Source organism: Leucoraja erinacea, chromosome 8, assembly GCF_028641065.1.
Source record: "Leucoraja erinacea ecotype New England chromosome 8, Leri_hhj_1, whole genome shotgun sequence".
NCBI lineage: Eukaryota > Metazoa > Chordata > Chondrichthyes > Rajiformes > Rajidae > Leucoraja > Leucoraja erinaceus.
Genome location: NC_073384.1, coordinates 63,774,509 through 64,351,224, shown reverse-complemented (window position 1 = coordinate 64,351,224; position 576,716 = coordinate 63,774,509). Strand labels below are relative to the sequence as shown.

The 576,716-nt window shown below is 41.2% G+C and overlaps 9 protein-coding genes and 2 long non-coding RNA genes across 29 annotated transcripts; 6 read left to right on the top strand and 5 right to left on the bottom strand.

Annotated features, from left to right (window-relative positions):
- The first annotated feature begins 7,028 nt into the window (after positions 1-7,028).
- Positions 7,029-47,417, top strand: LOC129699786 (polyribonucleotide nucleotidyltransferase 1, mitochondrial-like). The gene is made up of 28 exons (XM_055639873.1): positions 7,029-7,256; positions 11,610-11,670; positions 13,460-13,534; positions 13,638-13,743; positions 14,369-14,418; positions 17,002-17,065; positions 19,668-19,715; positions 22,637-22,750; positions 24,474-24,660; positions 26,515-26,566; positions 26,657-26,714; positions 27,489-27,585; positions 29,019-29,121; positions 30,385-30,455; positions 32,053-32,089; positions 37,489-37,555; positions 38,019-38,108; positions 39,444-39,497; positions 39,742-39,851; positions 39,954-40,025; positions 41,442-41,505; positions 41,591-41,674; positions 42,421-42,504; positions 43,572-43,678; positions 43,779-43,834; positions 45,046-45,124; positions 45,287-45,334; positions 46,969-47,417. Exons 1-28 carry the CDS (start codon positions 7,063-7,065, stop codon positions 47,122-47,124), a joined length of 2,388 nt encoding a protein of 795 aa, XP_055495848.1. The 5' UTR covers positions 7,029-7,062; the 3' UTR covers positions 47,125-47,417.
- A 14,350-nt stretch (positions 47,418-61,767) lies between these two features.
- On the top strand, positions 61,768-125,734 carry LOC129699784 (serine/threonine-protein phosphatase 4 regulatory subunit 3-B). Of its 2 annotated transcripts, XM_055639868.1 has the most exons (16): positions 61,769-62,263; positions 62,609-62,664; positions 62,976-63,074; positions 70,822-71,445; positions 79,789-79,866; positions 79,947-80,063; positions 83,277-83,393; positions 89,275-89,406; positions 90,379-90,481; positions 103,082-103,126; positions 105,414-105,572; positions 108,444-108,613; positions 108,763-108,905; positions 111,898-112,079; positions 122,022-122,227; positions 122,686-125,734. In XM_055639868.1, exons 1-16 carry the CDS (start codon positions 62,122-62,124, stop codon positions 122,779-122,781), a joined length of 2,469 nt encoding a protein of 822 aa, XP_055495843.1. In that variant the 5' UTR covers positions 61,769-62,121; the 3' UTR covers positions 122,782-125,734. The 2 variants fall into 2 exon arrangements, with proteins under 2 accessions (XP_055495844.1, XP_055495843.1); XM_055639869.1 differs by lacking the exon at positions 62,976-63,074 and having other exon boundaries at positions 61,768-62,263.
- Positions 125,735-130,410: 4,676 nt separating this feature from the next.
- Positions 130,411-179,739, bottom strand: cfap36 (cilia and flagella associated protein 36). Of its 3 annotated transcripts, XM_055639870.1 has the most exons (12): positions 179,481-179,739; positions 179,164-179,228; positions 179,020-179,061; positions 164,029-164,130; positions 159,621-159,735; positions 154,015-154,102; positions 152,900-153,074; positions 145,591-145,665; positions 139,536-139,614; positions 137,768-137,937; positions 133,553-133,711; positions 130,411-130,828 (listed from the first exon to the last, which is right to left on the bottom strand). In XM_055639870.1, exons 1-12 carry the CDS (start codon positions 179,722-179,724, stop codon positions 130,748-130,750), a joined length of 1,395 nt encoding a protein of 464 aa, XP_055495845.1. In that variant the 5' UTR covers positions 179,725-179,739; the 3' UTR covers positions 130,411-130,747. The 3 variants fall into 3 exon arrangements, with proteins under 3 accessions (XP_055495845.1, XP_055495847.1, XP_055495846.1); XM_055639872.1 differs by lacking the exon at positions 145,591-145,665; XM_055639871.1 differs by lacking the exon at positions 179,020-179,061.
- Positions 179,740-183,191: 3,452 nt separating this feature from the next.
- LOC129699781 (girdin-like) lies at positions 183,192-332,301 on the top strand. Of its 13 annotated transcripts, none has more exons than XM_055639864.1 (34): positions 183,192-183,846; positions 183,957-184,057; positions 206,717-206,825; positions 213,984-214,053; positions 232,216-232,274; positions 236,767-236,850; positions 237,649-237,789; positions 240,722-240,888; positions 242,839-242,920; positions 244,652-244,810; positions 244,902-245,048; positions 245,282-245,426; positions 246,603-246,787; positions 251,217-251,354; positions 258,014-259,084; positions 261,500-261,627; positions 262,868-263,009; positions 268,025-268,201; positions 273,711-273,872; positions 286,919-287,196; positions 287,694-287,837; positions 289,248-289,434; positions 292,018-292,163; positions 294,754-294,846; positions 295,576-295,784; positions 296,964-297,047; positions 299,061-299,258; positions 304,654-304,728; positions 305,340-305,420; positions 308,105-308,191; positions 308,354-308,410; positions 308,543-308,623; positions 316,114-316,385; positions 321,388-322,975. In XM_055639864.1, exons 1-34 carry the CDS (start codon positions 183,787-183,789, stop codon positions 322,459-322,461), a joined length of 6,393 nt encoding a protein of 2,130 aa, XP_055495839.1. In that variant the 5' UTR covers positions 183,192-183,786; the 3' UTR covers positions 322,462-322,975. The 13 variants fall into 13 exon arrangements, with proteins under 13 accessions (XP_055495839.1, XP_055495828.1, XP_055495827.1 ...); XM_055639865.1 differs by lacking the exon at positions 308,354-308,410 and adding an exon at positions 332,199-332,301 and having other exon boundaries at positions 183,194-183,846; positions 262,871-263,009; positions 316,111-316,385; positions 321,388-321,865; XM_055639854.1 differs by lacking the exon at positions 308,354-308,410 and adding an exon at positions 332,199-332,301 and having other exon boundaries at positions 183,194-183,846; positions 316,111-316,385; positions 321,388-321,865.
- Positions 332,302-333,304: 1,003 nt separating this feature from the next.
- Positions 333,305-355,766, bottom strand: LOC129699783 (uncharacterized). The gene is made up of 3 exons (XR_008723933.1): positions 355,677-355,766; positions 340,296-340,386; positions 333,305-333,754 (listed from the first exon to the last, which is right to left on the bottom strand). It is a non-coding gene; the product is annotated as an uncharacterized LOC129699783 (long non-coding RNA).
- Positions 355,767-355,951: 185 nt separating this feature from the next.
- On the top strand, positions 355,952-419,804 carry LOC129699782 (ribosomal protein S6 kinase alpha-5-like). Its single transcript, XM_055639866.1, has 17 exons — positions 355,952-356,136; positions 368,792-368,863; positions 374,430-374,648; positions 375,847-375,962; positions 376,879-376,986; positions 377,150-377,233; positions 380,381-380,484; positions 391,251-391,401; positions 393,685-393,843; positions 401,464-401,589; positions 401,843-401,976; positions 406,307-406,400; positions 407,641-407,811; positions 412,279-412,470; positions 414,214-414,355; positions 414,938-415,080; positions 415,763-419,804. Exons 1-17 carry the CDS (start codon positions 356,082-356,084, stop codon positions 416,012-416,014), a joined length of 2,322 nt encoding a protein of 773 aa, XP_055495841.1. The 5' UTR covers positions 355,952-356,081; the 3' UTR covers positions 416,015-419,804.
- A 4,389-nt stretch (positions 419,805-424,193) lies between these two features.
- prorsd1 (prolyl-tRNA synthetase domain containing 1) lies at positions 424,194-432,290 on the bottom strand. Its single transcript, XM_055639851.1, has 2 exons — positions 432,115-432,290; positions 424,194-424,635 (listed from the first exon to the last, which is right to left on the bottom strand). The coding sequence occupies exons 1-2, from the start codon at positions 432,196-432,198 to the stop codon at positions 424,207-424,209; spliced, it is 513 nt and encodes a 170-aa protein (XP_055495826.1). The 5' UTR covers positions 432,199-432,290; the 3' UTR covers positions 424,194-424,206.
- A 1,697-nt stretch (positions 432,291-433,987) lies between these two features.
- mtif2 (mitochondrial translational initiation factor 2) lies at positions 433,988-467,497 on the top strand. Of its 2 annotated transcripts, none has more exons than XM_055639849.1 (14): positions 433,988-434,664; positions 437,526-437,729; positions 438,675-438,786; positions 447,213-447,384; positions 448,622-448,782; positions 452,173-452,349; positions 454,059-454,198; positions 455,102-455,226; positions 457,273-457,477; positions 459,478-459,730; positions 460,563-460,703; positions 464,800-464,964; positions 465,115-465,255; positions 465,666-467,496. In XM_055639849.1, the coding sequence occupies exons 2-14, from the start codon at positions 437,529-437,531 to the stop codon at positions 465,833-465,835; spliced, it is 2,163 nt and encodes a 720-aa protein (XP_055495824.1). In that variant the 5' UTR covers positions 433,988-434,664; positions 437,526-437,528; the 3' UTR covers positions 465,836-467,496. The 2 variants fall into 2 exon arrangements, with proteins under 2 accessions (XP_055495824.1, XP_055495825.1); XM_055639850.1 differs by lacking the exon at positions 433,988-434,664 and adding an exon at positions 436,587-436,701 and having other exon boundaries at positions 465,666-467,497.
- A 5,465-nt stretch (positions 467,498-472,962) lies between these two features.
- Positions 472,963-477,140, bottom strand: rps27a (ribosomal protein S27a; the record flags this gene model as incomplete). Its single annotated transcript, XM_055640020.1, has 4 exons — positions 472,963-473,148; positions 473,735-473,866; positions 474,086-474,171; positions 477,053-477,140. Coding segments are annotated over 4 exons (456 nt in total), but the record flags the coding sequence as incomplete, so codon positions are not given.
- Positions 477,141-477,689: 549 nt separating this feature from the next.
- Positions 477,690-541,744, top strand: LOC129699776 (clathrin heavy chain linker domain-containing protein 1-like). 2 transcript variants are annotated; one of them, XM_055639848.1, is made up of 12 exons: positions 477,690-478,332; positions 479,026-479,039; positions 479,572-479,759; positions 491,870-492,009; positions 492,726-492,927; positions 493,008-493,123; positions 499,356-499,443; positions 509,344-509,450; positions 526,180-526,354; positions 530,284-530,486; positions 539,812-539,991; positions 541,494-541,744. In XM_055639848.1, exons 1-12 carry the CDS (start codon positions 478,203-478,205, stop codon positions 541,700-541,702), a joined length of 1,752 nt encoding a protein of 583 aa, XP_055495823.1. In that variant the 5' UTR covers positions 477,690-478,202; the 3' UTR covers positions 541,703-541,744. The 2 variants fall into 2 exon arrangements, with proteins under 2 accessions (XP_055495823.1, XP_055495822.1); XM_055639847.1 differs by having other exon boundaries at positions 479,026-479,087.
- On the bottom strand, positions 516,294-546,377 carry LOC129699777 (uncharacterized). 2 transcript variants are annotated; one of them, XR_008723931.1, is made up of 5 exons: positions 546,176-546,377; positions 545,956-546,014; positions 542,860-543,060; positions 526,158-526,283; positions 516,295-519,717 (listed from the first exon to the last, which is right to left on the bottom strand). It is a non-coding gene; the product is annotated as an uncharacterized LOC129699777 (long non-coding RNA). The 2 variants fall into 2 exon arrangements; XR_008723932.1 differs by lacking the exon at positions 526,158-526,283 and having other exon boundaries at positions 516,294-519,717; positions 546,176-546,372.
- Positions 546,378-576,716: the final 30,339 nt, after the last annotated feature.

Genomic DNA, 576,716 nt, shown 5'->3' with positions numbered 1-576,716 from the left:
TAAAGGATGGAATTAATGTTATTTGGAGATGAGTCCTGTGGGGCAGGAGCAAGCAGAAACTATGGGCAGGGCAATCCTTTTTATGGATTTTGAGAAGGAGGAAGAAGTGGGCAGTGTGTAGCTAAAAAACAATGTTGGAGGCTGTGGAGGGCAGCTTTTTGGTAAACCTCTTCTGCACTTTCTCCAAAGCCTTCATATCCTTTCTGTAATGGAACAAACCAGAACAGCATGCAATACTCCAAGTTCAACCTTACTAAAATCCATCAAAACTGCAACATGATTTCCTGACTTTTATACTCAATACCCTGACCAATGAATGTAAGTATACTGTATGCCTTCCTTACCATTCTTGAACTTTTATGCCAAGATCCCTCTGTACATCAATGCTACTAAAGGCCCTGTTATTAACTGTGTACTTTCCCCTCACATTCAACCACCCAAAGTGCAACATCTTGTATTGTAGTCCATCTGCCAAACCTCCAACCATTTCTGCAGCAGGTCTATATACCGCTGTATACTTTGACAACCTCCCTCACTGTCCATGTCTTCACCAATTTTGGCGTCACCTGCAAATCTACTAACCAAACCATCTACATTTATGCCCACCTAATTAATATATAATTTCAAACAACAGAGGTCGCAGCAGAGATCTCTGCCAAACTCCACTGGTCACAGACCTCCAGGCCAGAATGACACCCTTCCACCACAACCCTTCTGTCTTCGAAGCTAGTTTTGAATTGAAACAACCAAGTCACAGTGATTCCCATGCATCTTAATCTAATGCAAATCTACCCGGAACACCCTGAGAAAACCCGTGTGCTCACAGGAAGAACATACGAACTCCATATAGACAGCACCAGTTGTCAGAATCAAACTGTCTCTGGTGCTGTCAATGTGTCATTGTGCCACCCCAAGTACTAATCTATATATTACTAAATCTCTGTTCTTGACCGCTTTTGGCCGTCTGTGCTGCGATTCCCGAGAGAGCGCCGCCACCTACGGCCGTCATTTTTGGCCACCTCGCTCAGAGCCCCCCTCCGCCGCATGTGTGCCGAGGATTTTTCTCGTCGGTGAAAAATGACAGAGATATTAATGTTTTTACAAAATTCACCATTCTCTCTGCTGCCCCTGCTGGAGGGAGGGGGAGGGACTATAAAACCAGGAAGTGGTGTGCCTCAATTAGTCTCTGCAAGATGGAGCTCTGTCAATTAGTCTCTGTCACTCTGAGCTCTGAATGACACTGAACAAATGTCTACATCTCTGTGAGTACCCTTAGTATGGTTTGAAAATGAATATGGTTAGTTTGAAGTAAAAAAGCACTGCCTGCAAATGGTTGTTTGGGTTTGGGTTGAAGTAAAAAGGCTCTCTCTCTCTCTCTCTCTCTCTCTCTCCACCCCCCTCTCTCTCTCCCTATCCCTCTCTCTTTCTCTCTCTCCCCCTGTCTCTCTCCCTCTCCCCTCCTCTCTCTTCCCCCCCTCCTCTCCCCTCTTCCCCCCCTCCTCTCCCCTCTCCCCCCCTCCTCCTCCTCTCCTCTTCTTCCCCCTCCCCCCTCTCCTCTCGCCCCCCCCCCCCCCCTCCCCCTCCCTCTCCTCTCCCCTCCTCCTCCTCTTTTTCTCCCTTCCTCCCCTCCATCACCGGCCCCTCCCCTCCCCTAAACCCCCCTCCCCTCCCCTCCACACACCCTACCCCCTTCCCTCCCCCTCCCTGCTCCCCACCTCTCACCTCATCCCCCTCTCAGCAGCACACCCCCCCCCTCTCTTCATCCCTCCCCCCTCTCTCATCCCCCTCTCTCTCTCCCCTCCTCCACCCTCCCCCCTAAACCCCCTCCCCTCCACACCCCCTACCCTCTCCCTCCACCCTTCCCCCTCTCTCCCCCGCCCTGCTCCCCACTTCTCCCCCTCACCCCCCTCTCAGCACACCCCCTCTCTCTCCTCCCCTCCTCACCCACCCTCCCTCTTCTCCTCTCCTCCCCGCTATCCCTCTTGCCCCTTTCTCTGTCTCTCTCTGTCTCTGCCCCTTCTCTCTCTGCTCTCACTCTCTACCCCCCCACCCCCACCGCTCCCCCCTCTCTCTAGATGAGACTGCAAGTTGGGGGCTAAGCGTCAGTAGATAGGGTGGTTATGGGGTAAAAGGAGCAAATTAATAATATTAATATAATATCAAGGGGGGTAATTAGCGTGAGTGTGCGGGGGGGGGGGATAGTTAGTGTGTGTGTGACGCTGCATGCCGCCTCCCCCCCCACACAACCGCGCGTTGGGGGAACAGACCCAACGGGTCTGCAATTGGTCTAGTATCCAATAATAACTGTTCACAATTTAATATCTCTAGCTCCTGCCTAATAGAACTGTAATCTGCCTTACCCCAATTTGATACCTTTTCCCAAAATCCAATATTTTATTGGATGATGAAAGATGCATATATGATGGTGTCTTACCATTTTACAGATCCTGTTTGAATAGATGTATATTTCTTACATTTTGTCTTTATATTCCAGATTTCCAACATTTTCAAATTTCTATATATTGCAACTTTATAAGATCCAGTTATACACATATAATCCATTTCATGTCCTCATTTACAAATAACATTCAGTCAAGAATGTTATCCTTCAGTGCTCCAAATCTGAGCAAGTAAAAATGTTATTGCATCGCCATCTTGTGGTGATTTAAGACATTCAGTTGCTGCAGGAGAGGGGCAAAAGCTGGGAAAAGACGGCAGCATTCAATGTCAAGTCAAGTCGAGTTTATTATTGTGTGCACATATAGGGTGAGGTACAAGTAAAATTAATTCTTGTTTGCAACAGCATCACAAGCACTCAGATAAACATAAAACAAATTATACACAAATACACGCAATTTATTAAAACCTTTTAACATACTCAAAAAATTCCAGAAGATTAGTCAAGCATGATTTCCCCTTCGTAAAACCATGCTGACTTGGACTGATCCTGTTACTGCTATCCAAATGTGCCACTGTTTCATCTTTTATAATTGACTCCAGCATCTTCCTCGCCACCGATGTCAGGCTAACTCGTCTATAATTCCCTGTTTTCTCTCTCCCTCCTTTCTTAAAAAGTGGGACACATTAGCTACCCTCCAATCAATCCACAGGAACTGATCCTGAGTCTATAGAACATTGGAAAATGATCATCAATGCATCCACGATTTCTGGAGCCACTTCCTTAAGTACCATGGGATGCAGACCATCAGGCCCTGGGAATTTATCAGCCTCCAGTCCCATCAGTCTACCTAACACCATTCCCTGCCTAGTGTGAATTTCCATCAGTTCCTCCGTCACCCTAGGTCCTCTGGCCACTGGTACATCTGGGAGATTGTTTGTGTCTTCCTCAGTGAAGACAGACCCAAAGTACCTGTTCAACTCTTCTGCCATTTCCTTGTTCCCCATAATAAATTCACCTGTTTCTGTCTTCAAGGGACCAACATTTGTCTTAACTAATTGTTTCCTCTTCACATACCTAAAGAAGCTTTTACTATCCTCCTTTATGTTCTTGGCTAGCTTACCTTCATACCTCATCTTTTCTCCCCGTATTGCCTTTTTAGTTATCTTCTGTTGCTCTTTGAAAGTTTCCCAATCCTCTGGCTTCCCGCTCATCTTTGTTATGTTATATTTCTTCTATTTTATTTTTATACTGTCCTGACAATAGACAATAAACAATAGACAATAGGTGCCATTCGGCCCTTCAAGCCAGCACCGCCACTCAATGTGCTCATGGCTGATCATCCACAATAGTACCCCGTTCCTGCCTTCTCCCCATATCCCCTGACTCCGCTATCTTTAAGAGCCCTATCTAGCTCTCTCTTGAAAGTATCCAGAGAACCTGCCTCCACCGCCCTCTGAGACAGAGAATTCCACAGACTCACAACTCTCTGTGTGAAAAAGTGTTTCCTCATCTCTGTTCAAAATTGCTTACCCCTTATTCTTAAACTGTGGCCCTGGTTCTGGACTCCCCCAACATCAGGAACATGTTCCCTGCCTTGAGCATGTCCAAACCCTTAATAATCTTATATGTTTCAATAAGATTCCCTCTCATCCTTCTAAATTCCAGAGTATACAAGCCCATTCTCTCAGCATATGACAGTCCCGCCATCCCAGTAATTAACCTTGTGAACCTACGCTGCATTCCCTAAATAGCAAGAATGTCCTTCCTTGAATTTGGAGCCCAAAACTGCACACAATACTCCAGGTGTGGTCTCACTAGGGCCCTGTACAACTGCAGAAGGACATCGTTGCTCCTATACTCAACTCGTCTTGTTATGAAGGCCAACATGCCATTCGCTTTCTTCACTGCCTGCTGTACCTGCATGCTTACTTTCATTGACTGATGAACAAGGACTTAATATATATTGTAAATATCCTGACTTCCCTTGTCAGCCACGGTCGCCTCTTACTCCCCTAAGAATCTTTCTTCCTCTTTGGAATGAACTGATCCTGCACCTTCTGTATTATTTCCAGAAATACCTGCCATTGTTGTTCCACTGTTATCCCTGCTAGGGTCTCTTTCCAGTCAACTTTGGCCAGCTCCTCCCTCATGGCTCCATAGTCCCCTTTGCTCAACTGTAATACTGACACTTCCGATTTTCCCTTCTCCCTCTCAAATTGTAGATTAAAACTTATCATATTATGGTCACTACCTCCAAATGGCTTCTTTACCTCAAGTTCCCTTATCAAATCCAGTTCATTACACAACACTAAATCCAGAATTGCCTTCTCCCTGGTAGGCTCCAGTACAAGCTGCTCTAAGAATCCATCTCAGAGGCACTCCACAAACTCCCTTTCTTGAGGTCCAGTACCAACCTGATTTTCCCAGTCTACCTGCATGTTGAAATCTCCCATAACCACTGTAGCATTACCTTTGCGACATGCCAATTTTAACTATTGATTCAACTTGCACCCTATATCCAGGCAACTGTTTGGGGGCCTGAAGATAACTCCCATTAGGGTCTTTTTACCCTTACAGTTCCTCAGTTCTATCCACACTGACTCTACATCTCCCGATTCTATGTCACCCCTCGCAATAGACTGAATTTCATTCTTTACCAATAGAGCTACCCCACCCACTCTGTCCGCCTCTCTGTCTTTTCGATAGGACATATACCCCTGAATATTTAGTTCCCAGCCCTGGTCTTCTTGCAGCCATGTCTTTGTAATTCACGCAACATCATACTTGCCAATTTCTAACTGAGCCTCAAGCTCATCCACTTTATTTCTAATAACGTGCATTCAGATATAATACATTTAATCCATTACTCACCTCACCTTTCACATCGATTCCTATTTCACTTGTCCTTTCTCTCCTATCCCTTCGTGAACTTTCTGCCCCGTTAATTCTGGTGTCTTTCTTAACTGTTTCTATACTCTTTCCCTTTAACTCCATCCTTGTAGTTCCATTTTGACTCCTCTCCCCCCACTATTTAGTACACGTGCAGGTCGTGTCTACAAGCCACACCCGCCGATTGGAAAATTCACTGGCTATATTTGAACTGCGCATGACCCGTTTTGTTTTATGTGCTCACATATGCACAAGCATGTACACGTAAAATAATAACGCCCACACCCTATACTGGTGTTTTACAATATGCTCCACTAACCACTCTATATATGCTTTGCTTCTTTAAGAGGAAGGATGTAGATTAACCCTTATTAATCCATGCCATTTATAATCTTATACACATATATGTATGCCATCCTTTACATGGTATTACGATACTACACAGGTTTACACTAGCAAGGTCAGCTGGCTCCCACAAGCCACGCCGAGCTGGATGTGAATGGCTGGCAATTTAAATGTTCCTGATTGCTTATGGAATAGATTGATCTTTCACGATGTGTGTTGTTGTGGATCATTCACAAACAGTTGGCAAGTTGTGTTGTAGTTATGAGATACCTTGGTTAGGCTACATTTGGAGTTTTGAATGCAGTTCTGGTTGGCACACTACAGGAAAGATGTGGAAGCTCTGGAGAAAATTCAGAAGAGGTTTACGAGGATGTTGTCTGGATTGGAGTGTATTAGCTACAAGAGGAGGTTGGACAAACTTGGATTGTTTCAATTGAGTGCCGAAAGCTGAGGGGCAACCTGGTGGAGGTGTGTAGAATTATGAGAAGCAAAGATAGGATAGTCAGTCATTTTCCCAGGGTGTAAAGGTCAAGCTCAACGGAACATTGGTTTAGGATGACAAGAATAAAATTAAAGGAGATGTGCACCGTTTTTTTACACAACGGTGCCTGGAACTTGCAGCCAGGGGTAATGGTAGAAGTACGTATTTGCGAGGCATTTAGACAGACATAAACTTGCAGGGAGTAAAGGAATATGGACAATATGTGGGCTGATGGGATTAGTTTAGATTGCATACAGGGTGAGTGCACAGATGGTGGATTGAAGGGCATGTTCCAGTGCTGTATTGTCCTAGATAGTAATGATAACAATAATTGTTAGAAAATCTGCCATCCTTACCTGCTCTGACCTATAGGTGCCTCCAGTCACTGAAATTGTTCGGTAATAACTGCCCGGTAATAGCCCAGCTCATAAAGAAATTGTGGATGGCAACTAATTAGTCTTTGTCAGCAAAGCCCTCAGGGAAAGAAAACCAAATCAGCAATGTTTGACAGTTGAAATCTCTTGACGAAGAGTGTGGATGTTGCTGTCATTAAATACCATGGTTGCAGCATACTCATCACCATGCCTGTCCCACTGAGTTACTCCAGCATTTTGTGTCTCTCTTCAGTGTAAACCACCAGCACCTGCAGTTTCTTCTTACACAACATAGCACCAATCATTCCCCACGCTTTAAAGCCTGTCACTGAGTGTCACGCTTTGTAAAGCACTTCGAATTCGTCTTTTTTGTTTTCAGGAAACTTTTTGGTTGCGGGAAAAGAATAACACTGAAAACTAAAGCATGAAATGAGATGGGGAATCAAAAGATTAAAAGACGTTTTTAAATAGCAGGAGTGCTGGCCAGTAGGGTGCGCTATGACCGACCCGACCCTCCCAGCGGTGAGGCTGCAACAGCCAATGGGACGAGGCGTTGTGGCGAGGTGGGTGTCATGGCGGCCCCCTGTCCCGGCGGTGTCGGGTCGGTGAGGCGGTTGGTAGCTCGTGGAATCTGGCGCTCGTCGCCATGGAGAGCGCCCGCGCTCGGCCGCCCGTTGCCAGCGAGCCCGGGCACGCGGCGAAATCATCAGCAGGCTTGGGCCAGCCTGGCCGAGAGGGGCCGAGTGGCCGTGGATCTGGGCAGCAGGTGAGAGGATGCGAGTGAGTGAGGGTGGGAGTGAGTGAGGGGGTGGGAGTGAGTGAGTGAGAGAGGTGGGTGGGAGTGAGTGAGGGAGGGAGGGAGGAGGGAGGGAGGTTGGGTGTAAGAAAGTGAGTAGGTGTGAGGGGGGAATGAGTGGGTGTGAGGAAGGGGGGGGGGTGAGTGGGTGGGTGTGAGAAAGTGAGTGGGGGAGGGTGGATGTGAGTGAGTAAGGTGGGAGTGAGTGAGGGAGGTTGGATGTAAGAAAGTGAGTGGGTGGGTGTGAGAAAGTGAGTGATGGAGGGTGTGAGGAACGGGGGTGAGTGGGTGTGAGGGAGGGGGGTGAGTGGGTGGTTCTGTCACGGTGGCGCAACGGTAGAGACCCGGGTTCGATCCCGACTACGGGTGCTGTCTGCATGGAGATTGTCCGTTCTCTCCGTGATCTGCATGGGTTTTCTCCGAGATCTTCGGTTTCCTCCCACACTCCAAAGACGTACAGGTCTGTAGGTTAATTGGCTGATTAATTGGCTTGTTTAAAAAAAAAAAAAGTTAAATTGTCCAAGTTAGCGCAATGCAGAGTACTGCCCTGCTGACTACAAAACTCAGAAGGTTCAGAAGGTTGTGGGTGGGTATGAGAAAGTGAGTGGGTGTGAGTGAGGGAGGATGGGTGGGTGTGTGAGGAAGTGAATGGTGGGGGTGGGGGAAGGGTGATTGTGAGTAAGTGAGGGTGTGGGTGAGGGAGGATGAGTTACCACCCAGGCAAAGTCATGGGTCCCGATGATGTCAGCCCGAGGGTACTCGAGGTGTGTGCCAACCAATTGTGCGGAGTACTCCAACATATCATCAACCTGAGCCGAGAGAGAGTTCCTGTGATGTGGAAGACATCCTGCCTGGTTCCTGTACCAAAGAGGACAACAGACCGATGGTGCTGACTTCACACATGAAGTCCCTGGAGAGGCTGCAGCTCACTCACCTGTGACCACTGGTTAAGCCCTACCTGGACCCGCTGCAGTTCGCATAACAAACAAAGATGGGGGTTGAGGACTCCATTATGCACCTGCTCCATCGTTCCTATGCTCACCTGGATAAAGCAGGGAAGCATTGTGAGAGTCATGTTTTTTTACTTCTCCAGTGCTTTTAACACCATCCAGCCTGCACTGCTAAGGAGCAAACTGACGAAGATGCTGGTGGATGCTTCATTGGCATCTTGGATCAACAACTACCTGACTGAACGGCCACACTATGTCAGGCTACAGAACTGTGTCTCGGGCATGGTAGTGAGCAGCACATGGGCCCCACAGGGGACTGTCCTCTCTCTCCCTTCCTGCTCACTATCTACACCTCGGACAAGATATAAGTTTTCAGATACCTCTGCAATTGTGGGCTGCATCAGTGCAGGGAGAAAAGCTGAATACAGAGGTGTAGTCAACGACTTTGTTGCGTCGTGTAGACTGAATCACCTGAAGTTCAACAACGACAAGTCTAAGGAGTTAAAGGACTTTAGGAGGAGAGGAACACCCTTGTCCTCTGACTCCATCAATGGTGTGAATGTGCAGTTTATCAGGGAGTACAAATACCTTGGAGTGCATCCAAATACCCAAACAGTAAACTGGACTGGTCCAGGAATGCTGCCCTGTGCAAGAAGGGACAGAGCCTGCTATACTTTTTGAGAAGGCTCCGCTCCTTCAACGTCTGGAGTAAGATGCTGCAAATGGTCTACTAATCGGTGGTAGCCAGTGCCATGTTCTTCGCTGCCGTGTGCTGGGGCAGCAGGGCGAAGGTCGCGGACGCCAATAGGATTAACAAACTCATCAGGACGTCTGGCTCCATCTTGGGCGTGGTTGGATTCATGGGAGGTGGTCTTGCAGGGGAGGATGCTCCTCAAACTATAAAGCATACTGGACAATACAGCTCGCCTATTACGTTCTTGTGTGTGCATCAAGTAGAAACGCAAACTCTGAACCTGTGGAGAATAGTGTGGACTACTAGAGTGTAGGCAATAGCAACATGCAGCTCTAATTTAGAGCTTTAATCACTCTAATTTATTTGGGAAATCATGCATTGTGTGCAGTTTTGGTTGCTACAATGTACGAAGGATATGATTGAACCGGAAGTTTTACAGAGAGGATTTATCAGCATGTTGCATGGGATGGTATGTTTCAGTTATGAGGAGAAACTGGAAAGGCTGTTTTCCTTGGAGTGCTGGAGGCTGAGGGGGAACCTGATAGCTCATAGAAAGAATGGATAGTGAGAACATTTTCCCCATTAAAGAGATATCTAAAACCAGTCAGCATAGTTGGTAAAGGGATCTGAGGAATGCATTTTATTGGGATGCATCACAGCATGATTTGGGAACAGCATCCAAGACCGCAAGAAATTGTAGAGAATTGTGGACGCAACCAAGACCATCACCCAAACCAACCTCCCTTCCATCGATGCCATTTGCATCTCACTCTGCCTTGGCAAGGCCACCAGTGTAATTATGGACGAGTCGCAACCAGCCACTCCGTTTTCTACCTTCTCCCATCGGGTAAAAGGTAAAGAAGTATGAAAATGCACACCACCAGATTCAGGTGCAGTTTCTTCACAGCTGTTATCAGGCAACTGAATCATCCTACCAACAATTAGAGAGCAGTCCAGAGCTACTGTCTACCTCATCAGAGACCCTTGGACTGTCTTTGATCAAATGTTACTGGACTTTATCTTGCAGTAAACATTATTCACGTTATCATGTACCTGTACGCTGTAGCTGGCTTGATTTTAATTATGTATTGTCTTCCCGCTGACTGGTTAGCATGCAGCAAAAGCTTTTTTACTGTACCTCGGCAAGCGTGACAATAAACTAAACTCAATATAATTTCAACCAGAGTTTGGAATATACTACCCGAGAAGATGGAAGCAAGTAACTCAACAAGTCAGGTAGTATCTCTGAAGGACATGGATAAGTGATGTTTCGGGATGGGACCCAAAACATTGCCAACCCATGCCTTCCCGAGATGCTACCTACCCGTTGAGTGACTCCAGACCTTTGTGTTCCACGCAAGATTTCAGCATCTGCAGTTCCTTGATTCTTCTTGGTGATTTTATTTACTGTAATAAGATCTACAGCTATCTCTGATCCAGGGTGGACAATCCCACCATCTCTCGTTTATCTACAAATCTACAGACTATGAATGGTCGAATCATTTTTGACAAATCTCTTACATATTGCTTCGAAAGTGTTTGCATTTTTCCCAATTGTAGCATCTAAAACTGAACGCACTTCTTCAGTTATGGTCAAACCATTGCTTTATGAAGGGCTCATCATGCCTTTCTTGCTGTTGTACTAGGTGCCTCTATTTATAAAGTCCAGGAACCCACAAGCTTAATTTGGAAGGCCATGTATACCACAATAACCATATTTTCCTCACCACTTTCTCTATTACTTCATCAAAAAAGTGTAAAACCAGTTGGATGTAATTTGTTTTCAACATATCTTTTTCTCTAATCAAACCACACCAATACAAACAAAGCCTAATACTATTGACACAACAAACTGCATATGCTGGAATCTTGCATAGAACACAAAGTCTAGAGTAACTCAGCAGGTCAGGGAGCATCTATGGAAGATATGGGCAAGCAATGTTTCAGATCGATCTGAAACAGCTTCACGACCCAAAAAAAGCACCTAAAAAGCATCTTCCAAAAGTTCTGCCTGACCCACTGAGTTACTTCAACACTTTGTGTTCTAAAGCTATTACTATTGTTGATTACGAATCCTCCCTGGCTTATAGCTTATGTGCAGCTCGTACTGTTGGACGAGAATTTGTGAGACCAGGGTATGATGTTCCGTCTGCTGCTTGACATCAGCTGGAATCTTGCCACATTGAACCCAAGAAGAATATATTCTAGTTAACAGTTCGATATCCATTTTGCAAATCCTATCCGCGATAGGATCTTTGGTCAAGAGCATTTCAAATCATGTCAGCAGTAAAATCTAGACACAAGATAGACACAAAATGCTGGAGTAACTCAACGGGACAGGCAGCATATAGTTGGCAAGCCAATCATATTTCGACTCGCTTAAACAGTTCTTTGTTCATGTAGCTGTTTTCTGGCACCCTTTTTCACAAGGAGTAAAACTTTATTTTTGTCAAGGAATCGAAAGAAAACTAGTCTTGGGATTTTAGAAATCGACTTTTGTGTTGGACTTTTACATCAATTTACTTCATGCTAGATTATTTAATATACATTTAATATCTCCACATGTTTGTACAGTGATTGTGAGTGAGAACTTTATTCAATAATAGGATTAACCTCCTTAAGCAATTTGTAATATGCTGAAAATAATGCACTGTTTTATGAATTTTTACATTATTGCAGGAAGCTTGAAATTTCCACAGGGAAGCTTGCTCGGTTTGCAGATGGATGTGCTATGGTGCAGGTAACTTCATTCAAAATGTTTGTGTAGTTTAAGACATAGTTGGAAACTCTTGAAATTTTAGTATGATACAAACACTTGTGGTTTAAAGTGAATATTTAATAGTTATAATGGTGACTTTAGCATTCTTATATCAGAAAGCTAGTGTGCATTTTGGAAAATACTTTTTCCTGTTGAACAGTTCAAAATATGGATGTGGAATGAGAAAAGGAAATATAACTTTTTTTAAAGTATTTTGCACCTATAGCGACTTTTCACATTTAAATGAGGTTGATTATTAAATTATTGCAGACTCCTTACACTGTTCCACAATTGTATTTGTAGTGCTAGCTGCCTCCACCTTCAGTCCGGTATCTTTTTGTTTTTTTTGTTATGTTGAAGTGTGTTTTTTTTTGTTGTTTTTTTTAATGTCTTTATGTGGGGGAAGAGGGTACGGTAAAGGGGATACCGTCCTTCAGTCACTTCCTGGAGAGGATGCGACTATTATTCGAGTCCCATCCTTGCCCCCCCCCCCCCCCCCCCCAGCGGCCTACCTACTGGATTGGCGCAGCCTTACCTGCCGGGACCGACCAGAGCTCCAGCAGCGGCGAAGCAATGAAAACATCGGGGGGGGGGGGGGGGGTGATGCCTTACCGGGGATCGCCGTTTGGAGCTCCGGATTGCTGGGCCTGCCGCGCCGACATCGCGGAGCTGTGGTTCGCGGAGCTCCCAACGCGGGCGGCGCTGACTAACATCGCGTAGTCCTGCGACTCCGCCCGGCTCGGCCTGTGGACTCGAGAGCAGCGGACTCTGGTGGGAGGTAGCTGAGTTGGACGTCCAGTCCGCTGAGGATGTTCGGCGTCGGTGTTCCATCATCCCGGCGTGAGAGCCTGAGCATCGGGCCGCCCATGGCGGCGACTGCGGGTGCTCGGGATGCCCCGACCACGGGTGAACATCTGGGAAGATTGGAGGGGAGGCTGGCTGGACTATGGTACCTTCCTCAACTTGGTGCCACTGTGTTATGTTGTGTTGTAGACTATTGTGTTTGTGCTTTTTTTTTAAGTTTAATGTGTTTTATTTATTATTTATTTATTTTTATGTTACTTGACTGTAAGGAAAATTCATTTTGTTGTCTCTAATTGAGAAAATGACAATAAATTGAATACAACACAAAGAATACAATACAATAATTTATTATATTTTATTTTAATTAGCAGCTTCCTCCATTCACCAGTTGAGGAAAAATCATTACAAATAGATTTTTGACATTGTTGTTGGATTACTTGATTAGAAAATGACAGATCTTTACCACAAATTGCTTTTCCTTAGCTTTGAGGAAAGGGAGGTAGTCATGGTTTAATTGTCAATCCCTGAAGAAATAACGGTTGGCCTGCGACATTGGGCTACAATTAGAGGTTTAATGAGTTGTTTTGGAAATCTTCCATTGGATCATTACTCCAGCTATCACTGTAGGAATGCTTCAAATCGCAATTTTGCAATGCGAGCCTACAAGATTGGGGCTGCAAGATTTAAATCAGTACTGCTTCCACTACAGTGCTGTGCTGATTGATGAGAGAAATTATATTTATTTATCTAATGGAACTCGGCTGCCCTCCCACCAAGAAACAACAGGTTTTTGCATTTCTGGATATTTATGGTCAAAAATCAGGTGATTGAAATAAAAGTATACGAGAAAATTAAGTTGATCTGAAACATGAAAGGAACCTCTATGTTCATATTAACATGCTAAGTTCACAAATATACAAAGCTATGTGAAATGTAATTTATTGATTTTCTTTTTCTTACTGTGAAGTTGGGAGACACATCAGTGATGGTTACAGCTGTCAGTAAAACAAAGCCTACTGCATCCCAATTTATGCCATTAGTGGTAAGTATGTTAAGATTTTATAATTCCATGTAAACTTATTAATTCATTCATAATTTGTCTATATTGCACATTATAACGTAGAATAACAGATTTGTATTATTAGGTTGATTATCGTCAGAAAGCTGCTGCAGCGGGAAGAATACCTACAACATATTTACGAAGAGATTTGGGCTACACAGATAATGAGATTTTAACCAGCAGAGTAATTGGTAAGATTATGTAATGCAGAGCAAGTTGAATACTGCAATATTTTTCCAAGAATGTTTCTACAATAAATATGTAACAATATTTTTGTTCCTTGAAATTGTTGACTGAATGGATTAATATTTTAGAAATTTATTTTCTGCTACATTTTAATGTCTAATTTTCTAAGAAAAATATTTATCAATATTACATAATGTTACTAAATTGCATTTATTAAACATAAACAAATTTCTGAAATGCTGGTTTGGATGGGTACCTTTATCAATGCAATCATATCAATTTATAATATAGGAATGGAATTGAGTGATTGAAATGAAAAGGATCAAAATTTGATTACTGGCCACCTAAGAGTTGCCTTCATTTGATTGACTTGCTTTATTCTGGGGTAGATTGGGAGAGATAGCATCACTTGTAGAAAGTGGCAGAAAACAAGAAAAGCAACTGCTGTTCGAATTAGCTGAAGGGTGCCTCCTGTCAGCAAATACCAACCACCTCTGCAACAGCATTTAGTCTTTGACCTAATTCCAATGATTCCCATAATTGTCTACTTCAGGGAAGGAAACCATTTTTTTTAAGGGGGTGTTTTCATTTAATAAGTGTCAGTTACTTACCTTCTGTTGAATTCTTCAGATCGTTCAATCAGGCCACTATTTCCTTCAGGCTACTTTTATGATACACAGGTAAGTGCTGGATAAAATGCACTGATTCGGTGTGTCTTTTTTAAATAAGTAATTGAACACATTGGTATATTTATTTTAATTGAAAATCAACAAAACTGGAAATCCCCCAAAAATCTGCTGGAAACTGAAATAATGCAAAGTGCGGGAAATATTCAAACAGTTTTGATATGTTTGACCAAGGAATAAATGCTTCATCGGAAAATGGTCAAAATTTTCTATGAAATTAAGCCCATTTGTTAATTGCAAACTAACTGTAACATATTACATTTGCCACTCGTATAGCTTGACACATTCTTTACTGTTATTGTTTTAGTATTAGTTATGCAACCAACTTTTCAAAGCTAACATTTGTCAGTGCATTGCAGAATTTGTAGCATGCTTGTTTTTAACCTGGCGATTACCATTACATTCTTATTTTTAAATATGAAGATGTTAATTATCTATGTATCCCAATAATATAACGGATTTTTACTTTTAGTTTATCAAAAAAAGAGGCCATGATTAACCCTGCACATTGTTTGTAAATTCTGCCATAAAACCATTCAAATCGATAAAACAATGACAGAAAAGCTACTTGCAAACAAAATGTTTTTTTCTCTTTTTAGGACAAAGTCCCCACATTAACCCAACCCTGAATGCCATCATTATTGTACCTGAATGAGAAACATATTCCCAATAGAATCAGCAGATTCTGACAATTGTAATGCATGCAGCATTCATTTCAGAAAGTGATGCATGTGACCCCATTTGTTCCAAAAACCCTTTTCAATCTTGTCAGCGCCATTGAACAGAAGAACTGTCTGCATTCTGTCAAGGAATTTAATGTTGGTTCAACAACTAAACAAAAATTATACCTCCAGCCCACACAGAATCCATTCCTGCCGGATGCCTGACAAAAAGGTGGGCTGTCTCGCTCCCTCTTTCCTGCTCAACTCAATAGGCCCTAAAAATGTAGATGGTCATAAACAGTCTTTGTCATATTCATCATTAAATTTTGCTTGTTACTGAACAGTGGAAGAAATATTCTTAATCTGCACTTATTTTCATATTAAAAAATGACAATTAAACATGGTTGCTCAGATCTTTTTGATGATGAAACTTTTCAAAAAGCACAGCTGAAATTCTTTACAATCTATTTGAACTTGCATGAACACATAGTCATACAGCATGGAAACGGGCTCTTTGGCCCAACTCGTCCATGCCAACCAAGATCCGCACAGAAGCAAGTCCCGTTTGACTGCATTTTATCCATATTCCTCTAAACCTTTCCTATCCATGTACCTGTGCAAGTGTCTTTAAAATGTTGTTATTTTACCAGCCCCAACTGTGGCAGTTAATTCCCAACACCCTCATTAACCATTCTTCAGCCCATGCCCAGCTGATCAAGATCCTGCTTTAATGTATGATAACTATCTTCACTGTGTACAATGCCACCTACGTTAATGTCATTTGCAAACTAACTAATCATGGCATGCACATTCTCATCTAAATCATTAATATAAACCACAAATAGCAATGGGCCCAACACCGATCCCTGAGGCACATCACAAGTCCTAGGCCTCCAGTCCAAAAACAACCTTCCACCACCATCCTCTGCTTCCATCCATGGAGCCAATTTTGTATGCGGGCAGCTAACACTCCCTGGTTGCCATATGATCTAACTTTCCAGAGCAGCCTACAGTGCGGAACCTTATAAAATGCTTTACTGAAGTCCACATAGACAATGTCTATGACTTTGCCTTCATCAACCTTCTTGCTAACATCTTCAAAAAAAAATGCTCAATCAAATTTGTGAGACACGTTCTCCCATGTACAAAACCATGTTGACTATTTTTAATCGACCTCGATCTATCCAATACATATATCTTTTCCCTCAGAATTCTCTCGAGTAATTTACCTACCAAAGATGTTAGGCTCACTGATCTATAATTCCCAGGCTTTTCCTTGAACCTTTCTGAAATAATGGCATATTGTAGTCACCCTCCAGTCACCTCATCTCACCCATGTTGAACAATGATTTGTGTATCTCCGTCAGGCTCCTGAAATTTCTCGAGCTTCCAACAGTGTCCCTGGATATATCTGATCGGGCTCAGGGGATTTATCTACCTTCATATGTCTTGGGACATCCAGCACCCCCTCAACCATAATATGGACTGTCCACAAGACATCTCCACTAACCTTTCCAAGTTCCCCAGTCTTCATACCTTTCTTCACAGTAAGGGCAGAAGAGAAATACTCATTGAACACCTTATCCATCTCCTGCAGCTCCTCGCATAGATTACGGCTTTGTTTTATAAAAAGCCCTATAAACTCTCCAGTTACCCTCTTTCCCTTAACGTACTTGCAAAATATCTTTTGATTCTCCTTAATCTTATCTGCCAGAGCTAACTCGTCGGCATTTTGCCCTCTTAATATCCTTCTAAACCTCGCCAGTCCCTTAAACTCTTCCTGTGATGCACTTGATCCTAGCTCCCTACAGCTAGCCCATTCCTCCTTTTGCCTGACCAGAAAATCATATCACAATTGTACGCAGAGCCTGAGGGCTTTTGGACTAAAAGTTTTTGTTTCCTTTCTTTGTGTAAGATTATTTGCAATCTCCTTGCAGTCGATGGCATCAATGATCCTGACATTCTTGCAATCAATGGAGGTAAGAACTGTTCATTTGTGGAAACCTTGAGCATCACAGTTGAGGAGTGATTGCTCACTTGACCCGAGAGTACATACTTTCCTGTTGTATTTCATATGGGCTACATTTCCAAATTTACATCGTCCCATTGCATCACAGTAATGTGCCACTTGTTGATAATTGCAGACGGAAAGAGTCATTTTATTACTGGAGAACCTTTGAATTGAACTGAACACCATAAAATAGAAAATTGCTCGAATAATGAAAGGCCTGGATAGAGTGGATGTAAAAAAGGATGTTTCCACTAGTGGGAGCGTCTAGGACCAAAGGTCATAGCCTCAGAATAAAAGGATGTACCTTTAGAAAGAAGATGAGGAGGAATTTATTTAGTCAGATGGTGGTGAATCTGTGGTGGGGATTCCTGCCGCACCATCCAGTGTTATTTTGCTGGACGTACATACTTGATACTAGTGGCAAAACTGCTCCAAGAGAATGTACCATACCTAATGGCAGGTAACAACACACTGCCGTCTACACAAAACCTTGATATTACAGAGCAATTTTGAATTTTTCCTTAATGGAAATCTGACGAACAAGCTTCTATGTAAATTGAACTCCAAATCACACTGTAAAATGTATTGCATATTAAACATTTGCTGCAAATTTACAAATGGCAACACCTCGGTGTAGGTTAATATAGTGATCAAAATCTGGAAGTCACTTAAAGGCAGCTGTTTAGACAAGGCAATACGGAAGAAAAATTGTTTGTGTAGTACTTTTTGGAATCTTTTACAATCAACAAACTCAATTACAATTACTTTTGATTGCAGTGCAAATCAGTTGATAACCTGATAACATTAAATCTGATATTGATTGTGTTTTGAAAACCAAATTTATGGATTGCTTTGAAGGAAAAGATATGTGTTATTAATTCATCGATCAGTCAAAATCTCGTTGCATGGCTGATAGTGCTTGTGGGGTTAAATGATGTACTCCCATTCTTGAATTCCTTTTTTTTTTATTAAAAAATTAATCTTGATTGAGAAATTGGTATTAGTCAGGGCATCAAATCTGGCCAATCAGATTGAAATGCTTCATGGGATCTTTAATGACCATTTTGGAAAGAAGTTGGGGCTTTTGTTTAAAGCATAATCTGAATGATTATTAATTCCAGTGTATCACTCCTTCAGTACTGGACTATCAGCCAAGATTCTTATGTAGTCTATAATTTACTACCTTCTAATGTAGGTAAGGAGAGAAAGAAAGAGTAAAATGTTGTTTGGAATGAAATAAGCTATGGTTGCAGAGAGCATCGAAAGTAGCATGAATCCATCGGACAAATCAGTTGCAAAATGTAAATAATTGACCACAATCCGCACTTTTGGAGGCGATTCATCCTGGAGTCCCAGAGTTTAAAACAGCAATGTTCTAATTACATACACCAACCAGTTTAAATTGAATTTGCAAGATAATACCAATATATTAAAGGGAAGATATAATAATCTCAGAGATTGTGATAAAGGAATGTGAACTTAAAATTAAAGATTTTAAAAAGAGGAAAAGTCTGAGAGAGATGAAGGATCAATTTTTTTTCCCCCAAGCAAAGGTAGCAAATGAATACTTTAAGAAATACAAAATATATGTTGTTGCTACACCTGCCGTTTATATAGTGATGAACTGGTTATCAATCTTTGCCATTGAGCAGCTCATTTACCGTTGTACTTTCATATTACAAATAAGTATCAGCATTTAAATTAGCTATTTATTTTGAAGTCTTAAAACTTTTGATCTACAATTCCATGTAAAATAGGTGAGGTTCTAATTCTCACTGACGGAAAATGGCAAATTCTCAGCAAAGGTATAATTTAAGCACAGTTAAATATGATTTTTGTAAGGTTTTTGTTTGCTTGCCAACAAGACACAAAAAAGCATTTACCCTTCTTTAGGGTTTTAAGATAAATCTTTATTCATGGTTTTTTTCAAAAAAGTACAGTGAACACATTCATGCATTTTATTAGTTTCAAACTGAAGTTTAGTTTGATGGTACTGATATTGGATGGAATACATTACATCCAATATTATTTAAAGTTGTGGTAAAATGCCCCACGTAGGTGCATGTGAATAGAAAAGCAAGAGCTAGTTTACAAAAAAGGACATAAAGTGCTGGAGTAAGTCAATGGGTCACAACATCTCTGGACAACATGGATAGGTGACTTTTTGGGTCAGATCCCTTCTTCAGACTAGTTTGTATTAAAAAACTTTTCACTGTATCTCTGCACACGTGACAATAGACTAAACTAAACTAATAAACCTCTTTCACTTTCGCGCACTACCCATACCCCAGGTTTTACTAATTGGATGCCAAACATAATCCCTCTAAACATGTTTATAATAGCAAGGTTATAATCACCTTGCTTTTCACAGTTCTTAGGGACATAATCTGAATTTTTCATGCGTCTGCTGTTGTGCTTTAAATTGGCTCTAGAAATTTGGAAATACAAATGATTAAAAATTATATTCATGAAGACTGGCTCATAATCTTTATTTCAAAAATGCCATTTATGTAATTGTTCTAATATGTACTGTATTTACTATTCTCAATGTATTCCATTCTATTTGATAGCTTCTGCAGCCTTGGCGTTGTCTGACATTCCTTGGAATGGTCCCATAGGTGGGTAATCTTTCTTTGCAGTTACCCTATCCTATCTTTCTCATCTCATTAGCAAGTACCAACGAAAGAAGGTTTGCTAGGTATCCAGATGAAGAATTATACGTTGACTTTTGAATTCACTTTTGACAGAGCAACAGTTTGCTTAAACATTTTCTCAAGAAATGAAACAAAGTAATTTATGTGATTTTATTCAGTGAAAGATGATTAAAAACTTGGAAAATAATGCTAATTTCTCACTGTGATTTGAAGAAGGTATTGTCATTGTTCAAATGGTTTATATGGGGCTGGATGTGTTCAGGAATGTTTTCTCAGGCAATATGTAGCGGGCCCTATACAAGAGAGTGTAACGCTTGATCTGGTCTAGGAAATTGTATGGGGCAAGTGGATGAAGTAATCGTGGATGAGCTTTTTGAGACCAGTGACCACTGTTCTATTTGGTTTAACATTGTTATGGACAGATACAGGCCAGACTCGATAATTACAAGTCTTATTGCGCCAAAGCCAAATATGAAGATTTTAGACTGGAACTCACTCCAATTGAAGGAACGTCTGGAAAGTGGAACATTTTTTAAAGTGTTCTCACAAGAGTCCAAGACCTTCATATTCCTGTTAGAGTGAAGGGCAAGGCAGGTGGGCGTAATAAAACTTGGATGATGAGAGAAATTGAGGTACTGGTCAAGAATAAGGAGGAGGCATGGAGCAGGTATAGGCAGCTGGGATCAAGTGTGCACGTTGGAGCTGAGGAAATCCGAAGGGCAAAAGGGAGGCAGGAGGTAGCTTTGGCAGATAATATTAAGGATAATCCCCAAGAAATTTTATGTACATTAAGAAAAAATGGGTAACCAGAGAGAGAATGAGGGCCCTCAGGAATCAAAGCAGTCAATTCTTTGTGAAGCCACAGGAGATGGGCAAGGTCCTCAAAGAGTATTTCTCCTCTTTTTCTGTGGAGAAAGACATGAGGACCAAGGAATTTAGGGCAAACAATGAAAGTGTCTTGAGGGCAGTCAGTATCGCTGTCGAGGAAGTGCTGAAAGTCCTAACGCGTATGAATGTATACAAATCTCCCTGGCCTGATCCGATATATCCGAGTACACTTGGAAGCTAGAGAGGAACTTGCAGGTGCACTAGCTGAGATTTGTCAGTCATCATTAAATACGGGTGAGGTGCTGGAAGACTGGAGTGTGGCAAATGTTGTGCCTCTATTTAAAAAGGGCTGCGGGGAAAAGCCTAGGAACCATAGGCTAGTGAGTCGTCTAACATCTGTGGTCGGAAAGTTACTCGAGAGTAATCTGAGGGATAAGATATTCAGGCATTTATATGGATAAGGCCTGATTAGGGATAGTCAGCGCAATTTAGTACATGGAAGATTGTTTCTCACCAATCTGAGTTTTTTGAAGATGTGACCAAAAAGGATGATGAGGGCAGAGCTGTTTGTTTGTGGATTTCAGCAAGGCATTTGACAAGGTTCCACATGATAGGCTGCTGGTGAAGGTTAGAGGCATGGGATCCAAGGACAGATAGCTGACTGGTGAGAAAATTGGCTTCATGGAAGGAAGTGGAGCGTAATAGTAGAAAAGTTGTTTTTCAGACTGTTGGCCTGTGACTAATGGTGTGCCTCGGGGTTCTGTGCTGGGCCCATTGCTGTTTGTCATCCATATCGATGATTTTTATGAGAACGAGAAAGGCATGATTAGCAAGTTTGCAGATGACACTAAAGTGGGTGGTATGGTAAACAGTGAAGATGGCTGTCAAAAATTTCAGCAGGATCTTGATCGGTTGAGCAGCTGGGCTGAGGAATGGTTGATAGAATTTAATACGGAGAAGTGCGAAGTGTTGCATTTTGGGAATTCCAACCAGGGCAGGGCCTACACGGTGAATGGTAGGGCTCTGGGGAGTGTTGTAGAGCAAAGAGATCTAGGAGTACAGGTACATAGTGCCTTGAAAGTGGCGTCACAGGTAGATAGGATGGTCAAGAAAGCTTTTGGCACCTTTGACTTTGTCTAAAGAGTACTGAGTATAAAATTTGGGAAGTCATGTTAGAGATGTACAAGACATTGGTGAGGCCACATTTAGAGTCTGAAGAAGGGTCTTGACCTGAAACGTCGCCCATTCCTTCTCTCTAGAGATGTTGCCTCACCCACTGAGTTACTCCAGCATTTTGTGTCTTCCCACATTTAGAGTATTGTGTTTGGTTTTGGTCCCCCTACTATAGAGAAGATGTTGCTAAGCTGGAAAGAGTGAAGAGAAGATTTATGAGGATGCTGCCAGGACTCGAAGACCTGCGCTATAGGAAGAGATTGAGCAGGCAAGGACTTTATTCCTTGGAGCGCAGGAGGTTGAAGGATGATCTTATTGAGGTGTCTAAGATCATGAGAGGAATAGATAGGGTAGATGCACAGTCTCTTGCCCAGTGTAGAGGAATCTAGAACTAGAGGACATAGGTTTAAGGTGAGGGGGAAAGATTTAACAGGAACAGGAGGGGCCTTTTTTACACAAACGGTGGCATGTATATGGAATGAGCTACCGGAAGAGGCAGTCGCAGCAGGTACGATCACAACATTTAAAAAATACATTTGGGCAGATGCATGTATAGGATAGGTTAAAATGGATATTAGCCAAACACAGACAGGTGGGACTAATTTAGATTGGGCATGTTGGTCGGCATGGGCAGGTTGGGCAGAAGGGCCTATTTCCATGCTCTATGACTATTAATAAGGCAGTATCTATGAATATTTTAATCTATTTACTTTATTAACTGCTATATTAAGCTACTAATTTGGCAGGAAATGCAAACTAACATATATGCATTTCAAGTATTTAATTTATGGGTAAACTTCATTAATCTGTCAGTATTTGTATTCAAATTACTTTGTGCTAAGCCAACTGCTAAAATAACATTGTACTCTGCACACTTCTTTAAGGTGCTGTAAGAGTTGGTTTTGTCGATGGAGAAGTTGTAATTAACCCAACTCGAAAAGAAATGGCATTGAGCACATTGAACTTGGTTCTGGCTGGAGCACCTCAGAGCCAAGTAGGTAAGCGTCTCATTATTTATGGTAGTATCTTGTCTGCAAACATAAATAGTTTATGTAATGAAGAATTTGCATTCTTAGATCAATTAAGAAAAAAAATAAAATTTGTTCTTTTGGAATTGTAATGCAGTAATATCATGTTGTAGGTTTTTCTAAAAGATGGAATATGATCCAATAAATTAATGCATTGAATACTAGCTTGAATGTCCAATTTAATTTAGGTCCCTATTTTGTTACATTAGTTGGGAAAAATGATGCAAGCTAGAAAGCAAGAATAATTGCGAAACAATAACGTAATGTGTGTTTTTAAATTTCCATTAATCAGTCTGTTATATTATCATAACCCACTTACAATCCAAGGTAATGACCTATAAGGTTATTATCATAATTCCCTACATGATAATTCAATTTCTCTCCTGCACTTTGTGAGAGTACATTTTAAACAACTCATTCTGGAAGTGATATTATATGGAGGGATGTGGCATTGACAGAATTTGTGCACTTGCATATTAGAACCAGACACAGAACTGCTGCACAGCCATGCTCCAATAACTTTCCACAATAATGACAGCTAAGGGATGGGGCATTATTTGTAAAATATGGGCTCACAGTGAAGGAATGGCAATTATCAATATTGCAAAACATTTTATTGTATTGAACAGGATAAAGAAAATTGTTGGGCATGTGGTGTGACCTCCAGCATTTAACTCAATTTTCCGATTGAATTAAGGCTAGGAATTCTCAAAATAGCACCAGGAGGAGGCATATGCCTGTTCCATGTGGAAATTAGTTAATTAGTTTATATTGCAGTATTGTGAATAATGGATATCCTGTTTAGAAATGGTGTTATCTCTAATGTCATACATGAAGCAGAAACTTAAAAATGCTGAAATCATCAAAGTGGGAATTCTTAATGATAATCCTTTTCATTGTAATTTAGAGCAATTTTGTCTTAAATATTACAAGGTTCATGAATTGTAGACTGCGGATATGCGAACTTTATGGTCACTGTTGGGCAACGACCCAAAGAGAGAAAAAAAAAATCAAATGATATTAAAAGCACCCTGATCATTCCTTGAGGATTTCTACACTGACAGAACACTTCAAAGTATCATGAGTCCTTTAACTCCTACATTTAAAGCACCTGCATTTGAGGCCCAAGTAGTGCCACAGCAATAATTTGCAGTTAATGTAACTGATGCATACCAACAACCCCCATGTACAAGCAGGTCATGTGTACATGGTGTACAAGAACGCAGTTTACCACAGATTGCCTACTCCTTTAATATTTGTTTATATACTGAAACTTTGGTGCATCATATAAAAGCCAGAGTGCAATAGAATTTCTAAGATTCTGGCATTTTCTGTTGTAAGAAATTAATGTTGTAAGGGCCGAATAAATTATAAATTTGCTTCTATTAATTGTGTATTATAAGACATTGCATCTGTCATCTTAACATAGCTCTGGGTCAGGCATGAAAAAAAGGGACATACTAGTGCATAACATTTAACATCAAATCACCCATATCAGGTATCGCCAAAATATTTTGATATTAAAGTCATGAATCATTGTTATATTTCGACTGCATGCTTTAGTCTATTGACATCTGACTTGAAATTTTAGAATTTGATACCTCAAAAAAATATGATAATCTATGAAATATTGCAATAGTTGCCATTAGAAATATTCTCAATGCAAAGTTAAAAGATCTTTTTAAACTTTCAGTCATGATGGAAGCAGCAGCGGAGAACATATTACAACAGGATTTTTGTCATGCTGTCAAAATTGGTGTAAAACATACGCAACAAATCATCCAGTCCATTCAGCAACTGGCAAGCAAGCATGGAAATTCCAAAAGAACACCTCAGAAGTCATTCATTCCATCCAGGGAAATAGTTGAAAATGCAAGACAGTACGTTTTGGGATTCTCATTTACTTGTAATTTCCTGTGTGCGAAGGACCTCTGCATGAGAATTACAAACACAAGTTGTGTCTTATGCGTATTTTTTATTGCTGCTGAGTTGCTCATCACTTTGGAATTGGGCATGAAATAATTAATATTTAGCAAAAGTAGCAGAAAATGTGTTTAAGAAGGAACTGCAGATGCTGGAAAATCGAAGATACACAAAAATGCTGGAGAAACTCAGCGGGTGCAGCAGCATCTATGGAGCGAAGGAAATTCTGAAGAAGGGTTTGGGCCCGAAACGTTGCCTATTTCCTTCGCTCCATAGATGCTGCTGCACCCGCTGAGTTTCTCCAGCGTTTTTGTGCAGCAGAACATGTGTTGCATTTCTTTCTGATCTGCACACCACTATGGGCTCGTAAATTATGATTTACATTTCTGGCATCTTTCCATAATATTAATTTTACTTTTGCGGTATACTATTTCTGGTCCAAGAGTGGACAACAACTTTTTTGTTGAATTAGTTTAGAGAAGTTATTAAAAAACTAACTATGCAAACACACTTGAATTACCAAACTACCATGCTATAGATTATTATTATTTGATATTATGCTGCATGCTGTTTGTCAAAAAAGGTTTAGAGTACTGTCCTGATGCTTCCCCGCAAGAAATATACTATGAGAATGTTTTTGAGGAATGATTTATTCCGCTGCAATTTCTATATCATGGGGCATAACCGTACGGTGACGGTTTCAACACTTGTATTCATGCATCGTACTCTGTATTTTTTGTTTAGTTTATTGTCACGTGTACCGAGGTACAGTGAAAAGCTTTTGCAAAGCTGCCAAGTAGTACGGATTTTGCATATTTTGTACGGAAATGTGATTAGAATGCGGATGTACAATTTTGTATTGTCAAATACAGATTTTAAATTCGGAGCTCAATTCACTCTGAAGAAGGATCTCGGCCTGAAACGTCACCACTTGTCCATTTCCAGTGTCGCTTCCTGTCCTGCTCCAGTTGAACGCGTGGGAATTTAAAGGAAGCACTGTCGTCTGCGCGCTGTGGGTTCTAAATATAGTGCTACAGTCTGGAGCGCTATGGGCTTTAAACATAGTGCTATGGCCACAGTGCTATGGGTCACAGACTGTTCAGGAAAATTCTTGTATAACAATGAGTCTTTGGAATTCTCTTTCTCAGTGGAAGTTGAGCCATCAATTATTTTTCAGGCAGTGGTAGAATTCTGGATAAGCCTAGTTGGATTGCTGTTACATTGGGATTGGCCTTGATTTTACAGGACGGTGGGTGGGCTCGAGGGGAGAGGGAGGGGTGGAGAGGAGAGAGAGGGAGATGGGAAGGAGAGAGCTGATTTATAATCTTCCACACATTTCTACAAGGCTTAAAAAGTGCAAAAATGTATTCCATAGTGGGAGAACATAAATGACTATTGAAAAATACTTCATATTTATGACATTGGGCATTTGTTAGTTTTTATACCACAGATTCCATGCTGCATTGTCCAAAATATTAAAGTATTTTTAAAGGAGTAAGAGAATAAACACGAAGAACAACAAAGAAAATCTATTTGGCAGACGAGTTGATAACAAATTCAAAAATTGAACTCAACACTTTTGAAGTTCATAACCATAAGCCCCTAATTGCCACCAATGTTTTATATATATTTCTCTGATTTTAAATGTTATCATATTTTTGGAGTTCTTAACTTGGAAATCTTACGGTTTTGCTATGAAAGTCCATACTGCTGTTTAGTCTTTTACATGTGCATTGTTCACTTGAGGATATGTTATCTTCCAATTTGAAGCTTTGGAACAAATAGTAAAATATTGTGCCTCGGTTTCTCAGGCTTGCTTCAGAGAAGATCCGTGAAGTATTTAAAGATTTTACTCATGATAAAGTAAGTCTCCTTTTCCGTGCAATGATTTTTTAACTTAAAGTAATGTTACTTATGTTTTTATATTAAAATTATTATTTTTTTGTTATTCAGATATCCAGAGATGATGCTATTAACAAAATCAGACTTGAAACAGAAGAACAGTTACGAGGTATGACACTCCAATCATTTCATATAGAGTAAGTTACCTGTCTACTCATGACTAAAGGAAATCAACATGCCATTTGCACAAGTTTAACCAAATGGAAAGGCACTGGTATAATGTTTCATTTGAAGGCTTCGATCAGGTTTTAATCCATATATCATTGAACTGTCAGTTAATATTTGTTACAGTAATCAAAACATTTGGCCATTGGGTTAGTTCATATATTTATGTTGCAAGCCTCCTGGAAGTTAAATCTGTTCAATAATTCTTCTGAAATAAAGTAGAAACGAGAATTGATATTTGTGGCGGGGAAAAAGATTCCAATTCATCTGATTTGTTTACTATTATGTTAGTCGCAGGAAGTACTTTTTGGACGTTGTTGACAAAATGTAGTAACATGTGGTGAACAGCTTTAGCTTTATTTTCTGAGAGAACCATGCATGTGAATGTATAAATCTGATCACTTAGAATCTGATCACTCTTTAGACAGTTTGTTCCATAGATTAATCAAATCAAAATACATTCTCCAGTTTCCTTCAAAATAATGTGTTGATGTCCAGATGAAATAATGTATTATGATTGCCATTAGATTCTTCTAGAATTTTTAAAGCTGCATTCATAGTATTTCCGTAAGACAAATAATTGCACTACAGATTTTCCATTTTGATACTTTTTCTGTTCTTCAGTTGTTTTATGCATTAACATTCTCAATCATCTAATTGTCTCTAATGTGCTGTTGTTTTCTTTAAATGTATCATTTGGTTTATATTTCTCTTACAGAAAAATTTTCTGATGTTGATTCATTTGAAATTATGGAGGCTTTTAGTATGGTTTCCAAAGAGATTTTCAGAAATATTATCATGAATGAATACGTAAGGTAAATACAATTTCTAATTTAGTATGTTATTGGTTATTTTAGTTTATGGCATTATGTCATGTTAGAAATATTTTAATTATGATGCCCTGTTCTATCCAGAGGAACTTTACCTTAATAGTCAATTCAAGGAAACTAACCTTTCTGTATTTTCTTTTCACAAAGAGATATGAATATTTGCAAGCTAAAGTATAGTACTTTATAATAGTATTTCATTACAATGTCTTGGAAATTGTTCTGTAACTGGGGTGAAATGAACAGTATCTTATTTAAAGAATATATATTGTCATTAAGTTCTATTGACTCAATTTGGAACGTCATTCATCAGCCTCAATGCCATTGTTATTATTACCTCTTACATTGATGCTTTGCAATGTACCATCTATACCAAGTTACTCACTCCTAGCACAATCTAAATAAGCCACTTAATATGACAAAGAGATGAAAACTGAACTACCTGCAAGTTCCCTTCCAGAAACCCGCCATCCAAAAAACATTCCATCCAGAGTTGCATACATGCCCCATGCCTTCATCATGTTAGCATCTACATTTGGGAGTTCCCTTTATGAAAGCATAGTAGGATATCTTCACCTGAACGTTCAGTTAGCCATTTACCATGATCACCTCTTCAAGGACAATTAGGAATGGCCACAATGCTGACACACATCCATTAATTAACATGAAACTGAACATGTCACCAGTTTTGGAAATTATATCATTCTGGTGACATATTAATTTAACAAACAAAATAAACAAATTTAACATTACAGCATTTTTGACTCTAGATGTGTTCATTGAGAACTAAGTAAGTTCTTCTTAAATATGTTTCATTTACTTTAATGAGGCATAAATGAGGAAATAGATGAGGATTACTTTCTCTAAAGTGTAAAGTAGGAGTTGAGAGAGATTACATATAAAATTCAGCAGATCCTAGCAAACCACCTTGTTTGTGATATGTGTCCAGTCAACTGTATCATCATCATCATCATCATCCCACCATCCCATCCTTTCCTAATGGTAATTATCTGGTTGGGTGATGGAGCAAATGAACTCTGAAGATGCTTTTGGGCACTTAGCTGGGGCATCGAAGAAAGGTTTGTGGTTTTCATGGTCCACATGCAATGTTGCAGAGATGTTAAATAACTCTTCCCTCCTTATTTCAATGGTTAGATTAATTGAAGTTTGGAATAAGAAGCTGACTGGAGCTAGATTCAAGTTAAAATATAAATTGGGAACTTAATTATCATACTTGTATGATTTAATTCTGAGAGCCTTGATAAATTAATTATTTTGCTTTGTATTCTTTTGCCTATAGCAAACCTAGTCTTTTTGAGGGTTTAAGGCCCTTTTCTGGTTCTCTTAGAAAATTTGAAACTTTGCTTTTATTAATGAAATGTTTTGAAAATGCTCATATGCTTTGTACTTTCCCTTTGCAGATGTGATGGCAGAGATTTGAGATCCCTTCGGAACATTAATTGTGAAGTTGATCTCTATAAGCCTCTTCATGGATCTGCACTGTTTCAGAGAGGACAGACACAGGTATGAAATAAATAAGATTGTATCCATATTAAAGAACATTTTGCAAACTTGCTAAGTATAATGGATTGATTCTACTGCCTGTTGTTTAATCATAGTAATTCAAACGATTTGAATTTTTTTGAGCGCTGAGATTCACTTTGCATCTTTACATGTTATTTTAAATTTATAAATAAGAAACTATTTTAATACAAGTAATGACTGGATAATTAAGTAAAGCAGGATAGGGTTAACCCAATCTCCACATTGGATCTATTCATTCTGCATCGTTACAAATCAAAAGATACAGGGAAGCTGGAATTGAGCTTAAAATCAGGTATTACTTAATAAATGGTGAAGCAACTCAAAGAACCCAATGGCTCCTGTTCTTGCAATGCATTCTTATTTAATGTTGGCGACTTTGTGTTATGACCTCTTGCCCTATTTGCACTTGTAAAATTTATAAATCACTATTCAAAAATTTGACATGCAGAATAAAATTTGTTCTCTTGCAGTTTGTGTAGTGAAAAAATAGTAAATGAACACAGATTACTTTTTACGACTCTTGCTGCAGATTACACAATCTCACCGATTGGAAAACCATGATATGAGCCGTTTTCTAGGAACGCAAACACCTGCTGCACCCACAGGTGTCGCCTGCAATTCTCGCAAATATTTAGCATAATTTAGGTAAATTAATCACATGGGTGTAATCGGAAAAAATAATTTAATCGGAATATTTTTAAGAAAAAACTGCAGATCGGAATTTAATCGGAAAATTCATTACTTTCTTCATTGCATGGACATCCCTATATTGTAAAGTAACATTTATTTTAACTCCCTTAAGGAATTAAGGATTCAATAAAGTTTATTGAAGTTGGCCAAATGAAGGTTGAATCCACCATTATTTCACATTTTGCTGAGATGAAGACTTGGTAAAATTAGTCTTGACTTCCCGGCATGGTCAGTCTGCCAGGGATGGTGTTGGTGGTGTCATTCATCAGTCTGCTGGATGTATGACCATTGAGGAATGAAAGTGTTAAATTTGGTCGCGACACCTCATTTGATAGAATATCTAAGATATACCAAAGCTTCCATTTTGTGAAGTATGAGAGACCTGCCAGAACCTCGTGAACCTGTATCTCAGCAAGTTGTCCCGGGTCAGAAAGTTAAAAAAATAGTGAAGACAATTGAATATAAAGCCATTCCAACTCAATATAAAGTATCTATGTTCCTAATTCAATCTATCACATACATAATTTTCACAAAGGATTCCTTTCTTTTTAGGTCTTGTGTACAGTAACCTTTGATTCTATTGAATCAAGTGTAAAATCTGACCTTATCACCACTCTAATAAGGTAAGTTATAAAAATGTCACTGTTTTCAAATTTTCTTAGATTAGATTTGAATTAAGGAGGGGAAAGCTGTAAAAGAGAGGTGATGGTTGGACAAAACCTCGCAAGTGACCGATGGATACAGGTGAGGGGGATTTGATTGACAAATGGGTGGTAAGTGATAAAGACTAGAGGTGAAAACGGAGATTAAAAAAGTGTCAGATAGAGAGAAATGTAAACCCAGAGGGAAGAACATGAATGACAAGGGACAGGAAGTGGAGAGAGAGGGGGGACGGGGGGGGGGGGGGGGGGTTATAAGGGACTCTGTAATGAGAGATGAAGGGGAAACGTCTGAGGGGTGGGGGGCTGGGTGGGAGAAATGCATCGCCGAGTGTGAGGAGGGGGATCCCAGGAAAGAGAGAGTTGGTAGGCAGGTATTATTTGAAATTGGAGAATTCAACTCTGAACTTGCTTGTGTCTCCTCTGTGTTCTGCTCTTGCTCTCGCTGCCCCCAGACAGAAAAAGGATAGTGTATTCCTGGTCCCCTCCTTGCATCTCACCAGCCTCCACATGTAACACATCATTCCTAATTTGAGGAAGGACATTCTTGCTATTGAGGGAGTGCAGCGCAGGTTTACAAGGTTAATTCCCGGGATGGCGGGACTGTCATATGCTGAGAGAATGGAGCGGCTGGGCTTGTATACTCTGGAGTTTAGAAGGATGAGAGGAGATCTTATTGAAACATTATTAAAGGGTTTAGACACGCTAGAGCCAGGAAACATGTTCCCGATGTTGGGGGATTCCACAACCAGGGGCCACAGTTTAAAAATAAGGGGTAAGCTATTTAGAACGGAGGTGAGGAAACACTTTTTCACACAGAGTTGTGAGTCTGTGGAATTCTCTGCCTCGGAGGGCGGTGGAGGCCGGTTCTCTGGATACTTTCAAGAGAGCTAGATAGGGCTCTTAAAGATAGCGGAGTCAGGGGATATGGGGAGAAGGCAGGAACGGGTACTGATTGGGGATAATCATCCATGATCACATTGAATGGCGGTGCTGGCTCGAAGGGCCGAATGGCCTACTCCTGCACCTATTGACTATTGTCGCTGCTGAGGCTTGGAAAATTTATTGACACTCATCATGATAAGAGTTTGTAAAAATATTATGAAAGTTTAAGTGCTGAACTCATGGATCCCAAGCACAAACTGTGGTATTAGGTACATATACTGGAGACACAAAGAACTGCAGAAGCTGGAATCTCAAGCAAAATCAAAGTATTGGAGTAACTCAGTGGGTCCAGAAGAACCTGTAATCAATTTGCATTTGCACCAGACAATGCCGGGCATGCAGAGTCTCTCCAGCAGTTTGGGTCTTGCTATATATGCCGTAGGTTTATTGTGAACCCGTATTATAGGTTTATTATGTCAAAGCTCTGATTCAGAACAAAATACTTACGTGATACAGTAAAAAAAAAAATGTTTAAATACTTTCTTCACTGAGACAAGATGTATGCAGTCCACACCATATCTTGTCTATTGATAATGAGTTTCAAATTTTGCAGCTTTAATGTTTTTTTGACTTGTATTCCAAAACTGATGTAACATTTTTTTTTACCTTAATACAGTGGAGTGAAAGAGAAAAATTTCATGCTGCACTATGAGGTAATACAACATTTCTCTGTTTCAGATTTTCGGCATTAAACATGTATGACAATGTATTCCTATTGAATGAAGTGCAGTGTTTGTAACATGCATCATGATTATTAACCTTTGCATTGTTTCCTCCCAGTAACAGATTTTCAGTGCAACAGCACATGTGCCATTGGAAGTATTTGCAAAGCAAAACCATCCCCAAATCCTTTTACTGTCTGGATTGATTAGATTTTTATATCTGCAGTCATGTAATTTGTTGTCTCCTTTAAACTTCCCCCTTCTTACCTCAAACCTATGTACAATAATGTTTAGTTTAGTGTAGAAATGCAGCATGGAAACGGGCTCTTCAGCCCACCAAATGCGCACCGACCAGCAATCCCCGTGCACCCAGTGTAGAAGGAAACCGGGTAAACACCCATAATCAGAATCAAACCCAGTTCGCTGGCGCTGTATAGCCCCGTTATTTCTACCCTGGGATAAAGACTATCCATGTCTCTCATAAATTTATATACCCCTATCAGGTCACCCCTTAGCCTCTGGCATTCCAATGAATACAATCCAAGTTTGTCCAACCGCACATTATAGCTAATACACTTCAATCGAGGCAACATCCTAGTGAATCTCTACAGCACCCTCTCCAAAGCCTTTCATATCCTTCCTGTAATCAGGTGACCAGAACTATACAACACTTCAGTGTTACATAAGCAATGTTTTATATAGCTGCAACATGACTTGCCAGCTTTTTACTCAAACCCTGATCCAGGGGCGGAAAACCCGGGGGGGGACAGAGAGGGCACGACCCCCCCCCCCCCCCCCCCACACGTTTTGAGGGACACCCCCCCCCCCCCCCCCACGTTTTTGTGATCCCAATTTTAAAATCTCCGCTTTCCGCGAGACGGTGGGGGTGGGACTGATGATTGAATGCGCGATGATTGGAGGAGGGAGGAGTGGGGGGATGGGACTGAGGATAGAGCGCGGTGATTGGAGGAGGGAGACGAGGCACGGACCTGCGCCTCATCCGCAGGCAAGATCGATCCCGGGCAGGGTCTCCGGCGCTGTCCCAAGTGCCCCCCCACACCCCCCACGGGTGGCCAGAGAGGTCGGGAGTCAGACGTGCTGTGCCCCCAGGCCCACAGCTTGTGCAGAGAAACAGCCCTAAACCCAGCTCAACTCTGCCTGTCCCGCCAGGTGAACCTGCCTGGACTTGCGGGAAATATGGCCAGCGCGGAGAAGCAGCTCTGGTATCCCGTCAGTCCAGACAGGGCTGTAGTTAACCCGGTGAGACAGGCAGATTTGAGTTGCATTTAGCGCTGGATTGAGCATCCGAAGCCTCGCGCGTGAGTGTGTGTGTGAGCATGCGCGCGCGGCCGCAAAAACATTGTGTCCCCTGTCCCCTCCATGTTTTGATAGCAAGTTCCGCTCTTGCCCTGATCAATGACTTTTACCAAGATCCAAGATAATCCCTGTTGGATATCTTTTACCATTTTTGGTAATAATGGTCTATATGTGATTTTCTATCCTGTATGTTAATTTTGTAATTTTATGCACAAAAACATTCCAATATTTTTGAGTTCCCCACCACATATTATTCGTAGCAAATTGAATAACTTAATTACCCCACTCTATATTGTATTTGACTTACCAGCTCACTTTACAAGCGGACGTCCCTTTGAAGTCTCTTTGTTGGTTTTCACTTGATTCTGTTTTGATGCAAACTTGATTATATTTCTCCTATTTTTCCTCATCTTAGACATTGATATAGATTTTAATGTGCTGCCTATGCTATGACTTGTAGTATTCTATTAGTTCAAACAAAAAATATATTTTTTTCGGCACTCTTTATTTGTTAGTCTCTAATCCATAATATTTACTCCAATTAAAGGACTATGTAAAAGATAACCAATGCATCACGTTAGTGAACATCTTTACTATGTTCAAATATATTCAATGCAGTGGTTCGCTTTGTTACATCCTTGTGCTACATCACAAACTCAAGCTGATTTCTCAAACACAGAAGGCAGTGGAGGCCTATTCACTGGATGTTTTCAAGAGAGTTAGATTTAGCTCTTAGGACTAAAGAAATCAAGGGATATGGGGGGAAAAGCAGGAACAGGGTACCGAGTTTAGATGATCAGCCATGATCATCTTGAATGGCGGTGCTGGCTTGAAGGGCCGAATAGCCTACTGCACCTATTTTTCTATGTTTTTCTATTTCCTTTAAATCCATTATTTTTCTTGCGTATGGCGTGCACAGCCTAAAGTTGTCGGTCAACTTGTTCTATTTAGTCTTGTTTGTGCACGTCGGGTTGATTGCATTAGTCGAAACAGGGTGGACCATGTGAAGGTTGCAATCTCCCACCCCTTTAAATCCATTTGAAAATCATTCGGCAGAAACAAAGTCTCCTGCTCCTGTGACCAGAATTCAGTATTCTCTTTATTTATTTATCTTAACATATTTCATGTGAATATTTCTTTTTATCTCTCCGTTTCTTGAAATCCAGGATTATATTTTCTACTTTACAACTTTTGGTTAACGTTTAAAATCAAAGCTAATTCACTCATTTGGCACTTCTTTAAATCTCTGGGACATAAGGCACAGAATGTACAACATTTATAAATTATTGATCCCATTAACATGTGTGGTACTATTTCTATTCTAATATAGTTTTTTTTTGTGTCTGTTCCTCATTCTTATTAGATCCTTGATTCTCCGGGTATTTCAGAAATGTTTAAAATGCTTTATATGGGAGGAAGTAAAACGTGGTCTAGAAATTTGAACACTAAAATTTGATTTCAGATCTACATAATTAAAAAAATCACTTTTCTGGGGAAATAACAATCATTTTTAGGTCACTCCAACAATTTTATCAGGGCATTCGTATCACAAGTTGTGCTTGCACACCTCAAATGGATGATTGAGACATGTTTGGCTATGTTGTTCAGATAAACGACAGACCATTTCTGGAATGACAATGCTTTCATTGCACTATTCTATGCAGGAATATATATGGAGCTTCACAGGTTGAACACCGCTTTTTCGGCACCCTTGGTTCCAGAGCCTTTCTGGATTATCTGTTTTTCTGGTCCCACAGAGAACACATGATAATGAAACGACAATACACCCCTGGCCCTCTAATAACATCCATGGCTCGAAAGCAACATGGAGTGCCAGAAACTAAAATAAAACAAGTATTAAATGTAAGCTCAATCTGAATGGAATGACCTGCTGATACATCTCTTCCACTGTCTCCCTGGCCATTTAGAGCCCCAGCTTCCGACACCACTCCCATCTCGCAAGGTGCAACAGCAAGCCCTTCTTCATCCACCACATGGTCCGGTGACAAGGCTGTTGTTGTGGCTCACGTTGTAGCCCCTGGAGACCGCGCTTTCTTCGGGCTGCTGGCGACAGAACGCACTCGGTCCCCATGGTGTTTTCTTCCCTCTTACTGGCTACGGTTTCTTGCTGTTGGTGGTTTTGGCCACTCCCTGCTTGACTGCCGCCTCCTGTTTCTCCCATCGGCCTCTTTCGTCCTCTCCTCCCTCCACTGCCGCCTATTCGTCCTGTGGCAGCAGGTGAGAAGGAACGGAGCCCCACATTGACCGAGCACATTTTGTCGTTGGCAGCAGCCTGATGAAAGTGCTGTCCCCAGGGGCAACAACATGAGTCACAACAGCTGTGTGAACTGGTGAAGAAGGATGCAGACACAAAATGCTGGAGTAACTCAGCGGCACAAGCAGCATATCTGGAGGGAAGGAATGGGTGATGTTCAGACTGAAGAAGGGTCTCGACCCGAAATCCATTCCTTCTCTCCAGAGATGCTGCCTGTCCTGCTGAGTTACTCCAGCATTTTGTGTTTACCTTCGATTTAAACCAGCATCTGCTGTTCTTTCCTACACATGGTGAACAAGGGATCACTGGTGCAGACCAGCGGCATCGGCGCCTAGTATTAAAATGAAAAGACACAAAGTGCTGGAGTAACTCATCTGACTGAATCAGTTTGAGGAAGAGTCCCGATGTCACCTATCCATGTTCTCCAGTGATCCTGACCCGCTGAATTACTCCAGCATTTGTGTCCTTTCGGAAGAAGGGCTCGCTGGTGCACCTTACGGTCGAAAGCCAGGGCTCCAAACAACCGGGGAGACAGTGCGAGCCGGGGATAGGTTGGCAGGTCCGTCTGTTATATCCGAAATCCGTCTTTGTGAAACAGTTAGTAGAGAAGAGTGGGAGCATAGTTGAAAAGAGATTTTGGGAAGCCACCATTTAAAGGTAAATTAGAGAAGGCTTGACAGGTGGGTCAGAGGGTAAGAGGAAAATTGAACAGAATGGTGGGAGGAGGGATTGTGGGGTGGTGCATGGGGACCAGGCAGAGTTGAAACACAAAAAACATAAACTTTGAGCCAGCAGAGATGGAATTAGGCAAGGCCAAGGAGGGATTTCAATAGTTAGATGTAAATAAATAAGTCTTTCATGACAGGAACACGACCAGAAAGAGCGCTCGCCTCTTGCAACGCCATCTGTGGCCGCTCAGGGAATTTCAATAGAACTCTTGTAATTTTGTCAAGATTGTAGGGGTGGGCGGATCATCAGTTGCTGGAAATCTGTGTTTATGCTTTATGGACATTGTGAGGTTCCAGTGCATCCACTTCTTCTTCTTCTTCTCTTGCGTATGGCGTGCACAGCCTAAAGTTGTAGGACAACTAGTTCTATTTGATTGGCCACGCCAGGTTGATTGCATTTGTCGAAACAGTGAAGGTTGCAATCTCCCACCCCAGTGCATCCACTGATTTTGTCTGACTCTTGATCTCTGACAAACACCTAGATTTCCAGCCTGTTAAACAACTCCAACCCCTCCTGCCAGCTTCAAACAAGCCTGGAATGTTTTCACACCATCCTTCAGGAACATGCAGTTCCAGATTTGTTTAAAATCAATCAGTGTTTTATTGTCATTTGTCGGAAAAACAGAATAATGAATTTCATTCTTGCAGCAGCAGAACAGATATGTAGACACAGTACTTCGTAAACCCCCATATTAAATAACTCAATCATTCAGGTAACATGTGGAAAGAGATCACTGCCTTTTACAATATTACTACTCCTGCTGAGTGCCAACAATTTTTATTTGAACACTCGTATTTTGTGTTAAAATTGCTAATTGTTAACATATTAAAGGATAAACATGTAAAGTGGTGAATTTTACAAAATTTGCTTTGGATTTATCACTTGTTAGGCAGAAGTAAAATTGTCAGTTCTCTTCAGTCTTATTAAAATTAAAATTATTGGCCAGAAGTTTAGAATTCTGAACTGATGAAGGTTTCTTGTCTTTTATAGCTAATATTAGTTTCTATTCCTTAAATTTTTATTCCGTGCTTGCCAGAATTTTAATGACATCATATTTGTTTTTTTCTAGTTTCCACCTTATGCAACTAATGAAACTGGAAAATTAGTTGGTCAAAATAGGAGAGAACTAGGCCATGGTAAGGAGGATGAACTATTTGGTTCACTTTCATTCCCTGTTTAATTTGCATAAACGTGCATGTAACCGCCCCACAGTTATCTTGTCTCTAGAATACAGACAGCTAGCTTGACTGTGGATGGCCATTGAAACTGACACCCAATCACTTCTATTGACATTTGTATAAACATCCTCCATTAAATAATATAACATCCAGCATTTAGTATTTTTAGACTACAGAAATAAAAATTAATTTGTAGCTATTAAAAAGACTATTTTGAAAATCCTGAGGGGGTGGTGGGTTGTTCTTGGTTATTGCAAGTCTGAATCTGACTTAACTCCTAACCCCTTTTCCACCAATTGGCACAATTGTTTTAATAACACTTTCTATAACATGGGTTTTTTCAGAACTCAACCAGCACTTTATTGCAGAACTACCTGTATAATATAGTTGCAACATTTATTAAAATGTATTTTCAATTTAGGTGCTCTTGCTGAAAAAGCATTGAAATCTGTGGTTCCAAAGGAATTTCCATTTACAATAAGGGTAACATCAGAAGTCCTAGAATCCAATGGTAAGTGACTAAATGGATTATCCGCTGATCTGTTCAGTGGCACATTAAAGCCTTTCACTTTAATGTGGACCAAGTTACAAATGCTCAAAAGCCTTTCATTTATATTATCGAGTTAAAAGTAATAAAGCTGTACATAAATGCAGGATGCAAGTTGCGGAACGTGCAAACTGACAACATCAAAATGAGACAAACAGGGCATCAAAGGGTCAAATAAATAGGACATCTAACACGTTGCCTATTTCCTTCGCTCCATAGATGCTGCTGCACCCACTGAGTTTCTCCAGCATTTTTGTGTACCCTAATAAATCAAATTGAAGGATTGTGGGATTCAATGGACTGGTTACTGTAAATTAAATGCTAAATCAGATGTGGAAATTAAAAAAAAATAGATTAAGGGAAGGATGTGAGTAAGAATAAACTTAAAATCTAATTTTCAAACAATATTCAGTACTAGAAATCTTGATTGCCATGTCAAAATAATGTAATTGTAAAGTTTTATGGACAAATCAAAACTCTGTGTGGAACAGGAGTAGGCCTTTCAGCTTCTTGACCATGTTCCACCATTCTATAGGATTCTCATCTTTCTGATCTTGGCAGGTCATGCTGTCTAAGGACTTTAGCCCCAAACATTTGCTTAAAACAGGCTAATGTTGGTGATATAATTTAGTTCCTCTGTAGCATTATTCAGTATTAATGAGTTGAGTTTGCATCTACTGTGTAAGTGCAGCAACTTTACATCATTCATCCATGTCCATGGTGAGCTTCGCACCCAGATAGTGTTTTAACAACGCTATAAATAAATAATTAACCTGGCAATTCTTGGTTAGGTTTAATCGTGACACAGGGTCTTGACCTGGAATGTCAACCATCCCTCTTCCTACACAGATGCTGCCTGATCTGCCGAGTCCCTCCAGCAATTTGTTTTATTTTCTCCAGATCATAGCAGTTGCAGTCTCATGTGTTTAAACATGTTTATTTTCTTTACCTGATACAGCTATACCATTAACATGATTGTAAATAATGGTGGATGCTATTATCCTTGTCCATTATCGTCTTGATGTGTCAGAATAGTTTTTTTCTCATAAGTTTTAATTTACCCTCATATTGGGTGAGAGTGGAACAGAATTGATAGTGGCAGAATCCTGATTATGAAATGTGTGACAGTGGAAAGATTTGTTTTATTTGATTTCATTTCCAAATGTCAATACTACATTTCTATCTTTAGCTACAAAACAAATGTGTAATTGATGGGGAAAAAAACATGACTTTTTAAGATCACATGAGTTTGTGATGTTTTCTCCCATGAATGGTTTTTGTATTTGTCTTTAATTATAGGTTCATCTTCAATGGCATCAGTATGTGGAGGAAGTATGGCATTGATGGACGCAGGTACATTTTGCATATTTTATTTATCTTTATTTATTTATTTTATTATTTCGAGTTGGACAATTTACTTTTTGTGGAGCCTTTATAGTTTCAGAAGCTCCTTTATGACAATTTCTTTGCCTTGTAAAAAACCTTGTAAATCTGTCATAAATGCTGCTTGATATTATCAAACATTAGTGACTATTTGCGGATGAAACTGAGGACAACATCACAATCTAGTTAAGTTCTGTTTTATTTCTCCATCTAGGTGTTCCGATATCAGCTCCTGTGGCTGGTGTGGCTGTTGGCCTTGTCACAAAGGCAAATCCAGAGAGTCCTAACAGCATTGAGGATTACCGTCTTTTGACTGATATTTTGGTTGGTCCTCAAAGAACTATTGCAGAATTACATGTGTACATTTGCTTCATATTGACATGTATGCACGCTCATTTACAATAATTCAGCACATTACTTTTGCAGGGTATTGAAGATTATAATGGAGATATGGATTTTAAGATGGCAGGTACCAGCAAAGGCATTACAGCTTTGCAGGTAAATGTAATGTTTGTTCCGTAAATGTAATGTTTGTTCCATTCATTGTCATATGAGCACTATACCAATCAACTTATTGTGGATAGAATGCAATTTTGCATTTGTGTCCATCATTCAACAAATCCCTCTCTAAATTTGATTAATGGTCATTGGACATTTTTTATTGGATAGATCATTGATCTGCCGTCTCCAGAGATGCTACTTAGTCAGCTATTTTCAATATCTTTTGATTTTAATTTTGCCCTACATCACCATTCCCCAGTTATTACGCATTGAAAAGATGCACAATTTCTAAATAATTATTTATGGGAATTTAATAGCATCTTGATTGCAAAAAAAAAAGTAAATCAAGATGAGAACAGGTGTGACATCTTGATATCAGAAAATAATCCTCTTATTGAACTCGAGAAAATAAATGCTCATCAGGATCCTAAACACTATCAATGTACTTTTAAAAATAACATTTTATGACATAATTGCAAAAGTAACATTATGACAAAAGCTATTTTAACCCACTTATATTTGTGTAATTATTTAAGAATTAATTTCACTGCTTTATTCATAGTCCTGGATTATAAGGAACAAGCAAAATGTTGGAGGAACTCAGCAAGTCAGGCAACATCTGTGGAGGGCCTTCTGACTTCCCTCCACAGATGCTGCCTGACCCGCTGAGTTCCTTCAACACTTTTCCTTTGCTCAAGATTTCAGCATATGTTATTTACACGTTATTGATAGGAATTTTGTTATTTCTCATGCAAAGATCAACATAATTCTCCCAGCAATAGGACACAACAACGCACAGACCTGCTAAGTGTTGGCAGATCATGCAGATTAATAACTATCAATCATTATTCCAAAAAACAACTGCCTCCTTTGGATGTTACCTGCAGTCTCAGTTTATCCTCATTCCTTCTTTAATATGTCGTACAGTGATTGCTATTTCAATGTAATTCCACCAACATTTGATTTGTCCTATAAACACATAACCCAAAGCTTTTTCATATTATAAATACATCTAGTAAATAAAGAAAGAACTCTAGCAATAATTTCAACATATTCTAAAGTGAAGTAACTAATAATGTGGAAAATCTCAGCAGCGAATTTGTTCACTGCAAGTTCACACAATCAAAGATGAAATAATGAACAGGTTGTTGGTTTTGTAAGAGATATAACCTTGGATATTACCAAAATGATCTCCGTTACTGTAAATAGTGTTGTAAATATTTTAACTTTCATCCGAGATTGTGTAGATTAGGTTTAACATCTTATCCCCCTGTTCTGGCTTCAAGGCAAGAGCCATTAACACCGTTAATGTGTCTGTAGTGTTGAAACACTTTTTATTACTGTTAGCATAGACACATTCTATTTAATATCATCTTAGATGTTCAACTGAAAAAAATTACGTTGTTTCCTTAGGCAGACATTAAAATAGCAGGATTGCCATTGAAAATTGTGATGGAAGCTGTCCAGCAAGCTTCGGGTAAATTATATCTCCACCTTGCTTTATAACTCCAAATTTAATTGTATTTTGCATTGTGTCAACATTACTTTTCTTTTTAAACAAGTTGCCAAGAAGGAGATCTTGAACATAATGAATAAAGTGATTGCAAAACCCAGAGAGAAGAGGAAAGAAAACGGGCCTGTAGTCGGTAAGATTAATTCTGAGCTTTATGATTGTGCGTTTAAACCTAAAAGGACACTTTGCTGCAATATAAATAAAAGTGAATACTTGGATAATTCTCTACATGTGATGCTCTGAGGAGGACTCCCATGTTTCTACATCAGTTCCATCCATAGTCAAAGACATCAGTCAAAAATGTAAAATTCAAGAATTTTGTCCCATTTATGAATGTAACATTTCCAACTGATTCACGCAAATCCATGATATATAATTTTGCACTACATAAACAACGGGTTTACTTGTAACTTTGATTAATTCATCAAATTAAACAATTGCTCCCTTTTTGTTGATGTCGCTAAAATTAGATTTAAATTCATTTAAGTTTGTCAGTGCTGGCAAATTGTAGTTCTAATCTGACGCGCGTCATTGGGATGTATGAAGGAACACTTTATTTCTGCATTTTGATAGGCACAACAACATTCTGCATCACATCCAAGTTACTGAACAAAGAAACAATGCAAGAGAAAGGGGGGGAGGAGGAATTCAATCACATTAGTATTGGACCTTTCAAAGACAATTATTCACTTGATCTTTCCAAAGCTATTTTGCTGATTAACCTAACTTCTAAGGTTCTGATTAATTTTCAACGCACAAACCATAAACTTCCTCTCAGCTGATTATTTTGTTTTTTTTAGTTTTGGCTGCCAAATCAGGCAATAAATGGAACCTGACAATTGGGAAGTTTATTTACTGCTATTTACATATATTTTTCAGAAACTGTGCAGGTTCCATTATCAAAAAGAGCCAGATTTATTGGTCCAGGTGGTTACAATCTTAGAAAACTTCGGGCTGAAACTGGTAAGCACGGTATTATAAAAATCGTTTTGTTTCTTGACATAATAATCCTAAGTCATGTGCACATGATAAGAGTAGATGAATGCCATGCCTAGAGGGCATAATACTGGCAGAACTTTGTTTTTGAGAAAACATCTGAATTGGTATTGATAGAAAAGGGATACAAGGAGTGAGAAATGCCAGAATGGTAGGTGGCTCTAGCAACCATGCAAGAAAAATTATCATGTTTGTATAAAAATGCCAAGTCTGCCATAGAGGGGAGTCCATGGAGATACTTTAAAGTAAAGGTTTTAAAAATAGTAGGCTGAAAATCAGTTGTAAGTCCAGGTTCATCCAAATACCATGGTTTTGCAAAGTATTGTTCATAATGGCCATTAGCCAAGGAAAGGAGCACGTTTCTGGTTGCTACCATGATTACTGTATTAATTGTATTATATTCGGGTGGATAAATTGACAAATTCAATTGGATTGCAGAGGTGAAAAGAGATGATAACCAGTTGGAGATGAATATTAGCAGCATTAACATGACAGCTGACTTTACAATTACACATTTTTCACCAAAAGGAAATGGACACCAAAGGGAAAGGGCAAATAGAAAAGTAGCTTAGAGATAATTCTTTGGTGAAAGGCAAGAAACTGCAGATGCTGGAATCTTCATCAAAAAACAAAGTGCTGGAATAACTCGGCGGATCAAGTAGTAGGGTATGAACAGATGATGTTTCAAGTTACGACCCTTCTTCAGAATGGGTGTCAGTCTTGTTCTTTGAGGAATTGCCTTCAATCACCAGCATCACATCCAATTGGCTGAACAAAGGATCAAAGAGGTTGTCTGGTTACATGTCTGTGGACTGAATATCTATCATGGATCTGAAACCATGTTATATGACACTGGAAATGAATTGCTTCTGTGGAAGAAAAACTCCAGATGGACTAATGATCATAGTTGGTAGTGTCATTGTGCTTGCTACTCAGCAATTCCATCGTAACCAACCATAATAATTTCCAAATTTTGGATTACCATCTGGTTGGTATTATGTTTTTAGTAAATTTTTATTATTTTTATCCCAAAGGTGTTACAGTATCTCAGATTGATGAAGAAACGTTTTCAGTATTTGCACCAACTCCAAATGCTATGCATGAGGCGAGTGAATTAATTAATGAACTCTGCAAGGATGATGTAAGTATACAAACATAAAGTTACATGTTAGACTGTATGTTTGCCTACTTCATTCTGTATTAAAACAAATTGTGATTTTTATTGTTGCTTTATTCCACAGCAAGAACAGCAACTAGAATTTGGAGCAGTTTACACTGCCACCATAACTGAAATACGGTAAATCTACAAGGAAGAAATCTAGCCTTATTCTACATAAACAGAGGTTTTAATTGCTGAACATAACCTATAATTGTGTATTTTGTTTCAAATGATGTTAACAGGAAATATAAAATATCTAGTTTGTAGCCCCAAATGATACAAGTTTAAGATTAATGATTATCGACACCATGAATCATGATTATTTTGTATAAAATTTTAGTGCACAAAGATTTTCATGCTCTGACACAATCTGTGATTTGTTCTTTTTTTTCGTGCCTCTCAGCATGATTGTATTGAGGTCTTGAAATGGTGCTGCATAGGCGGGTGTGGATCTCGCCCACTGCTCTTAGTATAGTATAAGCAAAATTGATGTAAAATGTAATACACTAAAAGCCCTGTCCCACGGTACGAGTTCATTCCAAGAGTTCTCTCGAGTTTGCCCTGATTCGAACTCGGAATTTACGGTAATGGCCACTCGTCGGTACGCGGGGCTCTCGTGGACATTTTTCATCATGTTGAAAATCTTCACGAGTCTTCCCTTGCTTACCTGCCATTAGCGAGTCTTCCCGAGGACCTGCCGTTAGTGCTAAGGGACGTCCCCGAGCTCCGACGTACCCGCTACGTCCATTCTCCGTGCTTACCACGAGTTTGATTTTTTTTAAACTCGAGAGAGCTCTTGGAATGAACTCGTATCGTGGGACAGGGCTTTAAAACTACAACCATTCAGAAATCTTGATTATTCAGCATCTGGCTGATAGGTGATATTTCGGTATAGCGCGTAACGTAAAAAAGTCAATTTAAAACCATGGTGGGGTATTAAGAGGAATGGCATTCAATAGTTCAGAAAAAAATCTGTCTGTCCAACACCACCAAAGCTCTGAGTGTGCAGAATTGTCAGAGTTTTACCATAAACATTTCAAATTGTTCAATCCTTCTGCTGCAGGTTCATTGTTTAATTGGTGTGAAGCCAGATCCGAAATTAGATTCCATCTGAGCAATATAATCTGCACCCTCAGTAGGCTAGTCCATTTTGCTTTTTCTTTATTGAAGTGGCTGTTTGATATAATGACACTGTCAGTTCATTATCAAATTGCTAACAATCTGTCCTGTAAGTCTTCACTTCCCAAATTCAACTTTGAATGTGCTCAAATTATTTTCATCTCAGTACATAATAGCAAGTTTCATTCTTGAGGTAGCAGTTTACATTTGATTTTTTTTTTTACATACAGGGACATTGGAGTTATGGTAAAGCTATATTCCAATATGACTCCAGTATTATTACACAATTCACAACTTGACCTCAGAAAGGTAAGAACGTTGCATCTAAATACAATACATTTAATCACATTTTGTAAAGTAGAACTTGTATACGACCTCATAAAATATGTAACAGTCCATGCATTTGTTGAAATTATAAAGGCATCAGCTATAACAGCCTATAAAAGTAAAATTTTGTTTTTCAATTTCTAGATAAAGCATCCAACTGCAATTGGTCTGGAAGTTGGACAACAGATTCAGGTATTTTGTTTTGTAGAAGCTTCTCATTGAGAACCTTTTGTGCAATTTGGGATAATTGATCGATAATTGGTCACAGATTGTTCTTGCTTACCAGTCCTTTGTATTCCAAACTTACCATAATGTACGTTAACTATTGACATACTTTATTATATGGTTGAGAGTTATTTTCCATAGGCCTGTGTAATATTGAAGTTAAGCAAGGTTGGAGATAATCAGCAACAAAATGGATCTGAGGAGACAGAATAAAATAGGAAAGATGAAGAAAGTGGAAATGGAGAGATATTGGACATTAAGCAGTTTTAAAACTATCTTAGGAATCACGTTGCTGGTATTACAACATTGATGAGAGGGAGGTGCCAGACAGATGGATAAAACAAATATTTCAGACATATCAAAAATTGTATGGTCAGACTGGGGCCAAACAGCTTTTTATGTGGTTCAGCCTTTTATTAAAAGCTGACACACAAATGCTGCTACAGGACCCAGAATAGTAGATGGGAAATAGTAAATAGTATTTTAGGTTGTGGCATCAGGGATGACACTCACTGCGGCACAGACCACACCGACACTTGCAGTAGAGTGAATTTGCATACATTTTATTTACAGTGGTAAGAAAGTCTAAGACTGCATGGGGCACTCTCCCTTGCCTTCAGGGCGCATGTGTAGTGGTAATGGCGATCTCGGGATTGTCCTGGCCTTGGAAGGAGGAGGCTTGCCAATCTCAGACTTTTTCCTGCAATTCACCTTTGCCTCAAGATTTTGTGTTCATCTTAGTGGCTCAACTTTGGGCTCGACGAGGCGACCCTGGTAGTTTCTGGATTATCCAGGCGGCTGAGTTTTGTCTCTATGTGTGGACGCAGTTCTTCATTGTCCATTGACAGCACGAGGCACTGGCATCTCAGGCTTGCCCCAGCCATTTAGCCTCAGTAGAGGCATTGGCTGTCTTGGGCTTCTTCCTGGCAGTCCAGTCTTGACCACACAGTGGCGATGGTGGTCTTGGGCTTGTCCCCCTGTCTGTTGTCCTCAAACCTGCGACGGGAACACTGCTATAAGGGAGGCGCTAATGCAATTTAAGATTTGCATTGAAGAGCAGGAATGACTGATGAATTGGAATAAAAATAGATGTATTTGTGTTGTGTATCGCACAAAAGGTAAGTGGAACAATAAATTACTGTACTTCAAAGAAGCTTCCGGATGCCACTGTGGGCCTGAATATTATATTCTAGGTAGAGCATCAGAAGTTCTTTTTCGCCTTTTATTCAAAACAGCCTTTTAGCTGAGAGACCAGATGACTGGAACAGCACTCTACTACAGTTGCTCTATAATGGGAGTACAGGGTGGAATGAAGTCCAAGTAAATGATCTTTCAATGAAACAAATTGAGAAAAAATATTACCTCTGTTGTCCCACAAAAAAAAAGATTATTTTCAAGGGAGAAAACAACCTTGTCTACATATTACAAGCAGATTGTTATTATTGAGTTAATGATCCCATATTATAACATTTTCAATAAGGAGCAAAGGAACCATAAAGTTTCAACTAAATGTGCAAAATGTAATTGTTATTTGTGCAAGTCTTGACTGATCATAATCTAGGTTAAAATTAATGGAATAAAATATTTCCTTTTTAAAACAGGTGAAATATTTTGGTCGTGACCCAACAGATGGAAGAATGAGACTCTCCCGCAAAGTCTTACAATCTCCAGTTACAACAGTGGTTAAAAACCTGAGTGACAAAAACAGCATTGTAGTAGGGGCAAGGGATTCTGCATCATCCAGCGCCTCCTCGTAACCACATGCAAATTGTCTATGCGCATGGTAAAACTTTAAATCATCTAACAAACAATTCTTTAATCTCAACAGGCATTTATTTTAAAATGAAGATTAAAATATTTGTAAAATATGTATATTTTCTACGTTTGTTAGCTCAACATTTGTTTACATTTATTTTATGATTTTGTTCGTGAGAAATTGTAGGTATCATGTTTTTATGGAATAAAATACTGATATGGGAAGGTTTGAGCGGGTTTATTATGCTCATTGCCAAAATACCAAGGAAATAAAAAGATTAAGATGAAGCAAATATATTTTTTGTCATTTGCATTTATTTTTTAATTTCAACTGCTAGCTGGATTTTTTTGCCAGGCAGTTTTAATCTACCAGCTAAAATCCAAATAAGATAGCTGGATATAAATACAAATATTAATTTCTGAAATACCTTTAAGTCAAGTAAAGTTGTAGGGAATGGTATAATTTAATTTCAGGTGGAGAATAGATGTTGGGAATCGGATAAAATCTTTTAGGGACATCCAAAAAATCTGGATGAGACTGGTAGAAAATTAACTGTTTTTCACATGTAGAGCATTATCATATTTAAAACATAACAGGGATGCATGATTGGAGTATATAGTGCCATGGTATTGCACCTGCAGAGAAAGTGCAGATTTAAAAAGAAAAAGTGCAAGACTGGAGTGAAGTAAGTGTGAGATCGGGACTACATCCTGAGCTTATGAGAAGTCCGTTCAATAGTCTGATAACTCTGTTCCTGAATCTGGTGGTACGCGCTTTGAAGCTTTTATATCTTCTGCCAGATAGATAAAGTGGGATGAGAGTATGACCAGGGTTTTAAGTAGTCTTTGATAACCTTGGTTGCTTTTCTTAGGCAGCATGACGTTTAGATGGAGTCAATTGGGGAGGTGCTGATGGGGTACAAATTGAGGAGGAGGTACTGGATAGGCTAGTTATGCTTATGCTTAAAAGTCATCGGTCCAGACAAGTAGCCTGGGTTTATTGTGCGATGGGTGGAAGAGGAGTGCGAGAGGTACAAAAAAGCTTGCAAATATTTTTTGATCCTCCAAGGAAACAAGAGAAATGCCTGAAAACTAACAAAAAGAATGTAAGGACATTAGATGCAATTTCCAGCCTGTCAACTTGACCTCAATTCTGGCAAAGGTTTCGGAAACAATGAACAAGAGAAAATAATGAAAAGGCACCTCGAGAAGTTGGAATTAATAATGGAACCCCAGCATGGATGTGCTAATGGCAAATTATGTTTGACTAACACAATTACATTTTTTGATGAAGTGACAAATAAAGTTGATGGAAGTAATACAGTCTGAATTTTGTAACTTTGGTGATTACTTTTTTATAACAACACATAGTTGGATGACAGATATATAGAATGAATTGCCAGAGAAAGTAGTTGAGGCAGGTGCAATAACATAATTTAAAAGACATTTGGACCGGTACATGATTAGGAAAGGTTTAGAGAAACTTGGGCCAAGGCAAATGGGAGGAACTTGGATGGGGCATTTCAGTCGGTAAGGATGAGATTGGCCGAAAGGTCATACTCGGACTATGACATTTGATAAATTTGCACCCAAAAAGCTGATTAATAGCATTTGAGACCAAAAGGGATAGTGTAGTGAGACCAAGCAGATTGAGCAAAATGGTTTTTATTCAAAAAACAAACAGAAACTCGTAAAAACGCGTACCTAGTCTAGCTAACGGACACAGCTCCCATCGATGGAGAGGGTGCTAATAACTAACTAAAAGCACGCAAACGAACCCCCGCGGTCACGTGACAGTACCGACAAATTGCAAGGGTTCGGACTTCCCCGCCCCACCACTAGGTGACGCTGCAGGACCCCTCCAGAGCCAGAGGAAAGAAAATGAGTGGGAGTCCGAATCAGGCAACCAGACCGTTTGGAGACAGGAGGGACAGGCACAGCACGTGCAACAAGCACAACAGGTGCAACCGGCAAAAGCGGGATGGCCAGCGGACGACCTCTACGACGGGGTTGGGCTATCGACATCCAAGTTGGCGGGCTTGAGGCGGGCCACCGACACGACCTCCTGCCGGCCCCCAACATCCAAAACAAATGTCGCGACGCTGGGTTGCAACACTGGGAAAGGACCCTCATAAGGGCGCTGCAGCAGAGTCCAGTGCAAGTCCCTGTGGAGTAAAACGAAGTGGCAGTCCTTGAGTGCAGGCGGAACATAGGATGGAGCAACATCATGGCACGAGGTCCACCCACTTTCTCACGGAGGTGCGCCAGCACAGACGAAGGGTGTTTCTACTGCCCCCGAGCCGGTGATCATGCCGACGAACTCCTGGACCCCTTTAATGGTGTGCGGCCGGGGAAACTGCCGAATCGCCTCCACCTTGTGGAATAACATGGTGGCCGAGGAAAGAAATGGAGTTGAGACCGAACTGGCATTTGGCAGGGTTAATGACGAGGCCGTGGACCCTGAGGCGCTGGCACAGCACCCGGAGGTACGCACACTGCTCCTGGCGGGAGCAGCTGGCGACCAGAATGTCATCCCGGTATATGAATACGAAGTCCAACCCCAAGCCGACCATGTCCATAAGCCGCTGAAAGGCCTGCGCGGCATTCTTGAGGCCGAACGGCATCCGCAACCACTCAAACAGGTCGAACAGGGTAATGATGGCGGTCTTAGGCACATTATCGGGGTGGACGGTGATCTGGTGGTACCTGCGCACTAGATCAACTTTGGAAAATATTTTAGCCCAGTCTAAATGGGCAGGAAAATCCTGGATGTGCAGGACTGGGTAGCGATCAGCGGTCGTGGCGTTGTTAATGTGGCGGCAATCCCCACACGGTCTCCACCCGCCAGACGACTTGGGAACCATATGGAGTGGGGAAGCCCATGAGCGCCGCACAATACCCATATCCTCCATACGCTGGAACACCTCCTTAGCCAACCGCAGCTTGTCGGGCAGGAGCCTGCACGCCCGTTCGTGGAGTGGTGGTGAGGATGTGATTTTTTTAAAAAATTTTTTAAATATTTTATTTTATTAGAAGTAAGTACAATCATATGGCACCAAAGTGCCTAATATATATTTTCATAATACATTTTATGTACAGCTTTTTTTTTTTGTTATAATAAAGAAAGATAAGAATAAGAAAAATAAATTAGATAGTAAAGGATAGAAAGACGTGAGATATATAGTGTGTGAAGAAAAAGAAAAAAGACAATGAGTGAAGAAAGTTGAGGAAAAGAAAAATAGGAAAAAGAGAATAAGACATAAAGAAAAGAAGTAAGGAGATCATTGTTTATAATGTTGACCATCCCTCGTCCAGTCCTGAAACAGTTAGCTTTTACAATTGTGTTGCACCATATGATTCCAAAAAGACGACAAATTGAGACCAACTCGTTATGAATTGGTCTGATTTATCCATTAGGAGGAATCGCATTTCCTCAAGATGTGCGGTGTCCAACATACTTGCAATCCACATTTTAAGCGTTGGTATTGATGTATTTTTCCAAAATTTAAGTATTAATTTTTTTGCGATTATTAAACCATAATTAAAAAATAAATTATGAGATGGATCAATTTATTCCCATCTTCCATTACTCCAAATATAATCATTTCAGTATTAGGTTCCATTCTTATCTTAAATAATTTTGTAAATATTTCAAAAATATCACTCCAAAATCTATAAAGTTTTTTGCAGGAAACAAAAGAGTGTGTTATAGTTGCATTTTGGGATAGACATTTATCACAAATGGGGGATATATTTGGATAAAATTTGTTCAATCTTGTTTTTGAATAATATAATCTATGTAAAATTTTAAATTGAATTAGATTATGTCTTACATTAATCGAACATTTGTGAATATATATCAAGTACTTTTCACATGTAACCTTTGTAATTTTTATCATTAGTTCCCGTTCCCACTCTTCTCTAAGTACCTCTGTCGATGGTAGGTCTATATTTAGAATACTATTATATAAATATGATATTAATTTTTGTGAGTCAGCTTTAATATTCATTGCTTCTTCCAATAATTCAGGAGTTATTTTTTGATATCCTTATATGTATTTTTTCATGAAATCGCAAATCTGAAGATATTTAAAATATTGGTTGTTTTTCCATTTAAATTTTAATTGTAACTGTTGGAATGATAGTAGGTTTCCCATTTTGTTCATATCCCCGATCCTTCTAATTCCGAGACTTTCCCATTGGTTATATGTTTTATCAATAAGAGATGGTTTAAATAAAGGGTTATTTGCTATTGGCATGAACAATGATAAATTTCTTAATTTTAAAGATAATTTTATTTGTTTCCAAATTGTTATTGTACCATATATAATTGGGTTCTTCTTATATATTGTGTTGTTCAGTTTTTTCTGGGAGAAGAGGATCATTCCTATATTACAAGGAAAACAATCCTCTTTCTCCATTTTTATCCATTCTGTCTGCTGGGTAGAACTATCCAGCCAATAAATTATATTCTTAATACTGCCAGTAATAATACATAAAATTCGGGAGGGAGAGTCCCCCGTTTTGGGTTTACGTAAGTGTTCTTTTGTAATTCTGTTATCTATAGTCCCAAATAAAATTAGTAATATTAGAGTCTCATTTTTTTTTTTTTTAGTATTTTGGTATATACACCGGTATAGACTGAAATAGGTATAGTAATTGTGGTAGGAAGATAATTTTTATTGCATTTATTCTACCTAATAATGATAAAGGAAGTGTTTCCCAAAATTTAATCAGCGTATTAAGTTTATTTAATAAAGGTATAAAATTAGCGTTGAATAATGCTTTATATTTTCTAGTAATCTGAATACCCAAGTATTTAAATTTTTCTGTTGCGATTTTAAAGGGTAACTTCAGTAAGTGTGTAGGTTCTTGAGGTTTTAATGTCATGATTTCACTTTTATTCCAGTTTATTCTATATCCAGAAAAAGACCTGAATTCCTCTATTAAATTTAATAAATTTGGTATGCTCGTTTATGACTTTGTAATATATAAAAGTATATCGTCTGCATATAATGAAATTTTATTCTTTGAGTCCCTAGTATTATAGCCCTGAATATTCGGATGAATTCTTATATTTTCAGCCAGAGGTTCTATCATAAGGGCAAATAGCAGGGGTGATAATGCACATCCCTGCCTATTTACCCCTTAATAATTGAAATTTTTGAGATAACATGTTGTTAGTTAAGATTCTTGCCATCGGTTTATCATACAATAATTTTACACATGTAATAAAATTCTCTCCCATATTAAATTTTTGCAGTACTTTATATAAGTACTGCTACTCTACCTGATCAAATGCTTTCTCTGCGTTCAAATAAATAATTGATATATCTTCTTCCTCTACTTTATGTGAGTACATTATATTAAACAGGCGTCTCAAATTATTAAATTAGTATATTTTGGGTATAAACCCCCGTTTGATCAGGGTTATCAATTTACTAATATATTTGCTTAATCTTCTTGCTAAAGTCTTTGCTAAGATTTTCTGGTCTGTATTTAAAAGTGATATAGCTCTATATGAGCCCGGATCTTCTAAATCGGTGAGGATGTGAGGGATGACACCATGCTTAGGAGTGGCCGATTTAAACTGAGGGGTCAGGATTTCCGGGAACTTGGCTGAGTATACGCACTGTCCGCATCAGACACTGATCCGAGATGCGGGCCGGAGGAAACCGCGGGCCACGGTGATGCGTGCTGGAGGGACTCGGGATGAACGAGGCGCTGGACCTGGACATCAACCAGTAGGAAATAGGCCCTTAAAAATTCGCAGCCTAGCAATGGCTGGGAGACGTCTGCGATAATAAACAGCCATGTGTAATGGCAGGAGCCGAAAACGAAGGGAGAGGTGCGAGTGCCATACGTGCAGATGGGGCTGCAGTTGACGGTGGTCAGGGTGGGGCCTCGCTAACCAGAACGGGTATCAACCCCGGACGGAGGTAAGATGCTGAGCTTGGCCCTGGTTTCCACTAGGAATCTGAGCCTGGAATGGCGGTCCCAGACTTGGAGGCGATGTTTCTGGCCAACATTTATAGTCTCTACTGGCGATCGGCCGAGGCATTTCCCAGATGCGAGCAGGGAGCGCGGCATCGGCGGGCCTCCGCACCCCAGCGTTGGTGGTAGTAACGCCACTGGCGCTTATTGTGATCCGCAGCGGTCGGTTGCGGCGCTGTCGATCAATGGTGGAACCGACCTTCGAGGCCGTTGCGGAGCCACAGGCACCAGGTTGATGGAAGCGCCGTCCTGCTTTTGGTTGCACAATTCATCCACCCTTTCGGCGAGTTGCAGGGGGTCGGTGAAGTCGCACCCGGCGAGGAGCATGCGGATGTCATCAGGCATCTGCTCCAGGAAAGCCTGCTCAAACAGGAGACAAGGCTGGTGACCGTCCATGAACGACAGCATCACTCTCATCAGCACCAACGGCCTACAGTCACCGAGGCCCTCCATATGCAGGAGCAGGGCTGCGCGATTGCGGCAGCTGAGCCCAAAAGTACGCAGCAGCAGAGTCTTGAGGCCCCTTATTTGTTGTCGGTGGGCGGATTCTGGAGGTAAGGGAACAAATGGGTAGCACGTAGAAATACTGGGTGGAATCCACGACGATCTGGCGGAATTGGAATTGGGTCTTGATTTGTTGAAACCACGCATGAGGCTGGACCGCCCAGAAAACGGGCAGTTTAAGGGAAACCGCGTTCAGCTGGGTGGGGTTGGCTTTGTGGTTTTCAGCGGCGTTCATTTTCAGACCCAAAAAACTTTTGGATCGTCGGGGTCACCACTGTAGGACTTACACAGTTCCCGCTGCATCAAAAAATCCCAAGAGTATTATAAAGGACATTTCCCACCCCGGACACTCCCTGTTTGAACTGTTGCCGTCGGGCAGACGGTACAGATCTACAAGGACAAGGACGAACAGACTTAAAAACAGTTTTTACCCCACTGCTATAAAGGCACTAAATGTAGCCGCCAAGGAACGCAGGGGCGATACATACTAAGGGACTGTGGTACACTGTGAAATCGACAGAAGGATGTAAGGTTGGTTGTTTATGCGTGCTATTTTCATGATATTTATTTTAGTTGTTTATCTTTTTTTAATATTTTACCTTGTATGTATCTCTAGCTTTTAGAAATGTTTGAATGGTGCACTGACTGGCTGACATTTTTAAATTTCGTTGTACATGGTTCATGTTACAATGACAATAAAGAAACTATTCTATTCTAGTGGGACCAGGCAGGTTGAGCGAAATGGTTTTTATTCAAAAAATGAATAGAAACTCGTGAAACCGCAAACCTAGTCTAGCTAATGGACACAGCTCCTGTCGATGGGGAGGAGCCCCAATAATTAAAAGCCCGCAAACGAACCCCCGCGGTCACGTGACTGCCAACCAATGACGAGGGTTCTGACTTCCCAGCCCCACCACTAGGTGCCGCTGTAATAGCACAGTTTGGAAAGTGAGTAGTGGTGAAAAACATTATTTGGACTGGCAGTTGCATAGGGCTGTTTCCCAAGGGTATTGCTTGGCACACTGCATCGTCTGATACAAATTTAAGATTTGAATATTAGTGTGAAAGATAAAATCCCAAATTTGCAGATGCAAAGTTTGGAAATATTATGTTCCTCATTCATTATAATAGACTTAAAGACAGTTTCACTGAGTGGGCAGAAAAGTGGTAGGTGAAATTAAATACAGAGGTTTGTGAAGTTGTACATGGGCAGAAAGAAAAAGAGGCAATGTAGAATAAATGATTTAGAAGAGTTTGCAAGAAAGGAGTCCCGCATGTGTATGTTGATAAATCCTTGAAATTGACAGAACCTTTGAGAGAGTGGCAAGTAATGCATATGAATTCACTGTATTCAGAAGTGGGTACAACTTGCTATGTTGAAGAAGGAACTGCAGATGCTGGAAAATTCTCCAGCATTTTTTGTCTACCTTGCTATGTTGAATCTTTTTTAAACAAAGCTTTTGAGGCCACCACTAGATTACCACACTCTGTTTGGTCTCTTAACGTTAGGACACGAAGAAGATCTTTGAATATGTGAATGGCATTGTACTGTAGGATTCAGGCACCATCTGCCATTCTTAACACTAGGTCACCACACGCACGCATGCACGCGCGCACACACACACACACACACACACACAGTTTTTGATGTGACTGCCTTCTGGAATTTACATAAAGTCATAAATATGTATAGCTCAGACATAGGCTATTTGAGGGAACTGTAAATAGACAAAAAATGTTGGAAGAACTCAGTGGGACATTCGGCATCTCTGGAGAGAAGGGATGGGTAACATTTCGGGTCGAGACCCTTCTTCAGAGTCATGGGAGAGGTGAGAGTGGCAGGAATTTCTGGGAATAATCCAGAAGATGCAGGATCTTTAGATTCCAAAGAGGAAGATTCTAGCGGGAAAAGAGGCGACCGTGGCTGACAAGGGAGGTCAAGGACAGTATAAAACTACAAGAGAAGGTGTATAACAGCAAAGATTAGTGGGAAGCCAGAGGATTGGGAAGCTTTTAAGGAACAACAGAAGGTAACTAAAATGGCAATATGGGGAAAAAAGATGAAATACGACGGTAAGCTAGCCAATAATATAAAAGAGGATAGCAAGAGTTTTTCAGATATATAAAGAGTAAGAAAGAGGCATGAGTGGAAGTTGGACCACTGGAGAATGATGCAGGAGAAGTGATAATGGGGAATAAAGAAATGTCAGAGGAGTTGAATAACTTTTATGCATCAGTCTTCACAGTGGAAGACACCAGCAACGTGCCTGAAATTCAAGAGAGTCAGGGGGTGGAAGTTAGTGGAATGGCTATTACTAGGGAGAAAGTGCTTCGGAAGCAGAAAGGGCTGAAGGTGGATAAGTCTCCTGGAACGGATGGACTGCATCATAGTGTTCTGAAAGAGGTGGCTTTAGAGATTGTGGAGACATTGACAATGATATTTCAAAAATCACTGGAGGCAGGAGAGGTCCCAGATGATTGGAAAATTGCCAATATTACCCCCCTCTGCACAAGAAGGGAGCAAAGCAGAATAATGGGAACTATAGGCCGGTTAGCTTGACTTCGGTGGTTGGTAAGATTTTAGAGTACACTATAGAGGATGAGGTTACGGAATACTAATTCCGTAACCTCATCTGTTCACAATAATATAGGCTGAAGTCAGCATGGCTTTGTGAAGGGGAGGTCTTGCTTGACAAGTTTGCTGGAATTCTTTGAAGAAGTAAATAGCAGGACAGACGAAGAAGAGTCAGTAGATGTTGTTTACTTAGATTTTCAGAAAGCTTTTGATAAGGTGCCACACGTGAGGCTGCTAAGGAAGATGAGAGCCCACGGTATCAAAGGGCAGATACTAGCATGGATAGCAGGTTGGCTGGATGGCAGAAGACAAAGAGTGGCAATAAAGGGGGCTTTTTCTGGTTGGCTGCCAGTGACTAGTGGAGTTGTGCAGGGGTCAGTGCTGGGGCCGCTGCTCTTCACGTTGTATATTAATGATTTGGACGAGGGCATTGAGGGCTTTGTGGCAAAGTTTGCGGATGATACAAAAATATTGTATGTGGAAGGGCAGGTAGTGTAGAGAAAGCAGGGACTCTACAGAAGGACGTGGACAGGTTGGGCTAGTGGGCAGAGAAGTGGCAGATAGAATATAGTGCAGCAAAGTGTGGAGTGATGCATTTTGGTAGTAGAAATAAAGGCGTAGACTATTTTCTAAATGGAGAGAAAATCCAGAAATCGGAGGTGCAAAGGGACTTGGAAGCTGATGCAGGATTCACAAAAGGTTAATTTACAAGTCGAATTGTAGTAAAGAAAGCAAACTCAATGCTAGCATTTATTTCAAGAGGACTTGTATACAAAAATAGGGATGTAATGCCGAGGCTTTATAAAGCGCTGGTAAGACCGCATTTGGAATAGTGCGAGCAATTTTGGGCGCCCTATCTGAGGAAGGATGTGCTGGCTCTGGAAAATGTCCAGAGGAGGTTTACAAGAATGATCCCAGGAATGAGTAGCTTAACCTATGATGAGTGTTTGTCGGCACTGGCCCTGTACTCCATAACAAGGGGTCACAGTTTAAGGATAAGGGGGAAGTCTTTTAGGATTGAGATGAGAAAATCATTTTTTACACAGAGAGTGGTGAATCTGTGGAATTCTCTGCCACAGAAGGTAGCTGAGGCCAGTTCATTGGCTATATTTAAGAGGGAGTTAGATGTGATCCTTGTGGCTAAATGGATCAGGGGGTATGGAGAGAAGGCAGGTACAGGATACTGAGTTGGATGATCAGCCATGGTCATATCTAAGAGCTGAATGGCCTACTCCTGCACCTATTTTCTATGTTTCTATGTACTCGCTGGAGTTTAGAAAAATGAGGGGGACCCTCATTGAAACATACAGAATAGTGAAAGGGTTGGATAGAGTGGATGTGGAGAGGATGTTTCCACTAGTGGGAGAGTCGAGGACTGGAGGTTATAGCCTCAGAGTGAAAGGAGGTACTTTCAGGAAGGAGATGAGGAGAAAATGTTTTAGTTGAATCTGTGGAATTCTTTGCCATGGAAGGCTGTGAAGGCCAAGTCAGTGGATATTTTGAAGGTAGAGATAGATAGATTCTTGATTAGTGCAGGTGTCAGAGGTTATGGGGAGGAGGCGGAGAATGGGGTTAGGAGAGCGAGATTGATCAGCTATGACTGAATGGCGGAGTGGACTTGATTGGCCGAATGGCCTAATTCCACTCCTATCATTGATGACTTATGACCTTATGAGACTAGAGATATGAAGGGACAGAGACACAACATGCTAGAATAACTCAGCAGGACAGGCAGCATCAGTGGAGAGAAGGAATTGGTGACATCTCAGGTTGCGACTCTTCTTCAGACATAGTCAGAGGAATGGGAGAATAGAGATATGGAGGGAAGATAGACACAAAATGCTTGAGTAAAACAGCAGGACGCAGCATCTTTGGAGAAGGAATGGGTGATGTTTCAGGTTGAGATCTTTCGAATCTGAAGCTCGACCTGAAACGTCACCCATTCCATCTCTCCAGAGATGCTGCCTGTCCCGCTGAGTTACTCCAACATTTTGTGTCTATCTTAGAAACATAGAAAAATAGGTGCAAGAGTGGCCATTTGGGCCTTCGAGCCAGCACCACCATTCCATCTGATCATGGCTGATCATCTAAAATCAGTACCCCATTCCTGTTTTTTTACCCATATCCCTTGATTCCTTTAGCCCTAAGAGCTAAATCTAACTCTCCCTTGAAAACATCCTGTGAAATGGCCTCTATTACCTTTTATGGCAGAGAATTCCACAGATTCATAACTCTCTGGGTGAAAACGTTTTTTCTTATCCCAGTCCTAAATGGCCCTTATTCTTAAACTGTGACCCCTGGTTCTGGAGCCCCCCCAACATTGGGAACATTTTTCCTGCATCTAGCCTGAACAATCCTTTAAGAATTTTATATGTTTCTATAAGAACCTTGGATGAACTTTGAGATCCGCACTCTTCTAAAGTCCAGACACAGGGCATTCATGTCCGATGATACAGTGGCCTACATGAAGTCCAGATACGACCTTGGTAAGGCCATCAAAAAGGCCAAAAGGGACTTCTGCCCCAAACTGGAGGATGAGACAGATGTTCGGCAGCTGTGGCGGGGCCTGAATGCAATCACCTCCTACAAGGCGAAACCAGGAGGCAGCTCGAATGTCAGTGAAACATCACTCCTTGACGAGCTCAATGCGTTTTACGCACGCTTTGACAGGGAGAATACTGATGTGCCTTCCCGATCCCCCATTCGCTGTGATGGCATTTTAGTCTCAGTCACAGAGGCCGACGTCAGGAAATCCTTCAGAGGGGTGAACCCCCGAAAAGCACCTGGTCCTGATGGTATACCCGGTCGTGTTCTAAAAACCTGTGCGGACCAACTGGCGGGAGTTTTTACAGACATTTTCAACCTCTCACTTCTGAAGTCCCCACCTGCTTTAAAAGGGCATCAATTATACCGGTGCCCAAGAAGAGTAAGGTGACGTGCCTCAATGACTATCGACCAGTGGCACTCGACTAACACCGGTGGTGATGAAGTGCTTTGAGAGGCTGATCATGGAGCAAATCAACTCCTACCTCGACAAAAACCTGGACCCACTGCAGTTCGCTTACCGCCACAACAGATCAACGGTGGATGCGATCTCGCTGGCCCTCCACTCCGCACTGGACCACTTGGACAACAAAAACTCATATGTCAGGCTGTTATTCATCGATTACAGCTCGGCATTCAACACAATCATCCCCTCCAAACTGGTTACCAAACTCGCAGAACTGGGTCTCTGCGCATCCCTCTGCAACTGGATCCTCGACTTCCTCATCCACAGACCAGTTTGTTCGTATTGGTGGAAATGTGTCAGCCTCGATAACAATCAGCACGGGAGCACCTCAAGGCTGCGTGCTCAGCCCCCTGCTGTACTCACTCTATACCCATGACTGCGTAGCCAACCACAGTGCGAACTCCATCATCAAGTTCGCTGACGACACCACTGTTGTGGGACGTATCACTGATGGGGATGAGTCAGAATATAGAAGGGAGATCGAGCAACTGTCCATATGGTGCCAGCGCAATAACCTGGCCCTCAACACCAGCAAAACCAAGGAACTGATTGTGGACTTTGGAAGGAGTAGGAGGGGGACCCACAGCCCCATTTATATCAACAGGTCGATGGTTGAAAAGGTCAAGAACTTCAAATTCCTGGGCGTGCACATCTCGGAAGATCTTTCCTGGTCCGAGAACACTAACGCAATTATCAAAAAAGCTCATCAGCGCCTCTACTTCCTGAGAAGATTACGGAGAGTCGGTTTGTCAAGGAAGACTCTCTAACTTCTACAGGTGCACAGTAGAGAGCATGCTGACCGGTTGCATCGTGGCTTGGTTCGGCAATTTGAGCGCCATGGTGAGGAAAAGACTACAAAAAGTAGTAAACACTGCCCAGTCCATCATCGGCTCTGACCTTCCTTCCATTGAGGGGAATTATCGCAGTCGCTGCCTCAAAAAGGTTGGCAGTATCATCAAAGACCCACACCATCCTGGCCACACACTCATCTCCCTGCTACCTTCAGGTAGAATGTACAGGAGCCTGAAGACTGCACAACCAGGTTCAGGAATAGCTACTTCCCCACAGCCATCAGGCTATTAAACCTGGCTCAGACAAAACTCTGATTATTAATAACCACTTTCTGCTATTTGCACTTTATCAGTTTATTTATTCAAGTGTGTATATATTTATATTATGGTATATGGACACATTTATCTTTGTAGTAAATGCCTACTATTTTCTGTGTGCTTAAGCAAAGCAAGAATTTCATTGTCCTATACAGGGGCACATGACAATAAACTCACTTGAACGAGATTCCCTCTCGTCCTATATTCCAGTGAATACAAGCCCAGTCGACCTATTCTTTCATCATATGTCAGTTCCGCTATCCCGGGAATTAACCTGCTGAACCTACTCCGCACTCCCTCAATAGCAATAATGTCCTTCCTCAAATTAGACCAAATTTGCACACAATACTCCAGGTGCAATCTCACCAGGGCCCTGTACAACTGCGGTAGGACCTCCTTGCTCCTAAACTCAAATCCTCTTGCGATGAAGGCTAACATGCCATTAGCTTTCTTCACTGCCTGCTGTACCTGCATGGTTACTCTCAGTGACTGATGTACTGTACAAGCACACCCAAGTCTTGTTGCACCTTCCCTTTTCCTAATCTGACATAATTCAGTGTTTCGGCCCGAAACGTTGCCTATCTCCTTGGTTCCATAGATGCTGCTGCACCCGCTGAGTTTCATCAGCATTTTTGTGTACCTTCATTCAGATAATAATCAGCCTTCCTGTTCTTGCCACCAAAATGGATAACCTGACATGTATCCACATTATATTGCATCTGCCCACTCACCCAACCTATCCAAGTCACCCTGCAGCCTCATAGCATCCTCCTCGCAGCTCTCACTGCCACCCAGCTTTGTGATCCACAAACTTGGAGATGTTACACTTAATTCCCTTGTCTAAATCGTTAATATATATTGTAAATAACTGGGGACCAGTCTGAAGGGTCTCGACCCGAATAGTCAATCATCCCTTCTCTCCAGAGATGCAGCCTGTCCCGCTGAGTTACTCCGGCATTTCTATTTCAACCAGCATCTGCAGTTAGAAACATAGAAACATAGAAATTAGGTGCAGGAGTAGGCCATTCAGCCCTTCGAGCCTGCACTGCCATTCAATATGATCATGGCTGATCATCCAACTCAGTATCCCGTACCTGCCTTCTCTCCATACCCCCTGATCCCCTTGGCCTTTCCCCTTAGTTCTTTCCTACACTGCAAGTGTAAACCAGCATCTGCAGTTCCTTCCTTCCTGGAGATATGGTGGGGGTCAGGTATGAAAACGGCAGAGCAAAGAACTGGAATATTTCTGCTAGTAATACAGTTCAAAGTTTAAAAGTCAGTCTGATGTGGGAGGCAAATGCCTGTGCACATGACGTGAATGGGAAGCTGTACGTGCAGGACCTTTAAACACAAATAATGAATGGGGTTGGTGCCTGGCGAGGCGGCGGTGACGTCACCAGCCTGGGCCTGGGAGCCGGGGCCCTGCGCTGGAGTGCAGGAAGCCCCGTGCGCGGAGTGATTCGCCCGGGTCGGGTTACAAGATGGCGGCTGTTGTGCAGGCTTGAAGGGAGAGGGAGGAAGGCCGGACCTGCCGGGCTTCCACAAACTACACCAATCTAATCTTCTTTCCCTATCGCCTTCCAATATTTATTTGCAAAACAATGCCGCACGACTGTGTAGTGGCGTTTTCCGCCACTGGAAGATCACGCCGGTGACGGTCCATTTTTTTTTTTTTGTGGGGGGGGGGGGGGGGGGGGGGGGAGGAAGGAGGTGAAAAAAAAACCAAGAAGAGAAAGATCTTGGCCCCCCGTAAAAAAGACACACACGCACGGAACAAGGAGCGAGATATCAGCGGAGAGAAGGAAGCATGTCGGATACACGGAGACGGGTGAAGGTGTATACGCTGAACGAAGAGCGGCAATGGGACGACCGGGGTACGGGGCATGTGTCCTCGACCTATGTCGACCGTCTGAGTGCAATGTCCTTGTTGGTCCGGGCCGAGTCCGACGGTAAGATCAAGCCTGGGCAGCTGCCTTGTCTCTTCGACCAGGCTTTGTTTCTGCAGCCAAATTCCCTTTGTTTAAAAAATAATCTGCATTCTTTTCTGAACCTCCCTCATTGCTCCGAAACGTACTTAAACTCTGATAGTGTGTGTGTTAAACTCTGACTGCGAAGATCTGACTGACCCCCCGGGTAAATTACGAACCAAATCTTGTCGGAAAAGTGTGCGAATGTGGCGGGCGGGGAAGGGGAGGCGAGGGAGGTAGGTTTAAATGATATTTACTACAGAAGTGTGTGTGAAGAGGATGAGTATAAATATTTTCATTCTTTATCATTTTTATCTATCATTTTAGGTTCGCTCCTGTTAGAATCGAAAATCAATCCAAATACCGCGTACCAGAAGCAGCAGGTAAATTGTAAAAATTGTGTGACATTTAAAAAAAAAACTGACTCTGTTCACGTATTACTGATGCGACTCGTAAAAGTGGCAATACACAAATAAATATTTTGCAATTTGTAAATCCTGCGAAGTCATTCTTAAGAAATTCTTGTAACAGATTTTATTTTGTATAATTATAGGTTCCATGGATGTATAATCACTTTTTTTAAAAGGGGTGTTAAAAATAGGTAGTGGCCAAATTATATTTCTGGTCATGACAAATTAGTTAAAATGCTCCTTGGTGGACAATTGTGTCTGACCTTTATCTTATTGTAAAACAGGATACTTTGATTGTCTGGTCTGAAGCAGACAATTACGACTTGGCACTCAGTTTCCAAGAAAAAGCTGGATGTGATGAAATCTGGGAGAAAATTTGTCAGGTAGTGTATGCACTGCTGAATTAACTGAAATACACTACATAAAATCACATCTAGTAAATTTTAATTTTTCCCATTGAACCTTTGTGAAAGTGGAATAGTTGAATATTGTTTTTATATTGGTTGTCTGGACAATGCCATTTTTTAAAAAGTATTTAAAAAACCATTACAGTTATTCATTATTGAAAAATTCTAAAGAGGGGTCTCAGCCCAAAATGTCACCTATCCATGTTCTCCAGAGATGCAGCCTGACATGCTGAAAGTTCTGGCACTTTATGTTCTTTTATTCATGACTGAAAGTCCAGTTTTGAACTTCTGCTTTGAGAATAGTCTTTAGGGGTTTCTGGTGATGCTTTGTCTTCAGTAGGTGAATTAAAATAGGTCCTATATTTTGGATTTGAATTTATTCCTTGAAAGTCTGGCATATAAATGCTTGTTATTCTGTCTGTTATTTCAATCAATCACCTATTGGTTGTAAACAAAAACTTTCATTGTTCTTTGTTATAAAAAAACATTGTTTATATTACCATTTTGTAATCACATTTGACATAATACTTTTAGCAAGACATTTCATTATCTTAAATTAATCTTGCATTTTGTTGCATGTGGTAAATAGGGAACATGATCTACTTAAATAAATACAAAATGTTGGAGACAGGCAACATCTCTGGGCAGGAGGAATGGGTGACGTTTTGGGTGGAGACCCTTCTTCAGTGCGAAGAAGGGCCTAAACCCGAAACGTCACCCATTCCTTCTCTCCAGAGAGGCTGCCTGTTCCACTGAGTTACTCCAGCATTTTGTGTCTGTCTTGCGTGTAAACCAGCATCTGCAATTCCTTCCTACACGTGATCCACTTAAATTATTGTTTCACATTTTCTGCTTCCATTTGGTTTCTCTTTTGATTTGCTGACATGTTTCTCTTTTGGTTCGGAAATTGTAGTTACGTGATGGTGAGAGATGCCAATAATACAGTTTACATTGGGCTTCTGTTGCTCTGTCACATCCATTCCATTTCTTGTACTCCCTATGCCTGCGCCTTTTCCTCACGTTCTTTATCTCATTTTCTCATATGTCCAATTCTCTCCATTTCCATGAACTATAATTATTCTTTGTAAACATTACAGCTCTGCAGTGTACTTCAGCTTGAACAGAGAGGAGTGTCTTCTGCAATTTGTGAATTGAATGCAATCTAGACTGAGGAGTTAGCAAAAGTTATGCTTCTAACATCTGTTTATGTTCTGGAGCAAAAGTGTCTGTTAGTGACCATTTCTTAGAGTCATATAGTATGGAAACAGGCCCTTCGGACCATCTTGCCGACACCGACCAGCATGTCCCATCTACACTACTCCCGCCTGCCTGCATTTGAGCCACATGCCTCAACTTATTCTATCCACTTACCCGTCTAAATGTTTCTTGAACGTTGCAATAGTACCTGTCTCACTACCTCCTTCTGTGTACTCACCACCTTTTGTGTGTAAAAAAGGAGGTTACCCATCAGGTTCCTATTAAATCTCTCCCCCCTCCCCCACCTTCAACCCAATGTCCTTTGGTTCACGATTTCCCTACTCTAGCAAGAGACTCTGTGAATCTACCCGTTCTATTCCTCTCATGATTTTGTACACCTCAAAGATTACCCCTTGAGATCACTCCGGCCGGCGCTCCAAGGTATAGAGTCCTAGCCTGCTCAACCAGTCCCTATAGCTCAGACCCTTGAGTCCTGGTAACATCCTCATAAATCTTCTCTCCAACCTTTCCAGCTTGACAAAATCTTTCCAATAACATGATGTCTAAAACACAATATTCAAAGTAACCTCACCAGTGCAACATGACCCCCCCCCCCCCCCCCCCCCCCCCCCCAATTTCTATACTCAATACTCTGATTGATGAAGGCCATAGTGCCTAAAGCCTTTACTCCAGCATTTTGTGTCTACCTGCACTCCTAGATCGCTCTGCTCTGCTCTACATTCTACAGACTCCTACCATTCTCTGTGTAGATCTGCCCAAATGTAACACCTCACGTTTCTCTATATTAAATTCCATCAACCATTCCTCAGCCCACCTGCACAACCGATCAAGATCCTGCTGCACTTTTTGACAACCATCTTCACTATCTACAATACCACCCACTATCCCAAATTGGCCCCTGTCCATCTAGATGCATGTATAATTTATCCCTGTCTAGTAACTTTCCGACCACCGATGTTAGGCCTACAGGCCTGTAGTTTCCAGGATTTTCCCGACACCTCTTCTGGAATAGAGGCACATTTGCCATCCTCCAATCTTCTGGCACCTCTCCAGTAATTAATGACTACTCATAAATCTCAGTTAGGGCACCTGCAATTTCCCTGCAATCTTGATTATTTTAGGTAATACGGTTTCTTCCTGAAAACCTCTTGTGTGTTTTAGACACACTGCATCGTTAATTGATGTTCTACTAAATACACCTCTAGTTTTTTTAATTCCTCTAGTTTAAATTACAGCACGGAAACAGGCCCTTTGGCCCACAAAGTCTGTGCTAACCAGCGATCCCTGCACACTAGCACTATCCAACACACTAGGGACAATCTACATTCGTTTCCAAAGGCAATTAACCAACAAACCTATACGTCTTTGGAGTGTGGGAGGAAATCGGCGATCCCTGAGAAAGCCTAAATAGGTCACGTACAAACTCCGTACAGACAACAACCCGTAGTCAGGATCAAACCTGCGTCTCTGGCGCTGTAAGGCAGCAACTCTACTGCTGTGCCACCGTGCCGCCCAAAAGTTAGTAAATTTGCATCCTACCTTTGCTTGTATACTCTTTGTGTCGTCAAATTTCTTGGTAAGTTCTTATTGTAGTCCTCAGTTAATGTTCTATGTTGAATAGTGGTTAGAATATGAATATACCAAATATGATTATCTTCATGTGAATATATATTTGTGGTTGAAGTTCTTGTATACGAAAGTTGCATGCCAAGTCTGGTCTGTCATTTCAAATACATTTAATTTTGCAAGTGTAGTTGTAGTTTAAGAATTTCATTTGTAGTGTGCCATTAGAAATTACAGTTTAAAGATTGGCCCTGTGCTGCGAGTGAACTATAATTAAGCTGCTCCTCTATTTTCGGCAGAGATCCTAACTGATGAATAATCTTTTCCATCTAAGCAGTAATTAATCATAACCTAACATTTGAAGTGCAAAATAGACCAGTTTTATTCATTCTTGTCTTACCAAAGACATTGTGCTCTAAGTTATTGGCCTTCATAGTTTTAAAGAAAATGCTTGTTAGTGCTGGTTTATTGTAGTTAGATTTTAAAGGGGAAAAAAACCCATGCATAGCATGTAACAATCACAAAAACTGTTGGCCAGCACAGTTGCTCAGCAATTAACCATGTTATATCCAGCGCCTCGGTTTAGGGTGCTGCTGTACTTGGAGCTTGCCAGGAATCCTTGTTCACTGTTGCTGTATGCATACAGTTTGCAGGTTTCCCCCCGATTTCACACATTTTATTTGGATGCTCCAGTTTCCTCTTCTCTTGAAGATGTGTAGGTAGGTAGATTAATTGGCCATTGTAAAAATCATCTGGTGTAATTATGTGGCAAAATGAGTGTGGGGAAAATATGTTACAGGGGAAATTAGTGAGGGGATGGGATTGCTCTATGAGCTGATGCAGGGGGAACTGAATGGCTCCCTGTTTTATAAAGAAACATGGGAAAAAATTAAATCATTTCATCACAGATATTCTAGGCTGTTAATGATTTGCTATAGCTGAATGTGTCCCTATTACATTTGATTGACATTCTTGAAAGGATGCTTGTCTATATGTGTCTAATTCATGTAACAAGGATGTGCCACATTTTGACTTTGTCTGATCACTCATAACATACCATCAAAGCATTTACAGTATGTTGCAAGGAAATTATTTTCCAGACAAAGTTATTTAAGATTATTCCAGGAAGTAGTAGTTTTTCATTGTTACCATTTTCTCAGGTCCCATAGTTATAGGAACCTCTACCCAGGAGATGTTTTCATATTCTCTGTACCTTTAGTTCCCAACTTATTGGACATTTGTTTCTGCTTGTGATGCACTGTGCATCACGGAAAGGTTGTAATGAAGGTGATGACAAATCGTTGAGAGCTTAAAGCATCATCAACAAATGCAGCTTGAGTAGTGATTGTGAGACATGGTCTGAGATTGGTACTGTCCAGGCCTAGTATAGCTTGACCTCTATTGCCTTGTTGGGTCTCATTGCCCGGTCAAACTGGGAATCCATGACTTTATGGCACCTCTCTTTTATTTTGGAAAGATTGGATGCACAGGCTCCATTGCACTCTACCTTCCAATTTTGAGTCGGCAGCAAATACAAAAGTAGCCCAATGCATGACAATGGTAAGTAGGTGGCAAATGCAAGTAGTGCAGATGGGTGAAATCTGCAGGAATAGAGATGGTTTCACCCCAAGCTGGAGACCCTGTTCTTCCCAAGCTGACACCTGCCTCTGTGCTGGAGTTGCACTTGGACACCCTATTCTAGAAATAAATTTCACCACTAACTTGGCATGGTCCATTAATTAATTAAAATAATAAATAGTATCAAATATAGGTTATTAAAAGTTGAACTGTATTCATTTTAACAGTAATTTATGTGTAACATATAGTTACAAATTAAAAATGCAGAATACTATCATTATTATTAATTTTGGGCTTTTTCATTTTATCCAATTTTTCAGACAGTTAATTTTTGTAAAAGTTATGTGTCGGTCAATTTATTGTAACATGCACCAATTAAGGTACAATGAAATTCGATTAACCATACAGCCATACTAAACAAAAAGCAGCAAGACACACAACTACATAAGTTAACGTAAACATCCACCACAAACCTAATCAAACATAATGCAATACATAAATTAAGTCCACCTGGAATGATGCATGGATGACATCCCATGACCTTTAAGCATAGATGAAGGGAAAGGGAAAATTGGCCTTATCTTTTTGACCTCTTGATGTCCAGCCATCAATTTGTGCGTTGTTAATAGTAATGCAACTGATTTCACTAAAGGAATTTTAGTTACCAATTTAATATATTATTATTTTGAGTCGGAGTATGAGCTCAGAATTGAATGTCAGTATTTTAACTTTACATGACTTATTGCTTTTGCAAGAACATTACAATTGTCAAGTTACCTACAAGAGCTGTAATGAATTGTCTACTCTACCTGGAGATTTTATAATTATATTTAACCCATCATAAATCCAGAATATGGAAATAACGAACTGCAGCTGATGGTTTACAAAACAAAAGGCACAAATTGTTGGAGTAACTCAGTGGGTCAGAGGCATCCTTGGAAAACATGGGTGCTTGATGTTTTGGGTCGGGACACTTATTAAGACTGATTTGGGGAGACGGCGGGGGGAAGAGGACAAATTGTGGCATGTGAACACAGCTGAGGGGGGTTTTGGTAGGCAGATGGTCACTACTCCTGTTATGTCTCTGGGTTGACTTAGGTTTTTTTTCCTCGCTACCAGGCTCCAGTCCTCGCCCAAGTTTTATAAAGCCGCAAAATATTTAGGCAACCAAATTGTTCAACGTAAGATTCCAGCGTCTACTTTAGTCTTTGTCACTTTTTCCACCCATCTACCAATCGAACACCCCTCGCCTGTATTCGCCCATCAGTTGCCAGCTTTTCTCCCATTCCTTCCTCTCTTTTCCAGCTTTCTCCCCCTACTCAATTCAGTCTGAGGAAGGGATCAGACTCAAAGTAACTTTCCCATTCCTTCCCAAAGTGCTCCTTGACCTGCTAAACTCCTCAGCACTTTGTGTTTTGCTCAAGATTCCAACATCTGCAGCCCCTTGTGTCCTTTAGAAATGTAGAGATTTGTGACCAGACAAGATTAGCCATCCATTGCTTTGGGAACAGGAATCAAATCTTCAGACGTTTGAAATAATTTGAATTGTTAAGGTACACATCAGCAGGCAACTCGCTGGAATTAATAGCCTAGATATTTGATAGTTTTGAAATATCAACATAGTGAGAACATTTTTTCAAAATTAGAAAACATTGATGATTTCAAAGAGGACAATACTTTCATAGAGAACAAGATGGGAAGAACACTTGGACATTTTGTAAGTTTTTATAAACATTTATGGTCTGGGCCAGCACATTGTCTTTCTTCTGAATGTATATGCCCATAATAAAAGTGAGCTGAAGTTTGGTCATGTTGTTTCAATTTTTCAAGTTGTATCTTTTGATATTGTGGTGCATTGCCATTGTTTTTTCCCCCCCACTAAAATGTACCCCCCGTTTCTGAAATATTTTGATTGATTGAAAAATACAGTATGAAAACAGACCCTTCAGCCCGACGAGTCCATGCCAACTATTGAACACCTATTCACACTAGTTCTATGTTATCCCACCTGCACATCCACTTCCTACATCTTTGGTATGTAGGAGAAAAGCAGAGCAGCAAGAGAAAACTCACGCACTCACAATGAGAATGTGCCAACTCAACCCAAGGGCAGGGTTAAACGTGGGTCTCCAGCAATGTGAGGCAGTAGCTCTACCAGCTGTGCCACCGATGTTCCTGTGTTCTGGAAATTGGGTTTTAATGGGAATAGGTTATCTGCTTCAAAATTTGCATGTTTACTTGAGCTGCTCATTTAGAAATGGTTGAAGAAGTGCTGGTGCATCAGAGTGGAAAAGTAGTGGACATTGCCTTAAAACAGGAGTAAATATATTAGCCATTTTTCCTAATTCCTCATCTCAGATCCTCATACTAATGAAAGCAAACATTGGACACACTAATCTGAGTATTTTAATAGTTGGCTGAAATGGACCTTGTGGAAGACGACCCTATTGCGAAGCAATACTCAGATCCATGACTTATTGAAGCCTTGGAGGGAGAGGGAGGGCAGGGTGTGGTGAAGTTGCAGATGAACTATCTTTTCAAATAATTTAATGTTTGCGTCCTGTAATCATTTTTTGAACATACAATTTAGTTCCTTTTGTTCAGTCCTATAATTCTGTCAATATTTGTTGTTGAGCTGTTGTGTTAAGTGTCATGATGTTGTAATGTTGTGGGTAGTCAGTCCTGTGGAAGAAATCTTGACTGTTCCCAAATTATGACTATCATCCCCTAATTGCAGTCATGGACAAAATGATCAGTAAGCTACTATTTTTTCTTTAAATAAGGCAAGCATAGCTACCTCTTGTCACATGATAGATCTAGAGCATCTGAAGTTACATTGTTTTGACAGTACTGTAAACCTGTATAACAGACCGCGGGGGAGGGGGTTATAATGTCCATTCTTGGCGATTGTCCGTTGTAAAAGGGTGCGGTATTAGGAGGCAGATTAGGGTGGACAGAGCAACATGTGGAAGCAGCGGGGGGTTGAGCTGGGAGTGCTCAACCTCCGCCGACGCCAATGAACGCCAAGAAGCAGCAGCAGGTGGGAGAGGAGGGAGCCCCATGGTGACCACGTGCGTCCTGTCAGTGGCGGAGGCCAGAATAAAGAGCTGTTCCCAGGGGCTACAATGACGATGTCACTTGATTGTGCAGAAGGGCCTGCTGCACCTTGAGAGTTTGGGGGTAGCAATCACTGTAATTTTCAAGAATGGGTAATTTTCTAAAAGTAACAATGTTGGATTTATCAGTGCTCGCTTAAAACTACACTTAATGAATATTTCAAATCGTTCTTTCCAGCATATACAATATTTATATATTTGCAGGCTGCAGTGGCAGAATTTTTTTCATGTCCATGCTTTTATTTCAGGTTCAGGGACGAGATCCATCACTTGATATAACTCAGGACATTATTGATGAGTCTGAAGAAGAGCGATTTGAAGAAATGCCTGAAACTTCTCACACAGTTGATCTTCCACCATGTGAACTAAACAAATTGGAAGAGATTGCTGACTTGGTGACCTCTGTTCTCTCCTCTCCTATCCGCAGAGAAAAGTTAGCACTAGCTTTGGAAAATGAAGGCTACATTAAAAAGCTGTTGCAGTTATTCCGAGTTTGTGAAGACCTTGACAATACAGAAGGTTTACATCACTTATATGAAATTATCAGAGGCATTTTGTTCCTCAATAAAGCAGCACTGTTTGAGGGGATGTTTTCAGATGAGTCCATTATGGATGTAGTCGGGTGTTTGGAGTATGATCCTTCTTTACCTCATCCGAGGAAGCATCGTGAATTTTTGACCAAAACTGTCAAATTTAAAGAAGTCATACCCATTACAGACACCGAGTTGAAGCAAAAAATTCACCAGACATACAGGGTACAGTATATCCAGGATATAATTTTACCTACTCCATCTGTATTTGAGGAGAACTTTCTATCTACACTTACATCATTTATATTCTTCAACAAAGTGGAGATTGTTAGTATGTTACAGGTATGCTGCATTCTACTTATTTTGTAATTGTCATTAATATTTATTTCAATTTCGGGTTTAACTGAAAATTGTTATTCCCAGATTCAATAGAACAATCGTGGTTCCCTCTTACATTTGGGGAAAATACGCACTTCAAAAGTAATCAATAATTATTCTGTATAATAAGAACATTTAACAGGAATGTTGTTTTCCAATACCAGGTTGCCGATACCAGTTCACTACGTAATTAATTCACATCTTTTTTTCACGACTAATTGCAATTCATTTTTTTTGTGTGATGCAAACTTGTAAAAATGAACTAGCGCTCTGAAGACATAAAATGTGAAGGTTTTACCAATATGGGGTGGGGGGTTCTATTTAAACAGCTGATCCTGGGGTGCATTACAGAAGCTCACAGAGTGCCACGGCTTACAGGGGGTACCGCCAAGCCAGATCCCTGTGGCCAAACACAAGACCCAGGGAACCGCGGCCTGGAAGGTCAGCCACCTCTGCCCGGAGGACCCGGCAGACTATGGCCAGGAAAGGGGAGACTGCTTGCCGCTCCTCCCCAATGCCCAGAGACCGGGAGGATGGAGCCGCCACCGACAGATGCGACTGGCGAGGAGCGAGACCAGTCAGGGAGGAGAGGGAACCGGGATCTAGTCTAGCGCACCCTCGGTCGTCTGCGGGATGTTCCAACGGGGAACAAAGGTGGATGGGAGCTAGTGTGACGTCAGTTCACAGGTCGACCCACATGTCCAGGGGAAGGTGACGGCTGAAGGCCCGCAGCAGCTTGGGGTTTGCCTGGAACGAGAACTGCTCGTAATACCTAGAACGGGGACTGGACTTTGACAATGGCACCTCTTGCATACAGGATCAGTGGACGTATTCTTACAATTTGCTAATTGGGGATGTGCTTAGGTATGGCAATACCCTTCTGGACTGTTGATAAGAAAATAAATTAATTGTGCGCTTGCACTTCACACATGTGACAATGAAAGCACCATTGAGCCATTTACTCTTTGCTGAGTTCACATCAGTAGACATTGTTTGGTTTTAGGCAGACTACCTCATGAAGGATTTGTTGGTGAAATTCTAACTTTTTCTTGAACATATAAATGAGCCATGATTGCTGCCATTTTCCAGATGTCCAGCAGTTTATTTTTTTATTTTATGCTTATGTTGCCTGGGTGAACCTTTAATTTCTTTCGAGAACCAACATGTAGTTCTTCAGCGTGGCTACAACTTGCTTTTAATATTTAGTATCTGCCTTGTCTGAACTTTTTGGTCGGTGGTAGTTGTATAAGTATCCAGTTGGTTCAAACCCTTCCAACCTCTTTGAAGGCTGACATAACAGTGCATCATCACATATAGAAGCAGAGATATGTCTTGCTTCATTCTGCTATTGATACTAGCTGGGCCCTCTGAATATATATGCTGCAGATTTTGATGCAAAGTGGAGCCAGTGTGAATAGGCAAGGGTATTCAAGTTTTTAACTTTACAATGATGAGCATAGCAGGAGCTACCAATGATATACAAAGAATAAGAGAGAGAGGCAAGAGTGGACATTGGACCGCTGGAAAATGGCACACGAGAAGTAATAATGGCGAATTAAAAAATGGCAGATGAACTGAATATGTTTTTTGCGCGAGTCTTCAGAGAGGAAGACATCAACAATTTGCCTGAAATTCTTGAGTCTGGAGGCAGAAGTAAAAAGGAATTGCTATTTCTAAAGAAGAGGTGCTTGGGAAGCTAAAAGGTTTGAAGATGGATGTCACCTGGACGAGGGATCTGAAAAAGGTAGCTTTAGAGACTGGTGGCATTATTGGTGATCTGTCAAGAATCACTAGAATCAGGAGTGGTCCCAGAGGACTGGAAAATTGTAAATGTTACTCTACTGTTTAAGAAGGGAGTGAAGCAAAAGAGGGGAAACTATAAGCCAGTTAGCCTGACATGTGATTGGTAAACTTTTAGTTGTTTTGTGAAAGGGAGATTTTGCCTGACGAATCTTGGAATTCTTTGAGGAAGTAAATAGCAGGATAGACAAAGCAGAGTCAGTGGATGTTGCATACCTGGATTTTCAGAAAGCCTTTGATAAGATGCTGCACTTGAGGCTGCTAAAGATAATGAGAGCCCATGGTATTAGAGGGAAGATACTAGCATGGATAGAAGGTTGGCTGAAGGCAGAAGGTAAAAGGGGGCCTTTTCTGGTTGGCTGCCATTGACTAACGGTTCCGCACGGGTCGGTGCTAGGGCAGTTCACCCCTCACGTTGTATATCAATTATTTGGATGAGAATTGAAGGCTTTGTGGCCAAGTTTGCAGATGATACAAATTGGTTGGCAGACAGGAAACAAAGAGTAGGGATTAACAGGTCCCTTTCAGAATGGCAGGCAGTGACTCGTGGGGTACCGCAAGCCCTCGGTGGTGGGACCGCAGCTATTTACAATATATTAATGATTTAGATGAAGGGATTAAAAGTAACATTAGCAAATTTGCAGATGACACAAAGCTGGGTGGCAGTGTGAACTGTGAGGAGGATGCTATGAGGATGCAGGATGACTTGGACAGGTTGGGCGAGTGGGTGGATGTATGGCAGATGCAGTTTAATGTGGATAAATGTGAGGTTATCCACTTTGGTGGCAAAAATAGGAAGGCAGTTTATTATCTAAATGGTGTCAAGTTGCAAAAAGGGGAAGTACATCGGGATCTGGGGGGTCCTTGTTTATCAATCACTGAAAGTAAGCATGCAGGTTCAGCAGACAGTGAAGAAAGTGAATAGCATTTTGGCCTTCATAACAAGAGTTGAGTATCGGAGCAAAGAGGTCCTTCTGCAATTGTACAGGGCCCTAGTGAGACCACACCTGGAGAATTGTGTGCAGTTTTGGTCTCCAAATTTGAGGAAGGATATTCTTGCTATTGAGGGAGTGCAGTGTAGATTCCCAAGCTTAATTCCCGGGATGGTGGGACTGTCATATGTTGATAGAATGGAGCGGGTAGGCTTGTATACTCTGGAATTTAGAAGGATGAGAGTGAATCGTATTGAAACATATAAGATTATTAAGGGTTTAGACACGCTAGAGGCAGAAAACGTGTTCCTGGTGTTAGGGGAGTCCAGAACCAGGGGCCACAGTTTAAGAATAAGGGATAAGCCATTTAGAACAGAGATGCGGAAATACTTTTTCACACAGAATTGTGAGTGTGGAATTCTCTGCCTCTGAGGGTGGTGGAGGCCGGTTCTCTGGATGCTTCTAAAAGAGAGTTAGATAGAGCTCTTGGAGATAGCGGAGTCAAGGGATATGGGGAGAAGGCAGGAATGGGGTACTGATTGTGGATGATCAGCCATGATAACATTGAATGGCAGTGCTGGCTCGAAGAGCCAAATGGCCTACTCCTGCACCTGTTGTTTATTGTCTATGAATCAAAGATAGGTGGAGGGTCATGTAGTATGGGGAAAGCAGTGAGTCTACAGAAGGACATGGACAGGTTGGGAGTGTCGGCAGAGAAGTGGCAGACGGAATACAGCATAGCACAGTGCGCAGTCATACATTTTGCTAGCAGGAAAAAAGGCATAGCCTATTTCCTAAATGGGGAGAGGATTCAGAAGTCAGAGGTGCAAAGGGACTTGGGAGTGCTGGTGCAGGATTCCAAAAAGGTTAATTTGCAAGTTGAATTGGTAATACAGTGCCCTCCATAATGTATGGGACAAAGACCCATCATTTATTTATTTGCCTCTGTACTCCACAATTTGAGATTTGTAATAGATAAAAATCACATGTGGTTAAAGTGCACATTGTCAGATTTGATTAAAGGGTATTTTTATACATTTTGGTTTCACCATGTAGAAATTACAGCTGTGTTTATACATAGTCCCCCCCCCCCCCCCATTTCAGGGCACCATAATGTTTGGGACACATGGCTTTGCAGATGTTTGTAATTGCTCAGTTATGTTTAACTACCTCCTTAATGCAGGTATAAGAGAGCTCTCAGCACCTAGTCTTTCCTCCATTCTTTCCATCACCTTTGGAAACTTTTATTGCTGTTTATCAACATGAGGACCAAGTTGTGCCAGTGAAAGTCAAAGAAGCCATTATGAGACTGAGAAACAAGAATAAACCTGTTAGAGACATCAGCCAAACCTAGGCTTACCAAAATCAACTGTTTGGGACATTAAGAAGAAAGAGAGCACTGGTGAGCTTACTAATCGAAAAGGGACTGGCAAGTCAAGGAAGACCTCCACAGCTGATGACGGAAGAATTCTCTCTATAATAAAGAAAAATCCCCAAACACCTGTCCGACAGATCAGAAACGCTCTTCGTGAATCAGGTGTGGATTTGTCAATGACCACTGTCCGCAAAAGACTTCATGAACAGAAATACAGAGGCTACACTGCAAGATGCAAACCACTGGTTAGCTGCAAAAATAGGATGGCACGGTTACAGTTTGCCAAGAAGTACTTAAAAGAGCAACCACAGTTCTGGAAAAAGGTCTTGTGGACAGATGAGACGAAGATTAACATATCAGAGTGATGGCAAGAGCAAAGTATGGAGGAGAGAGGGAACTGCCCAAGATCCAAAGCATACCACCTCATCTGTGAAACATGGTGGTGGGGGTGTTATGGCCTGGGCATGTATGGCTGCTGAAGGTACTGGCTCACTTATCGTCATTGATGATACAACTGCTGATGGTAGTAGCATAATGAATTCTGAAGTGTATAGACACATCCTATCTGCTCAAGTTCAAACAAATGCCACAACCATTGGCCGGCAGTTCATTATACAGCAAGACAATAATCCCAAACATGCTGCTAAAACAACAAAGGAGTTTGTCAAAGCTAAACAAAAAAGGTAAATTCTTGAGTGACCAAGTCAATCACCCGATCTGAACCCAATTGGGTATGCAGAGCTGCCAAGTTGTACGGATTTTCCGTATATTGTACGGAAATGCGATCCGTATACGGATGTAGTGATTTGCTTTGTAAAATACGGATTTTTTAAAAATCAGCCCGACTTCCTGTTTCTTGCTGCTTAAAAAATGCAAGGACATAAAAAGTCATACTGTAACTAAAAATTATAGCAGATTATATCTATTAGTATTTTAAATTTCAATATCAGGATGATTATTTTTGTAAGCTTTGATCTGCCTGTCCTGCTCCAGGTTTAAACAGCGCTGTCAGTTTAATGCGTGGGAATTTAAACGAACAGTGCTATGGGTTCTAAAAATTGTGCTCCCAGCTGGAGCTTTTACACATAGCGCTATGGGCTTTACACATAGCGCTATGGCCACAACGCTATAGGTCACAGACTGTTAGGGGACGGAGGGAGAAAAAAAGTAAGGAAAGAGGGAGGGGAGGGAGGAAGAGGGAGAGGGAGGGAAAGAGAAGAAGGAGGGAGAGAGCGAGGATGGGAGAGGGAGGCTTCCAAAATGGCTTCCACATCATCATCTGGTGCTAAAAGCAGGAAGCAGCCGTTCAAACAGCAGTATACAAAGAGCTGGCAATTAATGCACTGTCAAATAAGGTGCGTAGAAGACATGTCAATTGGTAGCAAAGTTATGCATTTTTGTACTCTTACATGAGTATGACCCCACATAAAATATAGGTGAACACTTTTTTCAGCAAAATGGTACCGTGTAAAAATACAAATTTCCTCAGCAAAATACTGATTTTCAGGTACTCGAATACTAAAATGTTCTCACAAAACTTGACAGCTCTGGGTATGCCTTTTTATATGCTGAAGAGAAAACTGAAGGGGACTAGCCCCCTAAATAAGCATAAGCTAAAGATGGCTGCAATACAGGCCTGGCAGAGCATCACCAGAAAAGACACCCAACAACTGTTGATGTCCATGAATCGCAGACTTCAAGCAGTCATTGCATGCAAAGGATCTGCAACAAAATACTAAACATGACTACTTTCATTTACATGACATTGCTGTGTCCCAAACCTTATGGTGCCCTAAAATGGGGGTCTATATATAAACACTGCTGTAATTTCTACGTGGTGAAACCAAAATGTATATAAATGGCCTTCATTAAAATCTGACAATGTGCACCTTAACCATGTGTGATTTTTTTTCTATTACAAAATCTCAAATTGTGGAGTACAGAGGCAAATAAAAGAATGATTGGTCTTTATCCCAAACACTATGGAGGGCACTGTAGGAAAGCCAAATGCAATGTTAGCATTTATTTCAAGAGGAGTTAGTCAAGGAGCTGTTTCTGTGAACTTAAAAGATTTTGTTAATGATGTGCAGGATGAAAACATTCGGAATGTTATTGCCTGATGATGTAAGTTTTATCTGGATCAAGATACGGAAGTAAATTTGAGATATTGTCCATATATGGATCAGTTCCACTACAAAATGATGGAACGAGAATCTGAAAACTTGGTGTATCAAATCAAATCCTTTTTCACCCAGCTGGGTCTACCAGTTACTGGCCAGGTAGATTGTTTCTGCTTCCGCCCATACCTCGTCTGCTATTGCCACTGAAAGCTTAATTTGTGCTTCCATTTCTAACCTAATAATGTGTATTCCTATTCTCCACACATTCCAGTTTTTGAAGTTATAGTTGCCTGTTCCTGATGCCAATCAATATCTTTGCTGTGCTACACTACTTCAAGAGCTCTTTTATTGTACTGGAATTTGGGACATTATCATTGAAGGGTTAAAAATCTCTCCAAACTGTTAATTTCCAACAGCTAGCTTGAGAAACACCCATAAAGCTAACCACGTGATTAGTCTTGCTGTTAACTGTGTAATACCCTTGAGGTATCTGTCTTGGCAGGGAAAGCTATAATTTTCCATGGTGGCAGTAAACACCCTTTCAATAGAAAGATAGTGGTTGAAGCAGTTTGTGATGGATTAAAAATCTACAAGAACAAAGTTATTCATGTGATATATTGCTTTAAGTTTGTTAGTTTTCAATGAACACCCCTTCCAATATTGTGTTCCATTGTCCAGCTTGATAATACAGTACCATTTCTTTTAACCTCAAACCATTAAAGCTACGTATTTAAATAACTAACAAATTAATGTGTAAATACCTAAAGATGATGCATTTTTTAAACATTTGGCAGGATAATTTTTTTTTCGGGGTTTGAATCTGCAAAAGAACAATTGGCCTGCTTCCATAATTAGCTTTTCATTTACTGTGACAATTTCAAGGTATCAATGCCTATTTCATCATGTACTGCATTAAAGAAAGTAGTTGATGAGTAACATGAAAAAGCTTTAATGCCTGAAGTTGTGCCTTAAATTGTGTTTACTTGAATGCTTCTTAAGCCTGATGGTTAGAACTGCTCTTTGGTACATCAAAATGAAAAGCAGTGTGGACTGGCTATAAAAATAGAAACTGATGGAAACATCCAGGAGGTCAGGCAGTAGGTGAGGGAAGTGAAACGCAATTAGTGTTTTGTATCAGAGACACCTCATCATTATCACTTGGTCTGATAGAACTTAAGAGGCCTCTGACTAAGAGAATGTGGAAAGAAATGGAATCTGAACGTCTGCAAATGGGATAGAGCAGGGGTCGGCAATGTTGTTCTGCATAGGGGCCGGGACGCATGTCTGAGCGGATGGCAAGCCACATCTATCACGTGTACACATGGATCCTGCCCCAGATGGCAGGCATCAAATCACGTGTTCACAGGCAGACAATAATGCTGGATAAACTCAGCGGGTGAGACAGCCTCATGCAATCCTTCCATGTCTCACCCGCTGAGTTTCTCCAGCATTTTTGTCTACCTTCGATTTTTCCTGCATCTGCAGTTCTTTCTTAACCGTGTTCACAGAAGGTGTGTGGCTGTGCGGGCGGTTTTGCACAGCATACGGTTGAGCCAGAGCTCCGCGTGCAAGATGATTTTGGGTTACGGGCTGCATTCGGCCCGGGGTCCATAGGTTGCCGATCCCTGGGATAGAGGTTCAGCAGATTTTTCAACTGAGGAAATTTGTGGTTCAGTATTTTGAAGTTTGAATTTGTCTAATGTCTTCCTCCTTTTGTATCCATTGAGACAAAGCCCAACATTCTGCTTATCCTTTTGATTGCTGAGTTGTATCTGCAGCCAAGCATTTAATCATATGTGAAGTGTTTTGCCAAGGATCTTGACTTCTATGCAATAGTTAATCATATTTTTTAAATAGTTGGTGAAGGGAAAATAATTTTCTTTTGAAGCTGCATAGATGCTAAGATTGACCATTTTGATTGATCTAAAATGCAATATTTTACATGACTTTTGATCATTGTGGATGAATAATTACCATTTTAAAATTGTAGTTTCACAAGTTAGTCATGAACATAAAAAATCTTGTAAGTTGCAGTTGTACTTAACTTCAAAACTGAAAGTTGCAATTTATTTTGTTATAGGAAGACGAAAAATTTTTGACTGAACTTTTTGCACAATTAACTGATGAAGCAACAGATGATCATAAGAGACGTGAATTAGTAAGTTGACTATTTCAGCGTGAAAACATTAAATTTAGCTCACAATACTATATTTCAGACAACTTTTTTCTAAAACGCAGGTGAACTTCTTAAAGGAATTCTGTGCATTCTCTCAAACATTACAACCTCAGAATCGGGATGCATTTTTCAAGACGCTAGCAAACTTAGGGATTCTTCCTGCCCTTGAAATAGTTCTGGTAAGTGCAGATACTTTTAGAGGTATTCAAATTTTCTGTACCTAGTGTATGTCAAGTTGATTTATATTTTAAAACGTAATATCATCACGCTCCTGTGATGATATTATAAAAATCTAGTTCGGACACCAATGCACCTTTGCTGTCCAGCTTTAAAATATCAATTAATTGCAATGTCTTCCATGTTATCCAATGATATGTATTAAAATTGCTTTCGTTTTGAGAGACTTGGTGGGTTTTTAAATATAGATTGTAAATTGAAGGGAGCAGTTAATGCTGGGGAGCATGACAGTGTTTTCTATTTAAATTTACTTTTCAATACATTGAGTAAATGAAATACTGTACTTTTATGTTTATTGTTGCGGAATACAGAGCATAAGAAACAGAAGAAGTCCTTTTAGCCATTTGAGCCTTCTCTGCCATTCACCAAGATCATAACTGTTACAACTCAGTGCTATTTTTTTTCAGCACTGTATAATCCCTATTCCGTTAATACCCCAGAAGTCTTATCGATCTCTGTTAATTTGAGATTGGTCTAAAACCCTCGTCTGGAGAATTCCAGAGAATCACCACCCGTTGCAAAAAGATTTTGTTCTCCAATCTGAGTCCAAACTTGCCTATCCCTTATTCTTAGTGTTTGATCCCTCAGCCAGAAAAAAATATCTTGCATCCAGCCTGGTGAATTCTGTAAACCTTTTTAGGCATTTCTATGAGTCTCTTCTGATTCTTCTAAACTTTACTGCCGAGTCTAGCCAATTCCCCCTCTGCAGCAAACCCAGCTTTCCACGATAAACACAAAATGCTGGAGTAACTCAGCGGGATAGACATCTCTGGAGAGAAGGAATGGATGATGTTTTGGGTTGAGACCCTTGTTCAGACACAATGGGTGATGTTTCATGTTGAGACACTTCTTCAGTCCCAAAACTCGGCACCTGTTTTATTCACAAAGTAGATAACTACACCTTTTGCATATAATCCATCTCCTATGCTTGTACCTACTCAATTTATATTCTCCTCAAGCCTCTATACATCCATCTCCCTGCTCACAATTCCACCTAGAAATGTCGATCTCCTCTTCTAAATTGATTTTGGAGAATGTAAATAACTGGAGATCGTACCAATCCCTGCAGATTCGCTCCCTACGTCCCACCCCCTTCCTCTCCCATCCCCTTGCACACTTCAGTCACATATTTATTTCCACATTTTACTATCTGTCCATAACAAATTATGAATTCATGCCAAAATATTACTCTCCACTCTGCTTTAACCTATTGACCAAACCCCTGTGCAATCACTTGCCAAAGTCTCATGAAATTCATACATACCATATCCAAGCCATACCCTCAAAGACCTCCTGGTCAAACATTGTTTTACTTACATAAATTCATGCTCAATCTGCTCAGTCCTGTCTTTTTCAAGGTGCTAATTGCATTCTATATTATTGATTCCAATATTTTCCTTTCTCCTGATGCATGTCTACCAATGTCTGTGGTTTGTTGTTTTCTTTCATCCTCTTTTCTAAAATCGTAGAGTCACATTTACAATCTTCAATCCACAGGAAATGTTCAGGAATCTATGGAATTTTAGAAATTTTCATAACTGGACGTAGAACATTGTGTCCTCACCAACTTTCAGTCTCACTAATCTTTCTCCTACTTTGGCGTATGAAACATAGAACAGTACAGCATTGGAACTGGCCCAATCTAAACGCTACTTGGCCAAGTGCCTATCTAAAAACCTCTTATTGTATCAGCTTCCGCAACCATACTTGGCAGTGCATTCCAGGCATCCCTCACTCTGTGTTTAAGACCAAAACTAACCCCTTTGGTTTCCTTTAAATTTTGCCCGTCTCACCTAAAAGCTATGCCTTCTAGTCTTTGATATTTCCAACCTGGGGAAAAGGTCTGACTGTCTACCCCATCTGCCTCTCATAATTTGATGTACCTCTATCAGGTTTCCTTGAAGGTATCCCTCCCAGGGTACTGCAGAAAAAAACAATCCCAAGTTTTTCCAACCTTGCAGCTAATACCCTCTAATCCAGGCAGCATTTTGTTGCACTTCTTCCCTCTCGGTGTCTTTTATGGTTCCTCATTCTCATTAGAGGCTTGGGTCTTTAGCATTGGGTTTTTTTTGTGTTTCATGAAAACAAAGTGCCTTAATTCCTCTGCTCTTTCTTTTCGACCCATTTTAAATACTCTAGTCTATGCCTGTAAGGGAAGTTGCTTTGTGATATGTTTGTTTTTCTATCACTCACCTTCGAATCCACCCATGAATGTCAGCATGTTATGTTTTGAGCTGATCGATAGCTGTGTGATAATCCCTTTGTTGTGGTGCAATATTTGTATCGTTCTTTGAGGATGACTAGCTTCCTACTGTTACCATGGAAGAGATTGCAGTTTTAATACGTGGGAAGTGTTGGAACTACAGTGTATCCTACTAGTCTGGATTTTTATAGAAATAACATAGTCTAAGAATTTGATGTTTTCTTTTCCATTGGGGAGCATGATGTACACATTGAAATGGTGCACTGGTAGCATATTTTCTAGTCTTTTTATTATATTTCAACTGTTGCAAAGCCTTTCTCATTTTTTTTTTTTGATTAAGGATAAAGTGTAGTCATATACATTTTAATTACTGTATTTCCCGGCAATGAAAATGCACCTGCGTCGAAGACGCACCCCCAATTTAAGGTGCTAAATTTTGAGAAAAGGATGGCGGGTCGGGATCAAGGGTTTGGTTTCGTACAGGGGTCGGCATCATCGCCTGCGTGCCCCGGGACTGGCTTCAGTTCCCAGATCCTTTGCGTCCCCAGGACTGGCTGCAGTTCCCAGATCTCCCGCGTCCCCGGGTCTGGCTGTAGCGCCCAGGTTGCTTGCCCCGGGAGAGAGAGCGACGGAAGAGCACCAGCCAGCCTTCCGCCCAGTAGCTACCCGCCAACCTTCACCGGTTGCACCTGTGCCGAAGGACACCGTGGCTGGCTGCCGGGCAGGCCGGCAGAAGGGGCTGAGGTGGCGGCCAGTTCTGCTGTCCGAATGTTTCTGTACTGATTCTTGATGTTGCTGTACTGAGGGATAGCCAAGTCTATCTTTCTTGGCTAACAACCTAACCTTCAGCCTCCAAGATGCAGGTAAATTTTTGGGTAAAAAATAGCTGCTTCATTGGTGGGAAATATGTTAGTTTTACAATTATGTAATTCCTTTATATTTCTCCTTTAAGGGTATGGATGATGTACAGGTGCGAGCTGCTGCTACCGACATATTTTCTTATCTGGTAGAATATAGTCCATCAATGGTGCGTGAGTTTGTAATGCAGGAAGCTCAACAGAGTGACGATGTAAGTATTTATCCTTCTATCATGTGAAAAGAAAGCTAGTTTCAAAATAGTTGGGATGTTAATTATCCGATAGACAATAGGGGCAAGAGTAGGCCCTTTGGCCCTTCGAGCCATTCACTGTGATCATGGTTGATCATCCACAATCAGTACCCCGTTCCTGTTACTATCAATTATTTAATGTTTACCTGTAAATTTTGTGAGGTATTGGAATTCTTGATCAGTAACCATTTTGGGTGATCAGCAGAAATCATGTGAATTAGAATATGGGCAGCAACAGAACGTCATGTAAGTTGGGAAGTCAGCAACAAACTTTTGAGTGCAAAATTTGTGGAAGGTAGAGATGAGAGGCTAGTCGGGTAATAAATATGTGAGATGCAAGAGACTGCAGATGCTAGAAGCCTGAGCAAAATAAAAAGCTGGAGGAACTTTAGGTTAGGCAGCATCTGTGGAGGGAAATAGACAGGCATTTTGGGTCAGAATCCTTCAGTGATGGAGTAGAGGGAGATAGCTGGCTGAAAGCAATGAAGGGATGGGATAGAGCTTGTGAAAATTGGTTTATAATTCTCGGTACAGTGGCACAGCGGTAGAGTTGCAGCCTTGCAGTGCTTTCAGCAGCGGAGACTCGGGTTCGATCCCGACCACGGGTGCTGTCTGTACAGAGTTTTGTACATTCTCCTTGTTTCCTCCCACACTCAAAAGAAGGCAGCTTTGTAGGTTAATTGGCTTGGTATAATTGTAAATTGTCCCTTGTGTTAATATGCGGGGATCGTTGGGCCAAAGGGCCTGTTTCCGCGCTGTATCTCTAAACTAAACTAATTATCACGTGTACCAAAGTATGCTGAAAATATTTAGTTTGTGTGATTTCCAATCAAATCATGCTATAAGCTAGTACAATCAAACCATACACATGATCAACAGGTTGTGCAAAGAGAAAAATAGTAGAATGCAGAATATAGTACTGCAGCATTATTGAGTTGCAGTAAGAGAAAAAGTCCAAGGTTTACAATATGGTAGGTAACAGCAAGGACACAGGCCCTTTGACGCAACATATTCCTGCCGTCCAAGATGCCCTATCTAAACTTGTCCCATTTGCCTGAGCTAGGGTCCATATCCTTCCAAAACCTTTTATCTATGTCCATGTATTATTAAATATTGTTATTGTATATGCTCTGACTACTTTCTCTGGTGATTCGTTCCAATTCCCACACCTTCCGTGTGAAACAATTGCCTCTCAAGTTCCTATTAAATCTTTCCCCTCTCGCCTGAAACCTATTCCCTCTTGTCTTGATTCCCCTATCCTTGGCAAAAGACCCAAGATTCATCCTATGTATTCACTTCTAATATTGTGCACCTACGATCACTCCTCAGCCAATTGCGTTTCAAGGAATAAAGTTCTGGTCAGTCTAATCTCTATATCTCAGACCTGAGAATCCTGGGAACATCTTTGTTAATTTTCTCTGCACTCTTCAGTTAATAGTATCTTTTGTTTTGTAAATATCATCTCTTAAGGATGTTGGTGTCTTTATTGGGGTCCTAATGGAGTAGAGGTAAATCAGATTGTACGCTAGCTTATGGAAGGACAGGTCAGAAGCCTGACAACAGAGGGGATGAAGTTATTCCTGAATCTGGTGGAGGTGGAGCAGGGTAAAGAAGGAATAACTGGGGTGGGACGTCTTTGATTATATTGGCTCTTTTTCTGAGGCAGCGTGAAGTGTAGGTGGAGTCAACGATGCAAAGTCTGGTCTGTGTGGTGAATCCACAATTCTCTGAAATTTCTTGCGATCTTGGGCAGCGCTGTTCCAAAACCAAGCTGCGATGCAACCCAACAGTAGGCTTTCTATGATGCATCTGTAAAAGTTGGAGATGTGCTGAATTTCCTCAGTCGTCTCGGGAAGTTGTGGCATTGGTATGCTGCCTTGCCTTTGGCATCATTGTAGTTTGTCCATGGTGGGTCTTTGGTAATATTAACACCACAGAACTTGAAGTTCTCAATCATTTTCACTTTTCACTAATGCTGATTGGGACATTTACTCCACCATGCTTCCTGGTCGATAACTAACTGCTTCATCTTGTTGACAGTGAGGGTGAGGCTATTATCCTGACACCATATTACTAAGGTTTCTATCGCCTTCCTATACTCTGTCTCATCATTGTTTGTGATCCGGTCCACCACAGTGGTGTGGTCTGCAAACTTGTAGATGTAGTTAGAGCTAAATTTAGCACCACAATTGTACTGTATAAGGTGTACTATAGGGGACTGAGAATGCATTATTGCTGGGCACCAGTGTTGTGAATTATGGTGGAGGATGTGATGGCATCTATTCTGCTGATTGTGGTCTGTGGGTCAGAAAGTTGAGGATACAGTGACAGAGGTAGATGCAGATTACTAGGACCAGGAATTTCAAAATGAGTTTGGATGAGGTTATGAAGTTGAAGGCGGATCTATAGTGGGTGGCGGAAGAGTTCTTCTTACGGAGATGTTTCAGAGCCGAGGTTAGGGTCAGGGAGATGATGTCAGCTGTGGACCTTTTGTGACGTTCTGCACCCGTAGTGGATCAAGACTGACTGAGACCCTGTGACCATCAACAGTCTCTCGAAGCACTTCATGATGGTTGATGTCAGAACCACTGGATAGTAGACAGTGAGGTACACTGCCTCACCTTTCTTTGGCGTTGGGATGATGGTGATCTTGAAACAGATGGGGACTTCAGAATGGAGTAGTGAGAGGTTAAAGATATTTGTGAATACCTCTGCCAGTAGATCCAGACTGGTCCTGAGGATGCGGCCAGAGACCCCATCCGGACCAATTGCTTTCTGCAAATTCACTCTCAGGAAGGCCAATCTTACATTTCCACAGTAACTGGTGGTACAGGCGCAGGAGATTGGCGAGTACCTCCACCTCCCTTCTGCTCAAAGCAGTCATCGAATGCCTTGAATTCATTTGGGGAGGGGGGGGAATGGTTGCCATGATACTGTCTGCTTTTGCTTTGTATCCTGTTATTGAATGCAAGCCTTGCCACAATCTAAGGATATCCTTGTCATAGAGATACAGTGCAGAAACAGGCCCTTCGGCCTAACTTGCATACACTGGCCAACATATTCCCGGCTGCACTAGTCCTACCTGCCAGCATTTGATCTATCCCTCCAAATCTGTCTTATCCATGTACCTGTCTAGCTGCTTCTTAAAGGAACTTCAGATGCTGGTTTAAATCAAAGATAGACACAAAATGCTGTAGTAACTCAGTGGGACAGACAGCATCTCTGCAGAGTCCTCTGGTCCTCAATTCATCTACTCTTGGCAAGAGACTCTGTGCATCTCCCCAATCTATTCCTCCCGTGATCTTATATACCTCTGTAAGATCACCCCTCATCCTCCTGCACTCCAAGGAGTAGAGCCCCAGCCTACTCAACCTCTGCCTATAGATCAGTCCTGGCAACATCCTTGTAAATCTTCCCTGTACCCTTTCCAGCTTGACAACATATTTTCTATAACACGGAGCCCAGAACTGAACACAATACTCTAAATATGGTGTTACCAATGTCTTATACAACGACAACATGACCTCCCAACTTCTATACTCAATTCCTCAGCCAACTTGGCCAATTGATCCAGATCCTGCTGCAATTTTTCACAACCGTCTTCACTATCTGCAAAACCACCCACTTTTGTATCGTCTGCTAACTTGCTAATCTAGCCCTGTATGTTCTCATCCAAATCATTTATATAGATGATAAACAGTAACGGGCCCAGCACCGAACCCTGAGGCACACCACGAGTCACAGGCCTCCAGTCCGAGAAGCAAACTTCCACTATCACCCTCTGCTTCCTTCCATGAAGCCAATTTTCTATCCAGGCATGTCATTTCCTTGGGACACCAGCCCTAATTGTTGTCTTAGCATCCTTAATGGCCCTGCAAAGGTTGTAGATAGATTTCTTGTACCATTCAGGCTCATTTGACGATTGCTGCAGATTTGGATTTCACCTGGGAGTGGACCTCTTGGCTCATCCATAGCTTCTGCTTGGGAAACACACATACCATCTTCTTTGGTACACAGCTCTCTACATACATGCTAATTATTAAGTACGTGACAGCAGTGACATATTCATCTAGGTTAGCCATAGAGTCCTTGAATATAGACCAGTCCACTGGGCCTACTCAAAGCAGTCGCTAAAGAACTCATCTGTTTCCTCAGGCTGACGCTGCACAACATTCTGGACCAGATCCTCTGGCTTCAATTTCTGCTTGTTTGGGATCATCTATTTAAAATACTGATTCTCGATAGACGAGCATAGTTGCAAATAGATTTCCTTTTTCCATTGGCGTGAAGCTATTTTTGTTGAGAAATTTATATTCTTGCAAACATCTACTTGAGCCTACCAAATTGAGGTTAACGGATAATCACCTTTACAGCACTAATTTTCAGCAACAAAAAGAAGCATTTAACATAGTTGGTCAATGTTAATGCATCCCAATGGTCAAATTTCATCTTAATTTAATGACAAATCTAGAAGTTAATCCACTGTTTTTAAATGCATACATATATTGTTGTCTCTTTTTTGACAAATCACATAGAATAAAATCTTTCTTTGCTGCTTACCACATTGTTCTACACTATCTGTCCACATTTATGCTCTACTCAAATTTGCTCTTGTGTTGCCTCATCTACCAGCATGACTCTCTGTTCCCTTCTCTTTCTGATACTTGCCCAGTGTCCTCATAAATGTATCTACAAGTAGAGAGGAAAGCGAGAATAAGTCTGGGTGTGTGTGGCGGAAGATGTAGAGATCATAGTAGGATCGACTGGGGAAGAGATAAAGACAGTTGCAGGACAATGATCAAGTCTCACATGTTGCAAAGATTGGGGTGTGGATGAGAGACTGGGGCAGGTATTTAGGGTGCTTCATAATGTTATTTTGAGATTTAACTGTTCATAAAACAATATTTATTTCAAATTATGTATTAATTTCATAAATTAAGGGATTGTTCGATAATATTTGCTTCCAACATATGGTGTTTGTCAGTTCGTCGTTCCCATCAATCCCTGGGTATAGAAATTCTCTGGCGAAGTTTCTTCTAAATTCACAAAATTGGATATTTTGGTAACACTAATTGATGGCCTGCAGTTATGTTCTTCATCATTTTGAGAAAGTCTATTGGGTTACTCCTCAGCTGCCGTTTTTCAGAAGAAACAAAACCCATTTTCACTTAAATCCCAAGAAAGCTCTGAATGCTGTTCTCTATGTGGCTGTAACTGGAGTGTTGCATACATTCATGATAACAGAAGTATACCATTCATCAAATTCAATTAAGATTGCTTGTTGAAAAAGGAGCAACTCACCTGGGTCTTTCATGAGAGACCAGCAAGAGTGAAGTTTGAATATAGCTTGAACGGAAGGCTGTGAATGCCTAAATATTTTTAAGGCAGAGATAGATAGATTCTTGATTAGTACAGGTGTCGGGTGAAAGGGAGGTGAAGAGGGGAAGATAGATCAGCCATGATTGATTGGCGTAGTAGACTTGATTGGCTGAATGGCCTAATTCTGCTCCGATCACTTATGAACTTAAATGGTTTATAAAAGGATTTGAAAAACTGAACTGAACTGCAAGCTTTTTATTTAAGGACTGAGTGACAAAGGGGTGCTACTGGATCACAATTGGTTTCTGGGACAACTTTGGATAAACCATATTAAAGAAAAGATTTTCAATTTATTAAATTGATTGGAATCAGCAGCATTTTGTTTCTGATGTAGGAGAACATAGTATATTATTAGAGTATGCAATGATTTGAAGGATGTTGATCTAATAATTTGAAAGCTTATTGGGTATAATTTTGTAATATTTTAGATTTAATTGTTTTTTTTTAATTTCTCTTTATGCAGGACATTCTGCTAATTAATGTAATCATCGAACAGATGATTTGTGATGCTGACCCAGAACTTGGTGGGGCTGTTCAATTAATGGGGTTATTAAGAACTTTAATTGACCCTGAAAATATGTTAGCCACAGCAAATGTAAGTACTTTTAAGATTTAAAAAAAATATTAAAAAAATTTAATTTGCTGTTAATAATCGTACCTTAATTCTTAATTTTAAATCGGATCTCACAGGATGTGTCATTAAATTGTCAATTATTTTAAACATTGCAGAACTGGGTTCAAGGCTTTTTCAAGTCTTCCTCACTATTCAATTAGCTCTCCTTGTCCCCAAGAAGAAAAAAGAATCCACCTGAACTGAACTACCCCTAATTTCACTCCATTATCTTGTGCGTTGGAAAATTCCTTTCCTTTATCTCGAGACTATAATGTTGTATTTGGTCTGAATGTTCTTTTATGAGCTCTAGTCCAATCCAACATTCATCCACTTCATCTTATAATGCATCGTTCAGCTAATTCTCCACGCTGTCTTTGTGAAAAATCATATAATTTAATTATAAGAAAAATTATATAACTTGATGCATTGTGGTTCTTGTGCCACCTGTTATGTTCAAATCATCTTCCTTGCCCACATTGTTTGCAATGCTGCTTCCATGACACAATTCTGCCAACTTGTTTCCAAAATATTGTTCCCCTTACTCGCTATTGCATATAAATAACTGAACTTTAAAGAATTAGCAACTTTAGTTTTGTACATTGGAGAATGTTTTAAATATAGCATTGCGTTTGCTATTGAAAAATGATTCTGCTCAATTGTAAGGTTTTAAAATCCAAGATTTCTTTGTTAAACAAAAATAAAATTGTCATTCTACTTTTTAGTTTATCATGTTTTTGTTCACATGATAGTGGTTATATACCAATCTACTTGTTGTGCTGTTTGTTGAGAATGAAACCTTCACAGTGATTTGACCATATGTTCACTGGAACAGTATTGGACAAGATGAATTATACAATTCATCATAATATGCATATATGACAAATATCAGAACTTCAGTAATATAGCAATGAAGATACTGACTATTAACCAGTGTGTCCTTGTCATTTTTGTTAGAAAACCGAAAAAACAGAGTTCCTCAGCTTTTTCTACAAACATTGTATGCATGTTCTCAGTGCTCCTTTGCTGGCTAATACAGATGAAAAATGCGGTTTTAAAGGTAAGTTTCAGACTTGGCACTGCATGAAAATCATCATTCAAAACATTGGAACCTTTCCATATGAACTGTTTGCACATTTGTAATTTTTTTTCTTCTGAAATGCTTCAATTTATTGTTGTATTTTCTGTTAAATAATTTTTAACTGCAGTTTCCTGTTTATGAACCAATGTTTGACATTAGTGTGTCAGCTAATAGATTGTGCTCATTTGTTTTACTTTTTCACAAATTCCACAAGGGAACATTTTATTCTGTATTCGAAATTCTTGATAGGGATTTGTGAATCCTGTAAATGTCTAGCACAAATCACTGCAATGTAAGGGTTGCGTGTATTTCCAAGTAAGCAGCAAATATTCCGCATATGAACAATTGTTGCTTGGCAATAAGAATGTAATGTCAATTACAGTTATATAGCATCCAGACATGATTGGTTTTGAGAAAATAATTTCATTTACCCTCTGTAGATGAGCACTAGGAAGAAACCCCAAAATTATTTTGGGTAGGGACTTAGATTTCCTACAACTGAGAAAAACTATAGCAGTGATCTAGCAGAGCTCTGAAAGATAAAGCTGTTTGATTTGTTCTATGAAAAATGGGAGAAGCGACAATTGGAAAGTAAAAACAGCAAATGCAGGAAATATTTCATGGCTCAGGCAGCATTTGTGATTAAAGAGAAACGGTTAACCTCTTGGGTTTGACGAACACCAATCAACCCATGCCTCTCTCTGGTGATCTTGGCAGGTATGTTTATTAATCAGTCCTTGTGAGGTTCAACTCCATATTAAAGAGCTCCACTATCATGCCAAATAACATCTTTGTCTAGTTTCAGAACTAATGGTTGGTTTGAGAGCTATCTGCACAGGTAAACTGCAGAGTAATACAGGGTGAAACATGCTCTTCAGCCAAGGGAGACCGCATTGACCACCAAACACCCAATTACAATAATTCTGAGCTAATCCTGTTATATTCTCCCCACGTATCCAACAGTTCAAATAATTTACCATTTACCTACACACAGGATAATTTACAGTGGCCATTTAACCTGCTAAACTGTTTATCTTTGGGATATGCGAGGATGACTAGAACAGTGAAGTGCACCAATTGTAGCCATACCAACATCTTGTTTAGCTATGGCATGACATTCCAACTCCTGTACTCCATATCCTGGCCAATGTAGGCAAGTGTTCCAAATGCACTCTTCTCTTCCCTGTCCACCTGTGTCACCACCTTCGTGGTGCTTTGTACCTGCACCTTTACGTTCCTCAGTTCTACAGTACTACACAGGGCCTTACATTTACTGTATAAGCCCTGCACTGATTTGTCCTGCAAAATTGCAACTCCTCACGTTTGTCTGTATGCCACTCAATATGCCATTCCGTGGCCCAGTTACAAAGAAGAGCACAATAGTAAAGGAACAGGCCCTTATGCTCTCATTGTCTAAGCCAACCATGATGCCAATGTTAATTAATCCTGTCTGCTTGCCTATTTGTGTTCTGCCTAAAAGCCACTGAAATGTTGCTATCATACCTGGTTCACTCTCCCAGCAGTGTGTTCCAAGCACTTAACCACATTGTGTGAAAAGCCCACACTCCAAAGTTTCTACATCCTTCCTGCAATGTGGTGACCAAAACTGCACACAATGCTCCAAATGTGGCCTGATTTAAGTTTTATACCGCTGCAACAATACTTCTCCCTGCAGATCACATTTATCTGCACATTGCTCTTAACTACACTACATAGCAGCAACGAGGATGGAGTACAAATGCACACTTGGGTCACAAGCAATATCAATCTCCATTGCTAATGATTTTAAATTAATTTTCCACATGCTTCCCTTAGCCATCAGAATCCTATTTTCCAGCTCATTTAATCTTAGTCGGATGATAAATTTACAAAAATTTAAAATGCATTTAAAATAATACTCTTAAAGCCTTGTTTACCTAGTATGGTCCAATTGAAGGGAATAGTTTGACACAACCATTTCAATTTGCTCCTGGACAAGAGCGGAACTCGCTATCAAAACATGGAGGGGACGAGGGACACTATTTTTTGGCGGCCCCATGCGCACACAGACACACATGCACGAGGCTTCGGAGGCTCAATCCAGCGCTAAAAGCGGAGATTTTAAAATCGGGATCACAAAAACTTGGGGGGGATGTCCCCCACTTCTCAAAACATGGGGGGGGGGGGGGGGGGGGGGGCGTGTCCCCTCTGGCCCCCCCCAGGTTTTCCGCCCCTGCTCCTGGACAGCCTTCAATGCCGTATCTTCCATGTCCTTCAACGTTCTCAGTCCATGCCCTCACCTGCACCGTACTTATCCATTACCCCTGTGCGCTCATACCCGCACACCAGTTCCAGGATAACCAAAATCACAATTACAAACTCATCCTTGATTTCAATATTCTGATTCCTCGTTTTCAGTTTAAATTTTCTCTAACTCTTGTAGACTCACCCAATTTTGGTTTCTTGACCATCTACAAACTTGTTCCACCATTGGCAGCACTGCCATCATTCTCCCCACGCCCCATTCAACCCTCTTTCTTCCTTTTATATTGTTTCTCTCCCCCTCTTCTTTTGAAGTCCCATTGCCTCCCAGTGATTTCAAAAGCTATCTGGTAATACTTCGGTGAAGTGTTTTGGGATAATTAGCTATGTTGAAGAGCACTGTGTAAATACATATTTTCACTATTGATGTCAAAAATGGATTGGGAGATCGGCAAAAAAAAAACTTTTCATAATTTCTCAACAACCCAAACTATTCATCAGATCAACAGTTTCCCCTACAAAAATACAATTCACACAAAAATTCAGACACTGAAAAGATGCACCAATTCTGCAGCATATAAGAAATTTAAGGTTAATTTTTAACATGAAAATAGATTCAATTAGAGTTACATTTAAAGAATTATTATTACGATACAGAAGCAGGATACAATTAAGACTTTTAAAATACAATTTGACAGATATATAGAAAGGAAGTGTTTAGATGGCTATTGTCTAAATGCATGATAATGGGACTAGCTCTATATGCTAACGTGGTTGGCAAGGACAGGTTGGACCAAATATACTGTTCTTGTACTGTGAAGTTCTATGACTAAGAACAAAATGAAGATCAAAACAGATTATCCCAGGGGTCCAGTTGGCAAGGTTTATTTAAAACACAGAATTTTTGTTTCATTGCTGTTAACATCTTTGCAGGATAGGAGGCACAGCCACAAATACTGAAACACAGCTTAAGCAAGGAGATCAGGATAACCAAATACTGAAACTCAGTGTAAGCAAGGAGATCAGGATAACCAAAGCATTAATTGCAAATTGCAAGTGTGCTGTCAACACTCAAACCAAGCCACAACAAAATCTGCAGAGAGGAGCAACAAATAATTCTCAATAGCAAGGGAGTGGCGAGTGGTGGATAGGCTGGAGAAATCATGATTCAAAAAGTATGATTTCTCCAGTGTCCTTGAAAAATGTATTACCTTATGTGTTCTCATCATGGAGATCCAGAGTGGAAAGGTGAGGATGCTTTCAACAAATGTTAGAGAGGAAGATGAGGATCACTGCCAAAAATGAACAATGTCAAAAATTAAAAAGCCTAACAAATCTAACTGCAGATCAAGTCAAGTCAAATCACATTTATTTATATAGCACATTTAAAAAACAACTCTCGTTGGCCAAAGTGCTTTACATTTGTTATAAGAATAGCACAACAAAACAAACTACATACATATATACGTGTAGCCCTCACTCAGAGGACGTCAGGAAAGGCTTGGGAGTATAGATAAGTCTTTAGTCTTGACTTAAAAGAGTCGATGGAGGGGGCAATTCTGATGGGAAAGGGAATGTTGTTCCACAGTCCAGGGGCTGCAACCGCAAAGGCGCGGTCGCCCCTGAGCTTATGCCTAAACCGTGGGATATTTAGCAACCCCAAGTCGGCCGATCTGAGGGGCCTGGAGGTGGAGTGGTGGGTGAGAAGACTTTTTATGTAGGTGGGGGCAAGCCCATTGAGGGCTTTGTAGACATGGAGGAGGATCTTGAAGTTTATACGGAACCGCACAGGGAGCCAGTGGAGAGAGGCCAGGATCGGGGTGATGTGGTCCCTTTTTCGGTTACCCGTCAGGAGTCTTGCTGCGGCGTTTTGGACCAGTTGCAGGCGGGACAGGGAAGATTGGCTGATGCCAGTGTAAAGGGAGTTGCAGTAATCTAGGCGGGAGGAGATGAATGTGTGGATGATCTTTTCCAGGTCATCAAACTGGAGGAATTGTTTTATTTTAGCTATCGTCCGAAGCTGAAAGAAGCTAGCTTTTACCACGGCATAGACTTGTTTGTCAAATTTCAGTGCTGAGTCAAATATCACGCCATGGTTTTTGACGTGAGGTTTGAGTGAAAAAACCTTGCGTCAAAAAGATGTTGGGGGGAAAAAAAAAAATGGTCAATGGTCAGGTTATGAATTAAAAGATGTTTGAGATAAATGCTTGCATATCTTTAGACTAACAAATGAATTTATAGTTCTGCAGATTCAATTTTAAACAGTTACACTATCACTAATTAACACACACTTTAAAAAGTAACATGTACACTGTCCAGTTAGTAAGGGACATCACTACTGTCAAATAATTGATGTCTGCCAGCAGATGTCCTTCCAGTCAAATGTCCTTTTAATTTCCACTTCACTCATTGTGGACACCAACTGCAGTAAACCTGTTAAAATAGAACTTTACAACATCATTTTCTCCACCTACCACCAATTAAGTAACGTACATCTTAAACACATGGAATTATGGAGTACAGAGAAAACACTTGGACAAGATACTTAAAATATTAATGTACTAGCCATGTTGAAGATCTTCAAAAACAATATCATAAACAAGAATTAATGTTAGACGTTAACCATTAGTCAGGATAAAGGTGGGAACTAACAAATGACATGAATTAGAAACTAAGTTGATCCCTCTGTATTTAGATATCTTCACTGTCCACTTTACCACCAATATTAGTATCATCTGCAAATGTACTAAATATGCTACTTGCGTTATTTTCTCAACCAAATAATTAATATAGCTCAAACCAACACTGGACCCAGCACTAATCCCTGTGGTACACCACTTGTTACATGCTTCCAGTCTGAAAAGCAATGCTCTACCACCACTCTTGTTTCCTATGTTTGAGCTAATTTAGAATCAATTTGCTACATGGCTCTGCATCCCATGTGATCCTATCTTCCAGACCAACCCATCATGCGCTATCTTGTCAAAGGCCTTTTAAGTTAAGTTTCCATGTACAAAGCCAAGGCGACGTCCCTAATTAGTCCCTGTCTTTCCAAAATATGCAGTCATCTTTTTCAGAAACCCCTCCAATAACAAAGTCACGACTTCTGTAAGACTCACTGGGCTATAGTTCCCAGGCTTTTCCATGCAGCCATTCTGAAACAGAAGCACATTAGCTGCCCTCTACTTTTCCAGCACCCCACCTGTGGTTATCAAAGATGCAAATATTTCTGCCAGGATCCCTACAGTTTCTTCCCTAGCTTTGCATGTTGTCCTAGGACTCACTGATCAGATCCTGGAGTTTTATTTACTTTTGTGTTTTAAGCCATTGCTTTTCCACCGTAAATATAAATAAATTTTCCTGTGGCTCCACACATGGACGTGCTGATTTTTTAGAGGGTCCTATTCTCTCCCCAGTTGCTCGTTGCCTGTAATGTACGTAGAATCTCTTTGAAGTCACCTTTACCTATAAGTATCGTGCAGGTCATAGACTCGTACGTGTGAAAACAGGCTCTGAGCCCAATTCGTCCACACTGACCAAGTTGCCCTGTCGTAGCTAGTCCTATTAACCCATATTTGGACCATAACCCTCTAAACTAGTTCTGTACATGTACTTGTTAACAAAATATTTTAAATATTATTATATACTATAGTGTGCTATCCTTTGACAGTTTGTTCAATATGCCCACCATTCTTTATGCAGAGGAAAGTTATCCCTCTGGTTCCTATTAAATCTTTGCACTCACCCTCAGCGGCAGCACTGTGGTGCAGCGGTAGAATTGCTGCCTTACAGCACCAGAGGCACAGATTCAATCATGACTATAGGTGTTGTCTGTACAGAGTTTGCACGTTCTCCCTGTGGCCATGTTGGTTGTCTCCGGATGCTCTCCTTTCTTCGTACATTCCAAAGATATGAGGGTTTGTAGGTCAATTGGCATGTGTAAATTTTCCCCAATGTGTAGGATAGAACTAGTGTGCTGGGATCGCTGGTCGTTGTGGACTCAGTGGGCCCAAGGGCCTGTTTCCACTTTGTATCACTAAACTAAACCAAACTTAAACTTATACCCTGTAGCTCTTAATTTCCCCTACCATGGCAAAAATATCTTGTGCATTCACCCTATCCCGGTCCATGATTTTATACACTTCTACTATAAGATTACCCCTCAGCCTCCTGCACCCAAGGAAATTCTTGATGGAATAAAGTCTCAACCTCTCCCTGTAGCTCAGTCCTGGCAACATTCTTCTCGTACATCTCTGCAATCTTTCCAGCTGAATCGCATCTTACATCAGGACACAATGCTCTAAGTGCGGCCTCACCAACATTTGTACAATTGTAACATGAGGTCCCACCATCTATTCTCAGTTTCCTGACAGATGAAGGCTAATGTGCCAAATGCAGCCTTCACTGCCCTTTCTAGCTGTGTTGCCACATTCGGGGAACTATGTAGCTGCACTTCTATATTCCTTTTCTCTACATCGTTTTCCCGGGCCCTGTCGTTTAGTGTGAAGATCCTGCCCGGGTTTGACTTCCCAAAATGAAACGCATCACCCTTGATTGCATTGAACTCTATTAGCCATTCCTCGGCCTGCTTTCCCAACCTCTGTAAATCTTGATAACCATCTTGCTTGCGAACTAACTAATTATGCCTTATGCATTCTCATCCGAATTGTTGATCCACATAACAAACAGCAATGGAACCAGCACATATTCCTGAGGCATACCATTGGTCACAGGCCTCCATTCCAAAAAAACAACCTTCCACCACCATCACCCTCTGCTTCCTACAATTCACTATTAATTTAGCTAGCTCTCCCTGGATCTCTTGATCTAACCTTCCAGAAAAGCCTACCAAAAACTGAAGTAACTCAGAGGGTCAGACAGCATCTCTGGAGAAAAGGAATAGGTGATGTTTCGGGTCGAGACCCTTCTTCGGACTGAAGCCCAGTGTAGATAGAAGTGGAGATGGAATCAATGGCGGGGAATCTTGTCTATGTGGTGGACTGGGCTACATCCACAAGTCTCTGCAATTTCTTGTAGTCTTGGGCAGAGCTGTTCCCACACCAAGCTACAGTGCCCTCTATAATGTTTGGGACAAAGGCCCATCATTTATTTATTTGCCTCTACTCCACAATTTTAGATTTGTAATATAAAAATTCACATGCGGTTAAAGGGCACATTGTCAGACTTTAATAAAGGCTATTTTTATACATTTTGGTTTCACCATGTAGAAATTACTGCAGTGTTTATACATAGTCCCCCATTTCAGGGCACCATAATGTTTGGGACACATCAATGTCATGTAAATGAAAGAAGTCATGTCTAGTATTTTGTTGCATATCCTTTGCAGGCAATGACTGCTTGAAGTCTGTGATTCATGGACATCACCAGTTGCTGGGTGTCTTCTCTGGTGATGCTCTGCCAGGCCTGTATTGCAGCCATCTTTAGCCTATGCTTGTTTTGGGGTCTAGTCCCCTTCAGTTTTCCCTTCAGCAAATAAAAGGCATACCAAATTGGGTTCAGATCAGGTGAATGACTAGGCCATTCAAGAATTTACCATTTTTTAGCTTTGGGAAAACTCTTTTGTTGCTTTAGCAGTATGTTTGGGATCATTGTCTTGCTGTAGAATGAACCACCGGCCAATGAGTTTTGAGGCATTTGTTTGGACTTCAGCAGAGGGGATGTGTTTATACACTTCAAAATTCATTATGCTACTACATCAGCAGTTATATCGTCAATGAAGCCTGTACCTTCAGCAGCCATACATGCCCAGGCCATAACACCCCCACCACCGTGTTTCACAGATGAGGTGGTATGCTTTGGATCTTGCGCAGTTCTTGCTCTCCTCCATACTTTGCTCTTGCCATCACTCTGATATAAGTTAATCTTTGTCTCATCTGTCCACAACAACTTTTTCCAGAAGTCTGGTTGCTCTTTTAAGTACTTCTTGGCAAACTGTAACCCGGCCATCCTATTTTTGCAGTGGCTTGCATCTAGCCTCTGTATTTTTGTTCATGAAGTCTTCTGCGGACAGTGGCCATTGACAAATCCACACCTGAAGAGTGTTTCTGATCTGTCGGGCAGGTGTTTAGGGATTTTTTCTTTATTATAGGGAGAATTTGTCTGTCATCAGCTATGGAGGTCTCCCTTGGCCTACCAATCCTTTTACAATTAGTAAGCTCACCAGTGCTCTCTTTCGTCTTAATGATGTTCCAAACAGTAGATTTTGTTAAGGCCAAGGTTTGACTGATGTCTCTAACAGTTTTATTCTTGTTTCTCAGTCTCATAATAGCTTCTTTGACCTTCGTTGGCACAACTTTGGTCCACATGTTGATAAACAACAATAAAAGTTTCCAAAGGTGATGGAAAGACTGGAGGAAAGACTAGGTGCTGAGAGCTCTCTTATACCTGCATTAAGGAGGAAATTAAACACACCTGAGCAATTACAAATGCCTGTGAAGCCATGTGTCTCAAACATTATGGTGCCATGGAGGGGTGGGGGGGGCTATGTAAAAGCACAGCTGTAATTTCTACATGGTGAAACCAAAATCTATAAACATTTATTAAAATCTGACAATGTGCACAGTAACCACATGTGATTTTTTTTTCTATTACAAATCTCAAATTGTTGAGTACAGAGGCAAATAAATAAATGATGAGTCTTTGTCCCAAACATTATGGAGGGCACTGTATATTGTAACTCAACAGCATGTTTTCTATCATTCATCTGTATAGGTTTGTAAGAGTCATTGGAGTTTTAGTGTTTCAATGTTTAGGTTCACTTGTAATTCCAAAGATTATGAAGCAACCAGTAATATTTACAAAAAGACCTGGGAAACATTAAGATTTAATCAATATCAGCAAGTAATGTTCATACCTGGCTCTTCAGATTCAAAGCAGTCCTAGTTCCAAATTAAGCACTATTAATACCCTCTGGTCAGTTGTGTAATGTGATAAGCTCCATTTCTTGAATGAGTGAAGCTCCAACAAGTTAAAGGAAAGTTTACAATAACCAGCACTAAGTAGTCCATTTGATTAACATCCTTCTGCCACCAAGGTACTGTGTCATTATTGTGTACCTCCGACAAAGTGAACTTTCACAGCTCTTCAGTACCTTCCAAATCTTCAATTAAACGAGCAGGTGGATAGGCACACCACCAAATCTCAAAACCTCTCAAAGTTGTACATTTTACTGACTTGAAAGTATGTTGTCATTCTATGATGAGGCGGAATGAAAATCTTGGGAATACCTCCTGCGTCAAGAGAGCTGCAGAGTAGGATGATGACTCCTGGCCAAAATCTCACAAAAGAGTTAGCAGGCATGAGATTTCTCCACGGATTTTGAATTTTGGTTTAAAAAAAAAAAATCTGTCTCAATCTCTGCTATAAATGGCTTTCCGCGAGACAGTGAGCCGCTGCGCCAATGGTTGAGTGAGTGGAAATCCACTGAGTCGACTTTAGCGTTTAATCAGGTAAAATGTGTTATTGTAAGGTATATGTTTAAAAAGTTACTATAAATGAAGGGTAAACAAGCAAGGAAATGGTGTTATTTCAAGGTATAGTTATCAAAAAATTATCAAAAATTTCCTGTGCAAAGGTTACTTTTCTCTAATTAGAGTAAACAAGCAAGAAACAGATATGTTACGAGTAGATATAGGTGTAATATAAAATATTTTCAATATGACAAGTGTAAACAAGCAAGGAGTTGGTATCATTTTAAGGTATAATTTTCACAAATATCACAAATTTTCCGTGTAAATTAAGAAGTGACAAGCAAGTAAAATGTTTAAGAAAGAACTGCATATGCTGGAAAAATCGAAGGTAGTCAAAAATGCTGGAGAAACTCAGCGAGTGAGGCAGCATCTATGGAGCGAAGGAATAGATGACGTTTCGGTTCGAGACCTTTCCGTCTGACGAAGGGTCTCGACATGAAACGTCATCTATTCCTTCGCTCCATAGATGCTGCTTCACCCGCTGAGTTTCTCCAGCATTTTTGTCTACCAGCAAGTAAAATGTGTTATTTTAAGGTACAATTTTATAACCAATGACAGTGTAAATTAAGGTTAAACGGGCAAGAAAGCGGTTTCATTTCAAGGCACATTTATCAAAAATTGCACCTTGAAATGATACGAAACCCCGACCCGGGGGCAATGGCCCCTGGACCCCTATCTCGCTTCCTCTTTTTTCAGTTTTTTCCTGTCTCATGCCTGGTTGGTCAGCATTGTGTGCTGGCCTCAGGCAATCACCACATACAGTAAAAAGGAAACAGAATTGTGCAAGTGGAAGCAGGAGAATAAGCACTGATGTATTCATATTTTGCTTCATTGGTTTCAATCTTTGTGGCAAAGGAATTGGCTGCCGTGTGTGTGTGTGTGTGTGTGTGTGTGTGTACTTGTACTGTTCAGTTGGCATTTAGAGGAGTCGAGACCGTGAATTGGTTCAACGAACTTTATTGCAAACGGTTAAACGTCCCGGGCGATGTGCAGCTTGTATGGTGGAAGGCGGAGCACCCGTGCGTATATCGGAGGGTCCACGGTTGGGATGTGATGTACGACCCCGTGTTTGGGGGCTGCCCACATTGAAAAGGGAAGTGAGGAGCTCAGGGAAGTCGGTGAGTAGGGAGGCACAATTACCTCGGCGATGACACTGAGCTATGTGCTGGGTGGGGACGGGGACCGCGGGATCGTGGAGCCGAGGGCCGATTGCGGAGTCATGCGCCCGCCCCGCACATCAACGACGAGGGAGAACGCACGCAGGAAGATGGCACCCAGGAGTGGCGTGGGCCACGATGAAGTCCACTCATAGGGGCGTGAACGAGAGGGTCCGCGTGCCGTAAGTACGGATGGTGCTATTCACGGCCGTGAGCACTGGGCCCCGCTTACCAGTACAGGTGGTGCGTCCGGTTGGCGGAGGATACTGACTATGGCCCCGGAGTCGACGTGGAAGCGTCTGCCGGAGCGATGGTCGCGGACGTAGAGGCGGTTGTTTGGGCCGATCGTGATCGCCTCTGCAGATGATCGGCCGAGGCATTTCCATGAAACAAGCCGGGTTGACGGCAGCGTCGAGCCTCCGCGCCCCAGCGGATGTGATAGAAGCACCATTTGTGCTTTCCCCGTGTCCCGGCGCGCTGCTGTGGCTCTGCGGAGGAAGCCGTGGGCGGGGCGTTGTCGCGGTCACGCCGAGGTGAATGGTGCGCTGGTGCGGAAACTCGGTTGATGGCACCGCCTTCTTGTCTCGCCAGCCAAAGTTCGTCCTCCCGTTCGGCGAGCTGCAGTGGGTCAGTGAAATCAGCGCCAGCGAGCATAAGGTGGACGTCGTCCGGCATCTGCGCCAAGAAGGCCTGTTCAGAGAAAAGGCACGGCCGGTGGCCATCCATGAGAGCAAGCATTTCTGCCATCAGTACGGACGGCTTGCGATCACCCAACCCGTCCATGTGCAGGAGGCGGGTGGCGCGATCCTGGCGGCTGACCCCGAAAGTGTGAAGAAGGAGGGCTTTGAGGCCTTCGTACTTAGCGAGCGCCAGCGGGTGTTACAGGAAAGGCAATAACCGCAAAGCCATCTCCTGCGTGAGCGCTCCGACGACGTGGGAGTACTTCGTATCACCCACCACTATGTTACAAAGGTGGAATTGTGCCTCCATGTGGGTGAACCACACCTGAGGCTGTTCGGGCCAGAACACCGGCAGCCTGAGGCTGACGGCGCTCTGTTGAGCGTCGGGAACGGCGGCGGCTTGCATTGTCAACGTCCAATAACGATTGGGCGCGTCGGGGTCACCAGTTTAGCGCAGTCGAGACCGTGAGTTGGTTCAACGAACTTTATTGCAAACGGTTAAACAAAGAACAATGCGAGTCTGTGAGACGGCTAAATAAACGATATTACTACCACAAGGGTGGTGCTCCGAATGAATGGGCTCAACAAAAAGCACGCGAAACCCCCTCCCAGCACCCACGTGACTGGGGTAGCCGATCCGAGGGTTCGACTACCCCAAGGCACCAGCAGGTGCCGCTACAGGCGGGAAACCAATAAGCCAATGAAATATTTTACAACTCTTCAGGTGAACTATACATTTAGTTCTATTCTCGTTCTCCCAAATGCACCACCCTCGTTGATGCCCTTTGTAAATTAAAATGTTAGTCAGACATGACCATCCCTTAGCAAATCTTAGCTGACTAATCTTTTGTATCTGAAGATTTACACTGTCCAATGGAATTCATTTTCAATCATTTTTGCCCCTCTGAATTTAAACTGATATATATTTTTCTGAATGGATAATCTCCCAACTTACTTTTGTATTCCATATTAGCAACAAGTCTCTAACATTATCTTTTCCCTGATTAACAGATGCTGTTGTAGATGAATCTCATGGGAGTGTTGCTTTTTGTTCTGGTAAGTTTGATTAGTTTTAGTTTTTGAGATTGAATAACTTCTTTGCTTTAATAATATTTGTCATGTATTTGAAATAAATTTCAGCAGTTTACAACTGATTGCATTACATCTTAATGGAATCAATTTGTACAGATGCCAATTGATTTGTCCAATTTTGAATGTAATGACCACGATTTAAAAAAATCCATATTACGTCGCTCAACACTTTGTTCGATTAATTTTTTGTGAAGACGTGTTTCTTGGAGTGCCACCATACACATACTGAATTGCAGAACTAAAATAAACATTATTTTAATTCACTTCATGTTGATTTCAAAGTAGTTATTTACATTTGAATTTTACATGTGAGTATTAAGCACTATCTGAAGCTAATTCAAGGCAATGTATTCTATTCAATTCTATTAATCTGAGGTGTTTAAGAGGGAACTGCAGATGCTGGAGAATCGAAGGTTACACAGAAAAGCTGGAGAAACTCAGCGGGTGCAGCAGCATCTATGGAGCGAAGGAAATAGGCAACGTTTCGGGCCGAAACCCTTCTTCAGTCTGAAGAAGGGTTTCGGCCCGAAACGTTGCCTATTTCCTTCGCTCCATAGATGCTGTTGCACCCGCTGAGTTTCTCCAGCTTTTCTGTGTAACCTATTAATCTGAGGAATTGGCTGCCGTGTGTGTCTGTGTGTGTGTGTACTGATCAGTTGGCACCTTATTGTGCAGCACAGCAGGAAACCAATGTCAATGGAATATCTTACAACTATTCAGGTGAACCATCCATTTAGTTCTATTCTCACTCATTCTCCCAAATGCACCACTCTCGTTGATGCCCTTTGTAAATTCAATCATTAGCCAGACATGACCATCCCCTAGCAAATCTTGGCTGACTAACCTTTTGTATCTGAAGATTTACACTGTCCAATAGAATTCATTTTCAATCATTTTTGCCCCTCTGAATTTAAACTGATTTGCTTTTAACATTACTGCATCGTTGCCATGGCCATTTTTGTATCAACTGGCGTGGCAACAGATATAATCCAGAGATTTCCTACTGATTTGGACGTCTGTTTGTTTGTCTTCCTCTTGGAATATTCTGCAGCCAGTCAGTGCAATCTTTCACTGTTATTAAGAAGGGGACATATCATAGAAACATAGAAAATAGGTGCAGGAGGAGGCCATTTGTCCCTTCGAGCCAGCACCGCCATTCAATGTGATCATGGCTGATCGTCCCCAATCAATAACCCGTGCCTGCCTACTCCCCATATCCCTTGATTCCACTAGCCCCTAGAGCTCTATCTAACTCTCTTAAATCAATCCAGTGATTTGGCCTCCACTGCCCTCTGTGGCAGGGAATTACACAAATTCACAACTCTGGGTGAAAAAGTTTTTTCTCGCCTCAGTCTTAAATGGCCTCCCCTTTATTCTAAGACTGTGGCCCCTGGTTCTGGACTCGCCCAACATTGGGAACATTTTTCCTGAATCCAGTCCTTTTATAATTCATCCAAATAATGAATCTCAGAATCACATCTGCAATCATAGGAACTTAATCTCCTAACTGCCAAATCCCCTTTGCTGTCTTGACCTTTCTCTTCTTGCTATAGCTGGGCAATTCTTGATGCATTAATGTGGTTTCAGCAGCACTCCCCAGGGGAACCCTTCCCCCCCCCCCCCCCCCCCCCCCCCCCCCCCCCCCCACCCTTCTGGCGAAAGGGTGAATAGATATTTCTCGAATTCTCCATCTTGCACCTAAATTAGAACAGAAGGACACCATTCAGTTCGTCAAATGTATACTGGGGTTCCCAGGGATCAATCTCATTCATCCCATACACCCTGTTCTTATTTTCACAGAACTTATTCTCTGTCACACATACCCATCTTTTTACTATTCATTATTTTTGTTATTAAGCTACAGTAAGGAGTAATTAACAGTTGACAATTCACCTATCAATATATCTGTGGGATGTGAATGGAAATAACAGCACCCACAGTAAACCCACGCAGTCACAGAACAAACTTGAAAGCAAGATCAGGAGTAAACAGAAAGCTTATTTGCAATGCTTTTATTTTGTTTAAGGTGCTAAATCATACGTGGTGATTTTAGATTATGGTCAGACGCTGTTTTTGTTTGACTGTCCAGCTATGTACTTGAACATCTGTCAGTACTGTAAACTGGATTTTGATGAATTGCTAACTTTCATGGCCATTTTGTTTCATTTGGTTTTCAAAATGTTGATCACAAATGCATGATCGCAAACGTTGATATATCAATGCATAATTCAACTTATCTTTTTTTTTTAAGATAACTTCCAGACGGTGCAACTGTTGGCCTTGATTTTAGAGCTGCTCACTTTCTGTGTAGAGCATCACACATATCATATCAAGAACTATATCATGAACAAAGATTTGCTGCGAAGGGTTTTGGTACTGATGAATTCAAAACATGCCTTTCTAGCCTTATGTAAGTTGATATTTGTGAGGTAAAACTAATGACCAAATATCCTTTGTAATTATTTATCGTTTGCTTTGGTTCTTCAACAATTTATACAGATTTTTTTTTTTAAATTAGAACTCAATAGCTGGTTATACTAACGTGTACAGTATTGGTTGATAGCACCAAGTAATTAAGATGAGGATTTGAAATGTTGGAGGAGTTGTACATTAAAGGCTGTGGTGTATCCACAAACAGATTTCAAAGATGATGTATGGTATGCAATTCGCTCCAACCATGCACTTCCATACCCGGATCGTAACAAAGTCTAAGTTACTGTATCCCCATACCAGAACTTCCATCCAAACAGCAACATTTTATGCAGTAAAACAATTGGGATATACATTTTCAATCCAAAGCTGTAAATAAATAATTCAATTTTGAGACCATCTTTGGCATTGCTAAAAAAAAATTATTTGATGTTTTTAAGTTTACGGAAAGGAACACATAAAATGTTTATTTTTAAAGTAGAACTGTGCTGATCAATCTGGAAGTTTAATTGCCATTTTTGACTAACCCAGTTATTACCATTCACAAGGTTATTCATGTTTAAATTGGAAATCTCATTGTCAAAACTGTGTTGGGTGTGTGCAAATTGTGTTGCGTTGTTTTTACTGTACAAAATGAGTTGTTCAAAGAAGTACATAGCACTGAAACAGGTCCTTCAGCCCAATTTGTTCATGATCATGACAACTAAGGTGTGTTTGGACAGATCACTAAATCTTTCCCATGTCTTTTAAATGTTATTATTGTTTCTGCCTCCACCACTTCCCCGTGAGTTCATTCCATATATGCACCATCATCTGTGTGCAAAAGCTGCACCTCGGGTCCCCTGTAATCTGTTCCTCCTCCTCCTTTAAACCTATGTGTTCTGATTTTAGTGTCTCCAAGCCAAGGGGTAAAAAAGACTGTGACCATCCATGTGACTATGCCCCTTATGATTTTATAAACCAGCCTCCTATGTTCCAGGACAAACAGTCCCAGTATATCTGGCCTCTCCTAACTCAAACCTTCCAATGCAGGCAACACCCTTGTGGGTCTTTCCTGCACCCTCTCTTGCTTAATCATATCCATCCTACAGCTGAACGACCAGAACTGCACACAGTACTCCATGTGCAGTCTCACCAACGTTTGTACAGCTGGAATGTGACATCCCAGCTCTTGGTCTCCTCGATCTCTGTTCTTCAACACTCCCTAGGGCCCTGCCAAACACAATCACAAGGACATAATTGTGTTTGTCCTCCCCTTGATAAACTTCCTAAAATGTATCACTTTCCACTTGTCTGAGTTAAATTCCATCTGGTATTCCTTTACCACTTTCCCAAGTTCTTGAACCCAGGTATAACAAACAAGAAGTCAAAGAGAAATCTGTTATGTCCATTCACCCACTTCCATCTATAATAGATTTAACAAGGTAAAGTGTTAAAAACTTCCAAAATGCAGATGTATTTTAGTTGTCAAAGTAGAAATAAATATTGATCCAGAAAGCTAAGAATACATGTGCATTCATTTCTGGATTATTTTATGTTTCTGTTTTTGGGGGGGGGAGAATCATTTTTACATAATAACAAGGATAAAAGGATCCTGAAGAATTGAGTGCATGAGTTTCACGTTGTAATTTTGTAGATTGAAGAATTAAGGAAGGTAACTTGGCTAGAGGGTGCACTAAAGTTTGTGCCACTGATGCTGATTAATTATGCTAATATCCAACTTGAAGCCATTTGTCATTGTGGGAGTCAGAATACATTCAGTCTTGCCGGTGGTGAGTCCATCAGGATGTGATGTCAAGAGTGTTTAATGTCATGTATATTGGCGACAGAACAATGAAATTTGTGCTTGCAGCAGCTTAACAGGCCAGTAAATGAACTAACAGATAAATAATAATCAAAAATTTCAAGAAATTAATATGCATAATACTTAGGTGGCACTTTCCTAGGTAACACTATATCTAGGTAACACTCTAACACTCTACCTAGGTAATACTAGGTAGCCACAGAATTGGAGATACTGAAGAACAGTAAGAATGGAGCCCTGCAAGTCAGAGAGCAACTCCGTAACTCTGTTTCCTTTTAAGAATGACTATATATTAGCTGATTGACTAGAACTGCAAGGGAGGTTTATGATGAAGATGATCTGAAATGTACCAGTGGAAGAGAGTGGATAAAATAATGGCAGAACTTGGTGAGTTTGAATTGCAGTTCCAAGAATGAAGGTGTGGCATGATAGGAGGATGCCTGGCGGAAAGGTGAATGTAATTGGATGGCCGTAAGCTTTCATGGACTGTGGAGACAAACAATTGTAGTGGTCTTGAGGGATTCCATTAGTTTTGAAAAGGGCAATACAAATGCTATTATTATTCATGGGATCAAGCAGAAGTTGTTGTTCAGGAGAATGGTGCTGGTGTTGGGTTTTGAAGCTTAAGTGAATTTTGCAAAGGAGAGTGGGGAGAATCAGCAGAGGTGGGGTGGAACATGAATCTCAAAAGGAATGAAGTGTTCTCTTGGACAAAAGCAGAAAATGCTGGAAATGCTCAGCAGGCCAGGCAACGTTTACAGGAAGAGAAACTGAGTTAATGTTTCGGGTTGAAGAGCCTTTGTCAGACAACCCGAAACATTAAATCTTGTTGCTCTTCTCACATGTGGTATGACACTGAATATTACCCGCGTTTTCTGTTTTAGATTTCCAGCATCATCTTTTTTCATTTGTGATCTTTTGACTTTGGTTCCATGAATTGATTACGAGTTGATAAGTGGTTTAATAGGATTTGACCACAGAAATTGTCCTCAATTAACAGGCAGCCTTTCAATATTTTACATCAGTATTTTCTCCCCCTGAAAATAGGTGCACTGCGTTTTATGAGGAGAATCATTGGACTGAAGGATGAATTCTATAACCGTTATATTACTAAAGGAAACCTCTTTGAGCCAGTTATAAATGCCTTTTTGGATAATGGAACCCGATATAATCTGCTCAATTCAGCAATAATTGAACTTTTCGAATTTATCAGAGTGGTAAGGTGCTTTTATGTAATAGCATGTAGTAAATGTTTTCACACTTTTTTGGGGGAGGTTAAAATTTTGCGCACACATTTTCTGGTACCGTTTTTTACAGTTCTGAGAAGTGTGTGATCTGTTCTTTTATTATACATTTTTTACCACAGGAGGATATCAAGTCACTGACAACACATATAGTTGACAACTTCTACAAAGCACTTGAACATATAGAATATGTGCAAACATTTAAGGGACTGAAGTTAAGATATGAACAAGAGAGGGATAGACTTCAAAATCAGAAACTAAGCAGGTATGAAATTAATTAATGGGCCTTTTTCTCCCCTCTACCTGTTCCAGCTTTATCTCTCAACCTATTTCTTTGGTGTAGCTTTGAGTTATCGACCATTTTTCTATTTTGTACTATTCCAGTGCATAATGTTTAAGTCACTACCCAAGAGAACAGTGGGGGAAAATCCACTGAGTATGTTCAGGATAAACTGCTATATTTTAACGTTAAGAAAATGTGGGGTTAGTGTCAGAAGGTGGCACTACAGGCAGACGGGAGAGGCTGACTGGTTTACTGCTGCTATTTCTTACATTATATACGGTATAAAATTGGAAGGTATGGTTTTCTAAGGAGGCCTTGTTCCTCGGGTAATTGACTTTAATCGATTTCTACGTGCATTGAACCTAAAAAATAATCTCTGTTTTTACACAATGCTGTGTGCTTTGCGGTGCTTGCCTTCTGATCATGACAATGAGCCGCATATGGTGTGGTCAGGCATGTAAATTTTTTTAAGGAGTTCAGACAAATTTCAACTGAGAAATGGGTGAAGTACTGTAACAATAAGTACAAATGACAATGGGCTAGAAGTCAACTCGAGAAACACAAACTTTGAAGTAACTCAGCGGGCCAGGCAGCATTTCAGGAACACTTGAAACGATTGTTTCAGGTCGGGATTCCTCAGACTGATTGTGGTGGGATGGAGGGTGGAGGGGAGAGAAAACTAGAAAACAATGGGGGCAGAATAAATCTGGATGCAGGAGGTGGTTGGACAAAGGCCAGATATGAAAAGACAAAAAGCAAGAGATAAGTATAGATCGCAAGAAATTGCAGAGAATTATGGTCGCAGCCCAGACCATCACACAAACCAATCTCTATTCCATCAACTCCATCTACACTTCATGCTGACTCAGCAAGGCTAACAGCATAATCAAGGACTAGTCACGTCCCCACGTCCCCAACACTCCCTCTTCTCCCCTCTCTTATCAGGCATGAGGCACTGAAGTGTGAAAACACAGATCTCTAGATACAGGGGCAGTTTCTTCCCAGCTGTTATCAGGCACCTGAACCATCCTATCACTAACTAGAGAGAGGTCCTAACCTACCATCTACCCAATTGGAGAACTTTGCACTCTCTTTAATCTGACTTTTCTGGATATTATCTTGCACTAAATGTCATTGCTATACTGGGCGGCTTTATTGTAATCACGTATTATCTTTCAGCTGACTGAATAGCACGCAACAAAAAAGCTTTTTGCTGTAACTCAGTACACGTGACAATAAACTAAAGCAAACTAAGCCAAAAGGTCACTTATTTATGTTCTCCATGGCTGCTGCCTGACCTGCTGAGTTACTCCAGCACTTTGTCTTTTTTTAATAAACCATCATTCGCAGTTTGTTGTTTCTCCAAAGATCAACTCGATACTGACGTAATGTTTAAACTAGAAAAGTGTTAGAAGATTAAATATTTTAAATACATTGAGAAAATGTAGTTTCAATGCAAGTACAGACAATCCAAGGTTATAACAAAAACTGTTAATTTGTGACTTTCATTTGATTGTTCTGCAATTTGGGTTGGTGACAGTTATAATTGGTCAAAAAGCATGAGAAAATGTCAGCTGCAGTTTGATTCTGTTGGAAATAAATGTGCGCCACATGAATTTTTCAATGGGTTCTTTGCATTTGAATTGAAAACTAACTGGAAAAAGGTTTTCAATGGGAATAACTAGATAGGTAAAATAGATTGCATTAAGTCAATCCAGATTTTACATACCAACAAGTAATTGTTGCATGTCAGTAATGCATACAACACACTACATGGTGTTACTTCTGTACAGCAGCACTAACTGGCAGCACATGTCGGGTTGCGATATTAGGTGGAGCTTATAATAATAAAACACTAAATTGGTTAGTAAGTAAAGTAACCAATCTACATCTTTCCTTGTAAGAATAGAAAGTGAGACACATCTAAAATAAAGCGGTATATGAGGTCCTGGTAGCTCCAACACGGTATGAGGAATGCGGTCCGGGCCCCATTGATTTAGTGTGAGATGTTGTGATCTCAGCAATACGATACGCATGCTCAGCTCTGGCCAGGGTTAGTTCAGTATCACGGAGTAATTCATCACGGACTTTATCACTGAGGATCCCATCCACTAGTCTGTCACAGACGAGTTCATCACGCAGATTAGCAAAATGGCAGCGTGCAGCAATATGTTTCAGATCGCTGATGTGATTTCCCACAGGCACACCTTGTTGTTGGTTTTGAGCAAAAAATTTAGTACGTTCCAGTATGGAGTTGGCGCGAAGGTCACATAGCTGTCTGAATTTAGCGAGCAGAACGTCGGGATCATCAATAGTTTCAGCAGATACCATGATCTGATTGTTGTGATCCAGAACTGTGGGAGCAAAGTCGAATGCTCTGCTCGTTTGATAGCTTCTGGGCCAGCGACGTTGAGAAGTATAGAGGCACGGTGTTCTGGTGGAACGTTCGGATGAGCAGCATGGATGCAATGGTTGAAATTGCGCTCAAAAATCCGCCAACATTCAGCGACATCTGTGTCAAAAATCAGAGGGTCGGGTTTACGGAATGAACTGGCCATTAGCAACACGAGAAGAGGGACAAAACGGGTGAAAATAAAACACTGGAAATAAATTTAAAAAATATATAGTTAAATGGGGAGTCGGTTGACCTTGAATGAATCAAACATACTCACTGATCTGGTACAACAGTATTTATTGAGTAATGCATACAGCATATTACTTCTACTGTGCAGTAGCACTGACTGGCAGCACATGTCAGGTTGTGATAATATAAATGGTGTGGTAGTAGGCAAAGCTTATAATAATAAACACTACATTGGTTAGTAAGTAAAGTAAACAATCTACAGATATGTCCATTTGTGAACCTAACTTTAGGCAGATTGGAATCTGAGAAATTCAACATTACACTGATGTTATGGGGGGTTTTGCAGAACTTGTTAATTCATTGTTTGTATTGTGTGATTTTTAATTCAAGTGTGCCATCCATATTGCGTAATAATCGTTACCGGAGAGATGCACGAGCTTTGGATGATGATGAAGAGATGTGGTTTAATGAGGAAGAGGAAGAAGGAGAAGCTCTTGTACCCCATGTTGAGAAATCAAAACCTGACGATGACTATCCTGACAGTTATGGAAAATTTCTGGAGACGAAAAAGGGTACAATAACTTTTAGCCTTCTGACAGTACATTTTTATTTTAATGAACAGGATTTTCCTGTGGCAGTAAGCAGTATGCTTGGGTCTCCTAGCAATAACGTTTATGTTATGTTTATAAGAGGATAGGATTGGGACTGCCGTGAGAATGAGGAAGTTAAGAATATAAGAAAGAGGAGTGGAGTAGGTTATCTGACTCTTCCCGTCTGTTCAGCCTTTCATCAAGATCATGGCTGATATGCTATCTCAGTGCCAATTTCTAGTACTATTCCCTTATCCATCAAATCCCCGAATGTGTACATGTCTACTGGTTTCTTTGAAATGAACCCAACGACTGAGCCTCTATTTCCTTCCAAGTGAGAGAATTCCAAAGATGCAGCACCACCTTGAATGAGGAAATTTCTCTTCATTCTCGGTCCTAGTGGCATATCCCTTGTACTGAAACTATGCCCCTGGTCCTCGGCAAGAGGAAGTGTCTTCCCTGCATCTAACCTGTTCAAATCAGTCAGAATTTTGTAAATTTCAAGGAGATCTCCTCTCATTCTTCTAAACTCTAGAGAACACGTGCTTCATATAGTTGATTTCTCCTCATATAATTAGCATGTCATCTCTGGAACCAGTTTTGTGAATCTTTGCTGAAATCCCTCTACAGTAAACATGTCTTCTCTTGAGTAAAGAAAGCAAAACTGCACACAATACTGCAGATCTGGTTTCCAAGTTGTGTGTATTTACAATAAGGCTTCATTACTCCTAAATGTAATGGTTCCTTTTAAATATCAACATTACCTATTTGCTCATCATTTAATAAATCCTATCCTTTTCTGCTTTGTGCATCAGAGTTGATAAAGCTGCATGTTTCCACATTCTATTTGATTTCCTTAGTTATCACCCACTCACTGGATGTCCATAACTGTTAAAGATATGTCCATAACTTTTAAAGCCACTTTACACCCTTCAGTGTACCCACACTACCCCAAACAGTTCAGAATCATTACATAATTGACACAGATTGCAAAGAGCAAAGGCCCACTCATAATAATAGGTATGTTACAATACAGCAGCCGCACTGCAATTCTGCCACTGGCTGTGTGCGCGATTTTGCCGCGTTTGGGGGGGGGGTTAAAACGCGTTTTTTTTTTCCGTCCTGGTCCTTGATTATATTTTGTTGGAGTGCAAGATTTTGCTAAAGAATCGTTCCAACGGCCGTTCTGTGTGTTTTAAAAAATAATTCGCCCGACAAGTTAATCGCTGGAGTGATTTTAAAATCAGCTTCTGAAGCCAACAACGGGAACTGATTTTACGTAGGGGACAGGTAAAAGAAAGTTGTTTATTTATTTTTTTTTTTTCACTTAAATTTTTATTGATTTTTAAGAGATATAGACAAAACAGTGCAACACCATCACCATAAATAAAACAAAGTAAGAAAAACAGCAATCAAAATAAAAAAATAAGTAGATCGGGGGGGGAAAAAAATAAGTAAATAAATAAAAAAATTGGAAGACCGTGTGGTTCACTTACCAAATTAAAAAAAGAAAAAACATTACATTGATTAGTTATCTGGAGATAATTCAACATTCATACAAACATACCATCTAGTTCTATATAACGCAATCTTCCCATATCTAGCTCGGCATTTATCTAATTGGTGTCATGGCTCAAATAAACAGTCCATTTTTCCCAGATCTTCTCAAATTAATTCTCCTTGACTCTCAAGGAATATGTCAATTTCTCCATATTAAAGATGTATCGCACAATTTCTAACGACTGTTCCTGTTTTGGACTTTTTTCATTAAGCCACTGCCTGGTAAAGACCTTCTTACTTGCTGCAAGCAAAACTTTAATCAAATATGTATCTTGTATTTTTACACTATCTTTAATACGCACCAGATACATCACAGGGCAGGTATTTGGGATTTTATAACCCAAGATATTATTTACAGCTGCATTATCGTTTTCCCAGTATGACCTTATCTTTACACAGTTCCAGAAAATATGCGAGTGGTCTGCCTCCATACTCCACACAGCCTCCAACAGTGTTGTTGGACAGCAAGTTGTCTGCTTTTTATTTTGGGTGTTATAAAAAAGCGAGATAGATTCTTCCAGCAAAATTCTCTCCATACTAGTGAGCTTGTGGATGAACATTGTGTTTCACACATTTGATACCATTCTTCTTCTGTTATTTGAATCTTTAATTCTGCTTCCCATTTTGTTTTTATGTAGAGCGTTGATTCTCCCCCGCTTCCCACCAGAGCTTGGTAGAAAGCAGAGATGACCCGAGACCCCTTCTGTTTGTATGCATCCACAATCACCTTGATCACATTATTTGAAGTTTCATCTAGTTCTGGCCTTATCTCTTTTGTAAAGTAATCTCTTAATTGCAAGTATCTAAAAAAATCTTTGTTTTCGAGACCATACTTTGACTTTAAATCTTGGAAGCTCATAAACTCGCCATTTTCTGAAACTGTATACATTGCCGTTATGCCTTTTTGTGCCCATTCTTTGAATTTTGAATCATACACCCCTGGCTTAAACTTTGAGTCATATGCAAACCACTTCAATGTGTGAACCCCTCTTTTTAATTTGTATTTTTCCACTATAACATTCCATATTTCTAACGTAAATGCTACTATTGGATCCATAGCATGTCTCAAAGCCCCTCTCAGATATTTGTCTCCCACCAAAATCTGGGTCTGGTAACCCTGTATCTCCCTTTCCATTTCTTTCCATCGCGATTCATAATCAGGTCTACACCAACAAGCCAGAGGTCTGAGTTGAGCTGCATAAAAGTATTTCCTCAGATTTGGTAAAGCCATTCCACCCTTGCTTTTCGGCAGTTGAAGTGTTGTTAGTTTTATTCTTGGTTTTTTGCTATTCCAAATGAATCTAGAGATCATTTTATCCCAGGCTATGAATTTATCTCGGGGGACATTAATTGGGAGAGATTGGAATAAATATAGTAGTTTAGGTAGGATATTCATTTTTACCATTTGTATTCTGGCACTGAAGTCTAGAGGAAGGGTCGGCCATCTTTCAACATCCTTTTTGATGTTTTCTTCAATTTTGTTATAATTAGTTTCAAACAAGTTGGAAAGTGTTTTGGTTACAGTTACACCAAGATACTGCATCATTTTAGAGTTCCATTTCAGATTATATGCATCTCTGATTTGTTGGGATGGAGAATGATTGAATGAAAGAATTTGTGTTTTTGTTATATTCAATTTATACCCTGAGTAGTATCAAATAGGTTAATTAGATTTGGGAGACATATTTCTGGTCGTTCAAGAAAAATAATGATATAATCAGCGAAAAGACCAATTATATGTTCTTTCCCCCCTATTTTGACCCCCTGCAGGTCTTCTCTCTGCCTTATTGCTTGTGCTAAGGGTTCAATATACAAAATGAAAAGAGTAGGAGAAAGACAGCATCCTTGCCTTGTGCCCCTCTCTAACTGGATCCTTTTTGATATGTTTCCATTTACATTAATCCTAGCTGTAGGCTCCTGATATATTGTTTTAATACACCGAATTGCATCTTCATTGAAACTAAATCTCCTCAGTACTTCATGTAAGAATACCCAACTAACATTATCAAAGGCTTTTTCTGCATCTAAACTGACCAGGACCATATTTGTATCCTTTTTTTGAGCATTATCCACAATGTGGAGGGTTCTTCTAATATTATCCTGTGTTTGACGCCCCCGAATAAATCCAGTTTGGTCTTCATTAATCAGATCTGGTACAAAAGTCTTGAGTCTTTTGCAAATAATTGAGGTAAATAGTTTGTAGTCTACATTTAAAATTGAGATTGGCCTGAAATTTTTACATTGCTCTTTGTCTTTGCCTTCCTTGGGTAAAATGGTAATAATTGCTTCCTTCCATGATGGGGGAGCCCTGCCCTCTTTAAGGGTCCAGTTAAAGCAAGACAGGAGCAGAGGTGTTAGCTCTTTCTTAAAGGCCTTGTACCATTCTGGTGGAAACCCATCGTTGCCTGGTGATTTACTAGCCTTGAGTCTACTGATTCCAGCTTCCAGCTCCTTAACCGTAAATTGTGACGTAATGGTATTACTTTGTGTGTCACCAATGGATGGCAGATCAAGTGAGCTAAGAAAACTTCTCGTTGTCCTTTCGTCAGCTGATGGTGGTTTAGAATAGAGTTTCTTGTAGTATTCTTCAAATATTCTTTCTATCTCACCTGGCTCATGTGATAATTGATTGGTTTTAGGATCTCTTATTTTATGAATTATATTAGAGGCCTGCTGTTTATGCAGGCGTCTGGCCAGGAGTCTAGTTGCTTTTGGATCTGCTTCATAATAGGTCTGCTTTACGAATCTTGCCCTTTTTTCCATATCTCCCCTGAGGATCTCATCTATCTCCCCCCTTTTTTCCTTAATCTGTTTTAGTACCAACTGATCCTGTATGTTTTTATGTTTTTTCTCCAATTCTTTCAGTTTTTCTACTTTATGTTCATACGTAGCTAGCCGGGCCTTTTTTTGTGATGATGTCAGGGCGATCAGCTTTCCACGTATAACTGCCTTCATAGCATCCCACAGTATTACAGGATCCACATCCCCGTTATCATTCTCTTCTATGTACCTTTTTATCTCTTCCCTTATTTGTTCCACATTTGCCTTATTATTCAAAATGCCCACATTGAGCCTCCAAACAGTATTTATTTTTCTACTATTCAGGTGTACTGTCAAGCTGATTGCACTGTGATCAGATACATCTGCCACCCCGATTTTACACTCTGTGATCCTGTGACTTTCACCCATATTCATTAAAAAGTAGTCAATCCTGGAGTAGACTGAGTGAGGTACTGAATAGTGTGTGTAGTCCCTTTCTAAAGGGTGAAGTTCTCTGAAACATCAATTAGGCCCATTTCCTGTACTGATGTGTTAATGAACTTGGTCAGATGCATCTTGGGTTTTTTTTAGGCTTGTTGTATCCAAATTATGATTCATGACCACATTGAAGTCCCCTCCACATATCAAAATACCTTCAGTCTCTAAAGCAATAATGTCAAACATAAGAGTTTTGAAAAAACATTTGGTACTTTCTGGGGGGGGGGCATATACATTGATCAGTGTCACAACTTTGTTTTCCAACTTTCCTTTAACTAATACATACCTTCCCTCTTTGTCCTTGACTTCTTTATGGCATTCAAATTGGACTGCATTTGTAATAAGGATAGCCACTCCCCTCTTTTAGCTAGTTTTATAGGAACTATAGAATGCATTTCTAAAGCCAAAGCGTTTTAGTTTCTCATGTTCTTGTTGAGGCAGGTGGGTTTCTTGTAAAAATAGTACCTGGGCCTTTTCTTTTTTCAGTTTAGCCAGGACCTTGCTCCTTTTAACTGGATTATTCATCCCATTTACATTGAGTGACACCAATTTGATAGTATTACGTGACATTTAATTTACCTACTCCTGTCTTGCATTCATAAATCTCCAGATAACTTGAAACTGCAGGTCTGAACATCTGGACAACATGTGCCAAATAAAAAAAGAAAAAACAGTTGACTTCCAAGTAAGGGTGATCCCTTTCCACCCCGAGTCCCCGTTGGCAGGTATAGGGGAAAGCCTCCTCCCAGAGGGCCCCTCACTAGAGGTGAAACACTCCATTTCACGCATCCTAGTATCGTCCAACGTCATCCAATAGCACTTATTTTTTAGTCCAAAAGAATTTGTGACACAATAAAAGCTAGTTGGATGGGGTCTGCTCAGGCTCCTGTAGTCGCTCTCTTGCTGTCTCACTCATCTTCGCTCCTCTTTCCCAACTCTCTGCCATGTCAAAGCCTGGAGAAGACGCTCCATCTCTGGGTCCGCCAGCTCCTCAGCGCTGTAATCTGGTGTCTCCACGGAGTAGCCTCTCCTCAACTCCTGCGCTGCATCTTGTGCACTATGATATGTGCATGTTCCTGAGTCCCAGTGAATACTCATCTTGTCCAGCGGGGTCTGGAAGCGGACACCTCTCTCCTTCAGGGCCCTCTTTATTCCCTTATATGCCTTGCGCTTCTGGACAACCTCCGTTGCATAGTCGTGGTCAAATGATAGAGGTCGCCCGTCAATTATTATCTTCTTTCCCCAGGCCTTTTTGAATACCATTTCTTTGGTGTTAAACTCCAGGAAATTTACCACTATAGACCTAGGTGGTGAATTATCTTCCGGTTTGCGAGCCATGATCTGTGCGTGTGCTGGATCCGTACGTTGGTGTCCGTTATTACGAGTTCAGTTTTTAAACGTTGCTCCACAAATTCAGACATAGATTTGCCTTCTTTCTCTTCAGCCGTAAATGCGAATGTTATTTAGTCTAGACCGTCCTTCCAAATCAGTCAGTTTTTCTTGCATGGCTTTCTGTTTTTAATAGATTTAAACAGCACATTTTTCACAGCCATGTTAATTGTCTCAGCCTCTTCGATTCGTGCTTCAGCTTTATTTGGTCTAGTTTCATGGGCGTGGATTTGTTTGGAGTTTGCAGAAAGTTTATGATAAATTTCTTGCTTCAGTACTCTTGAGTTCGGTTTTCATGTCTTCTTTGATTTCTTCTTTAAATTTATGTAAGTCCACTTTATATTCAGTCCTGAAGTCATGTATTTCCTTACTGATATTGTGGAGCATTGAGCGCACGGTTTCTGCAGAGTCATCTTTTGAGCTTTGAGCTTTGTCCATCTCCGGTGAATTATTTCTTTCTCGTCCGTCACGTTTCTTTTAACTTCTAGTTGTCGCTCCCCCACTCATTCCAAAACAGAAAACTGTGAATTATGTGGCAATTAGTGAATTGAGGGAGGCTAGTTTTAAACTTGCTATCGGGAGCTCGTAATTAAGCAGCCACCTGCTCGCGTCGCCACCAGAAGTGAAAGTTGTTTATTTATATGGATAAAAGCGTTTCTTAAGATGCATTTAATTCACATTTTAAGTTGCGAAGTGGTGATTTTTTCCCCCGAAGAACCGGCAGTGTTTTTGCTGCCGATATGGGGGACTAAAATCACCGCAACGTTCCAAATGGTCGAGTTCCAGAAAAACCTATTCGCAAGCTGATTTAAATGGCCATTAATTTACAGGTATTAAACATTAAATTCCTTCCATTTGGCCTATAAACCCATGACAATGAGATTTAAAAATTATGTTATATTGTGAATTCTTGTGTGAATGTTATTTGGACACTTAAGCTATTTAAAAATGTCAACCTGTTCTTAAGAAATGGATAGATGTTTAGATCTAGTAATTGAATTTTGTAATTAGCTACAATTAGGTAACTAACTAATTATATGCTTTAATTTCAAGTCATCTAAGTACGATTGTTTCATATTTGTTTCAGAATGCTTCAATCTATAATAACTGAACATTTCTTTCAGTTCTCTTAATTTTTAAGAACGTTATGGGCTTTTGACTGTTCTCGATCACAGCTTTTGTGTTAAGTCAATGAAAAAGCAATAGGGAACAAGATGCTAATTTCCGAGTATGAAAATGGCCATAACTTTTTAAATACTGAAGATATGAAAGTGAATTAGGTGTCAAATTAAACTTCTTTTTATGCTTTATCTGATGGGATAAATTAAAGACTTGATTTTTAAAATCTCAAAATTTTGCAACATTGCTAATAATAGTCTGACATTCTGAAAAGGATCTGTTTTTCTAATAACCAATTCTCAACTCTTATCAGTGCTTGCATTAAACCCCAGTGTTCTGGGAACGTGTCCAAAATCTTCCAGAAATCCAAATACATCACATCGGCTGGTTATCCTTTTATTATTCTAGCAGATTAGTCGAAGATGATTTTCTTACATTGACTGCTTAATTCCATTGATCTCTTCAAAGGGTTCTGTTAATACAATTATAGATTCCAATATTTTCCCCACCTCTAACGTTAGGAGTAACAGTTTCGGTAATTCCCTGTTTACTCTTTCCCCTTTCTTAAAATAGTGGAGTCTTATTTGTCACCCTCCAATCCACAAGAATAATTCCAAAATCTATAGAACCCAGGGCATTGACAATCTATTAAGCCACTTTTTTCAAATGTCTGGGTTGTAGATGGTGTTCCAAGCGCAACTTGTTTAGTATTACTTTTTGACTCGTACTTAGTTCTTTCATTCCATATTCTTGCTGGATCTTTGCCCGTCTAATGTATTTATCAAGTTTTCTGTGTCTCTTGTGAAGACAAACATGAAATTTAATCCTCTACCATGTCTTTATTCTCCAATATGGATTACTGTGATCCTGCAGGGATTCAGCTTTTTATCTACCTGTGAAAGCTGTTGGCAGTCAGATTTTGTTGTCTAGCAGTGGAGTCTCATATTCTATCTTGTTTTACTTATCAATTTATTTGTTTACTTTTGAGTTTAAAATGCTCCCTGTCATCAGGCATGCGAGTATTTCTGATAACTTCAGAAACCTCTTCCTTAGATTTTATTAGATTTTGATTTGATTTTATTATTCATCGATTAATCAATTTTCTGTTTAGGGTTTTATGCCTTAATGCATAAATTGTGCCAATTGATTGAGATAAAGCTGGAGCCAAATAGCAAGGCCCTGAGTGGAGATGTGGCCTTGTGTGATATGACTGGATCATGTGGGCTTTCTATAAATTCTACCCATGAAAATATTCTGGAAATTCTTTGCCTTTAGGCAAAGTCCCACTACTAGTCATTTATTTTTCTCCAAAATGTAGTTAAAGGCATATTACTAATAATAATTTTCAATAATTACATTGATAGTTCAATTTATTAATCATTTGTGTTTAACTAGATTTGGAAAGAAATTGACTAGGAACTGGACTTGGCCATCAGACAAAGTTTTTCCAGAATATTTTCATGGGTGGAAATTCTAGACTGCATACATCATCCAATTTCATCACATGAAGCCCCGTAACTACTCAAGCACTTGCTATGTGTAGGAAGGAACTGCAGATGCTGGTTTATACGAAGATAGACACAAAGTGCTGGAGTAACTCAGCGGGTCAGGCAGCATGTCTGGAGAAAAGGAATACGTGGCGTTTCGGGTCGGAACACTTCCTCAGGTGTTCTGACCCGAAAAGTCACCTATTCCTTTTCTCCAGAGGTGTTGCCTGATCTGCTGAGTTACTCCAGCACTTTGTGTCTATCTTCAAGCACTTGCTAATTGGTTCTCGGATGGTCTCAGCCAGTGAATGTATCTGTGATATCAACATACTTCAGGGTGAATATGGGTTGCAGAGTCCACTCAGTTACATTGGGTATTTGTGCCAATAGAAAAATGTACGTGATCTTAAAAATGCAGTGCAGTCGTGGCAGTGGTAGAGCTGCTGCTTCACAGCGCTATAGATCCGGGTTCGATCCTGACCTTTGATGCTATCTGTGTGGAGTTTGCACGTTCTCCCTGTGACCATGTTGATTTTTCTCCGGGTGCTCCCGTTTCCTCCAGCATTCCAAAGATATGCAGGTTTGTGGGTTAATTGGCTTCTGTAAACGCCCCTAGTGTGTAGGTTGCAAAACTGGGATAACATAGGACCAGTGTACAGGTGATTGATGACCGGCGTGGACGTTGGGTCGAAGGGCCTGTTTCCGTGCTGTATCTCTACACACCTTGACTTGCATGCTGTCACAGGGTAATTTCTAGCCCAAGTAATAATATTGAATTATAAAGTGCTAAATGGGTGTTCAACTAAATTTTCATCCTGCTTATGGTCTTCAATATGAATGCATAATTCCATTGCTTTATCCTATCCTTTCTCCCAAAATGCATCACCAAACCCAAGCAGAAAACTACTGCTTATTTCAATAGTCTGTATTCTTATGGTGTGATTTTTTTTTTTTCTTTTTTTTTTTTTCCCCTTTCATTTATCCTCTGTAAACTAGTCCAAAGCACTAATATATTGATTTTATATTCTTGTTGAAAAGAGCCAGAATCTTGGCAAATTGTTTAACTCCCAGAAATTGGTTCTGTCCAAGCTCATTGATATTTCTTCCCTAGCTAAAGAAAGTGAAGACAAGGAAAACCTTCCAAAGCGATCATCAAGTCCCAGCTTTAAGTTTACATTTTCACACACTTGTCCATCCAGTACAGCAAATGGAACCAATGGCACCAATGGTAAATCATCAGCAGCTCAGACCACTCCAGCCACTTCTACTAGTTCTTCGTCAAAGCATACCAGTCCAACTACTGCAGTGACAACAAAGGTTTGGATACTCTTCAATGTGCTGAAAATCTACCTTGTAAATCAATTACCAAACTTGTTAATTCTAAGAGCATATTTTTTTGTAATTTGACTTCTAGGCTTTGGAAAGTGAAATTATCTTACTTCAGATTAGGGAAATACATTGATTTGAGTTTTTAAAAGAAATTTAAATAAAGTCTCCACTATACTGGCATAGTTTTCTTCTGCCTTTGCAAGTCATATTAAAAATAGTAGATTTATTTATGTAATTGTGAATGAGGTAAAAATAAACTGTCATGCAATTCAAGCTGTGTTTTGACCATGATACCATTTCATTGGCTCACTATTCTTACTCACATTTTTCTAAAAGTACTCGGGGTATTACTTCTTGTTACTTAGATTAGGTGCAAATCATTTCCTTTTAGTTGTTGGTCCGTACTTTTCTCTAAAAATAGTGTTTTCTTTTCTGAATTACTTCAGGGAGGTCTTGTGGGACTTGTAGATTATCCTGATGACGAGGAAGAAGAGGAGGAAGAAGAAGCATCACCGAGAAAACGACCTAGACTCGGCTCATAATCGATGCATTGACTTACTTTGGGATCTGATACAATGGTGCAACTGTTCCATGAGCATCGGGTCTTAATCAGGAAAGGCTTCTTTACTGTGAAAACAGGAGATGCAAATAAGGAGTAGCAAACAGTGTGCTTCAACCAGAGGGTTTGAGTTCTACATGGCAACAGTATGCAAATGAAGAACTGGATCTCTCTGGAATAAAGTTGGAAAGGCAAACTAGCCAATAAGGCTGGTAGGACTAGCAGTTAGTAATTGGGAGTTGATTGACAGTATCCCAAATGGGGAAGAGACTGATTTGGGGTGGGTTAGGGAAAGCTTGAACAAGGCAGCAAAAGTTCCACCAAATTGTTTTGGTCTTCACCAGGAAACCAAAACTGGAATATGCACAGAGTATCATTTGGAAGCCTTCACATTCTGAAATGAATTAAGTGCAATTCCACATGTATATCCTCTACTTTTCCTTGTTTGCCTCCAATTCCATGTTTATATTGTGTGAAGAGAGGAAACCTGCCAATATATTTCTACGTAGAAGGATCTAAAGCTACTATTGGGACCATAATGATGAATTGCTGTCATATTCATTGGATCTTGGTACATCCACTGGGCCTGTTCAGCAACTTCAAATCAAAATGGTGAATGGTTGGAAAAGCACAAGAGTACGTACCTCAGTTAGATACTGTGTGACAGACAGTTTTGCCAGCCTGTATGGTAATAGCTGATGCTGGTGGTTGCAGCAAAAAGGGTTATGAGAAAAGCTACTGTTAGATCATTTGCAGATTATATATTGTGGAATTTTTGGTTTGCGATGTTCCCAGCCCGAACATACTACTAAAGAGAGAAAATTTTATCCCATATGATTTTTATGTATATTTTTGGCTATTGTATTGCAGAATAACTTTTCATTGTAATTGATAATAATGGAGTTACCTCTGGGGAACACTAATTTTTACAGAAAACTGACCATAATGCTGGGAGCTTCCTAGAAAGCTGCACCAAAACATGAATTTAACTAGTCTGCCTTTGCCCTGTTAGTCACAATTTCTTGGTGAAATATTAATTAAGATTCAAGCACAATAAAAGGCTTGCTCAGTTCCAGATGTTTTTATTGCACAGTATACTGTTTTGATCGTTTTTAACGCAGTGGTTAACGCGGGTTGTTAAACCAGCTGTAGCCAAATCAGCCAACTGGCAATCTGAGATAAGCCTGAGGACATTACAAACTGAAATCAAACCTTTTTTTAAAACAAGAGCTTTTTTTTGGAAGTCATCCACGTCCCTTGATATTTTTGGAAGTTTTGTAGCTCAACGTAAACATTCTTTGGAAGGAGTGGCCTATCTGTCATATAGATACAAAGTATAATTTTTCCATAAGACAGAAGTTTATTTTGTATGGATGAATAACCACCACTGTAACTGTTATTTTACACTGTACACATGTTGATATTAATGAGGCTATGTAAGATTCAGGAATTAAAATGTGACCTTGTAATTCCATAAACATAATGCTGTTGTGTCTATTTTCTGGTAAAAGTAATGAACTTTTTTGGTGCTGAATTGTAAACTAAGAATTAATTAATTGTTCCTTGGACCGTTTGTTTTAAACAAAATATTATATTTATAGGATTATGCACAGTATTTAAAAGATAAGCCAAAGCAGAACTAAGTGTGTTTGTTAATCAAAATTAATTTTCATTTTTATCACATGGTTACTTTATTTGGGTGACTGCCTATTATCTACTGGTTTAGTTTCCAAATACGATTAACTTTAAGATCTATTCTGTAATTGTCTCATTTGGTATTTTAATTCTGTCGGCTTCAGATGTGATCTCCGTCAATTACATTTTGCATGCACAGCACCGAGTGTTCATGGATAGGAGCAGAACACTGTTTTCTGAACACGAGCAAACTAAAGTATTTCTAATTTAAAAATGAAAGTGACATTTGTGATCAACTACATTGTAATTTAAATACCATTCACTTTAAAAAAAAAAATTAACAGCAAAACACAATTTCTGAGGTTTCTTGTTAATTTTATATCGAGCAACCTCAATTTTTAAGTTTTTGTATATTTAAAATAACAGCATTTTTAACTAGCTTATTAGCAATGTGTTTCCCTCCGTCTTTGGAGTATGAATTATTCTTAACTCTATTGTCATTAGTTGAATTTTCTCCCTAAACAATTTTTGTTTAAAGGCATTCTTAAAATATGTGTCACTTGGATAATGTAGTTCAACTACATATTTTTATATCTCAATTGAAATAATACTCAAACATGCTTGTTTCATTTTTCATTTCTTAACACATGGTCCACAATTTCTCAGTTGGACACAGTGTGCTGTGAGCAACAGTTTAATAGAATTTGTTACATCAATCTTTTATAAACCAAACATTAGATAAATTCTGTTAAACTGCTTGATTATTATTAGTCCATAAAATTAAAGACATTTTAGCTCCAGTAGCGAATTCTGTAGCTCGAGATAATGAAGTAAGTTAAAATGAAAATCCTGATTAGCATTATCTTTTGTTTGCACTTTAATTTCTCATTAATACAGTTTTCTACATTTTATACAATTCTAAAAGTTAACTCGGCTTTCCATTGCATTCCTGTAACTTGTCATACTAAATTATTTTAATTATTACTGCACTTTATGGGAAGACTTTTCAGCATTGGTTTTTCTAGTTTTAAAGAAGGGCATTGGTCTAGGCAATGATTTGCGTATTTTAGTTCTGATTATGTTTTTAATTCATAATATGTTGTGCAAATTCCAATTTATTTGAGTGTTTACCTGAGTACATATAATTGCTTTAAAATATTGTGTTATAGTTCTGTCTTATTAGAACTGTTAAATATTTCCCAGTTAAATGAATTTTGCTGTCACAATACTGATCTAACAAGGGAATTTTATTAAATTATTTAATTGAAAGTTGCTTAATAAAATCAAGTTATTTCACTGTACTACTTGACCCCAGTTTTTGAGTGAGGATTTGAGAGTAATTTGTTTCCCAACGCAAGCCTGGAAAATTAAATATGGTAAATATAGAAAAATAGGTGCAGGAGTAGGCCATTCGGCCTGTTGAGCTAGCACCACGATTCAACATGATTATGGCTGATTATCTAAAATCAGTACCCCGTTCCTGCTTTTTCCCCATATCCCTTGATTCCTTTAGCCCCAAGTGCTAAATCTAACTCTCTTGAAATAATGTCTCGGGTAAAGCACTGTTAACCTTGCACACTTGGGACTTTGGTGCTGCCGGATTGGCAGATTTTCCAGATTGTTGGATGCTGTTCTAATTAATATTCCACCATTCTCAATTCACTTTTATTAAGGTGTTTTGCAGTACAGTAGTATAATACATTTGAGTAAATGAAAGTGAATTTTGAGGAAGCATGAAAAATGCACCCACATAATTATCATGGGACACAGCTAACCATGTGAGCGCAGAAGATGTAACCAAGTAGGTTTAAAGGAATCCTCTTGGGGATCAGTACCTGGCAAACCCAAATGCCAAACCTTTGTGGGCTTTGAAAAAAACAAATATTGCAATGTCATATTAAGAAAAGGATGTAACAGAGGTTAACTGGATTATTTGACATATGTGAGCACGTATTTGATTGATTGTTTTGGTGATCAGAGATAAATTTCAACTTTTCCTGATATTTTACTGAATCTTTATATTATTGATAGAAAAGGTGATTTAAGTATACAACCAGTCAAATTGGGATTTCAATTCTACAAGTTTGAATTGAGGCCATTTTAAAATGTCTATTTAGCACAAAAGTATTTTCCCCCATTATTGCAGATTTATAATGTGGTCGTTATTACATGGGAAATGTGGCAAAAAATATCTGTATTTCAAGTAGCTGTCGGATAGTGGTTGCAGTGTGGTTCTCCTCCATTCATAGTATATAGGGTGCAACTAGGTCGGACATCATTTATTGTATATCCTGTTTAAAAGATGGAACAAGGGACCTCAATGAAATTCCTGACAGGATCAGACTGACTAGGATGTATCTGAGGGGCAGAAATAGGGGACAACCCAAGGATATGGGAGTTGGCTATTTAGGACTGAAGTAATGAGAGATTTATTCACCCAAAGAATTGTGAGCCTGCGGAATTCTCTACTTCAGAAGACAGTTGAGGTCACATCATTAAATATATTCAAGATATATTTCTTAAGGAAAGCGATATATGGGTAGGAAGTAGGAATTCGGTACCGAGACACAAAATGCTAGAAACACTCAGCAGGTGAGGTATCACCTGGAAAGAAACATAACATTTCAGGTCAACTACCTTTCAGAAATGCGGTGATATCTTTGACACGTTAACTTTCCTTTATTCCACAGATGCTGCCTGACCTACAGAGTGCAACCTTTTGTGAGGGTTTTCTTTACAGATCTCCAGCATCAGCAGTTTTTTGATTTAACAGTTTTCATTTAAATAATTTTATTTGAAGGGCTGAGCAGCCTTAGGAGTAGGCCATTCAGCCCCGGTTTCTGGGCTGAACTGCGATCTTGCTGCAGTACATGGTTTAAAGATGATTCCAGAGTACTTAAAGGTCACACATTCCAGGGGTTCCCCTAACAGCAATGTAGGAACTGTTATACTTTTCAAAATCAGAATAATGTGGACGCAATGGAAAAGTTTAAGACGGCAGTGAGGCAGCTGAGACAGTTTTAAGATTGATTGTGGAGCCAGACAGAACTGCAGCAAGAAAGTTTATGAGCCATTTGATTGCTGCCCATAGGGAGGGAAGGTGTAGCATTGAACACAACTGGCAAGCTTACCTCAACCTATTCAAGGCTAGGCAGTCATAATTATTTTTAAAAGTTTAAGGGTTTCAAAGCCTTGGGGCGGTACAGTGGCAGCGGGTAGAGCTGCTCTCACATTGCCAGAGACCAATGTACAATCCTGACCTCGGATGCTGCTGTCTGTGTGGAGTTTGCACATTCTCTCTTGACTGCATGGGTTTCATCTCGGTGCTCCAGCTCCTCCCACATCCCAAAGATGCACAGGTTTGTAGATTAATTGGCCACTTTAAATTGCGTGTGTCGGGAGTGGATGCGAAAATGAGATAACATACAATGCGTTAATGTAATGAGTTAAATGCATGATCGATGGTCGGCGAGGACCCGGTGGGTCGAATGGCTTATTTTCCATAGACACAAAATGCTGGTAACAGCAGATCTGGCAGAATTTCTGGAGAAAAGGAATGTGTTGTTTCGGGTCAGAAGCCTGCTGTATCTAAACTAAACTTAAAAACTCAATTCTTTAGCCAGACAATATAGCTATCAACTTGAAGTCTGTGAAACTATTTTTGCCCCCTTTGTTAGCATGATCCCGAAGATTAAGATGCATGGGATCCATGGTGACTTGGTCATTTGGATTCAGAGGTGACATACTCATAGAAAACAGGGTTGTGGTGGAAGGCTGTTATTCTGCTTAGAGGTCTGCGACTAGTGGGAGCTCCACAGGGATCTGCGCTGAGACCTGTTGTTCGTGATATACATTAATGGATTAATTAGCAAGTTTACAAACTACACAAATTGCTGGTGCATACCATGAGAAAAGTTATAGTATACATAGGGATATAGATCAGCTATAGAAATGGGAGGAGAAATGGTAGATGGATTTTAATCTGAGCAAGTCTGAGATGTTGCACATTGGGAGGTCGAATGTGGGGGATCAGTGTAGTTATTGGAGACCACCAGGGGTGCCGCACGATTGGGAACCCAGCCAGCAGTTTTTTCATCTTTTTTTGTTCTTTTTAGTGTGTTTAAAAGGTTTGTGTAAATGTTCTCGTTTGATTTATGTGGGGGGAGGGAGAGGGGGTCGGGGGAAACTTTTTTTCCACTCTTGCCTTGCGAAAGATGCAATTGTTTTCTGGATTGTATCTCCTGGAGCTGGAGGCCTATTCGGACTGACTTTGGGCCTCACCGTGGGGTGTGGACTTACCATCGGTGCTGATCCCCCGCCTGGGATCACTCCCACCACGGCCTGCGGACCTTACCATCGAGAGCCCGCAGTCTCGAGTAGAGACCGTAGATGTCGGGAGCTTCAACGACGCAGAAGGTTTGACCAGCCTCAACCCAGGATCCGATCGTTCGGCGCGGGGAGCTGACATCCCCCAGTGTCGGAGCTTGATCGCCCTGACGCAGAGTGACCGAACGCCACCGGCTACGGGAGGCAAGATGGTCCCGTCAGCGGAAGGCTTGAGGCACCCGAACACGGAGTGCAAAGGAAAGAGATTGACTCCCGTAGCCTTAAATGTAGAACAAAGAAGGGAAGAGATTGAACTTTTTTTCGCCTTTCATCAAAGTGAGGAATGTGGAGGAGTCACTGTGGTGGATGTTTATGTTAAAATGTATTTTGTGTGTTCCGTTGCTTTTTAAACGTATGACTGACTTGGCAAATGAAATTCCACATATGTTGCAAAACATACTTGTTTAATAAAGTATTATTGCATGTATTGTATTATTGGCAAGCTCCTTAACAGCATTGATGTGCAGAGGGATCTTGGGGTCCAAGTCCATAGCCCTCTAAAAGTGCCAACACAAGTAAATAGAGTGGTAAAGAGTTTGTGATATACTTGCCTTCATTGATTAAGGTTTCACAAGACCGAGTCAGGAAGTCACATTGCAGATTTATAAGGACGTTGGTTCGGCCACATTTGGGTGCAGTCACCCCATTACAGGAAAGGGTGTGGAGGGTGCAGAAGAAGGTTACCAGAATGTTGTCTGATTAGCTAAAGGGACAGATTGGACAAACTTGGATTGTTTTTTCTGGAGCATCGAGGCTAAGGCGATGCCTGGTAGAAGTACATAAAATTCTAAAAGGCATAGATATGGAAGACAGAACTGGTTCTCTATGGTGGAAATGTGAAATTCTAGAGAGCATAGCTTTAAGGAGAGGGGCAAAGTTTAGGAGATGTGGCAGCAAGTATTTTTAGAGGTTGGTGGGTGCCTGAAACATGCAGTCAGCAGTGGTAATAGAGGCATTTACAATGGTGGCATTTAGGAGTAGGAGGGATATGGGTCACGTCCAGGCAGAGATTGGTTTAATTTGAGATTATGTTCAGCACGGACATTGTGGGCTGAAGAGCCTGTTCTATATTCTGGTCAATCAAACACAAAGTTAGTAAAAGGGAATTTCTGTGTGGACTAAATTGAAACCAATCCACTGTTTCACCATTTTGATTATAAATTTTGCACTACAATAGTACATTGGTTAAGTGGTCAATACAACAAACACTCCAATCCTCTTGAAGGAGACAATATCAGTGACCAATAAGAGTAGCAAAGAGTTATAACATTTCATGGGAGATCTTCAGTTGGTTTGGATCTGTTGTTTATAATGACTGGTGTAACTGCTTAAATTCTGATAATGAACAACTAATGTTCAAACATGTGAACAGAGATGGTGAATTGGCCAGATGCCTTCATTGAATATCTTACAAGTCTTAAGTATTTACTTAAAATAAATGACTCAACATTTCAGTGTAAAGGTGAAATTGTTTTCCAAAACTTAAGATTGGTTGATTTGTTAATCAGGATTTCAGTGTTTCTTGGGTATGGAAGCATCCAGATCCCATGGACTTGAGCCATATACCATTACAGTTTACAAGTTCTCGCTCTGGGATAAGTCCATTTATTACACAAGCATGTGGTTAATAATGAGATGATAATTAAAAGTTAGTATTCTGCATGCAACAATAATTTTGAACTACACAAGAACAATAAGTACCATTAAGCATGCTAAGTGGCAAACAATTTAATTTACTAGTGCAGCCTATAAATTATTTGAAAGATAGAAAGCTAATTCAAATGTTTGCTGTAGTGTTTCAATATCATCTGCAATTCATTGGTAACAGTCATACATAGTGCTTCAACTTTAATGCAGTTCCATGAAATATTGTAGATCTCTCAATCAAAGTGATGGATTTAGAATCTTCAAAGTCTGCTGCCCACATTTTACTTTTTGATAACTTCCTGTTTAAGTTTTTCTGCCAAATGTTTCCTTTTCTGAATTTTCTGTTTTTCTTCTTCAGACATCTATGTAAAGAAAAAAAAGATGATAAACTATGCTGGTCATTATATTCCTGCATGATCTAGAAATCTATTACTTCAACTGTCAATGATGCCAATACTTTCTTTTTCTCGAGTAAGAAAAAAATCCTGCACTGATGTTGTTTGAAGGCCTTTCCTTTGCGGGCATCACTGCCCACGATGACCTCTGATGTAGGCAAAGATGCTACACCAACAAAAAGCAAGCTCAAATCATGGTGAGTTAAGGAGGTAAATCACTAAATCGGCCTCTCTCCCACCCCTACTCACTTGACCAGCAAATTAACGTTTAAAACATTCTTATGACAAAATTATTTTGTGTGTTACAATAAAATTCTCCCACACACCCCCTAATTTTTCTATACTCTGGGTGGTCTAAACCTCTAACCATTCGTCTCTCCCTGGGTGGCAATCAGTCTGATGAATCTGCATCTCTCCCATGTAAGGACACAAACAGCATAAAGACGCAGTGAAGACCCAAATGCTTAATTGCGTGCTTCACCTTGAATGTTTTCAATGAATGACGCAAGGACACTCGGGGTAATTTGTGCAACAATGTTTCTCAATTTATCGCATTCTGTTTTTCCTACTCTGGTTGCAATTATTATTTCTTGTCCATTGATAGCATGTTAACATTTTCACACCTGTTTAATTCCTGTAATGTCATCCTAACACAAGTAGTTTTCCCACATACAGTGCCCTCCATAATGTTTGGGACAAAGACCCATCATTTATTTATTTGCCTTTGTACTCCACAATTTGAGATTTGTAATAGAATCACGTGTGGTCAAAGTGCACGTGTCAGATTTTAATAAAAGCCATTTTTATACATTTTGGTTTCACCATGTAGAAATTACAGCAGTGTTTATATAAAGTCCCCCCTCGTCCCCGATTTCAGGACACAGCAATGTCATGTAAATTAAAGTAGTCATGTTTAGTATTTTGTTGCATATCCTCTGCATGCATTGGACATCACCAGTTGCTGGGTGACTTCTCTGGTGATGCTCCGCCAGGCCTGTATTGCAGCCATTTTTAGCTTATGCTTGCTTTGGGGGCTAGTCCCCTTCAGTTTTCTCTTCAGCATATAAAAGGCATGCTCAATTGGGTGATTGACTTGGCCACAAGAATTGAACATTTTTTAGCTTTGAAAAATTCCTTTGTTGCTTTAGCAGTATGTTTGCGGTCATTGTTTTGCTGCAGAATGAACTGCCGGCCAATGAGTTTTGAGGCATTTATTTGAACTTGAGCAGATGGGATGTGTCTATTCATTTCAGAATTCATTATGCTACTACCATGAGCATTGTATCATCAATGAAGATAAGTGAGCCAGTACCTTCAGCAGCCATACATGCCCAGGCTATAACACCCCCACCACCGTGTTTCACAGATGAGGTGGTATGCTTTGGATCTTGGGCAGTTCCTGCTCTTGCCATCACTCTGATATAAGTTTATCTTTGTCTGATCTGTCCACAAGACCTTTTTCCAGAACTCTGATTGTTCATTTAAGTACTTTTTGGCAAACTGTAACCTGACCATCCTATTTTTGCAGCTAAGCAGTGGCTTGCACCTTGCAGTGTAGCCTTTGTATTTCTGTTCATGAAGTCTTCTGCGGACAGTGGTCATTGACAAATCCACACCTGACTCTGAAGAGTGTTTCTGATCTGTCGGACAGATGTTTGGGGGTTTTGCTTTATTATAGAGAGAATTCTTCTGCCATCAGCTGTGGAGGTCTTCCATGGCCTGCCAGTCCCTTTGCGATTAGTAAGCTCACCAGTGCTCTTGTTTCTTCTCAATGAAGTTCCAAACAGTTGATTTTGGTAAGCCTAAGATTTGGCTGCTGTCTCTTAACAGTTTTATTCTTGTTTCTCAGTCTCATAATGGCTTCTTTGACTTTCATTTGCACAACTTTGGTCCTCATGTTAATAAACAGCAATAAAAGTTTCCAAAGGTGATGGAAAGACTAGGTGCTGAGAACTCTCTTATACCTGCATTAAGGAGGCATTTAAACACACCTGAGCAATTACCTGTGAAGCAATGTGTCCCAAACATTATGTAGGGAACTGTATGTAACCTCATCATTTTGAGCTGCACAACTTCCCATTATTCAATCCCACACACAATCTTATTGATCCTGGCAACATGAACACTAATACTGCTGAATACTGAACATTCATACTGCTTAACCCGATCCAGTCTAGCATCTCCTTCGTTGGTGTTTCCTCCAACCACATCTGTTTATTGCCATATTCACGGTTTTCCTTCCCTAAACATTTTCAACACCAACAGTACAGCACTGGGAAATGGTTGGAGCATAAAACAATGCAAATCAGGAAATCAAAAAGAATCAAAGATGAGAAGAAATTGACAAATTAAATGCCGTTTTAATGAAGGCGATTTGTTAAAAAAGAGAAAACTGCATTTAAACTAAACATATTGAAGTTCGTGTCAAGCTGTAAAGTTTAATGGATAAGCTCAGTCATTCCCTCCAACACGGAACTTTAAGGGCTTGTTATTAAAGAGTGGGCAACGTCCAATCTTTAATAGTAAATTAATAATTGGTACAGTTCCTTGCTAATTATAAAATATACAAATTTGGGGATATAGATACACATCCATTCTGTTCTTCCAATGATGTTACCCATTTTGAAGACAAAATTCAAAATTATCTGCCATAAACATATTTTCAGTAGTTAACGATTATCTTGTCAGTACCTCTTTGGTTTCTAGTGTAGGTGGTACATGCTGAGTTTCTGTATTTTTTGGTAGATGTTTCTCCCTCTGTTCTTTCTTCATTGCCACTAATTTATCTCGCTGTTCTTTAAGATATGCTGCACGTTCATGAAGTTGTTTCCTCTCATTCTCAGAAAGTTCCTGCCATGCAAAACAGCAATTTTAATGAATCTGAAAACATTGTTTTAGTTTGTCAGCATGACAGTATAAATTCTAACTGGTGGTACATGCAAAATCAATCATTGTTGCGTTCCTCACTTTTGAGTGAATCATGTACTGTGAGAATAAAGGCATCTCATCATATCACTAAATGGAGCCAGGAGGCTGCAAATGTTACAATCTTGAGCAAAAAACAGTGCTGGGGGAACTCAGCTCATCCGGCAGCATCTGTGAAGGGAATGAACAGACGGCATATCAGGTTGGAACATTTCTTCGCATTTATGTTGTCTGTCCCTACACAGATGCTGCCTGACCTGTTGCGCTCCTCCACCAGTGTTTGATATCAGTAAATCAAATGATTTCCCTCCATGAATTATATCAGTAATTGGATGAGTTTATGGTAGCAACCATAAATTACCAGGTTCTTAATACCTACTGAAAAATTGACATGCTGGAACTTGAATTCAAAGCAAGCAGTCAGCTATACCTTAAATAACCCCAATTACAATCCATTTTCTAATTTCCAATCTACTGTGTCTGAATTTGTAGCTTGATAAGTTATGCAATGGCAAACTGCGGGAAGTATATAAAGTAACTATTTTAACACGGAAATTAATGAGCATGTGTTTAAAATTAAAATTCGTGTGGTTGGGATACACTGAACTTTGTTTATTTTTATCCTCCTCAGAATTCCTCCCTCATCATTTCCAGTGCACCAATAACCCCCTAGCTCCCTACTCAAAACCCCCCAAAAAATCATTACTGCTCCCAGTTTCTACCCGTCACTCCATCTCTGACATCTTTTTATCAACCTGTTTCCATTTCAGGGAATTTATTAGCAACCAGTATCTACAACAAGCTTGGGGGCTCTCATGGTCATGCTGGTCATACTTGCTCATGAGTTGTTGACTACAAAATGTCCATTCCATTCTCCCAGTCTCTTTGGCTATCATGTTTGTTTGAGGAATACTACCACTGCTGGAGTTTTTTGCTTCAACCATAGATTCCTCTCCATAGTACAGAGCTCCCTACCACTGAAAATCACAACATTGCAGCTGTGGTTGTCTTCAATAAATTTAGTTTTGTTTTTCAGCTTAGATACTGTGTGGAAACAGGCCCTTCGGCACCGCAATTCCCGCCCATAACACTATTTTACACGCACTACGGACAATTTTACACTTATACCAAGCCAATTAACCTACAAACCTGTACATCATGAGCATGGGAGGAAACAGAAGATCTCGGAGAAAACCCACAGTCTCCATACAGACAGCACCCGTAGTCGGGATCGAACCCGGGTCTCTGGCACTGCAAGTGCTGTAAGGCAGAAACTCTACCACTGCGCCACCCAACATGCCACCAGATGTCAGAATGCCAGAAACATTTAGCAGGTCAGGCACCATTGGTTAAAAGAGAAATAGTTAAAGTTCAAATAAAATACTTCATCAGAACTAAGACAGACAAGGTAGTCTGATCCATCTACTTTCAGCCCTTTCACCCATCCACAGCATATATAGGTTTTATTTTGTCCTTGTCTGCCACTACACCTGTCTCTATGTTCGATGGGCTAAACTCTCAATTGCCAATAATTCAATATAATGTCAATACTAGATATATAACCCCTCAGATGAGGGTGGAAGATTTAAAGGGGACCTGTGGTGTAACATTTTCACACAGGTGGGTATCGAAGAAACTGTCAGAGAATGCGGTAGAGGTGTGTATAATTACAACATTTAAAAAACATTTGAACAGATACATTGATAGAAACGGTTTGGAGTAATATAGGTCAAATGCAGCAAAATTGGACGAACTTGGCTGAACAACTTAGTTCGCAACTACGACTTCTGGCTGAATAGCTTTAATTTTTTTCCAGTTATCACATTCTTATTACTTGAGAAGGGGAAATACCAGACCTGATTTTAGGGAATGTCAGCGAGCGAGTAATTATATTTACTTTTGGATCTTTGTAACTCTGTGCTTCAAGGCAGTTATGGAAAAGGATATGGGTGGTCCTGAATTTGTAGTGAGATGGGTAAAAGAGTGCCATTTCAATTTTGTGAGGCATGACCTTATAAAAGTAATCTAGGAGCATGCACTTGCAATTAAGTCTACATCTGATAAGTCATCAGTTCAACCACAGGTAAGGGCCAGCATGTCACTGTATAGATGGAAGATAAGGACAACACATCTGAGGGAACCTGAATGTTATGAGCTGTCAAGGATTGCAGAAACAGAAGAAAAAGTACGGCCAAATAGAATTGACATTGATCTGAAAATGGGGAGGCCCATCAAGAGCAAATAAAATTAAGAGAACAAAAATGGAGCACAAAAATATGAGAATTCCAAAGCATTCTCTTACTTTTCTACGGGTAAGAGGGTTACCTGAAAAAGGGACAAAAGAGCATTCTGGATGTGGCACCAGAAGACATAGATGATAAATGAATACTTCTCAGCTGTATTCATTCAGGCAAAAGCCATTGTAGTTGGAGAATTCAGGGAGTTAGACGGTGACATTATAGAACGTTACCATTAAAAAAGGTATTAAATGCCTTGGTGGACAAAGTAAATAAATCAGCATGGCTTCAGATGAATACCATGATGCTATCGGAGGCAGGAGGAGCTTACCATGTCCCTGATTAAGTTTTAAACGATTGCTCGCTACAGTCGAGATGGAAGATGACTCGAGAACACCAAACATTGTAATTTTATTCAAGAAGGGGAACATGGATAAGCCAATTAAAGCCAGTGAGTCTAATCCCAATGGAAGATAAATCATTGGGAATGGTTCCGAGGGACAGATTTTATTGACAAGTGGAAAAATAGTCATTAATCAAAAATTATCAAGTAGGACTTTGGGGGTTTTGGCAGTGGCAGATAACCTATTTGACTAATTAGATATTTTCAAAAGAGGTAACAAAATGCATTGATGAGGGCAATGAGTCAGAGTAGACTACTTGGATTTCAGTCAGGCATTTGACAAGGTCCTACATGGGGGACAAAGCAAACTGGCAAATTTGATCTAAAATTGGATTGGCAATAAGAGGCAGAGGTGATGCTGAAGGTTGTTTTTGTGACTGGTAGCTTGTGACCAGTGGTGTAAGATAGAGTTTTGTGCTGGAACCCTTAAGAATTGTTATTTACATCAACAACCTACATGTGAATGGTGGAGTTATTATCAATAAGTTTGCAGATGACACAAAATGATATGTTTTATAGTGAGAATAGTCCGAAGAGATACAGATGAATTGGTAAGATAGGCAGAATAGTGGCAGATTGAATTTAATCTTGATAAATGTGACACCGCGTGTGGGAGGATTATTGAAGGTTGGACAAACAATGAATGGTACAACCATGGGGAGTATCAAATAGCTGAGGGACATTGGTGTACAAGTCCAAGAATCCCAGATGGTGGCAGCACTGGTAGACGAGACAGGGAAGGCAGCATATGCCATAGTTGCCTTCATTTGCCAACACATGAAACATAAAAGCAGGGAGGTTATGATACAACATTATAAGACATTAGTTTCCCACAGCTAAAACACCATGTACAGTTCTAGTTGCCACACTTTGTAGGGATATGCTTGCATTTGGAGAGCTTTCAGAGGAGATTCACCAGGACTTTGTCCAAGATGGAGCCTTTCATTGATGAGAGACTGAATATGCTAGATTTGTTTTCCTTGGATTACAGGAGGAAAGGAGGAGGACTTGACTGAAATATACAAATCATGAGGGGCAGTAATAGGGGTGAGATTTCACCATTAGATGGTGGAGGCTGCAAATCTCAACATTTTAGTACCACCTAAACAAGGCATAGAAGGTAATGGGGCAAGTGCTGGTGAACAAGATTAATTTAAAGTACTTGGTTCGCAAAGACAAAATGGGTTGAAGGGCCTTCTGTACTGTATGATTCTAATTCACTACAATATTCTTCATCTGAATCCATGTGATTAGATTTTTCTGGAAAGGAATAAAATAAATGTTGAATAGATTTACTTTACAGTTTGAATCTTAGAAATTTAGCTAAAGTCAGGTACTAACCAAAACAGAACCCAAAATGCCCGCTTCCTTTTTTGCCTGTTGTAGCCATGTCTCTGCTGCATCACTTTGGTTTGCCTTTTTTTCTATTGATTCTGAAGGAAAAGGCAATTCTCCCTTCAACGGTGCACGTACTGGTCCTAATGCTTCTCTGGATATTCTATTGTTTTGTCCTAGTTAGTAAGCAAAAGAAATAGCAATTAACTAAAAAAAATTAAATAAAGATAGAAATTTATCCTGAGAGTTTGCACGAAATGCACACATATCGTGACATCACACTGTATTTTGAATTCAGTCCCATTACCTTAAAATAAACCAGATTTCAGTGTTCATTTGTAATTTCCACAGTGGAAGTAACCAAGAATAAAATCCGTTCCCATGAATTCTCAGTTCCTTATGTATTCAAACAGTTCAATTTCCCAAAGAAATATTATTTGAGGTTTAGAGTTAAAATGGTGGTATCAATGCATACATTCAGATATAAAACAATCAAAACAGAAGCAGTAGTAGTCCATTCTGCCTCTTGTACCAACTTCGCTATTCAATACAACTACCGGTGATCATTTACATCAGCACTCCTTTCCTGCACTAATCCCATTCTCTTACATTACATGAATATCTAAAATATCGATTTTTGTCTTGTATGATCTGATGCGAGTGAATTCTCTAATTTCAGAGATTCATCCACCTCCACATGCGAGTGAATTCTCTAATTTCAGAGATTCATCCACCTCCACAAGCGGTCTCTGTACCTCATGAGAACATTTTAAACTGCGTCCGCTCATTTGAAAGTGTCCTACAAATGGAAATATTTCATCGTCTACATTTTCTTGTCTAAGGATCATAAAATATAGAACAGTACAGCACAAAAGCAGGCCCTTCGGCCCATGGACCTCTTTTGCCTGCACATAATTCATATCCTTCTATTCCTTGCACATCCATGTCTCTTACAAGCCTGCACCACTACCCCCGTACCCCTCCAGACACTCACGACCCTATGTGTAAAAATTAACATTAAACTTGCCCCTTTAAACTTTAAAGCCATACCCTCTAGTATTTGATATGTCTATCCTGGGGAAAAAGGTTAGGAATGTTTACCCTCTCTCTGCTTTACATCATTTTATATACTTCTACCTGCTCTCCCTGTAACCACTGCCATTTGAAAGAAAACAATCCAACCTCTACCCTCTAATTCAGGCATAATTCTGGTAAACCTCCTCTTGCACCTTTTCCAAAGCCATCATCTTCCTTTCTACAATGGAGTGACCAATACTCCAAATGCGACCTAATCAACGTCCTATAAAACTGCCTCATGACTTCCTGACTCTTGTTCTCAATAGCCCGGATCACTGAAGGTAAGCATTCCAAATACCTTCTTTACCACTTTATCTACTTGTGGTTACCACTTACAGAATACCACTAGTCACAGAAATCCAGCCTGAATATCGTCCTTCCACCAAAACCCTCTGTCTTCCATCAGTAAGCCAGTTCTGAATCCATACGACCAAGTCACTGTTAATCCCGTGCATCTTAATGTTCTGGGTCAACCTAACACGGGCGACTTTGTCAAACGCCTTACCAAAATCCATGTAGACAACATCCACCGCCCTACCCTCATCTTCTATGTTTTAATAAGATTCTCCTCATTCTTCTAAACAAAGAATGTAGATCAAACTTATTTAGCTACTCATGATATGATATAGGTCTAATTTCTTTAAGTGTTATTAATAATAAATGTATTTAACTATATTGGTGTTGATCATGTGTTTACCTGACAAGCTGCATTGATGATCATGACCCAACTTGCTTGATGATATAGCTTGTGCTGTTTGCCCTGACTTTGTAAATCTCTGAAAACAATAAAAAATATTCAGGCTCAATGCATCAGAACAAAGTGGTTCATCTGTATAATCAATCAATCAGTCAGTTTCACAAATGATGCAATACCAAAGGAAGTATTTAATAAAAGTTGTTATATAGCTTCAAGCCTTTAATCGCATTTAAAGGTAAAACAAATTCCAGTAAAATGTTATTCCTTTCATGCTATTAATGCAGTCTCATTTCACAAAAAATCACCAAACAAATAAAAATTTATCCCAGCCTATGACCATAGTTGTAAGATCGCCTCAGGACAGTTTCCTCAAGATTTCCTAGGTCCAACCACCTTCAGCTGTTTCATCATAACCTTCCTTCAATATTAAGGACAAAAGTTGAAATATTCACCAATGATTGCACTATGTTCAATTCTATTTACAACTCCTCAGCAAATATCCAAAGCAATGTGTGTGTTCATGCGGCTACATCTAGACTACATCCAGTTGTGGACTGATAAATGACAGGAACTATTATTCTACCATATACGACATAGCTACCAGTTCATGACCTTGTGAGTTACCTATCCCTAACTCTTATGCCTAGTTTCACAAATAGGCTCAGGATACAGTGGTATTGCAGCAGTTAAATTACCAGACTAATAATCCAGACGACTTGGTTAATACATGAAGAATCCAAATCCCACCACGGTAGCTGCGGAATTTAAATTTAGTTAATAAAAATGAACATTCAGCAGTAATAATTATGATAAAAATTCAACTGGTTTCATTACTGTTACGCAATTTGATTTATCTGCAACTCCAGGCCCACCAACATGACATAACGTGAAATTATCTGGTAATAGCTAATAAATCCTAGCTTTGCCAACAACCTCCAGACCTAGAAAAAGTGAGGAAAAATATATATCAATGGCCTCTCGACAGTCGCCATCATCACCCTTCAGTGGTTGGGTATACACGAGAGGGACAGATATGATAGACAGTGCCTGTGCAAAGCCCACAAAGAGAGCAATGGGAAAACAAAGCCCTACATTATTTGAGACTGATCTCTGAAGGATAATTGATGGGGATGGACTGATGAATATGATTTTTGACTTACCCAATTAAAATCCCAATTGAATTAATTCATGTATTCATGAGATATCTATAAGGTTTCAGGAGATGTTTCATATTAAATGCAATATAGTTAACATGGTGCAAACATCATTCTAAGCAAAAGGATTAGCTTTCAAACCACACAGCTCCCACTTGTGTTTTTGATGGATCGGTTGGACAAAATTTGTCTCATTTTGTAAACTGCTGTCCAAACTACAAAACAAATATTCAACTTTCGAATCGGATGGCCTTAATTGTTCGTTAAGAACCTCTCTTGCTGTGACTAGCAACATTTATGAAATCAAACATGGAGTTAATTATATTTTTTAAATCCATTCCTTATGTACAAGATTAGTTTATGGAAAGCCAGAGAGAGACAGGAAATGGAAACGGTTTGATAAACAAAAGAATAAATAGAAAAAGGAGAGCAAAGAGACCAAGAAAACGGACTTGAGGGGAAACATGCAAAGATTGTAAACAAGGGGTAAAATTGTAAATGATACCAATATGCAAGGTTACAGTGTGCGTTTAATCTACCTTACTTTGTTAAATGTTATATTGAATACAAGAGGTAGGGATGGGACAAAGCCTGGCAAGTCTTAGGTAGATGCAGGCGTGGAGTGTTTTGATTGGTAGATGGGTGGGCAAAGGCCAGAGATGGGAAGAAGACAAAAGGCTGTGAGATTAGGAGAGAAGAGGCCTTAAATCTGAAATCAGAGGAAGGGGTGTAGGTGGAAGGGAACAAGGAAAGGGGAAAGGGGTGTTGTTGGTTAGTTACTTAAAATTGGAGCATTCAATGTTAAGAATGTTGGGTTATATGCTACCCAAGTGGAATACGAGGTGCTGTTCCTCCAGTCGGACAAGGCCTTCTGGGTGCAGAGTGAGGTCACATGCAAAATGGAAGAACTGCACCTCGTATTGCGCTTAGGTAGCTTATCACCTGAGGGTATGAACATTGAATTCTCCAATTTTAGGTAACTAACCAACAGTAATTAATACAACAGAAAAAAAGCTACCTCTGCATACAGTTCAAAATCTATTCACTCCAAGCGGACGACAAAAATAAGTTTACTTACTACTGATCTAAAGGTGTCTAACTTTACTCCACTGGGTCCATGTCAATCCCAACGAAGAAATCATAGTAGTTTAATTCTCCTTCCAAACCACTTCACACTTCTTACTAGATTGATTTGCCACTGAAAGGTAGTTTACAATTGTGATTCAACTTCATATCCTGCATTGGGATGTGGGAGGAAACCAGAGCCTCTGTATAAACTATACGCAGACATTAACTGTCACGATTAAATCCAGATACATGGAGCCTTGAGGCAGCCACACTAACTACATCCTTGTGCCACTAATGGTTGTGTTCATGGAATTGGAATTTTACATTTGATGAGTCAGTCCCACCCTTTCTTTACAATATTTCTGGACAAATTCAGCCAAATCACTTCCTCATGAAGGGTGGTGTTACATTCCCATAAGTGATAAAGGGAACAGAACTATTCATTTTGTCACATTATTTCCACCATATCAACACAATTCTGATCAGGTGTTCCTTGAGCTAAGAATAAAGAGATGCTGAGGAACTGATAAATGTCCTTGCAGACACAAGGAACTGCAAATGCTAGTTTACAATAAAATGGTGCTGGAGTAACTCAGCAGGTCAGGTAGCACATCTCTGGAGAACATGCATAAAATATGTTTTGGGTCAGGTCCCCCTTCTTCAAACTGATTGTAGTAGGGGAGAAAGCTGGAAGCGAGGTGTAAACGGGACAATCCCAGGCTTTGCCTCTGGGTGCATACGGGTGGGGATGTAGCAGTGTTGATTGGCAGATAATTTGGAGAAAGGCCAGAGTTAAAAAGACAAAAAGTGAAAGATAAGTAGATAAGGATAGAAGTAGCGTAAAATGTGAAGCCAGAGGAAGGATTACAGGTAGAAGAGGAAAGGGGAAATAGATGCACATCCAGGTGGGGCATAGGAAAGAGTGGGGGGAAATGATAAATGTATTTATTTAGTAATATATTATCTTGCTTTTTCTGCAACCATTTGTCTTCCGCATAAACTCTGATGACACGTGTCCTGCAATCGCGAGCACTGAAGATTACCTTTGAATTGGTTACAAGTTGTTTTTAAACCAAACCTCACCATTCACGAACATACCCCTGGTAGAGCATCTGCTGTTTGATGCAGATATATATTTGTGTTATCTTGCTGTACTGGAAATCATACCACAGATGTCTAATGTTTTACATGGAAGGTACCAACCACTAAACGTCTGCCACCTGAAGTTCTTGGGTATCCACAAAACTTGATATATTGATTTATTTAAATGTATTTAGTAATGTTCAACAGCTGGATTTTTCGTGTAACAAGTGTTAGATCATCTTACCAAGATCAGACCACATATACTATTATTGTTTAATACGGTCACCTAGCTGGAGAGAGGATCAGCCGGTAGTCACATTCAGGCCTGAAGAAGGGTCTCAACCTGAAACGTCACCTATTCCTTCGCTCCATAGATGCTGCCTCACCCGCTGAGTTTCTCCAGCATTTTTGTCTACATTTAGGTTGTACTCTGTACCTCAAGTCAAGAAAGTTTATTGTCATGTGTCCCAGATAGGGCAATGAAATTCTTGCTTGCTGCAGCACAACAGAATATCGTAAGCATAATACAGAACAGTTCAGTGTGTCTATATACCATATACCTAAACATCAAAAGTATGTACAGGAAGCTTGTTGCATTACATTGTCTGCTCCAGTGTCTTATAATGTTATTTCAGGTGCAAAGTTACCAAGTGAAGACAGTACGGCTGCAAAGAGTTATGGTGCATTGGACAGTGTGGATGTGCAGAAGGAACTTGGGTTGCAAGTTCATAGCTTCCAGAAAATGATGACACGGGTGTGGATTGAGCGGCAAAAAAGGCATTTTGCTTGCTTAGGTAGGGGTATTAGTAAAAAGGTTAGGACATCATGTCACAGTTGTAACAGATATTGGTTAGGACACACTTGGCATATTGTGTGCTTTTAGTTCACCATGTTATCGAAAGGACTAGACCAAGCGCGGACCCGTTGGGTCCCTCTCCCCCAACACAATATTCCACCACTCACCCATACACGAGGCGATGTTCAGTAAAAAAGGTGATCCAGACCCGGCAACCCTCCCCCAACTGCGCAGGCGCGGCTAACAGGTCCCCGTTGTGACGCCAGAGATCCCCGTTGTGACTCGTCAAATTGGCAATCTCAAAATGGTGGCGGGCTGGCAACCCTTCCCCAACTGCACACGCGCGGCTGATGGGGCCGGCAAGTGGGAGCCCAGCGAGCCCGGGAGGTAGAAAGTAAATTAAAGTTTTTAAAGGGAATTACTTTGTCAAATCAAATGAAACTTGCCACTGCACACCCCAGGCAAATGGTGAGTAAGGTGGGCCTAAAATTGTAGCGCTATTGTGTACCGTTTTGGCTGTATTTCAGGCATATACATACATATACACAAATATATATACAAGATGCGAGTTTTAGTTATGTACGGGAAGGCTGGTCCCCCAATGCAATATTCCAGTGTGCAGAAGAGATTCACCAGAATGCTGCCTGAAATGCATGGCTTTAGTTACAAGGATAGATTGGACAGACTGGGATTGTTCTCACTGGACCTTAGAGGAATTTATAAAATTATGAGGTGCATATATAGGATAGATAATTAAAAGAGTAGATGAGTCAAAAATTAAAACAAATAGGTTTGAGGAGAAATATTTAAAGGAAATCTGAGAGCAAGCCTTTTCACACAGAGGAAGGTGTGAGGGAAAAGGAACAAGCTGCTAGAGGAAATAGTAGAGATAGGTGCAATCACTGTGTTTAAAAAAACATTTGGAAAGGTACGTGGATAAAGAATGGAGGCAGAGAGGCCAAAATGCTGAAAAATAAGATTTGCATACACAGCCATTTTGGTCAGCATGTATGAGTTGGGCTTTAGGACATATTTCCGTGCAGCACAACTCTATGAGAAAATTGTAATGATTATTTACATAACCATTCAACAGGAAAAAAGTGTAGTAAAACTGATTTATTTAGGTACAACAAAGAAACCAAAATGTATCTGCACCTCTCCAAACTCAGTTGTACTCAGCCGCGCCTCCACTCGGTTGCTGCCTCTGTTCCCAACTCTATCTAACTCAGACTCCGAGCTCTTTGCCGCACTTTCCCACTATTGTCATCCCTCCAACAATTATTGATCGCATAATCTTTCAAACTAAGCTACACATACACTTACCTGTGGCTCTCGCAGCAACCCAACTTTTCAGTACTCTTCTCTGGCAGGCTATTGATTCTTGTCAGCTCTGTTATAATGAGACCCAGTGAATAATATCTGGGAAGCCGCAGAAGTCGCCATTCCCCTCGAGTTGCACACTTGAATTTATGAACCATATTTTCAGGAGAAAAAGAGAACAAACTACATCACACCAACAGCTCTTGTGTAACGCTCCTCTTTGACATCCCTAATATCCATCTAAACCTTAAGGATATCAAAAAGAGCAGTTCATGGGATGTTGTCTTTAAAGAAACAAATTTATGGTTGACAGTACGTATAAATATCTCAATTATTGAATGGAACTAGAGAGCAAAACTGAAAATAGAATTACTTCCAAGCCACAGCAATAATCAATTCTAATGCACTATGTAAAAATATAGATGTTTAGACAATGCCCTGTCATTTTGATGTGTACAAAAATAATGCAACATATGTTGGATTTATCTACTTATCTGTTCAATGGTGGTAATCTGTTATTCCAAAACATAACCATTTTTAAAGCAGTGTGAATTTTCAAAGAATACAAAATTGATTCACGAATTAGTAACTACCTCGTGACAAAGACTAAGAATCTTGCAAGTTCATCTACTACCTCATCTAGGTTACTTGTGGATGCAACTGCATCTTCTCTTGTTGATGCTCTCTTTTGTAAAGATTTCTGAACAGCCTGTAAAAAAGTTTGGGATGTTAAAATAGTCAACCTCATTGCACTTACAAAGCAACAGGTTCCTTAATATCTATAAATACTGTACACTTTCTTCCTTAACTTCAGACAAGGAAATGGAAACCTTCTGTGTAAACTGGAGTAATCTTGAAACTAAATATGGGATTTGTCAAAATTGCATGCTCTCCAAATGGTATTCTAATGTTTCTATATTATGCTGAACCTGCCTCCATCTCACATATTATTAACTTTATCTCCTGTCATCTTCACACCAACGCAGTTACCATGAAAAGTTGGCTCAGGAAGGAGGTTTCAAGAGAGTTCTTGCATGACCCTAAATTATTTCTTAACTTCACAGGAAGTCACTGCAATTCATCAATGATTACCATTTAATTCAGTAATGATGGATAGATAGTTAATGCTTTTATAATTGTAAGATAAAAGCCTTAGTTGCAAGTCTCATCACTGGCAGTATTTATACAGGCATATACCGACCGGTTGTATATGAATGCGCGAAGTATAGAAAATAAAGTGGACGAGCTTGAGGCTCAGTAAGAAATTGGCAAGTATGATGTTGTGGGAATTACAGACATGGCTGCAAGAGGGCCATTGCTGGGAACTGAATATACAAGGGTATACCTCCTATCGAAAAGACAGACAGGTGGGCAGAGGGGGTGGGGTAGCTCTGTTGGTGAGGAATTGCATTCAGTCGCTTGCAAGGGGTGACATTGAAACAGGACGTGGAGTCAGTATGGATAGAACTAAGGAATTGTAAGGACAAAAATACTCTAATGGAACTTATTTACAGGCCCCCAAACAGTAGTCTGGATATAGGGTGCAAGTTGAATCACAAATTAAAATTGGCATGTAGTAAAGGTAAAGCTACGGTTGTTATGGGAGATTTCAACATGCAGGTAAGACTGGGAAAATCAAGTTGGTACTGGACCCCAAGAAAGGGAGTTTGTGGAATGCCTCTGTGATGGATTCATAGAGCAGCAGGTATTGGAGCCTACCAGGGAGAAGGCAATTCTGGATTTAGTGTTATGTAATAAACCGGATTTGATAAAGGAACTTGAGGTTAAGGAGCCATTAGGAGATAGTGACCATAATATGGTCAAGTTTAATCTAGAACTGGAGAGGGAGAAGGGTAAATTGGAGGTGACAGTGTTACAGTTGAATAAAGGGGAATATGGAGCCATGAGGTAGGAGCTGGCCAAAGTTGACTGGAAAGATACCCTAGCAGGGATGACAGTGGAACAACAATGGCAGGTATTTCTGGGAATAATACAGAAGATGCAGGATCAGTTCATTCCAAAGAGGAAGAAAGATTCCAAGGGGAGTAAGGGGCGACCGTGGCTGACAAGGGATGTCAGGGACAGTATAAAAATAAAAGAAGTACAATGTAACAAAGATGAGCGGGAAGCATTAGGATTGGGTAATGTTTAAAGAGCAACAGAAGATAACAAAAAAGGCAATACGGGGAGAAAAGATGAGGTACGAAGGTAAGCTAGCCAAGAATATAAAGGAGGATAGTAAAAGCTTCTTTAGGTATGTGAAGAGGAAAAAATTAGTTAAGACCAAAGTTGGACTCTTGAAGACTGAAAAAGGTGAATTTATTATGGGGCACAAGGAAATGCAGAGAAGTTGAACAGGCACTTTGGATCCGTCTTCACTAAGGAGGACACAAACAATCTTCCTGATATACTAGTGGCCAGAGTACCTGGGGTGACGGAGGAACTGAAGGAAATCCACATTAGGCAGGAAATGGTGTTGGGTAGACTGATGGGACTGAAGGCTGATAAATCCCAGGGCCTGCTGGTCTGCATCCCAGGGTACTTAAGGAAGTGGCTCTAGAAATCGTGGATGCGTTGGTGATAATTTTCCAATGTTCTATAGATTCAGGATCAGTTCGTGTGGATTGGAGGCTAGCTAATGTTATCCCACTTTTTAAGAAAGGCGGGAGAGTGAAAACAGAGAATTATAGACCAGTTAGCCTGACATTGGTGGTGGGGAAGATGCTGGGGTTAATTATAAAAGATGAAATAGCGCCACATTTGGATAGCAGTAACAGGATCGGTCTGAGTCAGCATGGATTTACGAATGGGAACATGCTTGACTAATCTTCCGGAATTTTTTGAGGATGTCACTAGGAAAATGGACAAGGGAGAGCCAGTGGATGTAGTGTACCTGGACTTTCAGAAAGCATTTGATAAGGTCCCACATAGGAGATCAGTGGGCAAAATTAGGGCACATGGTATTGGAGGTACATGGATAGAAAATTGGTTGGCAGACAGGAAACAAAGAGCATGGATTAACGGGTCCCTTTCAGAATGGCAGGCAGTAACAGTTGGGGTACCGCAAAGCTCAGTGCTGGGACTGCAGCTATTTACGATATATATCAATGATTTAGATGAAGGGATTCAAAGTAACATTAGCAAATTTGCAGATGACACAAAGCTGGGTGGCAGTGTGAACTGTGAGGAGGATGCTACGAGAATGCAGGGTGACTTGGACAGGTTGGGTGAGTGGGCAAATGCATGGCAGATGAGGTTTAATGTGGATAAATGTGAGGTTATCGACTTTGGGAGCAAAAACAGGAATGCAGATTACTATCTAAATGGTGTCAAGTTAGGAAAAGGGGAAGTACAACGGGATCTGGGGCTCCTTGTTCATCAGTCACTGAAAGTAAGCATGCAGGTACAGCAGGCAGTGAAGAAAGTGAATGGCACGTTGGCCTTCATAACAAGAAGAGTTGAGTGTAAGAGCAAAGAGGCCCTAGTGAAACCACACCTGGAGTATTGTGTGCAATTTTGGTCCCTTAATTTGAGGAAGGACATTCTTGCTATTGAGGGAATGCAGCGTAGTTTTACAAGGTTAATTTCCGGGATGGCGAGACTGTCATATGCTGAGGGAATGGAGCAGTTGGGCTTGTATACTCTGCAGTTTAGAGGGATGAGAAAAGATTTTATTGAAACGTATAAGGATTTGGACACGCCAGAGGCAGGAAACATGTTCCTGATGTTAGGGGAGTCCAGAACCAGGGGCCACAGTTAAGAATAAGGGGTAAGCCATTTAGAACAGAGACGAGGAAATATTTTTTCTCACAGAGAGTTGTGAATCTGTGGAATTCCCTGCCTCAGAGGGCGGTGGAGGCCGGTTCTCTGGATACTTTCAAGAGAGAGCTAGATAGGGCTCTTAAAGATAGCAGAGTCAGGGGATATGGGGAAAAGGCAGGAACGGGGAACTGATTGGGGATGATCAGCCATGATCACATTGAATGGCGGTGCTGGCTTGAAGGGCCGAATGGCCTACTCCTGCACCTATTGTCTAAATGTACTGATGTCTGAACATTATTAAGATGTTAATACAAACTTCACTATTTTTATCCATGTGACCTCAACAAATTCTAAAATTTTCTCAAGTTTAGTCATGCATTTCAAGAAATTAGTTAGTGAAATACAATGAGTTAGTCTAAATTTACAATGCTGGAAATTTATTAGGTATGCAAATGTAATATATATTTAATTGGTTTATATTCTCTAGAATTTAGGAGATTGAGAGGGGATCTTATAGAAACTTACAAAATTCTTAAGGGGTTGGACAGGCTAGATGCAGGAAGATTGTTCCCGATGTTGGGGAAGTCCAGGACAAGAGGTCACAGCTTAAGGATAAGGGGGAAATCCTTTAAAACCGAGATGAGGAGAACTTTTTTCACACAGAGAGTGGTGAATCTCTGGAACTCTCTGCCACAGAGGGTAGTTGAGGCCAGTTCATTGGCTATATTTAAGAGGGAGTTAGATGTGGCCCTTGTGGCCAAGGGGATCAGAGGGTATGGAGAGAAGGCAGGTACGGGATACCGAGTTGGATGATCAGCCATGATCATATTGAATGGCGGTGCAGGCTCGAAGGGCCGAATGGCCTACTCCTGCACCTAATTTCTATGTTTCTATGTTTAATGATAGATTTATTTTGCAATTTTGATCCATTTCAATATTCTGCACGTTCAGTTATTTCAATCACATAATGACATAAAAAATAACATTAAAACACAATAACGTGGCAGGTGGTAGCAATTCTAATAAATAAATATAATTTTGTATCATCATTCAGCCACAATTACATTCATTAACAGCGGGGGAAAAACAGTGGAAGTAATAAGGAAATACTAAAATGGTATGAAAAAATGCATGTAGCTAATTAAGCTAAGGGCACAATTTTCAAAATATTTTTGAACTACAATAATTTTGTGGTTTAGTTCCAATTTTTTTTACAAAGAATAAGATCAGTTTAATATGTTTACACATGTTAAAACCTACTTTATAATGATAAAAAAAATAATACATTTTAACTTCCAAGGAATGCTTGATAAAAATATTTTTCAAAGATTTCAAAGCTGAATCCAACATGACAATCCATCCATTTATGGTTTTAGAGAGGATAAGTTAAGTCATCAATCTCTTGGTCAATTAAGTCATTTAACAAAACTAGCCACCTCTATTTCAGATGAGTTTTTAAATCATGGAGGCTGGGATTCTCACACCAAGCCAACCCTAACAGATTAAATGTGGCAACAGGAATTAAATTTGAGTTAAATGTATTCATTGCTTCCCTTGAAATACAAGCTTGCCCCATACAATTATGTTCAGTTCACCACTTCCACCTCCGGCAACACAAAATACAATCTCTTGTCCTGTAATATTAAATTTACCCTACATCTGTCCTCTAGTTATCTTTTAGTAAAATGACCACTAATATACAAATTAGGAGAAATAGGTGGGATCTTGGGTTGAGGTTGGGACGTGTTGGTGGACAAGTGGCTAAGAGACATGGGAAGATTTATTGTGGCAGAAAGTACCCCAATAAAGATTTGTAAACTTGCACCTCAAACTTATTCAAGTGTATTTTAGCCAATATCCACCAGGTACTTCCATGACAGGTTTGCACTCTGTGGTCCTGCAGATAATTATTCAGGTGAATGAAATTGTACCTGACGCAAAATTGTAAAAGACACGTGCGATTACAATGCATGTCAGCACGTCCAATGTTTTCCAACATTAGATGGGCATTTGATGACATCAGTCATCTTGCAGTTTACATTTCAAGTTATTGTGAAATAAATTGGAGTTCCAAACTCCCAAAATAGACTTTCCTTGAATAGTCACAACAAAACTAAAGAACACAATATAGGCAACTCTGCTAACAACTGGACACTTTGTAGAACACTCCAAAACCCTTTGGAAACTGCACATATTAAACCAACCAATATTTTTTGAAGACCGCAACTAATGCGAAAATAATGTTAGGTTTGTCTCAGTTATTTCCCCACACATAGTTCAGTTATGGGACCAGGTGAGTCAGATGACGATGGGAGGCCAGCTGACTCTGAGGTTGGGGGGGGCATAAATGTGAAGACATTTTCTGCTCTCGCCTTCTCTCCCTCATACCTTCCTTCTGCTGCTGGTGTGCAGTTGTTCCAAGTAGTCTCTTTGAGAACTAAAGATTCTCACTTGATGCTGCACATTAAAATTATAGTATCATATTAAAATAATATTGATTCTGCCGGGATACATACCCGTCACAATTCAATACATCTTTTGAAATGAAACTATGCTAATGATAATTTGTAATTCATTTTGCAATCATTGTGATCAATTTGTGAATATTGCAAATTGGCATTAGCATCACACGCAACTATGTTTTAGCACAGAAAAAAGGTGAACATTTCTAAGCAACTTCTCAGTTGGTTGGACATCCTTTATATTGTACACCAATTACAAAATTCAATTTCATTCAATATACGATATTCAGCCACAATTATAAAAGCACATTTAGCAAAATTGACTGAAGCAGAGAAATACATTTATATTCCTGTAATGCCAACAGCACAGTCCAATATTTAGTAAGTGACAGATGGCACTACATCGGCCATTATGCCATGTATGCACTAGCAGGGATGGTGCCTAATTTTGCTATGATTTCCCAGATTTACCTTGGGGATATCATCTCTCCAAATCAACACCAGGTCAGACCAGACATTGGATCAGAGATCACACTGATTTCAATAGATATGCCAGTAGTGCAAATGAATTAATTGGCAAAGAGTAAAATAAGTTGACTTTAAAAAAAATTATGTTACTTCATCACTTCAAGGTGCTCTTCGATTTTCAATTATATTTCAAAAATATATATTCTTAAATCATTAATATATTTTTTGTTTTTCAAAATGTACCAGAATTCAGGAGCATTTAATTTTTTTTTAAATTATGAGCTTTGACAAGATCAAAGCATCTCTTTCAGCTAAGCTATGCCTTCTGCCAAAGCGTTCCACCAATAGTATTCTGGTGGCAAGACCTCAAGGCTATGCTGCCTGCTGCTAGGTCTTCTTCATCCAACTAAAGGATGCGAGAGCAGATGAGACTAATGCTCAATATCTGGACCAAGACTTAACAAGCAGCTGAGGATGATGGGCAGCAGCTTCAAGCAATTGGCCTGGTCAAGAACAATTGCATGCCTTATATGTTATAACTGCCTAAAAATACATGGCAAAGCTAACACAAAAAATAGTTCTAGTGTCAAATTATAGTGCCATGATAGACAAGCTTGATGGTTTGTAAAATAGACTGATTCATGGTAATTGCTCTGGATATTGAGCATGGTATAATTTTAAACACATAATTGTTCTTTTGTTGGTTACATTATGGATATTCCTGATCAATGGAAAACAAGTGTGAAGGATCCCAAAGGTAAAAAATATTGTATACATCATCTGTTCATGTTTCCTACAAGACTCCACAGGCTCTCAGATGGTTTTATATTTAACAGTTTATTATCGTCACGTGTTCCATCCAAAGTTTCAATCTTCATTTCATTTCCTGTACAATTTAAATATTTGTTACATCTCCCATTTGCTTTTGCCTCCCGTTTTTCAGTGAGCATGTTTCAGTAAAGTCTCTTCAATTCCATTGGTTCAAAATCTCCTTGCAGTTTGCTACGCTCACAGATGCCAGAGATCAAATTAAAAAATTGCAGTATTGGATTTTGTTCCCAAAAACTTGAAATTTCCACTGACAAGCACATTAGTCTCTGGACATCTTGTTGCGAGATTAATAGGAAAACTATGTGTAGCAATATTTGGGCATTTATCCTGTTCACTGTCAAAAGAGAATTCTTTAATATTATCACATTACAGAACATTTCATCTCATTTGCAGAGTACTATTTATAAGTAATTTTATTACCCGTTCCAAATTCTCCTTTCCTTGTTGGTGTTGTCTGGATAGTCGTGCTGTCTCTTTGTCTGCACTTTCCACAATTGCTTTCTCCAAGTCACTTTGTATTAATATTCCACCTTTAGCTCCTGTTTCTGCAACACATCGTTTTGCCATCTCCTGTTCATATTCATCTTTAGATTGTCTAAAGACATGATAAAAAGCACGAAAGAAAAAAAAAAGATCAATTACAGCAAAATAGACTGTCGCTGAATAACAGAAGGAAGTTGGATGTATTTTAGCAAATTAATGAAAGGATTTTAAAAAGTGGTCATAATACCCTGAAATCAACTGGCTAAGAGTCAGGTCAAGTGCACATGGAATAAACTATACCGGGATGCAAAAATCTCAAAGCAGGATGAACCAATCCCGAAAAAATAGTAGTATCTAGGCCAGAGAGATGTTCGTAAAATAATCCAGGACGGTAATAATTGAGAAGGACACACGCATAACAAAGTTCACAGATCAGGGAAAGTCCAATTTAAGGGAGTGAAAGGAGAGCAGAAAACAAAATAAATATCAATTACACCAAGCAATTATGTCAAACGGCAAGAGGAACCATTTAATACAGCAGTTAACACTGAGCATGAAAACTGTATCATTAAATGCAAGCGGAAAATTGAAGATAGAAGCTAAATGCCAAGTATATAGATATTCATGCAGCATGGAGACTACCCCTTTGATCAACTCATCTAAGCCGACCAAGATACCTCATCTTTTCACACCAAACTAGCCCTCCCCATGTACTTTCCTCTGCAACCACCGGTGACAACAGCTGTCCCCATACATCCTCTCTCTTGTCCATCCAGGGATCCCAGAAGTCCTTCCAGGTGAGATAAAGGTTCATGTACACCAACTCTAACCTTATCTCCTCCACTTGGTGCACCCAACTTGGCCGTCTTTAGATCGGCAAGACCAAACACAGATTTGGCAAACATTTCGCTGAACACTTGCACTTGGTCCGCCAAGGCCTGCTAGATCTCCTAGTTGCTAACATACAATTAATAATAATAGTTAAATTCAGTCACTGCTTAGCTTGAAATAAATAGTCAGGAGCAGAAATACATTCCAATACATTTACTCACTTTAGCACCTCTCTCAATATTCTAAGTTCCTGTTGCTCCAGTTCACTGATCTTATCCTCTCCATCCGTCAAACATTCAGGGAGAGCTCCTGCCAAGGAAAAAAACAATTTTTTTTTACTCTCTTTGTTGATGTTCTGATCGAAAAATGCTATCATCTTGAAACATGAATTATATTTATGTCCCTGCAAAATACACCCGACCCTGCTGAGAATCTCCAGCATTTTATATTTTTATTTCCTTTGTTTTCCAGATCCAGCAGTTGGACTACCTCAGGAAATAAATATTTGAAACAAGGTGAGATGCACAAGTGTAAGTGGATAGAAAAGGAGGTACGCTAATTTAAGTCTGAAGAAGGGTTTCGGCCCGAAACGTTGCCTATTTCCTTCGCTCCTAGATGCTGCTGCACCCGCTGAGTTTCTCCAGCAATTTTGTGTACCTACGCTAATTTAAGATTAGCCAAGCAAAAGGTTAGCTTTGCCACAACAGATCAAATTTCTTTCTCTCTGGTAAAATGTTCCTTTGGTTTTCACAGGAAGATTGTCCCGGTTAAAACAGGGCTTTACAATACATGCTATTTTTTCTAGCTGGACTTTTTTTTCACAAACCAATCTCTACTCTTTACTAGTGGTGTTGAGGCCATAGATACGCTATATTTTATTTTTATTTTTGGCCAAGGGGTAGATATGGAACAAATACTGAGTTGGATGTCTGCATACTATGGCGGTCCAGGATATCCAAAGTAATCCTGCACCCATTTCTATTTAAGGTTCATAATAGTTTCACATCAAAATTGTCTTGATATGCTCCCCCACAAAAATCTCTTAAGTTTCATAACATAGCAAAACACAATCCAAAAATGTTAACTATTAAAAGCTAAAATGCTTTTTCTACAACTTCATATTATTGTGCAGCAGTATTATATATTTTTTCAAACCAAACATTGTACACTTTTGCAATTTCATCTAGAATGCTGTTTCTAGCAGATTAGACAATAGACAATAGGTGCAGGAGTAAGCCATTCGGCCCTTCATGCCAGCACCATCATTCACTGTGATCATGGCTGATCATCCCCAATCAGTACCCCGTTCCTGCCTTCTCCCCATATCCCGACTCCACTATTTTTAAGAGCCCTATCTAGCTCTCTTGAAAGCATCCAGAGAACCTGCCTCCACCGCCCTCTGAGGCAGAGAATTCCACAGACTCACCACTCTCTGTGAGAAAAAGTGTTGTGTTGCGGGTGTGTGTGGGGGGTGTGTGTGTGTCGGGGGAGGGGGGTTGTGGGGGCGGGGTGTGTGTGGGCAGGGGGGTGTGTGTGGGCGGGGGTGTTGTGGGCAGGGGGGCTTGTGGGGGGAGGGGTGTTGTGGGTGGGGGCAGTTGGAGAAAAGAGAGGGGTGTGTGCGAGGGGCCATGGCTCGGAGAAAAGGGGAAAAAGAGCCATCAGGGGGGCATCACGGGGGAGGAGCCAGCGAGGGGGACCAGAGCAGTCGTGGCTGGAATTGGCGGTGCAATGGCGACTCACAGCGGGCGCTGGGTTCTGGTTGTTCTCCCCCGCCCGATTAGAGTCTCCGCTTTCCTTTTGGCAACATCTCTGACTCCGGGCTGGGCTGGGTCTCCAACACTGGGCGGCTGCTTGTGGCAGGGCTGCTGCTTGGGGCTGGATATCGGGGCGGGGCGGGGCGGCTGCTTGGGGCGGGGCTGCTGCTTGGGACAGGGTTGCTTGGGATCCCTCTGAAAGTCCTGTTGGAAAACTCGGCCGGCCACCCTTAGCTCCAGTAAAGACGAGATGGCACAGGAAAGGGTGGACCGTCCCGGGGAGTGTCAGGGGAAGAGACTAATCCAGAAGAGATCGATCTACGCACGCATGGTTTTAAGATTTTTAAATCTCGCTGACTTTTACGACATTCAACCGATCGGAACGAAACTTGGCAGCACAGGAGAACGGTGAGTGAACTGGTGAAAAGTCTTGGCGCTATCGCAAACCGTTTTTGCGCAAATAGAAAGACCGCCAAATCGGAAGATAACAAGATCAAAGTTTTAGTTATGTATAGGGACACATGGCTTCACGGGTGTTTGCAATTGCTCAGGTGTGTTTAATTGCCTCTTTGATGCAAGTATAAGAGTGCTCTCAGCACCTAGCCTTTCCTCCAGTCTTTCCATCACCTTTGGAAACTTTTATTGCTGTTTATCAACATGAGGACCAAAATTGTTAGATACATCTGCCAAACCTGAGGCTTACAAAAATCAACTGTTTGGAACATCATTAAGAAGAAAGAGAGCACTGGTGAGCTTACTAATCATAAAGGAACTGGCAAGGAAGACCTCCACAGCTGATGACGGAAGAATTTTCTCCATAATAACAAAAAACCCCCAAACGCCTGTCCAACAGTTCATAAACACTCTCCAGGAGTGGATTTGTCAATGACCACTGTCCTCAGAAGACTTCATGAACAGAAATAAGGTGAGGAATAATTTCTTTAGTCAAGGGTGGTGAATCTGTGGAATTCTTTGCCATAGAAGGCTGTCGAGGTCATGTCAATCGATATTTTTATGCAGAAATGGATAGATTCTTGATTAGTAAGGGTGTCAGGGGTTATGGAGAGAAGGTAGGAGAATGGGGTTCAGAGGGAGAGACAAATCAGCCATGATTGAATGGCAGAGCACACTTGTTGGGCCGAATGGTCCTATCACTTATGACCTTATGAACTGTTACTTTGTTTCCTTGTAAGAATTATGGGCAGGCATTGTGCTTCATAGTTGAGGCTTGATTATGTATTTAAAATACACAGGGTAATGCAAAACACATCAAACAGCATCAAAAGCATTGTGCAGGACTTTGTTTATAAAAATATTTAATCAAGTTTGATTAAGTAATATTTACTCATGCCTCATTGATTGGTCTTTTCTCTTATACGCCAAGTTTCTTTCAAACATAGAGAGTGGAGGGTGCCTAGAACATGCGGCCAGAGGTGGTGGTGGACCCAGACATGATAGTCGCATTTACGAGACAGTTAGATAGGCACATGGAATGGATGGATAAGGATCATGTGCAGGCATGAGCTTAGTTTAACTTATCATAATGATACGGCAGCGACATTGTGGGCTGAAGAGCCTGTTCTTGTTCTGTATTGTCTCCAGAATTTGCGGAAATTGATTTAATTTAAGAAATTTAATTTAAAAAAAAAATCTATTTAATTTTTTTTTGTTTTGTTTATTTTATTAGAAGTTAATACAGCACAAAACAGTACAATGGAACCTAATTTTAGGTGCCAACTATGTAATACCGTAATCCATTCTATGTACAACCTCTAGTTTTATGTTATGAGAAGGAAGTAAGCAAGACAAGAAAAAGAAAACAATAGAAAGAGGAAAAAGTGGAAATATAGATGGTAGAGAGTAGAAAAACGTGAAGTGTGTATATAAAAAATAAAAAAGAAAAAGAAAAAGTGTAAAGTAGAAATAGAAGAGAAGGCCCCTTAAAAGAGAATTTTTCAAATCTGTATTCGGAGATGTAGATCTATCCGCGTCATGAACTGAAATCAGCAATCTTTACGGTACCGCTGCATCACATGATTCCAAAAAGTAAATCTATTTAATTTAAGGGGCGGCATGGTGGCACAGCAGGTAGACCCTGGGATCGATTACGACCATGGATGCTGTCTGTACAGAGTTTGTACGTTGGTAAATGTAAAAATGTGTGTGTAGGATAGTGTTAATATGCGGGTATCGCTGGTCGACATGGACCCTTTGGGCCGATGGGCCTGTTTCCATGCTGTATCTCTAAACTAAAATGGAATCGTGCTATTCAATTTTGTGTCTCAAAACTATTGATAGATGCACTGAAGGAAACTCAATACTATGGTATCAGGTTTTCCCTCCTTCCCTTTCAATCAACATTGCTGGCTGTACACATGCATTTGGGTACAATATCATTGTCAGAAAGCAATTTATATCCCAGTTCAAAGAAATTTCATAAAAGGCAAAGAATTCCACAAATTCACCATCCTCTAAAGAAATTCTTCCTTATCTCCTTCCCAAAGGAACATCCTTTAATTATGAGGCTAAGGCCTCTAGTCCTAGACTCTTCCACTAGATGAAACATCCTCTCCACATCCATTCAATCCAAGCCTTTCACTATTCTGTACGTTTCAATGAGGTCCTCCCTCGTTCTTCTAAACTCCAGCGAGTACAGGCCCAGTGCTGTCAAACGCTTATCATATGTTAACTCATTCATTCCTGGGATTATTCTTGTAAACCTCCTCTGGACCCTTTCCAGATCCAACACATCCTTCTACAGATATGGTGCCCAAAATTGCTCACAATACTCCAAATGCAGCCTGACCAGCACGCTACAGAGCCTCAACATCTCAGTGGGCAGTGGATGAATTAAGCCAAAGGGCCTGTTTCAATGACACCAAGAGCATTAGGGGAAAAAAAAGCAAGGAGCAAGGAGAAAGCACTGTGTATCATAAATGGTATATGTCAGATGTTAGGGCTTGGTCTCAGCTACACCACCTATATCAATGACTGGGTAAAGGAATGAAAGATTTACATTCTTGATTAGTACAGGTGTCAGCAGTTATGGGTAGAAGGCAGGAGAATGGGGTTAGGAGGGAGAGATAGATCAGCCATTATTGAATGATGGAGCAGACTTGATGGGCCAAATGGCCTAATTCTGCTCCAATCACTTACGATTCCAAAATTATGATAGGCATTTTACATACTAAAAACAACTTGTATTTACATAAAATGATCTATCAAATAAAATGTTCGAAAGTATTTGACAGCAGTATATTTAGTCATAACAGTATGTGGACATGGCTGGAGTAGATGGAATCTATTACAGAGAAGTGCAAACTCATACACTGTAGATTAGCAAGGGAAATAATCAGAATATTTTTCCAATGACAAAGGCCTGCAAATTGTTGAGGTGTACAATTGGTTGCACTAACTAGTTCACAGATCATTAGAAGTCATTGTGCAAATGCAAACCTATTCTTAAAAGCTGTTGGAATGTGGATGTTTATTTCAGCACATTGAGAATGTAAAAGGGTAGGAATTTGTGTTTAAACAGCATAGGGCCTTTGCAGACCACATCCTGACTGTAGATCTCAAATTTGGTTAGTTCAGTAAATGATGGTAGAGATGCATGGTGTATTTTCCAGAATGATACCAGGGTTTATAGGATTACGTTATAAGAATGGGTTACACAGTTAAATTTTATCCTAATTGTGAGATCTGATTAGAATGATAAACTGACGCAATAAAGGGACAAAAAAAAATCCTCTGGAACATAGACTATTAAAGATACAAAATTGGAAAGTATTAGAACAAATATAAAGTAGAAAAGTGAAAGAAATCTGCTAACAGACTATTACTATAGGGCCAAATTAAAAGATGATATCAACTAAAATGCAATATCAAACTTTCATAATGCAATCATGTATCATGAAGGTTTCTCACCATCCTCCTGCAATTTTTTAAACCAAGTAATGTTTTGGTAAAACTCTGCTCTCAAGACCAACAGTTGCTCAGTGTCACTGATGTATACATCAGCAGAAATTTAATAGTAACCATAATATTATTATGTAACTTGGTTTTCTTCTTACCATTTCTCTCTTGAATCATTCGAAGAGCTTGTAATTGCAATTCTACATTTTTCTGCAACATCAATGACTTAAAGACTTGAAAATCGTCTGCAGCTAGTACTGGTTGGAAGACAGGCTATTTAAAAAAAAGTTCAATTTGAAAACTCAAGACAAACAAACATTCACATTTGTTAAAGAACAGTGACATAGTTTATTGAACCGTTTAACAGTGACTTAAGTTAGATTTAAGCTGACTAATATCTCACAAAGCTTTTCTCATTGAAACAAAATAAACATTTCTTATTGAAACAAATGGTTTTGCAAGACTAACAAATACTGAAAACAGAGCTGATTTTAAAATGAAAATTAGTTTTCCATTCTCGTCAATTCTCCATGCCACATCATCCTATAATTCTGAATTATAAAGGACTGATCAACTTCAGAAATTAAGCTCCAAGAATGACTGGTTAGAATGGAAGATATTCGACAGGCAGTGAAAATTACTTGCCTCCATCAATCTTGCTTCCTTTTCACCCTGCTATTATCCCTTTATTAATTTATTCCTTTAAGCGGCTAATCGGATCTTGTAGAGGAAGGAAACAGAGTCTTGATTTAAATATATGCCAGGATTAGAATATAGAGAGAAGTCTGATCCAGGACTCGCAGAGCCTCGGAAGACAAGTATCTTTTTGTTTAAAAAGGCGCCTCACTAGAAAGCACAAGATTTTCCCCTGTTCTGGGCTATTACCTCCAATTCTGGACCAGAATATCACCCTCACCATTTGAGGCTGGACTTCTCGTTTCAACACTAAGCTGTTTTCCTCTTACCCCAATGACAGCCAGTCAATTCACTCTCCTCCCAATTGCTCCCAGGGCATGGAAGGCAGAGTTTTCACTTGTCTTGCTTTACTCGGATTCCCTGTTTTCACCCATGTGTACATTGCCTCTCCACTTCAGGTTTAAGTAAACATGTTGAAGCTAAAGTAGTGACTAAAATGTAGTTAACGATCAGAATATATCTTCGCCCAAGATCCAAATCAGTCATAATTTTTTCCCTAAAATACACTTTATTTATAATGTTATACATGTAGCTATTCTCAGAACAAGACTTGTCTACTTATCAGATGCAAAACAGCTGGAATTTCTTCCCCCAAAATACACTTTATTCATAATATAGTACATGTTGCCAATCTCGGTACTTCTTAATACTATTTATATTAATTGAGAGTAATATAAATTTTCCAATTCCTTGAACAAAAAGTCGATGGATTTTAATTAAGCCCAATTCAGCCATTATTGTATAATGACAGCATGACCTTACACTGTGGCCTTTTCCTATAGAGCCTTTGCAAAAGCTGCACCAAGCTCCAGTGTACCCCACAGTATGTTATACCAGACCTTGTATTATGTCAATCTGTAACATTCAATTGGGGATAGCTCCTTGTGCTGGAAGAGCTGCAAGATAATCAGATAATCCAGAGGACATCATTCATGAAGTTGACCATCTTCCAGGACCTGCTGCATCAGTGTACTTCCCTTGGAAAAGAGTGTAGATAACCAGTGTTATCCTGCCATTTGAGGAGAGTCTCCACAAAGTTCACTGTATTTTGTTCCAGTCTTTCTTCCAAACATACTTTCCATAAGAATATATAGATGACAATCTCATATCCAGGACAGCAGGCAGTTAACTACTATATTTACAAGATGAAATGAGAGACTGGGTATTCTGCAACAAATGAATCGCTCTCCGATTTCCAGAGGCTTACTCCTGTTCCTAATCCATATAATCGTATTAACTGGGCACAATTCAGAAGTGCGATGAAATACAGATGGGCTGAACCCCTTAAAAAGGCAATGTGAAGGTTTGATAGTGTTTAAAATTATGAATAATTTAGAAGAATAGATAATTTCTAAGGATTTAAGCGCCAATAAACAGGTATAAAAAGAATAAAGGCAATTGGTTAAAGGACCAGAATGCAAGAAAATATATTTTCTGCACATTAGTGGTTAGACTTTGGAATACACCATATCCAGGCAACATCTGTGGAAAGAGACATTTTGGGCCTGCTACCTTTCGTTAAAAATGATATGATATGATATGCCATTTATTGTCACTATACATGTACAGTGAAATCGCAGTGAAACAACGACCATTTATCTTTTTACTGATGTGGGAGTCGGCTACTGTCCAGAATTCACTCCATCTTCCCCTATAAATACTGTAATTCTAACTTTCATTTTAATTTACCCTCATTTACACTATCCAAATGTTCAGGTCACTTAAATGTAAATAGGTCAGTCATTTTAGCATTAAATTAATGCAGTCAATTATAACTTTGTTCATTACCCCTGGCCTGAGCCTAATGTTCACAAAAGGACTAGATCTGGGTCAGGACCCGTTTCGTATTCCTGGGGCACAAAGATAGTGCAAACAAATTGCTAATAAAAACATGTTTAAATTTAAAATTATATATCCTTGGGAGTAAAATAACACAACTTTTTATAATGACAAATCTCATCAAGGTTGCTTGAAGATGCATAAATCAGAGCTGGATAAAAAAGTTCAGGATTTACGCTATTAAATAGTTCAGGTGTGCTAATTAAAACCATTACTGCCTGGATCAGCAGTAAGAGGTTGTCGGCTAACAAAAGGGCAAACGGATCCTACCAGGATGCCACGTTTAATGGAAAACCACAGGTGCCACAAAGACAGAAATGAGCAAAATGTAACTGCAAAATTAAAAAAAGAAAGAGAAATAGAAAGAAAGGCTGATTTATGAAATACAAGAGAGTAATTAGGCAGGCAGAGCCTTCAAGTTGGAAGGCAATTGTATACTTCCCTTAAATGCAAGCTGGCTCGTACACAAAACTTAGAAAATCTTGTTGCAATTGTAAAGGGCTTTTTTGAGACCTCATATGGAATACTGCATGTGATCTTAGTTTCGCATCGGAAGGGGAGAATATATTTGCTCTGACATCGTGGATTTATTCGTTTTTGGAATGAAAAGGTTGATTTTAATTAAAGCTCAAAGAAGAATAGATTTTACTCACTGGAGTTTCAGAAAATGAACTGTCGTCTTAAAGATATATGGGAAATTGAGAGAACAGCTGGAAAGCCCAGAAATAGGGGCTCTAGATAAAAGATGTTTTGTTAGGACTGATAACAAGATTTTTTTTGGGTGGGGTATTTTCTTGTAGTCTGTGGATGCTCAGACATGGAAGAGTTTGGGTCTATGATTGCTAGAGAATAAGGGTACCCGGCAAGAAACTAGTTTAGAGAACCAAGATTAAAGACTTAACAGATCATAATAACCAACAGTTAATGTTTAAATATGAGAATCAGTGCACACGCACAATGTTACTATCCAGAGAAATGTAAATAACAACCTCCATGATTTGAAATACATCAAAATATTTCATACCAACCTGAAGCTTACCTGGAGTTTTATTGGGTACTTTAATCATAAATGATTCCGATGTACAGAATTTTGTGGCTGAAGGAAATAATTAAAACATTCCCTGCCACAAGAACAATATATGTTGCAAATCCAGGGATATACCTCTCTGCCACAATACAGAGCTACTATTAGAGCTAAACAAATCTTTATAATACATCACTGGAAATAATATTTTTGTAAGAAAGAACTCAGATGCTTATTCATACCGAAGATGGACACAAAATGCTGGAGCAACTCAGCAGATCTGGCAGCTTCTCAGGAGAAAACCAACAGGTGACGTTTGAAATCCTTCTTCAGACTGTCTGAAGGATTCCGACCCAAAATGTTCACCTGTTCCTTTTCTCCAGAGGTGCTGCCTGGCCTGCTGAGGTGCTCTAACACTTGTGTCTGTGATAATTTTTACCAGAAATTATTATCAAATGCAATTTTTGAAAAATATTACTTCATTCCACTCTATGTCTAAAGTCAGAATTAAAAATCAATTATATATTTTCAAAGGTTGATATGTTGACATATTAATATAACACCATTTATATGTAAATCCTTTTTAATGTAACAAACTCTTCCAAGTGTCTCTAAAGTAGAACTTCTAAACAAAATTTGACAGCAAGTAAGCAAGGTAGGTTTTAAGAAATATCTAAAAACTGAAAATGCAGAGGTCTATGGAAGGAATTCGGGCTTAAGACTTTGATGCTAAAGGTACAGCTTTGCAATAGAATTTGAGGATGGCCAAGAGACCACGATAAAAGGAGTTCAAGCTCTCTATGAGTGGGATTGGATGGCAATCAGCCAAAATATCAGATCTTTCACATGGAATCACATTTAACTTATTGGAACATGAATTGGATAAGGGATGAGCAAAAATGTAAAAGCCTTATTTTTGTTCTCTCTAATTCAAAGTCTAATATCACAAAATATCACTAAGTCATTTTCAACTCAAATGACAGTGGTAAAAAAATGTGCTTCTTTACCCGAAATGACTCAGACTGTGCAAGTGGAGAATTGCAGGCTTCTAAAAACTGGTCCTCCTGGATGCCAACATCTTGGACATAGCTCTCTAACAATTGTTCAACCTAAAACAAAGGAAGATCAACTAATTATTCATAAAAGTGTCAACCACCTGAAAGAGACAATTGAACTTAAATTTATTATCCAGCTGTTATTTTAAACATTTCTGAAGTTTTCAATTCTGTAAAATCTATTTCAAATTCAGACCATTTTACAAATGCAATTAATCACCACATAATGTGCTGCATTTTTAGACTTTTTTAATGGAAAGGAAATACATGACTATGACATAATTCCCAAATTATAGTAAAACAAATTATTTAAAATTTAAGATATTTTGAAATGATTTGGTAATTTCAGAGTATCATTGCATGCAACCAACAGAACATAGAAAAGTACAGCACAGGAGCAGGTCCTTTGGTCCAATGTCTGTGCCAAACATTATGGCAAAATAAAATAATCTGCCTGCACATGTTCCAATACCTTCCATTCTTCGCACCTACTAAAAGCCTCTTTATTGCATTTATTGTATTTGCCTCCACCACCACCCCCAAGTACCAACCGTCTTCTGTGTGAAAAAAAAATTGCTCCACATATCTCCTTTCAACTTTGCCACGTAAAGCTATGTCTTTGGCATTTCCACCCTGGGAGAATGACCTTATCTATGCCTCCAATAATCTTATCTATACAGGTGCACAACCTTTTATCCGAAGTTCCAAATAACGAAAACCTCCGAATAGCGACATTTTTTCAGTCCTTGAAGAAAGGTCCTTGAAAACGTTCACCAAGGGCGGCCCGCAGAGGTGACAGCGGAACCTCCGGTCGGTCCTCGAAGAAAGGGAACTAAATCCCCATTCATGAAAGAGAAGGTGAGGGTATATTGCGCGAGGGTTAATAATTGACAATCTGCTGCTGCCTGCCCGCTGAGTTAAAAAAGTTCCCACGGTAGACTCACGATACACAGTGTATCGTGAGTCTTGCATGAGAACTTTTTAACTCAGCGGGCAGGCAGCAGCAAATTGTCGCTCCCTTAAGTTTCACCCCACCTACACCCCTCTGCTTCCCGGCCATGTGTGTGACCCCTTCCCTCCCCTCTCCAGCTCCCCGCCCATTGCACCGGCGCGGGGGTTTTGCACTGTCTTCACGTCGGAGCTAGGGCCAGTCACCAGAGACGTCAGGACCAACGGGACACCGGCCCCCAGGCCCACTGCAAGCACGGAGATCCCAGAGACCCACAGCCAGCAGCAGCCCAGTCCCGTTCCAATTCCAGAGGAACACGCTCCCCGTAGGGACCGAAGCTGATGGTGTGCAAGGTGCGTCTTGGTCTTGGGGTTGCGGATGAGCGGCGCAGCTCGGGCTGTGACGTCTCCGACCACCCCCCTGTACAGGAGCTGAGACTGGGAACTGTGGAGTTGTTTGCAGTTGCAGAGGGAGGGGGCAAGGGCGGTAAAGTTCACAGTCTCAGCTCCAGTCCAGGGGGGTGACCGGAGACGTCAGGACCAACGGGACACCGACTGCAAGCACGGAGATCCCAGAGACTCACAGCCAGCAGCAACTCTAGCCCAGCCCCGCTCCAACTCCAGAGGAACCCGGGTTGCGGATGAGGGGGCGCAGCTCGGGCTGTGGGCGAACTGCCACTTGTCGCTGTAGCGGCGCATCGGGGAGCGGGTTCCTGTTGGTCCTGACGTCTCCGGCCACCCCCCTGGACAGGAGCTAAGAGACGTCAGGACCACCAGAAGCCGCTCCCCGATGCGCCGCTACAGCGACAAGTGGCAGTTCGCCCACAGCCCGAGCTGCGCCCCCTCATCGGGACACCGACCCCCAGGCCCACTGCAAGCACGGAGATCCCAGAGACTCACAGCCAGCAACAACTCTAGCCCAGCCCCGCTCCAACTCGGGTTGCGGATGAGGGGGCGCAGCTCGGGCTGTGGGCGAACTGCCACTTGTCGCCGTAGCGGCCCATCGGGGAGCGGATTCCTCTGTAGTTGGAAGGACAGGGAGACACAGCGGCTTTTGAGAATGGTGGGCAATCACTTCCAAAGTTCTGCCCACACAGTCAGTACACCTCTCCTACACTTGTCTCCCGCACTAAGATCATCTCGCAGAGAATGATCCCAGCCTAACCCTCCCTATTCTCTCCTATTCTGCAAGAAAAAACTACATTGAAGACTCAAACTCGCGATCGAGTAACTGCCGGGATCGAGGCGCAAACTCGCGACCTTGCGGATATGAGCCGAGCACTCTACCACTGAGCCAGCCGTTAAAATCTACGCTAAAAATCTTCCATTCCGAAAGCCGAAAAATTCTGAATTACGAAAAGTGTCTGGTCCCAAGGCTTTCGGATAAAAGGTTGTGCACCTGTATTACTAAAAGTCTGTTCTTGACCGGTTTTGGCGATCTGTGCTGCGATTTCCGAGAGAATGCTGCCACCTACGGCCGTCATTTTTGGCCACCTCTCTCAGAGCCCCCCTCCGTAGCATGTGTGCCGAGGATTTTTCCAGTCGATGAAAAATGACAGAGATATTAATGATTTTACAAAATTCCCCATTCTCTCTGCTGCCCTCGCTGGTGGCAGGGGGGATTGACTATAAAACCAGGAAGTGGTGTGCCTCAATTAGTCTGCAAGCTGGAGGAAGACAGGATGTCACGTTTCTCTGAGCTGTGAATAACACTGAACACATGTCCACACAACTGTGAGTAAGTACCCTTAATATGGTTTGAAAATGAAAATATGGTTAAAGTAAAAAAGCACTGCCTGCGAATGGTTGTTTGGGGGGTTTGGGCTGAAATAAAAAGGCACTCTCTCTCCCCCCCTCTCTCCTCTCCCCCCTTCTCCTCTCCCCTCCCCCCTTCTGCTCTCCTCTCCCCCCCCCCCTCTCCTCCCCCCCCCCTCTCTTTCCCCCCCTCCTCTCCCCCCTCTCCTCTCCCCCCCCTCTCCTCTCCCACCCTCTCCTCTCCCCCTCTCTCCTCTCCTATCCCCCCCCTCCTCTCCTATCCCCCCCTCCCTCTCCCCCTCTCCTCCCTCCTCCTCTCCCCCTCCCTCCCTCTCCTCCCCTTTTTCTCCCCCTCCTCCCCTCCACCCCCTCCTCCACTGTCCCTCCCCTAAACCCCCCTCCCCTCCACACACCCCTACCCCCCCCCACCCCCCCTCCCCTGCTCCCCACCTCCCCCCCCTCCCCTCATCTCACACCCCCCTCTCAGCACACCCTCACTCCCCCTCTCCTCTCCCCCTTCTCTCTCTCCCCCCCCTCTCCTCCCCCCGTCCTCAACCCTCTCCTCTCCCCCCCCTCCTCTCCCCCTCTTTCTCCCCTCTTTTTCTCCCACTCCTCTCCTCCATCCCCTCCCCCACCGTCCCTCCCCTAAACCCCCTCCCCCCTCCACACACCCCCTACCCCCTTCCCTCCACCCTCCCTGCTCCCCACCCTCTCCCCCTTCCCTCACCTCTCCCCCCTCACTCTCCTCCCCACCATCTTTCCCCTCTCACCCACCCTCCCACTTCTCCTCCTTGCCACCCCGCTCTCTCCCTCTTGCCCCTCTCTCTGTGTCTCTGCCCCTTCTCTAACCCCCCCCCCCCTCCCAAGATGTGCCTGCAGGTTGGGGGCTATGCGCCAGTAGAAAGGGTGGTTATGGGGTAAAAGGAGCAAATTAATAATATTCAAAATATAATATCAAGGGGGGTAATTAGCGTGAGTGCGGGGGGGATAGTTAGTGTGTGTGACGCTGCATGTCGCCTCCCCCCCCCCCCCCCGCCTCCCCCCCCGCCCACCCCCCCCCCCCCCCCCCCCCCCCCCCCCCCACATCCGCACGTTGGGGGAACAGACCCAACGGGTCTGCACTTGGTCTAGTATATGTATATATTTGTCAGGTTTCCTCTTGACCTCCAGTGTTCCAGAGAAAACAATCCAAGTCTGTCCAACTTCTCCTCATAGATACTACTACCTGATCCAGGCAGCATTCTTGTAAACCCGTTTTGCACCTTCTCCAAAAGCCTCCAAATCCTTCCTATAACAGGGTGGCCAGAACTGCACGCAATACTCCAAATGAAGCCTAACCAAAGACTTGTAGAGCTTCTTGACTCCTATCTTGAAAACAGAGCAATGAATAAGATAGGACAGATATTACCATGGCCACCTTCCCACCCCCCCCCATGTCCCCTGTCCCCTAACCCCACTCCTAAAGTAAAAGAAAATGTGGTGTATCTGGACTTCCAGAAGGCTTTCGACAAGGTCCCACATAAGAGATTAGTATACAAACTTAAAGCACATGGCATTGGGGGTTCAGTATTAATGTGGATAGAGAACTGGCTGGCAAACAGGAAGCAAAGAGTAGGAGTAAACGGGTCCTTTTCACAATGGCAGGCAGTGACTAGTGGGGTACCGCAAGGCTCAGTACTGGGACCCCAGCTATTTACAATATATATTAATGATCTGGATGAGGGAATTGAAGGCAATATCTCCAAGTTTGCGGATGACACTAAGCTGGGGGGCAGTGTTAGGTGTGAGGAGGATGCTAGGAGACTGCAAGGTGACTTGGATAGGCTGGGTGAGTGGGCAAATGTTTGGCAGATGCAGTATAATGTGGATAAATGTGAGGTTATCCATTTTGGTGGCAAAAACGGGAAAGCAGACTATTATCTAAATGGTGGCCGATTGGGAAAGGGGGAGATACAGCGAGACCTGGGTGTCATGGTACACCAGTCATTGAAGGTAGGCATGCAGGTGCAGCAGGCAGTAAAGAAAGCAAATGGTATGTTGGTTTTCATAGCAAGAGGATTTGAGTATAGGAGCAGGGAGGTTCTACTGCAGTTGTACAGGGTCTTGGTGAGACCACACCTGGAGTATTGCGTGCAGTTTTGGTCTCCAAATCTGAGGAAGGACATTATTGCCATAGAGGGAGTGCAGAGAAGGTTCACCAGACTGATTCCTGGGATGTCAGGACTGTCTTATGAAGAAAGACTGGATAGACTTGGTTTATACTCTCTAGAATTTAGGAGATTGAGAGGGGATCTTATAGAAACTTACAAAATTCTTAAGGGGTTGGACAGGCTAGATGCGGGAAGATTGTTCCCGATGTTGGGGGAGTCCAGGACAAGGGGTCACAGCTTAAGGATAAGGGGGAAATCCTTTAGAACCGAGATGAGGAGAACTTTTTTCACACAGAGAGTGGTGAATCTCTGGAACTCTCTGCCACAGAGGGTAGTTGAGGCCAGTTCATTGGCTATATTTAAGAGGGAGTTAGATGTGGCCCTTGTGGCCAAGGGGATCAGAGGGTATGGAGAGAAGGCAGGTACGGGATACTGAGTTGGATGATCAGCCATGATCATATTGAATGGCGGTGCAGGCTCGAAGGGCCGAATGGCCTACTCCTGCACCTAATTTCTATGTTTCTATGATACCTGCCTCTGAGCTACACTGTTTATTCCAGTTTATATATATTTACAGGAAAACCAATTAAACAGTTAAATCTGACACAAATTAGAAGGGTGGAGGCTGATTATTTTCAAAATATGGAGCTGGAAGTCTCCAATCTCATTCTCCTTGGTTTTTCCTGACACGATCAAGGATTACAAGTCTATCTTGCACAAACCTCTTCACTCTTTCTCCTTTCAATGTGCACACACTTGGTTTTGATTCCGTATCGATGTCACTTCTTCTGCCGTTAGCTTTGTGGCGAGTTTCTGAAGTTGGAAAGGTGGCCGAGAGTGAGGAAAGGAAGGAGAGGGAGAGAGTAAGAGAACATGACTTGAGATTTGAGTATAAGAGCAGGGAGGTTCTACTGCAGTTGTACAGGGTCTTGGTGAGACCACACCTGGAGTATTGCGTGCAGTTTTGGTCTCCAAATCTGAGGAAGGATATTATTGCCATAGAGGGAGTGCAGAGACGGTTCACCAGACTGATTCCTGGGATGTCAGGACTGTCTTATGAAGAAAGACTGGATAGACTTGGTTTATACTCTCTAGAATTTAGGAGATTGAGAGGGTATCTTATAGAAACTTACAAAATTCTTAAGGGGTTGGACAGGCTAGATGCAGGAAGATTGTTCCCGATGTTGGGGAAGTCCAGAACAAGGGGTCACAGTTTAAGGATAAAGGGGGAAATATTTTAAAACCGAGATGAGGGGAACTTTTTTCACACAGAGAGTGGTGAATTTCTGGAACTCTCTGCCACAGAGGGTAGTTGAGGCCAGTTAATTGGCTATATTTAAGAGGGAGTTAGATGTGGTCCTTGTGGCCAGGGGATCAGAGGGTATGGAGAGAAGGCAGGTACGGGATACTGAGTTGGATGATCAGCCATGATCATATTGAATGGCGGTGCAGGCTCGAAGGGCCGAATGGCCTACTCCTGCACCTAATTTCTATGTTTCTATTTTTTCTATGACGTGACCTCTGTTGGTCCAGCAAAACAGAAAATCCAGCAAGGCTCTGGAAGCAAGGGTACAGGAAAAATCAGTGGTGCACCTGTACCTCAATGTAGAAAAAACAAAAAAAGGGACTAACAAGTTGACACTTGCTTAGTTGGCTTAGTTAGGTGCACATGTGGAATATTCTATCAATCACCAGCATAGGGTTTGATAAGGGAATCAGCAGTTGAATAAGAAGGTCTAAGAAGGAACTGCAGATGCTTGTTTAAACCGAAATGTTAACTGGTTTATTTTTCCACAGATGCCAATTCACTGGCTGAGACCTTCCAGCATTTCAATTGTTGTTATACCCGTCATAGCCTCCCCGTGCATTGATTACATTGCTACCTGCTGGTTGGCACTTCCAGCAATGCACAGATTATGTCCCTCCAGGCTGCGATTATGTCATTCCCCTGCTGCGAAGGATGGATTTGGCCATGTTGCTGTATAGCATTCCTTTTGGTTGGATTATTCAGTACCATCTTACTGCCTGGAAGATGCACTGGTATTTGAGAAGGTTCATTCCATACAACTAAATAATAGAATACTACAAGGCTGCTCCCAGGGAACAATATCAACTGTTGCTGCAAAACCATTAACTTATGGAAATACATTCAGACATTTGGAATCTGGTTTAAAGATACAGCGCGGAAACAGGCCCTTCGGCCCACTGAGTCCGTACTGACCAGTGATCCCCGCACATTAACACTATCCTACACACACACACACACGCAACACACTTATACTAGCAATGTTACAAATACCTAACCTTCAGCGGCATTGCAGTCTGCCACTGGGGGGGATTAAAATGCCGTTTTGTACTGCCTATCGGAGGCGGACTTCCTCGGGCTGTTAGCTGCTGCAGAAAAATCGACCCGCCTCCGGTTCGCGCTATATTTTTTTTTTAAAGCTGGACAATTTAATATTTGGATTAAAATGAATAGCGACTTTGAACACCCTCATCGCCTATAACTTGACGGATCACAAGAAGGGAACGAAGCAAAGTGTAAGTCGTTTATTTTATATATAATCTTGATTCTTGGGATGGCTTTAATCTAATTTTACGTTGCAAAAATGTGATTTGTTTTTCCTGCCGATACGGGGTTCAAATTCACCGCAAATGCAACGATCCAATCGATCGCGTTCCAAAAGCAAGATGATTAAAATGCCCAGTTTTTTTTGGAGAAGAGACGTCTAAATTGTCTGTATTTTGTGTTATTCTCTTTCTCCATGATCATTATTTTTAAACTAAATATTCACAACAGTTTGGATCACATGTATTGTGCAAAAAACAATAATTTGATTATATTTTGGGTAGATATTTCTGGATTAATTTATGGGAATTAAACATTAAATTACTTCCGTCTGGGATATAAATTCATGACAGTGAGATTTAAAATCATGTTATATTGTGAATTCTTATGTGAATGAAATTAGTTTGTTATTTGGATACATAGGCTATTTAAAAAAAATTATCCTTTTCTTAAGAAATTGAATCTACAGGACATTGTTAATGGGAAAGTAGTGGGCAGAAAGGCATGTCATGTGTGGTTTGAAGAGCAAAAACTTGTAGTTTACAATGCCAAAATTGAAAAGTTGACGAAAAACAAGGTGGACAGAGTTGCTTATTGGTTACAATCTGAGGAGTGTGATGATGCTACTGATTATGATATGCCAATGTACCAGTAAGATGTTTTATATTTGTTTCAGAATGCTTCAATCTAAAATAACTGAAAATTTCATTCAGTTCTCTTACTTTTTAAGAACGTTATGGGCTTTTGACTGTCCACGATCACAGCTTTTGTGTGGAAAAGCAATAGGGAACACGATGCTAATTTCCAAGTATGAAATTGGCCATAACCTTTTTAATACTGATGATATGAAAGTGAATTAGGTGTCAAATTAAACTTCTTTTTATGCTTTATCTGATGAGATAAATTGCAGACTTGATTTTTAAAATCTCAAAATGTTGTAACATTGCTACTTTTACCAAGCCAATTAACCTACAAACCCGTACGTCTTCGGAATGTGGGAGGAAATCGGAGATCTCGGAGAAAACCCACACTGTCAAGGGGAGAACGTACAAACTCCGTACAGACGCTCCGGAGGCAGGAGGCGGAGGGTAGATGGGAGGGGGACAGAAGGAGTGGAGACACTTTTAAGAAGCCAGACAACTTTTAATGAAGTATAGCGGGCAATTAACATTACCGCTCGGTTTTCCTTGGTTCTGAAAACTCCAATGAGCCAATTAAAATACCTGGTCAGCAAAGCAGATTGCCTACGTCTACCTCGACTGCCTATAACTACATGGTGACCCCACTACCACTGCACTACGAGTTCAAAAGAACCATGCCGACCAATTTTTACTCGCGGAAAATTTTTAAGCATACTGAAAAGTTTTCCTCGACCAAACTGAGGCCTCGAGTATGCGGGAACCTCTCTCGAGCATGAAGGAGAGTTATAGTGACCTCCTAGGACCATGTGTCAAACATGCTGCGAGTTTGGGGCGAGTGCAAACTCTTCTAAACTCGCAAATTAGGTCGCCATAGTGGGACAGGCCCTTTATCGTACACTGTGCCAGCCGTCTTTTACCTTCCTGTTCATCGCGGGTGTGAATGTCAGATAGCACTCCCCCGCTTTCCATGACCCCCAGTGCCCTCGAGCTTGAAAGTCGAAGACAGTTGCTGAAAAGTCGCATGTGGGACAGGCCCTTTACTATCTTTGTACCGAGGTTAGCACTCGAACACATTAAAAACCTCTTTGACTGCTTGGTCATGGAAATTACATAAATAAATATATAGAGATATAATTGGAATATTGTACATAAATTACATGATCTGGCCAGATACATTACTGTATCCTATATTGCTATTTGTGAATATTTAATTGAGAAAAAAAAACATTGCTTTAGTACATCATGTTTACGCAAGGCAATCGGTAATCCCGAAGAAGTTTTTTTTAGGCTTGTACATAGGCGATGTGGACTGAAACACTCATCAGGAGACGTGAATAAGAAATGGAACCGTAAGCAGTGAATGTTTCACATGCATTGCACGTTATCACAGTTAGTATTGTTTGTGATATTTGCGAAGTCATGGATTTTTCATGTGCAGATAGAGATAAATAGATTATGCCACCTGCAAGCTAACCTCTGATAATTCCCACACACTTTTACAGTTTTGTGCTGGAGAATAAATATGTCAATACGTGGAAGCAGGTTGCACTTGGTCCCTATCTTACGAAAAGTAAAACATCTAAAGTGCTCATGGACTATTCAGCGTGCAGTGCAGTATTAGTTGTGTAGACATTTTAACCTGAAAGATTTTCTGGTAGAATCTCTGTAAAGGGCGTTGCATCACAAATCACAGAATTTGGTAAGTGCTATTGTATTGCAAAAGCAGTAAGAACTTGATTGGAAGCATCAAAAGTTACCAGATTTAACAAATTAGGAAATACTCAAAGATGTGAGCAGAAATGCAAAATGGAAATGTAAAGTGGTAAATAAGGAAAACAAAAGTAGGTGGTTATATTGAATCAGTGTAATATAGCACTTTCGAAAAAGGGAACAGCGCCTAATGAAAGGTACCATTTCAAAGTCAACAAGCATAGGGAGCATGAGGGAAAGATTGAGTTTAAACAAGTTGGCACAGGCATTCAAGAGGCTGGTTATGGAACATATATGCTCTGGGAGGCTGGTTATGGTACACATTAAACCCAGCCTACCAAGTAGCCCTGATCCACTGCAGTTTGCCTACTGCCGCAACAGGTCCATGGCTGATGCCGTCTCCCTGACCGTACACTCATCCCTGGAACACCTGGATAAGGACACCTTCACATGTTCAATAAACCGGATTCAGACAACAGAGTTTGATTCATTAGGTATTTTATTACACTACTAAATAAGGCACATACACTCACGTATCCCCGTATATACCCATACGCACTTGTAAACTCCAAGTACACAGCAGAGCACGCCGCAGGATATTCCTGTTCTTGGTCACCTGGCACCGTTCACGACATGGTCCAAGGTTGGGGCCAGGTCGTGAAAGGGCACCCAACATCATCCTTTATTGCATTTCTTATCAGAGCAGACACTTATCATAAGCCCCCCTTGTCTGCAATGTTTCTGCACTATTAGCGGCAGGGGGCACAGATAGTCTACCCAACTGTTGTGTTTTGTTCACCAACGCTCCATCAGACTCTTATTCATGGACTACAGCTCTGCTTTCAAAACCATTATCCCAACCAAGCTCACCTCCAAACTCATGGATCTTGGAGTCAGCACTCGCCTCTGCAATTGGATCCTCGACTTCCTGACCAACAAACTACAATCAGGGAGGATAGGGGACAAATCATCCTCTATGATAATCCTTAACACTGATGCCCTGCAAAGATGCGTTCTCAGTCGCCTGCGATACTCTTTATACATTCACAATTGTGTAGCAAAATACCAATCTAACACAATCTATAAGTTTGTGGACAACACGACCATAGGCTGGATATCAAATAATGATGGGGAGTACAGATGGAGATTGAGAATCTTTCAACTTGGTGCCAAGAGAACAACCTCTCCCTCAACGTCAGCAAGACAAAGGAAATTGTGATTGACATCAGGAAGTGGAACAGTACACATGCCACAATATACATTGATAGTCCCGAAGTAAAGATGGTGGAAAGTTTCAAATTCCTCGGAATAAATATCATCAGCATTTTGTCCAAGATGAACCACATTGAAGCCATCGCTAAGAAAGCACACCAATGCCTCTACTGCCTAATACATACAATAAATTAAAACCTGGCATTATTTCACAAAACATGGTAGAGCTAAAATTAGAATTCATTCAGGTCAAATAATATAAATACTTCTAAAATAGTTTTTTTTTTTAAATGGGGCTCAACCTTGTTTTTGAAGTAATATCTATATGTCAACACTTTCAAGAAGCTTTCAATTCGATCTGAGCAGATCTGTTTCTAGAATTTTTCACCAGGCAATCAGTACATAAATAATCAAAAGCAAGATAGAATAGAGCGTGCTCTTCCAACAAGGTGTTAAAAGAAACCAGTGAAGTTTCATTTGTTTTAATTGTAGCCAAGTAACAAGTTTCAGAAATGTAATGTAGCACATAACATAGTTGAAGTATTTCATGTGGAACATGTTGAATATTTGCCATTCAAAAAGGCTTAGCAGAAGTCATATTTGGTTGCAGTAAAACTGGGCATTGACAGAAACAATTCAAGATTGCCTTGTTTTACAAATTTGATAACAAACTTTAGGATTTTCAATGATGTTTAAAAAATATTAAATGGGTAATATGAATAATGCTCTTCTACACAGCATCTTGGAAAAAAATACCAATTAATTGGCAATATGAAATATGCATGAGTGACATGGCACTGATTGATAGCAATTCCATGGATAACAGCCAGCTAGATTCAACAGATACATCAGGGCACTCTAGATTTTGACTTTCACATTGAACCACAAAGCATGCCAAAGGTCAAGTGCAGGCATATCTCACTGCATAGCTAAATCACTGTATAACCAAATGGTTAAGTAAAGTACTGAATATAACTGGATATATTTCATATCGGGATACATTTCCTATCTGGGTTATCGACTTTACTCCAGGTATACTTGGCATATCGAGGGTGGCGCCATTCATTTAAATGCGCTTTGTGAATTGGGTGGAATTGAGTTGGATGGCATGGTGACATAGCATTTAGCATTATTATCTCGTAGCTCCAAGTACTCAGATTCAATCCTAACCCCAGCTGCCTCTGTCGTTGTGGATTTCCTCCTGCATTCCAAAGATATGCTGGTAAATTAACTGCCAATGCAAGTTGAACCATGATGTCGATAAAAAGATAGGCAAGAGAGAGAGAAAAAAATCATGTGACAAGACTGCGGGAGCGAGGGGAGGGGGAAATGATAGGATTGCTCGACTGGATTCTTGCATGGACCCAATGGATGATAAACATTAATTAAACCACGTATGTGTTTACAATAGACAATAGGTGCAGCAGTAGGCCATTCGGCCCTTCGAGCCAGCACCGCCATTCAATGTGATCATGGATGATCATCCCCAATCAGTACCCCGTTCCTGCCTTCTCCCCATATCCCGACTCCGCTATTTTTAAGAGCCCTATCTAGTTCTCTCGCTTGAAAGCGTCCAGAGAACCTGCCTCCACCGCCCTCTGAGGCAGAGAATTCCACAGACTCACCACTCTCTGTGCAAAAAAGTGTTTCCTCATTTAATTAGTTAATTTTAAGTTAATTATATACAAATTTATTCAACTGTCACAAACTGCCTCAGATTGTCAAGATAACCAGTCAGAAGGCACTTTGTAGCTTAATTTCTATTAATTAATTCCGTAATTTAACCTCACCCCATTTCATGTAATGGTTAAACGAGCAAGGCTAACACGATTTCTGTGTGCCTTCAAAGATTATTGCAACAATGACCATCCCATGAGAGGCAAAAATAGAATGTCGCTTAACCAATTCCACGATCTTTTTGTAGAAAACTCAACAACCTCATTGTAGAATTTAGAAACAAGGAATTGCAGATGCTGGTATACAAAAAAAAGACACAAAGTGCTGAAGTAACTCAGTGGGTCACGCAGCATCTCTGAAGAAAATGGGTAGGTAAAGTTTTGACCTGAAACGTCGCATAATCATGTTTTCCAGAGATTGCCTGACCAGCTTAGTTACTCCAGAACTTTGTGCCTTTTTTATTCCCACTGTAGAATTACTCTAGCTATCAAACTACTCGAGCGGATGTCATAAATGTTAACTGTTATGTCACAATCGAGCAGAATGTTTCAACGGAAAATTATTACTTTATTCTAAGTAGCAGAATCACAAAGTTTATGGCTCTCATGAAATATCTGCTCATAGATTTTAAGTTAATATTAAACAAGACACGAACAGAACAATATACGTATTGTTAAAGCAAGAGTCATTCATGCATGTTTTGAATATTCAATTCAGAAACTAAAAGACCCTCTGTTTTTAAGATAAATCTTAGCTGTAGTAGAAAGAAAAAATGCTGACCATTTGAAAAACAAAGAAAATATTATGACAGGGGTCACAGACCTGATATAGTAATTTTGTTTCACTTTCTCCAACACTACCTGCAGGGTACTAACAGTGTTTTTAAATTAGTTGCAGTAACAAAAATATTTAGTAAATAACGAATCACTGAAATATCCCCAGCTACAGATATATTAGTAAACTTTAGATAATACAGACAATTATCAGAATGTCTCCAATGACCAAGCATGGTTTAATGCAAATAGCACCAATAAATTTTGAAAATAAGTAACAGATTATTCTTGACAGGACAGTTAACTAATTTCAGTGCAAATAAGGTGGTGAAAAAATCATATTATGAAAACCTGCAAATAACAACAGGAAGTTGATATAATGAGCAAGCAATCCTAAAGAAACTCCTTTCTGTCGAAATTGACAGCTTAATTAGATTATTATGGCATTTTATTGCTCCACTCAATGTTTCCATCTCATTCATGAGCAAGAGTAAACCACAATTCCCTCTTACCCAAATTGGCAATGGGACCAAGAAAAACTGAAAAATAAATTATTGGAACCATTTAATATTAGTTTGCCAACAATCTAATTTGCAACAGGGGATCAAGATCGGTAGGTATTAAAATATAACAAAGGAGATACAAATACACAGATTCCAAGAGGATATTCCAGAATTTTGACCCAGAGAACTGAAAGTACAACCACCAATGCTGGGGAGTGAAAAATAAACAAGATACCAATATATAAATACATTTCTGCTTCTCCAAAACAAAATGCTGGTATACACGGGGCAATTAATGGTGGGACCAATAAAAACACTAACTGGTGTAACTTCAGTATGGGATTACCAAATCCAACACATAGTTTGGAGATAGACCGTGGAAGAAAACAAATAGAACAGTTTGGAAGCTTGAGAAAGCCATGAGGAGATTTACTACAATTTGAGGGAAATGAATGGAACCTTCCAAGGACAGTCCCATTTAACCAATCACTGAAGTGATGAAAAAAGCGTAATGGCTTGGTCAATTATGTCACAAACAGGTCACAAGGGACAGGGGTATACACTGCACCATGGCCAATGTGACAAAATATATTATTTTCATATTTGATGAAAAGTGTTTCAGACTAGATCATGGAAAAATTATGAGACGTGTTCAAATACAATTGGGGAATTGTTAACTTGATGTTACAATGAGACATAGGATTGATAAGGATGTACAGAATAAAGGGACAAGGGTTTTCTGAGAATTAGATATGAGGGTGGGGTGGACAGGGATGGACGGAATAATACAGAAAGATAATTTGATTACTATATTAATTGTCATGTGGGCAATGTAGGCAACTTGCAATCCAGTCAGAATGATGTTGAAAAAACATAACAGAAATCTCAAGAACATGATGAGGGGTGAACATTTTAAAGAATCAAAGAAAATAAAACAACAAAAAAGACAAAATAAACTTGGAGAAAAATATAGGAGAGTATTAGTGAAAATTATCTTTTGCTTACCGTCAGGAAGCAAGTCATCTTTATTACTGCAGCATCATGTGTCTGCACGAATGCATTAAACAGATCAAATATGTTTTCAATGTAAATGACATCAAATATTCTAACGAGTGACAGAATTAGACTGTGTTAGCCAAAAGAACTCACCAAATCCTTGTAAACTTGATGGATTTCTGTATAAGATAACTTGTTTTCTTCTTCATCGTCAAAAACTGAAATAGAAAGAAATAAACATTGACACTTGTCTAATAAACATTGCATTCACCCTATCGCTCCGGCATCTGCAACCTATTTTCAGGAATCAGTAAATAGGTGAGGTCACAATAAAAGAGCGATAAAATGGGTATATTAATACCGAGTGTTGTCAAATCACAGAAGGCCTAAAACTCTGTTGCATGACCAATCTCTGAAAATCCAGGCAAAACATGAACGGAATGGGGAAAAATATCAAATTGACCGTTCACCTGCACAATTCTGTTCGATGAAATCAGTCACTGGAATAATCCAACACGGACTGCTGAGGAAGCCAGCAATCCCTTCCACAACCCACTCTTCCATTTTTCCCCCCCCGGAGCTGAGCGAAAAGCGACTCAGCTCACCACCAGGACGCCAAGGTTCCCGGATGAAAGCTGCTCCAAATATGTTTCCTTGACAACCAACGAGCTGAGCAAGAACAGCTTGGTCATTCAAGCGCAAAAAAAAGGACATGCGTCATGACACGTCTATGCCAAGTTTTATAAAAAAAAGGCAAGTTCGTTCTTCCGTGCTAATAGCATCTTCAGAATTCCGCCCGAATAATAGACAGGAAAGGTTGTGGTCACAATGCCATTTATGACAGGCTGCTCAAGCGCACAGTTTGCTCTTACCGTTCAACCAGCTCTAAAGCTGAAGGTCAATTCTGTGACTGAAACAGCTCTTTACCCCAAAATAATGCATCTAATTTAAAATGTGGGGTACGTAGCCATCAGATAGAAATACCAACTCCTAATTTAAAAATAAACGGAGGACGTTGAGGCATTTTAGCACGTTTTAATGCAAGCTTTTTTAAAAACATAATTCCAATGCATTCTGGCTTGCCTCCCCTATCTGCTATCTGTATACTTGTTATTCAAAGTTTTACTACCCAAATCAAGTACAACTGTCCATCTGCTAGTTGACCTATGCTGTCTTCATTTCTGGGAAATTGTGGTGATCACCCAAGCTCGCTAATGTTTGACTCCAACTTGTGTGCATCAATCCTCAATGTCAGATGCACAAGTGAAGCCTTAAATTCTAGGAATTCTCTGCATATATTTCAGGATCTTTTGCAATTGATGACAAGTTCCCAGGTTTCAGTGTGTTTAGAATGAACTCCAGGTCACTGCCAGCCAAATACTCACCTCCAGAAGTGCAAATGTGCCTTTGGTTTGCAGTAATCCATAAACTTAATTCCCTAAACTCAGGAGAGCTAATAATTTTCATAAATTGCCAAACTAGACAATTCCTAGATCTCAATAACTCCTGGTTAAATCACAGATTTCCTTTCAAGTTATTGTCCTTATATTTTAATCTCTACAAAGTTTTTGCCCTGATCTTTGCAATTTTCTACAAAAAAAATAAGGATGATCTTTACCACAGCAACACTTTTCCACATTAATTCATTATTCCTAGATATTCCTAGTCTTAAAACCGATTGATCCCTTTTTTCCTTAATATTCAGAATTTTTCCCTAATTCTTATTTCTTCATCATCTCTAATTGTAATCACCCCACCGTAGCTTCCTTCAAGGCATTCTGAAATTCAGTCTCTGAAATTCTCTGCTGATGTTTTCTCCTTTTAAAAGCTGCCTGTCTTTTGATCATGTCTCAGTATACCATGATGTGAATCAGTTGATATTTTTTGATAATGCCCCAATGGATGGGTTTGTGACATTTTTTGCAATTTAATATTGTTATTATTTTCAATTTTTACTCTAAAATGTTGTTTAACCCACAAAGTTGCTTGATTAAGATATTTTGGAACACTGAATAGATCAATGAGTTTGGAGTTGTATGCTATCACGCTGCATCAAATCATAAACTCCACTTTTTCGGGGTTTTAACTTCAACATATTTGGTTTAAAAAATCTAAAATAGTATTCACTTGTTCACTTCAAATATAAATATGCTTATTAAAAATCTTACACTTACATGCACTCCTTCTCGCTCAATTGTAGTCCATGTCTACATTGTTAATAATGTGTTATATCATAATTCTTAAGAATATCCACATTCTTAACCAACATCTGCATTTCATTGTTTCTCCTTCTTAATAATTTTGCATCTGCACAAATCATTGAAATCCAAGTTTGGAGATGTTTCGTAAAAGCTTTACTCCTAAAAGGGCAGGCATTGTGATGAAGATTTTTCTCTCTCTTTTTAGATTAATCTTATGAATTTCTTTCACATTAACATTCATTTTTATGATTAGAATTAATCTATGGATATGCATTGTTGAAAACTTGTGTTAACTTTTCCAGTCATTCTGTTCAATAGCTGAACTCTGTTTGTGTGCTTAGTCCTCTCACATAAATTCAATTTAAACTATATTCTGGGGCATTTCTTTCACAAATCTCAACAGCATTCAACAGGCAAACTACACAGCTAGGCTGCAATTAACAAACATCGACTAAAATACAAACAGAAGAACCTGCAATTGTTGGAATCTGGAGATAAAAACAAACTGATGGAACTCAGCAAGTTAGGCAACATCTGTGGAGGCAGAGGTCACTATCAAAACTGAGAGTGTAGAGGAGAGACAGTATAAAGAGGCAAGGGGAAGAGGGATCGGTGAAGAGCTGGCAGGCAGTAGTTGGAAATAGGTGAGGAGGGGGATGATGTGGAGATGGAGCCGTGGATGGGTGTGGCGGAGGGGAAAGGGTAATCAGAGAAGGTAGAGACTGAGGCTAAAGATTATAGTGGAGGCAGCTAAAGTAAATTTTCAATGTCATTTAGCACAGATAATATTTACGTCTATTTTTTAATATTTAAATCTAAATTTAATTAGTTATTTAAGTTATGACATCGGATGGAAGCTGCATACCAAATCTCGTTGTGCTTATGTGCAATGACAATAAAATATATTATTATTATTATTATTAGAAATCTTAAATGTAATCTTATTTTTCAATACATTTTATTTTTTTATAGTCCAAGATTGGTCCATTATAAAAACGTAGGATAGGACAGAAGCAGATAATGAATCGTGTCCAGTCATATTCTGACAAAATACTTCAAAATCATGAACTATTTAGATTAAGTAAATAAAGAAGAATGGTTCCAGTAGCTGAAAGCCTGTTAATTGGAGGGCTCGAATTAGAGAAATCTGTTATAAATGCTTGGTGTTCTGAAAGCACTTTTTGATTGAGTGGTGGATTCATATTCAAAAATAAATTGGGCGAAATAATGCTGGGAGAGGAGGAAAGAGCGGAGGTGGCAGTGGCTGATGCACTCGTTTAACGATCCGGCGCAGGCTCGATGAATTGAATTGCTTTAGTTAGGACTGAACCACTGAAATATCGCTGGCCCAATGCACCATTGTTCGTACCTATATGCATTACAGTGCTGCATATGTTCTATATTACTGGAAGTGATCGTTATAGCATTGGTTTGCCTTCTTTTGCTGCAAATGACTATTCTGATAGAAATGCTTAGCATTTCCGCTGCAGCGGAAAGGTAGCGATACGTTTCCATCTTATGCCATATCTTCCTTAGCGTTTGACCCCTCCGCGCCATTACAAATCGGGGTGACGAAATTATCTCAGCTTACCTGATCAGGATTAATGAAAAAATGGAGTAACAAAACATTTATTATCTGCATTTGGATGTTTATTCACATGCATGCTATTAAAATTTTCATGGGACGTTTCTCTGGTGTGGTAACTAACAGTTTCCGCGCCGTTAGGCGTCACTGTTGATCCTTTGTTTCTGTGGCTTTTATTATGTTCGACCTCCATCACTTATACGGCGTTATATGTTCCCATCAAATCATGATTTCAGTCGTTGTACATTGCCTCGGTTTCTGGCGTTAAGAAATGTCTGGTCTTCACGGGTCTTTTTTCTCTGCGGCTGAGTCCCGCAGCCAGTTGACGGAGTGATACATCTTGGGAGGGGTGAGGCGGATGGATTTCGTGGCTCGGGACCGAGCGACCGTTGACTGGGGGAGAGAGGGAGAGAGGGGGGGAGCAGGGCTGTGACACGGCTCAGCGAGTGCGGGCTTGGCGGCCGTTAGTCGGATCGTGCTGGAGTTCAGGGCAGCGGAGGAGAGGCGATCGAAATACCGTTAGAGATGCTGTCGTTGTGTACGAAACATCGACCCCTCCTCTTAATTATACTCTGCCAAAATAAAGTATAGGCCGATTGATGAACGCCGGATGGTTTTTTGTGTGTGTCAGGGAAATAAGTTGGATGTTCAAATCCATTATTTGTGTTAAATTTAGTCAAAAGAGACCCCCCCCCCCCTCCCAAACGATCGGAGACTGACGGCTTTCCGCTGAAATCTATTTCTGCTGCTGGATGAAGTCGATTTTCTTGCAGGGATGTAGATGCATTAACGTGTAAAAAAAATGGATTTGGTGTAGTTTCGGGTGCATTGTACACGACCAAGATTCAAACGAGCCGTTTAAACCGATGTTTATGAAATTAGCTTTCGCCTCCACATAGGATGCTGAAAATCGGAATAAGAGGACAGAAAACAGCAGTGGATTTTACACCTTAAAAGAAACCCTGGATTTTGTTTTGCTGTTGGTTGAAAATGGAGAACGATTTTACCACGCTTGTTGAGCAGTTTTTGGCTGATCCTTTAGTAACTTGGGTAAGTGATTTTTAATTTTGAATATTTAATTCAACATTTCTAATTAAGGACTCTATTTTGAACCGCATAAATGTTTATTTTCGATATTTTCAATCCATGCTCCTTTATAGGTAAAGACTTTCGGGGCGTTAGCTCCGGCAAATGGAGGAGCACTTCTGGAATACATGGAGTTGGCTGATGGCATCTTTCTCAGTAACATAATGGTTCAGATGTAAGTATACGGAAGCATTTTGAAAATTTAATTTGATTATAATTGCTTATTGTATATTAAAGTCCACAAGAAGATGAAAAGGTGATGTATATATTCCAGAAAAATGAAATCCCTTTACAGTCGCCCTTTGATGCCCCGCGGCGAGACTGTTATTCCCTAGAGAATTCATTAGTCATCTTTTTAAGGAAAGCTATCCTCAAAGTATCAGGGAATCATTGGGTGCATTTATACTGTAGTTTCCACGCTCCACTTCTTCCCATATTCTGTGCAGTGCTGTGATTTCTAAAGGCAATTAATGTTAACTAGGAAAATTTAGATTAAGCTGATGCAGCATTTCCCTGCAATTAACAATTTGATAATAATAATATTAATAATAAGCATTATTTTATTATGCCAGGTTTTCTTTTGGTACTGCAGTCAACATACAATCGATATTTTGGATGTTTTCTAGTATTTGTTGCCATTTCATAGGTCTTTACCTATAAAGAAGCCAGGATTGAAAATGTAAATATAAAAGTAAATATTTACTACAAGGCATTCTTGTAGCAAGCCTTGTATAATGTTATTATACAAGCAAACTATAATAAAGTGAATAATTTGTGCAAGTCTCACCATATTGTATTTGTTTTCAAATATATCATGCTTGTAATATTTTAAATGCTTAATTTTAGGGAATTGTGTTTCTCTTAATTGTTCGGTTTTGTACAATTTCATTGATAAAATACATTCATGCAGTGATGACCAATTGACTTAACTCCTCAACATCAATGTGCTTGGAGCCAGTTTGGACTATAGATTCTAACACTACTATTGAAATTAATAATTTTTGCTAAGATGTTACAATTGACTGCAATTTTTTTTTTAATTGAGTATGAGGACCAAATGGGAAAGGTGATTTTGAAATATGCAATTTAACAAGAAGAAAAATATTGTGATAGAATGTTTATATTCTGGTAAGCCACTTTATCAACATTATTAACTTGTTTCAGTGTTTACATCTTACGGTGAAATCGTTTTAGGATTACAATTACATATTACTTGTTGTTATGAAATGGTTAGTAGTCACAGAACTTTACATGCTGGAATCTTGCAGTGCAAGGTGCTTGAGTAATTCAGCAGCCATCAGCTTGGTAGGCAGGTTCAGAGGGGAGAGAGAAATGTTTCACGTTGATTATCTTTCATCAGCCTGAAATGTTTAGTTATTTATTGCAGATTTCCAGCATTGGTCATAATATGGTATGAAAATATGATATGAGAAGCAAACAAGAAATTAATCGAGAAGCTCATGATTAGCAAAATCTCTGGATTCTTGGATGATAAATTTTAAAGAAAATTTAAAAATATCAGATTTTTGTCTTCTGGCTGTCGTTGGATTTGGTAAACATATTGAAGGATTCAATTATTTGTTGATCAAGAGCTTTGAGGGAAATATATGATGGAATTAATTAATAAATATAAAAGTAAATATTTGCATGAGATATATTTTGTCATGCAATTCAGTATATATTGTTTTGGTAATGGAAAAATTATTGAGACGCGATGCAACATCTGGAAATTAGAGTTCATTACTTTGTATTGTATTTTTCCAGTTTCCATTTATTTAATAAGCGAGTTCGGTATTCCGACTGCGCAGGCCCAGTTCATAGGTCACTCGCTATAAACATTCTCGGCTGCGTGTGTGCAAGCCTGCGTTTCGTCCATGGTCGGGCCCGGGTCTCCGGCGTGGGGGGGGCGCTGTTGAGTTGTTGCTGGGCCGTCCCGGTCCCCTCCTAGGTGTCCCGTCCCTGTCCGGGGGCGGCTGGAGGTGCCTGGGGTGGCCCTGGGTTGGCGGGACGCAGCACGGGGCAGTGGCGGCACTGGGCTTGCAGCCGGTGTGAAGGTGAGGTGCTGGCTCCAGCTCGGCTCTGCCTGTTCTGCCGGGTTGGCCAGCAGCCCATGACTGGCAGGGCGCCGGCCCGGAGCAGTGGTGGCCACGGACCTGCAGCCGGCGCAGAGGGGGGGCGCTGGCTCCTGCTCTGCTCCAGCTCCCGGGGACCCGTTCCCCGGCGGGCCAGGGCCAGTCGGCTGCGCCTCTCGCCTGATCCAGTGGCTTTCGGTTGGGCCCCTCGGTGCCAGCGGGAGCCGAGCGCCAGTCATCGGCAGGGATGCACACGGGGTGCTGCGGTGGCTCGGCGGGTCAGGCAACATATCTGGAGAAGGGTCTCAACCCGAAACATCACCCATTTGTTTGTGTCCCGTTTTGTTTGTGTCCCCGTTGATGGCGGGTGTTTGGCTTTCGCCGATGCCGGGGGGGATGGGGTTGGTCGGCGGCCGTTTGGTGGCGGCTGACGATCCCCGGCCCATTGGGTAGCGGATTCCTCAGGAGGTGGAGCGGGGTTAGGCTGGAGTTGGCTCTTCACTCTGCGCTGGCTGTGGGCCTGGGGCTGCTGCTGCTCCGGGCAAGTGTCCCATCGGTACGGGGCTGTCAGTTGGCCCGGTGGGGCAGGCGGAGTTGAGCTGGGGTTGGCACTTCTTCTCCGTGCTGGCTGTAGGCCTGGGGCCGCCGCTGCTCCAGGCAAGTGTCCCGTCGCCCCAGTTGTCTGCGGGGGGGGGGGTCAGAGGGAGAGATGGTCCAGTGGCGGTTCGACAGCGCATGCGGTTCCGGGGACCCGGTTCGATCCTGGCTGTGGATGGGGTTTGTTTGCGCGCAACAGCGCAGCTGCTGAGAATGTCTCTCCGCCGGTCCAGTCTCTCCCCCTGTCTCTCGCTCGCATCTGCCCCCTCTCTCTTGCTGTTACACCCTGCTCTCCTGCTACCTGGCACCCCCGTTCCTCAGATTAAATATGTCTTTATACATAAATTATGAAACAAGATAAGAATTTATACACAGTTTATACAGCCAGTGCTTCGTTCGCTTTTTCTCTATCGCGAATGACCTTTGACAAATCTCATGATTACTTGCGTTTTTCGGAATACCGAACTCGCTTATTGAAAATCAAGTATATCAACCCTCCCCCCCTCAGCATCCTCTTTGTGAATGTATGGTTCCTCATCGTAAAATATGATTGAGAACTTAAAGCCAAGATTGCTTGTCCAAAGGGACATGAGGGAATGCTGTGCACTCTGTTTTACAGAGACATGACTTGCCCTCAACAGTCCAGACTTGCCTATCCAACATGTCTTAATCCATCACGTGGACTGGATGGTGTCATCAAGAAAACAGAGAAGGTGGCGTTGACTGTCTCATGATAACATCCTGGTGGTGCTCTAACGTGGCAGTCTTGTCCAACTCCTATTCTCACCACGTGGAACATGTAACAGTGAAGTGCCATTTGTTCTACCTCTCAAGGGTACTTTCCTCCATCATCATAATTGCTGCCCACATCCTACCCCAGGCTGACGTTTGGCTAGCATTTGAGGAACTGTGTGCCATGCTCAACAAACACCATAGTGGCATACCCCGATGCCTTCTCCCTCATTGCTGGGGTCTTCAAGCTAACCTCATTGAAGAAGATACTTTCAAACTATTATTAGCGCAACACCTACATCATCAGAGGATAATACCCTTGACCACTGCTACTCCACCATCAGAGACACCTTTAGTTCCATCTCTCATCAGCACTTTGGCCAATGTCAGAATATCCTTCATGAGGGTGAATCCTCAGAAAGCATCAAGCCCTGATGGTGTACCTGGCCACGTTCTCAAAGCCTGCATGGACTAACTGGCTTTCCATTCAGCGGCATCCGCATTGTCTTCTTTGTTTAGTTCTCCTGTCAGATTAATTCATCATCCGTGTCTCCTCTGTCCCATGGTTCTGCTCTCGCTCCCCCACCTCCAAGATGGAACAAGGGTAGAGTTCCACTGGTCCTCGCCTTTCATCATGTCAGCCTCAGCATCCAATGCATCATCCTTCGACTGTTTCGTCACCTCCAAAGTGATCCCACCACCAGTCATCTTCCCATTTCCACTCCTTTCCGCCATCCGCAGAAATCGCTCCCTCCACAGCTCCTTGGTCATAAGTGATAGGAGCAGAAATAGGACATTCTGCCCATCAAGTTTACTGTGCCATTCAATCATGGCTGATCTATCTCTTCCTCCTAACCCCATTCTCCTGCCTTCTCCATATAACCCCTGACACCTATACTAATCAAGAACCTATCGAACTCTGTTTTAAATCTCATTCCTTCCCACCCAAACCATCCCCTCTCCAGGTACTTTCCTCTGCAAACACAGGAGATGTAATACTTGTCCCATGCCTCGCCCTCGCCTCTATCCAGGAACTCCAGCGGTCATTCCAGGTGGGACAGAGGTTCACGTGCACCTCTTTTAACCTCATCTGCTGCATCTGGCATTCTTGATGTGGCCTCCTGCACATAGGCGAGACGAAACGTAGACTCGGCGAACACTTACACTTGGCCCACGAAGGCCTATTGGATCTCCTGGTTGCAAACTCCTCATCCCTCTGACCTTTGTCTCCTGGGTCTCCTCCATTGCAAGAGTGAGGTTTTCGCAAACTGGAGAAACTGCCCTTCATGGACTGCTTGGGTAGCCTGCAACACAATTGTATGAACATTGAACTCTCCACTTTTAGGTAACCACTCTACCCCACTTGGACTGGCATGTATTTCTCTCCTCCAACCTCCCCAGCCTTTCTCTGGTTTTACAACTTGCAACTCTTCAATTTGTCTGTCTCGCACCTTCTGCTTTAATTTCTGACTTTTGTTCCAACCATCTGCATATCAAAATGCCCTCTTGCCTGTGTCCACCTATTACCTGCCATGCATTGTCCTGCCCCATCTCTTTTCCATCGTTCTTACTCTTCCCTCTCTGCTCCCCTCCCCTAACAATCAGTCTGAAGAAGGGACTTGAAACTTCACCTATTCATATTCTCTAGAGATGCTGCGTGACTCATTGAGTTACACCCAACACTTTGTGTCCTTTTGGATGGAGTTTTCACAAGCACATGCAACCTCTTGCTTCTACAGTCTGAGCCACTCCCCCCCCCCCCCCCCCCCCCCCCCCCCCCCCCCCCCCCCCCCACACACACACACACACGCACACACACACACACACACACACACACACACACGTACGTTGATACGACTTCTAATAATGGCTGTGTCCAATAAGAGCAAGCTGCTATGACTCAGTGACTACCCTTAAATCAACTCCTGCCTCAGTAATGATGTGGACTCACTTCAATTCGTCTACCACCGAAGTAGTTTGACAGCGGATGTGAGCTCAGATTCTCTACGGTACATAGGAATATGTAGACAACCAGATCAAGTTGATTTTCATATGTACAAGTATGGTGAAGTACAGGTACAGTGAATATCCTGCAGCAGTATCACAAGCTCATTGATACTGAGAGCCCGCAAAACATAAATTATACATAAGACGGCAAAAACTATAAAGAATACGCAAAACCAAGGATTGCAAGGATGTGGTGGTGCTTAAGGTGGGTGATGTACCGTGATGTACCTTACCCTAGGACTAGAGTAGTGCAGTAGGTTCAAGAACCTGATTGGTATAAGAAAGTAGTTGTTTCTGAACCTGGTGGAGTGGGACTTTCAGCTTTTGCACCTTTTGCCCAATAGTAGCAGCGAGAAGATGGCATAGCCCACATGGTGAGGATCCTTGATGATGGATGCTGCCTTCTTAAGATAGTGCCTCTTGTAGATGCTTTCTCTGGCGGGGAGGGTGGTGCCCATGATGAACTGGGCTGAGCCTACCACTATGTGCAGCTTCGTACATTCCTTTAGATTGGAATTGCTGTACCAGGCCATGATATAATTACTCGGGATATTTTTTACAGTGCATCTGTAGAAGTTTGTTAAGAGTATTTGGTAACATGACCTCAGTTGCCTGCTCAGTCCACTGCTCCACTCTTCCTATACTTATGATTGTAGCCGAACACGGCTCCAATGCCATCTTTAAATTTATTGACAAAGCCACTCGATACAGATAATGATGAGTTAGAGTACAGGAGGGAAATCAACAATCTGGTTGAGCGGTGCCAGAACATATACCTTGCTCTCAACACTAGCTAGACCAAGGAGCTGATTGTTGACTTCAGATAAGGAAAACCAAGGGATCATGCACCTGTCTTCCTTGGCAGGAAGGTGATGGAGAGTCAATAGCCTCGGGTTCCGGGGCGTATACATGTCTGATCTACCTTGGGCCCAGCACCTTGCTTTAATGATAAAGAAAGCTCGTTCATTCAGAGGTTTGAGGAGATTTGACATGTGGTCTTGTAATTCCGGTTCTAATCTTACCCCCCTAGTCTGGTTCAGTCAAACACCGAATACAAAGCACTGGTAATGAACTCTCTTCGTGATCCAACACCAATACAATACCTAGTCCAATACCGTGGGTCCAATCTTTGTCTCTACTTGTTCAGGCCCTTCACCCTCGTGCGAATAGAACAACTCCGGAAGATCAACACACTCCCATGCGCTATCCCAGAAGATCGACACATCCCAATGTCCTCTCCCCTCTTTTATACCCTCACGGACCCTTGCTGCAAAATTCATGGGGTGGGGGGGGGGGGGAGGGGGGCAAGCCCCTGCAAGCCAATCATCAATAAGGGTTATAAAATATATTAATTGACAGTTCCCTAACCCAATCACAAAACATCACATAACATAGTTTTGATCCAAAGCACTTGGTGGGAAACAGTTCCATTAAGCAAAGAAACATTCTACCAGGTAAAGTAAACAATTTGGGCAAGGCCCCTCTCCTTGACCAATCACGAATAACAGCGCGAAGACCATGCAACGTAGTTAGCAACATTATTATAACCCATGTTGTCTGAAGAAGGGCTGTTCAAGATTTTGATGGTTTGATCCAGGAAGTACAGGTCTCAAGCTACTGTACCTTCTTCCTTACAGTTGCAGAGAGAAAAGAATGTGGACAGGTTGGTGTTGGTCTTTGATATTAGCTGCCTTCTTGATGCAGTGCAGTGATCTCTTCAATAGTGAGGTCAGTACACGTGATGCTGGACAACATCGTCCTTGCACCCTCCTTCCTCTTGAGCATTCAAATTACCAAACCAGACCATGATGCAACCAGTCAATGGGTTCTCCAACATCTTCCTGAAGTTAGACTGACAATATTGGGCATTTTGGGTACCTGACAAAATGGAGAATTTCTGCTTTTGTAAGCCTGCTTAACATATTTTGCAAAAGCTCCAAAGACCATGAGGATCATGGCTCCAGAGTGTCTGTGGCCTGGGATGAGGTTGAATAAAGGTTGATGTCCAGATGACCGTTAATTGTTAATACGTACAAGGTTTTGCAGAGGGAGTTAGGTCCTGCTGCAAATGCATGCTTAGGATTGGTTGGGAAATAATGGGTTATAATAAGGAAGAAGGTACAGTAGCTTGAGACCTGTTACTTCCTGGATCAAACCATCAAAATCTTGAACAGCCATTCACAACCTTGTCTCGGCATCAAACCACTAATGGCTTTCACTACTTTTTTTTGCACCATCATGGTCTGATTTACTTAGAATAAATGATAAAATATTATACATTATTGTTGCTTGTAACATGCCTGTAATGCTACAACAAGTAAGAATTTTATTGTTCCAGTTCAGATCCGGTGCATAGGATAAATAAACACACTCAATGTTCTCTCTTGCACTCATTTAGCTAAATCAAAAATAAAACAAGTTAAGCTTAAAGCATTAATATCCCAAAATAGTTGGATGTTTAGATTTTGTTGAGAAACTCTAGCAGTACCGGCATTTGAAATATTATTTTTCTTTAGTTTCAATATTAAAAATATTTCTGCCCTTCAGTGTAACTTTTGCTTCTTTGTCACTATGGATTAATTGTTGGTTCCTTTTTCTTGGATGTGGAGTCTAACCTAATTGTAGCAGCCTAAGTATAAAACGCTTACAATCCTCTGCAAAGATGTAATGCAGAATTGGTGTCATAAAATGTAACCCATAGGTCTCTTCCTATACCTCGAGTGAATTTAATGACATTTTTCAGAAAATGTTAAGATGTCCTCGCCAGCATTGTGTTCTCAACCAGTTGTTGAACTGATTACTTGTTCAGTTCCTAAGATAGGTACAAAGTGCTGGAGTAACTCAGCATCTCTGGATAAAGGATGGGTGGCAATTCTTCAGACCTGGCCCGAAATGTCACCATCCTTTTTCACCAGAGAAGCTGCCTGACCTTCTGTTTAAGAAAGAACTGCAGATGCGGGAAAAATCAAAGGTAGAGAAAGTGAGAAAGCGGGTGAGGCAGCATCTATGGAGCGAAGGAATAGACGACGTTTCGGGTCGAGACCCTTCTTCAGACTGATGTCGGGGGGGCGGGAAAAATAAAGGAAGAGGCGGAGACAGTAGGCTGTGGGAGAGCTGGGTGGGGGAGTGGAAGGAAGGAGAAAGCAAGGACTACCTGAAATTGGAGGTCAATGTTCATACCGCTGGGGTGTAAACTACCCAAGCGAAATATGAAGTGCTGTTTCTCCAATTTGCGGTGGGTCTCACTCTGGCCATGGACAGAAAGGTCAGATTCGGAATGGGAGGGAGAGTTCAAGTGCTGAGCCACCGGGAGATCAGGTTGGTTATTGCGAACTGAGCGGAGGTGTTGGGCGAAGCGATTATAAAGCCTGCGCTTGGTCTCACCAATGTAGAGCAGTTGACACCTGGAACATCATATGCAATAGATGAGATTGGAGGAGGTGCAGGTAAACCTCTGCCTCACCTGGAAAGACTGCTTGGGTCCTTAGATGGAGTTGAGGGGGGTAGGTACAGTGACAAGCGTAGCATTTCCTGCGGTTGCAAGGGAAAGTACCAGCGGTGGAGGGGGGAGGGTGGATTGGGTGGGAAGGGACGAATTGACCAGGGAGTTTCGGAGGGAATGGTCTCAATGGAAAGCAGAAAGGGGAGGAGATGGGAAGATGTGGCCAGTGGTGGGATCCCTTTAGAGGTGGCGAAAATGTCGGAGGAATATATGTTGTATGCGACGGCTGGTAGGGTTGAAGTTGAAGACAAGAGGGACTCTGTCCTTGTTACAAGTAGGGGGATGGGGAGTAAGAACGGAGCTGCGGGATATAGAGGAGACCCTGGTGAGAGCCACATCTATAGTAGAAGAGGGGAACCCCCGTTCCCTAAAGAATGAGGACTTCTCCGATGCCCTGGTTTGGAACACTTCATCCTGGGTGCAGATGCGGCGTAGACGGAGGAATTGGGAGTAGGGGATAGTCCTTACATGAAGCAGGGTGGGAAGAAGTGTAGTGCAGATAGCCATGGGAGTCAGTGGGTTTGTAGTAGATGTTAGTCAGTAGTCTGTTACCTGCAATGGAGATGGTGAGGTATAGAATCGGTAGGGAAATGTCGGAAATGGTCCAGGTGAATTTGAGTGCCGGATGGAAGTTAGTGGTGAAATGGATGAAGTCAGTGAGTTCTGCATGGGTGCAGGAGGTAGCACCAATGCAGTCATGTAGCGGAGGTAGAGTTCGGGGGAAAGGTCCACGGTACGCCTCGAACAAGGATTGTTCGGCGTACCCTACAAAGAGGCAGGCATAGCTGGGGCCCATGTTCGTGCCCATAGCTACGCCTTGGACTTGGAGGAAATGGGAGCAGTCAAAGGAAAAGTTGTTGAGGGTAAGGACCTCTAGGCGGGGGAGAGTATTAGTAGACGGGGATTGATTAGTTCTGCTGGTTCTTACTCTAGCACTTTGCACCTATTTTGGTACAAACCAGCATCTGCAGTTCTTTGTTTCCACGTTCAATTCTTGGTAGTTTTTTTTTTTACATGCTCTTTCGCTACTAAATTTGACTGCATTCCATTGCTGAATTTAAAACTCAACTGTATATTCCAGATTTCCACTCTCCAAATCTGATGTCCCAACATTTTAAGTAGCACGATATAATAAATCAAATCAGTTTTATTTTTGTTCACAGCATCACATAATTTTTCAATCACCTTTATGCACACATTTGTTTCATTTCCATATTATGGCAACGTTGATCAGTAGCTATTAGCTAATCTGTAAAATGTATGTTTGGTTTTCTATTACATTTTTGAAGTAGGCATGTGTTTACCAGTCTTAAAATTTGATTAAAAGCTTCAAATAGTTGTTAATTCTGACATCTTCCATTTGTAATTATAAATGCTTCCATGCTGGATTCTTTAATGTAATGTGTTTATACAAAACTTGGCTGTGGTTTTTGAAACACTAATGTTCAAAATCCAGATATCAACAGATGGCCAGATATTATTGTCAGATTGGTGTCTGGATCTAAACTATATGCTTGTGCTCCCATTATGTGATCAAATTTCAAATTCGATGGATTTTGGACAATGTGTCAGTGATTCCTTTATCACTCTACAGGAGTCCTTTGAAGTAAGGTTAATCATAATATTTTTTGTACTGTTCATCGGCCAACAAATTCTACTTAAGCTAATGCATTCTACATTTTCTGGAGAGTAATTGTTTTGCTGGTTTCCAGTTCAGATGAAATTGATGTCAGTTGTCATAAGTAGGTTACTCAACTGCAAATAGCTGAAGGTCATTCTCTGCACTATGCTGCCTATTAACCTCTTTGCAGAACTGGCCTATTTCGCCAGGCTACTTGTCAGTGAAGCATTCCAATTTGTTAGTTTACAAAGAAATCCATTCATCTGTAGTATGATTATTGGCTTGGAAAAGATTCAGACACTGAAAATTAAGTTAGCCTTTAGCACCGGACTGCTCCATTGTGAAAATGTAATGCTTAAAAATGATTTGTCTTCCAAATCTCAAATAATTGGTGAAAATATTATGAAATAATAATTTATATTTTAAAAGAAGCATTAATACAGGTCCAGCACCTTTAATCTGGACAATATTATTCTAGCACATTTGAAATCACTCCTGGAAGTCCCCTGGAAAATGTGCCTACCTCTACTTCTGCAGCCATTCGACCGGTCGACTTTGTCCTCTGCGGCCGGGGCTCTGGAACACCGGCCCGGACAAAGCTGGTTGGTTTGTTCCCATAACTGACTTCCAATGCGGTCTTTGCGGGCTGATATCTTGGCCCCCTGGCGCCCAAAGTTGAACATTTTGGTACTGTTTGACACCTCTCTGAGGCCCGAATGAACAGCCCAACCGCATTTTCAGCAGATTTGGTCAATCTGGGGTTGGCCCGGCAATCCTGCTGGGAAAGCTACGCCTTGAGCCCAGGGGTGGCTGCCGATCCAACCCTCATCGGGACTTGGGAGGGCAACTTGTTAACTGGGGTGCCTGTACAAGAAATGGAAGTTCTGTTGTAAATTTTATTTACATTTAATATTTGTTTTAATTAAGTTTCTAGATGTCCATGATGCTTTGGAGACATGGGAGGGGTATAATTAGGGGTATAATTAGTGTCACAGAGGTGTATTGTATCATTACATAACCTCTGTTTGTCTGGCAAAACAGATAATATCGCAAGGCTCTGGAACCAAGGGTGCCAGAAGATCAGTGGTGGACCTATAGTTATAAGCCTTCCCTGGGTTATGAAGGTCTAACTAATGGATGCCCCTAAATACAAATTAATTACCATTCCATTTAAATATCCAACGTATATGCATACATTTGATTCTACAAATCAACAGTTTCCTCCTGCTCCACTTTTAGTAATTGTTTTTTCTTATCAGTCATATAGCTTTTGACTTGGATAATGATACTGTAAAGGTATACGTTTTTGTATTTTCCAACTTTTTGACAAAAGGGACATAGCCATCTGTAACTGTTAGTTACTCGGGGACAGTCTGTATTTCATATTTACAGAATGTTGTAGATTGACCACATTTAATATTTGGCAAGACTGTCCTTTTTGGTATTAGGAAGAAGTGAAATGTTAAGAAACTGAGAATAAACTGGAACAGAATACGGAGGGAACATTTAGAACGGAGATGAGGAAACATTTTCACTCAGAGAGTTGTGAATCTGTGGAATTCTCTGCCTCTAGTTCTCTGGATACTTTGAAGAGAGAGCTCGATAGGGCTTTTAAAGATAGCTGAGTCAGGGGATATGGGGAGAAGACAGGAACGGGGTACTGATTGTGGATGATCAGCCATGATCACATTGAATGGGTTGGCTCGAAGGGCCGAATGGCCTACTCCTGCACCTGTTGTCTATTGTCTATTGTCTCCTCACCTGATGCCAGTTATGGTGGTCACAGGAAGTGGAATCAAATGGGACTGCAATCCTGGATAGTTTGTAGCCATATTTTAAATAAAAATAAGGGATTATGTCGTTCATCATGTGCTTAATTTGCATTTATTTTTTACATTATTTAAATATTTCACTAGAGGCATTTAAAAATAGTTTAAAAACCTTTTGACCGTACAAAGGTTACAAGCGCAGTTGCAGTGACAAGAGGCCAAGTAAGTGGCATTTGCTGCCTGAAGCCGAACTGCTGTTTATAAATTAACTCAGTTTCATATAATTGGCTGAGACAACAAGGCCTCTAAATTGGTTGGAGATATGTATCTGCAGAAAAAAGCTCAATCTATATTTCACCACCTATAATGTTTTTAGCATGTGTTCTCTACATTTCAGAGACTTTAGAAAACTTGCAAGCAGAAACTGCTGAGAAGCCTAAAACAATATTTTGGATTATTTAGGAAATGGGATACTGGTATTCTTTGTTAAAAGGATATTTATAAATCAACTGTACAATTCATTTGCCTCTTTTAAAGTATGTATCTTTGATATGCATAGACTTTTTAAAATTATGAACACATTTTTAACATTGTGGGTCAAAATGACTATTGCCTTATTGACAAGAAGCAGCAATTGAAATATCAGGCAGCACAGTTTATTACTATCCACCCTGCTGACAACACTGCTGTTTACGAATGGTCTATATATGTCAATAGTCAATAGTCAATTTAATTGTCATTTGGACCCCTGGAGGTCCAAACGAAATGCCGTTTCTGCAGCCATACATTACAAACAAATAGACCCCAGACACAACATAATTTACATTTTACATAAACATCCATCACATCGCTGTGATGGAAGGCCAAAAAAAAAAAAACTTCTCTCTCCACTGCACTCTCCCCCCCCCGATGTCAGAGTCAAAGTCAAAGCCCCCGGCTGGCGATGGTGATTGTCCCGCGGCCATTAAAGCCACGCTGGGTGGTGTGAGGTCGCACACCGGGTCTTGGTGTTAGAGCCCCCGGCTTGCGCTCGCAGAGTCCCGCGGCCATTCCAAGCCGCGCGGGGCGGTGCTGTGAGGCCCCGCTCCAGGATCTCTTCGACCACGCAACTCGGGCGGGAGAAGTCGCCGTTGCAGGAGCCCTGAAAAGCGGTCTCCCTCCAGGGACCCGCGGGCTCCCGGTGCCGCCGTCCGCAGACCCGCAGTTGCAGCCTCCGCATCAGCAGCAGCAGCAGCAGCAGCAGCGCTCCACCACCGCTCCACCCGCTCTGGACTCGGCCAGCTCCGCGACGGTGAGGTGAGTCGGCACCAGAGTCCCCGGCTTCTTCTGTTGGAGGCCGCTCCTCATTGCAGCCCCAACGACAACTGAGACCCGACAAGAAAAGGTCGGGTCTCCAGTGCAGGGAGAGATTTAAAAGTTTCCCCCTCCCTCCCACCCCCACCCCCCCCACACACACACACACACCCCAACAAAAAATAACAAAAACTACATATAAACATAGACAAAAAATACTAAAAACGTGGACAGGCTGCAGAGGCCGCTGCTGACCAGAGTCGCGCCGCCTGCAGACCATTGACATACGTACTCATTGAATATAAATTGTAACCAATTAACCACTGATACAGTTGGTTATTGGAAGAAGTCCTCTTTTGGGTATAACAGACTAGAAGACTATCATGCATTAAGAAAGGCGGAGGTGTTATAATGGAGACAATAACAATAGGTTTAAGTATGTGTAGGGGGGAGATGGTAAAATTGAATAACGTAGAACTAGTGTGAATGGGTCATCGATGGTCGGCGTGAATTCGGCGGGACTGTTTTCATGCTGTATATTTTTTAATTTTTATTTTATGTGATTGAAATATTTAAATCAATGGTACCTGCACCTCAGTTTGATGTTCCAAGTAAAAGCGATATTGTTAGAGGAAGATATGTTCACAGTCAGACACGTCTCATTTGAATGTTTCAATAAACATGCAAACCTGCATAATATTCACTTGCAGTGGAAACAAATACAGTAGATGTAGCAGCAGAGGATTTTCGAAAGAAGGTGAAATGAATCATTGTGGAAGGAGGCTACTTTCATAAACAAATGTGCATCATAAATGAAATGACCCTTCGTGTACACTATCTCAAGATGCGAAAAATGAGGTTGTGTCTAAGTTTAAAGCATCTCTTAATACAGCACTTAAAGATCAGAAGCTTGAAGGGACATTCACAGACCAGTCATTCTGTGGGATGATCTAATAAATAAGATGGATACTGGCATTCTAGAAAAAACAATCCCCAAGTCTGTCCAATCTCTCCCTGTAACTGTATCCCCAGATCCAGGCATCATTCTAGTAAACCTCCAATGCACTCTTTCCAATCTTCCTGTAATGGGATGACCCGAACTGTGCACAATACTCTAATTGCAGTTTAACCAAAGTACTTTAAAGCTGCATCATGACTTCCTGACTCTTGTACTCAATGCCCTGACCTATAAAAGTAAGAATACCATATGCTTTCTTTACCACTCTATCTACTTGTGTTGCCACTTACAGGGAATTATGGACTTGGGCCACAAGATCCCTCTGTATACCAATACTGTTAAATGTCATGCCATTAATTACTTAATTTTCCCCTTTCATTTGACATGCCGAAGTGCAAGTTCAAACTTGCTCAGATTAATCTCCATCTGCCATTCCTCTGTCCATTTCTGTGACTGATATAGATCAGCTTCCTCACTGTCTGCGACCCCAGCAATCTTGGTGTCACCAGCAAACTTTCTTTTGCATTTGCATTCAAGTCATTAGTATATATCATAAACAGCAATAGTCCTGGCGCAGAACCCCATTGGTCACAGGATCTCTTGGCTGAATGATGTCCTTCCACCACAACCCTCTGCTTTCTATTAGTAAGCCAGTTATGAATCCATACGATCAAGTCATGGTTAATCCCGTGCACCTTAATCTTCTGGATCAGCCTACCATGGGGGACTATATCAAATGCCTTACTAAAATACATGTAGACAACATCCACCACCCTATCCTCATCGATCACCTTTGTCAACTCACATGTTTGCCACTTTCAAAACATTTAAGACATATTCATCACTCACTGAAGAGCAATCAAAGGAAAAACCTTAGCTGATTGTAACCTTAAATCTGCATTCTAAAGTATATTCATTCACCTATTTAACTTTTAAGAATCTACTTCAAAGATTCTGCTTTCTCTGGCCATTAGGGGAAGAGATTTCCAAAGATTCACAACCTGAATCTGAGTGTTGCAGATCACCAGAAACAGCTTTTCAAGAACTATACAAGTCTTAACCAGTAGAGCTGTGGTATTTTTTTAAAAGAACATAAGCAGGAGCAGGATTTTGCCAATCGTTTCTTGAGCCTTTTCCGACATTCATTAAAATCATGGCTGATTCTATCTTGGGCTCAACAACATTTTTCTGCAATTCCCTTCATGTATATGTTAACGAGTTGGTGTTCAATATAAGCAGGGAATTTGGGGTAATAAATCTCTCTCTCGTGATCCAGGCAACCTGCGTGTAAGTTGCTATTCATTCTGCCGTCCGGAATATAACAAAATTGGCGACGAGGATGGGATAGAGTTTGTGAACTCATCCTTTAAATACAGTGCAGGACTGTTTTGCAACATGCAGTATTGTTTAACATTTTAAACAGTAAATACAGAGTTGTGTCGCAGTTGTTTGCGAGCTGGACACGATAGGCATCAGATCCTTCCATGCAGGGGACTGTAGTTTAAAACAGCAGCTGGACAAATCGTCGAGAGTTTGTCAGGCTCTCTCTATGTTGTGTCTACGTGGCAAGATGCCGTCCTTGGGATTGTATAAGACTTTTTTTTGTCGAGTTCCTCCAGCTGAATAGCCTTTGTACAGCTAAATTTTAGATGAATTGTTACACCAGAACAGACAGGAAATCGGGGTTTTTGAACGGACTTAAAAAAAAAGAACGAAACGGGCTACATCGAAAACCGTGGCACTTTCGACAAGAGTAGAGAGCCGTTCAGCTCCTATATGGAGAGAGCAAACATGTTTTTCACAGCAAACACCATAATGGAGATTAGTGCTGAAGGAGAGATAATGACTGAAACAAATAAGGCTGTTTGCGAACGCATGATTCTGCTCGCGGAGATCAGTCCTGAAGTGGACGGCACATTCGTGAATCTCCTTGTGCCCATAAAGGCAAAAGACGTGCCATTCAATGGCATTATGAAAAAGTTGGAGGAGCATTTCAACCCAAAGCCTCTGGAAATTGCAGAAAGCTATAAATTTGGCACTAGAAACCAGAAGCAGAATGAGACAACCAATGAGTACAATGTTGCCTTGAAAAACTTAACTTTGCACTGTAACTTTGGAACCTTTCTCTGACGTGCACTACGCGACAGATTTGTTTGTGGTCTAATGGATGAACAAATTCAGTCCAAACTCATGAACACTCCAAATCTTACATTCGAGAAAGCATGCAAGATTGCTACCACAATGGGGATGGCTTCAAAGAATGCTCGCGAGTTTCATCCACCACGGACTGCAGTGGCCGTTTACAGTCACAAGGCAGTGCCTATGGCCAAACCTAGAGGCGCTAAAACCAAAGTATGGCGGGGAGTCGAGTTCAGCCAGTTGTTATCATTGCAACGGTAATCACTAATCCAAATTTTGAAAGTTCAAAATGGCCAAGTGCTATAACTGCCAGAAGAAAGGCCATATCGCCTCAGCATGTCGGGCCAAGCTTAAAACAGGAAACCACCAATCTGCAGGAATCAAGTGACAACACCAGAGAGGAGTTCACAACTTGGAGATGAACCCAGATGGAAATGAACTTGGGTTGTACTCTATTTATGCAACCAATATCGATAAGCCTACAACCAGCCAAGGCAAGGACTTTCAAACGAAACTAATGATAAATGAACAGTTAATCGATATGTGTACTGACAAAGCAGTAGATTGTTCGGTCATGAGCAAAGATCTGCACAAAACAAAGTTCCCACAGACACCGTTGTTTGAGAGTGAGGTCAAGCTGAAAACCTACTCGGGCGAAGTTTTGGAGACATGCGGACAAATGAACTGTAAAGTTCAGCATAATGGTCAGTCAGTAACACTGACCATCATAGTGGCCAGCTACAGAAATAAACCACCTTCCTTGGAAAGGATTGACTGAGCAGAATAGAGTTAGACTGGAAGAAAAATCGTCAATTTGTCCAAATCACGTCTTGAAAACGTCATAACCAAACATGCAAACATTTTTGCTGACAGTTACACGGGAATAACGGGGTACTCTGCACACATTCGACTTAAGCAAGATGTGAGACCTGTGTATTATCGACCAAGACCTGTACCATATGCATCAGAGCAACGAGTGGAGGTAAGACTCGACAGGTTAGAACGGAATGGAGTACTCGTGAAGACAGACCAGAGTAACTGGGCAACGCCAATCGTAGCCGTACCCAAGGCCGACAAAACTGGTCGACTACGTGGTGATTACAAAGTCCCAATCAGAGGATCACCAGCCGTTGTCCCAATCAACCAAGCCGTTGATGACGAACAATATCCGTTACCAACCTCGTAAGATCTGTACGCTCTCAAGGTCTGTTAGAGTTGCCAAAGATGCTCTCAAGAAACAGGTTTTGCAGGGTAGTTCAAACAGGGCTCTCACTTAACTTTTTTTTCCCTGTTGCCAGCCAGACAACCTAGGCAGCTTTTAAGGTTGCCAAATGACAGTTTAGGTGGTCATTTAAGACTGCTTGCACGACGCGTGCGATAATGTGCTCGGACGAAGTGCGTACTTACCAGTTGGAATTATGATCAATGAAGCATTCACATATTATTTCTGCTTCAAATAAAGTCACAAACTAAACATATTCACCAATCATGACATGATATATACCACCATGACATGCACCAACCTGAAGCCGCGGTCTCCGGTAGGGGAGCACCGATTCAGGACTTACCTGGACTTTTTACCTTGTCTGCACATCTGGACGCCCAGAGGGTTGAGGTCCCGACCACGGGGGAAAATGGAGGAGGACTGGCCATATTTTGTACCTTCCACCACAGTGATGACGCTGTGGTGGATGTTTGTGTTAAATTTTTATTGTGTTTTTGTGTGTTCTTTTTCATTGAACCGCTGCTGGCAATTCATTTCACTTGCACTTTATGTGCAAGTGACGAATAAAACATTGATTGATTGATTGATTGATTGTCCACCAATTTCAGATAGTCACTTCTATCTCCTCCGCTTCCCAGCCCTCCCTCAGCCCCCTGTCTCCGCCTCTTCCTTTCTCCATCCTGCCCTCCCCCCACCCTCACGTCAGTCTGAAGAAGGGTCTCGACCCGAAACGTCGCCTATTTCCTTTGCCTCACCCGCTGAGTTTCTCCAGCATTTTATTCCACCCATTCACACATGTTATGTTATCCCACTTTCCTCACCCACTCCCTACACATTAAGGCCAATTTTACAGAGACAAGTTAACCTACAAATCCAATGCGTCTTTGGGATGTGGGAGGAAACCCACATGCTTGCAGGGAGAATGTGCAAATTCATCACAGACAGTGCCCGAGGACAGGATCGAACACAGATCTCTGGCGTGTGAGGCAGCAAGTCCACCAGCTGTGCCACTATATTTTATTTTCCAACACACAAAAAATTATACGTTTAACTTTGGTTACTGAAAAATAGAAACTATCCATTTTCAGTCTTAAATCTCTAAGTGCCGCTATGTCCCCCTTTACAGCTACTGTATGTTTTAATTCAGTTCAAGACCATGGGGCAGTACATTGGCCATAAAGTTGCTGCATAAAACTGCCAGAGACCCGGAATTGATCCTGAATATGGGTGCTGTTTGTATGAGTTTGCTCCTTTTCCCGTTGATCACAAGAGTGCTCTTGTTTCCTTCCACATTCCAAAGGTGTGCAGGAACCTTTTTCAGACCAAACCCAAAATGTAATATTTCCCTTTTGTCCAGAGATTCTGTCTGACCTGTTGAGTTACTCCAGCTTTTTGTATCTTATCTTCAGTTTAAATCAGCATCTGCAGTTCCTTCCTACACACACGATACTATACGATAGAACTTTATTAATCCCAGGAGGGAAATTGTGTTTGTGTGTGCGTGTTTAGTTATATATTCATATATAAATATACACTGTTTTGTTTTCTCGTTTATAACATTGTTGTGCTGCTGCAAGTAAGGATTTCATTGTTCTAACTGGGACGTGAGAGAATAAAACACTCTTGACTCTTGATTTGCGTTGCTAATGTGTGGGATAGAACTAGTGTATGGGTGATCGGTGGTCGGTGTGGACTTGGTGGACCGAAAGGCCTGTTTCCAGGCTGTATCTTTAAATTAAACTAAAAACACTAAAACCAGAGGAAATCTAAAGAAGGGTCTCTACCTGAAACGTCACCTAATTTCTTTTATCCAGAGATGCTGGCTGCTCCATGGTGTTCCCACGCACAATTAAAGCATCTTCACCCTACCATAGGCACCGAACCAGACACAACTAAATTTAAGGTAGCTCTTTTTTCCCCAAGAACCCTTTTTTGCTTAAGTCCAAGTTAAGAGTCAAGAGAGTTTTATTGTCATGTGTCCCAGCTGCAGCACAACAGAATATGTAAACACAATACAGAACAGGAGATAAAAGTTCAGTGTGTCTTTTTATGATAGACCATATATATACACAATAAACAGATAAAATGCAATGGGCTGTTATTTTTCAGAGTTTGGAGTTTGGTGGTGGTGGGTCCACTCCAGTTTAAATTCCATTTTGAATATTTCTGGAGGACCAGGAAACCAAGAAGCAAGAGTTACTCCAGGGAGTTACTCCGGCTCCAGGGAGTGATTCTGCGTTGGTTTTCAGCGATAATGGTGAGGCGGCGACCGGACAGCAATGGGAGCCAGATCTCCCACAGTGCAAAGGGAGGCAGAAAGTGTCCGACGCCGACCAGTTGCCATGCCAGTGCGCATGCGCATGGCGGCACATGCACAAAAACCACGGCCGATGATGTGCTGGCCATTGTTGTGCGCATGTAGAGGGGGAGGATGTGCAGGCCGCGGCAGTGCGTCTGTATAAGGCGGCCTGCCGTGCCGGTGGATGAGGAGCAAGTGGAGACCCGAGACCCAGACACAGATGGCAGGCGGAGACGGAGAGTGACAGATAGAGATAGAGAGGGGGCCCGCTCAGAATTAAACGAAAGGTGTCCCGGGTACTTGCCAAGCCGGGCAAAAAGGCATGGCTTTTAGGTTGCCCGGCGGGACTTTAGGTCGCCATTGGCACCCAGGCAACGGCTAATTTCGAGCCCTGAATTCAAAGCTCAGCATGAAACATCGTTTGGCTAGTTTCTTACTGAAGTACAGAACCACACAACGCACAACAACAGGTTACTCACCTGCAGAACTGTTGATGAAGAGAAGGCTAAGATTACGCCTAAATCCAGTTCAACCCAATTTGGCCTTGATAGTTGAGCAAAAACAGTTAAGTCAAAAACACCATTTTGACACCCACAAAAAGGAGGAGTACTTCAAGCCAGATGAGCAGGTTTGTGTTCTCAGTCCGACTAACAAGCCCAGTCAAAACAAATGGGATGTTGGGAAAATAGTGGAAGTGTGTGGAACAAAAAGATACTTAGTTGAAGTTGGAGATAGGATCAAAAGTGTTCATGTTGATTAAATGATTCCAGCCAAAGATGAACCAAAAACTGAGCATGGTCCTAATCCCTGAGTTTTTATCAGAAAGTGAGTTGGAGGAGACAACTGTGATTGAAACACAAAGTTCAGTTAGTACAGACAAAGAAACAGATTCCTCTGGTCTGGTCAAAGTCAAGGTACTAAAACAGCCAAACAAGCCTATAGTTGAGTCAACACCTAAACCTATTACATCTGTTACCGTTAGACAATCAGGCAGGATCTGTAAAGCTGTAGCCAGGTTAGGTTTGTATGTTAAATAACTCACTGCACAAGTAAAACAAAAATGTGTAGATATGTAAAATAAATATATTATGTTATCATTTAGAATTTTATGAAAACACGAATATAACAACAAAATTGTAACTGAGTACTTAGATTTAATACTTTAAAAACGGAGAGCAGTGTAATGTATTCATACATATTCTTGTATATGTTAATGAGTTGGTGTTCAATATAAGCAGGGAATGTTGGGTAATAAATCTCTCTCTCATGACCCAGGCAACCAGCGTGTAAGTTGTTATTCATTCTGCCATCTGGAATATAACACATTATGAATCAAATGTCTGTCGATCTCTGCCTTCAATATATTCCATAATCCTGTCACTATACAGCACACTGGAGAGTTTTGTGATTATCTGAGAGATGAAATTCCTACATGCTAATTCCAAATATGTCCAAGAAGGGAAATATCCATTAGCAACCACCCTATCGATATCCCTCAGAATCAATTATGTTCAAATACAATCGTCTCTCATTCATTTAAGATCCAGTAAATTAGGTTCAACCTGCTCGGTCAGCCTTCTCACATCAATCTCTTCATTCAAATAATCAGTCCTGTTAACTTTAGACAGGTAGTGATAAAGGTAGATAAAAGGATTGTTTCTGCGGTTGTGGGGTCTTTTGGAGAAGGCCCTTTGGCTTTGACCATGGGTGAAGAGCAATTAATCTTCAATCTCACCCTTCTCTAAGACTTTTGCTAAACAATTTGGCCATGCTGCAAATGGAATCTTTGAATTAAAGGAGCACGTTTGAAAAAAATAATACGCTGAATGGGTGTATTGAATGGATTTGTGGTGTGAAGCGAGTGGAATTTGAAAGAATGGGGAGTTGAACCCCATCAATACAACATTTTGAGAGTGATTCGAAAGGTAGATTTTAAGAAGCTTTTGTTTTAGCTCGAGAATTTAGAGCCAGGGTCAGTCAAATAATAAGAGCCTGGCCATTAAAAGCAGAGATGAGAAACCACTTTATGCAAAGGTTCACATTTTTGGAATTCGTCAATGGATGCTTCACCATTGAAAATAGACATTCTGAAATTGAAAAGTTTGCAAGCATCAATGGAATAGTTAAATAATAATGGAGCAAGAATATTTTTCAAGGGTCAATAAAAAATGTTTTGCTGTTAATTTTCTATTCTCCAATAGAAAATGTTTTGCTACAGTGGCTTATATAATCTTGTCATGTTTGTCATGCATACATTCACAAGTTTATTTTCTGAATGCTTTTGGGGAACTTTTTCTATCTGTCCAACATCTCTATCCTGAGATAGCGTGCATAGAGTAGTCTAAAGATGGGTCTCGACCAAAACGTCACCAATTCCTTCTCTCCAGAGATAATGCCTGTCCAGCTGAGTTACTCCAGCTTTTTGTGTCTATCTTCGGTTTAAACCGGCATCTGCAGTTCCTTCTTACATGTAGAGTAATGGGAGATTGATTAACTTTTTTGTAATTTACTTGTGGATGATTTAGCTTCTAACAGCCTTCTTGAGATTCTTTCAGAATTAGAGCGTTGTGACTTCAAAATACGATATTTAATTTTAGTGTACCTGTTGCTTGCCTTTCAGCAATCCTAAATCAACAAATGCAAGACTGAACAAGAAAATAAACAATGATATCTCATTAAGGATCCAAAATTTATCCAGTTTGGTGCAAAATATTAAATTGTATTATCAGGTAAGTGATCGGACCAGAAATCTGTTGTTTTTAATTTGTGGTTAATTCTTAAAAGTTCATTTTATATCTTTGTTTCTTTTTTATAATCTTGAATGTGTGCGACGTGTTTGAAGCTACTGTTGTCCTGATGCCATGTCACTAAGTTCTCCTTCCTTACTCCGCCTTGTCATTGTTTGTGATCACAGTGTTGGCATCTTCAAATTTGTATGTAGAGTTAGTGCAGAATTTGGCCATACAATCCATAAGTGTAGAGTGAGTATAGTAAGGGACTGAGAACGTATCCTTGTGGGACATTGGTGTTGAGAATTATTGTAGAGGAGGTGTTGTCACCTATCCTCACTGATTGTGATCTGTGAGCCAAAGTCAAGGATCCAGTGGCAGATGGGGTTGCTGTCTCCTAGATCCAGGATCTTGGTGATGGGTTTGGATGGGATTATGGCGTTGAAGGTGGAGCTAACGTAGATTGTGGCATCAGAGTATACAATTTACAAGATACATAGCAGGAACCCACAATAGCTATTTTGATAGCATAAAATCCAGTGGTCAAAGATGACAAAAATATCAAAAGCAAGCATGCCATTCAATTTCACTCCAGGTCTTGCACTTGGTATTGTTGTTTTTTCATCAATGTTGGAACAAGATCCTATAAACTACCTTTCTCATAGCACTGAGTACTTTCATCGCACAGACCCTAAAGCTCAGTCATCAACGAAGTAATTTAGCCATGTGCAATAACTGATGGTGAAATCCAAGGGTCCTGATACATAAAATATGATATGCAGGCAAACCTAGGCCTATGCAGTAGTTATTCTGCCTTGGTGAGCCATATGCTTGTACCAAACTGCCAATGTAGGTCCTTGACCTAAGTTGGATGCACTACTAACCTATGTGTGGAATGGAAAATTCTTTTCCAGTATTTTATGTACCACTCTGGACTGCAAGTTCCAATAAAGCTGCAGAAGTGCGCAGCACAATTTTGGTGTATGAAAATTAGGAGTTTGGTCCTCTGATGTTGAAAATGGAGCAATGACAAAGATGGATATAAAGGACTTGCCTATCTTCAACGTTATATCAAATTAAAATCTGATCTTTATGATACATTGCTTTTCTTGTAGCTGTTTCTAAACCTAGCAAAGGTAGCATCTTAGCTGACTATTTATATGCTTTATTTTCTTTGTCGAATGATGCTGGCAACCTGATTTTAAATGAACAATGGCATTGCTATTAGATTGAATGTTGGAAAGGAAATGAGTGGGGAGAAGTTCCTTGGACCAGTGATAATCAGACAGTGGAAATTATGGGGTGGAAGAAGTTGTTGAATAATGTTGACGGGTATGTAATTTACCGAGGAATAAACAAAAGTAGGATCAGCTAAGTGAGAAGATGAGGTATTATTTGTATGTATTTAACTTCCTGCACAATAGTAAAATAGAACCAGAAATTCAGAATATTGTTTTAAATACAATGGTCTTTTTATTTATTTCTCAAGAAAATTTAACTGTTTAGTGATAGTAGTCATAATATTTTAATGTTTGGCATTTCCCTTAGTCCACTCATGGACAACTCTGATGCATTATTACTTAAATTTTGGGTCTTAAAGTTAGCAGTATTGTGAATTTGCACTGGATTAAAAATCAATTATAGACAGGATCAACTATATACAGAATAAATGAGGTGAATATTTATTTTGCTGACAATATTGAGGAATGAAATTAATTGGCGAAATCTCCTAAGTTCATAATGGGCATGATGTGCAACAGTGTTTTTTTTTTAAATTATTTTAATTATTATTCAGAAAACCATTAAGATATGTTTGTCCCTGCCCTTGGAAATTGAGCCGGGAGGAACCAACTAGGTAGACCAAAAGCTCAAATATTCCTTATTGGTTTTCCTCTTTGCTTTCTTAAGGGCATATTTCATTAAAACTGTCAGTTTTAATTTGTCAACTTGCCATCTTGAATGTTTAAGGTTGGAAATTAAATGGGAATGGCTTATTTGTTGATGAGGGATTTGATTCCACCTGACCCTATTTATTTTTCACAAGGCCAAGAGTTTACTTCAACAAGGGGTTCAACAGATTTAACCAGGAATAAATGTGGTATCTTAATATTTATGTTACCTCGACCAATATTATTTCAAGATGTTACTCAGCACTCATGGTGTTGTCAACCTAAACTGACAAATAGCTGTCAGCTAAAATATATAGGGAGAATAGTACTGTACATGGGTTAAACTGTTATACTCTAACCCAACAGCTAGAATATTAACAAACCAAATGTTATTAACTAAATTTAATCTTTCTAGAGGTTGCAGACAAGGATGTTCACTATCCCCACTATTATTTGCTCTTGCAATTGAACCATTAGCAGAAAGCGTTAGAACCCATCCAGGAATACACGGGTACAAAACTAGAGACTCAAGGAATAAAATTTATTTATATGCAGATGACGTATTAATATATATTACAAAGTTAGAAACTAGTATTCCAAATCTATTAAATCTAATAACTCAATTTGGTCAGTTTTCAGGATATAGAATTAATTGGAATAAAAGTGAAATCATGCCAATAACAAAATTCAATTTACATACATTACAACAATCCCCTTTTTTTAAAATAAAATAGGAAAACACTACCATTTCAATGCTTGGTAGAATTAATGCTATAAAAATGATCTTACGGCAACTACTGTACCTATTTCAATTAATCACGATATATATCCCAAAATTTTTTTTCCAAAAAGTCGATTCCATTATTACAAGCTTTATTTGGGATCATAAGAATCATAGAATAAGTAAAAAAACATTTATGCAAGTCAAAGATAAATGGAGGTTTGGCTTTGCCAAATTTCTTGTTTTATTTCTGGGTAGTCCATATTTAAAAACATGAATTTCTGGCTGGAAGAAATGGATCAACAACCAGATTGGTTAAGGATGGAAAAGGAAGACTGTTTACCTTTTGAAATTGGTTCAATTATATTTGCTCCCACAAAACTGCACAAAAAAACCTATAAGGAAAACCGTATTAGTGGAATATGAATTTGGAAACAATTAAAAAAAGCTTTACAATTGAATAATATACCACTATGTCTTCCCATTGTAAATAATCCTTTATTCAAGCCATCCATATTGGATAAAGGTTTCACACAATGGAAAAATTATGGAATTAAAAAGATTGGACATCTTTATAGGAAAGGCATATTTCTTTCATTTCAAGAGTTATAACAAAATCATGGACTGCACTCAAATAATTTCTTCAGATATCTACAAATTAGAGATTATGTTAAATCTAATACACAAGTTTATAGGACTAGGGAACCAGAAATTCTTGATGAATGTTTGAATAAGCATCCTAACATGAAAAATTAATAGCTTATATTTATAACATCCTCTTAAACAACGAGGTACCACCGATGCAACTATATAGATACACATGGGAAAATGAATTAGGTCAACCTATAACGAAAGATATTTGGGACGAAAGTTTACAACATATACATCAATGCTCGTTAAATGCCAGACATGCTTTAATACAATTTAATGTCTTACACAGATTACATTACTCCAAAATAAAACTAAATAGAATCTTCCCACACATTTCTCCTATTTGTGATAAATGTCTGCATCTAGAGGCCAATACTTTTGCAAATTGTACAAAAATTAAACATTTCTGGACTGATATTTTTGAAATAATTTCTGAAGTTAATACCAAATTGGATCCAGACTCAAAATTAATAATACTTGGGATATCAGAACAAAGTTTAACACTCACAACAAGCCAAAGAAACTTCCTCGACTACAGTATAATAACTGGGATAAAATTAATATTAAAATTTTGGAAAGACCCTATAACATATTAAAATGTGGATTGTGGAAATGTCGGAGACCCTACATCTAGAAAGAATTAGACTTGTCTTAATGGACAAACAAGAACTTTTTGTTAAAATATGGGCTCTATTCATTAACTATTTGAAGGGATAGATTGGCCCAGCACGAAAACCCAACTGAAGCTTGAACTCAGGATTAGATGAAAAGTTATACTTTATAATCTACGAACTTATCTCCAATGACCTATTATAAGTAATTCATTCCACCTTTTCTCTTTTTTGATATTTGTAATTCTTTTTTCTCTCACTCTCGTTCTATCTATATAAAAAAAAAAACACTAGAAGCAGAATTAATCGATAATTGAAAATTTTAATAATGTATGATTGATGTATATGAAAAGCTTTTTTTTACTATAATATGTAACTATACTTTATAATATGTTTGCTTCTAATTAAAAAAAAATTTTTTTTAAAGAAATAAAAAAAATTATAGTGTTTTTAAATTTGTTTCATAGTGCATATTGAGCATATAAAATGAAATTTATTATAGATTATTGTTTACTGGAAACATTTGTTGCTTTAATAATAAATTTCACACAGCAATGTTAAACATTTTTCTCTTTATTGCTGACATCAAGAACATGAACCCAGAGCTGCCAAGTAGTACCGATATTCCGTATTTTGTATGGAAATGGGATCAGAATACGGATGTACGGATTTGCTTTGTAAAATACGGATTTTAAAAAAATCAGCCCGACTTCCTGTTTCATCTTGCTGCTTAAAAAATGCAAGGATATAAAAAGTCATACTGTACCTCTAAAAATTATAGCAGATTAAATCTATTAGTATTTTAAATTTCAAGATCTGGAAGCTTTGATCTGCCTGTCCCGCTCCTGGTTTTAAACAACGCTGTCAGTTTAACGCGTGGGAATTTATATAACAGCGCTATGGGTTCTAAAAATAGCGCTCCCTGCTGGAGCACAATTGCCTTTACACATAGCTGTATGTGCTTTACACATAGTGCTATGGCCACAGCGCTATGGGTCACAGACTGTTAGGGGAGGGGAGGGAGAGAGAGAGGGAGGGGGAGGGAAAGCGAGGAAGGGGAGAGAGCGAGGGAGGCTTCCAAAATGGCTTCTACATCATCATCTGATGCTAAAAGGAGGAAGCAGATGTTCAAACAGCAGTATACAGAGAGATGGCAATGAATGCACTGTCAAGTAAGGTGCATAGAAGACACGTTAATTGGTAGCAAAGTTATGCATTCTTGTACTCTTACATGGGTATGACCGCACATAAAATAAAATAACACTTTTTTCAGCAAAATGGCACCGCATAAAATACTGATTTCCTCAGCAAAATACTGATTTTCAGGTACTAGAATACTGAAATGCTCTGACAAAACTTGGCAGCTCTGTGAACATATTCTGAAACACTCAAAACATTCTAATCTTGTGGGACCCATAGATATAATTGTATAATAGCTAGTTATTTGTTCACAAGACTCCTTAATTCACAGTTTGAATTTATTAACAGTTGGTTGCTATTGAACAATTAATGTTAAAATGTGGATTGGAGTGTGCTGTACTGAATTTACAATTATCAATGTGGTGTAACCATTTATGAGAAGTGTACAAAACTTAGTATGAATCAGGACATGTTGGAATATGGCTAGGTATAAGAGCCATGAAAGGTTTACTTCCAAATTTGTGAAATAAATTAAAGGAGGGAATGTGATGGCGCAGATCTGGTACTTGCTTGTAAGCATATCGAGTAAGAAATTAAAACACTGGTATTCGTTATGTCTTTGATCCTACACAGATTTATGGAGATTTTAAATAATAATCCCTTGTGTGCTTTAGGTACAGATTGTGAAGAAGGGACCCCCAAATTACGTTGTTTAATTTGTTTTCAGCATAAGTTGGCACATTTTATGGAACCTAAAGATGGTCATAAGAAATATTGGGGAGTCTAAATTTGTGTGCGTCTGTAAATTAGTAGGTTTTATTGGGCTCTGTTTTATTTAATGCATGTTAGCAATGTAATTTTATTTAATCAGTTGCTTATATAAATTTACGTGCAAATTTGTAATATTAATATTCAGATGACTGTCTAGCCCCGTTAAAACCCAAATATGTAGCGCTAAGATAATGAGAACAGACCTTCAATATAATGGATATTTTCTTGAAATTGCTGTAAAGCTTCACAAAGTTACATTTTATCTGAAATAAATTTCACATAAAAATTATTGTACCAAGAACAGAAGTATGGTACAGGTCTCATGGCTTCTCAAGCTTGTCCTTGGCTTGTATTCAGTATGATAATAGCAGATCTACCCTGTAATCCAGGTCTCATCTCCTGCGCTTTTCCCACAGATGCATCACTAAAGGAGCACATCTCTGGGTTAAATACATTATAACTATTTGGGTGGCATTTTTAAACTGATATTAGTAATTGATGCTGATGGCTTACATGACAATCATGCTTTATGTGCATTTATATACCTTTTGAAGTTGTGTCACTGTTGCAGAGAAGCACTGAGCCCAATTTGATCACTTTGAGAATTCCCTCAGAAGAGCAACAAGATGACAGATTGGATAATCATTAGTAGTTGAGAGGTAAAAGCTGTTCAGAAAACTGGGAATCAAAAGATAACAAGGGGTATTTTAACATGGGTTTGGTTCAACGCCTCGTCCAAAAGTAATTGAGCAACTATAATACTTTAGTTTGGATTTTATAATATTTAATATTCCTTCAGGCTTCTGTACTTCAGATGGCACCACATATTAGTCCATTATCACGCAGATCAATCATGATTCAATATGCCACGTGATAATGCGATATGATGATTTTTCAATTGGTTTTCATTAGCTTCTGCAAAATCTGCACCTTGTTTATTTTTCCATGTGTAGTTTATTTAATGGTGCCATTCACCACATCACAATATTTTTTTGCAATTTAATAGTGGAACACATATTTTCACTCAGTCACATATTTTCTGACAGACAATTATGTTTTTAATTTTGAGACTGTAATTTTTTAACAAGGCTTGTTTGGTTAAAACAAATTCATAGAGTTGCATAAAATATCTATATTTTTGCAATTTAATTAGAATGGTAATTTTATAGCTGTCTTCTGTTTTAAGTGCTCTGCCCGTTACTGAATATTTTTGTCATACTGTCCCAATTGAGTTTTCTTTAATTGCTGTTTAGAATATCAAAGTTGTTTTTGAATATTGACTCTGAAGAATTCTGGGGATTCCTAAGAATTTGCTTTTTATTGTATTTCAATTTACTTACTATGTAAATTGATTAACACTTATTGAAATCTACAGGAGACACTACAGCAACTCATTATGATGTCTCTTCCAAATGTCCTTGTCCTGGGCCGCACCCCTCTTTCAGGTGGGTTATTTAATTAAACATTTGAATAATAATGATTTTACTTAAAACTGATTTTTTGAAATAGTAAATTTCATTTTTCAGAAAGGTACTTCATCTTATTGGATTTCTGGCAGGAAGACAATATTTTAGTTATAGATATGAGCAACGTGTTGCAATCGGTTGCCAAATGATTATCAATCAAATCTTTGTTTTAGTGAACAATTTCACTCAGGGTGACTGTCAATCATATTAAATCTGACTGAACTAGTAATATTCTTCTTGCAGAAAAATATCTTTATATAGTTTAGTTTAGAGACAAAGCACAGAAGCAGGCCCTTTGACCCAACAAGTCTGCACCGACCAGCGATTCCCGCACATTAACACTATCCTACACATAGTAAGGCCAATTTACATTTATACCAAGCCAATTAACCTGCTAACCTGAACGTCTTTGGAGTGTGGGAGGAAACTGATGATCTCGGAGAAAACTCACGCGGTCACAGGGAGAGCGTGAGAACGTACAAGCTCCATACAGACAGCACCTGTAGCCAGGATTGAACCCGGGTGTCCGGCGCTGTAAATGTTGTAAGGCAGCAACTCTTACCGCTGCGCCACAGCCAACAAATTATCCCAATAATTTATTTCATTCTGTTCAGTCTCATGCTGGTTCCAGATTTGCAAGGAATAACTGCAACCTCAGTGAATTCCAATGGCATTTAGTTGAGTTTATTGCTGTCAAGTGTACCGAGGTACAGTGAAAAGCTTTTTGTTGCCTGCTATCCAGTCAAAGAAGACTATTCATGATTGCAATCTAGCCGTCCACAGTGTATGGCAGATACAGGGTAACGGGTAGAACATTTAGCACAGGATAAAGTCCGTTTAAAGATAGTTCACAGGTGGGAGGTCATGACTGTACTCTAGCTGGTGTGAGGACTGTTCAGTTGCCTGATAATAGTTGGGAAGAAACTGTCCCTGAATCTGGAGGTATGATTTTTCAAACTTGTTTACCTCTTGCCTGGGGGGAGGGGGGAGAAGAAGGTGTGACCAGGTTGAGACTGGACCTTGATTATGCTGGTGGCCTGAAGTGTAGATGGAGTCAATGGAAGAGGAGGCTGATTTGCATGATGTTTTGGGCTATGTCCACAACTCTGCAATATCTTGCAGTCTTGTATGGAACTATTCCCAAACCATGCTGTGATGCATCCCCATAAAATGCTTTCTGTGGCCATCTGTAGAAGTTCTGATGGTTGTTGGGGACATGCCAAACTTCCCCAAGACCTCTAAGGAAGTGGAAGCATTAGTGTGCTTTCTTGGCTAGAGCTTCAATGTGGCTGGTCCAGGATAAAGTACTGGTGATATTTATTCCTAAGAACTTGAAGTTTTTAACCATCTCTACTTCGGCACCATCAATGTATATCGGGTTGAATGAACTGGTTCGCATCATGAAGTCAATCACAATCTCGTTTGGCTTGCTGACATTGAGGGAGAAGTTGTTATCTTGGCACCAGGTTAGGAGGTTCTCAATCTCCTTCCTGTACTCATCATAATTTGATATCCAGCTTACTTAAGATAACGTCGTCAGCGAACTTGTAAAATAAATTGGATTGGTATTTGACTCCTTATACAGTCACGAGTGTATAAGGAATATAGTGGGGGCTGAGAAGGCATCTTTGTGGGGCACCAATATTAAAGATTGTCAGAGAGGGAGATATGTCCCCTATTCTCACTGATTGTGCTCTGTTGGCCAGGAAGTTGAGGATTAAGTTGCAGAGAGGAATGCTGACTCCAAGTTCCACGAATTTGGAGATTAGCTGGGTTGGGATAATAGCACTAAAAACAGAGCTGTAATCTATGAATAGGAGTCTGATGTAGGTGTCCTTCATATCCAGGTGTTCCAAGGATGAGTGTAGGGTCAGGGAAATGGCATCAGCTGTGGATCTGGTGTGGCGGTATGGATCAAGGCTGCTTGGTAGGCTGGATTTAATGTGTGCTATAATTAGCCTCTTGAAACATTTCATGATGGTGTCTGTCAAGGCCACTGGACAGTCGTCATTAAAGCATGTGATCCTGTTTTTCCTTGGCACTGGGATGATAGTGATCTTCTTGAAGCAGGAGGGTACCTCAGAACGGAATACGGATTAAAGATGTCCGTGAACATTCCCCCTAGTTGGTCCGCGCAGTTTGTAAGGACACAGCCAGAGATTCTATCTGGTCTGAAGAAGGGTCTCGACCCGAAACTTTACTCATTCCTTCTCTCCAGAGATGCTGCCCGTCCTGTTGAATTACTCCAGCTTTTTGTGTCTATCTTAGGTTTAAACCAGCATCTGCAGTCCCTCCTTACACATTCTATCCGGGCCAGTTGATTTCCATGGGCGACTCTGGAAGGCTGATCTAACTTCTGCCACAATGACCCTGGGAAAAGGCTCACTCGTGTCTGATGGGACAGATATCATCGCCTTGTTGTCCTTCTGCTCAAAGTGTGCATAAAATACCTTAAGTTCATCAGGGATAACGATGCGTCTGATTTTATCAGTGAGACATAAGACTGCAGCTCCTGAATCTTCAACAAAATACAAAATGCTGGAAGAGAATAGGGAGATGATATTATAGGGTCCCTACCTATTGTGTCATCTGTCCATTTCCCTACACTGACTGTCCCTGACCTGCTGAGTTCCTCCAGCACTTTGTTTTTTGTTCTGATTTATCAGATTTGATTCTGAATAAAGGTTAAAATCTATTTAATTTGGAATCTAAGTCATCAACATAACATTGAAAGGTAGCATTTTATAACTGCACAAATTGATCATTGCTTCTAAATAAAGGGCGAATTCTGCTGAATCTGCAACCTTCCTGAGGTGTTGCAGAAAGTTGAACGATACAATAGATTCAGTCCGAGCAGGGCTCCATATCAGTGAAACATTATGTCATCTACCTATCCTGAAGTAAAGATAATTGGAGTCGTAGAGTTGTACAGCACAGAAACAGAACCTTTGGCCTCAGCTGCCCATACTAACCTTGATGCCTGTCTATGCTAAGCCTATTTAGAACATAGATCAGTGCACCACAGGAGCAGGCTCTTCAGCTCACAATGTCCATGCTGAACATTATGCCAGATTAAACTAATCTGCCTGCCGTGATTCTTATCCCTCCATTCCCTGCATATCAATATGCCAATCCAAAAACAGCCTGTTTAAAGCCACTATTATATCTACCTCCACCCCTAGCAGTACATTGCAGGCACCCATTGTTCTCTGTTTTAAAAAAAAACTTGTTCTGCACATCTTTTCCTTTAAATTTTGCCCCACTCTCCTTAAAGCTTAGCTTTGACATTTCCACTCTGGGGAAAAAGGTTCGGCCCTGTCTCCGCCTCTCATAATTGTATATACTATTATCAGGCCTTCCCTTTAGCCTCCGATGCTCCAGAGAAGACATTCAAGTTTGTCCTTCCTCTCCTTATAATTACCCGAAGTAGCATTCTGGTAACCTACTACTGCACTCTCTCCAATGCTTCTACAACCTTCCTGTAATCGGGCTGCACACAATACTCCAAATTTCCTACATTTGGCCCACATCCTTCTATTTCTTCCCTCTAATCCAAATTAATTAAGTAATTATCCAAATGTCCTCCTAACATTAATTGTATTCACCTTTTGTAGCTAATTCCATATAAAACCACCCTCTCTATGAAACACTTGGCCCTCAAATCTCTAGGTTTCTCCCCTCGGGGATAGTCGGTGTAGGGTGTAAGTTGCAGCAGGAGTTAAAACTGGCATGTAACAAAGGTAATGCCATTGTGCTGATGGGGGATTTCAATATGCAGGTAGACTGGGAAAATCAGGTTGGTTCAGGACCCCAAGAAAGAGAGTTTGTAGAGTGCCTCCGAGATGGATTCTTAGAGCAGCTTGTAATGGAGCCGACCAGAGAAAAGGCAATTCTGGATTTAGTGTTGTCCAATGAACCAGATTTGATAAGCGAACTAGAGGTAAAGGAACCACTTGGAGGTAGTGATCATAATATGATTAGTTTTAATCTGCAATTTGAGAAGGAGAAGGTTAAATTGGAAGTGTCAGTGATGCAGTTGAACAAAGGGGGATTATGAAGGCATGAGAGAGGAGCTGACCAAAGTAGACTGGAAACGGATCCTAGCAGGAATGACGGTGGAACAACAATGGCAGGAATTTCTGGGCATAATCCGGAAGACGCAGGATCATTTCATTCCAAAAAGGAAGAAAGATTCTAAGGGGAATAGGAGGCAACCATGGCTGACAAGAGAAGTTAGGGAAAGAATAAAACGAATAGAAAAGATGTATAACAGAGCAAAGAGTAGCCGGAAGCCAGAGGATTGGGAAACTTTCATAGGACAACAGAAGGAAACAAAACTGGCAATACGGGCTGAAAAGATGAAGTACGAGGGGAAGCTGGCCAGGAATATAAAGAAGGACAGTAAAAGCTTCTTTATATATGTTAAGGGAAAAAGAATAGCAAAGTCAAATGTGGGTCCCTTGAAGGCAGACAATGGGTGAAATTATTATAGGGATCAAGGGAATGGCAGAAGAGTTGAACAGGTACTTCGAATCTGTCTTCACTAAGAAAGACACAAACAATCTCCCAGAAGTACTGGAGGATAGAGGATCTGAGGGTGTAGAGGAACTGAAAGAAATTTTCATTAGGCGAGAAATAGTATTGGGTAGGCTAATGGGACTGAAGCATGATAAATCCCCTGGGCATGATGGTCTGCATCCCAGGATCCTCAGGAAGGTGGCGCTAGAAATAATGGACGCATTGGTGATAATTTTCCAATGTTCAATAGATTCAGGATCAGTTCCTGTGGATTGGAGGATAGCTAATGTTATCCCACTTTTCAAGAAAAGGAGCGAGAGAGAAAACGGGGAATTACAGACCAGTTCGCCTGACTTCGGTGGTGGGAAAGATGCTTGAGTCAATTATTAAAGAGGTAATAATGGGGCATTTGGATACCAATAAAAGGATTAGTCCGTCAGCATGGATTTATGAAAGGAAAATTATGCCTGACTAATCTTCTGGAATTTTTTGAGGGTGTGACAAGTAAAATGGATGAAGGGGAGCCAGTGGATGTAGTGTATCTAGACTTTCAGAAAGCCTTTGATACGGTCCCACACAGGAGACTGGTGACTAAAATTAGAACACATGGTATTGGGGGTAGGGTGTTGACGTGGAGAGAAAATTGGTTGACAGACAGGAAGCAAAGAGTAGGAGTGAACGGGTCCTTTTCAGAATGGTAGGCAGTGGCGAGTGGAGTGCCGCAAGGCTCGGTGTTGGGGCCGCAACTGTTTACCATATATATTAATGATTTGGAAGAGGGAATTAGGAGCCACACTAGCAAGTTTGCGGACGACACAAAGCTGGGTGGCATTGTGAACTGTGAAGAGGATGTTAGGAGGTTGCAGGGTGACCTGGACAGGTTGAGTGAGTGGGCAGATGTGTGGTAGATGCAGTATAATATAGATAAATGTGAGGTTATCCACTTTGGCGGCAAAAACAAGGAGGCAGATTATTATCTCAATGGTGTTACATTAGGTAAGGGGGAGGTACAGCGAGACCTGGGTGTCCTTGTACACAAGTCACTAAAAGTTGGCTTACAGGTACAGCAGGCAGTGATGAAAGTTAATGGAATGTTGGCTTTCATAACAAAAGGATTTCAGTATAGGAGTAAAGAGGTTCTTCTGCAGTTGTATATGGCTCTGGTAAAACCACATCTAGAGTATTGTGTACAGTTTTGGTCTCCTAAGTTGAGGGAGGACATCCTTGTGATTGAGGCAGTGCAACATTGGTTCACGAAATTGATCCCTGAGATGGTGGGACTGTCATATGAAGAGATTGAAAAGACTAGGCTTGTATTCACTGCAGTTTAGGGGGCATCTTATAGAAACATATACAATTATAAAAGGACTGGACAAGCTAGATGCAGGAAAAATGTTCCCAATGTTGAGCGAGTCCAGAACCAGGGGCCACAGTCTTAGAATAAAGTGGAGGCCATTTAAGACTGAGGTGAGGAAACACTTTTTCACCCAGAGAGTTGTGAATTTGTGGAATTCCCTGCCACTGAGGACAGTGGAGGCCAATACACTGGATGGATTTAAGAGAGAGTTAGATAGAGCTCGAGGGGCTAGTGGAATCAAGGGATATGGGGAGAAGGCAGGCACGGGTTATTGATTGGGAACGATCAGCCATGATCACAATGAATGGTGGTGCTGGCTCGAAGGGCCAAATAGCCTCCTCCTGCACCTATTTTCTATGTTTCTCTCGCAAGCCCTCTAGTTTTAGAATCCCCATTCTTCGGGAAAGACTCATTTACCCTTTCTGTGCCCCACATAAACGTCTATAAACACCTCCTGGCCTCTGTTAAGCCCTGATTTACTTCCACCATCATAATCTGAACACCAGCGACAACTCCCCTTCCACCACCTCGAGCTGTATTGCCACTACTGCCTCCTGATACAAAGATATGATGAAACAGATAGCCGCAGACTTGGTAGCCTCAGAGGATAATATTTTGCTTACAATTGTTCATCGAGTATCTACCTCCGAAGAGTTTGTTTATATTTGCCCTTGAGGAAATGAAATCCATATTGTGACCTTTTGAGTGAAAAACATCTTCAGGCATATAATTAAGGAAATTGATCCCAATGTGATGTGGTATTTTAAGAACTCGTCTACTCTTTCACCGTTTATGTAAGGCCACTGTCCTCCTGATGCATCACCTGAATGTTCTGAATGCCATCCTAAATGCTGCTGCTCCATGTGGACTGGTTGTGGTCCAGAGATTCCTGAGTCGATGGGGATGTTTGCATTTCATCAGGGAGACTTTGAACATGGCTCTCTTCCACTGTTGGCCTGATACTTTTTCCATGAAGATCAGGTTAAAAGCTTGAGTCTTGGTTTGGGTATACAAATGAAGTTGTTTATCCAACATGGATACAACTAGAGGTTCGGGGGGTGTTGCACTGAGAGAGGATGCTGATGTTAGTTTGCTTGCCCTTAAAAGTAAATTTTAATTGTGGTGACAGCATTGATGGCATTTTCCCAGTACCTGGAAATTCTTAGGTACACAAAAATGCTGGAGAAACTCAGCGGATGCAGCAGCATCTATGGAGCGAAGGAAATAGGCAACGTTTCGGGCCGAAACCCTTCTTCAGACTGATGAGGGGTTTCGGCCTGAAACGTTGCCTATTTCCTTCGTTCCATAGACGCTGCTGCACCCGCTGAGTTTCTCCAGCATTTTTGTGTACCTTCAATTTTCCAGCATCTGCAGTTCCTTCTTAAACACCTTGAAATTCTTGGTGTAGTAGGCCAGGAAAAAGCAACACAAAAGTTTAATTTTACTATTTTGTCTCTTCAGTTATATTTAAGATCTCTTGTTTTATGGTTAATTTTGTTTACATATATAGAACGTGTAAAACTGTTGAAGGTTTCTCTGTATCAATATATTTTAAAGGATTGAATCATTTGAGCAATGAAGCTTGAGTAAATGATGATGCAAAAAGTACACATGCAAAAATAATCTGTTCTATCCAAACTTGGTCCAAAAAATTAGCATTCATGGGACCCAAGGTATGTTGACAAATTGGATGTATAATTGGCTTGGTAAAAAGAGCCAGAATTTTTTAATTGGCTTTGTAAAAAGGTGGATATTTTGTTGTGAATAAAGCAGTGACCATTACAAGGATCAGTGCCGGGACCTTTTCTACTTGTTGTAAACAATGATTTGATGTGAATGTTAAAGGTATGATTAATATGTTATCAGATTACATGAAAATTGGGGATGGTGTTGATCATGAAAGTTGGCCTTGGCTATGGGATCATATTGATGAGTTGGTAGAATGGGCAGAGCAATGGCAGATTGAAATGAATCCTGGTAAGTGCCATATGGTGCATGTGGGAGGACTTGTAATGCTTGGACATAAACAATGAATGGTACGACTCGAGGGAGTTTTGAGGAACAGAGGGATATTGAAGGATACGGGTAATTCTTCAGTAAGTGTCTACTTTGGTGTCCCGCTACTTTGGTGCTGTATATAAGAAAAATCCGTAATTCTATCCCATTTCTTAATTTTCTCTATTGTTAATAAACATAATCCTCATAAATAAAGTTTAACCCTAAATGAATACAGTGTTATTTAATTTTTTTCCGATGTTCTATGCCCCCACCCCCCCCCCCGAAAACCGCATGTCCCAATGGTTACTTGTGAAATTTGATCGGCATATTTATTTAATGGGGGATCTATCTGAAATGAAAATACTATTAAACAGTAGGTATTAATAATAAAAATATTGATCACTCTTTCTCAAAATTCCTCTATTCTTCATAAAATTAAAATCTTACCGTGTTTTTCAAAATTTCCGCGTCCCGATTATTGGAGTCATTTACCGTCACGCACCTTTGAGCAATCCCGAACAGTGCTCAACTCTTAGAATATTTTAAAAATCGTTCTTTTTTGATTTGTTCTGGAGAACAAATTGTGCCATGTGTCATTCGTCCAAACGATATGGCCAGGCATGGCCTTCCGGCGAGGCCATCCTGGGCTAAAGGCTTGGGCCACCATTCCCGCCACAGCCACATCCGCAACGTAACCCCCGATTTCCATCCAGCTCCAGCCGGACACAAAGCCGTTGCATCTTCCCATGACCCGGTGTCCCTCTCCACGCCCGGCCCTCTTCAGCCCTTGTTCCGGGAGGGGGGCCTCACCGGAGAACAAGGGCCGAAGAGAGCCAGGCGTGGAGAGGTGTAGAGTAAATGACTACATTATTAGACAGGAAGTAAGGACAGTACATTGAAGTTAGAGAAATCAATAATCATACCGCTGGATTGTAAGCTGCCCAAGCGAAATATAAGGTGCTGTTCCTCCAATTTGCATTTGGCCTCTCTCTTACAGTGGAGGTGGCCCAGGACAGAAAGAGAAGGGGAGTTTTTGACAACGGGAGATTGCATAGTGGAATGAGCGAAGATACTCTGTGAAACTATCATCAAGTCTGAATATGAGTGAATATATGAATATTGGTTTATCTAACGCCAAGTAACCCTTACATCCCTCTGTCCCTCCCCCCACCCTTGACATAAAAATAGTAGAATTAGGCCATTCAGCCTATCAAGTTTAAGCCATTCAATCATGGCTGATCTATTTCTCCTTCCTAACCCCATTCTCCTGCCTTTTCCCATAACCTCTGACACCTGTACTAATCAAGAATCTATCTATCTCTACCTTAGAAATATCCACTTATATATAATCTGAGAAGACTATTCAATATTATATACTCAAATAGAATTCCTAATGCAGATCTAGCAATTATTTCGCTAGATGCTGAAAAAGCATTTGACCAGGTAGAATGGTCATATTTATTTTCGGTGATGGAAAAATTTCAACTGGGAGAGAAGTACTGTACATGGGTTAAATTGTTATACTCTAACCCAACAGCTAGAATATTAACAAACCAAATGTTATCAACTAAATTTAATCTTTCTAGAGGTTGTAGACAAGGATGTTCACTATCCCCACTATTATTTGCTCTTGCAATTGAACCATTAGCAGAAAGCGTTAGAACCCATCCAGAAATACACGGGTACAACACTAGAGACACAAGGAATAAAATGTATTTATATGCAGATGATGTATTAATATATATTACAAAGTTAGAAACTAGTATTCCAAATCTATTAAATCTAATAACTCAATTTGGTCAGTTTTTAGGATATAGAATTAATTGGAATAAAAGCGAAATCATGCCAATAACAAAATTCAATTTACATACATTACAACAATCCTCTTTTAAAATAGTTAAACATAAACTTAAATATTTAGGAATTTACGTAACTAAGACATATACCGCTTTATTTAAACTAAATTTTCCACCCTTACTGAATAAACTACATCAGAATATTCAGTATTGGAAAACACTTTCCATTTCAATGCTTGGTAGAATTAATGCTATAAAAATGATCTTACCGCAACTACTGTACCTATTTCAATTAATCACGATATATATCCCAAATGTTTTTTTCAAAAAAGTCGATTCCATTGTTACAAGCTTTATTTGGGATTATAAGAATCATAGAATAAGTAAAAAACATTTATGCAAGTCAAAGATAAATGGAGGGTTACACAATTCTCCAGCATCTGCAGTTCCCTCTTAAACAAAGATAAATGGAGGTTTGGCTTTGCCAAATTTCTTGTTTTATTTCTGGGCAGTCCATGAATTTCTGGTTGGAAGAAATGGATCAGCAACCAGATTGGCTAAGGATGGAAAAGGAAGACTGTTTACCTTTTGAAATTGGTTCGATCATATTTGCTCCCACAAAACTGCACAAAAAAACCTACAAGGAAAACCCTATAATACATAGTGGAATACGAATTTGGAAACAATTTAAAAAAGCTTTAAATTTGAATAATATACCACTATGTCTTCCCATTGTAAACAATCCTTTATTCAAGCCATCCATATTGGATAAAGGTTTCACACAATGGAAAAATTATGGAATTAAAAAGATTGGACATCTTTATAGGAAAGGCATTTTTCTTTCATTTCAAGTCACAACAGAATCATGGACTGCACTCAAATAATTTCTTCAGATATCTACAAATTAGAGATTATGTTAAATCTAATACACAAGTTTATAGGACTAGGGAACCAGAAATTCTTGATGAATGTTTGAATAAGCATTCTAACACTGAAAAATTAATAGCTTATATTTATAACACCCTCTTAAACAACGAGGTACCACCGATGGAACTATATAGATACACATGGGAAAATGAATTAGGTCAACCTATAACGAAAGATATTTGGGACGAAAGTTTACAACATATACATCAATGCTCGTTAAATGCCAGACATGCTTTAATACAATTTAAAGTCTTACACAGATTACATCACTCCAAAATAAAACTAAATAGAATCTTCCCACATATTTCTCCTATTTGTGATAAATGTCTGCATCTAGAGGCCAAGACACATACTTTTGCAAATTGTACAAAAATTAAAAATTTCTGTACTGACATTTTTGGAATAATTTCTGAAGTTGTTAATACTAAATTGAATCCAGACTCAAAATTAATAATACTTGGAATATCAGATCAAAGTTTAACACTCACAACAAGCCAAAGAAACTTCCTCGACTACAGTGTAATTACAGGGAAAAAAATAATATTAAAATTTTGGAAAGGCCCTATAACCCCCATTATAATGTGGATTGTGGAAATGTCAGAGACCCTATATCTAGAAAGAATTAGACTTGTCTTAATGGACAAACAAACTTTTTGTTAAAATATGGGTTCCATTCATTAACTATTTGAAGGGATAGATTGGCCCGGCACAGAAACCCAACTGAAGCTTGAACTCAGGATTAGATGAAAAGTTATACTTTATAATCTACGAATTTATCTCCAATGACGTATTATAAGTAATTCATTCCACATTTTCTCTTTTTTGATATTTGTAATTCTTTTCTCTCTCTATCTACATAAAAAAACACTAGAAAATAATAATAATAATAATAATAATAATTTTATTTATAGAGCACTTTAAAAACAAACATAGCTGCAACAAAGTGCTGTACATCACTAATCATTGACAAAAAAAGTTAATACACACCAAAAATAACAATCAAAAGAAATAGTAGGAAAAGACATGTAAAATAAAGAAACATCAAAAACACCACAAACAGAAGCAAAGCCTCAGGCATGGTCAAAAGCCAGGGAGTACAAATGCGTTTTAACACTGGATTTGAAGATGGACAGTGAGGGGGCCTGTCTGATGTGCAGCGGCAGGGTGTTCCAGAGTGCCGGAGCAGCAACAGAGAAGGCTCTATCCCCTCTGAGCCTCCGACTAGACCTCGGTACCTCCAGGAGCAGCTGACCAGCTGACCTGAGGGACCGGGCAGGAGTGTATGGGTGGAGCAGCTCAGAGAGGTAAGGCGGGGCGAGCCCATTCAGAGATTTAAAAACAAATAACAGTAACTTAAAATGAACCCGAAAGTGCACCGGGAGCCAGTGTAGGGAGGCCAGAATTGGCGATATGTGCTCCCTCTTTCGAGTCTCTGTTAAAAGGCGAGCAGCAGCATTCTGAACCAACTGGAGACGAGCCAGTGAAGAACGAGCAACACCAAAATAGAGCGCGTTACAGTAATCCAGCCTAGATGTAATAAAGGCATGGATTACTGTCTCAAAATGCTGCCGCTCGAGAATGGGCTTCACCTTCGCCAGCTTCCTTAGGTGAAAGAAGCTGGACTTAACCACCGCGCATATTTGGCGATCTAATTTAAAGTCACTGTCCATCCTAAAACCCAGGTTCACAACTGTTGGCTTCACGTACCTTGACAATGGACCTAAATCAACAAATGGAGGTTCACGGCAGCCATTGGGATCAAATAAAATCACCTCTGTCTTCTTTTCATTAAATCCAAGAAAGTTTAGGGCCAACCAGGACTTAATGTCATCAAAACAAGACAGAAGCGATTTTACAGAAAAGGCATCTTCCCCCCTCAGCGGCAAATAAAGCTGGGTATCATCTGCATAACAGTGGAAGGAGATGCCATGCTTTCTAAGGATGGAACCCAGAGGAAGTATGTACAGCGAGAAAAGCAGGGGCCCCAGAATCGAACCCTGTGGAACCCCATATTTCAAACCCAGCAAGGCTAACACACATGGTTCTGCCCGCCAGATAGGACCTGAACCATCCCAGGGCACTGTCGCAGATGCCCACTAACTGCTGTAGCCGAGATAATAAGATATTATGGTCCACCGTATCAAAGGCGGCAGACAAGTCCAGCAGGACAAGAACCACACAATCCCCAGAATCATTAGCCAGGAGGATATCGTTAAAAACCCTTAGCAATGCTGACTCCGTGCTGTGCATGGTTTTAAATCCAGACTGGAAGGTCTCCCGAATATCATGCTCCTCCAGGAATAGTTTTAGCTGAGCATAAACAACTCTCTCCAGTAATTTAGAAATAAAAGGCAATTTCGAGATGGGTCTAAAATTGGCCAGAACAGATTGATCCAGGCCAGGTTTCTTAAGCAGTGGTTGCACTACCGCATGCTTAAAACTCACGGGGACAACCCCAGAACACAAGCTGCTGTTAATAATGGTAAGAACCGACTGCCCTATACTAGAGAAAACCTCCTTAAAAAGATGTGGAGGGACCGCATCACAAGGAGAACCCGATGGCTTAATATGGGAAACCACATCCTTTAAATACGATATAGTCACAGGCTCAAACTTGTCGAATACCACCAGGCAAGGGACCGAAACAGAAGGGTCAGAGGCAGGTGCTGAAATGTTAGCCCTTAAGGAAACAACCTTATCAACAAAAAAGTGCAGGAAGTCATTACACATTTCAGGTGAAGCTTCCAGACAGACAGGCTGCGGGGCATTTAGAACAGAGTCAATGATTTCAAATAGCACACGAGGGTTGTTACACTTTGACACAATAATTTTAGACAGGTACTCTCTCTTGGCCTTTTTAACACTGTTTTGGTAGTGACGCCAACAGTCCCTGAGAATTTGAAGTGAAACCTGTAGCCTGTCCTTCCTCCACTTTCGCTCAGCTCTACGACACTCCCGTCGTGCTGCACGAGTCACTGCACTGAACCAGGGTTCAGGTTTAGCCCTCGGCTTCAACGATCTTAACGGAGCCACAGAGTCCAGTATAGTCCTGCATGAAGAATGAAACCACGAACTAATCTCCTCCGTACCAAGAGGAGTGGATGCAGAGGGGGCGCAGAGCTGATCGAAAGCAGCAGAGAACTTGCCAGCAGTAAAAGGGCTAAAAGACCGACAGCGCCGAGCAGACACCACAGGCAAAATTGCTTCACAGGAGAAATTGACATCAAACAATACAGGCATATGATCTGAAAACGCACTATCAGAGATTTCCAAATTCAACACAGACAAGCCATGAGAGAGAACAAGGTCCAGTGTATGTCCATGTTCGTGTGTGGGACCAGACACACACTGGACAAAATCAAAAGAGTCCACAAGGCTGAAAAAGTCCTTCACTAACGGCTTAGCAGGACAGCACACATGGATGTTAAAGTCCCCAACCAAAAGGACACGATCATAGTTGGGCACGATCCCAGCCAGAAAATCAGAGAATTCATTTACAAAGTCCTTATTATACTTGGGCGGTCGGTAGATGACCGCACAAAGCACCGGTTTGGAGCGGCCCACTTCAAATACAGTTGCTTCGAAACTGGAGAAAGAAGATGATAGAGGGCATTGCCTGCACTTAAAGTTATTTTTATAAACAGCCGCTGTTCCTCCTCCACGGCCCGATATCCGCGGTGAGTTGAAATAAGAGCAGCCAGCCGGTAATAGCTCAACAAGAGCGCTGCACTCACCTGGACCCGTCCAAGTCTCAGTCACACAGAGGAAATCCAGTCCACGTGAGCAGAAGAAATCCCTCAGTATAAAAGTCTTGTTTGCCAGGGATCTGGCGTTCACTAAACCAATCCTGGATGGACTCACCAGATCAGCTGATCGCTGAGCCCGGTGCAGAGTCCTCAGGTTCCAGGGATTCACCCCGCGGTGGCGGGGCCGAGGAGAGCATGGGAGGCGTGGCCCGTCTCGCCGCAGCTCCTGAGCATAGGAAGGGGTGGGGGCGAAGGGACCCACCCGGAAGAGTTGGTGTACCAGGTGACCTCCTTCGTTCCTCCTACCGAGACGGTGAGCCAAGCCAGTTCTCCGTGCTGCAGCAGGTGGACAGTGCTCCCGATCGTTGGGGAGGAGATTGTCCGTTGACAGTTGACAGTTGACAGTTGGTGAGCACCAGGCTGAAGGCTGCAGGCCCCGGAGATGTCCCTGAGCAAAGTGTTCCCGACGCTCAAGGCTTTCGAGGAGATTCCCACCTCCTGGCCCACCCAGTTTAGACTTCACCAGTCGACCGCTACGTTTGCCACGGCGACGGCGACGGCGACGCTTCCTCGGGCTTAAAACCCACTCCAGGTGAGTTTGGATTCCCAAGAGGAACGGGGGCAGTGTAGTATGTCCGCGGTAAACAAAGGCACCGACATTACGCTGAATGTCCATTAGAGATGTACGGTCGTAGACCAGCAGAGACTTTAGTTGTATAACACCAATAGAAAACACAAAAAACAGAGAGAGCAACAGACAGGCAGCCATAGACATCGGCGCCATCTTGGAATGTTGTATATTTTAATAATGTATGATTGATGTATATGAAAAGTTTTTTTTTTACTATAATATGTAACTATACTTTACCATAATATGTTTGCTTCTAATAAAAATATTAAATAAAAAATAAAAAATAAAGAAATATCCACTGACGGCCCCGTGGTAAAGTAATCCATAGATTCACCACCATCTGACAGAAGAAATTTCTCCTCATCTTCCTAAAAGAACATCCTTTGATTCTGAGGCTATGACCTCTAGTCCTGGACTCTCCGACTAGTGGAAACATCCTCTCCACATCTATCCATGCCTTTCACTATTCTGCATGTTTCAATGAGGTCCCCCCTCATTTCTCGAAACTCCTGCGAGTACAGGCCCAGTGCTGACAAACACTCAACATAGGTTAACCAACTCATTCCTAGGATCATTCTTGTAAACCTCCTCTGGACCCTCTCCAGAGCCAGCACATCCTTCCTCAGATACGGTGCCCAAAATTGCTCACAATATTCCAAATACAGCCTTACCAGTGCCTTATAGAGCCTCAACATTACATCTCTGTTTATGTATATATGCTCTCTTGAAATAAATGCTAACATTAAGTCTGCTTTCTTTACTACCGATTCGGCTGGCAGATTAACTTCTTGGGAATCCCTCAGCTACACTCCCAAGTCCCTTTGCACCTCCAATTTCTGGATTCTCACCCCAAACTCAACAGCGATAAAACAGAATTCCTCCTCATAGGCTCCAAATCCAGACTCAGCAAAATCAATAACCCCACTCTTACCATCGACGGCACCACTGTCTCCCCATCTCCCCAGGCCCGCAACCTTGGCATGATCTTTGATTCCACCCTCTCCCTTGAGCCTCACATCCACCATGTCATTAAAACCTCCTTCTTTCACCTCCGCAACATCGCCAAAATCAGACCCTCTCTCACACCTCCTGCTGCTGAAAGACTCATCCATGCCTTCATCTCCTCCCGACTGAACTACTGCAACTCACTTCTCCTTGGCATCAGCTCCACCTACATCAACCGACTCCAACTGGTCCAGAACGCAGCTGCCCGACTCATCACCCATACCAAATCCTGGCATCACATCACTCCAGTCCTCAAACAACTTCACTGGCTTGCCATCTCCCACCGGATCACCTACAAAATCCTGGTCCTCACCTACAAAGCCCTCCACCATCTGCCCCCCCCCCCATATCTCACTGACCTCCTCTCCCCCTACCAACCCTCACGGTCCCTCAGATCCACATCAGCCGGTCTCCTCTCCATTCACAAGTCCACCCTCCGCAGTTTTGGGGACAGAGCCTTCTCCAGGGCAGCTCCCAGGCTCTGGAACTCCCTCCCCCAACTGATCCGCAATTCCGTGTCCCTCACCATCTTCCAGTCCCGCCTCAAGACCCATCTCTTCACCTCTGCCTATCCTTAGCCCCACGTCCCCCTCCCTTTTCATCTGTGCTTGAATTGCCTCATATTGTGTTTTGAATTGAATTCTGGCTTTAATTTGTGTACTAGTCATGTCTCTACTTTTTATTTCATTCCGCTTACACGTTTTTCCTCTGCTTGCTAAATTTTTGTAAGGTGTCCTTGAGACTCTTGAAAGGCGCCCATAAATAAAATTTATTATTATTATTATTATTTAGAAAATAGTCTACACCTTTATTCCTACTACCAAAATGCACGACTCCACACTTTGCTACACTATATTCCATTTGCCACTTATCTGCCTACTCTCACAGAAAATCTGCAACGAGTGGAATTTGTTGGAAAAGCTATCTAATGGTATTGAGCACTGAAAATTAGTATTTACTTTTCCATGCTAATATGGATCGGGTAGTTTTGGAGGTTATGGGGGAAAGTATTGGCTTGTTCAGATTCCTGCTGAATAATATTTCTGTTTGTATGGTATGGTATCCTCTTGATTTTGCATATTTTGTCTATGGAAAAAGTTAAATATTCTGTTTACCAGTCTCTTGACAAAATATGTCAGAATTACTTCTCATAAGCCATGGGGTGGTGTTAGAAGCAGTTGCAATAGTAGCATTGATGAAGCTTTTAGTTAGGTCCATTGATATGCAGGAAATGGAGGGATATGGATCACGGGCAGGCAGTGGAGATTAATTCAACGGCATTAAGTTTGGCACGGATGTTGTGGGATGACGGGCCTGTCCTGTTGGCTTTGTTTGCTTGCATTGATTTGTCAATTGATGGGGTGGAAGGTGGGAGAGCATTGCTGAAGATAATAAGGACTGATGATGACCAGCAATGAAGGAAAGAAGTTTGTGCTTGGTACAATTTTGTGGGTATGACATCAAATGATAGTTGCATGCATCCTGAGGTCACTGCGTGGCAAGTAGATGGTGTGGGTTAGTGTTGCACATGTAGAATGGCGAATAACCATTTTGGACCATGGCCTTTTGATCCTTCAATGCTAATAATTTGGGCTACCATGATTTTGGGTTGCTTCAGGTGTATTTGAGCATCTTGAAGTTAAGTTGGAAATTATTCAAAAACATGCAGAAAAATATGACTGTTGAGGTAAAGAAAATGATGGCTTGGATTATAAAATCCGTCATGATAAAGAGTTGGAGCATTCCTATTTGGAATATGAAGGGCAGTATATAACAGGAATTGATTTCCTCACAGGCCTTTAGAAATTTGAGAATACTTGTCAATGTCACAAAATTGAAATAGTTTACAATGATAATCTGCATTCTTAGAAGGGGTGCTGTTTTTGGCAAAATAGGAATTTATTTTCTCTCTCACTTGAATTTTGCAAGTCAAACAATGGCCATAGCATTTCGTGGTATTCAGTTTGTGTTAAGGCTTTAATAATTGTGATGTAATCACTGCATATCTGCTGTGGAATGTTTGATTACTTTTCCATCAAGCCTATTGTATAACAGTTAACACTAGTTTTCAACAAAATCGCAATTTATTTGCAACCTATTATTTGAACTTGCCCCACAAAGTTTGATACATGTGGTTTTACAGAGGTGGTTGATCTATTTCAGAGTGTGGAATTAACGAGATGAAGAAGCTTCTGCTGCTTCTACTAGGTTGCACGGTTCAGGTCAGTGATTTTTGTTCCTTAATTTAGGAATTAAAAAAACACCATTCTTTAGTGTGGTTTTGAAATTTGTTTAAAAGTTAATATCCTTTATTAATTGTGGCCTCCAGTAATGCTGGGATGGGTTTCTATTCCTTGCCTGTTCTACCATGGAAATTTTTCAAAAAGGCAAAGCTCTTTTTAGTGTGATGTGAACCAGAATATTCTGCATAAGCAAAAGCTTTTCACTGTACCTCGGTACACGTGGCATTAAACAAAACTAAATATTTTTTTAGCAAGTCACACCAGATGAAAACATGCATATCTCCTTACTGTATTGTCAATTAATTTTTCATTGGTGGCAACAAAGCCAAATTATGTCATTCCTATTTTCATATCTTCAGAAAAATATAAATGGACCATGCGGTGGATCGTTATGGCCATTGCTTTTCTGGCGAATGTATCCATATTCAGGCACCAGGCGTTTCATGTGTGCTTGATTTACCAATTTTTAGAATAGCTCGCCTGTGTGATTATTACAAAGTTTAATTTACGTGTTCCTGTTTTTGGAATAACTTGCTCAAGTTAATGCCTGGCAAACTTACACATCAGCTTAACAAGTTATCTTGTAAGTTCAGCTTTGCTTAACAGAAAGAAAACTCAAATGATTACCCTGCAGCCATAAAGATATACTGTATGTTTAGATGCACCTGCCTTTGGGGTATATGTTTCCAATTATGGAGCATACACAGATAATTTTCAGTTTTATGCTCGAGAAAGCTTTATAATGTATGATGTCATTTACCTTCATTTTTTTCAATAGGTAGTGTAGTCATGTGCAGGAACTGGCATTATTTGAATTGCATGTTATTTTTCAAGCCCGTAACCCCAGCGAAAATGCGAGATGCCTGTAATTATTTTGTGATTCTTTGTTGGCTGTATCACACGATTTTATCTAACAAAACTTGGTAAATGGGAAAAACATTGTCAATTATTGATACTAAGAGAATCGTAATAGTTGGCCATTCAGCCAGTACAGCAAATATCAAGTTTAACACCAGTTAAATTCTGGTTTTAAAGCTGCCATTGTTGGCTGTTTACGTACTGTTGCCACCTATGATGTCTTTTCATTTGGCAAATGCTTTTTTGACATAAGGATGCGAATGATCCAATGTGGATCCCCATAGCCAAATATTAAGGAAACTGCGAGCACACCTTCTTCAGCTCTTGCCAAAATTTTACATTTTCATATCAGACATTTATCTTCTATAACATGTATTACATTTTCAATATATTTGTTTCTTTCTTTCTCGGCTGCATGTTGAAACTGAATACAATAATGTATATACCTGACATTTCAAACTCTAAATCTTACCCATCAGAAGAATGGTTAATTTCACATTTGCGGTATCATTCCTTATCTCTTTCCACGAATGCTGAAACATGGTTGTGCTTGCATTATTTTGGGGATCAAGGTATTCATTGTTCATTCCACTAACTCAATGCAACAATGTCATTCAAAAATACAATGGCCTTCCTATCCAATGTTATGTTCCTCTTGCAATCATCCTTGTTCTTGTCTATTACCAATTATCCCCAGATTTCTGTCTCAAATTAAAAAAAATACAATTTACAGGTCAATCAGCCAAAAATTCCATCCATCTTGGTTCCCCAATCAAAGCTTTTAGCCCATTATTGTACTGATCTTGGAGATACAAGAAACTGTAGATGTTTGCATAAAACATCTGTCAGGGATTATGGTGAGAAGGCAGGAGAATGGGATTAGGAGAGATAAGATAGATCAGCCATGATTGAATGGCGGATTAGACTTGATAGGCCGAATGGCCTAATTCTGCACCTATCGCTTGTGACCTTATGACCTAAAACACAAAGTGCAAGAATAAATCACCAGGCCAGGCAGCATCTGTGGAAGGAATGAATAGGTGGTGTTTGGCGTTGGAACCCTTCCTCAGACTAAAGAAGGGTCCGGACCAAAAACATTACTCATTCATTCCTTCCACAGATGCTGCCTGACCCACTGAGTTGCTCCAGCAATTTATATTGTAGTCAGCTTGCTCTTTGTATCCTCTTCAGATTTGATGACAATGAGTTCAGTCATCTCAGCCCAATTCTCCCAAATCCTCCTTTCTGCTTTTATCACTGTCACGAAAAGCCTCCATAACAATTTCATAAAGTGCTTTTGGTTATCTCTCAACATTAACATCATTGCCTTTTGCCCTTTTTACTTCATTAAGGCTTGTGGATAGTTCTGATTGTTAGATTTTAAAATTATATAATGGAAGCCAAGTTAGTATGAAAAGCATTTGAACCATTTTACTATGGACATTGCTTAACGCACACTCAATACATGATTTAATTGGATGCAACCTTTGTAGAACCATTCAGAAGATACTTCCCTTTTCACACATTCTTTTCAAATCTGGCACAGGTGGCAAGGTCATTTCTAAAGCCCTGGAGAACAGCATGGCATACTGTCTCCTTAAATTTTTGCAGTCCTTCATGAGATGGTACATCCATAATAATGCTCGAGTGGATGTTCCAGTGTTGGAGAAGTAGAAAGTCAGGATGGTGAATGACAAAGAGGAGAACCTACAGGTCGTGATTTTTGCATGTACATGAGTATCTCTCCTCCTTAGTGGTGACATTGCAGGACTGGGAGTTACTTGTGAACAAACTACAGAATATTTTGTTGGAGATAAATCATCCATCATCTTAGTAGGTAGTGCAGCAGATTCAGGAAACAAATGGCCTACGCCTGCTCTTGATTCCAATGCATGTTTGTATACGTCTCTAAAGATGGCAACGTGTCTTATTGATTATTCAAGCCACAGTCACACTCCTAGAAGTATACCCTAGAGATATAACTGGGGCTTTTGTCATAATCCATGGGTTTTCCTATTATATCAACATGACAGATCCATCCAAGGTATATGACACATCCATGGGAGTCCTCAACATTGACCATGAAATCTCATGGCATCAAGTTAAACAGGCACATAAATCTACTCTTTAGCACTATCATTACTTCTCAACTTGATGCATGTGTGCTTCTCCACGTTGATTAACCACTAAGAGTAACAAGGGTACTCATTGTATTCTAGGTTGAGGAATTACCATTGAACTGCAGAATTATTTGGAGTTCGATGTGGACATTTGACCCATGGAATCAATACTGGCTCCTTCAAAGCAATTCTGCCAGTCCTAACTGCTGCAAATTATTTTTTGCTAACACCTGTACAATTGTTTCTTATTCCTCTGCCATGACTATCTTGAAAGCCATTATTGGTTCCACCACAAGGACAGCGAGTTTCTCCATAAAACATTTTTTCCATGTATTCCCCAATAGATCACTTCCCTGAATTTTGAATACCATCTGCTAAAAATAATGATCTCTCTTTAACCTGCTTATGCACTGGCACACATTTTTCAAATTCAACAGCCTTGAGCAAGAGTGGAATGGAGTCTTGGTGATGATCGCCACAAAACTAACAGATTTTTGTTCAAAACATTAATGATCTTTAAGAGACAAAAATCTGCCAACCATTTCGATTTGCTGCATATGTCCTTCCAGACGTGTAGCAATATGATTGACCCTTAATTGCTCACTAAAATTGCCTAGCCAGCTACATTGTTGTATCATAACCACTAATTTGAAACCAAAAGGATAAAACTAGCTGGCCTTGATACCAAATTCTGATCTGGTTGTTCCCAGGTCATTGAGCTCAACCATCTAAGCTCTGGTGTCTAAACTGGGTGAGCTTTACCACAGGCCAGACTGTGTAACAACCAGGTCATACTTTAAAAGAGTTATACCTTGTGTTGGAAACTTCTACCATTATTTTTAGATCAGTCAGACCCACTAAGATTGCAGCAAAGTGGTATGCAGACAGTAGGGAGTGGCTGTGTGATTCTTCTACATTAATTCCAGACTTCATGAAGTCCCGTAACATCAGGGCCAACATGGCAAAGGAATCACCTTCCTGATTACCACCTATGTCACCCTTTCAATTAATGATGACACACACTACAAATGAATCACTTAGCACAAAAAGGGTACAGAGCTAATTCCGGGTGTGTTCTCAAATGCCTTTCACCAAAAATGCCTTGATAGCACTGTCACTGAATGATCTAGCTGAATGCTTAATGACTACTACCAGTGAATAAACATGGTATAAATTTACTTGTCCGATTCCTTACAAATTGTACCAGTGGGAGGCGCCTCTGCCATGACAAGTGTCAGAATGAGAACTGAATGGTCCTGTGGAGTTGAAATTGTTCTTTCACGCCATAAAAATAAACCTTGCCTGATTTAATTCAGTTTCTTGGAACTCTGGGTGTTTTCTTTTCAATCTGTTAAATAGGTCACTATCATCATTTGTATCATCATCATTTCTGTTTCCTCAAAATTGCAGAAAAATAAATTTCTCCATTTTGTGTCAGATACTACTTGTCTCGATAAAGGATTTAATGGTCACAGTAATTTTATTTATTCCAGTGTGAAAGAAAAGAAGAATTTATTGAGAGGATCAAAAATCTTGATTTTGATACAAAAGCTGCTGTCGCAATTCATATTCAAGAGGTATGTTCCAGAAATACTGTACATAATATTTTAATTGCAATCTGGAAACTATAAAGTCTTTGTCGGTCCGCGGTTTAGGAGACCTGGACATTTTGCGGTTAGAGAACAAGGGAAGAATGCAGAATGATTGTATAAATCATTGTAGTTGCTATACTGTACTGGCAAATTTGTGTATTTTGACTTCAGTGTGCTCCAGTCTAAATCATCCACAAATTTGTTCATTAATTTAGAGTATTTACAGTGAGTGGATGTAAAACAAATGCGTTATTATCAGATTACTCTTGAATAACCTATCTTGGGTTTTACTGCATTTAAGTTTGAAACTCATTTCCATGCTTTTTTTTGTGCTAGTTTGGTGTGACATGCTGCATTTGTGTTTTCAGTGCTCTTTCCTGGTAATTTTGGATTCATGGCAGGGACGTAAAGACATAGCAGCTAATGGTTGAGAACTGGTAGTTGAGAGCTTAAGTGTGTATATTCATTGGCTTTCTCAATACATTCCCTCATTAATGCATTAATTGTAGGTAAACGGCAAATTAATCTAATTGTATTTTGTTGTATTCTAGTGTAGAATGCAGTATCAAAAAATTAGGAGAGCAATGCTTAAAACAAATTTTCAGTCTGTTTTCTAAAACTTTATTTTCATATGGTTTCACAGAATATATATATGACAGAAAATTGTTGGGGGAAGTTGGCTTATCTCTGTGCTCAGGATGCTTTTGTTTGCTATTCATAAAAATGCTCCTGTACACAAATGGATCATTGTAAAAATCATATTCCATATTTCCTCTTGTGAAGGTGACTCATAATCAAGAGAATGTCTTTGACATGCAATGGGTGGATTTAGCTGACATCTCCCGTGAGGATCTTAATTCCTCCTTCAGAAAATTGGCAGTTCATCTGAAAAGGCTTGTGGATGAAAGAGACGAAAAATGTGAGGTACAAAAAGGATCATAATTCTAAAAACGTTGTAATTAATCTGACTAAATGTGCCAAAGTAAGCATTATTTTAAGTTCACAAGACATTTTCAATTTCTCAGTTATTTTCCCATAACTTTTTGTATTTATTTGTCAGTATTATTAATTAATTATATTCAATCTATTTATCACTTTATTTATTTATTTATTGATGGTGTGGTGTTTACTAAGTGTTAAAACAAAACAGTTCTAACAGAGCTAACAGTGGAAATATTGAACTTTTTGTGCTTCCTATGTTCTTCATTCAAGGACTAAAATTCCATTTTGTCTTTTTGGTAGTACTGATTCTTTAGATATAACCATATAACAATTACAGCACGGAAACAGGCCATCTCGGCCCTACAAGTCCGTGCCGAACAAATTTTTTTTCCCCTTAGTCCCACCTGCCTGCACTCATACCATAACCCTCCATTCCCTTCTCATCCATATGCCTATCCAATTTATTTTTAAATGATACCAATGAACCTGCCTCCACCACTTCCACTGGAAGCTCATTCCACACCGCTACCACTCTCTGAGTAAAGAAGTTCCCCCTCATATTACCCCTAAACTTCTGTCCCTTAATTCTGAAGTCATGTCCTCTTGTTTGAATCTTCCCTATTCTCAAAGGGAAAAGCTTGTCCACATCAACTCTGTCTATCCCTCTCATCATTTTAAAGACCTCTATCAGGTCCCCCTTAACCTTCTGCGCTCCAGAGAATAAAGACCTAACTTATTCAACCTATCTCTGTAACTTAGTTGTTGAGACCCAGGCAACATTCTAGTAAATCTCCTCTGTACTCTCTCTATTTTGTTGACATCCTTCCTATAATTGGGCGACCAAAATTGCACACCATACTCCAGATTTGGTCTCAACCATGCCTTGTACAATTTTAACATTACATCCCAGCTTCTATACTCAATGCTCTGATTTATAAAGGCTAGCATACCAAAAGCTTTCTTTACCACCCTATCTATATGAGATTCCACCTTCAAGGAACTATGCACGGTTGTACCCAGATCCCTCTGTTCAACTGTATTCTTCAATTCTCTACCATTTACCATGTACGTCCTATTTTGATTTGTCCTGCCAAGGTGTAGCACCTCACATTTATCAGCATTAAACTCCATCTGCCATCTTTCAGCACATTTTTCCAAATGGCCTAAATCACTCTGTAGATAAATTGAATCGGTTGGACACAGAGTAGGTTTTGGTGTGATTTAGACCTATTGTAGATTTGAATCACAAAGCTTCATGATGTATTTTTCTGATTAATTGTCCAGGTGTTATGGCAGTCTGTTTGGACACATACAAACTAGGTTTATAGATCAATGTATTCCTTGTTTTAAGTAGTTAGGCAACAAATTTCCTTGCTCTATTGATTATTTAAACTTTGGGTGAAAGTGTTGCAGAAGAGCTATTTATGTGACGTATCAAAGACACAATGACGAGGCAGGAGACATTTTACTATTAGTTTCTGAAAGGTACATTGGGTTTTTGCGTGGGTGAGACTATTTCATTTTGATTTTGCATTTTGTCTATTGTCTATATTTCTGACTTTATTTCACCCTCCCTTAACTATTGTCTGATTGTGTAATTTGTTGAAAAGACATGATTATGGAACTTGAAAAGTTTAAGGACTAAACACAGGCACTTCTGATTACATCTGAGATCATTTACGTGGAACATGCATTACCTGTACAATGCAGGAATGCTGACATTCCCAACCACTATTCCCCATTCAAGGTTGTCAGGTTAAATATGTAAAATTAGTATTTATTCGCTATGGATTGGACTGCATCGAAAGCTGCAAAGTGGATTATCTCTGGGAACCAAGCAGTAGTCACAGGACACACAAGTGCTTTTCCTAGTTTAAAATCAGTTTGGTGATCGAACATTGAAATTAATGACAAGGAATTAGTTGAGTGCTAATGCTAGTCCACTTTCTACACAAATGTATCTTTCCTTACTTGGCAGCCTTGACCAATAAGTTCATTATGATGTGGATTTCCAGCTGGTGCATTGAAAGGCTCAAAGAACAACAGCCAGCTTGGATTATCATGTACTCTTAAGAAATTTGCTTGTGACAATCTCAAAATTAAGTTTAAAAACCGTGATTCTGGAAGTAGCTCATTGTGAGATATAAATGTGTGCTCACAATCACGACGCTTTTAGAGACAAAGTCAGACAAAGAAGTTCTTTATTTTCCAAGTTTCAATTCTGCAGACTTGGGTGTCTCTCTCTATCGCCCCCTAGAGAGACACGACGAGGATGGAGATGCTCTTCACTTTTATTCATTTCAGTTTACAATTGTCACACCCTTATTCTGCCCCTTCAGGCTCCTTCCAATCAGAGCACTAAGGTTTACATTCCCACGAGAACATCTCGGAACGCCTCTCAACGTCAAAGTTACCTCCTACATCATGCATCGCATGTGCATTTAAATGTGGCATCTTGTCATAGTGGGTGTTGTCTTCATATTCATGTTTCTCATTATGCATGTGTGGTATAGAGCACACAGAGTGTCCTTTTCCCCTTTGCCCTAGTTCCCTTAAAGGCTTCTGCTGAAGTTTTTTTTTATCTGTTAATTTCTCAACCTTGAAAGTCTCTGCCTGTTCTTTTATTGTTACTATCTAGCCTAGCGCAGTCTGGTTTTCGTGCTGAAAGCTCACTATTTCTTCCTCAGCTATATTTCAGAGTCCTAGTCTAAATCAACTATCCCTATTAACCCTTTCCTCACACTCATGAAGAAGTAGAGAAAGCACTGATTTTTAAATATTTGTTGCAAGTCCTGGTACATTTTAATCATTTTTGTTGAAGTTTAATTTCCAGTTAAGTTAAATTAACATTCAATTTTGGTGATATATGGAAAATATACATGTATGTAAAATCGATTTTATTATTTATTTCCAGTTAATTTTGCAACTTGCACAGGAGCGTGACTGCAGCATGCCTCCAACTCATGGAATAGCTCAGTCACCTACAGGTTCACCAGGTATGCAGCGAACTGAGAGTCGACAACATCTGTCAGTTGAACTGGCGGACACAAAAGCAAAACTCAGAAGGATCAGGCAAGAGATGTAAGTGTGCGGATTGGATTTGAGGATCAAGGGCACTAGAGATTAGATATGTTGAAAATCACACCAACTTCCAGAAATGTTATTGAATAGTGAGTGGGGAATGAGGTTGATCAATAAGGATAACTACATGCAGAATACAATAATTAGTTCCCCAAATTGTTGTGTAGATAAGCCAAGTTACTTCCCTTAACAGATGTAAAATGGAATAGTCATTGATATGAAAAAGAATTAGCAAATGCATTTGAGGTTACTTTGATGTAAGAATATTTTGCTTTTCTCAAGCACTAGTCTTGTTTTTCTCAGGATAGCACTAGAGCTGATTTACCCCAAACCATTGGATTTCAGGTCTGCCCCTCGGGACAGCATCTTAGAAATGGGGGAAAATATAGACTAATCAACAAAGTTTTTCTGAAAATGTACTTGCTGTAATGCTTTCTTCAGCGCTTCTTAATTCACAGCACATTTTTAATGGGTATCGGAATAATACATCAGGTTATTAACGTAGCGCAAAAACAAAGCTGCCTGTTAGCTTGTATCCTCTTCTGTTGGTATTGTCTTTGCATATCATCATAAGCAGGTATTGATGAATTAATGGAAGAGAAGCACCAACTAATTGATAACATTCACTCTGAGCAAAATGCATTATGAGAGCAATGAATTTATGAATCAACAAAGCACCATTATATCATAATGCATCCTGTAATCATTAATTCTTGCCTTAAGAAGCACCAACAGTAAATTGAAGCATTAAAAAATTGTGGTAACGTAAATAATTTTTAAAAACGATGTACAGAATGAATGTATATGTAAAGGAGCAGCACAGGTGTATTATTTAATTGACCCACAGTCACACTATTAACCAGTAATTCAACAAATGAATACTAAAATGGGTACCAATCAACTAGTGTGCACAGGAACAAATAAATAAATGGATAAAGTTGTGGGGGCGTGCTTTTTGTGAATTTACCTACGCGAGAGACATCGTGCAACTTTATGTTCTTCATGGTTTGGAAGCAGAAACGAGGGAACAAAAAAAGATGTGGAGACAGTATCATGGAGGAATGTAGAAATATGAGCTTAAGAAAATAAAACTAAACCCAGCTAGGATGAGAGAGAGTTATTCATTCCAAGTCTGACCCTGTGGTATGAGGCAAAGCTAGGGTATTTGAAATAAAGCTGTGCAGATCTCGAATTCCAAGATCCCAAGACCTGGTAATAGAGCCATTAGCCTGCAGCTGCTTAGGTCAATGCATGAGGACTATCCACTCGTGAAGCCAGAGAAGAATGGAGCTAAGCTTAGGCCTGGCCAAGGGGATGTAAGATCCGGAAAAACTATTAGCTTTCAGGCTAGACCAAATTAGCAAAAATGAGAAGTGCAGAATTTTGGCCAAGCCAGTAAACATTTTCTTTTTATGGTTTCAAACCACAACCTTTGTTGCATGCAGCATTAGGATCAGAATCGCTGTGTTTTGGTCCTAATAGAGGCACTTTCCCACAACAAGAAAATGTAGCATGCTCTAATTGTTCTTGGGCTGGACATATGTTGGAGAATTATATATTGTTGATAAAGCTCCAAAGGTGTTCAAGGCAAACATTGAGGCGCGAGTTGATTTTGAAAACCATTTGTTATAATAGCCAGCAGATCAATTTTGAGCAAATTGAAACGCCATTATCTACTACTGCGTCCACGTGTTAAGAAACCTGCACATTCTGTTTTGCCAGTAGTGTTTCTTATGAACAGAAAGAAAGATATATAAAGAACCAAAGAGATGGTGTTTAAAAAAAGTTTACACCACATTCCAACAAAATTGACAATAAAAAGGTAAACTTTTTATTTGCACATTGCTCATTTATGTAGTTTAGGTATTTGTTGGATATGTATTAATGCATACAGTATTAGTTACGCATTTGGTTTTCCCTTGAAATTGTGATTGTTCCAATTATTTCAAGGGAAGAGAAAACAGAGCAATTGTTGGACAGTAAGCAAGAAATTGAGCAGATGGAAGTTGAACTAAAAAGACTACAGCAAGAGGCAAGTATAATATTTAGTTTAAACATAAGATGAACTGCCAAGCATCAATAAAAACAAGTACTATTATTATAATAGATAACAGGTGCAGGAGTAGGGTATTTGGCCCTTCGAACCAGCACCGCCACTCAATGTGATCATGGCTGATCATCCCCAATCAGTACCTCGTTCCTGCCTTTTCCCCATATCCCCTGACCCCGCTATCTTTAAGAGCCCTATCTAGCTCTCTCTTGAAAGTATCCAGAGAACCAGCCTCCACCGCCCTCTGAGGCAGAGAATTCCACAGACACACAACTCTCTGTGAGAAAAAGTGTTTCCTCGTCTTCGTTCTAAATGGCTTACCCCTGATTCGTAATCTGTGGTCCCTGGTTCTGGACTCCCCCAACGTCGTGAACATGTTTCCTGCCTCTGGCAAGTCCAAACCCTTCATAATCTTATATGTTTCAATAAGATATCCTCTCATCCTTTTAAACTCCAGAGTATACAAGCCCAGCCACTCAATTCTCTCAGCATAGACAATAGACAATATCGGGAATAGGCCATCCCGGGAATTAACCTTGTAAAACAACCTGCACTCCCTCAATAGCAAGAATGTCCTTCCTCAAATTAGGGGACCAAAACTGCACACAATACTCCAGGTGTGGGCTCACTGGGGCCCTATACAACTGCAGAAGGACCTCTTTGTTATTTTTGTTATAAAGGCCAACGTGCCATTCGCTTTCTTCACTGCCTGCTGTACCTGCATGCTTACTTTCATAGACTGATGAACAAGGACCCCCAGGTCCTGTTGTACTTCCCCTTTTCCCAACTTGACATCATTTAGATAGTAATCTGCCTTCCTGTTTTTGCTACCAAAGTGGATAACCTCACATTTTTTCACATTAAACTGCATCTGCCATACATCTGCCCACTCACCCAACCTGTCTAAGTCACCGGTTGGCATCCTCCTCACAGTTCACACTGCCACCCAGCTTTGTGTCATCTGCAAATTTGCTAATGTTACTTTGAATCCCTTCATCTAAATCATTTATGCATATTGTAAATAGCTGCGGTCCCAGTACCGAGCCTTGCGGTACCCACTAGTCACTGCCTGCCATTCTGCAAGGGACCCGTTAATCTCTACTCTTTGTTTCCTGTCTGCCAACCAATTTTCTATCCATGTCAGCACTCTACCCCCTATACCATGTGCCCTAATTTTTCCCACTAATCTCCTATGTGGGACCTTATCAAATGCTTTCTGAAAGTCCAGGTACACTACATCCACTGGCTCTCTCTTGTCCATTTTCCTAGTTACATCCTCATAAAATTAGTCAAGCATGATTTCCCCTTCGTAAATCCATACTGACTCGGACCGATCCTGTTGCTGCTATCCAAATGTGCCGCTATTTCATCTTTTATAATTAATTCCAGCTTCTTCCCCACCACAGATGTCAAGCTAACTGGTTTATAATTCCCTGTTTTCACTCTCCCGCCTTTCTTAAAAAGTGGGATAATATTAGCAAAGTAAGTATGTTACTTTGGCAGTAAATCTTGGAGTTATTTCCAAATATTAAACTTTTGCTATGTGGCAATCTAAAGGAAGACCAAAATAAACAAAATCTGATTCTATTTTAAATAGCAAATCAGATACAAAAAATCTGTTTGCAAATATATTTCTAGCCGAATTGATTTTGATTTTATATATTTGCTCTGTTCCACAGTACTGTGAAGTGTAATTATCTATTTATTTGCCAGAACCTACAACTTCAGTCTGATGCTCGGTCTGCTAGAACTTATCGTGATGAGCTTGACTCATTGCGTGAAAAAGCATTTAAAGTTGATAAGCTTGAAAGTGCAGTTAGCCGATACAAAGATCGGCTTCATGACGTTGAATTTTATAAAGCAAGAACTGAGGTATGTTCAGTGACAGAATTTAAGCATTTATTATCTCATTTATATGAAATATTTCTTGTTAATCCCTTGTTCCTCATAATTAAAACTTTAGGAATTAAAAGAAGATAACAAAATCTTGTTGGAGACTAAAATAATGTTGGAAGACCAGCTTGAGGGAGTCCGAGACCGTTGTGACAAGTTGCACGAATTTGAGAAAGAAAACCTGCAATTAATGGCTAAAATGCATGATATGGAGATGGTAGGTCTTAGTTTCATTTCCCTCTATTGATATGGGGGGGGAGGGCATCCAAAAATAACATTCAAATATCAGACACATGAAGTTTTGTGAAATTGACGAGTGCTATTCAGCGATATTTCATAAATTTGTAGTAATGTAAGTTTTGGTTTCATATTTTTTTAATTTAATACAAAATTTTCAACCTTCATTTCTGATGTTTGTTTTATTTTGAGCTGTGTTTTTTGTCATTAAAGGAACATGACACAGACAGGAAACGCATTGAGGAATTAATGGAAGAAAACTTGTCTCTTGAAATGGCTCAGAAACAAAGCATGGACGAATCATTGCATTTAGGCTGGGAGCTAGAACAATTATCCAAGACCACTGAATTTGCAGACGGTAGTTAAAGTTACATTAAACTTATCATATTCATAGTATTAAGATAATATTACGTTGATTTGTTTCATGCTATTTTCATAATAGCTTTCATGCAGTTGCAAATATTTCTTAGTTTTATTGTACATGACTTCACAATTGTCAACATATAAAAATATAAGCAGAATTCTAATTAATGAGAAGCAAACTGACATACGTATACGTTTGCACTACACACGTATAACTATTCTCCAACAGCAAGAAATGCTTATTAATGGATAGAATATTATTCAGTATGTGCAAGAAGGAACTGCCGATGCAGGGTTAAATCGAAGATAGACACTAAATACTGGAGTAACTCAGCGGGACAGGCAGCATCTCTGGAGAGAAGGAATGGGTGATGTTTCGTGGTGGAGACCCCTGGTCTGATGAGGGGTCTCGACCCGAAACATCACCCATTCCTTCTCTCCAGAGATACTGCCTGTCTCGCTGAGTTACTCCAGTATTTTGCGTCTAACTTAGAATATTATTCAGTTGGGAACCTGGGAGTGTTCCCAGCTCATCTGCCACGGATGTCGACGGGACCCACGCCATGAGAGCAAGGAGGGACTCATGAGCAACCATTGAGGAGAGAGGTGGGCCATTGAGGAGCGAGGTGGGCAGTCGGAAGCTTCCTGCGAGCGCCACAGAGATGTCCAAGAATGAACCTGGTAGTGGGTGCCGGAGGTCAGGCGGGCCTGCGGTGGGTGCCAAAGGTCGGTCGAGGACACACCGCCGAGACCAAAGAAGGACCCGGCATGGGGGGGCTGCCAAGAACAAAGAGGGACTTGGTGTGGTGGGCGGGCGAGAACAGAGGACCTGACATTGGGGGCTGCCGAGAACAAACGGACCCGGGTGGGGGTCACCGAAAACAAAGAGGAACTAGTGGGGACTACTTTGTAGCTTTGTCCGTGCCCTACACGTGGCGACTCTTTGCATACCTTGTGTATGATATGCAAAACAAAGAATTGCACTGGACATATCCCATGTGACAATAAAGAATCAATCCACAAATTGATTTAACTAAACCAAATTCTGTTTCACTGAACTTGATTTGGTTAAACTACTTAATCAGAAATGTCTTGTTCTATGACAATGAAATTTATTTAAAAATACTGATTGCGATATTCATTTAGTCTGGTATTTACCTTAAACTTGCAGGTCCACACAAGTCTCTTGGTCAGGAAGTGAATGAGTTAACCTCAAGTCGTCTACTTAAGATGGAGAAAGAAAACCAAGCTCTGTTGAAAACTGTGGAGGAACTTCGCATTGCTGTGGAATCTACAGATGGCTGTAATTTTAAGTTTCTGGAGCTAGAAAAGGAGAACCAGAGACTAAAGAAAAAGGTGTCAGTAATTCTTTGTTAGAAGTGTTAAAAATGTCAAGGTACAGTGAACAACAGAAATTCCAGCTGGCCTTTCGAGCCAGTCCTATCCAACGTGATCTATTTAATACTATTGTTTCAATCTATACTGCCCAATTGATAAGGAGTGGGTGGCCAGAAGGCCAAAATGGAAAATTCTTAGCCTAAAAGAAATCCAGGAGATTGTAAAGGCCAGTGATTTTAGTTTACTTTGATCTATCTTTTGCAAATTAAGAATGTTGTCCTTTACCTAAATCAAGCCACTTGATACTTGCACCAAATTGCCACTTTGTGTTACAGAAACGGAAGACTCTTTAGATTTTAGTGATATAGTGCGGAAACGGGCCTTTCAGCCCAGTGAGTTCACAACAACCAGCGATCTCCCCATGCACTAGCACTGTCCTACAAACTCCATACAGTCAGTATAGTCAGGATTGAACCTGGATTCTAGTGCAACTCTTCTGCTATGCCAATGTGCCGCGCTTTGAAAAATAAATTATTCATGTCATTTAATCTAGCTGTAAATATAACCTCAACACAAATTTTATCTGTGTGCAGCTTGCTGGTGTATTTGACCCCGAGATGAATTTCAGATCACAAGTCTAAGCTGCTGTCACTAAGTCTGCCTGTTCCTTCCATCACAAACATCACGTGACAACCTCTTGCTCAGCTCATTTTCTGAAACCTCTTGGCTGACCTCTTACATCTTACTTTTTAATGTGAGCTCATCAAAAGCTGTTGCCATGTCCTCTCACTAACCCTTCATCCGTGAACTTACTGGCTCATATTGTCACCTGGTTGAATGGTATTATTAAAATTATCATTATTGTTTTTAAATTCCTTTTCGATTTGTGGCTTCGTCAAGCCCTATAATATTTACGTATTTACATCCTTGCAGTAGATCGAAGGTTAGTCACTTCACACTACCAGGATCTTAAGCTCAGGACTGTTCTCCTTAAACTTTTAACCTTTCAACTGTCTTCATTTAAAATTTATGAAATCTATTTCTGACCAAGCATTTGGTCACATGGCCTGATATCTCTTTATAATTCTGGGTATCCAAATTTTTGTTTGAAAAAAATAAATAATTGGAAATAAAATATATCCATCACATTGGCTATACCATGGAATAAAGTATCAATCAAACAACAAAAATAAAATTGTGGGTGACTTTAAACTTCACATAGGATAAATTAAATTGTGAATAAATGAGTTTATGCAATGTATTTTTGACCATTTCCTGTAATAATAAGGTTCTAGCTATGGAACATTACTTTTAAAAATTTGATCATGTATAATGAGATGGGATAAGTTAGTGAGCCTTCAGCAGAGGATCGATGAGAAAAGGAGTGATTAATACATTCAAATCAAATTGAGTTTGTTGTCATTTGCGCAGTTTTCAGTAAGGTACAATTATAATGAAAATCGTTCTTGTCATAGCATCACTGGCACATAGACACAGGCAAACACACAAAGGCATAAATTATACATTGGCTGCAAAAAACAAATATTAGTGCAAAACAGAATTAGAAAAACACAAGTCCATGTTAGTGCAAGAGGTGATCCATGGTATTCCGTTGTCTGGGTAGGATTAAGGTTGTGCAGGTTGGCTTATGCACTTCATAGTTGTATGAACATTGCTGATCTTGAACTTGGTGGCATGGGACTTCAGGCTTCTGTAGCTCCTCTGATAGTAGCAGTGTGATGAGGACATGGCCCAGAGGGCAGGGTTCCTTAATGATAGTTGCTGCTTTCTTGAAGCAGTGCTTCATGTTAATGCTTTTAATGGTGGAGAGGACTATTGCCCTTGCCCTGGCTGAGTCCACCACTCTTCTACAGCCTCTTAAGTTCCTGTGTGTTTAAAGTATGCAACCAGTCAGAATATTTTCTGCAGTACATCTGTAGATGATTGTTAGAATATTTGGTGACATGCGGGAGAGTGAGTGTTTAATTGTCATACGTTCAGATAATGGAATAATGAAAATTCTGCAGATTTACACGGGTAAATGCAGTATACACAGGTAAAAACATAAATCAATATTTGATAAATTAATAACTCTAATGCTAGGTGATCATAATAGTGCAAAAATCAAAGTCCATAATGCAACCAAAGACACGGACTGTACAAGTTCATTGATGCTGAGGTTAGTGTTTAAGAGCCTGATTTGTTACTGGGAAGAGACTAATATTGAACCTGCTGGCCAGTTTTCCCTCCATGGTTGACCCACCATTGAAAACTGGTGCTTGGTCTCCTGACTCCCCTTTCTGAATTTAGCGACCAATTCCTTGAACTTGTTGACGCTAAGTGAGAGCTTCTTGTTGTGGCATCACTCAATCGGATGTTTCGTCTCTTTCCTGTATACTGACTAATAACCAACCATTGTTAGGCTGACCACAGTAGGGTTGTCAAGGAATTTAGAATAGTGCTGACCCACGCAATCATGGGTGTAAAGAGAGAGCAAGGGCTAATTTTGCGGCCTTGAGATACACCTGTGCTGATGGTCAGTGAGACAGAAATGCAAAGATGATCATAGAGAAGTACTTATAGCATCTTAGAGAAACTTACAAAATTCTTAAGGGGTTGGACAGGCTAGACGCAGGAAGATTGTTCCCAATGTTGGGGAAGTCCAGGACAAGGGGTCACAGCTTAAGGATAAGGGGGAAACCCTTTAAAACCGAGATGAGGAGAACCTTTTTCACACAGAGAGTGATCTCTGGAACTCTCTGCCACAGAGGGTAGTTGAGGCCAGTTCATTGGCTATATTTAAGAGGGAGTTAGATGTGGCCCTTGTGGCCAAGGGGATCAGAGGGTATGGAGAGAAGGCAGGTACGGGATACTGAGTTGATGATCAGCCATGATCATATTGAATGGCGGTGCAGGCTCGAAGGGCCGAATGGCCTACTCCTGCACCTAATTTCTATGTTTCTACTGCACAGTAACAGGCTTTTTGAATCCACACCAGCCATAAACACCCATTTAAACTAATCCTATCTTAATCCAATTTTTATTCTCACATTCATATAAACTCATTATGCATGTGCATGTGACAATAAACTTGATTTGACTACCTTGATGCAGTGGGTAACCTTGATGTCAAAAGCATTTAGGTCCCTGAACCCTGATATTTTGGTTACTCTTTTTGTCCTTTCTGACATTAGTTTTGCTGAATCAATGGGAATTGGAACTAATTTTAGATGTGCAAGTTAGTTTTCAATAGATTGAACTTAGTTTTAATTAAACCAATTTCACTTATTTATTTTGCCCACAAAAAAAATTATGCTGTAAAATTTGTCCTGATTGTTTAATTGCAATCATAACACATTTCATTCAGAATACAGTGATTTGTAGTATAAAGCAAGTGACACTGTTAGCTGCTACCATTATATTGATCTGGTGTATTAATTAAGAAATCTATTGAGTGGCCATTTGTAAGAGATAGGGTGGGGCTGATTTTTGAGAAACTAATTTCAATATTTGAAGTACTTAAACCCAGATTGCAAGGAAGACCTGGACTGGTAATTACAGTTAGATAGAAGAGAGGGTAATGTGGCGTGCCACAGGGTGAGGTAATGTGGCGTGTCACTGGAAATTGATAGAAGATTTAACGCATGGAAAAGACCCTTTGGCCCGAGTCCCACACCAACAGCTGATGTGTTCATACCAGACCAATGCTATCCCACTTTCACATACTCCCAACACTGTTGGTAATTTAGAGAGGCCAATGAACCATTAAATCAGTACATCTTTGGGATATGGGGGAAACCTGAGCACCTGAGGAAATCTATGTTGCCACAGGGACAACGTGCAAACTGCACACAGCATGTGAAGTCAGGATTGAACCTGGGTCTCTGGCACTGAGGCAGCAGCTCTACCAGGCGCGTCACTGTCCCCGGCTCCCAGGGAAAGATGAAGACTAGGCCAACTTAGGTTGCAGTCAGTGCTCGGTACATCTGGTCTTAGAAAAGCAATCAGGTTAGTTCTGTGGCGCTTGAAGAAGCATACTGACACTTCTTGTCCATAAGCAATTTTGGAAAGTGGGTTATGTGCAGACTATTCAGTTCAAAGATAATCAGGATGAACAACAAACATTGGTCATGACATTTACACCCACTTTCAGTGAATTAATAATTTAAAAAGGGGTATCTTTGCATATTAAAAGATCACATCAATATATATAACGAATTGAACCACGTGTTCAGTTTTATGTTTACATTTATGTGGCAAACTTGCTTTCTGTGTAATGAAGTACACTTTATTGATAGTTTATAGAGTTCTCAGATTCATTTACTGATTTTGTTTTAATGAATATGAAAGCTTATTGCAGCATTGGTATTTTTGTTTTGTAGAGAGATGTGCTGTGGATTTGCAACTTATGATTTTTTTCCTGAAAAATTATATTTTTCTGTTTTAGGTGGAGAGGCTCAAGGGTGAAATCAGTAGTGAAAAACAAAGTATGCAAAATGTTGAGAAGCTTACTCATGATCTTATAAAGGAGAAGTCCCAACTTGAAAAATCTATTGAAAGCATTCAAGAAAATTCTGAGCGACAGGTAGAGGGACATATTTAAGTACACTTTTTTCCACTTCTAAATAATGCTTGATTACTATAACTTCATTTTGACAACAGATTTGTAGGTCTGTCTATTAATTTAGGGTTACAATTTATTAGTCTTTTAGCCTGGGTTTATTGCAGCCGAAAATGATTTGGACCATGGTGGGTCATAAGAAAATGTGACATGGACGAATGAATATCTATCTGCCTTAGTATGAAGCCAATGACTGATGAAAGTTTAAAAACAGTATGAAAAAGTACATTTAATTTTACTAATTCATGTTCTGTGAATTAATCTCGGCCGTTTTGAATGGAGTGTGTGTAAATTGGATAATTGACTTGGCAAATAATTACAATGCTACAGAGGTTATTTCCAAGTTTTAATCTTTATTACTTGAAACCCACACTTGTATCTTAATTATTTCAATAAAATGCAGGGAGAATGGGATGGAGAAATTGCTCAGTCCGCCTTGGCCAACACGATCTCCCAGTTGCCAAACATTTAAACTCCCCTTCCCATTCTTATACTGACCTTTCTGTCCTGGGCCTCCTCCACTGTCAGATTGAGGCCACACGCAAATTGGAGGAACAGCAACACATATTTTGTTTGGGCAGCATACAACCCAGGGATATAAGCAGCGATTTCTCTAATTTCAAGTAACTCCTCCATTTGTTTTTCTCACCCTCCCACCACTGTTCACATTCTTGTATCTCAGTCGATAGCATATTTTCCCACCATCAATGGACTCCATCCTTCCTGGGGTCATCTGTCGCCAGCCCTGATTCATTCTGGCCTTCTCTGCCTTTCAGTCTGAAGAAAGGTTCCGACCAAAAATGTCACCTATTCCTTTTCTCTAGAGATGCTGCCTGACCCACTGAGTTACTCTAGTATTTTGAGTCTTTTACGCTTAGGAATGTTTATCTGGCAGAGGATGCTGATATTGGCTCAACAAGCCAAATGATTTAGAGGCAGTGAAATTAGTATTCAGCCCATTGGGGTACCTATTTATATGTTTTCAATAACACTGAAGCGTACAGGAGAGTACCAATCACTGGTGCTTGCACACACCTTGAGCTTGGAAGCGGGTTTGAGAGTCTTTGAGCAGGTCTTTAATGCTGGAAAATGTCATCGTCATTGTACTTGCTCTGGGCTGCCTTCAAGAAAAGGAAAGTGATCGACTTTTTCCAGGGTGTTGACTTGATGAATGGCGTGCAGTGAAGGCAAATTGGTAGCGGATCTTTGTTTTTCAAATGTTTGGTGTTAGGTTCTTCTTTTGATGTGCTTCACTGAAGGATTCAACATTGAATTGGAGTTCACACTCTGTGCATGCATATATGCATGTCTGTTTGTATAATTTGATGAGGTCAGATTGATCTGTGTTGCAAATTGGAAACAGCAACGTTGCCTGCTCAACCTATTGATTGTCACATGCATGCCTTTACATAATGGAAGCAGGAAGATATGAATTTCTAAGGAAAACATTTGTTTTCTCATAATCCAGAATGGTAGCACCCTAGGGCGTAGTTATGAATGGAAAGTGAGTGATCACGTCTGCGGATCCCTGAATACAGCAACATGGGCCGATAGGACCAGCTGGGGATCTCAGTCGACAGGGATGAGCTGGGCCGAAAGTCCTGTTTCCTTGCTGTATGGCTCAAACTTTATAGGGTGGTTGGACAGCATACAATATATGTGACTTATAGGCAGCCGTACATGTGAACGAGCTGCAATATATGGGGCGGGGCCAAATTGAGCAAGCTGTAAGTGTTGAGCAGAGCCATTTGCTCACTCACTTAGTCAAGAGGCTGGCTGATGCCTGCTCTTCCCATGCCCACTTGCTCTCAGTCACGGTTGTTTCCGTGATCCACTCCCACACACTACTTGTTCATTTTCTGACTTACAATGTAGGTTACAAACAGTTCTCAGGAAATGAATCCTTTAGTAACCCAGGGATTGCCTGTATATAAAACGTTAGTTAGCCCACAGCTAGGGTACTGTGTGCAGTCCTGGTTGCTACACTGCATGAAGGTTGCGATTGCACTGGGGATGATGCAGAAGGAATTTAGCATTTATTGCCTGGGATGGAACATTTAAGTCTTGACAAGAGATTGGATAGATTTGTTTGGATGGCACGTGAGTGCAAATGCTGAAATCTTGAGCAATTAACAAACTTTTGGAAAAACTAAGTAGGTCAGGCAGCATTTATGTGGAGAGAAATGGACAGACAATGTTTTAGGTTGCGTTGCTTCAGACTGATGGAATTGAGGGGATATGTAGCAATGTTACAAAATTTTGTGATTTAAAAAATCAAGCCTGCAATTTATCCCATCAGATAAAGCATAACAATAAGTTTAATTTGACACCCAATTCATTTTCATATCTTCAGTATTAAAAAAGTTATGGCCATTTTCAGACTCTGAAATTAGTATCTTGTTCTCTATTGCTTTTGCATTGACTTAACACAAATGCTGTGATCGAGGACAGTCAAAAGCCCATAACTTTCTTAAAAATTAAGAGAACTGAATGAAATTTTCAGTTATTATAGATTGAAGCATTCTGAAACAAATATAAAACATCTTACTTGGATGAGCTGAAATTAAAGCATATAATTAGTTAATTACCTAATTGTAGTCAATTACAAAATTGACTGTTGTGACGGAAATAGTAATAAACACCCAGACTGCCTTGAAAATTAAAAAATGTGATATTCTCAAGATCAGAACTTTAATATTATTGTATTATATGCTGTAAGTCCATCACAGATAGGTAAATAAATTACAATTTCTAGCAATAGATCAAGTCTTTATGGAGAAGATCAGTTGCTAGCTGGTACATTGGCATATCATAATCAGTAGCATCATCATACTCCTCAGATTGTAACCAATAAGCAACTCTGTACACCTTGTTTTTCCTCACCTTTTCAATTTTGACATTATAAACTACAAGTTTTTGCTCTTCAAACCACGCATGACATGCCTTTCTGCCCACTACTTTCCCATTAAGAATGTTCTGTAGATTCCATTTCTTAAGAAAAGGATATATTTTTTAAATAGCCTAAGTATCCAAATAACAAACTAATCCCATTCACACAAGAATTCACAATATAACATGATTTTTAAATCTCACTGTCATGAATTCATATGCCAGATGGAAGGAATTTGATGTTTAATTCCCATAAATTAGTCTAGAAACATCCACTCAATATAATCAATTTTTTTATTTTTTTGCACAATACATGGGACTAAAACTGATATTTAGTATAATAATATTGACAATGGGTAGACAATAACATAAAATATAAACGATTGTCCAAAAAAAAGAGCATTTAAATCATCTTGCGAGTGGGTTTTTCTGGAAAGCGATCGATTGGAACGCTGCATTTGTGGTGAATTTGAACCCCATATTGGCAGGAAAAACACTGCCGATTCGTATGAGGCCCAAATTCCATTTTCACAACGTAAAATTAGATTAAAGCCATCCCAAGGAGCAAGTTTATATGTAAAATAAATTACACCCTTTCTTTTGTCCTGTTGTTGCGATCCGTCACGTTGTAGGCGTTGAGGGTGTTAGAAGTTGCTTTTTATTTTAATCAAATTATTAAATTGTCTCGCGATTTAAAAAAAAAAAAAAAAAAAATCGGGAACGGAAGTCAGATTGATTATTCTTCAGCAGCTAGCAGCCCGAGGAAATCCGCCGCCGTCAGGCATGAAAAAACGGCATTTTAATCCCTCCTCCTCAAAGGCGCCAAAGTGGTGCACACGGCCAGTGGCAGAACTGCAGCGCCGCTGAAGGTGATTGTTGTAACATCGCTAGGATATGGCTTGAACAAAAAGATGGAGGGATGAGATGGGGCAAGAGCCAATAAGTGATAATTGGATCTAGGTAATGAGGGTCTGATTGGCAAATGAGTTGGGTGAGAGAGAGAGGAGTAGAAACAGTAACCATGGGCAGAGGAAAACATACCGTTCTATGGGAGAGATCGTGGAAACAACTGTGACATGAGTGCAAGTGGGCTTGGGAAGAGCAGGCATCGGCCAGTAGAATATGATAAGATAGGAAGGGGAGGTGTGAAATATAGAACTAAAGGGTGGAGCGGTGAGTAGAAGAGAACAGAGGAGGGAAGGAAAATGGGGGATTAGCGAGGGGTGGGTGATGAACAGATGGAGGAGGGGAAAGGGTCTAGATCATGGGGGGCACAATAACCTATTAGTAGGTATGTTACAAAACCTACCTGAATCGTCATTGGGAATCTGCCCACAGCCATGTCCGCGATTTTGGCGCTGTTTGGAGGGGGCGGGTTTAAAACGCGATTTTTACTAGGCTGTTCTAATCGCAGATGTTCAGCCTAGTAAATCATTAACGAAAAATCGCTGCAAGACCCGGTCGCAAAAGGTATTATTAGTTTTATAGGCCTCGATAATATAGTTATAATAGTTTTAAAATTACTCTCTCATTCCGCAACCTCTCGCAGCCCCAGGGTTTTATAAAGCAAACAATTAAAGGTATGTACCTTATTTTTACATTAAATGGGGCATATATATAACCCTGTATATCAAGTTATCTATAGCGAGTAGTTCATTTTGGGCTTTTTATATCCCGCAGTATTTTTCTCGGCATTTGAGGGCACTAATCCAGCGCGATGTGAACGTTCTAAACCAGCGCGTTCACATGAACCCACTAGAAAGCCGATTTAAATGGGCATTTATTTACAGCAATTGAACACTAAATTCCTTCCATTTGGCCTATAAATTAATGTAAATTAGATATAAAAATCATGTTATATTGTGAATTATTTGTGAATAATCTTTGGACACTTAGGCTATTTAAAAATGTTAATCTTTCCTTAAGAAATGGGCTTTTGACTATCCAAGATCACAGCTTTTTTGTAATGTCCATTGAAAATCAATAGGGAACAAGATGCTAATTTCCGAGTATGGAAATGGTCATAACTTTTTTAATACTTGAGATATGAAAGTGAATTTGGTGTCAAATTAAACTTATTGTTATGTTTTATCTGATGGGATAAATTGCAGACTTGATTTTTAAAATCTCAAAATTTTGTAACATTGCTACTATTAGAGGAACTCTGTGGTACATGCAGCTTCTGTGGAGCAAAATGGAAGTCATTATCCTTCAAGAAAAATGGTAAAATCTTGTTTTGCTTTTGTTTGAGTGGAGACCTGATACAGATAATCAAAATGATGGCGGGCATGTGCATGGTCAGTAGTGAGCAATAGTTCCCCATTACTAAGGTGTTTGAAAGAAGGTGTGATTGATGGAGGTGGAGATTTGGAAGTGATTTGCAGAAGAAGCGTTGCAATACCATGCCACAGTAGTGGAAATCATGTACTCTCAACTTTTAATTTAAGCTGTTAAAAGTTATTTAATAGATTTAATCTGAAAAAGATTTAACACGAACCTCGGGGGTAACTTTTCCAAGCAAAGCATCATGGCATGTGCTCAAGGACTACTTGCTGTTTAAGGTTTTTTTTTCACTGGATGCATTAATAGGCATTCATCTTAGGATGATGAATGGGAAAAGTATGAAAAAAAATTTGGATTAACTTTGGAGGTCAAAAATGTCTCGTTCTTATTGAGAGAAAGACTGTTATCAAGAGCTATCCTAAAAATCAGAGAGACAGCCCTTTTAATATTAATGTTTAAGAAGGAACTGCAAATGCTGGAAAATTGAAGGTAGACAAAAATTCTGGAGAAACTCAGTGGGTGAGGCAGCATCTTTGGAGCGAAGGAAAAAATGTCCACATAATATATCCATATCATATTCTATTTTTTCCCTTCAGATTGGAAATGCCCAACTCTCAAGGGCATAACTATAATGTGAGAGAGGGAAAAGTTTAATGGAGATAAGCAGGCAACTTTTTTATTTACACACAGAGTAGTAGGGGGCTGGAGTGTATTGTCTGGGATGGTGCTAGAGGCAGATACAATAGTGGCATATAAGAGGCTTTTAGATCGGCACATGGAAGGGCAAAGAATAGAGGGATATGGATATGTACAGGCTGATAAGATCAGTTTTACTTGGCATCGTGTTCCGCACAAACATTGTGGACCGAAGTGCCCGTTCCCATGGTAGACACAAAATGCTGGAGTAACTCAGTGGGACACGTTGCATCTCTGGAGAGGAGGAATGGGTGACATTTCATGTCAAGACACTTCTTCAGACTGCTTCTGAAGAAGGGGCTCGAGCTGAAACGTCACCCATTCCTCCTCTCCAGAGATGTTGCCTGTCCCGCTGAGTTACTCCAGCATTTTGTGTCTCCCTTCGATTTAAACCAGCATCTGCAGTTCTTTACTACACAAGCTCGTTCCCATGTTATGAGCTAATTTGCATGATTGCATTAAGTTGCGGAAAGTTTGCCTTTCCGTTTATTTTTCTTTGCCAGATTTTCTTCATTGTTATTTCTGCTTCCATTTCTACAAGGATGAAACGTCCTGTGTGGTTTTGGATTTTAGATATGACAATTTGTTATTATGTGTGAAGCTTTAAATTTCATGTGCGATGCTCCGGTATTCCCTGGGAAACGTCTTTTCATTTTGCACTGTACATCTGTTGCTTGCAAGATGACAATAAAGGTTGATTGATTGATTAACTGGGAATTTAAAGTGAATTACCCCACTTCGCTTTTATGTTGCAGATCAAAGTGTTGGAACAAGAAAATGAGCATTTGAATTATACCATTGCATCTCTACGGCAACGTGCACAAATAAGTGTAGAGGCTGGAGTGAAAGCCATTGAGAAAGAAAACAAAATCCTCCATGAGTCTATTAAAGAAACCAGCAGTAAACTGAATAAAATAGAGTTTGAGAAGAAGCTAATCCAAAAGGAGTTGGGACATTACAAAGAAAAAGGAGAAAGGGCAGAAGAACTTGAGATTTTTTTGAATCGCTTGGAAAGTGAAAATGAACAATTGCAGAAGAAGATTACTGGTCTAATGATCATGTGTGAGAAAATAGATATCTTGGAACGGGAGATCTCTGATTTGGAAGTGGAAAATAATAAGCTGAGAAAGACATTAAATAGCCTCAAAAACCTTACTGTCCAATTCGATATTTTAGAAAAAGAAAACACCCAACTCGAGGATGAAAACTTGCAGTTAAGGAGAACATTGGAGAACTTGAAGTCCAATGGTGTCAAGTTGGCGCAACTTGAGTTGGAGAACAAAGAACTAGAAAATGAAAAAGAGCGGTTAAAAAAGAACGTGGATATTTTGAAGGCTTGTAACAAGAAAAGTGAACGATTGGAGGTAAGCTATCAGGGACTTGATTTAGAAAATCACAGACTCCAAAAGGCCCTAGAAAATAGCAGCAAAAAAATTAATCAAATGGAAAATGAACTGCAAGATTTGGAAACGGAAAACCAGAGCTTGCAAAGAAATCTGGAAGAGCTAAAAATCTCCAGCAAACGGTTGCAACAACTGGAAAAAGAAAACAAACTACTTGAGCAGGAGACTATCCAACTGGAGAAAGACAAAAAGCAGCTTGAAAAAGAAAATAGGAGATTGCGTCAACAGACTGAGGTCAAGGATTCCACACTGGATGAAAACAATATGACAATTTCCAACCTGGAAAAAGAAAATAAATTGCTTACGAGAGAAATCACCAAATTCAAAGACTTTTATGTACGACTGAAAGATTTAGAGAAAGATAATAAAGAATTAGTTAAACAAGCAACTATTGATAAAAGGACATTAGTGACATTGCGAGAGGTAAGAAGCATTATATTTTTCTGAGTCAGAGCATTCCTGGTAAATATCAGTAGGCAATTTGTTTTCAGAAATGGATACACTGAAGTTATGAAGAGTAGAAAGTAGTGAAGAATTTGCTTCCCTCAGTTGAATAACTTATATACTGTTAAACTGAAGAAGCAAATATTGGGTTACAATATTTTTTTGGTGCAGCTGTCTTCATAGCAGACAAATGTGAAACTGACGTGCATAACGTGCTATCCCAAGTTATAGATTTGACTAAGTCTAAATGGAAAACAGAAAGTCAGGTTAGGAATCCTGCAAATTGGAAGATATTTGAGTGTGTATGTGCAGATCACTAGGAACATTGGCATGGAGTCAATATTTTTGGGACCATCATTGTAGTCAAACAAACAATTCAAAAATATGTTTAAAAACCCAAACAATCTTTTGATTCAAGCCTGGTTTTAATGTGACCTATAATGTGGATCATTTACATCGGTCCTCCTTTGGATTCTTCTGGTTTAATATGATGAGTGGAACAAGGACTTAGGTATTTATAGAAGATGCATGTAAGCAACAGGGATTGTGTTGGACCTTGGTGAACTGGAAAGAGGATAAAGGTAGTCCAGTTGTCTGTTAGAAGTTAAGGCCCCAGGTTCAAATGGGCAGAATGCATAACAGTTTTGCCCAATGATTATTTTGAAGTTGTGATCAGAGTCCTTCAAACTCCATCCACTCATAATGGTCAGCTCTTTTGTGCTTTCTGAAAGTATTTTAGCAAAATTTAGCCAGATTATACTGTCCTTACTTATTAATTTGCAACCGGAATACTTGGGACATGAACCCCAGCCCCCACTTGATTTTTATTTTCTAACAAAAATTTCGAAATACATGTACACATTGAAGAACCAATCATAATCCAGTGATTGTTTCCAGACCATTTACATCAACTGGCTCCCAATTATGCACATTCCGTATATGCGATAACTTGTAATTTTCAAACTTATAACTAAGTTTCAGTAGAAGTGGGTTGTTAATTAACAATTTTAGATATGTAAATATATTTATTAGCGTATATGAATATTACAGAGCATTGTTCTGTTTATTTAATTGACATTTTGGGTACAAAGGGGTTTAGTGGAAATTTCACTATATTGTAGCTCCTGAATAGATTGAAAATGTTTATTTTGGTATAAAACTTTACAGCCAAAGGCGAGTGCAAGAAGTGTCAGAATAGTTACTGGCTGCCAGAAGTGTCATTTGTTGATTCCAATGCAGAGTAGTTGTGTTTCATTATTTTGCCATTGACAAAAAAACAACAACATTGAAATAAACCACTTTATTTTATGTAACTTGGAAATTATTATTTGATTGTTAAACCCTGCCTTAAAAGGTTAGTGCAAGAATTATGCAAAAGTAGTGGCACATAAGAGACTTTTGGATAGGCACATGATATGAAGGTAATGGAACGATATGGATCATGCGCAGGCAGATGAGATTATTTTCATCTTGGCATCATGTTTCGCACAGACATTGTGGGCGAAAGGGCCTGTTCCTGTGCTGAGTTCTATGACCTAGTGGTATCTGCGGTTTCATTATCCGCAAATAGTCAGTGCCCCTATCCCTCACAAATAATGAGGAATTAGAGTAATTATTTTCATTATTAACCACTATTTGGATGTCAAATATTCAGGTGTGGTCTTTTTTTTAGTGCTATGTGCACCTTGTGGACGTTGATCCTCCTTTGGTTACAAGGTTAATTCCCGGGATGGCGGGACTGTCATATGCTGAGAAAATGGAGCAGCTGGGCTTGTACACTCTGGAGTTTAGAAGGATGAGAGGGAATCTCATTGAAACATATAAGATTGTTAAGGGCTTGGATACGCTAGAGGCAGGAAACATGTTCCCGATGTTGGGGAAGTCCAGAACCAGGGGCCACAGTTTAAGAATAAGGAGTAAGCCATTTAGAACGGAGACGAGGAGACACTTTTTCTCACAGTGGTGAGTCTGTGGAATTCCCTGCCTCAGAGGATGGTGGAGGCAGGTTCTCTGGATGCTTTCAAGAGAGAGCTAGATAGGGCACTTAAAAATAGTGGAGTCAGGGGATATGGGGAGAAGGCAGGAACGGGGTACTGATTGGGAATTATCGCATTGAATGGCGGTGCTGGCTTGAAGGGCCAAATGGCCTACTCCTGCACCTATTGTCTATTGTCTATTGTTTTGCTAGTTGGCTTTTTAAATTAAAAAAAAATTTTTTATTTTAAGTTGAACTGCCGGTTTGATATTTAACTCAAAGTGCCATGAAATGTATTTTAATATGTAAAATAGACTTTTAGATTTTATTTAGTTATTTCTTACCTTATAATTCCCAACAAAAGAACTTTAATCGTTGGTGCATCTGAGAACTTTTGCTAAATGGTGTGCTGTTTGTAGGAACTTGTAAATGAGAAATTACATGCACAGCAAATGAGCAATGACTTGGAAAAACTCACTCATGAACTGGAGAAGATTGGACTGAACAAGGAGCGCCTCCTTCATGATGAACAAACCACCGATGAAAGGTAAGACTTGGGGAAACTTCAGCATTGCTAAGATTGATAATAGTTTTAATATTAAATCCCCATGCTTAAAAAAAAATTACATAAAAATACTTACGAGGGCAGTGCCATAGACATTGTCGACAAGTCTTTTGACAAGGTACTGTTTCATAGGCTGGTCTGAAAGATTAGATCACATGGGATCTAATTTTTATTGGGCAAGGCATTGTGCTGCAGTTGGAACATTATAGACACAAAATGGTGGAGTAACTCAGAGTAACAAGCAGCATCTCTGGAGAGAAGGAAAGGGTGACGTTTCGGGTCGAGACCCTTCTTCAGACGAGTCAGGGAAAGGAGAGACAAAGACGGTGATGTAAAAGAGATATAGAACAAATTAATGAAAGATATGCAAAAAAGTAACGGTGATAAAGGCACCAGGCCATTGTTAGCTGTTTGTTGGGTGTTTAATAACCTGATGGTTTGTGGGAAGAAGCTGTTCCTGAACCTGATATTACAGTTTCAGGCTCCTATACCTTCTTCCCGATGGCAGGAGTGAAATGAGTGTGTGGCCAGGGTGATGTGGGTCTCTGGTGCTGGTTGCCTTTTTCAGGGAGCAACTCCTGTAGATCCCTCCGATTTGCAAGATTGCACATTACATCTTCATCATGGTCGGCCAACAATCTAAAGGTCTTGAGAGTTGTTTTCATTTTCTTCAGTGCAATTTGAAAATTTTCAACTGGTGCCCATTCAAAAGAATGTACTGATGTTCCAGAAACTAACTTGATTGCCAAGTTAATGAATTTATGCGTAAGAAAGAACTGCAGATACTGGTTTAAACCAAAGATAGACACAAAAAGCTGGAGTAACTCAGCGGGTCGACACGAAACATCACCCATTCCTTCTCTCCAGAGATGCTGCCTGTTCCACTGAGTTACTCCAGCTTTTTGTGTCTATAATGAATGTATGCTCATGGATAGATATTAACAATCACAGAAACACAAAATGACAATCGCTATTTGAGTCGGTGCTATAATTGTTGAATTGGGTTTTTTTTTAAAGTATATTTGCATGTAATATGGGGTTGTTAGGAAGAAATTTGGCATGTACACATCCACATGCCAAAGAAAGTGCTCCTTGATAACATTTCTAGCAAAAGAACTTGGCCTTAATTGCTCCTATACAATTCAATACAAAAGGAGAGATAATGCTTAAGATAATCCAAATGATTATTTAAAAAAAAATCATATTAATTTCCATCTTCCAGTAGGTATAAACTTTTGGCGTCAAAACTTGAAAGCACGCTAAAAAAATCTCTAGAAATTAAAGAAGAAAAAATTGCCAGTCTTGAAGCACGATTAGAAGAATCAACAAATTTAAACCAGCAACTACGTCAGGAACTAAAGACGGTAAGGTGCAAGCAATATATAATTTTCTCAAGCTTGTAAGATAATAACTAAACCTATCATCAAAATATTATGTTCACGAGTCATGGAGCAGAAGTAGGCCATCGAGTCTACATTGCCATCTAATCATGGCTGATATCTTTCCCTCTCAACCCCATTCTCACCATTGACACCTTTTATACCCATACTGATCAAGAATTTGTCAATCTCTGCCTTAAAATATCCAATCATTGTCTCGACAGCACACAAAATTGCTGGAGAAACTCAGCGGGTGCAGCAGCATCTATGGTGCGAAGGAAATAGGCGACGTTTCGGGCCGAAACCCTTCTTCAGACTGTCTGAAGAAGGGTTTTGGTCCAAAACGTCGCCTATTTCCTTCGCTCCATAGATGCTGCTGCACCCGCTGAGTTTCTCCAGCAATTTTGTGTACCTTCGACCTTCCAGCATCTGCAGTTCCTTCTTGAACACATTGTCTCGACAGCCATCTGTGGCAATGAATTCCACAGTTTAACCACCCTCTGATAAATAAATTCCTCCTCATCTCCTTTCTAGAGGTAAATCTGTTTATTCTGAGGCTATGCCCTCTGGTTTGCTACTCTCTTACTAGTGGAAATATCCTCCAGGATTTTCACTATTCAATAGGATTCAATGATGTCCCCCTCATCCTTCTGAACTCCAGCAAGTTCATTCCCTTGTCGTCAAATGCTCATCATACATTAAATCCTTCATCTTTGTAAATCCCTGATCATTCTTGTAAACCTACTCTGGACCAACTCCAATGTGACAACATCCTTCCTCAGATATTGGGCCTCAAATTGCTCACAATATTCTGTGTGGTCTGACTCGGCATTAGATTCTTATTTTTTACACTGTAGTCCTCTCAAAATAAATGCTAACATTGTATTTGCCTTCCTCACTACCAATTCAACTTGCAAATTAACTTTTTGGGAATGCTGCACCAGCACTCTGAAGACCCATTGCAGCTCCGATTTCTGTATCCTCTCCCCATTTAGAAAACATTCTATGCCGTTATTCTTATTACCAATGTGCATGACCACACACTTTACTAGGCCGCATTCCATCTGCTTCTTCTTTGCCCACTCTCCCAACCTGTGCAAGTCCTTCTGCATAGTTCCTGCTTTCGTTATACTACTGCCCCTCCAGCTATATTTGTATCATCCGCAAACTGGGCCACAAAGCTTTAAATTCACTCATCCAAATTATTGATATACATCGTGAAGAGTAGCAGCTGTAGCACTGTTACCCCAGAGGAACACCACTATTTCCTGGCAGCCAACCAGAAAAAGCCACCATTATTCCCAATCTTTGCCTCTGCCATTCAGTCAACCTTCTATCCATGCTAGCATCTTACCTCTGATACCATAGGCTCTCATATTCTTTAGCAGCCTCACGTGTGGCACCTTATCAAAGGCTTTTGAAAATCTGATAAACATCATCCACTGACTCTCCTTTGTCTATCCTGCCATTATGTTCATATGTTCTAGGAGCAGAATTAGGCCATTTGGCCCATCAAGTCTACTCTGCCATTCAATCATGTGCTCCATAACCTCTGACCCCACCTTACTAATCAAGAATCTGTCAATCTCTGCCTTAGAAATATTCATTGACATGGCTTCCATAGATTCACCACCCTCTGACTAAAGAAATTCCTTTTCATCTCCTTTCTAAAGGCACATCCTTTTATTCTGAGGATATGGCCTGTGGTCCTAGACTCTCCCACTAGTGGTAACATCCTCTCCACATTCATTCTATCTAGGCTTTCACTATTCAGTAAGTTTCAATGTGCTCCCCATCCACCCATCCTTCTAAACCCCCATAAAGGACAGCCCCAGTCCCTTCAACCGCGCATCAAATGTGGGGCCCAAAATTGCTCACAATACTCAAATGCGGTCTGACCAGTGCCTTATAAATCCTCAGCATTACATACCTGTTTTTGGATTCTAGCCCTCAATATAAATGCTAACATTGCATTCGCCTTCGTTACAACCGATTCAACTTTTTTAGGAATTCTACACCAGCATTCCCAAGTCCCTTTGCAGCTCTGATTTCTGAATTCTCTCCCCACTTCCCCACAACGATTTCCAACAGATTCCAGCAGGCAAGATCTCCCCATCACAAAACCATGCGTAATCAAAACATTAACCACCAAAATATTTGTGATTATTAATTATACACTAAGTATGCATTTACGCATGTTGAATGAGCAACTTACCGGCACAATTTTGTATTCTTGGACAACCAAGGATTGTACAAAAGGCACAGGTTGCACCTTAACAGGCGGGGGGACGAGCATTCTGGCAGGCAGGTTTGCCACTGCTACACGGGTGGGTTTAAAGTAAATAGTGGGGGGAAACAAATTGGAAAAACAAGGATGGAGTTAAAGGGAAAGAGAGTATAGGAAAAGTTAAGAAAGACACCAGAATTAACGGGACAGAAAGCTCACGAAGGGATAGGAGAGTATGGCCATGAAATAGGAATCAATGTGAATGGCGAGGTGAGTAACGGATTAAAAGTATTATATACTGTATGCATGAGCAAAGTATAAGAAGTAAAGTGGATGAGCTTGAGGCTCAGTTAGAGATTGGCAGATATAACATTGTGGGGATTACAGAGACATGGCTGCAAGAGGATCGGGACTGGGAACTGAACATTCAGGGTTATACGTCCTACAGAAAGGACAGGCAGGTGGGCAGAGGAGGTGGGGAAGCTCTGTGGGTGAGGGATGAAATTCAGTCCCTTGCGAGAAGTGACGTAGGGACTGACAATGTCGAATCGCTGTAGATAGAATTGAGAAATTGTAAAGGTAAGAAGACACCAATGGTAGTTATCTACAGGCCCCCAGGCAGTAGCCTGGATATAGGGTGCATGTTGCAGCAGGAGTTAAAATTGGCAAGTAACAAAGGTAATGCCACTGTGGTTGTGGGAGATTTCAATATGCAGGTAGGCTGGGAAAATCAGGTTGGTTCTGGACCCCAAGAAAGGGAGTTTGTAGAGTGCCCCCGAGATGGATTCTTAGAGCAGCTTGTATTCATAGAGCGGCCTACCAGAGAGAAGGCAATTCTGGATTTAGTGTTGTCTAATGAACCAAATTTAATAAAGGAACTCAAGATAAAGGAACTGCTAGTAGGTAGTGACCATAATATGATAAGTTTTAATCTGCAATTTGAGAGGGAGAAGGTTAAACCAAAAATGTCAGTGTTGCAGTTTGAACAAAGGGAACAATGAAGGCATGAGAGAGCAGCTGGCCAAAGTCGACTGGAAAAGGATCCTAGCAGCAATGATGGTGGAACAGCAATGGCAGGAATTTCTGGGCATAATCCAGAAATGCAGGATCATTTCATTCCAAAGAGGAAGAAAGGTTCTAAGGGGAGTAAGAGGCAACCATGGCTGACAAGGGAAGTTAGGGATGGTATAAAACTAAAAGAAAAGGTGTATAACATAGCAAAGAGTAGCGGGAAGCCAGAGGATTGGGAAACTTTCAAAGGACATCAGAAGGTAACAAATGGGCAATACGGGGTGAAAAGATGAAGTATGAAGGTAAGCTCGCCAAGAATATACAGAAGGATACTAAAAGCTTCTTTAGGTATGTTAGAAAAAGATTAGTAAAGACAAATGTCCAGCCCTACCTCGACTTACGGGAACTAAGGCACAGGCTTACAGCCAGCGCGGAGAAGCAGCGCTAACTCCTCGGCTCCGGGCTGGTGTCCCGTCAGTCCAGGCAGGGCTGTAGGTTAACCTGGCGAGACAGGCAGAGTTGAGCTGGATTTAGCACTGCTTCTCCGCGCTGGCTGTAAGCCTGGGCCGTCGTTCCTGTAAGTCCAGGTAGGGCTGGTAGGTTAACAGGCAGAGTTGAGCTGGATTTAGCGCTGATTCTATGCACTGGCTGTGGGCCTGGGGGCGCCGCTCACATTTGACTCCTGACATCTCTGCCGCCCCCAGATGGGGGTGAATGGTCCAGTGGCGGTTCGGCAGCTATTGTGGTGCCGGGAGACCTGGGATCAATCCCGACTGCAGATGATGCGCAGGTCTATGTCCATGCGAGAGTTTTTATCACTTTGAGGAATCCCATGACTCCTTGTGTTTTTCGGAATACCGAACTTGCTTATTAACAAACCTGTAATTCATACGTTCACATTTCCGACCAAACAAGTGAATTTGAGCTGGAACTTTATGGATGAATGTGAAAGATGGGAAACTGGTTAAAAGAAATTAGTAATAGTAAATCAGTTTATAACGATAACAATTTTATTGGTACCTGCTGTGAACTTTTTTAAATCCTTTTAGTGTTGTGTTGCCATCCATTATGACATTATAAGAGATGATGACAGATTCTGCTGCTCCATATAATGATATGAATGAATAGCTCTGAACTTTGAAGTCCTTCAAATGGATGTGGTATCGCCTTAGCAATTCTCCACAATGTGGAACAAAAAATGCTTTCTTACAAGTGGATTGTTCTCTGCTTCCCAGAATAGTTTTTTTCCACCTTAGAATAAAATGAATGCATTCTAATATCTGTTTGTAAACTGATTAGTTTTATTCAGCTTGTCTGGATTGGTATTCATTATTTCCATGAATAAAGATAAAATTCTGTCCAAAATAAAGATGGGTAATTTACATGTAAAAGTAACCTTTGAGTGTTGCAGTTTTTCATTGTACCCAATTGCCATAATGTATATTATTGGAATACAAAAGCAACTGTCCTTAACTTAAAAGTAAAATTTAAAAATTAAGTGTGATTTTGCGGTGGTTTAGTTTAATTCCTATCTTGATATTTGGGTGTAATGCAAGAAAGAATTGTTACAGCTTTGGATCTAATGATGTGCAGTCATTGTATAAAATAATGCAGGTGTTATGCACTTCCATTTCTGGGTTAACTTATTTTAATAAATTAACAGAAAATTTTAGTTTTATGATAAAGTTTGGGAGCAAAGGTTTATGGATTGTGGACAACTTAATAAAACTTTATGATACATTTATTTATCTCCTTGCTGAAGGTGAAAAAAAACTATGAAGCTCTTAAACAGAGACAAGAAGAGGAAAGAAATGTGCAGAATTCACAATATAATTCTGTTGAAGAAATTCGGGGTACAAATAAATGGGAACAAGAAAACCAAGAAGTAACTCGTGAGCTGTTAAAGGTTAAAGACAGACTTATTGAGATTGAAAGAAATGTAAGTTTATAGGTAAAAGGGTAATCATGAAATGAAACAATTTGCACAATTTCCAATTAAATAATCATACACACTGAATCACGATTAGTTCAAAGAAGTTAAAGATTCACTACTTAATTTCAAACGACTCGTTAATTCTTTAGTTACACAACTCTTTAGTTAATTTCACAACTTCTAAAGCTACTATTTGTATTTGGATATTACCTGCTGTAGATGAACCTACCTTCTATAACTCGGGCCCTCAAGTCCTGGCAACATCCTCATATATCTGCACACTTTCCAGCTGCATAGCATCATTTTGATAGCAAGGTAATCAAAACTGAACACAATAGTCCAAATTGAACTCACCAATGTCTTGTACAACCGCAACATAATATGCCAACTTCTTTGCTCAATATCCTTACAAGCTTCCCAATAGTCTTTCTCATCAATATATCTACCTAAGATGCCATTTTGATGGAACAATCTTCTTTTACTCCTTAGTCCATTTGTTCTACAACACGCCCAGGGCCCTACCACTAACTGTGGAAGTTCTACCCAGGTTTGATTTCCCAAAATGCACTTGTACCTCACACTTATCTGAATTAAACTCCATTTGCCAATCCTTGGCCCACATACCCAACTGTTCAAAATCCTGCTTTAATATTGATAACCTTTTTCATTGTCTACGTTACCACCTTCTTTAGTATCAAACATACTGGCCATGTCTTGTACATTCTCATCCAAATCATTGATATAAATAACAAATGACAATAGTCGCAGCACAACCCCTGTGGCATAACAGTAGTTGTGGGTCTCCAGTCTGAAAAACAACATTCCACCATCATCACTTCTTGCTTGCTACCAACAAACCAATTGGGTATGCAATTCGCTAGCTCTCCCTGGATCCCATGTGATCATAACTTCCAGTGCAGCCTCTCACGCAGAACCTTATCAATGACCTCGCTGAAGTCCACATAGACTACTAGACATAGACCCTGCCGTCATCGACCTTCTTGTTCTTTAAAAATCTCAATCAAATTCATGAGACATGATTCCCATGCACAAAGCTGTACTAACTCTCCCAAGACAAAATCTCTCCTTCCAAATGCATATGTATTTTAGCCCTCAGAACAGAGGAGGACAAAGGTGTTAATTAAGGGGGGGGGGAAGAGAGCATGAAAGAAAGCTGAGGGGAATATAAAACCTGACTGTAAAAGCTTCTTAAGATATGTAAATATAAAAGATTTGTGAAGACAAATGTAGGTCCCTTACAATCAGAGACAGGTGAATTTATAATGGGAAACAAGGAAATGGCAGAACAGTTAAATGAGTACTTTGTTTGTGTCTTCCTTAGTGAAGACAGAATCAATCTTCCAGAAATACTAGGGGACCGAGAATCTAGTGGGAGGGAGGAACTGAAGGGAATCCACATTAGTCAGGAAATGGTGTTAGGTAAACTGTTGGGACTGAAGATAGATAAATCCCCAGAGCCTGCTGGTCTGCATCCCAGAGTACTTAAGGAGGTGGCCCTAGAAATCGTGGATGCATTGGTGATAATTTTCCAATGTTTTATGGACTCGGGATCAGTACCTGTGGACTGGAGGGTAGCTAATGTAACTCCACTTTTTAAGAAAGGAGGGAGAGAGAAAACGGAATTATAGACCAGTTAGCCTTACATCAGTCGTGGGGAAGATGCTTGAGTCAATTATTAAAGATGTAATAGCAGCGCATTTGGAAAACAGTGACAGGATCGGTCAAAGTCAGCTTGGATTTATGAAGGAGGAATCATCCTTGACTAATCTTCTGAAATGTTTAGAGGATGTAACAAGTAGAATAGATAAGGGAGAGCCCAGTGGATGTGGTGTATCTGGACTTTCAAAACACATACAAGAGATTAATGTGCAAAATTAGAGCACATGGTATTGGGGGTAGGGTATTGACATGGATAGAGAACTGGTTGGCAGACAGGAAGCAAAGAATATGAATCAACAGGTCCAAGGTAGACACAAAATGCTGGAGTAACTCAGCAGGACAGGCAGCATCTCAGGAGAGAAGGAATGGGTGACTTTTTGGGTCGAGACCCTTCAGATTAACAGATCATTTTCAGGTTTGGTAGGCAATGGGGTGCTGCAAGGCTGGGTGGCAGTGTGAGCTGCAAGGAGGATGCTATGAGGCTGCAGGATGACTTGGATAGGTTGGGTGAATGGGCAGATGCATGGCAGATCCAGTATAATGAGGATAAATGTGAGGTTATCCACTTTGGTGGCAAGAACAGGAAGGCAGATTATTATCTAAATGGTTTCAGATTAGGGAAAGGGGAATTGCAACGAGACCTGGGCGTGCTTGTACATCAGTAACTGAAACTAAGCATGCAGGAAGTGAAGAAAGCTAATGGATGTTTGCCTTCATTGCAAGAGGATTCGAGTTTAGGAGCTAGGAGGTCGAACTGCAGTTGTACAGGGCCCTGGTGAGACCGCATCTGGAGTATTGTGTGCAATTTTGGTCTCCTAATTTGAGGAAGGACATTATTGCTATTGAGGGAGTGCAGCATAGGTTTACCAGGTTAATTCCCGGGATGGCGGGACTGACATATGATGAAAGAATGGGCCGACTGGGCATGTATTCACTGGAATTTAGAAAGATGAAAGGGTATCTTATAGAAACATATAAAATTCTTAAAGGATTGGACAGGCTAGATGCAGGAAAAAAATTCCCGGTTGGGGGAGTCCAGAACCAGGGGTCACAGTTTAAGAATAAGGGGTAGGCCATTTAGGACTGAGATGAGGAAGAACCTTTTCACCCAGAGAGTTGTGAATCTGCAGAATTCTCTGCCACAAAAGGCAGTGGAGGCCAATTCACTGGATGTTTTCTAGAGAGAGCTAGATTTAGCTCAGGGAATCAAGGGATATGGGGATAAAACAGGAACGGGGTACTGAGTGTAGATGATCAGCCATGATCATATTGAATGGCGGTTCTGGCCTACTCCTGCACCTATTTTTCTATGTTTCTAGAATCCTCTCCATTAACTAACTTACCACAGATGTTAGGCTTGTTTGTTTATAATTCGCATATTTTCCTTTGTAGCCCCTCCCAAATAAAGGCACTACTTTGGCCACCCTCTTCTTCCTCCATGACTAATGATGACTAATATAGTTTAGTTTAGAGATACAGTGCAGGAACAGGCCGTTCGGCCCAATGAGTCTCCACTGATTAGCGATCCCTGTACACTAACACTATCCTACACACACTCCACATTGGTGACCCTCCGACCTTCATTGATCAGATTTTACAGGCTTTATCTTGCACTAAACATTATTCCTTTCAACTATCTTTACACTAAATAATTCAATTGTAATTATGTATTGTCTTTCCTCTGAATGGATTGCACACAACAAAAGCTTTTTACTGTACATCAGTACACGTGACAATTAAAAAAATCTAAACTTGAGACAATTTTAACAATCCCATTAGCCGACAAACCGGAGCACCCAGAGAAAACTCACGCAGGTCACGGCGAGAACGTATAAACTTCATATAGACAGTACCCGTAGTCAGGATCGATCCTGGATCTCTAGCGCTGTAAGGCAGCAACTCGACCACAAGCTGCACTAAGAAGCCATCTCATAGGCACTCTACAAATTCTTTTTTGGGACCCAATACAAACCTGATTTTCCCATTCTACCTGCCTATTGAAATCCCCCATGACCACTGAAACATGGCCTTTCTTACATGCCGATTAAATCTTCTGATGTAATTGGTATCCTACATTTAGGCTACTGTTTAGAGGCTTGTACAACTCCTATCAGGGTCTTTTTACCCATGCAGTTTCTGAGAAAGCATCCTAATTGGTTGCATCATGGTACAGCAGTTCAAACATAAAAAAAAGCCCAAGAGCTTGCAGAGTGAGGTGGACTCAGTCCGTTCCACCACTGGTTTGGCCCTCCTCACTATCAAAAGCATCGACTTGAGGCTCTGTATCAAGAAGGAGGCATGTATCATCATGTATTGCCTCCATTCATGCTATACTCTCTTCTGCCTATGTCATTTGTGCCAATTTGTATAATGACAGCTGGTTGCATCCCCTCCACTTTGAGAATATTCTGCAGCTGCTTGGGAACATCCTCGACCCTAGCATGAGGGACATACCATTTGCAGCCACAGAATCTCTTGTCTGATTCTCCATGAAATCTTTTATCACTATAACCCTCCCTGTCTGACTTTATCCTTTGCCATTGTGCCTTAGAGCCAGTCTTGCAGGTTGATGCCGAACAGTCATTCCCCCTGCCGCCTCCCCTCCCTCGACAACGGTATCCAAAAGAGAATACTTGTTTTCATGGGGAATGGTAATAGAGGTTCCTTGCATACTGTCTACTCTCTTTACTATTCCATGTAGTCACCGAGAGACTTTCTGCTTGAACCCTCAATGTGACCACCTTGCTGAAACGTCAATGACATTCTCAACATTGTATTTTTCCTTTTGTAAGAACAGTGGCTTTACATGTTTTTTGGTTCTTTGGATGAGTGGTATGGTGGTATATGGATGTGTTATTATTTTCCAATTTGAATGACAAAGGAGTTGATTGACTTTTGGGGGCCTTTATCTGATTGCCCCTGTTGTGGTGCATCCTTGTGCTGGTCAGAAAAATGTATTCAAGAAATACAAATGGTTGGCATTGTATTCAAGAAATACAAATGGTTGAATACAAATTTTAAATTGGCCTTTCAGTTGCACGTAATGGATTGTCATTAACTACATTTTTGATGATATTTAAGCTTATGTGTGATGGTGAATTTCAACGATGTCAAGGCATAATTGAAGGATAATCAGAGGAATTTTTTCATTGTCCTGATCAATGTCTGCCCCCTTTTGCCAATATCTCTAAAGAAAAATCTGGACAGTGTGGACTGCGAACTCTCCCCACTCACACAACCCCTCAATCCCCAAACGCCTCTTGCCAGGGTTCATGTTCATTTTTTAAAACAGCCTCTTTCTATGGAAGGTAGAAAGGGGAAGTGATCCAAAGATGGTCTGGAGGTGAAGGCATGGTAAGAATTTGGGGAACAAATGACCTGGAGGCAGATGATTTGAAAGTGTTGAAGAGTTTGTGATTTTGGAAACTCAGATCAAGTAATATATCAAAAAAGCATTTTGTTTCAGATAGAGGATATGTCTGAAATTAATGGTAAGTTCTTCATGGTAGCAGTCAAGCATGAATGGTTTGGACTTGAAATCCAGCTGATGTTCAAATATTTTTTTACTGTGAATCAATAATTGTGGAGTGTGTGAATTTATTTTTAGAAGATGTAAAGATAGCTATTTATGTATTGTTATTTTAGCACAGATCACAGAATCATTTTGACAAAATTGCAAAGTATTTTCTTTACATTAATCTTACAATATCTGTTGAAAATAAAGTGATAAAACATATAATGATTTGTACAAAATATAATGGTTTTGAAATATGGACTATTAAAGGCGGTTATTTTTCTCTGAAGTTCATTAAAACATTTATTTGTCCTTTCAAAGAATGCAACACTTCAAGCTGAAAAACAGGCCTTGAAAACACAGCTGAAGCAGCTAGAAACTCAGAACAACAATTTGCAATCCCAAATTCTTACACTTCAGAAACAGACAACATCGCTGCAGGTGCACAATACCACCTTGCAAACAGAGAATGCCAAGTTGCAGGTCAGAATCTATTATCAATGTCTTTTAAATTCAACATTTGCAGCAACCTTGCTAACACAATTACATTCATGATTCTCAAACAAAAATGTTATTTTGATCATTTAATATATCAACGTAATCCTTACCATGTTAGAATTGTATTGAAACTACTTCTGTTTGCAAATAACATTTTTTAATTAATGCTTTGCTTGATGGAAACTGGGCCCAGACAAATTGAGATAAATCTATAATCCATGCATTCATCAGCATCGTTATAATGCACAGGAAACATTTTATCACATTTAGAAATTTGAAACTCTGCTGTAAAATCATTTTCCAGTTTCAGCATCTGTGCTCATTCATATCTATAAGTAATGGATATTTTTCCTAATTTATGTAATTGACCAAAGCATTTTGTATTATAAGGAAAAGAATTAATAAGATCAATCTGTATACTTTAGACTTGTTCTTTTTTTTGTAAATATCTGCTCCAAAAACTATTAACTTTACCATAAAAGAAAACCTCTGTAGATTGATTTTCAGAACAAAACACAAATTTGGAAAAATGTCAGTCCTTGTGTCAGCAAAATGAAAATTTGTTTTCTCACTTGTCCATCAAATCCATTTAATAGTAAGGAGTCTCAAACAGGGTGCAACAATTAAAAAAAACACATTCATGTCAGTTTCAATTTCAGTGGCAGATAATTGGCAGGAGGGGTAAGCAGGCTAAAGAAGAAAAGGGAGTTGAGTTGGAACAGAGGATGCAGAAATTGGAACAGAGAATGCAAAAACTGGCAAAAACCTCAACCTTGCATTGTTGAGGCATAAATCTTAGAAGAAGACAGCATTTCATTATTCAGACTGTTTACTATCCCCTGGAATTATAATGTTGAGGCAGGATCTGTACCTGGCGAGTCACCGGGTATGTGAGTTTGCAATCAAGCAATCAAGCAAAGGGGCATTTAGTGCAGTCACAATTTCTGTGCGAGATTTTTATGCAGATAAATTGGACACAATGGTTTCTGCCCTCGAGAGGGCCCATTTTATGCCGTATGAAGATGATTAGAACGGCATACATAACCTGCTAATGCAGATGGAGAAATGGGATTAGTATAGATAGGGTTTTTGCTTCAGAGACAGGGGTGGGGGGGGTGAAGGGCCCACTTTTACCCCCACCCGTATGACTGAAGAGGGTTTCGGCCCGAAACTAAGTCCTGAAGGGCTGCATACATAGCTTTTTGTCATTGGCAGGTCCCTCTTTAACACTGATAGAAAAATGCTTCCTGAAGATGGATGAACGTAGTTGCTATCTTGCACAAGATCTAACATTAAATGATGGGCCCTTCACTTCTAACTTTATTTACTTGAAAATCTAATAATTAAGCTACATCTAATGTCTGAGATATTGGCTTCCAATCCAGCACAGTTTAAAATAAAACATGATCTTTCAATGCTGCTGAGCAGCTCTCACTTCAATCTTGAAAGTTTAACTTCTTACCAAGCAAATGCAAATGCTGAACACCATATTAAACGAGCTTTGAATATGTTAGAGCATTCTAGCCATTGTCTGCCTTATGCTTTTTTTCCCCCCATTGTAGCCCTGCGGTGTTCGGGTTAACTAATGTCAAACTCCTTCAGTGGTTTTGCTTAGTTATTTGTTTAGAGGATGTTTAGTTTAGTTTATTATTATTGTCATGTGTACCGAGGTACAGTGTAAAGCTTTTGTTGCACGCTGTCCAGTCAAAGAAAAGACTATATGTGATTACAGTCAAGCCGGCCACTGTGTAAAAAAAGAATAAAGGGTACGACGATAATGCAAGATGTCCAATTTCTCCAATGAGGTCGATGAGAGGTCAGGACCACACTCTTGCTGGTGTGAGAGCTGTTCCATTGCCCGATAAGAAATGGGAGGAAACTGTTCCTGAATCTGGAGATATGCATTTTCAAACTTCTGTGCCTCCTGCCTGATGGGTGAGGGGAGAAGAAGGAGTGACAGGGTGAGGCAGGTCCTTGCTTATGCAAGGCCTTACTGAGGCAGAGTGAAGTGTAAATGGAGTCAGTGGAAAAGAGATAGCAACAAAGTGCTGGAGTTACTCAGTGGGTCAGGCAACATCTCTGGAGAAAAAGGATGGGGGATGTTTCAGGTCGGAACCCTTCTTCAGACAGTGGAAGGGAGGTTGGTTTGCGTGATGGTCTGGGCTATGTCCTCAACTCTCTGCAATTTCTTGTGGCCTTGGATGGAGCTGTTCTCAAACCATACTGTGATGCATCCCGATAAAGTGCTTTCTACGCTGCATCTGTAGAAGTTGGTGAGCATTGTTGGGGACATACCGAACTTTCTAAGCCTTCCAATGAAGCAGAGTCGTTGATGTGCTCTCTTGGCCATAGTTTCAATGTGGCTGGTCCAGGACAAATAGCGGGCGACATTTAATCCTGAGAATTTGAAGCTTTCGACCATCTCTTCTTCAGCACCATCAGTGTATATCAGGGTGTGTGTACTGCTTCGCTTCCTGAAGTTAATCATAATCTCCTTTGTCTTGCTGGCATTGAGGAAGAGTTGGTTGTTTTGGCCCTAGGTTACGAGGTTCTCAATCTTTTTCCTGTACTCCGTCTCGTCATTATTTGATATCCGTCCCACTATGGTGGTGTCGTCTGCGAACTTGTACATTGAGTTGGATTATGATCTGGCTGTACAGTCATGAGTGTATATGGAGTATAGTAGGGGGGTGAATATGCAATCTTGAATGGCATCAGTGTGGAGGATTAGCGTAGAGGGTGATTTGTTACCTATCCTCGCTGATTATGGGCTATTGTTCAGGAAGTCGAGGATCCAGTGGCAGAGGGAAGTGCTGATGCCAAGTTCCATGAGTTTGGAGATGAACTTGGTTGGGATAATGGTATTAAAATCAGAGCTGTAATTTATGAATAGGAGTATGACATAGGTGACCTTCTTATCCAGGTGTTCCAGGGACTACTACTGTATGTACGTATATATATTTATTGCTCATTATTCCAGGACTACTACTGTATGTACGTATATATATTTATTGCTCATTATTCTATGTTTGCTCTTCTGGGTGAGATGCTAACTGCATTTCGTTGTCTCTGTACTGTACACTGCACAATGACAATAAAGATTGAATCTGAATCTGAAGAGTGCAAGGCCAGAAAGATGGTATCAGCTGTGGGCCGTTAGGCCAAATGCAGTGGATCAAGGCTGCTTGGTATGCTGGATTTAATGTGAGCCCTAACCAGCCTCTTGAAGCATTTCATGATGGTGGTTGTCAAGGCCATAAGACAGTAGTCATTAAGGCATAAGATCTTGCTTTTCTTTGGCACCAGGATGATAGTCGTCATCTTGAAGCAAGTGAGTACCTCAGAACGGAGTAGGAGACATTAAAGATGTCTGCAAACACTCCCGCTAGTTTGCCCACACAGTTCCTAGGTGCATGGCCAAAGATTCCATTCGAGCCCGTTGCTTTCTGTGGATTCACACCAGGCACGTGCCGTGAGTAATTACTCATGGTAGGCAGTCAGTCGACTTATAAAAATCTTAAAAACCGCGCATGCACAGATTGTTCTCCTCGCCGGTAAGCTGTCAATCGTTATAAGTCGCTTTATTAAGTAATTTGTCTTCAAAAGCCTTATCTCTTAATAAAGCATTTAAAAACATATTTAAGAAGTTTTAAAAACATAAAAAGAAGTTTACTTACCACATTATTTGTACACAAACTCCATTCTTCTCTCTTTGTTTGCAGCAAAAATATCCATAACTTTTTCATAGAAATTAGTAGTGGGACTTTGCTCCATCTGAGTAAATCTTTCCTTTTCAATAGAAATTAAAGCAAGTGATGAAAGCCTTTCATTGGACATTCTATTCCTGGTGAATCTTTTAATTATTTTCAAAGCTGAAAATGATCTCTCAACAGAAACTGTTGTAGCAGGAATTGTTAAAATTAATTGTAGCAGCTTCAGGGAACGTTTGTTCCAGTCCATTTTGAAATATAAAAACAAGTAAATCTTTAAATGATTGATTCCGAAACACTTGTGCATTATAAATTCGAGCTAGATCCGCTTTCAGTCTTATGACATCAAAGAAGTGACCGTAGTTTCTTTCTAAACTTTCTATTGCTTCCTGATCAATTTGACAAGCAAGTTTTTGAAACTTGTTTCCATCAACCAAGGAAATGAATTGTACATTTTTGAAGTCGCTGTATCTTGCTTCCAAATGCTTCAGTATATCAACTAATATCAGATCAAATGTTCGTGTTCTTCTCTTTAAATGGACGTTTTGAACGAGATTTTGATTCAGTCAGTAGGTATGTTGCAAAACTTACCTACAGCGGCGCTGCAGTTTTGCCACTGCCCGTGAGCGCGACTTTGGCGTCTTTGAGAGGGGGGCAGGTTTAAACGCGATTTTCTCTAGGCTGTTGAAATCGATGTTGTTCAGCTACTTAGTTGCTGACGAAAAATCGCTGTGAGGTTCGTTCGCTGCAGGTATTTTTAAACTAAATTGGGTTATTTAATTGTTATAGTAGTTTAAAAATCACCCTCTAAAGCCGCGAACCCCGACAACTGGACGGATCTCATGTAGGGGACAAGGCAAGGTAGGTTGTTTATTTTTACATTAAAAAGGGCTTCTTAAGATCCCTTTATACAAAATTTTATGTTGCGACTTGGGGGCCCATTCAATCCCGCAGTATCTTTCATGCCGACATGGGGTACAAATTCACCGCAATGGCAGCATTCTAAACCAGTGCGATCCACAGAATCCCACTGGCAAGCTGATTTAAATGGCCATTAATTTACAGCAATTGAACACTAAATCCCTTCCATTTGGTCTATAAATTAATGTCAATTAGATTTAAAAATCATATTTTATTGTGAATTCTTGTGTGAATGTTCTTTGGACACTTAAGCTATTTAAAAATGTTAATCTTGCCTTTAGAAATGGATAGATGTTTAGATTTAGTAATTGAATTTTGGAATTAGCTACAATTGGGTAACTAACTAATTATATGTTTTAATTTAAGATCATCCAAGAAAGATTGTTAAATATTTGTTTCAGAATGCTTCAATCTGTAATAACTGAAAATTTCTTTCAGTTCTCTTAATTTTTAAGAAAATTATGGGCTTTAGACTGTCCTCGATCACAGCTTTTTGGGTCTTGGTGAGACCACACCTGGAGTATTGCGTGCAGTTTTGGTCTCCAAATCTGAGGAAGGACATTATTGCCATAGAGGGAGTGCAGAGAAGGTTCACCAGACTGATTCCTGGGATGTCAGGACTGTCTTATGAAGAAAGACTGGATAGGCTTGGTTTATACTCTCTAGAATTTAGGAGATTGAGAGGGGATCTTATAGAAACTTACAAAATTCTTAAGGGGTTGGACAGGCTAGATGCAGGAAGATTGTTCCCGATGTTGGGGAAGTCCAGGACAAGGGGTCACAGCTTAAGGATAAGGGGGAAATCCTTTAAAACCGAGATGAGGAGAACTTTTTTCACACAGAGAGTGGTGAATCTCTGGAACTCTCTGCCACAGAGGGTAGTTGAGGCCAGTTCATTGGCTATATTTAAGAGGGAGTTAGATGTGGCCAAGGGGATCAGAGGGTATGGAGAGAAGGCAGGTACGGGATACTGAGTTGGATGATCAGCCATGATCATATTGAATGGCGGTGCAGGCTCGAAGGGCCGAATGGCCTACTCCTGCACCTAATTTCTATGTTTCTATGTTTCTTTTGAGTTAAGTCATGGAAAAGAGGGAACAAGATGCTAATTTCCGAGTATGAAAATGGCCATAACCTTTTTAATACTGAAGATATGAAAGTGAATTAGGTGTCAAATTAAACTTCTTTTTATGCTTTATCTGATGGGATAAATTGCAGACTTGATTTTAAAAATCTCAACATTTTGTAACAAATGTCAGGTCATTTTCTTTGCAATATTCAAACTTTTCATGGATGTCATCAACATATTGGCGCAGATCCTCAAGCAAATGTATTGTTTCATTCTTTCAATGCAATATGGAATATCTATCATTTTAGTTTGCAAAATGTGGCAGAGTGTCACTTTTAATGAAAATGTTGTAATAAACCATGAGAAGAAAGAATGTAGAATCTTTTGTTAGCCAAGCATAAAACCCATTGCTCCTCACCAAAGTTTCAGGATCCCACAATAAAGGATTGCTGTTAATGCTGTCAAAAAGTTTACAGAGGTCTCCATGATATTGCAAAATAGTTTGGATTTGCTTTGAGTTTGAAGTCCATCTGGTTGGTGCGGCCTTTGGAATGCATTTCTGCAATATTTCATCAAGAAATTGCGTTCGTTTTGTAGAATTACTGCAAAATAAAGCAAGAACATCAATGGTCTTGAAAAGGCTTGTACATTCAGGTATGAATTTAGCTGACTGAGACAGAACAAGATTCAATTTATGAGCATAGCAGTGGGGAAATAAAGATGATCGTGCCTATTCTCTTACTTTAGCTTGAACACCATTTAAGTTTGATGCCATTACCATGGCTCCATCGTATGTCTGTGCTACAAGTTTCTCAGCACAAGTATATTTGTGTAAGTTATTGAATATGCATTCTGTTACACTAGTAGCAGTTCTGTCAAGTTGTCAGTTTGTCAAAGCCTATGAACGCTTCTTTAATTTCAGTCCAATATATACCTTAATACTGTAGAGCACTGAGCTGTATTTGAAATATCAGTGGATTCATCCACTTCTATGGCAATGAATGGGGCTTTTGCGATCTCTTCTTCAATATTATTTTCTACAACTGTGCCTACTGCTTCAATCAAGTCATTTTGTATCTTATTAGAAATGCCAGAAAAAATGGATGAAAATGATGTGCCAATTTTTCATCAAATTTTGCTGTATGTTTCAGTAACTCAATATAGTTTCCACGATTTAGCGATTCTTTGTTTTCATTATCATCACAAAAAACAAGTTCTTGTCTGATCAAAAAGCAAGTAGCACATATTAACTTTTTTAGTATCTCTTCTCCTTAACTTTTTCATTGTGAATATCGATGCTATGTTTCTTCTGTTTATCTATGAGCAAGTCGATCTGTGTAGACCCAAATGTCTTCAATGCTATTTGGCTTTCATAATGCGCAGCAGATCCCTCGTGCTTGTTTATAGTATTGGACAAATTATTTAAATCACTATCCATCTGCGACCCATACAGTTCCACTAGATACAGAAAATAACAGGTACAGGAAACAAAACAGTCTATTTGATGAAATACAACTGCATAGCCACTCTTTCCTGTTGTACCAAGCTGTTTTAAATGTTCTAATTATTCTTGTTCCTTTGCGCTGTTGAAGTTCTTTAAGTTCCGGCGTTGGTCTGACATTTTAAATTATTTTGGTCTTTTCCTCATAAGATTGCTTAGAGAAACTCTTAAGATAATGACTATCCATATTTGAAAAACCCGCCAAGAAACTTGCGCTGCGCGTGCGCAGTAGGCTGCGCAGCACATGCACGCAATCCACGGTGCAAAGGCAGAATTTCAGCTGCCTTTATAGACAGTTGTAATTGAAGGCTTGAAGCAGCGTCGATAGCATGTGAGTTGCGCATACTTTTGCGTGTTACATGTACTGCGGATGAAAGGCACGGGAGAATTATGCCTAATTCTACGAGATCGATCTCTTGTAGGCATAATTCAAGTGAGTTTATTGTCATGTGTCCCTGTATAGGACAATGAAATTCTTGCTTTGCTTAAGCACACAGAACATAGTAGGCATTTACTACAAAACAGATCAGTGTGTCCATATACCATAATATAAATATACACACACATGAATAAATAAACTGATGAAGTGCAAATAACAGAAAATGGGTTCATAATAATCAGAGTTTTGTCCGAGCCAGGTTTAATAGCCTGGTGGCTGTGGGGAAGTAGCTATTCCTGAACCTGGTTGATGCAGTCTTCAGGCCCCTGTACCTTCTACCTGAAGGTAGCAGGGAGATGAGTGTGTGGCCAGGATGGTGTGGGCCGTTGATGATACTGCCAGCCTTTTTGAGGCAGCGACTTCGATAAATCCCCTCGATGAAAGTAAGGTCAGAGCCGATGATGGACTGGGCAGTGTTTACTACTTTTTGTAGTCTTTTCCTCTCCAGGGCGCTCAAATTGCCGAACCAAGCCACGATGCAACCGGTCAGCATGTTCTCTACTGTGCACCTGTAGAAGTTAGAGAGAGTCTTCCTTGACAAACCAACTCTCCGTAATCTTCTCAGAAAGTAGAGGCGCTGATGAGCTTTCTTGATAATTGCATTAGTGTTCTCGGACCAGGAAAGATCTTCAGAGATGTGCACGCCCAGGAATTTGAAGCTCTTGACCCTTTCAACCATCGACCCGTTGATATAAATGGGGCTGTGGGTTCCCCTCCTACTCCTTCCAAAGTCCACAATCAGTTCCTTGGCTTTACTGGTGTTGAGGGCCAGGTTAATACGCTAGCACCATATGGACAGTTGCTCGATCTCTCTTCTATACTCTGACTCATCTCCATCAGTGATACGCCCCACTACAGTGGTGTCATCAGCGAACTTGATGATGGAGTTCGCACTGTGACTGGCTACGCAGTCATGAGTATAGAGAGTACAGCAGGGGGCTGAGCACGCAGCCTTGAGGTGCTCCCGTGCTGATTGTTATCTACGATATTGTTATTCTCCTGTTCCTTTACTATTTATATTTAATAATTACCATCTTATAATTGTAGTCAGGGTAGGCACTGCCTACCTAGCCTACCCTGAAGGCACGTGCCTGATTCACACTCAGGTTGGTCGCTATAACCACTGCAACAGTGACCCTGGGAAAAGACACATTCGTGTCCAACGGTATGGATGTCATCACTCTTATCACTTTCTACCCAATGCAAGCATAGAATGCATTAAGTTCATCAAGGTGGGTCGTGCTACCACCAGCGATGCTGACTGACTTCGCTTTGCAGCCAGTTATAGTATTCAGGCCTTACCACGGATGACTGAGTGCTTATACTGCAAAGTTTGAATTAATCAAAGTGGTGGATCTGAATGTAGTCCATGAGAAGAAAAGCAAATTTCCTTTGAGGGACATTCCTGAATCTTTTTTTTTTTAACAGCAGTCTGATGATTTCATGGTTAATATTACATAGAAACATAGAAATTAGGTGCAGGAGTAGGCCATTCGGCCCTTCGAGCCTGCACCGCCAATCAATATGATCATGGCTGATCATCCAACTCAGTATCCCGTACCTGCCTTCTCTCCACAAGGGCCACATCTAACTCCCTCTTAAATATAGCCAATGAACTGGCCTCAACTACCCTCTGTGGCAGAGAGTTCCAGAGATTCACCACTCTCTGTGTGAAAAAAAAGTTCTTCTCATCTCGGTTTTAAAGGATTTCCCCTTTATCCTTAAGATATCCTTAAGATTACTGATGCTGACTATTTGAAACTGCACTTGCTCAAGCAACTGCATGTCTTATTATATGATTTTCACGCTCCATAGTGGAATCAGAAAATGATTGCAGTATATTCAAAGAATGCCTCTTCCTGCTCCTGACTCAATTTTCACCTAGCTACCACTTTGGTTAGTAACTGCCCACAACCTTGTGTGGTTATACAACTTTAGCTGATTTTGTTTTTTCATACCAGTCTAAGCATACAAGCTTCAGTATCAGTAGTCTACTTGCGATCTCCACACTGTTGCAATTGCTCATCAGCACTCATTGTATGAATGAATGGTCTACAATTATTTGAACGTTGACAGGTCAAGTACGTGCGGGGGAGTATAAGAATCTCCTCATTCCTAATCCAGCTCAGTGATGTAAAAACGATTGCCTCATCAGGAAAGTACTGTGCAAACTTCCTATATGCATAGTATTGAATACTGTGAATTTCTACATGTGATCAAAGGCCATTAAATATGAGGGAATTTGAAATTCTTTTGAAATTCTCTTACGGGCTAGGGGTCTTCTGTAAACCTTCATGGCATGCACTCATGGTCAATCAATACCTTTTACGTAGGCTGGAGACACTGCCACATGCTCCTAATCAATCTCATCAGGTTATCCTATTATTGCACTTTAGTACTTTGTTCTGCAGATTGCACTATAATCAATGCATCATTCTGCTGTTTTATATTTTTTGTTGTATCTATCTTTATTATGTATACTGTGTACTCTGAGCTTCATGCAGACAGGGAATTTCATTGCACCCAGGTGTATATGGCAATGGACTAATCTGGATCTGGGATATGTTTGCCCTTTGAGTGGAAGATGTGTGCAGTTAGTTTTTAAAAAAACACTGCTTTTTAATGGATTTTTTCGGAATGGCTTGGCATGATGTCATTAGAATTAACCTCTGCCTTAAATTTTAGGTCTGAATGATATAGGCCTTTTGATTGGATCGCCAAATAAAAACACTATCTCCTTACCCAGAGTAGAACACAAATATGTTTTAAAAAACTGTAAAAAGCAAAATAAGGTAAATGCTAAAAATCTGAAATTAAACCCAAAATTCTGCAAAGAGTCAGCAGCTCTTGCAGAAATTTCAGATTGATTACCATTTTTCATTATCATGTCAGGTAATCTTTTTAAGTATTAATTGTTTTAAATCTATAATTATTTTTCTGTATAAGCGAGTTCGGTATTACAACTGCGCATGCCCAGGTCATGGGTCATTCGGGATAAACATTCTCGCTAGCTGAGCTACTGTGTGTGTACGGACCTGCGTATTCATTTCAGTGAGATTTATAAATAAATGTATCCGTCAAATATGTCAGCAGTAGGCCACAGCGTACTGCAGGCTGCACAAATCCACAATTGTATCTATTTATCATGCCGCACCAGACTTGAACATGCAAAAATGCCTCGAACTAACCTGTCAATTATCAAATCCCTGGCATTAGCCTGAGTCACAGCCATTCAAATTCGATATTGATTTACACAATTTACAAGGTCAACCAATTTGAGACAGTCCTTACATTCCTATCTAAACAACCTTCCTGGATTGAAGGAAACGAGGAGAATGTGCTGTTATAAAGTTCAGATTGGATTCGAACAGGCTGATTAAGCAGGGGTTGGTTCCAGTCTGTCAGGACACACAGTTGGGAACCGGGTCCGGGTGATAATTATGAGGATTTGCAGCCATTTGAATCGCAGCCTTTAGAGGCTTCACTCAGGAGTGGGTCGCAACTCCCTAGCTGACGGGACCTGTTCCCACTCTTTTTGAAGGAGGCGCCGCCCATCCCAACAAGTGGGCAAATGCGGAGCCAACCCGTAATATGAGTGGGAGCATTTTCTCAGTCAGACTTTGTCGGTGGATCTGGGAGAGAGAGAGAGCAGGCGATGCCGCACAGACGGAACAGTTTAATAACGACCCATTAAAATCTGCCCTTCGGCCACTCGCCAACTTGGGCTGATCTGATCTGACAGCCTTCTCGCTTCATGCCCGATCCTAATGCAGAAACTCCACAAAACCTTCGGGCTTTGGGTAACACCTGCACAAAGAGCCTCTGCTAACAAGCGCTGGTGAACTGTACTGGTCAACGTGCACTGGGCGAGATGGCTGGGGGAAGAGCACCGCAACCACTGCAAACTTGGAGCAGCACAGACCCTCCACTCAATCTATCCAATATTAAAGAGCAGGCATTTCGTAGTTAAATGTCATATCGGATTGGCAGTTCCTTCACAGGGCCAACCCTGTACTCAGTTTTCCTCTAATCTTTGCCTTAACAAGTACATTCACACCGCCTGTATTTAAAGCATCAGCCCACATCACACTGATGCAGTTGCTGCCTGCCTCAGATTAAATATATTTTTACACATAAATTATGAATAAAGATAAGAAAATGTTTCAAACATAAGTAATATTTTCTCATTCTAGTAGCAAAACATTAAGGATTAAATGAAAATAATAAGTTCTTTAACTTTTTAAATATCTCATCATTGCAGATTATTGAACTGAAGTAGAACTTGGACTAGGTAAGTAGGGTGTGAACAGCAGAACAAGAGGAAGCTATTGAGTTGACAGAATTCTAAATTAATTCCTTGGTAGAATAGTTTATACAGCGCTGTGTTTGCTTTAAAAAAAATCCCGAATGACCTTTGACAAATCCCATGATTCCTTGCGTTTATCGAGATACCGAACTCGCTTATTTACAGAATGATTTTAACCTTTCAAGTGTTGTGATCAAATACATGCGTTAATAATGGCACATTTTGGTTTTGATATGATTTTCATGCCTATGATTAGATTATTCTGAATCTTCTTTCGATTGCCTCAATTGATATTTCTTTGAAGGGCACATCTGCAGAACTAAAATTGGAAAATGTGGTGATAAATGTGCTATTAAGTGATTCTCAGGTTAACTAGCTGCAACCTGAGGAAAAAAATGTTTGTTTCCCCCTGTATTCATATAAAGTATTTATATAGTGTGTGCACTTAATAATCTAATAATTGTTGGTATTAATTTCCTGTTTTTATTTCAGATTTCCAGCATCTGTAGTTTTTTGATTTTACTTGATTGATTGTTAGAATAATTGTTAGAGTGCACCTTCCCTTCGTCCGTCTACTCCCGTCAGCTGTCCAGAGTATTGGATCTCGGAAACGAGCCCCCTCTACATCCAAGAAGTTACTATTGTCGCTGCATGTTGTAAATGAAATTTTTTTTTTGTTTCATTTATAATCTTTATATTTCATTTATATTATGTTTCTTTCAATTTCTCCTTACACCTGTAATTTCTTCTATTTATGTATTGGACTGATTTTAATTCAGTTTCTTTGTTAGTCATCAAGTCCAAATGGGTATGGTGATAAACAATAGCCATTTGTTATCGGCTAAATATTAGTTGGCTATTGTTTTCAAGGACAAGACCAAGCCCCCATACCCATGCCATTTGCACTTCCAGTAACTCAAAAGGACATTGCTTTTGTCCGTAAGCAAGTATTTATCAATAGTGCATGCTGCAAAAGTCCCTGCACCAACAAAATCAGGACTTTTTTTATTGCAAATAACTTATGTAGATTGCAATTCAGTGGTGATTAGAACATTGAAAATAATGGTTAAACCTTTCTTTGACAGGTGGAGCATTCAACACTGGGTTCCCAAAGTGCATCCTTAATGACTCAGAATTCTCAGCTTCAGAACCAACAGTCGGCTTTAGAGAATGAAAATGAAATACTGTTGAAAGAAAAGGATGAATTGAAGTTATTGTATGATTCACTTGTCAAAGATCATGAAAAACTGGCAAAGTTACACGAGCATCAGGCAACAGAGTTTGAGAGTCTCATTAATAAACATGGAAGTCTGAAATCTGCTCATAAAAATTTAGAAGTTGAACACAAAGATCTTGAGGACAGGTAATTTAAACGTTTTTACACAGCAATTAAATATTTATGAAAATGTCATCTTGTACCTGTCAAACCCGTACCAGGCTCTCTTGCCTTCCCTTCTCATCCTATTTCTCTTTTGTACTTTCACTCTCTTTGTCTCTCCACTCTTCCTTCCCTACCACAATCCTGCATCTCTTTTGCTCTCACCAATCTGCTCCCTCACCCCACCCACAATTCTCCAGTCCCCTTTGTGACCTTCTCTATCCCTTCATGGGGAATCTAAGAAGAGTGAGGAGTATGACCTATGCTGTGTTATTATAATAAGGCATATTCTAACTGTTTATACCGTACTGCGACATTTCTGATTTTACTGCGAGCTTCCATTGTATATGTCCATCTAAGTCCATGGGAATGATTTTTAAAACTGATTAAAGATCTATTAAAATGCAAATTTTAGAAGGCTTTTAGTTTTTACCGTCTTTTAATAAAAATAAAAATTGATTTGAATGAAATTATCTGTGCAGATACAATGAACTGGTGAAGCAGAAGGGCCAATTAGAAGAGCTGGAGACTATATTGAAAAAAGAGCAGGAGAAAATGCGCCATGATGCTGAGAAACATGATACCACTGTGCTTGAGTACCAGAAAATTTGCAATGAAAATGCTAGGTTTGTGTCTTCACTGAAAATGTAATGTGTTGTTGTTTTCCCTGTGTATTTTCACGCATTGGGCACCTTCCAGATTAAAATGGTTTGAGATTTTGACCCTGGACAAAAATGCTGTTAGACTGCAACTTAATAACTACCAAGAAAACTCAATAGTTTGTGTGGAAGCAGTGTTGATGACTTTAAAATTATGAGGATTTGTAAGTACAGCAAACCTTCGTTTTAATGGACCTCTTTATAATGGATTTTGATTATGGGAACGGATCTTCCAACACCACCTCCGGATAGCGACCAAGTGGTCACAGGAGTGGAAGGCAACCTCATTTCCATTACACAGCTGCATCTCTTCACCAAATAAAAGCTGCCCAGGGTCTGACCTCCTCAGAAGAGCATGGGTGAAGCTCAACAGACTTCGTACTGGAATTGAGCATTTCAATGCCAGCATGTGGAGATGGGGGCTCCGCCAGAGCCCAGCCTGTGAATACGGAGCAGAACAGCCAACCATGTCATCTCTGGGTGCCTACTCTACCACCCACCAAATGGAGCTCAGGGCCTGGCAAACATTGATGTAGAGACAACAACCTGGCTGCTCAACACCCAGCTTGAGATCTAACTATGCCTTTGGTTTATGTTTCATCCGCAAGAAAAAGAAGACCTCCGGATTGTACCACCTTCCCAGCAACTTACAACCCCGGCTTCCGACACCACCCCAGCTTGCAAGCGAGCCTTCTTCACCCACTGTACAGTCCAGTTGAAGCGACTGTGGTTGCATCTCACGTTGTAGCCCCTGGGGACAGCACTTTCTTCAGGTCGCTGTCACCAACAGGATGTGTTTGATGACCGTGGCTCCCTCAGGCTCCCTCCACTCTCACCAGCTCCTACTTCTTCCTGTTGGCCGTTGATTTGACCGCTCCCTGCTCCATTACCTCCTCCTTCTCCCATTGCTGTATCTACTCCGCTGCTTCCTCCTTCATTGCCATCTCCTGCTTTCCCCCGGAGTCACCAACATACTCTACCTTGGAAAATGTTAGCAGAGCAGAAAGAAGCAGTGGAGAAGGGAGGGAGCCCAATGGTGACGGAGCGTGTCCTGTCGGTGGCTGTCGTTGGTAAAAAGCACTGTCCCGCTTGAAACAACAGCCGCATCAACCGGACTGTGCAGTAGCTGGTGAAGAAAGGCTCGCTGATGTAGACCAGCGGCATCAGCTGTTACAGATGTTACAATAGGAATGATCTGATAAACTATGCCCCAAGGAAAGTGAGGATTTTGAAAGAAAGTTGGGAATTCAGGTGTTTGTAGAAAGGTTATCTGGGCAATGATTCCCTTGAAATTTCTTGATATAATTCACTTTCTATCTTGAGGAGCTGCCCTTTTACTTGCAAAATAAATAATACGTTTTACTTTTCTGTTTAAAGATTGAACCAAATAAATAGTCATCTGCTAAAGGAGAACGAAGGTTTCCAGTTGGACCACAAAAATCTTAAAAGCCTCTTGAATGGTGGCAAGCTGGAACATGCACGCTTGGAAGCAGACTTTGCAAAACTAAAGGAACAGTACCAACAACTGGATATCAGTTCCACTAAACTAAACAATCAATGTGAGGTGGGTGTAGATGTAAAATAAAAATCTAATGGGCTAAGGATTTTGGGGTGGGAAATAAGCCTTGGCACAGGACAACACTCCTATCTTGTGCACATTGTGGATGTAAATGAATGATTTTAAAATAGATTGGCTCATTGTGTAGTGATTATGATTGCAAAATCACAGTTAAACATGAAGAACCAGTGAATCACTGCACTATCACAGTGTGAGCTGTTGACAACTTCTCCAGCATTCTTTGGAGAAATCAAGCAATTAATGGGAACATAGTTTCTGTGAGTTATTTTTCCTTAAGAAAATTGGCCCAGAAATGTCATTATTTATTTAATGGTGTACTGAATCATAATTACGGCTTAACAACCTCTCGAACTCTAAAAAATATATTGATTGGCAGATACATTTTTCAAAGTTCTGTAACTGCTTAAAATTTAGCGTCTTTTCAAAATTTGCTTAATATATTTTCATTTCAGCTTTAACCTTTTCTATGGCTCAGTGCAGATCCGTCACCAATTTTCCACGAACTGATGGTCCGGTTCCTCCTTTAATTCAAACAAAATCCTCCCTGAAAATATGGGAGCAGGTCGAATTTGCTCACTGTGGCCGGGACTATGAAACTCCGGCCTGGCCAGAACCAGCAGATCCATTCCCATAGCCGACATCCACGGCCAATCGGCGGGTTTAATTTGCCGACCTGCGACCGGGGCTTTTGAACTCTGGCTTGGCCGGAGCCAGCAGATTCGTTCCCATAGTTAACTTTGTGGCCAGTATCTCGGCCCACCAAGGCCGTGACCGCTGTTGATCTGGCAAAACAGATAATCCTCTAGAACGAAGGGTGCTGGAAAATCAGCGGTGGACCTGTAATTATTTAGTTCTCTGTGAAATGTTTTAAATTGTTAGAAATTGTTCTCTCACTGCCTGGCTGTCAGCCATTTCATGACATTTTAAGACATCAGAAGTGTCTTAAAGCTGAAATAAAAACAGAACATGCAGGAAATATTCTGAAAGTGTCCATGAAGAGAGACAGTGTTAATATTTGAATTCAAAAATCCTTCATCTGAAAAATGGGTAAAAACAAGTTCAAGTAGTAGAGAAAGAGAGTGAGAGATTGGATTAAACGGAGGAGGCATCTGTAACAGGGTGATTTATAGAGGAAATGTCCAGTACTGCTATGGGTAAAGAATGCAAATTAGCTGGTTGTACAATTCAGTATCGATTTCAGAATGTTACAATATATTCAGATAAGATGCTGTTTTTCAAGATTGCTGTGGAACTTTTCTTAACAGTGGAGGAAGCTGCAGAGAAGTCTGAGTGGGATCGAGGATTAATATGGCCACAGGAAGTTTTAGGTCATTCCTGCAGTCGGAATACAAAGCAATCACCACTTTTGGTTTCTCCTGTGTAGAAGAGACCCTGTTGTGAACATCATGATATAACAATGGGAAGAAGTGCAAGTAAATTGCAACCTGACCTGGAAAGGCTATTTTGGTCCCTGAATAGTGGGAAGAGAAGAGGCAAAAGGGATAGGTTTTTTAACTCCTGTGGATTCTAAACTCTGTCACTTATATCCGCAGCAGTCCTAGCGTCATCCTAACACAGATATTCCCTTTGATTCATCCCTCCCTCCCCAGACTTTCCCATCCTAAAGTAAAACTTATTTTTCTCTTACCCAGCTCTCGAAGAGTCTTCATATTGAAGCATTAACTTTGTTTCTCCTATACTGCCCGATCTGCTTAATGTTTTGTTATTATTTTAGATGACCAGTATTTGCTATTTTGTTTTTGCACTTTTAAAGCTGGAGCTTGACTGCAACTAACATTAAGAAAGGAGAAATCCATGTTGATAGATCTTTCTGGCAGCTCTCTTCAAATTCTATAATAAGGTTATAATAAGGATAATCACTTTACAGTTAACTTCAGATTTTGGGTTAGAGATAAAACTCCTGCGTACAGACAGCACCCGAGTTCAGGATCAAACCTGGGTCTCTGGCTCTATAAGACAGCAACTCTACCATTGCGCCACTGTGCCACCCTGATAAAATTGTTGATGCTTTCACAAAACCTTTCCAGTATTTCCAAACATCTCGAATGATCAGAAGAAGAAACTGATGTAAAAAAAAAAAATTATAATGAAAATAACTACTTAAGCTGCTTAATTTAACTTGCCTTTTTCTGAACGTCAGCTGTACTAGATGTGCCAGATTTGCTGGCATAAAACTGAGAGGCCAAATAAGAGTGTATTCTGAACTAAGAACCAGTTTATCATGGTACACTATTTACTTTGTGCGACAAGCTGTTGGTTTACTGCAGAACCACTGACTAGCTGCCAGCGCAGATGTGCCCAATAAAATTAATTTAGTTCTTACTGAACTATAAAACAGGTTTCAAGTTAATGTTAATAAAGCCTGTCGTGTTGCAAAGGATGCAAAACACATTTGCATAGTGAAACTATGGTGGAGAAAAATAAACTGATTTTTTACATGAGGGGAGTTTAGGCTTAACCAGTTATTGAATATTTTCAAAGGATGTGTTTCTGAATCATTCTCTTACACTTCACAAATAATTACACTATGTTGTCTATTCAATGCAGCTACTGAGCCAATTAAAAGGGAATCTTGAGGAAGAAAACCGGCATTTACTAGACCAGATCCAGACATTAATGCTGCACAACAAATCATTATTGGAACAGACCATGGAGAGTAAGGATTTGTTCCATGTGGAGCAACGGCAATATATGTAAGTAGAATGAAAATTATTTTTAGTTTACAGCAAGAAAACAGGACCTTATACCCAACGATTCCATGCCAACCATTGATCACCCGTTCACACTAGTTCTCATTCATTTCCGACATATTGAGGCAATTTCCAGAGGCCAACCACATGTCTTTGGGATGTGGGAGGAAACTGGAGCACGGAGTGGAAACACACAGTCACAGGGATTACGTACAAACACCTTACAGATACCACTCGATGTCGGAATTGAACGCGGATCTCTGGAGCTGTGAGGCAGCTGCTCTACCAGCTGTGCTACTGCGTATAAGAATTTAATTGTTCCATTGTTGGAACATATGACAATTAAACTCACTTTTCTCTGACAACCAGCTACCCATTTACACTAATCCAATTTTCTTCCACAAAAGGGGGCGTTCAGCCCGTTATACCAGCTCACAGGGAAACCTATTGTCTCCATCAATATCCCTTCACCACTCGCACTGAGGCAAATTAGCCTCAATAGGTGGAAAGCTATGAGGTCCCAGAGAGAACCTGCAAACTCTACACTACACAGAAAAGCAGCACCCAAGGTTGTGATTGAACGCGGGTCTCCAGCACTGAGAGACAGCGGCTCAACCTGCTGCACCACTGTTGAAGGTTATTCAATGAAACACTCCTTGTTGATCATCTTGAATAGTGCTATAGAAAGGATGTGGCTAAGCCAGAAAATGCAATAAATATTCACTAAGGATGTTTCCAGGAGGCCTTGAGTTCCAAGATGAGAGTGAATAGCCTACGACTGTTTTTCATGGAGCAAAGGAAGCTGAGGGGTGACCTTAAGGAATGGAGGTTTATGATAAAATGAATAGTCAGTACTTTTTCTGGGGTAAAGGTAATTAGTTGATGGTGAGAGGGGAAAAATTTGAAGGAGATCTGAGGGCGAGTTTTTTTCATACAGGGGATAGTAGATATATGGAACGAATTGCTAGAGGAAACAATGGAGGCTAGTGCAACTACAGTGTTTGAAAGACATTTAAATACATGGATAAGAAATGTTTGGAGGGATATGAGACGAGCTCAAATTATCTGCTACTGTTTATGGCACATGATATAGAAGCATGCAATTTGTTTGCATGCTTCTGTATCATATGCCATAAACAATTTTGTATGATTTATAATTCAATTTCAATTTATTTAAGTTTCAGTTAAACTTAATTGCTTAGTTATAAGGTTTATCGCTAAGAAATTAAAATGTGATCATTGGTTTTCTCTGTGTGCAGCTAGATTTTTAGTTAAGAATTTTTTTCAACTAGGGCATGGTTATGAAGAGAGACAGATAGAGAGAGAGAGAGAGAGAGAGAGAGAGAGAGAGAGAGAGAGAGAGAGAGAGAGAGAGAGGAATAGCTATTAGCTTATACAAAACACAAAGTGCAGAAGAATGGTGCCGAGCCAAAATGTTGCCTGTCCATCCCCTCCAAAGATGGTGCCTGACCCACTGAGTTCCTCCAGCATATAGTGTTTTGCTCAAGATTCCAGCATCTACACTTTCTTGTGTTACTATTAACTTGCACGATAATACCTTGTTTAGCGCTAATTCGCATAGCGCTGCCCTGGAGCATATCTAGAGCTCTAATTGAGATATTACTGTACTTCTAGTTACATGTATTGACTACTAATTATGATTCATGGGAAATAGAACATAGAAAAGTACAGCACAACTTCAGCCAACAATGATTGTGCCAAACATGATGCCAAGATAAACTGATCTGCCTGCACATGATCCATATCCCAAAATTCACCTCATGCCCATGTAAAAGCCTCTTAATTGCCATTTTCATATCTGCCTCTACCACTACCCCTGGCATCATGCTCCAGACACCCACTACCCTCCCTGTAAAAAAAACTTGCCCCTCACATCTCCTTTAAAATTTGCCCCTCTTACTTTAAAGCTATGCTGTCTAGTCTTTGACATTTCCACCTAGATAAATTATACTGTTTACCCTATCTATGCCTCTTCTAATTTTATATATTTCTATCAACCTCTGGTGTGCTTGAGAAAACAATCCCATTTTGTACAACCTCTCCTTTAAACCAATACTCCCTAATCTGGGCAGCATTCTGGTCAACCTCTTCTGCATCTTTTCCAACATCTCTACATTCTGTAATGGGGTGATCAGATCAGCATGCAATATTCATTTTAAAAAACAAAAATAAATTTGCATGTATTTATAATTTTGAATACCCATAGGGAGGGTACAGTGATGCAGCTGGTTGAGCTGTCCCATCATGGTGCCAAGAGATCCTTGACACCATGATGGTGACTGGTGATGATGGTGATCTCCCTGTGACTGCTTGGATTTCCCCTGGGTGCTCTGATTTTCTCCCACATCCCAAAGACATATGGGTTTGTAGATTAATTGGATTCCGTATAAGATTGCCCACTAATGTGTAGGAAGTGAATGCAAGTGGGATAACAGATCTAGTGGTCAGTGAGGATGGGCTGATGGACCTTTTTTCCATGCTGGTTCTCTTAGCTGAACTAATAGAAGAATTTGTACTGAACCCTGTTTAAATGTATAAGTTACTCACTTTAAGTTGCTTTCTTTACTTGAAGCGATAAACTAAATGAACTTCGGCGGCAGAAGGAGAAACTTGAAGAGAAAATTATGGATCAATATAAGTTCTATGAGCCTTCACCTCCTCGAAGGTATGAATAACGTATGATGAGCATTTGACGGCTCAGGGCCTGAAGTCACTGAAGTTTAGAAGGATGACTGGGATCATTATTGAAACTTAACGAATAGTGAAAGTCCTGGATAGAGTGGATATGGTAAAGATGTTTCCATCAGTTGGAAAGTCTAGGACCAGCAGAGCATAGACTCAGAATAAAAGGACATACCTTTAGAAAGGAGATGAGGAGGAATTTCTTCAGTTAGAGTGCGGTGAATCTGTGGAATTCATTGCCACAAACGGCTGTGATTGTCAAATCATTAGGTATTGTTAAAGCGGAGATTGATAGATTCTTGATTGGTATGGGTATTAAAGATTGCAGGAAGAAGGCAGGAGAATGGGGTTGAGAGCGATAAATAGATCAGCCATATTTGAAGAGCGAGTCGACTCGCTGGGCCGAATGGCCTAATTCTGCTCCTATGATTTAATGAACTTAAAATGTATTCACTGTATTTTCAAAAGGTATTGTTCAATTGAATTATACGTCATTAGTCCGATTTTTAGTAGCACCTTTGTTAGTATTTTTTACCTGTTCTTCTATTTAAAATATATAATTTCTTTGAAAGAATAGCCAAATTACAATTTATTTTCATGTCAGTTTACAATGTGTAGTGATAGTACCGTAAATAATTTAGCTTGTTGGTTTCTCGTTTGGATCTCTGTTTATGGCAACTTGTTTGTGTAGTGATTTGTTCCTTTATCCCAGAAGGGGCAATTGGATTGCCATAAAGATGAAAAAATTAATAAAACACAAAAAGGAAGTCAACAGAGAGCGCATTAAGTCTCTCACTAGTACGCCAACTAGATCAGAATCAAGTGATGGATTCCTTCAGCTTCCTCAGCATGATAGTCAAGATAGTTCTTCTGTAGGATCCAACTCTCTTGATGAAGGCCACTCAGCCAAGAAAAGCAGTAGTGAGTACAACTAAACCTATTTCTTTGCTTTAACGTATCACATATTGCATATATAGCAAGACAAATGAAAATGTCGTCCTGTTTCAGAAAAAAATATTGAAAAAGAACATTGTATTATGTATGTATCTTGGTTTAAGACGCTTAAGCCCCTGTCCCACTTACGTGTCCTTGGCACGCTAATTACGTGAACTCGTGGTCGCGTTGAGGCGCGACGATCCTGCGAAGCCGTCTGAAGCGCATGACTACATTTGAAGATGGACACAAAATGCTGGAGTAACTCAGCGGGATCGGGACTGGAGAGAAGCAATGGGTGATGTTTCGGGTCGAGACGCTTCTTCAGTCTGAAAGAAGGGTCTTGACCCGGAACGTCACCCATTGCTTCTCTCCAGAGATGCTGCCGGTCCGGCTGAGTTACTCCAGAATTTTGTGTCTATCTTCAATTTTCTTGGCCCCGCTCTGGGAGTAGAAGTGGGGCGGATCCAGAACGCAACGGCCATGAACCCCAGGCCGAGCTCGGCGATCGTTTGCCTGCTTCTGCTGCTGTTGGAGGTGAGACGTTGTGTCGCGCCAGGGTCTTGGGCCTGTCCCACTTTGGCCATCAGTTACGTGACAGGCCGGCGGCGCGCGAAGATTTTGTTCGCTACAAAATTTCGGAGCGCTGCATGATCCCACGCACAACTACATACCCCTCCGCGCTTCTCAGTGGGACCAGCCCCGCGCGGCCACACGATGCCCGTGTGCCTCAATGCGATGACCCGGTCGCGTAATTTGCGTGCCAAGGACACGAAAGTGGGACAGGGCCTTTCGAAATTAGATGTTTAATTGGTTAATTATTCATTATTCTTTATAGTCCTATTTGAAGTACTTGCATTATCAGAAAATTTAATAAACCATTCAATGTTGAACTTCTTCCAAAAGATTGTTTATATGATCTTAATTTTGTACATATTTAATCGCAATTTATGACCCCAAAATAGGTGATTAGCACTGAAACTCATACTTAATCAAAGCATTGCCATTCAATAGAGTATACATCATTCATTTAACATTTGTGTAGAATAATCAGCTGAAACTTAGTAAGCATGTATGTCACCAGTTTCAGCATTTGTTAACTTCCACCTGTTTTCCCTCTGTTTTCATTTCCCAATATTCGCTATATCACATGCTCTGAAATAAAAGTGGCCACACTGAAAAGACTGCCCTTTATGAGGAACAGACCAAAGGATAAAGACAAAATGAAGGCCCTCTACCGTCGCTCCATGTGTAAGACCCTCTGAAACTTAATCTTCGCGAGTGGCTCATTTGCTCTCATTTTTTAACCATTAACTGTTCCTTGTACAGTCCTTTGTTTATACTTTCAAATTAATACTCTAAATATATTAGGCTCCATTTCTTTAATTGCCATAAAATGGTTCATGAATTTATACATCAGAAGTATACTATAAATATTTTTTTTGTTTTTTAAAATTAATCATCATCATACATTCTAATGGACTTATAAGAAAGTTATTTTATAAAGAGATATAAGCAACTGTTGGATCCAAATTAAAATAATTGAAGCAAACTATTTCTAAAACTGTAGGACTAGGCATTTTTTAATGTAATTTATTTTAATTTTGGACATTTATGCAGAACTCACAGTGTACTATAATTTCAAATTGTACAAAAGGATTGTTTGATAATACATGAATCTTTAAATATAATCATGCTAGGAATGAACAATAAGACAAACCATGCTTTGATTGATTGTTTAATATTTTAAATTATACCAACTCTAAAATAACAAGCTTTAAATGTCTCTGCTTTTACTAAATGAACCAATATCTTATTTTTGTAGAATCGTGGGTCAATATTAAACTAACAACATTGGATGTCCATTACATACCAATTACTCGTAGTTTAAAATCTGAATCTATGCCTGCCTGCAGGGAATCTAGAATATGTGTAAATAATGCAAACAGTAAGCATATCTTCTTAACCATTCAGATGGAAGATTCTTTACTGGTGCATTGCTGTTGTAAGCAGGAAGTATGCTTCAATAATTCAAATCAAAATTATGTGTAGGAAATAAAATGAAGAAGAAAGTGAGGTGGCAGCAAGACAATAAATATGACAGAAAGGATGAGATTTAAATTACTTTTAAATAATAATTACTATTTGGACAATGTCTTCAAATTTACAACTTGCGTCTTCAGTGCCTGAGAAATCGGAAGTTAATAGCTTAATAGTCTTAACAAACTGTTTAAAAACTCAGTCACACCTGAATTGCAAAGCCTAATTTATGTTTTGGTGTTTGATCTCTGTTGTGTAAGACATCTATGCAAATTTATCAATTCATGTTCAAAAGGATTGTTGAGTAATCTTGAAGACAAACCATGCTTTGATTGATTGTTTAATATTTTAAATTATACCAAACTCTAAAATAACAAGCTTTAAATGTCTCTGCTTTTACTAAATGAACCAATATCTTAAATCAATTACTGATGGAATCTATGCCTGCCTGCAGGGAATCTAGAAATGTAAAATATAGCATATCTTCTGAACCATTCAGATAAGAAGAAGTATGCTTCAATAATTCTTAATGACAGAAATTTAAATTCTTTTTTAAAATTACTATTTGGACAATGTCTTCAAATTTACAACTTGCGTCTTCAGTGTCCGAGAAATCGGAAGTTAATAGCTTAATAGTCTTAATAAACTGTTTAAAAACTCAGTCACACCTGAATTGCAAAGCCTAATTTATGTTTTGGTGTTTGATCTCTGTTGTGTAAGCTCTGCAAATTTATCACATTCATTTCACTGTGGAGTCTCGTGTTTAGTTACTGTTATGGTGAAGCTTCTGGAAGAACACTCAACAATTTTCTGACTATTATATTCTGCAAGTTGCTGCCCTATTTACTCCATTGAATCAAAAGGTATCAATACATGAAAGTTAGTCTTGTGCTGCACATTAACAACAAATAGTACTAAGCATGAACAACATTCATATTTATAAAATAACTTTAATAGTTTAGACGGTATTTATATTCTGCATTGGACAATATTCTGCTTTTAAAAAAGTGATGCGAATCTTGTTTCACTATTACATCTGGTGCAAGATTCAGGGGATTAAATTAATGGAGCTTAATTGGAGAATATTGTAGCGTTACTGCATTTGAGTAAAATTGGGCAATTTTCACTTTAATTCATTTAAATGCTAAACTATGTTAAGGACATAGTAAAATTATGTGTTTAAAAAAAAATTGTTTTTGCTAATTTTCCTTGCTTTCATCCCAGCTATGAACGATCTGCTCCAGTCTATGATATCAGCAGGAGTTCAATGGTCAGGCAGTTCTGAAAATTTGGAGGAATCTAATGAAGTGACAGGAGGACAGAGGACAGAATTGGGGTCCATGGCTTTCTCAACAACGGCTGTCAATCTCACAAATACAAGCTCTGCTGGTTTCAGATCCCATCAAAGACTTCAACCTAAAGGTAATGGTTGATTCTACTTGAAGTAAAATAGCAGACCGATTCACAAATGAAAATAAATCGCACAGGTAGATAATTGCTATGTCAAACATATGTTTTACAGATGATTTACCAAATTCACTTGTTAATTTGAAAGTTAGTTTTGTAAAATGTTCTCCATAACATGTAAAATTATTATTTTTCGCTTGTTTTCATTGCTTCAAAATTCAGTCATGCCACGTCTGGGCCCAAGATTAGGTCTAGGGATTTTAGAAATGCAAGAGGGGACACAGTCAGACACCTATTTGAAGGGTGGATCTGGTCTGGGATGGGCGATACAGGAGGGAATTGGAAGGGCCGGATTGGTTCCCCCTGGATTTTGCAGTTTGAGGTCCATTTCACTGCCCTGGTTCACTGCAGACAGCTTCAACGGTCTAAAGAGGAGGCCTACAGGAGCGGGGATGCAAGTACAAGCTGAGAAGAGGAATCAGAGCTGCCACGGAAAGGTACTCTGAGAAGTTGAGGAGCAAGTTCTCAGCTAGTGACTCTTCTTCAGTTTGGAAGGGCTTGCTACCCTATATCACCAGCTACAAGAGGAAAGCCCCCCCCACTCTTTGGACCAACGACCAGCTGACCGACGACCTGAATGAGTTTTACTGCAGGTTTGAAAATCAGATACATAACCCTGGTACCCCCTCCCCCTCCTCCCCAACCAACACAGCCAGACGACTGCTTTGGGGCCACCTCCTGCACCCACACACAACTGACTGACTTCATCCACTTCACCACCAACTTCCATCCGGCACTCCAATACACCTGGACCATTTCCGACACTTCCCTACCATTCCTTGACCTCACCATCTCCATCGCAGGGGACAGACTTCTGACCAACATACACTACAAACCAACTGACTCACATGGCTATCTGGACTACACGTCTTCCCACCCTGCCCCCTGTAAAGACTCCATCCCCTACTCCCAATTCCTCCGCCTACGCCGCATCTGTTCCCAGGATGAGACATTCCTGGGCATCGGAAATGTCCTTGTTCTTCAGGGAACGGGGATTCCCCTCCGCCACCATAGATGAGGCTCGCACCAGGGTCTCATCCATACCCCGCAACACTGCTCTCTCTCCCCATCCCTGCACTCGCAACAAGGGCAGAGTCCCCCTAGTCCTCACCTTTCACCCCACCAGCCGGCAAATACAACACATAATCCTCCGCCATTTCCGCCACCTCCAACCCCCACCACTCGCCACATCTTCCCACCTCCCCCTATGTTTGCCTTCCGCAAAGGCCGCTCCCTCCGTAACTCCCTTGTCAATTCTTCCCTTCCCTCCCGTACCACCCCCTCCCCGGGCACTTTCCGTTGCAACCGCAAGAAATGCAACACCTGTCTCTTCACCTCCCCCCTCGACTCCATTCAAGGACCAAAGCAGTCGTTCCAGGTGCGACAAAGATTCACCTGTATCTCCTCCAACCTCATCTACTGCATCCGTTGCTCTAGACGTCAGCTGATTTACATCGGGGAGACTAAGCGGCGGTTGGGCGATGGTTTTCGCCGAACACCTCCGCTCAGTCCGCAATAATCTACCTGAACTCCCAGTGGCTCAGCACTTCAACTCCCCCTCCCATTCCCAATCCAACCTCTCTGTCCTGGGTCTCCTCCTTGCCAGAGTGAGCAACACCGGAAATTGGAGGAACAGCACCTCATATTCTGCCTGGGTTGCTTGCGTCCGAATGGCATAAACGTTGAATTCTCCCAATTTTGCTAGCCCTTGCTGTCTCCTCCCCTTCCTTAACCCTCGAGCTGTCTCCTCCCATCCCCCCCGCCCTCGGGCTCCTCCTCCTCCCTTTTTCCTTCCTTCACCCCCCCATCAGTCTGAAGAAGGGTTTCGGCCCGAAACGTCGCCTATTTTCTTCGCTCCATAGATGCTGCTGCACCCGCTGAGTTTCGCCAGCATTTTTGTGTACCTTCAGTCTGCAAAGACTGGGCCCTTCTACACCCAGCCACCTCCAATCACCACTTCACACCTAATTACACACACCTTCCTTGCTGACCAACATCACTTCATCAACAATAAAAATAGAGGAGGTGGAGAGGCTGTTCAGAAGACAGAAAAGCCGGAAATCTCCAGGACCTGACAATGTTTGCCCCTCTACTCTCAAGCTCTGTTCACCGGACTATACAGCCATTTTCAACCAGTCCCTGCAAACATGTACTGTCCCTGCCTGCTTCAAGGTCTCCACTATTGTCCCTGTACCCAAAAAGCAAGGATTACTTGTCTTAATGACTGCAGCCCTGTCGCACTGACCTCTGTAGTCATGAAGACACTTGAAAGACTTGTGCTGGCCAAGCTGAAAAAATATCACAATCCCCCTGCTGAACCCTATGCAGTTTGTATATCGGGCCAATTGATCTGTGGATGATGCAGTCAACCTGGGCCTGCACTTCATCCTACAGCACCTAGACTGCCAGGGGACCTATGCGAGGATCCTGTTTGTTGATTTTAGCTCTGCATTCAACACCATTGTGCCAGAGCTACTACACTCCAAACTTTCCGAGTTGACTGTGCTTTAACCCCTCTGTCGGTGGATTACCAGCTTCCTGACAGACAGGAAGCAGCATGTGAGGCTGGGAAAGCACATCTCGGACCCGCAAATGCTCAGCATAGGAGCACCGCAAGGCTACGTACTCTCTCCTCTACTATATAATTCTTATCATTTACAAAGTGAACTCCGTTTCAGCTGAAGAAGCTTAAAACAGCAATACCTTGGTTGTAATAACTACACAATAAAGACCTTTTTAACCCCAAACAATTATTTACCTAAAATAACATCTGAAACATAAACTACATATGTTTAACTGATGTAAAATCCTAAAAAATAAAAATCGAAAATTTGGACCCAGACCTCAGTCGCGCTCAATTGCCCCCCTTAAAAATCAAATTGCCCCCCTGTGGGGCGTACGCCCCACGTTGGGAACCACTGCTCTACACCGATGACGGCATCTCCACAGACGCCTCTGTCAAGCTTCTCAAGTTTGCAGACGACACAACCCTGATTGGACTCATCCAGGATAGGGATGAATCTGCCTACAGACAGTAAGTGTCACAGCTGGCGTTCTGGTGCCATCGCAACAACCTAGAGCTCAATGCTCTTAAGACAGTGGAATTGATTGTAGACTTTAGGAAAGATCCCCCTCACCCCACTCACCATCAACAACACCACAGTTACATCTGTGGAATCTTTTAAGTTCCTGGGAACCATCATCTCCAAGGACCTTAAGTGGGGGGCGACCATCAACTCTCCAGTCAAAAAGGCACAACAGAGGATGTACTTCCTACGGCAGCTGAGGAAGCACAATCTGCCACAGGCAATGATGGTCCAATTCTACACGGCCATCGTAGAGTCTGTTCTCACCTTCTCCATCATGGCCTGGTTTGGCTCAGCCACCAAGCACGACACCTGGAGGCTGCAGCGAATTGTCCGATCAGCTGAGATGGTTATTGACTGCAATCCTCCCTCCATTGATGAACTGTACACTGCAAGGGCCAGGAAGCTAGCAGTCAAGATCATCTCTGACCCCCCTCACCCTGGCCACAAACTCTTTGAATCGCTTCCCTCTGGAAGGCGACTCCGGACTGTCAAAGCTGCCACAGCCAGATATAAAAACAGTTTTTATCCACGAGTAGTTGCTCTACTCAACAGCCAAAAATCTGTAGCCTCCCTTTGATCTGGTATTTTGTTGGTTCACATGCTTCATCAATGGTGTTTTATCATTAATGTTTTATTATTATTATTAATGTTTTGTGTTTTCTGAGTCATTCGTAACTGTCACTGTATGTCATATTGTTACTTGTGGGTGGAGCATCAAGGCAAATTCCATGTATGTGAATACTTGGACAATAAACCTACTTACTTATTTAAAGGTAGTAGACCTCAAACTCCAAAATCCAAGGGGAACCATTTAAGGGTAGTAGATACACAGTTGCATGGAATTGCATGGTTCAATTTGTCCCCACTCAATTTGTCCCCCCAAAGTGCCGCTCAACAATGTGACCTCATTTCTGAGGTACAGCCTCAAGGAGAGTTGCATGGGGAAAAAATGAAGCCTGAACACAAATTACATGGAAATAATGCAAGGCATATGTGGGTAAATCAAAACATGAACCACCCAGCCAAATTAGCAAAGTATTTGAATTCAATCCATGCACGTTGAACTTTGAAGATGAGGGATCTTCAAATGTATAGGATATGCATCTGTGTTTCTTGTACTGCTTTTTATTCTTCTACAGCATGTTTTGTAACAATGATTTTTTACATTTTAGAATCTGAATATCCCTAATTGATAAATATAAAGACGTTTGACAAATTTATATTCACATTTTCATTAAAATAATTATTTTGACATGAAGTGCTTTGTATATTTGCACAAAAGCAGAAACATATAAGAGTAATGGACCTTTTATATTTCCGTATTTATCAAGACATTTTACTTTTTGTCCATCTTTTAATTTATAATGTGTAAACCTTTTCCCATAATCTTTGCCTTTTTGTATTAACTTAAATAATTGCAATTGATGTATTTTACATCTTATGCGAACCTAAAAATACAAGACATAGTCTATCCATTCAGACACTTGAAAAATTGTTTGTCACTGAAATATTTCAAGTGTCTGTAAGTACTAGTTAATGAGGAGTAAAATCAATTGCTGTTAGTGTCGTACAGCACAGAAACGGGCCCCTTGTCCATGCCAACTAAGATGCCTGATAAATGCTGGTCCCATTTCCCCACATTTGGCCCATATCCCTCTAAACTTTTCCTATTTGTGGACGTGTCCAAATGCCTTTTAAATGTTGTTATAGTGGCTGCTTCAAGTACCTCCTCTGGCACCTTGTTCCTGATCCCACCACCCAAGGTCTTATAAAAGTTGCCACTCGGGTTCCTATTAAATCTTTCCACTCTCACCTATGTTCTCTGCATCTTAATTACCCTACTCTGGGTAAAAGACTGCATTTACCATATCTATTCCTCTTATGATTTTGTACACCTCAATAAAATCACCCATCAGCCTTCTACACTCCTAGGAATAAAGTCCGAGGCTTCCAAACCTCTCACTGAAGACCACGCCCTCATAAATCGCCCCACGTACTGGCCACATCCTCATAAATCTTCTCTGCACTCTTTCTAGCTTAATAACATCTTTCCTATAGCAGAGTGACCAAAACTGAAAAAATACTCCAAATGTGGCGTCACCAACAGTACAGCGATAACATAACATCCCAACTTAAATCTACATATAGATTGGGCTAACCAAATTGGTAAAAACACTGAGGAGGAGGGTTTCTTGGAGTGTATATGGGATGGTTTTCTAAGCCAATATGTCAAGGAACTAAAAAAATAATCTAATTCCCAGGTGTTGCCTCCAATGAAGATTTATTATCCGATGAACCAAATCTTATCAATTCCTGCACTGGATCAAGAAGCAAAGGTAAATATTATTTATGATTTGCCAAAATTAACGGCATAGTGATAAGTATATGTCTAGCTTGCATTTGAAATAAATATACTGAAAATGTTTTCATGTAAGTTCTGCTGTTCTGTGCCTTTTTATTGTTTTTATAATACCATCATTGTTCCTGCCTGCTTCATTGCTTTGTTAATCATTTGTCAACCTTCATGTATTCTGTTCATCTTTCTGCTGAATGAAACTAATCAATGACCATTGAGATTCCACTCATTTGAAACAAATGCTAGCCGTTGCAGAATATGAAATCAAGGAAATATTGATCATAAAATAACTGATACGCCACTTATTTTCTCCCTCATCCTAACCTATTTCAAACATTAGCACCTTTTGTCTTTTGAATACCAAGATCTGTCAAATTTTATATATAGCAATAAATTACTTTTGAACCTTGAGCTAACAGATAGAGCTACATCCAAACACGAATGCAAAAATACACTTCCTGTCCTTAGTCCAGTTTTTGGCTCTTATTGTTTTTTTACACCATTTTGTGATTGGCAGTTCATATCTCAAATTGCATTTTGTGCCTATAGGTTTATTCTTTTAATTAAGTTAAAGTTTTTTTTACATTCAAGGCAGAATTGCATCGCCTGAAGAAGGTGGCAAAACCTCTGCTTCGAAAAATAACTTCCAGAGCACTGTTAACATATTTGGAGGTAGGAATGTGTTTTTTAGAATGTCAGAGCACATCCGTCCCCCTTCAGCCACCTTTTTTTCCCTTTGATCGGCCTTGCTCTCAAAACATCTTGTTCTTGGTCATGCTGGATACTAGCAGGATTGCTAATTAGGCTGCCGTAGCATGCAAACTAAAAGCAATCATTGCCTGAGTGTGTACTCAGATTCTCAATCAATTTCTTCGGGAAATTGCCATTACATTGATTCTACTTATGTGCATTCTGTGAGTTGCATGCACTTGTGTATAGGGCAAGCAGTAGGTGCATTTGAAAGCACCTAATAAGCCCTAATCAAATTTCACATCTGTTTTATGTTAGAAACAGTCATAATAGTTAAACATGCACAATACGATTGCATTTCCAGGCCTGGGTATTCTCCAGCCAACTTCAGCTGTCCCTTCATTGTTACCATCAGCTGTGAAAATAGTATAAATCGGGAAACAATGAGACAATCAGAGCATTCAGCCCAATTCTTATACAACTTCTGTTTACCCTGCTCACTCACCCTACTGTAAATGAGCTTTTGAATTATCATGTCTTCCAGTTAAGTTTCACTTTCCTTGTTGCTTCTCTCCATATAATAAACATACTTGTTTCTCATTAAATAATTGCAAAACTAAAGGAAATTGAAAGAGGGGAATACACCATGAGAAAAATTAGTTAATGGATTTAGATCTGTGAATCTTAAGATATACATAAATAATGCCAATCTTACTTTTCTTACATACTGATCTAAATGGCGTCAAGTTGGGAAAAGGGGAAGTACAATGGAATATGGGGGTTCCTTGTACATCAGTCTATGAAATTCAGCATGCAGGTACAGCAGGCAGTGAAGAAAGCTAATGACATGTTGGCCTTTATAACAAGAGGAATCGAATATAGGAGCAAAGATCCTACAGAACCCTATTGAGACCACACCTGGAGTATTGTGTGCAGTTTTGGTCCCCTAATTTGAGGAAGGACATTCTTGCTATTGAGGGAGTGCAGCGTTAATTCCCGGGATGGCGGGACTGTCGTATGCTGAGAGAATGGAGCAGCAGGGCTTGTACACTCTGGAGTTTAGAAGGATGAAGGGTATCTCATTGAAACATGTAAGATTGTTGAAGGCTTGGACACACTAGAGGCAGGAAACATGCTCCCGATGTTGGGGGAGTCCAGAATCAGGGGCCACAGTTTAAGAATAAGGAGTAAGCCATTTAGAACGGAGACGAGGAAACGCTTTTCCTCGTGGTGAGTCTGTGGAATTCTCTGCCTCAGAGGGCGGTGGAGGCAGGTTCTCTGGATGAAAACGTTTATTTTATAACTACTAAACCAGGTTCGCTTCTTAATAAACAGACACCACACAAACTGTTTGGTAGACCAGTTCAAAACTTTACTTAACATCGGCTGATGGAAGGGAGCGAGAATTCCAGCTAAGTGACCAATGTAGACATTCAACTGCCCTCGGTCCCCTTCCCTTAACAACAGAATTACATTGCCTTAAATAGGGTTTTTTTGTCCCCTTAGAACATTCCACAGACATTAGTCATGGTCAGAGGTACAGGAAAAGGTTTCCACAGAATGCATCACATCAAAGGCCTTTTGTTTACATGGTACAAGATATACTAAAAACATTGGCCATTTGCTTTAGGTCATTTTATCTCCAAAGAGATCACCCTAGCTTTTTCGCTGCTTCCTCTCTGTCACTTGGTCCCTCATAAACATAGGCCATTTGCTTTAAGTCATCTTATCTCTCCACTTCCCTGGTTCCTCTCTCGTCACTTCGCCCCTCATAAACATTGGCCATTTGCTTTATGGCATCTCACTTCAAAGATGTGACTAGCTATGTCTCTCTTCCTCTATCGCCTCCTCCCCCATAAACATTGGTCATTTGGTTTATGGCATCTTACTTCAAAGATGTGACTAGCTATGTCTCTCTTCCTCTCTGTCACTTCCTCACTTGGGAGACAATGTTATGGTATTTATTATCCCACACACTGCAACCTGAGGCAAGCCTAATTTGGCACTAAATATAAGCTGTAAGCTAGCCCAGAAACCTATTTTAATTTTTTCTTATTTTTGTAACTTTATTCGGCTTCATCATGGATGCTTTCAAGAGAGAGCTAGATAGGGCTCTTAAAAATAGCGGAGTCAGGGGATATGGGGAGAAGGCAGGAACGGGATACTGATTGTGGATGATCGGCTGGCTCGAAGGGCCAAATGGCCTGCTCCTGCACCTATTGTCTTTTGTCTTTTGTCTATTGATCCTTTATATAGCTATGACACAACAGCATAAATTTGATTCTTAACCAGCATTCCCTTTAAGTCTTCATCAGTAGCGTAAGGCATGAAAACTTCAAGGGAAGGAACTTACTGCAATATTGTCAGCTCTTGAAGGGGAAACATTCATTCATAGTGATTTCATTATTTTGACATGAGTAACCATTTGTATCTAACCTACTGAGTTGAAAGGAATGAGAACGGATGAAGGAGGAAATGGCTAATCTACAAAAATATATTTGTCGATAGTGATATATTTGTTTCATATACTTAATTGGTAAATACTTTAAATATTATGAGAGGCTTAATTGAAAAATACATTCAATACTTAACAGACAGTTGCTATGATGAAATGTTTTCAAATTAAAATTACTAACATATGTACTTGTTTCTTTTTTGGGGGCTAGAAGGGTTACAAAGTAATTATAATGGATACAATCCAGCTCCTGTTCTTGGCAGCTCTACAGTGTGCAGAGTGCCTTGTCACATTTGTTGTAAGTCATTCTATCACACCCATTTTCTTGCATGTTCTATATATGTATTCAGCATGAAATAACGTGACTTTCCACTAACTATTGTTTTTGCCCTGAAAGGACTACTGTTTTATTTCTGTCCTGCTATTCCCTTATGTTTCTGTTTATCTGCTTTTCCTGTAGTGCTGTATTCCAAAGTGTCCAATTGGACTGCCTCGAAAATTCTTGGCTTTCTGATCTGTAAGACACAACTCTTTTCTGACCTTGGGCATGCTCAGCCTTTGGCACACTGCATGCATCCATGCTTCAGCTGTTTCTCTGGTCAAAGGTAAAGTGGCCTCTGCTCATTTTTATTTCCCAATTTCCATTTAGCTTCCAGACCAGCCAGCCTTGATAGTAGCAGGACATCAAGTAGCAATAACAATAATAATGCTTCAGCCCACGATGTAAAAGGTATGCCATGGCTGATTTTTTTAAACCATTTTTATTTTTGACTTACATTTAGGCCACATGCTGAAATAGCGTAAGCATTGAGATGAACATTTAATTGCATGATACAAAACATTTTCATGTATTCTAAAAGTTTAAAAAGTTAAAAGGGTATGTGTATATTGTGTCTGATTTAATATGTAAGTGTTGATATTATGTTTTCTGCTGCTGCATTTAAAAAATATATAACTTGGCAAAATATAACTGCAGTTACAAGTTGAAACTCGGGTCCGACACGTTTTGTTTCTGTACTATAGATCTGTACAAATTAACTGATTTTAACTAAGATCTAAAATTGACTAAGATCAATACTAAACTGTAGCTAATTAACCTATCTGTGCAACTTTTGTGATCTCAGCTTACACTTCTATCAAGGATGTCACTATACCACTATAAAGGATGTATCAGAACATGCACAAGATATCTGAAAGGGGCGGGTGAGCAGCCAAAGGTCATGGTCCATATTGATATCACGGGTTAAGTAAGAAGAAGGCAGATTAAGTCCTGCAAAGAGCATTAGGGAGTAGGGAAATAAGTTGAAAAGCAGGACTTTCAGGCTTGTATAAGTGAGTTTGATATCTCGATAACGCAAGGAATCATGGGATTTGTCAAACGTCATTCGGGTTTAAAAAAAATCGAATGCAGCACTGTATAAACTGTATAAATTGTTAACTATTCTACCAAGAAATTAATCTAGAATTCTGTCAACTCAATAGGTTCCTTTCTTGTTCTGCTGTTCACACACTACTTACTTTAGGTACTCAAAAAAGCTGGAGAAACTCAGCGGGTGCAGCAGTATCTATGGAGCGAAGGAAATAGGCAACGTTTTGGACCGAAACCCTTCTTCAGACTTACTTACTTTAGTTCTAGTTCTAGTTCAGTTCATTAATCTGCAATTATGAGATATTCAGAGAATAAGTTAAAGAATTTATTATTTTCATTTAATCCTTAATGTGTTTGCTACTGGAATAAGAAAATATTACTTGTGTTTGAAACATTTTCTTATCTTTATTCATAATTTGTGTGTAAAAATATATTGAATCTGAGGCAGCAATCCACAGCAGCTGAAAGCAATAGTTTTCACTTTGGGGAAAAACAAAACCAAGAAAGAAAGCAAAAGGTGGAATATCCTCCTACCAGTCCATCAGCTTCATTTTAATGGCCTGTCCCACATGGTGAATTTTTTGGCGACTGCCGGCATCATTGACTGACATCAGGTCACCGAAAAATTTGCGCTGTGATGCGGCATGATGATGTATTGACGAGCGGTGTTTTTTCAAGTGTCGCAACATTTCTTTTGTCGCTGCTGGATTTTGAAATGTTCTCGAAGGAAAGGTGACAATAGGCTTAGTTTCCACGATAATTACATGTATGAGGATAATAGGCATAAACTAAGCTTTTCTTTAAAATAACTGCACTTACCTTTGGGCTAATTGTGATATCAGCTTACCATTTGTTTTCCCAATTTCTCAGGCATCTACCAAAAATACAGGTTCTACACCATAGTCAACTTCCCTCGAGTCTGGAAGCAATCAACTACACCTAATGCAATACCACAAATCTAAAGGCTGCTACTGAACAGAAAAAAAAAAACATTGACAAAGAGAATATTAAGGCATTCTGCAAAAGCGTAAACTTGGTCAGGCTAGATTACATGGGGAAATGGCAACAGCATTGCATGGAATTGGCAGCATTCTCTTATCTTAAGTGCCACTACTTTTGGGATTACTTTTGGTCTTTACTGGCTGCTTTCTTACCCATTGGGGAGAAACAACTTGTTCCAAAAACCTGCACCAAATAACAAAGTCAATAATACGTTAATTCAAATAGGGTTCGGTAAGCATGTCCATTACATACCAAGTTACAATGCAAAAGAAAATGGTGCAAGTACATTGAACTAACTTATACAATCACAAGATTATAACAGAAAATGGGAATGTCAAATATTGATTAAAATTATCCAATGTAATGGGAATCAGAAGAGACATGATTAGTCAGGAGACTCGTGACACAACTTTACTTACACATGTACATGCAGAACTCATTTAGAAGTCAACAAACGTGCATACAGCCCGTGGCTGTGGACTAGTATAGTATGAGGTGAAAACCCCACAAATAGTTTTCATATTATCTATTGATAGTATCAGAAATCATACATTTCATTTAATCCACCCCCCCCCCCCAAAACAAAACCGATAAAAAATGGTTGTTATTCATCGTCACGATCTCGCTCACTCACCGAAGCATAAAGCAATAAAACCACCAAAATCATGGTAGTTTTGTACAAATGAACCATAAATATACCTAGTTAATAGTTTTGAAAGCAGTATTTTCTTACCTCGAAGAAGCAAAACTGGAAAATACATATGAAACGCAGGTCCGTACACACACAGTAGCTCAGCTGGCGAGAATGTTTATCCCGAATGACCCATGACCTGGGCATGCGCAGTTGAAATACCGAACTCGCTTATTCTCAGAATTATTCTGCATGCTACAGGAAGATGGTACTGTTAAATCGTGGTTAAGGAGCTGGTGCAGAGGGGGCGGGCTTCAGGTATATGGATTATTAGGCTCTCTTCCACAGAAGATGGGACCTGTACAAGAGGGACTAGTTGCACCTGAACTGAAGGGATAGATTTATGGGTAGATTTGTTAGTGCTACTCAGTCGGGTTTAACTGGTCAGATAGAGGGATGGGATCCAAAGCAATAGTGTGGCAGCTGAGCAAATGGAGCTTGATACGGATTTATGTGAGTAAGTTCAGAAGAAAGGATAGACGGGGACAGGTCAGGGAACAAAAAGCCTAATAAACTAGACAACGTTTAATTTAAATATGAAGCCTGGTGTGTAAGGCTGATGAACCCGAGCAGTGGATTGGTACATGAGACTGGGATATTATAGCCTTATCGGAAACAGAGCTGGGAGAGGGGCAGGATTGGTAGCTCAACGTTCCAGCTTACAGATGCTGCTGACATTATAGAGTTAAGGTTTGATTGGCAAGGACTTCATAGTAGTATTCAGAAAGGATGTTCTTGGGGTATCGTCTAATTTGGTTATATGAATGGAACTTAGAAATAAGAAGGCGATGACAGCTTTGATTGGGCTATTATAAGGCCTTTGTGGGAAACAAACATTAAATGGGCAAATAGGTAATGAGAGCACAGATAGCTGTAAGAATAATAGAGTTGTAATAGTCTGTGATTTTAACTTCCCTTATATTGACTGGGAACCCTGTAGTACTAAGTGCTTGAATGGAGTGACATATTTTATGTGTCTGGGAAAGTTTTCTGAAACACAGATCATCTTACTAGAGAGGGTGTAACATTGGACCTCATATTAGGGAGTGAAGCATGGCAGATGACTGAAGTATCAATAGGGGACCAGTACTATACTCTATTAGTTTAAAATTAGTTATGTGAAAATGGTGGGATTGATCCACAAGTTAAAGTCCTAAATTGAACCCAGGCAATGTTTGACGGTATTGAACAGAAACTTGCAGAAATTTACTGGGAGATGCTGTTTACAGGTAATGGGGCGACTGGCAAGTGGGAGGCTTTTAAAGGTGACATTGGGGTGTTCAGGGAAAGCATGCTTCTGTTATGGTGAAGGGCAAGGCTATCTGGTTGACGAGGCATATTGAGGTTCTAGTCCAGTGGTTCCCAACGTGGGGCATATGCCCCACAGGGGGGCAATTTGATTTTTTGGGGGGCAATTTCCACCTAATGTTTTTTTTCTTTTTTTTTAACAATTTTTTAGTAATTTCTTGCTCAGAACTTTAACTGTCTTTTGTTTATTTCATTTTTCTTTTTCATGGATGCCATGTTCTTTTGAAGCTTGTTTAAACCAAGGTATTGGCGTTTTAAGCTTCTTCAGTTGAAATGGAGTTCACTTTTTAAACGATAAGAATTATATATCGCCACACGGGGGGGGGGGGGGCATCAGGATTTTAGAGGTGATTAGGTGGGGCATGGCCAAAAAAAGGTTGGGAACCACTGTTCTAGTCAGAAAAAAAGGAGACTCACTGTGGACATGGGCATTTGGGGTCATGTGAATCACTTGAGAAATATTTATAAATGTGACATGGCTGCTCTGAAAGGCAAGATAAAGGAAAATCCTCTGAGATTCGACAGGTATATTAATAACAAAAGGATAACTCGGGAGAGAAAAGGCACCCTTAAGGAACATGATTGTCTGTGTTGAGCCACAGGAGATAGGCTAGATGTTAAATGAGTGTTTCTCGTCTGTATTATTTGTGGAGAAGATCATAGATGTAAATGAACTGAGAGAAGACTTCAAACAAAGCCAGAAATTTTGGGGTTATTATGGATTCAGATTTACATTTCGACAGTCACATCAAATCAGTAACAAGATCGGCCTACTATCACCTCAAAAACGTAGCAAGATTAAGAGGACTCATGTCAGCTCAAGACTTAGAAAAACTTGTACATGCCTTTATTACTAGTAGGCTAGATTATTGTAACAGTGTCCTTGCAGGTCTTCCAAAAAAAAACTGTCAGGCAGCTACAGCTTGTTCAGAACGCTGTTGCTAGAGTTCTAACAAAGACCAAAAAATTTGAACACATTACACCAATTCTTAAATCCTTACATTGGCTCCCTGTATGTCAGAGAATTGATTTCAAAATCCTGCTGCTCACCTATAAATCACTACATGGTTTAGGGCCAAAGTATATCACTGACATGCTTCCACTATATAAGCCTTCTAGACCGCTAAGATCTTCTGAGACCAATCTGTTAGTGATTCCCAGAGTAAATACAAAACATGGGAAAGCAGGATTTAGTTACTATGCAACAAATAGCTGGAATAAACTTCCTGAAGATTTAAGACTTGCCTCAACTTTGACCACTTTTAAAACAAGACTGAAAACTTTTATGTTTACTTTAGCTTTCAGCTAAATCTTAACTACATTGCACTTTTAACTTTTGCACTTTTTATAATGCATTTTTAACTTTGCTTTTATTTTCTTTTAATTCTTCTATTTTATTTCATTCTATTATTTTATTGTATGACATGTTTTTATGTGAAGCACTTTTAGTATGAAATGTGCTATATAAATAAAGTTGCCAAGAAATGAGTAGTGATGTGTTGAATTACCTAAGAGGGGGTTCTAGCAGTTTAAAAAAATATTAAGGTGGATAGGTCACTGACCAAGTGTGTCTAAAGACATTGTGGAAAGCTAGGAAATAAATTCCTGGGGCCCTGAAAGTAATATTTGCATCATCTTTAGTTATGAGGGAGGTACTCTCAATAGCTAGAGTGTGATCCTAAGCTCCCATGTACCTCATTGGAGACCTTTGAACTATCTTTAATCAGACTTTATTGAATTTTATCTTGCATGAAATGTTATACCCTTTTCCAATATCTGTACAGTGTGGATGGCTTGATTGTAATCATGTATCGTCTTTTTGTTAACGGGATAGCATGCAACAACTAGTTTTTCACTGCACTTCAGTACATGTGACAATAATAAACTAAACTAAGCTGGAAGTCTGGAGAAGGCCTAATGGAGAATTTAATGGCAATTCAAATTCAATGCTCATTTGAATGGCTATTAAATAATCTTTATTTAAGAAGGGCTGCAAGGACAAGCCGTGGCACTACAGGCTGGTGATCCTGGCATCTGAGGGACAGGATCTACCAGCATTTGGACAGACAAGGGTTGATTAGGGATAGTCAGCACAGATTGTAAATATGAATTTCATAAATCTGATAGTTTTTGAAGAGATCAAAACAATGATTAACGAGGGCAGGGCAGTGCATGTTGTCTTTGTGAATTTAGCAATGCCTTGACCAGGTCCAACATGGTAGACTAGTTCAGAAGGTTAGATAACATGGGATCCAGGATCTAGCCACTGGATTCAAAATTGGCTTGGTGGAAGGAGACAAAAGATAATAGTGGAGGGTTGTTTTTCAGATTGGGGGCCTGTGACCAATGATGTACAACAGGGATTTGTGCTGGATCCACTGTTTGTCATTTCTATTAACGATTTGGTTGACAATGTAGTTAACATGTTTAGTAAATTTGTGGGTGACACCAAAATTGATGGCGTAGTGGACAGATTATGTAAGATTACATAAAAATCGAGACGAGAGACCAAGGGGTACATGTACACAGTACCTTGAAAGTGACACCACGGGTAGACAGGATGGTCAAGAAGGCATGCATGCTTGCCTATATCAGCAAGGGTACTGCCTATAGGAAGTAGGACATCGTGCTACAGCTGTACCAGATGTTGGTGAGATCTCATCTAGAGTATTATGCACAATTCCAATCGTCTTGCTATAGGAAGGGTGCCATTAAGCTGGAAAGGATGCAGAATACATTTACCAGGACTCAAGGGCTTGAGTTATAAAGAGGCTGAATAGTCAGGGACTTTTTTCCCTGGAACATAGGAAACTATGGGGTAATCTTATAGAGGTATACAAAAATTAAGATGAATGGTCAGATTTTTTTCCCCCAGAGTAAAGGGGTCCTGAACTTCAGGGCATATATTTAGGTAAGAGGTGAAAGATTTAAGCGACCAAGGGACAATACCTTCACATAAAGGGTAGTGCATTATGCACAATGAGATGCCAGATGAATTTGTTTTGTGTAAAATGGCAATGTTTAAAAGACAATTAGACAGGTAATACAAAAGGTTGAGAGGAATTTGGGCCAAACACTGGCAGATGGGAATTACTCAGCTATAAAACCAGGTTAGCATGGATAAGGTGAGCCGGAGGTCCTGATTCTGTGCTGTATGATCCTATGATCTTATTACTGCACTGGTAGCATTTCTGACATTTGGGAACTATGTTACGGGCAATCCTCAGAACCCTTGTGTGACCCAGGTAGTGCCGGTACTTAAAAGGAATAGTTGTCCTGCTCAGGTGAAGATGATCAGGGGCAATTTCTATGGACTGGAATTTCTTTAGTCAAACCCCTAGTGTGCTGGAGTGGAGAGTTTTAACATGCACTATTATTTCTTTTTGCAACAATATTCTGTAGCAGAAATGGCTTGAAGTTATTGGAAAACTGTACCTACCATTGTACAAGTCCTCTCTTGCTTGCAACCGTCCGACTTGTGTATAGCCTGTAGATATGTTTGAGCATTTGTCAGATTGGTAGGATGATTTGCCGGCTGTTGTGGGGCTGCCAGCATCTTTTGCCATGTGGGACCTCTTTCATAGCCACATTTTCAACTTGCAAACTGTTTATGTTATGAATAGTTCTCAGGAACAAACTCGTACAGTAACTTGGGATGTACTTGAAATATTCTGGATTCATTTTTATTTGCGCAGCTATATAAGGTACAAGTAAAATGGTCCAATCTGCCAATGGTTTGATCAAAGTTATTTTGTATTGCACCAAAATGCCAGTGTTCCGTATGATTCATATGGTTGTCATGTTGGATAATGCGAGATTTTATGTGCTTATATCTTTTGCCTCTAAGCAGGTGCAGCTAATGGCAGACATGGTAGGTTTCAAAGTCTTAGCACTGGAGAATGTCGTTCAACTGATGACAGTCGCATATTATCAAATAGCAGCCGTTCATCTAGTCATCTACCGCAAAATTTGAAAAAAGATGTTTCCTTCCAAAAGAAAGAACTTAGTATTGCTGACACCCAAAAACGTTCTCTGCAAAGGAATAAAACCACATCACCTGGGAGTGAAGTAGTTACCTTACAGCAGTTTCTGGAAGAAAGTAACATAAACCAATCATCGCAGGTTAGTGCACAGAAAATGTCTTTAGTCCAAATGTTATTTTGTTTCTTTGATCAGTTGTTTCATTTATTACCAGATAAATGCATTTTATAACCTGGATTCAGTCATTTGATATAATTAGATTCAGTGGGTAAACACCACCAGTGCTGCATATACAGTGGCTTGCAAAAGTATTCATACCGCTTGAACTTTTCCACATTTTGTCACGTTACAACCACAAATGTAAATGTATTTTATTGGGATTTTATGTGATAGACCAACACAAAGTGGCGCATAATTGTGAAGTGGAAGGAAAATGATACATGGTTTTCAAATTTTTTTACAAATAAAAAACTGAAAAGTGTGGCGTACAAAAGTATTCAGCCCCCCGAGTCAATACTTTGTAGAACCACCTTTCGCTGCAATTACAGCTGCAAGTCTTTTGGGGTATTTCTCTACCAGCTTTGCACATCTAGACTGATTTTTTTGCCCATTCTTCTTTGCAAAATAGCTCAAGCTCAGTCAGATTGGATGGAGAGCGTCTGTGAACAGCAATTTTCAAGTCTTGCCAGAGATTCTCAATTGGATTTAGGTCTGGACGTGACTGGGCCAATCTAACACATGAATATGCTTTGATCTAAACCATTCCATTGTAGCTCCGGCTGTATGTTTAGGGTCGTTTTCCTGCTGGAAGGTGAACCTCCGCCCCAGTCTCAAGTCTTTTGCAGAGTCTAACAGGTTTTCTTCCAAGATTGCCCTGTAGTTGGCTCCATCCATCTTCCCATCAACTCTGACCAGCTTCCCTGTCCCTGCTGAAGAAAAGCATCCCCACAGCATGATGCTGCCACCACCATGTTTAACAGTGGGGATGGTGTGTTCAGGGTGATGTGCAGTGTTAGTTTTCCGCCACACATAGCGTTTTGCATTTAGGCCAAAAACTTCAATTTTGGTCTCATCTGACCAGAGCACCTTCCGCCACATGTTTGCTGTGTCCCCCACATGGCTTGTGGCAAACTGCAAACGGGACTTCTTATGGCTTTTTTTCAACAATGGCTTTCTTCTTGCCACTCTTCCATAAAGGCCCGATTTGTGGAGTGCACGACTAATAGTTGTCCTGTGGACAGATTCTCCCACCTGAGCTGTGGATCTCTGCAGCTCCTCCAGAGTTACCATGGGCCTCTTGGCTGCTTCTCTGATCAATGCTCTCCTTGCCCGGCCTGTCAGTTTAGGTGGACGGCCATGTCTTGGTAGGTTTGCAGTTGTGCCATACTCTTTCCATTTTCGGATGATGGATTGAACAGTGCTCCGTGAAATGTTCAAAGCTTGGGATATTTTTTTATAACCTAACCCTGCTTTAAACTTCTCCACAACTTTATCCCTGACCTGTCTGGTGTGTTCCTTGGGCTTCATGATGCTGTTTGTTCACTAATGTTCTCTAACAAACCTCTGAGGCCTTCACAGAACAGCTGTATTTATACTGAGATTAGATTACACACTAGTGGACTCTATTTACTAATTAGGTGACTTCTGAAGGCAATTGGTTGCACTGGATTTTATTTAGGGGTATCAGAATAAAGCGGGCTGAATACTTTTGCACGCCCCACTTTTCAGTTTTTTATTTGTAAAAAAATTTGAAAACCATGTATCATTTTCCTTCCACTTCACAATTATGCGCCACTTTGTGTTGGTCTATCACATAAAATCCCAATAAAATACATTTACGCTTGTGGTTGTAACGTGACAAAATGTGGAAAAGTTCAAGGGGTATGAATACTTTTGCAAGCCACTGTAACTGTTGGCATTAGTCTGCAATATGCTAAAAAGTTTGAGAGTTTGCTTATGCTCGGACGAGTGCAAAATTCCTGAATTTATTGATATCTATTGGCTGGTGGTTCTTTGATTATGGTCCAGTGCGGTTAAACGATCAGCACCAAGTTGCAAAAGATAAACCCGCCCAAATAACTCAGCGAGTCAAGTAGTGGCTGTGAAGGTAAAGAGATGTCGACATTTTGGATTGAGACTGTATCTGGACTGAGAGTGTAGAGGGAAGATAGCCAGCTTATTGAAGTGAGGTGTAACCAGATTTGGGGGAAAAGTGGTGATGATGGACAGATAGAGTCAAATCGAGGAGGGGTTGTGTTGAGAGAGCCTGGCAGGTGATTTGGAATCATAAGACATGAAAAAAGGGTAGTTGGGGGAGGGGAGGGAGAAAGATAGAGATAGACAGGTAGGTGATAAGGGGGGAATCATGGACACTCGCATGATCTCTTTTTGTTCCAAACCCATGAACTCCTTCAAATTAATTTGGACTATTTCAGACATTTCTCATTTATTGTCTGGATTTCTGTCTTCATCTCAAGAGACAATCGATATCCACTCGTACATTCACCATCATCCCTCCCTTATCTAGTTCCACCTATCATTTACCAGTCTCTGTCACCACCTTTTCCTCTCCTTCTCCCTCTCCTGGCTCCATCTACCCATCATTTATTTCCCCCATCCCCAATCTGATACTGCCTGTCATCTACCAGCCTCTTCCTCATCCTTCATTCTCTCCCCTATGCACTGTCTATCTTCCTTTTTCACTCTGTCCTGATGCAGTATCTCAACCCAAAATGTCAACCGTACCTTTGCCTCCACGGAACCTGCTTCATCCTTCGAGTTCTTCCAACAATTCTATATTTTGTATTAGATTGTAGTCTATAATAGTTTGTGTCTCTAGACTGTTCAAGAAGGAACTGCAGATGCTGGAAAATCAAAGGTAGACAACAGTGCTGGAGAAACTCAGCGGGTGCGGCAGCATCTATGGAGCGAAGGAAATAGGCAACGTTTCGGGCCAAAATTCTTCTTCAGACTTCACCCGCTGAGTTTCTCCAGCACTTTTGTCTATCTTTGTGTCTCAAGACTACCGTGTACATGGTTTTCTCCTTCAAAATCATTGGATTCCATGGGAATTCCCACTAGAGTAAAAGTTAATTCTTTAATTAGTTGAAATGATTGTTGTAGTTTTGAATTTTGTTCTTAGTTTTAACTGTTTCAAATACACACCTGGCAGTTAACTAGGTCAATGATGAAGCCCTGTCAAAGTTTTCTGAAGTGATTTTTTTTTTCTCTCTTTGGGTGATTCTGATCTGCTGCTTCCTCACCACTCTGGCTTGGACCCACTACTGAGGGTCAAGCTAGTTACAGTCCATGTTTTTGCCAGAAAAATAAATGGTAACCTTTCTCTCAAAATCTGTATGTTGAGCATCTCAATGTTGACTGCAGATTTGGGGTCATTATCTCTTACTTTCCACTGAATGCCTAAGAGATTTCTGCTTTTTCTTGCTCACTCTTTAATTCTCATTTACACTCTCTTACAATCATGCACTCAATATCAAGTGTTCAGTTTTTCTCTGTAGCACACGGTATGTTTTTATTTTTCCAGCGTTTGGTAGCTCTGGTAAAACTGGCATTTGTTATCCATCCTTAAGCAGGTGGCGATGAACCACAGCAACAATGAAAAAATGTTAATATATTTTCAAATCAAGATGTGTAACATGAAGGGAAATCTAGGTGGCTATGTTTCATTGCACCCGCTCCCCTTGGCTGCCTTGGTGGTTAAGCTGTACTGCTGGAGTAGCCTGGGAAAATAACTGCAAAACATTTTGAAAATGATACACACTGCAGTCCCTGTGTGATGAAGGGAATGAATATTTAGGTTGTTGATGAGATGATAATAGGGTTCTGGAGGCTATTTTCCTTGAATGTTATTGTGGTTGCCTTCATTCAGGCAAATTCAGAATATTCCATCACGTTCATGACTTGTACCATGTAGATACAGGTTGAGCATCGATTTTCCCATACCCTCGGTTCTAGTGCCTTTCTGGATTATCCGTTTTTCTGTATGAACAACAGAGGTCATGTGAGAATGAAACGACAGTGCACTACTGGATAAGCTAATAACACCCCTGTTGTTTCTCTAAAGGGTGTCAGAAACAAAAAAACAAAATATAAAACTGAGTGTGAATGGAATGACCTGCTGACCCATCACCGGCTCCTACAGTCTCCCCAGCCATTTAGAGCCCCGGCTTCCCGACTTGCAAGGTGTACCAGCGAGCCCCTCTCACCTGCTGCTGTTTCTTATTGTTGGCGGTGGCTTTATCCACTTCCCGCTTGACCACCGGCACCTGGTTCTCCCATCACTGCCCAGTCTCCCTCTGCCTGCCCCCCTCCACCACCGCCACCTCCTCCTCCTGCTTTTCTCACCGTCACCTCCTCCTCCCCTGGAGTCGCCGACATACTCCACCTTGGAAACGTCACAGGTGAGAGGGGAGGGAGCCCGACGGTAACCGTGCCTAGTTTAAAAATGAGACGACACAAAGTACTGGGGTAACTCTGCTGACTGAATCAATCTGAGGAAGGGTCCTGATGTCACCTATCCATGTTCTCCAGAGACCCTGACCCGCTGAATTACTCCAGTACATTGTGTCATTTTGTCTATTAACCTTCATCTGCAGTCATCAGCAATTACTGACACCATTCCCTCTGCTATAATCCATTTACAATAAACCCTTGTTATAACGGACCGTCGCAGAGTACACACTGTACGGAGTTTGTACATTTTCCCCGTGACCGCGTGGGTTTTCCCCAGGTGCACCGGTTTCCTCCCACATTCCAAAGACTTACATGTTTGTAGGTTGACACAAAATGCTGGAGTAACTCAACTGGACAGGCAGCATCTCTGGAGAGAAAGAATGGGTTACGTTTCGGTTCGAGACCCTTCTTCAGATTTAACCCAGCATCTGCAGTTCTTTATTACACACGTTTGTAGGTTAATTGGTTTCCTTTGTAAATTGTCCCTAACATGCAGAATAGTGCTTGTGTACAGGGATGGCAATCTTTACCATGCTAAATGATGAAGAAAACTTGTGTTCCCACATTCAATTACATATACGGAAAAATAAATCATGAATGTGCTGGTTATAGTAATGGAAAATTTGTAAATGTGTTTAATGACATTCAGTTATTTTATTATTTGGTGCAGGTACAATCCGAAGGACATGAGAATTTTTTAGATAGTGTTTTCACAAACACCACAGATCTGCCAGAACGAATTGGAACTGAGAAACTGAATCACAATCTTATCAATAATAGTACAACTACCGGATTACCTAGAGGAAGAGAGAATGACTCTTTCAGCAGCAACTTGAAAAGGCCTGGGCAGTATGTAAAGCCAAGTCCTCGAAATTCAGACCATATGTGCATTAAAGGCAGTTCAGAAGACACATTTTTAAGCCAAGGAAAGACGGTGTCAATGTGCAAACTACCATCTGAGACACATCAATCTTCACATTTTGCTTGCACCACTTCAACTCTACCCCGTGCAAGTCATGTTATTTCCACAGCAGAAGGTTCAAGTCGAAGAACAAGCATCCATGAATTTATGTCGAGAGACAGTAGAGCACCTGTGTCGATAGATCCTTCTCCAGGGAAAGTGGTAACAAGCACTCAGACATTACCCAGTGAGTACCAAGTAAATCATTACCACCAAACTCATTTTGCTCACCATGTTGCTTACCATATTCAATCAGTGTCTAATTTGCAGAAATCACAATTAATCCAGCCTTATGGCGATGGTCAGTCACTAATGTTTGACTTGAATCCAGTCAATACCAATAAGATTTTTTCTGCTTCAAATAGTGTGATAGACCAAATCACTTCAAATTCCGCCTCACCCCCTGGGCTAGATATTGTATTTGGATCCATAATTCCAGAATCTGACCCAATTGGTGGAAGAGCTTCTTTTACTAATGTTCAGCTTTCTTCATCCACCTATCCAACCGGTATGATGCCTCAGAAACCTAAAGCACGCCCAACTGATATTGCTTTGGTGTCACCAATTAAAATAGTACAACCTCAAGAGGAAAATAAAAGTGTTATCCTTTCAAAATCCACTGATGAATTGTTTAAATTAGAGAATCAGGAGAGTAGTGGATTAAGTTCCCTTCTTATCAGTGATCCATCCCCCTCTGGTGAAGAAGGTATGAATATTTCTGTTTCCCCTTCTGTAATGTCAGAAGATAAACAAACTGTATGGTATGAATATGGATGTATTTAACTGACATCATTAAGAGACTGTCAAACAGTTGGAAGATTTTAAAATAGTAGGGAGTAATAAAATTTAAAACTTAAGCAGTGAGCTGTCGGGTAAAACAACGTCATCTACCATGTAAGATTAGTAGGAGCAGGAATACAGAAATCTAATTAGTCCATTTTTCATCGATGTATTTATCTTCTCTAAAGTTGATAAATTGAACCTTAAATTATGTACAATATCGTTTAATAGTGTGTTGAAACCATAGCAATTCTATAGGCAATTTAATATAAATTTTGAACAGTTTGGTTTTGTTCCTTTTCAATTAGAATCTACTTTAAAAGTATCACTTTTTTTGAAGGAAATTCATGAACACAAGATCAACATTAGTAATGTTCACAACTGGTGTTAAGCATATTTTTAATTTAGAAGTACAGGTGCACAACCTTTTATCCGAAATTCCGGAAACCGAAAAGCTCAGAAAATCGGACATTTTCGGTCCTGGAAAAAAGGGAGGGTATATTGCCCGGGAGAGTAGGGATCCCTAGACCTAGTACAGTGAGTGTCCACCGAGGGTCGCCAGGAGAGGTTCCGCAGTCACCTCTCCGGGTGACCCTTGGTGGACACTCACTGAACTAGGTCTAGGGATTCACAAAAATGCTGGAGAAACTCCGCGGGTGCAGCAGCATCTATGGAGCAAAGGAAATAGGTAACACTTCGGGCCGAAACCCTTCCTCAGACTGCCCTATCAGTCCCCCCTATCAGTCTGAGGAAGGGTTTCGGCAAAGGGAGGGGAGGAGAGAAGGGAAAAGAGAGAGGAAGGATCTGCCGGACATGCTGTGGGTGTGTGTGTTTGTTTGGCGGAGTCTGAGGGGAGAAGGAGGGAAGGGAGGGAGAGGTCCAGTGGCGGGAACGGATGCTTGGGTCAGGGCGTGAGCTGAGTCCGAGGTTTGTAAACGTTGCTGCAACCCCCAGCCCTCCGTGTATTGTTCACCACGTCTTCCTGGAGAGAGGGGGAGGGCGGGAGCCGAGGCTGTGCGCGTGAAGCACGGCGACTAGAGGGACGGGAGAGCTGCCCCGGGAGCGTGAGGACACCTCCCCCTTCTCCATTCCCCCTCACACCCCCCTCCCCATCTACCCCTTTCTTCCCCCTCTACCTCTCTACTCTCTCTCGGCCCGCAGCGATCTGCCGGACATGCTGTGTGTGTGCGTGTGTTTGTTTGGCGGAGTCTGAGGGGAGAAACGCCGGCACTAAGAGCGAGCGAATGCGCGGACAGAACGGGCAAAAGCAACGATCATAGGTCGGAATAGGTGACCAAAGATCTTTGTAGGTGACATTTCGGGTCGAGACCCCTCTTCTGACTGACTCGGGGGGAAAGAGGAGCAAGAGCTATGGACGGTACTAAGGACAAGTGAATGGAAGATATGTCAATATCTCCCGTTTCCCTTTCCCTTGAATATCAGTCTGAAGAAGGGTTTCGGCCCGAAACGTTGCCTATTTCCTTCGCTCCATAGATGCTGCTGCACCCGCTGAGTTTCTCCAGCTTTTTTGTGTAACCACCGCTCTATGAACGTTGCTTTTGTCCGTCTGTCCACGCTTTCGCTCGCTCTTGGTGCCGACGCTTCTCTCCTCATGGCAACTATTGAAAAAGTCGACCCGAAATATCACCTATTTCCTCCTATTATCACGTATTTCTCATCAGAGATGCATGCAGCCTGATCCGCTGATTTACTCCAGCCTTTTGTGTCTGTCTTCAGTTTAATCAGCATCTGCAGTATGTGCTGTTTAAAAAGTACAAGGCATGTGCTGTTTAAAAAGGAAGTGATAAAAAACATTTAACAACACCTAAACTGTTCCCCCGCAACGCTGCGAGAGGCATAACTGAAGTCGGGTCGGGGTTACTGAAATGACGGAGGTTACGCTCCGGTGCGGACTACGCGTCAGTTCATTGTATTTCGCAGGAGTGGACCATCTTGCGCGCTATAAGATCTTTGCTCCAATTGATTTGATTACTCTAGCGCGGGGCCCCCTTAAGCACGGGGCCCAATTGGGAGAAATAGGTCCTGTCGGCTAAAGGCCGGCCCTGACCGGGTAACTGCCGGGATCAAGGCGCGAGCCGAGCACTCTACCACTGAGCCACATGTTAAAATCTACGCTAAAAACCTTCCGTTCGGAAAACCGAAAAATCCCGAAATCCGAGAAGTGTCTGGTCCCAAGGCTTTCAGATAAAAGGTTGTGCACCTGTATAAAAGATTGAGAGTTCAAAGTTAAATGCATTTTGATAAAGAAGACATTTTGTGAATAGAGAAAATGTTTTAAAGTTACTGTTCTACGGTCCTCAAAAGTTTCTCTACACATATTTTGCATAACAATTTTTCAGATTTGTCTTACAAAAATATAGTTATGTGAATATATATTTGATGGTTTCATAAATCAAAATACACACATGTTGCACACCACAAGATAGGCATTCATGAATCCCATTGTGATGTATTATTAATTTAAACTCTGCTGCAATTGGGCAGCACGGAGAGAGACCTGATTTTTGTTTACAAGAATGTAACAACTGGAGGTGGAGAGGAGAGAGTGGTTTGGTTGGAGAATCATAAAAACCCATAGGTAAAAAAAGAAGAGAATTAAATTAAAATAAAATGGCCAGCAATGAAACTTTAATATTTCTTCATATGGATTTACACCAAATTCTTTCTAGGAAAGAAAACTGCAAGATTTGACAGACTAAGTCGCAGTTTAACCTTGAAAAATGTTAAATGCCAGTAATATGCACATTACATGAATAAAAGTATTTAGGTTTTAAACTTTAATATTCTATCAACACTTTCAAATATTAGTGTTGACTTTCTTGAAATGAAAACTTCTTGAATTTAAAAATAACTGACAGCAATGTTGGCTTTAATGTAAAGAAATGTTTCACTCTTGCTAATTTTTTCAATAATTGATATTCGCTTGCATGATGTCTCAATTTTACAAATCCAGCAATTTGCAGGCATAGTTTTTTTGTTGTACATGTAATTTGGATGTTATTAGGCATATAAGAATACACAATGAGAAGCAGGAGTAGGGTATTCAACTCTTCAAGCCTGAAACATCTCATCCATTTGCCCACTTGCTCAATCCCCACATCCTCTTATTATTTAAAAAGTATCTATTGATTATACTGAACAAGTGAACATTTATTGACATCTGAAATAAAGAATTTCAAAGATCAAGATATTTCTCTTATCTTTATACTAAGTGACTATAAACCAGATAATTTCATGTTATGAAAGAACCTAGTAACAGAAGACTATTAATTTGTTCTGCATCTGAACTTTCAGATTTCTGCTTTGGGATAGTCAGAAAACATGATGTAATTTGGTTGGAATAAATTTTATCCAAAATAATGACATGAAAAGCTTTTTGATAAAGGGTCTGCTGAAATGAGATGCGAGTTTGTAAAATTGCTAGTATACTTGTGTAATCCCACAATTTGCCTCTTAATTACAAGACCAGAAGGCCTGATTAGGAGAAGGAAATAGAGTAATCTGCATTTCACTTTCATGTTTCATTACTTTGTTCTTGATGCTGATTTGGATATCCAGAAAGATTAAACCTAGCTCACCATCATTAGGTTTGGCAAACTCACATTCTAAAAGTAAAAATAAACTCCAAAATAATCTCATTGTAATGGATCACAACCAATTATTAGCCAATTTACCTTGGTTTACTTTGGTTTTGCTGTTTGATTTTCATATCTGAATATAGTTTGTTTTTTTAAGTGCTGGAGTAACTTGGCGGGTCAGGCAGCATCTCAAGTACATGGAAAGGTGACGTTCTGGGGTGGGACTCTTATTCAGACTGAATATGGGGGGATAGAAAGCTGGAAGAGAGAAGGGGGAGGTAATAAGTTGATACAGTGGAGGAAGGTTTTTTGATAAGCAGATGGTTGTACAAAGATGAAAAGACAGATGTGAGGCAAAAGAATCATGGGTTGTGAATTGCGAAGCTAGAGGAAGGAATGTAGGTGGAAGGGGAGGAAAGAAATGGGTGCGAGTCTAGGTGGGGGGGGGGGGGGGGGTGGGAGAGGTTTATATGTGGAAGAAAGGAGTGGGGGAGCGTTATGTAGGTAAGTGTTGGATGTGGAGGCTAGAATGGTTTAAAGGTGAGGACCAGGGGAACTATCCTTGTTCTGTTTGTTTGGAGTGGGTGCGAGAACAGAACTGGACACAGAGGAGTTGCAGGTGAATTTATCTTTGATAGCAGGGGGAAAACCACATTTAATAACAAAAACGAGGATATCTCAGATATCCTGGATTGGAAGGTCTCATCTTTGGAGTAGATGCGTTAGAGAGAGAGAGAAATTGAGGGTAAGAGATAGTATATTTGCAAATAACAGGGTGGGAGGAATTGTAATCCAGATTAGAGGCAGTCGGTAGATTTGTAGTAGACATCAGTTGCTAGTCTAAACCATGTAATAGAGACAGAGGAAGAAAGGTGTCAGACATAGTCCAAGTAAATTTGAGGGCCAGGTGGAAGTTGGTGGTAAAGTTAATAAAATCAACAAGTTCTGCATGGGTGCAGGAGGCTGCCCCAATGCAGTCATCGCTAAGAAAGAGTTGAAGGATGGTGCCAGTGTACATATGGAACAGGGACTGCTTCATGTAACCAACAAAAAGGCAGGCATAGATGGGGCCTATGTGATTCCCCATGGTTACACCTTTAACTTGGAGATAGTGAGAGGAGTCCGAGGAGAAGTTATTGATGGTAAGGACAAATTCCGCCAGGTGGGGTATTAGTAGAGGGAAATTGATCGTGTCTCTGTTCAAGAAAGAACCGGAGTGCTTTGAGACCTTCCTAGTGGGGGATGGAGGTGTAAAGGGACTGGATATCCATGGTAAAGAGTAGGCAATGTGGGCCTGTAAACTAAAAGTTATTGAAAAGTTGAAGGGCATGTGATGTGACTTGGATGTAAGTTGGAAAGGACTGGGCAGGGGGGGAGGGGGGGGGCAGATAGCATTGGAATCAAGCTATTTGGAGATGGGGTTTGAAGGGCAGGAGCAGGCAGAAACAATGGTTCTGCCAGGGCAGTCCTGTTTGGGAAGGAGATAGAAGCGGGCAGTGCAGGGCTGGGTAACGATAAGGTAGGAGGCTGTGGAAGGAAAATGGCCAGCGGTAATGAGATTGGGAACAGTCTAGATGATGATGACCTGGTGTTCACCTATTGGGTCATTTCAAAGGGGAGGTATGAGGAAGTGCAATAGGCAAGCTATTTTAAATAAATGTTATAATGTAAATGAAGTAGCGTTTAAGATAATAACATAGGGTATAAAACATCTGGCTTACTGAAAAATATATACTGTGCAAAGTAAGTTAAAATTCAATATGACCTTAAACAATTAAATGTGGGGAAATGCGAGTCAATGACAAACTCCTGCCAATCTCTTAACTGATGCATTAAAATCAGCAGTTAAATGTGTATATTATTTAAAAACAATGGACAATAATAAATTTAATTTCATCATTAATAATGTTTTACGTTGTAATTACTAAAAGCCTGAAAAGCCATCATGATCATCATCGGTCCTATTTAACCTGCAGGTGAATTCCAGGTACTGCACCTATTTGAGGGCTTCCTATTGTTGATCTGTACTGGATATAAAAGATCATTTCTTTTGTCTCTTTTTAGTTTCAGTAAACTTGATACTAAAGGTGTACTAGTGCAAAAAAGAGATTTACAATGAAGGCTGTGTATACCCTATGCATTTGTAATGTTGATTTAATAAAATATTTAGCTTGCTGGTATATGTGAATGAAGGTGTAATGTCATGCATGTTTCCCCCGTATCGCTTCCCCATCCCAACCCCCGTGGCTGATTCATCTGTGCTGTGCATTTTTCTCTGTATGCAATTTGGTAACTGACTAACCTTGCATCAAAATGAGTCGGCCCAACCAGTAGTTACACATGTGTAAATATTTTCAATGTTTTTGCATGAGTTTGTAATTATAATTAATGAAGATTAGCTATTAATATTTAAACTTGTTACTTCATTTTTGCGTATGTTCCTGACTCATGACTGCATTCTGCTTCGTTGTTATGCGTTTTGGCTTTTTCACTCAATGTCAACTGCAAGTGCAATATTTTTGCAGGATGGGTTGGTTTATCTGGCATTTACACTGCACATGCAACCAAAGATCATAGAAGGCTGCTCTAGTATCTTTGCATGACAATAGACAATAGGTGCAGGAGTAGGCCATTCAGCCCTTCGAGCCAGCACCGCCATTCAACATGATCATGGCTGATCATCCACATTCAGTACCCAATCCTGCCTTCCCCCCATATCCCTTGACTCTGCTATCTTTAAGAGCCCTATCAAGCTCTCTCTTGAAAGTATCCAGAAAACCGGCCTCCACCGCCCTTTGAGGCAGAGAATTCCACAGACTCACAAAACTCTGTGTGAAAAAGTGTTTCCTCATCTCCGTTCTAAATGCCTTGCCCCTTATTTTAAAACTGTGGCCCCCTGGTTCTTGACTCCCCCAACATCGGGAACATGTTTCCTGCCTCTAGCGTGTTCAAACCCTTAATAATCATATGTTTCAATAAGATAACCTCTCATCCTTCTAAATTCCAGAGTATACAAGCCCAGCCGCTCCATTCTTTCAGCATATGACAGTCCCGCCATCCTGGGAATTAACCTTGTGAACCTACGCTGCACTCCCTCAATAGCAAGAATGTCCTTCCTCAAATTAGGGGACCAAAACTGCACACAATACTCCAGGTGTGGTCCCACTAGGGCCCTGTACAACTGCAGAAAGCCATCTTTGCTCCTATACTCAACCCCTCTTGTTATGCAGGCCAACATACCATTCACTTTCTTCACTGCCTGCTGTACCTGCATGCTTACTTTCATTGACTGATGAACAAGGACCCCCGGATCCCATTGTACTTCCCCTTTTCCCAATTTGACCCCATTTAGATAATAATCTGCCTTCCTATTTTTGCTACCAAAGTGGATAACCTCACAATTATCCACATTAAACTGCATCTGCCATGCATCTGCCCACTCACCAACCTGTCCAAGTCACTCTGCATTCTCATAGCATCCTCACAGTTCACACTGCCAACCAGCTTTGTGTCATCTGCAAATTTGCTGATGTTACTTTGAATTTATTCATCTAAATCATTACTCTTTGTTTCCTGTCTGCCAACCAATTTTCTATCCATGTCAGCACTCTACCCCCAATACCATGTGCCCTAATTTTGACCACTAATCACCTTTGTGGGACCTTATCAAATGCTTTCTGAAAGTCCAGGGGCACTACATCCACTGGCTCTCCATTGTCAATTTTCCTAGTTACATCCTCAAACAATTCCAGAAGATTAGTCAAGCATGATTTTTCCTTCGTAAATCCATGCTGACTCAAGTTCAAGTTTATTGTCATGTGTCCCTGATAGGACAATGAAATTCTTGCTTTGCTTCAGCACACGGAACATAATAGGCATTTACTACAAACTATAGGCATAATAGGCATTTACTACAAAACACAGAACACACTCGGACCGATCCTGTTACTGCTATCCAAATGTGCCGCTATTTCATCTTTTATGATTGACTCCAGCATCTTCCCCACCACCAATGTCAGGCTAACTGGTCTATAATTCCGTTTTCTGTCTCCCGCCTTTCTTAAAAACTGGGATAACATTAGCTACCTTCCTATTTACAGGAACTGATCCTGAACCTATAGAATATTGGAATATGAACACCAATGCTTCCACAATTTCTAGAGCCACTTCCTTAAGTACCCTGGGTTGCAGGCCATCAGGCCCTGGGGATTTATCAGCCTTCAGTCCCATCAATCTACCTAACACCTTTTCCTGCCTAATGTGGATTTCCTTCAGTTCCTCTGTCACCCCAGATCCTCTGGCCACTGGTACATCAGGAGGATTATTTGTATCCTCCTTAGTGAAAACGGATCCAAAGTACCTGTTCAACTCATCTGCCATATCCTTGTTCTCCATAATAAATTCACCTTTTTCAGTCTTCAAGGGTCCAACTTTGATCTTAACTAATTTTTTCCTCTTCACATACCTAAAGAGGCTTTTACTATCCTCCTTATATTCTTGGCTAGCTTACCTTCGTACCTCATCTTTTCTCTGCGTATGGCCGTTTTCTTCTGTTGCTCTTTAAACATTACCCAATCCGCTTGCATCCCGCTCATCTTTGCTATGTTGTACTTTTTCTCTTTCATTTTTATACTGTCCCTGACTTCTCTTGTCAGCCACGGTCGCCCCTTACTCCCCTTGGAATTTTTCTTCCTCTTTGGAATGAACTGATCCTGCACCTTCTGTATTATTCCCAGAAATACCTGCCATTGTTATTCCACTGTCATCCCTGCTAGGGTATCTTTCCAGTCAACTTTGGCCCTCATGGCTCCATAGTCCCCTTCGTTCAACTGTAACACGGACACCTCCGATTTACCCTTCTCCCTCTCAAATTGTAGATTAAAACTTACCATATTATGGTTACTACCTCCGAATGGCTCCTTAACCTCAAGTTCCCTTATCAAATCCGGTTCATTACACAACACTAAATCCAGAATTGCCTTCTCCCTGATAGGCCCCAGTACAAGCTGCTCTAAGAATCCATCACGGAGGCAATCCACAAACTCCCTTTCTTGGAGTCCAGTACCAACCTGATTTTCCCAGTCTCCCTGCATGTTGAAATTTTCCATAACAACTGTAGCATTACCTTTACGACATGCCAATTTTAACACTTGATTCAACTTGCCCCTTATATCCAGGCTACTATTTGGGGGCCTGTCACAAAGTATTAAATGTTGCATCATGATTTTTTTCCCTCAAATCTCTTATCAGGATTTTTCAGAGATTGTAATTTGAATGTAGATCTCCAAACCAGTGCTAAGGTTCGAATGAATTATTGAGCATGTTTGGTAATGTTTTGGGAAATGGTACATGGTGCTTTTATAGTGACAGTTTTATGTGCAAGATAATTAAAGATCTTGAGTGTGTTACAAATACTATGTTGGTTTATAATTACAAGATATAGCTGGTGTTTTTGAGGAACTGAGCTTGAGAAAAGTAGTTGGACTCCATTAGTTTGCGCTTCAAAACAAAATTGCATTTTAATTTCCAAATTTAGCCATAGTAATGATCTGTTTCAACCAATTTTAAACAATATAGTTATATTCAATCCCTTTGGTTGCTGCTTGTATTGTTTCACATTATTTAAATTGGAAGTTTAACTTAATGTGTCCTTTGTGTTTGGTAAATAACAAAATATTATTCATTTGTGATTTCAGACAATGGCATTTGAATAAAGTATTTTTTTCAATGGACAATTTGATGTCCAGTTTAAACATGTTTTCTTGGAAATGTGTTTAAAAATATTAACATAATTAAGAATTCTTTAATGTACAGTCTGTTAATTTTGGAATGACTTTACCACCAGGCAATGTTTTATAGTGAATTTATATACCAGAACCATAGCCATTTTACTTTGGACTGATAAAATTATAATTTAAATCCAGCTTGATTTTGAATCGGGATCCAGACTTGACATTGGACAGCGGAATGAGTTTCACTTCTGGTCTGTTTGAGAGCTAATGTATGTTTGCCACTGGTTTTAGCAAACTGCTTCATACTTCATTTACTGTAAAAAATACTGTTTACGTTTAAAAAATCACATATTGTAAGATATTAGACGGGTAACTGATCAATGTGAATTGCTTTGATTATTTTCTGCAGATATGGGATCTGTGCAAGAACTCAGAAGTGCACAAAGCAAAACTGGGGAGCAACAGAGCTCCTAGGTGTAAATGCCCATCATCTGGTGATGTGGGATGTAGTGGTGAGTTTCCTGCCCAGAGTGTGAATGGGAGGATTACCAATTTACAAGCTAACATCACTGTAGTGCTCTTTATTGCAGATGCATTCTGCTGTGGCTGGCTTAATAGATCTAAAACTATGCATGTTTATTCTATTAAATTGGCTTTTTATAAACTCTTATTGAGCGAAGCAATATTAATTCATTTTTCATTCTGCATGCCTGGGCAGGGAACTACAGGTATTACTTAATACAAAAAAATATTTAAGCAACGTTTATATTTCATCTATGCAAAACCTTACTGCTTATGATAACAGCTCATTCAATCCAATCTTTCATGATATATCTTTAACACTTTTAAGTTATGTTTATTTTTTAAATTCTCTATAATGAAAATGTTCAATAAATCATTTTAAAGTATTATAAAGGAAAATATTTTCTTCTGAATTACACTTGATTTTAACTGTTGGGAAGTCCATGCCCCTAAATCTATTTCATGCTTGGCATCTTTCAAAGCTCTGTGTTCATGTCAATCTATGAAAAATTATTTTACGTAATGATTGTGTTGCTATTGTGTAGATTTAATTTTCCTTATCAGTGTTGATCTTGCAAGGCATGCAAAACATCTTTTTTTAATATATAACATCAAGTATCATTTTTAATAAAATAGTGTTTATAAATGCAATTGCCCTTTATAAATAACATCATTTGCAAGAAATGCCAAGAGATTTATGACTTTATTCTCACCTGTCATTCCCTTCCCACTGATAAGAGCGGTGCAGATCTATTGGGTTCCTGCAGTTTCCCCTATATGTTTGCTCCCCTTTTCCATCATTTTACTTACTTGTATTATATCATGGAAATTCTATCCTGAGGAGCTAGAATGCAAGTTAAATAGCAAATTCATTTTAATGTTGGGCATCAGTAAAATCCTGCACGCTCCAACCCAACAGCAAACATTGGTTACTGCAAGTTTCCTGATCATTTGAGGCTCGGGTAAGTGTAGTATTAATCTTTAAGATTTTACAATAGTTTTTGCCCCCACAAGAATATATTGGGCTTCCTTTTACAGGTTTCCTTCAGCCATTCATGAACTAGCCAGTTCTCCCACTATCCTGTCCCTAACCCCTTGCACTACTTTTGACTTAGATCTAAGATGGAAGACAGTATCAGATGATAAGAACGAGACCCAGAAGTTAGAAGTTGGACAGTTTGTTGGCCTCTTCAACACTCCCGCTTTGATTTCTGCCCAAAGATAAAGTTTATCCTGTAATGTCACCCATCTAATAAACGTCAGGCAATAGCATGTAGCAAGAAATGTTTAAGCATTATCACAGAGTACCCTTTGCTAATCATTTTTCCATCTGTTGGTAACCTTTTTCACGCATGATCAATCACATATATACATTTAACATAATTTCTTGTGTTATCCATTATCTAAAGTCTTTATAAATTTTTTCATCTTCTTTCCTCTGACCTGCAAAACAGAAAGAAAAGTGTCCTTCAAACTCTCATTTTGAAAGCTATAATTCTGAAGCACCAAGACTCTACATAAAGAAATGTTACTAAAGCATTACATGATGAATCTTACTCAAGGACCTCCCTTTGATTGACCTGTAATAAGATATTTACTATTGACTCAGGGAGCATAATTGGACTCTGATTTTGTAACAAAAGTATTTCAGTAAAAGTTGATTTTTTTGTGACATTTCATAGATTTTTCACTGGAAATCATTTAAACATAAGAATTTGAATGGGGTCAAAGTTTCATGAACAATATTTCAAAGTCTTCATCTAGCGTTTAACTACGTCACCGCATTTTGTTTCAGTTTTAATTTAACATTAAAGCTTTAAAACATTCTGTGTCAGTTTAAGAATTTACAAGGCTGCCATTATGTCGTAAGGCCATACTGAACCTGCATAAATCAGATATGCAAGTAAATTAGTTTTATGATATTTTGCACTGACTATTTTCAGTTATCACATACCATCATCAATATGATGGCCCCATAATAGTTTATTGTTCCATGACATTTATTTGTGTCATGTAATGCAAACCCTACAATGTAATAGGCCTCTGACTGAATTGAAATGCTGTATGTTTACATTCTTATTGATATGAATGTGCAAATGTTGTCCTTTGTAACAGCAGTCCTTTTAAGTTAACAATAAGATCATATGGGAAATGAATGCATTTGCATCGTGCCGAATTTCTGCTAATAGCACCTGGTACATTGCAATTTTGTTTATAGGAAAGTGGCTGGCCTTTTTTTATTTTTCATAACTTTTTTTTATCATTTCTAAAGCTTTGGAAAATGTTATTCCACAAAATTTTGTGCACATTGCCAGAAAAATAACCATGTATAAATTGAATATTTACATGCTGGCTGAATTGTGAGCTGCAACGGGAAAATGTTTGCAAAGGTTGTAGCGATTTAATATTTGTTATTTTAATTAGATTTTAATGAAAAAGTAATCTGTTCATATATTTTGACCATTGTACTTCATTGAATTAACAGTCAGGAGATTCTTTTTTGCATCCTGAAATCAGTTGACAGACCTCCACGCACTGATATTACTTTTTTCAAATGTTTAGTGTTTAGTATTTTTAACAAGTTACTTTTGTACAAAATGTACACTGTGAGAGTATGTTGAAATGTCTATCTAGCAGATGATTTGAATTTAACAGTATTTATGTATGTCATCATTTTGTTTACACTACTTGCTTAAAATTCCATTTAAAGAATCCATTTATAGATAACAATGTCAGTTTAAAAAAATTATCTTGTAGCATGCTTATGTAATAGATTAAAGGTACTGGGAGAGTGCCATTGCAGTTTTGATGTCCAGATTAAATTTTAATCTGAAAAAGCATCTAAAGCATTCATAAATTGGGTTTATTTGTGTACAGTTTTGTAGAACAAAAAATTAAAAATACTTTCCTAACTCTTTTAAAACTGTGTTATCAAGTAATAGGAATGATTGAAAGTGTGTAGTTTCAAATCACATTATGTCCATCATGCACATATAAGAATTAATGTTTTGGTATTGCAACTATTCAAGATACTAATTAATCTTTCCATCGTTTTAAATTACCAGCACATCATTGAGGCTTGAGTGCATGATTAACTTGTATAGTGTCTTATTATGTTGTATTTCAAAGTGCAACACATACAATTACATTTAAGATTCATTGATTTATTTGGGTGAATTTAACAACCATTTTACACATATAAAAGATCCTCTGTAACATATCAAGTTTCATTGTGGTCAGATCCTGGAGTGATATTTGATATTTAAACTCTTAGGTGAGAAATTGCATCAGAAAAATAACTACAAACTTTTCTATTGTGACTGACTGGCATCCAACAAGCTCAGTGATACAGTTTTCATGTAAGAATTGGCAAGTACCAAAGCAAATATTGGCATTTGCCTTACAATGTACCTGGGATGATTCACACAAATAATAAAACACTTATACAAGAGCATAGGTCCAAGAGCAGATGATACATTTTATTAATCAATTAACATATTTCTATTCTGCCTAATTTAGACATCTAAATGTTTAGAGATGGTACTGCACTGGATTGACATTCCATGTAGGGTCAAATCAACCAAGAAAGCAACTGTTCTCTGTATGGAATCCTACAACACCTCACTGTGACATCAACTTAAATCTAAACTCTGTTTTTGCTAATAAAATGATGAGTATCAGGTGGATCTGCTTCGTATCTCCTTTCTCTGTAAAACAATTTAAACGTAACTGGCCTTTCCTAATTATTGTAAATCGTGAAAACTGAAAGAATAGACAACAATATAGGAAGGAACTGCAGATGCAGGTTTACACCGAAGAAAGACACAAAATGCTGGAATAACTCAGCGGGACAGGCAACATCTCTGGATAGAAGGAATGTGTGACGTTTCGGGTCAAGATTCTTCTTCAGATTGAAAATCGGGAGAAGGCGACACAGAAATATGGAACGATAAGATGTGAAAACGAGATATCAAAAGACGCAGATCAAGGAAAATGTAGAATAGATCATTGTTAGTGACAACGCAATCATTAACATGACCACAAAACAAACAGAGATTAAATGTAATCGGGGACAGTCAGACTGGTTGGAGAAGGTTACTTGAAGTTGAGAGAAGTCAATATACCGCTGGGGTGTTAGCTGCCCAAGCGAAATATGAGGTGCTGTTCATCCAATTTGCGCTGGGCCTCACTAACAATGGAGGAGGCCCAGGCAGAAAGGAGACACGAAGATCGGAGCTGCGGGATATCGAGATAGCTCCTCGATATCCCGCAGCTCTGCTCTTACTCCCCCTCTCACCAGTTGCAACTGGGACAGAGTCCCCTAGTGCTCACCTTTCACACAGACATTTTCTCCACCTCCCAATGGAATCCCACTATTTGCCACATCTTCCCATCTCCGCTCCATTCCGCGGAGACCGTTGCCTCCGCAACTCTCTGGTTAACTCGTCCATTCCCTCCCAAAACACCCCCTCCTCAGGTATTTTCCCCTGCAACCTGTCCCTATACCTCCTCCCTCGACTCCGTCCAAGGACTCCAACAGTCTTTTCAGGTGAGGCAGAAGTTCACTTGCACCTCCTCCAACCTCATCACTGTACCCGCTGTTCCAGGTGTGGACTCCTATAAATACTCCTCCAAACATGGTGCCCTGGGGGGGGGGGGGGGGGGGGGGGGGGGACTGTATAAACACTGTTGTAATTTCTACATGGTGAAACCAAAATGTATAAAAATGGCCTTTATTAACATCTGACAATGTGCACTTTAACCACATGTGATCTTTTTCTATTGCAAATTGTGGAGTACAGAGGCAAACATTATGGAGGGCGCTGTATATATTGGCAAGACCAAGCCAGGCTTGGCGATCGTTTCGCTAAACATCTCTGCTCAGTCCTCCTAAACCTACCTGATCTGCCAGTTGCTTAGCACTTTAATGGGTCTGTCTCACGGACGATTTTTCAGGCGACTGGAACGGCGACTGTCAAGAGTGGAACACACAAGCACACATCGTTTCCTACACCAGCCCATTATGCAGGCAGGGGACAGGGCAAGCAGGGGGAGCACTGTCTGAGTGAAATTCAAACGGTGCAAAGCCAATGTGATACAGACACACCGCGAGGAACAGGAAGGTTTGGCGCTGTAATTAAGACGGTGAAAGCACAGTACGGGAAGGGTCACGTAAGTGCTTTAAAAGAGGGCGAAGAAGGAGTGGAGACAACATTTAAGAAGCCAGAGATACACGGCTGTGAAGTTCGGCGGACATTAGTTATCCTTGGTTCTGAAAACTGCTGCTTACCTTTTTTGTCCCCAAATGAGCCAATGAAATTCACCGGTCAACACCGGCTACAACCTATGAGAACCTACGACAACCTTCGAACTCCTGGCGACCCACCTACGGCACAAGAATTCGTGCTACTCTCCATGGCGGCTTCGTTCTGGTCACCGCTAATTTTGCAACATGTTGAAAAATACGCAGTGAGCATAATGAGGCCGCGACTAGTTCCCAGAATGCGGGAACTCCTTACGACCATGAAGGTGACTACCCGGCAACCACCCGCGAACATGTGGCGACGTCATAGTGTCCTGCAGTCGCCTAAGTGGGACAGGCCCATTACTCCCTCTCCCATTCCCACACCAACCTTTCTGTCCTGGGCCTCTTACATTATCAGTGAGGCCCAGCAAAATTGGAGGAACAGCACCTCATATTTCACTTGGGCAGCTTATTGACTTCTCCAACTTCAAGTAACACTTGCTTTCCCTCTCTATCCCTCCCCCTTCCCAGTTCTCCGACCAGTCTGATTGTCCCGATTACATTTTATCTCTGCTTTGTTGTCACCTTCTCCTAGCTGACAATTATCTATTCTACATTTTCATTAAGCTGCATCTCTATTGATGCCTCGTTTTCGCACCTTACTCTTCCTTATATCTGTGTCTCCCACTCCGCTGACTCTCAATGTGAAGAATGATCTTGACCCCAAACATCACCCATTCCATCTATCCAGAGATGCTGCCTGTCACAAATTACTCCAGCATTTTGTGTCATAGTTCAAGAACTACCAGGTCCCATCCAAGGACCTTAGCAGTCTTTCCAGGTGAGGCAGAGGTTCACCTGCAACTCCACCAAACTCATCTACTGCATCCGCTGCTCTAGGTGTTAACTGCTCTACATCGGTGAGACCAAGCGTAGGCTTGGCGATCGCTTCGCCCAACACCTCCGCTCAGTTCGCAATAACCAACCTGATCTCCCGGTGGCTCAGCACTTCAACTCCCCCTCCAATTCCAAATCCAACTTTTCTGTCCTGGGCCTCCTCCATGGCCAGAGTGAGTTCCACCGTAAATTGGAGGAGCAGCACCTCATATTTTGCTTGGGTAGTTTACACCCCAGTGGTATGAACATTGACTTCTCCTTGCTTTCTCCGTCTTTCCCCTTCCCAGCACTCCCTCAGCCCACTGTCTCCGCCTCTTCCTTTCTTCTTCCCGCCCCCCACCCCCACATCAGTCTGAAGAAGGGTCTTGACCCGAAAGTCATCTATTCCTTCGCTCCATAATGCTGCCTCTCCCGCTGAGTTTATCCCAGCATTTTTGTCTACCTTCGACTTTTCCAGCATCTGCAGTTGCTTCTTAAACAGAGCTACCAGGATGATTATTTTGAGGTCCGCAGTTATGATTTTGTGTAAACACAGGCAGTTCAAAGTGATTATCCAATCGAATCACTGGTAAATTTTGTTGTAGGTGGATTAGCTGAAATATTTTTAATTTATCATCTGCAGTACCATGTTCAATTTAAAGGAACTTGCTAATCAAGGTGATGTGCAGAATTTTGTCTCAAAAGTGGGTCAGCAATTTGTAGGTTTTTATGTACCTTTGTGTTTTAACCAGCTAATTATCTTTATCAATGTTACAATTTCTGTGACATTTTGAAGTTTTATGCAAATAAAAACATCCAGAAACCCATTACCAGCCATTGAGAGAAACCAGTAACCACCTTTATGTTTAAGAAAGAACTGCAAATGCTGGAGAAATCAAAGGTAGACAAAAATGCTGGAGAAACTCAGCGGGTGAGGCAGCATCTATGGAGCGAAGGAATAGGCCCTCCATAGGAATTCCTTTGCTCCGTAGATGCTGCCTCACCCGCTGAGTTTCTCCAGGATTTTTGTCAACCATCTATCTATATGTGGTATCAATGATTTACTCTGTCATTCATTCATTAATTAATTTATTCAGGTGCAAAATTCAGTGTTGTGGTTTACATCTTTTGAGAGATTAGATACTGTTACTGTTCCAAAGTATCATTTGATTTTTGCATGCATATTTGTCGCATGAGTCATGTTCTTTGCCAAATTGATCAGGGTGTTAACATGCATGCGGTACATAATTACTGAAAGTATGCATATTGTGACATCACGCTAATTTGGCATGAGCATTGCCATTTTGAAGCTCAATGATTCATCGAGCATCACTTGATGTCACACAGCTAAATAACATTCTGCATCAGGGAAAATATCTTCATTAGGGATTTTTAAAATAGGTTGTCAACTGCTTTTAAATTATTTTCCTGTTCATTTCTACAAGTAATTGGTATGATTGTTCAAACATTGATGCTTTCCAGTTTTTAAAGTTTCTCACGTTTACAGGATATGATGTGGCAGATGATGAAGGACTTTCAATCAACATCAAAGTTTCTGCATAAATCAATTGCTACCAAAACTTGATATATTAATAAGCATTCCACTTGAAATTCAGCATTACCATGAGATTGTTCAATGAAAATGAGAATGAATGGGCGAACTAAAGATAATAGAACAGGAAGCATTTCTTGCACTTGAAAGTGGTGAGGTAGTCTGTACTTAACTCGGTGTCTTCATTTAAATTTACCAGCAGCTGCGACTCCAACTGTAACTTAAACTATATTTTCCATAACTCATGGTGATAATAGCCAGGAATTTTCATATATTGGTAGCCTGCCCAAAAAGAAGTTGGTAATACTTACCTTCTTCAGAGGGATACCTCTTGCAGGAGGGCTTGTTCAGGATTGCAGACTTCCCATCGGTATGTAATATAATTGACAGTATCTACAAATCCTGGAAGGCACAATATATAATTACTGTCATATTGCAACATCAGCTGGTGTGTGATCATTCGCAGCGGATCAGCTACGTCTGCAGTACCTGTTTGTGGCAATGGAGCCATCAATTCAAACCAGATGCATGACTGACAATATGGCTAATAACTTGCATCCCATAAATATCCACACAATTAATAGGCAACTCAGTACTGGAGAATTGGAGTCTGCCACATGCTTGCCATCATAAGAGCACAGGCCATGTTGTATTACTTTGAAAGATAATAGGTTTCTGGAAATAGGAACTGGATAGGTCAACTGCATAGTTCTCAGCGGAAACAAAAGAAACTGAATCAGAAAAAAAACTGCAGGAAAGAAACTCAGCGCATCTGACGACATATGTGGAGGGATTGAACAGAACACTTTGGGTCAGGACACTTTACACTGATTTTACTAGGAGGAATAAAGCTGAAAGTGACTGGTGATGGGAATGGGCACAATGATTGGCAGATGGGTGGGGTAAGTGACAAAGCAAGAGGTGCAAAGGAGAAAAGATAACAATCTTCACTCTATGTGACCTCATTGATCTTGATAATCTGCTGGACCACAGAGTGCATTGACACCCTGGGTACTCCTTTTATTAATTGAAATTATTTATCATAATTGCAGTAAACTGGGATGATGAGGCATATCTTTCTTGCTGCAATCCAACAAATGCTGTTATATAACAAGAACTGTCACATTAGCCAGCATGGTTAAATCTATTGACATACTAATGCGATGTTCACACAGTACTGAAAAGATCAATCACTATTGCTGATTTGATCCATGTCTGGTTTTGCTATTTCGGACCCGATCCCTAATATGTCGGGTTTCCACCATGCCATCCTGTGAAATGTAAGCAATCATACTTTCAGTTTGAGCTACGACTTTGAGACTACAGTACCTGTTGTTATGGTCTCTTATGTATTCTTATTAAAGTACTTATTATGAGGTTTTATGACTCAATGTTAACAGTACTTTACACATGGTGTCAGAAGTGGGATCGCGTGAAATATTGTGGAGATTGAGAAGATCTAAAAATACGTTAGACCCGGTTCTGCTGGACTTCTCCATGACCGCCTTAGCACTGCGGACAGCCCGCTCAACCAGTCCATTCAATGGGATACTCCGGACTGCTAGTGATGTGCTTAAAGTCCCATTCTTTTGCAAAGTCATAAAACGCTGGCTCGTGAATTGTCCACCATTATGAGCGAGGAGCCCCATGGACTGAGAAGTGTCTTGCAAGTTTCTTGACAGCCGCAGAAGAGGTTGTGCGGAGCAAGTTGGTCTCGAACCACCCGGAGTAGGAGTCTACCAGGACCAAGTACTGATTGCCGCGCCAGTCAAAAATGTCGGTGGCCACAGTGGACCACGACAGGTCAGGAACCGAGTGCTGTAAAAGAGGTTCTGTTGATGCGGCGTCATGCTGTTGCACACAGTGCAAGACTGCACCCTCTGGCGTATGTAATCCGAAATAGCAGGCCAGAAAAACATGCTCTTCATGTGTTGTACGGTTGCTTCGGAACCAGGATGTCCTCTGTGTGTGGCGTCCAAGTACTCCTGTTGGAGTGAAGCCGGGATCACTGCCTTGAGGCCCTTCATGATGACTCCGTTTTCAATGGTAAGTTCATCTCAGACAGGGAAGTAAGGCTGAACAGGAGGCGGAAACAAATGCTGCTTGCTGGGCCATCCGTGGTTGATGACTGGGGTGAGTATCTGCAGCGTGGCATCCTCTGCGAGCCACCTGAGTTTCCAGACAGGAAGTAAGAATAAAGCCGACTGATAACGTCAAAATTGTTCATTTCAATTGTGTGCTGGGTATTCTTCCTCCTGGGAGCGCGAGATAAAGTGTCAGCCAGATACATATGCTTACTCCGTTTGTAAATGAGAGTGATGTCATACTTCTGGAGCTGCAGCATCATTCTTCACCGCCTCGCTGGAGCAGCATGTATAGGCTTGTTTAAAATGGTGACCAAAGGCTGGTGGTCAGTCTCTATGGTTACAGCCTTACCAAAGATGTAATCATTGAATTTGACACATGCGAAGACCACCGCCAGCAATTCCTGATCTGAGCATACGTCGTCTCTGTGTCCGTCATCGTTCAAGAAGCGTAGGCAACAGGCTTGCCATCCGGCAGGCACGCAACGCCGAGGCTGTACTGGGATGCGTCGCAGGTCAAAGTACAGTCTGATTGACATTGAAATAAACCAGGTTAGGGCGCACGACATCTGTTATTTGAGTGTCAAAAGCATGTTGTTCGTGCCACGTCCACGCAGTGTCTTTGTGAGTAAGCTGCCTTAGGGAAGCCGAGAGCTCGCTGAAATTAGGGGTGAACTTCCCGAGAAATCTCTGGAGACTGGTGACATCTGTTGGCTCTGACATCTTGCTGATAGCTGCAGTCTTGGAAGGGTCTGCCTTGAGACCATCACTTGTGAAAACATGCCCACGTAGCTCACCTGGTTAACACAAAACAGACACGTGGGGATTAAGTTTCAAGTTCATTTTACCTGACATGCTCAAGCATTTTCGTTAAATTAGCATCATGCTGTTCTATGTCTTTGCCGGTAACAATAATGTTGGCTACGATGATTGCACAAGGGAATCTATCAAAGAGTTGCTCCATAGAACGCTGAAACATTTCTCTGGCCGAACTGCTACCGAACGGCATCCGCAAGAATCTGTAGCGGCCGAAAGCAGTGTTAAAGGTGGTAAGCAGGAATGAAGTATGATCCAGGGGGATTTGCCAGAAGGAACTCTTGGCAGCTAACACAGAATACTGCTGCCTTACCCAAGTGGGCAGTTACTTCCTCCACGGTACGCATGGGGTGATGGGGCCTTTTGAGTGCATTGTTTAGGTCCCTCAGATTAATACATATGCAAATCTCCTGTTTATACTACTTTTTAGCAGCCACCATCGAGGACACCCAATCTGTGGGGTCTGAAACAGGTGTGATAACTCCCAATGTTTCCATTCTGTCCAGTTCGGCTTTGACCCGGTCTCGCATGGCAATGGGTGCACGGTGGAGCAGGACAAACCACGGGTTGTACCTCTGGGTCTAAAGTCATAGAGCAAGTTATTGGTAGCTTGCCCAGTTCCTCAGTGAAAATATCCTGGTAATCTGTAAGAATACGTTGTGTAAATTTAGGACTTGGAGTTAGTTGATGCACAGCCTTGCTGAAGGAAACAAGTCCCATAACTTTGCAAGTATCACAGCCCAAAAGAGGCACGATCTTGATGTCCACGACATAGAACTCCAGCCTGTATGATTGATCCCCTAGATGGCACTGCAGCTTTACAATACCAATGGGGTTAAGTTCACTACCACCATAGGCCACGAGAGTAGAGGAGCAAGTTTTTAATTGCTCTGCATTCCGAACGTGGATAAATTCCTCGTGAGACAAATCATTACATTTTGCATCGGTGTCGATCTTCATTTCAATCGCATTGTTGTTTACCTTAATAGTTAACTTTATATCCTTATATGTCTTTGTATGCTTTGGATACCCATGGGCAAAAGCCTAAGAGGGAGGATGTAAATTTTACTTTCGGAGTCACGTGAGTGACTACGTGAAGAACCCCGCTTACGACGCATGCGTGTCATATCGCTACACGCATTGCAACGAGTCACACGGGGGAACGACGTTCCCCTAGCGGGAGAATTTGAAAGTCGGGAACAGCAGGTAAGAGACTCTGCGTTCCTTCCACTTACCTTTTAGGTGGAGACATGGACCGGATCCATGAAGGCTGCGGAAAGCTGGCGGGGGAGAACCGCGGAGTGCGGGCAGCCGGCAGCAGCAGCAACGGCACGCAAATCTTCCGGAGAGGAAACACCTGTGCCCGACTTCGCTCCCGCACCGGCAAAATTCACTTCTCGGCCGGGCGGGAAGCGAAGCAAAAGACGTCCCGTATGCCAGTCTCAAGCGAGTCTGGCTTGGAGCAGTCGCTAGCGGCCAGCGCCGAGGCTGGAGGACAGAGAGCAACCACGGGGACCAGTGCTGTAAGTACCGGGGTTGGTCCGAGGGGTCCCTAAGAGCAGCCGGGAGCGGCCAGTGCTGAGGGCATTGGAGCCGGTCTGACCGGCTGCAAAACGACCGCAGAGGGACCAGTGCCGTGAGCACCGGGGTCGGTCCCAGCGGTTTAAGATTAACGAGCAGCCGGGAGCGGCCAGTGCTGAGGGCATTGGAGCCGGTTTGACCGACTGCGGAACTACCGCGAGGGACCAGTGCCGTGAACACCGGGGTCGGTCCGAGCGGTTCGAACCTGACGAACAGCGGGAGCGCCCAGAACTGAGGGCATTGGAGCGGGGTTGACCGGCTGCAAACGACCGCGAGGGACCAGTACCGTGAGTACCGGGGTCGGTCCCAGCGGTCTGAGATAAATGAGCAGCCAGGAGCGCCGTACTGAGAGCGTTGGAGCCGGTTTGACCGGCTACACAGCAAAAAATCCCGACGACTCGGGTACAACCCCACGGACCGCATTGAATTGAATGGCGGTGCGGGCTCGAGGGGCCGAATGGCCTGCTCCTGCACCTAATTTCTATGACCCTTACTATAGGTATGTGGGAAAATGGTGTAAACCTAAAATAGAATCTGTTTGTTAATCCTTTGGTTAAAGTATTAGATGGGTCCGAGGCGCTGGAAGTGCGGAGAGGGCGCATTAATGGCGCTTCCACAATGTCCTAAAAATAGCGACGAGCTGTCAGTACTGAAGAGCACTGAGTACGCGTTGGACCCGCTAGCCCACGCTGGAGGAAGCCGGTACGAGTGGCTGCAGCATGATCAGTAGCCAGCACAGGTGCCTGTGAGTACCGGGACCGTGTGGAGTGGTGGACCTACATACAGGACCGGTGCGAGGAAAACCCGCAAACCAGTGCCCGTGTGTACGGGGGAAGGGAACAGCGGAGGAAAAAAGGAGCTCCTTCACAGTGGCAGTCACATGAATGTGGAGACTAGCCACAGTGGGCAGGAGGTAAGCCCCACATGGGTACCCCATGCGGGACCCCTAGAGATCTCTAACTCTTTAAAAAAAAGAGTGGGCAGGACCCAGATGGGCCAGACCCTGACCACACAGGATTACATAATCCAGAAGCTGCTGGATGGTGGAGACTGGGATCCAAGGATAGCAGCCAGTATAAATTACATGACTGGCCATCAATTACAACAAATTTTTACTGACTTTGCTGGTAAATATGGTACAGCCTTAATGGAGACTGGCAGGGAACAAACTATCCATCAGACTGCTAGTAGATTGGCATAGGGACTGTGTGCCAGCCATATAATATCAGACATTATCTGATTACTGAACGCAGTCACGCGTCATTCAAACTTACTGGTTCTTTCTAGCAACATGGAGAGTTACCCATGTTACTATCTATATTAACCTATTTATTGTAGAATTGAAAGCACCTCTTCTACACCTAGGACTGACGGACCATAGGCGGAATCTTTTCAGCGGGTCACAGACAGTCCACTCATTCAACAGTACTTGGTATCCTCTAGAAATAGGAAGCACGTTCATAACTATTATCATCACCCACAGATCTATGAACAGCCATCTGTTCTGGAATTCCTGGCAAGCCTCCATTACGATGAGAGGCTTAATCATAGTACCACAATTGCGCCAGGAGTGCTCTGTCTACATACCTGTCAAAGGTACAGAGCGGCATTCTGTGGGGACACACACACTGGTAACAAAACTCATTAGGGGCATGTTAAAATTAATCCCCAAGAACTAGGTACATTCATATATGGGATGTGAGATTTGTACTGACCAAGTTAAGAAACTGGTCTCCAGTTACAGCTCTATCATTACAGAAACTGACTATGTAAACAGTCATGCTGATGGCCTTGGTCACGGCACAAAGAGTTCAGTCACTACAGAAACTAAGGCTGGACAACATGATGATTTCATCAGGGAATTAAACCTGTCACATTAATCATAGGGTCAAACAGAACAGACAGGGGTCAGCAGGCCTAAAAACAAAGTACAGAGCCTATACGACAGATGGTCGTTGCTGTATTATAACTCATTTACTATCATACATGAAGTATGCTAGATCATCAGAGGAAGAAATGTCACGTTTATCAGCTTCTAATAGCCATTCAAAACAGTGACAGTCCAGATCATCTCTAAATGGCTAAGCAAGTCCTAACAAAGGCTGGAGTGGACACTAAGGGAAAATTTAAATCTTACTCCATCAGGGCTGCAACTACATTGGCAGCTATGAAGTTGGACGTACCAATGTACAAAACCCTCAAGACAGTAGAATGGTCAACGGAGGAAACTATCCAACAACTTTATAACAAACCAGTTATTGAACCTGGAAGAATTGCAGAAACAATTTTAAGTTCTGCATATAATTCACTGCATAAATAGGGGCAATAATTGGATTTAATATTTTACAGTTGGGTTTCAATATCGTATTATGTTTAATGATGTTAACATCATTTCTCCCCACAACCAAGGCAGTTGTGAAGCATGGACTCGTTCCACGGCATGAGGTCACAGAGCTTTGAAATCTTCACGTAGTCACTCACGTGACTCCGAAGTAAAATAGTAAGATTAAACGAGAACTTACCAGTTTGAAGTTTGATCTGTATTTTATAATAATAATAATAATAATAATAACTTTATTTGTTAAGCACCTTAAAAAACAACCAAAGCTGACCAAAGTGCTGTACAGAAAAAAGAAAACAAGCAAGACATCATAAAACAGGCAGAACAACAGAACATACAGCTAACACGAGGCGCATAAATTACATACGAAAATCCAAACAATAAATTAAAATACATAAAACACGAGTACGAACCACGCAGCAAAACCAAGCAAATAAAGTAAATAAACAATTCAACACCTTACTGGTCTACAAAGGCCACGGAGAATAGAAATGTCTTCAGGAGTGACTTAAAAACAGCTAGAGAAGGGGCCTGTTTAACGTGCAGAGGCAATTCATTCCACAATCTCGGAGCCGACACAGCAAAGGCACGGTCCCCTCTGAGCTTCCGCTTAGTCTTTGGCTCAATCAGGAGCAGCTGATCATCTGACCTGAGAGAGCGGGAGGGTGAATAAGGGTGAAGAAGCTCAGATAGGTAGGACGGGGCAAGACCACTTAGGGATTTAAAAGTAAATAAAAGAATTTTAAAACAAATCCTATACTGAACAGGCAGCCAGTGGAGAGAGGCCAAAAGGTGTGAAACATGATCATGCTTTCGTGTGCCAGTCAAGAGACGAACAGCTGCATTCTGTACCATCTGGAGACGGGCGATGGAGGACCGACTAACCCCCAGATACAGTGCATTGCAGTAATCCAGCCGGGTGGTAACAAAGGCGTGGATTACCGTCTCAAAGTGCTACCTCGACAAAATCGGCTTTATTTTTGCCAGCTGCCTCAGATGGAAAAAAACAGATTTAACAACAGCCCTTACCTGACAGTCAAATCTAAGCTCAGGGTCCACTTTAATCCCCAGGTTCGTGATGTTAGGTTTGAGATATGCAGACAAAGAGCCTAGAGGAGGAACGTTGAGGGAATACGTGCCCTCTGCTCCCACCCTCTTATGATCATATCAAAAACTGGTATCTCTTTCATATTCTTACTATGTTAGGTCAATATAGGATATCTCTGACCTCACACCGCTGCTTTGAAGGATGACACGCATGCGTCGTAAGCGGGGTTCTTCACGTATTCCCTCAACGTTCCTCCTCATAAAATACAGATCAAACTTCAAACTGGTAAGTTCTCGTTTAATCTTACTATCAATCACTATTGCTTATTTGATCCATGTCTGGTTTTGCTATTTAGGATCCCAAATCCATGTCGGGTTTCCACCATGCCATCCTGTGGAATGTAAGCAATCATACTTTCAGTTTGAGCTATGACTTTGAGCCTACAGTACCTCTTGTTGGTTCTGTATTTATTCTTATTAAAGTACTTATTATGAAGTTCTATGACTCAGTGTTAACAGTGCGTTACAGGAAAAGTATAATTTTTTTGCAAAGGTATGTATATAAAGTCAGTGATATACTTCCTTAATTGCACAAGGGCTTTCTGGCAGCTTCTAAAAAACTTTGGTTTTTCAATGTGAATACACATCAAATTCCTGTCCCAAGAAAATGTTGATTTAAAACCTCAATAGTTGAATTACTGTGCAAGCTGCTCATGGGAAGCAAAAACCTGTGCTAACTTTGAACCTGGCTATTAATAGACTAAGCAATTCCTTGAATTCATTTCAGTCTTGGTTCTCAACCTGATGGCTGCAAGCGTGAAATCAAAGGTTTGTTTTTTTATCATGATAGTTTTTGCTATCCCACCTTTTGCTCTTCTACCAATGCCTAACCAAATTGTAATTCTTGCATATCCATTTGGGATGAGAGGGAGCAGTGGGAAAATGCAGAATTCAATACCTTGAATATTAGCTCCCTAGCTCATCAACATAACTCACTGAAGTAGAATCCTGACCTGAAACGTCACCCATCCATTTTCTTCAGAGATGCTGACTGACCTGCTGAATTACACCAGTAATTGTGCCTATCTTTGGTATTAACCAGCATTTGCAGTGCCTTGTTTCGATCTAACTCATTATTTGCCTGGTGCACAAAAATAATCTGCAATGGCTTATTTGACTAACTTTGTCCACCATGTTGAAGAACAAGGGTAATGAGCATATATTCAAGATCATGGAGCATGAATTCCATGGCTGCATCTTCACTGCCCAGAATTCAAGAAATCAGTCTAGAAAGCAAAAATGACGACAATAAATATAGACATTGTCTGTATCACGTTTCTTAATGCTAACTACAAAGGCACAAAGATAAAGTCAATTTTATTCGTCACATACACCCGAAGGTGCAGTGAAATGAATTTGCCAGCAGCGATAGACTTAAAAAGAATACACAATAGAATTTAACACAAACATCCACCACAGCATTCTTCTCTGGTGGAAGGCAACAAAGTTCAGTCAGTCCTCCTTTGTTCATCTGTGGTCGGGGCCATAAACCCTCCATAGTCGCAGCTACGGACGACCCGATGTACAGGCCCTCTCGTCGGGATGATCAAACCTCCGACGTCGAGACGGTGAAACACACTCCACGGCTTGGAGTGCCCGAATCAGCACTTTCCTACGGGAGACCGCGGTTTCAGGATGTTATAGGCCGGCGGTCGGAGCTCTTCTCCAGCGATCCCCAGGAAGGGATCCCAGACTCCGGATGGTAAGTCCACACCACGCCCCCGGTTAGAAGCTCCACAGACCACAGCCCCATAATGCCAAAGTCACCAGGCCAGCGATCGGAGCACTCCTCTCTGGCAACCCCCGGCAAGGGTTCGCCTGCTCCACGATGGAAAATTCCATGCTGCGCCCGCTGCTGAAACTCCGTGCCTGACTCCGGGAAAGGCCGTCCAATCCACGCTGTTAGGCTGCGAGGGAGACGACATGGAAAAAATCATCACCCCGTCGAGGAGGCAACCAAAAGCCATTTCCCCATTTCCCCAACCACCCCCCACACAAGACACACCAAGAGACTAACATTTAGACACACCAAAAAAAAGTTGACATAACGAACACGCTACTGGCAGGGCAATTGACTCACAGCGACCCCACTGACACTGTAATACCTCGCTATTATGCCGAATGTACATTCAGCTGTTGCATACGACCACCTCTCGTCTATTAATTATACAGATTGCAGTTTTGCTCATCTTCCAAATTGCTATTCAAGTTCTTTCCTACTCAAAACATTCCATTTCCTACCAAAGTTATTTTTCCTTTATGCTAAATACCTGGATGTCTTTATTGGCTTTCTTAATAGACTTTCTTGCATGAGAAGGAAGCAAAAGGGTGAGCAAGTTGAGGTGTGATAATTTTGTGACAGGACCAATCTAGAAACCTGGCTAATCCCACTGCCATTTTTGTGAATTTGAATCCAAATTCATATAAAGTGATGAGATCAAAAAGTTAGTATGAGTAAGAAATAACATGTTCTAGGAAAGTTCAACTACCATTTCAATCTTTTTCGGGAGGGATCCTGTTCTCATTTTGTGATCTATATGTGTTTCATTGCCAATGCGGCTGACTTTTAACTATCCCCTTAAAAGATTTAAGACAGCTGTATTCAATTTCTGTAAAATATGAATAAATCAAAATAGACAATTCATAGATACATAAATACATAGACAATAGGTGCAGGGGTAGGCCATTTGGATCTTCTAGCCAGCACCGCCATTCAATGTGATCATGACTGATCATCCACAATCAGTACCCCGTTGCTGCCTTCTCCCCATATCCCCTTGATTCCGCTAGCCCTAAGAGCTCTATCTAACTCTTTTTTGAATGTGTCCAGAGAATCGGCCTCCACTGCCCTCTGAGGCAGAGAATTCCACAAATTCACAACTCTCTATGTGTGAAAAAGTTTTTCCTCATCTCAGTTCTAAATGGCGTATCCCTTATTCTTAAACTGTGGCCCCTGGTTCTACACTCTCCCAACATCAGGAACATGTTTCCTGCATCTAGCGTGTCCAATCCCTTAATAATTTTATATGTTTCTATAAGATCACCTCTCATCCTTCTAAATTCCAATGAATACAAGTCCAGTTGCTCCATTCTTTCATCATATGACAGCCCCGCCATCCCGGGAATTAACCTCATGAACCTACGCTGCACTCCCTCAATAGCAAGAATGTCCTTCCTCAAATTAGGAGACCAAAACTGCACACAATACTCCAGGTGTGGTCTCACCAGGGCCCTGTACAATTGCAGAAGGACCTCTTTGCTCCTATACTCAACTCCTCTCGTAATGAAGGACAACATGCCATTAGCTTTCTTCACCCCCTCTGCCCGGGGTTACATCAGCACCCGGGTGGTGTTAGAGAGGGACTATGTGCTGTCCATGGGCACCCTGGAGGATTTCCAAGACCACTCTGCACCGTGGGGGTCTAATGCATCCTGGACAAGGATTGTAACATAGCTGTATAGTATTTTATTTTGTATATTTGTTTGTCATGTATTATGGTGGAGGGATCGGATTTGTTTTATTGTACTGTAAATATTATTTTTAATACTTGAATACATTTTTTGATTAAAATTTAAAAAAAAGCTTCACTGCCTGTTGTACCTGTAAGCTTAGTTTCAATCGAGGTATTGACAATAATTATAGGAAATCCTACCAGTTGGGAATGGATGCCAAAGAATATAGCACATGTTTTCTTATGACCTCAAATACAACAAATATTTGCATTTATTTAGTGCCCATAATTGGTGAATGACCTTCAGAGTAGATTAATGAGCTTGATTTAAAAGGTATGTTTTAAAATGCATTTTAAAGGTAAACAGCGAGGGTGCAAAAAAAAAGTAAAAAAGATGTAACCTGTCTGCATCATAAAAAAGGTAGTTGAAATACCTTATTTTTCCATTATTTGTGTTTTTAAATAGTTAGATTTTCTATGAAAAGAGATCATCTGCATCGACCATCATTGATGTAATTTATTACATCCATCTTCACTATCTAAAATACCACCCACTTTGGTATCATCTGCTAATTTGCTAATCTTGCCATATATGTTCTCATCCAAATCATTGATATAGATAACAAACTGTAATGGGCCCAGCAGCAAACCCTGAGGCACACCATAGGTCACAGGCCTCCAGTCCAAGAAGCAACCTTCCATAGATAGACACAAAAAACTGGTGTAACTCAGCGGGTCAAACAGCATCTCTGGGGAAAAGGAATAGGTGACGTTTCAGATCGAGACCCTTGTTCAAGCTGAAGAAGGGTCTCGACCAAAACGTCACGTATTCTTTTTCTCCAGAGATGCTGTTGAACCCGCTGAGTTTCTCCAGAGATGCCATATGACATGCTGAGTTACTCCACCTTTTTGCGTCTATCTTTGGTTTAAACCTGTATCTGCAGTTACTTCCTGCACAAGCAACCTTCCACTATTACCCTATTCTTCCTTCCATTAAGCCAATTTTCTATCCATTCAACTATCTCTCCTTGAATCCCATGTGAGCTAACCTTCCAGAGCATGTGGAACTTTGTTGAATGCTTTGCTGAAGACCATATATACGACATCTACAGCTCTGCTCTCATCAAGACACTTCTACTGACTGCCCCAAGTTTCTCAGTCCTCCACAGTAAAAACAGGAGAAATACTCATTGAGGACCTTGCCCATCGCATATGGCTCCACATCACACAGCACGTCACACATAGTTGACCGATTTGATTCCTGAAGGGTCCCACTCTCTAGTTACCTTTTTCTCTTAATATAAAATCTCTTGGAATTATCTTTGATGTTATCTGCCAGAGCTATCTCCTATCTAGCCTCACTAGACGAACCGTCCATAATGTCACCTCTGACCACTGCCATGATATCCTCCTTAACACCGCCTCCTCTTTTACCCTCACCTCTGTCTCTTCTGAAGCATCTGTACCCTGCTGCCAGTCCTGCCAATCTCTTAACCAGGTTTACATAATGGCTACAATGTCCCAGTTGCACATACCTATTCACACACGAAGGTCACCTGCCTTACTTGTCAGAGCCCTTGGATTAAAATAAGTGCAATTTAAACCAACATTATTCCTTCCTCACTCTCTGCCTTGCTCCTGTCTATACTGTCCTCTATACTTTCTCTCATCGCCCTACCCCCCCCCCCCCCCCCCCCCCCCCCCCCCCCCCTGCTAATGTAGTTTAAACCCACCAGTGTAGCATTAGCAAACATGCCTGCCAGGATATAGGTACCCCTTCAGTTAATGTCCAACTCATCTCCCTTGTACAGGTCATCCCTGCCCAGAAGTGATTCCAATAGTCTAGAAATCTGAATCCCTGCCTCCTGCACCAACTCTTCAGCCACACATTCATCTCCCTTATCTTCCCGTTCTTACTCTCACTAGCACATGGCACTGGAAGCAATCCAAAGATCGCTACCCTGGAGGTCCTAATTGTCAGCTTTTTACCTAACTCCCTACACTCGTTGCTGAACCTCCTTCCCTTACCAATATCATTTGTGCCAACATGCACGATGACTTCCGGCTGCTCCCCCTCCCCTTTGAGGATGTCATGCAGCTGCACCGAGATATCCTGCACCCCGGCACCAGGGAGGCAGCACACCATCCTAGAGTCCCAACTGCTGCCACAGAATCACCTATCTGCACCCCTAACTAGAGAGTTACCTACCAATATTGCCCTGCCTGATGTCGCCCTTTCCTTCTGAGCCTCCGCGGCAGGGTTGGTCTCACAGCCTTGCCTGCTACTAAATTGAGTTAAATTAAATTACATAAATGTTATAATGTTCTACGCTGGATAAAGACTAAGAGTATTCACTTTATCATAAACAACATGGAGAACTTTTTGAACTTACTCCAATTCTCCACTTCAATAATAATAACAATGATTATTATTTGAACGAAATGTCGTTCCTCACGGGGCTGAGGTGCGGTGCCAGATCAGCACATGTGTGTGCGTTGGGGGCAGCAGGGTATTCATCATTCTAACAGCTCCGCCGTCATCCATGGCTTCTGGTTGACTCGATTGGTGATGTTCATGCTTACAGTGACGTCCTCTGTGCATTTATTGATGTAGCTGGTCACAGACTCGGCATATTCTCCAATGCTAGTGTGGGTGCCATATGTGGCTGCTTCCCTGAATATGTCTCAATCTGTGGTTTGAAAGCAGTCTTGTCGTGCTGCAGTAAATCATGCGGGCCATACTCTGATCTGCATATGTATTGCTTCTGTCCGCTTAAGTACCGCTTTGTATGAGGAGGGTGAGCATGAAAGTGATGTGGTCTGAGTATCTCCCCTCTGGTTGCAAAGTTGATGTATTTGGTGGAATTTGGGTAATAGAGTTTTTAGGTTGACATGGTTAAAATCCCTAGCAATCACAAATAACCCATCAGGATGAGTAGTCTGTAGATCGTTGATAGCTCCGTAAAGTTCACACAGTGCCTCCTTGGAATTGGCGCTGGGAGGGATATACACAGCCACAACAACAACGGCAGTGAACTCCCTCGGCATAGCCGGCATTTAACCATCTGAGTATCTCCCCTCTGGTTGCGAAGTTGATGTTTTTGGTTGCATTTGGGTAATAAGAGTTTTTAGGTTGACATGGTTAAAATATTGTGGGCCCGTTTGGAAGTTTAATTCTATAATATGCTATTGAGGGAATGGCGGCACTGTCATATGCTGAGAGAACGGAGCGCGTAGAAACCAAGAACCAAGAACCAAGCAGTTGGGCTTGTACACTCTGGAATTTAGAAGAACGAGAGGTGTCTTATTGAAAGATATAAGATTGGTAAGGGTTTGGACACGCTAGAGGCAGGAACCATGTTCCCTATGTTGGGGGAGTCCAGAACCAGGGGCCACAATTTAAGAATAAGGGGTAAGCCATTTAGAACGGAGATGAAGAAACACTTTTTCACACACAGAGTTGTGAGTCTGTGGAATTCTCTGTGGAATTTCCTGGTGGTGGAGACCGGTTCTCTGGATTATTTCAAGAGAGCTAGATAGGGCTCTTAAAGATAACGGAGTCAGAGTACTGATTGGGGATGATCAGCCATGATCGCTTTGAATGGCGGTGCTGGCTCGAAGGGCCGAATGGCCTACTCCTGCACCTATTGTCTATTGTCTAATATCTGTTTAAATAAAGAAGCACATAATAACCACGATTGTAGTCGGGACAATTATTAAACCTTAGAATGTAATTGTAATTCTCACGTTACTATCTACAATGGTTCAACATGAACCGCAAAGTGCTCCTGAGAAGTCCATCTTCCGGCAAAAATCACACTCGATCTCGAGAAAAAGTGTCGGTGTTTCTGTGGTTCAAACACATGCGAAGAGCTTTATTTCCTGGAGGTGCTCGCGTTTTGACAGCTATAATCCCAGCGTGTCCCGGACCCGCGGGCTCAGCTGGTTGCGCCAAAGGTTCACTGATCACACCGTGCTGCTTACTTCAGGACTGAAGAAGGGTCTCATCTCGAAACGCCACCCATTCCTTCTCTCCAGAGATGCTGTCTGTCCCGCTGACTTACTCCAACGTTTTGTGTGTCTTCTGTGTATTTTGAAACCAGCGAACGCAATTATTTCCAACACCACATAGACAATAGACAATAAGTGCAGTAGTCGATTCGGCCCTTCGAGCCATTCAATGTGATGTGATCTACTTGTTTTAGATATGCCACATGACATTTCTTGTAAAGAATTCTAATAACATCAGAGCATTCATGAAGGTACACCAGTATATATGTATCATGTGTAATATTAGTTACAATTACTCACGGTCCAATTAGCTCGCAATAGGAATTTGAGAAAACTTCTGTACCCCCTCCAGGGATGCGATGGAGTCTCCCGGTTGGGAAAGGATCTGTCAGCCGGATAGGAGGCGGGTTACTCTCCTATCCATCGCTGCTTGCATGACCTATACAAGAGCCCCTGGGGATTGTCGTTTTATTTGCAGCTCTCTGGGCATCAATAGACAGAGAGCAGCCCGCCCCAAACTACAACTCCCGTGATGCAGCGTGCGGGGAGATGTCGCGGCGACACCAGTTTTCGGAAAGAGGGAGACTTTCCCGGAGACGGCGGCTGTCGGCGATCCAGCGCAAAGCCCGACCAAGCTCACACCTTCTGTCTCTTCAAAAAAAACTTGCCTTTTAGCATTAAATTCGGAGCAGATTTGCACTCAGTATGGGAGATGACATCGAGGAGGGGAGTTGTACTGTAAAACACGAATTGACAAACGGTAAGAGTTTTAAATTATAAATGTCTTGTTTACTTATCAAAACATTTTAAAACCCCGCGTCTCTACACAGTGCAGTTGAACATTTTATTTAATTTGTATTTAATTTTGGAGAAAGCCGTCTGCTTTAACATTAATAAGCCAATGTGCGGACTCCAGTAAATGTTTGTTTTTGTCTGCCTTTTAAATGCACACTTTGAACCTGGTGTTTCTGTATTGACTTGTCAGTCGGTGTATCTATAGGCAAGACTTGTCTGGATCGGTGCATCCAATAATTCATTGTTTTCATAACTTGGATGGCGTTGTAAGCTGGGAAAACACCAGCGAGAGAGAGAAAAGGGGAATCAGGGTTTTGGTAGCAGGTGTAATGTGGCGCATTTGAGACCAACACAACAACAAGCTGGAAGGAAAGGATTCCAACAACATGTTTAAAGCATGCGAGTACTTGTCGAAACCATTTGTGCTTTCAGATCCCCAACAAAACAGTCAAGTTTTGTAGAAACAAGGAACTGCCGATACTGGTTAACACAAATAAGACACAGTGCTGGAGTAATGGCAGGAGAACACAGATAGGTGACATGTTGTAGGAAGGAACTGCAGATGTTGGTTGCAAGTCTGAAGAAGGGTCTCGACCCGAAACCCCACCAATTTCTTCTATCTAGAGATGTTGCCTGTCCCGCTGAGTTACTCCAGCATTTTGTGTCTATTATAGATAGGTGACATTTCGAATCGGGACCCTTCTTCAGACTTCAGACTCGAGTTTTAGATGTATTGGTAGCAATATTCTTTAATAGACTGACCGTGTTTATTTATTTTGATGTTTTAATCTGACCGTTTTGTAGTTCACATAATCTGATGTTTTGATCTATTGATTGCATCTGGGTAATGTTTAAAATTTAATTTAGTTGATATTGTGTATTCATTATATTAAAGTTTATTTTTTGAATTTCAAAGCAGTATGTTCTTTGAGTTCACCAGTATATACTTACACAACTATAAATGTGTACTTTTTCAGTTCCCCAAAAAAAACTAAAGCTAAATTAAAAGAGTAAAACTGGATAAATCTTGGTGTGTAAAACCTTTGGAAATGTCAGCTCTTTAATTGATAACCTATCCTCCTTTGATGGACTTCCTGATAATTTCAAATATTTCTTATTCCTCATCTATTTTTTCAGGATAGGTTTGGTCTTTGAATTATTTTTCCGTCAGGGATGACAATTAAATATTTGATAGAACTGAAGTACTTTTAAATGAATTGAATTGTACACCTATTGAATCATATTCACTGTCAAATAATGGCAAATGCTCCAAAACTGGCATCGTTAACTATCTGTTTTTCTTAGTTTACATGGATATTGTGATAAGCACAAATAGTTAAAGCACACAACATTAAAATATGTAACATTAAAACACTTAGGTTAGTGGCCATCATATTATGATGAGCTCAAATCAAGGGAAACATTATATTAAAAAAAATACTGCAGCCTTTGCAGTTTGACATTATTAACAAAATAAATGATATAATTGAGTCATAGGGTCACGGAGAGATACAGCATGGAAACAATGCTATAATTCAATATGTTTAACAAATATAACACATTTTAATCTGTCTTTTCTAAACAAATGTGATTCCTGAATGTATATTGTTTGCAACAATAATATTTAAAAATCCCAGATACATTGTAATACTCAAGTCAAGTCAGATTTATTCATCATATACACAATAAAGTGCAATGAAATGAACTTGCCAGCAGCGGTACAATTAAAAAAGGAACACACAATACACAATAAAAATTTAACACAAACATCCACCACAGCATTCATCACTGTGGTGGAAGGCACAAAGTTTAGTCAGTCCTCCTCCATTTTCCCCCGTGGTCGGGACCACAACCCTCCGCAGTCGCCGCTGCGGGCGGCCAGATGTGCAGACAAGGTCTGTAATATTTATGCATCTGAACAGATTTTGATAATACAACTGTAACTTCAACTCCTGCATCTGGTGTGGCCTCCTGTATATCGGCGAGACCAAGCATAGACTTGGTGACTGTTCCGCTGGCCACTTGTGCTCAGTCGCCAAGAACTTCTGGATATTCCGCTTACTGACCATTTTAACTCCTATTCCCATTCCCATGCTGACTTTTCTGTCTGGACCTCCTCTAATGCCAGAGAGAGAGGGTGTAGGCAAACTAGAGGAACAGCACCTGATATTCTGCTTGGGTAGCTTACAACCCAACTATGAACATTGAATCCAACTACAACCTCTCCCCCTTCCTCTCCCTCCCCCTCCCCCTTCCTCTCCCCCTTCCCTCCCTTGTGCCCCCACCTGTATGCACATAGTGCTCCCCTCCCCTTCCACCTACATTCCTTCCTCCAGGTTCACAATTCACAACTCTTCAATCTTTTTGTGTCACACCTCTAGCCCATTCCTATCGAGCCTTTGTCCAACCATCTGCCTAGGGAAAAAACCCTCACCTGTATCCATCCTGCCAGGCTATGTCCTGCCCCTCCTCTTTCCCAACATTATTTTCCTCCCACTACAATTAGCCCGAAGAAGGGTCCTGAACCAAAACGTCACCTACCCATGTTCTGCAGAGATGCTGCCCGACCCACTGTGTTACACCAGCACTTTGTGTCTTTTTTTCTGACAATACATAGAAACATAGACAATAGGTGCAGGAGTAGGCCATTCGGCCCTTCACTGCCATTCAATGTGATAATTTCTAGTCATCCATAATCAGTATCCCGTTCCTGCCTTCTCCCCATTTCCCTTGATTCTGCTAGTTCTAAGAGCTATATCTAATTCTCTTTTGAATGCATCCAAGAAATTGGCCTCCACTGCCTTCTGAGGCAAAGAATTACACAAATTCACAACTCTGGGTGAAAACGATTTTCCTCATCTCCGTTCTAAATAGCCTCCCCCTTATTCTTAAACTGTGGCCCCTGGTTCTGGACACCCCCAACATCGGGAACATGTTTCCTGCATCTAGCGTGTACAATCCCTTAATAATTTTATGTTTCTATAAGATCCTCTCTCATTCTTCTAATTTCCAGTGAATACAAGCACAGTTGCTCCATTCTCTAATCTTTATTTTGATTGAAACAATTTCCTTTGTTTGTACTTATAAAAACCACATTAAGGAACATGAACAAGAAAGATTTACAATATGCTACAGTAACAATAATATGAACTGGTCTTGGTTGTCAAAAGCAGTCTCCTCTTTGCAGATTATCAACATTGCTTGATTTTGTATCCTTCAATCTCTGCAATACACTCCAAGGATTACAAAAGCATATTTTATATTTGAAGCACTGCTCAATTTGCCAGGAATACTGCCTCTTTCATGAAGTATATTAATTGGAAATTGTTCTGTCAGTTTAATTAACCAGAAAAATAATTGCGCTGACAATAATCTTTTTTGAATGGCCAAAAAGTGGCTCAATGTATGAAGCTGTCTATTTTGTTGATGAGTGGTTTTAATCAGTAAAAGTAGAACTTATGACATTCCCAGTTGCTTTTATTGACTCAAACAGTTTGATCACTAATTTAGGTTTATGTGGAAAGATTTATCAGACATATTCTTTGGAAAACCAAAAATATCATAATAATAATAATCATAATAATACTTTATTAGCCATGTATGTTTTGCAACATATGAGGAATTTCATTTGTCATACAGTCATACCAATAAAAAGCAACCAAACACACAAAATACATTTTAACATAAACATCCACCACAGTGACTCCTCCACATTCCTCACTGTGATGGAAGGCAAAAAATAAGTTAAATCTCTTTCTTTCTTTGGTCTCCTGCGGTCGGGGGCCTCGAGCCTTCCATTGACGGGGCGATCTTGGCTCCCGTAGCCGGTAGCATTTGAGCCCCCGCGTCGGGGCGATCAAGCTCCTGCATCGGGAGGGAATCTCAGCTCCCCCACGCTGGACGATCTGACCCCGGGTCGGGGCTGGTCGAAACCTTCTGCGTTGTTTGGAGCTTCCCGACATCGGTCTCAACCCGAGACTGCGAGCTCCTCGATGTTGAAATCCGCAGGCCGCGGATTGGAGCGTCGATCCCAGGCAAGGGATTGGCTCTGATGGTAAGTCCACGTCCCCGCGGTGGGTCTCAAAGTCAGTCCCGAGCAAGGCCGCCAGCTCCATGATGTTAGGCCGCAGAGCGACCGGAGATACGATCCAGAAAACAATCGCATCTCCGGCAAGGTAAGAGATTGACAAAAGGTTTCCCCTGACCCCCTCCCCCACGTAAAACACACCAGAGAACATTAACACAAACTTTTAAAACACACTAAAAATAACAAAAAAAAGACAAAAAGACAGACACTGTTGGCGAGGCTGCCATTGTGTGGCGCCCCCTGGTGATCATGCAATATTAAATCCATGTGAAGCTTCAAGCAATATTTATTTGCCTAGAAGTTGGATTGATCCTAGGTATGAGGGTTAGCTTTCACTGTGCAGTTAATCTGAATCCTTTCATGTCCATGTAGGTTAGAAGTAGTATTTGTCTATGTGCTGTTCATGCAGTTTGCACTGCCATTAAAGTGTTAGTCTGAGGGTCAGATAGTACCCCATGCCACACACCTGGAAACCCATTTCTGAGGGTAGAAAAAAAGAACTGCAGATGCTGGCTTATACCAAAGATGAACACAAAGTGCTGGAGTAACTCAGCGGGTCAGGCAGCATCTCTGGAGAAAATGGCTGGATGGCGTTTTGGGTCAGAACCCTTCTCCAGACAAACCCATTTCTGATTCCATTCTGATTAGCACTGGGGTTCTAACAATCTCTTTGAAAACAGAAGTAAGGATAGCAGAAGAATCATTCCTTCTCCTCCGCAAGTTCCATCTGAATATCCTGTTGAACCAGAGAAACTATAGTCTGAAGAAGGGTTTCGGCCCGAAACGTTGCCTATTTCCTTCGCTCCATAGATGCTGCTGCACCCGTTGAGTTTCTCCAGCTTTTTTGTGTAACCTTCGATTCTCCAGCATCTGCAGTTCCCTCTTAAACAGAGAAACTATATGCTTTGTACTGGAACTGATAATGGGACACCAAAGTACAAAGGATGAGGAGGTGGGAGCAAATTGCGAGACAGAAAAGTTCATAAACTGCTACCTGTTACACGCAGGTTCAGTGTAAAATAAATTCCATTACCTTACGAAGCCATCATTTTGACACTGTTTCTCATTGTTGTTGATTTGAAATGAACAGCTGCTCCACTTGGACTTCAATTCATGTCCTCAGACTTGTCTCCCACAATGACAAGCATTTTTAAATCTCCTATGGCACTCCTCCCTGTCTTAGAGGGGGGATCTTATAGAAACGTACAAAATTCTTAAGGGGTTGGACAGGCTAGATGCAGGAAGATTGTTCCCGATGTTGGGGAAGTCCAGAACAAGGGGTCACAGTTTAAGGATAAAGGGGAAATCTTTTAGGACTGAGATGAGAAAAACATTTTTTACACAGAGAGTGGTGAATCTCTGGAATTCTCTGCCACAGAATGTAGTTGAGGCCAGTTCATTGGCCATATGTAAGAGGGAGTTAGATGTGGCCCTTGTGGCTAAAGGGATCAGGGGGTATGGAGAGAAAGCAGGTACAGGATACTGAGTTGGATGCTCAGCCATGATCATATTGAATGGCGGTGCAGGCTCGAAGGGCTGAATGGCCTACTCCTGCACCTATTTTCTATGTTTCTATATTTCTATGTTTCAACTCACACTGGTCAACAATAAATTCAAAGAAGAGCATGGCAACGGTAAGACATACAAGCACAGCAATTCAAAGTGACAACCATATTGTTAGCACTTTAATGCTAAGTATCTTTAATGTTTTCCAGGATAAGGTCACCCATAATTGGTATATGTCCCAACAAACTGGGACGGAACAAAAATCAAACTGCTGGAGGAACTCAGCACTCAAGCAGCATATGTGAAGGGAAATAGACAGATGACATTTTGGCTCAGGATGAAGAATCTCGACCTGTGACGTCGATTGTTCATTTCCCCTCAGATGCTGCCTGATCTGCTGAGTTCCTCCAGCACTTTTTTTTGCTCCAGTCTCCAGCATCTTCAGTTTATTGTGTCTCCATTTTACTGCTCCATTGCAGAGTCTCTTCATGGCATGCCCACTTTCAAGCAGTTCTCCTCCTCTCTCAAGCTGGAAGGGAAGGAACCCTTCCAATCCTTAAACTAAACTAAACCGAAGAAAATGATCTTCTGACTTGTGAGCATTGCGATCATATAGGATGTGACCCGCTTCTAAGAAAGCAGATCACCATCTACTGATCCTTTAATCTCCCACTTTCTTTCATAACATTACATTTTACATTTTATCTTTGTTCGACGGGATGCTCCTACTTCTTTGTCTTTATCACTATAGAGTTTTAGGAGCTACGAGAATTGCTTTTCCACCTTTCCTTCTAACTCCAGCCTTGTAACCTAACCCACATGACACAAGGAGGACAGGCAGGACCCTCTGTCACCACTGTGCACCAGAACCTATACAGGTACCTCAAGGATTGAACAGGGTAGATTACAAGTCTACATGCTTCATTTGGAAGCATGTGTGACAAAATGTAAGTGGTGGCATTGGGAATTTATCTCCAACCTTCTCAGAAGACTTCATGCAAAGTTAGGAGAGCATTTCGGTCAATCTGGAACTGCTACAGAACTCAGTGCTGGACAGCACTGATGTGCCCCAAGAGCAGAATTAAATGATCAATCATTCTGGGCCATTCTCTTAAGGGAGGCTTGAGAAGTTAGAACGTTTTATATATCCCTTATTGAGCATTTATTTATTGAATACGTTTAAAAACAAATATATCATGAAGATCATAGTTTGGTTCTATGTATGAAAACTCTCAGAATATCTCAGAACTCTCAGAATATCAACCATTCCTTTTCAACAACCAGGTGGAAACCACCAGAGTAAAAGAGATGTTTCTGGTGATTTTGTCCAAGTGATCAGTCTAAGAAGTTTTACATTGTCTCATTCTTTGAGTCAGCGCAACTTAATCCTGATCTTTATGCCTTCAGGAAAATATCCTTTATGTCACTTGGACGAAGCACAGCCAAAAAGTCTGTTTTTGAAACTCCAATGTAGAAAATAAGAAATGGAAATACAGCCGTGAAGATATTTTGATGCTCAGGAAATCAGACATGGCTGGCTGGGAGAATCAAAGGAATCGATTGATGTAGCAAAATATTGAGACTTTTTCCCAGTTAAAAGTCAGGCATTCTTGTGGACATGTATGAAGTGGTTTTTGGATTGAGATGGAATTTTTTTTCAATGGCTTCTCTCTTTGTTAGTTCTGTCATCTTTCTTTTAAATGTAATGACGCAGTCTGTCATATGCCACATACACCCTGCTTTTGCAAAATCCCGCTCCAGTGTATTCTTCATTATCTTCATTTCTTGCCAAGTGAAGGTTAGCGTTTTAGCTATTTGCTTTCTTTAGCATTGTTTCTATCATTGTGCTTGATTTAACAACACTTTTTTGCCAAGATGAAGGATAGAAAAGCTACAGCCCGATAATTCCTTATGTTATTGATGATTATTTGTTTAAGCAGCGTGAGCAAGTCACAATGAAAATCTTTCAGGCTTCAGTAAAGTTAAGGAAAGAGCCAGGAAGCGAGCATCCTTCATAGCCAACCCCTTCGGCTTCACCAAACAACTCCCTGGAGGAGGAGTTCAAGGTGACTCGGGCCAGAGAGGTGATGCTGTACAGGGACTCCAGCGACCCCAAGGTGGCTCAAGCAGGTGTGGAGGTGAAAACTGGGAGGAAGTGGAGAGCCGGCAAAGCCGTGCTGCAAGCAGAGTCCCGGATACGCCACAGAGTCCTGATGGGAGCAGTGACTTGGGGAAGAGCAGGTCTGGGAATCTTCCCATCTCCCCAGTTTGACAAGGCCAAGGGGAAGGAGAGGCGCAGGCTGGTCCAGGAGGAAGTGAGGGCAGTGGTGGAGGAGGTGAGGTGTACCAGAGCGGTTGGATTGAGGCAGCAGGGAGCCTGGACAAGGTGGGAGCAGGCCATGGACCGAAAAGTCACATGGACTGAGCTCTGGCAGGCTGAACCACAGAGCATCAAGTTCCTGGTCCAGGCAGTGTATGATGTCCAGCCCAACCCATCGAACCTCTTCATCTGGGGCAAAGCGGAATCTCCAGATTGCCCGCAATGCTCAGGCAAGGGGACGTTGGAACACATCCTGAGCTGTTGCCCAAAGGCTCTTGGGCAGGGCCGGTACAACATGGCGTCACGACCAGGTTCTCAAACCCATTGCAGAAGCCATCAGCATGGGAATCAGCAGCTGCAGACGAGCACGCCCCACCACCCAGATGATCACCTTCATGAAGGACGGGTGCAGCTGCCAAGAACCACAGCAGCCAGGAATCCGTCAGGAATCCTGGCGACTGCGCAGGACTGGCAGCTTTCTGTAGACCTGGTGAAACAGCTGAAGTTACCACAGCACATTGCCACGACCACCCTGAGACCAGATATCCTCCTGGTCTCAGAGGCGACCAAAAACATTGTCTTGTTGGAACTGACAGTGTTGTGGGAGGACCGTCTGGAGGAGGCCCACGAGAGGAAGATGGCCAAATATGATGAGCTGGTCATAGACTGCCGCAAGCAGGGCTGGAAGGCAAGGTGTATGCCCATCGTGGTTGGCTGCAGAGGTTTTGCAGGGCAATCGCTCTACAAAGCCTTGAGTGCACTGGGCATAAACGGAGTGGCAAGGAGAAGGGCCATCAAGAACACCACAGAGGCAGCGGAGAAGGCCTCGAGATGGCTCTGGATCAGGAGAGGAGGTCCATGGGGAGGAGCAAATGCCACCTGAACACAAGTCGTGCTCTGATCAACCACGGCTGGGTCGCCTGGGTGAGGGTGTCTGATGTTGAAAGACCCGAAACACCCAATGACCCCAGTTTACATCACTGATGATCTGTTCAGGAGCATCTATCGATGTATTTGTGTCAATTGAAGGTGATACCCCTGTACTGTCTTACTCTCTTTCATTAACTTAGATCAGAGACTTTTTGAATGTTTTCTGCCATTGATAAGAGGGTTGAAGAAGTTACTATGTTAGGGAAAGATTGGCATTATTTTGCCGGTTGGCATAGAAAATGTTTGATGCTCTGCAGAAAGATACTTCTCTTGGCGAGAGTAACAATGATAAGATCTAAAGAACAAATGAATGTGGAGGAGCTAATCTTGTTCTATGGCCGTTAGTTTCAATAGTGTACAATTTCTGAGAAAGGATTCAATGTTCTCTGACATGGTCACTCTGCAAAACAAATGTACTATCAGTCAGGGAAAGTGACTGAACTTTCATTCTGCAACCTGCAATCTTTAAATAACAGGACTGTGTTACTTTTCTGCAGAGCTAGGAAACCAAAAGAGCACCATAATACCAGCAGTCCTGTTAGTCAAAGATTACAAGTTGCAGAATGAGAGCGTAGTTTTATTTGCTTGTCTTAATTAGAACAACTAGACATTTATTTAACCAATTAATAATATTCAGTTAACAGGAATGAACTGTGGTAAATTATATTCATGCCATTTCATTGAACATTTAAAAAATTGCTTCATCATGCTTTTCCTTCTGTTTTCTCCTTACTATTTTATGTAATTCACCATAGAGATAAGATAACAAATGTACTTATGATGATCTGTCAAGCAAATGCTACTATTTTCATTGGTGAATGGTTCTGTGTTCTTGAGCTGAACAAGAATAATTTAAAGAATGATGAAACAGAATTCCCGAGATACAATATCTTGTTATATGTCATTCTTGCTCAACGTTTTGAAATGCGAAATAAAGCCAAAAATACTCGAGATATTCAGATGACAGTGAATTAATATTTTGTGTGTAATGACTTTTCATCAGTATCTTGCATCGAAGTGAGAACATTGTTGTTTGTGTTCATTCATTGCACACAGATGTCACTGGTAAGCATTTGTTGATCATCACTGAGTCCATTACAGTCCATTACAGCGGGCAGTTTAGTCAAATGCATAGGATGGTTCTGAAATGAAATATGTCACAGCAGCAGGTAAGGGGGGGGGGGGGGGGGGCAAGGGGGCTCCTTCACTGAAAGCAACAGTCAACCAGATGGGACTTAAACAACAAAATTATAGTTTTGTGATCACGATTAACGGTACTATCTTTTAAATTTCAGAATTTAGTAAATTAACTACAGTTAAATTATTGAGCTGCCTATTTGGACTTATCTCTCCGAATCAGTAGTCCAGGCTTCGTAGCCCTGCACATATTCCATTGGATTCCGTTGATTTGATGCTAGTCATGCAACATTTTTTTCTTGGCTCAAGGCCTTCTTCACCAAGTTGTATATGCTTCTTTTCTGTACAGTTTCCTCGTAAGCATCATCGAAAACATCTGCACCGGGGGGGGCAGTGTTAGTTCTGAACACTCTAAATGTGAAGTGTATAGGACCAGGTGTAGATTATTATCTTGCTCAAAGTTTATGTTTTTTTGCTGCTTTCATCTTCTTTAATCTTTGCTTCTTGACAGGTCAACTTGGACTCACATAGTGATCCCCATCTCACCACTGGAGATGGTGCGTGTTGCTTCCCTGCATGTTTAGCCTCAAGCTGCAGATGGTACAACTTGCTGTATCAGTAAAAAAATAAGCCATTAGCCTAGAGTTTCCTTTGCACAACTAAAACATGGCATAGACACAAAATGCTGGAGTAACTCAGTAGGACGGGCAGCACCTCTGGATAGAAGGAATGGGTGACGTTTCGAGTCGCTTTCCTTCTTCAAATTCTTCTGAAGAAGGGTGTCGACCCGAAATGTCATCCATTCCTTCCATCCAGAGATGCTGCCTGTCCCGCTGAGTTACTCCAGCATTCTGTGTCTATCTTCGGTGTAAACCAGCATCTGCCGTTCCTCCCTACATAAAACATTGCATAGTGCTGCTGAAGATGGCCCAACCTCATGTAGAGCAATATTGCACTCATTTATTTCAGTGATCAGTGAGAGGTTCAACTCCTAACATTTTGTTAGCCCTACTGCTTGTCTTGCAGTGGAAACCTCCCCCAAATAGCATCCGGAACAGTTCAACATGTGAAGTTTATTTCCAGCATATTTTACTCTCACTGGTCTGAAAATGGCAGTTTTTATTTCCTAAATGAACAACTAGATTTTATAAATCTGTTAATCTTGCTATTTAAAGAGACAACACTCAAATTATGTTCTTAATCCTTACTGAGATCTGTGACCTCATGCAATTTAAAATAAAGCCTTCACACTTGTACCTCGCCTGGTTTTCCCATTGAAATCAAGGTCACTAAAACTTTCTGCTTCAGTAACAATGTAATCTGCTGTTGAAAAACACAACTGGAGTAACTCAGCGGATCAGACATCATCACTGGAGAAAAGGAACAGGTGGCGTTTCACGTTGAGACCCTTCTTAAGGCCTGAGTTGTGCCCCATCTCATAGTTTGCTGCTCACAGCTACACAAGGAAGCAAAAGAAGAAAGACTTGATCTACTTTACCTTTAAGCCATGGGGACAGGGCGATAAACATGCGGATTTCACCAAAGTATAAGCATTCATTTATTAAGTAGGGACGACTCCTGTTGTTTTTTATTTTACATGCTCTTTTTAAGATCTGGTCTCAGAGATCACAACTGCTGGCACCTGGGAGACATTGTAAGAGAACCCTGTTGAAATTTACCCTCGTAGCAATGTTACTCATGAAACCTGTGTACTTTGCAATAAAGATCTTGGTTTTCATGGAATTTTCTTAAATAATGGAAGTTTGTGTCAATGCCATTAAAAGTTAGAACAATTTCTAAACTGTGGTCTCAAATCTTCCCAGTTAATCTCAACCTCTCTCAGGATGTCGTTTGAACATCACTGTATTTTAGGGCCTTTTGCCTCCACACTTCTCAGAAACCTCTCAAAAGCCCTATCTTCAACTTAACCTTTGGATGCTTTCTCAAAACCGGGAGTCCATCTGAAAGTCAAAGCATAAGAAATATAACCTGAAGAAGGGTTTCGACCCGAAACGTTGCCTATTTCCTTCGCTCCATAGATGCTGCCTCACCCGCTGAGTTTCTCCAGCAGTTTTGTCCAACTTGGGCAATATATGAATGCTTTTCAAATTATTTCTCCATTCCATGAATAAAATGTCAAATCACCACAAAATTTGCCATTGAACAAGACAAGCTGATGTTTTTAAATGTTTTTTTTTAATTGCTACAGAAATATATCCCAATATGTTTGGGTGTTTTGTAGATAAGCAAATGAGTTGGAATGAAATCTCAAGAAAATTAACTTGCTTCAAAACAGGCATAAGTTGCACATGCACTGGATTGCACTGCAGCGGAAACTCTTGCAACATAGTGGAAACCCTTGACCACTGTATAAATGAAGTTGATCCTACTGTACTGAATCTCATTTTGTAATGTTATTTCTCTGGCATACCCTTTCCGGCCATCTGTCAGATAAATTCTGATGGAGTTTTCTTTCTCCATGCTCATGAAGCATAAAATGACTTTTTTTCCCTCTCCCCACAGGTACTGCATGACCTTCAGAATGCTTCTCCTAATTTCTGTTTTAAATGCTGTTGAGTGTAAACATTTTGAGGGGAAATGGGTTGTATTTGTTACTCAGCGTGTGTTTTTAATTGGCAGCTAACCTCACTGGACATAGAGAAAGAGTTGGATTAGAAAATTTCGAGCTACTGAAGGTTCTGGGAACAGGAGGTAAGTTTTGGGTAGAACTATCAATCTTTAACAAAATATGTTCATTTTGTTCAGAACTAGATTTTAAAAAATCAGAGCACCTAGCTAGTTAAAGGAGAGATTTAAAAAAAGTGACATTAGTTGACCCTTGTTTTGCGTTCCAATACTCTTCTTAATGTTATTTTCTGGAACTGTTTGTATATTGATGAATGAAGATCGTATTTGAATTCTCTATGATCAGGTATCATTTCCAGTAGAAATTCTCCTGATAAATACTGCTACCTGGAATAATTTATTAATTAATAATTAGGGCCAATGTCTGTAAAATTACAGTTTTACAAAACTTCTTTGGGAGAGAAGTTGTAGTAAAAAATATTATTGAAAAAAAAAAATGTCTTCTTTATTGGTGAGTTTTATTCTATTATCTATTATTCCTATAAAGCTATTCATGCAAATTTATTTGTGTCTAATGCTTAATTTGAGTTTAAAAAAAATTATATAATCAACCTTGGAGTTAGAACGGAAAAAGACCCTTTAACCCCACCTATCCATACCAACCAAAACGCTGATCCAAGCAAATCCTATCTGCTCGTTAGGCCCATATCTCTCCAAAACCTTTCTGTCCATGTACATGTTCAATTCTCTTTTAAATGCTGATATTGTACCTGCCTTAACCACTTTCTCTGGCAGCTCGTCCCTTTCATCCTCTATGTAAAGAAGTGCCCCTCCAGTCCCTTTGAAATCTTTTCCCTCTCATCTTAAAACTATGCCCTCTAATTTTTGATTCCTCTTCTCTGGGAAAAATACTGCATATGTACCTTATCGATGCCCCTCATGATTTTATACACCTCTATAAGATCTCACTTAGTCTCCTACACTCCAAACTCCCAATAACAGGCCCTTGACTACTGGTAACATCCTCATAAATCATCTTTGCATTCTTTCCAGCTTAATAGCAATATTCTTATACCAGGGTAATCAAAACTGTACACAATACTCTAAGTGCAAATTCACCAATGTATTGTACAACTGCAACATCATGTCCCAAATCTTGTACTCAGTGCCCTAACTCATTGCCAGTGTGCCAAATGCCTTCTTCACCACCATGTCTACCGATGACACCACTTTCAGGCAACTATGCACTTGTATTCCTAGATTCCTCTGTTCTACAATACTCCTGAGGCCACTACTATTCACTGTGGAAGTCATAAAATCCAGCACCTCGCACTTATCTGAACTGAACTCCATTTGCCATGGCTCAGTCCGCTTATCTGGATCCCACTCTAATTTCTGACAATCTTCTTCGATGTCAATGATACGACACTATGATTTTAGTGTCATCCGCAAATTTATTAACCATGCTTTGCAAGTTCTCATCCAAATCATTGATGCAGGTGAAGAACAACAAATGGACACAACAATAGGGACATGCATCTAGTCCAAAAAATATTCTTCCACTATCACCAATGCTTTCTACCGTCAAGCCAATTATGTATCCAATTAGCAAGGTATCCAAATATCCATTGTAATCTAACTTTCCAGGTTAGCCAACCATGCGGGACCTTGTCAAAGACCTTGCTGAAGTCCATAAAGGCAATGTCATCATCATCATCGTTGAAAACATCAACGTGCACGGTGCCTTACAATGCTATGTACGACAGTGATCGCAACTTCTACTGAAGTGTGGATGGCCGTTGGCTCGCCAGGAGCTCATCCGCCCTTTGACAGGTCTTGTTTTTGGTTCTGCTGGGGGTCCACAGCCCCCTCCTCACCTGGCAAACCAGGTGGGGGAGATGGTTTAGTCGCCGACTCTGACCAAAGGCAACGTCAACAGGCCCACTCTCATCAATCCTCTTCAAAAAACTCTGAAAGATTTGTGAGACATGATGTCTCATGTACAAATCTGTGCTGATTATCTATAAATCAGTCCTTCTTTATTCAAATGTTAGTAGATCTTGTCTCTAATAATCCCCTCGAGTAATCTAGCCACCACTGATGTCAGGCTCATCAGACAGTAAATCCCTTGGTTTTCTTTGCTGCCTTTAAATAGCGGTACAATATTAGCCACCCTCTGATCTTCCAGAACTTCACATGTGGCTAAATATCTCAACAAGGGCCTCTGCAATTTCCTCCCTAGTTCCCCGCAGGGCCTGAACATGCACTTGGTCAGGCCCGGGAATTTATTCACCTTATTGCACTTTGAAATCACTAGTACCTCTTTGCTAATTCATATTTGATCCAATGCTCCTCCAATATTTGATCCAATGCCTCAATTCTTAAGCTTTTGTGATGAACTCCACAGCAAAAACTGACAAGAAATATTAATTAAAAATTCTCATCCACCTCCTGTAGCTCTACACACACACAGACATACCATTCTTTAACGGGGCCTATTTTCCCCTCGCCACTTTTTTACTCTTAAATATCTGTAACATCTCTTGAGATTTTCCTTTCCTTTTCCCCCCAAATCTATCATATGCCTTCTATTTGCCCTGCTGATTTCCCTCTTAAGTGCACTCCCACACTTCTTATACTTGTTGAAGAATTCACTTGATCCCAACTCATAACCTTGATGTCTGGTTTTCCATGAGAAGTGCCTCAATATCTCTCATCATCCACGTTTTCCTAAACTTGCCAACCATGCCTTTCACTGTAACAGGAACATGCTGTCCCTGAACTCTTGCAACAACATTTTGTTCAGACCGAAAGGTCTGAATGACAAATAAAGGATCTAATCTAATCTAATCTAATCTTTAAAAACTCCCACTTGCCAGACATTTTTATGGCAGTCCCATAACCAAAATGCCTAATTTATTTATTTAGAGCACTTTTAAAAAAAAACATAGAATTGTGGCAACAAAGTGCTCCTGTACATCACTAATCACTTGACCAAAAAGTAAAGAATACACAGTCCCCTCAAATATTGAAAGAAAGCTTTCTAGGTAATAACAAAACCCCTTAAAGCCCTAGTATGGGTGTCGGTCAACATAAAGACTAAAATCTCTGCTAAAATATTCTTAATCTGAATCATCCCAAACATCTCCTCCTCCAATTTTTGCTGACCATCAGTGACCCATAATACAATTCCATGAAAGTGATCGTCCATCTAAATTCTACCCATATGGCCTCACTGGACAACCCCCAATTTACCATCTCTCAGATCTGGTCATGTCCTAACTCATCAAAAAGACAACCTCCCCCTTCTCATATCTGTTCCACTATTATGCCTATCGCATCAGTACCTTGGAGCATTGAGCTGCCAGTCTTGCCGTTTCCTCTACCATGTTTCTATTATGGCTATAATGTCCCAACCTGGGTTTGCATCATATCTGTTCTTGCATTAAAAAAAGCAGTTTTCCCTGCCTTTGCCATAGCTGGTTGTACTGTCAACTAAAGAGAAGGCTCAATTATCATCCCTCTGGGAGAATCCTCCTGCAAACACGATTGTCCCCCTCAGGTGCAACCCGCCCTCTCGGTACTTCTGCTCCAGGAGCAGATCTTGACCATCCCCATCTCCTGCGCCAGCTTCTGACCATTGATCCTTCTATTTCTGCCCTTATTAGTATATGGCACTGAGAATAAACTAGAGGATACTATCCTTGTGATCTATTTTCGATCTCCCTATCGTTGGTGCCAATGTATACAATGACCTCTGGCAGCTCACCCTTTCCCTTGAGAATGTTTTGCAGCTGTTCAGAGGCATCTTTGACACCTGCAGCCAGGAGACAACACATCATCACAGCCACAGAATCTCCTTTCTGTTTAAAAACTGAGTCAAATCTCTAACTGACTACTTCCCAGCTGAGCCTGAAATGACCTGACTGCTTCGAAAGGTGCACCAGGAGCCAGTGGTACTTTCCCTTGGGAAAGGCCAGAATTGTCGCGTTACCTCCCCCCTTGTGCAACAGAGGTTCACCTGCACCTCCTCCAACCTCGACTATTGCATCTGCTGCTCTAGATGTCAAGTGGTCTACATCGGAGAGATCAAGCGTAGGCTTGGCGATCGCTTCGCCCAACACCTACGCTCGGTTTGCAATAACCAACCTGATCTCCCGATGGCTCAGCACTTCAACTCCCCCTCCCATTTCGAATCCGACATTTCTGTCCTTGGCCCCCCCCATGGCCAGAGTGAGGACCACCCAGCACCTCAGTCCGCTGGGCAGTTTGTACCCCAGCGGTATTCGGTTCTCTAATTTGTAAACGTTGTCTCAGCTCTTTCCTTCGCTCCATAGATGCTGAAGAAGGGTTTGAAACTGCTACTTCGCTGAGATGCTGCTTCTCGCTGAGTTTCCCCAGCATTTTTGTCTACCAAAGAAGTATACCTGTTGCAAAGGGGAATGGCTACAGAAAAAAACAACACTGTTGTCAAGCTGGAAAGGGTCAGAGAACATTTATGAAGATGTTGCCAGGACTAGAAGGTCTGAGCAATAGGGAGAGGTTGAGTAGGCTGGGATTCTATTCCTTGGAGTGCAGGAGGATGAGGGGTGATCTTACAGATAAAACCATGCGAGGAATAGATTGGGTAGATGCACAAAGTCTCTCGACCAGAGGACGTAGTTTTAAGGTGAAGGGGAAAAGATTTAATAGGAATCTGAGAGGTAACGTTTTCACACAAAGGGTGGTGGGTGTATGGAACAAGCTGTCAGAGGAGGTAGTTGAGGCTGGGACTAGCCCAACAAGAAAGTTAGACAGGTACATGGATAGAACAGGTTTGGAGGGATATGGGCCAAACACGGCCAGGGGGGACTAGTGTAGCTGGTACAGATTGACCGGTGTGGGCAAGTTGGGCCGAAGGGCCTGTTTCCACACTGTATCACTCTATGACACTGTCTGCTTTTTCCATTACCATTCCTGACAGTCACCTATCTACCTGCTGCCTGTCCTTATGTGTGACCATCTCTTTAATACTCTTATCTATGATACTCTCAGCATCGCAGATCATCTTGAGTGCGTTCAATTCCAGTTCTATTTCCTTAACACAGTCAGTCAGGCACTGAAACTTGGTACACTTCCCACAGGTGTAGTCACGAGGGACACTGGAAGTTTGTTGGTATTGCTTTATTGCAGGAGACTCTGTACTGACAATCTCAACACCGAAATATGAAAAGTGAATGTTTTAAAAAATAAAATAAGAATGGAAACTCATTGCTTGCACGCACTCTTTTCACAAGTTCACAAATTATAGTAGTAGAATTAGGCCATTCGGCCCATCGAGTCCACTCAGCCATTCAATCATGGTCGATCTCTGCCTCATAATTCAATTTTCCTGCCTTCTCCCCATAACCCTTGACACCCGTACTAATCAAGAATTGGGTGTATCTCTGCCCTAAAAATATTCACTGATTTGTCCTCCACAGCCCTCTGTGGCAATGTTCCACAGATTAACTACCCTTAAATAATGACTTTAAAATAATTTAATTGAGTGTGGAGCACATTGAAGAGTAGATGTGCCATGCCATTTTGTGACATGTGATATCTATTACCCTGATATAATAGAATAAGTGTTATTTATTATTAATGACTAAGAGTGCTTTGTGATAATATATCAATAAACTATTCTTTATTTTTTGTTAATTCATCAATGCAGCATATGGGAAAGTTTTCCTGGTCAGAAAAATCAGTGGCCATGACACAAACAAGCTCTATGCTATGAAGGTACTCAAGAAGGCTACGATTGTACAAAAAGCTAAAACCACGGAACACATCAAGACAGAACGGCAGGTGCTAGAACATATCCGCCAGTCTCCTTTTCTGGTCACATTGCACTATGCCTTCCAGACGGACACAAAGCTTCACCTGATTCTAGGTATCATTTTAAAAATTGCGGTCTTTGTTTTTAAAGACACTCAAAATTGTTTGTATTGTGAACATTTTTTATTTCTGTTTGACGTAGCATTGAAAGGTGCATTTTTATATGTCCAGATACTGTAATCATTCAGTATATACTTTAACAAATATCCTGCATTAAGTGTCTTGTCCCAGAACCATGACCAAACCAAACTAACTTTCAATGTTGATTTGGTTGATTTTCCTCCACAGGAGATGTAAGATCATAAAGATAATCTGAAGTGGTCCATCCCTTAAGATTATTATCGGGTATAACATAAATAATTTTCAGTGGTCAGTAATACGAGCACAATAAATTACTGTAATCATCCAAAGAACCAAAGGCAAGATTACAATGTCATTTAGAGATATAATGCATAATTCTCTGTCTAAAGGTGAAATGTACAGCACCAAAGGCATCCATCTGCTTGTGCCAGAACTTTTATAATTGGCGTATGGTACGCTTGCCTTAATTCGTTGGGACACTGAGTATAAGATTCAGGAAGTCAAGTTGCAGCTTTATAGAATTCTAGTTAGTCTGCATTTGGAGTATTGTGTGCAGCTCTGCTCACCTGATTACAGAAAGTACATGGTGGCATTGGAGAGATTGTAGAAGAGATTTACCAGGATCCTGTCTAGAGGGCATTAGCTATAAGGAAAGGTTGGACAAACTTGGATTGTTTTCTCTTAAGTTGGCAGCTGAGGGGAGATAGTTGATAGCTGAGAGTTTATAAAATTATGATATGCATAGATGGGATGGAGAGTCAGAATCTTTTTCCCAGGGTGGAAATCTCAAATACCAGGGCATAGCTTTAAGGTGAAAGGGGGAAAGTTGAAAGGAGATATGCAGGGCACTAGGACACCTTCTGATTCTGTCTTAGTATCTCCAATTTTAATTGTTCTTTTATTAATAGCGTTGTCTTCAATGCCTGAGAACTCAAGCCCTGAAATACCTTCCTTACACTTCACCATCTTTCTACATTGTTTTATTTCATTAAAATGTTCTTTAAAGGCTTTAATCATGTTTTGGTTGCTTTTAGTATTAGCTCCTTGTGTTGTTCACAGTTTGATTTCATTTGGTTATGTCCTCTGATTGGGACCTTGAAATTATAGAATGATTAAGGCACTTTAGTTCATTGAAGTTTTCATTGTCAATGTTGTTTGAATTATTTCTGCAGACTATGTGAATGGTGGCGAATTGTTTACACATCTATACCAAAGAGAGCACTTTACAGAAGAGGAGGTTCAAATTTATACTGGGGAGATTGTATTAGCTCTGGAGCACCTCCATAAGGTAAAAGTGATAAATATTTCAGTCATATGGCGTAGAACTGGAATGCAAATTATTGTGTCCAATGAATATTGTAGAAATCCATGTTGGACATAATTAGACTGCTCGTCAATTTATTAGTCTTAAAGTCATACATCACAGCCCATTCATGTGACAATGTCTCCACCAAATGCCTATCTTTGCTAATCCCATCTTCCAGCATTTGGCTCCTTGCTTTCAATGCCATGGAGTTTCAAGTGCTAATCGTGATCATCTGTGCCATGAGTGTACGTATCTCCACCAATCCCACAAACAGTATGTTCCAGGTTTCAACCACTCTCTACGAATGAAAAGATTCTTCCTCAAGTCCATTCTAAATGTCTCACCTCTTGCCTTAAACATATGTCCCCTGGTTATAAGCACTTATCCGAAGGGGAATGGTTACTCTTTTTGTCCCTCATAATTTTGAATACCTCCAGCAATTCCATCCTCTCTTGAATTTTCTACCCTGGAGGATAGTGGAGGTTTTTCACTTAAAGAAAATGTAGATCATTTTTTTATAAATCGGGAAATTGACGGCTTGTGGAACTGGCAGAGACGAAGGGTTGAGGCCTCAGCAGATCTACCATCATCATATTGAGTGGCTAGCTAGGCTGAAGGAACCAGCTAGCCTGTACCCGTTAATATTTTTTTGTGTGAAGGGTCCCGACCAAAGCATCGCCTGTCAATTTCTATACAGATGCTGTCTGTCCCGCTGACAAACTCGACAAACATCCAACACTTTCCACATAGTTGAAATGTCAAGGTCAAGGGCAATGTCAAGGAAATGTTTATCCCAAGCAACATCCTGGTGAATCTCCATTGCACCCTTTCCAGTAAAATCCCATTCTTCATATATATGTATTTGTCTAAAGTAATTTATTAATTCTTTTGTTGACAGCTTGGCATCATATATCGAGATATCAAGCTTGAAAACATTTTATTGGATGGTGATGGTCATATTGTTTTAACAGACTTTGGACTTAGCAAGGAATTTGTCACAGATGAGGTAAATTTTGCTGGTTCTTTGAGGATGAACAGACTTTTTACGGACATTAAATTTTCTGCCCATTGTTTGCAAAAGTGATCAAAAATGTTCTTACCTTAATACATTAACGTGTAGTTTTTATAATTGATTAGTAATGTCAATGTATAAATTTATTTTTATGTAGGATGAAAAAACATATTCATTTTGTGGCACTATTGAATACATGGCACCAGAGATTATTCAAGGAGGACGTAATGGCCATGATAAGGTAAATGACTAGTAACATTATTGTTACATTATCGAATGAACAGGTTTTATATTTTTGATATAAAATGATTTTGGAGTGAATTGAAGTACGGGTATGGATAGCTGTGTTATCACAGTACTCAGTTCAAACTATATCTGCTTATTTATTATGGCTAGCTATCTTCATATAGTATTAGATTTGCTGCTACATTTTTTTTAGTAAGTTTTCATAATGACGAATCATTGTTAAAATTGTTATGGCATAATAGGTCTGTGTTTAACAGATCTAACTTCAATTTTCTGTTATAAATTGGGATAGTCATACAATCATATATCATGGAAACAGGCTCTTTGGCCCAACTCATTCATGCTGACCAAGATGTACCATCAAAGCTACTCACATTTAAAAGCTGCATTATCATTTTAGAAGTTGAAAAACAAATACACTGTTAAAAGTCTTAAAGAACTCAAATTTCAAACAAAGCTAAGATACTCAAAAGCCTTGCTGCAAGTAGTGTCAAAGCCAGACTCTTTGTGTGCTGGTCCCAGAAGATGATCTGTGATCATACATTACAATGTCTCCACTCTTTTAAATATTTATTTTAACAGCAGCATTTCTTACACTAACCACACTACTTTATCTTGCACTAAATGTCACACACTGTATCCCGCATACATACACTGTGGATGGCTTGATTGTAATCATGTATAGTCTTTTCATTGGCTGGATAGCAGGTAACAACAAGTTTTCCACAGTATCTCGGTGCACATGGCAATAATAAACTGAACTGAATGAGTTTAAAAACTTCTAAATGCATTTAAAAAGCAGCTTCCAAACTTCCATATTCACGTGAGCAGGCATGGAAAACCAAATGTTTCTGTAAGGTTACGTGCAATAGTTTCCTTGACACTTCCTAATAAATTCAGGCCAAGTCTAAACTGTCTGACAACTTGCAACAAGGAAGGAATACCCTGTGAATTGAAAATTGGCAAAAATAAATAGCAGCTAGCTGTCAATCATCTGTGACATTTCATTTGGTTTCTAAATTTTCAAAGTAATATCTCTTAGTTGTATCATTGACAGAATATAGTACAGTAAATAAAAATGGACCATAGGGAGGGGAATGCTGCCTGTTATTGCCAATTGTTCATTATAACTGAGTAAGGTATTATCATTGTATGTATTTGAAATAAAAAAAACATCAAATGATGGTTAGTGCACATCACAAAAGAACACAGTGCTGGAGTAACTCAGCGGGTCATGCACCATCTCTGGAGAACACGGATAGGTGATCTTGGGCCATTCTTCATACTGATCTGTTTGCTCAGTTACTCCAGTACTTTGTTTTGTTTCACCTTTAAACTAAGCGCCGATGCCTCTGGTCTGCATCAGTAACCCCAACTTCACCAGTTGGCGCGGCTGTTGTTGTGGCTCATGTTGTAACCACTGACAGGAAGCGCTTTCTTGAGACCGCCACCACCAACAGGATGCACTCAGTCATTGTGAGTCTTCTAACCCTCTCACCTGTCACTTTGTTCACTCCCCACTCCCCTGTTCACTCTCCACTCCCCTGCAGTCATCGACATCTTCCAAGGTGGGGTATGTCAGTGACTCAGGGAGAGAAGGAGGAGGAGGTGGTAATGGTGGGGGGTGAAGGGGAAGAGGCTGATTGGACAAAGCGACAGTCAACAAAAGGAAGCAGCAACGGAGGGGGGGATCCCCACTGTGACGAGCGCGTCTTGTCGATAGCATCGATCTGAAGAAAGCGCTGTCTCCATGGGGCTATAACGTGAGCCATAACAACTGCCACGTCATCTGGACCGTGCGGTGGATAAAGCTGGTGCATCTTGCGAGCTGTGGGTGGCATCAGAAGCCGGGGCTGGAGAGACAGTGTGTGCATCGGCAGGTCTGTCCACTATAACCAAAATCCATTATACAGCTGTAAAGGGGTCCATTAAAACAAGTGTAGTGTAAATATCTTTAAAGGGTAATTATATTTCTTTTAAAACAAGGACCTCTAAACAGTGGAAAGGAACAATTCAGTTTAATTTCTAAAGGTACAATGAAAGAAATGCTTTGTATTATTCCTTCTTATTCCTTTTTCATAAACTCAATCTTTCTCTACCTTTTTATTTATTTCTGATTTCTTCCTGATTTAACTCTACCTACATTAATGCATCTTTCACTATCACTTCCCTGTTTTCTTTTGTCCGGTCCGATGCTTTTTTGTATACAGGTAGATGCAGGTATACATCATTAATAAACATACGTATCACATTGCCGGAAAACAGAATAACGATGTCCAATTCTTTAGAGATTCCTGTATGCCAAACAATCCCCAAAAAGCACTGATCCTGCCATTAAGGACCTAAATGCCTTGTTAACCTCATTACAGATTAACCTTCCAAAGTTTCTAGCAATTTACAAGTAAACAAACATTTGAGATGAGAAATGAGAGGGAAAATATAGTCAACAGGGAATAAAGTAAAATGTATTACTCTGGACCAGTTTGAACAATTATCTGCACTGCATTCTAAAACCACCAAAAATCAGTATAATTTAAATGTAGAACATCAGTTGTGTAAAAATGGGAGCGTTTCTCTAGAGTTTATGTGTCAAGAAATTGTGAAAATCACTTTTATATATAAACAACACATTTTCAGTAATCTCGTCTATTTCAATATTGGTCTTTAATAAGTAGTGTAATGTCATATTTATTGTAGATGATTAATGTATTTATGAATGGTATAAAATATATTTGTACTTTGAACAAATCTCAAATAGTGACTTGCTTGAGCAGGATAATGTATTTCCCGAAAGCTGCTCTCTACAGTATATATTGATAGATTACTTCATCAATAATCTTATGAAGGCATTTCTCAGTATTCAAGGAACAATGATGTGTTGTTTTTTTCTGTACAATCCTTATAAGATTTATATACGACATGTATTACTAATAATTGGTATAACTAAGTTTAATATGTATGTTGTGTTTATTTACATTTTTAATCTGAATTATTGCATTTAAATATGGGTAAAATATAAAATGAAATGGAGGTTGAATTTGGGTTTTATAAACGGACTTTCCTGGAGTGGGATTTGAACCCGTGGTGAGAATGTCACCACTGAGCTGCAATTGACGACATCTATGTCATTGGTTCTCAACAGGCAGTTGATTGGTGGAGCCTTGGAGTCTTAATGTATGAACTATTAACTGGAGCTTCTCCATTCACTGTGGATGGTGCAAAAAATTCTCAGTCGGAAATATCAAGGTAACTCCAACAGGATTTCATTCTTTTTTTTAACTTTGTTTTTGGTTTTCAAGTTATAAACACAAATTTACGCAGAACACCAACAAACAGTACAGAACAGTACACAACTTATATACCCCCCCCTCCCCATCCCCAAGGCTCAAAAAAGAGAAAGAGAGGGGAAAATAATATAAAAAATATAAAATATATCACAAAAAAAAAATAAAATGATAATAACAATTTTTTTTTTAAAGTCTTTGTGTTCAAATGTTACATGTTAACAACAGCAACATACAAATATAAATAGATGATTATGACTGTGTAGACAATATTTTCAGTTCAAGAAAAAATCTTTAATAAAGCCTATAAAGGGTTCCAGGTCAGTGGGAAGTTTCTGCGGGCCTTGCACCGTTTATACCTGATCTTTTCCAAGGGTAAAAAAGAGAGCACCTCCTTTAACCAATGCAAAAAAGATGGATCTTTTTTTGACTTCCAGTTGAAAAGAATAAGCCTGCGAGCAAACAATGATGCTTGTAAATTTGTAAGCTTACAGTTTAGTGGCGGTATTCCAAAGATAGCTGTATGCAAGTCAGGATTTATAGTCTGTCTGCAGATATGGGAGAATACCTCAAATATGTTTCCCCAGTAGCTGTTGAGAGAGGGGCATGTCTAAAACATGTGTCCTACAGAGGCTGGACTATGGCCACATCTAGGGCAGCCAGGATCTGTGGTAGAAAAGATTCTGGCAAGTTTGTCTCTTGAATAATGAAGACGGTTAAGCACTTTAAATTGGATCAACCCATGGCGTATACACAGTGAAGAGGCATGTATACAAATTAAGCTCTCTCACCACACCTCATCAGAAAGCTCTACACCCAGGTCCCTCTCCCATGCTGCTTTAGTTTGGTCCCAGGTTATCTGTTTTAATTCCTGTATTAATGTGTAAATTGCTGAAACACGTTTCTTGTCAAAGGGGTCCAACTCCAGAATAGTGTCTAATTGGCTCTTAGTGGACAGATGAGGAAATGAGGGAAACACTGTTTTAGCAAAGCTATGTATTTGAAGATACCTGAAGAAATGAGATCTGGGTATATTGTGGTCTTCAGCAAGCGTTTCAAAGGAAGTGAACGTTCCGTCAGTAAACAAGTCACAAATATATACCAGTCCATTCCTATGCCAATATGAAAACGCAGTATCTAACATGGAGGGTGTAAAAAAATGATTATTTGCCACTGGGAAAAGCCTGCTGGTACCTTTTAGTCCAAAATGTTTCCTGAACCGTAGCCATATTTTAAGCGAGGTTTTAACCACCGGGTTTGTCATTTGTATTTTGCGATTATAAGGTAGTGAGCAGGTGACTATCGCTAGTGGATCAGATAGGAGTTCCATCTGTGCCCAGCCTGTGCCCTGTTTACTCTCACATGAATATGTCCAATGTAAAAGTTTTACAATATTTGCAGCCCAGTAGTAATGGATAAAGTTAGGCAAACCTAGACCACCCGCCTTCTTAGGAACTTCCAAGTATATTTTCTTCATCCTGGGATTTGAATTGTTCCAAATAAATGATGAGATTAGTCTATCTAATTGCTGAAAAGTTGTCCTAGGTATGAATATGGGGATCATTTGAAAAAGATAAAGAAATCTAGGTAAAACTGTCATTTTAACGATATTAATGCGGCCTACTAATGAGAGTGGTAGTGTTGACCATTTTTTGAAGTCCTGTGTTGTTTGTTCTAATAATGATTTAAAGTTATGGCTGTGTAAACCTCCCATGGTATGGGTGACTTTAATTCCCAGGTAGGTAAATACATTTTTCTCAAGTTTAAATGGGAAGTAGCAGTCGCCGTCAGTGTGATTGATTGGGAAAAGCAAGCTCTTTGAGTAATTTATCTTATAACCTGACAGGCGGGCCAAAATTCTCTAATATATGCAGTAGCTTTGGTATGGAGTCAGTTGGGTTGGATATATATACCAGCAGGTCATCCGCATACAGCGATACTTTGTGAGATTTACCACTTCGAAAGATACCTCTGATACCATCTTCTGTCCTAAGATCTATAGCAAATGGTTCTATTGCCAAATCAAATAAGTAGGGAGAAAGGCTGCAGCCCTGTCTGCAGCCCCTAAAGAGCTGGAAGTAGTCAGAGATTATATTGTTGGTCCGTTGGCACAAAATATAATATTTTAATCCATGATAAAAATGATGGACCAAAGCCAAATCTTTTGAGAACAGCAAACAAATATTTCCATTCGACACGGTCGAATGCCTTCTCGGCGTCTAAAAAAATAATTACTTCCGATTGTTCTGTGGTGTGAGGTGTATACAATACATTAAGTAGGCGCCGCATGTTATAGAACGACTGCCTGCCCGATATAAATCCAGTTTGGTCAGGGTTGATAACTTTGGAGACTACTGTTTCAAGACGGGTGGCTAAAATGTTTGTGAGGATTTTATAATCACAATTGAACAAGCTTACAGGGCGGTATGAACCACACAATAGTGGGTCTTTATCTTTTTTAAGTAGGACTGATATGGTGGCCTGCGACATTGTTTGAGGTAATTTCTGTTGGCTAAAACTTTCCTGATACAACAATTTAAGTGTTGGAGCCAGATTGATTGCAAATTCTTTGTATATTTCAATTGGGAAACCGTCTGGTCCTGGAGCTTTGTTGCTCTGCTTCGATTTAATTGCTTGTAATATTTCTTCGGTTGATATTTCCCTGTCAATTTGTGCATGGTCCTCTGTTGTATTTTCTGGGATGTACATGCTGTCTAAGAAGGCAGGGATACATGGCTGATCACTGGGTGGTTCTGAAGCATAGAGGGAAAAATACAATTGCTTAAACTGGTCATTGATGGCATCTGGATCAGTAGTCTTTACCCCCGGCGATGTTAAAATTTCAGGAATAGTACTGGCGGCTGTGGACTGTCTGATCTAGTGAGCTAAAAGTTTTCCTGCCTTTTCTCCGTGTTCATAAAAGAATTGCTTTGATTTGAAGATTAGTTGCTCTGTCTGGTGGATAAATTGTCAAATTCCATCTTAAGTAATAATTTCTCCTTGTAAATTTCAGGTGTTGGCGAATTGGCATACAAACAGTCTATTTCCGCTATACTGTGGCACAGTTCTGTCAGACGTTGTTATATTTCTTCCTCTCATATGCTGTATATGAGATTATCTGTCCTCGAAGGTAGACTTTAAGAGTCTTAGTCGCTAAGTGCATGTCCGGAGTATTATTAATTTCCATAAAGGTGTCTATTTGTTGAGAAATAAATATTTTGAAGGACTCCCTAGATAGCAACAGAGGATCAAACCGCAAAGTTCGTCGAGGTCTAGGGCAGTCTAGGAAGCATATATCTAGTTGCAACAGGGCTGTGGTCAGAAATAACAAGACTGTTATACTGACTCCCCTTAATCATGGAAAGGATCCTACTATCTACAAGAAAAAAATCAATTCTTGAGTAAGAATGGTGTACTGGGGAAAGAAAGGAATATTGTTTTGTTTTTGGGTTATTTCTTCTCCAGGGGTCAAAAAGAGTATATGATTCTATAAATGAATTGGTAACAGCGCCAGAATTTGAAATTTTACTATTAGGTCTTGGGTTGGATCTGTCCAAATAAGGATGTAATACACAATTAAAATATTCCCCTAATATTAGTTGGTGGTCATTGAGATTTGGGAGGGATGTTATGAAGCGAGAGAAAAATGATGGGTCATCCCAATTTGGTCCATATACATTGGCTAGTGCCACCTGTGTGCCATATAGATTGCCTGGTACAACTACATACCTTCCCCTGGGGTCGGTGATGGTCGATGATAGGATGAATGGAATCCCCTTCCTGATTAAAATAGCTGTGCCTCGTGATCTAAACTCATTTTTGGAGCAAAATATTTGACCTATCCATGCTTTTTTCAGTTTCACATGTTCACTTGATCGGAGGTGAGTTTCCTGAAGGAAAATAATATCAGATTTCAGAGATTTTAAATGTGCAAAGATCCTGCTCCGCTTTACTGGATTATTAATTCCCTTTATATTCCAACTCTAAAAACGAATGTAGTCCTTATTTTTGATGTCATCCATTTTTTACAGGGTAGTAAGAAAGTAAAAAACCAATAAAGTCCCTGCCTACAAACAAAAAACAGAGCCTTAAGAACCCCTGCTGATCTACCAGTACCCTAGAGATCGCATCCCCCACTACCAGTGTAACATCGCAAATAACCATATAAATAACAAACCTCTAACAATGAGCCCTAAACAGGGTGAACCATAATCTAATACAGATTATATTACAATGATTTTACATTGTCTCTGATTGAAAACTATGTGCATTAACCTCTGTACAACAGTTATCATAGCAGTCCCCTTAGGTCACTGAAACTGTGTCATCAGGATAATTTCCAAAAACTAAATGCCCTTATAGAATATAAAATAAATATTTTTCAGATGGATTAGTCATTATTGAAACACATCTGTATAAAAAACAATAAAGGCAACATTACGTGTGAATTTGGGAATATGACTGTTGAATACTGAAATAAGGTCAAACTCGAACCGTAACTTTACCCTATAACTCGACTCCGCTGCACTAGCTGCCAGCACTTGGCCATCAGTGCTGGTTAGCCGGCAACACCCGTCAGCCGCTAATACGAGTCTGTCGATATCTCAGTCTTGGGGCTTAAGATTCTTCCTGATGTAGTCCACCGCCTCCGCTGGGTCTCCAAACGGCTTATCTTGGCCAGTCGACAACGAGATATGGAGAGTCGCAGGGCACAGGATTCCAAACTTTATGCCCTGGCAGGTCCGGAGTAGCCGCTTAGCTTCGGAGAAGGCCGCTCTCTTTTTAGCCACCGCTGCGGTGTAATCCGGGAAAATGCTCACTCGCTTGTCATTTAGGGTCAGAGCGGCCAAGCGGGCAGCTTTTTGGAAAACTTCACTTATCTCTTGGTAGTAATGGAAATTTACCACAATGACCCTCGGAGATTCTCCTGCGTTGGGTGGAGGCCGTTGGCTATGGTATGCTCGGTCTAGAGTTGGAGCGAAGTCAAGGATCAGTAGCTCCCATAGCTTCTTAGCGATAGCATCCGTAGGCTGCTGGTCTCCCCCGGTCTCGAATCCCTCTTTTATCCGGCATTGCACCAATGTCGTCCCTCCAGGTCATCTAGTTTTAGGCGTAGCATGGCAACTTCCTACTCTAGCTGGTCCGTTTCCCCCTCAAGTTTCATCGTCTTGTCGGAGTATGTATTCAGACCGTCCTCCAGCTCTTTCAAACGGGTCTTGTTTCGCCATGTCATCTCTTATAGAGTCTATTTTAGCATTCAAGTGTTTGGTGTTTGAATGTATTCGTGCCAAAATCCTGCTTTCGCTGTTTGTTATGGCAGCCATCACTTCAGACAAGTCGGCAGACTCACCGTCTTGGGACCTTGAGGCTTTAGCGGCCTGGTCTTTGCCAGACTTTGTTTTGCCCATGGCGTCTCCAATGCTGTCAATATGCAAATGCAAAGTCGCTAATTTGGTGCCCCTGCAGTTCAATAACGCGTATCTTAAACCCAAGTCATCTGAGGTTAATAGAAAAAAAGTTATTAGTATAAAAAGTTCGCCCTGGGCAGGAGGTCAGAAAAACACGTTCCTACATGTCACTGCTCACCAGTGCCCCCAGATTTTATTCTCTACAAAATTCTAATGTTCAATGCATTTAGAATAAAGAATGAAAGTACCATTCACAGAATATGTTCTTGCATTGAGTCCCTGCATGTATGGTGTGTTCCAATTTTCCAAATGTTCACATTTAAGATTAATTCATTTGAAAAAAAAAGGCAATCTATGCTAAATACATTTGAATGGCCACTCCTGTGGTACATTAAAGGGCCTGTCCCACCAGCATGTGATTGCATGCGTCTAGCGCGACCAAACGTGGTGGCTTGAGGTGTACGGCCTCGTGGGGCCGGTCCCACTTCCAACCGCGGAGGCGTATGGAGTTGTGCGGGGCTGATCCCGACATCATACTCACCAATCAGCTGGTTGGTCGGTGACGTCATCGCGCTACGCCACGCGCTGGGCGTACGCCATCAAGACGCTACATACGGCATCAAGACGCTGCGTACAACGTCGAGACATTGCGTACGCCCGTCGAGGTGCTGCGTACGGCCTCAATGCGGCTGCGGGCTGACAGGCCGCTGTCGTGCGGGATTTTCGGACAGTGCAAGATTTTTGGAGCCCCGCGCGATGTCGGGACCAGCCCCGCACAACTCCATACGCCTCCGCCGATCGAAGTAAGACTGGCCCCTCAAGGCCGTACGCCTCAAGCGACCACGTTTGGTCGCGCTAGACGCATGCTATCGCAGGCTGGTGGGACAGGCCCTTAACAATGCATTTTTAATACTGTAATCCAAGTGCCAGCACTACAGTAAAACTCCAGTCCTCCACGTCCAATTGTTTGAAAATCCTGATGGTTTGGTACCTGGCTCACACATTAGTCCAGAATGTAAGTTGGAGTTCCAGGGTGCAAACTTTGTCTGGGTAGTAGCTGTGCAAGGGTCTGGACTGTGGGCCCAGTGTGCTGTTGGGGGCAGGGTTGAGTTCTTGAACAATAGAAGTCAGGAACATAGACATAAAATGCTGGAGTAACTCAGCAGGTAAGGCAGCAACTTTGGAGAAATAGAATAGGTGACATTTCATGTCGAGACCCTTCTTCAGATGCATAGAACATCGGTTTGAAGTGGAGCTGGGGTCCAGAGTGCTTGTATATTTTCTGCTCAGTTTAAACTTAACTGGTTTACTGGGAAATGTATTATACCACTGTGTAAAAACGTGAATGAGTAAAGTGTTTGTATTTTAATGGGAATAAAATAAAATAGACTGTAAAACCTACTGGGTCTGGCAGGAGTAATGTCTTATGGTTACCGGACAAAGTTTTGCTGTATCATCAAACACCAATGGTCTTAAAGATCAAACATAATCAAGTTGGAGCACGCATTAAGTTTGCATTTCAAACTAGAAGTGAATTCAGGCTTCTCGTCCTCTATTTTTGAAAAAAAAATCATTTATTATTTAGCGCGGAGGTTCTGGTGAGCAATTAATTATGATGTGTATATATATCTACATTGCTTAAAGTCACACTATTTAAGCTAAAATCTTTTAGAATTCTTGTAGAGATGGTTGTAATCTCTGTAAAATGAATCACTTCAGGGGCCCAACTTGTTTACATTCACAGCAGCGATCTAGTTCCATTATCCACACCTTTACTAACAACCATTAAATAAAATGTGGGCTTGTGGCTAGTTAGTATATACGTACATAATGTAAATCAAGCCTCAGGGCTTGAGTTTGCAATAATAACACGTGTAATACGTTACAGTCTTTCAGCTGCAATTTCTGCTCTACAGAGGCATAATCTGGCTCAAACCATGTTGTCACTGTGGTATATATCTCAGTGGACTCCACTGGATTGCACACATCTGGACAAAGAATAGTTTTCATTGAAAACATTTGGCAATTTAATTTGGAACAGTTGTAAAGGAAACACCAGGGAACATTAACTTTGCACAATGAAACTTCAGCACTATTCAGAGATTACACAATTTTCCAGCATCTAATTATTTCTTCTTTATGCAACTGCATATAAAGAGGAAGAAATAGGTGACCCTTCTTCAGATGTGAAGGAGTCTATATTCAAAAATCCCTTTTAGACCATAAGACATAGCAGCAGAATATGGCCATTCGGCCCATCGAGTATACTCTGCCATTCAATCATGGCTGGTCTATTTTTCCCTGACAATCCCATTCTTCTGCCTTCTCCCCATAACCTTTGATGCCTGTAGTAATTAGGAACCAAACAATCTCCACTTTAAAAATACCTAATGTCTTGGCCTCCACAGCCATCTGTGGCAGTGAATTCCACAGATTCACCACCCTCTAGCTAAATAAATTTGTCCTCAACCTTCTTCCAAAGATATATCCTTTTATTCTGTGGCTGGCCCTTGGATTCTAGACTCTCCTATTGCTGGAAACATCCTTTCCCACGTCTACTCTATCCAGGCCTTTCATTATCCGGTAGGTTTCAATAAGATCCCTTCTCATCTCTCTAAACGCCGGCGAGTACAGTCCCAGAGCCTTCAAATGTTCCTCTTTCATTAATCCAATCATATCACTTCTTTGCCCACTCTCTCAACCTGTCCAGGTCCTGCTGTAGACTCCCTGCTTCCATAACACTACCTGGCCCTCCAACAAATCTTCGGCGGTTTTTCAGACATCAAAACGAACTTGGCGACAAGTCACAAATTCCCTTATTCAGATCGTTAACATATAACATGAGAAGTAGCTGACCTAAAATCAACCCACTAGTCACTGGCAGCCAATCAAAAAAGGCCCCCTTTGTTCCCACTCTGCCTTCTACCAGTCAGCCAATCTCCTATCCATGCTGCTACTGTGGTTCTAATACCATCTAGTTTAGTAGCCTTGTGGGTGGCACCTTATCAAAGGCCTTCAGAAAATCCAAGTAAACAACAATGCATTGACTCTCCTTTGTCTATCCTGCTTGTTACCTCCTCAAAAAACTTCGACAAATATGTCAGGCAAGATCGCCCCGTAATAAAACCACGCTGACCGACCTATTTTATCAAGTGCTTCCAAGCATTCTGAAGCCTCATCCTTAATAATGGACGCTAACATTTTACCAACCACAGAAGTCAGACTAACTGGCCTACAGTCTTGACCCAAAAGTCACCTATCCATGTTCTCCAGAGATGGTACTTGACCTGCTGAGTTACTGCAACATTTTGTGTCCTTTTTCATTGTGGTTACAACACAAAATGCCAGGAAATCTTTTCTTTATTCTTGTATATAAATACATTCTGAAATCCAATTAGTTCTCTATAAGATCTTTAAAAATATATAATATCACAATAACTAAGGTCCATAAAAATATTGAGTTTACATTGCATCCATTTTTTATTTTTCTAATAAAATTGCATGTGCTGCAAAGATATATTGCAACTTCACTTCTGTATTCTTGAGGTCCTAATTTAATTTCCTATCTTGAAATGGTGAATGGAGCCTGGCATCTTCCCACTGTGACAGATTTAGAAAGAAATCACTGGAAATTATGGCAATTGGCTAGTGCTGCCCTTGGTAGCTGATTACAATACAACAATACAATACAATGCAATTTATTTGTCATTTGAACCCCATTGAGGTTCAAACGAAATGTTGTTTCTGCAGTCATACACACAAGAAAGAACCAAGACACATCACAATTTACACAAACATCCATCACAGCGCATCTCCTCCTCGCTGTGATGGAAGGCAATTAAAGGCATCAATTAGAAATGCTTCTGCCCACCCAGCATTCTAGCTAATTGTGGTATATGGATTTAGGAGGGAAGTAAAGCATTTTTACTTCATAAATTCCAAAGCTATTATCATGTGGAAAATATGATTAGTAAATTGTGGATGACAGGAAGGTTAGTGGTGTTGTAGATAATAATGAAGATGCCTAAGGCTTCAGCAGGATATTGACTAGTTGGAAAGTTGGGAGCAGTGTGGCACATGGAATTTAATCCTGACAATTTGATACATTTTTGGAAGTCAAATAAGGGTTGTTATATCTGTTTAGTTTATTGTTATGTGTACTGAGGTACAGTGAAAAACATTTGTTACGTGCTAACCAGTCAGCAGAAAGACAATACATGATTACAATCGATCCATTTACAGTGTATAGATATATGATCAAGGAATAACGTTATGAAAGGTAAAGCCATCAAGGATAGTCCGAGGGTCATCAAAGAGGTAGATAGTAGTTCAGCACTGCTCTCTGGTTGTGGTAGGATGATTCAGTTGCCTGATAACAGGTGGGAAGAAACTGTGGGGACATGCCGAATTTCCTAAGCCTTCTGCAGAAGTAGAGGGTTGGACATATACAGTGAATAGAATGTTATGAACAGGGACCTTGGTAACACAGGCAGATAGCGTGATGAAGAAGAAATATTGTGTGCTTGCCTTTATAGGTCAGGTCATGAAGTATAAAAGTTGGGTCATTATATGGCTACTTTACAAAACACTGCTTGGGCAACACTTGGGGAACTAAGTGCGGTTCTGCTTGCAATCACCATGTAAATGATATGGTTGTGTTGAAGAAAGTGCAGAAGAGATTCATCAAGATGTTCCCTGGATTGGAATACATCAGCTTTCGGAAAAGATTAGATAGGCTGGGTTGATTTTCGCTGGAGTGAAGGAGACTGAGGGGTTATCTGATAGATATTTACACTATTATAAGAGTAATCAATAGGGTAGTCAGAATCATTTTTCAGTGGTAAGGGTATCAAAAGGGCATAGGTTAAAGGTTAGAGGAAGGAAGAGGATTTGAGGTGAAAGTGGTTGATGGAACCAGATGCAATTTCTGCATTTCAGAAACAGTGAGATGAGCACTTTAGGTAGAAAAGGCATTGAAGGTTATGGATAATCAGCAGATGGGATGGGTGTGGACAGGTGCAAAGATTGGCATGAACATAGTGGGTCGAAGGACCAGTTTTTATGCTCTTCAACTTCATTGCTCTCAAATAAAATAACTGTATATGGTTTGCAAGAAAATGTGGAGAAACTATCTGCTCTCATTAATAGTAATTATGTTTTCCTTAAAATAGTGGATTGTTTTTAGTAATATGAAAATTTCATTGTCTTAATTTCAATCAAGTTAAAAATTGGCTGTATTTTTCACTTGTAAACGTTGCATATGCTCTGTTTGCGCTCAATATTGATTTTGAAAATAAATAACAAATGTGTTCTTTCTCAGGCGAATCTTAAAAAATGATCCACCATTCTCTGTAGAGATTGGGCCCACTGCCAAGAATTTAATACAGAAACTTCTGGTGAAAGACCCTAAACGAAGGCTTGGTTCAGGTCCAACAGGAGCTGCAAAAATAAAATTGCATGCGTTTTTCCAGGTGCTGTATCACTCCAAACTAATGAGTATGTAGTCTAAATTATGGGGCTTAAACAACGTGACTGAGGCAGAGGCATTTCTGTTGAGGCAATGCCAAGGGAACAGTTGTGCTATAATCTAAAGAACAGTGCAGCACAATTCTGTCATTTCATTTGCTTAATGTTAATCTCTTTTTTAAATGCTTCCTTTGGAGATTTCAACACAAATTGTTGTTTCATCTTGAATTACTACATTGCACGAAATGGTGAAACAGAACCTTAAAAAAGTAACTGAATGTGGACTTGAATTGTTCCTTTCTACTTCGCTATATTTGTTTACATGCTGTAATATTTTATTTTTGATTAGCTTTCAATATGATGCTCAGTGATTTAATAGGGAATTATCCAGACTACCATTCACCTTTTTTTATTTTACCTTTGAGTTACAATCAGTCTGCAATCCCTTGCTGAACCAGCTGAAGATCTGCAGTACAATCCATTGGCCAATACATCACAGTACATACCTCTGCGGTGTGCATCAATTATAAAACTCCAATTATTACAATTTCAGCTATAAAGGAAATTGTTGCAAAGGGTTATACTGTAAATCTGATTGTCTTGAGTATGTAATCCAAGTAAATCCCTCTCCTGTTCAGAACAGCCCAGTTAGTATAGTTCTCTCCCCTACCTCCTCACCTACCTCTGCTATTTCTCCAACGCATCCTGAATCTCAGTTTGATCCAGATGCCCCATTCCCATTGAGAATATCATTCAATTGGAGGCTTCCTGACATTCAACCGTCCAGATCCACTGAAAAATCTCAGCAGATCCAGGAATGTCATACGTGTGATTGCCCAGCAAACGTCAGGAGATTCTAAACTCCCAACTCTTTAGAAAAGGCCCAGCTTCAGTCCCAAATCTAGTTGGAAATTCTGAAATCAGCTTGTGTCTTCCCACCTTCCCCACCTACTCAAAATGTAGCTAAATATATGTAGTGATGGCAGTAACTGGAGATGCCAGATCAGAAAGCTGTGCCCACGAATATTGGAATAAGTACAATGCCTTGAAATGAGCTAATTATGGACATTATAAGCTCTAATAGTTAGTTGTCTTAGGATTTATTTTTGTTTTTACCTACTATTAAGTTCATTAGTTGCATTTTCTGAATAGAAAAATATTGAATAAAATAGAATTCCTTTGTCAACATTTTGAAAGGCTAGGCTTTGAGCAAGACATTGGCTTAATTGCAAAACTCCTTACAAAATGTATATCCTTTATGGTAAAGAAAACTACTTTTTTGTTATTCGTGTCTAGATTAAAATATTACGGTCCCATTAAATGTGTGTGGTCCATTAGGAATTATTTGCAATGCTTTGGCAGATGACAATGGGTTTTATGAAGTTTGTGATGGTTATACAAAAAATTGTCTAAATGACCATGAACAATTGCACATTCTGCCTATTGCTTACAAACGATCTCTAACATAGTGTGGAAGCATAAGCGGTAATTTAAATAGTGAGCATATTTACCTTCCATTTTGACAACTGTTCTTATCTGTAGAGCAACATAAAAACTGTACAAGGGATAACAGTGATATTTTCAATGTATGAATGGTCATCCAATTCATGAACCAGCAATTGCAGGCAAAGCAGCTTCCTTGATGGTCTCTTGTCCCTTGTCTTATCTTCTAGTCTGTCATTGAATGGTCTCTTTTGACAAACCTTGATTGCGGAAGAGCAAGATGCCGCTGACTGAATGAAATCCTGAGAGAGTGCAAGTTCTTTGGCTCTGGGTGGCAGGTTAATAGAAAGGTGGGACGTTTCTATCCATATTTGGGGAAGCATCTAGGAGACAGTGTGAAAAGGTCAGGCAATGAAAGACATCCGATTGGAAGATCTGGCAGGGTTCATGCTTCCCTTCAAATTCCCTATAAAGAGATTAGTAGGCAATTATATACACTACCATAATGCCCCAAATAATGAAGTAATACTGCACTACAATTTTCAAGATAGTTGCATATTTCAGTAGTGGCAATGGCTTGGTCAATGGCTCTAGGCTGGAGAGCGAGCTGGTAGATTGGAACCTTGGATCGTTTAAGCAAGTAGGGTTGGTGGATAGAAAGGAGGAGTTTGGAAGGAGTTGGAGCCCAATTGGGAAATGGGAACATGAGTACAGATAAATATGGCATTGAATACACAAAGGTACCATTCTATCACTGCATTATTGAAACCTACTTATCCCGAGTGTTCCCAACAAAGCTCATTTTGGGATTTTCCTTTAATATATATTTTCACATTTATCTTTAGGGATTAAACTGGAGAGACCTAGCCACCAAATCAATTGAACCTCCAATCAAACCTATCATTAAAAATGAACTTGATGTCAGCAACTTTGCAGAGGAGTTTACAAGAATGGATCCAGCCTATTCTCCTGCTGCTGTTCCTCAACATACTGATCTATTTAAGGTACATCAACAAAAGATTTTACCTCCCTATGCAATAACTTTTTCAAATTTTGCATGCGCAAAATGTGTTTACTTAGGGATATTACTATAAGAAAATCATAGGTAGAATTCATCTAATATTCCTCCTTACGATAGATTGACAAGGAATTAAATACCATGGTATTTTGAACACCAATAACAATGCATGGTGGAATTTGAAAGAAAGAGATGCCTTATATCAGGTGGGATAAAGGGCCTGTCCCACTGATGTGACTTTATAGTAACTGTCTTTGACCTTCAAGCTCAAGGGCACTCGCCTGGAAAACCTCGAGCTTGATCGACCGTCAGTGATGAAACCGCGAGCTGGATCGACCGACCGCACACACACACACACACACACACACACACACACACACACACACACACACACACACACACACACACACACACACACACACACACACACACACACGCACACACACACACACACACACACACAGCGCACACACACAAACACACATCGCACAGGTGAGGGCCAGGGGAAAACTTTAGCGCGGTCTGAAATTCACGGCTACACAGTGTACGGTAAGTCCTTTAGAGCGTGGGGGGGGGTGGGGGGAGAGATGGGAAGAGAAGGTGTGGAGAAGGGGGGAGAAGGAGTGGAGACACTTTTAAGAAGCCAGACAACTTATAATAAAGTTTAGCAGGCATTTAAATTACCGGTCGGTTTTCCTTGGTTCTGAAAACTCCAATGAGCCAATCAAAATGCCTGGTCAGCGAAAGTGATCGCGTACGGCTGCCCTCGACTGCCTATAACTACATAGCGACCCCACTCCACTGCACTACGAGTTCAAAAGAACCATGCCGACCAATTTTTACTCGCCGAAAAATTTTCAACATGCTGAAAATTTTTCCTCGACCAAACTGAGGCCGCGAATATACGGGAACTTCCCTCGAGCATGAAGGAGAGTTCCAGTTACCTCATAGGACCTCCTAGGACCACGTGTCGATCATGCTGCGAGTTTGAGTCGAGGGCAAACTCTTCTAAACTCGCTGATTAGGTTGCCGCAGTGGGACAGCCCCTTAAGTAACAGTCAACCTATACTTCACTGGACAGAAAATTCACCACATATTAACAACAAGTTAATGTCAGGAGTAAGCCATCTGGCAACCTGCAATGCCATCCTGTATAATCAACTTCCTGTCAAACCCTTGCCTTCTCTACTATCCAAAAATATCTGTCTCAGCATTGACTCCTATGGGAAAGAGAACACCAAAGATTGACAAACACTCTGAGAGGAAAATATCCATTCTCATTTCCATTTTAAATGTGTGATGTCTTGTTATGGAGCTATGCTTCCTAGTTCCTGCTTGCCCCTAGAGGGAAAACATTCTTTTGGTATCTGCCCTGTGCACCGCACCAAGAATCCCTCAATAAGGTTGCTTCTCATTCCACTAACCTCCAACGATTGTAAGGCAAATGCGCTCAATATTCCCTGCATCCCAGGAATCACCAAGTAAAGTTTCTCTGAACTCTCTCCATGGTGCTAAATTTGCAGTCACAAGGATAGTTTGGAACATAAATTGTGCAGAGGACACAGGGTGCACATGTAGCAACAGCTAGTATTCAAGAAAGCTAGCGGAAAGTTATAATTTATTGCTCGGGGAATTCAATACAGAAGTAAGAAAGTTATGCTTCAGTGGAATCATGTCTGAATACTGGTCTTATTTAAAGAAGTCATGGTAGCAGTTCAGATATGATTTACTGGATTAAAACCTGACATGGGTGGCCTGTCAAATGGGGAAAATCTGGACAGGCTGGGTTTGCATTCGTTGTTTAGAAAAGTGATAGAAGACTTGATTGAACACAGAAGATCCAATGTGTTTTTGTCAAGGTGGAGGTGGAGAAAATGTTTCCTCTTACTGCAGAGCTGTTTACAAAATAAGAGATGATCTATTAAGATCGAGAGTAGACACCATTTTTTTCTCTCAATATTTGATGAATATTTGGAACCTTCTTCCCAGAAGGACAGACGAAGCAGACTCTTAGAATCATTTCATGAAATCTTGACAATCGAGGAGCAAAATGTTACCAGAGGTAGACAGGGATGCAGAGTTAAATATACAATCAGATCACCCATGATCTTATTGGATAGTTGAAAGACTTGAGTGCCCAAGTCCTACAACTTAATTTGTCCATTTATATGTATGTTTGTATCCCTCTTAAAATTAGGTAATTGAAATTGTACCATCTGTGTTCTTACAAAGGCTGCAATAAGGTGTTCCTGCTTTTATACTTCCCTTCATATGAGGCCAACTTCCTATTTTCTTCCAAATTACTGCTATACCTACCGATAATGTCCTGCATTTCATGAATACGATTACATTTCCTCCGTACTTCCCCATTGCTGGATATTTACATTTAAAAATATTCTGGCTTTCTGTTTGTCAAATGAACGTGCATCTATTTGCCAATTTTAATTTGCCCATTTACTTAACCAATAAAATATCCCTTTGCAAGTTCAATGTGTTCTGCATAACATCTATTTGCTCTGAGTTAAAGCATTCCTGAAGGCAAGGCTCGAAAACGTAACAAAATATTTTTTTAGTATCTCCTACAAATTTAATGGTAAAGATGTGATCACTGGTTCATTCTGATTCGGTAAAGGTTTATGATGGAGGCTCTTTTTGCGTAGGTCTCTCTCTAATACAAACCCTCCTCGACTGTTTTTGGATCTTTAATCACATTGGTCTCTTTTAAAGAAGGCTTCATCTTCAAGATCAGATTTTTACCAATCAAGCCATCAATTGTGAATTAAATGTTGTTGGATGAAATTTGCATAGAAACTTAAACAAGAGAATTTGGATCCAAGTACAAATATCCCTTTGAAGATAAATCTTTAGTCACAATGCAGCTTATCGCGTGGTCGGAGGGGCATTTACCTCTGTCATTACTTTGCATGCTCTCCTTGTATGCTCTCTCTTTCTGTTTTGTGTCAGCGAGTGTCATGACAAATTTAATGTGAGATCAATTTTATTTGGATGATTGCTATTAATTACTCCATCCCATTAGAAGATCGAGTTTTTTCACGGAGTCATTATTTTCAAGTGTATGATGTTTTATTGAAAATCTACAGATCTGATGAGCTGCAAGAATGAAATGACCTGGTAAAGGGTACAGACTAAATTATCAAAAATGAAACCGATGATGGTTTCCTTCAGACTAGCCATCAGCAAAAAATATATATCTCAGGATTACAGCAAAATGTATCAGAAATAGACATATCTGAAGTGATTCTTTTTTTGAGGTAACGTGACAGAAATCGCCCCCGGTATTTCCGAATTTTTAAAAATTATCTAAAAAAATGCAGAGATCAAGTTTAATAATTTCTCTCAAGTTAACTTGCGATGGTTCAGATGATATAAATATCATTTTTGCCATTACTTATAACTAAGGTTTAGGAAGTGTCAATTATGTTACCCCAAAACTGAAATCCTTCAACAAGCAGGGTTGTTATTAGGGAATTTACCAAAGAGCAATTAACCTTTCCGACACTTGCATGCTTGGCTGTGAAAACAGTTACTCTAACTTAATTTAATTGTTTAAACTTCATCTGAAAGCATAATTTGTAATACCTCTCAGTGATCTATAAAACAAATATCCTTGTTTTTGTTTAATGTGGTTTATGAATCTGATCACCTGAAGCTCCTGAAGTTGCTGTGAGCTGACCTTAGCCGACATTAAGTTATCAAGTTGGTGAGGATAGAGGGAGTTTTGTACAAGATGATGTTGCTTCCGATCTTTTAGTTTTCTGACTCGGGTCCAAATTCTCTTTCTATGCAAAATTCATCCAACGACTTATTTATTTCACAATTGTTAGCCTGATGGAAAAAGTCTGATCTTGAAGATAAAGCAAATTAAAATATCTGACTGTTGTGGTAATAAATTGAGTTTTTGTTTCATTAGTTATTCTTTAAGGTGGTCTGGAAGTATTTGTAAGCGTTTTTGAGGAACACTTGCCATTTTTATGTTATACATATTTTTATGATTTAGTTTAGTCTGTCGGGAAATAACAATGGCAGACAACTCTGTTGGAAGAAATTTAAAAACAATTTACAACACACTCCAGGTTCTGCTGGAAAAAAATCACAGGGAGAAAAAAAATCCAAGCATGAGTAAACCATGGGTGGTCATGTTGCAGTTGTATAAGACGTTGGTGAGGCCTTATTTAGAGTATTGTGTTCAGTTCTGGGCACCATGTTACAGTGTGAAATAACCAAGGGAAGAAAATGATTGTTGGAGTTGTGTACAAACCACCAAACAGCATCAAACAGGAAATTAGGGATGCATGTAGCAAAGGTACAGCAGTTATCATGGGTGATTTTAATCTACATATAGATTGGGCTAACCAAATTAGTAACAACACTGAGGAGGAGGATTTCTAGGAGTGTATACGGGATGGTTTTCGAAGCCAATATGTAGAGGAGCTAACTTAGAGGGCAGGCCATCCTAGACTAGGTATTGTGCAATGAGGAAGGATTAGTTAGCAATCTTGTTGTGCAAAGCCACTTGGGCAACAGTGACCATAATATGATGGAATTCTGCATTAAGATGGAGAGAGACAAGGGTCCTGAACTTAAAGAAAGGTAACTGATGGTATGAGATGGGAATTGGCTAGGATATACTGGCAAATTATACCCTCAGTACAGGGGTCGGCCGGTTCCACGCCAACGTGCATCGCTGGGGGCTGCGTTCATCAGCAGCCTGCGTGTGTGGAGCAGACCAGCAAACAGCGCAGCACGTCATTTTCGACTGCGCTGTGCTCCGCCCCCTTGGTGGAGGGGTAGATCTCACGGCCCTCGACAACAGCACATTGAACTACCTTAAACACAAGAAGAAGAGGAAGACACTTAAAGGGTTGATGGTGGATATGCAATGGCAACGGTTGAAAAATCACATGGATGAATTCCAACAATTGTTCATTCATGTCTGGCATAAAAATAAAACTGGGAAGGTGGCTCAACTGTGGTTAACGAGGGAAATTAGGGATAGTGTTAAATCCAAGGAAGAGGCATATAAATTGGCCAGAGAAAGCAGCAGACCAGAGGATTGGGAGAAATTTAGAATTCAACAGAGGAGGACAAAGGGGTTAATTAAGAAGGGAAAAATAGAACATGAAAGAAAGCTATAAAAACTGACTGTAAAAGCGTCTATAGATATGTAAAGGAAAAGATTAGTGAAGACAAATGTAGGTCCCTTACAGTCAGAAACAGGTGAATTTATAATGGGAAACAAGGAAATGGCAGACCAGTTAAACAAGTACTTTGGTTCTGTCTTCACAAAGGAAGACACAAACAATCTCCCAGAAATACTAGGGGACCGAGGATGTAGTCGGAGGGCGGAACCGAAGAAAATCCACATTAGTCATGAAATGGTGTGAGGTAAACTGTTGGAACTGAAGGCAGATAAATCCCCAGAGCCTGCTGGTCTGCATCCCAGAGTACTTAAGGAGATGGCCCTAGAAATTGTGGATGCATTGGTGATCATTTTCCAATGTTCTATACACTTTGGATCAGTTCCCGCAGACTGGAGGGTAGCTAATGTAACCCCACTTTTTAAGAAAGGAGGGAGGGGAAAAACAGGGAATTATAGACCAGTTAGCTTGACATCGGAAGTGGGGAAGATACTTGAGTCAATTATTAAAAATGTAATAGCAGCGCATTTGGACAGCAGTGACAGATTCGGTCAAAGTCAGCATAGATTTATGAAGGAGAAATCATGCTTGATTAATCTTCTGGAAATTTTTGAGGATGTAACGAGTAGAATGGATAAGGATGTGGATGTGGTGTATCCAGACTTTTCAGACAAGGTCCCACACAAGAGATCAGTGTGCAAAATTAGTATGTGGTATTGGGGGTAGGGTAATGACATGGATAGAGAACTGGTTGGCAGACAGGAAGCAAAGAGTAGGAATTAACGGATCTTTTTCGGAATGGCAGGCAGTGGCGAGTGGAGTGCCGCAAGGCTCGGTGCTGGGGCCGCAACTATTTACAATATATATTAATAATTTAGATGATGAGTTTAAAAGTAACACTAGCAAATTTGCAGATGACACAAAGCTGGGTGGCAGTGTGAACTGCGAAGAGGATGATAAGAGTTTGTGGGTGACTTGGACAAGTTGAGTGAGTGGGCAGATACATGCCAGATGCAGTATAATGTAGATAAATGTGAGGTTATCCACTTTGGCGAAAGAACGAGGAGGCAGATTATTATCTCAATGGTGTCAGATTAGGAAAAAGGAAAGTGCAACGAGACCTGTGTGTCCTTGTACACAAATCACTGAAATCAAACATGTAGGTATAGCAAGCAGTGAAGAAAGCTAATGGCATGTTGGCCTTCATAACAAGAGGATTTGAGTATAGGTGTAAAGAGGTCCTTCTGCAGTTGTACATGGCCCTGGTGAGACCTCACCTAGAGTGTTGTGTGCAGTTTTTGTCTCCTAATTTGAGGAAGGACATCCTTGCTCTTGAGGCAGTGCAGCGTAGGTTCACCAGGTTAATTCCAGGGATAGTGGGAGTGACATATTAAGAAAGAATGGATCGATTGACTGATATACTGGAATTTAGAAAGATGAGAGGGGATCTTAGAGAAACATTTACAATTCAACGGATTGGACAGGCTAGAGGGCAAGAAAAATGTTCCCGATGTTAGTGGTGTCCAGAAGCAGGGGTCACAGTTTAAGAACAAGGGGTAGGAGATGAGGAGGGAAATCTTTTTGACCCAGAGAGTTGTGAATCTGTTGAATTTTCTGCCACAGAAGGCAGTGGAGGCCAATTCACTGGATGTTTTCAATAGAGAGTTAGATATAGCTCTTGGGGCTAATGAAGATGGGTATAAAGCAGGAACGGGGTACAAATTTTAGATGATCAGCTATGATCATATTCAATGGTGGCACTGACTCGAAGGGCCGAATGGCCTTCTCCTGCACCCATTTTCCATGTTTCTATATCTATAGAAAAGATCTATGTCAAGCTGGAAAGGGTACAGAGAAGATTTACGAGGATGTTACCAGAACTCGAGGGCCTGAGCTATAGGGAGAGGTTGAGCAGGCTGGGACAATTGGAGCACCAGAAGATAAGGGGTGATTTTATAGAGGTGTATAAAATCATGACAGGAGTAGTTTGGGTAAATGCACAGTCTCTTGCCCAGAGTAGGGGAATCAAAGACCAGCAGACATAGGTTTAAGTTGAAGCGGAAAATAATTAATAGGAATCAGAGGGGTAACTTTTTCACACAAGGGGTGGTGAGTGTAGGGAATGAGCTGCCAGAGGAGGTAGTTGAGTCATGGATTATTGCTACATTTAAGAAACAGTTAGACAGGTACATGGATAGGATAGGTTTGGAGGGATATGGGCCAAACGCAGACAGGTGGGACTAGTGTAGCTGGAACATGTTGGCCGGTGTGGACAAGTTGGGTCGAAGGCCTGTTTCCACGCTGCAGACTTTATGACTCTATGACACTCATATTCTGCAGGGGCTGAAAGTCGGCAAGCATCTCTAAGTTGGGAATTTTTACATGTTTATTAGGATTCATGCTTATTCGCGTATGGCTATTCACGTTACTGCTCCTTCTGTACACAGGGTTACTCATTTGTGGCACCTTCGATACTCTTTAATCGAAATGCTATAATGAATACCACATGCAATCTGCAAATGACCACAGAAAGACCAGGAGACAATGCAGCTGCCTGCGGTGCCATGACAAAGGTTGGAGGGCTTATAATTACTCTCGGATATTCTGTTTTGTATAGAAACCCAATGCATAGAAACCCAATATTATGATTTGAAGATAAGTTAAAATATATTGTTACAAAATCATAAAATGCTTTGGAATACTCACTTGCAAAAACAATAGCATCGTATTTTTAGGATCAGCCTCTTAACTGAATAAAGAGATCATAGTTTCATTCTGAAACCTTTTAACCATGTACTAAATTGATTTTAATTTCTATTTGTGTAGGATTCCATGTTTTACCAAAACTATGAAATGAACCTGAAAGAAAAACCACTTGGTGAAGGAAGCTTTTCTGTTTGTAGGAAATGCCGGCATAAGAGGACTGGACAGGAATATTGTGTGAAAATCATCAGCAGGAGGTAATAATTAATATGTTTATCAAGAAGAAAGTTATGTTCACGACAAAATTTTAAGACCAGGATTGATTTAAAATTGTCTTGTATAATTTTAGCTTTTCTGAAAATGTTTTATTTTAAAAGAAACAACCAATATAAACTGACAGATGAAGCTAAATCTGAATCATTATTTTAAAATAGCATTTAGAAAAAGGACAATACCAGAATTGAACCCTACAAATTACTCAGACTTAACCAGAACAAGAATGTTGTTATTCTGTTTGGGACATATGACAATAAAACATACTTGACTTTATTCTCTTGACAACCTACCAAATAGCCTCAGCAGTCTGTCAGGATAGGTCATTCATCTTATGAGGCAAGGTATATTATACTCTCTGGAAGTGGCGGCGCTGTGAAACGGCTGCGGCTCGCCTGCAGTCTGTCTGTTTTTTACTTTTTTGTGTTGTTTTTTTTGTCTTGTTCAGTTAAACTTTTGGTTATTAGGTTGTGTTATGTGAAACATGGCTTTCTGTCTCTCCCTTCGGGGGGAATGCGACTTTCTTGTCGTATCCCCCTTCTCTTCCCCCGTCTGAGCTGAGGCTTAATGGCGGAGCTGGCGGCCTCCAACCTGCGACCGACCTCGAGGATCCGGAGATAGAGCCAGCCAGGACTTACCAACGTGAGACTGGCCGTCTTCGAGCTGCGGCGGCGTTCGGGCAGCGCCACCACTCGGTGCTCCGGTGAGGGTGGACGGCGCGGGGCTGAGATGCTCCGGTGAGGGCGGCCCGGCTCCCGGCTGGAAGGCGCTCCCATGGGGGCGGCCCGGTGCGGGGCTGAGACGCTCCCGTGTGGGCGGCCTGGTGCGGGGCGGAGACGGTGCTCTGGTGGCTGAGGCAGTGTTCTGGCAGCGGCGACCCGAATCCGGGGCTCGGCCGCGGGCCAGTGGACGACATCGTCGGGAGCTCGCGGGTCACAGGTTGATGCCTGTTTTCCGGAGCTCCCGTGGCAACAACTGCGTCCGCTGGACTGGAGGGCGGCAGCTTCGACCACCCCCGGGCCGCGGAGCTTGATCCGCGGGACTGACACCATCGCCCGGTGGGGTATCGCCTCAGCGCAGTGGGAGAAGAGGAGGGACGAGACAGCAACCCTAAGACTTTTGCCCCCATCACAGTGAGGAGGTGTTTGGTGAACTCACTGTGGTGGATGTTAATTTGTGTTTATTGTGTGTTGTTTATTATTACATGTATGGCTGCAGGCAACGACATTTCATTCAGACCGAAAGGTCTGAATGACAAATAAAGGATTCAATTCAATATATAGAGGTTCATAGATAAATAATCATAGCTGAAACTGGCAGAACTGTGCAGTCTGTTGCATGGGACGAGGAGTAAGGAAGAATAAAGTAATGAGTTATTTGCAAAGATGAGTAGGAAATCACACAAAAGACAAAAGGTTACATTTAGAGTGAAAAGTGTTTAATTGTCATATGTACATTGTCATATGAACAATGAATGTTTAACTTGCTGTAGCTTTGCAGGCAAATTAACACACTATCACAACAAATAAATATTCAAGAAACAATAATACAATAAATTGACAGATATGCAAGGATCCAGACATAATGGTGCAAGGTGAAGTAAGTAGTACAATCTATATGTTGAGGCAGGATTGCGGTTAGGATACTGCAGTGTGATTCAAGAGCCTGATGGTTGATGGGAAGAAGCTGTTAGTGGGCCTGGAGGCCACGATTCTCAGGTTCCTGGAGCTTCTTTCTGATGGTGGCAGTGAGATGAACGTGTGGCCAGGGTGGTGTGTGTCTTAGATGATATTAGTTGCCTTCTTGAGGCGACACTTCCTGTAGATGGTGGGGAAGTCAATACCGGTGATGGACTGGGCAATGTCTCCTATATTTTGCAGTCTCCTTCGTTTTTGGGCATTCAAGTTACCGAACCAGGCTGTTATGCAAGCAGTCAGTATGCTCTCTAAGATGCATCTATAGAGGTTTGATGGCGTATTCTCCTCAAACCTCTGAGGAAATAGAGACGTTGATGAGCTTTTGTTGTGATTGCATCAATGTGCTGGGCACAAGACAGATTTTCAGATATGCACACACAGGAACTGGAAGCCGTTGACTCTCTCTGCAGCCATCCCGCCAATGAGGACACGATCGTTCATGGATCCTTGGCTTTCCCTTCCGAAAATCAACAATCAGTTCCTTGGTCTTGTTAATGATAGAAACATAGAAATTAGGTGCAGGAGTAGGCCATTCGGCCCTTCGAGCCTGCACCGCCATTCAATATGATCATGGCTGATCATCCAACTGAGTATCCTGTTCCTGCCTTCTCTCCATACCCCCTGATCCCTTTAGCCACAAAGGCCACATCTAACTCCCTCTTAAATATAGCCAATGAACTGGCCTCAACTACCTTCTGCGGCAGAGAATTCCAGAGATTCACCACTCTCTGTGTGAAAAAAGCTTTCCTCACCTCGGTCCTAAAAGATTTCCCCCTTATCCTTAAACTGTGACCCCTTGTTCTGGACTTCCCCAACATCGGGAACAATCTTCCTGCATCTAGCCTGTCCAACCCCTTAAGAATTTTGTACGTTTCTATAAGATCCCCCCTCAATCTTCTAAATTCTAGCGAGTACAAACCGAGTCTATCCAGTCTTTCTTCATATGAAAGTCCTGACATCCCAGGAATCAGTCTGGTGAACCTTCTCTGTACTCCCTCTATGGCAAGAATGTATTTCCTCAGATTTGGAGACCAAAACTGTACGCAATACCCCAGGTGTGGTCTCACCAAGACCCTGTACAACTGCAGTAGAACCTCCCTGCTCCTATACTCAAATCCTTTTGCTATGAATGCTAACCATTCGCCTTCTTCACTGCCTGCTGCACCTGCATGCCTACTTTTAATGACTAGTGTACCATGACACCCAGGTGCCGTTGCATCTCCCCTTTTTCCTAATCGGCCACCATTCAGATGATAGCAATAGATAAGAGCAAGATTATTGTTCTGGCACAACTCAATCAGATTATTAATCTCCTTCCTATACTGTGATGCATCATTACCGTTTATTCATCCAACAATGGCGGCATTATTGACAAATTTAAAGATGGCATTGGAACTGTTTCTGCCAACACAGCCATCGGTTTAGAAAGAGTGGAGATAGGACTGAGTACACAGGTGCTCCTGTGCTGATGGTCAGCGAGAAAAAAGTGTTGTTTCCAATTTGTACTGTTTGAGTTCTGACAATTTGAATGTCAAAGATTCAATCCCATAGGTATTGAGCAGAGACCCTGTTCCCTGAATTTGACAATAAGTTTAGAGGGGATGATAGGATTCAACACTGAGCTGTAGTCAATGACCAACAGCCTGACATGTTCTTGTTGTCCAAGTGGTCTAGTGCATATAGAGCCAGTGAGATGAGATCTGCTGTGATGATGGTAGACACAAAATGCTGGAGAAACTCAGCGAGTGATGCAGCATCAATGGAGAGAAGGAATTGGCGACGTTTTGGGTCAAGACCCGAAAGATCGCCATTCCTTCTCTCCATAGATGCTGCCTCACCCGCTGAGTTTCTCCACCATTTTCTGTCTACCTTTGATTTTACCAGCATCTGCAGTTCTTTCTTAAACATTTCATCCACTCTGCTGTGACGATGTTCTGCTGTGGCAAAAGGCAGATTGTAGTGGTCCAGGACCTTATTAGGGCAGGAGTTGATATGTTTCATAGCAAACCTCTCAAAGCACTTCATCACAACGCACGAGAGTGCCACCAGTTGGCATTCATTGAGGCTTGCCACCTTGCTATTCTTGGGCACTGGTATTCTGGATGTCCGTTTAAAGCAGGTGTTGTTGTAGAGAGAGGCTGAAGATGTCCATGAAAAGTCCAGCCATTTGGTTCATGTGTGTTTTAAGAATGGATACACGATCAGGGCCGACGATTCATCCTCATGAAGGATCTTCTGACATCGGTCTCGGAGAATGAGATCACATTGTCATTTACAATGATGTTGTGAATTACAATGTTGATCTCCCTCTTGAAATGAGCATTGAGTTTGTGTGAGGGTGATATGCTGCTGCCACATGAACAATGTACCAAAAATGTAGTAGCACAAATGTTGCTATATTTTTCAAGTTGCAAATTAATAAGCATGGGCAAATGCTTGCTCACTTGATTGGAGGTAGCAAATAGTTTTCATAATTTGTTATGATGCATTCGACTCAAGCACCTTTTTTGTAAGCTGATTTTGATTCATCATTCTCTGGTGATGCTTTTTTATGTACATTATAGTTTGTCTTCCATTCTGTTTTAAAGTGTGAATCCTAATGCCATGTTTTGTTTAGAATGGAACTCTGTACACAGAGAGAGACTGCAGCACTGAAGCACTTGGGGGCTCATCCCAACATTGTTAAGCTGTACGAAGTTTATCATGACCAGGTAAAGTAAAAACAGAGCGTCAATCTAAAACTTCAACATTCTAAAAGAAAACATATATATTAATTAACATCATCTGGAGATACATGATACTGCAGATGTTGGAATCGGGAGCAACAAACACTCTGCTGAAAAAGCTGTTTCTGTGGACGGAAAGGAATGATTAACATTTCAGGTCAAAACCCTGCATCGAGTGAGTGTGGAGAGTGCCACAGTTTACCTTGCACTAAATGTAAGAACAAATTGCAGAAGGACCCAAACAGCCCTTTCAGGTGAGATAAAAAACTCACCTCCAAATTCACCTTATCATACTAGCAACTGTCCTTATTCACCCTCCCCCAACCACCCACCACCTGGCTCCATCTATCATCCACCTGCCTTTGTCTCCCGTCTCCACTACCCCCCACCTAGCTTGACCTGTTTATTATTCTTCATTATTCTATTACCCACCAATCACCTCCAGCTCTCCCTCACCAATTCCCCTCTCTTTATACACTCTCCCCTCTCCACCCTTAGTCCTGAAGCAAGGTTTTGACCCAAAAAGTTGACCATTCTTTTCCACCCACAGATTTTGCTCAACCCACTGAGTACCTCCAGCAAACTGTTTGTTACTCTAATTAATGTTTTGTTTTTTACAAACTTAAATTGCTTTAGAAGGTTTTGAATAGTTTTTTTATTTCTTTTAAATTTGACATTCTTCTCGTTGACAGTTTGTTTTATTTCAAATTTCTGGACGACCATAATATCACAAGGCATTTTCATAATAGTGCTTCCAATAAAAATACTTTGACCTGTTTTAGAAGTATGCTTATCCAAGAAAATCTGTTGATAAAAAATAAGTAGCTAACTGCCCAACTTGAATGTGTAAAACTACAAGCACATGCACAGAAAGATCTGACTTGCAAGCCACAAAGTTCTTATGAAATGCTTTTTTGTTTAAATTAGGGGAACTATAAAATTATTGCCAATAATATGTGAATTGGTCAATCGCCATTGCATTAGCTCTTAACTGTAGATATTATGTCTGCTATATGCAATTAACCACATTTAATTGAAAATATTGTTTTCCCTTATAAAATTATATAAAGTCTTACTAACCTCTTGTGTTTTGCAAACTCTATGTTTCCATATCCTATCGTGATAAAGACTTAAGTTCTGAAATCTTTATGTATGGTAAATTTGATGATGCAAATTTTTCATTTCTAACTCTGTAATAATGATTCAGTTTTGCTCTTCCCCCTAGATGCACACATACTTAGTTATGGAGTTGTTGAGAGGAGGTGAGCTTTTCGAACACATTAAAAACAGGAAGCACTTTAATGAAGCTGAAGCCAGCAGAATTATGAGCATGCTCGTGTCTGCAATTCGTTTTATGCATCACTGCGGAATTGTGCACAGAGATATAAAACCAGAGGTATATGTATACTATTGAATAAATTTCAAATAATTGTATTCCCTAATTGTAATCTGGAAACTAATATTAACCCATGTTTTATTTTACCATTTAATACAAATCGAAGAAAGCAATTTATTTCCAAATGATCCGTAGAATTAAAAGCTACGTACAGATTCATTATTCCTGCTAAATATTCTTCCTCATAAAATGAGCAATAGCACCACTGGAGGGCATTGACATATTAACATATATGTTAACTGACTTGCAATTACAGGTAAAATGTTATATACAGCTTATAACGGTGGTGTCCTTAAAAAATTGGCCAGACGAGCAAAGAGATCTATGGATTCAAGTATCAAATCCATAGATCCTGCTGTAATTGTTGTTATCTTAATCAGTTTGGCTGAGGAATCGTTAATGGAGTTTAATGCAGATAAGAGTGAGGTGTTGCACTTTAGGGAGTCAAACCAGGGCAGAACTTTCACAGTGGCCTTGGGGAGTGCTGTAGAGCAGATTTATCTATGAGTGCAGGTACATAATTATTTGAAAGCATCACAGGTAAATAGGGTGGTCAAGAAGGCTTTTGCTACATTGGCCTTCATCAATCAGGACATTGAGTATAGAAGTTGGGATGTTATGTACCAATTGTCCAAAACATTGATGAGGCCACATTTGGAATAATAGGCACAGTTCACCTCTCTTTTACTGCAAGAATGGATACAGAAACATGTGATGTAAGGAAGAATGAAATTGATGCTGGTAGAATTGATAAGTTATACGTTTCACCTGGAAAGATTGAACAGGCTGGGCCTCTGAAAAGAGAAGTTTGAGATGATCTTATGGAGGACTTCAAAGGTATGGAGATGTTTGACAAGGTTGACGGAGAAAATATGTTTACTCGAGTAGACAAATTGAAATGTTGGTGTCATAAATATTAAGTACATTTGTAAATCTAACAAAGATTTCAGAAGAAAATCTTTGCAATTAGTTATTAAAATATGAAATGCCAATCTAAACTAGTTATGTCAAATTACAAAGATGCATTGAAAGAAATTCTTAAAAGGTACATGAAGGAGAAAGAAACACAAAGGAGTAAAATGATAAACTGGCAGCTTGATGAAATAGGGAGCTCTGACTCTGGGTGGAACATAAACAGCAAAGACAACTGGCAGAGTGGCCTGCTTCTATGCTGCAATGTTATGTAAGAATGAAGCCATGCAGCTCACTGCCTGTGTTAACAATTTGAAAAATATATCCTATTATTAAAGTATTGATGTCAATGCCACCCAAACACTGCTTGAAGAATTTACCTTCTCATACCATGAAGAATACCTTTCATTCTCATACCTTGAAGAATTTTTCTTTTCAGGTAAATGCCATCTTTGAGAGAAGGAATGGGTGATATTTCAGGTCGAGACCCTTCTTTAGTCTTCAGACTTCAATCTGAATGAAATGTTACCCATTCCTTCTCTCCAGCGATGCTGCCTGCTCTGCTGAGTTACTTCAGCATTTGGTGTCTATCTTTGGATTAAACCAGCATTTGCAGTTCCTTCCTACACATATGCCATCTTTTGATAGTTACAATAGAATTTATTTTACTGCCACTTCATGCATTGTATTCCCAATGCATCTTGATATGAGAAAAAAAATCTTTACATTTCCTCTGGTTCTTATGACAATTACCTGACTCTGTGCTTTCATGTTAATCACCCTGCAAGTGGAAATTAGTTTAACACATTACATTTTTTTTAAACCTTTCATAACTTTAAAGCTCTCTATTAAATGTTATATTTGTTTTAGTTTTGGAGATACAGCCTGGAAACAGGTCCGTCAGCTCATCAAGTCCACACCGACCATTGATGAGCCATTCACACTAGTTCTATGTTTCACATCTGCTCCATACACACAAGGCGCATTTTTTACAGAGGCTAATTAACCTGCCAACCCGCACTTCACTGGGATGTGGGAGGAAACCCATGTGGTTACAGGGACAACCTGCAAATTCCACACGGAGAGCACTGGAGGTCAGGATCGAAACCACTGTGCCACCCAAAAACAGACTACAAAGCAAAGGCAAAAGCAATTATGGATCCCTTCCGATGAACTCATTGCAGTCTATCCCCACTTTGCACAGAAGTCAATAGATAATAATAGGTGCAGGAGTTATTATTTCCCTTCGAGCCAGCACCGCCATTCAATGTGATGATCATGGCTGATCATCCCCAATCAGTACCCAGTTCCTGCCTTCTCCCCATATCCCCTGACTCCGCTATCTTTAAGGAGCCCTATCTAGCTCTCTCTTGAAAGCATCCAGAGAATCCACCTCCACCGCCCTCTGAGGCAAAAAAGTCCACAGACTCACAACTCTCTGTGAAAAAAAGTGTTTCCTCACCTCCGTTCTAAATGGCTTAGCCCTTATTCTAAACTGTGGCCCCTGGTTCTGGACTCCGCCAACATCGGGAAGATCAGAGGTGGAATGCCTCCTTCTTCTCTAATTATTCTACAAACCTGTATGTAGTTGAATGTGGGTGGAAAACGGAGCACCTGGGGAAAACCCACGCAGTCACAGGGAGAACCTACAATCTCCGTAGACAGTCCCCATAGTTGGGATCGAACCCTGGTCTCTGGCACTGTAAGGCAGCAACTCTACCACTCACTGTAAGGCAGCAACTCTACCATTACGCCACTGTGCCACCCTAACACCCAGCTTCAGGAGCAGCTTCTTCCCTACAACCAACCATCAGGCTATTAAATGCTCCTATCACCAAATATGTTCAGAGCTACATAGACTTCGGACATTATTTTTGTCTTTGCACTAAGATTATTTGTTTATTTATTTGTCTGTTATTTTATATATATACTGAACTTTCTTTTGGTGTTTATTATGGGTTTACAGAGTGCTATGTTTACATATCTGTTGTGCTGCTGCAAGTAAGAATTTCATTATCCCGTTTTGGGACATATGACAATAAAACACTCTTGACTTTTGAATCTTGGCTGGATAGTGAAATAGAAATCAAGGGGGCATGCGTCAAATACAGAGTCTATTCAGGAGTTATTTGAGGTGTTCCTTCAACAGATGCTAACTGTCTCTCTGTCCTTGAAAAGAACACTTCTATCCTTGGCCCTTCAAGGAGTAAGTCCTTTGGATATCAGAACTATTTGTAGCTTTGACAATGCTGAAACATGCCTGCATATTGTGATTATTGGCTGGTTGCTGGATCTCCTGCTCTCTTTGCACCCACCATCTGTTTTCTAGGGCATAATATTTTAGTTGCACCTTAGCCTTTATGTATCCATGGAGCTGTATTTTCTGCTCTAGAGACATGATAATGTGTCCACTCCGAGAATGTTTTGTATTTATGGCTAATTCTGAATCGTCCAGTCGTTCTCATTGAATTGTCCCATTGTTTTCTGGTAGAGGTACCAAGTGTTCACAAGTTGTAGGAGTAGAATTAGGCCATTCGGCCCAAGTGTCTTTTCACAGGTGTTAATTACGGTGAACTTGGGACAGTCTGCAGCTGCTTTTGGTTGGGTGCTGATTGAAAAGAGCTTTCTTTGCAAGGTCCTTTAATCCTACAACATTGGTTTTCTTTGTAACAGTGTTTGAGTTACTGTTATATTTTACATCCAGGGTGATGGAGTAAAGAGTACAGAGTAAATTAAATGGTGCTTGATCAAGCTGTCATCAGCTCTGGAAATCCTTGTGGTGTCGTGCTCGGATATGAAGAATCTAAACTGACGCTGAACAGATTGAAGCATTACCATGCATTCTTGTCTTTCTGGCAAAATAGTGACAGTAATTGTGCTTTGATGTAATGTTATTAGTAAGGTTTGTTTATATTATTATGATTGGAGCTTTCCCCAACTCTCTTTATTCAAGTTCCCGTTGAATGTTATATTTATACTCACAATGATCTAAGACAACTAGGTTTGTCTTTGGTAAAATGGTAACTTGTCCCCAGTGTATAGGATAGTGTTTGTGTGTGGGGATCATTGGTCGGCACAGTCTCTGTGGGTCGAAGGGCCTGTTTCTCTGCTGTGTCTTTAAACTAAAAAACTAAACTAACAATTAGCCCTATCCAGGAAAATCTAGTTCAAATTGGTTTGCAAATTCAAAATACTCACTCGAATTAACTAATTCCAGTAATTAAAATATTTAAAAGAGTTCATCAGTTTTATTTGAATTTTTTTGTGTAAATATCAAATAAAATTTAAAAATCTACTTTAATTGCCCAAGTACCTTAAATTATCAAGTTTTGATATAATGTGAATGCTTACTTTGTATGATTTATTTTGATTATATTTTTACTATAAATTGACTGTAATGTAAGGAATCTAATCTCATAATTAACCAGTCAAACAAATGCACGAAGAATTCTATCAGATATGCTTCAGAATTTAAGTTAATAAATGTAAACTTCTATTTTCATATTTGTATTTGAAGGATTAATAAATTAATATTTTGTTTTCTTTTGCAAACAGAATATTTTGTTTGCTGACCAGAATGTTGATGCACCAATCAAGATAGTAGACTTTGGGTTTTCAAGAGTTAAGCCATGTGATAACCAGCCATTGAGGACACCATGTTTCACTCTACAATATGCAGCTCCTGAGATTTTCAAACAAAATGGATATGATGAGTCTTGCGACCTGTGGAGTCTTGGAGTAATACTTGTAAGTACCTAAAACAGCTATAAATTAAGCAACAAAAAGAAATAACTCAACTGATCGAGCAGCATCTGTGGAGGCAAAGGGATAGTCAATGTTACGGGTTGAGACTCAGCATTAGGCTTTAACTATGTATAAATTATGTAACAGTGAAATACGTTTGGTATGGTGGGATGTCCAATGATTGTCTTTTACTACATAGGATTTGGGTTTTATCATTCCACCTAAAACAGAAATTCAATGCTTGTTTAGAAAAGTAGCGGTAAACTGCATGTCCACATTCTAATTCTATACAGTCAACTGGGTCAATTCACCAACCTTGCACTTCCAATGGGAAACAGTGTTCAAATGGAGCACAATGAGACATTGTTTGAATGTTATGCCCATATCTATAATTTAAACTCTTATTTATGTGTGCCTTTTTATTAAGTAATATGGGATCAATCAGTTTATTGGGGTGGGAGATTGCAACCTTCACGTAGTCCACCCTGTTTCAACGAATGCAATCAACCTGGCGTGCACAATCAAATAAGATCAAATAGAACAAGTTGTCCTGGAACTTTAGGCTGTGCATGCCATATGCAAGAAGAATCAGTTTATTCTGTGAACTGTAGGGGCATATCAGTGAATATTTGGACGAGGTTGGTCTAGGGCTAATATATAACACTTCAGCCTAACACATAAACAATTCCCAGATTCTTTATTTTCTTTATTTTTTTCAGCAGAAATCGTTTTTCATTGTCTGTGCCTTCTTTAAATAAATTCTGAGGATTTGATTTTCTTATTTGCCGTATAAAGAATTGTGGCTTCTCAGATAATCTAATGTGAATGTGATCTGGAGTCAAATTAGACAGGAGTGGGTAAGCGCTTCATTGTTCTTTCCTGAAGAATATGAGGGAACTATTTAGGTTTTTACAACAATTTGACAATGACATGGTCAGTTAAAAGTGGCCCAGGAACTAAAATGGATCCTAAAGGGTATTTTAGGCATCTAACCTGACATCAGAGTGTCATTACCTACTTTTCTCATGGACTCACTTCTGCAAATGTCAGTTGCCAGAGTTGTGGTTGGTTAATAAATTCATAACTAGAATGGTGATGAAAAAAACCATGTTCCTTTCTTCAGCTGCACCAATCCAAATTTCCATTCTCACCTCAAGAACATAACTTACTTGAGACTGGGCAGTGGTCTATTCTTATAGAATGCACTGGCACCAACTTGGATGTATGGAGTTTTGGTTACCATGGTAACGCTGGTTAATTTACCCTGGATTGCCATCCAGATTAATTTGTCACCAGAAAGATTACAGCAGAAAAAGGAAATATAAGTGTAGGAAGCAACTGCAGATACTGGTTTAGACCAAAATCTCTCGATGCTGCCTCTCGCTGAGTTACTCCAACACTTTGTCTATTGAAGGAAAATAAGTGGCAGATTCACTCATTTAAATTATTACAGAATATTGTTATCAGACCTAGTATTAGCATAATTGATGCAGGGTCTGAACCCAAAAATGTGGACTTCTCGGATGCTGCTTGACAGGCTGAGTTCCTCCAGCTGTTTGTTTACACTATTAGCTAAACTTGTTCGATAGTGCTTGATTCAAAAATAACTTTTGGATTTGATTCCATGACGTCTGATTTAAATGCTACTTATAAAACTGATATTTTTACCGATATCACATTATAATATGTGGTCCTCTATTTGACAATATAAATCTTTACATGCATGTGTATTTTGTTGTATTCTAGTATACAATGTTATCAGGACAAATTCCATTCTTAAGTATGCAGAATACAGCAATGTTAAGTACTAATGAAATCACAAGGCACCTCACACTCACGGGAAAAATCTGGAACAATGTCTCACAAGAAGCTAAGGAACTCGTACAAGGTAATGTGTCTTTCAAATTTTGCTATTCAGGGCAATTAAATAGTCGGCCCACGATTGCTAGGAATAACAATAAAACTCTAATAATCCAGCACATTCAGGCGCTGAGCCAGCTGATTTCCGGAACTGTTGGATGTTATTCCTATTTATACCTAATAAACGTGTAGATGTTACACATTGCTATCGTATATTTTTCAGTGTGGATGGCAAGTTTAAAGAAAACAGAAGATAGAGGGCCCTGGTGAACAATGGGGTCATGGGAAATAGGCCCCTGGGGGTTTAAAGAGAGTGCAGGAAACTGGTCCCCAGTGGGGTTTAAAGGGAATGCGGGAAAAAGAGCCGGGATGGTTTTATAAGGAGCAAGGTAAGTTTAATGGGAGTGTATAGAACATCACCCAGAGGACCAGACGTAGATACATTGACATTTCCAAAAAGCCAGATAGCATATTAACAAATTTTCACTATAAATAGTTAAATTATTCTTTATTTATAAACATACACCAATGAGCAATTTTTTAATGTCCATATTAGGAAGCTTTAAAATAAAATTAGAATGGCACTAAGTTTAACTTACAAATTCCACAGGTTTACTGACTGTGGACCCGGTCTCTCGGCTGAAATTAAGTAGCTCCAGTTTCAACAATTGGTTTCAAAAAAGCTATTGCTTGTCCTCCAATCCTTTGACACCTCCAGATAGTCGTGAATGTTCTTCCAACAGCTATTTCAAGGTAAGCTTTATGATCTTGAATCTTAAATCAGAAACACTGGCCAAATTAATTGAGTTATTATATTATAATAACATGCAGACATTAGTTTGCCACAAAAAGTAAAGATCTTGTTTAAAGAAAAATATAAAGATTTTTGGTTTCAAATGCAAATATTTATAAAGTACAGTAAACCCTCGTACTAACGAACCATAGTGGGTGGAAATGTTTCCGTTATTGCCGATTGTCTGCTATAACTGAGTAAGGTGTTACTGTACGTAGTTGAAACAATGCTGGTTAATACACAAAAGGTCACAAAGTGTTGGAGTAGGGTCAGGCAGCATCTCTGGAAAACACAGATAGGTGACGTCAGGACCATCTGCAGACTGATTTATTCTGCTCAGTTACTCCAGCACTTAAGTAATTTCACTTAAAACTGGGGCGCCAATGCCGCTGGCGTGCACCAGTGAGCCCATGTTCACCAGTTGGCGCGACTATTGTTGCGGCTCACGTTGTAGCCCCCAACAGGGGGGGGATTTCAAGTGCGCTCTCATAATTTTGTCTGGATTACAAGAGGTATCAGACCACCAGTTGCCGGAAAATTGGTAGTGAACCTGTGCTCAATCTTCACAAAATGATTTTCTGGTATATTACATTTGTAATGACATTATGGTTGCTATAATTTTATATGTTCTTTGTTTTTTAGCCATTACATAAGTACAAGAGGGAAGGTTTTTTCCTCCAAAGTGTTGAAGATGCTCATTTGGCAAAAAGGCGAAAGATGAAGAAAAGTAGTGCGAGTACAGAGACACGGAGCAGTTCCAGTGAAAGTTCAATTTCCTCCTCATCCCAATCTCATGGGAGAGCATCTCCCACGTGCATGGTCCAAGTTCCTTTACAAGCAAAAAAATCTGAGAGTTTCTTCCAATTTTCTGAAACATTAAATAGAAGTTTCTAAGGTACTTCTTTCTAGCTAATGTAAGAAAGGTCTTCAAATATTTATTATTTTTTAAGATTGATTGATAGTTGTATATTTGATCCCATACTGTGGATTTTCCCCCACAACCCTTTGCGCTTCACAGCACTCATTCTCTCCCAATGTTTACATCTCCGTTTTGCCTCACATTCTCGCCCAATGCTTGTTTGCCCTAAAATTCTCCCTCCTCCCTCCTAGGAATCACCAACATTCCTCCTCCTCCTCCTGGGCTCCCTTTTTATCCTCTCTGAACCTTGTTTATTTTGCAACTGCAGCTGGATATCAACCCCCTTACTCCAATCAGTCTGGCGAAGGGTCCTGACCCAAAACGCCGTCTGTCCATTCCATCCGCAGATGCTGCCGGACCCACTAGGTTTCTCCAGTTCCTTAAGATTCCAGCATCTGCAGGCCTTGTGTCTCTGTTTGTTTGACTTTGTGCCTCTATGCAGCACCTTGGTTTTTTTTTGTATCAAAAGTGCTGAATAGGTGCAAGCTGTTGCCTGTATGTAGGTATTTTTAAATTATTTTTATAAAGCAGTTGAAGATTGAAGATCTCAGTCATAGTTTTACGTAATGACAAATTGCTCATTGTCTCTAAAATAGCTTAATAGTAAAAAAAATGTGGTTGATTGACTATGTGTCTCAACTGTGAAGCATAATGATTTAACTTTTATTGATATGATGCCTCATTTGCTTGGTGACAATGCTATTTTTATATTTTGATATTTTGGTATTTATCCCATAGAAAGAAATAAAAACATCATATAGGACATTTTCCTCACATATTATTACTTGAAGAACTCATGCCATAATACGAAGGCCCATATGAGAGAGAATAGCTGGGTAGTGGGAGACCACAAAGGTAGGTTTGTAGCATGTAGATTGAGTATTACGGTAATTATGGGGAGACAGGGTAGGATATTTGCAGTTTGTGAGCGGCTGAGTCTGTCTGATATGTTTTTGTCATCTTTTAAATTAAGTTGATCAATATTGCTTCAAAGGCTCCTGCTTTAAAGTCCAGACGTTGAAAACCTGCAAGCCAATTATAGAGAAATATATCTGCCAACTGAGACTTTGTAGAAGAGCTCAGCTGTGACATTATTGAATAATGAAGCAAGTTGGAGGAATTGCATGGCCATTTTCTCCTATTTCCCATGTTTGTTCGTGGATAAGAAAACACAGATCAGGCCAAGCAGCTGGAATAGGAGACAGCGATTGTGTGTTTAGGAAAATAGGATATGGGTTGTTGCTGGTGGGGAGAAGAGATGTGCATTCATAGCAATGGTTGCTGAGCCTACATTGTTTTGGAATGAACTATGAAATAGCATAAAGAGTATAAAACAATGATATGAATGAACATTTTGTGCACAGTTGTAAGGAAACAATGCTGGTAATTTGGCTTGGTAGTGCAAGCACAATCAGGATTAATCTTATCAATGCCATAAATACATAAAACTGAAGAAATTTGAGGATAACTCAGGTCGAACATACAGGTGGTATGGGGGTGGAGTATGTTTCAGTTTAGAGTATAAATTGTATTTTGACGATTTTTAAATTTGTTATCCAGGCAACTATGTAGCTGATTAAGGAAATGACTCATATTTGTGTCAGTGATAGTTACAATTAACTATTTACAATGATCGTTGGTACAAATATTATAGTTGATAGATGTTATTGCTCATTTTTCCCTGCCTATTCATTTTCCATGGGCACATTTTACTATGTTGGATTTATTCACATTCATGATTAGTAATTGAGTGGTTATTTGACCCAATTGCAATTGTTTTTAAACATGTGTGTTGCTTAGAAGTGTAATTACTTTTACTTCACACTTTCATGAATAAAAACTTCTCCAGTCTTTCCTCTGAAAGACATCCTAGAGTTCTCTCCTCAATGTCTTCATCTCAACTTCAATAATAAGTTACTTCCTTGTCACTGAGATTGACATCATTTGATCAGTTGTCTCCTTATCTTCCCAGAGGAAAAACCTTTTCTTAGCTTGCCTTTCTATAATTGTTCCTCCTATTTCTGAGCATGCTTGTCCATGTGACCCCACATGCTGCTTTCACCCTTTACCCGCTAAACGCTTATTGGGTGAGATTATCAAGTTCTCTTTGGTACTTTAATCCTGTATTCAATACTGTCATCCTTCTCTCTTTGTAAAAGACCAAACTTTATACCTTATATCATTCAAACTATCTCCGAAATCTAACTTATTTTTCTTTACTGAAGTCCTCAATTGTGAAACCCATCTTTCCCAATTTTCTATATTTGAATTCCAGCCAGGTTTTTCCTGTCATAATGCCATGACATTTTAGCAGACTTTAATGTGGTTGACTACACTATCTTCTTAAGTCACCAAACCATCATTATGTAACTGGGTGGACTGCTCATGTGTTTCCAATCTTGTCTATCCGGCTGTAGCCAGAGAATTACTTACATTAGCTTCTCTTCCCACTTCAACGCAATTAATCACAAGAATCGCAAAATATGCATGATCACGAAAGCAACGCCTTTCATCACATCATCCAACTTGGTCCGTACCTCAGTTCATCTGCTTCTGAACCTTTCATCCATGCTGTTGGCTATTTCCACTGCACCTCTGACGGGTCTAACTTCCAACTTCTGACCTTCTACACTATAATCTGGCTGCTTATGTCCCAGCTCACATCAAGCTCTGTTCACCCCTTATCTCTGTATTTGCTGACCTCCATTAATTCATGAGTATTAAATGCCTCATTTAAAAAACTCTAATCCTCTCTTTCTAGTCTCTTGCTATTACTGCAATATGCCATCCTAAACCCTTCCAAGATATCTGCCTTTCTGGGCATCTTGATTGTCCCTGATTATATTTGCTCCAATCTTGGTAGCCATGTCTTCAACTGCAATTGCCTTAAGCTTTAGATTTCCTTCTCAAAACCTCTCCAGCCGTTAACTTTTCCTCTGTAATATGCATGTTCAAACCTAACAGCTTAATCAAGCTTTTGGTCATCAGTGCTGTTCTTTCCAAATTTCCTAATGTGGCTTAGTTTCAAATTTGTTGATAACATTCCTGCACTGCACTTTGGAACCTTTTATTACTGTAAAGACACTGTATACACATGTTTTGTGTTGAAAGGGCTAACGTCGAGGACATGTGCCAAACACAAACATTAATGATATAAATGGTGAAACTTTAAATATGCAAGGCAAAGTAGTTTTTCGATATATGATGTCGACATAAAGCAAATATGTTTTTTTTTTAATACTTACTGTTATATAATGTATTTCAAATGCATTTAAAAACTTCATTGTATAATAAATATTTTCCTGTATTGTTATTATATTCATTAGCGGGAGGGCTACTCCCATTGCCTTGAATGTGTACCAGTTATGTGAAAGCTGGCAGATTTTTCTAAGAGATTATCACCCAGATTTCAGAAATGAGGGAATTATTTATTTTGATATTTTAACCAGTTGTAAAAGCTCATTTGGGATTATTCTGGCAAATGATTCTAGCTGGTCTAGGAAAAGAACAGTCGTCACTGTTGATTGCAAACTTTGATTCTGTGTGCTTGTCACTGTAAATTGTGGTTCATGGCATTGGTGCTTTGTGTAATCGAATATATCATCTTCCTGATATATTTCTCCCTTTTAATTTTCACATTGTTCGATTCCTTTTTATCCAGCGGAAAGTGAATTATACTGAATTAGACCTTTATTACTGTATATCATGCAGAAAAGTCCTTTACATATGTTGCTTGTGTGCTCTGCAATAAAGTAGTTTAATATATTCACCTATATACTTTATTGAGTTAATATTATCATTCAAGTTTTATTGCACTTAATTTTTACATTAATGTTTATACACAGTATAGAATTTGCTGCCAGATCAGAAACAGAATATGATAATGCACTGTGAATTGAGTGTTCAGGCACTCTCAGGTAGCTTATGTGGATCTCTATACACAGTCAAGGTAACTGCATTTTGCAGGCCAAATTCAGATTGATTCTGCCCAAGGTATTACATAAAATGTCAAGTCTTATCATGGTAGTACAGTAGTAAATATTGCACTAACTATAAGAACCCTATTCACCCAGCTCTTTATAATTAATTCATTTTATTAGCTTAGAATTTAATGTTTTGCATTATTTTCCATGTCGCATCTTAGCTAAGTGTTCAGGATATATATTTTCATTGTTCAATGGATACCAATTTATTGTTTTGCATTTTAAAGAGCAGCATTCACTTGTAAGTGTGCTATATTTGGCCATAATTAGCAGAATGTCACGGTGTGCGGAAAATTCAGATGCCACAGTTGATGTGCTCATCACAGATGTGGAGATCAGATTCAAATACTACAACTTTAACATATTTCAAGTTTACTCTTCCACAAGATTTTCACCATTCCGTGAAGGGATGGGACTTTCCATTTCTACTCAATTTGGGAGACCAGATCATGGTACTTGCTTTTTCAAGTCCAGATCACTTTTCCAGGCCAAGTGGGCTACTGACAGCTTTGAGCATACTCTCATGTCCTTGTCACGTTCATTCTGCCTGCCACGTTATCAGGGCTGCCAACATTGGGTGAGAGTTGATAATGAGAAATTGCGAAGGAGCGTAGCGACCCAGGGGGGGGGGGGGGTGTTGGAGAGGGTGTTCCCCCTCCCATAGTAGGTTCCGGAGGCGGCACCAACGCCCCCACTCACCCGGTCCGCTCCTGGCTCCGGGCCGGGGTTAAAACTCCATGGGGTGTGGACAGAGCGGTCGACGGACATAGAGCCGCCGGAGGTGAGGGTGGGAGGTGTGTGCCGTGCCTCAGGGGGGAAGGGGAAGGGGGTTGGTGCTGGGACCACCGCCGCCGTGTCTCACCTATCACACCATCTGCATGGGAGAAATTAAACTACTTTTTTTCCCCCCAAAATCATCCCACAGGCCGATAGTTTGATACCCCTGCTTTAAACCAATCCCCTCTAGTGCCTGAATCACATATCCTGGGGAAAAGACTATGCATTCACCTGATATTACCCTCATGGTTTTTACTCACCTCTAAAACAATTTTTGCTTTATTTTGAACTTTCAGCACCCGCAGATATTTGAGTGTGAGAAATTTTGTGATCAGCGTGAGAGCATGAGAATTTTGTGAAATGCGTGAGTCTCACGCTCAATGCGTGAGAGTTGGCAGTCCTGCTAATAATGCAAACATTTTATGCAAGTTCCAATTGTTTGGACAAAAATCACTTATTACTGCTTTATAACAGTTAAGTTACTTTAAGACCATTTCAGAAATCCTGACTCGACCTCATAAGTACTTTAACGCTGCTAACAGAGCAAAGGGATATTAATCTCAAGAATCAAAATGGGGAAAGTGGGGGCAATTTTGCTTAAATAGTCATTCTAAGCCCATTCAGATCTTCATAGAGTCAGAGTTATACAACATGTAGGTGGCTGGCCCAATTTGTCCATAATGATCAAGTTGGCATTCTGCGTGCCCCGGGACTGGCTGCCGTTCCCAGATCAGCTCGCGTCCCAGGGACTGGCTTCAGTTCTCAGGTTGGCTCGCCTGCCCTGCGAAAACGAATTGAAAAAAAACGTGGATTTTCGTGTTACGGGCCGGGTTCAGCCCGTGTGCCATAGGTTGCTGAACCCTGTCCTAGATGTTTGGCCTCATTGTGATCCTCCCTATGTTTTACAACCGATTCACCTGGTTAGTTTTATCTCCAGCTGCTTCATGTTGTCGGTGTATGCACATCCAACCAAGAAAGAAGAGAAGAGATGCGACGTCACTCACAGCCGCCAACTGATGCACTTCCCCAGACCGCACAGATCGTTGTGATATGGTGCAAAAAGACAAACTGTGCAGGGACTGAAGACAGCGTGAGAATTCTGTCATCAGCGTGAGAATTGGCTGAAATGCGTGACTCTCACACTCAAAGCGTGAGAGTTGGCAGCCCTGTCTAAGGCCAGGATGTGACACAGACGCACAGGGAGACGCATACACAAAGGAAGACACACACACACACACAGGGAGACAAACACACACACACAGGGAGACAGACACACACACACACACACACACACAGGGAGACAAACACACACACACAGGGAGACACACGCACACACGGGGAGACACACACAATGAGACACACAGAGACACGCACACACACACACAAGAAGACACACACAGCGAAACAGACACACACCTTTCCCCCCCCTCCATCCTCCCCCTCCCTCCCTCTTTCCTCCCTCCTCCCTCTTTCCTCCCCTCCCTCTCTTTCCTCACCCTCCCTCTTTTTCCTCACACTTCCTCTTTCTCCCCTTTCTCCTTCCCTTCCTTCATCCCCTTTCTACATTCTCTCCCCCTGTCTCTCTTTGCCTCCATCCCTCCCTTTTTTTCTTTCTCTCTCTCTCTTTCTCCCCTCCCTCTCTTTCCCCGGCCGCCCAATGGCGGGCACGGTGTAGCGTGGATTGGCGGCGTTGGCGCTGCCGTGTGAGTTGAAAGGCAGGAGGGAGGGAGGGAGCGAGGTTGCCGCGGCAGCCGGAAGCGCAGCGCTCGCAGACGGCGCACAAAAGCGCCGACACCCGCTGCCCGGGACCGACGCGCTTCCCCAATCCGTGCAGATCGCTGTCATGTGGCGCAAAGAGACAAACTGTGCAGCAAAGATCCTATAGCTCCACTACAGCTCTGCTATAGGATCTTTGCTGTGCAGGGACTGAAGACAGCGTGAGAATTCTGTCATCAGCGTGAGGGCGTGAGAATTGGCTGAAATGTGTGAGTGTCACGTTCAAAGCGTGAGAGTCGGCAGCCCTGCGTTATTGTACTTTTGCCATTCAAAGCGGCTACAAGGATTGGTAACGAGGCCTGCAAAGTGTATCTTGGAAGATGTTCTATATTTGCTTTGAACTTGGCTCCAATCAAGCCCCTGTGATGTTTCTGCCATTCAGGCACCATCCAAGTCTAATTCTAAACATTGAACAAATTGTCTTTAGACCAAAAGAATTAGAAACGGGATTAGTCTCTACAGCCTGCTCTTCTATTCAATAAAAATAAGGCTGATCTAACTTTTCTCAAGTTCCACCCTCTAAAGCAATTCTTGTCTTTGTTACTAATTTATTCATCCTGGCTTTGATAAATACAAGGTTGAGTCTTCAATTATTTTCTGGGGCATGAAATTTCAAAGACACGCCTCTTTTGCGAGGAAATTCTCCACCATTGTTAAATGGGCCACCCCTTATTCTGAGGCCATGGCCTCTGCTCTTAAACATTCCTGTATTTACTTCCAGCATTTACCATGTCAAATCCACCAAGAGTTGTATGTTTCGATTAAATTGCTTCTATTTTTTTTTAATGCTTTAGTTCATGGGACTAGAATTGAAGAACTGCAGTTTGCATTCAGAAGGCAGTTGTTTCTCACTCCAGTTTTCAGCACCTGCAGTTTCTATTGATTTGTTGGCTTCCCAGATACAAAGCAAGTGTAAATGTGTGATGCAAGTATCAGTAATCTTCCTAACTCTTGCAAATTCCATGCTAGTACTCCACTGGGGCAATGAGAGGATACTATACTAACTGGGATACAGGATTGTGAATGAGACAATCCCATCTGCTTATTCAAGTAGTTGAAATAGATTTCCTGGTGCCTGAGGTGCAGTAGAGGCTTTTTACCCGGTCCTTGCCAATATCCTTTCTTTGATCATCAACTCAGAACAAACCAGTGGACAATTCATCTGCACGATGTAGAAAGTTGGCTGCTGTGGAGGTGACACAGCTTGGGAATTCCAGCAGGAAAGATGAGGTACTATATAAATACACGTCCTTTTTCTTTATCGTTGGCTGCTAGCCTCTGTTGGGTGATGGTATTTATCACAGTTTTGACATGCCCCATTCCAGACAATTATCTATTGAAAATTCTACACAATGAATGGATATTTGGGTTACTGTTGTAGATTATCACTACAGAAGAATCTGCATTAGCCTTCATATTCAGAGGTGGGACAGGAAGAAATAAAAACAATAGTTTGAAAGCTTTTCTCAACTTTGTAGTTATATTTCTCATTTAGTTCTACTTCACAATATTATGAAATATTTAAAAATCATGCTCGCTTGAAATACGTACACTTCAAATGATTGAACAACACGATTCCATAAAAATGTTAATTAAAAAATAATAAATTAGTCCAAAGTTGTTTTAACATTTTAATCAAAATTTACAATTATGGGTTCATGACCCGTTTCCTTTACAAAATGTAGGAAATCCACAGGCTTTATACCCATAGTGGCTGAATTGGTCATCGGATGAAAATAGATTCTTTCATGTCCTCCATCCACAAAGTTTGAATCCAACACAAATTTTACATCCCCTTGTTTATCATAAAATAGAGCAAGTGGTGTCACACAACCTTGACCAACGTTTAGTTTTTCCATCATTATCTCTTCATCTGCAAAGCGTAGATTTCCACTTCCGGCACCCAGCTTCTTTGCTAGGTCATTCAAGTTGACCTGTCTATTGTGTAAGATTGTCACTAACCACAAGCATTTTTTCTTCTTGTCTTTAAGAAACAAGTTCTTACTGTGTGCCCCCGCAAGGTGTTGCACATAAGGCATCATAGCTTCAACTGTGAAGACCTACAAAAAAAAGCAAACAATATGTTGGACTTTAAAACGGGAATTATGTCTGTACATGTGTAGCAATGATTACCTGGTCTCTAACCCTTAGGCATGGCGCAGTGGCGCAACGGTAGAATTGCTGCCTTACAGTGCCAGAGGCCCGAGTTCGATCCTGACTAAGGGTGCTGTCTTTACAGAGTTTGTACATTCTCCCTGTGACCGCGAGGGTTTACTGCAGGTGCTCCAGTTTCCTCCCACACTCCAAAGGCTTCGGTTAATTGGCTTCGGTAAATTTATAAATTGGCCCTAGTGTGTAGACCATTGTTAGTGTACGGGGTGATCACTGGTCGGCGTGGGCTGAAGAGCATGTTTCCACGTGATATCTCTAAATTATATATTACCACATTTTTATCCACTCTGATTTCATTTCATTGTAAAATAATGCAATGGTAAATTGCATCAATGTCTTTCTGCAACTTTTCTTTGTGGAGGCAAGTTCCACATTTTATTACCTTAGTTTTAGGGAATGAAACTTTGAGGGATATCTATGGGAAATAATATCAATGGTTGTGATCATAATTCAATTAGATTTTGCATATTTAAAAATGATCAAAGATAACCTAGGAGTAATAGTTGTCGATTGGGTAAAGCCCAATTTTATTTAGCTGAGAAATATTCAGCATATGGTTTAGAAACAGCTAAATGAAAGTAAACTATGATCAGAGCAGTGGGAGAAATACAAACAGTTGTGGAAAATGTAGAGCAAATAACCATCCAGAAATAAAAATACCTGTAGCTCCCACATCTAGAGCCTCCATTGATAGGAAAATATATACAATGAAGAGAAGCAAACTTGAAGATTAATTTAGTAGAAAACCTAGAGGGTTTTGGCAAGTGTAGGGATGACAGTAATAGGATATTAGAAAAGCAAAAGGGACATGAAAAATGTCGGTATACAATAGTAAAACAAAACTAGAAAATATAAACATGCGGGGTTGAGCACAAGAATAACTATGGGAAAAATTGTGTAATAGAAACCTACATTATATAAAATAATAATAATAATATCCTTTATTGTCATTGCACATAAGTGCAACGAGATTTGGTATGCAGCTTCCATCTGATGTCATAACTTAAATAACTAATACAATTTAGATTTAAATACCCCGAGAAATTCATATATATATGAATACAGTTATAATATATATTGTATGGTTAATTAATTTGCCTTAACAAGAAATAACAGGATAACACAGTACTTGCATACAAAGGTGTGTAATAAAGTTTAAATTAGACAAAGTGAGAGAATGTAATAAGCATTTAGCATATTTGAAAGTAGAAAATTCACAAAGCTCAAATGGGAAGTATCCCTATTTAGAAAAATAGAGAAGGCTCTGACCATCATTGTCCAATCCTCTCTGGTTACAGGCCGTTTGCAGAGAATTGGAAGATTACCCATGTGACACCAGTTTGTAATAAGAGAGCAAGAGATGGGCCAAGTAATTACAGATCCATCCATCTGATTAATGGAATGATGGGCAGGTTATTTAAAGAAGAAATCTATACTATACGTAAATACAATCAAGCCAAACTCAAGTACAACAGGTAAAATGAACGGAAAGATACAGAGTACACAATACAGTTCTCAGCATGTAGCATAACAGTTCCAGACACTAAGTCCAATATCTGCAATGAGGCAGAAGAGAATCAGACTGTACCCTAATTTGTGGAAGGACTGTTCAAAAGACTGATAACAGAGGGCAAGAAGCTATTCCCAAGTCTGGTGCTTTCATGCTTTCAAGCTTCTGCATCTTCTGCCCAACGAAAGCAGGGGGAAAAAGGAATGAAGAAAATCTTGGATAATGTTGGTTTCCTTTCTGAGGCAGTGTGAAGTGTAGGTAAAGTCAATGGTGGAGTCTGGTCTGTCATGGATTGGGCTACATCCACAACTGAAATTTCTTGCAGTCTTGGGCAGAGTTATTACCAAACCAGTCTGTGATGCAAACCAACAGTATGTCCTATAGTCTGGGATTACCAATCTGTGACTAATGTTTTGCTGTAACAATCATTGTTGGTCCTGTTACTTATGATCTTTATCGTGGACTTGGATTAACGGACAGAGTGCATAGTTACCGATCTGCTGATGGACAAAGAAAGGGGGATTAGTACATTGTATGGACACAAGAAGATGTAGAGAGTTCAAGTGTGTGAGCAGGAAGTTGGCAGGAGTAGAACATGGGGAAATGTGCTATTATCTATTTTGGAACGAAGAATAATAAACAAATTATTATTGAAATAGAATCAGATGACAAAATACTTTCTCTGGAGTGTCGGAGGCTGAAGAACGACTTGATAGAAGTATATAAAATTGACAGAGGTAAAGATAAGGTGACAGTCAGAGCATTTTTCCCAGGGTGGAAATGTCCAACACTAAGGGCATAAGACTACAGGAGGAGAATTTATTAAGATGTGCGAGACAAGTTTTTTAAAAACTCAGATTGGTGGGTGCCTGGAACACGCTGCCGGGATGATGGTGGAGGCAGATATGATACAGGTGATGGAGGGATATGGACGATGTACAGGCAGATAAGATTAGTTTAGCTTGGAATCATGTTTTGCACAGAGATTGTGGACCTAAGGGCCTGTTCCTGTGTTGTACTGTTCTATATTCTACAATCTGTAGGAGAGTATTATAATTTAAAAATTAATAGGGGGATCCAGCAAGGTTATATTATGGCAAAATCATGTCTACTAACTTAATATAGGTGATTAGAAAGATACTTGATCAGGGTACCAAGGTGTTTTAGTGACAAAAGAGCAGTATGCAGTGTGGTTTTGCAGGGCTTGGAACTAGGTCTGTTGCGTTTCGTTGTACATAATGTGTTTTGAAAAATGTATGAACTATGAAAGGTTCATTGATTATATCCAAATTGGCAGTATGGTTAAGTGAAAAAGAAACCAGATATCATTGGTCAGGTGGACCAATGTAAAAAGTGATAATTGAAATGTAAAATGGAGAGGCAAGCATCAGCAACCAGCAAACCATACAGGGGAATGTCAGGATACTTCGAAATGTAAAGTAACAGAGTGAACAAGCACCTGTTCCTGAAGATTCCTGAAGGTAGCTGGCCAAGCAGATAAGTGCCCTGGCATAAAGGATACTTACTATTAATTCTTAATGTATGGAATATAAAGCCAGAAAAAAAATCAAGCTGGAATTGTATAAAAAGTCTTGCATTTTTAGACTTGCACATGTACTCTTTCAATTTATAATTTCCAACAATTCACATTCTTCTTCCTTTGTAATGTGCAAATTGTGAGCTTCCATCGAGGTCCTCACTGATCTCCTTCTAGCAGCAATCCAATGTCGGTCGGTGGGGGCGCTGTGAGACTGCTGCCCTGCCAGCAGCGTGTTCATCACATCTACTTTTTTGGGGGGGGGTTTTAGTATGTCCAAATATCTGTTTTAATGTCTCTTGGTGTGTCTTCTGTGAGGGGTGGTGAGGGGAGAAAGGGGGTAAACCGCTTTCGGTCGCCTCCTCGATGGAGAGGCGACTTTTTCTGTGTCGCCTCCCTCACGGCCTAACACCATGGATTGGTGCGGCCTTTCCCGGAGTCGGGCCCGGAGCCGGGGTCGCTAGAAGGTAGTGCTCCGATCGCTGGCCCGCGGACTGTTACAGCCTGAAGCCCGCGGCGTCCAGAGCCTGGGATCCCTCGTTGGGGATCCCCGGAGGAGAAGAGTTCCGACCGCCTGCCGCGGCCTACAACATCTTGAAGCCGCAGTCTGCGGAGCTTCTAGCCGCGGGCGCAGCGTGGACTTACCATCCGGAGCGGGATCCCTCGCCGGGGATCCCTGGAGAAGAGCTCCGACCACCGGCCTGTGGCCTACAACATTCTGAAGTCGCGTAGGGAAGCACCGATTCGGGACACCTTCCAGACGAGAGGGCCTGTACATCTGGCCGCCCGCAGTGGCGACTGTGGAGGTTTATGGCCCCGACCACGGGGAGACAGTGAAGAAAGACTGATTGTACTTTGTGCCTTCTACCACAGTGAAGAATGCTATGGTGGACATTTGTGTTAAATTTTGATTGTGTATTGTGTGTTCTTTCTGATTGTACCGCTGCTGGCAAGTTCATTTCATGGCACTTTATTGTGTATGTGATGAATAAATCTAATTGATTGATTAGAATGCAATAGCAAAGCACCAACCTCTTGCAGTTTCCCTGGGAAATCTGGGAGCTGAACTTGTGCCAGATTTCTAGCTCCATTTATTTCAATGGACAGTAGAGGTTCTGAGCAAGAATGCGACTTCTGCCACACGTGATTTAAAAAAATTAATTCACTTAAATGCAATTGATTTAAAGTAATTTCTACTGTTTTAATAATTTCTAAATGTCAATATTTAATCATGTTGAGATTAATTTTTAAATTGCTTTCGATTTTTTTGTAAGTTTAATGAATGTAAACATTCAGACAGCGAGGCAGTTCTGCCTAGTGACATGACTGAGAAGCTCAGCAGCATCTTGCGGATCAATACCCAGCCTGGGTTATGCTTATGAAGATCACAGCAAGACCACAGTAACCACACTGAGACTTCAATCATCTTGAAGATGATACATGTAAGTGAAGGTATGGGGTAGTTTCTACTCCCTAAAATGGGCTGTTTGTTGTTCACTAAGGCCTATAGGAGTGGAGAGATATGCTGGAACATTAGTTAAGAAACAGTTGGAATACAGTTTTGGTCACACATATTATATGCAGGATGTGATAATGCAACAGATGGTACACAGGATATTTATGAAGCCAACAGCAGAAGCTGCAAATGCAGGAACAAGGAGCGAAAGGGTTGTTAGTAATCAGCATGGACAAATGGAGAACAGACGTTATTTCATTCCTACTCGGGTCCCCCTCACTCAATTTGTTTTCCACTACACTAATGACTATATGTGCACAACTTCCAACACTCAACAGTTTTCATCAACTATATTGAAATGAGAACATGGTGCAAATTGACAGCTTAGTCTATATCTGACTCTTACTTTACTTGACATCTCCTTCTCAAAGTACACACTAGGGACCAATATACATTACACTCTCAACGACTCCCGCAACTACCTGTATCTCCTCCCTGCTTTCTGTCAGAATCCCATTCCATCCCTCAGTTCCTTCTCTAATCTAACAATGAGACCTTCTCCACAATACTTTAAGGTCTCTTCCTTTTCCCTTTACCATGTATTCTTCTCTACCGTACATAACAGTGCTCTTAATTGCATTTCCTCTCCTACATTTTTGTCCTCACCCACTCTCTTCCCAAGGATATAACTCTCTAGTATACACCTTCCATCACACCACCTTTCATATTCAATGGCTTATCCTCCGTCATATTCATCACCTTCAATAGGACTCCACCACTAGGCACATCTTCCTCTCCCATTTCAGCACTGCAAAGTTACCATTCTCTCCCATCTTCATAAATCTATGCAACATCTGTACAGTTAGCTCTTTGCTTCCCATCATTCAGGAATCCAAACAGTCCTTTCAGGTGAAGCAGCAATTTGCTTGCAATTCTTCCAATACTGTGTATAGATTTAGTGATTATTGTGTGGTCCCCCCAATATTGTAGAGGGGCACACTGGACTGGATACATAACCTGTATTTCCATCTTGTCCTGCAACTTCACAGTCGCTTGTGCCAAATGCAGAGAGCTGATCCCTCTGCTTCCCTGAGTGCAGCAACAAGATCTAAATGTTTAAGAAGGAACTGCAGATGCTGGAAAATCGAAGGTACACAAAAATGCTGGAAAAACTCAGCGGGTGCAGCAGCATCTATGGAGCGAAGGAAATAGTCAACGTTTCGTTTCGTTGCCTATTTCCTTCGCTCCATAGATGCTGCTGCACCCGCTGAGTTTCTCCAGCATTTTTGTGTACCAACAAGATCTAAATGACTGGGCTGTGGCTGGAGGACTACAAAGGCTCCAAACCCATATCTTCCATGTGGAAGGCAATGCTAGAGGTAGAGTGTTGTCTTCAATCAAAACTGCTCCCATTTTAATAATCGGGGACTATAAAAAAGTTATTAAAATTGATGTAAATTATTAGAATATAAAACAGTACGGCACAGGAATTCGACCCACAATGTTTGCGCCGATCATAATGCCCAGCTGAACTGATTTCATCTTCTTGCACATGATCCATATCCCTCTGTTCCCTGCAGTTTCAAGTGGCTATCTAAATGCCTCTTAAACTGCACTATCGTATCTGCCTCCTTCATCACCCCTGGCTATGCATTCGAGGTCTCCACCACCCTCCGCATGAAAAAAACTTGCTCAGCACATCACCATTAAACTTTCCCCCTCTCACCTCATAGCTCTGCCCACCAATTTTGGAACTTTCCATCCTGGGAAAAAGGTTCTACCCTATCTATGCCTCTTAAAATTTTATAGACTTCTAACAGGTCTCCCCTCGACCTCTGACGTTTCAGAAAAAAACAATCCAAGTCTATCCAACCTCTCCTTGAGCTGAAACCCTCTAATCCAGGCAGCATTCTGGTAAACCTCCTCTGCACCCTCTCCAAAGCTTCCACATCTTTCCTGTAATGGGGCAACCAGAACTGCACGCAATATTCCAAATGCAGCCTAACCAAAGTCCCACAGAGCTGCATCATGACTTCCTGACTTTTATATTCAAGGCCAAACGCCACCCTACTTGTGCTGCCACCTTTAGTGAGCTCTGATCTTGGAATCCGAGATCCCTCTTCAGATCAAAACTGTTAAGTCTTGACATATACTCTCTCTCTCTCTCTCTACGTTAAACCTCCCAAAGTGCAATACCTCGCACTAGCTCGGGTTAAACCCCATCTGTCATGTCTTCGCCCATTTCTGCAGCTGATCTAAACCTCGCTGTATCTTCTTACAGTCTGGCTGCATCTGTTTGCGAACCGATCTGTCAGTATATCCCAGAGTTGCGTCGCTTTAAATGGCTGAACCACGACCTAGCGTGCCTTGGCCTATTTAAGGGAGCTGTCTGAGAAATTAAGAGAGTAGAAAATTAGGTGGGTTTTTGAAACAGGAGGCTAAGAATTACTTAGTTGTATGAGCAACGAGAACAATAATGAACAGATTTAATGTAATTGGTCGAAGAGTTTGGACTTAAATTGACTTTTCACCGGGAACCTGTCAAAGCAGTTGATTATGCGCTGGGACGTGGGCTGGATTACTTTTTTTTCCCAGCTATCATGGACACAATGGATTCCCTCAGTGTAGTTCATTTGTATAAACATCTCCGCGTAAAGAGGTTTTCTAAAACAACAAAAAAAGCTCCGCTAAAATCCATCTCAGTAACTTGTAATGTTCTGTATTCATTCTGACTTTTTTTAACGACGTGTTTGCCCGGGTTTCGGGCTCTCTCCAGCTGCCTCTGGGCGCCGCAACCGTTTGCAGGAAGCTCAGCTACACCTCACACTTGTAGTCAGCAGATGCCCCTGGACGGGCGCACTCACCTCAGGGTGTTCCTCGCATACAGTCTCCACGTTCAGCCCTTTCAGATAATCTTCCAGCTCTTTGCGCTTCTCAGTCGAAGCCATTCTGTGCTTGGCCTGTAGCAGCTCGGCGAAAAACGACGTCTCAACTGCACTTCCAGGTCACATCTGCAGGCTCATATTTCCCATAGTTCAGAAATCTACATGTGTGCTTATGATATATGTTTAAAGACTTACATTTACATAGCGTCAATCGCACACTGTAAAAGTCAAAACACATGACCACCAATGAACTATTTTTTTAAAAAGCTTTACTGTAATGTTTTCAGATTTTAGTTAAATGCTGCCATTTTAAACATGACTTTTCGATTAAAAAATATGGCCCTGGAAATATCCAGAGGGTCAGACATCTGGAGGGAGCAGAAAAGTTAATGATTTGGTCATGACCCCCCAGATATGGGCAGGCAAGTTTAATTATTTCCCTCTAAAGGATATAATAAGGAGATATGACAGGCAGCATCTCTGGAAAAAGGAATAGGTGATGTTTTGGGTTGAGGCCCTTCATCAGACTGAGAGTCAGGGAGAGTTCCCTCAGGAAGAGGGTATGAAGAAGGGTCTCGACTCAAAACGTCACCCATTCCTTCTCTCCAGAGATGCTGCCTGTCCCGCTGAGTTACTCCAGCATTTTGTGTCTGTCTAGAATTCCCTCTATTCCTTTTCTCCAGTGTAACTGCCTGACCAGCTAAGTTACTCCAGCATTTTGAGTCTATTTGGAAACCAGTATCTGTAGTTCCTTCCTATACACAATAAGGAGACATAACTGATATTATTAATACAAAACAGGAGAGTCTACACCATTGGAACAACTTACTTTTGCATAAATGATCTCTCAATAATCACCACTTCTTGTTGCAGGAAGAACCAGAGCTATCCTTTCAAATTGCAAGTCCAGAAACTGCAATTGCAATCTGGAATTGTAGCTTCCTGCAATTAGACTTGCTGCTGCACCCTTCTGTTATATTAGTATTTGCCACATAGTTACTAAGAATAGAGTTGATAAAAAGTGTGGGTTGCAGCATGTGGGTGAATGAGCAGTGTTGCCCCCAGCATTGAGCTAGAACAATGTCTTCATATATTGTCATTGTGATTTTTTCCTTATGTTTTAGTCCTGTCTTGTAACCTTTAGTTGTTGATAAAAATGAATGTTTTGTTCATTTGGTTCTGGAACAAATTGAAACAGCCTAGGATAGGAAGTGCTAATATGTTAAACTTTCTGATTTCACTTATTTTTAAATAAGCCCAATGAATACATTACTCTGCAAGTCGACTATGAGATGAATTGTATTAGATCCTAACTTAGCCTGTGAATTTTCAGAAAAATTACTGGATGACTGGGTTTATTTTTCTTACCCAATCTAACAATGTGAAAGTTAAAATGTAGCCTTCTTCCTTCAACACAGATGCTATGCGATGGCATAGAGCTGAGGCAAATTTCTCGCCCATCAGTAATGCTGACGCATTAGTAGCTTGATTCAATTTGTTTAATTTATTTGAATGGTAATAAAACAAGCAACTGAGGGTCAGTTACGAAAAGTCAACTATTTTAATTTTAGAACACAAAGGGAATTCCCACTGGCCTCAGGCCATTTGAGTAAAAGAAGTGCTGGGAATCCAAAACAAAAACAGTAGCTGCAAAAGACAAGTTGTGCAGCATCATTGCGAAGAGAAACAGAGTTGACATCTTTAGGTCAGACTTTCGTCAGAATTGTGAAAGTGAGAAAACAAGGGTGTTTTATATTGCATATAGGGGAAGGGTAGATAGAACAGAAGGAATTCTTAGGGAGGCTCTTGTCAGGAAAAAGGAGGCACAAGTCAGGTATTGGCAGCTGGGATCAAGCCTTGAGTATAAGGGATGTGGGATACTTAATGGGAAATCAAGAGGGAGAAATAGGACATGATTTTTGGCAAGTAAGAAAAAGATTTACAAAAGATTCTATATTAAGATTAATAGGGAAACAAGGGAGAGAATAGATCCACTGAATGATCAATGTGGTTACCTGTGTGTAGAATCACAGGATAGACACAAAGTTGGAGTAACCCTGTGGAGTCACAGGAGATGGGTGAAGCTGTAAATTAATATTTCTCTACTGTATTTACATTGGAGAAGATCTATGAAGCTAGGACGTTCAGGAAAGAATAGAGATGGCTTGAAACATATCCATGTTACTAAAGAGTTGGTGCTGATGGTTTTAAAGTGCATACAAGTGGATAAATCCGTAGAGTCTGACCAATTGTATCCTAGGACATAGTAAGAGGCCATTTCTGGGGTCTTGGCAGAGATACTGTACATATTTGTATCATTGTTAGCTAGAAGAGGTAGGGAGAGTGACCAGGTGTGCGGTTTAGCACAAGATGGCGGCTGCCCTCTTCTCTCCCGCTTACTAAGATGGCGGCCGCAGTAGCAGTGACGCCTCCCCCGATGACGCGCTGTCCTTGTGCATTGTGGGAGGTGCAATGGCGGCCCCCATGGTGTGAGGCCGTTCCGCTGCTGCAGCTTGAGCGCTAACAGAGGTCAGCCTACTCTCTACTAGTCTGTCAGTGGAATTGTCAATAACATCTGGAACTTCAAGAAGTATTGTTATTCGTTGTGATTATTGTGCATTCCCCTTTGAAAGAGTGTTATCTCAATTTCCCGAGCTTGTTGTACCTTTCCCCATTCCCAGCGCACACCTCCAAACTCAGAAACTGCATCCGATAGTTTTATCAACCAGAGGCACAAAAGATTGCAGATTCTGGAACCTTCGGCAAAACACAAAGTGCTGCAGGAACTCAGCGGATCGGGCAGCATCTGCTCAGGGAAATGGACAGAGTTATCAACTAGCTGGCTACATCAACAGTCTCACCGTATCATAGAAACATAGAAACATAGAAATTAGGTGCAGGAGTAGGCCATTCGGCCCTTCGAGCCTGCACCGCCATTCAATATGATAATGGCTGATCATTCAACTCAGTATCCCGTACCTGCCTTCTCTCCATACCCCCTGATCCCTTTAGCCACAAGGGCCACATCTAACTCCCTCTTAAATATAGCCAATGAACTGGCCTCAACTACCCTCTGTGGCAGAGAGTTCCAGAGATTATCAGAGATATTCCCTTTGTTTTTACCTATATCACTACGCTACCCACTCGGCAAACCAAAACTAGTTTTTCCTCTCAGTTCTGACGAAGGTGCTTTAATTAGAAACTTCCTCTCCATAAATGTTGCCAGACCTGCTGTGTATTTGCAGCACTTTTCTGTTTATTATGATGGTATGAAGATGGGATTTTGTCTGCGCAAAGACTGCAGTGGTCAATTCTACCAGTGTTCTACCAAAGTCATGGGTAGAAATGGGGAGATCAAGTAGGTGTGTTCCAGTAGATTTGTACTACCTGTACAGACCCGGACTGGTAGCTGTGTATTTAAGAGCTTGGCCAGCTCTTGTCAGCAGTTGTGCTACCAAATTACTTTTCCTGGTGAATATTGAAATCCCCACCCAGAGTACATTCCTCAGTGATTCTTCCAAGTATTGATTAATACGAAGAGGTATAGATTAATAATGAGTGAGATCAGTAAATGGTAATCAGGAAGAGGTTTCTTGCCCATGTTTGGCTTGGTGCTATGAGGCACCATGGGGTCTTGAACCAATGTTGAGTGCTCTAGGGCTTCACTATCCTGCCTTTGCGGCCTCCACGATGAGTTTATTCTACTAGTGAGAAATTATGACACAGAGATTCTAATGAGGGTCTGGCATATTGACGGAACGTTATGTTTTTCTGTGTTGGACAAAATCTAACTAGTCTGGGGGATAGCTCTGCCTAATAATACAATAGTCCTTTAATAAATAGCCACAGGGTTCTATAGCACAAAACAGGTAATTTGGCCCAACTCATTCATGCTGGCTAAAATGCCCCATTTAAGGTAATCCCATTTTTCTGTGTTTGAAGAATTTGTCCCTCTTAACTCTTCTATCCATGTACCTGACCGAATGTCTTTTAAATGATGTTATTGCACCTGTCTTTGGCAGTTAATTCTATATACCTACCACCCTCTGTTTGGGAAAAGTTGCTGCTCATATGCCTATTAAATCTTTACCCTCTTACCCGAAGACATTCCATGGTGAACTGGCCCTGCACTGACTTTGCCATGTCTGAATTCAGTGCCTAGGTTAATGCTAGGTGGCCATCAATTTTTATTTCTTCTCCCTTTGAACATGTACAACTAGATGCTTTGTTAGGCCATTTCAGATAAATTTTAAAAGGCATTCTGTGGCCCAGATGAAAGGTAAACATGGCAGAATGGTGATATTTTACTTTGTTCCTTTCTTCAGACATTTTTATAAAAACAATCTGATTGTTTTGTGGTCATAATAACTAAGATGAATTAATTTTCAAAATTCTAGATTATCAACAATTCAAATTCTACAGTACCAGGAATTAAATGTGGATTTCTGGATTAAGTTCTAGATTACTATAGTGGTATCTTTGCCACTGAACTACCACTATATCTTTTAAAGGTAGACAAAACTGCTGGAGAAACTCAGTGGGTGCGGCAGCATCTATGGAGAGAAGGTATAGGCGACGTTTCGGGTCAAGGCCCTTCTTCAGACGCTTAATTATTTTAATTCTGCATTCTTGTAGCTTTTAATTCTGCGTTCCTCTGCTACTCTGACCAGTCAATGTTTCCCCAGCTACACAATTCCAACACACTCGAGGGAAGTATCTTCTGATTTGGTACATTAAAACTTCTGATTTGGTACATTAAATAGTTTAAAACTTAACACAAAATTCAACATGTTTGATAATTTGTCCCTCTTAACCCTTCTATATGTCATGCATTTCGATTTTTTTCTTTCTCTTCAAGTAATTGAAAATTACAAGAAATCTTTTCTGAGCCTCCATTCATCTGCCCCCACCCCCCGCCAATATACCTTTTGTTAAAAAATAAGCTTTTATCATCCTTTGGCCATTATTTAGATAATTCTATCCCTCCTCGTTTCCACCCTGTCACAGACTTTCCTTTCTGTTCTCTGCAATTTAGAACTTTTTTTATCCCCTAACATTTCAATCAGTAATCAGTTGTGGATCCTCCTGTACAAAAGCACAAAATGCTGGAAAGACCTATAAAGTCAGGTAGCATCTGTGGAAAGAGAAACAGTCAATTTCTCTAATCTGCAACCCTTCGTCAGAACTGGCCTTGGTTTTAATGCTAAAAATGTCATTAGCTTAACTATTAAAAACAATATTTTAATTAAGTTTGATTATATATATTTTTTATACCATTTTTGAAGTACTCAGTAAATCCCAAAGCGCCTATGCCTTCAATGCAATCGATCTTTTAAAGATTTTACTAACGCTGAAAATCTTAAATAATTCATGAATTTTGTTGCTCTCAGTTGATGGCGATGATGAGAAGAATATTGTTTGGACTGAAACCTGCAACGTGGAAGTCACGTAACCAAGAAATCCATATTTTGAAATGGAGAAATGCTCTTGACCTGAGGCCTCGTCCATATCTACTGATGCTGCTGCAAAGATGGTTACCCAGGAATATTGACAAATTCAGCCCGTTATTCATCCGGGTTTTCAGCACCAAAAGGGTACGGTGATCTGTTACAGTTTTTGATCCTGTAGTGTCTTCCACTCTGACTTGTCACCATTCATGAAATTGATATCTAACCATATAACGACATTTGTGGACATCTGTACTCACCTGCATTTTCTGAAATGGGTTAATGAAATAATAAAGCTTCTGCTTCCATTTAGAAAATTGTTATCACACTAATTCCTTGTGATCTTATTCATTCAACTTAAACAGTGTCGTACTTTCCATTATGTAGGAGAGAATTAGAATTTGTAATTGCAAGTTTTTTACTTCAGTCAAAAATAAATTTTACACCACACTTATGAAATGTTTTTGAAAATAAATTACACTCGTTATCTGCTGATTTGATATCCGGTGCTCACGAGGTTGGTCCAAGATCCCATTAAATATTTTTTAAATAAAATATATCTGTAAACTTTGAGGAAACAATCATTTTGTGCATAAATAAGGTGACCAATTTCCAGACCATGTCCTCTGTGTGCTGTTGGAATAGGAAAAAAAATGGTGTTTATACAATTCCATCTTGAGATTTCAAAATCAATCACTGCTTTTTAGTATCAGTGGATTCAATTGAAGTAATTTATTAGACAATATCCTTTCTAATTAATATTAGAAATATTAACGTTTATTTGGGGGTATATTAGGTGCAAAAGAAAGACGTCTGTTTTTTTGTAATCTGTGGGAAGTCTATGCGCTAAATTCACAAAGATAATAATGACGGTGTATACCGCTGCACATATGCATATTGATTGATACAAATGTATCTGTTAAACAGTTTATAGATTATTATAAAAGTGCATATGAAACAGTAATTGTGCAAATCTAGTTATATCAAGGAGATAAGAAACCAGCATGCTGAAAAGTTTGTTATACATTTGAAGATGTCCAGTAGTTACCGTTACAAGTTTATTATTTTGTAAATTCCCTTTTCTCGTTTAAGAAAGGAATATATAAGACTGCTGCTGTGAAACAAAAGCAGATAAAGAAAGAAGTGGAGATAAAGCAAAGAATGACCGTTTCTGAACTAGCGGAAGCTATGGATAAAGATACAGGCAAGTCTCCAAAGCAAATTAATTTGATATTAATCAAAACACGTGATAACATGATTGGCAAATGTTTTGGAGCAGTGACTTTGTTGAATTGTACTCTTTTTTTGATTTTTATGAACTGTTCATGGATTGTGGGCATTACTGGGATGGCTGCATGTATTACTCATTGGTTCTGGCAATTATTACTCATTGGAAACAGCAATAGTCTACTGTCGTCTGTTCAATGAGTGTACTCACTCACTACTCTAGGTAGGTAGTTTCAGCATTTTTCACGCAGTGAGGATGAAATCACATATTTTCAAGTCAGGAAGATGCGTAACTTGAAAGTAAAGTTCCAAGGTATATTGTTTCCAAATTTCTGCCACTTATGTCCTCACCAGAAGAAGCAAATTTGTGAATTGCTGTTGAAATGCCTTGCCACAGTACAATGTAAGGTTGTGCCCACTTGCAGCTAATGACCAAAAGGATGGTAGGGGAAAATAAATGTTTGAATTGGTGCAGAATGGGGTGCCAATCAAGTGATACGCTGAATGGCTTCAAGCTTGAATAGTGTTGATTCAGGGCTCATTAAATTGAGAGTATTCCTTCATACATGATTTGTATCTTGCATATGGTTGGAAGATCTTGGGTATTAGAAGATGGGTCATCAGCTTTGACTTGCATTGGCAGTCATTAATATATGTTAGCCAGGTTCCATTTGGTTTCTAATCAATGGTGACCCCACAGTTTTTTGGTGATGAGTTATTCACCATTATTTAATGTGTTATTCGTTTTTATTGTGGTTAATAGCCACTATCTAGTATTTGTAATACAAATATTACTATCTACTTAATCCAGTCCTCAGTTTTGTTAAAACTGTGTTCTTTAGGCTACATTACAAGCAGACATGCTAGGTAATAAGCACATGTTCCCAATTCTGAGCTGATAGTGGGAATGTGCTGAAGCAGTTGAAGATGGTTAGACTAGAACATTGCCTGGAATACCCCAGCATTGGCCTGGGACTGAGAATTAGTTTCTGAAAATCACCACTTCCTCCTTTGTTACCTTTTCTCAAGTTTTGATAATCAATTGTGTTTTAGCTACCCGATGACATACTTGGTCAAATCTTGCTTTGGCTCATTGGCTCTTTATCTTATTTGGACCAATGTTCTAAAGGATTGTGGAGCTGAATGGTTCAAGTTGGAGAGCCAAGAATTGTTTGTAAACAGGTTATTGGCATGAAAATGTATTTTGTTAATATGAACAACACCTTTAAGCACTTGGCTGGTGATTGAGAGAAGTCTGGTAAGTGGAAGAATGGTAATTAGCTATTGGATTTGTTTTGCTTTTAGAAGACATCTCTGCAGATTTTTTTTGCTTGGGTAGTTACTGAAGTTGTAAACTGTTGCAAACTGATTTAGAGGTATGGCTAATTTTATAGCTCAAGTCTTCAGCACAATAATGGTTTGTTGTGAACCATCAGATTTGGTAAACCCTTTGTGCATAATGGTTTCTTAATGTTGCATGGAATGAAGATCGGCTTTGGTAATGATGGAATCTTGGAAAGAGACAAGGTGAATTTTCATATGTGACTTGTGGTTGAAGATGGTTCCAAGCATTCAGTCTTTTGCACTTGCATTCTGAATCCTTCCATCCTTGATGCTGGTGAGGTGTATGCATGCAGCTTCTTCCTTCTGCATGCTTATTTTTTTATGGCTAGAGCTTTAATCTCACTGCTTGTAGAATTGTTTATCACACTGTTTCCACTCTTTACATACATAGTTCATTGTTCTATCCATTATTATTATTGGTTTACTTGCTGCTGCTTTTAACCTGAGCAGGTGCCCTCCCTTGATAGTACTTGTATGGTGAAGAATATATTTATCCACATGTTTACCCATTTTGATGGAATTTAATTATGTGGCTGATAATGGTCCACAATGCTTCATGGATACTAAGTTTCACGTTACTAGATCCAGACAACATCTATTTTTATCAGTTGGCTCAACCTAGAGACATAAATGGAATTTTATCATCATTGGGATTGGGCAGTGACCCCACAAATTAATATTGTTAATTCAATTATTGATGGCAAGACTGACTGGATTTTCCCAAAGTTTTGGTTCTCGAATGATCTTGGTAGTTTTGATCTTCAGCCAACTCTTTAAGAAGCGGTAAAGGGTATTGGTTAGTAGAGCTTCTGCCTCACAGCTTCAGCAACTTCACTTCAATCCTGAGATCTGGAACTGTCTGTGTGCAGTTTATATGCTCTGCCTATGACTGTGTGTGTGTGTGTGTGTGTGTGTGTGTTTCCATTGAGAGCTCTGCATTCCTCCACATCCCAAATGTACAGGATGGTAGGTAAATTGACCATTGTCACTTGCTCCTAATATGTAGTTGAGTGATAGAATCTGGAGCGAGTTGATGGGAGTGTATGGATGTAGGAGTGTTGCAGACCAAATAAATAAGAGGCTGGTATTACTGTGAGCCTGCATATACTTGCTCCAGCTGCCCCTGAAGTCCCTGGAGGAGGAGTTCATGGTGACTCAGGCCAGAGAGGTGATGATGTACAGGGACTCCAGCGACCCCAAGGTGGCTCAGGCAGTGGTGGAGGTGAAAACTGGGAGGAAGTGGAGAACCAGCGAAGCCGTGCTGCAAGCAGAGTCCCGGATACACCACAGAGTCCTGGTGGGAGCAGTGACTCGGGGAAGAGCTGGCCTGGGAATCTTCGCATCTTCACAGTTTGACAAGGCCAAGGGGAAGGAGAGGCGCAGGCTGGTCCAGGAGGATGTGAGGGCAGTGGTGGTGGAGGAGGAGAGGTGTACCAGAGCAGTTGGATTGAGGCAGCAGGGAGCCTGGACAAGGTGGGAGCAGGCCATGGACCGAAAAGTCACATGGACTGAGCTCTGGCAGGCTGAAGCACAGCGCATCAAGTTCCTGGTCCAGGCAGTGTATGATGTCCTGCCCAGCCCATCGAACCTCTTCATCTGGGGCAAAGTGGAATCTCCAGATTGCCCGCAATGCTCAGATGCTCAGGACATTTGGAACACATCCTGAACTGTTGCCCAAAGGCTCTTGGGCAGGGCCAGTACAACATGGCGTCACGACCAGGTTCTCAAACCCATTGCAGAAGCCATCAGCATGGGAATCAGCAGTTGCAGACGAGAACGCCCCACCACCCAGATGATCACCTTCGTGAAGGCCGGAGTGCAGCTGCCAAGAACCACAGCAGCCAGGAATCCGTCAGGAATCCTGGCGACTGCGCAGGACTGGCAGCTTTCCGTAGACCTGGTGAAACAGCTGAAGTTCCTACAGCACATTGCCACGACCACCCTGAGGCCAGATATCCTCCTGGTCTCAGAGGCGACCAAAAACATCCTCTTGTTGGAACTGACAGTGCTGTGGGAGGACCGTCTGGAGGAGGCCCACGAGAGGAAGATGGCCAAATATGAAGAGCTGGTCATAGACTGCGGCAAGCAGGGATGGAAGGCAAGGTGTATGCCCATCGAGGTTGGCTGTAGAGGTTTTGTAGGGCAATCGCTCTACAAAGCCTTGAGTGCACTGGGCATAAACGGAGTAGCGAGGAGAATGGCCATCAAGAACACCACAGAGGCAGCGGAGAAGGCCTCGAGATGGCTCTGGATCAGGAGAGGAGGTCCATGGGGAGGAGTGAATGTCACCTGAATACAAGTCGTGGTCTGATCAACCACGGCTGGGTCGCCTGGGTGAGGGTGTCTGATGTTGAAAGACCCGAAACACCCAATGACCCCAGGTTACATCACTGATGATGTGTTCAGGAGCATCAATCGATGTATTTGTATCAATCGATGTACTGAGATTACTTATTTTTATATCGTAATGAAACCACTTTTGGATATGGACATTGAAGTTTCCTACCCTTTAGCACATTTAGTGTTGTTCAATTTGAAAAAAATCAATTTATCAGTAAAAAAAAGACTGTAGAAGGTTCTTTTGCCAATATTTCACTTGATTCTATGGGGAGGTAGTCGTATGTGAGGATTCATTTGCCTGACCATTTGATTGGGACTGAGAGTATGACTGTGTCAGGTAATTGTTTAACTTTCAAAAATGCTTCCCAGATTGCTTTACAGGATTGAAAGAGCTGTGTGTGTCTTTTAGCATTTCAAGATTTATTTCTATGGTATTTTTCATGTAATACTTTTCACCCGAAGCACACTTTATTAAAATTTACAACTGCCTGTATCTAATATAGTTCATTCATATTTTAATAGAATCTTGTTCAGTGTGCAAGATTGTTCATTCCACTTAGCAGATTCTACATCACATTTTTGCATACCAAACAATTCAAAGCATCAAGGAAATATCCAATAGTTCTCCACAGGTACAATATGAATACTGTGGATTTGTTGATGCACATTGCCCTCCATAATGTTTGGGACAAAGACGCATCTTTTATTTATTTGCCTTTGTACTCCACAATTTGAGGTTTGTAATTAAAAAAAAAAATACACGTGGTTAAAGTGCACTGTCAAATTTGATTAAAGGGTATTTTTATACATTTTGGTTTCACCATATAGAAATTACATCTGTTTATACATAGTCCCCCCATTTCAGGGCACCATAATGTTTGAGACACATGGCTTCACAGGCATTTGTAATTGCTCAGGTGTGTTTAATTGCCTCCTTAATGCAGGTATAAAAGAGCTCTCAGCACCTAGTCTTTCCTCCAGTCTTTCCATCACCTTTGGAAACTTTTATTGCTGTTTATCAACGCGAGGACCAAAGTTGTGCCAATGAAAGTCAGAAGCCATTATAGAACTGAGAAACAAGAATAAAACTGTTAGAGTCATCAGCCAAACATTGGGCTTACCAAAATCAACTGTTTGGAACATCATTAAGAAGAAAGAGAGCACTGGTGACCTTACTAATCACAAAGGGACTGGCAGGTCAAGGAAGACCTCCACAGCTGATGACAGAAGAATTCTCTCTATAATAAAGAAACCCCCCAAACACCTGTCCGACAGATCAGAAACACTCCTCAGGAGTCAAGTGTGGATTTATCAATGACCACTGTCCACAGAAGACTTCATGAACAGAAATACAGAGGCTACACTGCAAGATGCAAACCACTGGTTAGCTGCAAAAATAGGATGGCCGGGTTACAGTTTGCCAAGAAGTACTTAAAAGAGCAACCACAGTTCTGGAACAAGGTGTTGTGGACAGATTAACTTATATCAGTGATGGCAAGAGCAAAGCATGGAGGTGAGAAGGAACTGCCCAAGATCCAAAGCATACCACCTCATCTGTGAAACATGGCCTGGGCATGTATGGCTGCTGAAGGTACTGGCTCACTTATCTTCATTGATGATACAACTGCTGACGGTAGTAGCATAATGAATTCTGAAGTGTATAGACACATCCTATCTGCTCAAGTGAACACAAATGCCTCAAAACTCATTGGCCGGTGGTTCATTCTACAGCAAGACAATTATTCCAAACATACTGCTAAAGCAACAAAGGAGTTTTTCAAAAGCTAAACAATGATCAATTTGGATTGGCCAAGTTAATCACCCGATCTGAACCCAATTGAGCATGCCTTTTATATGCTGAAGGACGCCGTTCAGGAAGGGCTACAAGGCCGTTTCACTCCCTCCCATAGGAAAACCTGACCACACTGCCATTTTCCTGCTGCCGGAGTATAAACAGAGGATAGTTCGGGAAGCGGTAGAGATGAGTGACGTAAAGCGGTGGTCTGACCAGTCAGAGGCCATGCTGCAAGATGCACTGAGTGATGTCGACTGGAATATGTTCGAAGCAAGTTCCAGTGACGTCAGTGAGTTCGAGGAAGCAGTCACGGACTTCATCGCAACAATAACCAACAACATCGTCCCCACGGTAAGGGTAAGCACGTTTCCGAATCAAAAACCCTGGGTAGACGGGTCCATTCGTGTTGCCTTGAATGCTCGCACTGCTGCCTACAACTCGGGCCTGGCATCAGGAAACATGGACGTCTACAAGGTAGAGTCCTACCTACTGCGAAGGTCGCAAAAAGGAAGTACAGGGACAAGATGGAGTCGCAGATGGAGCAGCAGGACACCAGACGCTTGTGGCAGGGGCTACGGGCTGTAACCAACCCTCCAGCACCCCACCCTCATCCGCAAGTGCCGGCACCTCCCTAGCTGATGACCTGAACTCCTTTTACGCTCGTTTCGAGAGGGGCAATACCACTCCAGGTCTGCCGACTATCGACAATACCACCAGCGGGCTGGCTAACGAAGCTGAAGGGAGGAATGTGCACACATTCTCACTGTCCGAGCACGATGTGAGGAGGGCTCTGACACGGGTGAACACGAGGAAAGCTGCAGGCCCCGATGGCATCTCGGGGTTAGTACTCAAGTCCTGTGCTACGCAGCTAGCTCCAGTGCTCACTACATATTCAACCTCTCCCTGGACAAGCCCTTCGTCCCTGCCTGCTTCAAAAAATCCATCATTGTACCGGTACCAAAAAATGCCTCCCCAGCCTGTCTGAATTACTACCGTCCGGTGGCCCTTACCTCGGTAGTCATGAAATGATTTGAGAGGTTGGTGAAGAAACACATCTGCTCCTTCCTCCCTCGCAATATGGACCCGACACAGTTCGCATAACCGTCCGAACAGGTCCACGGATGATGCGGTCTTCCAGGTTTTGCACACCGCTCTCCCTCATCTTGACAGCCAGAAGGGGGGCTACGTGAGGATGCTGTTCATAGACTTCAGTTCAGCCTTCAACACAATTGCCCCCACCAGACTGGCCGAGAAGCTACTGAAATTGGGGCTCAACACTCCCCTGTGTGCCTGGGTCCTGGATTTTCTCACCGCCAGGCCCCAGGTAGTCAAGATGGGAGGGAATACATCATCCTGAGCACAGGATCACCCCAGGGTTGCATCCTCAGCCCCCTATTGTAGTCCCTGTACACACATGACTGTGTGGCTAGGTTCAGCTAGGTTTCATCAAGTTTGCTGATGACACTGTGGTGGTGGACCTGATCTCAGACAACGATGAGAAGGCCTACCGGGAGGAGGTGGCTGATCTAGCACTCTGGTGTCAGGACAACAGCCTCCTCTTGACCATCAAAAAAAACTAAGGAGCTGGTCGTGGACTTTAGGAGGGCACATCATCCGAGGACGTACACACCATTGAGGATAAATGGGGATACTGTGGATAGGGTGAGCTGTTTTAAATATCTGGGAGTCCACATCTCTGAGGATATGACATGGACATCACACGCCGCAGCACTTGTGAGTAAGGCAAGGCAGCGCCTTTACCACCTCAGGCAATTGAGGAAATTCAGAGTGTCTCCGAGGATCCTCCAGTGCTTCTACTCAGCGGCTGTGGAAAGCATCTTGTCCGGAAATATTACCATCTGGTTTGGGAATTGCTCTGCCCAGGACAAGAAGGCTCTGCAGAGAGTAGTGCGTTCGGCCGAACGCACTATGGGAACTTCACTCGCCCCCCTGCAGGAACTATACATCAGGAGGTGCAACTCCAGAGCCAATAAAATCATGGGAGACCCCTTCCACCCCTGCAACGGACTGTTCCAGCTGTTACGGTCAGGCAAACGCCTCCGTTGCCATGCTGTGAGAATGGAGAGATTGAGAAGGAGTTTCTTCCCAGAGGCCATTAGGACTGTAAACTCCTATCTCACCAGGGACTAACTTTTACTGTACCACTCTACTGCTTTTTTTTTTTTTAAGTGCAGTTTTATCCCTTTTTCCTTCCGCCCACAATATTTAATATGTAAAATAATATGTGATTCTGTTCCATTCTGTTTGTAGCTTGTTTGGTTGTTTGTTTGTTTGTTTGTCTTTTTGCACAAAGTCCGCGAGCATTGCCATTTTTCATTTCACTGCACATCTCGTATGTGTATGTGACAAATAGACTTGACTTGACTTGACTTGACTGAAGAGAAAACAGAAGGAGACTAGCCCCCAAAATAAGCATAAGATAAAGATGGCTGCAAGACAGGCCTGACAGAGCATCACCAGAGAAGACACCCAGCAACTGTTGATGTCCATGAATCGCAGACTTCAAGCCGTCATTGCATGCAAAGGATAAGCAACAAAATACTATACATGACTACTTTCATTGACGTTGCTGTGTCCCAAACATCATGGTGCCCTGAAATGGGGGGACTATGTGTAAACACTGCTGTAATTTCTACATGGTGAGACCAAAATGTATAAAAATTGCCTTAATTAAAATCTGACAATGTGCACTTAAGCCACATGTGAACTTTTCTATTACAAATCTCAAATTGTGGAGTACCGAGGCGAATAAATAAATGATGGGTCTTTGTCCGAAACATTATGGAGGGCACTTTAGCTCATTGAATTCAATTCAATGCTTTATTGATTGAAAGCAAAAAATATATATCTTTGCATATATCCTTGCATATTCAAATAGGATGACTTTCTCTGCCTGAATCTAGATCATGTATATGAAGCTCTGCTGCATACAAGCATGGATACGGATGAATTAGATGATGACTTTGTCTTAGATGAAAAATGGATAAAAGATATAATTAAAAAATCTGGAATGAAGTTTAGATGGGCAAAACTTACAGAAGAAAAAGTGAAAGAAAATAAAGATGCTGTGAAGAGGTAGGTTCATTCTTTATTTTGCATTATTATAATAATTGAGGAGTTAATGTTCTTTTGGTGACTGTTGTAAAAAGTTTTTTTTTTTAAAGAACATTTCATCTGCCTTTGTTGTGCGTTCAAATGCTTAGTTTTATTGCAGACTGTCAAAAACAATAAGATGCAAGCTATCTTTTGTGCAAATATGTGCAGCTTACCTGGATGAGTGTGGTTCCGATAACAACCACAAATCTCATAACCTTCAGAATAAAGTAGTCTGCTTAACTGACAGTCCAACATTCATCAGATACCATGTCTATATCATGTAACATCGACAAGCCACAGCAGTAGAGCTGCTGCCTCACGGCGCCAGAGACCTGGGTTTGATCCTGACCACGCTTGCTGTCTGTGCTGAGTTTGCACATTCCCCCAGCGACAGCGTGGTTTTCTCCAGTTTCCTCCCACATTCCAAAGGCATCTGGTTTGTAGATTCTGTAAATTGCTCCTAGTGTGTAGGATGTAAAAGCGAAGAGCAGCACGGACTTGGTGGGCTGAAGGGCCTGTTTCCACACTCTTTAAAACTAAAATGGATTGCAGTTACTGGCCAACATTACTTTGGCATCAGCTCCCTAATCTACCATCAAGATGGACAAAGGCAACAGGGAATGCCACAAGGTGCATGTTCCTTTCCTAATCACATTCCATCTTGAATAGTTACCAAGATTGTATTTGAACTGGAGCAGCTTGGTTCAGAAGCATGCACGGTCTGCAGCACAAGACTGGAATTTGTTGTGGCCCATCATTTTGATAGATCCCATGTATACAGCCGTTTCACAAGGACTGAAGACTGGCTTTGGTAAAAGTGAGACCTTGGGAAGAGACAAAATGGATTGTCATGTGGGACTTATTCATCTTTGTTCCTGCAATGTCACTGCATCTAATTCACAAAACCCCTATCGAACTTCTGAAGGAATCCAATGGTTTAATGAAGTGGTATGTCATTACCTGGAGGGCAATTAGAGATTACTATATACTGATCTTCCTTTCATTCTTTTAATTAAAAATAAAACACTAAATGGCAATCTAAGTTTCAGAATCTACTTTGTCACCATTTTCTTTCAAAATTTTATGTACTATTTCCATGCTTTTCGGCTTGGATATTTATTAATAGATTCTTAATTACTGAAGAATTGATTTAACAATAAAACACAAGAGTTAACCATCATCCGAGAGTTATTTAATGTGTCCTTTTGGGTTTCAGGCCACCTGCAGATCCAGCACTATTAGTTTCAAGGTCGCCCGTAGTTACTATCATGGGCCACGTAGACCATGGAAAAACATCATTACTTGACAGCCTTAGAAAAACCCAGGTTGCTGCAATGGAGGCAGGAGGTATCACTCAGCACATTGGAGCATTCCTTGGTATGTTTCGCTGCATTGTTCTTCATTTATGAATAGAATATCGTGGTAAATCATTTTTATTTAGTTGTGGCATCAACAAATATTGTCCCTAGATTCTTAATTGTTTTTTTTGGGGGGGAAGCTGTAATCAAGCATGTGAGGCTGGGAAAGCACATCTCGGACTCGCAAACCCTCAGCATAGGAGCACTGCAAGGCTGCGTACTCTCCTCTCTACTCTCTCTACACCAATGACTGCACCTCCACTGACTCTTTTGTCAAGCTTCTCAAGTTTGTGGACGACACAACCCTGATTGGACTGATCCAGGATGGGGAGGAATCTGCCTGCAGACAGGAAGTGACACAGCTGGCGGCCTGGTGCCATCACAACAACCTGGAGCTCAATGCTCTTAAGACCGTGGAATTGATTGTAGACTTTTGGAGAGCTTTGCCTCCCCTCATCCCACTCACCATCAACAACACCACAATCACATCTGTGGAGTCTTTTAAGTCCTGGGAACTATCATCTCCAAGGACCTTAAATGGGAGGCCATCATCCACTCCACAGTCAAAACGGTTGAAAAAAATTGTTACTTTTTACTCGTACGAGCCGCTACGAGACATCCACGAACTCCTACGGACCCGCTACGGACATTCTTCGAGTTCGAATCAGGGGAAAACTCGGGAGAACTCTTGAATTACCTCGTACAGTGGGACTGGCCCATAACTGTCACTGTATGTCATGTTGTCACTTGCGTGCGGAGCACCAAGGCAAATTCCTTGTATGTGAATACTTGGCCAATAAACTTATTCATTCATTCAAATCCTTGGAATCGCTTATTTTGCTGTTGTATGATTATACATATTATATGATTCTCCCCGCACCCACTCTGACCCCCAATTATTTTGCTGGAAAAGATACTTACAAATCTTTGCTCTAAAATTCCATTAGTTCTGTCTGTTCACCAATTGTGGAGTCAGGCTGGGGGAATCAGCTTCCTACGAATGGTATTCATTGTCTATAATAATTAATTTTGTTCATGATATCATGGTGTGGAATGAGCTTCCAGTGAAGGTGGTGGAGGCTGGTTCGATTCATTGTCTATAATAATTAATTCTGTTCATGATATCATGGTGTGGAATGAGCTTCCAGTGAAGGTGGTGGAGGCTGGTTCGATTTTATCATTTAAAAATAAATTGGATAGTTATATGGACGGGAAAGGAATGGAGGGTCTGAGTGCAGGTAGATGGGACTAGGGAAGAATACGTGTTCGGCACGGACTAGAAGGGCCGAGATGGCCTGTTTCCGTGCTGTAATTGTTATATGGTTATCATTGGTACAGAATGAATGGTGTAATGCACTATTTGGAAAGCCCATTATCTCTCATTCTACTATCTGCACTTTTTTCTCATCTTCTCTTCACACCTTCTGAATGTTTACCCTTGTTAGAGTATTGCATGTGGTTCTGGCTGCCCCATTGCTTGGCAGGATGTGGAGACTTCGGAGAGGATGGTGAGGAGGTTTACGAGAATTATGCCTGGAGTAGGGGGTATTAGCTACAGACAGAGGTTGGACAGACTTGGATTGTTTTCTCTGGCGTCCTGGAGATTGAGGGGAGATCTGATAGAAGTATATAAAATTATGAGAGGCATTGATAGAATAGATAGTCCAAACCTTTTACCCAGGATAGAAATGTCAAATACTAGAGGGCATAGCTCTAAGGTGAAAGGGGCAAAGTTTAAAGAATATGCAAGGCAAATTTTTCTGCACAGAGAGTAGCGAGTGTCTGAGTGCACTGCCAGGGTGGTGGGGGAGACAGAAACAATACTAGCCTTTAAAAGACTTTAAGATGCATATGCAGGGAATGGAGGAATATGATTTATGCGCAGGCAGTTAATGGTTAATCTTAGCATCATGTCCGGCACAGACATTGCGGGCTGAAGAGCCTGTACCTGTGCTTGCTATTCTGTGATGCTTCTTTTCATTTCTTCCCACTTAAATTCTCTGCGCTTCCATATCGCCACCCTGTGCTTTCATTCTTCCTTGACGTCTCTATCATCCCAGATTTTACTATCTTTTTAGTTTAGAGATACAGCGCGGAAACAGGCCCTTCGGCCCTCCGAGTCCATACCGACCAGCGATCTCCGCACACTAACACTATCCAACACACACTGGAAACAATTTACATTTATACCAAGCAAATTAACCTACAAACCTGTACGCCTTTGGAGTATGGGAGGAAACCGAAATTCTCGGAGAAAAGCCGCGCGGTCACGTGGAGAATGTACAAACTCCGTACAGACAAGCAACTGTAGCCATGATATGACCCAGGTCTCTGGCACTGTAAGCGTTGTAAGGCAGCAACTTTACTGCTGTGCCACTGTGCCGCCCCTTGGGTAAGCCTCTCCTGGGATCCAAGCAGCCCATCAAGGTTTTGGTTATTATTTTCTTATGACCAGCAAACTCAATGTTCCCATTCTCTTGCTGACATTCTTAGTCAGGGGACCCATTGGGTGATGATTTATTTCCCACTGCATCCCCTCCATATTTCCATTGCGTTCATTTATCTCCATGCAGAGCTTGTGAACTTTATCAGCGGATAAATTGTCATGACTCCTGCACTTCTGCATTTAGAATGATCGGTTACTTGTAAATATGCTCTTGCCAAACGCTCAGTATTAACATTTACAATCTTAATTTCAAATTGTCCCATGACCATACTTCTCCCTTACTCAACCTCTGAGATTGTATCTCTGATCTCAGTTTTCTCCCAGTTACAGTTTTCTCCCAGTTCCCCAGTTACAGAGAGGTTTTGGTCACTGGAATTCCTTCCCGTCTTTTAACTTATTGGATTTAGTTCATTAAAAGCTACATAATTTGCCCTAATATCCCCTTCTTTTGTTTGACATTGTTCCTGTGGGTACAAATACATTCTATGTGGTCCAGTAAGTTTGAATCATAAAAAGTAAAATTCTTTTGACCAAAAAAGTGCTGATGAATTTCATTTATTTTCTACAATTTGAGCCTCCAGCTAGAGTCAGTTTCAAAACCATGGTCTTTTTTTTAATAAATCATACATTATGTAAAAATTTGCTTTAACCTGTAAAAAAAAAAGGAATATCACTTCAAAATGCTCTGTAGAATGTTTGGCCAGACTGATGATTTTAATCAAATATAATCACATTTCTTATTCATTGTTGTACCTCTAGAAGGAATCAAATAATAAAGCATGTCAAAATGTTTATATCATAGGAATGGAAGATGTTGGACTTATTTTACACATAATGTGAATGTTTATGGGAGTTTCTCATAATAAACATCTTTTCAGTTCTGTTACCTTTTGATTTTACTGCATTGATCAAATTTATGCTTTTTCGGCTGTGGTGATTAAAACATTTTGCTTGTTTACACAGTTCATTTATCATCTGGTGAAAAGATAACCTTCTTGGATACCCCTGGTCATGCTGCCTTTTCAGCCATGAGAGCCCGTGGTGCTAATGTGACAGACGTTGTGATCTTGGTTGTTGCTGCAGATGATGGAGTCATGAAACAAACTGTAGAATCAATTCAACATGCTAAAAAATCTAATGGTACATTTAAAAAGTTATAATTATTTATGTAAGATTTGTATGTTTCAGTGACTTGGCTATTTTTCATTTGTCATTTGTAAATCACTGACACCAATGTCTAATTGAGTTGGCATTTCTTTTAAGCTATTCCATTTACAACTGGGGTTCTTTCGTGTCCATTCAGTGGTCAGAAGAATCAAGTACTGAGTCATTGTTGTACTGTTAAACATAGATTCAGACAAAAAATGAAACTGAAGAATTCCAGGTGGATTAAAAAAATATCTCACGGCACTTTTGTGCAGAGCAAGGATGTTATCCCCAGTGACACAAGGAACTGTAGTTGCTGCAATCGTGTGAAGAACATGAAGTGCTGGAGTAACAGCAGATCAGGCAGCATCTCTGGAGGACATGGATAAGTGACGTCTTGGGTTGTGATCCTTTTTCGGATTCACAGAGGGGGAGCAATGAGAGAGGGTTATCCCTGGTGTCCTGGCCAGTATTTATATCTCGCTCAGCAAAGCAAATGGGGGTGTCTGGCCATAATCTCATTATTATATGCAAATTGGCAGCTATATTTTTGCCTTGCAATACAATAATGCTTCAAGAGTACTTTGTTGGCTGTAAGCATTTGGAATCATCGTGAAAGGGACATAAGAGGCATAATTTAAGTGTTGGTCCTTTTTCTCCTCTCACCTCCTGGATCATCAACCCAGCACTATTTAGCAAACCATTAATTTCCAGACCTCAACTCTGGAAGTGTTAACTCTGCAGCCTCTAGACTCATTGTCTCCCAAACCTGTAAAGCCATCTTTTACCTCCTTTCCATGATTGAGAAACAGGACTGCCCCTTTGGGGACAGCACCCGAGTGCTACTGAAACACTGATGGAATTATGATGGAATGGCTTGGAAACGGGGAAGTAATAAGATAAATCATCATGCAGAGTTTGGGATGATAAATAGCTGATTACCCTTTTTCTGGATCTGGCAATTGTAATACAAATATTCCTGCAGCATTTGCATCATTGCGGGGTGGTCTTTGGGAGCATGGAAAGAGCACAAACAGATCCAGAGTGGTGTTTTAAATATAATAAACGGGAACTTGTTGATAAAGAAAATTATGTCCTGAAAGTTATGTCTGAAGAAGGGTCCCGATCCAAAACGTCACCCATCCTTTTTCTCCAGAGATGCCTAACTTGCTGAGTTACTCCAGCACTTTGTGTCTATCTTCAGTATGTACCAGCATCTGTAGTTCCTTTCTATACAAGTTGCGTCCTATGATATTTTTAATGTAACTGAATGAAAAAGAAAAGTAATAATGAGTATAGTATATTTGTACATTTATGATTTTATTATTACCGAAAGTCTTTTCTTTCCCCATGACCCCCGACACCACAACCATAACATTGACTTCATCCTTTTTTAAAGCGTGGTATACAGTCCGGTGTGTGTGTGTGTGTTCAACTAAAATCTGTTGTATTAATCAATTTTCTGCAAACTAATAGTGACTATCTATTTTCAATCATTTTCCTGATTGAGGCAATTTTCTGCAGTTGACTAGTATTTTTTAAATGGTTCTATTTTTAGTCAACTTTTATAAGGAATAGACCATGGAAATTGTTCAAAAATTGCTGATGAGAACATTTTGTTCATGTCCTGTTACTGTGTGTTCAGTACAGAATATCTTACTGTGCTGTTAATTCATATTCTACGTTAATTGTTTTCATTCCAGTTCCAATAATACTGGCAATAAATAAGTGTGACAAACCAGAGGCAGATCCTGAAAATGTAAAGAAGGAATTGTTAGCCTATGATGTGATTTGTGAGGAATATGGTGGTGATGTTCAATCTATAAATATATCAGCCATTAAGGTAACTTTTAACAGCATATTTCAATTTCTCTGGCTGCATGTTATAACTTTACCATGCCTACTTTTTGAATACATTCATTCCATTTACTGGTGTTAAACAGTTAAAATAAACAAAGTGTCTGATAAATTCAGTGCACTCTCCATTGAATCTGCCTTTAAAGCTCCTGGTTGAATACAATTTATCCTCTTACCAGCATTACAGGCTCAGCAGCAATTCCCAAAAACTGAATAAACATCTCATTCCAGCCTCTTTTTTTTTTAACTACCATGTTACCACTTTTAAGTTAAGCCATATTTAGTTCAATGTTTAGTAGCCACGGGTTACATATTCCCAATTTTAGAAGAAAATTATTTATATGCGACTGATAATTTTGACTGATGATTGAGTAAATTCAACATGAACTTTATATACATGTTTAGAGATACAGATGGAAACAGGCTGTTTGGCCCACCGAGTCCATGCTGACCAATACTCACCTGTATGCTAGTTCTATGTTATCCCACTTTCCCATCGTATGCTCTTGGGGCAATTTACAGAAGGCAATTAACCTATAAACCTGCATGTCATTGGAATGTGGGAGGAAATCGGAAAACACACGGAAGGAAAAACACAGGCACAAGGAGAACCCATAGTCGGGATTGAACCCGAATCTCTGCCGCTGTGAGGCAGCAGCTCCACTGCTGTGCCACTGTGCCTGTCCTAAATATGCATTACCTTTGCAAGCTTAGTGACTATTGCGAGTGGGGAGTGATTGTCATTAAAAAGTGTTTGCCCTGCCCTTGTGGTTACTCCTGATGATTGCCTGTCTCCCTTTGAAGGGTAGAGTTGGGTTTTCTAGACTTATCTATGGTTTGGAAATATAACAAGGCTGAATGTTATTTTAATATACTGAATTATTTTTAGGGAGACAATTTGATGGCTTTAGCAGAGGCTACTGTTGCTCTGTCTGAAGTGCTGGAGTTGAAGGCAGATTGCACAGGACCTGTTGAGGCTATCATAATTGAATGTCGGAATGATAAAGGGAAAGGGTAAGTATTATTACTATTGAAATTTTGAATTTCATATGTAGGAATGGAATTTTAAGGAGATTCAGAAATGTTGGCTGCAATATAGTATTGATACATTGTAATACATTTAGTACATGAAAGATAGAGCCTTTGAACTATAGACATTATTAAAGTTAACCACTCCAATCACCTACTGAGTGAAAGAAATATTTGACAAAAATCCCCTCTAAATCTCCGACCCTGAATTTTTGATATATAGCGTGGAAATAGGCCCTTCAGCCCACCGAGTCCGTACCGACCAGCGATCACTAGCACTAGGGACAATTTATAGGTTATTTAACCGACAAACCTGCACGTCTTTGGAATGCGGGAGGAAACCAGAGAACCCGGAGAAAACCCATGTGGACACAGGGAGAACGTACAAACTCCCTACAGACCAGCACCTGCAATCAGAATCGAACCCAGGTCTCCGACACTGTAAGGCAGCAGCTCTGCCACTGTGCCCTTATGCTGAACCAATGCCGTGTAATTTTAGATATCTCGCCAATGGAGAAGAGTTTAAAAGTGATAAATACATCTAAGCTGTGGCTGGTAATTTAATTAACCAAGATAGACACAAAAAGCTGGAGTAATTCAGTGGGACAGGCAGCATCTCTGGAGAGAAGAAATGGGTGATGTTTCGGGTCTGAAGAAGGGTCTCGACCCGAAACGTTACCCATTCCTTCTCTCCAGAGATGTTGAGTTACTCCAGCTTTTTGTGTCTATCTTCGGTTTAAACCAGCATCTACAGTTCCTTCCTATATGTTTAATTAACATAGCTTAATTTGTGTGTTTGGTAGGCATTGGAATATTTAAACATCTACCTGGGACTTCCAGATCAGAAATAAGTGTTGGTAATAGTAACTGTCAATTGTAGAACAGAGCAAATTAAACCTGCTTAGATTTGATGCACAATCAGATGGAATGCACAAGTGCGACTGCTATAGGATATCTTGCAGCATTGTTTGAAAATTGGAGCAAAATGTGTTTTGTATAATAAAAAACGCTGGTTTAGATCACAATCTTGAAAATCCAAACTCACTGAAGTTTTTAATTGTCACTGGCACCTCTCGGTTAGAGAATATCAAAATTAGACAAGGCCTCTTACTTTGATCATAATCCTTGTTTAATATGGATTTATGTTATGAGGAATAGACAGTAGACAATAGGTGCAGGAGGAGACCATTTGGCCCTTCGAGCCAGCACTGCCATTCAATGTGATCATGTGATCAATGTGATCATGGCTGATCCCCAATCAGTACCCCGTTCCTGCCTTCTCCCCATATCCCCTGACTCCGCTATTTTTAAGAGCCCTATCTAGCTCTCTCTTGAAAGCATCCAGAGAACCTGCCTCCACTGCCCTATGAGGCAGAGAATTACACAGAATCACCACTCTCTGTGAGAAAAAGAATGAGAGAAGAACTAAACTGTCTTTTTCGTGGCAGTCCTCAGGTTGCCATGTTATGACTATTTGAGCAAAGGATTGAAGGATAACTGGCATCATGGAAATACATCTTCAACTTAACATCTTTAGATGAGAACGTGAAAGGATAATTGGCAAAATAATACTGGCAAGGAGAAAATATTGCTGGTAGCTAAACTTAGACCAGGTTATCAATGTTAAAATGTTCGATTCGAATTATGAATATCACTTAAGTGCAAATATTTGCACGTACGCTTGAGGGAATGCTACATTATTGGAAGAATATTGTTTTACACGAGGCATTAGACCGAGACCCAGTCCATGTAAAAGTATCCACCTCATTATTTTGAAGAAAGAGTGGATTTCTTGCTGGTTTTACAACTAACATTTATTCCTCACTAAATGGAACTGCAAGCAGATTGTATGGCTATTATATTATTATGCATGAAATGTTGAGATATGCAAATTATCTTCCAAGGTTCTTGGATTACAATGGTAACTATACATCAAAAAATGTTTAATTTGCTACAGAGCATTTTAGGGCATCTGGAAGACTCTAAATTGAAATTCAATTGAACTGGACTAATTATTTATTTGTTTAATAGACCAGTTACCACAGCTATTATCCAGCGTGGGACATTGAGGAAAGGTTGTGTCCTGGTTGCAGGAAAGAGCTGGGCTAAGGTCCGATTAATGTTTGATGAAAATAACAAGACAATGAATGCTGCTGGACCGAGTACTCCAGTTGAGATAGTGGGTTGGAAAGAACTTCCATCTGCAGGAGATGAAATACTTGAAGTGGAATCGGAGGTAAGAAATTTGAATGTTTTATTTCTTGGTTATGGTTACCAAAATGCACCCATGGTTACATTGAAAGCATGGATCTTCCTCAGCTCTTTGGTTCAATGTGCATCAACCACATGAGCCCTCACTTTTTACAAGAATGTTGACGAATGAGAATGCCAAAATGTGAGAGCTTGTGTGCAATTAATCAAATGATTATGAATATCGTCACAAAATTAGATGGCATAGCAGTAGAGTTGCTGCCTTACAGTGCTAGAGATCCAGGTGCGATCCTGACTAAGGGTGCTGTCTGTACGGAGTTCATATGTTCTCCCCGTAACCATCTGGGTTTTCCCCAGGTGCTCAAGTTTCCTCCCACACAGTCCAAAGAGGTACAGGTTTGTAGGTTAACTTGGCTTCAGTAAAAATTGTAAATTGTCACAAATGCGTGGGATAGTGCTAGTGTACGGTGATCCCTGGTCGGTGCGGACTCGATGGGCCTAAGGGCCTGTTTCTGCGCTGTATCTCTAAACTATACTAATCTTTAAAATTCCTTTGAATGGGTTAATCAAAGAGTCACTAGACTGGGTGCAATTATGGCAGGTTTATGATATGTCAAAAGAAAGAGAGGAACTCTCATCAAAAGTTACAAAATTCTTTGCAAGCTTGACAGGCTAGATGCAGGGAGCAGTCTTGTATTGTATTCAAATTTATTGTCATTGTCTCAATTTGAGACAACGAAATGAATTTCCCTTACAGGCAGTATCATAAAAAAAATCACCAAATTTTTTTTAATAAATAAATAAATAATAAAACATATTAAAAATAAAATTGAAATTGAATTTTTAAAAAAGCACAAACACAGAAAGTCCACGACACAACATAACATAAATGGCACCAAGGTGAGGATGGCACCATAGTCCAGCCAGCCTCCCCTCCGTGTTCATCCGTGGTCGGGGCCTTCCGAGCACCCTCAGTCGCCGCCCCGGGTGGCCCGATGTTCAGGCCCTCACGCCGGGCTGGTGGAACGCCGACGCCGAACTCCGACGGTGAGCATCCTCCTCCTCAGCGGCCCGGACCTCCTGATCAGCCGCCTCCCGCTGCCGGAGTCTGCAGCTCCTGAGTCTGCAGGCTGAGCCGGGCAGAGTCGCAGGACCCCGCGCTGTCCATCAGCGCCGCCCGCGTTGGGAGCTCCGCAAACCGCAGCTCCAGGATGTCGGTGCAGCAGGTCCAGCACTCCGGGCTCCAGACGGCGACCCCCGGTAAGGCATCGCCAGCCCCGCGATGTTTCAGCGCTGTCCCGCCGCTGCTGGAGCTCCGGTCGATCCCGGCAGGAAGGCCGCGCCAATCCAGGTAGGTAGGCCGCTGTGGGGGGAGGGGGGGGGGGGGGCGAGGACGCGACTCGAATAATAATCGCGTCCTCACCAGGAAGCGGCTGAAGGACGGTATCCCCCGCACCGTGCCCTCTTCCCCCACATAAAAACACCAAAAAAACACACAAAAACACACTTTTACATAACTAAATAAACAAAAAAACAAAAAGGTACCGGGCTGTAGGTGGAGGCTGCTGGCACCAGCGCCACCGGAAGTACAACACTTCTAGGACCATGGGTACAGCTTGAGAATAAGGGATTAGCATTTAGGACTGAGATGAGAACTTTCTTCACAATTAGTGTAATTCTCTACTACGGATAGTTATGGAAGCTTGAGTTATTATGTTCATTCAAAACAGATTGATAGATGTTCACGGGAGTTAATGGATATGGGGATAGTGCATGAAAATGCTATAAAGCTAGAAGATTAGATGGAGCCCAATGGCCTATTTCAGCTCTTATTTACATATATTAGCATTTCAAAAGTTGTTTGTGACCAGCAAGTCAAAATTAGAATCAGAACAATGAGGATCTTCCAATATGTGGACCCTCATAATACTATGACTCTTCAGAGTAGTTGTTAATATTTTATGTCACTTATTATGACGACTTAATAAGTTTGATCTGTTCTATTTGCCTGGGTTGGCTTCACAGCAAAGAGCCAGAGAAGTTCTAGATTGGAGAAGCTATGTTGAAGCGCAAGAAAAAATCAAGCAAGACTTTGAGGTGATTGAAACCAAACAGAAGGAACACCTTGAGGCATACAAGAAAGAACGGGAGAGCTATATTAGCTTGAACTGGAGACAGAGAAAATCTGCAATGTACAGGGCAAATAAACATCTAATGGCAAATAGGCCGAAAGAAAAGAGAGAAATGGACAACTTTACACTTCCAATAATAATCAAAGGTAAATGGAAATATGTCACATTATTATCCTGAAATGTCCTGCATATCTTGTACTTCAACCTCTATTGCAGTTCTTGTGTGGTGTCAACAATTTTGGTTTTGTAAGAAAGTGGTTAGTATTCTGTACATTTATAACATTTCAGTTTAAATATAAGATTCAGAGACCGCTGTTTATTTTAAAATCGTTTTGGATAATTTTCTAGCTATTTCATTGAAGACCTCCCTTGATTGTCACCTAATAACCTAGCTGAATGTCTATTTTATTTGAATAATTCTCAATATTGGTGGACAGTTCTGGTGCTGTTGTTTTTTGATCAACTGTGTCTGACAAACATCCCAATTTCTATTGCCTGGGAGAATGCCCAATGTATTGCTTCTTATCCTTATCTCTTTAATGCATCCCTATTGTGATTTCAGTGGAACTCAACAAATTGGCACTAGAGAATGTATCTGGTTCTTTCCGATCTTCAGCTTTTCTGGCTGAGCCAGAGATAGGCTGCACAAGTTCAAAAAGGGCAGCTCACTAGTACTCTTTCATTTATGGACAGATAGAGTGACATCCATATCCCACAAAAAAAAAAAACAATAGCAATAGTATGCTTCGCTGGTATTTTGTCTAATGTTTTCAGCTTTCCTGGTAGTGGACTCAAATATTAAATTGCAGGCTTTTCTGCTGAGCTGTTTCAAATTATCATTTCACTTGGGATCAGATGAAGCTAGTATCTAACCTATCTGTTAAGTTGATTATCCTCACGCTTGTTCTGGATGTTGAATACATGCCAATTTGGTAATGTAGACTGAAACAGTGATTTAAAATATTTTGTTTCCTGTAGGTGACGTTGATGGCTCAGTAGAAGCCATTCTAAACATCTTGGATAGTTATGATGTTAATGAGCAGTGTAACCTGCAAGTAATCCATTTTGGTGTTGGAGATATTAGTGAAAATGATATAGTCTCAGCCGAGACATTTTCAGGTAAGATTTTCATTTTAATCTTAATGAATTAATGTATTTGATTTTTAATCTTTCATTGGGTTATTTCAAAGTACCAGTATCTGAACCAGTTTTGCCTCATCCATTGAATCCATAAAATTAGTAACTCCTTATTCCAAGATGCTTGATGGAATTGAATAGGTTTCTCATACTTTTTGCATGCCACACTGGTGTGAAGCAGGACTGGATTTAATAAGATAGAAGAAATATAGGTTAAACAATTAAGGGAGGCCTTATAGATTCAGGTCTGGACCAATTGAGGATGAGGGCTTGTGGGGTCAGGTGGTCGTGCATCAAGTCTTGAAGTGTTTGTATCTTGGTGTAGGTGGGTTTGTTCAAGGGACAAACTGAAGAAGTTCTGGTAAGCGATTAAACAGAAGCCATCAAAGTTGGGTTCTCTGTACTGGATTGAAACCTGCTCGGGAAGGCCTCAATTAAACGGTGTTGTTGTAGAGATATAATTCGTTACTAGGTGACTCAAAAACACGTAATTGGTGGGAAGTGCAGGTTGAATTCTCATAATGTTTTAATTTAACACGGAATAGATCATAATCACATTCTTTACAAGAAAAATGGTCCAGGCACATTGACGTTCACATAAGGTAATGCAAATCTATAAACAAAAAAAAATTCAGTCATGTTCACTAAATGCAGTACACTAGATTGACAAGCTGTTAATGGATTGATGCTTCATCCGGAAAGACTGTTTCACCCTGGATGGTGAGAAAGGAAGAGTTGAAAGGACTGTTGCATCGCCTTGAGTTGCTAAAGATAGTGCCATAAGAAGTAGGTGCTTGATGAGAAATGTGGACCAGGAACTTGCAAGGGAATGATCCCTGCAAAATGATGAAAGGGGAGGAGAGTGGAACCTGTTTGAACGTGGTTGAAATGAAGAGGAATGATCTGTTGATTTACAGGAGGTGCTGCGTCGAAACGTTACCGTAGAAATGCGTGCAACACAGGTAAAACAGTTATAATGGGTGACTTCAATCTACATATAGATTGGGTGAATCAAATTGGCAGGGGTGCGGAGGAAGAGGATTTCTTGGAATGTATGCGGGATAGTTTTCTAAACCAACATGTAGAGGAACCAATGAGGGAGCAGACTATTCTAGACTGGGTATTGAGTAATGAGAAAGGGTTAGTCAGCAGTCTTGTTGTGCGTGCCCCCTTGGGCAAGAGTGACCATAATATGGTTGAGTTCTTCATTAGGATGGAGAGTGACATTGTTAATTCAGAAACAAGGGTTCTGAACTTTTTTTTTTTCACTTACAATTTAATTGATTTTTAAGAGATGTATACAAAACAGTGCAACACCATCACCATAAATAATACAAAGTAAGAAAAACAGCAATCAAAATTAAAAATAAGTAGATATGGGAGAAAAAAAAAGAAGTAAGTAAATAAAAAAATTGGAATAAGACCGTGTGGTTCACTTACCAAATTAAAAAAAGAAAAAACATTACATTGATTAGTTATCTGGAGAACTAATCAAGAGTTCAGAACTTAAAGAAGGGTATCTTTGAGGGTATGAGACGTGAATTGGCCAAATAGACTGGCAATTGATTCTTAAAGGTTTGACGGTGGATATGCAATGGAAGGCATTTAAAGATTGCATGGATTAACTACAACAATTGTTCATCCCAGTTTGGCAAAAGAATAAATCAGGGAAGGTAGTGCATCCGTGGATAACAAGGCAAATCAGGGATAGTATCAAAACAAAAGATGAAGCATCCAAATTAGCCAGAAAAAGCAGCCTACTAGAGGACTGGGAGAAATTCAGAGTTCAGCAGAGGAGGACAACGGGCTTACTTAGGAAAGGGAAAATAGATTATGAAAGAAAACTGGCAGGGAACATAAAAACTGACTGCAAAAGTTTTTATAGATATGTGAAGAGAAAAAGATTAGTTAAAACAAATGTAGGTCCCTTGCAGTCAGAAACAGGTGAATTGATCATGGGGAACAAGGACATGGCAGACCAATTGAATAACTACTTTGGTTCTGTCTTCACTAAGGAAGACATAAATAATCTTCCGGAAGTAGCAGGGGACCGGGGGTCAAATGAGATGGAGGAACTGAGTGAAATCCAGGTTAGCCGGGAAGTGGTGTTAGGTAAATTGAATGGATTAAAGGCCAATAAATCCCCAGGGCCAGATAGGCTGCATCCCAGAGTACTTAAGGAAGTAGCCCCAGAAATAGTGGAAGCATTAGTGATAATTTTTCAAAACTCATTAGATTCTGGAGCAGTTCCTGAGGATTGGAAGTTTGCTAATGTAACCCCACTTTTTAAAAAGGGAGGAAGAGAGAAAACCGGGAATTACAGACCAGTTAGTCTAACATCGGTAGTGGGGAAACTGCTAGTATTAAACATGGGATAGCAGCACATTTGGAAAGTGGTGAAATCATTGGACAAATTCAGCATGGATTTACGAAAGGTAAATCATGTCTGACGAATCTTATAGAATTTTTCGAGGATGTAATTAATAGAGTGGATAAGGGAGATCCAGTGGATGTGTTATATCTGGACTTTCAGAAGGCTTTCGACAAGGTCCCACATAAGAGATTCGTATGCAAACTTAAAGCATATGGTATTGGGGGTTCAGTATTGATGTGGATAGAGAACTGGCTGGCAGACAGGAAGCAAAGAATAGGAGTAAACGGGTCCTTTTCAGAATGGCAGACAGTGACTAGTGGGGTACCGCAAACCTCAGTGCTGGGACCCCAGCTATTTACAATATATATTAATGATTTGGACGAGGGAATTGAATGCAACATCTCCAAGTTTGCAGATGACACGAAGCTGGGGGCAGTGTTAGCTGTGAGGAGGATGCTAGGAGGCTGCAAGGTGACTTGGATAGGCTGGGTGAGTGGGAAAATGCATGGCAGATGTAGTATAATGTGGATAAATGTGAGGTTATGCACTTTGGTGGCAAGAACAGGAAAGTAAACTATTATCTGAATGGTGGCCGATTAGGAAAAGGGGAGATGCAACGAGACCTGGGGGTCATGGTACACCAGTCATTGAAAGTAGGCATGCAGGTGCAGCAGGCAGTGAAGAAAGCGAATGGTATGTTAGCATTCATAGCAAAAGGATTTGAGTATAGGAGCAGGGAGATTCTACTGCAGGTGAGACCACACCTGGGGTATTGTGTACAGTTTTGGTCTCCTAATCTGAGGAAAAACATTCTTGCCATAGAGGGAGTACAGAGAAGGTTCACCAGACTGATTCCTGGGATGGCAGGACTTTCGTATGAAGAAAGACTGGATAGACTCGGCTTGTACTCGCTAGAATTTAGATGATTGAGGGGGGATCTTATAGAAGCTTACAAAATTCTTCAGGGATTGGACAGGCTAGATGCAGGAAGATTGTTCCCGACGTTGTGGAAGTCCAGAACAAGGGGTCACAGTTTAAAGATAAGGGAAAAGTCTTTTAGGACCGAGATGAGAAAAACATTTTTCACACAGAGAGTGGTGAATCTGTGGAACTCTCTGCCACAGGAGGTAGTTGAGGCCAGTTCATTGGCTATATTTAAGAGGGAGTTAGATGTGGCCCTTGTGGCTAAAGAGATCAGGGGGTATGGAGAGAAGGCAGGTACAGGATACTGAGTTGGATGATCAGCCATGATCATATTGAATGGCGGTGCAGGCTCGAAGAGCCGAATGGCCTACTCGTGCAATTATTTTCTATGTGTCTATGTCACTGGCCTCCCCCAACTATGGTCATAAATATTTTTTTCCCCCAAAATCATCCCGCGGGCCGGATGCAGAAATTTCCCGAAATTATTTCATTTCTCTAAAATTACCCGAAGACAACCAGAATTTCCTGAATATCGGGTAATTTCCTTCAAAGTGGAAACACTGATCAAGTCTCCTCTCGAGCTTTGCTCCAGAGAAAACATTCCACGTTTGTTCCTTGTTCTGTCCTGGAGGAGAGGTGTTGAGAGAAGGGAGAAATGGATAAGATATGTTCAAGGACTATTAATAAAGATAGAGTGGAAGCTACGGTTCAAAAGATTGTATAATTAACCATGCATAGTTTGGCGAGAAAATTAATGCCATTCTGTTATTGAATTTGTAGGTTTGGTATATGGCTTTAATGTTAATGCTAACAAAGTGATACAACAAATGGCCACCAAGAAAGGAATAAAAATCAAATTGTATAATGTTATCTATCAGCTCATTGATGACCTTAAGGATGAGCTGATTGCCAAATTACCACCAGTTCTTGAGGAAAACACAATAGGTATGTTTTATATCTTGTATTTGAATATTGCTAGATACAGTTTCTATTATATTATATATATAATAGAAATATATATATATGATTGTAACTTAATATATCTTTCTTGGTTGCATTTCTCAGCTGGATTTACCTAATATATTTTGGTTTCAGGAGAGGCATCGGTGTTGGCAATTTTCCATGTGACAGTAGGAAAAAAGGAGGTTCCTGTAGCGGGATGTAGAGTTCACAAGGGTCAGTTGCAGCGGAAGATGAAGTTTATGCTCATCCGCGATGGGCATATTTTGTGGAGAGGTATGTTTTTTCTATTATACAATTCTGTTTATTGTGCATGCTTTGTCATTTTGTAATACTATTGCATGACAAATTACTGGCATAGAACAAATTTCCAAGAGTGGTTTAGCATCGAGCATTTAAATGACTTGCAAAATATCCATTTGTGTGATACCTGTAAATTGTGTCGTATGTCCATTCTCCTTTACAATAGCCTTTTCCAAATTATTTCTCATGGCAAAGAGCAAATTGCCTGTCAGTTGTGTTGGCCTACAAAGGTTATTGCTGCAGTGGTGGGAGATCAATAGGTTAAACAAAATAATCTAATAAATCAGCAAAAGTGTGCACTTTAAAATGCTTGTGCAGGGTAAGTGTTTGTAACCAGTAGAGTAAAGTCAAGTTAAACAAACAAAATTTCCTACCCTATTCAGGTTTCCTTACTTCGCTTAAACATCTGAAGGATGATGTCCCAGTCGTGAAGACGGGCATGGAATGTGGCCTCAGCTTGGATAATGATATTGATATAAAACTTGGTGATGAAATTATTTGTTATGAAGAAAAGGAAGTTCAACAAAGTATCTCTTGGGATCCAGGATTTTAAAACGAAATGCAAGCAGCCTATTAATTATTGAATATAATTAAATTGAACTATCATTATAAATTCTGTCCAGTAAAATGGATAAAACAGGCAAGATATGTTTTTGTTGTACTTGAACTACTGTTTGGAATGAAGACTGCTAAAAACTGTTGTAGTATGTTTCATCACTTCTCATGGAAGTGTCACTTAAGTGTCATAAGGTAAGGAGCTAATTTATTGGGCAGAAATAAATATACAGTAATGGAGCAATGCAGAAGATCTTTTAAACATAGCAATATCTCCAAAATAAGTCTGAAAAAGAATATAGCAAAATTGGCCAATGACCCAGAAGGTTTCAAGCCACAGTTTAAAATAATGTAAGTATTGTGTATTTTTTAATTGTATGTTTTATTTCTTTGAGGAAAAGGATGCTATTTATCAGTTAAAAATGGTAAATGTAGACTAAACGTTTTGCATGTTGGTAATGTATTTGATAATGTTCATAGTATATTGCATATTATCATTATTTATGATTGGAACTTTGCTCTTGTTTTCAGCAGTTTTTAAGTAGATTTGACTCGTGATAAGCCATTATCAAAGACTTGTGAGTTAAGCTGCAGGTTGGTCTCCATTAGTTATTGAATGCAAGGAATCCATTCTCAACATTTTAACCAAGGGGATCAGATGATTTTGACCACGGAAAGGCTTTGATTATAACACCAAACAGGAAGAGAGATTACTTGCATGTTCTCCTTGACTATTGTTCCACAGGTCCCCTAATTTGAAAGTGAAAAAGGGAAAATAGATTAAAATTAATCTTCCTCTGAGTTCCAAAAAAATTTAAATTTCCAATTTTTTTTGTATATTTAGTGACTTTATGAACATACTGTTAAATACCTCTTAGGAAATTATTACTGTACAAATTATATTTTTATTTTATGTTTTGATTTTGATTCTAAAAATCAGTGGCGAGTTAATGTGAAACCTTGGGTGTGGTGGCATTTGCACAATATGGATGGATTGTGGAAAACTAAGTTCTGCTCATATTGAAATGATGTCTTTAAATAACAAAGGGAATATTTGAATCATGTTTTAATTGTGCTAATATATTCCTTTATGACCTTAGCACTGTGCTGTATTTACTTTCTCACTTTGGCCAAGGATTTTCCAGCCACATCAACTTCTTCGCCCAAGTTGGTTCGAATCCCGCTTGGAGTGCATACTGTCGTTGTGTCCTTGGGGCAAGACACTTCACCCACCTTTGCCTGTGTGTAAATGTAATGTAATTATGTGAAGCACTTTGGGGTCAATGCAAGTTGACTAAAAATGTGCTATATAAATAAGATTATTATTATTATTATTATAATAAGTGTTTTTGCGCAGCAGACCCAGCAAGATCAGTTCTGAGGTTGACCTCTTGCTTTTGGTTCTTTGGCTCTCTGCACGTTTTTTAGAATTTCTCATCCAGCCTGGATCCCTTCCTCTTACTCTCCTTGGAGACATTGCTGGTATTATGCTAACATTTAATTTCTTCATTTGACTTCTTGGTTTAATCTGTCTGCCTCTGAAATTGCAACACTTTGTTCATCCTAATCAACCTCAACATTGCCATTGAACTTTTTTTGGCAAACTGACCTACCTTGCAGAAGTAAAATACCAGTTCCCTGCTACTTACAGAGACAGAGACAGTGCATTTCGTTGTCTCTGTACTGTACACTGACAATGACAATTAAAAATTGAATCTGAATCTGAATCTACTTCCTCCCTCTCACCAGACAATAAGCTAACCTTATCCAATATCAGGTCAGTTTCCCAGATGGTCTTTGACTTCCAATTTGTCTAGATATTTTTGTGCCCACAGCTTCCAGTCTCTTTGGCCCCCAAACACAGTCACAGCTTCTGCCTCCGCCTTAAAATGCATTGGACTAATCCAGTTGACTTCCCTTTTCAGACTGTTTCATTCCACTGCATTTATTTCCCTTATCTTGACATTTTGTAAGACATCTCTAACCTTATTCAATCTGTTCCCATCTGCATTGATTACACTTTTGATGCCTTTTTCTAGTTTAAGAGTTCCCAGTTTCACCATATACATTCAATCTGTCAGAATCTCCAAGAGGACAGTCTCATGAATAGAGCCTCAACTAATTGTCTTCTATGGCAGCTCTCCCCCACCAAGGAAAACATATGTTCCTGTTGAAAACCTTGCATTTGACTTCATCTGTTTCCAAATGAAATGTGGCCCAATACAAACTCATGTGGGACCAAGTATGGACTGAAATAGGATCAAAGCAGAAAATGTTGTCATGTCTCATCAGGATATACTTTAAATATTTTCTACTTTTATCCTATTTCATTCACTCCCTTCACCTTTTTTTTAATTATATAGTTCTACCTCCTGCTTGTGCCCTGAATTTGAAACCTCATCACATTCCACCTTGCCCTCATCTTCATATGATCTAGTGCCAACTCTTCCCTGTGACCTGTTTAACACCGTTTTGTGGGTGGGGGGAGCAAAGGCTGGAATGGAGATTCACCATATGCCTATATACCTTTCCAGTTATCTCAGCTATACTTCCTCCCCTGGTGCTTCCAAAAAGGACACCATTCCTTTCACTCAGTGTTTCTGTTTTTGTGGTATCTATGCTAATATCACCACCTTTCAAGACGGATTCAACGGTAATACTAGAAATTCGCAGGTCAAGCAACATCTGTGTAGAAACATATTTGACCTTTTATTTTGATGACCTTTCAGCAGAACTAGAAAAACTTGGAAATTAAACATTTGACGTTGCAAATGAATAAAGTGAATGTGGTCGGGGAGAGACTAAATGCTGAGGTGAGAATTCTGGTTGAGGATGGACAATGAAGGATTATTGATCATCAGTGATCTGGCTGGAGTAGGTGTAAATAAAAAGGGATGACCGAGAAGAGAGGGGAAGAGAAATATTCCTTCAAATATATTTTCCTTTTTTTAAACTATCCCACCCTTCAATGTTTCCAGGACCCTTGACCATTTTTGTTGTCCCGTCCATTCTCAAAATTGGGACGGGACTCCCCTGGTTTATTCCATCAGTTTCCATAGTCAAGGCATCTTTCTTGGCAATTTCTGATATCTCCGCTGCACAAGTCTCTTTTAAAATTCTGAAGGGATGATGCCACCTCCGCTAATACCCTGTTCCCTTCCCTCAATAAATTGTAAGAAATACTATAGAAGCCCTTTTACCTCCTTATAATTTTTCCGTCACTTTTTGTTGTTCTGAGTAATTCATTTGAACTACTTTCAATTTAATTTACTGGATTTGCGACTCATGATGTGGTAATTTCAAAGCTGGGAAACCAGATTAAGGAATTCTTTGTGAACAGCTTTTAATTCACAATCAAGTTTCCAGTCCCTTGTCACTTCTCATTTCTTTTGCACTCTGATTGTAATCTGTCTTTGACCCCCCCTACCCTATTCTAGCCATATTCAGTGTAAGACTGAGAACGGCTCTGCCCTTTTTTCAAGCTAACACATCACAGCCTTCAGGACCTTTCATTGAGTTCAACAATTCTGGGTATTTAGTATTTCAGACATTGTCATTCCAGAATTCAATAATCTTCTGATTTTTTTTTTCTGTCTAAGAGGGTCATGAACCATTTGCAACACTCTTTCTCAAAGAGTGACAGAACCAGTGTTTGAATATTTTAGTTAGGTTATTGATAACCAAGGGGTGAACGGTTACGAGAGCAGATGAGAATATAGGATTACCGTTACAAACAAATCAGTGGGGATATTTAAAAGGGTCGGCTCAAAGGGCAAAGTGGCCTTCTGCTAATTCATGTTCCTGTGTAATTTCAGATGATCATCCTGCAGTTGCACCTCCTCCACAGTGACCTTTTTGAACCATAGTACAACCTTGCAGTATCACTATTTGTCTTTTAGTCTCTAGCCTTTCACATAATGTTCTCTCCCAGTTTCTCAGCATCTTAAAACTAGATTTGTCTCACATCTGATGTAAGGTCATCAACTTGAAATGTTAACTTTTTCTCCCCTAGTTACTGCTGGACTTTGAGTGTTTTTGGCATTTTCTATTTTCTTTGCAATTTTGGCTTGTAAAGAATTTCAACTGTAAGTATATAATAAATATTTGCAGTATCAGGACATTTAGGGTATCTTGCTTGCTCTTCTCTATTCAATAAGAACATGACCAAAATACTAAAAGCCAATGTTCTGATATAAGCACACTGGCCATGTAGCTTTTTATAGATTCTTTTTGCACAGGGTCTCGGCCACTATCATCAGCCCAAAGAAATTTAAGAAAATTCTCCCCAACTATTACTCACATTTAAAAGGATATGTATATTATTACTTTTCAGTGTATCTCATGTAAACATGACAATCTAATATCAATATCGTTTGCTTGAACAAAATTGTAGATATTGTATAAAATTGTACAATTGCATAAATAAGTTTTTTCTTAAATTTGTTAATTCCTACTTCCTTGGATGTCAAAATCTCATGCATTCTAGTGTTTAATTCATTATCTTTCTTTGCTTCAAGTTGCAGCATTTTTGTTTTAAAGCTTTTATTAACATGCTTTCATTTTGCAACATAGCTGCAAATATTTAATTTGTTTCAGGGCTTCCTCGGAGATTGATATTGTTTAGAAATGCCTGTAGATCGGCACAAGTATTGATGAGGCAACTTGGAATTAATTGGTTTAAATTCGGCATTCTGTCTCGTATGATGTGTAAGAGTAAAAATGCCGATTCACAAAATGACCTAGCTTAAGATATACATTCTTCTCGTTCTGACCAATCAACATTTGTTTTGCACATAAACGGTTTATTATCTGCACCTGATGGTGTATATTGTTTTGCCAAAATCAAGGGTTTCGGCCCAAAACGTTGCCCATTTCCTTCGCTCCATAGATGCTGCTGCACCCGCTGAGTTTCTCCAGCACTTTTGTCTACCTTCAAAATAGATCATGGAGCCAGAAGAGACTGATGATTTTGGAACTACACCTCTGGACTACACGTCTTCCCACCATGCCCACTGTAAAGACTCCATCCCCTACTCCCAATTCCTCTGCCTACGCCGCATCTGTTCCCAGGATGAGACATTCCATACCAGGGCATCAGAAATGTCCTCGTTCTTCAGGGAACGGGGATTCCCCTCCGCCACCATAGATGAAGCTCACAACAGGGCCTCATCCATACCCCGTAACACTGCTCTCTCTCCCCATCCCCGCACTCGCAACAAGGGCAGAGTCCCTCTGGTCCTCACCTTTCACCCCACCAGCCAGCAAATACAACACATAATCCTCCGCCATTTCCGCCACCTCCAACGTGACCCCACCACTCGCCACATCTTCCCATCTCCCCCCATGTCTGCCTTCCGCAAAGACCACTCCCTCCGCAACTCCCTTGTCAATTCTTCCCTTCCCTCCCGCACCACCCCCTCCCCGGGTACTTTCTGTTGCAACCGCAAGAAATGCAACACCTGTCCCTTCACCTCCCCCCTCGACTCCATTCAAGGACCCAAGCAATCGTTCCAGGTGCGACAAAGGTTCACCTGCATCTCCTCCAACCTCATCTACTGCATCCGCTGCTCTAGGTGTCAGCTGATTTACATCAGGGAGACTAAGCGTAGGTTGGGCGATCGTTTCGCCGAACATCTCCGCTCAGTCCGCAATAACCAACCTGACCTCCCGGTGGCTCAGCACTTCAACTCCCCCTCCCATTCCCAATCCGACCTCTCTGTCCTGGGTCTCCTCCATTGCCAGAGTGAGCAACCGCGGAAATTGGAGGAACAGCACCTCATATTCCGCCTGGGGACCTTGCGTCCGGATGGCATTAACATTGAATTCTCCCAATTTTGCTAGCCCTGTCTCCTCCCCTTCCTTAACCCTTGAGCTGTCTCCTCCCACCCGCCCGCCTTCGGGCTCCTCCTCCTCCCCATTTCCTTCCTTTCCCCCCCCCCACCCCCATCAGTCTGAAGAAGGGTTTCGGCCCGAAACGTTGCCTATTTCCTTTGCTCCGTAGATGCTGCTGCACCCGCACCAGCAATTTTGTGTACCTGACGATTTTGGAATCTGGGTCAAAAACCAACTGCTGGAAGTACATAGCAGGTTAAGCTACTTCTGTGAAAGCAAAAGAATGGAAGTTGACAAACTATCCCTTTGCTCTACATGTTGTCAGGTCCACTAAATTCCACCATCTTTTTTTGCTTTAAATAGATTGCTATAGCCTTAATGATGTAACTGATAATGTTTTCAGATTGAATGTAATCTTGATTTGTATGGCAACCAAATGCTACAATTTGAGTTCCTTGAAAAATATTTATAGCAAGTGACTCAAAGGGATTTTTACAATTCATTTTGGTTTTCAACCTTTTCTGATTTTTCAAAGTCCATTATGTCTTAATGTAAAACATTCTATTGATTGGTTCTGTCATCTTTAATAATGTCCTTTTTTTCCTAACATTGTATTTAATTATATTCAGGTGTAATTTGTGCAGGCTCCCTTTAGTTGTCTTTATGGGCACTTCCTATTAAGCAATTTCAGACAGTTCACAAACCAAGGGTTTGTGGATCCGCAAGCAAGAACAATTCTTGTTCACCATTCCAGGAACATTCAGCACGATTGTTCACACTGACCAACAGGCCCCATCTATACTAATCCCACCTGCCCGAATTTGGCCTATATGCCTCTGAACCTTTCTTATCTTTCCAAATTTGTATTATAGTAACTACCTCAGCTCATTCCATATATCCACCACCCTGTGTGGAAGAAGTGGCCCTCAGGTTTCTATTAAATCATTCCCCTCACCTTAAATCTATGACCATACTATTGGTAAGACTCCATGCATTGACCCTATTAATTCCCTTCAAGATTTCATACACCTCGCCCTTCACCTGATCATGATTTTTTTTTTGCACCACTATGTTCATTCCAAAAAAATAAAGTCCTAGCCTTCCCAACCTCTCCCTATACTCAGACCCTCAAGTCCTGGCATTGTAGTAAAATATTTCTCCCCCCCCCCCCCCCCCCCCGCTTTATCTTTAAAAATTATCTCCAGCTTATACCAGAAAAAAGTTTAGTGTCAAGATCCTCTATGAACTAAAGAAAACAGTAACATTTGAGTGATAGTAAACAATTCTGCATAATTTGTTTTCCATCATAGTTTATTAAAATGTATATAATTATGCATCTTCAGCCTTGTTGAAGCAGTATGTCAGGCAACACTTTCCACAATACTGCCTGTTGAAGTGACTAGCCATGAACACACCAGCACCACACTCCTCTGAGGGACATTCACGGCGTAGACGATAGATTTTCCCATACTCGTCCACCTAGAAATTGAAGCAAGAGTTTAAATTTCAACAAATGGATTATTGGGCAAACTTCATTTTTTAACAATGACTAAGCAGCCAGAAAATTGTACAGCAAGCATGCTTGACACCAAATTATATTGTCTACAGCACATTTGAGACGATGTTTGGCCAAAACACACAGATCCAATATACATTAATATTTACCTAAATAGCAGCATGGTCCTAACGATACATAGGGTGCATGATGGCTTTTTTAGAATCCAACAAGATTACCCACTTAAGAATGTAATCCTTTGTTGGAAGAAGCCAAATGCCTTGTTTTAGCAGTCTTGAACTAAACCCAGAAGGTCAGAGGAGACCTGCTGGTGCATAGCAATGGAAGTTTTATGATACCGAAGCCATGTAAATTTTTAGGGAAGCAAATCCGCATCCATAGTATTTCCCAGCACCATATTTTTCATTGCAACAGGCTCATTCTAAAAGAGTGGTCAACGTAAAGGAAAGGAAGTAGCTGAGAAGGGGGGGGGGGGGGGGGGGGCTTTTAAGGTCCTGGAGTGACAATTTACACATGGTGAAACTGTATCTTGGCCATCCAAAATGTTACCTTGTAATATTTAAGGACAGCCAGTTTAACCTTCTTCCTCTTATGTTGGTTCTTCTTTGGGGTAGTGTAGGACTTCTTCTTCCTCTTCTTGGCACCACCACGAAGTCTCAATACAAGGTGTAGAGTCGATTCCTGTTAAACAGTAGTTACTTTTGTGACATGTTGCATTTGGTTTGTTATACAAGGCATTACTGCAAGAATGTTAATCCATTAGATACAGGCCCACCACTGATTTTCCATTACAGGAGGGATTTTTAGTACGCTCTTGTAATTTTGTCTGGATTAAAGGAGATGCCTGAAAAAAAATCAGTGGTGAACCTATATAGTCAAGCACAACTAAAGTCAATATACCTTCTGGATGTTATAATCAGAAAGTGTACGGCCATCTTCCAATTGTTTTCCTGCAAAGATCAGTCGCTGCTGATCAGGGGGAATACCTGCATAAAAAAAAAAGAACATTCCACTTCACCAAATTCAATGGAGAATACCACTTACCCAGTTTTACCACTTTCCTGCACTTGCTGTACACCACCTACATAGCAAAATCATTGGACTTGTCTTTAACATGCTTAACATCTGTGGTTCCATAGCCTGCTTAGATTGGAACTCTAAAGATTCACTATCCCTAGGTGAAGAAATTTCTTGCTTCTGTCCTCAATGGACAGATTCTTATTTGAGATAGTGTTCCCTGGTCTGGAAACACTAACTCAGGAATAACTTTTCCCTTTCTTGAGATCACTGCATCTTTTGAAAGTCAGGAAACAAGACTGCTTGACTTTTTATCTGAAGTTATCAATAAACCTTCGTCCAACTCTCTTTATTGCAAGTACATTCCTTCAATATTAGCAAAGACTATACCAGTGCAAAATATTCCTGAAGTTGTTTCATCAGGCATGCGTTCATTGGAATGAGATGCTTGTATACCACTTAAATACTGATATTCAAATTATTTGCTCTCAAATTAAAGAGCAACGTAATTTCAAGAACATGACCCACACCAACAAATCTAGCATTGTTATCTTTAGTTATACAGAGTAGAAACTGGCCCTTCAGTCTTCACCAACCAACAATCACCCATACACAAGTTCTATCCTGCGCATTAAGGACAACTTACACGCCAATTACAGTACAAACCGGCACGAAGGAACCGGAGCACCCAAAGTTAACACACATGTACAAACTCCATAAAGTCAACACCCATGGTTTCTGACAGCAAGCCTACCGCTGCGCCGCCCATCTTGGTCAATAAAATATTCTGGTTTGCTCAAACACAATCCAAACCCAAAGTAGTAACACAAGGCGGCATACCAGAATTGTTTTTTTGCTATTAACACCAGATTCATCACAGCTGCCACCCATTCCCAAAATAACTGTTCTTTTTGAAGCTCTGTGTTCTTCTTCCACGCAGCCACAGGAAAAGCAATACGACCCTTCACCCCTTTCCTTCCCAACATCCAGAGCCCCAAAATAGATTTCCCTGGTAAAGCAATGATTCGCTTGCATTTCCATCAGTGTCTACATGATTTCCTCCACATCAGACCAAATTAGGTGACCACTTTCCAGAGCACCAATATTTAGACCAAAGGGGCAACTCTGAACTTCTTGTTGCTTGCCACTTATATTCTCCTTTCCATATGGCCTATAACCTCCTGCACCAAAAACGAGACCCAGTGCAAGCAACAATACCCTTTTCCCCATCTGGGACCATTGCAAATTTCAAGATTCAAAACAGAATTCTACAAATTGAGGAACACCCGCAAATTTTCATTTCCAATAACTATGTCAGAATTTCTGTTAAAGCAATGCACCACCATCTCACTCAGCATTTGCGACTCCATCTTTTTTTTAAATTGTCAACTACAACTGATTTTCAGCCCTCTGCAGCACAGTATGGGTGAGGAGTGGGACAACCAAATTAGGTGGCCACTTTCCAGAGCACCAATATTTGGCCAGGCCAACCAACGTCAAGGGGCAACTCTGAACTTCTTTCCATCCACTTTGATCCACTGGGATTCTCCTTTCCATATGGCCTATAACCTCCTGCACCAAAACGAGACCCAGTGCAAGCAACAATACCCTTTTCCCCATCTGGGACCATTGCAAATTTCAAGATTCAAAACAGAATTCTACAAATTGAGGAACACCTTTCATGTGTGGCAGTTTTATTTTCATGTTCCCAATAACTTATTTTTGTCAGAATTTCTGTTTAACAACTCAACCCATCTGTCATAATCAGCAGTTTCCACTTCCTGTTGCAAAATGTCTTGCTGCAATTTTCATTTGACATTACTTTTATTTTGCTCCAGAAAACTGTTATCTTTAAAACATTTGTAAAAGTCATTTGTTATATTCCCCAACTAATTTTCAACCTACAGTATGCTACCTAGTTTCCAGTCTTCAATCTAAAATTGTTTCAACTTTTCTTATTAACACAGAGCAAATGTTAACATGATGGTGAACAGAATGCTTCACAGGCCATCGCTGTGTTCTAAACTAAAGATCTGGATACTAACAGGTTTCAAATGAAAATTAAGTTGAGTGGGACAATAGTTCACTCGTCCCAATGTAGCCTTAACATTTTCAATGATCTGGCCAGAAGCAATGGTTGCAGGTTCTGCTGGATCTGGCGCCAGTCCAGTAGATCGAGCGCACAGATGCCTACAACTTCACTTGGCCAGGCCATTGACTCTACAACGTCACCAGGACAACGAGCCTTTATGAGACATTGTCTCAGTGGACAATTTCCATCCACTTTGATCTTAATCTGGGATTCTGCTTGTGTACAGTAATACATTACTAGACTGTATGCAAAAAGAATTATATCTTCAGGATGCGTGATAATGAAGAACCATTGGATTGAACCAACATATCCACAGCAACCCTAGTCTCATGCCATCAGATATTCACATTGTGCAATTATATTCCTCTCCCCACCATTACAACTTAAAATCAATTAATTTCCTAGTTCTCAGTCCCGGCAAAATGTCTTGTAAAAAAAAAATGACAGCAAAATATTTAAACAGATGCTAGTAGAGCTACTAAGTGACATTTACTTTTATTTTGCTCCAGAAAACTGTTATCTTTAAAACATTTGTAAAAGTCATTTGTTATATTCCCCAACTAATTTTCAACCTACAGTATGCTACCTAGTTTCCAGTCTTCAATCTAAAATTGTTTCAACTTTTCTTATTAACACAGAGCAAATGTTAACATGATGGTGAACAGAATGCTTCACAGGCCATCGCTGTGTTCTAAACTAAAGATCTGGATACTAACAGGTTGGAAATGAAAATTAAGTTGATAATTAAAATTATATACCTTCCTTGTCCTGAATCTTAGCCTTAACATTTTCAATGGTATCCGAGGGTTCAACCTGTAACAAAAATCGGAATTTGCTACCGTATACATAACATGTTTTTTTTCAAATTTTTCCTAATGGTGCAATATTATTTTCTATAAGCACTGTTGTATTAAATACCTAATGTTCATTGGAACATAACACGATTGACACAAGAAAAAGTGGACCCAGGACTTGGTGAAACCATAGAAGCCATAGAGCTATGTAATAAGCGCTGCGCGGGCACACCGCGACGCCCTGGGTGAAGTACAAGTGTATGTGTACGTGTGTGTTATAGCCGGAGCTCGCCTGCTCTCACCCCGCGGCCTCGACGGCGGATCAGCGAAAGAGGGCCTCTCGCGCCCCGCCACGGGGTTTCCAGCCACGGCCAGCAGGGGCCAGGCGCCGCCCAAATCAGGCAAATGGTATCAAACGGTTATCAAACCGTACAACCGCGCTCGCTCTTCATTTACAAACTGCAATATTAACCGCCCGCCCCCACCTACAGAAAACATTAAAGCCAGTGTTTAAAAAAAATGTTAACTATGATTTAAAAAATCCCTTTGATTTATTCTGAACCTGCTCAATTGCATTGCATCCTGGGAATTTCTCGTCTACGACCACTGTAATTATGATAACGAAATGTAAACCTTTACTGCATCATTTTGCATAAATGTCATCTCTGCAAAGGTTGGAGAATTAAATCTGAAGTTGTTTTTTCATCATTGTCGGCTTGGGAGAGAACGGCTGGATCTGGCAGCGTCCTTAGCAACCGGCGAGAACGGAATGGCGGCGGATCAACGGCTGCGTGCACGGAGAATAAAGTCAACCCTTCTGCTCACTAACTAGTTGTCGAGACCACGAACTGTTTCTCGCTAAACGTTGGTGACTTTGAGCTGCGGGCCGGGTCTCTCCGGCAAGCCGCAGGATGAGCGATAGATCCTCTCGACCGAGATCAGTCTGACTGGAAAGCTCAGACTGGAAAGCTTGTTGTGTCCAGATATTCGGTTTAAACCATAAACATCTGCTGTTCCTTCCCTCACATCCATTCCCACTGGAAAGCATTTTATGTCCATCTCCTGTTAAACCCAGCGTCTGCAGTTCCTTCCTGCACATTCAGTCTGACTGGAAATGGAGGGCGAAGGGCTGCCGGACGAGGGTCTGGATCAATGTCGGGAGGTTATGCCCATTATCAGTGAAGTCGACAGAAACCTTCTCAGCCACATTCGGACGTACATAGAGACCGAGACTGACCAGCTAGCCAGTCCCAGCCTCGCTAATCATTTACAAACAGAGGTAACCGCCCCCCCACCTACAGAAAACATTTGAGCAAGGTTTTAAAAAACAGTGAGTGAGTAAAAAGTGGTGGATTTATATCTGAACCTGCTCAATTGCATTGCATCCTGGGAGTCTACGACCACTGTAATTATGATAACGAAATGTAAACCTTTACTGCATCATTTTGCATAAATGTCATCTCTGCCATCAGAGAATAATCTGAGTTGTTTTTTCATATTGTCGGCTTGGGACAAACTAGATAAACTAGCGTCCATAAGGCATAGAAACATAATGGCGGCATCAACGGCTGCGTGGACGGAGAATAAAAAATCGAGACCACGGTTTCTCGCTAAACGTTGGTGACTTTGAGCTGCGGGCCGGGTTCTGCCCTATGAGCGATAGTCCTCTCGACCGAGAATTTAGAAAGCTTGTTGTGGGATATTCGGTTTATAGAAACTGTTCCTTACTCAAATTCATTCCCACTGGAAAGCATTTTGGATCTCCTGGCTAGACCCAGGAAGATTCCTTCCCACATCAGTTGAGGGAAATGGAGGACAAGGGCTGTCGGACGAGCTTAAGGATCAAAGGGGAGGTTATGCCTTTTATCAGTGAGATGAGACAGAACTTTTTCTCACGCACATTCGGACGTGAATAGAGACCGAGACTGACCAGCTAGGCAGTACAGCCCAGGTAATCGACGGGCAGAGGTACATTATCTACAAGAATGCATTTGACAAGGTAACAGTGAGTGAGTGAGTGGCGGATATCATTATTCTTATTATTTTAGGCGTACTTCTGCAGAATTAGAATAGAAACTCTCCATCAGAGAATAGCGAGACTATTACGGGGACAAACTAGATAAACTACATAAGGCATAGAAACATAAATATTCATGTGATAGGAACAAAATTAGGCCATTCTGCCCATCAAGTCTAAGCAATTCAATTATGGCGGATCTGTCTTTCCCTCTCAACCCCATTCTCCTGCTTTCTCCCGATAACCCCTGACACCCTTAGTTACTGATCAAGAATCTATCTATCTCAGCCTTAAAAATATCCATTGACTTCGCCTCATATTAGCCTTACATGCAGCAAGTTGATTCAAGTTGAAAGCGAGCAGAGAAAGATGGACAACAAGTTCCATTCCGGTAAATGAAAATAATGTGCATATGCTGTGAATTATATTGAATTTTAAAACATAACTTTATTTCGTCCTTACTCAGGTAATCGAAAATACCACAGCATATAAAAATATTCTGACGGCCATCAAACGGGAGTATGACGAAAGCATCGATGTTTTACTCAAAGGGCAAAAAGATTCTTTATTTCTACAGAGAAAATTGAAATCAATGGCTTCTGAGCCGGCGACCTTCGTGGCTTACAAGAACAGAGTCACACAACTTCAAAAAAAGTAGGAAGGCTTTAGTTGTGGTTTACGACAACGTTTCAAAGTACTTTTTTGTGATTCAGGATAACCAAAAAATAGTTTTTTATTGATCCACTGGCCACCTTGCTTTCACCTATCACAGTTCGAAATGCTTGAATCCCCTCTTTAATCATTGGTGCTCTATATTTCCTTATTTTTATAATCCTCATTAAAACCCTTCTTTGACCTGAATTAGGGCCATCTGGACTAGTTTGGTCCCAAAGTTTCCGAATAATCCATTTGTAAGGTGTTTTGGGATATTTTATTAGGTGAAAAGCCATATAAAATGTTATCATTGTAGTTGCTATTTGAAGTGGTGACTTCTTATAAAGATTGCTATTTGTTTATTATTGTCACGTGTACTATGCAGTGAAAAATCTTTATGTGCTATCTAGTCAAATCATAGTCAAATCGTCCACAACAGGGCGAAGAAAAATATCAGAGTGCAGAATAAAGTGTTACAGCATAATAGCATTACAGTTGTAGAGAAAATGCAGAATTAAAAAGTGCAAGGGTCACAATGATGTTGGATGGGAGATTGGGAGTTCACCCTTAGAAGAAGCTGTTCCTGAATCTGGTGGTATGTGCTTCCAATCTTTTGAATTTTCTACCGAGAGGCAAGGGTAGGAGAAAGAATTGATAATATCGACAAACATCACAAATAATGCAATTTACTAATGTCAAAATATCAATAGTTATAACAAAAGTGTGCATTTCAATTTAAAAAGAGAATGCATACACATTATGGTCCAAAAATCACAGTGATTTTGTGGGTTTCCTACAAATAAATGGCAGTAGATCACCCGTACCTAAGGCAGAAGCAGAATCCTCTTTACATCCAATCCCTGCCATTTTGGGGAGTTTATATGTGCCATTAAAATGGTGAGACCTCCACATTCCTTTGCTGCATTAAATCAGAGAATGGAAGCCCTGGCGTCTGGGACAAGAATTTCAATTACTCGTGAATCTCAGTCAGTATCCAAATAATAGCATCGATTGAGTGCAGGCCTCAGTGAATGAACTCCACGTCATTGTTCATAATATGCACTCAAAGTGGTGTTTGCACCAAAGATCCTATAGCAGAGATCTTTGGTTTGCACCGACCTATCTGCCTTTCAACTAATCCCACAATCAGAGGAAGGGATTAGTTGTGGGTTGGAAGTATCCAATCAGCTGTGATCCCATCTTTGTGCAATTTGATAAGGCTGGAGATTTAAACCATAATCATGTATTGTCTTTTAATCATGTATTGCCTTTCTGCCAACTGGTTCGCACGCAAAAGATTTTCACTGTACCTCAGTACATTTGACAATAAACTAACCTAAACTAAAGAGTTTTCACTATGAAGTAAAGCTGTCGGCTTCCACATTTAGACCAGAGTGCTTTTGGCTGCTTTTGCCTTATCAGTTCTGGAAATGCAGGCAAGTGACTAACTAAAAAAAGAATGTACAATACTGTACTACAGTGGATTTAATGCGGCATATATTGTTTTAGTTTAATGTCCCATACATGTGTTTGTGGAATTAGCTAGTGAAAGCAGTCATGATTAAGAGCATTGAATCAATATCCAGGAATATAAGTTGTAAATATTGCAGCCAGAGGGGCTTTCTTACCTGCTGGTGCAAAGGATTTATTCTGCTTTATTTTGTTGGGAGATTACTTTTAGACTTTGAAGATTTGATTAATACTTTGCTTTCATCTAAACGATGGCAACCAGATATATCATATCAGGGTGAGGGTTTTGCATTAGTTAAGACTCCCTATGAGGACCAAGGTGACCAGCTACAGAATTTGCTATGTGCAACCACAACCAGCTGTTTACAGACTAATCATTTCACTGGATAGAAAGCTGGAGTTGGAGGGAGAGACTATTTCCTCGGTTAGTCTGAATGCTTTCTGCATTCTTCTGAAGACCAGATCCCCGGCATTCAGGTCTGGAGATGCAGAGGTCTACAAGAGGTCCAGATACGACCTTGGTAAGGCCATTAAAAAGGCCACAAGGGACCTGCTCCAAGCTGGAGAATGAGACGGATGTTCGGTAACTGTGGTGGGGCTTGAAGGCCATCACTTTCTACAGGGCGAAATCAGGAGGCAGCTCAAATGCCAGCTAAGCATCACTCCTTGACGTGCTCAATGCGTTCTACGCTCGCTTTGATAGGGAGAACATTTTCGTTTAATACCACCATCCTCTCCAAGCTGGTTACCAAGCTCACGGATCTGGGTCTATGTGCATCCCTCTGCAATTGGATCCTCGACTTCCTCGTCCACAGACCAGTCTATCCGTATTGGTGGAAACGTGTCATCCCCGATAACAATCAGCACGGGAGCACCTCAAGGCTGCGTGCTCAGCCCCCTGCTGTACTCACTCTATACTCATGACTGTGTAGCCGGACATAGTGCGAACTCCATCATCAAGTTCGCCGACGACACCCCTGTTGTGGGACGAATCACTGACGGTGATGAATCAGAGTATAGAAGTGAGATCGACCGATTGACCAAATGATGCCAGCACAAAAACCTGGCTCTCAACACCAGCAAAACCAAGGAACTGATTGTGGACTTTGGAAGGGGTAGGATAGGGACCCACAATCCCATTTATATCAACGGGATGGTCAATGGTGGAAATGGTCAAAAACCTCAAATTCCTGGGCGTGCATATTTCCAAAGATCTGGTCCCAGCACGCTGATGCATCAGCGCCTATACTTCCTGAGAAGATTACGGAGAGTCGGATTGTCAAGGAGGACTTTCTCAAACTTCTACAGGCGCACAGTAGAGAGCATACTGACTGGCTGCAACATGGCTTGGTTCGGCAACTTGAATGTCCAGGAGTGGAAAAAAATGCAGAAAGTTGTCCATCATCGGCTCTGACCTCCCCACCATCGAAGGGATCTATCACAATTGCTGCGTCAAAAAGGCTGCCAACATCATCAAAGACCCTGGCCACACACTCACCTCTCCGTTGCCATCAGGAAGAAGGTACAGGAGCTTGAAATCTAGAACATCCAGGTTCAGGAACAGCTACTTCCCCAGACGATTAAACACAACATCAACAAGCTCTGAACAATAACAGTCTATTATTACTATCGCACTTTATCTGTTTATTTATTGTGTATATATATATGGTCTATGGTATATAGACACACTGAACTTTTATCTCCTATTCTGTATTATGTTTACATATTCTGTTGTGCTGCAGCAAGCAAGAATTTCATTGTCCTATCTGGGACACATGACAATAAAACTCTCTTGACTCTTGAACTACAGTATGTCTGGAATTTGAGTGTGTTGCTCACAATTAGTCATCGTTGGCATGTAGTCACAGACAAAGACAGTATTGGGTTGAAATATTTTACATATGAAAAATAACTTCTTGGGACATTTGCGAGATGTGCTAGTCACTTGTCAAGTGTGTGATCAAGAACTTTGTCAATTGCACACACTGTGATTATGACACCATCATATCTTGGGAACGTATCTCAAATATAAAAGCTTGCTACTCATATGCTGCACATATTTGAACCATAGAATCGTTGAAAGAGGTTTGCAAAGATGTATGTTATTTTTGATGAATGACCACAACTCATTCCTCCTGTTCTCATCAAAGTCACTGAAGACTTTGCACATTGAAGCTTAGGGCAATCAGTGTTACCTAAAGGACCTGTCCCACTGCGGCAACCTAATTTACGAGTTTAGAAGAGTTTGCGCTCGACTCAAACTCGCAGCATGGTCGAAACGTGGTCCTAGGAGGTCCTAGGAGGTCACTGGAACTCTCCGCCATGCTCGAAGGAAGTTCCCGCATACTCGCAGCTTCAGTCTGGTCGAGGAAACATTTTCAGCATGCTGAAAACTTTTCCACAAGTGAAAATTGGTTGGCATAGTTCTTTTGATCTGGTAGTGCAGTGGAGTGGGGTCGCTAGGCAGTCGAGGTAGCCGACTGCCTAGCAATCTCCTTTGCTGACCGGGCATTTTAATTGGCTCATTTGAGTTTTTAGAACCAAGGAAAACCGACAGGTAATGTTAATGCCCGCTAAACTTTATTATAAGTTGTCTGGCTTCTTAAAAGTCTCTCCACTCCTTCTCCCCTTCTCCCCCACTTCTCCCCCACATCTCTCCCCTTCTCTCCCCTTCTCTCTCCCCCTCCCCCCCCCCCCCCCCCCCCCCCCCCCCCCCCCCCCCCCCCCCCCGTGCTTTATAAAAGACTTACCGTACATTGTGCCAGCCATCTTTTACCTTCCTGTTCATTGTGGGTGTGATTTTCAGACAACGCTCCCCCGCTTTCCCTGGCCCCCGCCTTTGCGATATGTTTGTGTGTTGTGTGTGTTGACGGTCGATCCAGCTCGCGGTTTCATCGCTGATGGTCGAACCAGCTTGAGGTTTTTCAAGCGACTCAGTGCCCTCGAGCTTGAAGGTCGAAGACAGTCGCTGAAAAGTCGCGTTAGTGGGACAGGCCCTTAATTAAACGTGTAGGAAGGAACTGCAGATGCTGGTTTACACCGAAGATAGACACACAATGCTGGATTAACTGAGCAGGCCAGGCAGCATCTCTGGATAGAATGAATGGGTGATGTTTTGTGAAACAGAGATAAGGAATTGTAACGTGTGAAAATGAGACATCCATGGGGATAACAATCAAGGAAAACATAGAATAGATAATTGTTAACTAGGAGAAGATAAAAACAAAGCATACAGAGATACAATTAAATCAGGGGGACAGTCAGACTGGTTCGAGAACTAGAAAAGGGGAGGGATGGAGAGAGAGGGAAAACAAGGGTTACTTGAGGTTAGAGAAGTCAATATTCATGCTGCTGGGGTGTAAGCTGCCAAGTGAAATGTGAGGTTCTGTTCCTCCAATTTGCACTCTGACAGTGGAGGAGGCCCAGGACAGAAAGGTCAGTATGGGAATGGGAGGGGGAGTTAAAGTTTAGTCCGCCTATAGCTACCTAATCACCCGGTTGCTAAACACCTAATAGACATAGAAACATAGAAAATAGGTGCAGGAGTAGGCCATTCGGCCCTTCGAGCCTGCACCGCCATTCGATATGATCATGGCTGATCATCCAACTCATTATCCCATCCCTGCCTTCTCTCCATACCCCCTGATCCCTTTAGCCACAAGGGCCACATCTAACTCCCTCTTAAATATAGTCAATGAACTGGCCTCAACTACCTTCTGTGGCAGAGAATTCCACAGATTCACCACTCTCTGTGTAAAAAATGATTTTCTCATCTCGGTCCTAAAAGACTTCCCTCTTATCCTTAAACTGTGACCCCTAGTTCTGGACTTCCCCAACATCGGGAATAATCTTCCTGCATCTAGCTTGTCCAACCCCTTAAGAATTTTGTAAGTTTCTATAAGATCCCCCCTCAATCTTCTGAATTCCAGCATGTACAAGCCGAGTCTATCCAGTCTTTCTTCCTATGAAAGTCCTGCCATCCCTAGAATTCAACGAAAGCATTTGTGCAAATCTAAAGAAGTTGGGGGTTTATCATTACCTAACTTTATATATTACTACTGGGCAGTGCATATTAAGAACATAATATACTGGCTGGATAGTTCCACTCAGCAGTTGGAGTGGATAAGAATGGAGAAAGAGGAGTGCTATCCGCACGATATAGGAACGATCCTGCTCTCACCGATAAAATTGAATAGTATAATATATAAGAAGAACCCAATTATTCACAATATAATAAGAATTTGGAAACAAATAAAAGTATCCCTGAAATTAAATAATTTATCAGTACTAACCCCACTATTGAACAACCCCGCATTCAAACCTTCTCTCATCGACAACACATATCAACAATGGGATAGACTGGGGATTAGGAAAGTAGGGGATATGTATGAAGTGGGCAAACTGTTATCATTTCAACAATTAAAATTAAAATTTAAATTGAAGGATAATCAATATTTTAAATATATACAGGTATGTGACTTTATGAAGAAATATACACATAGATTTCAAACTATATTTTTAGATCCTTTAGAAGAAGCAATGAATATTAAGGCTGATTCACAAAAATTAATATCATACTTTTATAATAATATATTAAATAGAGAATCACCCTTAACAGAAGCATTAAGGGAAGATTGGGAACAAGAGCTAATGATAAAGATCTCGAAGGATAGATGGGAAAAGTATTTGATGAATACACATAACTGTTCTATTAATGCAAGACATAATTTAATTCAATTCAAATTATTACATAGACTATTATTCAAAAACGAGGTTGAATAAATTTTATCCAAACGTCTCTCCCAGATGCGATAAATGTTTGTTTCAAAACGCTAATATAACACACTCATTTGTAGGATGTACAAAGTTGAATAAATTTTGGAGTGATATATTTGATATATTCACAAAGATTTTCAAGTCAAGAATAGAACCCAAAACGGAATGGATTATATTTGGAATAATAGGAGAAGATACCAATTTAAATAAAGATCAAAATGTTTTTTTAAATTATGGATTAATAATTGGAAAGAAATTGATACTTAAATTTTGGAAAAATACAACCACACCAAATGTGAAAATGTGGATTAGGAATATGATGGACATAGCACGCCTTGAAGAAATGAGACTCCGACTAATAGATAAATATGACCAATTCTTCAAGAGTTGGTCTCCTTTCATCGACTTTTTGGAATCATGTGATGCAGCGGTACCGTAAGGATTGCTGATTTCAGTTAATGACGCGGATAGATCTACATCTCCGAATACAGATTTGAAAAATTCTCTTTTAAGGGGCCTTCTCTTCTATTTCTACTTTCCACTTTCTCTTCCTTTTTTTTTTTTTATATACACACTTCACGTTTTTCTACTCTCTACCATCTATTTTTCCACTTTTTCCCCTTTCTATTGTTTTCTTTTTCTTGTCCTGCTTACTTCCTTCTTATAACATAAAACTAGAGGTTGTACATAGAATGGATTACGGTATTACATAGTTGGCACCTAAAATTAGGTGCCACTGTACTGTTTTGTGCTGTATTAACTTCTAATAAAATAAACACAAAAAAAAAAAAGAAAAAAAAAAAAAAAGAAAGTCCTGCCATCCCAGGAATCAGTCTGGTGAACCTTCTCTGTACTCCCTCTATGGCAAGAATGTCTTTCTTCAGATTAGGAGACCAAAACTGTACGCAATACTCCAGGTGTGGTCTCACCAAGACCCTGTGCAACTGCAGTAGAACCTCCCAGCTCTTATACTCAAATCCTTTTGCCATGAATGCTAACATACCATTTGCTTTCTTCACTGCCTGCTGCACCTGCATTCCTACTTTCAATGACTGGTGTACCATGACACCCAGGTCTCGTTGCATCTCCCCTTTTCCTAATCGGCCACCATTCAGATAATAGTCTACTTTCCTGTTTTTGCCACCAAAGTGGATAACCTCACATTTATCCACATTATACTGCATCTGCCATCCATTTGCCCACTCACCCAACCTATCCAAGTCACCTTGCAGCCTCCTAGCATCCTCCTCACAGCTAACACTGCCCTCCAGCTTCGTGTCGTCCGCCTGCTTGTGACATTCAACTAGATTCCACATTAAACACTTGCAATTGCTAGCCAAGAAGCACAATGCAAAACAATACTACAAAGCCTGCTTTTTTTTACATTCACATTTTAATTGCCATCAGGTAATTTATTTTAATTTGTAACCAAACATTTGAAGAGACTCTTTGCCAGCCATCTTTCAAGAATGGGCAATATAACAAATTTTCAATAGCACTCTTTTTCCATAGTGTGACCCAGGTGATTTGAGAATTCAGATCTGCGATGGTCCTGTTGAGCTGCTCTTGGATAATGTCCTCAGAGTCTTGGATGTATGAGAAGAAAGACCAGGACAGCATAGAGAAAGGAACTTTGACCCACAATGTCTGTGCTGATCATGATACCAAGACCAACTCTTATATGCCTGCACGTAATCCTTATCCCTCCATTTCTTGCATGTACATGTGCCTGTCTAAGAGTCTCTTGAATGCCACACATGTGCCTTCACCCCCACCCTTGGCAGCATGTTCCAGATCCTCACCACCCTCTGTTTTAAAACAAAATACTTGCTCAGTATATCTCTATAACTTTTAAACTCTCATCGGTTGTGTGCGTGTGTGTGTGCGTCTTTATATTTTCGCAAAAACACTGCGGTAACAATAAGATTTTTACATATTCTGACATTTTTCCCTTCTAAGCAATGAGCAGCTTCATTCAAGATTTTATGCTTTAATTCATGACTCATTGCTGATTAAAGTTTAAAAAAAACCCAACTTCCTTTTAAAACGACCAGCTTCCACTGATGACATCACAATGAGTTGGGCGGGCACAATGGCTCGGCTTGGAGCCCGTTTCACACACAGAATATTTCAAGAGCTTCTAGTGACAACAGGGGGACGGCTGCATTTCAAGAGCATTCCTCAAACGCTTCACCACCTACCCAACGGTCGACCTGCTTCATTCTCACTGCTTGATGCACTCCTTGATGCTTCATTTCGACTTCGCGATCTTTAAAGATATGACGTCAAAATGAGGTGGGCGGGCACCATGGGTCAGGTCGGCGCCTGTTTCACACACGCCCGCACGTGGCCTCGCTCGAGTCCTCAGGTCCATGCCCAGCCGCAACCTCGCTCGGGGTCCACATCCGCCCACGGCCTCGCTCGGGTCCACGCCCGGCCGCAGCCTGGTGCCTGGTGGAGAGGCTGCTGCCGCGGGCCGAGCCCGGCAACTGGGCCTGGGCTGGAGCCGAGTCTGTAGCTGGAGTGAAGGCCGAGCCCGTGGCTTGGGATGGGGCCATGACCAGGGCCGAGAAAGAAGCCGCAGGTAGAACCAAGGACGAGCCTGGGTCCGAGGTCAGGGACAAGCCCAGAGATGAAGTAGTGATGAGCCCAGAGATGAAGTTGGGGCCTGGACTGGAGCCCACGCAGTAGCCGAGCTGACGGCTGCAGTCCACAGGACTGATACTCTCTTCCCCGGCCCAGCATCTGTTTGCAGAGTCTACGCCCAGCATGCATCTTGCCTTCTTGCCACCACAGTCAGTGTCCCGCCCTCCAGTCTCCCCTCACCCGTCTCATGGATCTACGGTGCTCCATCAGCCCCCGGTCTCACAGTTCTCGCCGGGAAGGATGGGAATGAAAGCCTGTACCGTACGCATGCGGGTCGCATTTGCAAACCTACCTTTATATACGGGGACTATGCTTAACCTGCTCCAGTGCTGATTTTATTAGACGCCAGTTAAACTTGATTAGTTGTACTTACATATGTATTTGTAGTTACGTTATTTTCTTAAGAGGAAAGATGTAGACCTACTCTACCTAATACTAACACACATATGTTACACACCATATGATCTATAATCCAGTCCGGGTTTTGCCTTATAGTCGCCATATATTACTAACGCTTTCAAACACCAGTCGGTTAGTCGGGATGTAGTCACAGTGACAACATGCAATATAAAGGGCCTGTCCCACGAGCATGGGACTCCATGCGGCAAGGGCGACCGATCGTGGTTGCTTGAGCCGTACGGCCTCGTGGGGCCGGTCCCACTTCGATCGCCAGAGCCGTATGGAGTTGTGCGGAGCTTGTCCCGACATCGCGCTGGGCTCCGAAAAACTGACCGTGTTCAAAAATTCCGCACGGCAACGGCCTGCTGGCCCACAGCCGCCTCGACGCTGTACGCACCGCCTCGACGGACGTGCGCAGTGTCTCAACGCCGTATGCAACGTCTTGACGCCGTACGTCACGCGCGAACTTCCCGCGGACTTCGCTCGAACCTCGCGTCACTCACCCGACCTCCGTGGAGCCCCTGCTTCCGGTTTGGTCGCGCTCGCCGCATGCAGGCACATGCTGGTGGGACCGGCCCTGTACGGGGATCACTCGACCTCCGCGTGGCCCCCGCTTCCGGTTTGGTCGCGTTGCCGCATGCAGGTTGCATGCTCTTGGGACAGGCCCTTAACTTATGTACTACATGCCAATAAACCTGTTGGCCCTCTACGCAGGGATTCTCCCCCTCTACATTTGGGACCCGGGGTGGAGGGTATTGCACTGAGGTGTTCCCTGCAACCTGTTTCTCTCGCAGTTCACAGACTCGCCAGCCGCCTGCCACTTTTGCTGGCTGGAAGAATCTGTATCACATGTACATGGAGTGCGTGAGGCTGCAGCCACTGTTTGAATACCTAAAGGGGCTGCTCCTTGTCTTCTGGCTGCATTTTTCACCCACCATCCTCATCTTTGAATACCCCGTGCTGTGCGTAGGGCAGAGGGTAGGGCTGAAGATGTCCTGGTTGGGTCGCTCCTGGGCCTGGTCAAGCTGACCATCAGGGCGCCAGACGGTGGAGGGCTCTACCCGAGCCGGCTGCCTGCCCCTTTTCCGGGGATACGTCCGTGCCCCGGTGTGGTTAGAAAGGGAATACGCCCTGTCTATGGGCACCCTGAGGGGGTTCCGGGACCGCTGGGCTCCGCAGGGTGTAGAATGTATCCTCAATAAGGATTGTATCATAATTGTATAATAGTTTATTATGGATATACGTTTATTGTATTATGGTGGTGGGCTCTGGCTTGTTTTATTGTAGTGTACATATTATTTTTTAATAATTGAATACATTTTTTGATAAAAAAAAATAAAAAAAAATTAATCTGTTGGATCGTTACTTGGAGTGTTTGTTATTAGCTCTACAGACCCCCTCCCTCGCCCTCTCTACCTCCCTCCACCTACCCCTCCCTCTCTACCCCCCCCTCTCTTCCCCCCTCCCTCTCTCTCTACCCTCCCTCCTCTCTACCCCCCCTCCCTCTCTACCCCCATCCCTCTCTCCCGCTCCCCCCTCTACTCCCCTCCCTCTCTACCCCCCGCCCTCTCTACCACCCCTCCTTCTTTACCGGCCTTCCCTCTCTAACCCCCTCCCTCTCTAGGGAGTGGTGAATATTGGGACTTATGGGTGAGTGGTAGAGTATTGCGTTTGGGGACCAGCGTTCCCCTGCGTCCCACTTGGCCTAGTCTCCTTTACACTTTGCCCCTTTTACATCAAAACTATGTCCTCTAGTATTTGAGATTTGCATCCTGGAAAATAAATTCTGTTTGTCTACCCTGTCAATGCCTCTCATAATTTTATATACCTATCAGGTCTACCGTCAACTTCTTGCATTCCCTAGGGAAAACAGAAAACATCCAAGTCAGTCCAATCTCTCCTTGTAGCTAATGTTCCCTAATCCATGTATCATTCTAGTAAACCTCACCTGCACCCTCTCAGAAGCTTCCAATACCTCCCAAAATGGGGTGACCAGAACTGCACACAATACTCCAAATGGAGCTTTACCAAAGACCAAACGTCCTGCGTCATGACTTTGGGACTCTTATACTCAATTCTCAATCTTAATCAATTTTCCCTCTCCTTTTGTCTTCCTTTTGTCTTCCTTTACCAAATTGTGAAATGTTACTATATCTTAATTTTACTGCTTTTTTTGGTAATTCTGTAATCGTTTTTCATTGATATCACTATCTACCTTCTCTTGATAGCCATAGCTGGGCCATTTTTTGTTTTCGCTTTTTATTGAATCACTAAAAGTCAGTTGTTAGATAGTTTGTATATGACTTGCCATCTATCACAGGTTTTCTCCCTCAATAGAATAATATGTACTAATTTATTTTTCATATGATTGTACATACAAAGAAGCTAGGGAGAGGGTCGGGATGGTAACAGAGGTTGATGAGAATTCTATTATTTTCTGCAAGGATATCTGTTAAATGTTGATAAATATGCAGTTTTCCCAATCAGATTGTTTACATTCATGAACATGATCAAAGATGAATGGTGAGAAGGCCACACAAAACTTGACAGATCTTTAGGATAAATTTTAGGAAAAATAGTTTTGAAGTAAGTATACCCTTAACCTTTCTCTGTGGTTTACTTATCAAACTTTCAGATCATAAGAGAATAATTAGGCTAACTTTGCCTCTCACTGTTGGCTACACTCTAAAAGATTGGTCCTTACGCAAAATGTATTTTTGGTTAGTTTGATGATTTAATGGGTACATATATAAATGTTTTTATAGTTTTAATTTACAAACCAAAAAAATATAACATGATAATCGCACTTCTTTCAACAGAATTGAAATCATTAATAAAAATACATCTGGATTAGAAGCACGCTTGCAAATTGCAAAAGAGTCAAGTTATCCGAAAGATAGGTTAACAGAAGAGCTCCTGCTGCCACAAGAAGAAACCTCCCATTTTAAGCACATTTCAGGTCTGAAACTTGTCAAAATAAATTTGTTAGCTATCACGGATATCTCCGCTTCAACCCCTTACTTAGTGTTTTAATCATTTGCTTTCCATCAGACAAGTGTAACATTGAAATTTTAAGTTGTTAATTTTCATTGATTTTTGAAACTTTTTAAGGTATATTAATCCTCTAGCCTTGTTTGAATAACCTGGTTTGGAAAAATCCTTGCTGCAGATGTATCATGCCAGCAAATTCTTGTAAATGACTGAAGATGACTACTAGGGGATATGCAAGATTAATTCTACCTCCAGTTCACTGTTCCCCATGAGGAATGTTTTCCTGAAGTTTTCCAATGCTACCATACTCCTGTTGTATCCAGCAGGAGAAAGTCAACATTTGGAGGATTGCATAGCACCAGTTGTAGTGTACAATTCCAGTGAAAATGGAATTGGGGACGTACTGCTGTTTTCCCCTTTCTAAAGTACATATTTTATTTAGAAATGCTCTTATGCCAAATGTCAGTGACCGTTATTTAAACAACAAAATCACAAGAGTTTTGGTTCTTGCCAGCATTTAATGAACAGTATCAGCACAGACCTTGATACCCATCAGACATCACTCCTACAAATAATAGAAAAATACCCCTGCATCCTCTAAACAGTACATGTCTCATGAACAAGAAGCAGTAGGAGTGTTTTTAAGATGAATATGGTATTTAATTTTTTAAAATTTGTACACAGGCCTGACATTTGAGGAATCAGTAAATGTGGCGGATCTATGTAAACATCTGAGGAAACTGGAAAGTAGGCTCAAGGACGCAAAAGTGAACAAAGAAACAAAATATGTGTCAGTCCAGATCAAAACAAAAATAACCCAAGAAATCAGTCAAAAAATGCAACAATGGGAAGAACTAGTCACGACAAATGAGCAATTAAAACTCAGGTAAACAACAAGATTTGAATTGTTTTCATATAATTGCTATAAGATCAGTTATATTGCTGATGCTTTATATAATATTACAGGTACTCGAAACTGAAGATAATAGCAGATGCGGTTGCTACTTGGGGATATTCAGATAAAAGTATTTCTCTCACTGAATTCATTTTGCCAAGTCTGACAAAAGCAAAATCTCTGAAAGGTACAGATTTTTTTTAAATTGTAGTTCTATTTCAATCTAATGTAGGATTTTTTTTAAACATAGGTATCATAAATGGAAAGTATTTTTTGCTTTGGACATAATTAGGAAATTGGGTGCAAATTGCATTCAAAATGTTGCTAATTAGGTTAAGTTTTTTTTAATTAATTCATGTGATCATATTTACTATCTTCCAAGAACAAACTTTGGTCAGCATAATAAAAATAAGTTTAAACAAATTATTGTCATATTAAATAATTTATTTCTACAATGAAAATGTGCTCAGGAAAAAATAAGTGCTTTAAATATGATTTTTGCTTCCTGAAATTATCTACATTACAGAATTCTAAATTACATTTAAACTATTCTGGTTCATTTCCTAATTGTTGTAAAATTATGTTTTGGCGGATGTAAGAACGGCAACCGCGTTTTTGTGACCTTTTTTATTTCAGAAATAACTCTTTGGTTTACAGGTCCTCACAAACACGTCTGACCACAACGATGGTCAGCTACACAACTGTGGCGCAAAAGCGAAACTGCGCGAAAACAGCAGCCCCTCCCGAGTCACGTGACCGCGACTTCCAAACGCCAGGTTCAATACCAGCGTGCGCCAGCAGGCACCGCTACATGGCCCCCCCCAGAATCCGCGGTACGGAAACGCACGGGTAACCAGACGGTTCGACCGGAACACGTAGTCCGAGGTCGCGGGGCGAGCGTAACAGTAGGGACCGGCAAAACAGAACCGGAGGTACGTGCGTAACAGAGGGGACCGGTGAAACATAATGGGGTAGCAGGTGCAGAGGGCGGCAAAACGGCCGGCGGACATCCTCTATGCCACGGAGTGGCCACCGCCACCGGGCTATCCTCGTCGACGTGGGCTGGCTTACGGCGGCTGACGGAGACAAACTCCTCCCTGCCACCCATGTCGAATGTGAACGTCGAGGTACCAGTCCTCAGCACCCTGTACGGACCTTCTTACACCCGCTGTAACGGCAAGCGGTGAGCATCCCTACGAAGGAAAACATAAGCACAATCCCGTAACATAGTAAGCACATGCGCCGCGGGCAACCCGTATTGGAAAGTGGGAACCGGGACCAACGCGTGGGTTCGCTCGCGAAGGTCAGCTAGCACCGCCGAATCCGGGACCTCCTGATCACGGGTGGCGGGCAGAAAATCCCCAGGTACCCGCAAAGCTGAGCCATAAACCAGCTCGGCCGAGGAGGCGTCGAGGTCCTCCTTAGGTGTAGTTCTGATGCCTAGGAGAACCCAGGGCAACTGGTCAACCCAATCGGGGCCAGTGAACCGGGCCTTCAACGTCGACTTAAGGTGTCTTTGGAACCGCTTGACTAAACCGTTCAACTCCGGATGATACGCGGTGGTCTGGTGCAGCTTTGCGCCGTACAGCTGCGCCATTCCACACCACAGGGAGGACATGAACTGGGCCCCATGATGGTAGTAATATCTGAAGGGACCCCGAAACGAGCGATCCAATTGGAGACAATAGCGCGTGCACAAGCCTCAGCGGAGGTATCAGTCAACGGTATTGCCTTTGCCCACCTGGTGAACCTATCCACGATGGTTAGCAAGTGAGTAGCCCCGCACGAACACGGCAAGGGACCCACCAGGTCTACATGGATGTGCAGGAACCTGCCGTCTGGACCAGCGAAATCCTGTACGGGCGTGCGCACATGCCTCTGCACCTTGGCAGTCTGACAGGGGATACAAGTGCGGGCCCATGCTGCGACCTGCTTTCGTAACCCGTGCCAGACGAACTTGGACGCGACCAGGGCAGAGGTGGCCCGAATGGACGGGTGAGCTAGGCTGTGGATAGTGTCGAAAATCCGACGCCTCTAGGCAATCGGGACAATGGGGCGGGCTTTGCACTGTCGAGACATCGCAAAGGACCCGCACGCCGGCGGTGCCGCAAGGCACCTCAGCCAACTTGAGGCCCGATTCAGCATTGTGGTAATCCCCCATGCCGGCATCAGCCCATTGGGCAGCAGCCAGCTCCGCGTAATCCACACCTAGGCTTAAAGCGGAAACCTCAGGGGCCGCCTGACGGGACAGCGCGTTGGCCACGACGTTCAGCCTCCCTGCCACATGCCGAATGTCAGAAGTGAACTCGGATATGTAGGCGAGGTGCCGTTGTTGCCTGGCGGACCAGGGGTCGGACACCTTATTTAAAGCGAATGTGAGTGGCTTGTGGTCTGTGAATGCGGTAAGCGCGTGGCCCTCCAGGAAATAACGGAAATGGCAGATCGCTAGGCAAAGCGCGAGGATCTCCCGATCGAAAGCGCTGTACTTGAAAGGGCCCCGCAGCTGCCTGCTGAAAAACGCCAGCGGCTACCTACCCGCGGCTCGAGGCCAGCACCCACCGTGATGTCAGATGCGTCCACGGTGAGGGCCGTTAGGGCCAATGCCCTAGGGTGTACCAGCATGGTGGCATTGGCCAACGCTGTCTTAGCCCCCTCGAAAGCTATCCCAGCCTCCTTGGACCAAACCAGGTCCTTAGGCTTGCCTGCTAGACACTAGAACAATGGCCGCATGATGGCGGCTACTGACGGGACAAATCGGTGGTAGAAATTGACCATTCCGATAAATTCTTGCAGGCGCTTGACGAAGAGTGGCCTCGGGAAGCGACGGATTGCGTTGACCTTTTCAGGCAGTGGCTGCGCGCCGTGGCAAGTAATGCTATGACCTAAAAAGGAGATGGAGCACAATCCGAACTGGCACTTCGCAGGGTTAATCACCAACCCGTGCTTACGCAGCCGTTCGAAGAGCAGGCGGAGGTGTTTAACGTGTTCAGCCTGCGAGCTGCTGGCCACCAGAATATCATCGAGATAGGTGAATATGAACCGCCAACCCCGACCGACCTGATCCATTAACCTTTGGAACGCTTGAGCGGCGTTCTACAGGCCAAAAGGCATTCTTAGCCATTCGGAAAGGCCGAAAGGGTTGATGGTGGCCGTTTTAGGGACGTCGTCGGGATGGACCGGAATCTGGTTATACCCACGGACAAGGTCGATCTTCGAGAAGAAGGAGGCGCCCTCCAAATGAGCCGAGAAATCTTGGATGTTCGGGACTGGGTACCGATCTGCCGTGGTTACGGCGTTGAGACGCCTATAATCACCGCAAGGTCTCCAACCCCCGGACGCTTTGGGCACCATGTGCAGCGGGGAAGCCCAAGGGCTATCCGACCGCCGGACAATCCCCATGTCCTCCATAAGTTGGAACTCATCTCGTGTGATGCACAGTTTATCGGGCGGGAGGCGGCGCGCGCTGGCGTGAACAGGTGGGCCCTCGGTGGGAATGTGGTGGACCACGCCATGACGGGGCACGGCCCCGTCGAACCGGGGCGTGAGCAACCCTGGGAATTCAGTGAGAAGGGCTACGAAAGGTTGCTGGATCTCAGCTACCTCGTCGAGTTGCTGTTGGGGCGTGAACGAGTTGCGCCGTTTGGCGAGGCACAGGTCTGACACTGGAACCATTCGCCCACCTCGCACATCGACTAACGGAGAACACGCGCAAGAAATCGGCCCCCAATATCGGCTGGGCGACATCAGCAATGGTGAACTTCCACCTATACGGGTGGTAGTCAAAATTTAAGTCCAGGTTCCGCGTACCGTAAGTGCGAATGTCGCTCCCGTTGACGGCCGAGAGGACGGGTTCTACCTTACCGACGCGGGTATCACGGGCAGTCGATGGCAGGATGCTGGCTATGGCACCGTAGTCGACCAGGAAATGATGGCCGGAGTGGCTATCACGGACGTAGAGGCGTTTGTTTGGGCCGATCGCGTTCACCTCTATGGACAATCAGCCGAGGCATTTCCCTGACACGAACAGGGGCTTCGGCATCTTCGGGCTTCCACGCCGTAGCGGAGATGGTAGTAGCACCAACGTCGTCGGCTGTACACCTCCGGTAGCGGCGATGCTTCAGTGCTGGGCTGGTCCTGCTCTTCCTCCCGATGTCATCTCGGTTGCACCCACGCTGTGGCGGTGGAGCGGGTGAAGGCACAAACGTCCCGCCCTCTGTGGGGTCCACAACTCGTCAGCTCTCTGTGAGGTGCTGGGGATTCCTGAAATCAGCCCCGGCGAGCATCAGGCGAACTTCGTCTGGCATCTGCTCTAGGAATGCCTGTTCGAAGAACAGACACGGGCAGTGCCCAGTCCATCAGGGCCAGCATCTTTGCCATGATGGTGGATGACCAGTCACCGACACTGTCCATGTGCAGGATCTTTGCCGCCCTGACTCTACGGCTGAGACCGAAGGTATGGAGTAGCAGGGCCTTCAAACCTTCGTGTTTTGCGATCGTCGGCAGGTCTTTGATGTATGGCAACAGCCTCGAGGCACAGTCCTGCGGCAGAGCTCCTATCAAATGAAAATACATCGTGTCGTCTGCAATAATGCGGTGCAGGTGAAACTGTGCCTCAATGTGGGCGAACCACACCTGAGATTGGTCTGGCCAAAACTAAGGTAATTTGAAGCCTGGTGAGCCCTGCCTCTTGCCAGCCGATTCTGCGGGAACGTAGTCCTCCTGCATGATCTTCTTTGTCTAATGACGGCTAATCAGGTCAGGGTCACCAATTTGGTGGATGTAAGAACGGCAACAAAGTTTTTGTGAACTTATTTATTTTAGAAATAACTCTTTGGTTTACAGGTCCTCACAAACACGTCTGACCACAATGGTGGTCAGCTACACAACTGTGGCGCAAAAGTGAAACTGCGCAAAAACAGCTGCCCCTCCCGAGTCACATGACCGCGGCTTCCGAACGCCGGGTTCGATACCTGCGTGCGCCAGCAGGCGGCGCTACAATGTCATAATCTGTAAAAATTCCTAAAACATTACTGTAACCTGTTTATTCAATATAGATAAGCTCAACGTGAAGACCCTTTTCCAAAACAAATGAACAAAATTTGTCAGCCACTTTATTTCATTTTGGAGTAATGTCATATTTGCGGCCAGAACCACCTTTAGATCAAAATAATTTTAAATCAGGAAGATTCACATTTTACTTAATGTAATTGGAATTTAAAATGTCTCACATTTGGCAGTGATATGACACCCAGATCCATTGGAAAAACAGTTATAAATCAATGTAAAGGCTTCTCCTGTGCTGTATAGAATGTGATTTTTTTTTTAATGAATTGTTGTATTTTCACTGTGTAATTCACTAGAACTGAATTTTCACAGCATTGCTGTTCATTTTGCAGTGTCTGGACATTTTTTTTACAGCAGATGGCACCACTTGTCTAGCCATTCTGGCTATTCACTCAGCAATTGGAATATCCTTTTGCAACTTCCTCAATTTCCTGCTACCTTTAGCACCATCATTAAATTTGAATTTGTGGCGTTCTCTTTTTATCTAGAGTGAATGGCGCATGTACTGTACATGGTCTGAAACTTTGAAATTGATCTGTTATTTCTTGTTGTCTACTATCCGTGTTAATATGCTTCCTCAGCCCCATTTGTCCTTATTTTATGTTTTGAGTTATATGTTGTCAAATTGCTTTTAAAAAGCCGCAATCAATGTGTATTGGACATTTTATTACAGTTTTGATCCTGTTTCAATTTACTAAGATGTTGATTATTGTGCTTCAATGAAATTGACAAATGGTTAGTTTCTTTTTTTGAACTATTTAAAATGAACTTACTCTTATGGGCAGGAATATTTGAAAATCACTCTGATGTTAAATATATCAAGAAATACTTTTAGGTGCAGAAATAATTACAATTTGCAATACTTCCCTCTTGCACTGATTTGACGATGATTTTATATTTGGCAACATCATTAGTCAGAGTAATAAAAGGTGAATTAAAAGATTATAATCGATTAAAGAATCTGTTTATGTGGATGAAAAAATTCACAAATGCAGGTAAAGTTTAACATCCCATTTGTAATGGAGTAGGCATGGACCTGCATGTCATCAATCATTCAGAATACAGAAATTCCACTATTTGAATGCACTTTGCAAATAAACAGAATTATGAGGTATATGAGTAGATAACTATGATTTTCATAGTTAGGTTCAGCAACTTATTTGCCAGAAGGATCTAAAACCCTTCATCCGATGAGCGGAAAATTTTATGGTTTAATTGATAAAATATGAAATAGCTTGGAACATTACCAGACCCATCATCACAGCATTTGAAATTTAACTTGGTAAATAACATAAAATAATATTTCTTATGTCACAGTATTCCATAGTAAATCAATGCATTTTGCTCTGATGCAGAAGTTGATCAACTTTGGCCTGGGGTATTTGATGATGATAATCCTGGCAATATTGATGAAGCTGCATACCTGTTGGAGTATGTTGAGAGGTAAGCTAAAGAAAATCTGAGTGGTATTCACTTCTCAGAAATCTCCCTATGAGTTTTAATCGATCACCGGGTTGTTTATTCAGATAACTTTGAAGTGATTAGAAACAGGGAAAGAAAGTATATCTTGAGCTTCTGAGTAGTCATTCTCTGTGTGCTGCTGTCTCAAAAATTGAACTTAACCAAAGTATTGGATTAGGCAAGACCACTTAAAGGGTAGCCAATGAGGGTAAGCATCAAGTGGAATACTTTAATATTTGTAGCTGCCGTTGACTTATTCATGTTTTCATTGTTTACATTTTCATTCATTAAAGACTGATACGGCACATGGGTAATGTAAATTTTGTGTTTTTAATATTGTCTTCACGGTAAAGATGTGAAAGGATTAATGTAAGCTAAGACATAACAACAGTGCTGTGATTACACAACAGTTCTCTTTAGTTAAAGGGGTTATTTTGTTTATTATTGTCACATGTGTCAAGGTACAGTGAAAAGCTTTTATTTCCATGCTGTGGCTCCATCTGGTGGTTAGGCCAGTTATAGATCGAACCCTCGTTAGTTGAACTGGAACAGGCTTATGGCGGGAAGATGATGTCATGAGTCACGGTGTGCCTAACTGCAACTGCAAGGACTCAGTTAGTGCTCGTTCTCAGCACGTAAGTGTCTGACTCTGTATCTGCCAATAAAGATAACTTTTTTCTTTTTCTTAACGTGTTCTTTTGGATTTTCACGATGGATGCAGCCGACAACCTACCTCAGCAACCCGAAGCAGCCAACAGACCGGCTCAACAGAATGCCGTTTCTCTCAAACTGCCCGTGTTCTGGACATCGCAGCCCCAGGTGTGGTTCCAGCAGGCTGAGGCCCAGTTCCATATTCAACGCATTACAGCCGATGACAGAAAGTATTATTATGTGGTCAGCGCGCTGGATCAGGACAGGGCCGGTCGCGTTGTACATTACCTTCGCCAGCCGACAGCTGCCGACAAGTACGAGGACCTCAAGGATCTCCTGCGTACCTTTGGTCTTAGCCGCTGCGATTGGGTAGTGAGGCTCATGCACATGGGAGGTCTCGGTGATCGCAAGCCGTCCCTGTTAACGAGCGAGATGCTCACCTTGATGAATGGTCATCAGCCCTGTCTTCATTTTGAGCAAGCTTTTCCTCGAGCAGATGCCCGAGGACATCCGACTACTCCTCGCGGGTGAGAATTTTGACGATCCCCTGCAGCTGCCTGAGCGGACGAGCTGTGACAGATCAAACAGCTGCGTGATGTTGCTATCGATCGGGTGTCGGCGGTGCTATGTTGGGCCCGGCAGCCAGTTCCTCCCTCCACTGGGTGTTCGGCTGTGAAGCCGGGCACGAGCAACGCCGGTAAGGAGACTGCTTCTATCACCAGTGCTGGGGTTCGGAGGCCCGCCGATGTCGCCTACCCTGCATGTTTCTGGGAAACGCCACAGCTGGCCGCCAGTAATGGCTGCTGCGGGCGGCCTGAAACATCACCTCTACACCTAGGACCGTCATTCAGGGCGGCCTTTCCTCATCGACACAGGCACAGATGTCAGCATTTTGCCCCAGTTGGGACTCGACACTCGTTCTGGTAAGCGGGGGCCTTCCCTTACCGCAGTTAATGGCAGCTCCATCCAGACGTAAGGATTTTGCACGGTCCCTCTCATCTTCGGCTCCTGCCATTTTACTTGGACTTTTACCATTGCTGATGTCTTCCAGCTGTTCCTCCGGGGTCAATCCTTGGTGGTAGATGTGAGGGGGGAACCGCCTCGTTCATCTGCCTGTTCGTTTTGTTACTCCGGTTGTGGGGGGGGTGGTTAGGTGATTGGGCCACTTATAGATCGAACCCTCGTTAGTAGAACTGGAACGGGCACATGACTGCGTTTGGCGGGAAGATGACGTCATGAGTCACGGGTGTGCCCAACTGCAACTGCAAGGACTCAGTTAGTGCTCACTCTCAGTATGCGAGTGTCTGACCCGGTATCTGCAAATAAAGATCACTTTATTCTTAACGTGTGTCTCGCCATAAAGCTATCCAGTCAAAAAAAAGACTATGATTACAATCAAGCCATCTATGTTGCACAAAGAATAAAGGGTACAACATTTAGTGCAAGATAAAATCCGATTTGAGGATAGGTCTCTAATGAGGTAGATGAGAGGTCAGGACCACAGTATACCGATGAGACTGTTCAGTTTCCTGATAACATCTGGGAAAAACTTTCCCTGTATCTGGAGGTATGCATTTTCAGACATCTGTACCACTTGCCTGATGGGAGAGGGAGTGACCGGGGTGAGCCTGCACCTTGATAATGCTAGTGACCTTGCCCTGGCAGCATGAAATGTAGATAGAGTCAATGGAAGGGAGGCTGGTTTGCATGATGGTCTGGGCAAATGTGCATCCTTTGCAGTTGCCAGCCATTTATTTGGAATATTTTATGGCCCCAAGTTTCCTTTATCCTTCTCCTTTTTCTATTCCATCTCGATACGATACAATATGATAGAGCTTTATTTATCACAGGAGGGAAATTTACATGGGATACAGCCTGATCCAGCCATTTGGATTCAGAATTTGCTTGGTAGAAGGAGTCTGATGGTAGTAGCGCAGAGATGTTTTTAGATGGAAGGCCTGTAACCAGTGATATGCCACTGGGATTCGTACTGAGTTCACTGGTGTTTCTCATCTTTGCTAATAATTTAAATGAGAATGTATAATGGTTACTGCATTTTGTGGATGACACCAAAATTAATGATATAGTGGGCATTGAAGATGGCTATCTAAAATTAGAACGAAATCTAGGTCAATTGGGAAAGTGGGGAAAGGAATGATAGATGGAACTTAACTTGGACGAGTGTGAAGTATTTTATTTTTATGTTAAACCAGGGCAGGACATGCACAGTAAATGGCAGGGGCTTGGAGAGTGCTTTAGTGCAGATAAATCAAGGAGTACAAGTAAGTAGTTCCTTGAAAGTGGTATCATAGATGGGCAGGGTGGTGAAGAAGGCATTTGGCAAACATACCTTCACCAGTCAGAGCATCGAGTATAAGGGTTGTGATAGCATGTCACAGCTGTGTGAGATAAGGTTGATACTGCACGTGGAGAGCTGTGTTATAGGAAATATGTCATTAAGCTATGTAAGGTGCAGAAAAGATTCACAGGAACATTACTGGACATAGATAGAAACATAGAAAATAGGTGCAGGAGTAGGCCACTGGCGACTCTCGGCAAAAGATCCCAGGACTCCGCAATGTTAAAGTCAGTGCCGCCTGCGGCTAGAAGCTCCGCAAACCACAGCTCCACAGTGTTAATCAGCAGGCCCAACACTCCGGAGCTCCAACACATGCGATCTCCGGCAAGACATCATCCTGCTCCGTGATGGAATTCAGTGCTGCGCCGCTGCTGAAGCAGGAAAGGCCGCGCCAATCCAGTTGGTAGGCCGCGAGGGTTGGGGGGGGAGGGTGAAGATGCAACTCGGAGAAAAGACGCATCTCCATCCAGGTAAGTGACTGGGAAACGGTTTCCCCCTATTCCTCCCCCCTCCACCCCCCCCCCACCCCCCCATACATAAAAAAAGACTAAGAAACCTTTAAAAACATACTTTTAGACACACTAAAAATAACAAAAAGGGTGAAAGGACTGACAACTGCAGGCGAGGCTGCCACACTCGGTGGCGCCACCCGAAGGATTACCAGATATTTGGATAGGTTCATGGATAAAAAAGGTTTAAGGGGATATGGGTCAAACACGAGCAACTTGGTTGGCATGGAGGGCCTTTTTCTGTGCTGTAAAAACTGAGATTACAGTACAGATTCTTGAAGCACTTTTCACATCCTGCATCTGAGTTTGTCAAAGTTTGACAGATATCTTTGTTCTTTGTTCTTGTTCTCCTTCTGTCTTAACCAATTAGTAATTTTGCAGTTGATATTCGTTTTGGAAAAAGTATAACTATGGTAGTCTCATCTATTTTAATATCTTTGACAAAAACTATTAGGTCTTTGTGTAAATGGGAAATTGTCTTTTACTATTACTTGTTTTAATTCCATTTATTTATATTGAATGCACTAAAATGTGTAATTTGACTTTTTAATTCCCTTTAATCATTGATATTTTAATCTCTGCCCAGAGAAAATGCTTATTAAGTGCTTATTTATCAATTCTCCCATTTCTTTATTCATTATAACTTTGAACACATTGGTGCTGGGCCCATTGCTGTTTGCCATCTATATCAATGATTTGATTAGAATGTACAAAGCGTGTTTAGTAGGTTTGCAGATGACACTAAAGTAGATGATATTGTAGACGGTGAAAATTGTTATCAAGAATTATAGACCAATAAGCGTAACATCTGTGGTAGAAAAGAGATCTTGATCAGCTGGACGTGGGCCAAGTCAAGTCAAGTCAAGTCAAGTCAAGTTTATTTGTCACATACACATACGAGATGTGCAGTGAAATGAAAGTGGCAATGCTCGCGGACTTTTGTGCAAATGACAAACAACAAAAACAACCAAACAAATTATAAACACAATCATACCACACATATTCTTTTACATAATAAATAATGGAAGGAAAAACGTTCAGTAGAGTTAGTCCCTGGTGAGATAGGCGTTTACAGTCCGAATTGCCTCTGGGAAGAAACTCCTTCTCAACCTCTCCGTTCTCACCGCATGGCAACAGAGGCGTTTGCCTGACCGTAGCAGCTGGAACAGTCCGTTGCAGGGGTGGAAGGGGTCTCCCATGATTTTATTTGCTCTGGAGTTGCACCTCCTGTTGTATAGTTCCTGCAGGGGGGTGAGTGAAGTTCCCATAGTGCGTTCGGCCGAACACACTACTCTCTGCAGAGCCTTCTTGTCCTGGGCAGAGCAATTCCCAAACCAGATGGTAATGTTCCCGGACAAGATGCTTTCCACCGCCGCTTCGTAGAAGCACTGGAGGATCCTCGGAGACACTCTGAATTTCCTCAAGGAATAGCTAATGAAATTTAACTTGGGTAAATGTGAGATGGTGCATTTTGGAAAGTCAATCCAGGGCAGGATCTTCACAATGAACGGTAAGGCCCTGGGAAGTGTTGCGGAACAAAGGGATCTAAAAATACAAGTAGATAGACACAAAAAACTAGAGTAACTCAGCGGCTCTGACAGCATCTCTGGAGAAAAGGAATAGGTGACGTTTTGGATCAAGACACTTCTTCAGGCATACAAGTATATAGTTCCATGAACGTGGTATCACAGGTAGAGAGATAGATAGTCCTACAGCATAGAAACAACGTTCAACCTAACTTGCCCAAGTTTTAGATTGTGCATCTTTGACTGAAACTGTTCAACAGCTAAAGTCCACTACCTGCTGTCTTGATCTGCTGCCCACAAGCTTCTTTAAAAATATTTTTAACAGTGTTGCACCAGAAGTACTGAACATAGTAAACACTTCCCTTCAATCGGGGCATTTTCCCGAAGCCTTAACAACAGCAGTGATCAAGCCCCTATTGAAGAAGCCTAATTTGGATTCCTCAGCTATGAGCAACTACAGGCCCATATCTATTTTAGCATTTTTGGCAAAGATTATTGAAAGGGTAGTTTACCAACAAATTTACTGCTTTATGACCCAAAACAATATTTTTAATGTTTTCCAGTCGGGATTTCGGCCACATCACAGCACCGAGACTGCACTCACTAAGGTCCTAAATGACATACATCTAAACAGTGATGCATCAAAAGCTTCAGTTTTGGTACTTCTAGATCTCAGTGCTGCTTTTGATACGGTGGACCACAACATACTGCTTGGCAGACTGGAGAAGTGGGTGGGACTCTCATAGCAAAAGGATTTGAGTATAGGAGCAGGGAGGTTCTACTGCAGTTGTACAGGGTCTTGGTGAGACCACACCTGGAGTATTGCGTACAGTTTTGGTCTCCTAATCTGAAGAAAGACATTCTTGCCATAGAGGGAGTACAGAGAAGGTTCACCAGACTGATTCCTGGGATGTCAGGACTTTCATATGAAGAAAGACTGGATAGACTCGGTTTGTACTCGCTAGAATTTAGAAGATTGAGGGGGGATCTTATAGAAACTTACAAAATTCTTAAGGGATTGGACAGGCTAGATGCAGGAAGATTGTTCCCGATGTTGGGGAAGTCCAGAACAAGGGGTCATAGTTTAAGGATAAGGGGGAAATCTTTTAGGACCGAGATGAGGAAAACTTTTTTCACATAGAGAGTGGTGAATCTCTGGAATTCTCTGCCGCAGAAGGTAGTTGAGGCCAGTTCATTGGCTATATTTAAGAGGGAGTTAGATGTGGCCCTTGTGGCTAAAGGGATCAGGGGGTATGGAGAGAAGGCAGGAACAGGATACTGGATGATCAGCCATGATCATATTGAATGGCGGTGCAGGCTCGAAGGGCCGAATGGCCTACTCCTGCACCTATTTTCTATGTTTCTCTGGTTCTGTGCTGGACTGGTTCAAATCTTACTTGAAAGATCGGGATTATTTTGTTTCCCTTGGTAATTTTGAATTGTACAAAACTCACAGAACGTACAGAACGTACAAAACTCACATGCGGGGTTCGTCAGGGCTCCATTCTTGGACCCATTTTGTTCAACATTTATATGCTCCCCCTAGCTCAGATCATAGAGCATTTTAACATATCCTACCACACTTATGCCGATGACACACAACTATATATCGCAGTGTCACCACATGACCATAGTCCCCTACACTCACTGAGCCAGTGTGTCAAACATATCAATGAGTGGATGAACCAGAACTTCCTCCAGCTCAATGCAAATAAGACAGAAATTATTGTCTTTGGTCCCAAAAAAACAAGGCTAGAGGTGAGTGCTCAACTCGACTCAATTGCACTGAAAACCACAGACAAAGCCAGAAATCTTGGTGTAGTTATGGACTCGGATTTGAATTTTAACAGCCATATAAAGACCATTACCAGATCTGCCTATTACCATCTAAAAAATATTGCAAGAATCAAGGGATTTCTGTCCAAAGAAGACATTGAAAAACTTGTTCATGCATATATTTTTAGTAGGTTGGATTATTGTAATGGCATCTTTACAGGTCTCAATAAAAAATCAATTAAACAACTGTAGCTTATCCAAAATGCCGCTGCCAGAGTCTTGACCAACACCAAGAAAATGGACCACATTACACCTGTCCTTAAATCTTTGCACTGACTCCCTGCGTGTAAGAGGATAGATTTTAAAATTCTGTTACTGACCTACAAGGCATTAAATGGTCTAGGTCCAAAATACATCTCTGACCTACTTGTTGTATATGAGGTGCCTAGACTCCTCAGGTCTTCAGGGACAGGTTTACTCTGTGTTCCCAGTGTTAGAACTAAAAAGGCTGAAGCAGCATTCGGGTTTTATGCTCCACACCTGTGGAACAAGCTCCCTGAACACCTGAGGTGTGCACAGACTGTAAGCGCATTTAAATCAGGCCTAAAAACACTGTTTACTATAGCTTGTCCATAACCCGACATGCAGGTAATCTTAACCGTCTAATTTTAAACCTTTTATGTGCTTTTTAAAATCGTTTTGTTTCATTGACGTTGTTTTATTATTCATACATTTGTCGTATTGCTTATTTTGCAATTTTTAATTATTGACTATTTTATTTTTTCTTTCCTGTAAAGCACCTTGAATTGCTGTTTGCACGAATGGTGCTATACAAATAAACTTGCCTTGCCCAAGATGTCCCATCTACACTAGTCCTACCTGCCCACATTTGGCCCATATCCTTCAAAATGTTTCCTATCTATGTACCTGTCCAAATGTCTTTTAAATGTTGTTATAGTTAGATAGAGTGGTGAACAATGCTTTTGACACATTTGCCTTCAGCAAGTATGGAAGTAAGTACATAAGTTGCGTAGTGTTGTTATAGTTGTACAAGATGTTGGTGAGGCAGCACTTGGAATATTGTGTTTAGTTTTGGTCACCCTGCTACAGGCAAGATAAGTCAAATCAAGTCACGTCAAGAGAGTTTATTGTCATGTGTCCCAGATAGGACAATGAAATTCTTGCTTGCTGCAGCACAACAGTATTGTAAGCATAAATACAGAACAGTTCAGTGTGTCTATATAGCATAGACCATATATATACACACATAAATAAACAGATAAAGTACAATAAGCTGTTATAGTACATAGTTTGTTTGATGGTGAGTTTAATAGCCTGATGGCTGTGGGGAAGAAGTTGTTCCTGAACCTGGATGTACTAGATTTCAGGCTCCTGTACCTTCTACCTGATGGCAGCGGAGAGATGAGTGTGTGGCCAGGATGGTGTGGGTCCTTGATGATGTTGGCAGCCTTTTTGAGGCAGCGACTGCGATTGATCCCTTCGATGGTGGGGAGGTCAGAGCCGATGATGGACTGGGCAGTGGTCACAACTTTCTGCATTCTTTTCCGCTCCTGGACGCTCAAGTTGGCGAACCAAGCCACGATGCAACCAGTCAGTATGCTCTCTACTGTGCACCTGTAGAAGTTCGAGAGAGTCCTCTTTGACATACCAACTCTCCGTAATCTTCTCAGGAAGTAGAGGCGCTGATGTGCTTTCTCTATAATTGCATCAGTGTGCTGGGACCAGGAAAGATCTTCGGAAATATGCACGCCCAGGAATTTGAAGTTCTTGACCCTTTACACCAACTGGATTGTGGGTCCCTATCCTACCCCTTCCAAAGTCCACAGTCAGTTCCTTGGTTTTGCTGGTGTTGAGAGCCAGGTTATGGTGCTGGCACCATTTGGTCAATCTCACTTCTATACTCTGACTCGTCACCATCAGTGATTCGTCCCACAACAGTAGTGACGTCGGCGAACTTGATGATGGAGTTTGCACTATGTCCAGCTACACAGTTATGAGTATAGAGTGAGTACGGCAGGGGGCTGAGCATGCAGCTTTGAGGTGCTCCCGTGCTGAGTGTTATCGAGGATGACACGTTTCCACCAATACGGACAGACTGTGGTCTGTGGACGAGGAAGTCGAGGATCCAATTGCAGAGGGATGCACAAAGACCCAGATCCGTGAGCTTGGTAACCAGCTTGGAGGGGATGATGGTGTTAAACGCCGAGTTGTAGTCAATGAATAACAGCCTGGCATATTAGTTTCTGTTGTCCAAGTGGTCCAGAGTGGAGTGGAGAGCCAGTGAGATCGCATCCACCGTTGATCTGTTGTGGCAGTAAGCGAACTGCAGTGGGTCGAGGTTCTTGTCGAGGTAGGAGTTGATATGCGCCATAATCAACCTCTCAGAGCAGTTCATCACCACAGACGTTAGTGCCATTAGATACCATTAGCTAGAAAGGATGCAGAGAAGATTTACAAGGTGGTTGTCAAGACGCGAGGGCTAAAGCTATGCGGAGAGATTGGGCAGGCTAGGAGCCTTGGGGCACAGGAGACCGAAGGATGTATAAAATCATGAGAGGGATAGAGTGAATACACAGTCTTTTTTCCAGGGTAGGGAACTCAAGAACCAGAGATCATATATGTAAGATGAGATGGGAAAGATTTAATAGGAACTTGAGGGGCACCTTTTTCACACAGAGGATGGTGGGTATTTGGAGCAAACTGCCAGAGGAAGTAGTTAAGGTGGGTACAATAACAACATTTAAAATAAATTTGGACAGATACGTGGATAAGTAAGGTTTAAAGAGATATGGACTAAACCCAGCTAAACCCAGGTTGGATGGGGCATTTTGGTTGGCATGGACCTATTGCATCAAAGTGCCTGTTTCCATGCTATATGTTTATGATAGTGATAGTTTTGCAGTGAAAAATGTGCTTATTGAGTTCAGAATTAATTGAAACAAGGATTTTGAGTAATAAATTCTAAACAAGGTGTGTTTCTAAAGCTCCAGTAGGAAAATATGTATTTGTTTCTAATTTGGAAATTCTACTTTTCTTTCAGCTTTACAAAACTCTTTGATGATAAACAATATAAGGCAGCTGCTATATATGTAGCAAATTGCCCCAGAGGAATCCTTCATAATATGGAGATCATGGAAAAGTTCAAGGGTCAGTTCTGCCTTTTCCTTGTTCCTATGTGTTATGCTTCTATCATAAAAATCTTGCATCGACTATATGTTTTTCCTTGGTAGACAAAAATTCTGGAGAAACTCAGCTGGTGAGGCAGCATCTATGGAGCGAAGGAATAGGGTGACGTTTCGGGTCAAGACCCTTCTTCAGACTGAAGAAGGGTCTCGACCCGAAACTTCACCTATTCCTTCAGTCCATTGATGCTGCCTCACCCGCTGAGTTTCTCCAGCATTTTTGTCTACCTTCAATTTTTCCAGCATTTGCAGTTATTTCTTAAACATATGTTTTTCCTTGTTGTCTTTCAAAGTCAAGAATTAAACATTAGACTCACTGAGTTCTTCCAGCATACTGATTCAATTCCAGATTTCAGCATCTGCAGTGTTAAAAAGTTAAACATATTTTATTTTAGTAGAACAGTTTTGTTCGTATCAAACTCATTGCAGCCCCTTTACCCTGCTCCTTTTCAAACTCACCTTGACCAAAGTCCCCACGCTTCCTTTAACCAGTCAAGTTTTGTTCCCCAAGCTTCTTTTAAACGCAGAATATAGAAATGGGGAACTGCAGATGCTGGTTTGAAAAAACTGACAAAGTGCTGAAGTAACACAGCAAATCTGGAGAACAAGGATAGCTGGCAATTTGAGTCGGAATTCTTCTTCAATCTTTTGCAAGCGAAAGTCAGTTGTGATTTAAAAAAAAAAAATCAATCAAGCACTGAGGTTTTGCAGAAAATTGTGAAATCTTTGGAATATTGTTAATTACTTGGGTATTTAACCACCTGCAAATTGGATTTTTGAGTCACATGACATTTTCACTTTGAAGTAATAACTTCAATCAAGTTTTTTTTTACCCCATCTATTGACATCGGCCTCACAATTGATGATGTTAACTTGTTTACAATGCATGCGTTGTTGAAGAGGGTTCCTTAGTAACAAGAACTAATATTAATCCTTGTAGTGGCTCTTCTTTCCTGTCAAATGATGCATCAATGACCTTAGCAGTATGTCATGGAAGCAGTGTCGTGGAGCAAAATAATTAATCTTCCTCAATATCTTTATTGAATAAAAACTTGACAAAATAAGCTTAAACCTATACACTAACAATGATCATGTTAATTCTCCTATATATTTAATCTCACAAATTTCCATATGTTTTTCCATAAGCGTTTACTTGGCCTACTATTACAACTCTGTGCTTTCCTGTAGGAAGGTTGTTCCTTTTCAGTGGAGCAAAAAGCATAAGGCTGTAAAGCTATTTGCAACTCTGACTTGGATGATCCAAATTGGGTCTATAGCGTCACAGCATAGTGGAACTGCAAGAATGTAGGTAACTCTAATGGACAATAGACAATAAGTGCAGGAGTTAGAAACATAGAAATTAGGTGCAGGAGTAGGCCATTCGGCCCTTCAAGCCTGCACCGCCATTCAATATGATCATGGCTGATCATCCAACTCAGTATCCCGTACCTGCCTTCTCTCCATACCCTCTGATCCCCTTAGCCACAAGGGCCACATCTAACTCCCTCTTAAATATAGCCAATGAACTGGCCTCAACGACCCTCTGTGGCAGAGAGTTCCAGAGAATAGTCTGCTTTCCTGTTTTTGTCACCAAAATGGATAACCTCACATTTATCCACATTATACTGCATCTGCCAAACATTTGCCCACTCACCCAGCCTATCCAAGTCACCTTGCAGTCTCCTAGCATCCTCCTCACAGCTAACACTGCCCCCCAGCTTAGTGTCATCCGCAAACTTGGAGATATTGCCTTCAATTCCCTCATCCAGATCATTAATATATATTGTAAATAGCTGGGGTCCCAGCACTGAGCCTTGTGGTACACCACTAGTCACTGCCCGCCATTGTGAAATGGACCCGTTTACTCCTACTCTGATTCCTGTTTGCCAGCCAGTTCTCTATCCACATCAATAATGAACCCCCAATGCCGTGTGCTTTAAGTTTGTATACTAATCTCTTATGTGGGACCTTGTCGAAAGCCTTCTGGAAGTCTAGATACACCACATCCACTGGTTCTCCCCTATCCACGCTACTAGTTACATCCTCGAAAAATTCTATAAGATTCGTCAGACATGATTTACCTTTCGTAAATCCATGCTGTCTTTGTCCAATGATTTCACCACTTTCCAAATGTGCTGCTATCCCATCTTTAATAACTAGCAATTTCCCCACTACCGATGTTAGACTAACTGGTCTGTAATTCCCCGTTTTCTCTCTCCCTCCCTTCTTAAAAAGTGGGGTTACGTTTGCTACCCGCCAATCCTCTGGAACTACTCCAGAATCTAAAGAGTTTTGAAAGATTATTACTAATGCATCCACTATTTCTGGAGCTACTTCCTTAAGTACTCTGGGATGCAGCCTATCTGGCACTGGGGATTTATCGGCCAGTTCAGCCCTTTGAGCCAGCACCGCCATTCAATGTGATCATGGCTAATCATCCACAATCAGTACCCCGTTCCTGCCTTTTCCCCATATCCCCTGAATCCATTATCTTTAAGAGCTCTATCCAACTCTGTCTTGAAAGCATACAGAGAATTGGCCTCCGCTGCCTTCTGAGGCAGAGAATTCCACAGATTCACAACCCTCTGTGTGAAAAAGATTTTCCTCATCTCCATTCGATATGGCTGACCCCTTATTCTTAAACTGTGGTCCCTGGTTCTGGACTCCCTCAATATCGGGATCATGTTTTGTGCGTCTAGCATGTCCAAACCCTTAATGATCTTATATGTTTCAATAAGATACCCTCTCATCCTTCTAAATTCCAGAATATACAAGCCCAGCCACTCCATTCTATCAACATGTGACAGTCCCGCTATCCCGGGATTTAACCTCGTGAACCTATGCTGCACTCCCTCAATAGCAAGAATGTCCTTCCTCAAATTTGGAGACCAAAACTGCACACAATGCTCCAGGTGTGGTCTCATTAGGGCCCTGTACATCTGCAGAAGGACCTCCTTGCTCCTACACTCACTCCTCCTGTTATGAAGGCCAACATGCCATTCGCTTTCTTCACTGCCTGCTGTACCTGCATGCTTACTTTCAGTAACTGACGAACAAGGACCCGCAGATTTTGTTGTACTTCCTCTTTTCCCAACTTGACACCATTCAGATAATAATCTGTCTTCCTGTTTTTGCCACCAAGTGGATAACCTCACATGTATCCACATTAAACTGCATCTGCCATGCATCTGCCAAACATCTGCCCACTCACCCAATCTGTCCAAGTCACCCTGCATTCTCATAGCATCCTCCTCACAGTTCACACTGTCACCCAGCTTTGTGACATATGCAAATTTGCTAATGTTACTTTTAATCCCTTCATCTAAATCATTAATGTATATTGGAAATAGCTGCGGTCCCAGCACCAAGCCTTGCGGTACCCCACTAATTACTGCCTGCCATTCTGAAAGGGACCCGTTAATCCCTACTCTTTGCTTCCTGTCTGCCAACCAATTTTCGCAGGAAATGCTACACCTGTCGCTTTACCTCCCCCCTCAACTCCATCCAAGGACCCAAACAGTCTTTTCAGGTGAGGCAGAGGTTCACCTGCACCTCCTCCAACCTCATCTACTGCATCCGCTGTTATAGGTTTCACCTTCTCTACATCAGCGAGACCAAGCGTAGGCTCGGCGACCGCTTCGCCCAACACCTCCGCTCAGTCCGTACTAACCAACCTGATCTCCCAGTTTCCCAGCACTTCAGCTCCCCTTCCCATTCTGAATCTGACCTTTCTGTCCTGGGCCTCCTCCACTGCCAGAGTGAGGCCCAGCGTAAATTGGATGAACACCAACACATATTTCGCTTGGGTAGTTTACACCCCAGCAGTATGAACATTGACTTCTCTAATTTCAGTTAGTCTTTGCTTTCGCCCTCGTTCCCCTCTCCCTTCCCAGCTACCCCAAATAGCCTACTGTCTCTGCCTCTTCCTTTCTATCCCCCCCCCCCGACATCAGTCTGAAGAAAGGTCTCAAACCAAAATGTTGCCTACTCCTTTTCTCCATAGATGCTACCTCACCCGCTGAGTTTCTGCAGCATTTTGTGTCTACTTCTGTTTTTTCCAGCATCTGCAGTTCCTTCTTAAACAATTTTTTATCCATGTCACTACCCTACCCCCAATACCATGTGCTCTAATTTTGCTCACTAATCTGCTATTTGGGACCTTATCAAATGCTTTCTGAAAGTCCAGGTACACTCCATCCACTGGCTCTCCCTTGTCCATTTTCCCAGTTACATCCTCAAAAAATTCCAGAAGATTAGTCAAGCATGATTTCCCCTTCGTAAATCCATGCTGACTCGGACCGATCCTGTTACTGCTATCCAAATATGCTGCTATTTCATCTTTTATAATTGACTCCAGCATCTTCCCCACCACTGATGTCATGCTAACTGGTCTATAATTCCCTGTTTTCTCTCTCCCGCCTTTCTTAAAAAGTTTGATAACATTAGCTACCCTCCAATCCATAGGAACTTATCCTGAATCTTTAGAACATTGGAAAATAATCACCAATGCGTCCACGATTTCTATAGCCACTTCGTTAAGTACCCTGGGATGCAGACCATCAGGCCCTGGGGATTTATCTGCCTTCAGTTCCATCAGTCTACCCAACACCTTTTCCTGCCTAATGTGAATTTCCTTCAGCCCCTCCGTCACCCCAGATCCTCTGGCCACTAGTACATCAGGGTGATTGTGTCTTCCTTAGTGGAGACGGATCCAAAGTACCTGTTCAACTCGTCCGCTATTTCCTTGTTCCCCATAATAAATTCACCCGTTTCAGTCTTCAAGGGTCCAACTTTGGACTTAACTTATTTTTTTTCTTCACATACCTAAAGAAGCTTTTACCATCCTCTTCACATACCTAAAGAAGCTAGCCATATAACCATATAACCATATAACAATTACAGCACGGAAACAGGCCATCTCGACCCTTCTAGTCCGTGCCGAACACATAATCTCCCCATGTCCCATATACCTGCGCTCAGACCATAACCCTCCATTCCCTTCCCATCCATATAACTATCCAATTTATTTTTAAATGATAAAAAACGAACCTGCCTCCACCACCTTCACTGGAAGCTCATTCCACACAGCTACCACTCTCTGAGTAAAGAAGTTCCCCCTCATGTTACCCCTAAACTTCAGTCCCTTAATTCTCATGTCATGTCCCCTTGTTTGAATCTTCCCTACTCTCAGTGGGAAAAGCTTTTCCACGTCAACTCTGTCTATCCCTCTCATCATTTAAAAAAACCTCTATCAAGTCCCCCCTTAACCTTCTGCGCTCCAAAGAATAAAGCCCTAACTTGTTCAACCTTTCTCTGTAACTTAGTTGCTGAAACCCAGGCAACATTCTAGCAAATCTCCTCTGTACTCTCTCTATTTTGTTGACATCCTTCCTATAATTAGGCGACCAAAATTGTACACCATACTCCAGAATTGGCCTCACCAATGCCTTATATAATTTTAACATTACATCCCAACTTCTATACTCAAGGGACAAGCTAGCTTACCTTCGTACCTCATCTTTTCTCCCCGTATTACCTTTTTAGTTATCTTTCAGCTTTTTCCAGGACAAGGGGTCACAGTTTAAGGATAAAGGGGAAATCCTTTAGGACCGAGATGAGAAAAACATTTTTCACACAGAGAGTGGTAAATCTCTGGAACTCTCTGCCACAGAAGGTAGTTGAGGCCAGTTCATTGGCTATATTTAAGAGGGAGTTAGATGTGGCCCTTGTGGCTAAAGGGATCAGGGGGTATGGAGAGAAGGCAGGTACAGGATACTGAGTTGGATGATCAGCCATGATCATATTGAATGGCGGTGCAGGCTCGAAGGGCCGAATGGCCTACTTCTGCACCTATTTTCTATGTTTCTGTGGCTCTTTAAAAGTTTCCCAATCCTCTGGCTTCCCACTCATCTTTGCTGTTATACTTCTTCTCTTTTATTTTTATACAGTCCGTCTAAACACCCTCTGAAATGTTGTAGTAAGCACAGCTTTGTTAATCTGGTAGACCTTTTCCATCACAAATCCACCCTCTGCATTCATAAAGGTTTGTTTATGAGAACGGCGCCACTTCCTGCCCTTCACTCATTCCGACTCAGTGTCCTCTGTACTCTCCCAACATGGTGGCTTTGCTGCAAACTTTCAGTAACTCTGAAATCATGCATCCTCCTCACCGATGGCCTTTGGTGACTTTGTTTACACATCAACAGATTCAGGAGAGTCTGGGATCACTTCCTCGTCACTGATGCCTGACAGGCTGTCAGACAGTTTGTACAGTCATAGAGTAATACAGCATGGAAACAGGTGGTTTGGCCCAACTTCCCCACGCAAACCAAGATGCCCCACCTACACTATCTACAACCTACAACGACCTATTCTGGCAGCTCATTCCATATACTCACCACTCTTTCTGAAAAACCTGTCCCTCAGGTTCTTATTAAATCTTTTCCCTGTCACCTTAAACCTATGTTGCACCTCTATAAGATCACCACAAATCCTTCTGCACACCAAGGAATAAAGTCCTAGCCTGCTCCACCTCTCCCTATAGCTCAGACCCTCGGGTCCAAGCAACATCCTTGTAAATCTTCTCTGCACTCTTTCCAGAAAAGCTCGTCACATCTGTAGCAGGGCGACCAAAACTGAACACAATGCTCCAAAAGTGGCCTCACAGCCCGAAAAGGCAGCTCACAAAGACCTTTCCAAGACATCAACGAATGGCAATAAATGCTGTCCTAGCCAATGGCATCCAGATCCTGACAGAGGGCAGTAGATTCTTGTTACATGGGCCCACACAGGACCTTTCCTAGGCCAAAGCAACAGAGAACCTGTTCTGCTGGAAAAGAGATTGTACTGCTGCCATCACATCCCCTTACTTATACTGGAATCCCGTGCCATAGTGGAAGAGGGTGGTTGGATACATGCAGACCATTTTCTGACTGACACGAATAGCCACCATGCTTCATGTCAAATGCTGTGAAAGGTTGATGACAGGCACATTCTCGGCTACTCTCATTGTGCCAAGCATATCCATATTTATCTGTCCTTCTTCAGCCATAATAGTCCTCATTTGAGCACTTTGGAAAAGACCCGATACAAGACCACATCCACTAGATTGTTGACAAATTGGTTGCAGTCCACGGACACTTGATATCTCATTGTGAGTTCTGAACTGGCATGTAGACTTGTAGATTAATCCATGCAGCCTTGGCTTTTTAGAGACTACATTTGAAATAGCCTATAATATTGCTACAGCTGTGGAAATAATATCTGAAAACACAAGAAAATGTTGGTCAGTGCAGGATGCAGGTATAAGCAAAAGGATGAGTGCAATAATGACTCAAGACTCTGGGAGTTTCTTGGCTGGAATACCTCAGGTCATGTGACTGGGAAAGGCAGGAAAAGCAGTTGTCATTGTCAGGGCAACCATTCTGGTAATTAGTTTAGCAGCTCGATTGTTTTGCTGTAACAAATCAGGATACAGCAGTGGTCTGCAAGAGCTGACAAAGCTCAGTGAAGATAGAAAATAATTCAGATGGCAAAGTAACGTCTATGAAACAAGCACAAAAAAGGGCTCTGCTTGTGAAAACATGAGGAAGTTTATGAACATAATCATAAATTTGGAGTAGAACATAGCAAGGCTCTCCATTCTGGGTCAGCAAACACTTATTGACAAGTACTATAACCCAAATAAGTGTCACTGCAGTAGCCAAGAGGTCCAAACTTATTCCGCAATATGAAATCCCTCATGGAGTTCTGTAACATAACACCACTTCATCAATTCAAAATATACAATAAAGAAGAACTGAATGTCTCTGCAGTAGAAGCATCGTCATTCACTCAGTTCACAACAATTGAACTTGATCAGCGGAAAGTAATTCTTTCCCACACAAACAATTACTTTTGGCTAATGCTCCCACCGTTAGCTGTTATTTTCAATTCTTAATATAAATGAGGCACCAATAAAATGGGCAACATGAAACAGAAAGAATACAACCTTCTAGCTACCAGAAAACAACCACAGATAATACTACAATGCAGCACTTGAATATTGAAATCCACTAACACAATTGTCAAATGAGAAAGGCACTACAGTAAATGTGCAACTTTACTCCTTGCAAACTTTCTCATATATTTCAATCTTTCATTCAAATGAGTCCATCCCACAAAGTTTACCTTTATTAGGTAATTAGGTATTATTAGGTCAAACCAATAGGGATGAAGAAGCCTGAAATTGGAATAAGAACCCTATAATCCTGTAATCATTTGGGCAGGTATGTGGATAATAAGGTTTGGAAAGATATGGGCCAAATGCAGACAGTTGGGATTAATGTAGATGGGACATCTTGGTCGGCATGGGCAAGTTGGGCCAATGGGCCTGTTTCCATGCTGTATGATTCTATGACTAATAGAAATCAACTTTACATTGGCGGTCACATACATGGCTCTAAACGACATGACACCTTTGACATACTGTAAATCAAATTATTTCACAAACAAATGTGCCGCGCTAAGTCAACAATTTCTATTGGTAAAAGTGTTAGATAATAGTTTGGCAACAATCAATGGATTGCTTGAGCATGTAGATGTAAAAAGGATTTAATTAGTAACCATTTCTAGGTAAGATACCATAGGGTTCTGAGCGATGTAAATTGCTGCCATACCAATCGGCCGTACCTCTACACTGAAACATTTTATGGGCCAAATGAGAATGCATTTGAACGTCGCTAGTGTATTGAAGATAATTCATAACCAAGGAAAATCAAATAATACAAATAATAGTAATTTTTCCATTGCAAAGTTGTACATTTAATGCCTTTCTCATTTGAAAATATGTGTAAGTGACTTTCAGTATCCCAGCGCTCTATTGCAGTATTCTCTCTGTGGCTGTATTCCGATTTTCTTCTTTCATTTTGCATTTACATACATTAAATGACTTTGACAACCCACAAATCTTTCCTGGCTTCAGATTGGTGCCAATGGTTTGAGGAGCAGCTGGGGATGACTGGGTGTGAAGCATACGTGAGAGGCTGTGGTGGGAAATGATTTAGTGACCTTGTGAGAGATAATAATGTTGTGGACACCTAGCTATCATCTTGAAGTGGATAGATGAAGGTGCTATTACCTGCACCAAGACCATCCCACCATTGTTTCAATCTCCTGAACCAGACTTGGCTCAGTTGACAGACATTCACATGTGTCTTTTCCTTTTGTCTATGCCTCCCAGTATCAGCTCACTGCACAGTTCGACTGCACAAGTACGACACCTCTTATGATGAAGAGATGCGGGGGGATATGTGTCTGCTCCTGCAAAAGACAAATTAGTTCACGAGTGTTGTAGCCTGCGTGTGTGCGTATATATTTATGAGAGGGCAGCATTATTTAGTCGTCTGCAGGTCATACAAAATGTGCACACACATCTTTGACAGTATGAGAGGGCAGTATTTTTAGTCATCTGCAGGTCATACAAAATAACTCAAATTCACAAATTTTCTTTTGTGCCCTATATGTGTGGATTCTCACTGGAGGAGATCATTTAAAAAATCTTGCCAAATGGTGTTAGTATAGTTTCATGACCCTCACGACATTTTCTCATTAATGAGCACTTTTTTCTCCAAGTAATTTGGGAACTTTCTCTTTCTTTACTGCACGCTAGCTTTTCCCATGTCTATTGCTGCTGCCTAGGTCCCATGGGAATGTAACATCAAAGGCTGGCACCTTTCATTGAATTCTTGACTTCAAACAGAGCCATATATCACCAGTTGTTCTGCATTGATTATGACCCAGTCAGGAACCCGCAGATCATATTTTAATGCTTCTTTCTGGGTGGTAATGCTGTAGGTTTTTATTGAACATTACAATTACAAATATTACAATGAAGGGTTCCAATATGGCATAAGCACTAAACACAATATTATTTTATTGCATCAAAAATAAATGCAGTCCAATATCTAGATTTATGCTTTCGTAAACTTGTCAATCATGGCTCAGTTTGTGTCATTCTCACCTCAGTCAGAAGAGACTCAATCATTAGCTCAAAAATGGAAACTGAAATGTGCAACACAAAGGAAATTAAGTACTTCAAGGATCCATCTGTTTTCTGAAGTGGACATAAATTATCACAATACTCCAAAAAAGTGTAGAATAGTTAACCTATCTAATGTTTATCCATCACTCAACATATCTGGTCATTGCCATATTCATAGAAGGTTGGAAGAACTCAGCGGGTTAGGCAGCATCTGTGGAGACAAAAGATACAAGTCGATGCTGGAAGACCAAGTGGCAACAGAAAAGATGACCAGTATATAGAAGGATGGTGATACATGTAAACAGATGGGGTGAGGATGATAACTAAATGGATAGAAAGCGGATGCTGGTTTACACGGAAAATAGACATAAAATGCTGGAGTAACTTAGCGGGACAGACAGCATCTTTGGAGAACATGGATGGGTGACGGGACCCTTCTTCAGACTGATTGCAAGGGGGGAAGAGAGCTGGAAGTGAGGAGGGACTGGCCAAAGCCTGGTAGGTAATAGGTTGATATAGGTGAGGAGGCCAGATAGTGTTCAAGAAAGAACAGGAGGGCCTTGTGACCTTCCTGGTAGGGGATGGAGGTGTAATGGGACTGGACGTGAACCTCCATCCCCCACCATGAAGGACCTCCAGTACTTCCTTGAACAGAGACCCAATCAATTTCCATCTGCCAACCATCTCCTCCGCCAGGCGGAACTTGTCTTCACCCTCATCAAATTCTCCTTTGACCTCACACCTTCAAGTTAAAGGTATAGCTATGGGCACTCACATGGGTCCCAGCTGTGCCTACCTTTTTGACAGTTACATACAACAGCCCTCATTCCAAATGTACATTGGCACCATCCTGTCATAGATGGAGATCCCTCACCCACGTCTATATTCTGTTCCGTAGTTCTGCTCTTGCTTCCCCCCTACACCCTCTGACGAAACAAGAATACAGTTCCCCTGTCTCTCACCTTCACCCCACCAGACTCTGCAACCTCTGCCATTTTCACCACCTCCAACGTGCTCCCACTTAAGGTCTTCTGGATCTCCCGGTTGTTAACCATTGTAATCCTCTTCCCATTGCTATACTGACCTTTCTGTCCATTGTCAGTGGGGCCACACGTTACCTCAAGGAACAACACCTCGTATTCTGTTTGGGATACAGTCCAACGGTGTGAACATTGAATTCTCCAATTTTACTTCGGAGTCACGTGAGTGATTCCGTGAAGAGCCCGCTCAGCACGCATGCGCGGCATTACGTTCAGCAGAGCAACAGCGGCGCAGTGGGAGTCAGGCGCTCCCGCTACGGAGGTGAAAGAACGGACCGTCAGGTAAGCTCTGAGAAGAAAGGCTCTTAGACAAACCTGTCCCCCCCGCTCGACTCCACTCCACGGGGGGGGGGGGGGGTGGGGGGGGGGGGGGGGGGGGGGGGGGGGGGGGGGGGGGGGGGGGGGGGGGGGGGGGGGGGGGGGGGGGGCAGCAACAGAACAGACCTGTCCCCCGCTCGACTCCACGGAGGAGCGTTCCATCTGGGGGGGGCAGCAACAAGGCGGTAGGACCGCTTACCCGGCGCTCCGCTATCCCGACACCGTGCCGAGCCCAGCCCCGCTAGCGCCTGAGCAGCGGGCTGGAAGTAAAGCCACGGAAGAGGCGTCCGGCCGGTGGCTCCGACTTGTCGGACGGGGACGTCTCTCCACCCGCACGGGGAGGGGAGACAGCCGCCTGAGCCGCATGGAGCGGCTCTTGGAGCAGGAGCTCCAGCGAGACGCGCTTCGTGAGGGGCGCTCTCGCAGGGGGAGTTCAGGCACTCCCTCCACAGTGCCTTGTGCACTGTCCATTGCTTCCTCCTTACCCGAGGGTAGCTTTGGTGACCAGGACTGGGCTGGTCAAGAACAGGGGACAATGGCTGACGATCTCGGGAGTATGCAAGGGGTGCAGGAACAGGAAGAGCTGCTAGGTGTGGTGGACTGCTACGTGGAAACCACACGTGCAGGAGGCCGTTAAAAGCCTGACGTCAGCCATCACATCGTTTTCCTCGTTCCGTGGACAAATACGGAGATGACCACAACCTTGGTAAACAAATCATAAGACCTGCCATAAAAATCCTACATTTGCAGGGTTGTGCATACCCCAGCCACTGAGCCAGACCCACTGCTCTTTGGCAAAAACCTCACAAAGCATATGAAGGACATGAAAAAAGTTTTAAAAAACTTTTGGTCTCATGAGGGCAGGGCCGGGACGAGCAAACCAAAAACAATAATTCCTACGCAGCAGCACCCCATCGCGTCCATCAGTCGACGTCTACCATATGGGACTGATGAAAGCTCGGGGTCCGCATTCTATCACCAAAAGTCTTTCTTTAGACCAGGGCCCAGAGCGGACCCCATGGAAAATGTGCCACCCCCACGTCACCGCCACGTCAGACGACGTGCAACACTCATTGGACCGGCAGGAAACAGAAGAATACCCATAACCATGGAGGTAGGTGGGTCTGGTTCCTACCAGCATATAGTGTAATACTAACACATGGGAGCCTATCACGAGTGATCAGTATATACTCAATGGCATTAGTGGATACAAATACAATTCATACTAGAAAAATTGCCACCAGGTCAACATTCACCCCAGAGGGTATTTTCCCCTCTCCGTTAAAGAAACGAGAGGGACAAGCTGAACTGGTGAGACTAATTACAAAGGGTATCGTGGGAAAACCTGAACCCTTGCATTTCGTATCAAATATATTCACTAAACCCAAAAAAGATGATGGATGTCGCATCATCATTGACTTAACTTCACTAAATATGTTTGTTAAGTAGATACTTTTCAAAATGGAAACGGTTGTTACTGCCAAACAACTAAATTCCAAAGGATACTTCATGGCAAGCATTGATCTTAAAGACGTTTACTATTTAGTACCATTCACAAGGATCATCGCAGATACCTGAAATTTACCTGGATGGGGCAGCTATAGCAGTTTAAAGCATTACCCAATGGGTTCACATCAGCCCAAGATTGTTCACCAAGACACTAAAACCAGCTCTGGCAATATTCAGAAGACAAAAACATATTGTCATGGCATATCTTGATGATATCTTAAATGGTGGGCAAGACCATGAAATTGACTATGTTAGCTCTATCAGCTACCAAACAGTTATTCGAAACCCTGGGATTGTCTTACATCCAGATAAATCTAAGCTGAAGCCATCCACAATCATGGATTACTTGGGCTTCACAATTAATTCAGTCTACGTGACTGTAACATTGCCAAGAGACAAAATAGTTGAATTGGCACAATCATGTAACAATTTAATGGTCAATAAACTACCAACTACTCGACAAGTAACAGAGTAATTGGGAAAATGGTAGCAGCATTTCCGGCTACATAATTCGGACCTTTGCACCAAAAACGACATACAGGTCATTATGATCGTTTCATGAAGTTACCCACTGAAGTAATATCAGAACTACAGTGGTGGGCAAAAAACGTTTGGCATAGTTTCAGCCTATTATCATCACTAACCCTACGTCAGTTATCCAAACAGACGCCTGTGCTCAAGGCTGGGGAGCAACTAACTCTATATCCATCACAAGTAGTAGATGGACTAACCCAGAGTCATCGTTACCACTTACACTGGGCATTAATTATCTAGAGATGTTGGGTGACTTTTATGGTTTAACAGCATATGCATAAATATGCATCACTTGCATGTACGGTTACAAATAGATAATACTACGGTGGTGGCCTACATTAACCATATGGGCGGCATAAAATCGGTATCATGAGACAAGTTGGTCAACACAATTTGGCAATGGTTTGTCCAAAGACATATTTGGCTATAAGTAACTTACCTGCCAGGTAAGCTAAATACAGTGGCAGACACCAGGTCACGTTTTTCGCAAAAGTTATCAAGCAATATGGCACGCCAGATATCGATTTATTTGCAACAAGGCTAAATCACCAGGTACCTATGTATGTCGCTTGGGAACCAGACCCTGAGGCAGCAGCGGTAGATGCGTTCACGCTGGATTGGGGAAATTCTTCTTCTATGCATTTCCTCCCTTATGCCTCATCAGTCGGGGACTACGCACAATACAAATGGACTCTGCTTCAGGTATTTTGATAGTACCCGACTGGCCTACACAGCCATGGTTCCAAATACTCCATGACATGGTTGTTGAAGCTCCGATGGTATTCCCCAGTGACCCAGAGTTATTAACACCCAGTGTCGGGCACAAGCCACCCGTGCCATGAAAAAATCAAACTCCTGGGTTGCAGATTCTGCACAAACCACTTCTGGGACTGGGATTATCATAACATACCGTCAACACCATGTCAGCATCCCTCCGAACATCCACTAAAAAACAGCACTTGGCCTGCATCAAAAAATGGGAGAAGTACTGCTTGGATACAGGGACCACCTACTCAACCGCTACAGTTACCAACGCACTGGAATTCCTGGCGAACCTTCACCACGATGAAGGACTCAGCTACAGAGCCATCAACAAAGCTAGAAGTGCCCTGCCTGTCTATTTAAAACCAGCTCCAGGACAACAGGCCATGGGGTCCCACCCACTGGTGGTCAAACTAATGAAGGGTATTTACAACTCTAACCCCCTAGACCAAGGTACACCCATACATGGGATGTCAGTGTGGTCCTGACATACCTCAGGGGATGGCCACCAGCCAGATCCCTCAACCTGGAACAATCTATGCTCAAAACACTCATGTTGATGGCACTTGTATCTGCACAGAGGGTCCAGTCACTACACCAATTGTGACTGGACAGCATGCTCACAGCTCCAGACCAGATCTCTGTCGTTATCCAGGGACTGATCAAACAGAGCAGACCAGGAACACCTAATCCAGTCGTGGAATTCCGGGCTTACCCGCCAGAACCACGGTTATGTGCCATGACCCACCTACTATCCTACATAGACACAACCAAAATATTCGAGGGAGATGAAAAGCCTTGTGGGTCAGTCATAAAAAACCTTATGGTCGGGTGACGAGCCAAACCATTGCGAGATGGCTCAAGCAGGTGCTAAAAACTGCTGGGATAAACACTAACAAGTACAAGTCTTATTCCACCAGGGCAGCATCCACGTCGACGGCTAAAAGAATGGACGTGCCTATAGACCACATCCTGGCTACAGCAGGATGGTCGGGGGAAAGACCGTTCAGAAATTTTATAATAAGCCGTTGGCAAAACCTGTTTTATTTGCAGGAAAGATTTTACAGACTGCAAATATTTAATTTAAGCCCAGGGAAGCAATTTAATTTCTTTGTTGGTATTGTTAAAAAATACCATTGTGTTTTTCTACAAACAGACTCATTGGTTGATTACGATAACACACTTCCTCCCTCAAGGACTTCGGCAGTGCGTGAAGTAATAACTGTTACACGGTTTGAAATCACAGAGCTTTGAAGTCTTCATGGAATCACTCACGTGACTCCGAAGTAAAATAGTAAGATTAAACGAGAACTTACCAGTTTGAAGTTTGATCTGTATTTTACGAGGAGTTACGATGAGGGATTACGTGCCCTCCGCTCCCACCCTCAATAATATGGATCAAACTGATAAACTGATGTCTCCTTGTCTTTACTATGTTTACTTCAATAACTGTGTCTATCTGTGATTCCACACCGCTGCTTTGAAGTATGCCGCGCATGCGTGCTGAGCGGGCTCTTCACATAATCCCTCATCGTAACTCCTCGTAAAATACAGATCAAACTTCAAACTGGTAAGTTCTCATTTAATCTTACTATTTTAGATTACTACACAATCCTCCCTCTCTCCCTTCTTTCGCCGTATTCCCCCTCCCCCCATCCCTCCCTATGCCCCACCTGATCACACACCTATTTCTCCCCCTCCCCTCTCACCTATATTTCTACCTCTAGCTTCACAATGTGCAACTGGGGCTGTTTTCTGATTAATTGATTAATTTTGAAAATATAATGATTAATTAATTAGTTCCCAAAAATCAGATTTTCATGATTTTCAAATTAAATGTCATCCATTTACTTCTGAAGATATATTGGCTCCATATAAGGTCAAAAGTGGCTATCATCTCTGGGGGATCTTCTGTAGGGGATAACTTTCTGCAAGATGCTCGGCAGCAACTTATCAAGTCTTTGGCAGCCTTTATTACTAAGAACTCTGAGGGCAACTGGCATTTAGGGATGCTTCTATCTTCAAATTCCTGTCCAGGTCACACACCACAGAAATGTTAATTCCTTTCAGTCAACATCTGATTATCTTATAGTTTGGTGAGATGGCAGGTTTGTATAATTCCTTGTGGTAATAAAGTTCCCTCTCAATAATGAGAGGTTCCATTATGGCAAATAAAATAATTGGAACTAAGATAGATCCAATTGCTTATATTATTCCTCAGCTGGGAGAGTCTTCCAGGGAGCTCTACCTGAGTTCCCGCTGAACTGATCATAAAGTGATGCACCAGACATCTGTTCTAATTTGTGCTTATTCTCCCTTATGTGAGGCATAGTTTGGCTTGTGTTCATTCTTCATAATGATGCAGGTGAGCTAAAAATATAACTATCTGTCTCTTTTAAATATATTTCTCAGGATTCCATTTGCAATTTTAAAAGCAAAATAATTATAACTGAAGGTGTACTTCAAGTATTTTGCTGTAAAAACTTACATATTAGCATTTTCTTCCTCAGCTGTCACAGAATATGAAGGGTATGTTTCTCCTCTCTTGGATTTCTTTGAAGCAGTAATGAACTCATATTCTGCTGTCAGACATCCACCTATTGCAAAAATGTCACTGGAAGGAGTGAAATGTGCATTGACGCACAACCGATTGGATCTGGTCACACGCTGGGTTATGCAACAGAGGTAATAATCTTAACTAAATGATTATTATAGAACAAATGTTATCATAGAACATAGTATGGAGAACAAAGTTAAGTATAATATAGCTGACTGGAAACCAGAGAAGAAAATTCTGCATTTAAAACCTCACACTCTGATTTTCTCATTCAGAAATCTCAGTCAAATAATGATAGGTAGTCAATCAATTTTCAATGACTGACGTGTAAAGATTGCAAATAATTTGGAAAGAATAAAGCTAACATACTTTAGGAACCAGATTGGAAAATAAGAGGCATGAACATCAACAATTTTATACTTTAATCAGAGGATTTTCCTATTTTGGTCGTACCAGTGGACAAACTTATATTTTATTTCTTGTTAAGATCAATCAAAATAGTAATAAACATAAACGTTGACCTTACTTAAATCAATGGGGTAAAAGTGGATCTGGTCCAGATAAATCAGAACCAAAAAAGTTGTCCGAGCTTAAAGTAAGGTAAGTCATCGGTCTACAGAATTGGATACAACAATGACCGAAAAGATATTTGGACAGATAAATGAATAGGACGGGTTTATAGGGCCATGGACGAATTACAGGCAAATAGGACTAACCCCATATTCCAATTTAATTGGCATGGATAGGCTGGGCCAAAGGGCCTCTTTCCATGCTGTATAGCTCTATGATTCTATCTCTGAATGTCAGAGGGGTTAAGTGGAGAAGGCAGGAGAATGGGGTTGAGAGGGAAAGATATATCAACCATGACTGAATTGTGGAGGAAAGTTGATGGGCCGAATGGCCTAATTCTGCCCCTATAATTTATGAACATTGATTTTGAGAGAATTATGGAACGGAATTAGAGCAGCATGCAGTGGAGCTTACCAAGGAGAAGGCAATTCCAGATTTAGTGTTATGTAATGAACCGGATTTGATAAGGGAACTCCAGGTAAAGGAACCATTAGGAGGTAACGACCACAACATGATACGTTTTAATCTGCAATTTGAGAGGGAGAAGGTGAAATCGGATATGTCGGTATATCATCTGAACAAAGGGGACTACAGAGGCATGAGGGAGGAGCTGGCTAAACTTGACTGGAAAGGGACCCTCGCAGGGATGATAGTGCAACAGCAATGGCAGGAATTTCTGGGAATGATCTGGAAGATGCAGGATCTATTCTGTCCAAAGAGGAAGAAAGATTCTAGGGGGAAGAGGTGACTATGGCTGACAAGGGAAATCGAGGTTAGTGGGAAACCAGAGGATTGGGAACAACAGAAGGTAACTAAAAAGGCAATAGGGGGAGAAAAGATGAAATACGAAGGTAAGCTAGTCAATAATATAAAAGAGGATAACAAGTGTTTCATCAGTTATATAAAGAGTAAGATAGAGGCATGACTGGAAGTTGGACCGCTGGAAATGATGCAGGAGAAGTAATAATGGGGAAGAAAGAAATGGCAGAGGAGTTGAATAACTTTTATGCACCAGTCTTCACAGTGGAGATGATACCAACAACGTGCCTGAAATTCAAGAGAGTCAGCGGATGGAAATTAATGGAGTGGCTATTACTAGGGAGAAGGTGTTTGGAAAACTGAAAGGGCTGAAGGTGGATGTCACCTGGACCAGATGGACTGCACCATTAGGTTCTGAAAGAGGTGGCGTTAGAGATTGTGGAGACATTGAGAGTGATATTTCAAGAATTACTAGACAGGAGAGGTCCCAGATGATTGGAAAATTGCCAATATTACCCCACTGCACAAGAAGGGAGCAAAGTAGAATAGTGGGAACTGACTTCGGTGGTTGGTAAGATTTTATTATAAAGGATGAGGTTACGGAATACTGTGAAGTTCACGATAAAATAGGCCAAAGTCAGCATGCCTTGTGAAATGGAGGTCTTGCTTGACTAATTTGCTGGAATTCTTTGAAGAAGTAAATAGTAGGACAGACAAAGGAGAGTCAGTAGATGTTGTTTACTTAGATTTTCAGAAAGCCTTGTGCACACGTGAGGCGGCTAAGGTAGTTGAGAGCCCACGGTATCAAAGAGCATAGACTAGCAGGTTGGCTGGATAGTAGAAGACGAAGAGTGGCAATAAATGGGCTTTTTTTCTGGTTGGCTGCCAGTGACTAGTGGAGTTCCGCAGGGATCGGTGCTGGGGCTGCTACTCTTGTGTATTAATGATTTGGATGAGGGGATTGAAGGCTTTGTGGTTAAGTTTGAGGATGATATGAAAATAGGTGGAAGAGCAGGTAGTGTAGAGAAAGCAGGAACTCTGCAGAAGGACTTGGATAGGTTGGGAGAGTGGGCAGAGAAGTGGCAGATGGAATATAGTGTACCAAAGTGTGCAGTCGTGTTCCTACTGTTTGATCTACAGTAGGAATAAAGGTGTAGACTATTTTCTAAATGGGGAGAGAATCCAGAAATCAGAGGTGCAAAGGGACTTGGGAATGCTGGTGCAGGATTCCCAAAAAGCTAATCTGCAAGTCGAATCAGTGGTAAATAAAGCAAACTCAATGCCAGCTTTTATTTCAAGAGGGCTTGTATACAAAAGCAGGGATGTAATGCTGAGGCTCTATAAGGCACTGGTAAGGCCGTATTTGCAATTTGGGGCACCATATCTGAGGAAGGATGTGCTGGCTCTGGAGAAGGTCCAGAGGAGGTTTACAAGAATGATCCCAGGAATAAGTGGGCTAACCTATGATGAGCGTTTGTCAGCACTGGGCCTGTACTCGTTGGAGTTTAGAAGAATGAGGGGGGACCTCTTTGAAACATACAGAATAATGAAATGTTTGGATAGAGTGGATGTGGAGAGGATGTTTCCACTGGTGGGAGAGTCCAGGACTGGATGTCATAGCCTCAGAATTAAAGGACGTTCTTTTAGGAAGATGAGAAATTTATTTAGTCAGAGGGTGATGAATCTGTCGAATTCTTTACCACAGAAGGCTGTGGAGGCCAAGTCAGTGGACATTTTTAAGGCAGAGATAGATAGATTCTTGATTAGTACAGGTGTCAGAGGTTATGGGGAGAAGGCAGGAAAATGGGGTTAGGAGGGAGAGATAGATCAGCCATGATTGAATGGCGGAGTAGAATGGTCTAATTCTACTCCTATCACTTGTGACGTTATGACCCAATTACAGGATCATAGTCTTTGAATGCTGTTTGGACGTAGTGGCAGATGACTTGAGAATAGCAAATACTACTTCCTTGTTCATAAAAGGGACTACGGATTAACCTTGCAACTACAGGCAGTCAGTTTGAACTCATTTGGTGGAAAGACATTTAAAAAATATTGATCTGGGACAAGATTAAGACAAGTCAACATGGATGTGTTAAGAATAAATTATGTTTCAATACATACTTAGTTGAAATAATCGTGTTTCAATAATTTGATAGAATTGTTTGATAAGGTAATGAATATTGAGGGTAATATTTCCATGGACTTCCAGCAAACAATTAATAAGGTGCCATATAACAGGCGTGTTAACAAAATCGAAACATGTTTCATTGACAGACATTTATACAGTAGCAAGGCTACGATGCTAGATAAGTAAATGACAATAGCTGTTTCTCGGGCTGGAGGAAGATGAATAATGACATATTCCCAGAAATCTTTGTTAAGCTGGATTTTGGGAGTTTGGCTGCGGAGATATTGAGCTCTTAATAATTTGTATCCTCACAAAGATAAGATGCTGATTATGAAATCCAACTATTGCCGCAGTACAAAATGAAAATTGTATATACCTCCAGCAGATTTCTTTCCCAATGAAGTCAGTGGAACGGAGAATCAGGTAGGTTGTGTGATGGGCACCACATGTTATTTTGTGTAAACCTCTGAAGGTGATGACATCTTGTAAGATTCCTAATTTACAGATCATTTTGCATCTAAATGACTAAGTGTTTTTTTTTGTTACTTGATTTAAAACTTTTTTGGTACTTTGCTACTTTCTCTTTTTGTCTTTTAGATTGACATGTTCGGAAGCCCTGGGAGATGCACTTTACGATTATGGAGAAACTGAGCTACAAGACTTTGAAACGTGTATGGCATTGGCTCAGACTGTCTATAATAAATGTGGTGTGCATAAGAAAGCTGTTCTCTGCATGTGCATGGTTGGGGAGTTGACTGGGGCGATGGAATATATTCATGATTCCAAAAGGTTCAGCTTGGGTAAGAATTCAAATGAATTTATTATATTTTGTTGATTAAAATTACTATTGTGAGAGAACTTAAATGATAACTTTTTTCTAAATATGTTTTTTCTAAGGTTTACCATTGCAACATTTCCCTTTCTCAGTAACTTGCTTTGAAGGTGAATTACAGTCTACTGAACAACCTCATAATCTTGAGTCGTATGACAGAATATATTTGTTGATGTATTATTGTATACTATCACTCCTTATTCTTTAAAGTTAATAGCTGGATGCAGTCTCGGAACTAAAGCTTTCAGATTGATCCTTCAAATTGTCGTAGCAGCTATAACCTCATCAGACCATCTTGTGACCACATTCATTTGTTGCGTATGGACTGCTTCATTATGCAAATAAGCATGTTCCTATCACCAATTATTGGGAGTTTGGCTGTGGAGATATGATAGATTTTACACTCTTCCAGGCCAGCCCAGTATAGATTCCATTAGCTTGAATTGATACACTACCAACCAAACATAAAGTCATGATTTCAGGAACATGTCTGTACAACGGAAAACACTCTTTGACAGAAACTTAGTTGTTCCCAAACAAAAGGACAAGGCAAACTGTTTGGTATTTAGGAAGGAACCCAACTCAATAGTCTTTGGTAGAAAATTTAGGATATTAATCCTGTGTTGATATGTGTAGCGAGTCTAGGATAGCATCAAAAATATACATGTACCTGTAATTTACGCTATTTGTATTTATTTAATTCTATTCATGTTACTTATCTTTACAAACTGGGCACTCACAAACTGAACTAAGCTTCACGTGAAGATAACTTTAGAACTCTATTGGAAGATTGTAAACATTTGTAAAAATTATGATTTTTAATCAGCTCTAATTTCCTGATATGTACCTCTATTTCCCAATATACCCAACATTTTACCAGCTTTTTCTGAAATATAGCTTCCTTTCTACAAATAGAACTTTACTAGATTTACTAAGCTACCCCTTGTTTGTTTCCTTCTTCTGAACCTTCTGAGTTTTGTAGTCGGCAGGACAATACTCTGCATATCGTCAACTAGGACAATTTAACATTTTTATCAAGCCAAATTAAACAAGCCAATTAACCTACAAACCTGTATGTCTTTGGAGGAAACCAAAGATCTCTGAGAAAAACCAAACCTGTACGTCTTTGGAGGAAAACAAAGATCTCTGAGAAAACCCACGCAGATCACAGGGAGAACGTACAAACTCCATACAGACAGCATCCGTAGTCAGGATTGAACCCGGGTCTCTGGGGCTGCATTTTGTTGTAAGGCAGCAACGCTACCACTGTGCCACCGTGACTATTATCCATTCTATGTTCAAATCTATCACAATCATGCTTGTTTTCTAAATCTGAGTTTATTCTTTGGAAATCATTATCCTACAGATTTTGTTGGTCCCAAACAAAAAGGCAAGTTCAGTTGCTGAGGAAGTTCATGACCGAGATTGACAGATTTTTAGGTTGTTCAGGAAATTGAGGGTTATGTGATATGTAGAATTGTGGCACATAGGTAAAAGATCAGCTGTGATCTTTTTAAATGGTGGAGCAGTGACATTGGGCCAAATAAGGTATCTTGCTATGTTCTTACATTCCTGAGAAATGTTATGGATTCAACTTTTAAATTCTAGCCCTCTTGACTTTGCCCTCGGCCTAAACATCCAAGCTATGGCAACAGAGCTTCAGGTTTAAACATTCATTTAATTTCAGATGCAATATTGGCATTTGCCTCTACCCTTTTATGGATAAGGTTTGGTAGAACCAGTGTTAATGCCTGATATTTACAGATACAATCAAAAACTACTGACTGGAATTTCCTAATTACTATGCTCTGGAGTTCCAAGTTATCATTGGCAGCACACAGTAATACAAGCCTATTGCTATATATCTTATTTCTGCTCATTTCTGATAAAAAAATATGAAACTAGAATATGGTATTACATCCATTTTTGCTTTATAATGATAAAATCCCTAACTTAATTATGGTTATTGGCTAAAGTGAAAGAACTATGTATCTGTGGTCCTTCACACAGAGAGTGGTGAATCTCTGGAACTCTCTGCCACAGAGGGTAGTTGAGGCCAGTTCATTGGCTATATTTAAGAGGGAGTTAGATGTGGCCCTTGTGGCTAAGGGGATCAGGGGGTATGGAGAGAAGGCAGGTACGGGATACTGAGTTGGATGATCAGCCATGATCATATTGAATGGCGGTGCAGGCTCGAAGGGCCGAATGGCCTACTCCTGCACCTAATTTCTATGTTTCTATGTCCTTTAAATGTACTTCTTAATTATCCTTGTTTTGGTGTGATTCTAAATGCAAAGTTAGACCGGGGTGCTAAACTACCAGCAGCAGATTTGAAAAGTATTGTAAAAGTGTAATCTAAGTTGTAAGAATATATTCTTTAACAGGTGGTTAGTTAAGAGGCTTAACCAACGGCATGGATGCCTGGTTGAATCCTTTAAATTAATAAGAACTCTGATAAATAAATAAAATATGATGTAATCAGCCCCAGAGGTTAGAATCAAGAATGTTCTAATATTTATGATATAGCTCTTGGTGAATTGTGGTCCTGTAAACATTCTGAACATAATTTTTAAAAGACAATTACAATTGAATTGTCTCCACCAGTGAGCTGCCTGTGGCCCATACACTTTAATAGTAAGATTAAACGAGAACTTACCAGTTTGAAGTTTGATCTGTATTTTATGAGGAGGAACGTTGAGGGAATACATGAAAGAAGCCCGCTACAGCGCATGCGTGTCATCCTTCAAAGCAGCGGTGTGAGGTCACAGATACCCTATATTGACCTAAAATAGCAAGATTATCAAAGAGATACCAGCTTAAGATATGACCCTATGAGGGTGGGAGCGGAGGGCATGTATTCCCTCAACGTTCCTCCTCATAAAATACAGATCAAACTTCAAACTGGTAAGTTCTCGTTTAATCTTACTATTTTACTTCGGAGTCACGTGAGGGACTCCATGAAAGATTTCAAAGCTCTGTGACCTCATGCCGTGGAAAACGAGTCCATGCTTCACAACTGCCTTGGTAGTTAGAGAGAAATTGTTAATTATATTCAAAGCATTCATACCAATTATTTAATGGAAATGATAAATAATATCGAATTAATTCAAATCATAACCCTGTATTCTTCAGGGATAAATTATCATACAGAACTTAAAATTGTTCCCCGAAAAAACGTTCCCATACTGCTAACTGGTTTGTTAACATTTCTGAAACGTATTCTCCAACAACCATCCTGCAATCCTGAGGATTTGGTCCATGGATACATCAAGGCGTTTTGCTGCAGATGCAGCTGCAGCCCTGGTGGGGTGAGAATTAAATATGTTATTGTCCACTCCCGCCTATCATATCCCATATATCAGCCACCGCGAAATGGTCCGAGTTACACTCTATGGTACAGTATCTTATAGCTGATTAAACGCCAATTCCTTGCCTCTGATAGCCTTTTTCTTACTGTATAACAAAACCGTACTTTACTATACAGAGGCATTGTCCTCCGGGTAGGCCATCAATTCTATGACCTGCCCCGCTAATCCTGGCCTATTATGTTTAATAATACGGTCCTGGATCACAAACCTCAATCTTCGTGCCGCAATAGTGAAGCCATCCAGTCTTACTTTTAGCAATAACTGGAGCTTATGCACTGTGACTAGCGCTATCAGCATTACCATTTCTAGTTAGTTATCCAGATTTAATGCTGTAGCCGGCGACCAATTCCTTGGCAAGATCAAAGCCACACTTACATTCCAAATATAGTTATCTTACTGTTTCTTGCCATTAATAACTTGACAATGCACTTTCGGCATTATTCACAGTGCTGAAACACAGTCCTCCATATTGCAGGCCTGGTAAGCAACTGTAGCACCCCCGGAACATCCTTATTTCTGTGGTCCAGAAATTGATCATGGCAGTAATTAGTCCATTTTACTATGACCTAAATACTGTTATAGAGTAGACCTTCTTCGTGCTGCTGTGATCATGTCCACAGTTCTTTCGATAGCCCCATGTCCCATAGCGGTGTTTTAGAGTCTACAACCTACTAAATCAATATTTTCTATGACATGGATAGCTATCCTCAGTTACTGGATGCACCAGCAACTTAGGACTACGTCTACCGTTATACATAGTTCCAGCACCATGTCCTGTACCCCGGAAAAACCATAGTTGGGTAAGCCAATCAGGTACTAAGACATCCCCAATGCCGATTCCTGTTGAATGTCCCTTCGTACCCCAAATTTATAAATAGACAAGGAGGTAATACATAAATGAAAAACCCCTCCCCTAGTGCAGTGAAACAGCATCTGTAGCTTCTGCCTCAGGATCTGGTATCAATGATACATACCTCGGTAACTGGTGATTTAACCCCGGATGCAATTCTAATATCCGGCCTTACCTACTTTACTGATTTTAGCAAATACCATCTATCCAACATCCATTTAGTACTTCCAATAATTTTTCGTGGCCTGGTGTCTGCCACTGATTTAGTATCCCTGGTAGATACGTAGCCCATAACCAAATATTCCTTTGGACACACCATTCCCAAGTTTAATTTGCCAATTCATCACAAGCTGGTGATATCTTTCCACCCATATGACTTAAATATGCCATCACCGAGGTATTATCTATCTACCATCTACCATGCTGCAGTTTCATTCCTGAGCAATAAGATTTTTGCCCATGAAATGCACTTAACATTTCTAACCCTTAGTGTTATGTAGGTTAGCTTCTTATATATTCCATCTCCCCCATAGCTCGAGATGGTATCAGTTGTACCATAACCAATTGCACTGGCATCTGTTTGTAATAGCACAGCCGAGTTGACCTCTGTGGCTTTCCATATTAGTAAGTCATTAACATATTAAATGTGTTAATGGTGTCAATTTTGACTTAAGTGGATGGACAATGCATCCCAGCTGCACAAACAATTGATTAGTGGCAACCACTGCCTAACATGCCGATTCCTAAGTTATTCCCACAATAAGGATATCATCCAACTATACCATAATTCTATGATTTTGGTGTTGCAGCAGTCCCAACACTGGTTTAAAATTTTTCCCCCAGTTTGATATTGAATAGCAAGGATCTTAAATTAATACTTCCCATAGACTAGCCTGCTGCACACTAAATCTTTGCACTGCTAAACATATCCATTTTTAAAATGAATATATTGCACAACATTGTGAAGTATTGATAATCCATAATAATACGGCATCCCCCATCTTTCTTATTTCTAATAAAGATGTTTGAGACAAATCCTGTTGTTCAGGTTTAGTTATTTCATACCAGCATGTATATCTATCCGGTTATGTACTGGAGGGTTTTGTTCGTGTAGAACTCTATCAGATATCCCTTAAAACTGCTAAGGATATATCTGTCCATGGATATATTACACCAAGCATCAACATGAAGTTGCAATATCCCCCCAACTTCCGTGCTCCCTATTAATACTGGAGCCCCAAATTCACCTACCTCCATGGTTATTGGTGGTAACCAAGTTATTTTCCTTGGTTTCATATGCGGTTGTGGAGAGACTAAAGGTTAATGTTAGTTTGCATCTCCACAGTGGTCGTCCCGGCCAAACCCTAAACAGGACGCTGCTGCTGGGTACCTCTGCCCAATTCTTTGTAGTATAATTACAAAAACACACTACCTCTCTTAGGATGCACATAAGGTTAATGTCTTCCCCAGAAATCCTTTGGATGCTTTAATCAGCCCCAAAGTCAAGCCACCACGCCAATTCTTTACCTGTTTAGACAGGTCTCCCCCCCCCCCCCCCCCCCAATAACGGGGTCTATAGCCCTTTGCTCACATAGTATAGTGAAGTAGGGTCTAGAGCTGGCTGAATGGCCCTTCAACTACACATTTCAAAAAATAGTGCTAATGGCATCCTTAAGGTCACTAATTTTGTACACCTTTTTTAAAAAACATGCGGGCCAAAGCTGTATGCCCGCCATGAGACCTTTCAGAGTATTACGGCCTTCCCAACACGTCTGCAAATGCACCTGTAACAATGGCTACATTGAGAGCACCACAATATTCCCGGGGTATAGAACCCTTGCCAACACTTCAGCAAACTATTAGCTTGAAGTTAATGGGTGGACTCACAGTCCTTCAATACTCACAGCCATCCTCTCGAAATCATTCTCCGTGAGTTCTGCTGGCAGTACTGCTCATCATGTTCGGCAGGTTGTTTTCCCCCCCTTCAATAGGGGACAGTGGCTCCATCACCTGCTCAGGCTTTACCCCGTCAGACCTTCCATACCCTCCTCAGAGGCGTCCGACATTTCATGCAGCCCATATGGGAAACTGCTGTGGGACTTATATTATTTGCCCACTGTGGCTACCTCCAATCCCGGAGCCTGCCACTATGGAGAATTTTACTCCAGCAAACCGCTCCAGCCGACTTACATGCTCTCGGGCACTAGTCGTCGCGGGTGCTTAATATATGGGACCGCTCCTGCCGACCTTGGTGCTCTCGGGCACTAGTCGCACGCGGTATATCCCACAGCCCGTCCCCATGCCTACGGGCACTGGACCGTTCCCCATGGTCCTGGTACTCACGGGCACCTCTACCCATTTAGGGTGAAGTTTGGCACTCGCTCCCATCTGGGAGATGCTGGTGCCGACATTTATTGCTGCCTGCTGCTGGTCATTAAACAACAGCAAACTCTGTGTTGGCAGCCCTTCAGCTCTATACTGACATCAGTAGCTGGTTGCCTGCTGTTCAGCAACACACCAGTAACGACCTGTGGCTGTGCCCTGACGTCCTTAGCTGGCTCCCTGCTGTTCAGCAACACACCAGTCTCTTCAGAATACAGCAAGCACGTCTGGAAAAAAGCACCAAAAAGGTAAGGGAAATTTGTTCTTACCTGTACTGGTTTTCAGCCTGCCGTTTTCGGAGGAACGTCCTTCCTCCCGCAGCCCCACGGACCCCGTAGCGCAGATCCATGGGCTGCTGTCCCCGATGTCGGCTCTCTCTCTCTCCCGGGAGGTGCAGCTGCTTCAATCAGCTGCGGAGCCCCTAACGACTGCATCTAAAAATAGACCCGACTTGGTCTAGAAACTCCCCGGGCCGTGTAGATTTGTTTCCCGCCCGGCAGCAGTCATCTTGCCGGTGCGGGGAGCGACGTCGGGCACAGCTGTTCTGTGCTAAAAATAGCCGTTTGGGAATCCCCTCCGGAGGATTCGCACTAACTGCTGCTGCTGGTTCTGGCTGCAATATTTCTGCAGTCTCCTCTCCAGCTCCTGCAGCTTCTTGTATTTCCTACCTGCAAGGTAAGTGGAAAAATTTTTGCAGTCTCTTACCTGCTTCTTTGCATTTCTCTCTCGGGAGACGTCGTCTCCCACGTCTGACTCGTTGAATGCGTGTATGCGATATGACACGCATGCGCTGTAGCGGGCTTCTTTCATGGAGTCCCTCACGTGACTCCGAAGTAAAATCTCTGCTGCCTGGAATTGATTAATTTACAATATTGTTTTTTTTATAAGGAGGCAGCTAAAGGCGAATTATTTTCCCTCACTTTGATGTGTTTCCCATTTTCTGCTGATCACGCCCAAACCTATTCTAAAAACCTGGTTCAAATTGGAATTTGCCTCCAAATTTCTTAACATCTGTTCAATTACATTTTTGCCAGTGGTATGTAACTCCAATCCAAAGATAGAGACCACAATCAAAATTCATTAGATGGTGGCATTATTACAATATTGTACGTTCAAAGGTACAGTATATGAGTGAAACTGATGGAGGTGGAATCGCACCACAATACTCCAATTAATGGAAGAAGTTTTGATGAAGCATTCAGGAATATGTTTAGACAGGGGCTGATTAGGGATAGTCAGTATGGTAGACACAAAATGCTGGAGTAACTCAGCGGGTGAGGCAGCATCTCTGGACAGAAGAAATGGGCGACGTTTCGGGTCAAGACCCTTCGTCAGTATGGTATTGTACATGGGAGATAGTGTCTTACAAATCTGATCGAGTTTTTTGAAGTAATAACCAAAAAGGTTGCTGAGGGCAAGCCCACATAGACTTCAGCAAGGCATTTGATAAGGTTCCACATGTAGGCTGCTCTGGAAGGTTAGATCGCATGTGATCCAGGGAGAACTAACCAACTAGATAAAGAATTGGCTTTATGGATGGAAGCAGTGGGTGATGGTGAAAGGGTGTTTTTCAGAATGGAGGCCTGTGACTAGTTTGGTGCTGGGCTCGTCGCTGTTTGTGGTTTATGTCAATGATTTTAACATGAATGGAGAAGGCATGATTAGTAAGTTTGTAGATGACACTAAAGTGGGTGGTATCACCTGATGCGCTGGGGCAGCAGGGTGAAGGCCACGGACGCCAATAGGATCAACAAACTCATCAAGAAGGCTGGTTCTGTCCTGGGGGAGGAGTTAGATTCATAGGACATGATCTTGGAGGAGAGGATGCTCCTCAAACTGCAGAGCATCTTGGACAATGCAGCTCACTCCCTCCATGACACACTGTTCAACCTGAGGAGTACCTTCAGCAACAAACTATTATCACCTAGATGCAGGATAGAAATCCACAGGAGATCCTTCTTCCCTGTGGCTATCAAACTGTACAACTCCTCCCCCTTCTGTCGTGGTGTAGACTGAGACTGACTCCCTCCCCCCTCCCCAAGCTTTGCACATCCCCAATCCCTTTCACTCAGTACTTTAATTTCATGTTTCATGTATTTTGTGTTTTTATGACTGTTGGCAGATCATTTCCCTCCTGGGATAAATAAAGTTCTATCATATTGTCTCGTACATAGTGAAGACAGTTATCAAACATTACAGCAGGATCGTGATCAGCTGGGCAAGTGGGCTGAGGAATGATTAATGGAGTTTAATGTAGTTAAGTGCGAGTTGTTGAATTTTGGGAAGTCAAATCGGGGCAGTCGTTCACAATGAATGATAGGACCCTGAGAAGTGTCATAGAGCAGAGAGATCTAGGAGTGTAGGTATATAGTTCCTTGAAAGTGACGTCACAGGTAGATAGGTTGGTCAAGAAGGCTTTCGGTACATTGGCCTTCATCAGACAGGGTACTGAGTATAGAAGTTGGGATGTTATGTTACACTGTACAAAACGTTGGAATATTGTGTTCAAGAGTGCAGAGAATATTTACAGTACAAGGATGTTGCCTGGACTTGAGGTCCTCGACTATAGGGAGAGGTTGGGCAGGCTGGGACTTGATGTCAGTTGTCAGATTATAATTCAATTTGGTTTGCTGCCAGTTTGCCTTATATGAACCCTTTTCTAATATTTTATATATGGATTGTTTTTCTTCAAGATGATTATTTATTTTTGTTGAACAACTATCAAAATACTGAGCTACTTCGGAGCCTGACACGTGAATGGAAAGGAAATCCAGCAGTCTTCTCAATAGGACAAGCTGTATTGTGGCTCGTATCAACTGATCCCAAGGATGCTGGATTCCACCTTTTGCAGGAGATATATGATCAAGGTCAAGGTAAAGACACAACAACATTGTAAAGTGCCCTTAGGTACTTCATGGAAGGCCACTCAGCCCATCCAACCTAAGACTGGCTCCTGATAGGGCAATCCTATGTCTCATTACCCCGTAACTCATTCAATTTTACATGCCGCTCAATTCTCCTTTGATCATTATACCACCCACACTAAATCAAGGAATAATGTTACAACGGCCAATTAACCCACCTTTGACCTGTGGGAGTAAACTGGAGCATCCAGAGGAGATGGACATGGTCACAGGGAAAACGTACAAAACACTTGTTCAAGATTGAACCTGGGTCCTTGGATCTGCGAGTTAGATTGCTACTGTTGCCCTACATGTACATATGATCATGTAATATTTGATGTCTTTAAAAAAAACATTTGGACATGAGATAAAAATCTTCAATGTGGAGGTGGAATTTAAGGAGATTTGGAAGAACAAAGAGGATATAAAGATCGTTCTGGACTTTAAGGCTCGGGTGGTTAAGTAGAACTCTAGTTTCCCCTAAATTCATAAATGGTGAAAGGAAATGTATACAGTAAACCCTCACAATAATGGACCATGGGGGGTGGGTGGGGTGGGAGTGGGGGCATGGGGGGAGGTGTCCATCATTGCCAATTGTCCGTGTGGAGAGGGGCAAAGTTTAACCCAAGGCTGGGAGGGAAGAAACACAGCGACAATGGGGTTAAACAAGCGTGAATTCACATACCGGAAGCCCCAGAGTCCCCGGCTCCCCATGAGGTGTACCAGGGACAGGTCTGGTACTCACACATGCTCCAACAACTGTAAGCATGCCACGTGGTTTCAACTTATTGGGTAAGTGGTGCGGTGGTGCAACAGGAGCCGAGCTCCACTATAACCAAAATCTGTTATATAGAGGTCCATTATTGCGAGAATTTACTGTATTCATGTCTTCAGCTTTGACTGAAACCACTCCAACCAGGGAAAGGTCGAGAAAGGTCAAGACCTTTCTCACTTAAATTTCCCATTGGACTAAGGATGAGAAATCTGCTCACATCTCCTCCCTCTACATCTGCCCCCTCCTTTTCCACTGCATATCAGATTTCCAAACAACCAAAACTTTGATCTCATTCAAACGAGAATCCATTAGGAGCAGCCCAGACTTTGAAGTTGGATATTTGGGCAGACAAAACTCTAGAGTTAGGATGGGATAATGAAATGGGACGATTTGCAAATATGTAGGCACAACTTGAATTCAGTACTTTGAGATGGAGAGATAATGGAGATATAAAATATCAGTAATCCATGAGTGTTACTTATCATGAGATGGAACGTGGACAGTAATATTCTAATCAAGTTAATATATGTGATGGAAAAATCTCACAAAGCTACCCATGGATGGATGGATGTCCACCAAGGAAATTTGAACCCACGATTGAGAATTTTCTCATTTTTAATACAACGGTGTAAATGTAATGGTGACATCAATGCTGTGGATAAATGATGTAAAAATTCATTATCATGTGCATTATTAGGTGCTTTGGAACAGGCAATCCTTAATGATGGTGTCTCTACACTGGAAGATTGGCAGGAAATTGCAGATGCATGCAATGCTAACAGCTTCAACAAATTGGCAAAGGGCATTTTTCGTGTACTCACATCACAAGAAGGAGGAACAGTAATAACATTCACATCTGATGATGATAAAGATGGTGCAAAATTGACAGAACATGTTTTATTGTAATTCAGTCGTTCACTGAGCAAACATTGTTTGTACTTTTGTATTCAATTATGAAAGATGGAAAGTTTACTAATTGGCAAAATTCATCATTAAACTTATAACTTTATCTCACATCACATTGTCAGAAAATACAGGATTTATTTCCCCAATTAAATGTCTGAAATGTGATCACTGTTGCAAACAGTATGGCCCTAAATGCACTCGCCTGACATTGGTTCCATTGATGTCAATGGGGCTTCAATAATCTTAACACCTTTTAGGGATAGTGATCAAAACAAAAATAATTGAACTTCTTATTTTAAAACTGTGTTCCTGACAATTCATAATTTCCTCAGCTCTACATTATAGACAGATTGTGTGCTCAACTGGACTCCTGTCAGAATTAAGAATGGTATTAACAGAGTTAACAAAATATATTTAACTTTTTAAATTGAACTTTGTAGAACTGCGCATCAGATGCTAAAGCCTCATATGCTGATACATGTTAAGTGGATTGCACATTGACTGCATTCATGATGACTGGAAATATATTGCAGGAATCTGTGCAACCCATCATATTAATGATCATCAAAAAAAGAAACGTTAAGTTTATATCATTTTCCAGGTTTAGGTTCTTAGTCATGCAGTGTCAGTTACAGCACTGAATTTGCTGTTTCTTTTATCTGAATAAATTCAGAACTGCAATATTTGATTTTTTGCTGTTGTGCTGCTTGCAAAATGTCACCACAGAATGGTGCCTTTTTATTTGCGCCTTTCACTCTTTCCTCGTGATATCAATGAACAGCTGAGAGAAATGAATAAAGCAAAGGCTATGGAATTACACTACAACCAGGCTGCATTTCGGAAGATCTGTACTGCAGAATACTTGCTTCTTTCAAGTTAAGCCATTTCAGTACAGTATCAACCCGACCAAATGGAAATTTGCCTACATATGTCCTGGGAATTCCCATTATCGATAAATTCAATAGGACCAGCAAGTTAAGTAAGTATTTGTCTTTGAACTCTATGTGGAATTGACAATCAGAGAAATTCTGTACATGGATTTCTTTTATTTTTTAAGGCTCTATTATAATATTGGATAGCCGCATAATATGTTTTCAGTTTATTAGCTAAGTTTCCGTCATTTAGCACCACAATTAAACTAAATGATAATCCTTCACCTGTGTTGGATCCTTTATGTTGCAGAGGCCTACTGGAAACTACAGTAGGATTGGTCATACTGTGGCACTGCTCATGCAAAAATAAAACACCACTGCTGACCGACAGTTGGTGAATCATGACTGGTTGTCATTAGGGAATGAATGCCGACAACATATACATCTTTACTGGAATCGCATCAGTGGGCATCTGGCAGCTGTGGCCTGCGAAGAAAAAAAAAAGACAAGTAAAAGATGTCAGACACCTCTTACATGGTTAAGTTAAGTAAAAAAAAAAAAAACGTTAAGTAGAAGCTTTCTTTAACAGAAAGGGTAGCCAGACTACTGGTACAGCAGTTGTAACAAGGGTGACCTGCAAACCTTGATATAGGATCAGTATAGGCAATGAGACGAAGTTTCCTGCAAGTGAAACAATAAATTATCTAACCTGGCCATCTTCACCATGCCCATCTAATCCCTCTACATTCAAAAATACCATTATTATTTGGTCTTCCATCATTATGCTTTCCACAGAGACCACTCCCTCCACAACCTTTTGGATTGCCTTGGTCATCCCTTCCCAATCAAATTATCCCCTCCCCAGTGGAATACACTCTTGCTAACCCAATTTCAACATTGCCTTCTTCTCCAATTCAAATTGCAAGCAGCAGGGATATCAGCTAAAGCGGATGGACTCCTTCCTTAATTAAGCAAATGAGAATCAAAGTCTGTCCAGACCTATCAGGAGTAAGCAGGAGCAGCAGCTTCTGCTAGGTACTGTCCACAATGATACAAATAACCTTCAGGAAATATAAACTTACCATAGATGAATGATTAGTTTACTTTATGTCTTAGCCACATTTACAACTGATCATTTCTTACACCATTTCTTAAGCGATGCTTATTTAAATTAAATAAGTAATTAAATAGATGCTTGTTTAAATATTGGTTTAATAAGTAAAAGAATATTGAAAAATATTATTATCAGAAAGGATGGATTCTGCCTTGTTTTAGGTAATAGATAAAGAGTTGGAGCCTTTGGCTTTATCAAATGAATAAAGTATCGTAGAATTGTACAGCAAAAAATGATCCCGTTTCAGACAACCGCTTCCATCCCAACCATAATGCCTAGCTATACCAAGTCCATTTGTTTTCATTAGGCCCATATCCCTCTATAGATTTCCTATTTAAGTATCTGCATAAATGGCATTTAAACAGATTTTTGGAAGTAAGTCTTCTAAATAGGAAAAGTACTGGGAAACGTGGAAGGATATGAATAATTAATCATAATTTAGAGATTATAAAGTGCATCACAATTATTGCAATTTTCACTAATCCAAATTTTTTAGTGGATCCGTTCAGAATGGGAAGCAGACCAGCAGCACAAGTGAGGAGATAATAAATAGGGGCAGTATGTGAGTCTAGGCTCAATGTCAACAATCATGCATATCTGATGGATTTATTCCATCCACAAGTTGTCTATTATCTTTTCAAATTTAAAACCAGCCCTATTTTTTAAATATTTTCCATGGGCCACGTATTATAGTCCACACATGTTTGCTTTGGGTTAGGTTTGTTATTGACGTGTGTACAATGAAAAGCTCTTTGTATGCTATCCAATCAGATCAGATGATACTATACATAAAAACAAGTCAAACTCACTTACAGTAGCTTGACCTAGGGAGAAGATACAGTGCAGACATAAATGTCCACAATTTTGTGTACGGAATGGGGTAGAGGTGACTCAGACAGTACACTGGCTCATTCGAAGCCTAATAACAGAAGGGAAGAAACAGTTTCTGAGTCTGTTCGTGGAAGCATTTAAGTTTAGTTTAATTCAAGGAACCTAGTTTAGTTCAAGGAACTTAGTTTAGCTGGAATTGATGGCTTTGTAGCCAAGTTTGCAGATGATACGAAGATAGGTGGTGGGGCAGATTGTGTTGAAGATCAGGGAATCTGCAGAAGGAAGATAGACACAATAAGCTGGAATAACTCAGTGGGTCAGATAAAGGAAGCAGGTCATTGTCAGTTGTGGGCTAGGTGAAAATGAGTTACAGACAATGAGACTTGGACAACTTTAAAACTAGTACAACAACTTGGGTGGGGGAGGGACATGGAGAGAGAGGTAATCCAGGGACTCCGACAGTCCTTTCAGGTTAGGCAGAAGTTCAATTGCATCTCCCGATTCCCTCCACTCATCTCCTCTGGCTAGAATGCTTGTGTTTTATGGGGAGTACAACATAGCTGACTTGGTTCAGATGGCCAAACCAATATCAGCTAATCGGACCTACCTGAGATCAAGCAGATCTCTTGAAGAGTATATCCCTATATCTAACATACACCTTTTCCGTGACCAGTGTCTCAGTATACTGCATCAAGGAGGCCTTCCTAGTCCTGCCAGTCTTACCCTTCACTTTAATAAGACATACTATTAACTTGTAAACAATTCTCTCAATCAACCATTGCCTGTTCCCATCTAATGCCTTCAAAACTAGCTGTTCCCCAATTTAGGAATTTAATTTGTGAACCAATCCTGTCTTTTTCCATTACTATTTAAAAACTAATAGAATTATTATTACTGGTCCACAAAGTGCTCCCCCACTGACACTTTTGTCACTCTCCCAATAGCAAGCCCACTATTGCTCCCTCTCTAGTGAGGTCATCTACATATGGTTTGAGAAAACTTTCCTGGACAGATTCAACAAATTCAAATTGCCTAAATGTCACGAGAAATTAACATAATTTTGAAAAAGTTTAAATAATCATATCCCTTAGGCACTTTCTCATATATGCAATGCTGCCCTGTTATATGCTGGGTTTTTTGTTTTTGTAGCATTGATATTATCAAAAGCTATGAAGCAGAGAAGTTATTTATGATTTGGCGAGGCAGGTTCTGTCATAGGTGTTCTCAGCATACTAGACCGATTCTGTTTCTGACAGGATTAAAAATAGCACCTATTTCAAAACCAATTATCATCATATACATAAAATACAAGGCCATATATTCGCAGTGGTGAGGCAACATATATGTTTTTGAATGGAAAAACTGCAAAATATTTCATTGCTTGATATAATGGCAAATCATAAAGCAAACAAATATTTGTGTGTTAGAGGAAATACCTCGTGTACCATTGCATCTGTTCTCTTCCTCAACTCCACTATGAAGTGTCTTTAGAAACCTAAAGGGATAGAAACACTAAATTCATTATGTGCTGCAATATTAATACAAGCAGCAAGAATGTATAGCAAATCAAATTGTTGACAAGAAGTCTACCAGATAAATTGATTGATGCAAAGAACCAAATGAAGCAAAGTATTATTTTGATGTATAATAACTTACACTTCCAGGATGTTGCAGGGTGTGGATGGAGGAGTAGAGGAGTGTCAAACATGGACATGCCACTTGCTCCCCACCCCATACAAAATAATTTCAAGAATGTGCACTGACCTGTATGTGTGTGTAACAGACTTTAAAATCGTGAGCAATTTAAAATTCCAGCATCCACTCCTTTGAATTTGCAAGGCAGTCTTAGAGTCATAGAGTCATGCAATGTGGAAACAAGCCCTTCAGCCTAACTTGCCCACACCGACCAACATGCCCCATCTACATTAATCCCACCTGCCTGCATTTGGCCCATATCCCTCTAAACCTATCCTATCTATGTACCTGTCCAAATGTTTCTTAAACGTTGTGATGGTACTTGCTTCAACTACCTCCTCTGGTAGCTCGGTCCATATTCCCTTTGTGTAAACAAGTTGCCCCTTAGGTTCCTATTAAATCATTTCCCCTTCACCAACCTATTTCCTCTCTTTCTTGATTCCCGAATCAGGGCAAAAGACTGCATTTATCCTGTCTATTCCTCTCTTGATTTTGTACACCTGTATAACATAATCCCTCGTCCTCCTGTGCTCCAAGGAATAAAGTCCTATCGTGCTCGCTCTCTGCCTATACCTGAAGCCCTCGAGTCGTAGCAACATTCTAGTAAATTTTCTCTGCACCATTTCCAAATAACTTGGATAATACTGTAAATAACCTGGGGTGATACTCTAAATGTGGCCGCACCAATCTCTTGTACAATGGTAACATTATCTCCCAACTTATATATTCAATACTTTGACTGATGAAGGCCCAGCTTCTATACTTAATACTCTGACTGATGAAGGCAATGATAAAACATTCCAAGGTTTTGACAGCAGGACTAATATTGCAGCACACAATGAATTATTTTGATGTATAATAACTTACACTTACAGGATGTTGCAGGGTGTGGATGGAGGAGTAGAGGAGTGTCAAGCAGGGACATGCTCTATTCATAGAGCCTGATTTACTGGTATTAGAACAGGTGAATAAAAGATCAAGGAGATAGATTATGTGTATCATAACTTCATATGAAAGGTAGATCGAAAGTCTGGAAATTGCATATATCTTGTGGAGTTGTTGAACGCGAGATATTGTAGAGACGAAAAATGGAAAGGCGGTGGAAAGAAGAACAGAAGGTATCTTTGAGAAACCCATTTGAGGAGACCAGTTTCTAGATACAGAAGCAGTTTTCGCACAAAAGGTCTGCTTTAAGCAATACTAGACCAAGTGGGACCCGTTAGGTCCCTGTCACACGGGACTGGTCCCCCAACGTAACCCGTTCCTCAATGCAATATTCCTCCACTCACCCGTTCCCCCAACCTGACTCTCCCTCCCTCCCTCTGCCCATTCCGGCTCAGCCGCCGCTCAGCCCGTCCCCGTCCTGTTTGATCGCCGGCTGCTGCCACTCGGCCCGTCCCCACCATCTCCGCCCACCTGCTGCTGCCGCTTGGCTCGTCTCCGCCCTGCCCACCCGCCTACCTGCCTGCCTGCTCGCTGCTGCCACCTGTGGAGTCGGTGATCGGCACGGTGGGCAGCACGAGTTTCGATGAGCTGGAGGAGAAGATCTCCACTGAAGGCACCTCTGCCTACAGCCTGTCCGTTTTTCTTATTTTTTTTATTTAATTTTAGTTTGTCTAAACAGATTTGTTTTGGGGATTCTTTAGTTTTTGTATGTGGGGGAGGGGGGTAGGGTAAGGGGGTAACCGTTTCCCAGTCGCTTCCTGGCGAAGATGCGACTATTTCTGCGAGTCGCGTCCTCACCCCCCCCCCCCCCCCCCCTCCTCGCGGCCTACCATCTGGATTGGAGCGGCCTTTCCTGCCGGAGACCGGGGATCGGACCAGAGCTTCGGCAGCGGCGGCGTGGTGCTGGATTCACTACGGAGCGGGTGATACCTACCCACATCAACGTTTGGAGCTCCGGAGCGTTGGGCCTTTACTCCAACATCTGGGGCTGTGGTTCGCGGAGCTCCCAGCGCGGGCGGTGCTGACTACCACATCGCGGAGTACCTGCGACCCTTTGCCAAGGGCCGCCAGCGTGAATCTCCACCCGGCGCGGCCTGGGGACTTCGGGAGCGGTGGACTCTGGTAGGAAGCAGCTGATTTGGAGGTCCAAGCCGCTGAGGTTGGCCTCCCGTTCCGACGTCGGAGTGCCAACACCCCAGTGAGCGGGCGTGACCGGCGGGATGCCCGTAGCGGCGACTGCGGAGGGCTCCGGAGGCCCCGACCACGGGTGAACATCAGAGGAAGATGACTGACTTTGGTGCCTTCCCTCGCAGTGGGAAACGTTTGATTCTGCTGTGGGGGGATGTTTTATATTGAACTCTATCGTGTGTTGTGTTCTTTATTTTATTGTATGGCTGTATAGTGATCACATTTCACAGTGCCAACTGGCACATGTGACAAATAAATGTATCTTGTATCTTGAGAAGGCTGTGAGGGTGAGTTATCGCAACGGCGGCGGAGCAGAAGACGGACCCGGGGGGATGGGTAGACAGGACCGCCATTGCCGCAGAGGGCGAGCAGGGGAGATGGGTGAGTGATGAGGGAGAGAGAGACGGGATCAAGGCCTCCACTGGGCCTCCACTAAACCCCACCCCCCCCTCTCGCAGCCGCCGCCGGTGGTGGGGGAGATGATAGACAAGTTACTGTGAGGAGGGGAGAGAGGAGTTTGTGAGTGAGGCGGGAGAGCCCGCTGCCGGTGGGGCAGGAAGGGGCGTCTCCATCCCGGCCGTGGCATTGACTGACAGGAGAAGAGACCAATCTGCGTGGCGCTGACTGAAGGAATCTGCGCACACGTGGTTTTGTAAGATTTTGAAACCTCAATAACTTTTACAATATACCACCGATCAGAACGCAACTCGTAGCACAGGAGAACGGTGAGTAATTTGGTGAAATGTCGTGGCGCTATCGCGTACTGTTTTTGCGCAAATAGAAAAACCCCGCAAACGGGAAGAACGCAAGATCATATTTTAGTTATGTACTGGACTAAGTTGGGTCCCAGTCACATAGGAGGCCTGGTCCCCCAAGAGACTATTCCGTGCGGCGCTGACTGGCAGGAGAAAAGAGCAAACTGCGCACGCGCGTTTTTTAAGATTTTTAAACCTCGCTAACGTTTACGACATTCAACCGATCGGAAAGAAACTTGGTGCACTCGCAGCACAGGAGAACGGTGAGTGAACTGTTGCAAATTGTAGCGCTATCGGGAACCATTTTGCGCAAATAGAAAGACCGCCAAACCAGAAGATAACAAGATCAGAGTTTTAGTTATAGATAGGTAGATAGATAGATAGATAGATAGATAGATAGATAGATAGATAGATAGATAGATAGATAGATAGATAGATACAGTGGCTTGCAAAAGTATTCATACCCCTTGAACTTTTCCACATTTTGTCACGTTACAACCACAAACGTAAATGTGTTTTTTATTGTGATTTTATGTGATAGACCAACACAAAGTGGTGCATAATTGTGAAGTGGAAGAAAAATGTTACATGGTTTTCAATTTTTTTTACAAATAAAAAACTGAAAAGTGTGGCGTGCAAAAGTATTCAGCCCCCTTTACTCTGATACCTCTAATTAAATCCAGTGCAACCAATTTCCTTCAGAAGTCACCTAATTAGTAAATATAGTCCACTTGTGTGTAAACTAATCTCAGTGTAAATACAGCTGTTCTGTGAAGGCCTCAGAGGTTTGTTAGAGAACATCAGAGAACAAACAGCATCATGAAGCCCAAGGAACACATCAGACAGGTCAGGGATAAAGTTGTGGAGAAGTTTAAAGCAGGGTTAGGTTATAAAAAAATATCCCAAGCTTTGATCATCTCACGGAACAATCCATCATCCGAAAATGGAAAGAGTATGGCACAACTGCAAACCTACCAAGACATGGCCATCCACCTAAACTGACAGGCCGGGCAAGCAGAACATTGATAGGAGCTCAGAGAAGCATAGAAACATAGAAATTAGGTGCAGGAGTAGGCCATTCGGCCCTTCGAGCCTGCACCGCCATTCAATATGATCATGGCTGATCATCCAACTCAGTATCCCGTGCCATGGTAACTCTGGAGGAGCTGCAGAGATCCACAGCTCAGGTGGGAGAATCTGTCCACAGGACAACTATTAGTCGTGCACTCCACAAATCGGGCCTTTATGGAAGAGTGGCAAGAAGAAAGCCATTGTTGAAAAAAAGCCATAAGAAGTCCTGTTTGCAGTTTGCCACAAGCCATGTGGGGGACACAGCAAACATGTGGAGGAAGGTGCTCTGGTCAGATGAGACCAAAATTGAAGTTTTTGGCCTAAATGCAAAACGCTATGTGTGGCGGAAAACTAACACTGCACATCACCCTGAACACACCATCCCCACTGTGAAACATGGTGGTGGCAGCATCATGCTGTGGGGATGCTTTTCCTCAGCAGGGACAGGGAAGCTGGTCAGAGTTGATGGGAAGATGGATGGAGCCAAATACAGGGCAATCTTGGAAGAAAACCTGTTAGTCTGCAAAAGACTTGAGACTGGGGCGGAGGTTCACCTTCCAGCAGGACAACGACCCTAAAAATACAGCCAGAGCTACAATGGAATGGTTTAGATCAAAGCATATTCGTGTGTTAGAATGGCCCAGTCAAAGTCCAGACCTAAATCCAATTGAGAATCTCTGGCAAGACTTGAAAATTGCTGTTCACAGACGCTCTCCATCCAATCTGAGTGAGCTTGAGCATTTTGCAAAGAAGAATGGGCAAAAATTTCAGTCTCTAGATGTGCAAAGCTGGTAGAGACATAACCCAAAAGACTTGAAGCTGTAATTGCAGCGAAAGGTGGTTCTACAAAGTATTGACTAAGGGGGGCTGAATACTTTTGCACGCCACTTTTTTTTTACGTTTGTGGTTGTAACGTGACAAAATGTGGAAAAGTTCAAGGGGGATAGAAGATATAGATGGACGGACAGACAGACAGACAGACAGAACAAAGGTCATCAAATGCTCATTCAGACTATTCATTTCCAAGATGCTGTTTTTATCGGAGTGCGAAAATATTCTAATGGTAAAGTTTTTGCAGTAAAGCTAAAATGTTGTGTCATGCTAATGGCAAGATTAATAGTGAGATTAAACGAGTACTTACCAGTGCGAAGTTTGATCTGTATTTTATGAGGAGTTACGATGAGGGATTACGTGAAGAACCCACCCAGTGCGCAGGCGCGGCATACTTCCAAGCAGCGGTGTGGAATCACAGGTAGACACAATATTTGAAGTAAAGATAGTAAAGATTAAAGAGACATCAGCTCGAGTTTGATCCATATACTGAGGGTGGGAGCGGAGGGCACGTAATCCCTCATCGTAACTCCTCATAAAATACAGATCAAACTTCGCACTGGTAAGTACTCGTTTAATCTCACTATTTTACTTCGGAGTCACGTGAGTGACTACGTGAAGACTTCAAAGGTCTGTGATTTCAAACCGTGTAACAGCTATATCACTCGCTGCCGAAGTTATCGAGGGAGGAAGTGGTATCTAAAGACCAACGAATCTGTTTGTTTTTTGAAAACAAAAATGTTTATTAAACAATAACAAAAATAGCTCCCTTGGGCTTAAATTATAAATTTGCAGTTTCTAAAATTTTCTCTGCAAACAAGTCTTTCTGCATCAGCGGTTTATGATAGAATATCCGGAACGTCGATTCCCTTGACCATCCTCCTGTGCTTAGGATGTGGTCTATGGGAACATCCATCCGTTCCGCCGCTGACGTAGATGCTGCCCTAATAGAATGGGATTTAAAAACATCAGTGTTAATCCCTGCAGCTTTCAGGACCTGTTTTAACCACCTAGATATAGTTTGGCTGGTTACCCGTCCAAAAGGCTTCTTGTGGCTGACCCATAAGGCTTTTTCACTCCCTCTAAGTGTATGGGTTGTGTCTACATAGTTGTATAAATGGGTCACTACACACAGCCTAGGTTCTGGAGGGTAGGCCCGGAAGATCAATGGCGAGTTGGACATACCTGGCCTGCTTTGTTTAACTAACCCCGGCATAGTGAATGTGATGCAGTCTGGGGTAGTTACCATGTTGTCCAGTCGTAGTTGATGTAGCGACTGGACCCTTTGTGCAGAGACGAGCGCCATTAGCATGAGGGTCTTGAGTGTGGATTGCTCTAGACTGAGGGATCCCACCGGTGGCCATCCTCTGAGGTGTGATAACACGACACTTATATCCCATACATGGGTATACCTGGGTGTAGGGGGTTTGTTATTGTAAATCCCCTTGAGGAGTTTTATGACTAGCGGGTGGGACCCGATGCTATGGTGTCCTGTTGGCATGAGATAAGCAGACAGGGCACTTCGTGCTGCATTGACGGCACTGTAGCTCATCTTCTGGTCATGGTGTAAGTGGGCCAGGAACTCCAACACGTCCGTGATTGAGGCTGTCTTATACGACGTCCCTGCATCCAAGCAGTACTGCTCCCATTTCTTGATATATGTCAGGTACTGCTTCTTGGTTGAGTCTCGCAGGGATGCCGACATGGTGGTGATGGTTCGTTCTGATAACCCCAGTCCCTGGTAAGGCCTGGTTAAAACCTACAAACCAGGAGTTTTAAATTTTGATGGCATGGATGACTTATGCCGGATACTGGGTGAGTCAATAGTTGTGGGTGACTGTGAAAGACCATAGGTGACTCAACCACCATGTCGTGAAAGACTGGGAACCATGGTTGGGTAGGCCAGTCGGGTACGACCAAAATACCTGAAGCAGAGTCTGACTGTATTTTCTGGAGTACCCGGCTGATGAGGCAGAAGGGAGGGAAAGCATAGAAGAAGAAATTTCCCCAATCCAGCGTGAAGGCATGTACCGCTGCTGCCTTTGGGTCTGGTTCCCAAGCCACATACATGGGTAACTGGTGATTCAATCTAGACGCAAACAAATCTATATCTGGCGTTCCATATTGCTTAATAATTTTTGCAAATATTTTTGGATCTAACATCCATTCGATGTTATCATTGAATTTTCGTGACCTGGTGTCTGCCACTGTGTTTAGCTTACCTGGTAGATAGGCAGCTGATAGCCAAATATGTCTCTCGACACACCATTGCCAGATTATATTAGCCAATTTGTCGCATGATACTGATTTTATGCCACCCATGTGCTTGATGTAGGCCACCACCGTTGTATTGTCAATCATTAACCTAACATGCACGTGCTGCATATTGGATGAATATGCTTTTAGCCCATAAAAGGCGGCCAGCATTTCCAAATAATTTATGCCTAGTGAGTGTAGTAGCGATGTCTCTGAATTAGTCCATCTGCCACCTGTGCTGGATATAGAGTTAGTAGCTCCCCAGCCTAAAGCACTGGCATCCGTCGTGATGACTATGTTAGGATTGGTGACGACAATGGGACTGTAACTGTGCCAAATATTTTCTGACCACCACTGAAGTTCTGATATGGCCTCAGTGGGTAAATGCATTGTTCGGTCATAATGCCCCCTACTTTGATGTAGTGCATGTGTCCTTGCTCTTTGCAAATTTTGGTAATGCAAGGGTCCATATTGTGCAGCTGGAAATGCTGCTACAATACTCCCAATTACTCTGGCAACATGCCGGATCCTTGGTTGTGTATTTGCGATTAAATTGTTGCATGCTTGCGCTAATGCAACCTTTTTATCCCTTGGCAGAGTAACAGTCATGTGGATAGAATCGATGGTGAAGCCTAGATAGTCCATGTTAGTTGACGGCTTCAATATTGATTTATCTGGGTGTAGAACAAATCCCAACGTTTCAAGCAGTTGTTTAGTAGCTGAAACTGCTGCGACAGCTAGTTCCTTGGTTCTCCCCATTATGAGAATGTCGTCCAGATAAGCCATGACTAGGTATTTTTGTTCTCTTAATATTTTCATGGCTACTTTAAGAATTTTGGTAAATAATCTGGGAGCTGTCGTTAAACCATTGGGCAGTGCTCTATACTGCCATAGTTGCCCCATCCAGATAAATTTCAGGTATCTAAAATGATCCTTGTGAATGGGTACTAAATAGTAAGCATCTTTGATGTCTATGCTTGCCATGAAGTATCCCTTGGAGATCAGTTGTCTGGCAGTGACAAATGTCTCCATTTTGAAATGTTGATACTCAACAGATTGATTTAGTGATGTTAGGTCAATGATGATGCGACATCCACCATCTTTTTTGGTTTTAATAAATATATTTGATACAAATTCCAATGGCTCATGTCTGGTCCTTTCAATGACTCCTTTAGACATGAGCCTTTCTAGTTCAGCCTGTCCTTCCTCCTTCTCTAGTTCAGTGGGAAGGAATACCCTTTGGGGTATATGCTGAACCGGCGGTATTATGCCTGTTTTAAATTCAATTTTGTATCCACTAATACTGTTGAGTATGTATTTGTTGTTAGTGATAGTACACCAAACATGTTTAAAGAAACGTAAACGCCCTCCTGTTAGTAAAACACCCTTGGTTTGTGTATGTTGACAGGAACCAGACCCACCTACCTCCATGTTCATTTTTGGGAGCGTCTCCGTTGGTGGGTTTGGCTCGAGGGCGTTCTTGTTGGTGCTGTCACGGGGCGGCGTATCTTCCCACGGCTCCGCTCTGGGCCCCTCTCTAAAAAAGAGCTGTGGGGGTAGTGAGGAGCGGTCGCCAGGCTTTCACCAGTCCGGTATCTGCTGGTGGATGCCGAGGGGTGCTGCCAACTGGGTGTCTTCGCCCTGCTCGGCGCTGGTCCTGCCCTCATGAGGCCTACAGGTTTGGCAGCCTCTTCAAGTTCTTTCAGCCTTTTTCCCAGGTCAGCCCCAAATAGCAGTGCCTCTTTCTCTGGCGCAGGAGCTTTGCAAAGCCCCGCATATTTGGGGTTGAGGGCAGGCCTGATGTTTTCCCGCCTCAAGTTGTTCATCTCAAAGTGGGTGTTGCACATCAGAGCTAGGACATCCTGTTGGGGTGTAGTGAGGTCCGTATTCTCTGCGGACCGAGCAAAGGCGGTGATGGCTGCGGTATGGAGCTTCAGGATGCGCTGCATCTTCAGCTCTTGGCTCCTTATGTGTTGGCCTAGCTGGCTCCATATCTGGCCATTGACGGTCTTGACCCGCAGCGCCTCACAGTTCTCGGGTGCCGTATACGTCTCGAGAGCCTCCTGGAGTACTTTCTCCTGGAGAGGCTTGTTGGAGAGCCGGTTTATGCTTGCCGCCATTTTTGGGCTCAGCATTCTCCCGGCCCTCGGGGGCGCCGCATATCTGTTGACCACACCCAGCAGCTCTTCTTCCTCCTGCTCCCCTGGCATACTTGTGTAGTCGTCCGCCTGCCCCTGCGATAAGCCAGCCCAGTCCTGGCCTCCCTTGCTGACCTCAAACAAGGAGGGAGCAGAGGGGTGAGGTGACGGTTTGGAGGAGGCCTCAGCCCGTCCTCCCTGGAGATGCCTTGCCTGCATCTCCTGCTCGAGCATTTGCTCGAGGAGCTGCCTCATGCAGCTTAAGCGGCTGTCTCCCCGTTTAGCCGGTGGAGAATGTTCCCGTTCCTCCGACGAGTCGGAGACCACCGGCCGGTCCGTTTTACGGGTGGATTTCCTCCCTGTGCGAGGTGTTGAAGTCGGCAGCACAGGGAGCGGCTCGGGGTCGGGTGTACGGGAGCGCTCAAATTGCTCCTCCGCCGCCAGTGGCTGCCGCCCAGATGTCGACCCTTCCTCGGGGGGAGTTGGGCAGGCAGTCCGTTTAGTTGGTCGCTTGCGGGTAGCCATGCTAGCGACTTCTCTGCAATACAAAAGACTCACTTACCTGAGGTCTTGTCTTTATCCTGCAGCTGGAGAGCCTGGCTCCAGCTGCCGCCGCTGTTGCGCTGCTGGCGTAATGCCGCGCCTGCGCACTGGGTGGGTTCTTCACGTAGTCACTCACGTGACTCCGAAGTAAAATTTATAATTATAATTTATAATCACAGACCATAATGCAATTCATGTGCAGTCAGTTATTTTCTTCTTTCTTATTGTAGCAAAAGTTAAGAAGCCATTCAATTAGTTTCAACCAGTTTTCTTATTGATTCTTCTTTTCTTATTGATTCTTCAGTCTGGTTGAGGTTAGGGAGGTATAGATAAAAATACTTTTTTTCCAACTTAGAAGGAAGCATAAAACCACCAGTGAATGAATGGTGATCCACAGCATGTTTGCAGCAAAATGATCACTGTGGCAAAATTCCATTATGTGTGAGGACCAAGACAATGCACAAAGTTAACTTAGTATTCTTGTTTTGGTGATCATTTCTCTGCTGGAAGTAAATAAATTCATTTTAAGATTGGCAGCATGCATTTAGGGATTCTGGTGAGGGGAGGATTGGAATTTAAATTGCTGGTTGGTGGAGAGAGGTAGAGACATCCGGACCTTGCATGTGAGAGTGAATTAGGGATTCTGGTGGGGAGCTAGAGGGTAGTAGTGATAATTGACTATTGATGAAGCAGAGGTGCTCAGGGTTGTATTTAGGCCAAGGTATAGAAAGGGTTGCGAGGAGCCAACAAAGGGATACAGACGAACCTTAAAAGCCTCAGAAGTTATTTTGAGATCAAGTATGAGATTGGGGTAGGTTTCGAGAGAGCATTAAGGTGGATAATTCCTCAGGGCATGATGAGTTATATCCCAGGTTATTGAGAGAGACAAGGAAGGAGATTGCTGGAGACTTGAAGCAGATCTTTGTACCCTCTCCACCCATAGGCTAATCCCTGGAGGACTTGAGAGTAGCCAATGTTGTTCCTTTGTTAAGGGCTGCACAGTGGTGCAGCTAGTAGAGCTGCTGCCTCAGTGTCAGAGACCCGCATTCAATCCAGATTTGTTTACATGACGTTTACACGTTCTCCCTGTGACCACACACATTTCTTCCGGGTGTTCTGATATCTTCCTACATCCCAAATGCATGTAGACCTGTAGGTTAATTAGCCTCTGTAAAATTGCCATGAAAGTGTAGGGAGTGGATGAGAAAGTGGGATTATATGGAACTAGTGAGTATGGGTGATCAATGGTCAGCGTGGACTTGGTGGGCAGATGAGCTTGAGTCCATGCTATATATTAAAAAAGTGGAACAGGAATAATTAAGGAAATTATAGGCCAACGATCTGTACATCGGTGATAGGGAAGCTATTGGAGAGGATTCTTAAGGATAGATTTACTTGTATTTGGCAGTAAATGCTGATTAGGGACAGTCAGCATAGCTTTCATGTCTTACAAACTTTATTGAAGGTGATTGATGAGGGTAGGACAGTGGACGTCATCCACACAGTCCTCATGCTGGGCTGATTCAGAAGATTAAAATAATTGGGATCCATGTGATTTAGTAATTTAGATTCAGAATAAGCTTACCTAGAACAAAAACGGTTGAGAATTATTCTGACTGAAAGTCAGTGACTAGTGGTATTCTGTAGGGAATTCTGTTCTGGTCTTGTGATATAAATAAATGACTTGAATGAAAATGTAGATAGAAGGAACAGCAGATGTTGGAATCTTGAGCAAAGCATAAAATGCTGGAGCAACTCAACAGGTCAGGAGGGGTCACTGCATTTGTGGAGGAAATGGACAGCAGACATTTTGGGTTGAAGCCCTTCTTCAGACTGACCGGAAAAGAGATGTGGAGGTGGGACAAAGATTGGCAAGGGGTAGATGGATACAAGTGAAGGGTGTTTGATTAGGAGATGGCTGGAGTATGTAACATGGGCTGGAGGTGAAAAGGAAAGGCCAGCAGATAAGGAGAGAAGAGGAGGAGTGAAATTAAAGACAGAGTACGGGATACAGGTGGAAAGGGGCACAGGGGAGGGAAAAGAGGAAGGAAAAAAGTAAAATGAGGGAGTGGCAGATGTATGTATGAAGGAGGGGAAAGGAATTGTAAAGGTGAAAGGTAGTAGGAGAAATGGGTGCAGACATAGTTGGCTGGATGGCACAGGAGAGGGATAGGATAGGTTCTTTATTGTCATTATAACATGTAAACATGTACAACAAAATTAAAAATGCCAACCAGTCAGTGCACCATTCACACATTATCTAAAAGCTAACGATACGTAAAAGAGAATATCTGAAATAAACTAAAATAAATAACATGAAAAAACCAAGCATAAACACACAACCATACATTCTTCTGTCGATTGCACAATCCCTTTGGTATGTAGCGCACCTGCGCTCATTTGGTGGCTATATTAAGTGTAGTTATTGCTGTGGGATAAAAACTGTTTTTGAGTCTGTTTGTCCTTATCCTCATTGATCTGTACCGTCTGCCTGACGGCAACAGTTCAAACAGGGAGTGTCCGGGGTGGGAAATGTCCTTTATAATGTTCTGGGATTTCTTGAGACAGTGGGAACTGTGTAGGTCCTCCAAGGTGAGGAGAGGGCAGCCGACAATCTTCTGGGCGTTGTCAATAGCCCTCTGGAGCGCTTTCCTCTTAGCCGCTGTGCAGCTGGTGTACCACACGCATACACAGTATGTTAGGATGCTCTCTATGGAGCACCGATAAAAGGACAGCAGCAGTCTCTGAGTGATGTTGTTCTTCCTGAGCACCCTCAGGAAGTGCAGTCTCTGCTGGACCTTTTTCAGCAGCGCAGAGGTGTTCACGCTCCATGTCAGGTCCTCCTCAATGTGGATTCCCAGGAAGCGGAAATCCGCCACCCTCTCTACACAGTCCCCTCTGATGATTAATGGTGTAATGTCCGTTTTCTTCTTCCTGCAGTCTATTATGAGCTCCTTGGTCTTTGAGGTGTTGAGGAGCAGGTTATTCTCTCCAACCACACTGTCAGCTGCTTCACCTCATCCCTGTAGGCGTACTCATCCCCCGCAGAGATGAGCCCCACCACTGGACCGTTTGTCCAGTTTGCATGTGACTTCCTTCTGGCAACAGAGGAGGCCTGGGACAATAAGGTTGGTATGGGGAAGGGAATTAAAAAAGGTAAGCAACCAGGAGATTCAGCAAGACTTGGCAGACGGAGCGCAAGTGTTTGGCAAAATGGTCACCTAGTCCATGCTTGGTCTTGCTAAGGTAAAGCAGGCCACATTGGGAGCACCAGATGTAGTTTCACTCCACTAGCCTCTACCTTCAACATATCATTCTCTGGCATATTCATCACACTCAACATGATCCTATCACCAGTCACATCTTCCCACCCCCACCCTTTCCACTTTCCACAAAGACTGCTCCCTCTGCAACACTCATCCTTTCCCACCCAAACCACCCCCTCCACAGATAGTTTCCCCTGTAACCACAGGAGATGTAACATCTGTTCTTATAACTCCTTACTCACATCCATCCAGTGACCCCAGCAGTCCTTCCAGGTAAGACAAAGGTTTATATGCACTACTTCAAACCTTGCATATTGCATTCAATGCCCTTGATGTGCCCCCCTTTACAGAGAGATAACTTAACCTTTGCGAACCAAACAGCAAATAATGCTCCAGTGTTTTTAATGAAATTACGATGAAAATCGTATAATACAAAAAACTTGACATTTTTGTAGGACACAGTGTCTTGTCTAATCTGTAAATTTACTTTCATTCAGGCATCACTTTGCCAAAATAGATTACTAATAACAAGAGACTGCGGAGCAAAACAGTGGGAAATTGGGCGTGAAATGAATAAGTTGCACCATTTGTTTGCATCCGGGAGTAAAATACAATCCAATATATTTTTCTCTTCAATGTACTCCATCCATCCATCACTTTTCTTGCTGATTTCAGTAAAACTTCAATAAACCAACACTATCGGGACATTTGTCATTCCAGACTTCCCAAACTATTGGATGTTATTTGTATTAGTATCCAACACACTTCACATTTTCTTAATATGTAATACAGTGGAATGTTATATTTTTCAATGAACCTAGTTCTCCTGTCTGCTCCTGTCAGACAAAAGGTACAAAACTTGGAAAGTGTACATCACAGACTCAGGAACAGCTTCTTCCTTATTGTTATCAGACTTCTGACTGGTTGGGTACTATCCGATTCACCTCTAACCTTTGGAGGACATAGGACAGAGGGCAGTGGAGGCCGGTTCTCTGGATACTTTCAAGAGAGAGCTAGATAGGGCTCTTAAAGATAGCGGAGTCAGGGGAGAAGGCAGGAACGGGGCACTGATTGGGGATGATCAGCCATGATCACATTGAATGGTGGTGCTGGTTCGAAGGGCTGAATGGCCTACTCCTGCACCTGTTGTCTATTGTCTATTGACTTTTTTCTTGAACTATTATGTTCATTGTTCATAAAACATAGGAGCAGAATTGGAACATTTGGCTCCACCATGCAATTTATGATGGCTGATCTATTTTTCCGTCTCAACCCCATTCTCCTGTCTCTTCCCCCATAACCTTTGACACCCTTGCTAATCAAGAACCTATCGATCTCCACATCCACTCTTAGGCCTCTCATTATTTGGTGGGTTTCAATGAGATCCACCCTCATCCATCTAAACTCCACCGAGTACTGGCGTTCCAGAGAAAACAACCTCTCGTAGCTGAGTCTGAAGAAGGGTCACAACTCAAAACGTCACCTATCTATATTCTCCTGAGATGATGCCTGATCCATTGAGCTACTCCAGCACCTTTTCCCTGTAGCTAATACCCCCTAATCCAGGCATCATTCTGGTAACCCTCTGCATCCTTTCCAAAGCCAAAGTTAATTAGTGATAATACATATTTCAATACTTTCTGTTGATATGTTAAAACCTTTGCGATTTTTAAAAATTTCATTTTTGTTCTTAGGCCACTGGCGAGACAACATTGGGGTAAAATGAGAAAGGAGCAAAATTTAGTTTTATGAACCAATTCATATTGATTTAACTACTTATCACAGTTTAGTACTGACTATTGGAGATAAAGTTTATAAATTGTCATCATAAAGTTTATAAAATGTTCATTATTTAAGAAGCGAGGCCCCCAACTAACAAAGGTAAAGAACATTACTGTAATGAGAAGATTAGGATCTGGAGGATGAATGTATGCATATGCATGAGATCACTGAAGAAGATGATAATTCTTGGGCTGGCGTCTCAGTCAATCAAGCCTGTTGTGCTGGTAACTCACTCACTCACGGCTGGTGGGCTGGTAGTTGACTCACGGCTAATCCTTGAAATTCTATTTCAAGCAGGGTATAAGGCCACCAAATTCAAGTGCAGTTTCTTACCACTTCTAGCCGGGTGCAAGGCCACCAAATTCAAGTGCAGTTTAATACCATTTGAAGTAGGGTGCAAAGCCACTAAAGACAGCGAGTCGTGACCTCTCCCTCCTCCATCTTGCAGAGACTGAGCCACACCCACATTTCCGGGTTTTATAACCCCTCCCCCCCCCCACCCCCCCCACCGGAAAAGGTGTGGCTTTCATCGAGTGATTGACAGGAGAGAGATTCTCAACATTTTTTAAAAAACTAATAACACTTTTATTTTTAATTGATGGGAAGAATTCTCTGCACCTGCTCAGCGGAGGCTGATTGAGTAAGATGGCCAAAAATCACAGCAGTAAGTGGTAGCGTTTTATCTAAAATCAATATACAATGCAAACAGGAAGTAAGTGCATTTACAGTAGTGCCTTTCAACTTCAAGCCAAAGCACCCACGCCACCATTTGCAGTAAGTAGTGGCTTTCAACTTCAAACCATTGGATCCAAGCCACCATTTGCAGTAAGTAGTGCCTTTTCTACTTCAAGCCAAAGCTCCCAAGCCACCATTTGCAGTAAGTAGTGCCTTTCAACTTCAAGCCAATGCTCCCGCCACCATTTGCAGTAAGTAATGCCTTTCAACTTAAAGCCAAAGCACCCAAGCCACCATTTGTAGTAAGTAGTGCCTTTCAACTTCATGCCACCATTTGCAGTAATTGGTGTCTTTCAACTTCAAGCCACACCTAAGCCACCATTTGCAGTAAGTAGTGCCTTTCAACTTCAAAACTCCCAAGCCGCCATTTGCAGTTAGTGCCTTTCAACTTCAAGCCACACCCAAGCCATCATTTGCAGGAAGTAGTGCCTTTCAACATCAAAGATCCCAAGCCACCATTTGCAGTGTAGTGCCTTTCAACTTCATGCTACCATTAGCAGTAAATAGTGCCTTTCAACTTCAAGCCAAAGCTCCCAAGCCACCACTTGCAGTAAGTAGTGCCTTTCAACTTCATGCCACCATTTGCAGTGCCTTTCAACTTAAAGTCAAAGCACCCAAGCCACCATTTGCAGTAAGTAGTGCCTTTCAGCTTCAAGCCAATGCACCCACGCCCCCATTTGCAGTAAGTAATGCATTTTAACTTCAAGCCATTGCACCCAAGCCACCATCTGCAGTAATTAGTGCCTTTCAACTTCAAGACACACCCAAGCCACACATCTTAAATATAGCCAATGAACTGGCCTCAACTACCTTCTGCGGGAGAGAATTCCAGAGATTCACCACTCTCTGTGTGAAAATAGTTTTCCTCATCTCGGTCCTAAAAGATTTCCCCTTTATCCTTAAACTGTGACCCCTTGTTCTGGACTTCCCCAACATCGGGAACAATCTTCCTGCATCTAGCCTGTCCAACCCCTTAAGAATTTTGTACGTTTCTATGAGATCCCCCCTCAATCTTCTAAATTCTAGCGAGTACAAACCGAGTCTATCCAATCTTTCTTCATATGAAAGTCCTGACATCCCAGGAATCAGTCTGGTGAACCTTCTCTGTACTCCCTCTATGGCAAGAATGTCTTTCCTCAGATTAGGAGACCAAAACTGTACGCAATACTCCAGGTGTGGTCTCACTAAGACCCTGTACAACTGTACGACATTTTAGAACCAATAGACATTTTTTTGCAAGCTTTAGAACCAATAGACCCATTCTGCAAGCATTTTAGAACCACTAAGGGCACTTACATTTGAGTAGACATGTGTTCAGTGTTATTCACAGCTCAGAGAAACACGACCCTCTGCCTTCCTCCATCTTGAAGAGTGAGTGAGGCACACCACTTCCTGGTTTTATAGTCCCTCCCCCCTGCCGCCAGCGGGGGCAGCAGAGAGAATGGGGAATTTTGTAAAAACATTAATATCTCTGTCATTTTTAATCAACGGGAAAAATCCTCGGCACATATGCGGCGGAGGGGGGCTCTGAGCAAGGTGGCCAAAAATGATGGCCGTAGGTGGTGGCGTTCTCTCGGAAATCACAGCACAGATGGCCAAAACCGGTCAAGAACAGACTTTTAGTAATATAGATAGATGAATGATACTATATGGGTAATCTTAAAGGTACTAATTAAATTTTGTATTTGTCAAATGCATTACACTGATAACAAAATTGATGCATGTATGCCAGTTGAAATATCATAGTTGCTTACTAATTGGTGGATAGCTTTCATGTTGGGCAGTGATTTCAACATTTTGGCTTGCATTCAAAACGAGAAGATTAATTTTTCACTGTGACTATTCTGTGTAGTCAGCAGAGGGAGAAATGATTCCGTGATTTTACTGGAATATCTCAGAAGCTGCTCTAATCAATAACCAACTATGTTGCTAAGCAGTGTGTTTCTCCTTTGTTTTGACATCACTTTTAATCTAAATGTTGTATCATTCTGAAAGAATGACAAGCATTGAAAAGATTTCAATAAAGAAGTGAGCCTCCCTTACCTTTATCTTGCTGCTGCACCGCAAATATACAATAAAGCAATAAAATCCCAATTTTCATAACCTAACCCAGCATTAGAGTATGACAGGGGAAATTATAAACATAATTACAATTATTACATTTATGCCTCCTTTATATTTTAAGGAAAGATAGTAAGACTTAATCTCTAATAATCAATACAGGTGCACAACCTTTTATCCGAAAGCCTTGGGACCAGACACTTGTCGGATTTCGGACATTTTCGGATTTCCGAATGGAAGATTTTTAGCGTAGATTAGGTAGGTAGCGCGGGCGGCTTGAAAAGTCTGGAGCGACTGCCTCCTCCCCGGAGACCGGGGAATCATTGTAAATCATTGCATAAATGTAAGTCAGTTAGTTTGGAGGGATTTTATGTGGTGGTGGTGGGGTGGGTGAAGGGGGAAACTTTAATTCTTAGTCCCCTCCCCTACCTGGTCAGCGACTCCCAACATCGCGGAGCTGGGGGCTCCGTCCAGCCGCGGGCGGTGCCAGTTGTAGCTCCGACCCCGGCAACTCGACCCCTGGCTGCGAGGCGCTCCAAATCCAGCGCCGCCCGCGGTCGGACGCCCGCAGCCCCAGCTCCGCGAATGTTGGGAGAAGGCGGCCTCAGCGCCCTGGAGCTTACTGCACAGCGACCCGGTAAGGCATTGCCCGCTCCCCGCTGGTATCCCAGCGCTGTGACGCCGCCGACTCCCAACATTTGCGGAGCTGGGGCTGCAGGCGGCGCTGGATTTGGAGCGCCTCGCAGCCAGGGGTAGAGTTGCCGGGGTCGGAGCAACAACCGGCGCCGCCCGCAGCCCCAGCTGGGAGTTGGCGGCCACAGCGCTGCGGAGCTTACTGCATGGTGACCCGGTAAGGCATTGACCGCTCCCCGCCTCTCCGACCAGGTAGGGGACTAAGAATTAAAGTTTACCCCTTCAACCCCCCCTTCACATAAAAGCCCTCCAAACTAACTGACCAACATTTAAGCAATGATTTACAGATGTTTAAGTGTCTCCCCGGTCTCCGGGGAGGAGGCAGCCACTACAGTAGTACAGACCTGGGTTGACCGTGGGTTGTTTCGGGTCAAGTTTGGCGCCAAACGTGAGCTTTTGGTGTGCAGACGACATCCTGGAAAAAATGGCCGGTTTTCGGAGTTTTTCGGTTTCCGGAACACCGGATAAAAGGTTGTGCACCTGTACCACAATGACATTTGTTGCGAATGGGAAGTACCTGAAATGCAGAACAATGCTGGGAATTGCTGGATTTCACCAAAGATTTGCTGGATTTTAAGATAAAAAGTGGTTGATTTATCATGATCTTTGGTGATATACATAATTTCAAAAGTTGTAAGCGATACTTCACAAAGAAAAATATCACGCAGATTATGCAAACTCCATACGTCAGCAGATGTCATAATTGAACCCAGCATCACTGGAGCTGTTAGGAGGCAACTCTACTAACTGCATCACTGTGCCACTCTTTTCTCTATTTCTATCTACCTAAATTGCCGATTTTCTTCACGCCGAGTATCATTTTAAACCAAAAGTGACACAAAATCAGCAAGATAGCAGCATACCAAGATTCAATATCACAATTTCTGGTCGGGGCGGCCCAGCCCGAGGGAGGAGCGCGGGTGCCCATGTCGGGGCGGCCTGGCGTGAGGCTGAGAACGGTACTTACGTGAGGGCGATCCGGCTCGGGGCTGGAACGGTGGTCCGGTGGCTGGGACGGCGTTCTGGCGGCGGTGACCTGAGTCCGGGGTTCGGCCGCGAGCCAGCGGCTGCGTCAGAAGGACTGGTGGACGGCAGCTTCGACCACGCCGGGCCGCGGTGATTGAGTCGCGGGACTGTTTTTAACATCGCCCGGTGGGGTATCGCCGCAGCGCAGAGGGAGAAGAGGAGGGAAGAGACTGCAGACCTAAGACTTTTGCCTCCATCACAGTGAGGATGTGCTAGGTGGACTCACTGTGGTGGATGTTAATATGTGTTTATTGTTCTTTTTTATTGTATTGTATGTATGACTGCAGGCACAAAATTTCGTTCAGACTTCGGTCTGAATGACAATAAAGGAAATCTGTAATCTGTAATCTGTAAACAATGATTTCTGGTATCTTGACCCCATTATAGCAGTTTCAAGATATTCAAGCTTAATTTGAATTGTAAACACTTTAATTTTAAATGTATGTTGGGTAACCCACCCAGTTATTAACGAAGAAAAATAATATACATTTTTATAATGCCTCCCACAATCTCAAGGGATCTCAATGCACTTTGCAAAGATAAAAGTATTTTGAATTGCTGTTATGGCAGAAATATAGGAAATATGGTAGTCAATTTGTGCTAGGCAAGCATCCACAATCAATGGGATAATCAGCAGATAATATGATTTTGTTTTATTGATTGAAGAATAAATAATCTCACTTGATCTTTACTGCATAATCAAGCAATCAAAATAGCAAAATTCTTCTTTCAGTAAATCTCTGAGAAAGCAGGTCTTGTGCTTCGAGATAACATATCAGTTCCGCAGTGAAATGCCAGCCTTGGTTAAATGCTCAAAGCATTTTGTTTTGGAATGCACCTACAGAGAAATATGGAACATGCTGTGGGAGGAAGTGGTTGAGGCAACTACAGTTAAGACATTTCAAATATATTTAGACTAGTACATGGATGAAATAAGTTTAAAGGTATATGGGTCAAATACAGGCAAATGGGACTAACATTTAGGTTGCCATGGATGAGTTGGGCCAAAGGGCCTGTTTCCGTGCTCTAAGACTATCTTGGACTGACTCTGACTCTCTGATTTGAATCCACTACCTTCTGATACAGAGATATAAAATATAATCAATGGCGGAACATCTCGTTGCTGTTCTGTGAACACCACAATGTGAACCATGCCTGTGGCAGACTTTGTATGTTGGTGGACTTGTAGTGTAGCAGAAATGCTGCTAAATCTATTGTATTAGGTCAAACTGTGTTCATGTTGAAACTATTGTCACAACTTTAAATTAAGCTCTTACTGTGCATATGTGAAGGCTGTTTGAAAATTGAGTAATGTGTTTGAAAATTGAGTAATGTGTGTCACGGGGAGCCGTTGGTGCGAGGAGGACTTACCTGGAGCTGTGAGTATAAAAACAGCGCGGGACTTGCTTCTACAGAGGCCCGGGGAGCCGTTGGTGTGAGGAGGACTTACCTGGAGCTGTGAGTATAAAAACAGCGCGGGGCTTGCTTCTACAGAGGCCTGGGGAGCCGTTGGTGCGAGGAGGAGTTACCTGGAGCTGTGAGTATAAAAACAGCGCGGGGCTTGCTTCTACAGAGGCCCGGGGAGCCGTTGGTGAGAGGTGGAGTTACCTGGAGCTGTGAGTATAAAAACAGCGCGGGGCTTGCTTCTACAGAGGCCCGGGGAGCCGTTGGTGCGAGGAGGAGTTACCTGGAGCTGTGAGTTACCCAAATCTGCAACGTTCCATCTCACTTCCAGAGAAGGATTCTGGTGGAAGCCTCTGATTGGTGGAAGAGGACCAGAGGAAGCAGCTGATTGGCTTGTATCCCGGGTAAGGCTTTATTGTATTCGGATAAGGGGGAGAATGAGGGCCGGGGCAGTTTACTGTTCTGGATGTCAGATGTGGGAGGTCATGGAGTCTGAGTGCTCTCCAGACGTCCACATCTGCGCCAGGTGCATCGAGATGGGGCTCCTAAGGGACCGTGTTAGGAACCTGGAGCAGCAACTCGATGACCTCTGTCTGCTCAGGGAGAGCGAGGAGGTCATAGAAAGGAGTTACAGGGAGGTGGTCACTCCAAGACCACGGGAGACAGAAAACTGGGTCACAGTTAGGAAGGGCAATGGGCAGAGGCAGGGACTGGTGAGTACCCCGGTGGCTGTACACCTTGAAAATAAGTACTCATGTTTGAGTAAGGGTGGGGGAGACAGCCTACCTGGGGGCAGCGACAGCGGCCGGGCCTCTGGCACAAAGACCGGTCCTGTTGCTCAGAAGGGTAAGGAAAAGAAGAGGAGGGCAATTGTAATAGGGGACTCTATAGTCAGGGGGTCGGATAGGCGATTCTGTGGACGTAGACAGGAGACCCGGATGGTAGTTTGCCTCCCTGGTGCCAGGGTCAGGGATGTGTCTGAACGTGTCCAAGAAATCCTGAAATGGGAGGGAGAGGAGCCTGAGGTTGTGGTACATATAGGTACCAACAACATAGGTAAAAAAAGAGAAGAGGTCCTGAAAGAAGAATTTAGGGAGTTAGGTAGAGAGTTAAGGAGAAGGACTGCAAAGGTAACAATCTCAGGATTACTGCCTGTGCCACGCGACAGTGAGAGTAGGAATGGAGCGAGGTGGAGAATAAATGCGTGGATGAGGGACTGGTGCAGTGGGTATGGATTCAAGTTTCTGGATCATTGGGACCTCTTTTGGGGAAGGTGCGACCTGTACAGAAAGGACGGGTTGCACTTGAACTCGAGGGGGACCAATATCCTGGCGGGGAGATTTGCAAAGGCTACTGGGGAGACTTTAAACTAGTATGGTTGGGGGGAGGGACTCGAATTGGGAAAGCTAGCAGTCAGTGTGTAAGGCAGGAGGCAGAGAATGGTAGCACTCTGACCCAAAATGTAGGGGAGAGAGAAGAAAAAGAAAATAAACAGAGAATAAGAGATGGTGCGTTTCTTAAATGTGTATATTTTAATGCTAGGAGCATTGTAAGAAAGGTGGATGAACTTAGAGCCTGGATTGACACCTGGAAGTATGATGTTGTGGCGATCAGTGAAACATGGCTGCAGGAGGGCTGTGATTGGAAACTAAATATTCCAGGATTTCGTTGCTTCAGGTGTGATAGAATTGGAGGGGCAAGAGGTGGAGGTGTTGCACTGCTTATCAGGGAAGATATTACAGCAATGCTTTGGCAGGATAGATTAGAGGGCTCGTCTAGGGAGGCTATTTGGGTGGAACTGAGAAATGGGAAAGGGGTAGAAACACTTATAGGGGTGTATTATAGACCGCCAAATGGGGAGCGAGAATTGGAAGAGCAAATATGTAAGGAGATTGCAGATATTAGTAGTAAGCACAAGGTAGTGATTGTGGGAGATTTCAATTTTCCACACATAGACTGGGAAACACATTCTGTAAATGGGCTGGATGGGTTGGAGTTTGTAAAATGTGTGCAGGATAGTTTTTTACAGCAATACATAGAAGTACCTACTAGAGAAGGGGCAGTGCTGGACCTCCTGTTAGGAAATGAGACGGGTCAGGTGGCAGAGGTATGCGTTGGGGAACAGTTCGGGACCAGTGATCACAATACCATTAGTTTCAATATAATTATGGAGAGGGTCAGAACTGGACCTAGGGTTGAGATTTTTGATTGGAGAAAGGCTAACTTTGATGAGATGCGAAAGGATTTAAAAGGAGTAAATTGGGACAGTTTGTTTTATGGGAAAGATGTGGAAGAGAAATGGAGGACATTTAAAGGTGAAATTTTAAGAGTACAGAATCTTTATGTCCCTGTTCGGTTGAAAGGAAATAGTAAAAATTGGAAAGAGCCATGGTTTTCAAGGGAAATTGGACATTTGGTTCAGAAAAAGATCTACAATAATTATAGGCAGCATGGAGTAAATGAGGTGCTTGAGGAGTATAAAGAATGTAAAAAGAATCTCAAGAAAGAAATAAGAAAAGCTAAAAGAAGATATGAGGTTGCTTTGGTAAGTAAGGTGAAAGTAAATCCAAAGGGTTTCTACAGCTATATTAATAGCAAAAGGATAACGAGGGATAAAGTTGGTCCATTAGAGAGTCAGAGTGGACAGCTATCTGCAGAGCCAAAAGAGATGGGGGAGATATTGAACAATTTCTTTTCTTCGGTATTCACCAAGGAGAAGGATATTGAATTATGTGAGGTAAGGGAAACAAGTAGAGTAGCTATGGAAACTATGAGGATCAAAGAAGAGGAAGTACTGACACTTTTGAGAAATATAAAAGTGGATAAGTCTCCAGGTCCGGACAGGATATTCCCTAGGACATTGAGGGAAGTTAGTATAGAAATAGCAGGGGCTATGACAGAAATATTTCAAATGTCATTAGAAACGGGAATAGTGCCGGAGGATTGGCGTACTGCGCATGTTGTTCCATTGTTTAAAAAGGGGTCCAAGAGTAAACCTAGCAATTATAGACCTGTTAGTTTGACGTCAGTGGTGGGCAAATTAATGGAAAGGATACTTAGAGATAATATATATAAGCATCTGGATAAACAGGGTCTGATTAGGAACAGTCAACATGGATTTGTGCCTGGAAGGTCATGTTTGACTAATCTTCTTGAATTTTTTGAAGAGGTCACTCGGGAAATTGATGAGGGTAAAGCAGTGGATGTTGTATATATAGACTTCAGTAAGGCCTTTGACAAGGTTCCTCACAGAAGGTTGGTTAAGAAGGTTCAATGGTTGGGGATTAATGGATGAGTAGCAAGATGGATTCAACAGTGGCTGAATGGGAGATGTCAGAGAGTAATGGTGGATGGTTGTTTGTCAGGTTGGAGGCCAGTGACTAGTGGGGTGCCACAGGGATCTGTGTTGGGTCCACTGTTGTTTGTCATGTACATCAATGATCTGGATGATGGTGTGGTAAATTGGATTAGTAAGTATGCAGATGATACTAAGATAGGTGGGGTTGTGGATAATGAAGTAGATTTTCAGAGTCTACAGAGAGATTTATGCCAGTTGGAAGAGTGGGTCTGAAAGATGGCAGATGGAGTTTAATGCTGATAAGTGTGAGGTGCTACATCTTGGCAGGACAAATCAAAATAGGACGTACATGGTAAATGGTAGGGAATTGAAGAATGCAGGTGAACAGAGGGATCAGGGAATAACTGTGCACAGTTCCCTGAAAGTGGAATCTCATGTAGATAGGGTGGTAAAGAAAGCTTTTGGTGTGCTGGCCTTTATAAATCAGAGCATTGAGTATAGAAGTTGGGATGTAATGTTAAAATTGTACAAGGCATTGGTGAGGCCAATTTTGGAGTATGGTGTACAATTTTGGTCGCCTAGTTATAGGAAGGATGTCAACAAAATAGAGAGAGTACAGAGGAGATTTACTAGAATGTTGCCTGGGTTTCAGCAACTAAGTTACAGAGAAAGGTTGAACAAGTTAGGGCTTTATTCTTTCGAGCGCAGAGGTTAAGGGGGGACTTGATAGAGGTCTTTAAAATGATGAGAGGGATAGACAGAGTTGACGTGGATAAGCTTTTCCCACTGAGAGTAGGGACGATTCAAACAAGGGGACATGACTTGAGAATTAAAGGACAGAAGTTTAGGGGTAACATGAGGGGGAACTTCTTTACTCAGAGAGTGGTGGCTGTGTGGAATGAGCTTCCAGTGAAGGTGGTGGAGGCAGGTTTGTTTTTATCATTTAAAAATAAATTGGATAGTTATATGGACAGGAAAGGTATGGAGGGTTATGGTCTGAACGCAGGTGTATGGGACTAGGGGAGAATACGTGTTTGGCACGGACTAGAAGGGTCGAGATGGCCTGTTTTCGTGCTGTAATTGTTATATGGTTATATAGATAAAAATTTGCTTGATCAGCTATACCTCATAGAAATGCCACTCCCATATGACTCAAATATTCCAGGTCCTACTAGTTCTGTATATTTAGACCAACCTGCCTTTCAATATTATATACAAACTTTAATCGCTCAGAAGGGAATGGATTAGAAGGTGTTTCCGAAGCTTGCATGAATTCTAAAACCATTTTTTTTTCTTTCGCAGTCAGGGTGGGGTTGGGATTGGCTGTGTGATTGCATGGAGGAGACGGTGTACTAAATATGACGGAGTAGATAAAAAAATAATACATTTTGACCTGCAGATTTATGGAATACTAGACTAAGTGGGACCCGTTGGGTCCCATGTTCACACGGGGGCTGGTCCCCCGACGCAATATTCCACCTCTCCACCAATTCCAATATTGGTGGCCAGTGGGGGGGGCTTTCTGGAGTGCTGGTATGGGTTCTTGCAGTGGCAGCTCAGTCCCTTAAGGCAGTTGGCAGCTCACTCACGGCTGGTGGGCTGGCAGTTGACTCATGACTATTCTTTGAAATTCCATTTTAAGCAGGGTGCAAGGCCACTAAATTCAAATCCATGTTCCTAACATTTCAAGCAGGGTGCAAGGCCACCAAATTCAAGTGCAGTTCCTTACCACTATGAGCAGGGTGCAAGGCCACCGAATTCAAGTGCAGTTTCCAACCATTTCAAGGAGAATGCAAGGTCGCCCAATTCAAGTGCAGTTTCATTCCACTTCAAGCATGGTCCAAGGCCACCAAATTCAAATGTAGCTTCATACCATTTCATTCGGATGAAACCACCATAAAACCACACAAAACACCAAATTCACAGTTCAGTAGACATTCAGTGTGTTCAGTTCATTCACAGCTCAGACAGAGTCAAGACCTCTCCCTCCCCCAAATAGTGCATTTCAACTTCAAGCCAAAGCACCCAAGCCACCATTTGCTGCAAGTAGTGCCGTTCAACTTCAAGCCAAACCACCCAAGCCACCCAGGCCACCAAGCCAAAGCACCCAGGCCACCATTTGCAGTAAATATTGCCTTTCAACTACATGCCACAATTTGCAGTAAGTAGTGCCTTTCAACTTCATGCCACCACTTGCAGTAGTGCCTTTCAACTTCAAGCCAAAGCACCCAAGCCACCATTTGCAGTAAGAAGTGCCTTTCAACTTCAAGCCAAATCACCCGCCACCATTTGCAGTAAGTAGTGCCTTTCAACTTCAAGCCAAAGCACCCAAGCCACCATTTGCAGTAAGTAGTGCCTTTCAACTTCAAGCAAAGCACCCAAGCCACCATTTGCAGTAAGTAGTGCCTTTCAACTTGAAGCCAAAGCACCCAAGCCACCATTTGCAGTAAGTAGTGCCTTTCAACTTCAAGCCAAAGCACCCAAGCCACCATTTGCAGTAAGTAGTGACTTTCAACTTCAAGCCAAAGCACCTAAGCCACCATTTGCAGTAAGTAATGCCTTTCAACTTCAAGCCAAAGCACCCAAGCCACCATTTGCAGTAAGTAGTGCCTTTCAACTTCAAGCAAAACACCCAAGCCACCATTTGCAGTAAGTAGTGCCTTTCAACTTCAAGCCAAAGCACCCAAGCCACCATTTGCAGTAAGTAGTGCCTTTCAGCTTCAAGCCAAAGCACCCAAACAACCATTTGCAGGCAGTGCCTTTTAACTTCAAACAAACCATATTTTCATTTTCAAACCACATTAAGGGTACTCAAAGTTGTGTAGACATTTGTTCAGTGTTATTCAATGAGATGTGACCCTTGGCTTTGTCCATCTTGCAGAGACTGAGGCACACCACTTCCTAGATTTATAGTCCCTCCCCCTCCCTCCAGCACAGGCAGCAGAGATAATGATGAATGTTTTAAACTTCAAGCCAAAGCTCGCAAGCCACAATTTGCAGTAAGTAATGCCTTTCAACTTTAAACCAAAGCTCCTAAACCACCATTTGCAGTAAATAGTGCATTTCAACTTCAAGCCAAAGCACCCAAACCACCATTTGCAGTAAGTAGTGACTTTCAACTTCATGCCACCATTTGCAGTAAGTAGTGCCTTTCAACTTCAAGCAAAACACCCAAGCCACCATTTGCAGTAAGTAATGCCTTTCAACTTCAAGCCAAAGCTCCAAAGCCACCATTTGCAGTAAGTAGTGCCTTTCAACTTTAAACCAAAACTCCCAAGCCACCATTTGCTGTAAGTAGTGCCTTTCAACTTTAAACCAAAGCTCCCAAGCCACCATTTGCAGTAAGTAATGCCTTTCAAAGCACCCAAGCCACCATTTGCAGTTAGTGCCTTTCAACTTCAAGCCAAAGCACCTAAACAACCATTTGCAGGCAGTGCCTTTTTACTTCAAACAACCCATATTTTCATTTTCAAACCATATTAAGGGTACTCACAGTTGTGTAGACATTTGTTCAGTGTTATTCAGAGCTCAGAGAGACGTGACCCTAGGCTTCATCCCCTGCAGAGACTGAGTGAGCCACACTACTTCCTGGTTTTATAGTCCCTCCCCCTCCCTCCAGCAGGGGCAGCAGAGAGAAAGGTGCATTTTTAAAAAACATTAATATCTCTCTGATTTGTCATCGATGGGAAAAATCCTCCGCACCCGTAAGGCGGAGGGGGGCTTTGAGCGAGGTGGCCAAAAATGACGGTCGTAGGCAGTGGCGTTCTGTCGGAAATCGCACAGTGGGCCAAAAGCGGTCAAGATCAGAGATTTAGTAATATAGATTGTAGCGAGTCCAAACTTTGTGATCAAACAGTTACTTTATTCGGTGAGATAAGGTTAACATAAATGTGCGTTTGGGACTCTCTAACATAAGAGTAATTGCTGCTGCTGTTGAGCGAGGGTGTTAACTCGAGCTAAGTTGACTGCTGATCTCAAGGTAAGATCTGCTGATATAGCAGGACACTCCTCTTAACCCATGATGTCAAGTGACAGTCCTCATAACCACTGACGAGGGTTCAACAGTAAGTGGTCTGACCATCAGGTGAAGCCACAGGACCCCCCCCCCCCCCCCCCCCCCAGAACCGGAGGAAGGAAAACGAGCAGGCTAATGAAACGCGGCAGCCAAAACTCGTAAACCCACAGGCGAAATGGAATAGAGCGCGCTCACCTTCTACCGGAAGGTGCTCAAGCATGGTCAAGGGCAGCTCCTGTAACTGGTCATGGGGCCCCGTCCACGAGTCGGGCCCACGGGCGCAGTCGGCGCACTGCGTGGTCCTGGTTGGACATGGACCGTGGGGGCCAGGCAAACGATGCAAGAAACCACAGGACGGACGAGACACAGTCACACACATCGACCAGCAGGGGATCGTGTCCCAAGAAATACAGCAACCAGCAATGGCTGGGAGACGTCGGCAACAATGCAAACGAAAGAAAACACAATAAAGAAATAACAATAACCTAAAAGCTAAACCCGGCAAGGTTATTACAGTGAAAAAGTAAAAAGAATAAACAAACTACAGTGAGCAAACATAAGTCCAAAATGGTAGGAAGCTAAAAGTGATAAGCACTGATATCATCCGACCTAAAGTGGTGCTGCTGACGGCGGTCTGGCTGCAGAGACACCATCCGACTTGAGGTGGCGCTGTGGACGGTGGTTAGACTGCAGAGGCACCATCCGGCCGGAAGGTGCCGCGGTTGACGGTGGTCAGAGCAGGTCGAGCGTCGCTTCCGTCTGGTCGCGGAGGCCATTTTGGCAGTCAACCGCGGCAGCCATGAGGTAGTAGGCCGTGGTGGCCATTTTGGTAGCCGACCGAGGCTGCCTTTACTGGCGGCCAACAGAGGAGATTCCCGGATGCGTGCTGGGCAGCCGGAATCAATGGGCCTCACCCCACTGCTGAAGGTAGGAACTCCACCCACCATCGCCGGTATGGTCGTAGACCAGCTGTGCTGCCGCGCCCCCGACGGAGATTGGAAGCTGCCTGGGAATCCATCACGAGACCACCGATACACGACTGACCGAGGCTCCACCCCGCTGCTGAGCCGACCACAGTCCGACTGCAAACGCCGAGACCAGTCACAGGAGTGCATTGAGGCGGTCGGCGGCGGCATACATTACGGTAGAGCCGGGTTGGCGGCAGCATCGTTCAACGGGGCTGGGCTGTTGCAGACATCAAGTCACCACTATAGAGGTGGGTGGTCGGCTGTGTGCATCGGGAAAAATCCAAAATCCCAATTTGGATCGTCGCGGGTCACCAATGCAGCGAGTCCAAACTTTGTGATCAAACCGTTACTTTATTTGGTGAGATAAGTTTAACATACATATTTGTTTGGGGCTCTCTAACATAAGAGTCATTACTGCTGAGCGAGGGTGTTGACTCGAGCTCAGCTACCTGTTGATTCCTGATCTCAAGGTAAGATCTGCTGATGTAGCAGGACACTCCTCTTAACCCATGACGTCACTTGATTGTCCTCGTAACCACTGACGAGGGGTCGACAGTAAGTGGTCTGACCATCAGGTGACGCCACAATATACTGATTCCTCTCAAAGTTGAGTGGGGAGATAGAAAGAGAAGTAACATTAATTACCTTTATATGTGACTTGCAACCATTGATGTATTTTTTGTTAAAATGGAAAGTCTGGCAGCCATGTGCACAGAGCATAATTTTGCAAAATCATTGAATCAAATCAGAAATGTTGTTTTTTTACTGATGATGCTTCAGGTCATATCACCTTGGAGGCATCTTTGAAACAGCGCTGTTGGAAATTTTGCACATGGCCAAGAATGTGAAGGTGATTCAGAAACTTGGCACTGTCAATACTGAACACATCGAGTGGATGATATCTGAAAAAGGCAGCCAGAGGTGGAATGCGGTCCAATCACTGAGTTTAAGAGGCAGGGAGACAGAAATTTCAACTGGCAAGAGTTCAAAGATTATGATCCCAAAGTAAGTAAATGGCATGAGTGTAGTAGAGGAAAAAGATCAGCATAGACCTGGTGGGCTGAAGGGCCCATTTCTGTGCTGTATGACCCGACGATGCTATACTGCATTAAAGTCAACCTAAATGTTGCGCTCAACGATCTAGAAGTGGTATTTGAACTTGTCTATAGGGGAAAAGTAGCAATTTGTCTCTGGCCTCGTTTTGCTGCATGAAGCAATTATTTACTCGGAGGGAATAACAGGGGAAAAATAAACATGCCCAAATACACAAAACACATTGTTTTCATTACAAATGCCAGCATGGCACAATCTTCAGTCTTCAGTTTTCCCTGTTTAATTGAAACTGATGCTATTTATAACTTCCATGTATTCATTTACAGATTGTTTCTTGTTGTTGGTGTGCTTGCATCATTTTATTTTCTGAAGTAGTCTGCTGTCCAATTACACCTTTGCCTCTAGCTGGGATTTTCAGTGTTAATGTTTTGCTTAATTTATTTCATATCCAAGTGCACAGTTGATGTTGTAGAA

Excerpts from the sequence above, each read along its gene's own strand:
- LOC129699786 (XM_055639873.1), top strand. The coding sequence starts at position 7,063 with ATGGCGGCCCCCTGTCCCGGCGGTGTCGGGTCGGTGAGGCGGTTGGTA. Across the intron at positions 17,066-19,667 it reads CATTCTTGCAATCAATGGAG|CTTCTGCAGCCTTGGCGTTG; the intron begins GTAAGAACTGTT and ends TCTATTTGATAG. Across the intron at positions 41,506-41,590 it reads AGCTGTCCAGCAAGCTTCGG|TTGCCAAGAAGGAGATCTTG; the intron begins GTAAATTATATC and ends TTTTTAAACAAG.
- LOC129699784 (XM_055639868.1), top strand. The coding sequence starts at position 62,122 with ATGTCGGATACACGGAGACGGGTGAAGGTGTATACGCTGAACGAAGAG. Across the intron at positions 90,482-103,081 it reads TGAAAAATGCGGTTTTAAAG|ATGCTGTTGTAGATGAATCT; the intron begins GTAAGTTTCAGA and ends CCTGATTAACAG. Across the intron at positions 112,080-122,021 it reads ATTTCTGGAGACGAAAAAGG|CTAAAGAAAGTGAAGACAAG; the intron begins GTACAATAACTT and ends TTTCTTCCCTAG.
- cfap36 (XM_055639870.1), bottom strand. The coding sequence starts at position 179,724 with ATGTCCTTTTTTTTGCGCTTGAATGACCAAGCTGTTCTTGCTCAGCTC. Across the intron at positions 154,103-159,620 it reads AATGATTCAAGAGAGAAATG|GAGCTCTCCCTGAATGTTTG; the intron begins GTAAGAAGAAAA and ends TTTCCTTGGCAG. Across the intron at positions 133,712-137,767 it reads GCATTTTGGGTTCTGTTTTG|GAACTTTCTGAGAATGAGAG; the intron begins GTTAGTACCTGA and ends TTTGCATGGCAG.
- LOC129699781 (XM_055639864.1), top strand. The coding sequence starts at position 183,787 with ATGGAGAACGATTTTACCACGCTTGTTGAGCAGTTTTTGGCTGATCCT. Across the intron at positions 261,628-262,867 it reads GAACAAACCACCGATGAAAG|TAGGTATAAACTTTTGGCGT; the intron begins GTAAGACTTGGG and ends TCCATCTTCCAG. Across the intron at positions 289,435-292,017 it reads AACTAAACAATCAATGTGAG|CTACTGAGCCAATTAAAAGG; the intron begins GTGGGTGTAGAT and ends TATTCAATGCAG.
- LOC129699782 (XM_055639866.1), top strand. The coding sequence starts at position 356,082 with ATGGGAGATGACATCGAGGAGGGGAGTTGTACTGTAAAACACGAATTG. Across the intron at positions 356,137-368,791 it reads AAAACACGAATTGACAAACG|CTAACCTCACTGGACATAGA; the intron begins GTAAGAGTTTTA and ends TTTAATTGGCAG. Across the intron at positions 391,402-393,684 it reads AATTGCATGCGTTTTTCCAG|GGATTAAACTGGAGAGACCT; the intron begins GTGCTGTATCAC and ends ATTTATCTTTAG.
- prorsd1 (XM_055639851.1), bottom strand. The coding sequence starts at position 432,198 with ATGGCTTCGACTGAGAAGCGCAAAGAGCTGGAAGATTATCTGAAAGGG. Across the intron at positions 424,636-432,114 it reads TATGCGAGGAACACCCTGAG|GTCTTCACAGTTGAAGCTAT; the intron begins GTGAGTGCGCCC and ends TTTTTTTTGTAG.
- mtif2 (XM_055639850.1), top strand. The coding sequence starts at position 437,529 with ATGGCGATGATGAGAAGAATATTGTTTGGACTGAAACCTGCAACGTGG. Across the intron at positions 452,350-454,058 it reads ACATGCTAAAAAATCTAATG|TTCCAATAATACTGGCAATA; the intron begins GTACATTTAAAA and ends TTTTCATTCCAG. Across the intron at positions 465,256-465,665 it reads TGGGCATATTTTGTGGAGAG|GTTTCCTTACTTCGCTTAAA; the intron begins GTATGTTTTTTC and ends TACCCTATTCAG.
- LOC129699776 (XM_055639847.1), top strand. The coding sequence starts at position 478,203 with ATGGAGGGCGAAGGGCTGCCGGACGAGGGTCTGGATCAATGTCGGGAG. Across the intron at positions 493,124-499,355 it reads AAAAGCAAAATCTCTGAAAG|AAGTTGATCAACTTTGGCCT; the intron begins GTACAGATTTTT and ends GCTCTGATGCAG. Across the intron at positions 530,487-539,811 it reads TTCCAAAAGGTTCAGCTTGG|ATGATTATTTATTTTTGTTG; the intron begins GTAAGAATTCAA and ends TTTTTCTTCAAG.